Here is a 576,716-nt window from a genome sequence, read left to right on the forward strand (position 1 = left end):
CACAGTCCGTTACTGTACTTTCCAGAATGTGGGGTATGTAGCTGGCAGGTGAGATCTAGAGACAGTCTATAAATTATTCCTCTATTAAAGAAGTTTGCCAAATAGTTGCTGGGAATGCCATATGCCAGCTCAGAAAGCTACACTAAAAAGACTTAGAAATAATAGGAGGGATTTGCTGGGGAAAGAAAGGGCTCAGCAATAGAGGGGTACAAGGGAAGAGGGATAAACACGATCAAAATACACCATATCCACATATAAAACTGCCAGAGAAGTGTGGCTTGGGGAGAAACTGTGTTAACTCATCCACGTATCACGCCATCTGAGACCCAGAAAGGCCTTAGTGTATCCAGAGGGACACTAAGCACTCCTCAGAGAAACTAGAAAAGTGTCCCCTACAGGAGAAGATGGGCCTTCATGGCAAAACTGTCAAGAATTTGTACAATTACAGGTGCAGGGGTAATGCTCAAGCTAGACATCAGGAGATTTTGTTTACTGTTGCTTAGTCTCCAGGAGCAGCTGAGTTAAGAAGAAGACAACGTGCTTGTTGAGAGTTTGTGTGTGCACACGCACGTGTGGATGCCTGAAGACAGCGTGTCTGTTGAGTGTTTGTGTGTGCACACGCATGTGTGGGTGCCTGACTTTGTGCTCTTCAGCAACGGTTATAGTAAACATTCCGTTGTGTAAGAACCTCTCCCTCCCCACATCTCACTGTGTGTTTGCTTTGAGCTCAAGATGACACTCCACATATGATGACCCGACATCTGCCTGGCTTCCTGTCAGAGAAAAGGTTCTTCAGTAGCCTTAGGAGACACTCCAGAGCAGGTTCTTATTGACTGCGTCATCTTAAAGCAAAGTTGGTATTTATTAAGCGTGGAGGCAGAGAAAGGGAGAAGGGAGGAAGACTGGGATGGAGACACTTAGGCAAGGGACACATAGCTCATGAGAAGGGGCATTTAAGTGTCACAACATTGGCTTATATACAGCTTTGGTGGCATGACATGTCATGTTTACAATGTTCTTAAGAAGCTTGTTTTCTTTGAGTAAAGGAGCTGGAGGGCAGTCCCTTAGGTGGGATTCCAGGCTGGCAGACAAAGTCCAAGCACCAAGCAGAGAAGCCCTTACTGCACTGGGTGCCAAGGAGCCCAGGCACATCTCTGACTATAAACAAGGTTTGTATTCCTGCTTATGAGACTCCCAGAAGACAAGCTCACAGCAGGAAAGGACTAAGGTGAAATGCAAAGGTTGCACATACGTAGACTAGCCATGGCAATGCATCCTTATTTTAACGTCCTTATTTAAAATATCATCATGAAAAAGGAAAGTCGTCTCTATGTAGGCAATATTCAATGCAGACATTTTTACTTAAACCAAAATTCTTGTGCCTTAGAAGTTACAATTTTCAATTGAAAATTATTTTTCACACAGTAAAACCATGGCCACATACACATCAAGACGCTGTATGCAAATGATAGCTGTTGGGAGAAGAAAACTCAATTTTCTTTCAATTGCGTGTCACCAGGTGTGTCACCCACACCCAGGACAGGCTGTATTGTCTGGAACAGCTGGCATCGCAAAGCAGGCCCCATGTCTGCTCTGATTTTTGCTAAACTGAAACTATTGACTGTCAATGAGACTTTAGCCAGCATCTGAGGTGAGGGACTCCTTTCCTTTCTTGTGTTCCTGCTATTTTTTTTCTGTCTTCTAACTGCTCAGTTCCCCTAGTGAGACTTTATTCCCTTAATCTTACTGTTCCAGCCTGGGTTTATATCGAGTCTCAGCGACCCAATGTCTGTAAAGATGGATTTCTCTACCTGCTGAAGCCTGGATCATATGGCCACTTGTGTAGCTGGCCAGGAAAGACAGCCTAACCTGAATCAAGGACAAAAGGAAGGCATTCAAAGGAAATAGTTGCTCAAGATGAAAAGAAATGAGGAGGAAAGAAGAAAGAAACGCAGCAGGAAGAAGAAGGGACAAACGGAGGACGGGTGGAGGAGAGATGGATGAATGGAGGAAGGGAGGGAGACAGACAGACTGACAATGTCTGCTGCATTGTCTAGCTCTTACTCTGCTACCTATTAGCTTGTGGCCTTTTCTCCTGTCATTCCTTTTCAAGACAAAGGCCATGGCAGTATGTTTAAGGCTCACATCCATTCTGACCAGTCTTCTCTTTCAGATTATGTGCACATTGGATCCATGTCATAAACAGAAGTTCCTCCACACTGGACTTAAAGGAGACAGTTTTAGAGGAAAACACAGCAGGCACTTCCTCACATAACTCATGGTTTGAAGACTGCAGTCTTCTGAACCAACTACAGAGAAATCATGCGAGAGCTTGGGTCCTGGTGCTGAACACACAGTGTGGAGAACAGAGGTAGCAGATGAGGCAGGCTGAATTTGCATGGCTTCCTGATTCTGTCCCTGTACCTGTGTTATGTATCACCCCCTCACCTTGAATAAGCAGAACCTATGACTTGTTTACAGCCAAGGCAGTATGCCAAAGATGGTGGAATAGTCATTCCCACGGTGGTGCTACACCCTCCAAGACTACAGTTAAGCCAGCTGGAGGTGAAGAATCTCTTGAGTCCCTGCACCGTGAAGGGGTACAGACTTGGCCCAGTGTCCATGTGTTCAGTGTTAGCTGTTATTCATGCTGTTATGAAAGAGCTTAGTGTTCACATTCAAGGTGGAAAGTAGCATTAATGTCCTGTGTTTTTCAGATAAACCGTGGACTGGAGAGACCCTAATCTGGAGTGATGCTTCTACACATTCATACCACCGTGTGAGCATCTATTCAGCCAAGTGACTATGCTGACAAACCCCTTTCTTGAGATACAACTCACCCTCATGCAATTTCAGCAGAAAGAAGTTTAGTTTCCTGGGAACAGACCCAGACTACTTAGCTAATCTTGAGGTTAGTTTGGATAAGAAGCAGAATTTCAAACAACCCCACTTAGAAAAATACCTAAAACTGGATTCATTAGGCTTCAGGAGCTAAGAAGAGAACTTTATTGAATATCTGTCAGAGAGTCATAAGTGTGTTGTTTTCTAACACAATCAATCTACAGGGAAAGCTGCCTCTTTTGGGTTTTGTGGTGTGGTGTATGTATGTGTGTGTGTGTGTGTGTGTGTGTGCGCACATGCGCACATGTGTGTGTGTGTGTGCATGTATATATCTGTATTCATGTTATGTGGACATACATGTGTGTGTATGCATAGATGCCAAAACTTGACACTGAATGTCTTCCTCAACTGTTTTCCCCCATAAATCTATTCAGCTGTTCTAGAAGGTTACAAGTGAACTACCACATGGACATTTGGGGGATCCCAACTCAGGTCTCTGTGCTTGCATTTAACAGAGAAAGTTAAATAAAATAAGCTGAAAGAATTTAGGTGACATGCCTAGGCTCCTTGAGAGCAAGTTCACACCTCTCACCGAAGTGGAAAAACTGAGCATCCTTAGACTCCACAACAATGGGCTTGGAATATTGGTGTAGAAATGGATCTGGTCTCCAGAGAGGGAAATGAGAATAAATGAGTAAGAAGAGGAGCCAAGCAACCTTGATTTGAAAACGTTGGCAATTGGCACAGCTTGGGTCACTAATAGGGTGCCAAGAAATGAAATTTTCAGAGAACCATGGGGAGACACTAGCATCCCTGAAAACTCTCATGGGAACAGAAGCTCTTCATTTTTCAAGATTGCACATTAATCATCTTTTTGGAAGCTTCTATACCAAACTTTGTTTTCTTCCAAATTTAAAAAAATTGACTACTGAAAATTGAAACACAACAGGCTGCCAGTCTCTTCCTGTCTTTAATCTAATATTGGGATCTTTCTGTTTTCGCTAGTCTCAAAGTGGACAGAAAGAAAGTAGCAAAGATTAGTAGCATTAAAGAGTCAACAGATTATTATAGTTAATTAATTGAATCAAAAACTTTAACCCCACTCCCACAAAAAAACCACAATGGCACATTGTAATAAGCCAGATCAAGATTTTGCACAGAAAATCAGTGCTAGTGATCCTAGCTGCTTGCTAGAAGTCAACTGCAAATTTTCCGCTCTATCGTCCCACATTTGACTACAAAAAGCAAAGAAGATCAGTTGTAAGAAAAGGAAATTAGGTTTTTGCTTTTACTCCTCCTACATTCTTGGTTGAAAGGGACACCTGCAACTGAAGACAGATTGTAAGAGAAAAAGAAGAAACAAATGCCAGCGTTTTGTGTGTCTAGACATGGGGGCCAATCAGGAACAGAACAGCCCCCCAAACTCTGATGGAATTCCAGATTTCATAGCATCTTCAACAAACCGGAGGGAAAGACTGAGTCTCTGGGTGCAGCGGTTTGAGAGAAAGGCAAGGGTGTCAAGGATAAAGTCTACTAGAGCTGTGGACAGAGTTCCATTGATAGAGTGATGGCCAACATGCACGAGGCCCTGGGCCCTATCCCCAGCACCATATAAACGTGTCAGTTAATACAGCAGGGGAAGGGGGCAAGAGATTATGGTCATACTTGACTACAGAGCAACACTGAGATCCTCCAGACCCTGTTTCTCCCATAGTTACAAGAGTGGTGCATCTCTTCTGAAGAACAGTCTGTGGTGCCAACTGTCCTGCACTGAATAGCAAACTAAATACCAGCGTTGCCATGCATTAGAGTCTTCACAGAGCCTCTTCTGGCAAGACTATCCTGAAAACTTTGCAGAAAAAGAGTCCTGGGAATGCAGAGATGCAAGGCAGGAAGAACCAAATCCATATTCAGGTCTGAGCCCTCTAAGAGGAGCCTGCTTTGCCTGGGCACCATGTAGTTCTGGACCATCAGCTGTTCTAGGGATGCACCACTTTTTCTCATACCCAAACTAAGAAGGTTTTGCCCAAGGGCTTCTCGTAGTGGTGAGGATTAGGTAAGGACTGCAGTTGCCAGGAGCAGCCTTAAAGCAAACACAGAAACAAGTTTCAGGGTTGTTGCTCATGTTGCTCTTAAGTATGACATGGGCGGGCTGGTGTGTCAATGCCAAGTTTTCTAAGAAGGCATCATCCTCTAGAAGAATAGAGACAGGATGGGTCATTGTCCTGCGCTACTGTCTCGCCAGCAAGAACGACGCAGGGCACGTAGGATCCTTCTGCAGAACAGCTTTTAATGCTTCTTGAGAGTGAGAGCATAAGCCAACATGGCGGAGACCCAGAGCGAGGCGAACCCAGCCCTTTTATAGGAAACAGTCCCCGCCTCGGACGTGTCACTCTCAGATTGGTCAGTTGCACATCATCCCAGATGACGCCTCGGGAGAGGCAGGGACTACAGCGTTGGAAATTTGCCAACACATGCGCATTATCCTGTTCACCGGGCGGGGGAACCGGATGTCAGCGCCATCTTGCAATGGCGAATGTGGTTGCGGTCCTCTACAGGTCATTACAGTTGGGTTATTATTGTAGTTGTTATTGTTGCCATTGTTGAGACAAGGTCTCATGCAGCCCTGAGTGGTCCCAAGTGTTTATCTAGCAGAGAAAGGGGACCACAAACTTCTAAGCCTCTTGTCTCTACCTCCCCAATGCTAAGACCATAAGCTGTGTCACCACACTCTTTGTACAGTGCTTAGATTGAACCACCAGCAGAGCTTGTACATGCTAGGCAAGCACTTAGCCACTGAGTTATTATACGCCAATATAACACTATTAGAATAGCTGGAGTGGTAGTCGTGCACGCCTTTAATCCCAGCACTTGGGAGGCAGAGACAGACAGCTCTCTGTGATTTCAAGGCTGGCCTGATCTACAGAGTGAGTTCCAGACTAATAGTTAGGACTATTTCAAAGAGAAACCTTGTCTAGGAAAACCAAAAAAATAAGCTATTAGAATAGAGGCCAAAATTATGTGAAGAGAAACGCATTGCCCACAGCACAGCCCCAGGTGCCAGCAACCAGAGCCGCGTTCTACTTCTGCCATCTGACTAATGAACCCCTAAGAGCTCAGCTCAGCTCCAGCTAACGCCGACAAAGAGGTAAGGAACTGGAGCCGCACCACAGGGATTGGCCAGGGTTGAGGCAAAGCAGAGGGAGGCTGAGTGGGAGTCTAAGCCAGTCAGCCTGCATGCTGCCATGTCCCACCATGATGATAACGAACTAGCTTCTGAAACTGTAACCACTCCGATTAAATGTTTTCCTTTATAAGAGTTGCTGTGGTCATAGTGTCTCTTCATAACAATAGGAACCCATCATCTTGACCCAAAGGCTCAAGTGAACTGTGTTCCCCACCCACTCCAACAATACCACACCTCCTAATAGCACCATTCCTTGTGGCGAACAGTTTCTTTCAAACTGCACATTCTGCTTCCTGGGCCCCAAAGGCTTGTATCATATCATAAAGCAAAAATGCATCCAGTCCAACTTCAAAAATCCCTGTAATCTATAACAGCTCAAACATATTTAAACATCTAAAGTTCAAAGTCTCTTCTGAGATTCATTCAGTCTCTTAACTGTAATCCCCTATAAAATCAAAATCAAAAACCGGATCACATACTTCCAACATATAATGGCACAGGATATGCATTACCATTCTAAAATGTATGGAAGAAAGAATAGTGAGGAAATATTGGATCAAAGAAAGACCAGCTGAGCAAACTCCAAACTCTGCATCTCCACGTCTGATGTCAAAATGCTCTTCAGAATTCCAACTCCTTTCAGCTTTGTTGACTGCAACACACTTCTTTCTTTTGGGATGATTCCAATCCCTGTCAGCAGCTCTCCTCAGCACATATCCCATGGCTCTGGCATCTCCAACATCTTGGGGTTTCCAAAGCAACCCAGGCTTAATCTTCACAACTTCATGCAATGGCTTCTCCAGGCCTCCATACAGGAATACCTCTGACTCATACCTGGCCTCAGTGACTTTTCTTAGTTGCAAAGAAAGATTCCATAACCCATCTCTTCTATCCTTGACTCTAAAGAAAGAACCACGTGACTGAAGCTGCCAAGTTCTAGTGCTTACTGGGGCTGGGACATGGCCCCCTCGTTAATTACGCCTTTACCAGTGTTCTGTTTTCAGCAGTTCCCTTCACTGCCTAAACTTGGCTGTACTGAACTGGACCTGTAGACCAGGCTGGTCTCAAGCTCAGAGATCCTCCAGCCTCTGACTCTTGAGTGCTGGGATTAAAGGTGTGCACCAACACACTCACATCTGCACTTTAATTTCTTCAAACAAGTTGGAAGCTTAGCTGGGTAGGGTCTTTCCCTGCGGTCACCACTTTATTTATTCTATTTCTTAATCTGCTTATCTCCTTGAACATTGGACTTAGCTCCATTCCATTTGCTAGTGCCCTTTCCTTCTCAAATTGTATATTTTGTATTTTTTCTTGCTCAGCTTGCTTCTTTTCATTATAATTCTTCATTAGAGTTAGCACCTATAACCACATCTATACTAGGTTGTTTTGAGATTTCCTTTGCCAATGGAATTAATTAAAAACTCTTCAATTTAGCCTCAGGCAAACTTTTCAGATAAGGACAAAAAAGTAGGCACATTCTTCACCAAAATATCACAAGAAATACTTTTAGGCAACATACAAATATTCTTCTCCTCAGTAACCTCTTGAGCCAGGCCCCCACAGTTCAATTCACCCTCAGCTCCACTGTCTTCTATGCTTAAAGCATTCCACTGCCTTCATAACCCAAAGGCCCAAAGTCCAAATTCTTCCAAACAGAAGCATGGTCAGGCATATCATAGCAACACCCCAGTCTCTGGTACCAACTTCTGTCTTAGGGTTTTTATTGCTGTGAAGAAACATCATGACCATGCAACTCTTATAAAGAAAATCTCTTAATTGGTGCTGGCTTACAATTTCAGAGGTGTAGTCCATTATTGTCATGGTGGGACATGGCAGCCTGCAGGCAGACACACGTGGTAAAAAACTGAAAGTTCTATATCTTTTCCCACAGGCAACAAGAAGTGAACTGTGTCCCATATCTACTCCAACAAAGCCACTCTTTATAGGGGCCATTTTCTATCAAGCCAGCACAGCCAGTAAGCAAAAACAGAAAGACAATTCTAGCACATCATCTTCATATACTTCCCTAAACCCAAGGATGGGTGTTTCAGTCTGCAGGACTTAGATCATGGTCAGCCATGGACTTTTCCTGAAAGGCCTACTGTGAACATTGTGTATTGTGAGTCTTGTGCTGGGTATCTGTTCTTGGCTCATCCAATCAGGAAATGATGTCATCCGGGATGAGTGGAAATATACTTTGCCTCTGAGGACAAAGAATAAGATATTGAATTCCTTTGGCTGTTTGCTTTTTTACTTTTTGATGCATTTTTTATGTAGCTCAGGTTAGTATTGAATTCCCTGCTCCTGAGTGCTAAGATCATAGCCATGTCCACTATAGGCAGTATGTATATTGCTAAGGACTGGGCCCAGTGCTTCATACATGGTAGGCAAGTGTTCTACTGTCTGAGCTCCACCACAACCCTCAAGAGCTGTGTGATGTACTTCATGTTAATGGCTTCCTCGCTGAGCTGTTGACCAACTACAGCTACAGCTGTGGTATGGTTTCATGAATTATGAACCCCAATTTGTTGCATTGTATCTCACTGTTTCCTGACAAAATATCTAAGAGTCCCAAGTCAGATTCAGCAGGTGCATTAGAATGTTTCTTGGGCCACTTGTAGACTTCCCTTCTCTTGGGCAAGTCTGGAACAAAATGAATTGCCTCCCCATTGTTGCACATATACACTGTGTTGTTGGGACACCAATGCTTATTTTTGCAGACACTTTGCCTGTCCAAATTCGAGGAATGGAGATTGTGCCAGCGACGTGGATGTCAGAATACAACAGAGGATCCAAACAAAATGTTGCCAGCAATCATCGAAGCAAGCAGAAGCCTCTGTGGCCTGCAGGGAAGGCAAACGAGCTAAAAGAAGATGTGGAGACGTCTGGGGAACAGGTGGGCGATGGGCAGCTTGTGGAGGCTACAGAAAGCAGGCCAGCAGACTGGGCTCAGAAAGCTCATTATTGCTGAAAGGAGCCCACTCATGTCCAAGTATTTCAAAGCTTCACGGCACCATTGAACTTGGTTCAGTTCCCAGAGGTGCCACATGCTGAAGAATATTAATAAGCCAGGTTACTTGGGCATCACATTAATCACAGGAAGGTTCAATATTAGCTACACAGGAATGGAATGGGGGAATCTGAGCGCTACTTCCTCCTACAACGTTCTCCCATCAGATAGAGAGCGGTATTACTTCAAGGATAATGGCAGTGAATGGCCATATACGAGCATAATTAAATTTATTTTCATTATTTTTGGCACTTATATTTCCTGAGAACTAGTTGATTAAATGCAGAGATGCTGGTTTTGTTTTGCTTTGTTTGGGAGTTTTTTGGATAGGTGCTTAGGACCATAGATACAAAATAATGCAGGTTAACAAGGCATCTTCAAAGCAGAGCGCTGAAAACAACAGCCTTGTTTCAAACTTTTAGAACATTCAAGGAGTGCCTGCCTCTGATCATCTTTGTTACTGGGTTGTCATGGTGATGAGAGGGCTTGGACTCGATGGAGAATGGTTAGTAACCATGATACCTTTTAAAGCAAGGTTATTACCTGATAGGCACCATTCACCCCCTTCTTCTCAGAAAAACCTCATAATCCATAATTTTCTTTTTCATGCTTTATTATTGCAGTGCCGACAGACAATGTCACAAGGTCACACCATCTGACTTAGGTGAGGTAGGAGGGCAGATGGGGCCACACAGTTGTCTTAGGAATCCAGGAAAATTTCCACCCACAACTCTTCCTAGCCAAGTGGAGAGATGTTGGGAAACCAGGAGATCTGAGCCCTGGCACAGAACGCAGGCTAAGAGCTTTTCAGCAACACTTAAAAGGGTTTCTGCTTTTGTTTTCTTTTCCAGAGCAGACCGTCCATGTGCTTCTCCTGGCAGAGAAGATTATAAAGCGACAGGGGGGCAAAACGGCCACCTAACTCTAACCCTGCCCTGTCAGACAAGCCCTAGCACTGATTTAATCTGTGTGCCTTTCAAATTAGGTCCTGTCGTGAAGACCTTGCATTCACAGCTCAGTATTCCCTCTGGAGTTGTTGCTGCCTCTTCACCCACAGGCTTCCATACAGACAAATTTGCTTCCCTAGCAAAGCCCGTTACAAAGCAAAGGAGATGCTGCCAGCTACTTCTCATCAGGAAGAAAAGAAGCCCAGGGAGTGGACTGGGTTCTAGGACATCTCCAGAATGCGCATACCCTTCACTGTGCACCCTAACCACAGAGCTACACAGGAACTCACCACACAGCTTTTGGCCTAATGCCACGGTTCTGAGGATGCACCTCAATGAAGCATCCAGAAATCCCATTTCACAGTCAAGCCTGCAGGAGGCCTTTGTAGGCCCCTCCCTCTCATTTTTCTCAATAGCATCCCAGCAACCTGAAAATGATATTATCCACCCCATGTCTGACAATGGTCTTCTGTGCCCAACTCCATGGGGCAGGTTGATGGCTTTTTTTTTTCAGTGTGATGCCCCTGGCACTTTTCCCAGTGCCTAGCATGGATGTCAACCCTGGTAGGTATTTGTTTCAGCTCAGTCTTAATTCTGCTCCTCATGCCTGTGACACACAGTTACCTAAGGAAAGTATTCTCAGAGAGTTTCAGATGGTAAAAACAGTTCCCTTTAGAAGAAATCCCAGTTAGTAATATCTGTAGTCCTCAAGGCTCAGGTTTAGATTGCAGGCCCTCAATCCTAGAAACTTACTTAAGTTCTGAACCTCCAGTTTCCTGTAGAGTAAATGAAAGATTGTCTAAGGTTCAACTCAATAAGAATATCTACCGCCCTTACAGTGTCTGACACCCAACAGTGTGTGGCAAACATTAATCTGTTTCTCACTTCACAATATGAGTCACGGTGACACCGAATATGGCGTCTATTTGGTGGGACAGCTTCAAGACTGTCCATAACTCAAACCCCAGAATCAGACTGTCTGGATTTGGAAACTGAATGTGTGCCACTAACCTAAGGACCTTAGGAGGATCACTCAGCTTCTTTGAACTTTAGTTTCCTCAAATTCTAAACAGATGTTCATGGACCTTATTGACTTACTATGAATGCTGTAAAGCAATTAAATAGTCAACAGTTGACTCACAAGTTCACCCAGATGGAGAGGCAGCAACAGACCAAGAAGTGATTTTATCCATGTCCAGCACAGACACACAATGGACTAACCGGGGGACTTGAAGGAGCACGAGCAACTCAGACATACACCACCAAAGAGTGCATGTCAGCATGGGTGATGACCATGAAAGCTGTATCCCTGAAGCTCCCTGTGCAGCTTGTGGGCAACTCCCCGAGGAGTCTCTTCCCCCACCCCAGGGTCTATTCATTGCTTCCATAACATGTTGCCATGGGGAGGGGCCTCTTAGGAGCCTAGGAGTCTTGTCAATCCCTTGTGAGCTTCCTGAGCATCAGGGTCGCCTACCTCCCTCTTGGAGTGAATGTTTCCATCCAAAGGTCACGGTTATTAAGTGCTTAGAACAGTACGAGATATAGCAAATACACATTCGTGCTATCCATGACTTGTTCACCTTTGCTGTAGCCCAACAAATGAACTCTATGGGCAGTGACGGGGTCTCTGGTCCTTGATGACTATGTGACTGAACAGGTGTGTAGAGCCCCCACATCTCAAACAACAACCCTGAGGATGTGGCTGCCTCACAGGGTCCCTTCCAGACAGTAGATGAAGGCTGTTTTTATTTCAGACTTACCAACAGATGGGCGTGGCATTGCTTAGCAGGGCCTTGGGGGTCCAGGCTGCACTTTTCAGTTGGTGTGGATCATTTTCTAGTAGGACAAATGCAAGCACACCCCTGAGGAAAAGCTGTACAGTAGCATGAAAAGGCAGAGCATCTATTCAGGAAGCCTTTGTTTGTTGTTTTAAAGCCTAGAAATATTTAAGACTTTAAAGTCAGAGCAGGGTTTGGGGCAGAGTGCAGAAAAGTTCCTCCAAGAAGGGATGTGGGGCACACCTGTAATTACAGCCACAAGACGCAGGAACAGGAAGGCTCTGCTTTGATAAAAAAAATAAACAAGCAAACAAAGAAAAACCTCCCTCCCTTCTTAAATGTCTACCAAAGCATTAAAAATAAATAAATAAATGAACAAACAAATAAATAAAATGTGGGCAATTTGGCGGCTGGTGGCCCGGGTAAGACACCTCCTTCCGGTTAGATCTGATTTTAGCATCTAACTAGTACATTAGCACACGCTTCACCTCCCAGGGTCCTAATTCTCTTTAATGGCTCATTTCCTTTAACACCTCAGAAAGCTTTTTCAAGGGAAAAATCGAAGATGCCCTAAGAACACTGACTGCTGATTGATGGGTTCTGACTTCCCAAGTGAGAGACTACAGGGGATAAAGAGAATGAAGATGGGGGGGGGGGCATGGATACGCTGCAGCTGGGGAGCCAGAAGGCCAGCACAAGGGGACAGAGGCCAGGACTGGTGTTCAGACTCAGGACTCTGGCCTTGGAGTCTTATCCTCAGATATTCAGATATGCAGGAGTGTTTGTTGATCAAAATAATAATAGTAAAAAAATTCGAAATGTCTGCTAGCTTAGAAACGATGCATTTGATTTTCTCTCTTGAATGGAGGAAGCACATGTGTGCCATGGTGCAGATGTGGATGCCAGCAGACAGCTTCAGGAGCTGGGTCTTTCCTTTTACTTAGGGATCAAGCACTCCTGCCTTCTGAGCCATTTCTTTGGCGCCAAACGACTAAGCAAAGAAAGAAGGTGCAACACAAATGTGCACGTGTTCCCAAGATACAGGTAATCCATGATCGGAGCCTCCTGGAAGCCTCCTCTCTGACCTCATCTTCTGCTCGATGCGGCCGGAGTTGCCCACTCTCCATCTCTTAGTCTCCTCCGCTATGCCGCTTCCGAGGCTTTGCCCTGGCTGTTCCTTCCGTCTTGGTTTTTATCCCCACGGCTGGGATAAAATATTCCGTCAAAGGCAATTTATGGGAGGAAGGGTTAGTTTTAGTTCACAGTTGACGGTTCTGTTCATCGTAGTAGAGATGCCAAGGCAAGGGGAGCTTGAGTGATCCAGTCACATGACTCCCATGCTCAGGAAGCAGAGGCTGGTGGGCACATGCTGCTCATTCCCTTCCTGGGTTTATATACTCCAGGATCCCAGCTGAGGAACGGTACTGCCCACAGTGGGTGGATCTTCCCATCTCACTTAACATAAGCAGCGATCTTCCCCCCAAGCATGCTCAGAAGCCACTCTCCCAGGTGATTCTGAAGAGACAAGACTAAAGCTATTTTAAACCCAGGCCCCATTTTGTGGCAATCTAACCTAGCAGGCACCCCACCTCGTGTGCCTAGAAATTCCAAGAATAGCCGTAAACGGCCCCAAAACTGCCTGGCTGCCCAGAGACCTGAGGACAGTTAATCAGAAGCTAGACAAACAAGCTTTTACAGTACAAAACCTTTTTGTGGAAAGTTACAAAAATCCCCTCTTGACTGAGAGCCAAAGCATGAAACTCCCTGCTTGCAGCTTTTCCCTTTAAGGATCCCTTGCACTGTGAGCTAAGAGCCTTCCTCCCTCACCTGCCCTATTGGTGTATAGGATGAAGCCCCTGCTAGCGAGCTTGTGTGATTGCATTGGAAAGTCGGCTCCATGATGATCTCATTGGGGGTCTTAAGACTCAGGCATAACAATTCCAGAGTGTGTCCATTTGGTGACACTACGTACCACAACCCCTTGCCTTCTCCTGTCTTTGTTGTACATCTTCACAAGGAGTTTCATGGCTGGCATGTGCGTGCACGCAAACACACACACACACACACACACACACACACACACACACACTAATTCTGTTGCTTAGAGGATCCCATGTCCTTAGCTGATGGAATACTGACCAGACTGCAAGATGTCCAGGCACACAGAATAGTTATAGAGTCTAGTCTCTGCAGTTATACAAAAAAGGCCTGACCCATGCTTCAGAAGGGCAGCACCACTCAGTGTCTGTACTACATGGATGCTCGTATTGGGGATAGAATTCAAGTCCACAGTCTGGGAACAAACATCTTTATATGCAGAGTTGTCAACTGGTTTATGTGAGCGTATGCTATGGGAAAATGCTCTTGTACACTGTAAAGATTTGTCACTCATACTGGTTTAACACAACACTGCCAGTAGCCAGGCAGGAAGTATAGGCAGGGCCATCAGACTGAGAATTCTGGGAAGAGGAAAGTCTCAGTCTACAGTTGCCACCCAGACACAGAGGCAGCAAGGTGAAAATGCTGCTCTGACAAAAGGTGCCAAACTACGTAGCTGATCATAGATAAGAATTATGGGTTAATTTAAGTGGTAAGAGCTAGTTAATAATAAACCTGAACTAATAGGCCAAATAGTTTATAATTAATATAAGCATAAGCCTCTGTGTGTTTCTTTGGTTCTGAACAGCTGCAGTGCCAGACAGGACAGAATTTTCTGTCTACAGCGTATACTCAATCTTGACTGCTCACCAGCTTCTCATGGTACTGCATGGCTGTGGACACAAATCCCTGTGACCCAACAGAGATTTCTAGAACTCTATAGGAACGCCACAGGCTATAAGAGGATCACACATCTCCTTCAAAAGATGGGGAGAAGAGCTAGGATTTCACTAGAAAGCAGGGGGGTCTTAACAGTTAGTAGATACTCAACCTGGCAAGGGACTACATACTCATTTTCTATGTAGAAACTCATTGGGCCCTCGCAGCAATCCACCTCTCTTTTCCCTTCTGGAATTATTGAGGCGTCAGTCAAAACTCAAATAACTTGAAGAAATCTGAATTGATCATTGTGGATGCTATGTTTGGACAAAGACTCTGAAAATAGACTCATTTTTATTTCATTACATTTTCTACTAAATAGGTAGTTATTCACTTGTGGAATTTGTGTGATATTTTGGTCCATGTGTGTAATTTGGATGATCAAATCAAGGTAATTAGCATTTTTGTCACCTCAAACATTTATCATTTCTTTGTTTTGGAAAAACTCAAATTCTTTCCTTCCACTGTTTTGATATTAACTATGTATAACCTCCTGTGTTACCAAATACTAGAGATCATTCCTCTCCAATTTTTTCCCTAGTACCCCCATCTGACCTAACTCTGTTCCTTCATCATCCTCTCCCATTGCTGGCCCCACTATTCTGTTTCTGTGGTGTCAACAGTTATTTAAGGTTTCAGAAGGTGAGTGAGAAAAGCAAGGTGTTTGTCTTTCTTTGACAAGCTTATTTTACTCAATGGAATGCTCTTCAGGTTCATCCACATTGCAGAAATAACAAGAATTTATGCTTTTCATGGCAGAATTACACTCCATTGTATACACATTTTATCTATTCATCCATTACTGGACACTTGGTTTGTTTTCTTATCTTAGATATTGTGAATAGACCAGAAATAACTGTGGGGACAAATCTCTATCTCTCTCTGAGTTTGTGTGCATGTTCACATGTTTGGGTACATATATGTAAATGTATGTACATACATGTGTGTATGTGTGCATGTAGGTATCGCCCAGAGTGCAAAGTTGGGTGTCATTCCTCCAAGCCATACAGCTTATTTACAGAGACAAAGGTCACAAATGACTACAATGGCTGGCCAGTAAGACCAAGGGACCCACCTATCTTTTCCTTCTTAAGGGCTGAGATGAGATTGCAAGCATACACTGCCGCTCCCAGGTTCTCGTTGCATGACAAGCACTTCACCAACTGAGCCATTTCCCTAGGCCTGAACATGGCTCTGTTCGTTTCCTTTGGGAGTGTGCATCCAGCAGCACCACCGCTGGGCTGATTGGCAGTACTACTTACAGATTTTACACCATTTGCAATAATGACTGTATTAATTTACATTCTCATCAGCAAGATATACATGCTTGCCTTGGAGAATAAGCCTTTTATACACATTTATCTCTGTGTAAACAAGAGAATACTCCTTGTTGTATGGTGGCCTTGATTCTGAAAACATTCCCTCAATTTTGAAAGTCAGACAATTCCTCACATGACGAGCTTGACTTTGTGATGCCTGGGGGTTGAATTACACAGTCAGTCAATCATTGACTTAACAGCACTTCACTGAGCATCTACAATAGGGCAGAAATTGCTCGGATCACTGTCGATCTCACTGTGGTCGATAACGCTCGGGGGAAGACTTCATCATTTAGTGAAAGGAAAGCAATGCATAAACACAAACCTGCAAGAATTTCAGATGATGCAGCAAACAAGCTAAAAATGGAATCCCATAGTGGAGAGGGATTGAAAACTGCGTGACAGTCTCTAGAGTAGCCAGAGTAGGAAGGTGGAACAAATACCTGGTGGCAGAAGGGCAGCACAGCATTCCTGTTGGCCTGGGGTTTAGATGGGAAACATCTCTCAAGGAGAAGGCTTGGCCCCTGACTGGATTGCTTTTGGAAGGTGACTGACCATGGGGTGCTAACTTGACCAGCAGGCTGGAATGAGGAAGAGCCTGCTTTGAGGAAGCAGGTCTCAGGGGTTGTATCTCTGTGGCAATCATTCCCTGCCCCTACCCTCATTCTCTCTCTCTACTTTATGGCTGCCAAGAGGTGAGAATCTCTGGTTTTCTACTCTCTTCTTCCATAACATTCTGACTCATAGCCGCTGGAGAGAAACTTACGAAACCGTAAGCCAAAGTACATCTTGTCTCCTTTAAACTATTTCTCTTGAGAGTTTGTTACAAAGATGAAGGCTCTGGTAAGGACAGAGTAGGTGCTTGGTTAAAGATAGCTTTATGAATTTTCAGAAGGAGTGTGTGATGGAGACCCTCACAGGTGCAAAACCAGATACAGGGCTCATTTGTCTTAAGACTTGTGGTAGACTGAGAGATAGCTCACAAATCCATAGCCTAAGAATCCAAATCTATAAATTAATGGGAACTTAATGGGAAAAAGGTCTTTTGAGGTAGACTTAAGGATGTCAAGATGACCAGATCCTGCACCAGGGCAAGCCTCAATCAAGGTGGAAGTGGAAAAGAAATTATAAGAGAAGAGAGGAGAGAAGGGAGGGAAGAGAAGAAATGAGAAGAGAGGAGAAGATGGAGCAAAGACAGAGAATTCTGGGAATAGTAACCGCCAGAGGTGAGGAGGCAAGAGTGGATTTGCTTCTCCTAGGTTTTCCCAGAAGAATCTGGCCTCAGTGGCCTTAGCCACTCCTATCAGTTCTCCAGAACTGATAGGAAATAAACATGTAATATCGTAGGTCATTGTTTTTATGGCAACTTGATAAGTCTCCACTGGAACTGAATACAGAAGTCCTGACTCCAGGAATCCTCATTAATTTTGCTGCAAGCTGGTACTCCATACTGGCACTGTATCCAGCTCATAGGGATCCAGGCCAGAGCCCTCACCAATTTGTTCCCTTCCTGGGAACATCTGCCTCTCAACTTCGAATGTTCTAGGAAATTTATATGACATTATTATTGCACTGAAACTCCATTCTCTTCAATTTGCACTGTTCAAAAAAAAAAACTACATCTGTATGTTTGAAAATTCAGTTCTATTGTTGAACACATCTTGGCAGCCATCCTTGCACCAGGCTTAAATTATCTTTCCGGTATTATCAAGATTCAACAGCAGCATTAATTGTACTGGGACCATCTCTAATAGCTTCAAATAATTATTAGAAATTGCTCATTATCTCTTTGAAAGCCCTAAATATATATCTATTTTTTTAAGACACTGGCTCATTGAGACTGGGAAGGACATGGACTTTCATTCTTGTGGCTCATGTGAGTCAGGGCATTGTTAAGAAAATAAGCATCTGTGGATTGGTGCGTGCCAGCTCAAAATACTGACTATGCTGGTTGATTGACAGGATAAGACTCTTCAAGATTTCAGCCTCAGCTTTCATATTTGATGTCCCAAGAAAAATATGGGATAATGAAAGGAAAACTATTTTTCTTTTGAATATATTTTTAGTTTTGAAATTATAATATAATTATATCATTTCTGCTTCCTTTTCTTCCCCCCAAACCTGCCATGATCCTACCTTGCTCTCTTTAAAATTTATGGCCTTGTTTTTAAAATTGCTTTTGTGTGTGCCTGTGTGCTCTTTGAATGACTTATGTATACCTCAGGGATGCTTTCTTGACATTTTCCAGGCCCCCATCACCCATACTTTAAAAGAACATCAGAGGTTTCATCTTTAAAATAGTTCCTTATATTGAATACAAAAGATGAAAAACTATTTTTTTCTAAAACTGGTCTTTTTCTTCTGTAGAGTATCTGTTTCTCTTCCTCTCCAGTGTGGCTAGCTTGTGATAGCAGAAATCATGCATATTCCATCATAATTTCCCTCACCCACTCACCACCACCCATCTAACCATCCACATGCTCATGATTTTACACATCTATACATCCATGTAAATAATCTTGCATCCAGAAATCTAAGCATATATACAGAAATCTCAGATCCCTCCATGCAAGGATTTGCATACCCTTTATACACACACACACACACACACACACACACACACACACGCACGCACGCACGGACACGCACTCACACACACACACACACACACACACACCTCACACCTCTTTAGCCATCCATCCATATATCATTCACTTATCCATGAACACACTAAACCATTCATCCATCTATTCAGTCATCCATGCACCCACAGATTCACACATGTGTCTATGTACCCATCTATCCATGAACATATACCTACATGACTCCATCTAGTGTTCAGTTTTAAGCATCTATTTACAAATATTCCTCCTTTCTTTTTCTATTTTCTCCTTTTCTAGAACGCATACCATATTAGCTTCAATATCTCTTTCTTTGCCTATTGTTGTTCTTCTAAAACATCGTTCAAAGTTCCCAGTCTTTCATTTTAGTCACTGTGAAGATCAAACTATATGCTGAAGATAAAACTATATGCTGAAATTTTGTTTGGAACTTTGACTAAAAATTATCTTTATAGATCACTTACAGACTTCAGTTATTATCCAGCATTGTTGGCATAGGCAGTTTCTGATGGCATGGATGTAGTGTCCTTGCTAGGTGGCTAGACTGCAGGAGTGAAGTGTGTTGGGAAAGGCCAGCATGATCACGGGGTGGACAATTTGCCTATACTCATTATAATTGGTTCTGCCCTACCAAAAATGGTCCTATCCTGAAGACACCTTCCAGACCCACATGGTATCTCTGTCCATCAGTAGCAAATAGAATGGGTGACCAGCTCTCAGGCAAGTGCTAGGAAAAATAACTGTTCCTACAGCCCTGAACAAACCACACCCACAAACCCTTTCTTTGCTACCTTCAGGCCACTCTAGCAGGGTTTAGCAGCTTTTCATCACCCTGAGGGTCTAGGACTTCCAGTGACCCTTGCATACTTGCCGTCCTCATCATCCTGAGGGCCTAGAACTTCCAGGGACCCTTGCATGTCTGTGTCCTCATCTCCTGTGGGTGCCTTAGAAGCTGGGAGAAAAACTGTGGTTGCTAGTTTACCACTCTGCCATGTGCACACCTCTCTAAAAACTCTCTTTTTTTGTTTTAACACAAAAAGAGCACACCTCAAATTTAGAGCCACCAGCAGGTGACATCCCATAACCCAGAGCTGAAATAGCATCACCTCCCTTTCGGCTTGCTTTTCATAAGGCACGTCTTCCACACATGACATCTGCTACTGGAAATGCTGCTGCTGTTTTTCCATTTACAGTGATGGCATGAAGTTTAATTCTGGAATATTAAAACAAAAAGCAGCACATAATAAATTATAAACGCATATGAAACCAAAGGCTGATATGTGAGTAGCTGAATTTAATTCCACAATACTGCTTTAAGGTGATTAATGCTACCACTTACAAACAGGACCAAAGCTTTAGTGAAGCCTTGGGTTTGGCTTAAGTCACACACATAGTGCAAAGTCAAGCCTCCCAACAGCTGAAAGAACAGGAATCTTAAATCAATCACCTCGCTCTTGTGCTAGCGAATTTGACCCAGACCCTGACTACCCAACAAGCTCGAGACTTTTCTAGTGGTCTGACTTTAAGCTGCTAGTCAGACACTGCGATATCGGACTGACTGGCACTGATGTAGCTCTCCTTGAGTGTCACCTGGAATCCTTACACTGGCCATTGTGACTTTTGCGGCCCCATTTATTCCTTCTGTCACTTTCATGGAGACTTGCCTTCTTGTTCACATTAACTGATGAAGAAAACTGATTAAGGATGCTTTTGAGACCTGTCGGCAGATCCCACCAGGTAGTCATGATGTCACCCGACCTGGAAGGCTTACACTTGCTAAGTGCAGCTGAAGGCATCGTTGTTTCTACAGACAAACACAAAGACCAATGAGACAAATGGCCAACAATGTGGTGATGGACAGTTCATAGCTGCTTCTCTTGCAGTCTCCTTCCCTTTTCAAAATCCTCCTCTAACCCTCACGCAAGAGCAAGGAAGAGGCAGCTTCTCAGATACCCTTTTGGTCAGAAGTTCCAGTGGCCATTGATCTGTCAGCCCTGGTCTCAAGTGCATGCGTTCCTTGCTGCTTAGTCTTTGCATTCAGACTCACCCAGTTGTCTGTGGGTTTTAAGATTTCGATGATTCATGTGATATGGTTTATTAAGACATCTAGTTTAGATACTGACCTTTGGTGTTGGAAACTCAGGTGACCATTCATCTCCCCTTACCTCTGAACCAGACTCAAAAGTACTCAAGGAGAGCTTATGGCTCTTACTATGTTAAATACATACCTTCGGTCATGCTCTGAATGAGTGAGCGACCTGTACTGAACTTTGTCTATCCCCAAAGCTTTCGTATTTCAGCCTCATCCTGTCATTCTGGGTGAAACATAACTAAATCACCAAACAAATTTCACTGTACTTGTTTCCTCTATCTTAGAAGAAAATGTCAGAAACCATTTTATAAAGCTATTCCATCTAAACACACTTAAAGGCTTCTGGGGCAGCTCGAGGGCTTTAGTCTCAGAGACTTGGATGTGAGCTTCTAGCTGAAGTGACTAGAGGCAGGGGATGGATGCCGTGCTCCTCATGACCAGCACCATGGTGATGGACTGCACCACATTTCTTCAGAGCTCATGCTGGCTGGGGAGGAAGCCCACTCAGTAAGGCACTTGCCATGAAGTCACAAGACCAAAAGATTGAATCCCCAGAACCATGTAACAGAGCCAAGCAGGTTAACAAGTGCCTGTAATCCCAGAACCGGGGAAGAGGAGGCAAGAGGATCCCTGGGATTGTCTGGGCAGCCAGTCTAGCTGAATCTAGCTGCAGATCAAGGAGCTGCAGATCAAGGAGCAGATCAAGATCAAAAACAAGGTGGAGAATAATTGAAAAAGATATTGGATATTGACCTCTGGCCTCCACGCACACAACACATATTTGCATATATGCCTACATACACATCACACACACACACAAGTTAAAACAAAGGGAAGGAATAAATGTTGAAATAAAATTACTTAAAAAATTTTAAAAAAGAATTAAAACAATCTCACTCACTGATTTTCTAACCCCCGGGGAGGTTGTGTTTCTATTGAGGCTTTAGAAAATGTGTTGGATTTTTATGTATACCTGATACAAGCTTGGCGTCACTGGAGGGAGGAAGCTTCACCTGAGAAAATGCCTCCAAAAGACTCAGCTGCAGGCAAGTCTTTAGGGAATTTTCTTAATTGGTGATTGATGTAGATGATTCCACCCTTGTACTAGCGATCCTGGGTCCTAAGAGAAAGTGGACTGAGAAAGTCTTTGGGAGAAAGCCAGACACCAACACTCTTCCTTGGCCTCTATGTTAGTTCCTGCCATTAGGTTTCTGCCCTGACTCTCCTAGATGACAGACTGCTGTGAGCACTAAGCTAAAGAAACCCTTTCCTCTCCAGGTTGCTTTTGGTCATGCCGTTTTGTCATGTGTTAGAGACCTTACCTAAGGCAGGAGGTAACTAAGGATAAGTGAGGTCCTAAATGTTTGATCCTGATCCCGTAGTAATTAGTGTCCTTAAAAGGGACACAAGAACACTCACCCACCCGCACTGCAGACACAGCCATGGAAGAAGAGGACAAGACATGACAGAGAAGGTCCTTCCATACTCCCAGTCCTGCCAGCTTTACCGTGGACTTGGGAGCCTTGTGCTGTGAGAAAACACCTCCCTGCTCCTCAGGATCTGCCCGATCTACGATATTTTGCCATGGCAGCCTGGGATCACCAAGACAGATGGTAATTAATTTTATCTGCCAGGAAGGCCAGACATGGCAAATTAAAGCTCTATCTAAATTAGCCACAGAGTAAGCATGACCATTTATCCGTGGAGCCTACCTGAGACTTGGAGAAGCTCAGAGAATATGTCTCTCAAGACCTTAGAGAGCAACAACCCAGAACACACCAGCAGGTGTGTGTGTGTGTGTCCTTTCCTCTATACTCCCACCTCCCCCTCTCTGTTTCTCTGTCTCTGTTTCTGTATCTCTGTCTGTCTGTCTGTCTGTCTGTATATCTCTGTGTGTGCACGTGTGTGTTTGTGTGTGTGAGTGTGTGTGTGTGCTTGTGTGTGTGTGTGTGTGTGTGTGTGTGTGTGTGTGTGATATCCCTTGGTCTTAGAGACCATTTCTAGACGAGCCTCAGGGCTTGCAGCAGATTTGCTTATTCTTTCTCTAAAGAGAAAGTTGCCTTGTTTACTTTTTCTCTGTTTATGAAACTAACACACTCTTATGTGGAAAATAAACCAGCAATTTTAAGATGTAGAAAGGAGAAAGTAAAAGCTGACACAGCCCCTCTGTTCAGAATTGCTACTGTGAAAATGTCACCACACAGCTATCCAGACCTGTTGTTTTTCCTTCATTTCCATATATATACACACAAATGATACATGTGCTTCAGAAATAAACATTGGATCGTATTACAACTCCAGTTTCAAGACTGCCTTTCTCACTCAAGGAAAGAGCCAGCATGGCAGACATCATTTCAGAAGCCAGCCTGCCTGGTTTCAGTCCCAGCTCTGTACTGCTAACTAGGAGGCTAACTCCTCCAAGATGCACATTCTTAGTCTGGGAAATGGATACAAGCAACTTCTGTGTCCTCGGAGTGTTTGTAGAATTAAATGGCCTAATGTCTGGAAAATACTTTTCACTATGGCTGTGATATAGGAAGTATCATAGAAGAATCCCTAAGACACATACACACAAATGCCCATACAAATACACATACAGTCTCTCTCTCTCTCTCTCTCTCTCTCTCTCACACACACACACACACACACACACACACACACTGTAGCTGAGGATGATCCTGAAGTCCTGATCCTTCTACCTTTATAACCCAAGTGCTGAGATTTCAGCTATGTAGCTCACAGCCGCTTTATGTGATGGTTAAACCCAAGGTTTAAGGCATGCTAGGCAAGCACGCTGCCATCTGAGCTACATCCTTGTCACCTTGGGTCCCTTCTCGATAGATTGGAGATGTAGGTCACTCTTAGTTTGTAGGTAGGTGGCTGCCGGTGGATGGGATGAGAGCTGGATTGATTTTGACGCTGCAGCCCTTCCTGTCTTCTGCCACTGGGAAATCTATGGGAATCAGAAAGTGGCTTCCACCTTAGAAAGGAAGGAGAATAATGCCTCTTGTGACTAAAATGGAACTTGAACTCAACCTAGAGAAATAAGGCAGATACCCATATTGTAGTTTCCACCTGCGCAGACCCATGTCCTGCATTGAGCTTCAGGACTTGAACTTTCTGTGGTAACTGGCCCTTCCATCTCTTAGTTAAGGTAGGCACCAAGATCTGTTCACTCCTGAATGTGAGTGCATTTCTGAGCTAAGCCAGCACTCCGCCTCTCTGCCTGTGAAAGTCTGAGCTACATTTCTGTAGTAGTTGCTTTAATGTTGCAGTGACCACAGGACCTGATAGAAACAACAGGAGAGAGTAGAGACTTCTTCCGGTTCACGGTTTCAGTCTGTCATGGTGGGGAAGGCACGGTGGAGCAGCTCAGTTCGTGGTGGTGGGAACCTGTGGTAGAGGCTGTTCCTGTGTCAGTGGGCAAAAATGCAGAGGGCAAGGCAATGAACTTTCAGTGGCCAGCCCGTAGCATCGGACTTTCTTCGGCAGGACCCTAGTTTCTCGAGTCTCCACAGCCTCCCAATTCAGTATCAGTTGCTGGGGAACAAGCATTCAAAATGCAAGACTGTAAAAGATGTTTTAATTAAAGCTGCAATGGTCTCCACACATTGAAAGCAGCCATCGTGTCTAACACAGATACCTGATCATGGCCCCATCCCTCTTTCCCAACCAATTTCAATCAAATTCCTTTTCTTCCTCGAGTATCAACTGTGATGTACATATCATCAAATACAGAAATGAACATGACATAAGGAAGTGGCTACCTGCATCAGCCACGTGCCCCACATCTTGTCTCACAAACTCACACATGCACACACGCATCCCCCCTCCACATGCATACACATGCATACACTAATGTAAAGTCTTTGCAATGTGTTGAAAGCTACATGGATTTAATAGCTGAGTAAACCATTAGCCTGCGTACGAGGCAAACATTTCTCTCAGATTTCTATCCAACTCAAACAGCTTTTCATTGGCCCTCAGCCTCCCAGGATCTCGGTGACTCCGGCTCTTCTCATCTCTTTGTTTCCTCCACCTAGGAGTTCTGCACATTTCTCTCACTCTCTTATGCAAAGAACCACTTTCCCTTGGCCTCTCTCTGAGCAACACAACATCCCCAGGCTCATCCTCCCCACCAAATGTTTCTCCAATGTATTATTTAAGACAGCAAAAGAAACTCAAGTCTGTATCTCTACTCCTAGTCTATGTGACAGAAAAATGTCAGATAGGAAACACCTCAACAGACTGACAGTGGGTGGCCAGGTTGCAAGTTATTCTAATTTGTTTCTTTTTTTTAAAAAAAAAACACATAGTATTTCTAGATAACTTTCAATAGACTATATAGCACTTTCTGGGAAGGGGACTAAAGAAGACGAACCGTGGTCCACACAATTATTCTTACAATCGCAGAACCCGGGCTTTTAGCGTAGGAGGTGACAAAGTTATCCAACTGTCAAGGATGCCCCTCCAAGAAAGGTTTCTTTTGTTTTGTTTGTATTTTTTCAAAGCACTGACATTCAGAACTTAGATCAAGCAGTTTCTCTAAGATCACACATCCAGACAGAGGCAAAGCAGAAGCTGAGACCCAACCAGGAGTAGACAAAGAAGTCATTTATGTGAGCCACTTCTGCATAGCTGCAGCCCGGACACAGAGAAGGACAGCTCAGGAAAGGTTGGTCTTGGCTCGTGGTTTCAGAGGGCTAAGTCCAAGGCTGCTTGGTTCCAGGAACCTGAAAGGTGAGACCATTGGGGCATCGTGATGCTGAGGTAGAAGAGAACCATCACTTCATGGCTAACCAGAAAGAGTGAGGGAGAGAGAGAGAGAGAGAGAGAGAGAGAGAGAGAGAGAGAGAGAGAGAAGCTAAGCACATACTTGACATCTGATTCATCTCCAGTGACTTACTTCTTCCAAGCTAGACCCAGGTCTTCAAAAATGATGCTACTACTTGGGGGTCCTGGCTTTCACAATGAACCTGTGAGGACATCTCTCACATTTAAACCACCACAATCAGCTTGGCAGTGGTGGTGCATGTCTTTAATCCCGGCACTCAGGAGGCAGAGGCAGGTGTATATCTGTGAGTTAGAGGCTAGCTTGGTCTACAGAATGAGTTGTGGGACAGTCAAAGCTATACAGAGAAACTCTGACTCAAAAACAAAACAAACAAAAAACCCCACCACAATCAGCTTTATGACCACATATCTCCATCTAGAGGCTTCACAGCCCTTACTTATCTCAAGCACCGGGCTTTAGAGAAGAAAAGATCTGTTCCTGCTGGAATATACTTCATCAGGTGTCACTTAGGGTTTCCCACAGGGCTGCCTGACCTGAGTGGTAACCACACAGGCCATGGAACATGCTGCTGAAGGATGAATGACCTTCACATTTCATCCCCTGGGCAATAAACTTACCTCCAGCAATTTGTCGGCTGTGTGCAATGATGCTGGGAATGTCTTTGGGACAATTGTTCCCGCAGTGATATGGTAGAGACATGTTTTTTTGAAAATGGAAGTGATCGAACTCAATTAGGAAATCATCACACTTTCATTAAACCCAGGGTACTGTCGTCATGATTTTCTGCCTAGGGGTTTAGCATCAAGTTTACATTCTTGTGCAAAAAGAATATAGTGTATAAAGAATGTGTTTTCATTTGTGAATTCCAAGTTAGTTCTCAAGCAGGGAAAACTAGCAAGCTCTCGGCAGACCCACACTGCAGCATGCAATGCCTGTTTCCCTAAGTTCTTCCTGAAATATTTGCCTCTGCTAAGACTTGAATGGTTACTATGGAAATAAAATGGCATCATTTAATGCCTGGGATCGTGACTCAGTTTACATGCTAGAGATACATTATGCATCTGGTAAGTGACAGGTACTATTTTGGATTCTGGGGTTCTAACATCAATAAGTGATGATCATTCTTTTATAATGTTTATGGTCAAGTCCAAGAACACAATATGATGTAAAAATGTCACAAGCAGAGCATGATGTAGAAAAGACTAAGTTGATGATGGCTTATGCTTGTGGGGGCAAGAGTTGTTATAAATGGGTTCCAGAAGTGTAAGAGAGTTATGTCGAGGCTAAAACCTGAAAAGAACATAGATGAACTCCTGGCAGGCACTGTCATTTGCTGGTTGTGTCTGTGTGAAATGTTTTCCTCCTCTAGGAGTGAGTGTTCACATCTATAAAACAGGAGAAATAAGGGCTGGGAGATGGCTCAGTGGATAAAATGCTTGCTGTGCATGCATAAGGAACTGAGTTTAGATGCCCAGAATTCATGGAAGCCAACATGCGTGCTGTCCATCTGCAATCCAAGCCTACTGGAAAGGGTGAGCATAGCACCCTGCTTCCCTGGAAATTAGTGAGCTCAGGGATGTGGAGCTACGAAGAAGAGCAGAGGGAGTGCAACTCCGCTACTCCGGGGTGTGTTCGCTTGTTTCCCGTGCATGTGTATTGACCCTGGAGGAGTGCCTCTCTCCGTCCGAGCCTTACACTGGAGGCTCTCTGTGTGCTCAGCACTGCCCTGCAGTGGTGCTACTGTAGGCAAGAACAACTTTACCCTCAGGTTCCAGGTGCTGGGACAGAAGGGTCATGAGTGAGTTGTCCAAAACCCACTGATGACATGATATAGGGGAAAATGTTACAGAGAGTAAACTGAAGATGTGAGCGGTGCTTTCATCATAACTGTAATAATGACACCGGCTGAACTTGGTGCTTGCCCCCAAACAGATGCTCAGTGACAGCTTATGCTCCAGGCTCTGCTTGGTGACAGCTCATTTAGACAATACAGCAGACTCCCTTCTAGTCCACAGTTCTGCTTTCAACCGTTTTCTATAGTAAGCCATGACCCAACCTGTGTTCAAAAGTATTAAGTGGAAAATTCTAAAAGTAAAACCGTGAGTGCTCAGTGACCTGCTATTGTTGATAAAAGGAAGAGCTCTCATACCTCTCAATCTGTCCCACATGGGCATGAATCTTATCTTTAGCCAGGCTCTCCACATTGTATGTGCTACTCAGTCTTCAGTCATGGCTTCTCTGTGACTCTGCCTACTCTCTCTTTATATCTTGTCCAGCCTGGCTATAATTTATTAAACCATTGACCAAAAGCAACTTTTTTATTCATTAACCTATAGAAGCAACACATATACAGAAGGACTTCCCACACCAGAGTACTACACAGCAAAAAATAAATAATGACATATTGAAATTTGTGGGCAATGGATGGATCTAGAAAGCATCATATTGAGTAAGGTAATCCAGACACAGAAAGACAAATATCATATGTACTCATAAGTGTTTTTAGACATAAACCAAAGAAAAACCAGCCTACATTTTACAATCCCAGAGAACATAGACAACAAAGAGAACCCTAGAGAGACATACATGAACCTGATTTACATGGAAAATAGAACAATACACGATCTTCTGAGTAAATTTGGAGCATGGGGATCTTGGAGAGGGTAGAAGAGGAGGGGGAGGATGGAAGGGGAGTGGAGAAAAATATATAGCTCAATAAAAACAACTTACAAAAAAAGGTGATTGCCACATTTGATTTTTGTCTGAGAAAGGCTTATTTCACTTACTATATTGATTTTCATTTCATCTCTCACTTTCTATAAAAACTATGACTTCATTATTTGTGACTGAAAAAATCGATTATAAATATGTGGATCATTTTCTTTATTCATTCATCTGTTGAAGGACTTCTTGGCTGGTTCTACTTTTTGGATACTATGATTAGTGTAGAAATAGAGACAGATATGCACACATTTCTGAAACTTAGAGCTCTTCAGGTTTGTGCCTACAAGAGGTATATCTGAGTCATGTGATAGGTGAGTCTATTTTGAGAAAAGCTAGCATTTCTGAAAGACTGTGTCTGAGGTGACAGTGGGTTCTTCCCTTCTTTTGCTGCTCATTAGTAGAATGACTCACCATTTAAATATTGTATGCAGATATATACACAAAATACTGTATACACATAGATGTACCAAACAATTTCAGACATTTTAGTTGTAGACAAAATATTCCTGTGTTGCTTTCCACTTAATTCCACAGTCTTCACACCAGAGACAGATGTCTCACCTATTCATTCACTTCTCTGCCTGGGCCAGTTGGAGATGCTTCTGGGAAATCAACAAACATTTGTTCGCCACAAGCTACTGAATGCAGTAAATCTATCTTCTGAAAGATCATATTATTATTTTATTCTTATTATTTTGGGAGTATTGTTTATTTGTTGCTGTTATTTTGAGACAGGGTCTCATGTATCCCAGAGTGTTCTCAAACTTGCTGTATAGCTAGAGATGGTTTTGATTTCCTTATCTTCCTGCCTCCACCTCTGGAGTTCTGGGACTGAAGGCATGCACTACCACACCTATGTTATTAAATGCCAGGTATTGAATTTAGGACTTTGTGTGATCTAGGTAGACACTTTACCAACTGAGCTACTCACTTACAGCCTCGGGTACCATCTGTCTTCACACAGATTTGTCCATTAGCTTTCAGACACACACTTGTTGTTCTGAACATAGGAGAAAGACACTGATGGAAGATGAAGAGTTAAATTCAAGTTCAACCAACTTGCAACCTCAGAGCCCTCTTTGATCTTCAGCTCAAATAAGTTGGGAAAAAGGAAACAAAATGCATTAAATAAGATGTCAATTACTGACACTAGTAGGGCAGCCATATTACTCCCACTTCGATCATTGATCTTCCACACATAACATCCTATAGAATTCTCACATGGCAAGGATATCATTTCCCTAGACTACCCATGAAGGCATGGAAAACTACAATTAATCATCTACACAGAGAATAAGGAAAAGACCATTCCTAAATCCAAAACCATTCCTAGAACCAACATATCTTCTACCCTTCCTCATGTACAACATTCAAGAAGTGTCTGGTTCAGGACATACGTTGGAAGAGGTTGGAAGGGATGCTGGTGGTAAGGCATGCTTGGATAACAACCAATGCCATCACACAGTTATCTTCAGTTTCCCTGCAGCAGCTTTCCCCAAGCACCACTGAGAGCATCTCAAGATTATCTATTGACGTCATCAGCTATCAAACAAACATCAGGGACTAATCAAGAGACAGACTGCCTAAGAATAGCTTTCTCTTCCCCACACCACTGGTTAATATCATCTGCATCTACAGAACCTAATCAGAATACTTGCTGATTTGAAAGCAAATATAATAACGATAAGAACACCATTATTAGCATGCAGCTTAAAAAGCAGCTCATCCCAAACAGTCTGTTTTTACACGTGAGAAGTTTTGAGATTGCTCAGATGAGCCAGATATTACTTGGAGGCAAGAATGGGGAAAGAGATCTGAAATCAAGAAGCCCCACAGAAAGTTATCAATGGTTTGCCTTTTGTAGCTGGAAAAAGATGAAGCAGGAATCAAGGAACTGCAGAGATGGAGACATGGTCTCCATCTGGGAGAACAGAAAGAGTTGCAAGAGGGAAACATCAGTAAGGCCTGCTACCACAGGCTACCACCAGAGGTTGGCACACATAATGACTGACATCCCTGGCAACCTTGGCACACAACATAACCCTGTTTTATGGACAACGGAGTAATTCAGGGAGATGGAGTCACTTGTCCAGAGTGAGCAAAAAGAAAGATCAGATCCAGAGTGCTAGCAACTATGATCTTCAATTCACGGTTCACAGTGGGTGCTTGCAACCATGTGTGCATGTATGTGAGAGAGCAAGCACTTGATTTTAGGATACATTTAATGCAATGTCCTTCTTGTCCAAGCCATTCTTCCCCTTTTATTCTGTCTAGACCCCTCTCAGTCTCATAGCACTCAGTACAGTCTGAAGTCTGATGGCTCAAAACTCTTCTAATTCTATCCTAGACTTCCCCGTCAGTTACTTCCCCATCAGTTAGGCTCCTTTGCCTAGGTGACATTACCACTTAAATACTGAGCACTAATCTTAGACTTACTATACCCCACCTAACCCTGAAATAATTAATTCATCCTACAGTCTTCTTCACTGTAAAGTTTGGGGTCACTACTGTGCTAGCTCAAGACATGTTTACCTCCTTGTTTTCTTGGCCCCACCAATATTGACCCAATGGCACCAGTATGCCTGTTTTTACCCATTTCCACCCAGATAATAGCAGAAACTGTGGTCATTCTGCTTCAATTCTCATCATCCTTTTTATTATCTACTTACCCTTATAAGGGAAATCCTTATAGTAACTTTTAAGACACTGTGATTTAACCTGAACTGCTTAACTGGCCTTGCAGAACCCACAGAAAAATGACTACTGAAGCTGCCTAAAGAAGGTGAGACAGTCCTTTGGGGTTTCTGTTTTATCAAAGAGTCTGCCAGATACTCTGCAGGACACAGTAGAAAGTGATTGGCAAACTGCCAATATAGGTGGAACTGTCGTGGAAAAGTCTACCAGATGGATGTGCCAATAATACAAAAGAACTTTGAGTGTCTGTCCAGACAGTCTTGGTCAATTCTAGAGTTTTGGAAGTTGCTTTCAATGCACTTCCTGTTAACTTAGGTAATATTACATGCTTCTGGGGTCTTTGATCTAGTTGAAGAATAGATACTTATAATTACAGTTTTCCTTAGTTATGATAAAAGATAAAGTAGATATAAATATTGTAACTGTAATTCTTGCTTGATACCTGTTTTGTAATGTTAAAGTTAAAACCTTCCTTTTTGTTTAAATAGAAAAGGGGAAATGGTGTAGAAAGTCTTCTGTATATGTGTTGCTTTTATTGGTTAATGGGTAAAGAATTGCTTTCAGCCAATGGCTTAACAGAATGCAACCAAACTGGAAGAGATATATATAGAGAGAGTAGGCAGAGTCACAGAGAAGCCATGTAGCCACCAGTGGAGAAAGATGCGAGCCGCCAGCTGTGAACTTTGCCGATAAGCCACAACCTTGTGGTGATATACAGATTAATGGAGATGGGTTAGTTTAGGATATAAGAGTTAGCCAGAAATATGCTTAATCTATTGGTCAAAGAGTATTGCAAATAATGTAGTTTCACTGTGATTATTTTGTGGTCTGGGCAGCCTCCAGAGTACTGTTAAGAAATATCACATTTTGGTCTCCCGGATCCTGGGAAGACCAGCTATCCCTGTTGCACTGCTGAGGAGCTCTTCCCAGAGAGGTGAGTGGGTGCTCGCCTGGGTGGCCTGCCTGTCCGGGAAGAGAGCAAAGCCCCTCCCCCCTCAGCTTCTGCAGCAGGGTCTTCGGTGTTCCACTGGACCCCTCCCTCCCCCCACTGCTGCTGGCCCTTTGTCTCCCGGGTTCTGGGAAGACCAGCTAGCCCTGTTGCACTGCTGAGGAGCTCTTCCCAGAGAGGTGAATGGGTGCTCGCCTGGGTGGCCTGCCTGTCCAGGAAGAGAGCACAGCCCCTCCCCCCTCAGCTTCTGCAGCAGGGTCTTCGGTGTTCCACGGGACCCCTCCCTCCCCCCACTGCTGCTGGCACTTTGTCTCCTGGGTCCTGGGAAGACCAGCTAGCCCTGTTGCACTGCTGAGGAGTCCTACCCAGAGAGTGCTGAGGAGCTCTATCCAGAGAGTGTTGAGAAGTCCTACCCAGAGAGTGTTGAGGAGTTCTATTCAGAAAGTGCTGAGGAGTTTCATCCAGAGTGGAGGAGATGGGCAGGCGCCAATACAAGAATTCCTCCAACAACCTGAAAGGCAACATGACGTCTACAGAATCCAGGGAGCTCGAAACTAGAAGAATTGAACACCCTACTCCAGAAGAAATAGAAGAAGTCGACTCTAAGCGGATCTTTATGAAAATAATAGAGGAACTTAAACAAGAGGTGAAAATCTGCCGTAAAGAAATGGAAGATAAGTATAACAAAAAGATTGAGGAAATGAGTAAAGAAATGGAAGAGAAATATACCAAAAAGTTTGAAGAAATGAGTAAATCCGTAAATGAAATTCTGGGAAACCAAGAAAAAACAATCAAACAGGTAATAGAAACAGTTCAAGATTTGAAAACTGAAATGGAGTCAATGAAGAAATCACAAACCGAGGGCCGGCTGGCTATGGAAAATCTAGGTAAACAAACAGAGACTTCAGAAACAAGCATAACCAACAGAATACAAGAGGTAGAAGAAAGAATCTCAGACTCTGAGGACACCATAGAGAAATTAAACACTCTGACCAAAGAAAACAGCAAATCCAACAAATTCTCATCACAAAACATTCAGGAACTGTGGGACACAATAAAAATACCAAATCTAAGAATAATAGGAGTAGAAGAAGGAAAAGAATTGCAGATCAAAGGTCCAGAAAATATACTCAACAAAATTATAGAAGAAAACTTTCCCATCCTAAAGAACGATATTCCTATGAAGGTTCAAGAAGCATACAGAACACCGAATAGACTGGATGAGAAAAAAACATCCCCTCGCCATATAATAATCAAAACACAAAGCATTCAGACTAAAGAAAGGATATTGAGAGCTGCAAAGGAAACAGGTCAAGTAACTTATAAAGGTAAACCTATCAGACTTACACCAGACTTCTCTATGGAAACCATGAAAGCCAGAAGGTCCTGGATAGAGATACTGCAGAAACTAAGAGACCATGGATGCAAGCCCAGACTACTATACCCAGCCAAGCTATTGTTCACTATCAACGGAGAAAACAAAATATTCCAGGATAAAAACAAATTTAAACAATACGTAGCTACTAATCCAGCCTTACAGAGAATATTAGAAGGAAAATCACAACCCAAGGAATCCAACATTCCCAACACTGCCTACAATAACTCAGACATCTAGCGACCCTTCACAAGCACAACTCAAAGAAGGAAAACACATACACTCTACTACCCAAAAAAATGACCGAAGTCATCAATCACTGGTCATTAATATCACTTAATATCAATGGACTCAACTCACCTATAAAGAGGCATGGACTTAGAGATTGGATACGAAAACAGGATCCAACATTCTGCTGTTTACAAGAAACACACCTCAACCACAAAGACAGACACCTACTCAGAGTAAAGGGTTGGGAAAAGGTTTTCCAAGCAAATGGACCTAAGAAACAAGTGGGTGTGGCCATTCTAATATCTAACAAAATCGACTTCAAACTAAAATCAATCAGAAGAGATGGAGATGGACATTTCATACTCATAACAGGAACAATTCATCAGGAAGAAGTCTCAATCTTGAATATCTATGCCCCTAATATAAAGGCACCCACATATGTAAAAGAAACTCTTCTAGAACTTGAGACAGTCATCAAACCACACACACTAATAGTAGGAGACTTCAACACTCCTCTCTCACCAATGGACAGGTCAATCAGACAGAAACCTAACAGAGAAATAAGAGATTTATTGGAGGTACTGAATCAAATGGACTTAACAGACATCTATAGAACGCTCCACCCAAATAGGAAAGAATATACCTTATTCTCTGCAGCTCATGGAACCTTCTCGAAAATTGACCACATACTCGGTAACAAAGCAAACTTCCACAAATACAAAAAAAATATTAGTAACCACCTGTGTCTTGTCAGATCACCATGGATTAAAATTAGAATTCAACAACAATGCTTCCCCCAGGAAGCCAACAAACTCATGGAAGTTGAACAGTCAACTACTAAATCATCCCTGGGTCAAGGAAGAAATAAAGAAAGAAATTAAACTCTTCCTTGAATTTAATGAAAACAAAGACACAACGTGTTCAAACCTATGGGACACTATGAAAGCAGTGCTAAGAGGAAAGTTCATAGCACTAAGTGCCCAATTAAAGAAAACGGAGAAAGCACACATTGGAGACTTAACAGCACACTTGAAAGCTCTAGAAAAAAAAGAAGCTGATTTACCCAGGAGGAGTAGAAGACTGGAAATAATCAAACTGAGGGCTGAAATCAACAAAATAGAAACACAGAAAACAATTCAAAGAATCAATGAAACAAAAAGCTGGTTCTTGGAGAAAATCAACAAGATTGACAAACCCCTATCCAAACTAATCAAACGGCAGAGAGAGAACTTGCAAATTAATAGGATCAGAAATGAAAAGGGGGACATAACCACAGACACAGAGGAAATTCAGAGAATCATTAGATATTACTACGAAAGTTTATATGCCACAAAGTTGGAAAATGTAAAAGAAATGGGCATTTTTTTTAGATAAGTACCATATACCAAAGTTGAACCAAGAACAGGTGAACAATCTAAATAGACCTGTTAGTCGTGAAGAATTAGAAGCTGTTATCAAAAATCTCCCTGCCAAAAAAAGCCCAGGACCAGATGGTTTCAATGCAGAATTCTACCAGAACTTCCAGGAAGAGCTAATACCTATACTCCTTAATGTATTCCACAATATAGAAACAGAAGAGTCACTGCCAAACTCCTTTTATGAAGCTACAGTCACCCTAATACCAAAACCACACAAAGACACAACCGAGAAAGAGAATTACAGGCCAATCTCACTCATGAACATCGATGCGAAAATTCTCAATAAAATACTGGCAAACCGAATCCAAGAACACATTAGAAAAATTATCCATTATGATCAAGTAGGCTTCATCCCAGAGATGCAGGGATGGTTCAACATATGCAAATCTATCAATGTAATCCATCATATAAATAATCTGAAAGAAAAAACCATATGATCATTTCACTGGATGCTGAAAAAGCATTTGACAAAATTCAACACCCATTTATGATAAAGGTATTGGAGAGACTGGGGATACAAGGATCATACCTAAATATAATAAAAGCAATATACAGCAAGCCGACAGCTAACACCAAATTGAATGGAGAGAAACTCAAAGCCTTTCCACTAAAATCAGTATCACGACAAGGCTGTCTGTCCACTCTCTCCATACCTCTTCAATATAGTGCTTGAAGTTCTAGCAATAGTAATAAGACAACATAAGGAGATCAAGGGGATTCGAATTGGAAAGGATGAAGTTAAACTTTCATTATTTGCTGACAATATGATAGTGTACATAAGAGACCCCAAAAACTCTACCAAAGAACTCCTACAGCTGATAAACACCTTTAGTAAAGTGGCAGGATACAAGATCAACTCCAAAAAATCAGTGGCCCTCCTATACACAAAGGATAAAGAAGCGGAGAGGGAAATCAGAGAAACATTACCTTTCATGATAGCCACAAATAGCATAAAATATCTTGGGGTTACTCTAACCAAAGAAGTGAAAGACCTATTTGACAAGAACTTTAAGCCTTTGAAGAAAGAAATTGAGGAGGATACCAGAAAATGGAAAGACCTCCCCTGCTCTTGCATTGGGAGAATCAACATAGTAAAAATGGCAATTCTACCAAAAGCAATCTATAGATTCAATGCAATCCCCATCAAAATCCCACCAAACTTCTTCACAGACCTTGAGAGAACAATAATCAACTTTATATGGCAAAACAAAAAACCCAGGATAGCCAAAACAATCTTATACAATAAAGGAACTTCTGGAGGCATTACCATCCCTGACTTCAAACTCTATTACAGAGCTACAGTATTGAAAACAGCTTGGTATTGGCATAAGAACAGAGAAGTCGACCTATGGAATCGAATAGAAGACCCGGATACTAACCCACAAACCTATGAACACCTAATTTTCGACAAGGGAGCTAAAGGTATACAATGGAAGAAGGAAAGCATCTTTAACAAATGGTGCTGGCATAACTGGATGTCAACCTGTAGAAGAATGAAAGTAGATCCATATCTATCACCATGCACAAAACTCAAGTCCAAATGGATTAAAGACATCAACATCAATCTGTCCACTTTGAACCTGATAGAAGAGAAAGCGGGAAGTAGTCTACAAGATATAGGCACAGGAGGCCACTTCCTAAGTAGGACCCCAGTAGCACAGACAATAAGAGAAACAATGAATAAATGGGACCTTCTGAAACTGAGAAGCTTCTGTAAAGCAAAGGACACTGTCAGTAAGACAAAAAGGCTGCCTTCTGACTGGGAGAAGATCTTCACCAACCCCTCATCAGACAAAGGTCTGATCTCCAAAATATACAAAGAACTCAAGAAACTAGACACTAAAACTCTAATTAACCCAATTAAAAAATGGGGTACTGATCTGAACAGAGAATTCACAACAGATGAACTTCGAATGGCCAGAAGACACTTAAGGTCATGCTCAACCTCCTTAGCGATCAGGGAAATGCAAATCAAAACCACTTTGAGATACCATCTTACACCTGTCAGAATAGCTAAAGTCAAAAACACCAGCCTATGCTGGAGAGGATGTGGAATGAGGGGAACACTCATCCATTGTTGGTGGGAATGCAAACTTGTGCAGCCACTGTGGAAATCAGTGTGGCAGTTTCTCAGGAAACTGGGAGTCAACCTCCCTCAGGACCCAGCAATTCCACTCTTGGGAATATACCCAAGAGATGCCCTATCATACTACAAAAGTATTTGTTCAACTATGTTCATAGCAGCACTATTTGTAATAGCCAGAACCTGGAAACAACCTAGATGCCCCTCAATAGAAGAATGGTTAAAGAAGGTGTGGAACATATATACATTAGAGTTTTACTCAGCGGTAAAGAACAATGACATCTTGAATTTTGCATGCAAATGGATGGAAATAGAAAACGCTTTACTGAGTGAGGTAACCCAGACCCCAAAAGAGGAATATGGTATGTACTCACTCATAAGTGGATTCTAGCCATAGTTAAAGGTCTTTGAGTCTATAATTTGTGATCCTAGAGAAGCTAGATAAGAAGGTGAACCTGAAGAAAATGTATATAGTTATCCTCCTGGATAATAGAACTAGGCAAGATTGTCAAGCAAACTCGGGTGCATGGGGGGTGGAAGTAAGGGAAGATGGTTAGGGAGAGGGGAGAGGGCAAGAATTGGGGATGGCTTGGGGGAATGGGAGGGGGGAAGGGAGGAAGGATGGTTATGGGAGCAGGGAAGTTTATATCGCAACTAAGAGAGCCATTTTAGGGTTTGCAAGAGACTTGATTCTGGAGGGGTTCCCAGTAAAAATTAAATATAAATAAATAAATAGAATAATAAAAAAAAAAGAAAAAGAAAACGCTTTACTGAGTCAGGTAAGCCAGACCCAAAAAGAGGAATAAGGTATGTATTCACTCATAAGTGGATTCTAGCCATAATTAAAGGTCTTTGAGCCTATTATTCGTGATCCTAGAGAAGCTAAATAAGAAGGTGAACCTGAAGAAAATTCAGGTAGTTTTCCTCCTGGAGATTGGAAATAGACAAGAGTTCCAGGTAACCACGGGCGCATGGGAGGGTGGGAGGGTAGTTGGAAGGGGAGAGGGTTAGAGAGAAGGGAGCAGGGGAGGAATGGGAAATGCTAGGGGGACTGGAAGGGGGGGAGGGAGGAAGGATAGATATGGGTTCAGGGAAGAATATATCTCTACTATGGAAGTCAGTTTAGAGTTTACTAGAGACTTGACTATAAATGGGATCCCAGGTCCAAGGAGAGATTCCCAGATTGTTCTCTGGACAGAGGAGAGGGTGCCTGAACTGGCCTTGGCCCATAACCATACTGATGAATATTTTGCTTATCACCATAGATCCTTCATCTGGCAATGGATGGAGATAGAGACGAGGACCCACGTTTGAACACTGGACTTAACTCCCTAGGTCAAAGCGAGAAGCAGAAGGAAGAAGATCATGAGCAGGGAGGGCAAGATCAGAGGGAACCTTCATCCGGTGATGGATGGCGATGCAGACGGAGACCCACATTGGAGCACCGGACTGAGCCCCCCAAGGTCCAAAGGAGGAGCAGAAGGAGGAAGAACATGAAAAAGGAAATCAGAACCGCAAGGGGAGTGATCACCCACTGATACAAGGCGACTGATCTAATGAGAGTTCACCAAGGCCAGTTGACTGAGACTGAAGGCGCGCTTGATCCAACCAGATTCTCTGGAGGAGGCTGGATTCCCTGAATGTGGCTGACCCGAAGTCTTTCTAAAAAGCCATTGACAATGACTCTGGGACTTGTTTCCTCTGCATATTCTGGATTTTTTGGGATCCAGTCTGTTTGGATACTCACCTTCCTGGACTTGGAGTGAGCCGGGAGGAACTTGAACTTCCCACAGGGCTGGAAACCCGGACTGCTCTTAGGGATGGAGAGGGAAGAGGAGAGGGAGTGGGGGGAGTGGGAGGGTGGTGGGAGGAGGGGTGAAAATGAAAACTTTTATATTTTAATAAACTTAAAAAAAAGAATATTTCTGCAAGGACATCTGTTCAGTAATTGGTTCAAATTTTATGGGCACCAAATCTTTTTGTTAAGCCAAGGATTATTTTATCTCAATAAATCACAAAATCTTATTTTTCTGAAAAAAAAAGAAATATCACATTTTCTTAACCATTATTTGGTAGAGCAACATTTAGGTTGTTTCCAGGTTCTGGCTATGACAAATAATGCTGCTATGAACATAGTTAAGCACATGTCCTTGTGGCACTATTGAACATCATTTGGGTATATACCCCAAAGTGGTTTTGCTGGGTCTTGAGGTAGATTGTTTACTAATTTTCTGAGAAATTGCCATACTGTTATCCAAAGTGGTTGTACCAGTTTGCACTCCCACCAGCAATGGAAGAGTGTTCCCTTTACTCCACATCCTCTCCAGAATAAGCTGACATCAGTGTTTTTGATTTTGGTAATTTTACATTTGTGAGATGGAATCTCAGAGTTGTTTTGATTTGTATTTCTCTGATGGCTAAGGATGTTGAGCATTTCCTTAAGTGTCTTTCAGCCATTTTAGATTCCTCGTTTGAGGGTTCTCTGTTTAGGTCTGTATCCCATTTTTTAATTGGATTATTTGTTGTTTGATGAACAATTTCTTGAGTTTCTCATATATTTTGGACATCAACTCTCTGTTTAATGTGGGGTTGATAAAGATCTTTTCCCAGTCTGTAGGTTGCCATTTTGTCTTGTTGACTGTGTCCTTTGCTTTACAAAAGCATCTCAGTTTCAGGAGGTCCCATTTATTTATTAACCGTTTCTCTCAGTGTCTGTGTTACTGGTGTTATATTTAGGAAGTAGTCTCCTGTGCCAATATGTTCAAGTGTATGTCCTACTTTCTGTTCTATGAGGTTCAATGTGATTGATTTTATGTTGAGGTCGTTGATCCATTTGGACTTGAGTTTTGTGCATGGTGATAAATATGGATCTATTTTCATTCTTCTACTTGTTGATATCCAGTTATGCCAGCACCATTTGTTGAATATGCTTTCTTTTTCACATTTTATATTGTTTGCTTCTTTGTCAAAAATCAGGTGTTGTAGGTAGGTATGTCGATTGATATTCGGTTCTTCGATTCAATTCCATTGGGTGTCCTGTCTGTTTTTATGCTAATACCAGGTTGTTTTCAGTACTGTAGCTCTGTAGTAGAGTTGGAGTCAGGGATTGTGATGCCTCGAGAAGTCCCTTTATTGTACAGAATTGTTTTTATGATCCTGGGTTTTTTGCTTTTCCATATGAACTTGAGTATTGTTCTTTTTAGGTCTGTGACAAATTTTGCTTGGATTTTGATGGGCTTTGCTTTGAATCTGCAGATTGCTTTTGGTAAAATTACCATTTTTACTGTATTAATTCTACCTACCCAATAGCATGGGAGATCTTTTCAGTTTTCTGGTGTCTTCTTCAATTTCTTTCTTCAAAGTTTTAAAGTTCTAATCATATAGACCTTCCACTTGTTTGGCTAGAGTTAGTCCAGTACATTTTATGTTATTTGTGCTATTGTGAAGGGTAATGTTTTTCTGATTTCTTTTTCAGTCCATTTATCTGTGTAAAGAAGGGATTCAATTTTTTTGAGTTAATTGTGTATCCTGCTACATTACTTGGTAGAATTTTTGGGGTCACTTATATAAACTACCGTATCATCAACAAATAGTGAGATTTTTGAATTCTTCTTGTCTGATTTGTGTCCCTTTGATCTCCTTTTGTTGGCTTAGTGCTCTAGATAGAACCTCAAGTAGTATATTGAGCAAATATGGAGAGAGTGGTCAACCTTGTCTTGTTCCCAATTTCAGTTGGATCATTTTGAATTTCTTTTCATTTAGTTTGATGTTGGCTGTTGGTTTGCTGTATATTGCCTTTATTATGTTGAGGTATGTTCCTTGTGTCCCTGCTCTCTCCAAGATTTTTATCATGAAGAGATGTTGTATTTTGTTGAAGGCTTTTTTTTTAGCATTTAATGAGATGATAATATGGTTCTTTTTTCAATTTGTTTATGTTCGATTACAATGGCATATTTTCAAATGTTGAACCATCCCTTCATCTCTGGAATGAAGCTGACTTGATCATGGTGGATTATTTTTCTGATGTGTTCTTGGATTCAGTTTGCCAGTATTTTATTTAGTATTTTTGCATCAATGTTCGTGAGTGAGATTGAACTGTATTTCTCTTTCTTAGTAATGCCTTCATGTGGTTTGGGTATCAGGTAATTGTAGCTTCATAAAAAGAATTTGGCAATGTTCCTTCTGTTTCTATTGTGTGGAACAATTTGAGGAATATTGGCATTAGTTCTTCTTTGAAAATCTTATAGAATTCTGTGGTGAAACCATCTGGCCCTGGGCTTTTTTAGGTTGGGAAACTTTTGATGACTACTTCTGTTTCTTTAGAAGTTTTATGTCTATTTAATTTGCTTATCTGGTCTTGATTTAATATTGCTAAGTGATATTTGTTCAGAAAATTGTACAAATTTGTGTAATACAGGCTTTTGAAATATGACCTGATGATTCTCTGGACTTCCTTCTTGTCTGTTATTCTGTCCCCCTTTTCATTTCTGATTTTGTTAATTTGAGTATTTTTCTCTGTCTTTTGGTTAGTTTGGGTAAAGGTTTGTTTATTTTCTCGAAGAATCAACTCTTTGTCTCATTGATTCTTTGTATTGTTTTCTTTGTTGCTATTTTATTGATTTCAGACCTCAATTTGGTTATTTTCTGCCATCTATTCCTCCAAGGTGAGTTTTTTCTTTGTGTTTAGAGTTTTCAGGTGTTCTGTTAACTTACTAGTGTGAGATTTTTCCAGCTTCTTTAAGTAGGCATTTAGTGCTATGAACTTTCTTCTTAATACAGCTTTCATTGTGTACCATAAATTTGGGTATGTTGTGTCATCATTTTCATTGAATTTTAGGAAGTTTTTAACTTCTCCCTTTATTTCTTCCTTGACCCCATTATGATTCAGGAGAACATTGTTTAATATCCATGTGTTTGTGGGATTTCTGAAATTAGTGCTGTTGTTGAATTTTAATTTTAAGGCCTGGTGATCTGATAAGATATATAGGGTTATTCCAATTTTTTGTATCTGTGGAGGTTTGCTTTGTTACCTATAGTATGTGGTCAGTTTTTAAGAAAATTCCATAAGGTGCTAAGAAGAAGATATATTCTTTTATGTTTCAATGGAATGTTCTATCAGTGTTAAGTCCATTTGAGTCACAACATCTGTTAGTTCCCTTATTTCTCTGTTGAGTTTCTGTCTAACAGGCCTGTCCAGTGGAGAGTGTGGAGTGTTTAAGTCTCCCACTATTCATTTGTGTGATTTAATATGTTATTTAAGCTTCAGTGGTGTTTCTTTTACATTTGAGAGTGCCCTTGGATTTCGAGCATAGACGTTCAGGGAATCATGAGATTTCCTCTTGACGGGTTTTTCCTGCTACTAATATGAAATGTCTTTCCTTGTTTCTTTTGATTGATTTTACTTTGAAGTCTATTTTGTTAGATATTAGGATAGCTACACCAGTTTGTTTCTTAGGTCCATTTAATTGAAAAAAAATTTTCCCAAGCCATTACTCTGATGTGATGTCTGTCTTTGAGGTTGAGGTGTGTTTCTTGTATGTAGCAGAAGGATGGATTTTGTTTTTGTATCCAATATGTTAGTCTTTGTCTTTTTACAGGCGAGTTGAGTCCATTTATATTAAGGGATATTAATGATCAGTGATTGCTAGTTCCTTATTTTAGTTTTCATTGTTGGTAGTATTATTGTATGTGTTTTATTCTTCTTTGTTATTTGCTGCTGTGAAATCATCTAATGTCTGTATTTTTGTGGGTGCAGCTAACTTCCTTGGTTTGGAGTTTTCCTTCTAGTACTCTGTGTAGGGCTGGGTTCATGTCTAGGTATTGGTTAAGTCTGGTTCTGTCATGGAATATATGGAATATCTTGTTTTGTCTGTCTATGGTGATTGCTAGGTATAGTAGCCCGGGCTGGCATCCATGGCCTCTTAATGTCTGCATAACACATGACCAGGACCTTTTGGTTATCACTGTTTTGAGAAATCATGTGTAATTCTGATAGGTCTCCCTTTATATGTTACTTGGCATTTTTCCTTTGCAGCTCTTAATATTCTTTCTTTACTCTGTATTGTTGTCAGAGGCCACTTGTTCATTTCCCAGCTTCTCTGACCCAAAATAACCACATAGAAATCTGTATTAATTGAAATGCTCTTTGGGCAATAGCTTAAGCATATTTATGGCTAACTCTTTTTGTTGTTGTTGTTTGTTTGTTTGTTTTTGAAACAGGGTTTCTCTGCAGCTTTGGAGCCTGTCCTAGAACTAGCTCTTGTAGACCAGGCTGGCCCCAAGCTCACAGAGATCTGTCTGCCTCTGCTTCCCGAGAGCTGGGATTAAAGGCTTGTGCCACCACCACCCGACTAGGCTAACTCTTATATCTGAAATTAACCCATTTTATATCACCACATGGCTGTGGCTTATCAGAAAGGTTCTAGTAGCAGCTTGTGTCTTCCTTCTCTGGCAGTTACATGGCTTCTCCCTGACTCTGCCTACTCTGTCTATATACTTCCCTTCCAGCCTGGTTATATTCTGTTAAGCCATTGGCCAAAATCAGCTTCTTTATTCAATAAAAGCAACAGATATACAGAAGAACTTCTCACACCATTGTATGTTTGGTATTTTGATTATTATGTGGTGAGAGGACTTTTTTTTTTTTGATCCAGTCTGTTCGGTGTTCTGTAAGCTTCTTTTATCTTCAAAGGCATATCTTTCTTTAGGTTAGGAAAGTTTTCTTCTATAATTTTATTGAATATATTTTCTGTGCTTTTGAGTTGGACTTCTCCTTCTTCTATCCCTAGTATGCTTAAGTTTGGTCTTTTCATGGTGTCCCATGTTTCCTAGATATTTTGTTAGATTTAATTGGCTTTTTTTTGACCGATGTGCCTATTTCCTCTATTGTATCTTTAGCACTTGAGATTTTCTCTTTCATCTCTTGTACTCTGCTGTTTATTGCTGCGGGAGTACCTTCCGCTGCTTCAGCCAAAAGTCGCTGATGCAAGAGCCCATGGTGCTGCGGGAGCGCTTTCTGCTTCATCAGCCAATAGCCGCTGAAATTCCAGCCCACTGGGGCATGGTATATTTCTCTTTTAAAAAGAGCTGCAGGTCTCGGCTTGGGCCTCTTGGTTCTGGCTCCTGTTCCAGGCTCCTGCTCCAGCGACTAGGCTCCCTTCCTGACTAACGGTTTATCGTGTATGTAAGTTTTACCCCCCAAAATAAATACCCCCTTAAAACATAATTGGTGTGGGATTGATTCGTCATTATTTGGCGCACAGACGTGGGCCCTTTTTCCCACCTCGTGGCGCGGGCCTAGCAGCCTGAGCGCACACAGCACCTTGGCGGCCCCACAGCCTTTACAGTAAAGCCTGCACTGGATCCCAGCTCTGTTCAATAGAATCGGGCTGGGAACTTTCCGGCTTCTGCAAACACCGTGGAACTCAGGCAAGTGGCAACTCTACCCCCACTCAGGCAGTGTATTCCCTGCAGCCCTGGCTAAGTTTGGCTTGCGCTGCTAGCCTGAAAGTAACCTCTGGATTTGAGTGTATATATATTTCAGAATCTTTCCAGGTTGGTGCCATTGCCACGTGGATTCAGGTGCGCCCCTGCTGCTTACTGGCAGGCAAGGGTCATTACAGGTAAGATTTTTCTTTTCCATTGAAAACAAATAAATAAATACAATTTCTTTTGATTGAACATGTCAGAAAATATTACTATCCAAAAATTCAATGGCCTTTTAAATTGTGCCATGAAGGATATCCTCCATGAGGTTTCTGATATTCCTCTTACTTGGTTATTTCTGGGACTTGTCGCTTTTCTGGTGTTTGGATATTTTATAAGGATGATGCAGTCCTTCAAGATTGAATCAGCAATGCTGAGGGCAGAGATTAAAACCTTAAGGACAATTCAGACTGACACCAACCTTCTCAAAAAAGAGTTTGGAGTTTTCAAGCAGGAGACTAGATCAGAGTTTGGAGTTCTCAAGGAGGAGACTAGATCTTTGTCTGATATGACTCGGTCGACTGACCAAAATATCAAGAAGGTACAGTCTGATATTGCTTCTTTAGAAGGGAGCTTTACTGCTCTGGAGGAGGGGACAACCAAAATGACTCGTAACCTCCAGTCCATGACTGTAAATGCTGAAACATTAGCTGAGAGGATTATAACCATTGAATGTGAAAATTGGACTTTATCAAAAGGGTATGATAGATTAATTGACAGGATTTCCATATAAGAAGGCACAGTACATGCCATGAGGATTATGTCCAAGGAGGAAATGGTGTCTCTGACGGACAAGCTCCATGCCTTAGATCGTTAATGAAGGCTTTGGAGCATAATACTGGACAGGAGATTCAGGACTTACAGAAGGCAATGGTGAGCAGATTTAATAAGTTTGAGGAAATCATAGACTCTGATGAACAGGAGCAAAAGGTAGAAAGGCAACATTTACCTCAAAAAACTCTCAGTCTACATAGAGTTATACCTGCCTTTCCAGTAATAACATCAGAAAAGATAACCGGCTCCAAAAACCCTAAGGTCATTAAAGAACATAAAACATTAAAGAACATGGGAGCCTATATGTATGAATGATCTGAAAGAATTTAAACAAGCAATTGTGAATTATGGACTACATTCATCCTTTGTTAGGGAGATGTTAAAATCCTGGGCTCTGAGCAGCAGGGCCACCCCTCAAGATTGGAACCAGCTCACATCAGCTGTCCTTGAGAACGGACCTTTATGGCATTTCAAATGCCTATTCAAACAAGAGGCCAGACTTTTACAACAACAAGAATCAGCGAAAGGAATTGAGGTTTCTCTAGATCAAATTCTAGGGGAAGGACTTTACTCTGATCCTCAGGAACAAGCTCTTTATGATGAAAACATTTTATCCATATGTGCTACAGCAGCTCTAAGGGCCTGGGACAGGGTTCAAGACTCAGGTCAGAGAGTAGAATCGTATATCAGGGTCAAACAGGGTCAGAGAGAACCCTTTAGTGACTTTTTACAAAGACTAACTAAGGCTGTACAAATAGGGATACTTGATCCAGAAGCAAGAAATATAGTAATTGAGTCTTTGGCTTATGAGAATGCCAATGTAGAATGCAAAAGGATCCTGGGACCTTTAAAGATCAGATCAGCGCCTTTGGATGAATGGGTTTTACATACAATGAATGTTGATACATTTGATTATGACAATGAAACATGGGTGCAAGAAGCAATTTCCAAAGGTATAAGGAGACATCAGATTACAAAATGCTTTCATTGTGGCAAAATGGGACACATGAAAAGGGACTGCAGACAATGGAATTCCAGGAATAATGCCTCTTCTAGGAATAATAGGAATAGGAGGACTCAGCCTTCAGGTTTATGTAGGAGATGTGGAAAGGGCAGGCATTGGACGAATGAGTGTAGGTCAACAAGAGATAAACAGGGCAACCCGTTGCCATCGGGAAACTCAATAGGGGGCCTCTCGAAGGCCCCCATGGCAAATGTGGTCCAGTCATTTCCGATCACTGCAGAGAACATGCCTCTTCAGGGAAATTAGAATGCCCCATGCCTGCTGTTAAAAGCAATAACGGCCTGAAGGATGAGTTAAATATGGTGAATGAATCAAGAAATCTAAGAGGACAAAGTAAACGGATATTTTGGCAGACTTCTATAAATGAACAAAGACCACAGCTAAGAGTGTGTGTAAATGGCAAATTTATTACTGGCTTACTGGACACAGGTGCAGATGTAAGTATCATTACTCCAGAATCTTGGCATCTGCATTGGCCTCTTCAGGAGGTAGATATTCAGTTCTTAGGAATTGGAACCCTATCTCGAGTAAGACAAAGCACAAGATGGGTCAATTGTATAGGTCCAGATGGACAAATAGGAAAACTAAGGCCATATGTAGCCAATATTGCAGTGAATTTATGGGGCTGTGACCTATTGCAGCAATGGAATACCCAAATTAACATTCCTGCTGCTTCCAGAGCCTATATTTCTGAGGACAATATTACAAGATATTACAGATGGCGGAAACCAGCCATTAGAGCTATACAAGAACACAACACAATTGATGGTCCTTCAGAGGTACCAACAGCCATGCCTCTACAATGGTTGACTGAGAAAACAATATGGACTAAACAGTGGCCTTTAGCTGAGGAAAAGTTACAGGCTTTAGAACAGCTGGTACAAGAGCAATTAGATGCTGGACATATAGAAGAATCTATCAGCCCTTGAAACTCTCCTGTATTTGTTGTTAAGAAAAAAATCTGGTAAATGGAGAATGGTGACAGATCTTAGAGCTATCAACAAGGTTATTCAACCTATGGGCCCTCTGCAATCTGGAATTCCTCTGCCCTCTCTGTTACCAAAGGGATGGCCTCTTATAGTTATTGATCTGAAAGATTGTTTCTCTACTATACCATTACAAGAAAAAGATAGAGAAAAGTTTGCCTTCACAGTGCCTACTTATAAAAACTCTCAGCCTGCAAGGGAGCACCAGTGGACTATCCTCCCACAGGGTATGTTAAACTCTCCCACCCTGTGCCAATATTGTAAGCCAACCATTAAAAATTATACGCAAACAATTTCCTAAGTCAATAATATACCACTATATGGATGATATCCTGATATCTGATCAAAACAAAGACACCTTAGAAAGGCTGTTTGAAGAAGTAAAAATAGTATTACCTAAATGGGTATTGCAAATTGCTCCTGAAAAAATTCAGAGAGGAGATTCTGTTAATTATTTAGGTTATAAAAGAGGTTTACAAAGAATTAAGACTCAAAAGGCACAAATCAGGAGAGACCAGTTACGAACTCTTAATGACTCTCAAAGATTATTAGGAGACATTTCCAGTCTACGACCAGCTGTTGGGATAACACCTGATCTAATAATTCATTTGAACAGTCCCAGAGAGTTAACAGCTGAAGCAGAAAAGGAACTGACGATGGTTGAGGAAAAATTACAGGAGGCACATGTAGATAGGGTGGATCCAAATCTTAGTTGCATTCTAGTCATATTGCCTTCCAGAATTTCTCCTATGGGAATTTTAATGTAGAGGGAAGATACTATTTTAGAATGGATCTTTTTACCACACAAACCAAGTAAAAAATTAAAAACTTATGTGGAAAAAGTCTCTGAATTGATTATAAAAGGAAAATTGAGACTTCGTCAAGTAGCAGGTATAGACCCAGCAGAAATTATAGTGCCTTTCACTGCTGATGAGATAAAAAAAGTTATGGGAAGACAATGAACCATGGCAAAGAGCTTGTGCTAATTTTTTGGGAGAAATCAATAACAATTACCCAAAAAGCAAGAGACTTAACTTTATAAAGAGAACTTCTTGGATCCTCCCTCGAATTGTCCATGATGCTCCAATAACCGGAGCCCATACATTTTATACCGATGCTAATAAATCAGGGAAAGCAGGTTACAAATTAGAAGAATTGAGTAAAGTGGAACAAAGTCCTTATGATTCTGTCCAGAAGGCAGAATTATATGCCATCCTTATGGTGCTTAGGGATTTTAAAGAACCTCTTAATATAATTACTGACTCACAATATGCAGAAAGAGTTATCTTGCATATTGAAACTGCTGAATTTATACCTGATGATACAGAACTGACCTCATTGTTTATCCAGGTACAAGACATGATCAGGAACAGGCTCTGCCCTATGTATATAATGCATATCCAATCCCATACGGGTCTGTCAGGTCCTCTAGCACAAGGTAATGCAGATATTGATCAATTATTGATTGGTAGTGTGCTGCAGGCATCTGAATTTCATAAAAAACATCATGTCAATAGCAAAGGCTTGAAAAAAGAGTTTTCTATTACATGGCAACAAGCTAAGGAGATTGTAAAGAAATGCCCTACTTGCTCTTTTTATAACCAAACACCATTGCCTGCAGGGACTAATCCAAAGGGTATTAAAAGGAATGAAATTTGGCAGATGGATGTGTTTCACTTTCCAGAATTTGGCAAATTAAAATATGTACATCACACCATTGACACATACTCAGGTTTCCAATGGGCAACTTCTTTAAACTCAGAAAAAGCTGATTCAGTAATCACTCATTTATTAGAAGTTATGGCCATCATGGGTATACCTACACAGATAAAGACGGATAATGGTCCAGCTTATGTTTCTAGGAAAATGACACGACTTTTTGCTTATTATAACATTAAGCATGTTACAGGTATACCATACAATCCTACAGGTCAAACAGTTATAGAAAGATCAAATCGAACTATAAAAGATATGTTGAACAAACAGAAAGGGGTGGAAAATACCCTCAGGAATAGGTTACATAATGCTTTATTAACCTTGAATTTTCTCAATGCTAATGAGAAGGGGACAACGGCTGCAGAAAGACATTGGATAATGGAAAAGTCTGCTGAATTAAATCAGCCAATTTATTTCAAGGATGTGCTGACCTCACAGTGGAAGCCAGGAGATGTGCTGGGTTGGGGAAGGGGTTTTGCTCTTGTTTCCACAGGAGAAGAAAAATTGTGGATACCATCAAAATTAATAAAGGTTAGATTTGAAGAGAAGAAACCTCTTGGAAAGGAGAAATGACAGCATCTACAATGATGATGATCATACAGGTGGTAAGAGAAACATAAAATGGGGGCAGGGTTCTGTTCTTGTCTCCACAGGAAAACACTCGTCTTTGAAAAATTCAAAGGACCCTGGATGTTTGAATGCTGACAGATGGAAAAGTAACTACACAATATGGATTATCAAGAAAACTGAATAGGTTCTGTGAGTATGAAGCTCTGGAATATACTAAATCATATTTCTGAATTTATAGAGCTGGTTTTGGAGTTGGACTCTTGGCTCGGTCCCTCTCTAATTCCAAGCCTGTTGTTAAGAGAAAAAAACCAGAGTTTCTGGAGTTTCTGTCTTATGTCAAGAGCCATGATATTAGACAAAAAGAAATATGAGTTTTGAAAACATCTTTGCTTTTCTTCATATCTATCATACTTTTCATTGAATATGTCTATCATACCTTTCATTGAATATATGTTTGTATATGTCTATATAATTAATGTTTAAGTTTTCCACAATGAGCAATGAGTTTTTCATGCACTGACATTTGAAGTTTCCAGGAAGAAGAAGGGACCCCCATAACAACAACTCCACTCAGTTGATATGACGTCATGATACTGATAGTGCTGCTACAAGTCTTGTTCCAGGTATCAGCTGCACAGATGATTCCAACTTGGTTAGCTGAAATGGTGCACATCTTGAACAACATTCTGGCCAGACCTCCACAAAATACTCAGAGACTGTTTGCAATTTTAAAAGACATTGATCTTGGAATTTAACCATCATTTTACTTTCACAGGATCCTCCAGAAAGAACTTCACCCCCATGACAGCTGGAAGTAATTCTAGAGGACGATGTCCCCTCTCTCAGCAAAGTTTGTCCTCAGGTTTAGGAACAATATTTAGGGATTGATTACAATTAGTATACGGTTGAGAGTTGGGAAAGGAATTTTATAAGCTCAGGGATCTTTTGAAAAAAAAAAGGGGGGGATAATTGGATAGATAATAATGGTATTTGTGAGTTATTGTTTATAGATAATTACATCAGTATATATTGAATATTGTATGTATGCATGCTTCTACCTGTTTAAAACATTTTTTATGTATTGATATATATTGTATTGATATATGTATACCATATTGCAGTGTACATTTCTACCTCTGATTCAGATACTCATATATTGTTTATGTATTGATATTTATTTTTTACATTTGGAGGTCATTGTCCTCATTTATTGCATTGTTTATTCTCTTAGTCTTTAAGTTAGATACATGTTAAGAATTGTAGATCAATAGTCATCTATGTCTGTCATATTTATGGTTAGACTAATCAGGTTCTTTAGATACATAGAGATTATATATAAATAGTCTTCAACCTCTTCGAAGAGCTGTAGAAAATGGCATTTAATTTAATCTTAGAGTTCTGTGTAGTGAGACATGATCACTCCTGGCAACACCGACCTATTCCCGAGAGATTGTTGAGCACCAAAGACACTCCACTTGGAGCTTGTCTTCTTGACAAAACTGCCCTCTGGGTAAGGAAATGCCCATTCCTCAACTACTGACAAATACATGGTATCTGGAAATGGATAAACAGAACTGTCAAATCTTGCCAAGACAGGGTAAGACGGTTTTGAAAAATCTCTTGCCTGTTAAAAATAATCTGTCAGTTATTCTAGGCCTTAGTCAAAGTTGGTTGCTTCAACACTGCAAACAGGTCTTTGGTGATTGCCCAGGTAGCCAGTGTCTCTGTGATTTGTTGCATGTTTTGGAAGTTCTTTGATTGCACTTCCTAATTACTCAGGTAACACTATTTCCCTTCTCGGATCTTCTATGGGGTTGAAGACTAGTTAAATGTAGCTACTTTCCTCTCATGACTTAGCCAAGTTATTTATTATACAAGACTTTAGCTAGTTAGAATAGGATATTTGTACTTATTGTATATAATTTTGTAGGTTTGTACTTACTGTATATAATTTCATAGTAGGCTTAGAACTCTCTTTAAAAAAAGGGGGGGGTGCTGCGGGAGTACCTTCAGCTGCTTCAGCCAATAGTTGTTGAAGCACGAGCCCATAGTGCTGTGGGAATGTCTTCCGCTCTGTCAGCCAATAGCCGCTGAAATACCAGCCCACTGGGGCATGGTATATTTCTCTTTAAAAGAAGAGTGGCAAGCCTCGACTCGGCCTCTTGGTTCCGGCGCTTGGTTCCAGCTCCTGCTCCCGGCTCCTGCTCCAGCGACTAGGCTCCCTTCCTGACAGTTTATGGTGTATGTAAGTTTTACCCCCCAAAATAAATACCCCTTTAAAACATGGCTTGGGGTTGCTCTGGTGGAGGTTGCTAGCTCCAGGCTGCTCCCTCATAGGTCCCTGACTTGTGCCTGGTCCCACACATGTCCCTGTCTTGAGCCTGCTCCCAAGGAAGTCCCTGACTCCTGCCAGGTCCTGCAGAGGTCTCTGGTTTGGGTCTGCTCCCTCAGCAGTTGTTCCCTTGTACCTGCTCCTGTGGAGGTCACTGCCTCAGGCCTGTTCCTGCAGGTGTGGCTTGGGCCTGCTTCTTGGGCGGTCACTACATTGTCTGCAATCCCTTTATCCTCTGAGCCATCTCACTGGACCACAAAAATCTAGATTTAAAGTGTGTGTGTTTACGAATTTGTGTTTGTGTGTGTATTTATGTGTATGTGTGTTTGTGTGTGTAAATACATGTGTATTTGTACAATGTGTTTTTGTTTATGTGTATGTGTTTGTGTGTGTAAATGTGTTTGTGTTTATGTGTAAGTGTGTTTGTGTGTATTTATGTGTATGTGTAGGTGTGTTTGTGTGTTTATGTATAGGTGTGTTTGTGTGTGTTATGTGTATTTGTGTGTGTGTGTGTGTGTGTGTACTTGTAGGTGATGAGAGCAGAAAGGAAAATGAGTAAGAATGGAAGAAGTGACCTCAGAGGAGGTGGAGAGATGAAGAAATCAGGGCAAACATGGCATGAAAGCAGAATAGAGAACTATTCTAGGGAAAGGAGATCAGAAAAGGGATAAGAGACAGGAGAACAATCAAGGAAAGGATAAGCTAGAAATAAGCATCATCATATCATCATAAGTGTATGAAAAATGCCATAATGAAACCCACCATTTGGTATGTGAACTCTGAAAGTTAATAAAAAGGAAATATCAAGTTTTTAAAAATCAGTATTTATTAATTGTTCAAAGTAAAATGCTTTATAATTTAAAATCGCATCTTAATAAATTAAGATCATCTACTGTGTGCACATGTACCCTGTATTAGCATTTCCCACCCTTCTTTTTTCCCCTCCCTCTACATTTCACTCATGAAAGAAAGCCTGAGTTATTTATTTGTATGACGTTGTCTTATTTCAGTTGATGACCTCCAGTCCCAGTTTCCTGCAAGTGACATTCTCAGTTCTTTATTTCTGGCATTGCACGACATTTCCTTTATCCATTCTGTTGATGGCTCCTTAGACTGATTCCACCACACCACAGTGGTGAAACCTTAGTTTTATTATCACCTTTATTGCCATTGATGTCCTTTAAAGAGAACTGACATTATTCTAGGCGAATTCAGAGATGTGGTGGAACAATATATTGAAGCTACAGAGATGTTGGTTTCACCTTACTGAGGAGAGAGGAACCTTCCAAGAAGCTGACCCACCATGACAGAGACAGCCTTGGGAAGGGTTAGCTTGCCAGCACAGGAGCTGGCCTACGAGGCTGGATATCACACATGGCCAAGGAAGGATCTGTTCCTCAAGTTGAGTTATGCAACCTTCATGGAACTTCATAATGAGAATCTGATTCTTCCTCCCCCACTGGTTCTAAAGTGACGACGTTTGTTTGTGATGTGGAGTAAATCTAGGGCACTCGTTCCAAAAATAAGCACAGTACGCAGAGGGAGGTGGTGGGTTGAGCATACATCACCTTCCCCTTGGTGCATTCCTCTCGTATCTCGCAAGGCCAGGCAGGAGTGGGGACTGGAGGACAGTCATTCTAGCCACCCTTGCCCTTCTGCACTGTCTCACCCTAAGCCATGCCTGTCACTCAGCCTGAATCTGGAGGACCCCGCTTTGTGGATGTTTCCAAGAGAGGACTCCATGACTTTGACTGGAGAAACCATCTTAAGAGCGCCTGGCCCACCCTTGTCCATGTTCTGACTTGGTATTTCACAGTCACCACAGTGAAAAAGCAGGGCCTCTGAGTTTTAAGAGCTGTAGTAAATCCTTAAGACTGCTGGAGACTATGCATGGTGAATTGGTTGACTTTTAAGCAATATAAGAGCTCTGGAAATATAGGAGCTGGATTTTGTTCATATTTATATTTCTGCCAGCCGAGTATAGAGCTTTGAACATAATGCACGCTCCATGAATATTCAATGAATGAATAAATGAGTTAATGAGCAAGCATTTGAACGATGCGATCACTTTATTCATTCAACAAATATCCCTTTACAGGGCCTTCAATTCAGTTTGGCTGTTACAGTAGAGGAATTAAATTTACTGTAATTGCTAGTGTGTGGGTACAAGTTTCAGAAATATCAAAGGGAGAGTGGAGAAAGGGAGGAGGGACTGAGAGAGACAAACAAGGACAGAAATGAAGAGAGAGACTCTTAGTCGGCCATGGATGCTAGAAATACTCTCATTTATAATATATATATATTATATATATATAATATATATATATATATATAGAGAGAGAGAGAGAGAGGGAGAGAGAGAGAGAGAGAGAGAGAGAGAGAGAGAGAGAGAGAGAGAGAGAGAGAGGAGGTGGGGAAATAGTTGAATAACTTTTCTTAAACGAGGTGGGAAATACTGGTCTGTGTTGCTCAGTTATCCATATGGTGGCTTTAAAATGTGATCACAAACTTTGTAATTTTCTTTCATTTAAAAGGTGAAATTCAATTCCTTCATTTCAATGTGGACCATGCTTCATATGCATCTGTCTCAAAGAGGATATGGCGGACAAGTTGGGGTTTGATTCTGGAAGCCCACAAAAGAGTTCAGCTACTTCTCCTCCGCTTCCTTCTCCTTCCTTTCCCACTTTCTCTTCCTGCTCCTCCTTTTCTTCCAATACTTCATTCCTTTCTTCTTCTTCATTCTCCTCCTTCCACCTCTCCTTCTTCATCATCTTCCTCCCCTTCTTCCCTCATCCTCCTTCTCCCTCTTCTTCCCCCCCTCTTCCTCCTGACACAGACAAACCAGATGCTGTATGCTTTGCACTCTGAAGCAGGTCTGTGGAGAGGCCCAGATGAGAAGAAATTGAGGCCTCTGGTCAATGGCCGCAGCCACATGAGTACCATAGAGATAGATCCTATGGCTGTGACCCAGGCCTCAGAAGTTTGCAGCCCAAGTCAACACCTTGACTGTGACCCTATGAGAGATTTTAAGACAGAATCACTCAGAGGAGCCACTTGTGTCCTGACCCATTCTAAGATAGTGAATTGTTTGAAGCTATGTTTGGGGGTTGCTAGTTTTAGAGCAAGTGATACCATAGTTTCACCCAGTACTTAGCATCTAACTCTATCAGTCAGGGTTCCGCCAGGAAGATCCAGCAGAAAATAGTAACACAGAGGATCTATTATAGATAGGTGGAGAAGAGTGGGAGTGGCGGGAGCAGGAGTGGGGGTGGGGAGGTGACATGTCTGCTACAAGGATTTGTCCCCCTAAGCCATCCAGTTAAAAGGTGTCTACACAGCTGCTGTCCTTTGCCCATTGTTGAGGCTTCAACTTTTCAGGTGAAGTAGGTTGATATAAAGAGGGCGAGGAGACCCAAAGCACCATGAGCCTATGGAAATCAGCTAGAACTCATAATGGGGACTACAGCCCTATAGTTCTGACTGTAGTCCAGAGACCCTGACCCTCATGGGCATCTATCTTTGGGTGCCCTCTGTCACGGAGCTAAGTGCACAGTTGGCCCAGGAGATAGAGAAGTTGAGATAATCTAGGAGATACCAGGGTAGTGTTAAGGAAGCCTATTGTCCTATCCCAAAGAGGCCACTCAGGATACACTACAGAAATCTCTGTACTACCCTACCAAGAATTAAAACAGTTGATACGTCCCTTCAGATAACCTGTAAAGACCGCTTGTGGCCACCCTCACAAGGAGAATCTACACAGCACAAACTCAACATCCTATTTCCTTGTTTAAATCCAAACTCAGTTTCAACTATAATAATGGCTTGGTGGCTTCCAAATTATCTCCAGGTTAAGCCTTTCCCCATACCTCATGAAAACCATCATTTTGAAGAGGGAACCAAAGTCAGGAGGCAAACCCACATGTAGGGGCATGTGTGACATGCCACACTGAAGATGGTTTTCCAGAAGACAGGGAGATAAGTAAAGGCTGTCATAGTTTCTGAGGGAAAAAAAATGTATGGAAGGAGTGTGTGGAATTAGGGCAGGAGTCAGCTTTAAAAAATGGCCACTCATTTGTGCTTAAAGTGTCATTGAAAAGAAAAGGAAGCAGTGTTTACAAGGATCAGTGGGAGGTGGCAAGTGTTTGTCACAAAAGGATTGGCATCTATGTCTGAGGGATGGAGACAGAAGAGACACCTGAGTGTGGGGACAGAGACAGGACAGATACCTGAGTGTGGGGACAGACACAGGACAGACACCTGAGTGTGGGGACAGACACAGGACAAGACACCTGAGTGTGAGGACAGAGACAGGGTAGGTACCTGAGTGTGGGGATAGAGGCAGGGTAGACACCTGAGTGTGGGGACAGTGGGCATGGTGAAAGAGTGCCATCTGCGAGGAGAGACTATGAGTGTGTCTGTCAGACAGAATGGAGCTCATCCTTACTCTCCAGCCAATAGGAAGCTGGGGAAAGACTCTCTGCTGCGTGATGAGTTGGTCAGAATTTTATTTTAGAACCATCACCTTGTCAAGTATGTTGAGGTAAAAATTAAAGATGAGTCAGTTTTAGAGGCAGAGTAACCTGTGATTAGGCTGTCACAATAATTCATTGGGGAAAGACGAAAGATGAGAATCGCTTGTGGGAAGGAGAACAGAGTTGTGCAAGACGGTCCAGGTAGGCAAGCGACCGAGCAAGAGCAAAGGGACTGTCGCTGGGACTGCTGGGACTTTGGGCTGGAGAGTGGAGGTTGAGGAAGCTCTGCTCAGAAAAAAGTTGCAGAAGAAAGACGAAAAAGCTTGCGGCAGAGGGAGGAAGGTGCATGTTTTGTACTTTGTTGGGTTGGGGACAGATTGTGTCTTTGAAAAATATAGGAGAAATGGGCAACGAAGGTGTTGGTTATCGTTGTAATTTGTCTGTTTTCACATTAGTTACTTTTCTCGCTACTGTGGAAAAGGAGCTCCAAGGGAGATCTAGTTTAGCTGTCGTTTAAGGGTCCAGCCAAGGACAATGGGTGAGATATGGTGGTAGGGACACAGGGCAGTTGGTCACGCTGTGCCACCAGAGAGAGATAAATACTGCTGCTCACCTTAATCCCTTTGTTCAGTCTGGGACCTTAGCCCATAGCATGGGGCCACCCACATTCAAAGTTTGTCTTCATACCTCAATTAACCCAGCCCAGAGACTCGCTCAGAAGCATGCTGTTTCCATGGTGATCCTAAATGCCATCAAGTTGGCAGTGGAGATTAAGCAGTGTGCTTGCTTTATCATCTACTATTGACAAACGTGGGTCTCTGACCCTAATCTTGACTCCGTCTGCTAAACAAGGCAAATGCCAAACACAGTCGAGTTCTGTCTGGGCCTGAAGGCAGCGGCAGTGCTGACCACGGTTCCTCTGCATTAGTCCCATCTGTAGCTCATGGCGGAATCTGGGTTGCTAAGATCACAGGAAGGAGATGCTTGGTTTGGATAGAGTCTGGCCTGAGGTTTAATCCTACAATCACGGATTTTAGATGATAAAGTCTTATGCTCATGTTGTGCTAAAAATGATTCATTTTACCATATCACTCATTCTGACTGTGATAATACATCTCAAGGTCAGTGACATGTGTTGTGGTTCTGTGAGCAAAGCTGGTCCCAACTTTTTCCTGTTGTCCTAGGCATACTAAGAATGACATAAACAATAATCTCCTTAAAATATTTTTTTCCATTTTTCAAGTTGAAATTCCACATGCTCCACAGTGTGCGCATCTCTGTGTGTCTATCTCTGCCTGTGCATCTGTGTTTGTATGCAATACACATGCGGGTGTGCATCTGTGCATGTGTACATACATATGGGGTGTGCATCTGTGTATGTATGCATATACACATGGGGTGTGCATCTGTGTATGTATGTACATACACATGGGGGGTGCACCTGTGTTTGTATGCACATACACATGGGACTGTGCATCTGTGTGTTTGAACATACACATGGGGGGTGCATCTGTGTTTGTATGCACATACACATGGAGGTGTGCATGTGCCTGTGTAACCATACATGTGGAGGCCAGAGGTTGGCACTGGGAGTCTTCGATGTTTGCTCTTTATTGTTTTGGGGAACAGGGTCTTTCACTGAACTTGGAGTTCACCTATTGTGTAGAATGACTGGCCAGAGAGCCCTATGGATCCTCCTGGGTCTTCATCTCTGATGCTGGGATTACTGGACCAACCACTATGTCCAGCTTTATTATGTGGACACTGAACTCAGAATTTTATGTTTGTGTGGCAAGGGCTTCACTAGTGAACCATCTCCCTTGGCCATCCACACTGTTCTTCAAGGGACTTGGATGGTGAGGAAGGTCTGTTCTTCATTCTGTCTCTTCCTGTTTCTCCCTCTCCATCATTTTCTGCTTGAATTTGAGACCCCAGGAAAGCAACTAACCAAAATGATAAGTCTATATGTCACCAGAAGAACCTCTGTCCCCTGTCTCTCAAATGGTGGCTGGTGTTTCCTGTAGATTTCAGAAGAAGTAGAAGGGGAGGAGCCTTCAGAGTTAAGATATCCTACTCTCTGTTTCTTCCTCAAGCAGAAACAAAGACACAGAGAGAGAGGCAAGAGAAGGAAGTATCCAGCCTCTGAGATCCTCCCCTCCCCCAGCAGTGGGCGGTGATAGGAAATAGGAAAGAGTGGGTTCTTCTTCCCAGGGTTAGAAAGGAGTTTATCAAAAGGAAAGTCTAGGTAAGTGCAGTGCCTGACTTCCCCTGCTCGAATGCCAGATAGCAGTTGTTCCTGGGCCAGAGTGCCGAGGATTCACATACTCTCTAGAACTTTCAGTGGTTTGGAGATTTCAGGAACAAAAGTTAAAGGTCAATTTTCCACACATTGACTTGGAGGTACAGCACTGAAAGTTTTACATAGAACCCCTTAGAGTTTGATACCAACAGCACAGAGACAACAGCCCAGGCTGCTACCCTTGGAGAGAGGCTCTGGGGCTCTGGGGCTCTGTGGTCCTGTGGCTTTCAAAGTTTTGTGGATTTGTTTTACATTTATTTTTTTTAATTAATTTTTTGCAAGTCAAGTTTTTCATCATGTATTTGGGTCACATTTACTTCCTTGCCCTAACTCTTCCCAGTTCCACTGCCTTTTCCTACCCACCCAATTTTGGTGTCCTTTAATTTTTTAAACTGTTCCAAACTATTTGTTTTGCCACCCAAAGTTCCTGGATACGTGTGTGTGTGTGTGTGTGTGTGTGTGTGTGTGTGTGTGTGTACATGTATTGATTGTATATAAATGAGAGTACATTTTGCCGTCTTATTTTTGAGATCAAGTCTTTCATCAAATCTGGCTAGAGTGGCTGACCTGTGAGCTCCAGGATCACTCTTGTCTCTGCCCTCCAGTGCTGGAGTGACAGCTGCATGTCACACTGCCTAACTCTTATCTGGATGTTGGGCATCTGAACTCAGGTCCTCATGCTTGAGCAGCAAGCCCAACTAAGCCATCTCCTCATGTCCATGCATCTATTTTTTTTTTGCATTAACATCTGGAGGCCTTGGAACTCAGAGCAAACTTGGCTGCATGCAGTGCACAAGTAAGACCAGGAGGCATGCCGATCTCAGGCGTGCCCCAGCATCCTGTTCCATTGTCTCACAGGCGCCGTCTCCCCTTACATAAAAACAAGGGTATATTCTCCTAACAGGGTATGCTCTATGGGGAGGCCAGAGTGTCTTTCATAAAAATAGGTTAATTTAGTGAACTTTGACAAATTTTGTCAGAACTCTCAGAAAAGAAGATAAATGACCCCAATTATTCTGTTTCTAACAGAAGGCTATGGGGTTCTCCAAGAAAAAAATGGTTTTATTGGTAGACTTACTGCAAATTTGACTGGCAAGTGAGAGCCTTCCCCTCCTGCAGGACCTAAACTGCCTGTTAATTAAGTTCAGTTGCTGTCTGTTCACTTGGCTGCAGCCGGTAGAATCTTGGGGAAAAAGAAAAAACCTGAGTCATTCCAGAGAGCAATGTCACTGGCAGAAGCAAGTGTCACAGTACTAAGTATAAATCGCTTCCTCATTAGGAAATAATAAGCCCCTAAATGGGGCTACATGGATGTGAAGGCAACCCACAAAATGCCAATTAGTTTCATAGCAGTGATGGCATTTACTGCCACTTCAGTTCAAGGAAAATGTGTTGGAAATATCCTGTCTTCTGTTGCTCCAGAAGAAAGGCTAGATCATGGAAGATAGGGCTCAGAGGACAGAGGATGATGCAAGAGAAAAGAAAATTTCTGTGCCATAAAAGTTCATAGTGTAGAGTATCCGATCTGCAGATCCCTTCCTGTGCTGTGTACCAATGCATGATGGGTCCTGAATCGAGTTGCTTACATCTGTAAACCTTCATCTCTACATCAGTCAAATAAATCTTAGTATGAGGAGGTAAATAAAGTTAGCAGAGTAAGGGCTGGTCTTGTAAGCTAGAGGAATTGAGCCATATTATCAGAACCCCTGTTTAAAAATTGTGGGGTGTTGTAATGGGTATGTGTAATGCCAGATCCAGGGAGGCAGAGATGGAAAGACCCCAGGACTTTCTGACTAGCTAGCCATTCCAAAAACACAAGGTGAAGATGCAGAAGACTGGCAGCCAAGTTGTCCTCTGATGCCCATCCTTACAGATATACACATGCACATTGACCCAACCACCACACACGACTGCAAATACACACTTCCTCGCATAATCCCTATCCCCAGCTGTTTGCTATAGCATCATAGAAGACAAAGAATGTCAGTTTCCTCTGTGCTCCTCTGAGATCAACAGGTCTTCAATTTCTGTGGATTTAATTATTTGGGGAGTGAAGGAGTGTTCTCTTGCTCACAATGGCAGTGCCTCATGACAGCACTGAAATATTGAATCTTGGGTTTCATATACCCATGTTGTGGTTTAGAGTATGATGTATCACAGAAAGACTAAGTTCTGAGCTTTTCTATGGCTAGGAGGATTTATTAGCATCACATCTGTGAAGGTCTTTTAGAGTCTAGAACACAAAACACAGAAAATGCTCAAGAAATGTTGCCCTTAATCCCAACACACTTGGGAGGCAGAGGCAGTCCGATCTCTGAGTTCAAAGGCAGCAATCTACAGAGTGAGTTCCAGGACATCAGGGCTACACAGAGAAACCCTGTGCAGGATGGACACACACACACACACACACACACACACACACACACACACACATGCATGCATACATGCACGTGCACACACATGGAAATGAAGGTAGAAAAAGCTATGAGTAGAGAAAAGATCTAAAGAGAACCGGAGGGGAGAACAGCAAGGACAATAATTCATGGAAGCAAATGGGAAACCTATTTGTGGATAGGAGGGATCAAGAGAGGTGGAGGGGTGGGTCACAGGTATAGTGACCGCAGTCTTAACTGACACTGCACAGTGCTAACTGTGCCCAAGTGAAGCATTATCTTTCTCCCATCACTATTTACAAGCAAGGTAAGAAGGGCCATAGAGGCCATTAAGGTCTGCATTAGAAACACAAGAAAGGGTTAAGATACTAGGCACCTTCTAACATAAACTCTTTAAAACCATCCATTTCTTGTGCCTTTTTTTTATCTCTTTCTTTTGGATGCCGGGGCTTGACCCCAGTGTCTTGGGCATGTTAGGCATATGCTTTTCCACTGAGTTACATGACAAATCCCATTCACTTTTTCAAGGGTATGATGTTCCTGAACACAGAGATATCTATACTTGACACATTAATGGGTACCTATTGTGTAGCAGACACCTCACACTGTGCTGTGTTACATGCTAGTAAACAAGCAATGAGTGAATTAAGAACAAGTCTGTGCATACAACAACCAAACACAAAGCTGTGATAAAATTAATACAATAAGCGTAATCTCTGAAATTTTTTCAGGGGAAGAGAGTGCTGCAAGGACCCAAAAGGGTTCAGAAAGGAGGTAGAGATATGGAAGCTTCTATCGGAGGGACTGTGCCCATAGAGTGCCTCCCTCAGGGGATGCCATTTAACCAGAACCCTAAATATGGTAAGGATGAGGTCAAGCAAAGATCTAAAGAGGGACTTAACTGAAGAGGCAAAGGCTCAGAGTTGCTTGTGTTTGAAAGGAGAGTTTATCCAGCAGAATACTGGGGGGCATGGTGCAGATTGGCTGCAGGTAAGGTGGAAAAAGGCAGACCAATTAGCACCTTGCTACAATGGGGGTAGAATTTAGGTTTCGTTCTGATTTTGATGGATGATACTGGAGGATGGAGTCAAGTGAGTCATACCTACTTTGTGTTTTGGTTAGGTGACTTTGTTCTTGCTAGACAATAGGTCATGATGGAGGCAAGAGCAGAAGCAAGTGGAAGGATTAAGAGAGTTTTACAATTTGATAAACATCCCCTGAAGGACTGAGCAACAGGGAGAAGGGGATGAAGAGTGGAGAGACTCTGGGTATAGGGTAAGGGTCAGATATATCTGCCTGATGGGTTGTATGTAGAGGAAGATGGGAGGGATGACCATTGGACAACTGGCCTGAGAAATCAGTTCTGGAGTAGAGATACTTCCTGGGATGAATGGGAAGACTTGGCACTAAGCACTGGGCTCTGATCAACCACTTCAAAACGTCAGAGTGTTCTGATTGGCCATTCAAATAAGCAGAGTGTTCTGACTGGCAACTTCAAATAAGCAGATCTGTTCATTTTTCATAATCCAAAGGATGGGACTGTGGATGATCTGTGTCTGACCTTGGCATAGAGCAATAGCAATGAGGGTGAGAAATACCCACATGGTTGAATAAGGAAGAGGTTTTTGGTTAGAGGTCAACATCAGAACCAAGGCTGTGAGTACGGGAGATACCCAGGCAGATGGGATATGGGCAAAGGATAAAGACAAACGTTTCAGCTGAAATCCTGAAGGTTCTCCACGGTTCCATGATTTGTTCTTCCCTGCACACTGCCAAAAGCAGACAAGCTCACCTTTGTGAAAGGGAAGGCCATCAGTAAGAAGCTAGCAAACATGATTGATGTGGACTATCTTCTGTATACGTGTTGCTTTTATTGGTTGATGAATAAAGCTGCTTTGACCAATGGAAAGGCAGAATATAGCCAGTCTGGAAGAGACATATAGAGAGAGTAGGTGGAGTCAAAGAGACCCCATGCAGCTGCTAAAGGATGAAACTGCCGGTGGAACCACAGCCTCGTGGAGAGACACAGATTAGTAGAAATGGGTTAATTTAAGATATAAGAATTAGCCAGGATTATGTGTGAGCTGTTGGCCAAACAGTGTTGTAATTAATATAGTTTCTATTTGATTATTCATGTCTGGGTGGCCAGGAAATGAATGAATATTCTCTAGTTACAAAATGGCACCCAACTCAACATTTGGCAACATACATCCACATAAAACGTATGAAAAAAGGAGGGCTTCTAGACCCTCAAAAACGATATCCAAGTGTAGTTTCTTGGAAGCTACATATTTTCAGATAGGCTCTGTTGCTGGTTGTGAGCAGAGGCACAGCTCCTTTCAGAGCAGACTTCCTGGTTCATGCTGTCGGCAAGACTGACTCTAGCTCTTTTGGGAGATTACAGAGCACTTACGGGGTTTGTGAGCAGTGTGTGACAAATTGCTTGACAGTGGTGACATAGACCCACTGAGTTCCTGGAGCTGGGACAGTGAGCATGGCTCGCAGAGGTGGTGAACATGCATCTGCCATGATGGACTGGGTGGAGCCAACAGGCAAAACTACAGCTCATTAATCCCAGCCATGCCTGCTTAGAGTTTAAAAATAAAATGCTCCTGGTCAGAAAATGGTTACAGATACACAATAAAGACAGATTCAGACAGAAATAAACCTCTGAACAAGTCATAATGTGTTTTAAAAATGTACATAGGCTTGGGAGAGAGAAGAAAAAGAATACAGACAGTTATAAAAAGAAATAGTTTAAAAATAAAGCCTTTAAAGAGACAGTAAAAGTAATATAAAAGAGTACAGATAGTCATGGATTAAAAAAGTAAAGAAAAATAAGACACATAAAGATGGAATATGCATAGAGAGTCTGGAATATATATTGTTGAGTTTTCTTTGAAGTTTTTGCCTGTGAATGAACTAAATACAGAGAGACATTTCATTGTACTGGCTAAGCTATACCACCATATATATTTAAAAGGTATCTTGACTTCAAAATTTAAAGTCTAAGGATATGTTACTTTGGAAAAGAGGTTCTGCTTTTCTTTCCACTGAAGATGAGAACCTGTGGATTCCTTCCAGGCTAATGTGGTTTGATGGAAGAAGACCCCCTGAAAGGTCTTTGTAAACCCTAAAAATATTTCACCCAACAAACAGCAGAAAACAATTTGGAGGAAACAACATCAAAATTCCCAAAATGATTGTTTACAAATGTTCATTTTCATTTAAAAGGGGATATGGTATAGAGATGAATACTTTGCATTAGTATGGATCTTGGCCTATTCATAAAAATTTAAGATCAATTTTGTTACACTGTGTATATGTATTTCTGCTCTTGATTAAGGGATTATGTTTGTCCAGCTCATTTAAAAGCGTAATGTATAATTAAGAAGTATAGATTGATATATAGTAATCTATAATAGTCAAACTTGTAGCCACATTAGTTATATTAGATATACAGAGATATATTTCAGATGGATAGATATTCTTCAAATCTTTCAAAGACCTACAGAATGTGGCATTTAAAATGTTTTGTTAAATTAGGACTTTTCATGATAATGAGACACATCTGCTTCTGACAGCACAAATCTACTTCAAGAAGATGATGGACATATTAGAGGCTCCTTATGGAGTTTGTTAGCCATTTGGGCAAGAAACTGCTATTGTTTAGACTGCGTGAAGGTATGTTATTTGAACTGGACATGTATGACCCACAGAAAAGTGGCTGCTAAACTTTTCAAAAGATGGAACGGTTCTTCAGGGTTCCTGTTTCACAGAGGAAACTGTCAAACATTCTGCAGGACACAGAAGAAAGTGACTGACAAATTGCCAATATAGGCAAAACAATCTTTCAGATTTTCTGCTTCATGGAAAAGTCTGCCAGACACTATGGACCTATAGGCTGGAGATTGGATGTCCCAATATTACAGAAGAACTTTGGGTGACTGTCCAGGCAACAAGATGTCTCTGTCAATTCTAAAGTTTTAGAAGTTGCTTACAATGCACTTCCTGCTTACTTAGATAATATGATATCCTTCTGTGGTCTTTGATTGAGTTGAAGAATTGATACTTATAATTATAGCTTTCCTTAGTTATGATAAAAGATAAAGTAGATATAAATATTGTAACTGTAATTCTTGCTTGATACCTGTCTTATTATATGCAATTTTACTATGTTAAAGTTAGAACCTTCCTTTTTATTTAGTAAGAAAAAGAGAAATAAAGTAAGATGTCTTTCTATATGTGTATTGCTTTTATTGGTTCATAAGTAAAGCTGCTTTGGCTGATGGCAGAGCAGATATAACCAGACTGGAAGAGAAATATATAAAGGGTAGGCAGAGCCAGAGAGAGACGCCATGTAACTGCTGAAGGAAAAAGACACCACTGGAACCTTTCCGATAAGCCACATGGTGATACACAGATTAATGGAAATGGGTTAATTTAAGATATAAGAGTTAGCTACTCTTTTATATTTGAGTGATTGGCCAAGGAGTGTTGTAATTAATATAGCACACACACACACACACACACACTGGAGCAGGGGAGTCTACCTGCTAGAAAATTTTTATGTGTGGTCAAAAATCTCAAAAAAATACCCCTTCTACCCTGTCCAGCCAAACTGAAGTAGAATAACACAGCACCACAATGCTGTAGCCTTGATCCAAGCTTCTGACCAGGACTGAACTTTGGTCAAACAGGATTCCCTTAATTTGCATGTGCCTGATTTGTATGATCCTTATTTGTACACCAGAGATTATATAGCTGGAAATTTCATGCATAACAGCTCATTCTAAACATGCAAACTGTATATACACATTGGCCAATCTAGACTTCCCTTGTTATTACATGCCAAGAAACTGTAGACAGACAAACTCACCCTAATAGGACAAGCACTTCTCTGCAGTGGCTGTCCCCACCCCAGTCATTGCCCTGTGTTGCTGGCAGCACCCTAGTCACTGCCCAGGCCGTTTCTCCTTACTGTCCGCCAATCCTTCCCCACTCGCCATTGTAGTTATTTTTTTCTGAACAACTCTTAAGTTTATGGGAACCTTTAACAAGGTTCACACAGCAGCGGCAAGAACACAAAGACCACAGATCCATTTCTCATTTTCATATCAATTGGCAGAAATTATCTTTATTAGAAAAATGAAATTTCCTGTATTTACATTTTTACACTGTATGATGGGCACTTTCTTTGCCCCGGGAGTTCTGTACATATCAGTTTGCACACACATGTCAAATCCCATTCCTTAAAACAGTTGATAACACATTGAACAAAATTAAGAAGACATACAAGAAGACAACCACAGTATAGACTTCCTCTATCATAGAAAGGTGTTAAGCAAACGTGTAATTTTGTAGCTATGCTTGGAAATATTTAATAGTTATTAGCACTTCCTCATGCAGTGGATCAGAACATGACAGGTATAAACTGCTGTGAGTGGGTGAAGATCTGCTCCCGAAGGAAGACCATTGGGTGGGGCACACAGCTATCCTTGGGCTCCACCATACGAGACATTAAGCCAGTCCTGATGTGAGTTATAGACGGTGTTTCATGTAGCTGTGGATGGAAACCCTCTGCGTATGCATTCAACCACATTCATACTGGGCTAAAGATAGACTCACACATAAACCCTTTGATTTATGGATAAGGTGTTTAATTCAAGAACTCTCCTGTGGGCAATGGGTAGCTTGTACATTCTGCAAATCTTACAACATGACTGGAAAATAAATAGTTTACCCTCTTTCACTGTCTGAGGAGGCCAATATTTATGGTTTTTATGAGCTATTTCTTATTCAAGCCACCAATTAACTCACCTAATTCTTCCTGATATTCAGCTTGAAATATATAAGTTCACATCCACAAACATTCCAGTGCCATATAAACTATGATGAATTCTACCAATTAATTGGGCAAGGATATGCTCTTAAATATGTTTTATCAGGGGAATGGACACGTGTAACATTCAGACTTTGAAAACAACCATAAAAACATCTTTAGGGACCTTCAGGCTGGGAAAGCATCTGACCCACGTTTATTTTGTGATTATTTGTGTTTTTCAATGACCATGTTTTCTACATATCCCTGATTTAATATCTTCTTTGAAAAAAGTTGTTAACTTACATAGTTTCCAATGAAAAATTTCAAGTAACACGAATGTTAGACATGTCAGTTTGATCATTCCAAATTCATCAAATTTTCAAAGAAGATTGTTCAGATTTGCCACAAAATCATGTTTAATCTTCTGCTTCTGACATGGAATCTTTCCCTAATGGTTATTGCCCCAGATCTGTGTCTACAAACTTAATACATTTAAGATATTTTTAAAAGGAAAGTAGCTTATAAAAGTCAATGTCATTTCTTAATGTGAATTAGCCTGACCTGGAAGAGAAACAATTCAATATACCATACATGCTTAATGTAAAAACCTCCAATGAATTCAAAAGGCTGTGATTGTTTCTCATGGAAAAACAGACAACGCGTATTTATATTTCTGGACCTTCACTATTTGTTCAGGTATCAATAGTCTTTGATTCGAGCCCTTTAAAAGCTTGAAACAGCAAAATGTCAGATCAATGAGAAATATTGAAAATGCCAAAGACAAACTTATGTTAGCTGGAAAACAGTTAACCTTATCAATTTAAAAGGCATCTGTGGTATTGGCTATGCGTTATGCTAATATCCTTTTGAAGGCTTTTAAATCCTTCCCAAAGGTGTGAAAGAGAATTAACTGGAAGAGGTTATGACCCAGGGCTGCTGATAATGAGGAATGGTCTAGAATTGTAAAGATGTAGACTCATCATCGGTTTGCTGATATGGTACCTAAGCAGAATTGGTGAGTGAACTTCTGATTTGTTTCTTCCTGAAGTCCTCTGACACCTTCTTCATTAAGCAAATCTGAGAAATGATTCCACCTTTAATAGGTTGTGGTTTGCTGGAGAACTGTGTGCTTTGAAATACAGCTCCAAAGAGGCGGAGAGCTCAGCCGCGTTATTTGGGACACCCCACTTTCTGCAGAGCTTGACATCCCTGGGGGAGTCTCCTTGTCTCTTGCAGAAACACATGGTCTCCAAATAGCTATTTAATAATAACCTCTGTGTTTTTGTTTTCACTTTTGAGACAGGGTCTCTCATAGCTTAGACTGGCCTCCAACTCACTATGTAGCCTGAGCCTAACCTAAACTCAGGATCCTCCTGCCTCTGCCTCCTGAGTGTTGGGATCACAGACATGTGTCACCACACCCAGTTCATGTTTCTAGAGCTGGGCATGGAACCCAGTCCTTGTGTGTGCTGTGCAACCACTCTACTAACTGAGCTGTATCCTTAGCCCCGGTGATCTCCATAGTAAGAGGCACCTGACTGTCTGCTTGGAGGATGATAACACCTGGAGAGTTAGTTATTCTCAGGAATCAAGCTAAGGGCATTTATGAGGAGTGCTCACAGACTCCCCAGAAGTACTTGGAGCAATGATTGCATTTTTTTTATAAAAATGTAACTCTGGAGCCTTCCAAAGTCATTTTCCTTGTGATCCCAGCTTAATCTTCTCATCTATAAAATGAGCCTAATGTGCCCTACCTTACTGTAAATATAAATGCCGGAAAAGAAGTGTGGTTTAGAACATGGGTGGGATGGGATGCCCAGATGGCACTGTGTGCTCGGGAGCGTCGTCTGCGTGACTTATTAGTCACCATGCCACTCTTGGCTCCTATAAAGTGCTGTGAGCATCCCAATTCAACACTCTTCCTTGGGATATTAACAAGTGTTGGTACGTCGACAATTATCCTGATACTAATGACCAGGAGTGCATCTCTAAGGCAATTTAACAAATGGAACAGATCAAGAGAAACAACAACAATGACAGCAACAACAACAACAACAGCATTTTAATAGCTGGCCCTCAATCACCCTGACGACTAAAGTACTCAATCATTTATGCAAAACTATTCCCTGTTCCCTGCCCTACCTCCGAACTCCATTCCGTCTGCCTGGCAAAGATAGACCAACACAGATGGACAGGAGAATCGGCAGGTCTGCAGACAGCGTCCTGTGAGAAAGGGGTGACAGTGCTGCAGGGAGCTTTGACTGAGGACCACGAGGCAGTGTGTGCATGTGCGTGTGTGACTGCTCACACACCCGGGAAAGCATACTATGTACATGTGTTAACGGTACTAGCCCTGATGCCAACTGTTAAAGAAGAAAAGAGATGGGCAAGGGGATATTTAAGGTTAGGCACATGCTAAATAGAGAAGGTAAATTTTCGAAGCAAACAAAATAAAAAGTAAAAAAAGTTAATGCTGAGTGCAAGCACAGGGAGGAGGAGAGACATGGGCAGTGTTCCAGTCTTGGAAGGGGCTGTGAACAGAGGAGGAATCCCCAAGAGTTCTTGATACACCCCAAACCAGGCAACCTGGGCAGGGTGCTTGGGGAAAATCCTGGGGACCTCAAATTAGTAAATCTCTTTCTGCTTCTAGTCTGACCTCCATGTTGCTAGTGAGGCTTAGAATAATCTTAGCCTCGGTTTCCTCATCTGCAAAATGGGAACAATAACTTAACTTTTAGGTTAAACTCATTCAGTATAGAAATAGCTGGGTATTTCAAGATTCAGATGCTGACCCATGGTGCACACTCATGATGAGCAGAGACTGTAACATTCTCATATGCACAGAATGGTACCCAATGTACAAACACTCTTGGAAATGTCCTTCCACATCCGCCCCACCCCTCCATCCTTCTGGAAATACACCTGGATTCCCTTCCTTTGCATCCTTGCCCTCTCTCTCTCTCTTGTTTTTTTCTTTCTTTCTTTCTTTTTTTTTTTTAACTAGGGAACCTGACATTTCTTTTGCCATCCATGACAGCAGGCACTTGGGACTCCATGAAACACTCTTTCCCTCTCCCCTGACCTGTCCACACCCTGAGCTAACAAAAGTCTTCATTGGCCATAAATGACCCAACTGGTAAAGTTTTCCGTATGTTTCCTCTTTCTTCTTTACACCATGATCTATTTTTCTAATCCTTTGAAGGATTTTCCAGCCCCTTTGAAGCATTTGAGGCATGATTTGGTAAGCCATGGAGAGCTGGTTGGAGCCAGACTCAAGAGTACTTGTGCAAACAATACAAAAAAATGAGTTTTTACCTGGTTAGTTGCTCCCACCCCCCCCCACATTGCCTCAGGGTACATCAAGCAAATCAAGACCATTTGCAGAGACATCAACTGCATTCCCCAAAGTTCCTTAAAACTCATGGAAGAACCTTTTTTTTTTTTAAAAAAAAAAGAGTTTTGATCACAGTATCAATTATTTTTTATATTCTTACAATAGCATATTACCTATTTCTAATTTTCACTATTTAGTCTGTTTTTGTTTTATGGTTGTTGATTATCTTTTATATTTTGGAATTTACTTCTTAAACCAGGAACTACCTATAGGAAGAGATTCTATTTTCCATTCCATTTGCAGCCCCGGGGTCCCAAAGTGGACTTCAGATGAAGCTGCCACCTTGTCTAGTCCTGTGGGCTGGCTGGCAGCCCTTGCTCAGATGAGACCTCGTTGCTGCCAGCCTTCTTCTTTGGTCCACAGCTCTAAACTCTACCCTTTGTGGGTCTTCTCTAGAGGACAGGCCAAGAGGAGATCTCTTCTCTAGGGCCCTGAGAGAGTGAGGGGTTGCAAAGGAGCTTAAAGAAAAACCAAATTCAGAGAGTCATGCTTGATTTGCAAAGAGCAAGGGACAAAGAAAACCAGGGCAGTTCGGTGAGTTTCTCCGGCTCTTATTCCAGAGGGACTCATGGGGAGTGTCTTCCCAAAAGAAACCTAGAGAAATGGCAGCTTGGTAAAGGTACCAAGCCAGAAATCAGACTACAGAGTCTTGGGTTCCAGCCCCAGCTCCGATGCTTTCCAATTTTACCTTAGACAGATTACTGTCCTTTGTCACCTGTCACTTGTCTCCTTTCCCCAAGATCTTGATGTCATTACACAAAATTCACTTAGTTTAAGCCTTTTCTGGACAGGCATCTTGTGTTTCTTCTATGCTGATAGCTCTCCTAGTCACAGATGAGCCGAGAGAGATTTAAATAGGAAATCTACGTCTTTTGATGGGTTTACAAAGCCACATGTAAGTCCACACCAGCATCATATTCAAAAATGAATGTAAGCAGCATATATTGCACACTCCTCACTCTAAATTTTATTCCTTAAGGGGCCAAGGACATCAATGCTCAAGGCCCCTTGAGCCCTGTTATTCTTCCTACAGCTGATATTTAAAAAAATATAATGCCCTCTCTACATAAATACCCTCCTATCAAAATAATCAGAATGGGTTTTCTGTGTGTTCACACCATCACCACCATTTGATTTTTAACAGAAACTTTACAATATGTACAGGTTTGTTTGGATAATACACTTAAGTGTGAATTGTAGAAACCAAGCATGTATAATATATACATGTACACATGAGCAACTGTATTCACAGGAGTGCATTGTTGGGTCATCTCTGATCTGCATCAAGCTGACCTCATCAGAGATAATTAGAGATGAACACAGTACACAGGAAAATGGCTGACTGAGAAATGGCAACTTCGCATTGGAAAACTTTTCAAGTAGAGACCCGTAAACTCCCAATGAATGCTTCTGACCCTATTCAACCAAACGAAGAGGGAGGACACACAGACAGGCCAAATTTCGACTCAAGTCGTATAAATAATGCTTTTGAAAAGAAGATGTCTTTTCTTTAGACCTTGAATTACAATTAAATACTGACTGATAAATTTAGTTTCCTCCTAAACTGCATTTCTTGAAGTCCAATTAAGTCTTTGATAGCCAAGAAGAGTGCCAACCAGCTCCATCTTGAAGCAGGTTGTAGCCTTTTCTTGGGGATTTCCACAGAACAGCTCCACACAGAGAAACAGTGCAGGGATGTGTAACCCGCCAATGGGTACATTCCGCTCTTCTAACAGAGACTTCTGCTTCTCACATTAGTATTTATTTAGGTCTTAAACCACAAGCTCCTCCAGTGCACGGTATTCATTTATATGACAAGCAATTACTAAAGCTGCACTTTTTAGGTTTAAGGGAGATAAATTTTTAATCACCATTTAATTAACACCAACTTTCGTTTTCTTTTTCATTAGCAATTCTATTTACAAAGAATTCAGGGCATTTGTCATTTCCTGAGAAGGATGCAGAATATTAATACACATCAGCGGTAGACACATCAAATAGAATAAACAACGTGAGACTGTGTGACTACCATGGATCGTTTGACTAATTAACTGCTTTGGCTAAAGTCCCATTTAAATGAAACTATTTCATTTGTAAACAAGGTGTAATTTTCTTTTTCTCTCCCCAGAAAATAAGTGTGAATTGATTTGACGGGTTTTGCTGAAATGGATAGATTTTAATGTTTCCACCAGAAAGTTAAACATTAAGCCTTCTCATGTATCGTCTGAGGCAGGGAGGGGAAATCCCAGAGCATGGCAGTCACTATTTAGCTTGCTACAATAATGCAGAGGACAGAGCAGTCCCCAGTGGTGAGGTTACCACCCCTTGCTCCCAGGCAAGTCTTACTGACAGGAAGACAGATCACTGGGGGCTTGCCTTCTTGTAACACTGAAGCTAGAAGTGGCCTGAAACCTACAGGTGTAAGGTGGCTGGACTGTTTCCCAGAGCACTGTGGTTTTGCAGAGTTGGGGTTATGTTCTCAAAATTTTCTTGTATGCAGGATATGGAAGCCCGGCTATTTGAGTTCAAATACTTCCATCTGCAGGACGTTGGATGTTTTCCAAAACGGGGAAACAACCAAAGCTTCCGAGATGACAAGCTGACTATTGGGTTCAGGGACGCTGGCTTTTTAGCATCCTTGAGCCTAAGAGCTTGGAGCTTGAGTTTAGCACTGGGACCCTCTAACACAGTTCAGGTCTTCCCATTCAGTCCTCAACGCCCCCTACGGCAGGCTCCATCTGCCACTCCTTGTGTGAGTTTTCCAATGAATGACACTCACTTGGATTACCTTCAAATAGGTCCACATGGTCACCTTCCACTTGGAGACTGACTCTCTCAGTTTCTTGTTTGGAATTATCGCATGTAAGAGTCAGAGAATTAGTGCAGGAGGAAAAAAAATGTTTACCATACAGCCCCTAACTACTAACGAGTTATTTATATAGGTTGGTGTTAAAACATATATATTCTTTCCCATTACACAACTGGTAATAGGTACGTTTGGGAAGCAAAATCCTCATTTTAATTTCTTTTGTATGGGGTTAATAGAAAATAAAAAGATTGCTCTCCGGATATTCTGGAGAAGGTTTAGAGGAAGCAGTAGAAGTGTGATTTGTGCTCCCACTGGAACTGAGTGGCATTCAGCAGCTGCCTTGGGCTTCGAGAACAATGCAGGAAAGCAGAGAGCTCTTTGGATTTATGGCAAGTCACTACCGTGTATTCTAAGGAGACTTCAAATTCCCTTCTGTGAGGACACGACAGAGGTCCTAGCAGGAGGAACACAGGTCTGGAATGCAAAGGGGAAACAACGTGAAGGAGTTAAAAGACACTACAGACACTGAAGCCTAAATTTAAGATCGGAAACTGGGGAGACTATTCCAGGTTCTCCAATGCAGACTTTTCCATCTCTGGACCTTAGGGAAGGAGAGAATGCTGGATTCATGGGAGAAAATGTGATTCTGAAGTTTATCAGCCTCTGGCACTGCCTCAGAGATGTCTGCGCTCTGTCCCCGTCCCCTCCACTGCTCCATCGCCCACACTCGGCTTACGGCATCACTATGTCATTATGGACTCCTGGTGGTCGGCTGAACGCTTCCACTGCTGCATTGCACGCACACTCAAGCTCTACAAGAACTTCCCTGCCTCCAACTACAGGACAATACCAGCTACAAACCAGAACACCCCGTGAGGGAAAAAAAACAGGATGGAATTTCCACCTGTAGCGCTGTCCTTTTCTCTGAGAACCCAAATCTAGTACAAAGGAAAACAGGAAAGGCTGGTCTCTGTCATAGGAGTAAGACACTGAGATGGCTAAGTCCTGTGCAAAATACCATCACCAGCTATCCCAGCTACTTCAAGGTCAAAATGCATTGAAAATATAATAATTGATAGAAAAGAAGCAAATAAAATGTCTAATTCATATTATTTGCTGTTTAGTGATATGTCCTTTCCTAATAAGTATCATAACTACCTTTTGGATCTTTTTCAAAAATATGGTAGAAAATTTATGTGCTAAGAAATTTTCCATGCATGAATAGTCCCCTCACTGTCTCCAATTTTTTAAAAATAATGAGTGTCTGTCCTATCATATGCACACAGGCTTGAGGGGGCCAAGAACAGGACAATGTGGGTGACTCAGGAATGACAAATGCATTGAAGACTTCTCGTCTGTCTCTGTTGGTGCTAAGGAAATGGTGCACATTTCAGAGGAGGGAAAACCCTGTCTTACTGAGTTTATCCTTAGGTGGGAGGGTGCTCGTGACAGATACACAAGTGATTTATCATCTGAAGGCTTTTGATTTGAGGAGATTTGTATAGAAAGAAGTGTCTAATAGAGTTTCCTGACATTAAGGAAGATAAACGTAAAACCATGCTAGCCTTGGGCACACAGAGGGCACGGTACTTCTTATAGCTTACACATGGCTGCGTGAGCATGCCACCACATTAACAACTCTAGGAACACAACACACAGCTAATTAGACACCATCATGGCTTTCGGGGACAGAACAAGTTACGATTACTCTGGGAGGGATCGGGTAAGAGATACTATACAACCCTGAGTCATCACCAGAAGGGAGGAAATGCAAACTTACGTACACAAGAGTCTTCAAGATAAACTACAACGGCCACTATGTCATAGACAGAAGATCCACATCTAGATATCGAAGACAGAAATGTGTTTATGCAGCGCCGAACAAGACCACTGAAGCTGAGGATGAGAGATACACATTAACATCCAAAGAGATTCTTCTAGCTCTCCACCTGAGAGTTCCTGTGGCTACAGATGTGTTCCAGATGTGTCTTGGGGACAGACTACAATGAAAGTAGCATACATATGATGAGCACACTGATTTGCTACTCTTTGGGGGGAGGGGAACCTGTAGTTCTTGGGGGCTGAGCCAGGGTTGTAATGGAAGGCATAACAAGAAAGCTGAGAACTGTTACAAGCCAAACTTCTTAGTCCTTGCGCGTGTCATTCTTACTACAGTGCGGATGCATTCTTAACTGTCTTATTGTCTGTGTTAGACATACATGCATACCATATTGCTTATTCTGTGTTAGAGAAACTGAGGCATTTCTGATGGGGAAGTTACATGGTGGATTGACCTTCATGGAATTTGGAAAATAGGCAATCAACAATATCACTGTTGCCATCTGATGCACCATTATTGCCACCATACCCAGTCGGCATGTCTGGGAGACTTGCCCATATTCATTTATTTGTTTTTGGTTAAGGATTCACCTATCTGGCATGTGCTGTGGTCAACACATACCTCACAAGATTCCTTGAGTGAAAGATTATGGCATGGAGCCATGTGCAAAAGAGCCAACAAAAAAAGTACCTCCCTAAGTCCTCTTCCTTCTAGCAAGGTACTATGGGACATCTAACATTTATCCTCCAGAACATTGGCCATTCCATATGTTTCCTTATAGATAAACACTGATGGAAGATTTTAGACATCAGATTCGATACTAGGCATTTTCTTGTACACACGTCTATTGCTGCAGGAATTTAAAACCCTGGGGGTAGAGTACATGTTATTCTTATTTGCAGCATAAGGCATAACATGCTCTGAAATGTACACATCACTGTGGCCCCGACTGTCCCTGGAGCAATATGATGCTGTTGACCTCAAGGATGACCGAAGATAGCCGTCATTTACTGCCTGGGATGGCAATGAGTGTTTGTAGGGGTCCGAGGGACATCTCCCAATAACTAAACGTTGGTCATCCCCATACGTGTGAAGGAATGGATTATCAGAGGTGTGGTCTGGCAAGAGAGACTTGCTTCTCTTGCTGTCCTCCAGACCTTGGGGGAAAAGGGAGCTTTTATTCCCTAAGAGTTTGCTTGAGGGGACACTGAACAGGCTCCCATATAAGTTACCCTCTAGAAGCCGTTCTCTGTCCTTGAGGCTTATGCTCCGGGAGGGCTTGCTAAGGTCTATCTCCCTGGGCTTGTCGAGAATATTATCATAGGAGTGCTGCCGGTTAATCTTTAGCTTGTTCTTCTGGAACTGGAGGGCGTTGTTCTGGGACCAGTCCTGCTGGTAGGCCTCCTCCTGAGTAGCTGGGTTCCCTGTCTCCTGGAGCATCTGGTCTTCATCAATGTCATAGAGGTTCCCCATCCGCAGGCAGGCATCACACTTGAAAGGAGACCTCATAGTAAAGTGGCCTGAGTATGTGGGCAGGTTCGAAAGGCAGCTTCTGCAGTGTGTGGAGTTTTGCCTGTATCTATCACTGCCCTCACTGTGCGGGGAACCCTTGTCTTTCAAGGTAAAGTGCTTGGCATAGAGTTTATACGGGTCATTGTTGGGAAGCCCATCTTCGTTGTGTAGTGGGTTCCTGCTCATGGGCAGTGTAGAGTCTCCCTTGCGGAAGTTCTCATTGTGATCTTGGTAGGTATCTGAGAAGCCCACATTCTCAGGGAGGGAAATGTTCTCAACAAACTGTGGAGGATCTAAGTGGAAACTGGGTTCCTTCTCACCATCGATGGTGTAGATCTTATCCCTGGGAGAGCTTGCTTTGGTTTTCATGTAGGTACGCTCAACCTCGCTACAGTCCTTGGGGTATTTGGAGGCCATTGACTTTTTGAAGTTATCCTTGGTCTTGTGGTTCTTATTGTTATCTGGTTCCCTGTGGAATGTGGCCCGGCTTGAAGTTTCTGAAATGTCGGAGTGGGCAACCTCTTCTGGAAGATACCTAGGACTTTTTAGGGAGTGGGTCCTATTCTCCACAATCTTCTCATCCCTCTGTGAGACTGGGTTCTGGTTCAGAGAATCCTGGCGTAGAGACTCCATGGACTTCTTCCAAAGCTGCCGTGGTCGGGAGTTCCCTTTGGATTCAGTGCTGACAGCAACCTCCACAGTGTTAGGGTTGGATTCATTGAGAGTGAGAGGATGCTGTCCTTGGAATACATAGTTACTAAGGTTGTCTTTGTGCCTGTTGGCCACAAATGTTTGGAGTTCATTCATGTTGTCCCCAAATATGCTGTCTTTCCCCTGAAAGGACCTGTTGTCTGAGTATATTAAATTACCCTTGTCTGAAACCATGTCCACTATAAGGGACCCCCTTTGGATGAAGTCAGAAGTTCTTTTAGGTGAGTCAATTCTTGAAGAGTTCATGTTGGACATGTTGGAGATGTTCTTGGCTGACCGAAGAAGCTTTAGCATGTTGCTCTGTGACCCAGTCAGGTTGAAATCTGGAGACTTCTTCTTTTCTTCAATGTGCACACCATGGATACAACTGTAGATGCCCTGTGAATGAGGAACACAAAACACACATCAACAGAGGCCACCACTATGTCTAGATGACACTAGTTTGAAACCACTTGCCCATCTGAGCTTTACCTGCTAAAGTGAGCTATGGATTTCTTGTGGGAGTCATGGAGAGAGATTGGAATTTGTTCTGAATCCTGATTATCTTACTTCAATAGATAACACCAGTGATGTATAAGTATTTACTCAGTATTGAAATGTTCTATTAAGACTCAGGAAGTAAATTTAACTCATAAGTATCAGAAAGCTCCAGAAATTTACACGGTTCACAGGACTTTACCCAGACTAAATAAGCAGTAACAATTGTTGGGGAGAGGGGACTCCATGACCATTAGAGCTGAGAGACTCTTGCAGGTAGGCCATTGGAGCTACCTGCAAGTCAGCAGGAAGCTCCAGTAATGAAACTAGCTGCTCTACTGTTGACAGGGGAAGGGCTCCTTGCTCATGCTGCTGTAATAGGTAGAACATCTTTAGATTTCTGACCTCCTGGCTTTCTCCTACTCAAATCCAGATTTTGGCCACCATACCTATATGAAAGCAATTGGATCAAGCCTGTAGAATTTCATCTACCTCCTCCTAGGATTGCCAGGAAGCCATCCTGAGAAATGGATTCATGAGGCAGATCTGTTGCGGACTTTGACATAAAGTAGTAGGAAGTTTGTGTCATTGTGACTCTGATCATGTCTTTCCTGAGCCCCATGGCTACATCAAACTCAACCCAGAAGGAATGCTCTCAGAATTGTGAAGTCTGAACTCATCTGGACAGCTGCACTTTGTGTCTGAAGATAGTCTCTACTTCAGCCTTACAAAAATGCTGCACACAAAGCATGATCATCTCAAGTTTAAGCAACCTTTGCTGAGACTGTGTCAATCTAAGCTTTGTGTTTATGGTCTGGAACCCAGGAACTAGCACTGTGCCAATTCCCTTCTTCCTTCTTTTCTCTCCCTTCCTCCCTTCTCCTCCCTCTTTCCTTTTCTATCCCTTCTTCCCCTTTCCTTTCTTCCTTTCCCTCATTCTATCACTCTCTCCCCTCTCTTCCTTTCTTCTGCCCTCCTTTCTTCATTCTTCCCTTCCCACTCTCTTTCCCTTGTTACACACTTTCATCTGTTCCTTTATTTCCCTCTGCCCTCCTTCTGTTCTTCCCTATTCCCAGAGTCCTTCCTTAAGTTCCTTCCCTTCTATCCCCTTTTCATCCATTCTTGGCCTTTCTCTTTCCCTCCCTCTAGCCCTCCCTTCTTTTCTCCTTTCCTTTTTTTGTTTCCTTCCCTCTCTCCCTTCTTTCTCCCACCCTTGCTTCTTTCCTTACCTCCTTCCTTCTACTTTATCTTTAGTCTCCTTCTCTATGTCATGGTCAGTTTCACTAAGAATGCTAGAACACTCAGACTGTGGACAGAAGAATTATACAACTATGCCATGTGTTTCATAGAGCCTGGCACATTAGTTAACCCCTAATTAGTCACATAATATAATCTTATATGTAATCTAGAGGGAGTCTCCACCTATGTGTGAGAAATTGATGTTTCCTCTATGTCAAGGTCAGGTAGGGTCTTTGTCTCCTCTCCTTGATGTATTATGAAAAACATAGTCTTATTTTTTTTCTAAATTTGTACCTTTATTCTATCAAGCTCCTGTCCTCCCTCAGGATAACCTATAGACTTCGGTGAACCTGCCACCATAGTGAAATGTGCTCCCCTGCAACCCTGAACTGCTGGCTGTGCTCCCCTGTCACTTTGAACAGCTGGCTGTGCTCCCCTGCCACCTTGAACTTCTGACTGTGCTCTTCCTACCTCCAGAGACACTGATCCTGTAAGGAGACCTATATGTACTTATTGTCTGGTGATTGTTTTACTCTGGGCTGCAGGGCCAGTGTCCTGGAAGAGCTGGCAATGAGGAGAGGTATCCTCTATGAAGCGAATACCTGCCTTGATCACAAATCAACACCCTTGGGAAGAAGCCCACACTCTGAACTTGACTAATGTATGTGACTCAACTCTGTATACAAGTCGTGTGTGTGTGTGTGTGTGTGTATACACAAGTACACTCATGCTTATGCTCATGATCATATAACTATTCACAAATGTGTGCAAAGGCCAAAAAGCAAGCATGGGTGTTGCTCCTTGGAAGTTGTCATCTCCTCGGTTCCTCCCATTTATGGCCTGATGGATAAAGTGCAAGCAAGCTTGTTACTTCCAGGAAAAATAAAATGAAAGCATTTTTTTTAAAAAAAAAAACCTCCTTGTAAAATGAGGGGCCGGTTTTATAAGCTTTGGGGCCCCATTTTCCTTATCCAAAATATGGTGTGATCATATTAACCTCATGAGGATAATGAGTGGAGGATTGCCATTATCCACATCCACCTTTCCATCACCGGCAATTCTCCACTGTAGGCTTTTTACATCAACCAGCATCAGGGGCTGAACTTTCTGTGTTTCTCCTTCATACAGAAAGGAGGCAGGGAAATAATGGAACCTCCTGCCCATACCTATCAGGTTGATTTGCTTTAGAAGACAAATGGTACTGGAGGGGAGGAGCCTCTGCCCCACTGGACTCTTTGAAGCCTTCGGGACGCACCAGTAGTGGCTGGGTTTCCCTGTCTGCCCTGGAGGGTGGGAAAGTTCAAATTCTGCCAACAAAGCCTCGCCTGCACTCCCCAGTCCTCACAGTTTCCAGCCCTAACATGCTTGGGTGGGGATACCGGACTCAGTTCATGTCTCATGATGATGATCCCACCAACTTGGCTGTCTCTCTCAGAAAGAAGCTGGATTTACAAGCAAACGCAACAGTGTGCATTTGCTTAACATAATCCCAGAACCATTTGGATATGAAAAGCCTTTAGTAATTGGCTAGGAGAATTAGTTTAAAGTTGGCATAATTCCTAGCTATATGCATGCATGTTGTTATTTTTAAGCAATCTGTGTGTTTAGATGCCATCATGCTAATTAGAAAATATGTATTTGCACAGAACCCAAGTCAAGTGTAATTGAATGTAGAAAATAAATCCTCCTCACGGAGCTAATGTGTACCTTCTGAGTCTCCAAAGTTCTCAAACTCACCTAATGCTAAGAATACACAAACTCACTTTAAACTGATTATTTCATTTCCCCCAATAAAGATCAGCATATAAAACTAAATATTTTTCATTAAGATGGGAAGATGAAAGAAACAGGTAGATCAATTTAAGGAAAGATATATGATGATAGATGATAGATAGCTAACTAGATAATAGATAATAGATAGTTCAAAGATACATATATTGATGGGTATTAAATAGATTGATAGATTGACAAATGATGACAGAAAGACGATAGATTGATATATGATAGATGACAAAGCTAGATAGACATATAGATATACATATACATAAAGAGCAGATAGATAGACAAACAGATAGATAGATAGATAGATAGATAGATAGATAGATAGATAGATAGACAATAAATTATTGATAGATGATGGATATATAGATGATGGATAAACAGGTGTCAAATAGACTGGTAAATGATGATAGATGGTTGATTGATAGATAATAGATAGAAGATAGAGATGATGAATAGACCAATAAATGATAGAGAATAGATGGATAGTTAATAGATTGGTAGGTGATAGATAAATGAAAGATACATAGATGATGATGGTGATGATAGATTGATTATAGGTAAATAGATGATTGACATAGGTTATATATATATATATATATGATTTGGTAGATATTAAAATATCTCAGGAATACACAGTATGTGCCTGATTCTCTGAAACCTCTGTGTTGTTGCAGACCTTCCTGCTGTACCAGGAAGGAACTGCTTGGGGTACTGACCCTGCTGATAGAGAAGAGTAGCCCGGGTCGGTCAGAGCACACGCCCGTGAAGCAGAAGCGCAGCTTCCAGTAGAAGAGGTGCTCCCAGATGAAGGTGATGAGGCTGAGGGCCATAGCCGCAGCCAACATGTAGAACACGCCCGCCATGTTGTCAATGTCCAGCTGGCTGCTCATCACCTCATTCTTCTCGTTGTGGCAGATGCCTGTAAGCCACAGTGTCTCCAGTTCCTCCATCTCACCTGCACAGAACATAACACCAACAGGCAGTGAAGACCTGAGCACCTGTCTTGGTGTAGATACTTATGAGTTGGGACCATGGACATGACTGACAAGGGTGTGACTTTAAGGTAAGTTGCTGAGCTTGGCTGATCTTTGGCCCTCAGTGGAGGATAACACCTCCTTGCTACCATTATGGACAGGATTAAATTAGATGGTGTTTACAGTGTGGTGAATTTGGCAGTTCCTGGTATAGTTTTGATCGTGGTTACAGTCTCCCCATATTATCGCCTTTGTCCTCTACATGCCCCAAAGCCCCGCCCACCCAGGCTCACACAGGATAGGCATGCTGCAGTGGAAAGACTTAATGTCTGAACCTCTCACTTACATGAATAGTGTGTGCAGCAAGAGTGCATATTCCAGGGAGTTGTGGGAGGGGGGGTCAGTTGAGTCTGGTTCACATGAAGTCTCATGAACAACAGCTTGTGCTACTATTGACTGTAAGGAGGAGAATGCCTGGAACCATGACTGGAAGATGGTGGACCTCAACTATATTAGTTTCTTCTTTCTCATGTTTAGAACACTCTAAACAACTCCAAAAGCTCACCCACAATAATGAGCTTAAGATACTAAACATTAGTGGAAGAAAGGCATCTTAGTGCTGAATGGCCTCTTACAAAGTGAACATCTTCCTCACTTCAATAGGCAGCTGAGGAAACAGGTGCGCTTTTCATTGGAAATAAAAAGGCAGCATGCTCAACACTATCTTTTTTGTGCATTTTATCCAATCCCCATTTAGAATAAAACTCCATGATCTCAATGTCTAGTAATTACACAAGCCATTTACAATCACTAAGCAGTGGCATTTACTCCATGATTCAGTCTTAAGAATTCTATCTCAGGGACATTAATCATCAAAGAAAACTTATATGCTAAAAGCGAATCATGACTCCATTGTGTCTGCTCTCTAGGCTGAGTAGGAGGTTTCTAATGGAAAATGAAAGGGCAGTTTTAAAGTTTATAACATTGCGGATTTCAAGTGAGTCTTGTTTTTAAGTTTTGTGAAGTCCGAGTGTCACCAATGTCTTTGGTTTGTTTTCCTGTTTGAAGCAAGCTAGTGGTGATTCTTCCTGGCCTTGTGACCATGTTCAGTTTTCCTAAGATTTGAACTGCTGTTGTAGGGTCAGTGTTCCATCACTGCCATTCTCACATTTCACCATCTCTATTTTCTCTCAAATAGATTCTGGGAACGTCCTTTCGATTTTGGTGTAGACCCTACACGTGAATATGCTTTGTTTATTTAGATATTGGTCTCAGTATGATTCCTCTATCCGATGACTCTTCGCTTTAACTCTGGAAGGAAAGTTCCCACCATGGCCAGTGAGATGGCTCTGTAGCACTTGCTGCCAGGCCTGGAGACCTGAGCTTGATCTCTGGGAATCAGATGGTGGAAAGAGAGAACAAACTCTTGCAAGTTGTTCTCTGACTTCCATGTGTGTGCCTTGGCATGGGTCTCACTTCACATGTACACACATATAAATATTTAAAAATCAAAGTTTCATCCATTATTTTTTTAAATATAAACTCCCCCATCTTAACATTTTTGTTTGTTTGTTTGTTTGTTTGTTTTTTGAGACAGGGTTTCTCTGTAGTGTTGGAGCCTGTCCTGGAACTAGTTATTCTAGACCATGTTGGCCTTGAACTCACTGAGATCTGCCAACCTCTGCCTCAAGAGTGCTGGGATTGAAGGCGTGCATCGCCACCACCCAGCAAACTTAGCATTTTTTAAGTCATGCATTCTTCTCTGTAACTCTTTCCAAACTTAGACAAATACTGGCCTATGGTGTCATCCTTGCACAGTGTCACATAGTCAGCTGGAAACATTTCAGCCTGGCTTCTTCTACGGCTGATATGACTTTCCGTGTTCCCCTATCTCTTCTGGATCAGTAGCTTGTTTCTTTGCATTACCAAGTTGCACAGTCTGGATACAGATTGCTCATCTGGTCACCTATTGATGCTGATGTTGTTCTTTCCAAATTTGTACAGTCATAAATAAAGCCACTACAAACATGGACTAGCGAAGACGTTTGTGTGGATACTTTTGACCCAATTGGTCAATAATCCAGAGAAATTTTTGCTAAATTCTCTGAATTATATGGTAAAAAATGTTTACCTTTCTGCCCAACTGTATTCCGTTTTGCATCCCTCATACCCACAGGACTGAATTAGTTTTGTCAGAGTTTGGGCAAGGCTTTTGCTCTTTTCATAGGCTGACAGTGGTATCTGATTGCTGTAATTAGCAATTCCCTAATGACCTGTAGTAGCTCATTTTGTCCTGAAAATTTTAACACAGAGCACTGCCAGTCTATCCTGTAGGTTATTAACCTTGTCTTCATATTTAGTTATCTCTGTGGGCTGGAACTGGTTGATCCACATGAAGATTCATTCTCTAGTCATTTGTTCCTTAATTGGTGATATTTCACTTTATGTTTTCATTTTAATCTCTTCATTTTGCCTGAGACATTTATTTGTTTCTTTCACAGCTTCACCTGTTCTTTTCATTATGATTTCCAAACTTATATGATTTCATTTAGCAATTTCAAACCTATAGCCAAGGGGAGTAATTCTTAGACTTCTCATTCTGTTTGCTCTGTGTTCTCATTCATGGCAGTTGATTTCCTTGTGACATTGCAATCTTTCAAAATTTTATTTAGTCTTTGGTAATTTTATATGTGCATGCAGTGTGCTTACATCATATCTCCCACTGCTCAATTCCTTCAGCTCCTCCTGAGTGCCCTCTACATTTAACTCCAAGACTCATATGTTTTATTTTTAAATAACCCACTGAATCTAGTAAGTGCTACCAATTTGTGCATGGGTTTAGAGCATCATTTTTTGGAGCACTGGCAACCATTGCTCCAAATTGTTGAAGAAACAAATTCTTCTTTTCTCATTGTCCATTAATTGCCAGTAGCTCCTCTCCTAGGGTTGTGGCTTTGGGAGCCTCTTCCCTGGTGTGGGATTCCCCTCTGTATGCTCTGAATATGTTAATAAAGAATCTGCTTTGGGCCTATTGCAGTGCAGAATAGAGCAAGGCAAGAATTCCAAGTAGAGGTAGAGGAAAAAAGAAGACAGAGTCAGGGAGATACCATGTAGCCACCGAAGGAGACAGATGCCTGGGAACCTTACCAATAAACCAAGAGCCTTGTGGTAAAATATAAAATAATAAAAAAGGTTAGTTTAAAGTGTAAGAGCTAGCTAGAAATATGCTTAAGCAGTTGGCCAAACAGTATTGCAATTAATATAGTTTTTGTGTGATTATTTTGGGCCTGGGTGGCCGGGAACAAACAAGGAGCCTCCACCTACAAAATGGAGTGCCAATGTGGGCCAGCTACATCCACATAAAACCTGAGAGAGATTAAAAAAATTCTAGGCACACACATACACACACACACACACACACACACACACACACAGAGAGAGAGAGAGAGAGAGAGAGAGAGAGAGAGAGAGAGAGAGAGAGAGAGAGAGAGTTAAGCACGCCTTCATGGTAGCAGGATTTTTGCGGGTGGACTCTGTTTGCTAGAAGCAAGCAGAAGCACAATTCCATTAAGAGACATCTTTCTGACTCTGCTGTAGCAGCAAAAACTGCATGGCTCCTTTAAGAAGGCTTCCTGGTTTGTGTCAGTTGTGTGAAAAACTCGGGTTCCTTCAGGAGGCTGAGTATTTAAAAGGGGTCTATGAGCAGTGTGTTACAAATTGTTTAATGATGACATGGACCCTGGAGCTGGGGCCATGTGCATGACTTTCAGAGGCAGTAAACAAGCCTCCAGCAAGTTGGACTGGGTGAAGCCAACAGGCAAAGCCTCAGAGTTAGTCCTAGTCATGTCTTCCTAACATTTAAAAGAAAAAAAGTGCTCCTAGTCAAAAAATAATTACAGATACACACAATAAAGACAAATTCAGATGGAAAAGACCTCTAAATGAGTCACAGTGTTGGATAAATGTATATAGACTTGAGAGAGAGAGAGAGGAAAAAGAATATAGACAGTTATAATATAAAAGAGTGCAGACAGTCATAGGTTATAGAAGTAAAGATAATAAAATGAATATTAAACATGTAAAAAAAAGTAATAGAGTTAAAAAACACAAGCCACACAAAGAAGGAATATACACAGAGAGTTTGGATTATTTATACTATTGAGTTTTCTTTGAATTTTTTGACTGTAAATGAGCTAAGTACAGAGAGACATTTTATTGTACTGGTGGCTACACTAAACCAACCTATATATTTTAAAGGTATCTTGACTTCAAAATTTGAGTCTAAGGATATGTTGCTTTGGAGAAGAGGTTCAGCTTTTGTTTCCACAGAAGGTAAGAACCTGTGAATTCCTTCCAGACTTATGTGGTTTGATGGATCAAGACCCCCTGAAGGTCTCTATAAACCCCCAAATATTTTGCCCAACAAAAAACAGCAAGAAGTTTAGAAAAAGCTACACACAAATTCCCAAATATTGTCTATAAATGTCTGTGTTCATTTAAAGGGATATTTAATATAGAGATAAATACATTGCATTGGTATGTATCTTGGTTTATTGATAAAATTTCAGGGTTGATTTTGTTATATGTATATTTCTGCTCTTGATTAAGGTACTGTGTTTGTGCATCCCATTTAAAATTGTAATGTATGATTAAAAATACAGGCTAATAGATAGTCATTTATATTAGTCAAGCTTGTAGCCATGTTAGTTAGGTTTTCTAGATGTACAGAGATACATTTCAAATGGATAGTTCTTCAAACCTTTCAAAGACTTACAAAATATGGCATTTAAATGTTTTAAGAACTTAGGACTTTTCATAACAATGAGACACATCTGCTCCTAGCAGCACCAATGTACTTCAAGAGGATGATGGGCATCAAAGAGGTTCCTTATGGAATTGGTTAGCCATTGGGGCAAGAAACTGCTCTTGCCTGGACTGCTTGATGGTATGCTGTATGAATTGGACGTGCAAGACTCACAGAAAAAAAATGACTGCTAAATTTGCCAAAAGAAGGTGAAATGGTCCTTTGAAGTTTCTACTTCATGAGAGAACTGCCAGACGTTTTGCAGGATGGACACACACACACACACACACACACACACAAACATAGACACACACAAAACAACTGATAAACTTTGCCAGCACAAGGAATTAGAGATCTTCAGATTTCCTGCTTCATGGAAGATTCTGTCAGATACTATGGGCCTGTACGCTAAAGATAGATGTTACAAAAGAACTTTGGGTGACTGTCCAGATAGTGAGATGTCTCTGTCAATTCTAGAGTTTTGAAAGTTACTTACAATGTACTTCCTGTTAACATAGGCAATATTATATCCTTCTGGGGTCTTTAATAAAATTAAAAAATAGATAGTTATAATTATAGTTTTTCTTAGTTACAATAAAACATGAATTAGATATGAATATTGCAACTATAATTCTTACATGATACCTGTTTTGCTATACGTAATTTTACTATGTTAAAGCTAAAATCTTTTTATTTAGACAGAAAAGGAGAGGTGATGTGGGATTCTCCTGTGTATGCTCTGAATCTGTTTTGTTGCCATTGTTTAATAAAGAATCTTCTTTGGGCCTACTGCAGTGCAGAATAGGTGGGATTTCCAAACAAAGAGAGAGGAAAAAAGAACACAGAGTCAGGCAGATGCCATGTAGCCACCAAAGGAGACAAATGCCTGGGAACCTTATAGATAAACCACGAGCCTCATAGTAAAATATAAAATAATAAAAATGGGTTAATTTAAGATGTAAGAGCTAGTCAGAAAAATACTTAAGCTATTGACCGAAAAGTATTGCAATTAATATAGTTTCCATGTGATCATTTCAGGTCTGGGTGGCCGGGAACAAACAAGAAGCCTCTGCCTACACTTCCCTGTCCTTGCTGGAATGGTGACCACTTTGATCTTGCAAAGGTCGTTTCCTGGCAACTGTAGTTGTTGTGAGTTTGAGAGTGCTATGGCCCTGTCATGTCACAACAATCTCCTCTGACCTCTGGCTCTGTCTATCTTTCTGGTCCCTCTTTCTTACATTCTCTGAGCCTTGGAGGGGATGTGGTATGATATAGATGCCTCATTTGGGGCTAAGCATGCCCCCCATTGCTTTTTCCAATTTCAGGTTTCAGTATTAACCACTGCCTGCTGTATACCTTTCTAATATTTAATCCTGGGTTAATCCTATGCTTAGCTATTTTCCCTCTCAGAACCATAATCTCCCCAAAGATCACAGGGTGACAGAAGTGTCCCTAGGCATGGTTTTAGAGTTGGCTTCTACCAGAGTTCCAGTTTTTAGTGCTTTCATTATTTGTAGGAAAAAGATTGAATGTGATTACTGCACCATTTAAGTGACGCATATTTACTCTCAAAGGCATCTGTGTTCAGTTTCTCACTCAGCAACAAGCACATAGAAATCCTCCCTGCATTTGCTTTGCTTTGATGGATAGAGATTTCCACAGTTTCTTTTTCATAAACAAAATGACTCATTGAAGGTCTCAGAGTTTTACATAAGAAGGGGAACATGCATAATCATGAGAGGAAAAATATCAAGCACTCTATCAACCAGCAAGTTCATCACCCAAGATAGCAGTTGTGGTGAGTCAGCCTTGGGGACAGAGTGGCAGGAAGGGTTATCTTGGCCGAACTCCTTCCTTTCCAACATACTCCAGCACCGTACACAGTCACAATGCATGGAAGATGCGTATTATCTCTTGTCTACCCAGCACCAACACAGACTCATCTGAAGCCCTCTGCCCACCAAGAGCCTCCAGAATTATATAACTGCTTCCTTTCTAAAGCCACTAATGTCACTTCCTAAAACACAATGTATTGTTGAGTTTCCCCTCCCTTTAGTTTGTGAGGACACACACACACAAAATGGGTCTTACTCCATAAGATTCATAAATTCCCAAAATATCTTTTCTTTAAAGTTGTCTCATGAAGATCCAGGATTATAAACCAGGACACTGGCAGTCTGGTTAAATCTGGTTAAAAGAAACACTGCCTTGATTCCTTTCAAGATGCAAGTACAAAGAATTTTTTGTCTTTGTCTTTTGCCTGAACATACCACACCTCTCTTTAGAATTAAGCCAACTTGGTAAACTCAACCCAGATTGCAAAAGGAGAGTGATGTTACATTTCTCAGCAGTGATTACAGCCTGTACGAATCATTTCCCAGTCAGATAGTTCCTGCCCTGTGGCCTTCTTCCCAGTGTAGTGAGCTGTGGTTCAAATACTTTCTCATTCCGTTTTTAATTTGTTTGAGTATATTATAACCTCCTTCAGGGAGATCAAGGACCATGTTTTATGATTTTGCTATTTCTCATGCCCTACAGCACACACTAAGCATCAGATCCATACTTTCTGTTTCTTTTTTTTCTTTGTATCCCCAAGCATAAATTGGGCAAGACTACAAAAACGTGCATATCTTTTGCTGTTTTTCTGAACTGGAAATAGATGGAAAGCAGAAAACAAATGTTGCAGTGGACTAGAGAGCGAGCCTTGGCAAAGAGGAGGCCCTGAGCTGGGGTAAAGCCCTGAGCTTGTGTGGAGTCCTGAGCTTGTGTGAAGCCCTGAGCAGGTGTGAGTAGCCCTGAGCTGGTGTGAAGCCCTGAGCTGGTGTGAAGCCCTGAGCTGGTGTGAAGCCCTGAGCTGGTGTGGAGCCCTGAGCTGGTGTGGAGCCCTGAGCTGGTGTGAAGCCCTGAGCTGGTGTGAAGCCCTGGGCTGGTGTGGAGCCCTGAGCTGGTGTGAAGCCCTGAGCTTGTGTGGAGCCCTGAGCTGGTGTGAAGCATTGAATATCATTTTCATAAGAAAGAGCTTGGCATTACACATCCCAGCGTCAGCTTAGCCTCTTACAAAGAGGTCACAGCACCATCGGGTTTATCTTAGAAAGGAGCGCTGGCAAATGGGACTGCTAAGTCTGTTTCCTGACGGAAGCTAATTCTTGCTGGGAGGACAAAGACCAGGTTCTCCCGGGAACAGGAGAAACTTGAGTTGTGGCCAGACCATACTATCTTCTCCCTTCTTGGGAGAAGACTGGCCCCAGCAAAGGCTTTCTCATGTTCATGTCTCTAGTGATGATGACCCATGGGACATGGCATCTTTGTCAAGGGTTCTGAGTTCTCTCTTCTAGAGGTGCATTGCCTTGTGCAGGCTTCACTGTCAGATGCCCTGTTTACATGGGTTCTGGAAATCACATTCAGGTTCCCACAAATCACCTTGCTAGCACGTTGCTGCTGAGCCATCTCCCTAGTCCACATATTTTATTTAACAAAATCACACAAATGCTACTATATTCAGGCACTGTCATTTATTTTTATTTGTTTTCTTAAACAAATCCATCACCGTCCTATTGACATTTGTGACTGGTCCCATTACTATCACCATCTGAAGCTGAGATTTAAGGTAGAGAAGTTGTGGAATTTCCTTTTGTGTTCCAGTTTTGACATCTACCAGGTGTAATAGCACAGGGTTGGTAACGTCATCAGAGAATTGTTACAATTAAATTATGTGCACAGTCCTCAGATGTTAATGACTCTTCAGTGTTTCCAGGAAGGTATCCTTACTGCAGGAAGTCAGGGAAGCTAGGGGTAGAGCGAGTGACACAAGACTTTCTAGGCCCTTCCAATCCAAGAATGCCCAGCCCCGGAAGAGACGGAAGAGACACAGCTCTCAGAAGACGTTGTACCATTTAAAGTGAGAAGAATCAGCCTCTTACTTGCCTGAGTCCTCAACACTTCCAGGGGAAATCCTCAGCACTTCTGCACTTCCGGGGGAGTCCCCAGCATTTCTTGGGGGAGTCCTTAGCTCATCCTGCTTGAGTCCCCAGCATTTTTGGGTGTGGGGATCCTCAACACATCTGAGATATCTCCCACATATAACCTAGCAGGCAGACATCTGCATTTTTTTACTAGCTCTTGATCCTCAGCAGGGGTGATGGGAAAAGAGAAGGAACTGGTGGTTTGGGTTTTGTTATTGTTGTTTTCTTTACTCATTCACACATTTTTGAAGGCATCTATATTTTTTATTTAGTGATAAGAAACATGCTCCTTTTGGCATCTATGAACTCTGAGTCTTCCAGAAAGAGACTGCCATGCAAATCAGTCAGGGTAAGATTAGGTTTTTGTAAGGCTAGAGGCAAGGAGAAGCATGGAGGGCTTGGGGATCCGGGAATAATTTGGAATTTGGGGGAAGGAGGAAAGGACTCAAAAGAGGGGCTAGAAGGGCAAAAGAACTCCCAGGTACCCTGAGGACAACAGAGACACTGGATGCTTTCCACAGTGAACACTTTGACCTTGGAGCTCAAGATACTTTGGCTGTTGCCCATGTTTTTGCAATAATAGTTCCCTGAGAGGAAGCCCAGTGTTCCCTCACACGAAATTTTAAAAAGACTGGCTGGAATAGGGGTGTATGAGTGTGTGCCTGTGTGTGTGTCTATGTATGTCTCTCTGTATGTGTCTGTATGTATGCATGTGTGTCTGTATGTCTATGTGTGTGTCTGTGTATCTATATCTGTGTGTGTCTATGTGTCTGTGTATGTGTGTCTGTGTATATATGTGTCTATGTGTGTCTGTGTATATATGTGTGTCTATGTGTGTGCCTGTGTGTGTCTCTGTGTGTATCTGTGTGTATGTGTATCTGTGTCTGTGCGTCTATGTGTGTATATGTGTGTATGTGTCTGTGTGTATGTGTGTGTGTTTCTGTGTGTCTATGTATATCTCTGTGTGCCGGTGTGTGTGTGTGTGTGTGTGTGTGTGTGTGTGTGTGTGTACGTGCATGCACTTGTGTTTGCTGTGGCTCATTTAAACTTCAAATCTGGATGATAATTCTAAAGTACGGCGAAAGGTTACCAGGAAAATCTATCACAGGGACACAATCACTACTAGAGTCCTGTCGTTTGCTCGAGACTCAGGAGGAGTGACTGGATTCACTGTGGGGTGTCGTCATGGTCACTATCTCCCTCTCCCATAACCGTTTATTCTGCATATTTCAGCTGTGGGTACTAGCCTGCATGCCTGAGCATATGTGGACATGTCTGTGAGGGAGTTCTAGATTGGGTTAATTGAGGAGGGGAGAACAGGCCTGAATGTGGACAGCACCACTCCATGGGCAGGGGTCCGAGACTGAATAAATTGAAAGTGAGAGGAACATCAGTGTTTGGTTTTCTCTGCTTCCTGAGTGTGGACACTGGGAGTAGAGCCCTTCTACCTGATGGAGTGTGTGAGTCAAATGCAAGACCAGGGAGGGTTCTGCTTCATCACTGAGAAAATGCCTCTGCCAAAACTGTGAGCCAAGGCAAACCCTTCCTCCGTTAAGTTGACATTTGTCGGGCAACTAGCTCATGGTGCTATCACAGGTAGCTAAAATAGGAAGAGACCACATTTTCTCCCAACATGACATTCGGATACTATTTCCATATAGACGGTCAGAGTGGAGTGTAATTTTGTCTATGTCTTTGTCAATGTGAAATTTACTCAGAGAGGGGGCTTTTGTTTATGTTTCTGGCATTCCCAGCACACAGTGCAGCTCTTACTATACTAACCACAGATTGTGCAAGGCTCCTCTCTTCTTGCCTATTTTGTGACACACAGATCTAAGCACCAGCAAGAGCCCAAAAAGATCAGTCTCTGAAGCCACAAGCAGAAGGGTCAGGAACAGTTTATGAAACTCAGAAATGAGGACTGGCTTTCAGGGCAGGCTCAGGCCCATCAAAGCTTCTGGACCCGGAGATGGTGGTTCCCGTGGGGAGCAGGCTTCCATCTATAGCCCAAAGACGTCAGCATGATGTTGTTGCTGATCCCATTAGGGTTCTCTGTGAGCACCACAGGGGGAACTGACCCCATTCCATCTTGTTCCATGTCTTACTGAGGCTTTGGGTACCCTGAGCTCCTCAGAAGCCCAACTGGAATTGAAAATGGCAAGGCAGCAGCTTTCTTGATAGAAAATCTAGGGCACAGAGTCACATACACACTCGTGTTTTCAACAAGAACAGACTTTGGTGACGCTGCAGTCCTGGGTGAGAAAAGTTTGGGTCCTACATAGTCCGTACTGTGCATGTGGAAGGGAGATGCCAGTCGGATTGCAGAAGTATGGTCATCCGTAGAGCAAGGTCAGAGTAGCGTCCAACCACGGGACTTGGGGACCTTTACTCATGTACCACATGTGCTAGACCCAAAGTCATGTAGGTCAAGAGCAACTTCTCAGATGTGGAAGTGAAAAGCTGATATTCCTTCCGTGTAGTGACTCTAAAGATGAAGCTTTTTAAATAGGAAAGAGGAGGATGTGACTATAGTGACAGCTCAAAGGGAAGGGCATGGCTGGAACAATGGCTCCATTGTTAAAGTTCTTGCTATAGAAGGCATGAGGCTGGATCCTGGCATCCATGTACAAAACCAGGGGTGGCTGTGTGCACCTGTGATCCTGGTGCTGGGAGGCAGAGACAAGAGGCTCTCAGGGCCTTCCTGGATCAGGAAGCCACTGTTGACCAAATGGTCAGTCTAGCCAAACTGACAAACTCCAGGTTCAGCAAGAGACCCTGTCTCAGAAAACAAGGTGGAAAGAGATAGAGGAAGACACAGATACATCCATATATGCTTGCCAGAGTGTCTGCATCCTCTCCTCCCATGTATATACTCAGAAGCACATGCGCACACACACGGAGATGGGAAAAAAAATCTCCTAAACCTAAGCCTCACCCAACACCTGATAAATAAGAAAGAAATAAAAATTAAACAATGTGAGGCATGGAAATAATACTCTGGAGCACATGACCTCTCAGCCTGTGAACTCAAAGGGTCATTGGGACATTTGCTCAGGAGGCAAAAATAACTCTGATGGTGGTATGATGAGAAATAGTACAAGATTATGGATACCAGTAGACTGAGTTTGGAAGCCAAAGAGTCCTTATTTAAATGTCAGAATATTCCATTTCTGCATAATGCTGAGAAGTCACAAACTAAAATAAAAATAGGGCTAGGATTAAATGTATCCAGTTAGAGGCAGAGACAAGATGTCTTTGGCATAAATTCTCCAACCACTACCTTCCAACTGAGCTTTCTGCTCTGTGGATGGAATCGACTATTGCAAATTTTGTTTCTGCTTGTCACCATCTGGTTGGGGGTTCACAAACCTGTGACCAACTTTGCAACCAGGACTTAGAACATTCAAATGCACACAGAGGGCTGGGCAAATATATTAAACCTCCAACAATGTACATGGTCAAAATTTCCTCTCAGAGGATATAGTTGGAGAGAAATACTTCTCTGAAGCAAGACTGAAGGTGTGTGTGTGTGTGTGTGTGTGTGTGTGTGTGTGTGTGTGTGTGTTATTGTTGTTGCTGTTGTTGAGGAAGGGTCTCTCCTACAAACCCGGCACTTGTCAGTTTGACTATGTTGTAATAAGTCTACACTGTCAGGGTATAGGGATTACAAGTGCATACATCCAACCATGCCTGGTTTTACAAGTACATACATGCCATTACGCCTAGCTTTTCACATGGCTTCTGGGATGAACATCAGATTCTCATGCTTGAACAGCAAATACTTTGCCAAAAGACAGCCTGGAGAAAACCTGCAGGGAACATCTCTGTGGACCAGGCTTTTCTTGCACCCTTTAATCAGTCTCTGCACAGACACAGACAGGCAACCTGATATAACTTAAAAGGCATATAAATATGGAACACAAATGGATTCACAGTAATGTTTTGATATTGCACATTTTCTCCATCTAATGTCCTCAAAATCTTATGACTCACACTGTAAAGGATGAGGATTTTTAATATCACTAAGGGGTCTTAGTGTTTTAAAAGATTGCAGATGTAAGGAAAGATGATAGCAGTGATTTCATATTTCATGCCAAGAAATATATCCTTTCTTTTAGCAAATAAAATGACCTCACTACTTTTCAATTCCATTTTTATTGAAGTGTTGACAATAAGCTCCCTGAGACTGTAAAATCCCCAAGTAAAATGGACTACTTCCATTTTATCAGTGTTCTCCACAGCCTAGGACAGTGCAAAGAGCTTAAGGTGTACTCATTCATTGTGGAATGAAGTTGAGGAGAGAGTTGAAGGGAGGGAAGGGGAAAGAGATGTTGATGGAGGAAAAGGGGGTGAAGGAAAGAAAAGAAGAAATGTCCCCATCAGAGGAAGGACCACATTTGCTTTCAGGGCCATCCATGGCTAAAACAGAAAGAGGACCCTTTCTTTGTATAGAGTATAAGAAAGGTATTGAAGAGGGTTAGAGTACAAAAGAGGCTTTCAGTTCCCTTTGAGGGGATTTTCCCTCTGGCCTACTGTACCTTACCATGTCTAAAGAGACAAATGAGGTCACACTACTGCCAGGGACAACTGTGAGAACAGTTTAACACAAGGGAGTCACTAGATTCAGATTCCAACTTAATATGTAAAGCAGACATGATGATCCCCTGTCCCCATCCCACTGATCTGAGGTCATGTCCTATGGACCAAGGTCACCAAATATTTCAAGATGCTGGGAAAGAAATCTAGGTATCCATACTGTTGGCTATGATCATATGACAATATGCAGTCATGTAGCTACTAACTAAGCTGTACTTAGTCTTCTTTGCCTCATGCAAAGGCAACTCAGTTACAAGAAGAGCAGCAAGTATTGCTGATAGAAGTGTGACTGGTTGTCCCTTTGACCGAAGAATAGAGAAGGAAAATGTGGTACACTTACACAATGGAGTACTACACAGCAGAAAAAATAATGACATCCTGAATTTTGCAGATAAATGGATGGAGCTAGAAAACATCATTTTGAGTGAGGTAACACAGACCCAGAAAGACAATTATCACATGTACTCACTCATAAGTGTTTTTTAAAGATAAAGCAAAGAAAACCAGGCCACAAATCACAATCCCAGAGAACCTAGATAACAATGAGGACCCTAAGAGAGACTTACATGGATCTAATCTACATGGGGAGTAGAAAAAAGATAAGATCTTCTGAGTAAATTGGGAGCATGGGAACCTTGAGAGAGGGTTGAAGGGAAGGAGAGAGGCAGGGAGGGGAGTGGAGAAAAATTTATAGCTCAACAAAAATCAATTAAAAAAAAAGAAGTGTGACTGGTATATCTCCTGAAGACTGGCAGGACAGATCTCCCAGCACTTAGCATATGTGCAGATGTGATCATCAATGACCCTCAGTTGAGAATTCCAAAGCAAATAAGTAAATCGTACACTGGAAAATGAACAGGAGTAGTCAAGGCAGAAACGAGCTAGAAATACTGCAAACTATTAGCAGCAGCATTAAAAAGTGAATGGAGGAAATTCTGTTCAATACAATAAATACCATTTACCAAGGAAAAGGCAGTTAGCTATTAGTGCCATAAATGGCATGCAGGAGGAGTTGGAGCAGGGGTGTGTAGACATCATCTGACATTATATTAGTATGTGAAATTACAGAAAAAAGGAAAAACATGAAATTTAAAACCTTATGCATGTTGTTTAATCCTACCATTTATTTAAAGGTCAAAAGTAAGCAAACCTAACTCCCAAGCATGGAGGGAGGAATGGGGGTTAGTGGGGGAGGGGATACAAGCTGACTGGACCCTAAGGAGGCTTTTTGGGTTGTATTCAGTATCTCAAATGGGTGGCACAATTATACAAAAGTTAATGAGGCTTTGGGGCTTGTGCCATATAATGAGTGCACATCATATTTCTCAACTGAATGAAAGTAAGGACGACCAAGAGTCACAGCAAAGGTGTAAGACAGCCTTTCATTCAGGACTTAAGAAGAGAGATTTTAAAGTGTACGACAACAGATATCCTAAGACAAAACAAAATCATCCTTTATTTCTTTACAAAGACAGAAAAATCTTTCAAGGGTAAAGGGAGAATGCACTACGTTTTGTTAAATTCAATATTCTTAGAATTAGTTTTTAAAAAGACACACTTAAGTTTTATCACTTAAACAAGAGGTCAGAAATCTTTCATCTGAGAAGAGCTAATTAGCAAATGTGTGCAGTTTTATGATGGTATGGCTCCTGTCACTGAAGCTCCACTCTGCCCTGGTAGCAGAGTTCCTGGCGATGTGTGGCCGTGTGGCCATCAGTGGGTAATGGGCAAAAGGGCACAGTGTGTAGAACACTGATTCAAAGAAACAGACTCACACTTGGTCATGCAGAGAATAAATGGTTCTGGAGTGCTCACCCCTAAATGGAACATAAAACACACACACGCACACACACACATACACACACACGCACACACACACACACACACACACACAATGCATCCACCCCCCCCACACACACACACATACACACACACACGAACGCATGCTCATGACTCAGGAAAGAAAAGACTAATAATTGGTGGTTGGAGATCATTATAAAGAAGGTCTTCTGGATATAACAGAGCTGTAGCACTCATGAACCACGACATTTATGGTTGCTGGGACAACAACAACAGTTATGGTTGCTGGGACAACAATGACCTACACAAGATCAAGCTAGTTCCCATTCCAGCATGTTCAAGGGAGAGGGAAGAAGCTCTCAAAGCCCCACCCCTAGCAGAGGAGCTACTTGCAGTTGATGGCCAATGGGGAAGGGGGTCAGTTTTCATCAGCAGTGTGGCCCACAGTAGGTTGCCCATACTCCAGTGGATGGCATCATCCACCCATGCATATATGGGCAGCAATGATTGAATTCAGTGGACAATAATAGGGAAAGAAAAAGAAGGAGAAGGAAGGAGGAGACAGCATGAAGACGGGAAAGAGAGGTGGGTGAGAGGTGTCTAGGAGAAGTTGGAACAGGGAGTAGCGGTGTGACATGATTTTACAGTGTATCTATATACAAAATGATCAAAGAATTATTCCATACATGTGGATAGGAATAAATTTCAGTGTAAGGAGATCCTAAATGCAATCCCTAAGCTTACTGGGTACTCATTATTTTACCGAGATATTCTCATGAATTGTACTGTTGGCTTCATTACAATCCATAGCTTAAAGACAAGAATAGTAGTCCGGAGAAGTTCCCAAGATCATGGGCTAATAAATGTACTTCTCAAATTTAGCCCCAAAGTCTGTGAAGCTACCTACACACTGCAGGTGACATTGATGACTTTTTCCATTAATAATTTTTTGCTTGAAAGATTGCAAACAAATTTTAGAAGGATGGTAAAATATAAAAATTTCATTAACTATTGCATATTAAAAATACTCAGGCATGGTGGCACATGGCTTTAATCTCAGCGTTAGGGAAGCGGAGACAGGCAAACTTCTGTGAGTTCTAGGCCAGCCTGGTCTATATAGCTAGTGGGTTTCAGGTTAGCCAGGGATACAAACTAAAATCCTGTCTCAAAAACTTTATGTGCAAAATAAACAATAGACAGATGATTCATATTTTTTTACTTTTGCTATTTTTCAATGGAATTCAAAGTTAGGTAATCCTAAAACAACTTGTAAAAATGATACATTGACCATAATCTGTAGTCACGTGCATGGGGACAAACCTCTTGGGGCAGTAATAGGACAATATGTGCAAGAATTACTGGGGATGTCTCTGGTCATTGACCCTTCAGATTCAACATCTAAGAGTTCATTGTAAATAATTATTTTAAAATTGCATGAAATGCATCAAAATGTTAAACATCAGAAAATATGGGGGTAGGGAGAAGGGGATCTATAGGGGGTGATAGGGCACAGTGCTATTGAAGAGGAAATGGGAAAATAGGGGGGACTTTAACTGGATAGGGGAGAGATTACAAAACACTAAAAAAGATTGAAAAAGCCACAGGAAAAAACTATATTTATTTAAAAATATATATGTACTATATATGTGTTTTATGTATACATAGTTTAAATGAAGTTATAATACTTGAAGTCATAATGATCCCCCACCTAGAGGCATAAACTATCTAACATAAACTCCAGTTCCAGGCCAGGGAAATCTCTCTAGGGGTGAAAGGTCAAAGTGGTCCGAGATAGTCCCCAACAACACAGACCATTGTCATTCCTCTTGGTTGCTTATCAGACTTGGAGCTCAGACCCTTTTGCAGAAATTCACTGTGAACTTTGGACACAGGGCTTGGAGGAACCAAGCTGGAACTGTCTCCACGCTGAGGATGCGTTTGCTGGTACCGGAAGGAGCTATGCAAATCATCAAGGAAGAGAAGCAATCAATAGTCCTATCCAGTCATATGAATCACATCACAATGACCAGCCCAGCAAGATCTTGGGCTTACCCAACAGTCATCTAATTGGACTTTCATTCTGCTCAAATAGGAGGGAATTGATCCCTGATACTAGAATCCTAGCAAACTATTTATGAGTAGTGAGGTCATGGATCCAAGAGAATTGTCACTTTCCTAAATCAGGTTAATTCCCAATTGCATTCTAAACACCTATCCTTATATCTATGGATAAGTGTAGCTCTCACCCCTCATCAAAGAGGCTTCTTTTGTGCAGTAGGTGGAGACCACTGTAGAAAGCTACAGCTGGTCAAAATGTGAAGAACTCCCAGCCACAAGGTGCACAACCCCAGTTGACACATCAAAACATGACCCCCTACACTTAAAGCTCAGGGAACATCATAGAAGGGAGGCAGAAAGATTGGAAGAGTCAGAGGGCTAAAATTTTTGCTACAAGATAATGTCTTCTATATATGACAGGATAACTACATCCATGTAATCTCAAAAATATGGTCACAGAAATAAGACATGCTCAGTGACATCACCAGTTGATATTCCAATGTAGATAGGCGGAATCTCACAAGGTTCTGACCCTAAAGAGAGAGCTTCAGGAAATTAATGGCTACTAAAGAGGGAGAACTGGTCTTTAGTGATGAGTTCCCTGAGAGAATTATCCAATCCCAAGTGGTTATCTATCTATCTATCTATCTATCTATCTATCTATCTATCTATCTATCTATCTATGCATATGTGTATGTATATACATACACACATAAATTTTATATATAAATGCTAAAAGAACCCAGTACATTGTATTTATACACAAATAGTATAGCAATAATAAAGAAGAAGACATTCATGAACTTGAGAGGAAGTTGGGGAGGCACAGGAGAAATTTGAGGGAGGAGAGGACAAGGTGGAGATTATGTAAATGGAGTATTCATGGATAAAACTTCAAATTTTTTAAATTTAAACTTAAAAATAGAAAAAAAAGAAAGAAAGGAAAATAGGGTAGGGACCGCTCAGTGGTGGAGCACTTGCTTAGTGTGAGTGAGGTTCTGTGTGTGCTTAATGACCAGTACCACAAAACAAACAAAAATGGACAATGTTTATTTTGGTTAAGTATGGCCATGTCACTTCACCTCAAATTAAAACAATTGTTACTATCAGATAATGTACACACATGATAATGTTTAAAGTCAGTGAACATGGAAATATATGAATGTGTATGGCACTGATAATTATTTAAAGAAATGAACTCCATGTGACAGGATCCAGTAGGAATATACAATTGGAAACAATTATGTAAAGGTAGTAGATCTGGGTAGCTTTTCACATCTATCTGTCCATGTATCTCTAATTGCCTTTCTAAATGAGTGAACAGTGTGGAGCAGAAGGATTGGAGTCCATTGTTTCCCATCCTGCCAAGTTTGCATAAAGATGGCACTGCCTTTGACTTACCAATGAGCCACCATGTCTTATTCCCTCCTTTGATGGTTCCCCTGACACTTGACTTTCTCTCATTTAAGGGATTTACTAATTGTCGATTCATGCTTGATGCTGCAGACTTTCTTTGAATCCTGTTTTCTGTCAGATTGATAACAGATACTGAGATTCTGAAAACCAAAGGGTCTGTTGGGAAATTCGCAGGGGGAACTCACACAGATGCAAATTCCAAGATCATTAGCGCTTGAGGGAGAGTCAATGACCCTCTTGTATATTTATGGATTTTTATCTGTTTCCTAAGTAAGTACTGTTCCATTATTATTCCAAGTATGTCTCTAGTTAAAATTAGGAGGGAGATAAACAAGTCTAATTTTCATGGTACCATCTGGTCACAGGCCAATGAAGAAGCCATTAAGGCCTTTATTGCTAATCTATGCTCAGAACTGACACATCTCGTCTCTGAAAGTACTGTTTCTGAATCAATAGTTTGCCCTGGGTACAGCTTTAGGATCATAGGACAGTCAAAGTGACTCAGTGGCTAGGGCATTAAGATGGTCATTTATCAACACTCTCTTTGAGTAGATAGGAAGGAAGGAAGGAAGGAAGGAAGGAAGGAAGGAAGGAAGGAAGGAAGGAAGGAAGGAAAGAAGGAAGGAAAGAAAGAAAGAAGGAAGATAGGCAGACAGAATCAAAGATGCAGTTCATATATAAGCGAATTTGTGTGCATGCAAACATTATCCATATTGACCATGAAAAATAAAAAGATCTACATGAGAAAATGGGCTCAGTCAACCTACCATCTACCAATGGTGACTTTGGGTGACAATTCTTGGGTGGCTTCTAATGAAATCACATCAACACATGTCAGGAATCTGACCATTCATGGCGTCTCTCAAAATCTGCTGTAGACTTCAGTCAATCAATGGATCATTCTACACCTGAATGTGGAGCTTCAGACATGCCTATATTATTTTTAACACCATTATTATAGCCAATAAAGGAAAGGAAAGTCATTGATAACAGTAAAGATTTCCATGCCTATTTTGATCCTTTTTGAATGAGAAAGCACAGCATGAAAGACGGCTGCTTCCATTCATGCCCTACCCGCAGCCTCCTATATTCTTTATTATGCTTGCTCTGGAGCTGATACTTAGAGATCCTATGATATCATTTCTTGTGTTTTCACCACCACCTGAATCTCACTGTAAGCCAATGGGGATCCTTGAGAGAAGGAGGATGGAGAAAACACGAGGCCAAGATTTGACATCATGGATCTCAGTTGACTGACCTATTGTACTTGCCAATCAGAGAGCATGTCTCCAAATGCTAAAAGCTGTTATTCCAAATAATGACTCTTAAGTATCATGTATTTAAGCCAACATAGAGAAAAAGCAAAGTTTATTCGAACACAAAAAATCCACCTAAACTCCAGGCCACCCTAGGACTGAGGAATCGACCTAGGACCTCATGCAGGTTAGATAATCACCCAACCTCAAACTATATTCCTAGCCTCTTCTTGACTTTTATTTTGAGACAGTGTCTCACTAGGTTGCCAAAGCTGGATTTGAGTGTACTCTGTAACCTGGACAAGCCTTGAAGTTCATGATTCCCTTTCCTGAGTAGCTGGGATTACATCCTACACTGCCAGGTCCAGCTCCAACGCATCTAAGTTAAGGCAATAGAACAGGAATGTTTAATCATCATTATATTCCACCATTGAGCTTCAAAGCTGCTGCTATTCTTCATTGAATGAATAACAAGAAGGGAGAATGAATGAATGAATGAATGAATGAATGAACGAACAAACGAACAAGGGAGTAAATAAAAACTGGGGCTTTGCCAGTGGCAACTAATCCTTACCAACTTGATTAGGAAGTTTGTGATTTACACAGTTCAGCCTAAACGGTGACCCTAGCCTTTGAAGACACGATTTGACTGAAACACATTTAGTGAGCAATGATAACATTCAAGAATGCTGGGGATTATGCATTTCTGAGGATCTCCGTGGGGAACAAGAAATTCCGGCAACCAAAACGGGCGTTTGTGAAGTTGGGGAGAGGCAGCCAGCTCTGCACACCTCTATCAGGCCAAGCATCTGACTTCTCCTAATTACATTCTGTCCTTGTTGCATTCCTTCTCATCTCTTGCTTCTGAGTCCTGAGTTTTCCCAAAACTGCTAGGTTTGAATGATCTCAAAAATTAGACTGGGTCTATTTCCAGGGTGCCAGGGCCTGAGGCATGGACAAATCTCCTTTTACCATGGAAAAACAGAATGAAAGCACAGGCCCTTTCTCATTCTCCACCTCCACTGCTAAGTTAGCATCTGTGACACATGCCACACCACCATGCAAGAAGAAAGTGCAGTCAGTCTGGGCTTTAACGGATCTGTATCCAAATTATACTTTCAGCCATTTCCAAGCAAAACAATCTAAGACATGGGTAACCTGTGAGGGTTACAGCAGCCACATATCACAGCTAAAGCAGAGACCCCAGGAATCTTTTACACAGGCACGACCCTCAGATCTGCTGGTAGAAGCCCTATGGTTTGGAACACCTTCTTTAACCTGCTTTTTACTCTGTTGTGAGAATGCAACAACCCAATGTTTATGATACTTAGATAATTTTGTGTACACAGTGATCCCTCTGTGACTGGTACTGTCTGTGAATATGCACCAGATACTAAGGTGCTTGGGTTTTCTAAACCTTCTCACCCTCCAGTCCCTACTCCATCCCTACTTTGACAAATCTTTTCAAATAGGTTGAGGCTGTGGGCTGCCATAGGAGCTGATGAGTCATCTGGAGACATGGGGACCCATGTCAGAAAGAACTGCTGGCAGGGGAAGCCGGAGACATAAATCACATCTCATAGGCAGGAGGGAATCAGCCCCTGGCCTATGCCGGGATCCAGAGCAGGGTTAGGGATGGTTCTGAGGCTCCATTTTCACCTCCAGCATAGCTGATTGCTCATCTGGACAAACCCATCCTGCACTGCAGATGCCCGAGCTAAAAACCACATAGGTAGCCAATCAGCAAATCTTTCTGCTGTCCCTGCTTCCCCGCTGCTCCCTTTCTTTGCTCTGGACCTTTCCATCTCCTTTTCCCACTGCTTTTCTCCAATGTTCTCTTTTGCTCCCACCCTCTCCCTTCTTTTTTCTTTTTTTCTTTCTATTTCCCCATTATGAACCCGTGCTCTCCTCCCTTCCCCCACCTGTCTGGCCCTTCTTTCTCCTCTTTCTGCTGCCCTGCTTAACAGAGCCGGTTGTTCTCTAGTTTCTGACCTTCTTTCCCTGTGGTCTCTGCTACGTCACTTAAGTGTGGAGAAGTGGTTATTGGATTCTAGGCACCCCCTCAGCCTCCACGCATCACGCCATCCTTCCTTTGCACATATCTCCGTAAGTGGGATGAGGCTTTAGACAATCCAGACCAGGGGTCATCAAACTTATTCTGTGAAAGGCTAAAGAACAAAGGTGTACAACTCTACAGGGCAGAGTTTCCATTGAAGCTGCTCAGTCTTGCTATTGTAGTGTGAAGAATACTGAATCTAACACCTGATGCACAGGTATAGTATTGGCACCCAATAGCACTTCATTTTTACAAAGAGACAATGGAAGGACTTGGCCATGGGCATTTCCTAACCTGGTCAAGGCCAGAAGAGGCACAAGTTTCAGCAGTATATTCCCAATTTCCAGTTGCCTGGAAGGACCATGATTTCTGATTTTCATGGTTGCTAGTTATGGAGGAACACTCAGATCTCCGTCTAAAGTTTAAAGAGAATTTGGAAAACAAGGCTTGGTTGATACAATACATGAAATGCATGCATATGTGCACACACAGAAATTATGAAGGAAACATTCATGCGTTTTTATTCTTAGCGATTGCAGGGATGAATTTGGCAGAAAACACAGTGGGAGTTCGACCCAGTTTAGCAGAAAGTCTGTCTAAAATGAAACTGCACAGATCATCCCCAGCCCTTGTTCTGATGATGTCACAGCAATGAACAAAACCACACACCAGTGAGGTAAGAGAGAGATCAAGGGCGGGGTACAGCAGCTCTATCTCATGAACCCTTCCTTGGCACAGAGACTGAAGTGAATTGTTGTGGGATATTGTGGGAGATTTGCACGGGACCTGTGAAGTGAGATCAATAGAACTGATTTCTGAAAGTGAAAAAGGAAGCAGGAGGAGCTAGAGAAGGTAAGCGCATGCGTATGCTTGAGGACTTGGTGTGGGCCTGCCTGTCGCCCCATTAGTGACGCCTCGCCTGAGAAGAACCAGAAGAGCTCTCTGTTCACTTGCCTGCCCTATCTGTTCACACTACGCTTTGGGAGGGAAGGGACTGAAAACAGCATGGTTCTTTATACTGGTGGTTTATTGATCCTAAGTGGGCTGCTGGCTGCTCCAAACTTCAATGCCAAATGTGCCCCTTACCCCTTGCTCTTGTCACAGACACCAAGTCTTCCTCCAAAGTAACAAGGCAAGGGGTCACCACATGGCTTCTTTCCCCTCTGTTTTGTTTGGCACATGTTTGGGCTAGGAGGCAGGAAACCACGGTTTTAGTCTAAACTCTGCCACTCTCATACAGCCATAGGTAAGGCCATGCCTTGTCTTTCTTGGCTTTAGAGTCCTAGGCATGAGACAACTGTCAACAATTGATAAGCCTCTTCAGTTATAAAAGCCAGGGAATGCACAATTATCAAGATAACTGTGTTGGGAAGATGAAATAAATCAGGGATATTTGACATTATTGTGCACAGATAACACAGGGGAGGGATGCTCCTGCCTTACAGTCAATGCAGGGGTTCCAGAGGACTGGGACATTGGGCTGTGGCTCAATGATTACCTTCCACATTCTTTCCTTACAAGCACTTGCTATGATTTGAACATAAGATGTTCATAAGCTCAGGTGCTTGAAACTTGGCTCCTGACTGGTGGTCCCACTGTGGGTGGCTGCAGGTCCTTTAAGAGGCGGGGCCTGGGTGCCAGAAGCAGGCAGTCTGCACTTGCCTGAACATTTAGTCTTTAAGCAATTCTGATTTAAAGATGAGGAAACTGGGACTCAGACAAATTAATTTGCTCAACATTGATTGCAAGGCTTGGAGGGTTTCGGCCAAGCTCTACTTCAGCCTTCAATTTGTTCTCTTCTGGGGGCACTCAGATAAGAGGAAGCTGCCACACATCCTCACTGATACCAGGTTTTCCCTGCCACAGTGGTCTAACTCCTCTCAAGTCAAAACACATCTGTCTTCCCCGAAGTTGCTTGTTGTCAGGTATTGGTCATAGGAACTATGAATAATATGAGCATCCAATTTCTTTCCTTGAAAAAGAAAACACTTATTGATTAGAGGAAATTTTTGGTAGATCAAACAAGCCCTGCAAACATATCTTATACCATCTCACTGAGTGGATCTAGTGAGCACCTGACGTGCAGAGGTCATCTGTGAGTTCAGAGGAAAGGCAGGGAAGCACAGCACACATGAACGGAAGAGTTGTCCACCCTCAAGGGATTCAGAACCAGGTCTCTCGCGGGGCCAGAGAGCATGAAGAGGTCTCAAAGAACAACACATAAAGTATGTGCCAGGCAATGAGCTAGTCTTTCTGAGATTACCCTGGTGTGTGTGTGTGTGTGTGTGTGTGTGTGTGTGTGTGTACTTGCATGCCACAACAGCCACTGCTATGTCTCTCCTCTCTCCCAGTACTCAGGTTACTGCAAGTATGGCTTCACCCAGCCATTTGTGTGTGGGTGGTGTGGGGGGAGTGGGAGTGTGGGTGTGGGAGTGTGGGTGTGGGAGTGTGGGTGTGGGAGTGTGGGTGTGGGAGTGTGGGTGTGGGGGTGTGGGTGTGGGGGTGTGGGTGTGGGGAGTGTGGGTGTGGAGGAGTGGGTGTGTGCGGGGGTGTTGGTGTGTGGGTATGTGGATTATAGCCAGGTCCTCGAGCTTGCACAAGTGTTCCCGCCACTGTGCTGCCTCTCTAGCCACTACTTCTGAAAACGCAGGCATTCGTTGCTATAAACTGCCCCTCTATGCTGCTTTGGCTGTGTTCATGGACTTTGTAAACTCTTCTTATTTGTCCTGAGTAAAGGAACTCAAAATTGTCCTTTTAAACATCAGTGTTGACTCACTGAATTAGTTTATACTTGTTTAACTTTGAACCTTTAAACGACTCAAATTTAAGGATGAGGAAACCGGCACTCAGGTTCCAGGGCTGGGGAATTACAGAGCCTTCACCATTTCTCCTCTGCTTTGCTTGCACTGCTGAGTCCCACAGGGTGCTGGGAGCTCAGCGCTCAGCAAGTTGAAAGGAGAGGTACCTGCCTTTAAGGGAGTCTTTCTGGGGAGCAGAAGGCTGAAGAATGGGACTGCATTCCAATCTATAAGCAGGGTCAGAGGAGAGTAAAAGGAACTCCATTTTCCAAGGAGGCAGTGTCAAAGAGTCTATGCTTGCCTAAAAATCTAAATGGCATCGTGAGCAATAGGTAGGGGTGGAGGATATGCAGAGGCTGCCTTTGCCCACGTGTCCACATCTTTCTGAGCCAGCCAAGGCAACAACCTGAAAAGACCTCTGTGTTAGTCCTCAGAGTGGAGGCATGTGTGGTCATTACCAGTCACACCACAGGGTGTCCAGCTCCACCCAAGGAAATTAAGCTTCGAAGTTAGATCGGGGTACTATCGAAGATATTAGTAGCTCATCCAGTGGCCCAGAGCAATTTATGAAAGTCCTAATTAGCTACAAAAAGAACATCTCTAGTTACAGGAACACTCTGCACTCCAGCTGGCAACAGGGAGTCCCTAACTGTCAAAAGCACCCCACCATGTCCTTCAAAGGAGGACTAGCTGACAAACACGGAATGAGGATGTCAACAGTAAACCACTTAGGGCAGTGGTTCTCAGCCTGTGGGTCATGGCCCTCTGGGGGTCACATATCAGATATACTGCTTATCAGATATTTGCATTATGATTCATAAAAGCAAAATTACAGTTATGAAGCAATAACTAATTTTATAGTTGGGGTCAGCACAGCATGAGGAGCTGTATTAAAAGGGTGGTGGCATTGGGAAGGCTAAGAACTTTTTATTCAGCCCGCTCCCCTTTACTGTGTCCTTACTTCAGGATTTCTGAGCACCAATATGATGACTTACCCAAAACTCTAGGACAGAATTTCTGTAGAACCCTACAGCAATTACTCATTTAAATTACTAATACAGAACATTGCTGTGGTCCCCTCAATTCGTGTACAATTTTAAAACAACTTCCACAAAGCTGCCAAACAAAAGTGCAGGGTGTTCAGTGCATATGCATATATTTCATAGATGATAACTATTATATATGTTTAAATGACAAGGATCATTTGTTAAGCCTGGGAGAGTTCCAGAAAACTTCATTGATTTGGTCACAACTTTTATATGTTATTGTTTGTGTGTGCATGTATTTGCATGTTCACACCTGTGTGGTTTCATGTGTGCATGCACATTTGTGGGTATGAGTATGAAGGTAAGAGTTCAACCTTGGTGTTCTTCAGATGCCATCCACATTGTATTTTGTAACTGAGACCTGAAGATCTTCAATTAGCTAGGGTGGCTTATCATTGAGTTGCAGGGTCTGCATCTCAACCCCGCAGCACTGGGCTCACAAGCTCATGCCACCATGATTGGCTTTTTACATGGACACTAGGGATTCAATTCAAACCTGCATGCCTGCTCACCACAGACTTTATTGACTAAGCCATTCCCCAGACCTTGTTTATACAAATACATAAACAACAGAAATGTATCATATCTTCCAAGTATTTCTCATAAAATTTTATTTTATGTACCTAAATATGGCATAATGTGATAGATTATACCATAGAAATAATGTATAAAACCTATGATGATATATTAACATGATGATTAGTATTTTTATTTTTATTTCTTTGGTGGACTTAATGTGTACTGGGGATGAGCAACACATTTCTGAGTTTAAGTAGGAATCCACAAGTCTGAAAATAGTAAAATGCAAACAAGTATAAATAAACATTAAATGTTTCCTGAGGAAATAAAATACTGTTAGCTAAGGTTATACTGTTATACTAAGGCTGCTGTGGTCAGGATGTTTTATTTCTATTTATATGCATATGTTTCTTCATGTGGATATGTGCTTACGTGTGGTGGCAGGAGCCAAAAGAAGCCATCAAAGTCATTGGTCCTGAGTTACAGGCGGTTGTGAGCTGCAGAACGTGGCTGCTGAAAATTGAACTCTGGTCCTCTGCTTGAACAGTATTTCACTGAGCCATCTCTCTAGCCTGGTCCAGATGTCTTACAGAAGTGGTTCCCAACCTTCCTAACAGTACAAAATTTTAATATAGTTCATTGTGTTGTGCTGACCCCAACCATAAAATTATTTCATTGCTACTTCACAACTGGAATTTTGCTGCTGCTGTGAATCTTAATATAAATACCTGTTTTCTGATGCTCTTTGTAAGTCATGACTCACAGATCAAGAATCATTGTTTCAAGTGAAATAAGACCATAATGGTGCAAATAAACTTGGCTGAGTTTTTTCATCTATAATAATCTACACAAGGTGTTGGCCATAGCCTCACTGCTTGGGAGATGATTAAAAATGCTGTGTCTCAGGCCTTATTCAGTGAAATCTTTGCTCTAAAAATGACTCCTGGGTGATTATTTTAAAATCTGAGCCTCACTTTCCTATACTGCAAATGCATAGATAAGATGTACTCCATAACAGTCTATAGTGTTATCAGAGTATATCTGATGTGCTTGGCATGATGCTGAACCATCCACTAGGGCCTTGAATAACAGCTCTCTCCCATATTCTAAGCACCATTTGCTTACAATAATATATATTCTCATGCCCTTGAGTCTTACTTTCTCTTTGGTTTTCCTGGGAACGTAACCCATGGTCTTGCATGCCACTGTCCTACACCTAAATCCCTTGGTTTCTTCTTGCCTCAACATCCTCAAGGCTGGGATTGTTGGTGTGCTTCATTGTGTATGGCCTCTCAATGTCTTTTTTACTGGTCTTGTACACCAGAGAGTTTTGACCTCTATAATATTCCCTGTCCTTCCAAATCTCAGAATCATGATGAAAATCACGAAACTCATGAGTCATATAAGCACCAAGAGGTCCCTTGCTCACATCCACTTTGAAGCCAGAAAGGCCGTTCTTACTGTGGAAGGCTCAGTGAGCTGCTGTGCTCAGTTATGTCATCTTTCGGGTGCCGGGGGGATACTGAACACCCAGAAATTTACTAGCTGCTTGGTCAGTACAGCTTCGAGACTCCTATGAACTCTGCTCTGTGTCTTTCTTTGTCTAAAATCTCACTACTCCGTGTTTCTTCATGACTTAATCTTCCCAATCATTCTCATTTAAATCTAGTGTTCCATAGATGTTTGACGAATCTCTTATCTAGCCAATATGTCCAATAATACATGTTTGTAGATGAATTATTGTAAATATGTTTCTATTTTAAATGTATACATTATCAACCACCTGTGAGTGCTGTGAAGAAAAGAAAAAAAGACCCTTGTCTTGGATCGGCAGTGATATTCCTCAATAGATGCTCTGTATTGGTAGTGATGGGATCAAAAGGCACTTAGGAACTTTTTGACCTAGGAACTAAAGATCCTATGGCATATCCCACTGATCCAAAGGGGACATGAACAGACAAGAGAAAGGAGGCAAGGACCTACTGGAGTCCTGTGCATCTCTAGACATAGATCAGTAGCTTTCTTCCTAGGGAGGTGACTGGTAGATTTTATGTAAGAGATCAGCCTATAACCAAACACTTCACTCAGAGGTTATATTTACACAGCCCATTAGTAATTTTTTAAATACTTTTGACACTCATTAGACTCATAATCGTCCACTGGAGCTACTCTATAACAAGAGATAAACACTCCATTCTAAAGGATGAATAATAATTAGGTACTGCTTGGCACTGTGCTCTTTACAGGTCTAATTTTAGAGCATAATTAATCCTGCTGAAACTGCATAAGATAAGTGAAATATTTATGCAGCTGTGTTAATTCATGTATTTACTCCTAGAGAGACATTCAGAATTGGACATGGCTTTCCGGGAAGATTATCTTAAGATGCCCCCTGGAGCAACATCATTTTCTCTCCCATGTCTTTGCTTCCAGATGGCCTCTGAAGATGAAACTGAAAAGACACATTTCCCAACCCGAGCAGTGTGACTGGGAAAGCAATGATCCAGGACACAAACTATCTATAAGAACCCAATGTTCTATATGTGAGTATCTCCAGCCAGGACGTAAACTATCTATAAAAACACAATGCTCTTCAGGTGGTGTTGGCATTGCACGCCTTTAATCCCAGTACTCAGGAGGCAGAGGCAGGCGGATCTTTGTGAGTTCAAGGCCAGCCTGGTCTACAAGAGCTAGTTACAGGTCATCTAGGACTGTTACACAGAGAACCACTGTCTCAGAAAAACAATGAATAAAATAACAAAAACCCCACAATGCTCTATATATGAGCATCTTGAGCAAAGACATAAGCTATAAAAACCTAATGCTCTATATGTAAGCATCTAGAGCCAGGAAATAAACTGTCTGTAAGAACTCAATGCTTGCAAGCATCCCAAGCCAGGACAAAAACTAACTATAAGAACCCAGTGCTCTGTATGTAAGCATCTAGAGCCAGGACATAAATTTTAAGAACTCATTGCTCTATATTTAAGCATCTCAAAATGCTGCAAGGAAGATGATTCCTTGTTTAGTACCACCAGATTGTTTCTGGGATGTAACCTAACTGTATTATTGCAAATATATCACTGACTGAGTTGCACTGAACATAAACATCATACACGGATGGATGGTGATGGTAGATAAGGAAAAAATGCTGAGGAGAAAGATGGTGATGATTGTGGTGATAGAAATGAAGGTGATGAACATGGTGATGTCAATGGTGATGGTGATTATGGGAACCAACGGTCCCATGGTGCTTGTGTTTCTGATCCTAATTCTGGGGGTAGATGATGGTGGCAATGCAAATGGTGATGGAGGTCTGGTGATCATAATTATTTGGAGGCTGATGGTGTTGATGGTAGCAATGTGGTAATAATAATGAAGATGAAAGTGGTGGTGATTTTGCTGCTGGTGCTGATGCAATTAGAATTATGACAGTGATGATGGTGATGATGATGATGATGATAGTGTTGATACTCGTGCTATTGGTAGTGAAGATGGTGGAGGGTAATGGTGGTGATGTTGATAGTGATAATGATGTGGACATTGGTGGTTGATGATGCCAGTGGTGGTAGTGATGATGGCAATGCTAAAGAAGAATATTTTGGCTATACTGACTGTGATGATTATATTATGAAAACAATGATGCTGATTATAATAACAATAGAGAGGATGGAAATGACAGCTTTTGTTTTTAAAGCACATTATGTTGCAAGTTGTGTGCTAAGCTAAGATCTTTACTGTATCCCCTCATTCCATTTTCCCATCTTATCATGTAAATATATCTGTACCTAGACACAAATGAGTAACTGAGGATAAGAGGTAATTTTATAGAAGCATTTGTAAGAAGAGCAAACGCAGATTTAGTTAGGATATGCACTGAGTCACTTCTTCCTGGAGTGCCTATTAATCAATCAACTTTGTCAGACATCTTAGAAAAATAAAAAGGATGGGATTTTTGCTTAACTGGGGGCTTTCTAGATTAAATTCCATGAAGTAGAGCTATCACCACTTACAGACAAAGGAAGTCACAAGCCCCATGAACTTCAGTTTCTGCCTTTGTGAAGTAGGAATGAAGCGGTTGTTCTGAGATAAACTAAAAAAAAAATCTACATGACCAAGCTTGCTGGCTGGCAAACCCTGTTCTCTACAGATGTCAGCAGTTTCACAACAGATGCTACAGAGAGACAATGGCGAACAGGGACAGGTTAAAGCTCCATCATTTGACAGACACCCATCACATTCAAGCATCTCCTGTCAAATGAAATATACTCTGACACCAAGCACTCATCCATACATGTCCTTATACACTCAACCCTTCATTGATCAATTGCCTGTTACATTCAGGATTCTGTGGGGATGAGGTCAGCCTGTGAAGAGGAATGGAAAAATTGTCACCAAAGCTCCACGGCCATCACAGTGTCATTCCCCTTGTCCTTTCTCTTCCCATAAAGAAACATGTCCAATAAGTTGGGTTTGGGGTTTGTCATCTTCCTTGTTTTGGATAGGAGACTATTAGAATACAATCACAGAACCAAGCAGAACCATCACATGTCCATTCACATCAAAAAAAAAATTCACATCATTTGGGAAGAAAATACCTTCTTCAAGGTGACTAGTAACAGCCTGCTTGAAGCCCATAACCAACATGAATGTGGCAGAGGTCACACACTTGACTCATTGACCTGATCTCCATCAAACTCATCCAACCCTGAATCTGGGTTTGTCTACTCCATTTGCACCCTTATCAGCAGAGTAAAGGCATCTTGCTGTGTGCCTCTGGGATTTCACAGCAACAGCAAAACAACATAGCCACAAATCACAGTTACACAACACAGAACATGACCAGTGATCCGAGGAAGAAACAAATGCCCTATAGGGAATCCTGAGAACCAGATGGCCTTATTTGAGAGGTAAATACAAAACACAGTTAGAATGTTTGATGACACTGTAAAAATTAAGGATTTAATTCTGTGAACTGAGAAAGAAGGAAAGCTACAAAGAGTTATAAACTTCATTTGAACCCACACCAACATGTACATAAACCTTTGCTCATTTCAATATCATGTTTGACTACTGTGGTTGCTGTATTTTATCCTCTCGGCTATACAGAGAATGGCACAGTCTGTAATGTATCTGACTATAGCCTCCTTCCATTTTTGAGTGGGGCTCCTAACCCACACCCTGAGCTTTTGTGTCTCGCACTGAGGGAGAAGCAGCCTGTGCTCTAAGTCTGCATTCTACTTCCTGTCTTTGCATCAGCCACTCAGACAAAAACTATGGCTCAGAGGGCAGGCCATTCAAAGCCATCTCATCATGCTAAGAGACGTGGTGAGATCACCAGCTGCTGTGGTAGATGTGAAATGTACATGCCATGTTCATGTCTATCAACCCTGGGGCCCCATCTGGTACCACTGTTACCAGGGGAGGTTGTGGATCTTCTAGACGGTGGAACTTTGCTGCAGGAAATGAGTCACGGAGCACTCCACTTCCTGGTCCCTCTCTGCTTCCTGTGTGTAGATGCAATGTGCCAAGTCTCCGAATTCTGCTGCCACAATGGGCCCTAAGCTGCTTATTGTCTGATGTCTGAACACAACAGTGAGAAAAGTGATTAAGACAGCAGACACAGCAGAGAAGGGCAGGCTGGAGAAAATACAGTGTAGGCCCAGGTAGCCCACTGGGCAGTGTGGATGAAAACTGCCCCCATGGCATCAGGCTGTAAACCTGTGAGAGGAGGGACTGTAGTGAGTTTGCATGTTAAGCAACAGAAAAGTGGAATGCTTTTAGAAACCATGGGGTCTTCCTTTTCTAGAGATATTCTTTTTTTTTTTTATTCCTCCAAAAGAGATTGAGAACCACCACGTTAGTCGAACCTGACTAACTCGGCAGTCATTGTTCTTTGGTCCAGAGAAGTCTTCCTTTAATCCAAAACCTATGAAGAATGCTTCCCGACTTTGACATGTAGGGAACAGACATCAGGCCTTAGAGAGGGTGCTGGTTAATTCTGCTAACTAGACTCTGCCTAGAATCACCTGAGAAGAGGGTTTCAGCTGAAGAATCGTCTTGATCAGTTGTCCTGTAGGCATGCCTGTGCGGGGTTGTCCTGAGGTTAATTAAGGTCGGAAGACTCACCCAAGAATGTGAGTAGTACTATTTCATGAATACAGTCCTGAGCTCTGAGTGGAGAAAACTGGCTTAGCATAAGCAACCAGCAAGCCAGGATGGAATATCCTCTCTCTGCTCTTTGATGTAACTGGTTCCTCGAGCTCCTGCTTGGTCCCCCCAGTGATGAACTGCAATGTGGAATAGTGAGTCAAATAAGCCTTATCCTTCTTTATATTGCTTTTGGTCATGGTGTTTCGTCCCAGCAACAGAAATGGAGCTGGAATGTTATGGTTTGGATCTTAAATGCCCCAGCCCCCAAAGTCTTCCCTTGAATGCTTGGATCCTTATGCAACTGTTTTTTGAGACAGGCATTCTGGGAAGTGTTTGATCCTAACAATAGCTCATCAACCCATTTACGGATGCATACGTTAATGGAGTCCTGGGAGATGATGGAAAACTTGAGACATGATGCCTGCTGGAAGAACTGGGTCACCGGAGACGTGCCCTTGAGGGCTGCACACTGTCCTACCCCCATTGCTACAGCTCGATCATCAGAGGCTCAGCAGTTCTCCTCACATTCCACCATTCCACCACAGGCCTACAAGCGTCTGGACCGTAGAGGGAAGCTTCAGAAATCACAAGACAAAATAATCTTTTTCTCCTTTATGTTGCTTATTCTGGGTAGGTATTTTGTCATAGCAATGAAAAACTGACTCACGCCGCAATTGGGTTCTGTAATGCTGTGCAGCAGTGGTCCCAAACCTAGCCTAAGTTTGGGATCACAAAAATCTGCATTCTATAGCACAAGGAGACTGGCCTGGGTATTTGAATGGATTTTCTGACATTCTTCATTCTGAGCAAGTACAAGGTTCTGCAGGGTCTTACTTACCGTCACCAACAAACTGCAGCAGAGCCAGGTCAATCTGCCTCTTCCAGGGTGAGCCCTTCTGGAGGGCAATTCCGTAGCCCGTGGTGGCAAAGATGTACCCACTCCCAATAGTCACCAGCTTACAGCCTTCATCCCTCCCAGCCTTGTAGTTCAAGACGGCTGCGTCATAGATGAAAGCGTCCAACTTCCTGAAATGACAAGACACCAGGGAGTCATAGGGTGGCTAGGTGCTATCTCAGGGCCCTGTTCTCCCAGCCAACGCCAGCACCTCACACAGTGGAGGGGGTGACTCATGGTTGCTCCAGTCCCTTGTCATAAAAGGATCTATTTTTAATGAGGATATAAAAGCAAGAACCTTTCCTTTTCAACTTTCAAGAGGCAGCTAAATTAAGACACGAAGAATCCATATACCCAAGTGAGTAAACAGGCAGGTTTTTTGTTTGCTAAGTGTTTGTCCTTAGCACCTCCCAGCAGTGGGGAAATGGTGGCCTGTTTAAAAGGTTTGCCTCAGAACACCAGAAACCTCCAAGGGGCAGTAGAACTAGGTGGTGGCATGCAAGCAGTGAGGAGGAATTAATCAGGAATGCAGCCTTGGGTTTAAAGATGAGCACGAAAACATTTGCTGTTTATGTTACAAAGTCATTACATGGTAACATTTAAACACTCAAATCATATAGAAATTTATTTAAATGATTAAAATTATATAAGCAATTAAATAAGTAAGTTATAAAACCCTATAACCCATAATCTGTAACTATGAGGTGGCCTCTATCAGTATATTGATTGGTAGTCTTCTGAAGTTTGTACATGTGCATGGAATAGGAAACCTTTTTATGTAAAGACAAGATGAATAGTTGAGGTTTTGTGAACCATATAATCTTGGGTGAAACTGTAATTTTGCTGTGGTGGGGTGTTATGGATTAATTATCCCTCTTTCCATGAAAAAAAATAGTTGAAGTCCCAACTCTATGTATGCAATCTGTTTCGAAATATAGTCATTGTGGCTGTAACCAGTTAAAGATAAGGTCATACTGAGTGGGTCCCTAATCTCTCTCTCTCTCTCTCTCTCTCTCTCTCTCTCTCTCTCTCTCTCTCTCTCACACACACACACACACACACACACACACACACACACACACACACACAGAGAGAGAGAGAGAGAGAGAGAGAGAGAGAGAACGAGCTAGGAGCCGGTGACCAATGAGACCCTTAAAACAGCAATTTCCACCTCACTAGCAGAGGTAGCACAGACCTGCCAACACCCCACTACCAAACTCTGAACCTTTATAACTTTAGGGCAACAAATTTCTGTTGTTTAAGTCTGTAGTTCAGGCTACTTCCTTGGTGTAACCCAGGAAACCACAGAGTTCCCAAACAATCAGGTAACACAGAATGAATGAGCTCAGTTCTGTTCCACTGGAAATTCTTTCCAGGGCTGGCTGTTCATCCACTGTAGTTTACCCCCCTTATCTCATCCCCCCTCCATGGATTGTGCCAAGCTACATCACAGAGTGCTTTCTTTTCTCATTTCACACCTGCAAGCATATCTCCACATCAATAAAAGCAGTGTTTTCTTCTGATAAGTTCACTTTTATTGCAATATTGCATCAAATCACCATGCAGTTCAAAACTGGAGCCACAATCATCACTTCATATGTCCTATGTGACACCCCCACACTCACCATTTCCCAATGACAAGTATCATTGCATCTTATGAATGATGTGGCTGAACCCAATAATTACCTAGAACCGTATTAGTGAGCATACTCTTAATTTCAAAAATTTGATGTTATCTGAAAGGGCCAAAACTGCTACCCTGGAGTGCAGGAATGGACATTTCCATTCTAAAACAAGTAAGAAAGCAACATCAGAGATTTTTCAGCTTCTGCCACAGTCTCCACCTCATTGTCTTTCTCTCTCTAACGAGGGACCATAAAACATTCAAGCCGAGAAAAATAAAAGTGGCAGCAGAAGATGTAGTGGTCTGCACTCTGTCAGAGGCAGCTGCCGGAGGACTCCCTCTGGGAACACAACTCTTCGCCAGCTTTAGAGGTGTCTTCATCATTTCTGTGTTCCCTGCTTCCATTATGGTGCTTGTAATGATTACAGGTGAGGCAATGCTAAGGGGCTTATCTAACTTATAGAAAGACTCCAAAACTTCTATCCCAAACACTAGGCATTAATCTTTGGCCATTCTCAAAAGAGATCAGAGCATCCAGTCATCATCAGCAGCAGCAGCAGCAGCAGCAACAGCAGCAAGAAGCTGGGTATGGCCAGTGGTACAGGCAAACCAGAGATGCCTTTCTAAAATGCAGCCTTGCTGGTGCAGCCTTTCTAAAATGCCAGCTACATGGGAATGGTAGGGACAATGGGTGGAGAGTTAGAGAAGACATGAGGTCGCAGCAACTCCCTACATTGGTGGCTGCTTGCACACCACTTGCAGAAGACTGGCCTATCCACATTCCATCACAAGGGGATGGGGACTTAGATTCCTCAGTAATGTAGTCACTGGTCAAGTAAATATTCATTTACCCAACCCACGTTCATGCAAGCAACCCTTAATCAAACGCAGTGGGTCACAGGAAAAGGCATGGAAACAGGAGGAGCTTGCTGGAAGGAAGAATAGAGTTCAGGAGAGGATAGGGACTAAGGAAGGATAATGAGGGATATAATTAATTAAAGACTATATATATTTATATACACATATATGATTTTTAATATACATATATGTATACAAAAAAGGAAAGGTTCAATGCCATTCATAGTGTAGTACCAGAGCACTGGATAGATAGATAAAACATATGTGAGTTCTAGGTTGGGCTTGGATGAAGGCATGGCCTCAGGGTGAACAGACATATCTGAGTCCTAGGCTGGAACTCGATGAAGGCACGGCCCTGGGAAAGCCACTTCTTCCTTTTGGATACTGGGCATCTCAGCTGTGAGGTGAGGGGTCATGGTGTTCTGCTGAGACTCTGGGACATCCTAGGATTCTGTAAGCTGAGGGTCACCTCCCGGGACTCTCAAAAAGGAAGTCTGATATGGGATACTGTGTCTGTGGTGTTTCTCCTCTCTATGCAGCTGAGGTACTTGCAATGTCAACACTTCACGTCCCACAGTTGCCATGGAGATACTGAGAACCTTGGTTTTATAAAGACTTTCTAAGACTCAGAGAACTCCCTCAATTCCTCAAGAAATAACCATAAACACACATCTTCAGACTTACATACATACAGAAGAGTCCAGCCGTCAGGCAATCTATTGCTACCCCTGGCATCTGGCATCTCCTCCTACTCTCATTCCCCTTTAATACACTATTGGGATGGAAATCCAGAGACAAGCCTGGCAATCATGCAAGAGTTGTTCAACAGCCACTTCAGTTGGTATTGTCAGGACCGGGCACAGAAATGTACAAATTGGTTCCATATTTTATGACACATGTTCTGCTGAGCAACAGTCAGATGAAGAGAGAGGAAAATAGTAGGAAGATTCATGGCAGGAATATGTTTGGTCCTGACAGAAGCAGGTACGCACTGGATGGCTGGAGGGGCCAAAGGAACATACCTCAGGGCTGCAGCCACAGGGAGCCACAGATGGAGCCTGTCCTTCCTGGTCCACTCTGATCCTGGGGCCACAACCCAGCAGTGCTAACACAAGCAGGGCTCACATTAGAAACTAGGGCTGCAGGAAGTATATCTGTGTGTGTGTGTCCCTCTGTCTCTGTCTCTGTCACACACACACACACACACACACACACACACACACACACACACACACACACCGGTGCTCCCAGACCACTGGGATCTAGACACAAATGGACACAGACACCTGCATGTTCAAAACAATATTCTTGGTACCAGAGAGATGGCTCAATGGGCAATAACACTTTCTGTACTAACATAAAGACCCAAGTTTAAATCCTCAGTATAACATAAAAAGCCAGGTATGTCTACACATGTACCTATAACCCCAGCACTGCGGAAGAAAGGGACAAGAGGGTCACTGAGGACTGTTGGCTGCCAACTTAGCTCCAGGCTCAGAGGAGACCTTGTCTCAATGAAATAAGATGGAGAGTAATAAAGCAGGACACACAAATGTCCTTCTCTGATTACTGCACATGCATGTACACACACAGCACACACACGCACATGCAAACACCACACACATACACCATACACAGACACCACACACACTCTTTCTTGTACACAGCAAATAAAAGCAAACCACTGTTTACACACAGCACTTGGAATGTGTCAGTCCCCTTGAGACATCACAATTGCCCAGGAGACAGATGACATCATTCTCTTCTTTTCTATTTTGTCTACAAGCATAGAAGCTTCTAGAAAGCTAAGACAGTCTTGGATGCAACCGTGGTAATCCAGATTCTGCACTACAGCACTCCCCGGAAGAGCACTGTTTGTGGGAGCTATGTGCAGCCATGCAAATGTCCTGCTCTGTGGTCTCCTGTGTGTGTGTGTGGCGGGGTTGGAGGTGGCCTTCGAACTGCACTTAATGCAGCCAGCTAGGGAACTGAGTTTGCAATTTCACTGAACTGCACTGATTCAGATATTTATAAAATGGCTCAATATGGCTGAGGGCCGCAGACATCCTGTATGGGCAAGGAGAAGGCTGGGTAGCCAGACTCTGGGTTCTCCTCTTTGCTCATACTCCAAAAGTTCTACTTGTTTTCTGTTTCCAATCAAAAACAGTACTGTTGTTAAATGGAAAAACCTTACATTTCCACCGTGAGAGAAAACGATCTTTGTAAGCTGGAGACTTTGGACGCTGCACCTGTATTTCGGAGACTAGGGTTTTGTTTTGTTGTGTGTTGGGTTGGTTTTTTTTTCTCTCTGAAAAAAAGGAGCTGACAGTATCTGCCCTCAGAGGACTGTTGGGAACAAAGTGATGTTATGTAAGTAAAGCCCGTGCAATGGCCGGCTTATAGCAAATGCTTAAAATGCATAAATGCACTCAGCTAAATTCAGTTTATGGCGAAAGGCCCCACAAATTTTATGTACCCTCTGTAATAAGTCCATTTCCAAATACTTTGCCTGAGCTGTCTTCTTTTATCTTTTCCCATTATTATTTTTCTACTCATGTACAAACAGACACATTTTTTGAGAGGCTACAACAGCCAAGGCTCTCAATGCGGAAGGATGAGTGAATTCTCCTGTTGGGTGTGTTGCTAGTTGTCTGATTGGGAAGCTGAGGCAGTGAGTGGAAACTGGGCTGGAGATCATCACCCAACTTCTAAGTGTCCAAAGCTAGATTGGGTTTAGGAGAATGCCAAGGCCACAGAGCCCTTAGGACTTAATGACTAGGAGGGTACAGTTCTTTGGACTACTCAGGAAATTCAGATTAGGATTTAACACTGTAAACCAAGCCAGATACAAAAGAAAAAGCAGGGACAGGGCAAAGCACTAAGAGCTTAAAGACATCTGGTGCGTAATTTAGCTTTCATCTGTTCCCCAGAAGACACTCAGCATGCAGGTCAGGAGATACCTGCATGGAACACTCTTCCTGGATTTAATATATCCTAAACGCTTGGGTGGCTATTTGCTGATGGACACAAACTCTTTTTAGAAACAAAGGTTGATGAAGAGAATGAGAGCCCACAAAGGTCTGAGGATTTCAGCTCTGACTGCAGGAGACAAGAGTGATGGTTCTGGCTGCAGCTGGGTAATTGGCAGTGCTGAGATCCGACCATCACAGAGCAAAGGCCAGCCCTGGAGGCCTCCATCCTTCAGAACTAACCATCCACGTGAAAGCACAGGCCGCTCAGGGAAGGGAACCTGGCTACTGTGTTCTCTACATCTTCAAGAGGAAATCATCCCCTCACCTCTCTAGTTAAGTGTTTCTCCCACAGCATGGTGGAGGCTCAAAGGTCAGGGTCTGCCTGGAGTGGGGACAGAGTCCTGCCTTACACCTGCCTGGAGTGGGGACAGTGTCCTATCTGTCAGCCTGAGGCCAACACTACCTGTTTTGAGAAGTTACACCCCTTCTGTGGCAGGTGAATTGACACTCCTGCTTCTCAACATAGAGGCTGAAACCCCAAACAAAACCCCCTACACACACACACACACACACACACACACACACACACACGCACACACACGCACACACACATGCACACACTCATGCACACACATATGCACACACACATGCACACACGCACACACGTACGCACACACGCACGCACACACGCACACACACGCAGCACACACGCATGCACACACACTCATGCACACACACACGCACACACACATGCACACACACGCACACACACACACACGCACACACACAAGACACCACAGAATCTGTGTAAGTACCATCACTCTCTCTGTCACCAGCAGTCCTCAAGGAACACAAATGATTAAAAATGATGGTAATCCCAAAGAAGAGGGGAACCAGACCTGGTTTACATTTGCAAGGAAGCCAGGTAAGGAGGGACTCTCACAGCGGCCTGAGCTATTTGAGCCTGTTGACGTCCTGCTGGAAATCTGACAGTTCTGGAGAGCTCTACAGCCTTCACAGGCATGTAGATCTGACCTCATCAAGTCGGTGGGTCCAATATACTCATATCTATACAATGCCATTGCAAGGCCGCTCTTAGCCCCAGACTATTTGTTAGAGAATGTGATTCCCCATACTCCAGTGAGGACTGTACCCCATCATTGAATCATGGATCCTTTCTGGGAATGGGATTTGTGTTGCCAGGCAGCCTGATATTTCCTAATCAAAAGCTTCCGGTTTTAGCTCATCATCTTATGCATGTTTTCAGATGCTCTCTGGGGGTCTCAGCACATTTAAAGGCTAATTATATAGTTAAAGTTAATTATTCATTCATTAACATTCAAGAAGCCTTTAACAAGATGGTGACTTGTTCTGATGAATTAATAAAAATAGAGCGTGTGTGTGTGTCTCTCTGTGTGTGTGTGTGTTTGGAGGACTAGTCTCAAGTGTTATGAAAACAGAAACATCTCTTTGATGATAACCAAATGCATTCTTTTTTAGGTCATGTCAAAGTTTTGCTAGAGAAATGAAGAGAAAGCACTTCAGGGCTGGGCCGATGACTCAGTGGGTGAAACACTTGTTATGCAAGCACGAGGACCTGAGTTCAAATGGCAGAATCCACGTGAAACAATGACACAGTGCTCACTGCTGCAATTCTAGTTTTCTGACGCTGAGATAATGGGCAGACACAGGAAAATCTCTAGATGCTCATGAGTCAGAGATCCTGGTGTATGTGGTGGCACATGCACACACACACACACACACACACACCACCTTAGGCAACCAACCACGGTCTTCTTCATCACACAGCTATGGCAATGGACCTCTCTGAGCCTTGGTCTTCCCATCTGTAAGATGGGTAAGTGACCCTTCTCCTGTAGTGCTGGACGTTGGATAGGTAAAATGGGAAGAAAGGTGTTTTGTAATCACAGATCCTGATGAAACTTAGGGGCCTGAAAAGGTTAATTTTGTATAATAAGAGACAGGTGCATGGGTCATAAGCAAGTACCACACACACGGGGTTGTTGGCAGAGGCACTTGTGGTTCCAGAATGTACTACTGAGGCTTGACCTTTGCATGTGTTTACTAGGAATGAGACAGTCGACCTATACCACTCTCAACCAGGCTTGTCTACAACTGGCTTTAAGAAAGTAACTTAGCTCAATTTCTCCAAACATTTTTTAAACATTTATTTATCTACCTATTTTTTTACTTAACTATTTTCTATCTATTTATTCATTTATTTATTTGTGGTGTGTATGTGTGTACACATGTGTGCACCTGAGCATTGTGGTAAAATATAAAATAATAGGAATGAGTTAATTTGAGATGTAAGAGTTAGTTAATAAGAAGCCTGAGTTAATAGGCTGAGCAGTGTTTTAACTAATACAGTTTCTGTGTGATAGTTTCAGGTCTGGGAAGCCAGGAACAAACAGGCAGCCTCTGCCTACAAAATGGTACCCAAAGAACAAATGTTTGGGGCTGATGTCTGCTATGCACTTCGGGTCCGGATGCTTGGAGTCAGGAGGAAAGTAGCTGAGATCATGTCTTCAGCTCAGCACTCCCTACCTGGGCACGTGGTGGGATTGGGTCTGCTAAGAGTGCACAGGCAGGAGAGTATGGTGGATTCCCGCCACCATACACAGAGGTATTTCCAGGCCATGCAGTGTGCTGCGTGGCAGATTTACCTTTTACTCAGATAAAAAGGATTAATATGCTGCACAGTGCTACCCAGAGTTGAGGTGGTGAGGATGGCTTCCAGTCACATTCTCAGAGGCATTGAACAGATGTCAACCATGTTGGACTGGGAGGAGCCAAAAGGCAAAGCAGACTTAATCCTAGCCATGTCACTTAGTTTTTTAAGAAGCAGTCTTAATTACAGAAACACACAATAAAGACAAATTCAGATGGAAAGACCTCTAAATGGGTCACAGTTTGAATAAATATATGTAGGTTTGGGAGAGAGAAAAAAAGAGTAAAGAGACAGTAAAAGTAATATAAAAGAGTTCAGACAATCATAGATTAAAGAAGTAAAGATAATAAAATATTAAACTTATAGAAAAAGTAATAGAGTAAGAAAAAACAAGCCATGTAAAGATGGAAAATACACAGAGAGTCTGGATTGTGTATATTATTGTGTTTTCTTTGAATTTTTTGACTGTGAAGGAGCTAAGTACAGAGAGACATTTCATTGTATGGGCTTTGTGTAGGGGGTCCTTCTGTCTTTGTGTTGCTTTCATTGGTTAATAAAGAAACTGCTTTTGGCCAGTTGATAGGGCAGAATTTAGGTAGGTGGGGAAAACTAAATGGCATGCTGGGAGAAAGAAGGCAGAGTCAGGGAGAGATGCCATGGATCTGCCAGAGTCAGATGCTGGGAATTTTACCCATTAAGGCACTGCCATGTGGCGATACACAGAGGAATAGAAATGGGTTAAATTAAGATGTAAGAGTTAGCCAATAAGAAACTAGAGCTAATGGGCCAAGCAGTGATTTAATTAATACAGTTTCTGTGTGGTTATCTCGGGGCTAAGCTAACTGGGTGTCCGGGATGAACAAGTGGCCCTCCTTGCAACATAGGCTGCTAAATTAAGCTAACATAAAAGTATCTTGACTTCAAAATTTGAGTCTAAGAATATGTTGCTTTGGAAAAGAGGTTCTGCTTTTGTTTCCACAGAGGATGAGAACCTGTAGATTCCTTCCAGACTAATGTGGTTTGATAGAGACCCCTAAAAGGTCTCCACGAACCCCCAAATTACTTCACCCAACAAAAAGCAGGAAGCAGTTTGGAAAAAACTACACCCAAATTCCCAAATACTGTTTATAAATGTTTGTTTTCATTTAAAGGGAGATATGCTATAGAGATGAATACTTTGCATGGGTATGGATCTTGGTCTATCGATAAAAATTTAAGATCAGTTTTGTTATATGTATATTTCTGCTCTTGATTAAGGTATTGTGTTTGCACAGCTCATTTAAAAATGTAATGTATAATTAAGAAATACAGGTTAATAGACAGTGATCTATAATAGTCAAGCTTGTAGTCATGTTAGTTAGGTTTTCTAGATGTACAGAGATATATTTCAGATGGATAGTTATTCTTCAAACCTTTCAAAGACTAACAGAATATGGTATTTAAAATGTTTAAGAACTTAGGACTTTTTATGATAATGAGACACATCTGCTCCCGGCAGCACCAATCTACTTCAAGAGGATCTTTGATGATGGGCATCAAAGAGGCTCCTTATGAAGTCTGTTAGCTATTTAGGTAAGAAACTGTTCTTCCCTGGACTGCTTGATGGTATGCTTTACAAACTAGACACAAACTAAAAATGACTGCTGAAGTTGCCTAAGGAAGGTGAGACAGTCCTTCAGGGTTCCTACATCATGAAAGAGTCTGCCAGACATTCTGCAGGACACAGAAGAAAGTGACTGACAAACTGCCAATATAGGCAGAACTGTCTTCGAAACTTCCTGCTTCATAGAAAAGTCTGCCAGATACTATGGGCCTATAGGCTGAAGATGGATGCCCCAACAGTACAGAAGAACTTTGGGTGACTGTCCAGGCAGCAAGATGTCTCTGTCAATTCCAGAGTTTTGGAAGTTGCTTATAATACATTTCCTGTTTACTTAGGTAATATTATATTCTTCTGGAATCTTTGATGGAGTTGAAGAATAGATAGTTATAGTTTTCCTTGGTTATGATAAATAATAAAGTAGATACAAATATTGTAACTGGAATTCTTGGTTGATAACTATTTTGTTTTATATAATTTTACTATGTTAAAGTTAAAACCTTCCTTTTAATTAGACAGAAAAGGGAGGTGATGTAGGATTCCCCTCTGTATGATATGAATATGTTTTATTGTCATTGGTTAATAAAGAAGTTGCTTTTGACCAATGGCTTAGCAGAATATAGCCAGGCTGAAAAAGATATATAGAGAGAGTAGGCGGAGTTGAGGAGATGCCGTGTAGCTGCTGAAGGAGACAAATGATAGAACTTTACTGGTAAACCATGAGCCTCGTGGTAAAATGTAAAATAATGAAAATGGGTTAATTTAAGATATAAGAGCTGGCTAGAAATACACTCAAGCTATTGGTCAAACAGTATTACAATTAATAGAGTTGATGTGATTATTTCGGGTCTGGGAGGCCGGGAATGAATGAGTAGCCTCCAAACATACCTATTAATTTAACTATTTATCTATCTGTTTATTGTGTGTGTCTGTGTACACACATCTGTATACCTGAGTGTGTGTCATAAAACCCATAGAAAGATCAAACTATAATTTTCAGTAGTGGGTTCTCTCCATCTAACATGTGGGTTCCAGGGATGAAAACCAAGAAGGAGCCATTATCCATTGAACCATCTTGTACTTTCTAGGCTCACACTTTAAAAATTACAGGTATATTTGTGTGTGTGTGTGTGTGTGTGTGTGTGTGTGTGTGTGTGTGTACATGTGTATGTGGGTGCCTGTTGAAGACAGAATAAGTCTTTGGATCTGGAATTGGAGTTACCGACAATTATGAACCACTTAACAATGGGTGATAAGAACAGCCATCCTGTCCTCTAGAAGATTATCAAGCATTCTTAATCACCATGTTATCTCTCTAGCTCCAGGCTCACATTTTTGACTCTGAGCTGTGAATGCAAATATTAAAGTCAGAATTATGCTGACATTGATTAAATTTATAGTAAATTCCATTAAGCTAATTTACCTCATAGATCAATATCTTGTATGGCATAGTTATGTTGTCCCTTCCCCCTTTTTTATTTTGGAAACTGTTTTCACTAGAGTCAATTCTTTGTAAATTTTATGAAGATTTGATTCATTGATCAACTTTTGGAGCACAACAAATTCAACTAATTTATGATTTTTGCTATTTGAGATTTTTCTTTTGTAGTTATTTCTACCAAGTCAAATTCTCTTGAGTTCAAATTGTGCAGAAATGTAAAATTAGCAAAGAAGATTCCAGTAATCTATGGATTTTTAATCAATAGCAAATTTCATCCTGTGTGCTCTTAGCTATTGTCAGCTTAATTTGAGTTGATTATTTCTACCAAGTACATGCACTGTGATCGGAAACAAAACGACTCATGGTTAATATTTATTATCTCTGTGATGATTCTGAGCAAATTTGTAAGACAGGCAAGAGTGGTAGAGAAGTGAGGAGGATTTGAGAGAGAAGGAACAGATGCCAAGAAAAGCAGGAAGAGAGGGATGGGTCATAAGAAAGAAAAAAACAGGAAAGGAGGCAGAAAGAGAAAGTAAACTTCAAGCACCCAGAGGATTAAAGTGGAGTTGAGACAGATATAAGACTCCAAGAGACAGACAGAAAAAAGAGGGATGGGATAGGGTGGGAAAAGAGGAAAATAGTGGGAGCAAAGTTACAAGGTAACAGTGCTCCTGGCCCCAACTTCAGACTCAGGATAGGACAGAAATGATGGATAATCTCTGCTTTAATTTTATTGATTTTACTATGGACCCAAACTGGTTGCATTCAAATGGTAGCAATGTCATAGGATAGAATTTTTCAAAGAAGGAAACTGAAGGCCAGAATTCTCCATTTAAGAAGATGGACAGGGATGGTAATTCCAGATCCACACACTGTGGATCACTGCAAGTGCCTGTACTGAGCCTGGGTTGTGCTTCCCATGTGCAGGGGACTCGGGGTTGGAGGCAAGCTGTGAGAGACTGACCAGTCTGTGTCTTTCAAAGTCTTGATTTCCCCATCTTACCAGAAGGATTTCATGATCCTTCTTGTGTGTTTATAGCAGGGTAAGGTAACAGCTATAAACCCTCCTATTGAGGATGACACACTACTCAAATACCATTCTTTCTCCTTCATCACATTCTGAGGAAGAAGCACCATTCCTGCTAGAAGGTCATTCTCATATGGAGCTCCCAGTTACACTTCTCAGCGCCTGAAATCAGAGCTTGGCATTCTGATTCCAAGAAACATTTTCCTTGTTCAGACTTTCCTAAAATGGCCATTTCCTGCCCGACACCATGTTCTTTGCCTGAATATTCCAATAATTTCCACTCACACTTCCATGGAGGGATCAAGCTAAATAGAAGTTCTGTTTAGAAAAAGAAAAACCTTTTAGTTGTATTGACTTTATCTTATGTGTTTGCCTGTGTGTGCCTGGCATCCATGGAGGTCAGAAGAGGACATCAGTCTCCCAGGACTGGAGAAGCGGTCATGAACCATCATGTGGGTGCTAGGAACTGAACCCAGGTCTTCTCTAAGAATCGCAAGTGCTCTTAATTACGGAGCTATCTCTCCAGCTCCTGAATAGCAAAAAGATATGTTTGCTTTAATGTGAGTGCCTTCATGTATGTCTGTGAACCATGTGAAAGCCAGGTGGTGGCGAAGGCCAAGACAGGGTGTCAGATGTCCTGGAATTGGAGTTACAGGTGGCTGTGAGCTACCATTTGGATGCTGAAACCAAACCATGTCCTCTGCCAAAGCAACAAAGCTCTTGTTGACCCATCTCACCAGCTCCCCAACAGCATTTTGTCAGTGGGAAAGGTTTATTAACTTGTGTAAGACGTCCCAGCTGAGTTATAGAAGAGAGCACATTTGAGTCTAGGATGCTAAGTCCCAGATACCCAGTCACAATGTAGAAGTGATGGGATATGAAGACTTTGTCAGGTTCCAAGACTGAAACACAAGGAATATGTACATCCAGAAAACATAAAAATGAAAGAAAGAATCTAAACATGGCGCATTCTAGAATGTGTGGAACTCAGTGCCAATAGCTTCCCTAAGTCAAAGTATTCAATTCTCCAAGGAATTATAGGTCATGAGACCTCACTGTTCTCATGGGGATCTCAGGAATAGGCTCAGAGAGGTCACTTAATATGAAATGGCAGACAGTGAATATGTTAACTAGACCAAGGGTGTGAAACTGAGTCTTTCTCATTCCTAAGTCCACAATCTACCACAAAGCCACTCAGAAAAAAAAGGCAAATTAACATCTAATCAGTTGACCATAGGAAAGTTGAAGTATCAAGAAAGCATTAATATTTTGATTGTGGAATTCTATTTACAACTTGCAGAAGGAAAATGAGGATTCATTAAGATGTTTAACACCGACACCTGACTAATAGCCCTCAGCTGACCAATCCAACAGAGGGAAATGCTTGAGCAAACTATGCTGCATGACCATGGAGGGTTTCCCAGCAGCCCTAGAGAATGAAGGCAAAAACACAGATCTGGAAGCTCATCCAAACATATTAATTGAAAAATTTGACCTACTGCATAGAATTGGATAGCAACTGCAGGAAAAAAATTGTAATTACAGATGAAGACATAAATAGATAAAAACATACGCAGCAGAGGTCTAAGAGAAGTGGATACACATCAAATCAATGACTACCCAGTCAGTGCTGGGGTGGGGTTGGTATATGCTCAATGGGATATTTATTCATCTCTGGTTATTTTTTCATTTCTTGCTCTGAGAATATGTTTTATAATGAGAAGTGAAGAGCATGGTGGTCGAGGGCAAAGCTTCTAGAACTGGCTCACCTCAACTCTGAAGTTCACTGGCTCTGTGCCTGAGCAAATGACTTAACCAGTGATTATCTGTCTGTACAACAGCCACGCTGAGCAGCACAAGTTCAAAACAAGGTGTCTGCGAAAAAATCCAAGGAGACCGATAATTAAAGTGTGCATGATATATTCTAGCATGACTTGAGAGCCACCCAGGCAACTGAAAGTGGGAGGCACAAGACGCCAGCCAGAACATAGCCACCCGAGGGTGGGGATCTCTCACAAGACGCCAGCCAGAATATAGCCACCCAAGGGCGGGGCTCTCACAAGGTTTAACATTATATACATGAGCATTGTTCCTCCTTACGGAACACAAGCCCACTCCCTACTCCATTTGCAGATGAAGCCTGAAGCAGCACATGTGCCCAGATGCCCAAGGATATACTTCCCTGCAAGTGCTGCCACTGGGAGCCTGCTAGGAGGTGGTGCAGAAAGAACATCACTGTGGCCCTGGTGGCTTCCATATGTTGAATAGCATCAGCAGGTGCTAAACAGGGTCTTTGAAGATGTTATTAACTGAGGATCTTGACAGAAACATTACCTAGGGTATATAATCGACCTTAAGTCTAATGGTCTCAGCTTTATAAGAAAAGATACATGGGGAAAGAAGCCCATGTAAACATGAAGACATTTAAGAGAGAGGCAGCTACAAGCCAAGAGAACTGGCAGCTACCAGAAGCAGAAGCTGGAGAAGGTGAGGAAGTGTTCCAGGTACCTCACTGGAGAGCTTGGAGGGAGCATGTCCCCATCGTGGTGTTGACTTGTGGACTTCTGTCCTCTAGAACTGAGAGAATGCATTTCTAGTTGGGGAAGTCAGTATTCTGTGGCAAATGCTTATGGGTGTCCTCGGACATCACTGCAATGTCACCTCTCCACCTACACTTCTTTTTCTCTTGTTCTGAGACAGAGTCTCAATATGTAGCCAAGAATGGCTGCAAATTCACAGTCCTCCGGCGTCTGCCTCTCAGGTACCAAGATGGACAGCCAGGGTTCCTATCATACATGTGTGTCACAGTGCCCAGCATTCACTTGCAGTTCTCTGCTAGAGGAGGATGGTGAGGCTTGTCTGCGTTTGCAGTTGGACCGAGGGCTCCCTTTAAGATGTAGATGAAGTCTTGCGATGTATGTGAGATTATTTTACAGTCTGAGCCAGTCCCACAAGTGGAAAACTCATTTTTCCAAAGGCTTGTGAGACAAGACATTGGCAAAAGGCCATCCAAAGTTGACACATCGGTGCTGTGACCATTAGTATCTGATGAGTGGGGGCCTGTTTGTAAGCTTAACTGTTGGAAGAAAGGAGCCTGTTATTAAGACACAGATGGTCAAGAACACACGGATTCTCTACTCCTGATCCTATACCTTGTAACAAGCAGATACCTGTCTCAGCATTGTCCCCTTCTCAGGTCAAGAAGAGGGATAGCCCATTGTGGGTTACTCTGAATGCTGCCTCTACCCCAAGCAGGTCCTTGGGTAGGCTCTTGCTTATTCCCAAGCCTCAGCTCCTTCTGCGAAACAGAGAGGTTGCATGTCTAGGAGAACAGAAAGGTGAATAAGCAGTCACAGATTGGAAGTTCCTGTATGAGCTCATCAAATAGTGTCAGGAGACACACCCAGAGAATACAGAATCTTGGCTGGGATAGTGGCTCAGTCAGTAAAGGGCATGGCTTGCAAACAAGAGGACCTGAGTTCATCTTCAGAATCCAGCACCCTTAGAATCCCAGTGCTGAAGAGTCAGAGACAGGCAGACAGGCAGTCTACCCGACTAGGTAAATTCTAAGCCAGTGAGAGACCCTATCTGAAAAAACACTGTGGGCAGGGCTCTGAGGAAGAAAACCTAAGGTTGACTTCTGGCCTTCACATATATGTGCACAGACATGTATACAAGCCTGCACACATGCACACACATGCTTAGAAATAAGAATACAGAATCTTCCAGGGAATTCTGGCTTTTTCAAATTTCTCAAGAGAAACCACACTGTGTATAAGGGTCACAGTTTCATCTCTGGGGTCCTCATTTGTCCTTTCCATCTCAGAAGGAGAAACATTCTTTAGAAAATATCAATAAAAATTTCAAGGAAGGAACAGACATGTTGAAATGAAAACCTCTAGAAACTGCCCTGGTGTTATGTAACAGTGGACAATCAGAGGAACCTGGCTGTGCATGGTCAGATATGGTCACTGTTGTCACTGTAGTTGAGTTGTGACTCGAAGCATTGTATTTACCCTAGATACCCTGCTCCACCACTGGGTGCCTGTGTCTTCTGTCCCAGAATAAAGATGGAAATGATGACAATCGTGGCCACGCAGTGTTGACACAGGGTTTAAAGAAGATTATGCTGACCAAGCCGCCTAAACAAGACCTTCCCATAGGTCAATGCCCAAGAAATGTTACCCGCTGGTAAGAAATACCTCACTTAGTTCCCAAACAATTCAAAATGTAATGAAACGAGCTTCAGATGGGTGGCTGAAGCAATTTGAAATAAGCACATTCGGAAGTGGAACAGCGTTGAGGGCTTCAGGGAAAGCCAGGAGACGTTCACACTATACACTCTTACAATCACTGAAGGAGAGTTGAGCTATGAACTTTCAAGTTATAGCCCAAGCATAAAGTCAACCATTATTAGTTGTAAGACACATGTTGTCCGTAGGAAAGAAGTTTGACTTAAATGGAAAAAAAAACAAGGCTGTTAATGGTACAGAATCTAAGAGATGACACAAAATGACATTCTCAGCAGACTGTTTTGCAAGACGGCTTATCAGCAAGCTTTTCAACAGTCACATTTCCACATGTGTGTGTGTTCATGTGTGTGTGTGTGTATGTGTTCATGTGTGTGCAGGTATACATGGAGGCAGATGACAGGCTCAGGAATTCTACCACCTCCTTTGGCCTGGGGCTCATCAAGTAGGTAGCTAGGCTGGCTAGCCAGGGAGCCTCAAGGGTCCGCCTGTCTCTACCTCTCCAGACTCCCCAGTGCATACCACTGTATCCAGCTTTTTATGTGAATCCTGGGGATGAACTTAGTTCCTCATACTCAGGGCAAGCACTAGACTGACTGAACTGTCTCCTTGGCCCTCTGTCAACATTTTTCTGCACTTCCATTTAGTTTTCTTTCTTCCTCTTCCTTTCCCTCTGTCCCTATCTCTGAGTTTATAGAACTGTGAATGTACTTCACTCGGTGTCTCCCCCACCTCCAGTTTTCCTATTTTTAGCACTTTCTATGGAGGGCCTTGAGAATCTTGTAATATTGTTTTTGATGGAATTTAACAAGAAGTCATTCCAAGGACAAAAAGAAGAAAGATGTTTCTGGTTTCCTGAGGTTTCATTAAGGAAAAACAACCCTAACCGTATGATGTGGTAGCAATGATTTTTGAGCTGTATTTGCAGCATGGGGGCGGATCTCAGAAACCAGGTCATTGTCGCTCTGCTTTTCTCTGGAGATGACGTGATCCCATTTAGAACAGCTCGCTGAGCGCTGGTGTCTACGCCCGCTTTCTAACTCTGCAGCTGAAAATGAACCACGCGTACTTGATTCTGTCTGACTGACAAATATAGCAAATAAGCCCCACTCAGAAGGTACCCTTGAAAGAACTTGCTCGGCATAGCAACCATCCTGACGCACCCCACGTCTACCTTTTTCTCTGTCGTTCCTGTGTTGCTGGACCAGTTTCTTTAGAAATAAGGATGCCGTGTATTTTATCAGCTCTGAGGTCATTGCATGATAGGTTACATAAGACATACGTATTATACGGGACCATACAACTCCACTTTCTAATCTTGCCTTGAACTTTAATCCCATCCATCCAGTTCTATAGTCAGCATTGCAAGTGGGAGGTGAGCTTGAGCCCTGTGCTTAACGATTCTACAATCCAGTGATTTTGCTAAATAGCTACTTGTGCCATCTGTTCCTCTTGATGATCTTCATGTTCCTCATCTTTTGAAGAGAATAAAATGGTACCTAGCTCAGAGAGTACTGAGAGTTGATTGAGGATATGTATGCCATTCTCTCGGGGCTGCAACTTAGAGACTAACATCTCAGTAGGATGCACATGACATAAATATGGTGGGATTGGTCAAAGGTACTTCCAATTTTGTGTCTGGACCTAAAGTCACCTTCCCCCACATCTCCCATCACCCTGCTCTTCATCTAAACCTCTCCTCCTCTTCCTCACTCTGTCTCTCTAGAGATAACTCCATCTCTTGATAGTTAAGAGTTTAATATCTATAAGCCTGAAGATCATGGATACCTGAATCACAAACCCAGTTTTTGATAAAATCAGGCAACTCTGAAAGCCTTGGACTTTGAGAACCCGTGTGAAAGACTAAAGATCAGTATTAAGTTTACAGTGAAGATGTTTCTGCCCTTGTGAGGATGTGGGATCACAGTCCTTTTTTTTTTTTATCCCAGACATATCATGAAGAAAGTCTGAGAGTTAAGGAGATGACTCAGTGCGTGCTGAACAAAAGACCAGAGGTCAATCACCAGCACTCAGTGTGGTGCTGTGTCCTTGTAACCCCCGTGCTGAGGATGTCAGGACAGGAGAATCTCTGGGGCTCACAGGCCAGCCCGATTAGCTGAGTTGACTAAGCCCAAGTGAGAGACCAGGTCTCAAAAACAAGAAGGATGCTACCTAGGGAGGAATGATGTCTGAGGGTGTTCTCGGGCTCCATATGGAAGGGGATACACATGTGTACCTGCACACACATGAACATGGACACATACCTGAACATACAATCCCACACCTACACAGAGGATCAACCTGAGCTTTGTAGATAAAAGTTCATGTAGGAAGATTAATTTCCTTAATGCTTAAAAATTATATTTCAAAGATATTGTCAACATAACTGAAATGTGAAATTCAGCCTACAAGATGAAAGAACATATTTTCAAATCATGTGTGTGACAAGAGATTAACATATTCATATGCCTAAGATATAGAGGACCCCTAAAACTCAATGATTAAAACAAAGAAGACGTGGACAAATTACTTTTCAGAGAAGGTACACAAATGGCAACGATGACTCAATTCAACATAACTCATCATTATAAACACTCATGGCTATTGACAAGGACCAATCAAATACTGGGAAGAAAGCAGGGAACCTGGGACTCAGGGAGAAAACACTAGAACGCCATACAGAAAGGAGGAAAAGGGCAAGGGATCCTCAAACTTTTAAAAATGAATTATTTTTAAAGTATTTTTAAAATATTTTTGAGATTATAATATAATTACATAATTTCCCTTCTTTTTCCTCCCTTTGAATCCTACCATTTGTATTCCCATCACTTTCAAATTCGTATTCTTTTTAAAACTGTTGTCATACACACACATACCCCCCCACACACACATACACACACACACTCCTAAATATATAAATATAGATTTTATGATACAGTAATTCTAATTCTGCAGATATACCAAAATAACTCATTCTGGGAATTCAAATAGATGTTTGCATAGCTCATATTGCATTATCCAAACCAGCTGAAAGGCAGGGGCAGTAACATATGCCTATCAATAGATGAATAGAGGAGAACCATGTATGTGTAAAAACAATTGAAAATTATTTGGCCTTTAAGAAGGAAATAATATATACTATAATATAGATGAGCCTTGAGGACATTATGCTAAATGAAATAAAAATAAGCACACACACACACACACACACACACACACTGTTCAGTTCTTTTAATTCTATTTAAACAAGAGGCTTGCAGATCAAAATCATAAAGATAAAAAATAGAATGGTGGTTGTTAGGATCAGAGGAGGAAGGATAGAATTTATTTATTTATGACTTCTGCTTCAAATTCCTGCTCCAACTTTCTTCAGTGATGAATTGTGACCGGGAAGTATGAGCCAAAGAAGCCTTTCCTCCGCTAAGTTGCTTTTGGTGGCAGAGTTTAGTCACAGCAGCAGAGTGACCAAGACAAGTGCCATGTCTGGAATGCATTTGACATCACTCACCCTCTGTACTGAAAACAACTAAGGTGGCAATTTTTAGGTTAACTTTGTCGCAATAAAAAAATCAAAAGAAAAGATAATTCTCCCTCTAAAATAATTCTTCACTTCACTGCATATAAAAGAAGCCTATGAGCTCTGTCTGTCTATGGTGTTGGGCTGGGACAGAAATCAAATAGGAAGCTGGAGAGTCGAGTATGAGGTCTGAAGAGTTCAGTTGCTCAGGAAATGTGTGTGACTGCAGGGGTTCATTTGCCCATGGATGGAAATGTCATAACGAAACTCATGCATTTCCAGGGATAATATATGCTAATAAAATATTAAACTTTTAAAAGAAGGGAAGGAGGAAGAAAAGGTTGGGCTTTCACATCAATGTACAACAACTGCACATGAAAATCAACTAAAATAAAAGCGCCAATTATCCTACTGTGTCTTGAACTACTGGCTCTCTAGGGTCCTGGGGACCACACTTCACTTCTATCTGGTATAGGAGCTTTACAGTTTGCCCCTTGCCAACACTGGGTAAATGATACTGCATTTGTAATTCTAAATGCCTCTGTCCTACTCACCCTCTGTCTTCTCTTCCAGAGCAGATATTCTCAAAATCTGATTAGCATAAACCAACTAAATTGCCTCATCAATGGTTTGAATAGGCTATTGGGAAAGGGTGAAACTATATAAGGCCAGGCTTGACTGGAGGAAGCATGCCATCTTTTCCTGTTTCTGCTCTACTCTGCTTCCTGTCTTCCAGGAAGTGGGCAGTTCTTCCACACCCTACTTCCATGAGAGTGCAAGCTCTTATATCCTAGTCAAAACAATCTGTGAGTCCCCAGATTGTTCCTGTAAGTATCCGGTCATACAGCCACAGTTTTGTTTGAAGAACTTGGTCTATAAAACTGGGGTCACTAGCAGCTCCTGCTCCATAGCTCATCTCTGAGATCATTCTGACCTCAGTATTTACACACTAAATCCTATTTTTTCGTGTGACATTAGTTAATAACATTTTTTTTACTTTCATATATTACAAATCCAAATATACAGAGAAACAGATTTTTAAAGTTTTTCTCCCCGTCTGCTTTTCTTCCAGCCTTGGATCATTCGAAAGATAAGCATTTGGTTTGTCTACTCTTTATGAACCTGTCTCAGTGCAACGTATTTATGAGACTCCTTAAAAGTCGCTGTTCTGAAATCCTCTCATGCCTCAGAACATGGTGGAAGATGATCATCAAAATTCTCCACGGATACACAGAATGCCCACATAAGACCCAGGAATCTGCATTTTAACAAATCACCATGTGATTCGTGTAGTTTTTGGCTCACTGACAAGGCTGGAGAACACTAGAGTTAGAATTCTTTTCCTTAATCTTTCCTGATTTTTTACCCTGATTTTTATGTGATCTGTCTGAGTTCTGACTGCGAATGTAGCTGATGCAAATAAAAGAATTTCAGAGCAATTTCAGAGATCAAGTAGCCAGCACCAATTTTTAAGTGGAGAGAGTGAGACTAAGAGATGGCATGGCTTGTCCAAAACTGTGGCTGGCTGATGGTAGAGCCAGGACTCAAAGCAGGGCACCACACCCAAGCTGAAGCTGCTAGGTGTGCAAAGCCTTCTCAGGAAACAATGGCCAGTACTTCCTGGCCGTGCTTATGGAACTTGTTTCCTGTGCTGGAGACACTACTGGGACCCATAGAGCCAGGGACAGGAGGCAGCAGTGTCTTCTAAGCAGTGTCTGTTGAATCCCTGGGTGCTGAGGGCGATACAACAGAGATGTCATAAATCTCAGCAATTTAAGGATAGATGGGGTGCCTATCTTCCAGAGAGACGAAGCTTTCCAGAGATGCTGCATGTGGTAAAGCAGGGCAGTGACCATCATCATCAGACACTAATATATTTAATAGTGACAAAATTTAAGAACCAAGATATGAAAGGGAGAAAAGGGGCCTCTAGCTGTGACAGAGCTGATGTTTAAAAGACAGAATGGGGAGGGTGTGGAAATAGAAACAAAAGATGCACATGGGGACTCGGTACCATTCTGGGACAGCAGTTCACTCTCTGAGGGGTTGGAGTCAGCTCTCATAGCATACCCCAAGGAAAACCCTAAATAATTGAAAGTGCAAGCCAGGGGCTGGGGATGTGGTTCAGTTGGTAGTGTGTAAGCCAGAGGCTGGGGATGTGGTTCAGTTGGTAGTGTGCAAGCCAAGGGCTGGGGATGTGGTTCAGCTGGTAGTGTGCAGACCAGGGGCTAAGGATGTGGCTCAATCGTTAGGGTGCTTATTTAACATGCTTTAGGTCCTAGGTTTGATCACTGAAAAACTAGGGTGGTGATGTGTGCTTGACTACTCAGCACTTGTGAAGTAGAAGCAAAATCAGAAGTTCAAGATTGCATTTGGTTACACAGAGAGCTAAAGATCAGTCTGGGAAACATGAGATCCTGTCTAGATAAGAATGCAAGTCAAGTATGGTAACCATACCTGCAATTTTAGCACCTGGGGAAGTGAATCTATGAGTCTTGCTTGGACAACATAGTGAGATCTCAAAAAAATAAAATAAAATAAACACATAAGTAAATAATAAAGTATAAAGTATAATAACAGGAGAGAATTATTCTGTAACTTTAAGGTAGAGATTTTTGAGTTATAACTCAAAAGTTGAAAGTCATAGTTTCTGTGGGAAATGCTCTTTTACACTGTAAAGATATGTCACTCATATTGATTTAAATCATATTGATTGGTCAGTAGCTAGGCAGGAGGTATAAGGCTAAGAGAATTCTGAGAAGAGGAAAGGCAGAGTCAGTCACCAGCCAGATGCAGAGAAAGTAAGACGAGAATGCCTCACTGAGAAAAGGAACCAAGCCACATGGCTAACATAGACAAGAATTATGGGTTAATGTAAGTTGTAAGAGCTAGTTAATAATAAGCCTGAGTTAATAGGCCAAACATTTTATTATTGTTATAAATCTCTGTGCATTTCTTTGGGACTGAACAGCTGTGCGACCAGGTAGTACAGATATTCTGCTACACATAGTAATGATTAATATAGTTGATAGCAAAATTAAAATATGCATGGGAGAAATATCTTCAAAAGGATAAAAATGTACTGGTTAAAAAACTTTCTTTTCAAAAACAGGAATTACTGAGATGTTCAAACTCACTGATAATAAAAATGTCCAAATTAAAAATATATGTTGGTATAAACTGTATTTAGTAGAAACTGTTTAAAAGGTCAACTGGGAACTGTATTGGTATCAACCCTGGAGAAATAAACTCTCTCTTACAGGGTAAATATGCATTTCCTTTGAAAGGAAATTTGTCAACATCTGCCAAAGTTACAATTATGTGTAGTCTTTGACCAACTGTTTTAATAAATTAATTTTATATTACATGAGACATGTGTGGGTAGTCTCCGTTGTGCGATCATTTGCAAGAGCAAAATATGGGAGACAACCTAACAGTCAGGCATTGGATAAATACAGCATGGCTCATTTACAAATGAAACCCTGTACACTGACACAGAACAACCTGAATTTGCCAGCGGGTACATGCTGGAGCTATGGAGGAAGGGTATAAAACAAATGAAGAAGACCATGAAAGGAGAACCTAAGTGTTCGCCTGTCGTGTGGTGTCTTAGGTGATACTGGGGATTGAACCTGGCTATGCGCTCTACCACTAAACTATATGCCCAGTCTCCCGGCTTTCGTGTTTTATCCAGGGACAAGGCATCCCTACTTGCCAACTGTGGTCTTGAACTCATTTTATAAGCTGGGCAGGCCTGAAGTTATGTTCTTTCTGCCAAAGATTTTTGCATGGCTGGAATGATAGCCCTGCAACAACAGACCCAGGTACTATGGTTTTTGTTTTTGTTTTTTTGCTTAATTTTTGAACAGTACAAATGTATTATCTACTCAAACCTTAATTTATTCAAATAATTAACCATGAAGTCTGTTTAAAAAAATACATGCTATTTTCTGCCAGCATTAACCCCAATTAAGCCCAAATCTCCATGATGGAGCCCTAACTTAGTCTCATCCCTAACAGCCTACAATACAGTTGCCACCTAAAGAATAACTCATATCCTTTTAACTCTTGCTTCTACTTTGAAGTAACAGTCCAAAGCGGCTCCTACCTAGGAAATAGAATACACAGCTAACCACCATTTGCCCAAGTTTTTCAAGATGGCTGTCATAATTATTATATGGCTTTCAGAAAACAATTTTTACAACTTAGAGCCTTGGCTGTTTTCTGCTTTTGTAATCCCTCCTCCCCCTTTTGCATTGCATACTTTTTAAAAGTGAAAGAAAATAACCCATTTTGAGCTCTGGGTAACAAATGAATGACAAGGAGCCAGACAGTTCTCAAGCACTGTGTTCACGGTCTGTCTGAAGCAGTGATACAGAAATCTGTGACCCGTACCATGGCTCAGCTTGAAAGTAATTAAAAAACCCTTTTTATGGTATCTCCTGAAGTTGAATACATACACATTCCATGCCCCTACACGTCCCATCTTAAAGGTACAAAAGAAGGCACGTAGGAGGTCCCTTTAGAAAGGTACCCATAATGCTCCAGCAGGACGGTTCGCACACATTCACCAGGATTGAGAGGGATAAACTTGTGAAGTGTGCCAACCATAAAAATCAACATGGTGATGAGAAGTAAGACCTAGGATTTGATGCAACAATCTCACACAATCAGAATTCTGTGTTAAATAAGACAGACAAAAAAAATGGAGCAAAAGATGTTATTTTATTTTTAGGTTCAAATAGCAGGAACCAACCTTCTGCTTTGGAGGTGACAGGGGTTGGTGGAAGACACTGCTAAAGATGGCGCAGATGACTACCTGCTGGGCACCATCAACCCACAGCGTGAGTGAGCACAGAGCCACCCCAATTTATTTAATAGCCGACTTTTTGTGGTTTTGTCATGCATTTAATAACTTAAAAAACATTCTAAGCAGGAACAAGCCATGGCAAGCTGGAATAAGCCATGAGTCATGGGTGAGTTTTGATTAAGTCATGAACTTAACTATTGAAAAATGTTCTTCCTGTCTGTGCTAACACACCAATCAAATTCCAAACACAGGGTTATTAGGGGAAATGCTCTCAGATGAAATTCCTGAAGAACTGTGCATCGATCTGGGTTGATTGATAGTGTAGAGGGGTTTCTCGGTCCCCCAAAAGTAAGAAACAAGAGGAAGCAGCTGCTGAGCTGCAGGAGACTGCAGCTATAGTCACGTGTGCAGGCTCAGAAACCCCAGATGACTGAGATCCCCACCAAAGCTAATTTTCTAGATAATCAAAAATGTTCTCATTATACAACTCCTTCATTTAAAATGAAATCATTTTAATGGAATCCTTCTAAATTGTATTTCACACATCCCTGCCCTTTTGAAGATCCACAAATGGAGTTTAACCTTTGCAACAAATGACAACAATAACAATTAAGTACCATCTTATGCCAGGTGCTACCCAAACTGTCTCTCTAACGCATCCCTCCATCTTATTTGCCACTGAATTCTTGTGACTTAGGTCTTAGGATTATTTCTACTTTAAGGATAGGATCAGGCTGATTAAATGAAGGCCATGCACACACACAAAAATCACCGAGCCAATAGTGGGGAGAATCAGTGTCTCTGATTGTGGTATTTTTACTTCTCTTATGTATGGAAGCTTGGAATGGGTCAGTGCCGGATTCTTCTCATGTGTTCCCCAGCTTATGTGTTGAGACTGGGCCTCTCACTGGTCTCAGGTCCACTGACGGGATGAGGCTGACCAACCAGGGATCCTCCTGTCTCCCATCACCACCCACTGCTGCACTGGGATTTCAAGGAAATATCACCATATCTGTCTTTTATATTAAACATAGGATCTGGTAAATCAATTCCAGACATCCATGTTTGTGTGGTAAATACTCTAGCCAGCTGAACTGCCTCCCCAGACTTTTCTGTGTGTTTGTATGTACACTTGTATGTGCAGATGCACATATGAGTACATGTGTGTACTCCAGAGGATGTCTTCTGGTATCTTCTGCTGCTGCTCTCCAGATTATTTATTGAAATGGTTTTTTTTCTTTTTTCTTTTTTTTTTTTTTGGTTTTTCAAGACAGGGTTTCTCTGTAGCTTTGGAGCCTGTCCTGGAACTAGCTCCTGTAGACCAGGCTAGCCTCGAACTCACAGAGATCTGCCTGCCTCTGCCTCCTGAGTGCTGGGATTAAAGGTGTGCGCCACCACTGCCCCCCTGAAATGAGTTTTTTAAAATTAATTTATTTATTAAAAATTTCCACCTCCTCCCCACCTCCCTTTTTCCTCCCCCTCCCCACCTCCCCTTCCCTCTCTAGTCCTAAGAGCAGTCAGGGTTCCTTGCTCCGTGGGAGGTCCAAGGTCCTCCCCCCTCCATCCAGGTCTATAAAGGCGAGTATCCAAACAAACCAGGCTCCCAAAAAAGTCAGCTCATGCAGTAGAATCAAATGGGGTTTTTCACTAAAGCCTGCTGCTTTGTCTTGACTGACTGGCTAGTGAGCCCAAGGAATCCACCTGTTTCCACTCCCAAGTTGTACACTGCCTTTTGTCATACGGGGGTCATAATAGTTATTGTTGGTTTTCAACTTGACTATATCTGGAAGCGACTAATCCTAAAGGCACAACTGCACTGATCAGCCTTACAGACTGTGTTGGTGAGAGAGTCACCAACACATTTGAAGAGCTTTGTTGTCTCCCTTTTCCTTGTGCCAGACCTTAGGGTTGGAGATGCTGCTGCTCAGCTGGATGAATTAAATGTATTGGGTTTAGTTGGGTTCTGAGGCAAAGGGGCGAGGTGGCAACACTAAATTACAAAAAGCAAAGTGATCCAGGTTGTCATAATGGGCATCATAGACAAATCTATGTTCAAAATGGCATGACCCATAAAGGTCAGCATACACAAAGTGATTTTGTGATGACATGATGTGTATGGACCTTTGGAACTCCCTAATCCAGTGATTCTCAACCTTCCTAATACTATGACCCCTTAATACAGTTTCTCATGCTGTGGTGATCCTCAGCCATAAAATTATTTTATAACTAAAATTTTCTTACTATTATGAATAATAATGCAAATATGTGATATGCATATAGTCTTAGGTGACCCCTGTGAAAAGATCATTCAACCCCCAAGAGGTTGTGACCCACAGGTTTGAGAACCACCAGGTTAATCAATCATGATGTTTCTAGGCATGATATAAAGTGGTAGCATGATTAGTAGAAACCCAGAGACAGAAATTGGGGTTCAATTTGAAGGTCATAAAAGGAGAACAACCAGCCACTGGTTCTTACCTCTACCTCAGTCTGAAATGGTGATCCTGCCTCCAGGAATCTCAGAATGAGACAGTGTGTGATATCTGTGTCCTCTGTCTTATATTCCTCTCTAGTGCTGGAATTGAAGGCAGGCACCAATACCACCAGGTCTCTATGGCAAACTGGTGTGACTACTGGGATTGAAGGGGTGTGTCACAACTGCCTGGTCTGTAAGGCTGATCAGTGCAGTTGTTTACTCTCTGAATTTCAGGCAAGCTTTATTTATTAAAATACAAATAAAATAACACTATGAGAAGTCTACTAAACTTTTGTTTCATCTGCATAAGTGGAAAAATTCTCAAACAAATGAAAGAAAGGCTACACTGGATCACGGCAAAGGGGATCTCAGCCTGTGAATCAACTTCCAGACATGAGCCAGTTTGTCAATCCAGAAACTCTTGAGTAAAAAATACCCAGGTTTCCCTGAGGAAGACCTTGCTAAAATACCTAAACGTTTTACTCTTAGCTTTTCTCCAGTCCTGCCCCAGAGGGACGCATGGTCTTTTACAAGGGGAACTGAGAATTAGGGGAAAGGAAACAAGAGGCTTTCTGAGGTCTGTTGGATATTGGCTCTGAATTGGCACTGATTCTGGAAGACCCCAAGAAACATTGTGGCCCTCAGTTAAAGTAGGGGCGTATGGAGATCAGATGATTAATAGAAGGTGGGCTGAAGTCCACTGTGAAGGCACAGTGGGTTTCCAAAATCACCCTGTGGTTATGTCCCCAGTCCCACAATGTATAATTTAGAGAGATAGTCGTAGAAGTTGGCAGGATTCTCACATTTGTTTCCTGATATATGACATGATGGCTGTTACAGTTTGACTGGAACCTGGGACAGAAGAAGGTTCTTCAACAGGTCTAGACTGATCTGCAGGCTGTTCTACATTTGGACCATATGATCCAGCAGGCCCAATGTAAACGGAGTGTCTATGTCAGACAGGGATGCTGTTTGCAAGCCCCTATAGGTGGATCACTGAAGAGACCTTTGGGATTTTGGAGCAAAGCTCTATCTTCATCTGAAGACAATTATTCTCCCTTTGAAAGACAGATCTTGGTCTGATATTGAGCCTTGGAAGAAAATGAACGTCTGACCATGCATCATCAAGTTACCATGTAACCTGAGCTGCCTATCATGAGCTGGGTGTTATCTGACCCATAAAGTCATAAAGTAGGATGTGTACAGCAGAAATCTATTATCAAATGAAAGTGGTATAGATGTGATTGGGCCAGACAGACCCTGCAGGCATGAGCAAGTTACGTGAAGAAGTTGCCAAAATGCCTGGGTTGCCTACTCCCTGGATTACCCAGCATGCACCTGTAGCTGCATGGTATGTATCCTATGATCAGCTGACTGAGGAAGAGAAGACTAAGGACCTGGTTTATGGATGGTTCTGCATGTTATGTAGACATCACCCAGAATTGGAAAACTGTAGCATTACAGTCTCTTTCTGGGACAACCCTAAAAGACATTGGCAAAGGGAAATCTTCACATCTTCACAGTGGGCTGAACCTGAACCTCAGGCAGTACACATGACATACAGGTTTGTTTTTGTTTTTTGTTTTTTTTTTTGAAGGAGAAATGGCCAGATATGAAATTGTTCACTGATTCACAGATTGGATGGTCAGAACTTAGAGATTATAAAGTTGGTGAGAAAGACATCTGGGGGAAGAAGTATATGGATAGATCTCAGCAAATGGGCAAAGGATGCGAAGATACCTGTGTCCCATGTAAATGTTCACCAAAAGGTGACCAGCAGAGGAAGAGCTCAGTACTCAAGCAGATAGGATGACCCATTCTGTGAACAGTCAGCCTCTCTCCCCAATCATCCCTGTCATTGCCCAATGGACCCACAAAGTGGCCATGGTAATGCAGATGGGGGCTCTACAGGTGCTCCACAACATAGAGTTCCACTCACCCAGGCTGCTCTGAGTACAACTGCTGCTGAGTGCTAGATCTACCAACAGCAGAGACCAACACTGAGCCCCAGATATGGCACCATTTCCCTGGGTGGCCAGCCAGCGATCTGGTGACAGGTTGACTACATTGGACCATTTCCTCTGTGGACAGGACAATGCTTTGTCCTTACTGGAGTAGATACTTACTCTAGTTATGGATTTGCCTTTCCTGCAAGTAATGCTTCTCTGCCAAAACTACCAACCACTGATTTATAGAGCTTTACAGAGTATTGTTTCTGATCAAGGAACTCACATTGTAGCCAGAGAAGTATGACAAAGGGTCCATGATCATGAAGTGCACTGGTCTTACTATCTTACTTCTCCACTATTCTGAAACATCTTGCCTGATAGAAAGATAAAATAGTCCTTTGAAGACATAGTTAAAGAGTCAATTAGGTGGCAGCAGTCTGGAGGGCTGGAGCAATGCTTTCTAAAAGGCGGTATATGTCTTGAATCAGCATCCAATATACGTATGGTATGGTTTCTCCCATAGCCAGGATCCATGGGTCCAGGAATCATGGGAAGGAAAAGTGCACAGTTCTGTTCACTATTACCCCTAGTGACCCACTGGTAAAACTGCTTTCTGTTCCTGAGACTTTAAGTTCTGCTGGCCTAAAAGTTTTGGTTTCAGAGCAGGGAGCACTCAAGCCAGAAGACAGAACAAACATTCATTGAACTGGAAGCTCAAATTTCCCCATGGTCACGCTGGGCTTCTGATGCCCTTAAGCTAACAGGCGAAGAAAGGAATAACAGTGCTAGCAAAGGTGATTGATCTAGATTACCATGGGGAAATGGGACTGCTTCTCTACAAGGGAGGTAAGAAAGATTATGTCTGGAGTGCAGGAGATCCTTCAGGGTGTCTCTGGGTGCTACCATGTCCTGTGATTAAAGTTAATGGGGAACTATAGCAGCCTAATCCGGGGAGGATGCCAAATGGCACAGCCCCATGAGGAATGAGAGTATGGGTCGCTCCTCCAGGAAAAGAGCCAAGACGTTCTGAAGTGCTTGCTGAGGGTAAAAGAAAGTACAGAATGGGTAGTAGAGGAAGGTAGTTATAAACACCAGCTAAGGCGACGTGACCAGCTGCAGAAATGAGGACAATAGTTGGCATACCTGTCTCTGCCGTAGTTTGTTAGCATGTGTTTTTACAGATATTCATGTTTTTTCCTCATTATATTTATCAAGTAATATAACATCAATTAAGAGAATGTCAGTGATTATCATATTTGAGTTTCAGTGTTAAAAGAATGTCCCTCAAGGGACATTACCACCTACTCTAAAATTTATAATGTGCTTACAGTTGTACAAGTGATAGTTACATTAGGTGAAATTACAACCTAGTTATAATTTTCATTTGTAGATGAAGGTATGCCATAAGGAAATATGGTTGTGTATCAAGTTGACAAGGCATGGATTAGTGATGGCTACTCTTGGTTAACAACTTGATTACATCTGGAATTAATTAAAACCCAATTGGCTGGATATGCCTGTGAGGATTTTATTTCTTAATTAAATCATTTTAAGTGGGAAGGCCCACTTATAATCCAGATCTTTTGATGTGGAAAGATACATCTTTAATCTGGGCTACCCTTGTGCTGTCAGCCTGTATAAAGAACACACGTGGATGAAGAAGGTGAGCTCTCTGCCTGCTTGCTCTTGATGGCAGGCGTATACTGAAGATCCCCTGAGAAATCCAACCTCATGAACTGAACAACTACTGTATTCTTAGACCTTCCATTGGTAGACATTGTTGGACTAATTGGATAACAGCCTGTAAGTCATTCTAATAAATCCCCTTTACACACATTCTCTCTCTCTCTCTCTCTCTCTCTCTCTCTCTCTCTCTCTCTCTTTCTCTTTCTATCAGTTCTGTCTCTCTAAAGACTCCTGAGTAATACAGCTCTATTCCGCCATGTCAATGGGTGGACAAGAACACTGGCTGTGTTTTTAGAAAAGATTTGTGCTCTTATCTCTTTCCTTTGTCCCTCACACTTTTGTTCGGTGTATCAAGAATGAAATTTAGAATGTCTGCATTCCAGACACAGACTTTCCTCTGAGCCTCATCCCCAGCCACCTTCATCAATATTGCACTGTCAAGCTGTTAGCAGTATTCGACCCTCCCAAAATAACATAATGGAAATCTAGCTTTACTTTCTTAAATTCTCGACCTTTTTAGGTCTTTCTACTTGGCTAAAATATCCCATGGAGTTGGACCAACTTCTTTACCAGCTTATAGAACCCCCTGGGCTTTTCACATTTCTACACTTTGTGGGCTGCTTCCTTTTAACAGGCAGCCCATGATGTTCATCAGATTAACACAAACACTCCTCTGCTGGAGGCCATCTAGCCTGCAGGACCTCTCCAAAAAACAGGCAGTCTCACAGATAAGCACCAAGGCATGCAGGGTCTGTTGCTGTCATGTTTAAGCACTGATGCCTGCAGAGAAGAAGGAGCCATTGTCCTTACCCTGTTTTCAAGCTGACCAAGGCGTCCTCTACTCCCCTCTGGTTGAATTTGGTCATGTACTGGTGCATATAGGGGTAGTTGTTACGGATATTCCTCTCTGTACTCCCATTGGGTACTGTCCCAAATCGGAAAGGCGGGGAATAGTCATGAGGTCTCTGAAACTGGAGGGGGTGTTAGGGGAGGGAAGAATGAAAAGAAGAGAGAGAAGAAACCAGTGAGCATTCGTACAGTGACAGAGGTTCAAGATGCAGCAATACAGAACAGTGAGAAGACCCCTTTCAGCTTTAATTTCATCTCCTGTGGGTCTGTGATCACCAGGAAGGTGGAGATAGCATCTGGCTTGTGTTTTCATTTCAGCTTCCTATACTGTTCCCCAGCACCAAGCACACGCTGTGATCTGTGGTTCAATGAATATTTTCTGAGGCTAGTTTATGTTAGGCATACAGTTGGCACCAAGATATGCTCAAGGAGTTCAGGGCCTACTTCTTCCAAATTCACTTACCTGTTTTATGAGGAGTTTTTCCTTTTTTGTGGTTACTACCAGCCACATCTTGCTCTGATCTCCAGAAGACGGCTGTGTACTGTCATCCATCCTCCATTCTCTCAGCCATTCACACAGGCGGTATCTGTGGGATCCTAACCACTGTCATCCACAATGCCTGGCTCATGGCAGACCCAGGGAAAGTTTGTGAGCCAAAGCTCCCACTGTTGTTTCCTCGGATTCTCAGATTTGCATGGAAGTTTTCTATGTTCCATGATTGGTTCTTGACTGACTGGCTGGTACTACCTGCCTATAGCTCTCTCTCTCATGTGTGTGTGTGTGTGTGTGTGTGTGTGTGTGTGTGTGTGTGTGTGTGTGTAAGCGTGGGTGTATGTGCGTGTGTATAAACGTTGTGTTCGTGTGTGTGCTGCTGCTCATATGTATGCCTGTATGTGATGGGTAAAGATCAACCTTAGCTATCATTCCTCAAGACAAATCCACCTTGTTTTGAGACAGGGTCTTTCACTGAACCTGGAACTCTCCAAACACTCTAGTCTGGATGGAGTTCTGGGAGAAGAAACTCGAGTTTCATGCCTGCAAGGCACCTGGCTGACTGAGCAATCACTCCAGCCCCATGTTTACATATTTAAAATATTTTATTAATATAAGATTAATTATACACAATTACCAGTTTTGTTAGAACTTTTTATGTACATATATAATGTACTTAGGTCATGTTTCAGGATATTCAACCCAATTAGAAATCAACTGGTGTAGCCTGAATCCTAGAAACACAGCTGCTCCCAGAGGCAGCAGAGGCAGGGGTCATGCAGTGGGACCACCTCAGCACTGCCCTGCAGAGTCTCTGAAGACTGAACAACATAACACTTGCCAAACTGCTGCAAAGAAGAAAGTATTGGAAACAATGCTTTAGTACTTTTTGTTCGTTATGGGCAAAAATGAGAGGTCAATTCGCATTTTCTGCAGACTGAGACTTAATAAAAGTAGAAGGCAATAGTCATAAGGACCTGTGTTTTGTCAGTTTAGTTACTTTCTAATAACTGGCATCTTTCAGGACTCACATGGGTAACAGTGTGTGCCAACCTTCTAAAAATATTGATCATGCAACCTCATGCCAGCTCAGATATGAGGCTAACCGTACAGCTCCATTCTGTGTATGAGGAAACTGAGATTTGGGTTATATGACCTGTGCAAAAACTGGTCGTGGTGGTGCACTCAGTCTGAGGCAGGAAGGTCACAAGTTCAAGGTCAGCCTGGGCCACACATGGAGACATTGTCTCGAAAATGGACTATATAAGGAGGACATGGGGATCCTGAAATGGCAAGAATACCCAGCAAACCTGTGTCAATGCTAGGATCACAGTCCAGGGATCTCTCCAACTGGCAGATCATGTGCTTTCTGAGAAACTAAGAACTGCCAGAGACAGTGGCCAAGCTTACTCAAGAGCTAGATCAGCCAGAGGCACTAGTGTTGCTTCTAAAACTCACACTTCTTTTCCACTGTTAGTTAGAAATTCAGTTGAAAATCATTTTTGTCAAAATGATTCGTGCTGCTGCAGAATTGGCAGCTATAACTGGACCTGGGAGAAGGGGCCATCCATTGTCTAAACTAAAGCCTCCTGCCTGGCTGAACCTTGCACTGAGAGAGGGGAAGGGAAGGAGAGAGAATATATGTATACATGTGTGCATGTATGGCATGCATATGCATATTACATGTGTGTATGTGTGTGCATGTATATGCAAGGAGATAAACGTATGTATATGTGTGTGCAGGAATGTGTTCATTCGCATGCATGCATGTATGAGCATGCATGTATGCATATATTGTATGTGTATGTGTGCACATATGTACATATGTCTATATGGGTATGCATTCACATGTGCACTGCATGAACACATGTGTGTGCATGCGGCATAGAGCTCTGTGCACTCACTCTGCCATACAGCAACCTTGCTCATCACCAGAAGAGAAAGTGCAAGCCCAGACTGCCTTGCACAGCAGCTGCAGGCTGTGGGGTAACAGTCCTCATGGTGCCACTCATAAATCTAGGGGCTGAATCAGCCATTGCCAATCTCCAGCGACACAGGAGAGGGTCTGTTTGAGTAAAAGCCTTCCACTTCTCTCTTCGACTGATGCAGAGATGCAGCACTAAGATGCATTTTCCCCTTTGCCTCTGTTTTGCACAAAGACAGACAAATCCTAAGTCCCACATCTTCAGACAGCAATAACAGCCCCCACCAACACCCAGGCCTTCCTCACTAGATCAAAGACTGTCAATTTGTTAAACAGTGATTCACTATACACTTTTTATTGCTACCTGTACATGCACATGCCTGCGCACATGCACGCGCACACACACACATACACGCACACACCTTAGAGGTGGTCATTCTTTCTACATGTAACACACTCTGATGCCACAATGCAATTTTTCCTGGAAAGTATGTTCACGTATTTCAAAGTTGAAATAAAATGTACACAACATAGAACATATCATTTAAAACATTTAAATGTCCCTTTCACTGGCAGTAAACACACTCACTTTGTGCACCCATCACTAGTACCCATCCATAGGTTCACTGTTTAAAGTTTAAAGGTCATTGTTTAAAGATCCCAAACCTTCACATAAATTCTATGGTTTACTGGAGAGTCAGGACCCTCCATCTGAAAAGGGTCATGGTGGCTCATCTTTCTCAACTGCACTGTGGACAACCCAGTGTTTCCTACTGGAATGATTTCTGGTGAGAGACTTCCTCCCAGCCAACAAACAGAAAGGAGCAGGTGCAGCTTCAGTGAAGGCAGGGGTGGCACAGAGCCTCCTATGTCCGTGGGAGCACAGAGGAGCAGTGGGTCCAGATCAGGGAAGCCCCTCCCAGCTCCTGATGCTCCTCATCTCCCACTTCGGAACGGGGTTGTTTGGAGCAGTCCAGGAAGCCCACCGAAACGGTTTCTCTTATCTATACATTATGCATAGCTTTGGGGATTAGCTATATCATGCTTGAAATGGCATGTAATTCAATTGCTTCATGCAGATCATATTACATGTTCCACAGTGATCACATGTGTGCTGTTCTTGGTAACTGTCATCACTCAACATAACTTCAACCAGTCTCCTAGCACGGAGAACATGGAATCTTTTCCTAATTTTCTTTCATCTCTATTCAGTGAGGGGACATGTCTGAAGGTCATCTAAGTGAATAACCTATGCCATGCATTTATGATGGAGGAGATAGACACAGAGCTAAGAAATACAATTTTCAAAATAAACTTCAGCAATTAACCAGGACATTTCTTCACTTTGTATCCTTACGAAGCCGAAGCTATAAACTTGAGGAAGGTGTTCCTCACATGTCTATAAACTAGAAATACCTAGTAACTGGGATCTCTAGTCCTAGCATGGTCCTCAGAGGGTGAGTCATGTGTGTTCAGGTGTACCAGCATGTGAGTGTAGTACATATTGAGGTCAGAGAGCAATGTCCAGTGTGGTTCCTCGGGTTCCATCCAACTTTTCTGAGACAGAATTTCTACTAGCCAGGAAATCTTCAGGCAGGTCAATGAGACCCAAGGGCCAACAAGAGATGGATGCCCCAACAGTACAGAAGAGCTTTGGGTGACTGTTCAGGTAGTGAGATGTCTCTGTCAATTCTAGAGTTTTGGAAGTGGCTTCCAATGCACTTCCTGTTTACTTAGGTAATATTATATCCTTCTGAGGTATTTGGTGGAGTTGAAGAATAGATACCTATAATTATAGTTTTCCTTAGCTATGATAAATGATAAAAAGCAGATATAAATATTATAACTGTAATTCTTGCTTGATAACTATTTTGTTATATGTAATTTTACTATGTAAAAGTTAAAACCTTCCTTTTTATTTAAACAGAAAAGGGGAAATGGTGTGGGAAGTCCGTTTGTATATGTGTTGCTTTTATTGGTTAATGAATAAATCTGTTTTGGCCAGTAGCTTACAGAAATAAAGCTAGGCAGGAAAACTAAACTGAATTCTGGGAGAAAGAAGGCAGAGTTAAAGACAAGCCATGTAGCCTGGCTAGAGAGACTCCAGATGGACATTTCCCCAGAAAGCCACAGCCACGTGGCAATACACAGACTAATGGAGATGGGTTAGTTTAAGATATAAGAGCAAGCTAGAAATATGCTTAAGCTATTGGCCAAACAGTATTGCAAATAATATAGTTTCTGTGTGATTATTTCAGGGTTGAGCAGCTGGGAACAAACAAGTGGCCTCCTACATGTCCCGTCCCCAGCACTGAGATAGTAAGCATGTGCCACCACACCTAGTCTTTGTGACACAGGTTCTGAGGATTAAATTCAGGTCCTAGTGTACTTCAAGGCAAGCCCTTTAGTGGCTGAGCTACTTCTGTAGCACATACCTTATGTTTCTGGATGGGGGATCAAACAAACTTGGCTCTCAGCAAAGGAAAGATTGGTTGAGAGACCTCCCTGCCTAGTGTGACATACCTCCCCCCACCCCACCCTCCACTCCCCATCCCTGCATCATGACTCTGAGAAGGAACACTCAGCTCCTGTGACATGCCTCCTCCCACCCCCCCCACACACTGCACCATGACTCTGAGAAGGAACACACAGCGCTCCTCTGCCTGGGAAGCCTCTGAACCCTGCATGGGTAGTTGCAGGAGCCCAACTCAGTGCAATAACTTCTCAGGCTCCGGAAGTGGAAAAGTTTGAAGAAGGCAGTAATAATGGCAAAGGAAAGAAGCAGGAGCAGGAAGAACAGGAAGGAGGAGGCAGTGCAAAGAGGAAGTGGGAAGGAGGAAATATCACATAAGTAGTACCCTACACATGGTAAGGAGATTATCCCTAATCCTCACATCTACTTGCCAGAACAGAATCAGCATATTTTTGTTCAGAAATTAAGGCCTGAGGATACTGAGATATGAGTAGCCTTGACCATCAGAGGCCATGGCCGGGTTTGACCCCAAGCGAGGCCCTCTTCCTCTCAGAGATGGACTTTCTCTGTCAATGTGAGTGCCAACATTTTGAAAAGGGCACTCACTAAGATTCCAGCTTTCCTTTATAGTCTCTTTCCCAGATCCGCCTGCTTGTTCTGTGAGCCCAAGTCCATCTGCACACACAATGAGCCTCAAACATGTTTCTTTCACACCAAGTGCCAGTTTAAAAGACTCTCACACCTGAGCAGTCACACGGGTATTCATGATTAAAACACAGCAAAGCAAACTCAACCCCTGTGGACAGTGTTAAACTGAGTAAGTACAGACTTCCATTTTTGCAAACTTCCCTAATGTAACTGCTCTTGATCTTCTAGGAGCATTTAGATTCTTTACTTGGAAACTTTCTGCTTATTGAATCGCATCGCACATTTAATTAAAAGTGCTATCAGTTTGTGTTCAATGCTCTGAGCATGGGAGCTGAGCTGGGTCCCATGGGGATACAGCATCTGCTACTGGGTACTTCCAAACCAGAGAAGGTCAGTCACGTGATTGGTGCTTTAAATTAGTTTGTTCACAAGTAGTCATATTATTTAAACTCTGAATTACAGTGCAAGGGATTTCTTTCTCTGTCTTTGGAAATAGCATCAAGGGGCTGAGGAAATAGCTTGGAGGGTAAGGTGTCTGTTGCACAAACATGAGGATGTGAATTTGGATCCCAAGTTTCCATAAATACATTGAGCATGGCAACATACACCTATAACACTAGGACGGGGGAGGGAAAGGGAAGTAGAAACAAGGGGGTCCCAGGGGCTTTCTAATCAGCCAGTCTACCACCAAAAGTGAGTGCCTGGTTTAGTAGCAGGTCTTGTTTAAAAGCATTATGTGGAGAGTGACTGGGGAAGACAAATTGACATTGACCTCTGACCTCTACATGTTCCCACAGGAGCATGAGAGAAAGCAAAATAAATTATCAACTGATTTCGTGGAAAAGCCTCCCACTCAGAGCAGAGTTTCACACTGTGTCTCCCAGCTGCCTCCTCTAGGAGCTGCCTCTTTGACCCTATCATGTAATGGGGTTGCTGAACAGCACTTTGTGCCTGGAGACATCAACGGGCATAAAGCTCTCACAGTTTCCAACAGCTTGACATAAACTAGACACGCTTAGGAAGAGTGGATCTCCATTGAGGAATTTCTTCCATCAGATTTGTCTGTGGGAATGTCTGAGGGGCCTTTTCTTAATTGCTAATCAATGTAGGAGGGGCCAGCACACCCTACACAGGTGGTCACTGAACATGACCTAGAAGTAACCACGAAGCTGCATCCTCCACGGCCTCTGCTTCAGTTCTTGCCTCCAGGTTCCTGTCTTCAGCTCCTGTCCTGGCTTTCCTTGGTAATGGCTATGTGGCTTTTGGTCAATGTTTTGCCATGGCAACAGAAAGCTTATTAGGACAAAGGCACATGCACAGTTCCAGCATCTTTGACCTTCTCCAAAAGGGTGAATCCTAGATTCGCAGAGAAGAACCGGCAGGCAGTGAGGGTCCATGGTGTGGCTAGTCCTGGCCGAAAGGAAATGGAGATCTATTTCTGCCTCTAGATGTGATACTTGGGTGGCCTGTGGATGCCCCTTGCCTCAGATGGGGTCTCCGATCTAAACCCTGAGCCAAAATGTCAGATGAAAATGGCTTAGTAATAACGGAGTTGGGTGCAAACCAAACAGGGAGAAGGGCTGTTAAGTGGGGCAGGGAGCTGGCCAAGGGTCCGCCTGATGGTCTAGCAGAGGCAAGTCTGTCCCTGTTGGGTCTGTGCATAGCTCTGAAGAGTCTGCATACCTCCATTTGTCCATTGAAGAGTGGGAGAGCACCTGGGCTTTGTAGTGTGGCATTAGTTACAGGTGACCTCAGTTCTACCATTGCTGAAGAGCCTTGCAAATAGCAGGCAAAGGTGCTGAGGACACAGGTCTGGAGAGGGTCCAGGGGACTCAAGTGAGGCGTACACATGTCTAACATAGCATAAGGCATTTACGCATTTGATCAACCCTGACACCAAACAACCCCTAAGTGCTAGGAATTCCATATAAAGAACTTTTCTACTGGAGCCTGGAGGCGCAGGCATCTAATTCCAACTACTCAAGAAACCAAAGCAAAAGGATTACAAGTTCAAAGCCTGTCAAGACCAGAATGAGTTCACAGTCAGCCTGCGATGAGACCCTGTCTCAAAGCAGAAAGTCTAAAGGGTGCTGGGGCTGGAGCTCAGTGACAGAGTATTTGTGAAGAATGCAGTGGCCCCAGTTCCCCAACGACAAAAAAAAAAAAAAAATCAAAGAAAAAAAGACAGACAGACAAACTGACCAGCTCTGAGCTCCTCTTTCCTGAGATGCTTTAGTTAATCAACCCCTTAAGGTCCTTGTCTGCTGGGCACTTCCCTTTCCTCTCCTCTTTACTTGTGTACTGTTTATTTCTTCCTACTAAAATCTCAGGTTTCTCCAGAGCTCTGGTTCAGTCTGCCAAGTTCACACCAGTAGCCAGGAAAGATCTCTCTGAGGGCTTGATATTTTCTCTCCAACCTGAAATTCAAAGAAGAGCAGCCACGAGAAAATAGGGGTAAAACGGTCCACGCACAGGACCAGGAAGCCCAAAGCGCTCTGGTGGAAATGAACTTGGGGAGTGTGCGGGAACAGGGAAGGGAACTTTAGGGAGCAAGATGAAGGGAATATAGGGGAGGAGGTTGGAATGGAAGGGCATCTATTACAGCTGTGTGGGAGTTTTCCAGCCCTCTGAGAGAGACCAGACACTCCTAAGTCACGTCTGTGAAGGTGACTCCATCTTTGACCTCTCGCTGTCTTTGTTTCTAGGACAGCGTGTACCCCTTTCTCCAAGAGTGTATGGATGAGCTCTGAAGGCTTTTCACAGACTGATTTTCTACTCAGCAGTTTGTTGATGAATGCCAAAAGGGTAGATGCAGACTTATGTCAACAAGATGCGACAGGGAGGTTTTATAAAGAGACAAATTATCCTCACACACGAGACAGCAAAGCTCCGCTGCGCTGCAGGCTCAGCACTGCTGAGTTTAGCAAGTCAGGATTTGTTTCCTGAGCTAAAATTTCAATAGGAGAATGAACCCACTTTACCTCTCGTCATCCTCCGTGTGAGGTTCTGAAAATTCAGTCAAACCACACAGCCCTTTCTGGGATTCAGTGTAGGACGGGGAGAGAGGACAGGGAAGAAGGACAGGGAGACAGGATGGGGAGACAGGATGGGAAGGGAGGGTGCTACAGAGCCCAGCTAAGAAGAGACAGTGGCAGAGAACCCTGTGCTTATTCTGTGCCACCAACTAGGGTGACTTGATTGTGTAGTAGAGAACAGACAAAACAATTGCTTCTGGATGGAGCTTAGGGGTGAGTTTATATAATGTCTTATGTGGGAATTCGAGGTATATTATATAGATAAGATGCATTGGAGTTCACAGAGAACTAGAGGTACCAACAGCTCTTCTCCCAGTGTTTGTTTCTTCCTGTCGGGGCATCACACCCGCCTCAAAGTCAAATTTCCATGGAGACTGAGCTTCATCCAATGCTGCAGAGTGATTTGGAGCTGCAGAGCCATGGTGTAAGCATCCTTAAGATCTTATAAATGCGAGAAGTGACCACACAGAGAAGCTGGGATCCAGAATTGGTTACACACCACGCAGTGGCATTTAAGATGGCGTCTCTGATTTATTTCATAAATACTCAATTTATGGAAGAAATCTCCTGCTTTTGGGTTATAGAATAGACAGTTGAACCCTAAATCCCAAATCACCCCTTCTGAGCACAGTAGTTGACATGAAACCTCAGTCAGCAAGGAAAAGGGGCTCCTTACCTTCTTGTCACTGAGGCCTGTCACTTGGTCCACAAACTCCTCCTGGATCATGAAGGCAGCCAAGTTGGCTGTGTAACTGGCCAGAAAAATGACAGCAAAGAAGGCCCACACCGACACCATGATCTTGCTGGTTGTGCCTTTAGGATTCTGGACCGGTACAGAGTTGTTAAAGACCAGGCCCCAGAGGAGCCATATAGCTTTGCCAATGGTAAAAGAAGGTCCATGGGGAGCTGTAGATGACAGAAAAAATAGTTACAGCATTTTTACAGAGTGCACGTGTGTGCATGTGTGTGCGTGTGTGTGTGTGTGTGTGTGTGTGTGTACAGTAGCACTCACCAGTAGCACTGGAGGGATGGAAGACAGAAGCCTGGCACTGTTATGATTTTCCATTGTCCCCAGAACCTTACTGTAGTCAACTTCTTTTTGGCTTTAAGATAATTAACATTTTCCTCACATTTCCATCTAGCTGGATTTTTACCACATTTCTTAAAAAGAAAATAGTTATGCAAAATGGGTTTCCCGTGAAAAGTGGTGTTAGGACATGTTTTTAAATTTGGATTTGGTTTCCATTTGGGGAACCAAACTCCTTAAAAAATGTAAAGGAGAACTTGAAAGAGGGAATTGGGGATAGGTTTGATCAAAACACGTTAAATGCATTTATGAAATTCTCAAATAATTGAAATACGTAAAGTAAATGTAAGGGAAGCCTGCAGAAGTATGTATGGGGTGGAGGTGGGGATTGCCTCACTGCTGGCTATTCCTAGGATCATTCAATCTGGCAAGAGCGAGCTGATATCCCTAAGAGCCATTCAATCTGGCAAGAGTATGCTGGGGTTCAAACACAGCTGTCCTTGGAAGTTGCTTCTGTTCAAATTCACAAGTAAAGTGTGCACAATATAAGAATCAGACTCCTTCTGGATGGAGGCATTGAGGATCAGACGCTAGAGCCTAATTCTCCCAGTGTTTCTCAGAAGGGGGAGGTTTCACTGCGGGTCGCAGAGACTGGGCTGACATCACATCTCTGTCCTTTGTCATCTGAATCCTCTCAGCAGTGTGTTCTTTTTCGGTTTCTTAAGTGTTCCTAGTGACTGGCTTAACCAGGAGGCAGAGCAATATGTGGAAATTTATTGGGAGGGGGCATATGAGGACAGTAAAGCACTCAAGTGAGGGTTTTCCAGACTTCATACTATACCCGGAAAAAAAAATCAATTATGCCCTCGGCCTGAGAGAGAAAAACGCCTTCTTTGAGAAGAAGGTTAATTTTTATGTCATTTAAGTAAATGAAGATGTGGCTAAATGATCTACCAAGACCTCATCTGGCAATGCTAGCAGAGTGGGCAATAAATAAAGCAGCAGAAGAGGGTTCTGCTGGACGGGAGGGAAGACGCTCTGGGCAGGGACCTAAGAGAAGAATCTTTCTCCACTGGACAATGGACTTGCTCCGACAGCCACAGTGCCCACCGTGCAATGCATGGAGGAGAATGTGGCTAACCCTATAATTCTCGATCTCAATCTCCCCTGGCTCTCTCTGCCTAATTTTATGATTTTCTGAATTTATTTCCAAGAGGTCAGGAACACTTGATCCAATCTACTAACTTCATCAGTTACTTAATTACAGAAAAGCTGACCAGCAGTGACAGCCATTTAGGAGTCACACACAGGAGGCTGAGAGGGGGATCCTGGGAACACTTTGGGGGATTCCTGATCCATGAATAATGTTACTGCACCATGTGACTTAACCCATAAAGTGTAGTGAAATGTAACATGTCATGGAGAAACAAGGAGCTCTCATTTCCTGAGCTGTCACATGCACAGGAGCAGGACACTAATAAGGAGCAAGCATGGAAAAGGCGAGAGTGTATGCTGGATCGTTCAGTATTCTTTAGATAGTTTTCTTATGATAAGCTTCCAGTGCATACTTTGGCCAAGGGACGAAGCACTGAAGAAAATGTTCTTCGAATCATCTTTATTCTCCACGATGTATCCCCCTGCCTCCACCTTCATAGCCTTTATTCTAGTCCCAACTACCCTAATTGTTTTTGCTTTATTATGTCTGGAATTTCATAGATGTATACAATGCATTTTGATCACATCCGTTACTTACTCCCCACCTCAAACTCCCCTGGGGAACCCCCCCCCATCACATCTTTCTCCCAATTTCAGGTCTTCCATCTTTTTTATTTGTGTATGTGTTTCTATTGCAGGAGTGAAACCCAGGGTCCTGTACACACCAGCCCTTCTGAAAAGTCTGTTGCAATTTTCCCAGACTAGTCTAGAACCTGCTTTGTAACCAAAATGGCCTTTTGGTAGCTGCAACGACAGGGCTGCGCCACTAGGCTTGCTTTCATTTTCTATTTCTTTTGACTTGTCAGGCCTGGTTCCAGCTCCACACTTTCCTGTTGGCGGCTGCGGCTGCTGTTAATTGAAGGCTCTTTCTGTTTTTCTCACAGCTAAGCTCTTCCTTTAGCTCTCAGCTGTGCATCGCCGGTTCTGAATCCCTTCCTGTCTTAGCGCCCTAGCTAAAGCAGTGCCCCACCCCTCACCAATGCATGACTCGTCTTGCACTTTACTATTTGAGATGCCTAATTAATGCCTAATTAACTAATTAATGGCTGATTAATGTCATTACCTCTTGTCTCCCCACTTAAGTCCTAAAACCCAAGAGAGTCAGGAAGCCACCATCTGATTCACCTTGTCTCCTGCACCTACATGGGGTTTGACACACAGAATATACTCAGGAAATGTCCACGCGTAGAATGTGTGAGCCCTCCACTGCAAACTCTGCTGGTGGAAGTCCTGTTTCCCCTTCGTATGATCATCAGGGGAGTCAGCTCACCACCACTGTGTTGAAAGCCCCTTTCTGCTTCAGCCTTTCCTTAAACACACCTTTATCTCTGCAAGGCCCTTTGGAGTTGGGGAGATGGCTAATACAGTATTCAGGGTTCTTCGGTAGCCACGAAGGAGAGGGCTTTAAAGAAACAATAAATTCCCATGACTTCTCGACTGTTTTGAGTGTAAATCTTTCAAGTTACACATGTATGTGTTGAATTAAAAGACGTCCTGTTCTAGAAGGACATTTGAGACATCAAGGTTTTTTTTTTTTCTCTTTTCTTTTTCTTTTTGTAGCAAGAGTACCAAACTTGGGGGCGTTTCACATGCTGGACAAGTACTGTAGACCTGAGTTCTATTCCTGGCCCCAAGGTCTCCTGTTTTCTGCAATATAAGGTCACTGTGGGGGAAAGGGAGTCGATGCTAACATCTTTCTAATAACATCCACTTATGGAGGTGCCGTGCATTAAAAGAAATTTACTCAAAATGATGTGATGTGTTTACAAGCCTCTTAGTGAGTTATAACCAAAGATTATCTTTAAATTCGACTTTCCATCTACCAATTCTTTTTTATCAAGTACAGTACGATATGATAAGACACCATCAAGGGGAAAATTTAACTCTGGGGAAATACACCACTTTATAGTTACATTTATTGTCAAACAATGCAAATAAGATTCACTAGTTTGAAGAATGTTCTTCAAGCAGAATCTATCAGGTCGTTTTATTTGCATAGATTGAAATTGAGATTTGTTGTGATTTAAATATTTCTTTTGATCTAGATTTTAAAAATAAATTGCCAAAAATCCTTCAACTCTATTTTCTCAACAAATTGAATATCAACGATATTTTACCTAACCATTCTTGACTTCAAATTATAAGATTAAACTGTTTCATGCTTGAACCCTATTTTTGGTACAAGTAAACAGATCATACATGTCACGTCAATGTGCCAACTCTATTCCTATGAAGATTCGCCACAGCAGTGCAGCAATGTGGAGAAAGTGTTCTACAACTAAAACTCTCTGTCTCCGTATTGCATGTGTGCATGTGTGAGTGTGCGTGTTGGGCATTTATGTGCACGAGGGTGCATTCAGTTGTGAGACCTCATGTGCATGCACATGTGGAAGCCTGAGCTCAAAGTTGGGCATCTTCCCTCTAGAGCTTTACACCTTATTTTTGGGACAGGGTCTCATTGAACCTAGAGCTCACCCACTGACTAGAATGTCTGGCGAGCAAGGCCCCGGAATTTGCCTGTTTCTGCTCCATTCCCTCCGTGCTGGGTTGTGGATGCCCACCATAGCATCTGGTCTTCACATGCGTGCTGGGATATGAACTTAGGTCCTCATGCTTGCACAGCATGTATGCACCTTACATCCTGAGCTACCCTCCTAGCTCTGAAATAGCATTCACTTTGCATCAGGTATGTGAAGACTTTCTTACCTTTCCCTTTGGCTAAGTTTCTGTTGTATCCAACAGGACTGAAGTATTCAAAAACAAAGACAGCAATGGCGGAGACAATGAGCAGCATCACAAACATCATCACCCAGACGGAGGCGCTGAAGGGTTCTATTGGGAAAAAAGTAAGGACAAATGCATATCCGTCAGTTCTTCCCCACCTCCAACTGGAAGCTCACCCACCCATAAGCTTGTGGAACTTGCTGTCAGCAAATCTGATCATTCCAAAGAAGCTGGTCATTTTCATTCATACGTGAACTCATTCTTTCTAATGACTTGAGAAACTTCATAAGGCTGCACATGAGATGATAAAAATAGAGTAGAGAATGTGACGTTATACAAACCAGGTCAAGGGTAATATAAGGAAAAAGAATAATAAGAAGAGAAAGAATATGTTAGACTGCAAACAAATAGGCCACAGGGCCCCCACGTGATCATAGAACCATCCAGAACACTAGAGCTGAGGAGAAACAAGCCAGACACAGATTAGTAGTATATAGAGTCACAAATGTGTGGTTTAAATTTTTATTTTCATTTGAATTTTTATATACTAGTGGTGAGGATCTGTGGGGAACTTCAGAAGTAGACGGATAATTATATCCTGTCATAAAGGATTATAAATTATTAGCATTGTCAAGAATATTAGAAGGTCACAATTTGCCACCCTCTGCTGCAGATGGATAAGATTTCTGTGGCCTACATGTCTTACTGAGGTGGATGGTGGGCTTCACTACACCTAAAAGTCATTTGGAGCTATTACTTTCATGGTAAAAGTCAATAAGACATCATTGAGAGAAAAGGTGATGAGGGTTTAGATTGGTAAATAGTTGCTTCCCTTATAAGACATCTTAATAGTTCACTATACATAACTTGGGCAGTAGGCAGGTATCTCAGAAGTGGGGGGGGCACAAAGTTCTAAGTCTTACAACATTTTAGAAAGTTTAGAGATCCTGTATATAAACGAACACGTCCACTTAACCTGATTGCGAATATGAACATTAGCTGATTAAAGCTGTGTTATCATGTATGATACAGATGGGTTAGAAAATTCAGCAAAAAAAAATTCTTAATGGACACACCTCCAACTGATTGCATAGTATGGAGGATATCACCCCAGACACAAATGAACTGAAAGTCTTTTCCCAGAAGAAAGCACTTGAGTAAAGTGTAGTAAGTGGGACAAAGCCGCTGGGTGGCAAACGCCTTACTATTTCTACAAGTTTTATGAGGTTGTTAATTAGTGACGAATAGAGTCTGTGAGTCCCCGACACAGGCAGGGTCCAGGGAGGTGATCTTAATGTAAGTCAGGAATAGAGTCTGTGGGTCCCCAACACAGGCAGGAACCAGGGAGGTGATCTTAATGTACAGTCAGGAATAGAGTCTGTGGGTCCCCGACACAGGCAGGATCCAGGGAGGTGATCTTAATGTACAGCAAGAAAGTGATATGTCTAAACCTTAATGATGTTGGATAATTCAGAACCTGGAGCAAATGAATTGGGATTCTATTTCAACAGTGTGACTATGTCAAAGGGCAGCAGGTGACGGTAGAACTTCCTTCCTTAACACAAAAATGAGCGTAAGGAATCAAGGCGGCAGCTGAAATTTGTCTTAGCTGATTTCAGCTAGAATAATAAATACCATTATGTTCCTGGAATCACTGCAACCTGGTAATGAGGTGCATCCAAAAGAAAGATAAGTAGATGGATAATTAGGAAATCAAAAAAAGTATTTAATCATCAAGAATGAAGATATTAAAGTAATTCTGCAAGTAGGGTGTTCTAATGGCAAGGCGTGTCTTGCCGGCATACATGATGAGCGTGTGAGCTTTCCTGGGGAAAGCCTTTCGCACTGCCTCTTAATTGCTGTCTTCTTACAGCACATGGCGGATGGGGCGACAGCTTCCACAATTAAAGCCAGAAGGATGAGTGATGTTCTGTCCCCGGTGCTGAAAAAGCACCTTCAGTTAATAAAACCACACTTACTAATTAGCTCCCATTTCTCTGTAGGACCTGATAACATCATAAAATGTACGGGTAAATCAGTACAGCGTTCTGTTTGTGTGTCAGGACTTTTAAATCTGCAGCAGATTTTGTTTGGCAGGATACATTCTGGTCACTAACATACTAGAATGTTATTTATTTTGTGTATGTCACTTGTATGTTTTGTGTGTGTGTGTGTGTGTGTGTGTGTGTGTGTGTGTGTGTGTGTGCACGTGCGTGAGCACGCATGCACGCGCCCTTATACGTGCATGCACACTTGCTTGCCATGGAACACTTGTGGAAGCTATCAGACAACTTGGAAAAATCAATTCTTTCTTTCCATCCTGTGAGTCCCTGGGACCGAACTCAGTGGTTAGGCTTGGTGGTGAATGCCTTCAACCACTGAGCCATCATATTGGCCCAGTATTCTGGTTTTAATAGATAAAGTATGTGTTTGTATCCTGCTATTCACAGACCACACACACACACACACACACACACACACACAGAGAGAGAGAGAGAGAGAGAGAGAGAGAGAGAGAGAGAGAGAGAGAGAGAGAACTATGAAAAAGAATATAAGTGAAAAAGAATATAAGTGAACCAGCCCATAGCATCTGAGGCATGACCCAGAAATATCTTAAATTGCTGCAAGTTATATCCTCCAGTGGTTTCAAACAGATTCAATGTTTAGCTATAAAGGAACTTCAGTGTGGGAGACTCCAAGTTAGCATTTCTGCGGATCAAAGAATCTAACCTGCTCAGCAAGCTCTTAGAATTAACTGGATAGCAGCATTACAAGAGATGCCATCGCTGTCCTTGAAGAGCTGCTGGTTATGGTTTTATACAAAATCTCAGCAGCGTTACCTGACCGACATGTCCCGAGTGAGTTAATGGAGTTTACGGAGGAGAGAGAATAGGAAATAACGAAGACCGGCCCAATCAGGTTTTGAGTGTTTAGGCTCTCTGCATGGCTGAGCCCATGAATGGAAAAATGGAGCTTAGCTCGGCTGATTATGACTTTCAAAACCTGCACATGATGTCTGTAAATAAGGGGTGCACAGCCAGTCTGAGAGGACTGTAATCTGGAGACCAGGAGAAGTGTGAAACCTACTGTATAAAAGCAGCTTTGACAGCAGCTCCTCCCCACACAACTCACTTTATTTTAAAGAGACAATATGAAGAAGGGGTGTTAAATTGGACAAAAGAGTTGACTTCCTATGGAGATACTCTAAAGACACAGGTAAGATTTAAAAATAAAAAAATCTACCCAAATTGGGTTGAGGCCAGATTCAAAATCAGCGACCCATTTTTATAAGCCAAGTCACTCGATATTCTTTGTCTCTGATTGTGCTGGCAAAAAGTTCTCTCTGGTTCAGGGACATGGAGCGTTTTGTGAAAAAGACTCATGTCTTTCTACATTACTGCATGGATTCCGTGCTTCCCAACCTTTTCTTAGCCCCCAGGGCATCTGCATTGTGCTAAACAGTCTGGTGGGCAGGGCAGGAAAAAGAGGACAAAGAAGCCAAGTGGATGTCTATCTCACACCGACCAAGACTCCGCATTCCTGGCAGGAGGAGTCAGTTGACTTTTCTGGTGTAATGAGATCTCAGAATCTGTATCAAACCAAGGGACAAAGGGGAGAACATAGCAAGATACATGTCTTTCTCCAGCTTGTTATTAGACCAACAAAGGCTGTAAAGATTGGAATAGCAAGTACATAACTTAAATGCAGTGAGTGGCAAGGATTTCAACAGCTTAACTGGATTATCAGAAATGAAAACGGCCATTCCCTATGCTGCTTTGAAAAGGCAGTCTCCAAGAATCCTGTTAGTCAACACTGCTCAAGGCGAAGTGGTTTGCAAGTGCTACTGGCTGCTGACGTGGCATACATGCAGATAAAGGGAGCAAAACTATAGGTTTGCAGTTGGTACCCACAAGTTAGAGTCTGTAATTCATCACTTAGTGATTTATCTCCATATCTATTGATTCAGTGCAGGTGTGTTTGTGCCTGGGTGAGTGTCTATGTGCACCAATATATGCAGTGCCCACGGAGGCCAGAAGAGGGCGTCAGCTTCTCTGTAACTAGAATTATAGGTCATTGAAGGCTGCCATGTGGGTGTTGGGAACTGAACTCAGATCTTCTACAAGAGCAGTTAAGTGCTCTTAGCCACTGAGCCATTTCTCCAGCCCTTGTGATTTTCTCTAATGATGTTTTCCTGTCTCTGGAAAAGTATAAGAAATTTAGTTGACCGTAATAAAACCATTTTCCCTCACTCTTTGAGCTTTTCTCCTGAGACAAACATCTGTCTTCAGCTTCCCAAATATGGACAAGCTCGTTTATATATGAATACCAAGGAAAAGTTAATAATCTAAAGTTCATGATGTTTACAAGATAGCTTCTAGAAAGTAATTTATAATAACACAGTCACTTTAAAGAAGAAATTAATTGTGCTTGGCTGTGTGCCATGAAGTTGCTATGACTCCCAGCAGGACATACAGACCCGTGTTCGTGGGAGGTGACAATAGGAAGAACAGCTCCACCTTGATTACCTTTCATGTAAACACATTTATGAAACTGTTAAAAGGAAAGTTGAAAGCATTTCCTATTTTACAAGTTATATGGCAAGGACAGCCACACTCTAAACTAAGAGCGCATTACTCCTCTGTCAGTGTGCAGTCCTCAGATTACTTATGTTTACTGTAGCTCTAGAGTAAACCATGGGCAGTCCCCATTACTCCCCATGAGTGAGTGACTAGTGGCCTAGAAAGTGTGCGTGTGTGGAGGGTGAATAAAGGTCTAGAGCTTATTTAAATTAGCTGCAGGCCGACAGACTAATTTATTTTTTAATGTTTTCATGGTTTTAGCAATATATTAATTTTCATCCTACATAATCAAGACCAGTATCTAAATATGCGGTGGTATTTATCAGCAGAAATGCCCAAGTTAAAGATAAGTGAAAAATACGAGCTGAGGGGAGAGGAAAGTTCCACCTGAGACCTGGGGAACAAATCGGGTCCTCAGGCTTACACAGCAAGCTTTTTACCAACTGAGGCAATTACCCAGCCCAGGATAAAGGCTGGGTCTTTTTTTTTTCCCCAGGGAAGCGATCATTACTATGAAACTCACATACCAAGGAAAGCAGAAGGGGAGACGGTGCCATTGCTCCTGGAGACCATGACACTGATTCCTGTCTCCACGAAGGGTACCGAGAAGTCCACCACTTCAGAACGCTCCTCGTTGATGGTGAGTGAGCCCACGGCCATGACTGCTCGTTGGTAGACCACCTGGATGGAAGAAAGAGCATCACCTTCACCATCTCTCCCCAGCACCACCGGCCCCCAAGCCCGCTGTTGGGATGAGAACCTGGAGGCAGCAATGCTGACTTACTTCACCTATCATTCCGTTCCACACGTTGTTAACCTTTTTCCCGTGCTTCCCATTGGTCACCAGGTAAAGGTCGTAGGTAAACTTCACAGTCCTGGACAGCTTCTTCAGGATGTCAATGCAGAACCCCTTGCAACACTTCTTCACATTCATCCCTTCGTTGGTTGAGTTGCTGCCAAGACAACCCAGGATCACAGAGAGTTACTCTTGAAAGGCTGTGCTCTTGGCTACGTATACATTTGTATTTTTGGATGAGATGATATTTTTGGAAGCTCATAAAGGGGAAGTGAGTTCTTAAAGCAAGAGTTGAAAGTCTTCTTTAGTCTTCATCTGCGTGTGTGTGTGTGTGCATGTGTGTGTGTATGTATACATGTATGTGTGTATACATGTAGTGGACATGTATGCAGTGGTCAGAGGAGGATGCCACATGCCTTCTATCCCTCTCCACTTTGCTCTCTTTAGACAGGGTCTCTCACTGAATCTAAGGCACTTGCCATTTTGGCTAAACTGACTGGCCAACAATCTTTCATGGTATGTTCCTTCCCATCTCCTGTCCAGTGCTGGTGTTACAGGAACATACAGCCGTGCCCACCCAGCTTTTGACACGAGTGCTGAGCATTCAAACTCAGGTCTTTGGGCATTCGTGTCCTGCACTCTTATCCACTAAGCTACCTCCTGAACTTGTTTTGTGATGCAGGGTTCCATGTAGCCCAGGCTGTCCTCAGACTCTTTATGTAGCTGAGGATGATTTTGAGCTTCTGATTCTCATGTCTCCACTTCTTGTGTGCCAAAAGTATGAGCCACTGCATCCCAGGCACGCCATCTATAAGCTGAGCTACATCTGCAGGCCCAAAACTGCTAAATTATAGCAGCTAACATCTATTGAGTGGTGCTCATTGGCTAAGCACTCTGAGAAGTGTTGATAAACTGTGGGCTTCACCTCTCTCCGAATTTGGTATAGCTCACACCTATTACCAGAGGAGAGTTACCAGCACTTAGTTTTGAAGAGTTTTGAACATGTAAAACCTCTTTAGATCAGAGTATTGTCATCTGTTCTAAACTGATTTTAGAAAAAAAAAACTTATTGGAAAATGGAGCAGAGAATTTGAAAGGCTTTAGGACAGTAGGGTTTTTCTGCCTCTTTATGGGAGAAGTGGGGGCTCCTAAGAAAGCATCTTAGTGTCAGGGCCCCTGAGCTTCCTCCTTTCCGGAGCTGTGGATTTTATCTCTCGGCAGAGCTGCCAGTCCAGTGAGGGTTTATGATGCCAGTCTTTCTGTGGAGATGCATGCCATGAAATGCAAAGATGATGTCTCTGGAAGACAACACCTCAGGGCAGGGAAAAGTCCTGGAAGACGCAGCAGGGTCTGGGGAGATGGTTTAGAGGACAAGCTCTTCCTGCACAAATACCAGGATCGGAGTTCAGAGCCTGGAACCCCACAAAAGCCAGGCAGGCATGGTGGCTGCCTGTAACCCAGGCTCGAGAGGCCGAGATTGTAAACTGGCTAGGCAGGCTAGGAATGACTGCTAAGTTCCAGGTTCAATAAGAGACCTTTCATCAGTAAACAAAGTGGAGAGCAGTGAAGAAAGATCTCTGATGTCAGCTTCAGGCCTCAACAGGTATACATACACACATACATAGATATATGTGTCACACAGTTGAACACACACACACACACACACACCACATACATATACATATACATAAGATACTTATGGCATTGTCATATTGAAGGTAACCTTGTTACCTCCCATTGGCTCTGCCCACTCTTCTTTACAGTCACCTGGCTTGACTCACTTGACAGATCAGGTTCTAGAGACATCATACAAATCTCTCACAACCAAAGGAAGCACCGTGGTCTTTGAAAACAAGCAGGAAATTGTTCCCAGCCTTACCAGAAGATTAAGGTTTTTTTGCACAACACTCAATTCTACCTTGCACCAATGGGTGTCCTATTAGCTCAATCCTGCAGGTGAGTCCCACAGTCGTGAAATACCCGCTCTATCGGAAAACTCCACTTTTCATGCATTTTCACAGTGAATTGCTAACTAAGCATCAAAATAGTGCTTATGGAAATTCAAGATCAAACTAGGAAAAGATTTCCATGCCTTATGAAAAAGTAGGGTACCAAGAAATACAAATATAAGCATAGCTAAGCAAAATCAAACCTCTCAAAATGTCATCCAGAAAAGCAAGGAAATAGGAAGGGTGGTATATTTGGTGGGAGGGATATTTTTTCTTTCCCATGCTTTTGAAATACATCCCCATGTTTTCTAGTGAGTGTGAATTCTGCATCTAATTAGATACACATGCCAATATGTATATAGATATACACATACAAACATGCGTCAGGCCTCAGAGATATCTATCCGTGTCTCCATCAGGAATGTGGACATGTTTGACAGTGTAACTGGTGCAGTGGGTTGCAAGCTACATTTTTTTTTCTTATTTCAAGGCCATGTGTGTCCTTGCTTGATGCAGTGTTTTAACCTTTACACCTGATCCTATCCCAAACTTCTACTCAATGATCTGACTTCCTTTGGCCGGATGTGTCATGGTGACTTCCCTAGCTTAGCCTCCAACCTTAGTGATCTTCCCTGACCTTCCACCCTCATCTTGGAAGTCACATCTACATATATTCGCATACAATAACTGCTGGGATCAATGTTATAAAATGATAGGAAGTGACTACCTGCTTCTCCCCTATCAAATACTCAGAATAGAGGGTTTATGGTGGGCTGAGAAACAGCAGAAACACAGCCTAGGTACACTCAATTAATGGCAGGTCCAGTTACCATTTTCCTTTCTGTATATGCAGCTTTGACATGTGTGCCCTGGTTATATTCTCTTTCTTTCTCCTGGCAACTGAACCACACACAGATACCTCTTCCTCTGTCTGGCTAAGATTCCTGAGATGTGTTGGACAAAAGTTACAGATGCCCCATATTTTAGAGTCAGGATCACGGGTATCTTCTGGCCTTGCTGAAAGTCTCAGCCAGTTTCTGAGCTAGTGACATCTCTTGACCACAAGGTTTATTTCTAGATATAGATGGCCACAGTGAATGTCCACCCTATAGGCCTCCTCTGTATAAGCAACTAGGTTCTAAAAACACAACATGAAGGAGACAAGCAAGGTTACTAATTAAATCCATTATGAAGGCGCCTGCTGACTGCAAGGGTCTGATGGCTTCATCCTAGCCTTGTGAGTGAAGGGTGTAGCTTAATCTCAGAAAAAACTTGAAATGATACTCGGGCTTCTTCAGCTCTTCACCACCACTCAAAGCAAAGATGATTCATAGACACAAATAAAAGGAAAGAGAGCTAACAAGACATGTGGTTCAACAGCTTTGCGATTCTCCTGGGTGACCAGTGGAGGAAAGCAATGCAAATCAGTGCTCTGAGCAGAGCCTGGCCTTGCTATTATTACAGACCAGGGAATCAGATGATTTCCCTGGCTCCCGAGGAGAAGCCGTCACTTTACAGGATGGCTAGGGACATGTGCAATTTGAGTGTGGAGTGTCTCCTACAGACATGTATGTTAGAAGATTTAGTCACTAACAATTGGCTGCTGTTTGGGGTGGTTGTGGAACTTTCTGAAGGTGAGGCCTCACTGAAAGTAGTTGTTGGGGGAGTCTCTTGAGGCTTATGGTTCAGCCTCACTATTGTTCACTCTCTGTTTCTTGGTCTGCTGTATATGGAGACATCCCTGACAGAGACTGACCACCATGGATGAGGCCACACCCACCACCATGCCTTCCCCGCTGTATTAGTTAACTTTCTAGTTGCTGTGACAAAATACCTGACAGACACAAGGAAAGAAGGAGCTCATCGGGGCTTACAGTTTGAAGGTACAGCCCATTGTGGACAGTAAGGCATGGACATGAGAACATGAGGCAGCTGGTTAACTGCATCTGTAGTCAAGAAGGCAAAAGAGAAAGACAGAGACAGAGACAAAGAGGGAAGAGAGACACACAGAGAGAGTAACAGACAGCCACACAGAGACAGAGAGACACAGGGTGAAGTGTTGGCCCTCAGCTTGCTTTCTTCTTGGTATTCAGTACAGGACATCAGGCCAGAGAACGGTGCCTTCTACATTTAGGATGGACCTTCCCATCTCACTAAACCCAGTATATAAGCTTCCTTACAGACATGTCCTGAAGGGCCTCTCCTAGGTGACAACAGATCCTGCCAAATGAAAGTATTAACCATCACACTGCCATAATGGACTGAAACTCCTAACACTGTGAAGCAAAATAGACGTCTTTGATTCTTGATGACTAAGACAGATGGTTACATGAAAATGTGTGTAGAGCATTTTTAGTATAAAAGAATTATTGGCGCTATAAATCTAGCCAACCACCTATGACTGGTGAGGCTGTGGAACCCTGAGGAGAACCTAGTGCTTTCTCTTCCCTAAACCAGGATAATTCCACCTATATTCTGAATATTTTCCTGTATAGTCACAGATAAGTGGAAGCTTCACCCCTCATCAAAGATGCTTCTTTTTGTAGCAGACAGAATCCAGTGCAGAATGACACAACTAATCAAGATACACAGAACAACTGACCATGGGTTCCCAGCCCCAAAATGCTACATCTATAACACAACCAACAACAGAACCAACACAGTCAATACAACCAACACAACACACACAACCCCTACACCTAAGGAACACTGCAGGAGAGGAAGCAAAAAGTTCTTAAGAGACAGAGAACCAGGACATTTGCTTCAAGCTTGTGTCTTCTAATAATATATACATATATACATATATGTGTGTATATTTATATACAGAGAGAGAGATATAATACTTTAATGTGTAATATATAAAATAATTTCTCTTGAGGAAGAGACCTGGTCAGTAGTCCTCATCAACTTAGACCATGAGACCCAATATGGACAAGTTCAACAGAGCTGCCGTATATGGGCTGCCCATGCATGCTTCAGCTTGCCAGGGCATAAATTTCATTTTTTCATTCATTTCATATAAACTAATTTTAAATATTAATATATATTTAAATGAATTCTCTCTTCCCTTCAATGATTTGACAGGTGAAGAGTTTATTGGTAGAATGGCCATTTATGCTCACAGATCAAGGCAAATAATTTTTCCAATTTTCTCTCCATGCCGTAAACGCTTTGCAGAGCAGATGGAAAGTCATTTCTCAGATTCTGAATAGAGAACCCACTGTTTCAGAGACAAGATGTGAGCCACAAAAGGTCTTCCTCATGAGAGAATCACCAAGATAACAAATGTGCTCCCTCTGTCTGGTTGGGATCTTTCTGTAGCCCTGCACAGAACCTTTTATTCTGGAAAAGCAGTTGCTCTCATCTACGTTAATGCTGGCATTAGAGGACCCTGGTATATCTATTGTTCTAAGTTAAATTCAACACCTTAATTGTGCCGGGACACACAGCCACAGCAAGTCCCTCTCATTTCCACATAGAAAACGGGAAGTTGAAAGCTACTACCTCCCTGCAGAAACACAAACTACAAACTTGAATATATTAAGCTGTTTAATCTTCAATAGAAAAGTCAATTCTTTTAAAGAGACTAATTTATTTGGGTTCATGTTTCTCTATAGAAATGTGACTTGGAACTTTAATCTACTTGGTTTTGCCTCCAAAACTACTGACCATGGTATATATAATATAATATAATATAATATAATATAATATAATATAATATAATATAATATAATTCATATTATAAACTCATGTACCCCAGGCTGGTCTCAAATTCATTATATACTCAAGCATAAACCTGAACTTCTGACCTCCATATTCCTTTTCTTGAGTGATAAAATTAAAGGCTTGCACCACCGGACCCAGTTATGTAGTTCTAGGGATTGACCCTAGGGCCTCATGCACACTAGGGAAGCATTCTACCTCTGAGAGAGGTTATAGGTTCCCAGTCAGCTGACTGACTTTACACTCTAACTCCTCCCCTAGAGTTGGGAAACACCAGAAGCCCTGCTTGATTGGCTGCTTCCGGCAAAGGGCTGTGATGGTCAGAGGTATCCTGCTGAGGTTAAGCTTTTTAATTTGTGGAAGACACTGCTTTCTTCATCTGATCAATTTCAGCCCATGACTCCTGCCCCTATGTTTGGGCCCCTTTCCCACACTCTTTCTTCACAATTCTTCCAGCTCCCTCATCTCCAGCCTTCAATGGGTTCCCTTTGGTTTATCAAGTTTGCTATACTCTTTCTCGTCATGGGATCTTTGGATGCTCTTCTTCCAGGCCTTCAGATGTCTAACCTGGGGTAAAAGCCACCCAGTATACCAGTGCATGGGAGAAACTGTCCAATAATTGACTAATACACTGCCTGTTGAAGCTCTGGGATGAGTCCCACTACAGAAGCAGAGCACCAGGCTTCACAAGGGAGTCACAGCAGGAGCAGCCCCCATGCAAAGGCAGCATTCCCAGAGCCTTGCATCTGGGCCTGTCTCCACCAGAATGCAGATCTCTGGTGGGCTGACCTTCTGATTTGTCAGCTGAAATCTCACTGCATAACCCTGCAGACCGCAACACGATTCCTTACCTTGTGATCTATAGCACTCTTACCTAGGCCAGCATACTCTCCTGTCACTCTCCTATGGATCCCCTTCACAAGGCCTAACAGCATTCATTGGCCCTGGTCCTTCACTGACTGAGCTGTTTTTTAACCATTTTCAACACGTGACTACAAGATCCTTGTCTTGACCATAAATGCATCCGTGTCCCCAAAGGGTTTGTACATGAAGGAGAACCCTAAACTTACTATATCAGTTTCCTCTTGAGTGTGAGAAAAGAGAAAAGGGCACGAATGTAGTCCATTCCCACCCGGAACCCACCTAAAAGTCATGTGCAAGAGTAGCATCACCCCAAGCTCAGACAGGATTAATTTAAACCTAAAAAGTACCCATCAGCGAAATATAAGAGACAGAAAGAAGAACATGCTGCAGGGGACAAAAACAAGGGAGTCGTTAAAGGAGAGACTGAAGGGCAGGTGTGGTGGTGATGCCATTTGTTGGCCCCGTATTTGAATCCCATCTTTCCTGTTTCCTCACTGCATGGTCTTAAACAGGCTTAATCTTTGTGTTTTATTTTATTTGTGAGTGGTGTGTGTTTATGTGTATTCTGTGTAGGTGTGTACACATGGTGGAGGCCAGAGAACAAACCTGGGTGGTTCCTCAGAAAAACTACACCTCATTTTGAGACAGAGTCTCTCACTACCCTGAAATTCAACAAGTAGGTTGGGCTGGCCGACCAGTGAGTCCTAGGAATCCTTTGTCTCTTCCTCCTAGTGTGTCACTATGCCTCACTGGCTTTTTTATTATTATTAATATTAATGTTGGTTTTAGGACTCAAACTCAGGTCTTTGTGTTTACAAGACAAGCCCTTGGCCAACCAATTCATCTCTCCAACCCTGAAGATTTTCTTAATATTCCTATAATCTGCTAGTATCACTTTCCCATGAACAAAACCACCTACTCCATATCATCACTGGAATTAAATAAGTGCATACGTGGCACATCTCCAGGCATGTAAGTCTGCTAATCTACATAATCATAACCATGGGATATATTTGATATTATGACTGGATTGTGCATACTGTTGCAAAGCTCCTAGCTAGGACTGAACACATTTAGCCAAGAGCATCCCCACAACTCACTTGATCTTGACAAACTTCCGACACGGCACCGTGTTCCTCACACAGGTCTCTGTCAGCGGGTCGATGTCTTCTACAATGACGAAGGGGGCTTCCTCCAGGGTGACAATGCTCAGGTGGTTGTCGTCTGGCTCACAGTCAGAAAAGGACTTGTACCTCGGCCACACAGCGTGTCTCAGGCTCAGGGTCTGGTTCTCCCATTTGCCCACCTGTGTCACAAACACAAAGACGCATTGTCCTTTGATACATCACTGACTTCCAGAAAGGCAGGTTCTCTCCTCAGGAGACACGGGAGAGGACATCTAACAGCCTGAGGGGCCTAACTGCTGCATGCCTTGATGGACACTTTGCTTGTGCACTAAGAAAGATGGTGAGGACCTGAATATTGGGCAGCTCCTCCACATCCCAAAGCCCTCTAGAGGCTGGTGAAATGGGTACCTGGAAGTGATGACTACCACATGTACTTCTGGGGCTTCCCAGAAAGCTCCAATGATCTGCCAGAGTTCAGGGCAAGGGTGTCATGGAAACAGCATGGGCTGTGACAGTCACAGAGGTACAGGTTTACATGTGCATCTCCCCACTTCTCAGCTGTGCAAATGCTTCTCACAGGAATGGCATCTGCTTCCTCATCTGTCCCGTGATGCAACTCCACCTGCTTCCTATGCTGTCAGTGTAATCAAGTAGGTGCACACAGCAAGTGCAAGTGCCTGGCACATAAGGCGGAGCTCGGGTTTCTACTGATGTTGTAGAGAAAGGAAAATGAAAGTGGGAAGCACCAAATATGCTGAGAACTAGGAAGAAGAGAGTGATGTGAGGTGAATGAGCAAAAAAATGAGAGGAAGATTGAGCGAGAAGGCGACCTAAGGGGCAGAGCAGTGATGAAATTAGAAGCATCATTTCACCCCGATGTGGTCCCAGTTAAGTTGCAAATGAAGGTGAACTTTTACTAATCCACAGAGCGGAGACTATTACTGCTTAGCACGCATCAAGACCTGTCAAAACAGAATCGATTGTATTCCCTCTGAGCAGCAGCCAGCATCTTAGTGAAATCAAATTGAAGGCTGTATGTTTTGAACCTTAATTTTATTTGACAGTTTATTGGCACTGCTCACATACTCCCAGGGAGAAGGCTGCCTCCATGCCTTGCTCTCTCCTTCCTCCTCCTGAGCAGTGGCCTGACACCTCACCAGATAAGCTAACTGCCAAGTGCAGGCTTGTCTGTGCTGATGTGACCCACTCACCTCTCCTTGGGTGATGTGAGTACCACGAGAAATGAATCTCAAGTCCTTAAAGAGAATCCAGGCACACTGAGTACCAGAGGTGATGAGGTGAAAGGAAAGAGAATTTCTGCTCTCTGAGATTACCTCATCATTTGTACTGGAAAATTTTTGTTGCCTGTAAAGAAACATCCCATGTGGCTAATTACAAAATTGTCTAGCTTTGGTGATAGCGTCCTTTTTTAGACACAGAGGTTGCCAGACTAATTTGGTGAGGCAAACATGCTCATCTTTCCATGATGTGAGATATAAACTCGGGAAAAGTCTGTAGAATTTTTTCTTTGTTCAGCATTGATTTATTGCACACCTACTGTGTGCTGGTACCAGCCTAGAATGGTTCTTGCCTTCCTGGTCCTGTCAGTCAGATGAGGGACAGTGACCAAAATAATAATACCAAATCTATACATACATTAAACTTTGCTGTTGGAGAGATGGCACAGTCAGTGAGTGCTTGTACCACAAGCATGGGGACCTCAACTCAGTCCCTGTAACTCATGAGATAAAGTAGGACATTCTGGAATGTTCTTGTAATTTCACTATTGGGGAGGAAAAGTCAGGTGGATCCCTGGGCCTTGCTGGCTAGCTAGCCTAGCTAAGTCAGTAAATTCCACGACACTGAGAGACACTAGAAAGAAAGAAAAAAGAAAGAAAGAAAGAAAGAAAGAAAGGAAGGAAGGAAGGAAGGAAGGAAGGAAGGAAAGAAAGGCCCTTCACATCCCCCCAAACCAGGTAGACAGCATCTTGAGAAACAACACCTAAACACACACACACACACACACACATTTGCACACGCATGAATGCATATATAGGCATAAACGTGCATATTTTTAACAATCATTTCCATTCCTTTTCATTTCTCTTGAAAACCTCGAATCTGACCTCCCAAAGAGGCTGGGTAGCAGAGTGGTCAGGCCAAAGGCTCCAAGGGCTCAGACACTCCGAGTGTTCCTACCATATTTACCCTTAGCTGAATAACTGTGGGAAGAAGGCCCCTTAACCTCTCCGAGCTTCGCTTTTTCCATTTGTAAAATGCAGGAAACAACCAGAACTGAGGACTGGAATGCGGTCTAAATGAGACAAAAATATACACAATGTCCAAAGCACAGAAGCTAGCAAGGCACAGAATGTAGACAGAGGATGTTCTCAGTCCGCTGTTAGCATATATGTTAGCATTATGTTAGCAATCACCTCCTCTGAAAAGCTATCTTTGCTGTCCCCAGAGATGGAGAACTCTGTGCCTCTATGCACTGTGGCATTCCATACTACAGTTACACAAAATCACTTCTGTGTAGCCAGGAGACATTGTCACTTAATCTATGTGCCCGCCCCATACCCAGATCCTACATGGTTAACGTTATAGTTTCAACTTCATAGTTCAACACAGTGGGCTTGTGTAACTTTCCCTAACTCGCACAGTGAGCTCACTACCCCTTTTGGCTCTCTGAGACTCAAACGTACTGCCTTACCACACTTCAATTCATTCATCCTTGGTAATTACACTGTAGTTTCAAGACTCTTCCTGCCTTCCAGATGCAGCTTCTCAATTCCCATGTAAATAATATGCATGTGATTTGAGCTGAGCCAATGAGAGACATGCCTGGAAATATTGCTCAGCCTGTTAGGATACAGTTGTCATGATAGGAACAATCTGTTAGACAATGAATATTGAGCTAGGTAATAGAAATACCAGAACACTACGGTGATTGTGTGTGTGTGTGTGTGTGTTAGGAGGGTGTGCGTGCAAGTGCATGAGAGTTGAGGTCAGAGGTCAGTCTTGGATGTTGTTCACCAGACACTGTCTACCTTGTTTCATTTTTGTTTATGAGAGCATTTATTTTCTTTTGGAGATTATAATTTAATTACAAGGTTTCTTCCTTCCTTTCCTCCCTCTAAGCCCTACCATATATCCTTTCCCACACTCCTTCAAATTCATGGCCTCTATTTTTACTAATTGCTATTGTATCCATGCATATCCATTCCAATATATAACATATATTCATATATACATATATATGTATGTATGTGTGTATATGTGTTCAGTCTGTATAAAGGTACTTATACATATGTTTTCAGGGGTGACAGTTTGAGGCTGGACAACCAGTTAGTCTACTCTTCCCTGGGGAGGCCACCTCTCCTCCTCTGGGCGTTCTCCTGTTGTTTGTAGGTCTCAGTGTACAGGTGAGGCTTGGTTTTTAGTTGGTGTTCCTCACTAGCCTGAAGATCACTGATCAAGCCAGTCTTACTGGTCACTGAGTTTGAGGATAGATGTGATTTATCTATCCCCATGCACAAAACTCAAGTCCAGATGGATTAAAGACCTCAGTTAAATCTTACCACATTGAACCTGATAGAAGAGAAAGTGAGAAATAGCCTTCAATGCATGGGCATAGGAGACCACTTCCTAAATATAACACCAGTAGCACAGACATTGAGAACAACATTAAATAAATGGGACTTCCTGAAACTAAGAAGCTTCTGTAAAGCAAAGGGCATAATCAACAAGACAAAACAGAAGCCTACAGAATGGGAAAAGATCTTCACCAAGCCCACATCAGACATAAGACTGGTCTCCAAAATATATAAAAAATTCAAGAAATTAGACATCAAAATTCTGAATAGCCTAATTAAAAATGGGGTACAGAACCAAACAGAGAATTCTCAACAGAAGATTCTCAAATGGCCAAAAGACACTTAAGGAATATAAGGATATAAACTCGGGAAAAGTCTGTAGAATTTTTTCTTTGTTCAGCATTGATTTATTGCACACCTACTGTGTGCTGGTACCAGCCTAGAATGGTTCTTGCCTTCCTGGTCCTGTCAGTCAGATGAGGGACAGTGACCAAAATAATAATACCAAATCATACATTAAACTTTGCTGTTGGAGAGATGGCACAGTCAGTGAGTGCTTGTACCACAAGCATGGGGACCTCAACTCAGTCCCTGTAACTCATGAGATAAAGTAGGACATTCTGGAATGTTCTTGTAATTTCACTATTGGGGAGGAAGTCAGGTGGATCCCTGGGCCTTGCTGGCTAGCTAGCCTAGCTAAGTCAGTAAATTCCACGACACTGAGAGACACTAGAAAGAAAGAAAAAAGAAAGAAAGAAAGAAAGAAAGGAAGGAAGGAAGGAAGGAAGGAAGGAAGGAAGGAAGGAAGGAAGGAAAGAAAGGCCCTTCACATCCCCCCAAACCAGGTAGACAGCATCTTGTACATCAAGTAGACAAGTGTTCTTGTCTTAGTCATCCTTAGTCATCAGGGAAATACAAATCAAAATGATTATGAGATACCATCTTACACCTGTCAGAATGGCTAAGATCAAAAACACCAGTGATAGCGTGATGTAGGTGGGCCTTCTATGTGTTATTCTCATTGGTTAATAAAGAGACTGCCTTGGCCCTTTGATAGGACAGAAAATAAGGTAGGCGAAGTAAACAGAACACAATGCTGGGAAGAAGGGAAATGAGGCAGACACCATGGAGCCAGCCACCAGGTCAGACATGCTGAATCTTTCCCGGTAACCCACACCTCGTGGTGCTATACAGATTATTAGAAATGGGTTAATCAAGATGTGAGAGTTAGCCAGTAACTAACTCTCTAGAGATAATGGGCCAGGCAGTATTTAAATGAATACAACTTATGTGTTATTATTTCTGGGGCTAAGCAAGCCGTGCGGGAGCTGGGCAGGATGCAAAGTAGGCCTGCCCGCAACTCCTCACTACAATAGCGTATGCTGGAGAGGGTGTGGATGGAGTAAGGGGAACACTCATCCATTGCTGGTGAGAATACAAACCTGCACAACCACTGTGGAAATCAGTATGGTGGTTTTTCAGAAAATTCAGAATCAACTTACCTCAGGACCCAGCAATACCACTCTTGGGTATATACCCAAAGGATGGTCAACTACACCACAAGGACATGTGCTCAACTATGTTCATAGCAGCATTATTTATAATAGCCAGAGCCTGGAAACAACCTAGGTGCCCCTCAGTAGAAGAATGGTTAAAGAAAATAGGCACCACTTTTAGTACCATTTCAATTCCTACACACCTCCTATACAAACAATAAAGTTACGGGCAGATTTTTTTTTTTAAATCTCTTTCATGAATATTTTTCATCCTTAAAAACAGTCCTCTACTCGCCCAAATAGGCTGGGTGTGAGGAGGGAATAAACCTTTTAGCTTCAAAATAAACTGAATTTTGATGATAGAGCTTGGGGTATTTTCAGAAAATATACTGAAGTTTGGAGGACAAAGAAAAATAATTGACCTCTGATGGAGAGAAGTGATTTCACTTGAAAGAAATATAAAAAGGAGAAATTAACTTTGTAAGGATTTTTTATCCATTCTTATTAATATAATTTAAATACGGTGCTTTGAGGACGCTAACTGCCCTTCAGCTTCTAGAAAGTGTCCTGTGAATGGGCAATGATTACTCCGAAAATGTTCAGCCAATATGTTCTCGGAGCAGAGATAATTTCAGCTGCAGAAACTGCATGTCTCGAGTTAATGTCTTTGCCTCTTCATGTCTGGATAAGCTCAGAGGGATGTCACAGGGACAGCAAGCGGCTGGAAGGATTTAGGTTAATAGATGTGTGCATCTCTTTTTTCAAACACTTGATTCTATTTAATCTATTTATGAAATTCTTATACAATTAAAATAATTGCATAGTTGACTTTCAGATCTCCAAACTGTAAAAACACATACATGACTGGGGGTGGGGGAGGATGCAGCTCAGTCGGCACAGTGATGAACATATATGTGACTGGGGATGGAGGAATGCATTTCAGTCAGCAGAGTGATGAACACATATGTGACTGGGGATGGGGGATGCAGTTCACTCAGCAGGGTGATGGCATAGCATGCACAAAGCCCCAGATCTGATCATCAACACAGCATAAAATTGAGTATCAGAAACTCAAGATTATCCTTGGCTCCAAAGCCAGTTTGAGGCTAGCCAAAGCTAGAAGAGACCCTGTCTCAAAAATAAACAAGCCAGCAACAACAAGGATGCCAAAGTTCTAAATCTAGCCCTCATCAAACCCTCAGGCTGCCTCTGAAACCCAAGCCCCACCTACACATAGCTCCTAGCAACCTTTCTTCCATCTCTGCACCTGTAGTCTGACCTACTGAAATTCCACCAGCTCTTTTCCAGGTTCAGCCACCTCAAATGCCAATTCTCCAGTGGATGGTAATTCTCCATATGAGGGGTGTGTGTGTGTGTGTGTGTATGTGTGCGTGTGTGTCTGTGTCTGTGTGTCTGTGTGTCTGTGTGTGTGTCTGTGTGAAATCTCTAGAACCTTTTTATTTCCCTCACTAGTCCTTTCATGAACTCCATACACCTGCATCGAATGATTCCTATCGTTGATGGCAGGAGCCCCTAGGGCTGCACCAGGGACAGTCCTCAGAGAGACCACCCCTCTTTGCAGCATTTCTTGTCTGGCTGGAGAAAAGTGGAGCACCTTTGGTCCCATTACAGGGGCTGGGATGCAGATCCGCTTAGTGGTAGAGTGACAGACGGCGTGTGCAAAGTCCAGCCACAGCACACCAAAAAGTACACTGTGATGCTGAACAGAACCACAGCAATATCATCAGTTCTTTTTAATAGAATTCAAAGTTAAAAGAGGGGAACTGCCTGCTTACCCAACTCCTCTCCTTGGAGACAGGGCAATAGAGATTGCAAAAGTAAAAATCAGAGAAGTTTATTAAAAGTGACAATAGAAGCTGAGTTCACACCAGCTATGCCCCCATCTGACTGGGTCCCTGGAGCTCAGAGGGTGATTTCATAAACAGACGAAAAAGCAGGCTTTAGGACAAAAATTTCACTTGTGTAAAACATGAGAGACCGTTTCACTCCAGTTAATAAGCAGTGATTTTCTTTCAAGCTGGAGGGAAGGTAAGTAACGAACTCTTCAGGAAGATGAAGTTACAGAGGAAAGCAAAGCAAACAGGAGGCCAATTTCTCTTCACCTGAAACATAAAAATCTTCAAAAGGCGTAAGAGGAGCGACTGTGAGATGATTTCATGTCCATGCTTTGCATAACTAGCATCACCCGTCAGCGCAGTTTCCAGGCCTCTGCAGGCCAATAACAGGACTAAGTCATTTACCATCAGAGGCGACAGCTGGAGGCCCCAGGAAGCTCTGAATTTGGTGGATCAAGGAATGACGGCACGAGCTGCCGTGGCTTGACAGTAAGCGGAAATGCGCCGTGGCCAGAGCGTTTCACAGTGGGGTTCAGTACTGCGCCATATTTACCATAAGTATGGTATGTGAGTTCACATACGGCAGCCAGTAAATACATGGAAGCCAAGTACTCAGCTTTCCAGGCCAGTGAAAGGCAAACAAGCTCTACAGAGAAGTTGCTGAGAAGCAGTTGTAAGTTACCTTGCCTTGTTTCAATGCAGTGGAGACTCGGGCCACTTGAGAACAAGACATTTTCAATGCAGCAATTGGAGGAGGTGAAGATATGAAACTTCAGTCTTTGAACCTTGCCTAAGAATGAAGTCAGGGAGATCATGATGGGAATATGAGCCAGCCTTTAATCCCAGAATTTGGGAGACAGAAGCAGACGGCTCTGTGAGTTCAAGGCTAGCCTAGTCTACATAGTGAGTTTAAGACATTGGGGGCTACACTGTGAGATCCTATCTCAAAACAAACAAAAATACAGACAAACAAAGAACAAGAATGAACTTGGGCCGGTGTTGATGGCTGCCAAGTGTGAGGATTTGACCTAGACTCCTGAACACCACGTACTGTAAGAAGAGACCTAACCCCTTCTAGTTGTCCCATGAGCCCCTCATTCACACTGAGACTCACACACAAACACACACGTGTGTATGCATACGTACACACACAGAGTAAATAAACAAATGTAACATAAAAAAATGTAAAAGAATGAACTCCTAGGGATGAGGATCCTGAATTTATGGGCAAAGTACTTGTCATACAAGCACGAGGACCCGAGTATAGATCTCCAGGACCAAAACTAAGATTAAAGAGGGCTAGAAATGGCATGGTGCCTCTGAAACCCTAGCACTGGGGAGGCAGGGACAGAAGCATTTCCTCATCTCACTGATTACCTGGAGAAGCGGAATCAGGGAGCTCCAGACTCCTGGGAAGGCCTGTCTCAAAGAACAAAGTAGAGAGGGATGGCAGAAGACACCAGACATGAACCTCCACTCTCTACACCTACAAACACACGTGGATATGCACAACCATGCATTCTTATACCCCACAGGGAGAGAGACAGAATGAGGGAGGAACGGAGGGTTGGGGGAGAGGACGGGGAGGGAAGGAGGAAGGGAGAATCCTAGATTTCCACAGTGCTGGATCTGGCTGAGACCTGAAATTTCGGCTGGAGTCTTGGAGCTTTCTACTCTGGATCATCCAAGGACCCTATTTTGAGGAGTACCAGGAAGATTGTAACTTTGGCTACAGGCAGAATTCAATGCAGCTGGAGAAATAGATGGAAATCTTTCTTCCTGGGTGACTTACATAACCAGTGGCAACTGCCAGCAGATCTAAATGAGTTTGATCAGCTATTAGAGCCTTAATTAAATTCCTCTCAGCTGAAATTTCAAAATTGCCTAATTGTTACACAGCTCACATTAGAGCTGTTGACTTTTTCTCCTTCTGTAACCATTCTCGGGTTGATCCAATATCTTTACAGATAAGAGCGCCAACTGTTGTAGAACCGAACACCAATTTGGTCATTTGTGGAAATGTACTTCAGTCTTTGGCATTTCCACAAATAACTCAGATATCTATACCCATTCTTTCTTTTTTATTGATGTATATTTATTATGTGGTATGGGATTTCAGAAAGACTGAAACTTTTTTTTCTGTCTGTAATGTTCTTCATGTATATCCCCCTTCCCCATACCCCATCCCATTATCATCCTTCCTTTGCCTTGAATCCCTGTTTTTTGCATTCACAAGTGTGTGTGTGTGTGTGTGTGTGTGTGTGTGTCTGTGTCTGTGTGCATGTGTGTAAGCATGTGCATGTGTGTGCTTACGTGTGCATGTGTGCATTGGGAGAGATTATATATCTACAAAGAAACCTAAAACTCACAAATAAGAAAAAATGCAGCACTTGCCTTTCTGTGCCTGGCTTATTTGACTTGATATAATGTTCTCCAATTGCATCCATTTGCCAAAAAATGATGAAATTTCATCCTTTGTGGTGGAATAAAATGCCGTTGTGGATAAATAGCATGTTTCCTTTATTCACTCACCTAGACTATTCTGTAACCTGGCTATCAAGAACTCTGCAGTGACACACGGATGTGCAGGTATATGTGAGGCTTGTTGACGTGAACCCTTCAGATTCATGCCCAGGAGCAGCAGAGAAGGATCTTAAGGTAATGCTCTTCTCTTCCTGCTCAGTCAATGGGAGAATAGCTCAAGGCTTGCTCTTGTTTGAAATTTAAATTTAGAAGTGGAAGTCTTTGACTTCATTTTCTTGAGGAGCTTGTGTATAATCTTTGGGACTCCTCTGTTCCTAGGTCCCCAGGGACAGACAAAAGCCTTATTTCTTCAGTGTCCTTTCAATTATTAAAAGTGATGTGCTTTGCTAATTAGCTAAGCAACTAATAGTGTTTTCTTCCTCCTCTTTGATTCCACATTGCAAAGATCTAACACCAGAGACTTGAAAATTCATGGAAAAAGTAAAAGGACCTCTAATGATCAGTAATTAATTTTTTGACATGCTCCTGGGAGTTTTTCTTATTGTATAGCTTCTGTATTAGTCAGCCTTTCATGGGCTGTAATAACAATTATTAAATAAGTATAGGCAATGACATATATTGGGGTACTACAGCCCCCCCATAGGCATTTTCTTATTTTATTTCCATGATTTTGATGATACTGTAAGGGGGAAAAAAAGCGCTGCTATCCTCAATTTGCAAACTGAAAAACTTGACAACTTAAGTTACTTGCCCAAAATTAAACAGCAGGTTAGAGGCTCTGAGATCAGAATGCCAGATTTCAGAGACCCCAAGGCTTCCAAGGTGACATCGTATCTGTCTTTGGAAACTTTAAGGAGAATAATGAACGTGAGCTCTGGTGGGGAGAGTATGAGTATCCCATGACTCAGTCAGGAAGGAAGCAATCAGCTCCCTGCAATGGAGAGAGTGATGCCTGAGAGCTGGGGTATACAGGGGCTGGGCCCCAGCGTGTACAACCTATGTCCTTTAGAGAGAGACTGTGTTCATTCCCTGGGAAGTACAGGAGGGGAGAGAAAGCGCTGAAGTGGTCTGGCGGCTCACTTTCATGCATGGCAGCTTTATTTCCCCAGTTTTCCTGTGAACTTCTTCTAAGTTCTCCACCATGGAAAATGATGCCTCCAACAGCAGTGCTATTAGCCCTGCTTTGTGGCCTTGGGGTTGAATTCCAGTGCTGTGAGCATGGACATCCAAAAGGCAATTAGAATAATAGATCAGGGGAAAGAATCCTCCGCTCAGATGTGAGCTGCATGACAATCGGGTAATTTGGGAATTTCAACCAAGAGGAATGTAATTAAGGCTCCAGCAACTGATTAGGCCTTTTTGGACTCCATGGTAGCCTCCATCCCATTATATAAGGTCCCTTAAAGGGAGGTACGCCTCCTGTTGTGTTGGTGCGCTTCCGATGCTGGGGTTTAAGAAGGCACTATCTGTTCACAAGACTGCGTCTGTTTTTTCTGATACCCAAATGGAAAACTGTGTGGAGCTTGTCACAGTGACACAATACTGAAGGAGAAAACTAAGTCTTCAAATCAGTTCAAGCAGGCATCAAAGTCAGTGGTGGTGGTGGGGGTCATGAACATTGGGATTGGGGTGGGGGAGCTGTTAAAGGAGAACCCAGCCTGAGGTCCATCCCCTCTTAGAATGGGCAGTGATTCTTGCTGTTTTAAAAAAAAGATCTTCACAAAGACTGTTTAGAAATGTGGCAAAGGTTTCCTCTCGACCTTCTTGTGTGCTTTGTGCTGAGTAAATTTCAAAGCTCGGCCTCACTTCCGACTGTAGAATAAGTGAAAGGCCATTTGCAATTAGGCAGAGTCAGCCAGCAGCTCTTCAAGGAAGCGTCTATCTGGGCAAGTCTTAGTAACTCTGTCCCTTGGCCATGCTACCAGCGAGCTAGCAATTGGTCAGAGAGGTAGGTGTGCTCAGAACCTTCCATTCTTACCAGCCTACGACAATACACATATGACTCGTCCTCTTTGGCAGTTTTTCTTCTTAATGAACTTTAAAGTGGTAAAATTTTGGCCTGAGACTGTACCTATTTATAAAAACAGGTACCTTCTATGTAATCAAATTCAGGCAAAGGAAGCAACAGGAATTAGTGCATGAAAGCTGACCTGAGGGCTATTGCAAGCTGAGAGTGGATGGATTTCCTCACTCAGCATTATTAAGAAAAAGAAAGCCTGTTCCATGTGGATGTCAGGCCTGAAAATTCACATTTAAACTCATCTACAGTGTCTGCAAAGTTTTCAGACAAGGTACCTACTGGTGAAAGACATTGCATCTCTTGACCCGTGGGAAGTTAGTGGGCTGTCAGTGCTGAACTGTTTGGTCTCCGATGGGCATCTGTGATTTTGTATCTGGGGCAAAATAATAAATTTAAATCCTTGAAGTGGACGTTTGTCTCCTTTCAAGATGAAGGGGAGTCAGGGTTGACGCCTGAGGCCCCATAGCTATTACAAGGATATGAACCAAGCCCTTGTGTGTGGGTTAACTCCAAGGCCACGGCGAAACGCTGCTCAGAAGCTCAGTCCTCCTTAGGTAAGATGGCATTTTGACAGGCATTTTTCTTTGCTGAGCTCTGGCCCCCAAATGACTTTGCTCCAGGCTCTGTCTGAGCCTGAAAAGATTCCAGCAAGAGGATCTTCTGAAATACTAAAACCAACAGAAGATTTAATGGTGAAGAAACTGTAATAAGCTTAACCACAGTTGTGTCCACAGTTGAAGATATGGTGACTAGGGCCTGAGGAGGCAGCTCAGTGTGGTCACTGCAGAAGTATGAGGACCTGAATTTTAAATCCCCAGCACATTCACAAAGTAGGGCCACAGCAGTGCAAGTCTGTAATTATAGCTCTGATGGGGAGAGCCGGGAGGAACTATTCTATCCAAAGAGCAAGCTTCAGGTTCAGTGAGATATCTTGTCAAAAAAAAAAAAAGAGAGAGAGAGAGAAACTGAGGAAAATATCCCAACATCAGTTTCTGACCTTGCTGCCACACAGTGACAAATGCATACACACTCATACAATCATAATTATTGGACGTGTTGGGAAGGAGAGGAGGTCCCTATGGGATGTGACAGCTAAGAGTCATTATACAGAGCCTAAGTGACCCTTGACTGTCAATCCAGTCTGGCACACAACTGTCCTCATCTCAGATGTGAAAGAGCAATTGCAGTGCTCTGGAGAGCTCCTGAGAGGAAAGTAGAAATGGGGCAACTGGCCTACAGCACCTCAGCATCGCCCTTCTAAGTCACACCACAAATACAACAGCCGCAAAGGAACCACAGCGACCAGAAAAGCAAAGTGATGATATATATGTAGCAGCAGCATCTTTGCCAAACTTTCAGATTCATACAAATGATAGTCAAATGTAGAATCCTAAGGGAGCTGATTGGTGTCATAACTAATTAGCAAAAGCATTCTCTAGGGTTCCGTGATGCAATGTTTTGGTTCATGCATTCAGTAAGTGTTTAGTGTCTGCTCTGTGACCCCAGCATTCCCAGCAGTATCTCTTCAGGGTGAATGACCTCTCACCCTGGGGTCAGCAAAGGATCAGACTGGAGCCAAATGTTTTAGAGTAAGTCATGGGTTACAGATGGGGCTTCCTGCTTCATTTTTGCTATTGTTGTTTTGAGTCAGATTCTCCCAAAGTAGCTTAAGTAAGTCCTGAACTCACAATTCTCCTGCTTGAGTCTCCAGAGTGTTAAGATCACAGGTATATGCCCCTACACACACACACACACACACACACACACACACACACACACACACACACACAATGGGTTTTCTATTTTTAAATGGTTGCAAGAATAATATGTATGACACATGAAAATTCTGAGATTTGAATTTGCGTCCGTAAATAAAGCCTTCTTGGAGCACAGCTGTGCTTGTGCTCCTGTCCACCCTTGTTGTCATGCTAACAAGGCAGGGCTGAGGGTTCCTCGGGAAGAGGTGCAGCCCAAGCCTAGAATATCAGTAAACAGCATTTGCTAATCACCATTCAAAATCCCTATTGGTGGAAAACTATTAACTGGGCAGTCAGGAAAACAAAACAGTTAGAGAACAGCATTTTAAAAAATGATAAGAGCAAAGACTCAAAGATGAAATAGCTGTAGAAATGCCTCAGAAGTGGTAAATAGGGAATTAGGAAAGGCTCGGGTGTTTGGAGTCTGCAAAGGAAGGAATCAGAACCGAGAGAAGGGGCTTGGAGGCTGGGGAAACAGTGTGGACAGGGGCTTAGGAGCTACACTGAAGGGGTGTGGCTGCAAGTCAGAAATTCACCCACACTGGATGAAGCACACTAAGCACAGAGGGAAGAAGAGAAGAGGAACAAGGGGAATGGCTTGAGGTGGGGTGCAGAGGCAGGGGGATGTCAGTCTCATGTTCCTGCCTGCTCCCTGGGATCCGGCTGTTTCTGAGTTCACACCTGTGATAAGCTTTGCGATCCCTTCCAGAATGACCCAGAACCGACGTGTGCTGTGTGGTGACTTCATTCATGTGCACTGTACACCAGGCTGGACTTGTCCTGCTTGTCAGTAATGGATGTCATCCTTTCGCAAATGCCTTCACACTTCTCCAGAGGTTTGCGCAAGCTTGGAAGTCCAATTTAGAAACATCTGTCCATGAACTACTTCCAGTTCACTTTAGCCATTTATCCCAGTGGCATAAGTCCAATTAGAAAAACTAAATTTCAGTGATTCTAAGAGAAGCTCCAGGATCACTCAGGTAAGCTTATGTCTCTTCTCCAGTGTCATGTGGGCCCTGGACATCTCTATTTTCTTCCAAATGACTCCCTCATGCATTCACTTCTTCACTATTCTAGCCAACAGTTTTCGTTCTCCAAAATCACAGAGCTTGTCCCATGGGCACAAACGCTGTCTCCACCTGTCCTCGTGTCATGCCCACCTGGCACATCCACCCCCACCTGAATCAATCTAACCACTTTTGCAACTGTAAACCGCTGGACAGGTGGAGACCATCACATGGCCAACTAGCTTTATGTCGTTTCAAATTCCAGGACTCCCTCTCCCACTAGAAAGATTCCTCCTCTCCTAATTGCATCTCCACCATCCCGAGGAACTATTTCAAACCTTCACACCTGCCCACAAGTCTTCAGGCTGCCAGCAACATCTTCACTCCCAGTGGATGAATCTATCTCATATTTCAGTTTGGAAGGACAACCCACGTAATCCATAAACTCACCTTGCCTCTGCACATGCCTCCCTGCTCCTTTGAGACTGAAAAAAAAAAAAAGGCACCTTTTCATTTAGACCATCAGTTCCCAACTTATGGGTCAAAACCCCTTTGGGGGTTAAAAGAGCTTTTCATGGGAGGCCACGTAAGACCATCGGAAAACACAAATATTTACATCACGATTCATAACAGTAGCAAAATTATAGTTATGAAGTAACAGTGAAAATAATTTTATGGTTGAGGGTCACCACACCACGAGGAGCTGTATTAAAGGGTCGCAGCATTCAGGAAGGTTGTGAACCGCTGGGCTAGACTAGCAGTTGTTCCATTCCTTGTACTGGATACCTGTCTTCTGTAGCCATCTCTCCTTTGAAGCGCGCTCTGCTAAGATCTTTAACGCATCGCTCTTCACTAAACAGACGCTGTGTCTTCATCGTGGGCCACCCCATCATCCACAAAAGGGCTTATCTCTTTGACTGATGCAAGCCTCATAAGTCTCTACCTTGGCTCTTGATCTCAACTGTCCATGATCAGGTCTTTCCTGCTCCCCAGTCTTCATAATTAGCCCTACATAAACAGCAGGTCGCTCCAACTCCTTTCCATCAACCCCTTCCTGCTGCTCCCAAGGAGTCTCAGTCACCAACATGATTAGAGTTGACTCACGCTCTTCTCTTAAGTCACAAGAGCAATACAAATTCTCTCCCATCTGCAAGTATGAATTATTGAAATCCCAGTTCTCCAAATGATCCTCGACTTGTCTCTCTATTCCTCTTGCCCCTGTATATACTAAACTAAGTACTCAGCCTTAAGACTACTGACACAGTGTGGGTTTTTAATTTGCCCTGGCCTGTGAAAAAGCTTCTCATTGGACTTTCCTGCTTTGGAGTAATTTTCCCATCAGTTCGCCCTCCAGGCCATGCCTCTAAATATCTCTGTCACATGAGCATTCCTCTGCTCCTGCTACGATTTTCAGTTACGGCTGGAATGAGATGTTGGTGCCGTGGTCTAGACTGTCCTTCCTAGCTCTTTAGAGTCCTCCCATTGTCGTCCTTGAGAGCCTACTCCTGATCCCACTCTGCCCTGTGTGGATTGCTAGAGCGCTAAACCCATGCACAGGTCCTAGGCGCATCCAGCATTTCTCTTGGGAACCACTTTTAACACCATCCACCCCATCCATCCGGAAAATGCCCTGCCCTGCCCTGTCCTGCCCTCCCTTCACCAGACACCGCCTATCTGTCATTCAGACCCCAGGGCCAAGGAAATCAGTCTCCAGCTCCACCGGGTCAGGAAGATGCTCTCTTGTCTCCGTATTCATCAATTATAGTACCCAAACGTTTGTCTGTTGCTCTGGCGGACTCCTGCAGTTCAGGGACTGGGTTCTGCCTACCTTTGTGTCTCTTGTATCCAGCTCAGGGCTCTAAACGCCCATTAAATAAGTTAATTAACAACCTAAACCAATTGGACCATCCTAATGGCTCTTCCTGCAGTCAACAATCAGCTTCAGTTGTTCTCTGAGGTGTAAATACCATGCAGACTTTGGAGTCAGGGAGCATGGGCTTTCACCTGGCTACAAAACTCGTCAGATCTGGAGCCTTGTTTAATGGCGCCTCTCAAACACTGCCTTCCTCATCTGTGAAGTGGACATTAGTGGAGTCATCAGACTGTACAATTCTTATGGGAATTAAACAAAACAATGAAATAAACAATTCAGCGAAAGTGTACAGGACTGGTAACAGTCTCTTCCGTGTAACTGGTCCAACCCATGTGACCTGGCTCATACTATTCAGAGTCTTGGGGTGATCTATTAACTCACACAAATGAACCATTGGACAAGACGCCCAACACTTAGAAAGCTTTCAATGAATGTTCGCTTCCACCTCCAATGTGCACATTCTCCCACAGTCACGGCTGATTCCTAGATGTGACTCCAGAGCACATAAACCAAGACACTGACTGCAGAGACTGCTCCCACGGCTTGTCTACCAGAGGACACAGGCATTCACTTCTCGCCTCTGTAACATGAGATCTGCTTAGCACTTAACTGCTGACTATTTTAAATAGAACTCATATTGTCTATTAATACAATTCTATGCACAGAGAAGGTCCTGCCAAAAGCAGCCTGCCATTACCTTAGTTCTCCAATAAACCCAAAGGCCTGGAAATTATTTTTTTTCTCCTGTTTCTGGCTGGAGGTTCTGCACTATTAATGCATATCATTAATTTCATAACTATAAATGTGACTCAAACTTTTTTGGATCCTTTGGACTTGTTACTGTTTGGCTGGCTAAGAAGCTGTGCTGGAAAAAGATGAATAGAAACAGACAAAAGAAACCTCAGAAAACAGGCACATTGGAGGAAGTACCCTAGTCAGAAAGCTGCATTATTAGAGGGGTAATAATATCAAAGATGTCTGAATTTATAAGGCCCTTGTTAATATCACATTTCATTTGTCATTCATGACAGTCACAAAAAGAGGAAAGAGAAATCGCTGCCATTGTTCAGAGGGATGAAACGGTGTTCATTCAAGTAGCTTGACTGGGAAGAGACAGAGTTTTCAGGCTACCATTTATCAGTAGTTCTCAGAAATCCACTCAAAATGCAAAAAGCAAAAGAAAATAACCCAAATAAGTGTCATTAAAAAAATTAGTTTGCACTCGGAATGTGTTGCAGCTCCTGTTTGCTAAGGCCTTCCTACCAGGTCCCACGCTCTCTACTAGGTATTTGGCATAAATTACCGATAACTTTCTCAATCTCGGAAGGGGCTGGGTAATGATGTTCACTTAGTTCATATATTTGGCCTCCACTTTTCCCATCTGGCTTAGCATTATGAACTGTGAAGGGGGAAGAGCACTCAATGTGCTTAGCCAGAGACCTTCTAGAGCTTGGAAAGCGCTGGTCATTTTGTTTTCATAGTTAGGAAAAAGATAGAAAAACTAAAGTGTGTTTCTTACTTGGATTCTCTACCTCTTACAGCATGGGCGACATCACCTGGTCTGTAGATGTGACTGAAGAAGGAACAGAACATAATGGTCCAAGCACAGGCTTTGGAAACTCACAAACTGAGTCCTTATCTAGCTCAGATTGTTGAAAATTGATTGTTTTCTTCTCCTTTGTTTTCTCATTTACAAAACAGGCATCATAACAATACTAATGTCATAAAGCTTTTGTAAATAGAAGGGGTTATGAGGAGAGAGGTGGCTCAGTGGGCAAAGCGCTTGCTGAGCAAGTTTTGAGGATATGAGTTCAGATCCCCAATCCCCACGTAAAGCCAGGTGTAACAGTGCAGTCTGTCACCACAGTGCTGAAGAAAAGAGGATCCCTGGCATTGCTGGAACTGTGAGCTCCAGACTCAGTGACACACAGGAGATACCTGAACGGAGCCTCTGAGCGAGAGGGCCAGGCAAATATCATGACAGGCCCCTAAGAACTCAGCTAAGAACTAGGCCTGGGCCAAACCACTCCCCATGTGATAAGCAAACAAGAACAAAGCCTGAGACTTGTCCAGATTTGCCCAAGAATGGAAAAGCTATAGCCTTAGCCCACCCCAGCCAGCCCTAACCAATTAGAAATGTATTAATATGATTGTCATTTGTGTAAACCAATCCTAAACAGAAGGGTCACACTGCTTTTAAAATTCCTGTGGCTGTGCTTAACAGGAGCTTACACATCCCTCTCAAGGTCATTGCCATTTTGTACAGATGTGTGCAACCCCACATGCTTATGGAATAATAAATGCTCTTGATGATTGCAATGTGACTGGTGGTCGATTGAGGACTTCTCATGGACCCTAACACTGGGTTCCATAGATTCACACACACACACACACACACACACACACACACACACATACATCACATACACATCCACCACATACACACACACACACACACACACACACACACATATGCATACCACACACACATGCATGAAAGGCCACGTATCTAAAGACCTCTCAGGCAGCATTGATGATGGTGACTTTAATAACACACAGACACACTGTGGATAGGGAGGGCATTATCATTAACTCTGTTCTACCGAGGTCTGAGAAATACAAGTAATGAGGCTTCAAGGTTGGCCAGGGTATCAGAACTAAATTAGTGTCCAGGCCAAACTCACCCCCCAAAATATTCAACACCCATCACAGGGGTTCAGCTATTGACCAGTGAGATGCTCAAGGAAGCAGGAAACTACCAGTCCTCAATCTGACCACTTACCCTGTTTGTACACACACATAATCACATGCTTCTCTCTCGATGTTAATTTAGACCTAACATGTGTGTCTCTGACCCAGTAAGTTAGAGCATTGCTCCATGAAAGTCAACACTCATCCTTTCAGATCCTTATCCATTCTCATTTAAATGACAGTTCTTGCCTGCAAAGCCTTAGATTCAGTTTGGCTGATAAAACCCAACGGTGCTGTATGGATTCAAGTGAAAGCTCTATGTGATATGAAATGTGCAGTACTGGGGAAGAACTCTGAGCGCGTCTCCTGTCATCTGTGCAGCTTGGGGTTGTCACCTGTGAAACGCCCTTGATTTCCATTTTTAGAGAGTGACCTTTGGGATGTGACAGTCAGAATGGATACCTTTTTCATGTTGTAATCTGCCGGATCATACAGAGGTAGGGAACCAGCACCAAGAATCAGTGTTCTTCTGACCCCATTAGTTACAGCTTCAAAGTTAAACACCGCTAAGAGAGGGCCCACTGGTTTCCACAACTCCTTCCAAGGGCATAAGCGTCGATTCACTCCTGTCTTCCGCACTTTGGGTGTTTGTGCTCCCAACAGGCTTTTTTCAGCATGGGAAGAAATCCAGATGGTTTAGCCCCTGCTCTTTCCTTCCCTAGTCCCCGTCAGTCTTTCTAATTTGCAGGATTATAATTCAAATGGCAGCAATATGGACTCTAAAGATGCTAGGAAGAGGCAATGATGAGCTCTGTAACAGTTTTCTAAAGACAATGGGTGGATGGCGGCCAGATGGCGGAACCATGAGCAATGAAGAAGCAGTTTCTCCAGGGTGGGGACTCATTAACATCCTCAGATTGTCGGGCTACAGAGCTGATTGGCTTTGCTGGAGGAAGGGAGAACCTGATTAGGAGACCCATTTGCATACAGCCCAGAAGGAGTTTGAAGAACTGAGATCCAGAGAAAAAGGATGAGACCTGTGGGCACAGCAGGGGCCCTCCGCGAAAACACTGGAGACAGTAGCTGCACAGGGACAGGACTCCCAAGTTGGTCTTTCATGGTGACCTCCGGCTACTTTCCCTGCCAACAGGCAAAGAAAGCACATTTCTGCCACATCATAACATGAAAAGGAAGTGAACTTTGTAACCTGCAATCTAGGCTCTGCCATCTTTGCTAAGTCACCAGGTACCCAAATCCTCAGTTTCTTACATGTTACTGGTGTAGGAGGAAAGGATGATACTAATTATCTTGACAATTAAAAAGCAATCAATGTAATTAATATGAAGGCCATAATTAAAGCAAAATGATTAACATTATTATTTTATAAAATATGGGGAATTATACAAAATATACACATATATGTACATATATACACATACCTTACTACAAATCTATAACATGAAAATAGATCTATTATATACCATACACACACACACACACACACACACACACACACACACACACACACCATGAGAACTGTAGACGACTATTTGAGAAGAAATGAGAGGAGAGGAGGAAGTGGGACAGGAGAGGGTGATGGGAATAAATTTGACCAAAGTGCATGATAATATACTCGAACAAAACACTATCAAGAGATTTCTGTTCAACAACTGTATCCTATTAAATTTCTGAGGAAAGGTCTGGGGCAGCCATAACTCTTGTGTTCAGCATCTACGATGTACACCTGAAACTCCCAAAACTTAGCGATCAACACTGTTGATCAACTTCTCTGTTTCTGCCTCTCCTGTTGGTCTAAACTAGGTCATTATGTCAGGGTAGAGGGGAGGTGGGGGAGCTGCCTGAAGCTCAGCTGAGAAAATCCAACTGCAGCCCCAGAAGGACTTGCAGCCAGGAGCAGATTGCTGGGGTACAGCACCTCACTGTTCCGCCTCTTTCCCTGGGGACAATTGTCCTTCCTCTTCCACTACCAGCATGCCAGTGGTAAATCACAGACGCCAACACGGCTGTGGTAATAACATGGTGAACATTTCCAGAAAGTCAGCAGTGGGGTCTTGTTGCCGTGGACAGTGCGGGAAAATGGAGATAATGTTGCCCAGGTGAGCTAGGAAATGAACTAGAGCAGGGTAGTGATGGCGCACACCTTTAATCCCAGCACTCCGGAGGCCTAGGCAGGTGGATCTCTGAGTTCAAGGCCATACTGGTCTACAGAGCAAGTTCTAAAACAGGCAAGGCTATACACAAAAGTCTTGTTTCCAGAGGGAAAAAGAAAAAGAGGGGAAAAAAAGAAAAAGAAAATGAAGTAGGCAAAAAAAAAAAAAAAGAGGCTTCCTATGTCTGTGCTTCAGTGAACTCTGAAGGGGCCTGTGATAGCTTTAAATTTGGAGAGTCACAAGATCTGAATTTGAATACTTCTTCAGCTGTTTGGAAGAAATGTCATTGGGTATCTTCAAGTCGACACCACTTAAATATAGTCAGAGACTGCCACCTACATCCCAACATGCAGCTAAGCGGAATCATAAATAGGAAAGCCCATTATTTAAGGTTTGGTGTGGGCTCCACACTCACTGCATCCTTCCTATGCACTTGTGCTGTGTTCTGAGGACCAGGGTCATTAAATCCAACCTGGGACTCAACCCATTTTCAAACCTCTTTTAGAAATATAATCAAGAAAAATATTACATTTTCTTCAAATTGCAGCTCACTTGAAACTTGAGAAAGGGAGGGGGAGGAGAGAGAGCGAGTACAGGTAGAGCCCTACCACTTCTGTTTGAATCTAGACTCTCCTCACTTCCCCGGAGTTCCCACCCTCACCCCATAGCAGTCTAAGCTCTGCATGCAAATACCATCCCAGGAAACTGAGGAAAATCTTTAACTAAAGGCCCAGTGACTGTTTTCTCTCCTTCCTTCTTACTCTCCCACTCTTGTTCTTTCTCCTCACTTTCTCTTTCCTTCTTCCTCTCCCTTCCTTTGTTCTATGGTTGAGATAAAGAATGTCTCTCGTGATGTGTTAAAGGTTTGTGACATTACCTTGAAGTGTTAAAACTTTTAAGAAGTGGAGCCTTGTAGGAATTCTGAAAGTCCCTGGGAAGCGTGTTCTTGACAAAAATGGGGATATCCCAGTCCCCTTCTCTTTTTGCTTTTATTCCCTAATTATGAATAGGGGAACTTTGTCCCACCACATCCTCCTTCCTTGATATACTGCATTGTGATTCACCCAAAGAAAATGTCAGTCAGCAATGGGTGAGACCTCCGACGCTGAGCCAACACCAGCCTTCCTCTTCGTAAGCTGACTAGCTCAGGTATCTGATACTGTTCCAGTTCACTTCTCTGCACTGCGGGAAATCACTGACCTAAAACAACTTGGGAACACAAGGGTTTATTTTAGCTTACAGACTACAGACCATCACTGAGAGAAGACAAGGCAGGAACATGGAGGCAAGAACTGAAACAGAGACCTTAGAGGAATACTGCTTATTGGATTGTTCAACTTAGTTTCTTATACAAACCATGCCCACAAGCCTGGGGGTAGTGCTGCCACAGTGGGCGATGCTCTCCTACATCAAATGTTAATTAAAGAAATGTCCCCTGAGATATGTCCCAGGACAGTCTGATGGAGGCAGTTCCCCAGCTGACATTTCCTCTCCCCAGGTTATTGTTTTGTGTTGAGCTCACAAAAACTAACCAGCGCAGATACAATGATGGAAATATGACTTCGACACAGTCTCTGCCTTTTCCTCCTCCTTCTCTCCCTTCTTCCCTTCTTTCCCACCCCAGTCCCCAGCCCTCATCAGCTCCCCACTCTCTCCCTGCCCAGAGATATTCAGTTCTTAGGAATCATCCTCAACACAGACAAGTGAATGACCCTGTCAGAAAATCTAAATGGTTTTCATTTGTCTGTTCAGAAGTTTCTAGAAATACTTCTAGCTGAGAGGCTCTTTGAATAATTTACTCATCTGGGGTCATTTAAATAATCTTATTCACTCATTTTCATAATTGATGGCAGTGGCAGACTATGCGGGGAGCGGATTTTGTCTCACATCTGTACTTCCTGTCAGTGTAATTGTGCCCCCATCACCCTCAGACAGTTCCTGAGTTGAGTTGATTTGAACACTGTCATGCCATGACGACTCTACCAAGGTGCAGGAACCAAGTCGGCCTTTACTACTCTATGACCTTGGACAAATCCTCATGCAGCTTCCATTTTCCCTCCTATAATGTTAACAAAGAACTACTTAGGATTGGCGGTTACTGAATATCCTTTGTGGGTCAGTCAATTGTCTAGGCATTTAATATTCCAACTGTTCTTAAAACTCTGTGGAAGAACATTGTCATTATGTCCCTTTTAAAAATGTGAAAATGAAGAGAAATTTATAAGATCAAAACAAGATATTATAGTAAAAATATATCGTTGTGAATAGTACATTACAGAGCCTGACTAATGGCAGCTATTTCCATCAAGATTAACAGTGACAGGTTCTCTTTTAGGGTCTATGACTGTGACATCACATAGTCTTCACCTTGATAATGTTTTTAGGTACAGGTTTCTTGTGAAGTAGACTTTAAATTCAATTAGAAAATCATTGGTTACATCCATGAAACCCATGCCACTATTGCTCCAGTGTGTGTGTCTTGTCAGGTTGGTCATTACTGTAGATTAGGAGTTCAAACTTAAGAAGATGGGTGGCTGCTTTTCTCCTCCAGCAGTGTGCACAGCACCACTCAGCACTATGGAAGCCAGCCAGCAGTGATGAAGATCCCAGGTGAGTATAAACTCGATTTCTCCATGTTCTCTTACTCAAGTGCATGGTGTCTTCAGGAATAGGACCTCACTGTCAAGATTAATGACAATAACTTGCAATGTTTAGGTATCTATGGGACCTCAGTAAGGAACAACTCCATTTCTAGTGTTGGCCTTTTTTTTTTTTTGTTAGTCTATGGTGTCTAGTAAGGGCACTGTTGCCTCCATTAAAAGGTAATTCCATGTAAACTCTTTTGTGTGTGTGTGTGTGTGTGTGTGTGTGTATGTGTGTGTATAGATATGTTTTAGAAAGCTTCTACAGTAGTAGACCATATGACTTTTTTGAATGGTCCCTATTTATTTAGTGTTAGAAGAAAACTTCCTACGATGATTATGCTAAATTTATATAGTATTAAACAGACTCAAATGACTTATCTTTATACCCATAAGTTAGTGCATCCTTCAATCATAAATTAGTAAAGGACTTTGTTTTTGTTTTGTGGCAGATTGTGATTAATACAGATCCATAGTTGGTCAAGGTACAGGGAAGAGCATGCAGACACTCAGGCCTAAATGGGACATCTATATTCCACCACCTCCTCCCAGTGCTCAAGGGTCCCCACAGAAAAAGGACAGAAGGATAGTAAAAGCAAGAGGGAGTAAGGAGCTACAAGGCAACAGTGTCTTCAGGACACACATGGGCCATTGCAGATAAGAACTCACAGTGGTTATGATAAGATGCATAATAACTGTGCCAGCTCAAGTCAGACAAAATCCCAGCATAGAGAGGGAAGGCATTCATAGGGCCCCAACCGTAGCCAAGGAGCTATTGGCAACTGATAGATACCAAAAGAGGAAGAATGTGCTTTTATATGTTCATGATTGCTTGCTTAATTGTGTTCCAGTGGATGGTCACGTATTCAAAAGTTGAATATGATAAAAAGGTTTTATACAAAATTCTTAAAGAACTAATGAAAGTAAACAAAACATTCACCCATCAGTCATCATCAGCATCACCTTCAGCAGCAGTATCACCACTATTGTTCATCATCAGCACCACACGGCTACCACTACCGTTATCACCCATCTTTAGCACTAACAACTCTATCACTGCATGCTCCCATAGAGAGATCTTTTCTGTGAACTGAATTTTGTTGTTGCTGTTTTAACTTCTGGAATCTAGAAAACTTTTAGCAGAATGTGGCCTTGTAGGATATCACTGGTTCAACATCAGTTTGAGGTGGGTTAAAACTATAAATACAAAAAAATGTAAATGAATTTAAAAAGTAAATAAACCAACTCGTGTAAAGTCAGAACATATACACCTTTAGGAGATGGCATTCCTTATCCTGGACAAGTCAATTTACAGAGATCCACTGTACCTTCCTTCCTGTGACCCGACATAGTGTACCATGTGGGTATTTAAAATAGTCCCTGTGCGTGACTCTGGGGAAGACAGATGATAATTTTAAGTCTTTTGTAATGACTTCACTTTCCCTCTCTGGTTCACATCATTTGAGAAACTTAATGATCATTATATAAGGAAACAAATTAAATTCCATAAGACTTTGCTAAGGTTGGTGATATTACCAAACTCATCTTACAAGAAGGGCACTTGACTTTAAATGTGGATTTGGGAAAAGGAGGAAGAGGAGGAGAAGGGGTGAGAATAAAGAAAGAAAAATGATCAGTTTCATACGGATGCAACAAATATTCTCTAGAACTGCCTAGTCTGTGAGCAGTTAACTCAGACATACACCTAAAATAGGATTGTAAAAACCCGACTACCCACTTCCTCCCTGTGATGTGTCTTTCAGAGCACCAGTTCCTCACAATTCCTTTTTCCTAAATAGCTCTTCAGGAGACTTCCCAAAGAGTCATGCCAACTAGCACCTCTATGTGAGAAACATCCCAGTTTATGTCTGTGCGTACTGGCTGTTGGGTACAATGGTTCACCACCTCTGTGACCCTGAGCAAGAGGAAGCGCTTCCCTGGCCTCTTTCCCTGTGCTGAAAAGAAAGACCATCAAGGCTCAGTGCGGATGTGAGGGTTAGACTGATGCCCAACACCCTCCCTGGCACATCAAGGGCTAAGTGAAGGTTAGTTCTTCCTTTTATTTGCATGTGGTCCTCTTTCCTCAAGATCTCCAACAGTGCCTTCAAGGGTTACTAAATAAAATCCTATATTCTATAATGCAGATTCCTGTGACCACAGTCTTCAATTCTTCTAAAAAGTTTGCATTTTTCTACTGTTGTACAACAAATCCTTGCATAGCCATCTGTAACAACACGTATTTATTATCTGACAGTACTGTAGGTCTTAAGTCCAAGAGGGCTCAGCTTGGTTCTCATGGTACCACAAAACTGGGCTCTGGATCATCTCAGAGAATGCCCTACTGAACCCCCAGAGTGTGTTGGCCAAATTCAGGTCTTCGAGGTCTCAAGTCCTACTTCTCCTCTGTGTCCGAGCAAGGACTGGCCAAAGCTCTGCCTTTCCGCTCCATACAGCACCCTTGTGATGCTTATGTCGTGAACAAAACAGGAGCTGGCATCACTTAGAAAAGAGGACTTCTGGTACGCCTGTGAGGGATTATTTCAACTGGTTAACTGAGGAGGAAAGACCCCCCCCCCGAAAGGAGGGTGTCGCCATTCCCTGTTGAGGGTCTTAGACTGCAGAGAAAGAAAGTTGGCTGAGTTCTACTATTCATCTCTCTCTTCACTTTGATCCTCCTGTGACTGTCGCAGAGCGCCAGAGTTCACCATTCTTCTCTCTCTCTCTCTCTCTCTCTCTCTCTCTCTCTCTCTCTCTCCTTCCTCCCTCCCTAATGACTGTGTATATATCACTATCAGCTTTCCCAAGCTCCTGCTCCCGTGGTTTCCGGGCCATGGAGGACTGTACCCTGGAGCTGTGAGTCAAAATAAACTTTCTCCCTTAAGTCTGTCAAGGTGTTTTGGCAGAGCAACAAGAAACGAGCTTAAGACACCCTTCTGTTCTTAAATCTGGAAAACATTAAAACCCATCTCATGATAGGAGCTTGGAGACCGGTCTCCTTTTAAAGGGCTTATGTAATTGTCCTCACAGCCTCTCTCTGGGAACTCAATATCAAATAACGAATATCTTCTTGCTATGGAACACTATGTATCCACAAGAGTGGCTGCTCATCAAAACCATGAACTCTAGGAATGAATAGCTCAATCAGATCTACCCTGTATCTTCCAGAGCATTACCTCTTCACATCTCCATTTTCTTTAAATGAATCTTTAGACAACTGTTCAAAGATTCAAGCAAGCTGTCATTTCTGTTTAAATGTTATTGAGCCATTCTTAGAATTCTTTGTCACAATTTCTGTTTAGCACACACCAGTCACACCCAAATAGAACTTGAGAGTGCTTGCCTCTGAACATGAGTTTGAGGTGTTTGGGCTTGTGTGCATGGCTCTCCCCCAGCTTCTGAAGTTCATGTCTTGCTTATTCCCTGAGACCCTATACAAATGAGGAGTGCTCTCTACAGATGCCCTAATTCTTCTGCCTCATATCCATCCTCTCTAAGACCCTGGAGTCACTGCGCAACACCTGCAGCACACCTCAAGATCTGCTGCAGTTCTCAGCACACCACAGTGTCATTAGATTCTATAAAGACCAGATGTTTTATATATTTTTTCAGCCTTCAGCAAACATGTGCATACAACTGGTGTTTGAGAAAGAAAAAAAAAACCTTGATAATATGAATGTGAGTAGAGAAGGGTCAAATATCCCCAGTTCAGTTACTCCTGGTTAGGTGGAAAGATTTAACTGAGATCATTTTGTCCTCAATAGCAGCCATAAATAGTATTTCATCTGGTCTTAGTAAATGTCTAATTTCTCGGAGTGTATTCAACATGCAGCAAAAGTTGCAGTTGTTGGTGCACCAGTGGGCACACAAAGATGGGTCTCTAAGGTTTTCAGGCTAGCAGGCTAGCTTATTTGCTGAGTTCCAGGCTAGTGAGACATTCTGTTCTATGAAACAAGGTGGGTGGTATCTGAGGAACAGACCCAAGCCTGACTTCTGGCCTCAATACGCACACACACACACACATGCACATGTACCCTCCACACACAGACTAAAAAAGATTCTAATTTATTTCCTTCCTTCTTTTTCCACATTTGGCCTAAGCATTTCAGCTAAGCAGAATCTTCCAGAGTAGAAAAAAGACAAAGGCCAAGAAGCAAGGGCTCTTGACAAGAGCTCTGATCTAGACGATCTTGGAGTCATGGGGGCACATGCATGATGTTAGCGGCTCCTCATCTTTAACAGCCACTGGAGTCCCCAGGGAAGCACATGAAAGCTACACATGTGGATTCAGACATGATTGATAGCTGAGCTACCAAGGCTTTGACCTCTTTCCTTGTCTAGCCCTGAAACAGTCCAAGGAATTGCACTTGTAAAAAACGATCACTATGACCCTTTATCATGGGGAATGTTTCTGGGTATGAGTCCCATCCTGTCTCCTCTACATCCGGTGAGTGTGAAAAACAGAACACAAATACAAAATGCGTTTAGTGCTGACTGTGACCTAAGGCACGGTTTGATCTATAAGCTGCTGCTGTTGGCAGAAGCGCAGTCCATGCAACCGCTCCACCCCCTGTCACTGTGTGACAGTGACATCCTCACACTAAGACTTTCCTTCATGCTTTATTTCAATATTTATAAGAATATTTGTATGTATAAGCCAAGGACAATGTTTATACAAATATCTCACTTTTTGGGTAAGAACTTCTTGCAGAATACTACACACACACATACACACACACACACACACACACACACACACACACACGCACGCACGCATGCACACACACAAGTTCTATGACTCCCTGAACCACCCTATAGTGAATACGATAGCAGAGATGGGAAAGGATGATCTGAAAGAGAAGTGTACATACAGTGACTGAACAGAGCCACAGTTCTCTTAAACTAAAAGGAACAGATAAGGGACTAGAGAGCAGATCTGTATTGGTACGGGAGGGTAGTTGCGATAGAAAAAAAATTTCTACTCCTGTAGGGTAATTATGACTGACAATAATTGGCTGTATATTTCAAAATAGTTAGTGGAAGGATTTTGAATTTTTAAACACAAAGAAATGATGAATGGATTTGTTAATTATCTGATCAGATCATTACACATGGTATATGTGTATTGAAATATCACTTTGTGTTGTATATATGTATACAATTATTATGTAGCAATTAAAATTCAAAGAGCTGGGATGTAATTTGGTTGGTATAGTGCTTGATGGGCATTGCAAGGGCTTAGACTTAATCCCCAGTACTGAGAAAAAGAAAATACCACTATCATGTTAGGCCAGGCATGGTGGGAGGTATTTGAGTCCTAAATTCTTATACCACACATTCCAATTAGCTGACTTTAGTAGACTCTTCCACACCCAGTGAAAACTGTAAGCATGAGCGTGGGAGGTCAAGCTCCCTCCTGTCCCCTCTAAACATCCCTCCAGCAGTTATTGGGCGTGATGCAGTGTTGGGGAGCACAGCTTTCAGATCAGCCAGACCTACATTTGCTCCTGTTTTTGTCATAACCTAGCTGGAAGATCTTCACCAGGTCACTAGCCTGTCTGATCTTGAATTTACATATCTGAAATAAGAATAAAAAACCCTTACTTTAGATGGATTTTTTGAAACACCTACAAGAGATTATGAATGTAAAATTCTCATTCTAGTTCTTAGTACAGAATAGCTCCTAACAAATGGTAAGTGAAGTCAGCATGACTAACAGATTTAGAGGGGCCCATCTGTGCCCTTGTACAAATCCTGCCGACGGAGCTGGAGAAACAGATGAAATGAACAGATCTTTCCCTGGGTGGGCTTCTAGTCTAAGTAGAGATGAATATGCACACAAGCAATCACAAAGCACACTGCTGACCCTCTTAGGAGTGGCATGCAGGTCTGCAGAGGCAGTGCAAGAGGCCTAGCACATCTGGAACCATCCAGATGCACAGTTGCTGCAAAAGGAACGCAAAGAAGAAAGAATGTCCAATGGGATGGGACAGAGGTTGCATACGCGGGCTTGCAGAACACTGGCAGGAGAGCAGAGCTTTGCAGGCTCAGCAAACAAGTCAGTTTGCCTTGGCTTTGCATAGGACTTGTATCTACACGCCGTGCTTTGAGGAACAGTCTGTAGGTAACTCTATAGACTAGGAGACAGAGCTATAAAGGAGAGAAGGCCATGGAAGTGTCTCTGTGCAGGGCAACCAAAGCTACGGTTAGAAATGAGAGCCATAAGCATGGGGAGAAAAGTCAGATCTGTCAGGCCAAGGACAATAGGGACTTTCCTTCAGGAAGAATTAGTGAGATTCGCCACTATCAATCATGATGAGGGTCTCTCCCTTTCATTGGTGGCACTCTGTTAGCAGGAGGATCTCCTCTGTTATGATAAGGGTCTCCCCTGTCATAATGAGGATCTATCTTGTCATGATGAGGGTCTACTCTGTCTAACAAGTTTCTCCCCCATAATAATGAGAGACTCCCCCATCAAAATGAGGGTCTTCCTCTCTTCACAATGGCGGTCCCTTGTCTTTTCAGAAATAATCATCTTTGAATCTCCTGAAAGGAACACAACCTTTTACTTGAATGTGTGTCTGTTTTGTCCTGTCTGTATGTGATATAAAGCTTCAGAATGTTTTAAATATCTCCTTAAATCACTCTTCCAATACATATCCCTTTTCTATCTATCCTGGGATGCATCACTAGGCTGAACTTAAACTTTCTGCAACATATATAAGTATGAAAACCACATTTCCCACCACCCATTGACTCAGTTTTATTTATTAATTTAAAAATATGAAAATTGTCTGTATGTGTGTATACATGTATGTATGTTTACAAGTATGTGTGTTTATCTACATCTATCTTTCACTTAAAAATTATTAAAACCTCAAGTAGCTAATAAAATTGTTCTGAAGGCTTTGGCAGTTGTTAATAAGAAAAAGTTCAGTCCGATGAAATATAGTTTATCACTAAGCCCAATCTAAAATTCCCATCCTCAGAAATACCAGACCCAGATGACCAAGCCAAGGTCACTTCCTCTCTTCTCTGTGATTGATACTGCAGCCGGTAGAATATAGATAGCACTGTACTAAGGTAGGCTTATTATAAACTGCATGAGGATACGGATACCTGAAACCCAGCCTCTTAGCCCTGGAATGGGCACACGGGATGTTGGCTATCCCGGGTGGATTGCTCATTAGATCTCAGGGGAAGTATTGTTTGCAAACATCTCTAGAAGCCTTGGGCCCACCAAGTTCCACAAAGAGCAGAAAAAATAGAGAAACGATGACCCAGAAATTCCACTTTGCAGGAGAAAGGTTGCTGAGTTCTGGGTTCTGGAGTGGTGTATGGACTTACAAGAATCCTTGCCAGCCGCACACAAAGGCCCAGAAAACACCAGCACCCCTCTGAAAGCCCTTAATCTTTCTCATGAAACCCTCATTTCATGCACCGCTTGTAGTGATGCCACAGGAGGACGAAAAGAAAGCCCCTCTGTGCCAGAATACCAACTCTGTCCCTGGCAGCCCTGCCCCTCTGTTGACCTGGTGGGGCAGCGTGGTGCTCTGGGAAGCTCGGGAGCACAAGTCTGGTGTTGTCCTGCTCCACTGGCTTCCTTGTCTTAGAGACAGGAGCACAGGGAGTTCTTTCTGAATCCTGGATCCCCTGTGTGCCAGGAGCAGAGACCACTGACAGGAACTATTCTGACATGCTAAGCTCAACTGGGCAGCAACTCCCCAGGCTGCCTTTGGGGGCGATCGCTATATCTCAACAGGAATGCGAGGTTATACAAAGTATTCAAAAGCATTTTTTTTTGTATCTAGAAGTGGAGAATGGCAAAGGCATCTTTCTTTCATTCAGTGTTATTACCTCTATTGCAGTAACCTGCGTGTAAACTGGCTCCTTGGATATGAGCCCAATCCAAAGGCAGCAGAGAAATTTCACAATTGTAAGCCAAGCTGAAGCCTGGGTTTTCAAGTAAAACCAACAAGAATGATTTTGCAGCTTAAAAGTGACCTCTAGGTTATGCCAGCAACCTCCCAACTCAACAGCATGTACATCCTCTACCTCTTGTTGTGATCACAAAGCAAACCTTCCCATTTGGGTTTTGCAGGTGTCCGAGGAAGGAAAACCTGGGAAATGGGGAATGAATGAAAGAAGAGTACAGAAAAGACAAAGAAACAGAATGTTCAAAGTCCCAGGTGCATTAGCAATGCCATATGCTGAAGGAGTCGTAAAACACTTAACACAGTGAGTGACAGAGTTTATCAGAAGGGAGAGAAGAGAAAGCCCAGGGATAGTAAAGCAGAAGATAATGTTTTATTCTTGCAGGCATAACAGACATGAAGACTCCATCTCATCAACATCTACACTCTTCAATCAACTCTCTTGAGTACAGAAATTATCCTCTTACTCAGTGATAAACTCCAGGGATCAAAAGCAGTGCCAGGCACAGAGCAGGCCATGTGCTCATCTGTTAAGTGAATACACAGTGTTTTCAGTCATGTTTCATAATCATCAAGAGGAAAACAGAGCAAATCAATGATTTGCTCAACTCTAGGTAAAGTTAATCTCTGAACGGGTCATTACATATGAGTCCTCAGTAAAATCTGGTGGTTAATTGTGCTGAGTATCCCAACCTACAGAACTTAACTTTTTAACTTAGGTACAAAGAAAGGCAATAAGTGACCAGAACTTGTTGCCGTAGCTGGACACATTCTGAGAAATGGTCAAGAGTGGAAACTCTTGCCTTCACTCTAGAAAATGTTCTGGGTTTCTTAAGAAAGAGGCAACAGTTCTTCATTAAGGCAGTAACTGGTGTGCTGCTGTCTGACCTCATTAGAAAGTTTTACCTTCTTTTGAACTTCATATAAAATGAATAATTTATTATAATCTTTTGTTTCTGTCTCCTTTGGTCCAACATAATGCTTTTTAGTTATCCCCCATTAATATACATGAGAGGAATTCCTTCCTTCTTCTTAATAAAAAGCAGTCAATTCTGTGAATATGCAATATCTTATTTATTCATTTCCTTATAGACATACCTTATGTTATTTCTGAAGTTTTCTGTATCAATAAAATTTCATTAGCATTATCATATACATGTATGTTTAGATGTATAAATATATCTCTTTAGTATTGTAACTAGGGATGGAATTCCTGGGTGGTAAGGTCTGTGCGTATTATGTATGTTTCTCTTTATAAAGCCCAAACAAAACAATTTCCCTTGTTGGTGTCAATTTAGATTCTGACCTGCAGTGTATGAGACTATGCCTCACTAGAAAATAATACTGTCAATATTGACATTAATACCCACTAAGTGGGTATAAACTTGAACACTAGGAATCATTTTAATTTGCTGACCCTATAATGGGGGTATAATCAGGGGCAGAGCACTTGCCTAACATGGAAAACTAACTGGTTCTGTCTTCAGCACAACACACACACACACAGATTTATATTCCTCTCAAGAACAGTGATAATAAGCATTTCCCTGAATGTATCAACATTTAAATAATATCTTTTATGAACCATCTAAGACAATTTCTATTTTTATTAATACTGCTGATCATTTTATTATTGATTTGTAAGTTATTTACATATTCTAAATGTGTATCTTTCATAACATACATGTATTATCTCTTACAAATTGTATTTTGTCTTTTTCATTTCTAAAAATGCCTTTATATAAGCAAATTGCTTTTTATATTTTGAAAGATTACAGTTTTATGCTTGCTGGATGTTAAGAAATCTGTTGTCAGACTGAGTCAGTTATATTCAGGTATAAATATTACTATATGTGTATGTAACAACAATTAATGAAAAAGAGGCTATGAATTTGAAACAGAGCTAGGAGGTATATATGGGAGGGTTTGGATGAAGTAAGGCGAAGGGACAAATGGTGTAATTATATTATAATCTCAAAAATAAAAGGAAAAAAAAAAGAAACCTGAGGTCCCCTTGAGCCTTCCAAATCCTCCTTCATCACCTCCTGGAAACGTTCTGATTTTAGTTTTGACATAATCCTACAAATTGTTTCAAGTGGTTTTTGTACATAGTGTAAGTAAATGGTCCTTCTGGCCCCTGAGCTGACATGAGGCCATTCATTAGAAAGTCTTACAACGCTCTTCTCATTGTCAGCTAGTATCGCTTCCCTGTGCATTTTTAGATCTGTTTTCACTGTTTCGTCATTTGATAAGATATTAGCTGTAGAGTGTCTCGTGGACGTGACGAGGCCACTGCCCTTGTGATCTCACAGCAGCTGTGGCTGCCTGCACAAGACCGGAACAAGGTCAAACCAGTCAACAGTCCATCATGGATGGGGGAGGGGCTTGTGAGTCCCCATTCCTAGCTGAAGAGACAGCAACAACTGATGGCTGCCCGGGGATAAAGCCTCAGTTTTCTTCAGAGGTGAGGTCCCGTAGGTGTGCATAGGAGCAACACTAATTAGGTTTTGTAGGCAATAAAGATTAAAATTAAAAATAAACTTAAAAACAGGATGTGAAATGTAGGGGGACCTAGAATAATCTAGAGATGCTGGGTTGAATATGATCAAAATACATACTATTCATGCATAAAATTTTTAAAAAATAAAAATAATATTATATTTTCAAAGATACTATCTATAGGATTCTCACAGATAGCCTTTGTCAGCGTATGGAATTAATTGGCCTTCTTATCAAGATGGATAGTGAATTTTGTCAACTGTGTTTTCTGCATCTGTTGAAATAACTATATAATTTTCCCCTTTATTCAGTTAATATGGTAAATTACATCAATTTAGTTTTTGAATGTGAAGCCAATATTGCATTCCCAAAATAAACCCCTCTTCTCTATGATGCATTATCTTTTTAGGCAACATTATTGCCTGTGATTAGTAAGATGGTGAAAATCTGTGTACATCGCTGTTACTTATTTTTTAAACATTTGATTGAATTCACAGTGAAGCCATCTGGACAGTAGAAAATGGGAGCAATGCAAATAAATTACTTTTTCCCACCAAAAAAGGAAGTTGTTTTTTTTTTTACACATTTACTTCCTAGCAATATAAACTATTCAGGTGTCTGACTTCTTCCCATGTCAGTTTGGGAAAACCATGTTTCTCTGAAGTATTCTCCCAGTTTAACAATACTGTCAAACATGTTGGGATAAATTTTATGTGATGTTCCTCTTTACGACTTAGAAATGGTAAGGTCTGAGAGGCATCACCTTTGGGTTTTGGTATTAACTATTTATTTCCCTTTTTGCATAATCCCTATTGCGAAGGATTTTATTAATGTTTACCTGAAGGCTGGGTTCTAAATTGTTGACTTTCAATCTTGTATCTCTTATTTTTCCTTTTGCATTATTTGGGTTCTTTCTTTAGCTTCCTATGTGCGGTAAGACAAGAAACAGAAACAGAGAGATAAGGTTGGGGTCTTCCCGTGCTATCTGATAGGGTCGTGATCTGCAGCCTTCTGGCACAACCTCCCAGTGATGGGATTATACAGATATGTCACTAACTCTCTCTTTTTTTTCCAGGATAAATTATGGACTTTACAAATTTTCTTTTTTTAAAAGATCTATTTTATTCTTATTTATTGTACATGTATCTGTGTCTGTGTGGATATGTGAGTGAATATCCAAGGAAGCCAATAGAAAGGTACTCGATAGCTGGGAGCTGGAGCTATGGACAGTTAGAAAACTGAGCCATGAGTGCTGGGAACTAAATTCCAGTCCTTGGGAGAGCAGCAAGTGCTCTTACCTCCAGACCCATCGCCCCAGCTCCACAAATTCCCTTTAATTATAATGAACTGCAGTCATAAATTTCCCTCCTAATACACATTCACCTTTAACCTTCCAATTTTGGAATGTTGTTTTTTTTATTTCCATTCTGTTCAAAATATTTCCCTATCTTTTTTATTTCTCCTTTGACCTAAATTTAAGTAGAAGTTTGTCATAATTTCCAAACAAGCATTTCCTGAATTTATTGCCTAATTTTATTTGAATATGCTGTTATTAGAAGGTTTATTCTATAGCATTTCAATTGTTTCAAATATAAGACTCATTTTAGATTCCAAAACACAGTCTTCCTTGGTGGATTTCGGACACGTTTTTGGAGGAACACAAATTTGTAGCTGGTAAATGGAGCAGGTGATTTTTTCCTGAGCTGCCTTGTTGCCCTTTAGGAGACTGTCACTGGGCCAGCAATGGCTCCTGTGTATAGAGCATTTCCTCCTTCTCACCGCCCTGTACCGTCCTCCTCTCTAGAGTTTCTCCCTCGTCCATTTGATGTGCAAAGCAAAGATAAACTTCAAGATGCCAATTACATTTAGAAATGAGGCATATCTTGTCAAAGGCTGGTCAACAATACCATTTTAAACTTTGATCTTTTTAAAATTTATTTTTTGTAACTCCCTAAGATCAATTAATGCTGCCTATTTATGCATGGGTATGCTGGGGTCCACTGCGGCATGGGCAAGATACTAGTACCACATCCCATGCAGCTCTCAGTGCTCCTCAGCTAGGAGTAGGGCCTCGGGGGCCTCTCCCTCGTCCATGCTGGGTTTTTAGCTGACTTGATCTTAGGTGGAGCTCATGCAGGCAATCACAGCTGCTAGGAGATCACACGTCCGACAACCCTGATTTATGTTCAGAAGTCAGCACTTCACAGGGCTCCTCTCTCTCCCCTGGTCTTACTATTTCTCTGCCTCTTCTCGCACGATTGTCCTGGGACTTGACCTGTCATTGCACTCTTTACGCAGTAATGTGGGGATTGCCTTGGTAGTTGGGGTATGGAGAAGAAGGTGTGCCACTATGGCAGGTATCATTGTGTCTCTGAGAATTTAGTAGATTCTATGAAGTCTCTCTTCTGTGACACAGGCTGGGCCAGTATATGGGGTGATTTTTTTTCTTTACATGCTGACTTTCCAGAACTAATATGACATGCTCCTTTTTAAGACGTCTATGCTCCCTCTCCTCAGTATGATTTGCAGGAAGAAGGGATATGCCGAATTTTTGAAAGCTAGTTTACTTGGAGCAAAAGACTACATAAATTAAAATACAGACTGTTTCACAAAATGGCAAATGGTGAACATGGTACATGCTTAGAAGATTCAAGAAAATCAATGTGATCTTTGCTACAGTGAACATTTGCTACCACTTTTCTGTAACTGGAGCTTAACCATCTTTAATTGTCCCAAATCTGTCCAGAACTATGGGACCTGAGAACAGCACACAACTGTAAGTGCTTTCCTATACATTCCTATATAGGAATCTGCCTGGTCATCAGAAAGGCTGGCCCTGGGCTTTGGAAGGGAGCTCCGAGCCACTGCACGGAACGTGCTCTACCCCCGCATTCTGCACACACTCACCTTTTCCCACTCTCGGTCCTTGTTCAGCACAATCACCACAAGCCTGGGGTGCACCTGATAGCCTTCTTCAGTGAAGGACAAGTCTTTGCCGTCCCATGTCACATTGACCATAAATCTAGATGGAGGAAGAGAGAAAGACACATTTTAGGGAAGACTTAAAGAGGCATCCAGCAAAGGAGTGCATGCTACCATCAGCACACTATTCCAGCATAAGCATGCATAACCGTTGCTTACATCATACAGGGCCGCCAGCTGTGGGCCTAGTGGTACCTATGGAGGCACTGCTAACTACACACACTCCAATCCACCAGCCTGCACTCATTTTCAAAATTCCAGTCTTGTATTTAGGCATTAATAATCAACATTTTAATACTTTTGACTACCAGATCATTGACCTGAGTTCACATGGTCTTCTTAAATGAGAAGCTGAACACGTACCATTCTCCCCCCCCCTCTCTTTCTCTCTCTCTTTCTGCATGTATGTGCACACATGGATGCCCACACATAGGTAGGTGACCACAGAGGTTAGAAGGAAAAAGGGTGTTGGATCACAAGAGCAGGGGTTGCAAGTAGTAGTGAGATTGTGTATCCTGGGAGCTGAATTCAGCTCCTCAGCAGGAACATCAAAGACTTTTAGCCACTGCACTCTCTTTAGCCCTGTATATTCTATTCTCTTTCTACAGGTTCCCCAGAAAGAAACTGTTTCCTCAAAAACTACACAGATTTAGCATCAAAGATATGATAGCCCATCTGTTTATTACTCATATGGCTAATATTTATTTGCTACCTGTCAGGGTTTAGCCAGTTGAGTGAAGATTAAAAGGAAACAGATGTGATCCCTGTTCTCATGAGGTTTATAGTCTAAGCGAAATGACAGATATTAACTGATTAACTACAAATTTCTGACATGCTAAAAGAAATAGGATATGGGGCTGAGGAAATGGTTCCATTGGCAAAGTGTTAGGTAAACATTAGGGCCTGAGTTCCGATCCCCTGCATCCCATGAAAAGACTGTGCATAGGTGTATATGCCTGTGACCCTAGTGCTACAGAAGTGGAGATGGGATGGCCCCAGGTAATCTGGCTCAGTTATGATCTCCAGGGTCAGTAAGAGATTCTGTCTCAAAAATAACATGGTGAGTAACTGAGGAAGATACCCAATGTCCTTCTTTGGCCTCTACATACATGCACACACAAGCACATGCATGCACACACACACACTTTTTTTTAAATAGAGAAAAAGAAAGGTATATTATTGGAAAGCAAAAAAAAAGAGAGAAAATAAAACCAAGGAAGTATGTTTTGATCTATGGGGTATGTCAGCATTGATTATGTAAAAGAAACTGGGAATAGGCTAATGGAACAAGGAATGTACAAGTTTGTGGTACATACAAGACATCAGATACAGGTGACTGAAGTTGAAAGAGATGGGAAGAGAAATGTGGCATTGAGATGGTGGATGAAGCAGACAGCATGAAGCTTTGTTGGCCATGTTCAATTTTGTCTTTACCTTAAAATGAGAAGCTATTGAAAGTTTTTAATCAAGGGAGTGCCATAGCACTTTAGTAATGTCACTGGAAGGTGGCATAGAGACCAGTCAAGGAGACTAGGTACCGGGTGCTCCTTACAGGACTATGTAAGGTGGGGTAGAGACCAGTCAAGGAGACCAGATACCGGGTGCTGTTTACAGGGCTATGTAAGGTGAGGTAGAGACCAGTCAAGGAGACCAGATACCGGGTGCTATTTACAGGGCTATGTAAGGTGAGGTAGAGACCAGTCAAGGAGACTAGGTACCGGGTGCTGTTTACAGGGCTATGTAAGGTGGGGTAGAGACCAGTCAAGGAGACCAGATACCGGGTGCTGTTTACAGGACTATGTTGTTCCTTCAATCAAAATGGAAGACAGGGCGGCTTTGACCATGGTGGTTGCCAAAGAAGAAAGAACAAAGGAGAAAAGGGATGAAAAGCAGCAGAGAGAGGACGAAAGAAACAATACTAACAAGATCCGGAGGTGTGTTCTAGGTAAGGATGAAGTAGAAAGTCACCAAGGACCTGTGGCATAGCCATAAGATCAACTCTGACCTGGGCATGTTTATTGCAGGGGACATCTGTCTGCTTAATAACATTGGTTCCCTCTCTACTCTGCCCCTCTAAATTCTGTTGCATCTGATCAAGTTGGCCTCCAGTGGGAATACACAGTATGGTTCATCCACCAGAACTAGAATGAAAAGGTGTCCCAGGGCTTCCATATCTCCATGGAGCTTCAGACTGGTGTGATGTTACTTGCGTCTGAGGGCCAGCAGTATGTCTCAGCAAGTAAAGAGACTTGTCACCAAACTTGGAGTAGGACTCCCGCTGTGGAAGGAAAGAACCAGCTCCTGAAAGTTGTCCTCTGACCTCCACACAACTATGACATATGTGCACCCACATACGCACACAATAAAACAGGGGAAAATTAAGAAAACATGACTGTGGATCCCTCACAGACACTCCCTGAAAACAGTATGATGGACTAAAGCATTTGAAAACTGCATCAGAAAGAGAAGGCACGGAAGCATTCTCTGGCTCGACAGTCACTTCATCTAAAGCAGATAAAAATTAGCATTTAGGGAGAAAAAAGAAACTACAAAGTTCCAAAAATGAGACTGGCCTAGTGGGCCACATGCCCACCTCTGACCTTCTATAGTGCAGAAGTGACCACATAGGCAAGCCCAGAGCTCCGTGGACAAGTTGAAGAAGCAGGGGCCTGGTGAAGAGTCGCCCTGTGTATTCATCCAATGGCCATCGACATCACTGAAAGTCGTGCTCTTGGGTGGATGACTCAGTCGTTAAGAGCTCTCAGTGCTCTTCCAGAAGACTCAAGTTTGGTTCCTAGAACCCACACCGGGTAGCTCACAACCGCCTGCAACTCCAGCTCCAGGGCATCACATATTCTCTTCTGGCCTCTGAGGGTCCCCACATGCGGGTAGCATAGACACACATACACACAGTCATAAATTAAAATAATAATCATCTTTAGACATCATATTCTCAGCAACAAGTTAATGATGCAAAAAAAAAACCAGCACTCAGGATTAAACTTTAAAGGACTCGGAAAGAGGGTTAAGAAGAGCCTGCCTATGCATGGAAGAGTCGCGGGTGCTTTCCACTCCCTCTGTTCCCTTTTATTCTTCCAATTATTTGCAATCAAACACCTCAACAGAAACACTGTCAAAAAAAGCAGAGCAATCACTGCTCTACTGGAGGCATTTGTGGTGTCTATGATAGTTTGCTAGAAAGACATTTTTTTTTTGTGTACGTACACGTGTGATGGGTGCATGTGTGTGGAGGCCAGAGAATAACCTTAATGCCATTCCACAAGAATGCCACCCACCTTGTGTTTTAAGACAGGGTCTCTCACTGGTTTGGAGCTTGTCAAGTAGACTAGGCTGGCTGACAAGCAAGCCTGGGAAGCCGCTTGTCTCTGTCTTCCCAGTGCTGGGATCTCAAGTTCGCCGTAATGTCTGGCACTTTTACATGGGTCAAACTTAGATGCTTGTGTTTGTAAGACAAACTCCTTATCAACGAAGCCACCTCACCAAACCTAGAAAGATATTTTTTTCTGATTCAACAGCTGTTTATTAAAGTCTCTTATGTGTCTGGCTTTATAGTGAATCCTATTGGTGCAGAATTAAAGGAACAGTGCCTTTCTACCCTCTGGCCAACCCTTCCCATAATTCATAGGCAAAGGCACATCAATGGCAGAATGAGAGATGGAGAATGTGATAGTTGAAAAAGCAGATGAGGAGCTCCTAGCTCAATATGGAATGTCTGAGCAACCCTTCTGAGTGATATTGAGGACAACAGGAGAGGTAGACAGAAGCATTTCTGTCAGAGAAGTTACCAGCTGAGACAGTGATGCTCCAGGAGAAGCAGGAAGCAGCTTTGGGGAGCTGATCAAGTCAACCTGGGAAGGACTCTAACAATGGATCATGGGGCCCTTTCTGGTATGCTAAAGCACTAGAAATTTGTTCAGAAGCCATGAAACCATGGGAAAGGTTTCCACTGGGAAACCATGAAAGGAAGGTTGTAAGCAGAGAAGCATTCAGGTTTGCCACTGGCAGAAAAGACATGCAAAGTCTCTGCACTGGAGGGACTTCAACGTTTCTGTTCATGAATTGAACACTGTTCACCAGTTATGAGCAGAGACTTGTTTGCTCTTTGATGGTTCTTGGCTGGATATGCTGAGCTAAGAAGAGACACATAAGAACATTTAGGGAACATTCCATTTCACACCCTCTGTGCATAGGACTCATGAAAAGATTTTGAGTAGACTGTAGAATTAGAAGAACACTGGACTTTCACTAAATTCTTCATTGTCAGCAGGCTTTCAAAGTAACTAATTGGGAGCTAAATTAGGCTACTCTTATCTTCCAAGCAGAAGTTTGGTTTCATTTCTCAAAATTATTTTTGGACCTATCTAATTGCCTGGCACACAGAAAGCACCCAGTTGATGCTTGATGGCTAAGACTATTGACATATCATCATAAAATGTGCCACCCATCCATCCATCCACCAATACATTTATTTATACATAATTGCATTCATCACCCTCAAACACATTTACCCATCCATCCATAAGCTCATCAATACACTTATTCATCTGTTTGTCTATCTACTAGTTCATCCATCTGCCTATACATCAATTCATTACCTATTCATAGTCCATCAATAATTCATTAATATATTCATTATTCCATCCAATAGAAACATTTGAGGATATACTATATATGAGGCGTGCTCTGTGTCATAGAATCTGCTAAGAAAGTAGTACAAAAACAACCATTCAGTTTTCAAGGTTGGTGAGGAAGTCACAAAAAATAAAAAATAACAATAAAGAATGACAAATAAAAAATGAACGAAGTTTATTGGCTAAGCTGATAATGTGCATAAAGTAAACTGTGGTAAATTCTCTTGCAACCCCAGGGATAGAATTAGGAGACAAAGCAGAAAATGTTTGGGTCATGTGAAGAAAGAGCAAGGGTCAGGCAGACAGACAATAGGAGATAGCAACAATAGTTTGCATGGAGAAAACTGCATAGTTAAAGACAGAGAGATGATGCTTCATAATTAATTTAATCCAAGTTAGAAACAGGTCAGAAGGATTGGGAGATGGGGTATGGGGGCGGGGAGTGGCTTGAGATGTGAAACTAGGGGCAGAAGAAAATGTTTCATCAGCAGCACTAAGAAGATGTCCTCATTCTGTTTGTTAAGGTCATGGCACAAAAAAACAAAGCAAAACAAAAACCCAGAAGGGACCAGGTAGTAATTGAGGCAAGAAAGAGGGGTAAGGAAATGGTGTTTGGGGTGAAATGATTGCACCAACCGGCCATTAGCTGCAATAGAACATTTGTTGAACTGCAATATAACTTCTGTAAAGATGAGCCAAACGAGTAAAACAAACAAACAAAAAACAAGCCACCTGGGAACTTTCTGTGCCTCACACCCCAAACTCAAAGGTAGGATGACCAGTTCATAGAGAAATTTCTCAATGAATCCAGTGAACTGTTATGCCAAAATTCAATAATCCAATATTCTTGGATTAACGGCTTAGGCATGTTCTAGTTCATAACCTAAATGTTTATACAAATTATCAAAAGGTTTGCAAATATACTGCTTATTTTCTATTTTGAAAGGTTAAGTGCTACAGGTTGAATCTTGACTGTCTCCCACAAAGACCCACATGCTAAAAGCTGACCCCTGGGTACCACAATTGAAGCATGTAGAAGCTTTTAAAGTGGTACCTACTGAGACATAGGAAGATAATTGGAGGATGCCCTTAGGAGGATGCCCTTGTTCCTTCTAGTCTTTCATCTTCTTAGCAAGAGGTGAGCAGTTTTCTCTTCCACGTATTCCTACCATGACATGATGCTTCACTACAGACCTAAAACTTAACTTCCCAAACAGATTCCCAACCTGAGAACAAATAAACTTTTCTTCTTCATGAGCTGATTAAAGGAAAACTGACTAACACAGTGAATCAGGGAATAAAAAGATTTCGGTTTTGGCATAGGCAGTTGGTCCCCAAGAGAAGCATTTGCAGGTTACATTATGTAACCCAAGTATCACACACATCATTTTAAGCAAGAGGCCAGCAAGGGCTCCCATCTTTCTTTGGATTTATCTGTTCAATCTACTTAAATATTTTATTTCTCATCTTGATTCCTTACACACTATTCTCTTCCTTCCATTTCCCAATCCGATAAGGTGCAATTAACAGGCTGATCATTCAGATTTGCCAAATCAGTTTTGGAGTATATGAAAACAACCATACAGAAATCCACCTGTTCAGATTTTTACTGCGTTCCCTTAAAATTCAGTATTCTAGACATCAGCTCCACACACTAAATGTTAATATCGTCTCTTTCTGTCTAGCTCCTGTCTTTAGTCCTTTGGGAGGGGAAAAAAAGCTCTAATAGAAATTTCTGCTGAACACCAATTTCATTATGAAGTTGGCAGGGAGCAAGTACCTATTACCTTCAATTCCTCCACCCAGTTTCTAGGAAGGACAGTCCATATTTCCTTAGGTTTTCCTCTCACTTAAACTTACACTAGAGCAAAATTCTTTACCTAAGGAGATACTATTATATACCGCTTTGCTTTGTCCCCATTATTACCTGCTGAGCACTTGTATTAAACAGTAAAATTGTATCACTGTCTTGCTTATCAAAATTGATTACACACCTTTAGCAACCATATAAACATACTAGAAACCCTGGTGGCTGCTAAGCTTCAAATTACATCTTCAATATTTCCATCAGGAGCAATAAATACAAGAAAGCATATGAACAAAATACACGAGGTGGTGAAATCCTATGCTCTGCAGAAATCGCTTCTATCCTTCTATCATTCAGTAATGATAAAGTAGTCTACACAGCACTAATCCAAAAACACCAGTGATTTGCAGCACATGGACACAAGGCTTCCTGTAGTAGCTACGGCCTTGGGATGTGAGGCTGCTGCCTATGTTGAATGGCTCTTTCCCCCATTTGCATTTTCTGTCCTATAAATGCCCAATGCCCAAAGGAAGGACTGGGGGCCATACTTCCTATTTCACAGGTAGAGTGAAAGTGGGCCAGAAATTCCAAGTTCGTGCCACACCGGAAGTGTCTGTGATGGAAGCATGAGTCACGGGGGTTATGGGGCACTTGCTGTGTGCATGGTCTGGATTAAGATATGCCATAGGTCTAATGAAAACCCTGTATTTTTTAACATTTATGTTGAATAAATATTCAATATTCATCATTTCAATATTATATTGTTGAACTGTGTGCCTGTGTGTGGGTCTGTACTCATTAATTCATGCACCTACGGAGGACAGAAAAGGGTATCAGATCCTCTGGAGATGGAGCCACGGGCAACTGTGACCCATGTCCCATTGGTGCTAAGAACTGAATCTGAGTCTTCTGCAAGAGAAGCAAGCACTCTTGACTCCTGAGTCATCTCTGCAGCCCCACACCCTGCATCTTAGAAATGTTCTGTTAATGATAAAGTGATAAGATCACATGACGGCTTAGGAAGGTAGCTGAATGGATGGGTGAAACCTGAGCTTCATCCCCCAGAACTGACATAAACAAAATGTATGCATTCAAAAAGGAAGCTCCCGCCTTCTGCTTGCTTAATGTTGTATTTCTAGTGAACATGGCAGCTGCCTGAGATCTAGTACTGATCAACCATGCAATGAACAAGGACAGAATCGCTGTTTCTATGTAGTTGTAGTTTCATGGTGTTAAAGAATGAGAGTCTTCTGATGCTTCTTGCTGGGCCCCTGGAGGGGGCATCTTACATGCTCTGAGCCCCTCCACCTCCTCCACTGTCAGTTTTGCTAAATGGCCTTGTTGTGACTATCAGATCGCTTTGCAAACATTCGCATTTATCCCCATAGATCAGCTAGTGCTGCCAGTTACTGTGGAGATGAACAACTGGCCTAAGTATGGGGAATAAATGACTGCTGAAAGCTGAGCCTAAATTGATTGGTAAATCAATCTCACCAAGGCTTGGGGACGAGAAGAGAGGACAAAAACACACGAAGGAGATGAAGGAAGGACTGAAGTGTTGCAGAACACTGTCTTCCAGATTTTCAGGAGCCATTGTATGCCTTAATTCTCAGCCACTGTGACCACCTGCACAAGACTACCCAGACCAACATCCGATCACAGAGTGGCGAAGAGCTAATGAGGCTACTTCTCTAAGGACCTATATAGAGACACTTAATGGTCACTGGCAGAGGGAGACATTTTCTTCAGCTGTGTAGTCACAGGTAATGTTCCCACAATCCTGCCAATAATCCTAATTAAGTTCATTGGGTCTCACACACACACACACACACACACACACACACACACACACACACAAAGATATGGAAGAGGGGAGAGCTGGGAAGAGAAAAGGGTCAGTGGAAGCGTAGGGGGACAAGAGAGAATAACAGGGAGAATATTATAGCCAAGATTCATTTTATACAGTGTTAAAATGTCATAATGAAACTTATTAAAATATAATACTAATATATGATTTCAAACACTTTGAATTAATCAGAATAAACCATGTAAACTCCCATCACCTAACATAGCTCAAAAACACACAGGACATTCCTCCCATGCCTAGTACACAGCTGTTGTCTAATAAACATGGTTAATGAACACTTCCCACGTATTGCCGTTACCTTCCTACTCTGTCACTTTGTCTAACACTCTATTGTGATGCAGCTCTGTCTTTTTAAAGCCATGCTTCTCTTTGATACCGGAGAGCGGTGCTGTCTGAGTTGCCTCAGTCCGTCAGAGCTGTGTGAACGTCTGTGAACACAAGATGTCTCATTCTTTCGAATTTCCACTTTGTCTTTTTTGCCTCACAATTGTCTCTTTTAACTTCCAAAATCTGATTATTTGAAATGTTCTCTAGACATATTTATTATTCATCCTTTTCCTTTAGACTTTAATTCTCTGACTCTTTCATAAATGCCACCATAACCCGTTTAGTGGTTCTCAATTTTTGGTTAATTTTCCATCTTCTCTGCAATTTCCCAAGTTTCAAGGGCTGGCTTCCTAAATCTTACTATCCTTTAAATGCCTCTTCTGGCAGACCCGATGTCGCAGGCTTTCCATTTCTCACTTAATTTACATGTTTTGGGAATCAGAGCTGTTGCTTTCTTTAGTCTGTTCATGTTTTCAGAAGATTTGGATTTCCAGGAGGCTTGAATTCTGCTATAGAGATGGATACTTTACAATGGTATGGATCTTTGTTTGTTGATACAAATTTAAAGTCAATTTTGTTATATGTATATTTCTGATTTTGATTAAGGTATTGTGTTTGTGCAGCTCATTTAAATATAGGTTAATAGAGAGTCATCTGTAATAGTCAAACTTGTAGTCATGTTAGTTAGGTTTTCTAAATGTACAGAGATATATTTCAGATGGATAGATATTCTTCAAACCTTTCAAAGACTTAAAACATTTAAAACTTAGGACTTTTCATGACATTGAGACACATCTGCTCCTGGCAGCACCAATCTACTTCAAAAGGATGATGGGCATTGAAGAGGTTCCTTATGGAATTTGCTAGCCTTTTGGGCAAGAAACTGCTCTTGCATGGACTGCTTGCCTATATGCTGTATTAAACTGGTCATTCAGGACCCACAGAAAAATGACTGCTGAATTTGCCTAAAGAAGGTGAGACAGTCCTCCAGGGTTCCTGTTTCATGAAAGAATCTGCCAGACATTCTGCAGGACACAGAAAAAAGTGACTGACAAACTGTCAACAATATAGGCAGAACTGTCTTTGAAATTTCCTGCTTCATGGAAAAGTCTGCCAGATACTATGGGCCATTAGGCTGAAGATGGATGCCCCAATGCTACAGAAGAACTTTGGGTGACTGTCCAGGCAAGATATCTCTGTCAATTCTTGAGTTTTGGAAGTTACTTACCATATACTTATTGTTTACTTAGGTAAAAGTATATCCTTCTGGAGTCTTTGATGAAGTTTAATTATAGCCTTCCTTAGTTATGATAAAAGATAAAGTAGATATAAATATTGTAACTATAATTTTTGCTTGATACTTGTTTTGTTATATATAATTTTACTATGTTAAAGTTAAAACCTTCCTTTTTATTTAGACAGAAAAGGGGAAATGATGTGGGTTATCCTTCTGTATGTGTGTTGCTTTTATTGGTTAATGAATAAAGAAGCTGCTTTAGCCTATGACAGGGTATAATGGAGTAAGGCGGGAATTCCAAACAGAGATAGAGGAGAAAGCAGGCAGAGTCAGTGAGACACCATGTATCCACCAGAGGGGACAGACATGGGAACCTTGCCAGTAGGTCACGACCTCATAGTGATGCACAGATTAATAGAAAAGGGTTGATTTAAGATATGAGACTTACTACAAATATGCATAAGCTAATAGGTCAAGCAGCTGTAATTGACATAGTTTCTGAGTGATTATTTCAGGTCTGGGCGGTCGGGAAATGAATGAGCAGTCTCGGCCAATAGGATTCTTTTTTAAATTTCCCCCCCCCCAATCCTCTAAGATCCATCCTGCCTTCCTACAGACCCAACTTTTTTATGTTTCCGACTCTCGCTCTCTCACTCTCTCCTGTTGGTCTCAAATCCCTTTCACACTGGTGACTGTTTAGAGCTTCCTGGTTTATATTCACTGTTAGCTCAGCGGGGAGATCTGGCACAGACATGGACACTCGAGTAGAAAGTTAATCTCCAAGCATCGCAAAAACAAACATGAAGCTGGGCCCTCATGAAGGGAGGAATGCTCAGTCCTCTTTAAAGCAACCCATTCACACCTTTTTTCCTATATCTGTCTCCCACTCCTACATCTCCCTCACCCTGTCCATCCCCTGTGGTGAGCAGTGTCCCACTGGGAGTGGCTTTCCCTTGTCCTCCCCTGTGCTCAAATCATGCATTTGTTGGAGGTTTCTAAAAACCCAACAGCAGAGCCAAGATGCCCAGGTTAGAACTGAATTCCTTAACTCCAGCCCATACTCCACACTGTCCAGGCCATTGTCACATGAGATAGACTGAGAAATGAACTTTTTAAATGGAGAGAGAGAGAGAGAGAGAGACAGAGAGAGAGACAGAGGCAGAGACAGAGAGAATCATTTCTCTAACACAACCTCTATTATTGTGACCAACTGAAAAATATCTTGACTGACAGAAAAATATTGATTTTTGTTATTGCTGTTTTCTTTCTTTAAAGAAACTGGGGGTTGAACAAACCATAAGCAAGTGTTCTTCCCCCGAGTTACATCCCCAGCACCCCCCATTTTACTATGTTTTGAGACAGAATCTTGTTAAGTTGCAGGCTGGACTTGAACTCACTCTGTACCCAGACAGGCCTTGCACTTGGAGCCCTTCTGCCACAGTTTGGCAAACAAGTAGGATCACAATCTGTACCACTAGGCTTGGCTAACACTGAGTTTTAAAAACGTATAAAGCAGGGGTTGTCTTTGAATCCTTCCACATCTAAAACTGTGGGTAGAGCATGCACACCTGGACAGCGCTTTCACATGCTGGTAGAGCATGCACGGCCTGAACAGCGATTTCACAAGCTGGTGAACAAAGGAACAAATGAGCTAGCAGACGTGATCTGTAGGCTTTTGCACACTCAGCATTCATTTCCAGTGAACCAGGCTTCGGGGGGGAAAAAACTATCTACAGCCACTTTCTTGTTTCTGAAATCTCCTTTATTTATTGAAAGCTAAGTGGTCATTAACAAAGTGTTTTCTTTAAAAAAAAAATCCCAGCTGGTTATTGTTTCATAAGTGTAGGATATGCCGAGGAACCTAGAACAGGGACGCTGCAGTGTCTGGGGCTATTAGTAACATGTTAAAGTAGCACTAAATGCACCCCACTTACCCCCAATGCCTTGCTCAACCACTAGGAACAGGCTAGAAGAAGCCAACCCTACCAGCTTCTGTCATCATTCTAATGGAGGGTACAGACGAGGTTGGCAGCCAGCGTGACAGCTGGCAGCTCACTCAGTCACCCGCCCCCGTGCTCCCAAACCACTTGAAGTCTACATTTTATTTTTGGCCTTGAACTAAATCTACTGCCTCTAGTTCTTAAAGGCTGGGGTTACAGGTGTGGGCTGCCACACCTGAGTTATGCAGTGTTGCAGTTCATGCTAGGGTCAGGCATGCAGGGCAAGCACTCCACCAACAAGTCAAGATCTTAAGGAAGCAGATGTGCATGGGATATTGTTTTCATCCATACGGAAGAGGAGAAGGAAAGGGAGGAGGGGAGGAAGAGGAGGAGAAAGAACAAAGAAGAAATATATAGAAAATATGGATGAGCTGTCACCCAATGTAAGGTGTAATTTCATGTTAGAATCTCTGGGAACCCCCACAATGAGACATGGGTGCAACAGAAAGTTGCAAGTGAGAGACTTGAGACCGCTCACAGCTGTCCCATGTAGACTGTGGGGCAGCACCTGACCCAGTGCTCAGAGCGCAGTCACTGAATAAAGAAAGTCAGGGATCTCTGCCCTTTCTCATTTTCCTTTTGACACAAGTCCTATTTATCCGTCCAGTCACTGTCCACCTGTTCTTCACAGAGGGTGGGAAATCTAACAGGGTCGCCTGAAGGCCCAAAAGAGGCATAGTCAATGGGACTCTCGAGTTCCCACGTCCTTTTAATTCTTTGATACCTTGAAACATCTTACATTATTTTGGGGACATTCTATTTGTGTTCATCAAACCAGAGAGCCATTAAGATGTGTGTCCTCCATGCCGCTGCAGAGAAGAATCCTAGTATTCAAACCAGGAGATCCCAGTTCTTGTTCCATCTCAGATAAGCCAGCAAGAGCAACTGTTTAAACGATGGACTGAATTCACTTATTCCAGTATGCATTGCATGTTCACTTAATTCCAGTATGCATTGCATGTTGTACAGATGCTTTCTGTGCATTACCTCAGCAAAGGGCCAGCTGTGGTCTCTCCTTCTACAGGGGAAGAAGATGCTGTGAGGGCTGGAAACCGTGGGGAGGCATACAGGGTGCCAGGGACGTCTATTCCTCACCAGGACTTTCTCCTTCTGGAAATGGAAATCTACAGACTGGGCATGGTGACTCAGGCCTGTCATCCCAGCTACCCAGAAGGCTGACGTAGGAAAATCACAAGCTCAAAGTCTGCCTGGGCCGCAGATGGAGTTCAAGGCTTACCTGGGAAACTTAGTAAAACCCCATCTCAAAATAAAAACACAAAAAAGTAGGGAAGGGGTTTCTGGAGATGCAGTTTAGTCAAAGAGGACCTGTCCAGAATACCTGGGAGACTCCAACTCTAGTGGATAAAAGTAAAAATAGAAAATAAAGAAAAGAAAACCAACTTTTAAAAAAGATTTTATTTACTTATTATGTATATAGTGTTCTACCTGCACATATGCCTGCACACCAGAAGAGGGCACTAGCTCTCATTACATATGGTTGTGAGCCACCATGTGGTTGTGGGAATTGAACTCAGGACCTCTAGAAGAAAAGTCAATGCTCTTAACCTCTGAGCCATCTCTCCAGCCCCTCAAAAACCAACTTTTTTTTTAAAGGGGAAGAAAGTGAAATTTCTATAATACCCAATAATAAAGTTTATAATCTGGGAACTCTAAACTATGTTCTGGCCAATTGGAAACAAGTTATAGAAAGTACCTTATACTGAGAAGATATTCTCATCATCAGTGTTCCTTCCTCTTCCTTTGGTAGCAATACAGATGTGATGGTTGGAGCACCTACAGTCATTCTTGACTGAGAAGTAGAAACCACTGGCCAAGGTAACAGAGTCACAAAGTAGAAAGAAACTAGATAACTGGACTACCATACCAGCAATGAACAACCTTGGGACCTCTTTCACAGAACATAGAATCCAGTGTCCATCTTATATAAACCATGTATATCTAAGATTTTTATATTATTTCTTATTTATTTACTTGCTCACTTAGTTTATAGAGAGAACCGAGGGCCACATGAATGATAGATAACAGCTTTTCCACTGAGTTATTTGTTCAGACCATTGTCTACCATTTTAAAACAAAATACATCGTAGCAGGTTTGACTCGCAGAGACATGACTATGGGAACCATACTCTTTTGGAAGCCAAAGCCTTTGAGGAAAGTAGCATCAACCCCAATTTAGACTCATCCTTTATCAACACAATATTTTTGTTTCCTTCTAGCTCAGCAACATGGGGCCATCTCTCCTGAGCTCCCCACTCCCAGCTGAACACCCAATGCTTGTGGTCCCGCCTCCACCCCTTGGAACTTTTGATATCCTCTGCTTTTTTAAATCTAATCTATGCCCAATGGTGTTTTTTGTTGTTATTGCTTGTTTTATGGTTTATTTTCTGTTTTGTAAAGATGGTTATTGTAGGGGAGGGTTACGTGCATGCATACACACAAGCCTTTTTTTTTTAAACATGGGTTCTGAGAATCAGGCTCAGGTCCTCGAGTTTGCAAGGCAAGCATTCAGTCTTCTTTAGTGTTTTCTTTATTGTTGTGATAATACACCTCGATCATAAACAACTTGGGGAGGGGGAACGGGGTTTACTTCATTTTACAACCCTCAGGCCGCACCCCATCACTCACCCTGGTGCTGTGGGGAGGTGGAGACAGGGGAATGCCAGACACTTGCTGGCTGACAGTCTGCCTCCAAGTTTAGAGAAGACACTGTAGGGAACATGATGGATGGAGGGTGATAGGACAAGACAGACGCCTGACATCTCCTGTGGCCTGTGTGCACAAGCTTACACACACACACACACATACGCAAGTGCCACACATACACACCACACAAATACACACAATAAAATAGGCTGACACAGCTTCACGGTACTCGGAGAATAAAATCTCCATGTTCCTTAGCTTTTCCAACCCCATTTGCCATAACTGCTCTTTCTTGTGCATCAAAACAAACTCGAGAACTCGCGAGGTCCTGACAGACACTGTGATCCTCTGGTTCTCGGCTCTTACTCCTAACTCTGTGCTATTAAGAAAGCAGCAGCGAGAGTTTCTGCTTTTTTAGGATGACAGACTCCTAACCACCACAAGCAGTGGTGCTTCTGGCTATGGTGATTGGCCCAGGGATGGGCACTCCATTCTACCTCATCCAATCAGATTCCTTCTCTGAGAACTCTCTGTTGCATCTTGAAAGGAGTTACTGGATTTAAGAAGACAGTGATGAAAGGCTGTGTGCCAACATTTATTTAGATGGGGGTAGCTGAAGACATCACTTCAGCCTGAACATCAACATAACAAAACCACTGCACTCTTTCTATTAAAAGAACCAATATATCCTCTGGGTTTTTATTGTTTGTTTGTATTGCTTTGGTTAACAAGAACTTGTATTCCATCACTTAAACATCACACCTCTTCTCTGTTAAATCGTGGAGGATGGGAGAGATTTTTTTCAGCATGGGACAGTTATGAAGTGAGTGTGTGTGTGTGTTTGTGTGGGGGGGGTTACAGGTTTTATGTGATTGTAAGATTTTATTTCTTTAAATGAAACCACATTAGAGTAGGATTTCTGGAAATTCATACAATGAAATGAATTGTATGTATATGATTATACAATGTATATGGTTATACAATATACATATAATAATTATATATAATTACAATTATATGTAAACTATATAATGTATAATATACATATACAAAATTATATGTATATGGTTATACAAAGAATAAACTATAGAAACACAAAGAAATTGAATAACGAAGGCGTTCCACTGGCATACAAGGGATGATGCTTAAAAAACATATATTGTAGGATTCAATTTTACAGAATGTTTTCCAAAAGACAAATGACAGGGCCAGAGGAAAGAGCACAGACAGACAATTGGCAAGGTTTAAAATAAAGAAATATGTAACTATAAACTGAGAGCATGAGAGACTTTTCTGTAGAGAACAGAACCATTTTGTAACTTGGTCATAGTAATAATGATGACATGAGTCTGCTGACTCTTTGCTACTGTAACAAAATACCTGACATAAACAACGGAAGGGATGAAGGATCTGTTTTGTCTTATGGTTTCAGAACACCCAGGCCATGGTGATCTCAGAACACAGAGGCCACGGTGATCTCAGAACACACAGACCACGGTGATTTCAGAACACACAGGCCATGGTGATCTCAGAACACACAGGCCATGGTGATCTCAGAACACACAGGCCACAGTGATTTCAGAACATACAGGCCACGGTGATTTCAAAACATACAGTTCCATTGCCACTGGCATGGTAGAACATCACAGCCATAGGGCCATGTTGCAGAAGTAACTCATTCAATGGAGCCAAGAAACAGAGAGAGTAAGGGACTGGAAGCCTGGTATAACTTTCCCAAACAAGCCCTCAGTGACCTGTTCCTCCATTGAGGCATCACCTCCTGAAGCTTCCAGTATTCCCCAACATGGAGCCGGGAACAAAGTGTTCAAGACATGAGCCTGTGATTCAAACCATAAAAGAATGTGTTTTACAAGAGTCTTACATTTATGCATTCAATGCTCAATTCCACATACTATTTTTTAAAAATTAAATGTAAAGTTTTTGCTAAATATAGTAACTTTACTGAAAGTTGGGGGCTGAAGATGACTCATAGCGAATGCTCTAGTTATACAACCGTAAGCACGTGAGTTTGCTCCCCAGGACTCATGGTTTAATCCTAAAGCTGAGCATAGTGGTGTCTGCTTGTAATCAGGCACTGGGGATGCAGAGACAGGCAGATCCCTGGGGTCACAGCTCAGTCAGTCTAGTCTATCAGAGAGTACGAATCATCGAATGAACCTATCTCAGAAAGCAGACTGCTGGAATGAAACACTGACCAAGGCCAACTTGGGAAGGAAGGGTTTATGCCAGCTTACAAAGTGCAATCCATTGTAGAGGGAAACCAAGGCAGGAGCCTGGAGGCAGGAAGAGAACCAGAGGCAATGGAGGAACACTGCTTAAGGATTGCTTCCCGTACCTTGCTCAGTCTGCTTCCTTATACTACCCCGAACTGCTTGTCAGGGGTGGTGGTACCACCCATAGTGGACCAGGCCCTCCCACATCAGTTTTAAAAAAGTGTCTCACAGACCAATATGATGGAGACAATTACTCAATTGAGATTCCTTTCTCCCTAGATATAATCCTAGTTTGCATCGGGTTGACAAAACTCTAATAACCTCTGACCTCCAAAACACATGTATCCACCTGCACCAACAGTAGCTCATACTCACGTGTGCAAGGGCAGGAGAGAAAGACAGGGAGAGGAAAGAAAACATCACAGAAGTCTGCATTAAAATACATAGATCTTTCTCTCCTAAATACTTATAGATTTAGACCTTCCAAAACTGAGCAGAGTTCACCCCTTCTCAAAAAGCCCACAAAGTGCCCATTGCTCTGGCTTCTCAGAACCCCACCCTTCCTTTGCATCTGCCTTTCCACCCTGCTAGTTTAGGATTCTACACACACCCTCGTCTCTTTTGCTGGAGGGTGAACTCCAGGGGAGCAGGGATGGTGTCTGAGTTGTCACCATGTGTCCTCACCATGAACAGCATCTGGCATATGGTGGGCGGGCAGTACCCATTTACTGTATGAGCAGGGACAGATTTTTATCTGTCCAGTGCCAGAGCCCTCAGCAGTGTGGAGAATTTCCTGGTGTGCTGGATGGCAACTCAGAACCATCAAGATAGAGTTAAATATGTCCTGGCCTAAATAGCAGCCTCCTTGCTGCCCAGACTTGTAATGGAACTTGACAGCCCTGTGTAAATTCTGCAGTAGCTGGGTTTCACACCCCTCCATGAGTTTCTACTGGGGAAATGCGTCCACTAAAAGGACCAGCTTCGCAGTCCTAAGAGTGACATGGATAGTCTTCTCCATCCAGAACTGCAAAGGCCACCCTGTTGGAGGAGAAGATGATTCATTTGCCACCCAATGGGCAAAAGAATGGCTAGAGCAAAGAAGGCCTCGCTCTCCTGCTTGGCTTTAATTTGAGTGTTTTCTGTTACCTGTGGCCAAGCACAGTCTGGATATATCAAGTTGAAACTCCACAGAGATTTTATACATTTACAACCTTACCGGTAAGAATGTTCGGTGAGGGAAGAGTTTGCTGTGTTACTTAAATTTGAACCTCAGAACCCACATAAAGAAAAAAGGGAAGTGACCCCACAAACGTAACTTCTGACCATTCCATGTGTCTCTAGGCATGCATGCTCCCACACACATCTCACACTCTCACATACACACACCACAAATAAAAATGAACATTTTAATTATAAAACATACAGAACAGAATGATAAAACATGTATCATCCCCACTCCATCCCAGCCTAGACGTGAGCTTGTTTAGTCCACACTGTGTATGCTACCCTTTCCCAGCATTATAAGTCATGATGGGGGACTGCTGGAAGCAGAGGACCCTTCTGAGGGGCCGGTAGATGCTATTGTACAGTCCCCTCATCATTTCACTTCATCATCTCATCAAGTAGGCACAGTATCATCTGACACCTTCGCAGGAGAAACAGGGCTGAGTATGGCACGTAAGATACTCCCAGAGAGTCTGGGAAGTTGGCTCCATTGCTGAAGTACTTGTCATTCTGAGTTCAACATCTAGACTAATACAAAAAGTCAGGTGTGGTGGTGCACACATTTGAAGGCCCAGCTCGGGGGAAGCAGAGGCATCTGGTCCCTGGCACTCACTCGCCAGCCAACCTACCCAGCCATTGAACAAGAACAACTCTCAAAAAACAGTACCTAAGGAACATCCCGAAGGTTTTGCTTTGGCATCCACTTACACACACACACACACACACACACACACACACACACACACACATCTTCACACACACATATGTGTAACACACACATGCAAACAAATACAAAATACATTAAATTATAAAAGGATTTTCTGGAAGAGCGAAAGAAATGAGATTCATATAACTTTTCCTAGAGTGGATAGTTAAAATTAATCTATTTTAATCTATTTTATTATTAGATATTGCCAATTTCTTCTACCTAATTTTAAATTAAACTCCTCATATGGGGAAAGCCACAGAGGACTCAGTTTACCTGAAATTCTAAGTATCCACGTGGATAGCTCCCCCACAAAGGAAGGTAACTGCAAGATAAATTATACATATTTGTTAACTATGTTATATAAATTATATGCTATTTGTTTTCCAAGTAGTTTTAAATGGTTAATTTTACAACTACAGAGAAACAATTGGGAGGAAGAGAAGAGGAAGAGGAGACAAGAGAGTTGAAAGCAGAGATGAAAGGCAAACCTAAAGAGCAGGAGAAGCGTGGGCAGAAGGATGTCTGTGAGGGGAGTGGACGAGGTGTGAGGTGGGGTAAGATGCGGCATGTGGATGACAGGAGTCTCCGTCTTAACAGCAAAATGGAGCTGGACGTAGGGCCTGGCCTTCTGCAGGGCTGGCTAAGGCTCCAAGGAAGGAGGCCCTCCCATCAAAGAGTGACAGGATGGACCTGATCCAGAGCAAGCAGCAAACAGGAAGGGGAGCGGGGAGGGAGGCACCATGCTGTTGGTTGGCACCAGACCCTTCCTTGCTGGTGACATTGGGAAAGTAGGTCAATTTCAGAGTTGGCCAGGGAGGTAAATGGCCAGCCAGGACTAGGAGTGGGAAGCAAGGGAGCCAAGGAAGAGGCACACTTGAGCAGGACCGGGGATATAGAGGACTTCAGCCATGCCTCGGTGAAACTATACAGAGTCCAAAGCTGTCTGGTAGCACTTCCTGTCATGGTGGTGATGACATCACAGGTCTGTGAAGGCGTTGGAGCAGCTGCATGCTTCAGCTTTGGCTACCGAGTACACTGGGCATTGAGATATGGATGCGCCAGAGGAATCAAGTTTTCAGTTTGGTTAAATTTTAGTCAAGTTCAAATCAAACAGCCACATACAGTTAATGGCTGTCTTACTGGACAGAGCATGTGTGGAGAAAGGAGCTGTGTGCCTCCCACTCCACAGTGAATGGACTATCTGTAAAGGAACTAAGGCTGATTCCTGCAATTCCTTAAATTTGCCATATGGAATACACAAATTCATTTAGAGGACCCAAGACAGGGCTTTGTTTTTCTTTTGATTAAGTTGTATTATTTCCACTTTGATTTGAAGAAAGGAGTTAGCATACAAAGTCCAAATTTCACATATATCATTGCTAAGGAATGTGCTGCCTTATTATATGAAAAATCTCTGAAGACTTACAGCAATCACAAAGATTAATGACTAAATTTCATATAAATTGAATCACATGCTATGTGGCCTTTATTCCTGGATTCCTTCACGTGTTGTCTTGTTTTTCCATTTCTGTGATAAGACACCATGCCCAAGGCGACTCATAGAAGAAAGGGTTTACTTGGGGCTTACGGTTTCAGAGTTATAACCATCCTGGCCAGCTGCTGATGGATGTTTGGAATGTTTACAGTCTGGGTTATTGTGGCTGGTATGGCAACATCCACATTCTAGGTGAGTCTCAATAACTGCTGCTAATTCTTTGGCACATATAAGTAGAAATGGCACTGTGTCGGGAGATTAGAAATCTCTAGAACAGTGACATTTGCACAGCATTGTGATGTACTGACCACCACTGGACTATGTGGTTTCAAATTATTAAAACTGTGCCCAATATGTTACATATGTTTTATCATAGTAAAATAATTTTTACAAAAATAATGACAAAAGTGGATTTCATATTTTTACATCCAAAGGTGAGGTGTTTTAGGGTTACTATTGTGATGAAACGCCATGTCAAAAGCCAACTTGGGGAGGAAAAGGGTTTTTTGGCTTTGGCTTATGCTTCCACATCATAGTTCACCACTGAAGGAAGACAAGACAGGAACTCAAATAGGGCCAGGACCTGGAGGAAGGATGCGAAGGCCATGGAGGGGTACTGCTTACTGGCTTGCTCAGCCTGCTTTCCTATAGAACTGGGACTACCAGCCCAGGTGGCCACAACACCTACAGTGGGCTGGGCCCTGCCATATCAATTCTTAGTTAAGAAAACGCCCTACAAGATTGCCTGCAGCCTGACCTTATGGGGGCATTTTCTCAGCTGTGATCCTTCCTCGCAGATGACTCCAGCTTGTGCCAGGTTCATGTAAAACCACCTGCACACTGGGGACCGTGCAGCCTTTGAGACCTTTTAAAGGGAAATGCACAGGAAGCGCTTTGTGCTGAGCCTAGGACACGGACACTCTACAGCGAGCCGTAGTTCTTGACAACATTGATGGGCACTGTTGAAGACAGTGCTTTGGCTCCAAGGGAAAAGCTCCTGAGACCCAGACCTGCAGCAACCCCTAAACTACGACATCCAGCAAGTGTGGATGAGGACAGCCAAAAGCAGAACATTTTGGTTTTTACTTCTTTTTGTTTTTGAGATTATAATATAATTACTACATTTCTCCCTTCCCTTTCCTCCTTCTACACCCTCATGTAAAACTTCCATTGTTCTCTTCTAAAGCCATGACCTCTTTTTTCATTAATTGCACACACACACACACACACATACTAACACACACACACACAAGGGACCATAAATTTATACATGTATATACATGTGCAAATACATGTATAAACAGATATATAAATACACTCACTCACACATACATATATGTATATATGTGTATGTGTATATGTATGTATATGTATATTTTTCCCGTAAATACAACCTGTTCAGTCTGTATAATGTCACACGTTTTCAGGACTGACCACTTGGTATTGGGTAACAAGACGGTGTGCTCTTCCCTAGAGATGATTATCTCTCCAGCTCTCTGCATTCTGTAGTTGCCTGTGCTTCTTTGTGTAGGATTGGGGCCTCGTGGCTTTTCTCCGTCCAATTTGGCATGTCTCTTGGTGTCACCCTTATTCAGCTGATGCTTGTGCAGTCACGTTGCTGAGACCTGACATTGCTAGGAGACAATCTCACAGCAAACTCCCTGACCTTTTGGTTCTTACAATCCTTCCGACCCTGTACTGAAATGTTTCCTGAGCCTTGGATGTGGGAGTTGTTTTCCAAATGTATCTCCTGGAATTCAAGGCAGAGAATCTTTATGTAAAATAGTTTAGGTTTTTGTTTGTTTGTTTGTTTGTTTACTTTTACAATGTATGAAATTTAAGAAAAGTTTAAATTTCCTACTATGTATTCCAGAACATTAATTATGAGCATAAGCATCCACACTCTATATATCCTGCTTGGATTTACACTTTGAAAGATCCCTACAAATTAACTTGCATTTGTGTGATTCTGGTATTTATCTGGGGTTGCAATTTATGAGAGATGACCAAATTATTCAGAAAATTAATCTAGTTAGCTCACTCAACCTTACATTTCTGTAATCAGAAGTGATCTGTGTAAATTCTTTTAACCAGTATTTGGATGTTCATTTAACAAATAGTTATGCTATGTTAAAGAATCCAACACAAGCAAAATATAATGTTAATCAACAGACTTTCATGGAGGTAATATTCTTCTGTGAAGTAATAAAGTTTATTATTGACTTAGAACTGCTTCGAATCCTGGTCACGTGGAAGAAAATGCCAGAGGAAGTCATGTCTTAGCAAAGCTCTAAGGAAGAAAAGAACAGCTTACATAAAAGGGAGCTTGCGATACAAACAGAGCACAGAGCGTGTGCCTTGAGCAAGGGATGGCCATGCTGGGCTAATTTAAGGATTCCGGGTTTTAAAGAGAAGTATGGTTGACCCAAAACACAGTCGACATTCACTAACATACAGAGAGGGCAGACACACACCACCGCTGATGTGCGCTAACATACAGAGAGGGCAGACAACCAGGAGGGTCTACCTCTTGCTGGCATTTGTTGAAGACTGAGTCTTTACCATAAGAACAACAGGTTTCTCAGAGTTTTAGATGCGACAGAAGAGAAAGTAAGGCGTAGACCTGAACTCACTGGCACTAGATCTGAAAAGTCTCCACATGGACGAATTTGCAAGGGTGTTTGTCTACACTGGCAGACCTATCTCCCTTCACCCTTCACCCTGTCCATGCCGTGGGAGGCCTCTCTCAGGTTTCCTGACACCCGCCCATCCACTCAGGATCTCCTCACAGTGCTCCTTTTACAAACAGCTTAAAATGTTTAGCAAGGACTTCATTTCTGAGTCTAAATGATGACTTCCTTGGAGCGCCAGCCCACTGGCTCCTGTTCTCTATAAGAAAATGACAAAGTTTGCTATTTCCAGAGGACAACTCTTCAAAACCCTGAGTATGTTCTTTGAGCTACCTTAGACTCTCTCCATAGGATCCATCAACTCTCTCCCAAGGTATTCCTGTAGGCACTCCGTTACATTGAAAAATACACGTGTAGGGGTGGAGAGATACTGAGTTGATAAAGTGCTTGCCTTGCAAGCGTGAGACCCAAGCTTAGTTCCCAAAACCGGGGATAGAGGCTAGAGGGAGGAAAGGGAGAGACAGAATTGTACAATTTTAAAAATTGCAAAAAAAGAAAAAATAATTTTTTTAAAAATTAAAATGTACTTGGCAGGAAAAAAAAAGTGGTAGCATACTTGTAAACTCACAGCTCGGAAGATGGGCAGATCCTCGTGGCTTTTGATGAAGTTCTATGAATTCTTCAAATGAAGCCAAGCTAGCTAGATCACTGGTCACAAGGACAGTAAGAGGCACTATCTCAAAAGATAAGCTAAACAACCCCTGAGGTTCACACACACACACACACACACACACACACACACACACACACGCACACACACTTCCTCTTTTCTCTGGATACAGTCTAGAATTTTCAAAATAAACATCCCAAAGAATTTTATGAAGAAATTCATTTTGTTTCCAAACTTGTATTTCGGGTCATAAAGGTAATCAAAATAAATTCCTCTGTTATTGGCTTAGTTAGGGTTTCTATTGCTGTGATGAGACGCCGTGACCAAAGCAACTTGGGGAGGAAAGGGTTGATTTGGCTTACACCTCCACATCACAGTTTATCACTGAAGGAAGTCAGGACAGGAACTCACACATGGCAGGGGCCTGGAGACAGGAGCTGATGCAGAGGTCACGGAGGAGTGCTGCTTACTGACTTGCTCACTATGGCTTGCTCAGCCTGCTTTCCTTTAGAACTCAGGACCACCAGCCTAAGGATAACACCACTCAGCACTGTGCACAATGGGTTGAGCCCTCCCCCATCAATCACTAATTAAGAAAATGCCTTACAGCTGGCTCTTATGGAGGCATTTCTCTCAATTGAGGTTCCATCCTTTGTGTCAAGTTGACATAAACTAGTCAGGACAGTGATTCACCTCTACGTAGGCATAATTAATTATGACCTTAGGCCAGGCGTTAACTTGTGCTAGCGTGGTGCTGGGTGTTTAACAGAAGTTGCATCACTTGGTACGTCAATAGCTCTGCAGCTAAGCCGCAGCCGCCTGCAGTGGGGAGCACATGAGCACTCCTGAGCTTCACATTCTGCAAAGGATTCCCATCCTGCGCTTCGTTCGCACTTCCCACATCACAACGCTCTCTCCTGCTGCATGAGCTGTTTGATGTCCAAGCCCTGTTTTCTCAGCTTTGCCTCTAACTAAGAGTTCACATTTTTCCTTCTCAGCGCCATTCCTCAGAGCTGCTCGGCCTGTTAACATAGAAAGCAGGGAACTTTGAAGAGAATTCCATGCATCTTTTCTTATACTTCATTTCATACACAGGAATTGTTCTTGCTGCTGATCTTCAGAATTTCACTAAAATACTGTACTAAGTCACAAGTGTGAGAAAACAGTGCAGTCAAGTGGGGAGAGGGTCCGGAGAATCAGAAAACAGAGATCTGGAGAAATCCATAGCCAAAAAGATGATGGACCTCTAGATCAGCATAAAATCAGACTAATTTTGTCTAGTTGAGGTCAAACTAGGAGTAAAAATTGCCAAGTCATCAAGGAAAGGGGGGAAGGGCAGGCAAGACGGAGAGGTGGCCAGTGGTAAAGGTGCGTGTGCTCTCCCTGAGGACCAGAGTTCAGTTCCCAGCACCAGCATCAGGACTGTGTAACTCCAGCTCCAAGGGGTGTGTCATCTTCTTCTGGTCTCTGACACAGACCCATGGCATACACTCACACAGACACATACATCGATGAAAGAACAGAAAGAAAGAAAAATGATAAATCTGGGTATTTCTCTCCACACACCAACAAAAATACCCAAGTAGACAATACTAGTTTGCAGAACTGCTAATTTTTAGCATGTTGGCAACAGTGCCCAACAGATGTACCAACAAGAACAGCAGGATCTCCACCAGCCCAGCAGGGGGCACCATTTGACAAATGGGCTGCCTGCCACTATACCACCATACTAGTTTCTATTTTTGAAGACAAAATTATCCAACACTGTCTAACGGAGTTAACCAGCTGTATGGCTGACAGGTCAGTCGGCACCTGCTTTCCACCGTGGATCTGGCTTCCGAACAGCGTGATTTATTTCGGTTCTTCTCACCAAGCTAAGCCGCTGTTAAAGAGGACATTGTCCCCACACTAAGTTCTATAGCTAACCCCCGCACATGTGAGGGTAATTCACTGTGTGCTCAGGGACGGTGGAAAAATGGCTCTGTATGAAGAGTCAGAGCCTTGAGACTCAACGCTGAGGGAGAAGTGAGTGAACTGAAGTTTGTTGTTGATGCCACATTCCCTCTGTTACCCGGATATGACAGTAGTCAGGCGTGTCACCGGAGATGAGGGGGCTTGCCACCGATGCTGTTCAGCAACAGCAGAGCCAACGGTGACATTTCCCACATGTGTGTGTGGGGGGTTGTATATGTTTCCATCTATTTGCATCCTATTGACTGTGCAGAATTCTTGATAAGTGGAAGAAACCAAACCAGAAAGCATACATATACAAAAAATAGGGTAGAACTGATCAGGAACACATAAAAACTAGGAGGGAATGTTGGGGATGTGGCTTACTGTCGGAGGGCTTTCCTAGGATACACCTAGACCTGGCTTCCATTCCCAGCATAGAAATGGAGAGAGAGAGAGAGAGAGAGAGAGAGAGAGAGAGAGAGAGAGAGAGAGAGAGAGAAAGAATTTAGAAGACTTAAATTGAGCCTACAATTCTTAAGGATAGCAAAGGATAGCAACTCTTTTTTCTTGGAAAAAGCAGAAAAGCAGCATGGAGAACCCAGCTACACACACATTGTGGTTACTGTTGCTAATGCATACAATTTCTCCCATAGTGGCAGGAAGGTTAGACTTCAAGATGTAATTGTTTGCCTCTGTGGAATTGGTTCTCACAAAGATAACTGGTGCTATTGATGTAATTGTTCTTGGTCGAGAAACATGTCAACAGAAGAACAGTATCGCAGTGACCAGCACTGGCCTTGAGATTAAACTGCCAGAGTTTGTGAATGGCCTCTGAAGTTTGCTAGCTAGAGGGTTGAGGACAAGTTGTTATTTCGCCTCAGTTTTCCTGTGAAATGGCCATGTCAATACTAATTAACCTACCTTTGAGGGCAGCATTAAGTTAAACTGGTTAACACATAGAAGGAAGTTACCACAGTGTTCCAAACTCCAAGTCCCTGATAAATGCTCACATATATGCTAATCATGGATGATGTGGCAACGCCATTCAATCTCCACCAATATCTCTCCTCCTTCTCTGAGACTGCAGAGAGAGGAAGAACCTTTCAATCTTATGTGACCTTTCATTCTCGTCTGAATCTGAGGGCCTTGAGAGCTGGACCAATCTCACTGAGGGATGTTGGTTATATTGTATCTGCTTTTCTGTGTAAACTAGGAAAAACTCTATGTGACTCGAAATTGTTACGAGGTTAAAAGTTTTGTATGTGTCTTGCTCTCTATATTTTATCATGTGTATTAATTATGTCGAGGATAAAATGATCATCCTGCTGTGTTATGTGACATAGCTCAAAAACACCATGGTGTGAGTCCTCAGAAAAGGCACTGGCATGCAACACAACTCCAGAAGAGTGCCTGAGGCTGGGAGATGGGGTCTCTGTGCTCCCTGAACTTGCAGACTTTTATAAACTGAGGAGTCTCTGTTCTTCCTTGGTCTCCAGTAAGGGAACTGCAGGTTCTGGACTGAAAGTCATTTGTAACTAAAGACACAGCTCATACAGAATGGTGACAGGTGGAGTGGTCCTTTCGCTGTGCTGTTGTGGTCTAAGAGAGACACCTAGTGTCCTGCTGTGGCGCTGGCTGGTGACTAGGGGTCAGCTGGAGTCAACAAGCATCTTCTAGTTCCAACTTTTCTTCCCCTTTACCGACTTCTCTTTCTATTTCCTTACTAATGTCAAAGTCTTTCCCACTCCGGGGACTTTGCACTCAGTTCCCTCCGCCTGGAACAACTTTTCTCTCGTGATTTTCATGTCTGGATCTGTACCTTCCATCTTTCCATTTAAATATCTGGTCCTTGAGAGGAGTTCTGGCTCACCCCTGTAGAGACAGCGTCTCTCACACAGTATGAAAGCCCCGCGTGGTGATCCCTGTTCACCCTTCACAGAAGCCAACAGGAAGAAAAGCTTTGCTTCCCATCTTTTCTTTTCCTCCTTCCTTATTTCTTTTCTTTCCGGGGCAGGGGCTCATTAGCCTCGGCTGTCTTGGAATTCCCTATGTAGTCAGGATGACCTTGAACTTCCGGTCCTCTTGTCTACTCATTCAAGTCCTGAGATTACAAAAGTGTAAAGCATGCTCTGTGATTCTGGGTACAGAACCCAGAACTGTGTACCTCCCAGGCAAGCCTTCTGCCATCCGAGCTATATCAACAGCCCCAAAATACTTTGATTTGTTTCATTACTCCTTTTTTTGCCTAGATCCCCTGGGTGCTGTAGTGCTGTGGAGGAAGCAGGAGCTGTATTCTTGTTTCCAGTTGCATATCCCCTGTGGGACTTGGGAGTGAACCCTCGCTGTGACTGTAGTTGCCAGTGTGGATACACAGCACAGACATATTAAGACTAGAGGACAATCTCAGATGTCACCCTTCAAGAATAATGGAGAAGAATGTATCAATTAGCTATCCAGCACTGTCTCTGACAGAGTCTGTCACTAGCCTAAAACTCACTTGGAATAGGCTGGTTAGTCAGTAGGCCCCAGTGATCCTTGTTGCTGCTTCCCATCAGTTCTGGAGATACAGACATGCACCACCATACATGGCATTGACACATGGGTTCTAGGGGTTAAATTCAGGACCTCAAGCATGTCAGACAAGGGCATACTGACCGAGTCATCTCTCACAAGTTCTTCTTAAATGTAAAACAGGAAGAGTCTGTTGGCCCAGTTGTGTGGTTGTGTGTATGTGCTGGCTGTAAGGGGAGCAGACAGCAATCAATTCCCAGGCACCCTTTCTCTCCATGTACTGCCCGCCCCTCTCAATTCCTGCCTTCAAGATTGCCCCAACCCTACTCTCTAGTTAATGAGACTGTCTTTCTAAATTTTCTGGAAAATGTAACTTTACTTTAAAAGCCCTAGGGGTTTGGAATAATGAAACATACTTAATTAAACTATGCAGAGAAATTCTGCTATCTCGGCGGCATTTTTTGTCCCACTTTCCTTGGTTATTCTGAGGATTGTGTTATTACATAAGAAGTGGCATTCATAGATCGCTTACTATGTACTGGGCACTGAGCTAAATGCTTTTCATACATTATTTAATTCTCACAAACTCCCCCACTATGAGGGGGACCGGTAATATTTCCATTCTATGGAAGACAAAAATAAGCTCCACATACATTTAGCAACTTGTTCAAGGTCCCACATCTATAAGTGGCAGAAAAAGCTGGAATCTGATCCCCAAACCTATAAATACACAAACCTGAATCCTCCAAATGCACAAGCACGTGCAGAAGAAGCCTGAACTACGTCCATCAAGTCGTTTTCTGCATGGAATTAAAAGCCAAAGTACCTTGTATACAGCAGCCCTAGTCTATGCACCTATTGGTCAATTCTCCTTTGTTAAATGCGGTCATGTAAGTTAAATAATACAGTAGGTCAATTACTTAGCAAACTACACAAAAAGCAGCTAGATAAACGTAAATCTCACAGTTCTTTTTACTGAACTGAACAGAGTGGCTTAAATCAACTTAGGTCACTATGCGCTTTTGTTTAGTAACATCTGAAAAAGTCAGCCTCAGAACAGAACTCAGATTTACTTTGATCGTGGCTCTGGCTTCTTTTCTATATGGTCACTTGTCTTTTTCTACCCAATGCATGAGTCCCCTTTATTCTCAGCCAGGTTCCTTTAGCAGAAAAATATCCGGAAAAATTCCACTCCATACAGTCGCATGCTCGTCATATGTCAAATAGCCCTGCCCTCCTCTCTGCTGAGAGAAGCATGGGACTCTTTGGATTGACTGAGGACAAATAGGACCCATCCATCTAGTACTCATGGTGGTGATGAGAAGTGATGACGGACCCTGACGAGGTTAAGTGTTTCTACAGCGCTCCGTGAAAAGCTTACTACAGATAAAATTCTGGGGAAAGAAAGAGTAACAAAGTATATTCACAGCTCTGTGAGCTGGGGAGCCCATCTTCCCCACCCCAATCAAACTACCCAAAGCTCCCCCTAGGGCTTCAATAAAACCTTTTAAGGCACAAACTCTGCCTCCCTCTCTAAATGTGTTCCGCTCACCCTTTAGCTTGTGCCAACTGACTGCCTTGCGGTTCTTTGAACCCCACAAGTACTTCTCTAGCCCTTTGCACAGACTAGCACCTCATCCAAAACCCTTTCCCAGATCCTCACATCACTTCCTCGTTCACTTCATCTAGGGATTTCTCCAAACTTGACTTTCCAAACCAGGTATAAAACATCTCTTCCCATGCCATTCTCCTTAGCTTGCCCATCACATCTGTCCGGGTTTCATTTCTGCTACTGGCACAAAGTGCCTGGCAAGGAGCGACTTGGGAGGGTTTGTTCTATCTCACAGCTTCGGGTTACAGCTGATAGTGTGGAACTTTGAACAGCCGGACACCTCACGGCCACATCATGGAGAGATATGGCTGCATCTATACTCGCTTGTTTGCTTGTGTTCAGCTCAATTGCCCCATCTCAAACAGTTCAGGACTTCCTTTCTCAAGAACAGTGATGCTCACAGCGGACTGTGTCCTCTCACGTGTATTAATGGAACCAAGGCAGTCCTCCACATGCATGTCTACAGACTGACCCAGGAGACAACCCCTCATCGAGACTCTACCTAGTGAATCTAGGTTGTATCAAACAATCACCTCATCACCAACTTGTGTTAGCATGGTTATTTACCTTTAATCTGTTCACTAAAATTAGAGTGTCAGGCTGAGTGCACATCCCTGCGTGTGCCTCGGATCTACTCACAGCATCGTGCACACAAAGTGATCAGTGGATGAATTCAGGATGCACAGAAGGTCAGGTGGATGAAAACAAATGAGCAACGCATGAATGAGGAAAAGAATGAGTACAGAAAGGCTATGGTTAAACATGGTGGACAGAAAGTCTATGGTTAAACATGGTGGACAGAAAGGCTATGGATAAACATGGCGGACAGAAAGGCTATGGTTAAACATGGTGGACAGAAAGGCTATGGATAGACATGGTGGACAGAAAGGCTATGGTTAAAGATGGTGGACAGAAAGGCTATGGTTAAAGATGGTGGACAGAAAGGCTATGGTTAAACATGGTGGACAGAAAGGCTATGGTTAAACATGGTGGACAGAAAGGCTATGGCCGAACATGGCAGACAGATTCCAGGATAACCTTTATGTTGTCCTAGGCTAAAGACAGATATTTTCTCAAAGTTCTGTATTCAGAACTCCGAGTCTGCTTCAGAAACACACAATATTGAAAGCCAAATATTTACTAAATCAAGATAGAGTTTAACTTGAGTCACTGGTGCAGAATCACATTGGTTCCCTCACCACTGCCCTGAACTGAAAGTATTTACCAGCAATTTGGCCTCTATCACACACCGTGTGGGGATCAAACCCTTTAAAAACCAAGGCAGACAGCCCCATTATGAACAGGATCGCATCCAGGACCAAAATTAGACCTTGACTTTCCTCTTTCTTTTAACTTTTCATTTCCTTCTTTCTGCTTACTTGGTATTACTGAGGTTCCTTTGCTGACGTTTTGCTCAATTCCCTGAAGAGTTAGTATCTATCTGCCCTTCTTAGAATTCAGAGTCCAAGAGGCCCATTCTAAAACGAATTGGCAGGGACTGGATCACTCTCTATTCCCATTACAATTCTCCCAGAATAGACCTGCTCCTCCTCTCTCCTCTATGCTTGTTTTATTTTCAGTAAAGCTCAAACCTAGACCCTTCTGACAACAATAATTATTGGTAATTGATGGCAAGAACATTAGCATTTGTAGAATAGTTTTGTAGCTTGTAATATGAATTCTGGTCAATCACATTTTGTGATAAATTAAAGACAAGCAGGCAACTCTGGTGCACAGTATAATGTTTTCTATGAATGGCTTTACAGCACTGGAAACACTGTGGGTCTCTTGAAACACACCTGACACTCGCTCTTTTCCCTACAAAGACAGAGGATTAGAGGACTGGAAAAACACCTTTGTCTGAGTCTTCCATGAAGACATGAAGCAAAACTGGGAAAATCGCTTTTCTCTCAGATTTTCCTAATGTGAAATGGGAATCATAATACAGCCTATTTCATGGGGTTGTGAAGACAAAATGACAAGGTACATGAACGCATCCTTAAGAGAGCACCCTATTCAAGATGAGTACTATGTTAGGAGTTATTCTTATTAATTTATTCAACATATATTTATTAACTGGCTGCAATATGCAAAAATAAAATGGGCGACGTACCCAGAGTTTATCACAGTCATTACCACCACCATAGGTCATTATCACCATACCATCACACTCTATGGAATATAAGTTGAAGATGTATATTTTTTTATGCTGTGGAACATCTGTTTAATGATGCAAAGATGTGTTACATTCTTTTATGTTTTATTTGTTTAACTCTGTGAAGTTGTGTTTCTTTGTCTATCTAAAAGACCTGATTGGTCTAATAAAGAGTTGAATAGTCACTAGCAAGGCAGGAGAGGGACAGACAGGGCTGCCAGGTAGAGAGAATGAATAGAAGGAGAAAGAGAGAAAAGAGAGGAGTGAGAAAAAGGAGAAGGAGAGAGGACACCAGGAGCCAGCCACCCAGCTGCACAGAAAGCCACAGAGTAAGAAGTAAAGAGGTACATGGAATAGAGAGAGATAAAAGCCCAGAGGCAAAGGGTAGACGGGACAATTTAAGAAAAGCTGGCTAGAAACAAGCCAAACTAAAGTCAGGCACTCATAAGTAAGAATAAATCTCAGTGGATTTATTTGGGAGCCGAGTGGTGGGCCACAAAGAGAGAAAAACAAAACAACTACAATCACAGTCATCATTATCATAAACATCATGAATGAAGATGGTTATCTTCATCACCATTACTACAGTCACCATAACCATCACCGTTATCATCACCATCGTCACCATGGTCATCATCACCATCATTAGTCATCACCATCATCACCATGACAACCACCACCATCACCATCATCATCAATACCACCACCACCATCACCACCATCACCATCATCACCATGGTCATTACTATCATCATCTTCATCTTCATCAGATCATTACTACTAATCACAAAGAGCCTGGAAGAGAAGATGATTGGTATGAAAGGAACCACATCCCTTACACTGGCAGAAAGAAGTCTGAGGCCTTTGCATTACCTGAATAGTGAAAAATTAATCTTATTTCATCTGTGCCTCAGTTTCCCCATACATGGATAAAGTACTTTGCAATAGTGCTGTTGTAAAACCAGTTGAAAATAATTTGTTACAACTAGAAATATATTTTACTATTAATATTATCAAGATGCTTTAAATAATTTATGAAACTTTTAATTAGAGCAAATATATTGTTGTTGTTCACTTGCTCTCTGGTGTGGTGGTAAATGAGGACCAAGGTTGGATTCATCACACCCTCTAAAAACTATGGTGATATTGCACAGGCATCTAGAACCTTCCTTAGGCAAAACGAAGAAAAATCATTAAACACTAGAGAACTCAGTTGTCTGCAGCATCTGCCTGCTCTGATATCGTGCAATTCAATTCCAGAAAGGCCAGACCCAGAAATGTTTAAAATGCTTCCAAGAAAAAGTTTGGGCACAACCTGATGTCCTAAACTTTAGGATTTAGGACTATTTCTGCCATGGTGTAAACTTTCTGAGAAGTGCCAGGAATGCGGATTGCCTGTGAACAACACCCACACACCCATCTGGACTCAAGTTCCCCTCACTTTTGTCAGGCAGTGGAGTCCTCATGCCCTCCCTCACACCGCAGCGGTCTGCATGGACATCAGCTTGTGACCGTCCTGAACAAGATCTTACCAGGCAAAAAACCAGTCACCCCCATAAGCTAGTGATGTGCCCCACACCTCAGGGGAAAATGCTGTCCCAAGCAGGTTGTACAGCTTCCAAATGATAATTTGGGTAATTTTTAAAATTTCTTCTTTGGTCTATAAGATATTTTAAAGTATGGTAATTAATATGAAAATATTTAGAAGTTTCTAGATATTTTTATGTTGTTGAATTATAACTCATTCCAGTGTATTCGTCGAAATACTTTGATATTCTTCCTTTCAAATGCATCAAGACTTTCTTTATAACCCGAAACATTTTTCACGCTGTTGTGTGAAGGGCTGCATGTTATGTCAGTTTGGTTCTGATGTCAAGATCATCTGCATGCTTACTGATTTTCTGCTCGTTCTATCAATTATGAAGACAGTAATATTAAATCTCCAGCTGTAATTGTGAATTTTAAAATTCTTCTTTCAGTTCTATCATTATCCCTGTCAGTTTTGCCTCATTATTTTGAAGCTCTGCTATTGTATATATACATATTTAGACTGATAATGTCTTCTTGATACATTGACTCATTTGTCATCACGAAATGACATTCTTTCTCACATAAAAAACTGAAGCTCTGGAATTCAGTTAGTCTGGTACTAATGTAGCTAGTCTAGACTTTTTCATTCATGGTGGTATGTACATTGAAACATTCAGAGTGTTCACGTTTCTTTCGTTATCTGTTATCACCAGGCGCTTCTTGTAAGCAACTTATAACTGAAGCTGCTTTATGACGTAACTTCATGACCATTCCCTTTTAAGTGAGATTCTTATGCCGCTTACATTCAATGCAGGTAATGAGGTAGCTCATTTTAAACACACTATCATGATTTTTTAATATTTATTATATTTGTTATTTTGCCCCCTTTTACTTGGCTTCTCTTTTCAGGTTTTATAATTACATTTTTTTTATTTTGTATGATGTTAGATAAAGATCTGGTTCTTTATAATTTACTGGTTTCTTTAGCACCCATCGTTTTATATTTATTGGTTATATTAAAGTTCTCAGGTTATATTTCACTTTATGGATAGCATAGAAACCTTTGATGTGCCTTCTTTCACTTGAAACTTCTGTGCACTTCCCATCACAGGCATCTTACTTTTTTTTCATGTTGTAAACCCCTTGAAACAGTTATTATTTCTGTTTGAACACGCATATACCTTTTAGATGAATTAGTTCTTTAAAAACACAATATATATATATATATATATATATATATATATATATATGCTGGACAGTGGTGGTGCACACCTTTAATCCCCATATTTGGGGGGGGCAGAAGGCAGAGGCAGGTGAATCTCTGTGAGTTCAAGACCAGCCTGGCCTACAGAGTGAATTCCAGGAGAGCCAGAACTTTGAGACAAGCAAAACAAAACAAAAAACTACTATATATAATGCAGGTTGTTTTCATTTCAGACAATTTTCATTGTGTTACACAATCCAGATTCTCATTTAATATTACCATCCCTCATGCTAAAAGATTTCCAGAATGTTTCTCATAGTTTGGATTTGTCAATGATGAACAACATAGTTATTCTATGTATCAGAAACCAACATTTTACTTTCACTTTGGAAAAATATTTTCATCCTGCAAAATATTCTAGTATCTGGAATGTATACTCTGTAGGTAAACTGTCATGAGCTGTCCAAGTTTCCTGTCAGTAAATTTCTGGAGTGAAGAGGGCTCTCTGTACCTGGCTTCAGAATGCTTATTTCAAGCCTTCTCCAAAACGCCTTTTCCACAGGCCAACTGGTGCTCCAGTCTGGGACAAGAGCAGAAGAGAACAGAAAAGCAGCCCAGAATCAAAGCACTGTGTCCTTGAGACTAGCTACAAGGAAGCTGTTCCTAACAGATATTACTGTTGTTTACCCTGCCTGGTGTGTGTGTGTGTGTGTGTGTGTGTGTGTGTGTGTGTGTGTGTGCACTGCACGTGTGTGCTCATGCATGTACCTGTAGTGTAACAAGAAGTCAGTTCAGCCTTGAGAAGCTCATGGAGAGAGCGCTGATTTTGGAGCTCCAGCTGACCTCCTTCGTTTCTTCAATCCGCTTCTGCTGGAGGTTGTAAGCACCCAACTCGTGATGTCAGCTACCTGCTACCATCTGTTCTTTTCCTCGGAAGCCTCACCTGAGGGAGTGATTTGACCTGTTCAGTACTCTCAAGAAGAGACTCTAACCAACTGCTTCAGTAGGGCCTCCGCAGTCCATTTCTGCTGCGTGTCTGTGAGCTCTCAGTCTGATGGCATTTCCTTCAGTCTGCTTTCTCAGTTGGGCCACTCTCATCACCCCGACTGGACGCCCAGTTTAGGTGATGGCTTGTTATCTGCTGTTCCTCTTTCTGCGGCTCACTATTGCTTCCTTACTTTGGCTTGCTATATATTGAGTTAGCTCACTCATTGAATACTGAAAACACGGCTCTCTGAGTTCATTCTCCGGGTTGTAGCTGGTGGTGGCAGCTCACGGCTGTAATCTTAGTGCTCAGTAGACAGACACTGAGAGCTGACGGTTTGAAGTCATCCAGGTCGACTCACTAAGAATCCATCCTAAACAAGCAAGTTCTAGGTTGGCATTGATTTTCCTCCTTAGGACATCAAATTCCCCATCCACTTTTATCTTTTATTGTATCTAGTGAGAAGTGTGTGCTGTGCCTTTGTGTTTCTGTATACAAAGTCTTTTCCATCTTGTCTTGATTAGTTTTGTGTCAATTTGACACAAGCTCGAGTTATCTGGTAACAGAACTCTCAGTGTTCTCCTCCATCTGATCGGCTATAGACAAGGTAATAGTGCATGTTTTGATTAGAAGTTGATATGGAAAGACCCAGCCCACTGAGGGTGATGTGACCCCTTGGCAGATGGTCCTGGGTTGAGGAAGAAATCAGACTGAGCAAGCCATAGAAAGCAACCTTGAGTTCTTACCCTGACTTTCCTCAATGATGGACTTTGATAGAGAAGTATAAACCAAATAAACTCCTTTTCCCCCACAGTAATAAAGAGTAAAATAACTCACCTGTAGTAGCTTCACGCTCCAGTAACTGGTAAGTATGTAACAGATTTTAAGGAATTTATTATAGCAAGCGTCCATCATTCTCCTCTCAAGTCAGAATTTCCTGAACTGTGGATTTATGTTTTCATCAGATTTGGGGATGGGAGGGTGAAGAACACTTGAAATTTGAAATAAGCACACAGATCTAGAACAGAAGAGCCCTTCCCTGTCTCTGACCTCTGAGACTGGAATCATAGGCAGGCTATGATACCCACCCAGCATTTATGGGAAATTTGGGGGATCTGAGCTCTGGACCTCATGTCTGTGTGGCAAGTGCTTTAATGGATGAGGCATCTCCTCAGCTCCATAGTCATCTTCCTTAGGGATGCTGGGGCCTCCACATCCTAACACTCAGTTTTCTCTCCGAGTCAGCGTGTCTCCCAGCACTTGCCGGCTTCCCCATCTTTAAGCTTCAGCCAAAACTCCCCTGAGGCAGTGATGGATGGTAACTCACTTAGCTTACTTCTTATCCCTTTTTACCCAATATCCAGTGTCACAAAAATGATCGTTTCACTTTTGTTTATTTTGTTTTCTCCAGTCCCTGTATTGTTCCACTTTGGTCGGGAGTATAAGTCAATATTAATTTTAAAAAAGGTGTGTGTGTGTGTGTGTGTGTGTGTGTGTGTGTGTGTGTGTGTGTGTGTGTATGCATGGGCATGATGAGGTCAGAGTTCAACCTTTGGTACTAACCCTCGCTATCCATCTATATTGTTGTTGAGACAGGGTCTCTCACTGGACTGGGGCTTTCTTGTCAGTTCAGCCGAGCTGACTACCTAGCAAGTCCCAGGGACCTACCTGCTTACCTCTCTAGCCCTGGAGTTACAGACATGCACTCCCATGACTATTGGTTTATCCTGTTTATTTGTTTGTTTTAATGTGGGTCTGGAGGATTGAGCTCAGGTCCTCATCCTTACACAGCAAGCACGTAACTGACTGTGCCATCTCCCCAGCCTCCAGTATGATAAAATTTCATAAAGGTGAGCAGGACCATTAAGTTTGTCTGATAGTCCCCTAGCTGTTAAAATTTACAAATCCAAAAGTTATTTTTACAGCAAATATTGAAAACTCCACAATCATAAAGAAGAAAAATCAGATTTTAACTGTGTACTGTGCCAGGTTAAAATACAAACCTGACTCTCCCGGCAGTGCCTTTTAGTGGTAGTTACAGCAGACTTCACCATTTTCCACCACTGAACAACCGTCATAGCACGGCAGAAAATCGGGACACCCACTGTCTGCCCTTAGAAGGAAATCCACAAATCAACCATCTCTCATGCCTGGGAGCTGCACTGGGGAAGATGACCGAGCTTTTGACTGCCAAGTTCAGTATCAGTAACTGGAATTTTCAGTTAAATGAAAAAGGTTCATGACCTCTGACTCCATAAAAAGATATCTGTGGTGTTATTTTTAACTCTTAACTTGGCATGTCTAGAATCACCTGGGGTGAGAGTTTGAGAGAGGGTTGTCTAGACCGTGGTTGCCCGTGAGCTGCCTCTGGGGGATTGTCTGCAGTGTAGTAACTGGGGTAGAAGAACCCACCTGCTGTGGGTGGCACCATTCCCTAGGTGGAGGAGAGGACAGGCAAGCCAGCACGCTGTTCCTCCAGCTGTCCCTCCAGCGTGACTCCTGCTGTGACAGACTGGACCCTGACCTGTGAGCCAAAGGAACCCTTTCTCCTGTGAACCGCTTTTGTCTGGGTATTGTCAGAGCAGCAAAAAGCCAGGACAGTCTCAGAGTCCCAGGGGATTGCCACCAGAAAACCCTCAACAAGAACTCTAGGTGGCAACTTTATTTGAGGAAGTCGGGTGCAAGCTTAGGAGTAACTCTCCAATCCCAGGGAGCCCTCTATTGCCATAGGAAGCCAGAGACCAGCTGTCCCTCTGTGACCTCTCCAGCAGCTTTAGGTGAGAATGTCTGCGCAGTGTAATGCTGTTGGTGAAGAGGAACAGGCAAGACCAGGCACCACAGACTCAGTTTCCCAACCGGGTGTAATGCTCTCTGGAAACATGAAATAAACTTCCTGTGTGAGCTGGGTGTGGGCAGCACAGAGGGTACAGAGGGTAAAGCACATGCTGCTGACCATGGACATGTACATTCAGAGTTGCGAGCCTCAGGACACACAGAAAAGCCTACCCATAATCCCAGCATCCGGAGGGACATGGAGGGAGACATGGATCTTCAGAGCAAGAAAGATAGCCAGAGTGGCTGAAATGGAGAGTTCTGGGTTCCGCAGGAGACCCTGCCTCGGTATATAAGATTGTGTGCAGTCAAGGGAGACACCCACCACCAACCTCAGGCCTCCACATGTACATATAGCCTACACATATGTGAACACAGACACTTATACATGCATACCACACACATACACACATGCAAAATAAAACAACAAAATCTTCCTGTCATCACTCACCTTAGTACCTGTCAGGGATTAGGGGCTTTCTGTTCTTGTTTGAGTAATGATGATCACTATTTAAACAATGATAAATGTAATATAATAAATTTTATCTTTATATTTGTGTGTGTGTGTGTGTGTGTGTGTGTGCTTGTGCGTATTCAAATACTCATGCGCCCACACATATGGAAGCCAAGGGACAACTTCAGTGGTCATTCCTCAGTCAGCATCCACTTTTTCTTTTTTCTTTTTAATTCTTTTTTTTTTTTTTGAGACAGTTTCTCGTTGGCCTGGAGCTCACCAGGAAGGCTGGCTGGCTGCACAGGAGCTTGCTGTGCCTGTCTCCCCAGCATTGGGATTACAAGTGCACACCACCATGCCTGCCTGGCCAAACACAGGTCCTAATGCTTCTGAAGCAAGCACTTTACATACTGAGCAATTTCCCTAGTACATGTTTTACAAAGCAAAATGCTTTAAAAAGCCATGAGGTACTATGAATGAGAGAAGCTGTGGGAGCTAAGGTCCCCTGGGGAGGTCCTTCCCCAATGAGCCTGGTGGCCATTTCAAACTTTGAGCTGATCATCACCAAACAAGGACATCGGCTCATTGTCAGCAGGAGCCCTTGGCACATTTCAAAATGTTACACGATGTCTGTAAAATCTTGTAATTCCTTTTTATGTATGTGTGTTTTGCCCACACATATGTCTGTATACCATGTGCCTTTCAGATGCCCATGGAAGACAGAAGAGGGCATTGGATCCCCTAGAACTGGAGTTAGGGAAGGCTGTGAACTGCCATGTGGGTGCTAGGAACCAAACCTGGGTCTTCCCCAAGAACAACAAGTGCTCTAGACCACTGAGCCATCTTTTCAGTTCCAGCATTCTTACTCCCTGGGACTTATATAAGTACACACACACACACACACACACACACACACACACGTGCGCGCACAGGGGAGGGGAGAGAGTGAGAATATAGGCCAAGGTGCAACCTTTGAAAATGTATAGTGGGATGTAGAACCAATAAAAATGAAATTTGAATCCTAGTATTATTTTATATTAGCTTTGTCGCTTTTGTGGAGGTATAGAACATCTCTGGTCCTGTTTTCTCATTGGGCATAAGATGATAATGGAAGGGTATTCTATCCGGCATTTACCCATCTCTCATTCTTAACAGAACTCATATATATGTAAGACACCATGTCTTACATAAGAGCCTGCGTGCTTTGGGGAATGTTCAGCCCTGTGCCAGCAACAGGTGTTCGGATTTAATTTAACTGTCTCCTGTCAGCCTTCTCAGCAACTGAGGGAGAGGCCAGAACTAAACCTGCCGATGAGCGGCACCTTGACAATGCCTGGTACTGGCCCAAAGATGGAAACATCACTAATCTGGCCTTGAACAAAAGTTAACTCGGGTGTTGTTCACAGAAAACTTAAAGATAATAGAAAAAAATTCAGCTAGAGAGAAAAATTGACTCTCACCAACTCTATTCTCACCATAAGGCAAAGATCCAGAACCTTGATCACACTGCACATGAAGTTCATGCATGTCCCTGATCACACTGCATGTGAAGTTCATACACGTCCCTTGATCACACTGCACATGAAGTTCATGCATATCCCTTGATCACTCTGCATGTGAAGTTCTTACATGTCCCTTGATCACACTGCATGTGGCGTCCATACACATCCCTTGATCATACTGCACGTGGCGTCCACACACGTCTGCAACTTCCGTTATGTGGAATAATTTCACTATAATGGCTGAATTAAAGGGATATTGCCTGAAAGAGGAAGCACCCTAATTCACACCTGAAATATGAAGGGAAGACATTAGAACTCACTGGTACAAAGGAAGCCATCAGTGAGTTCGTGGCGGTCTCATGATCATGACACATGTGCATTCATGTCACACATATCACCTGTTGAGATACATTCCGACGCAACATGTGAAATGAAGTCTCCCACCTCCATCCACACATATGATGCATTAATTAAATTTTTAGAAGTTCTTTTTGTTACTAGCAGTAAAAACATAAGGGAAGTGAGTTCTTCTTCAAGAGCTCCCTGCTACTCCGTGGGAAACTGACAGCATGGTTGATTTTTTTTTTTTTTTTGAGACAGGGTTTCTCTGTAGTTTTTTGGTGCCTGTCCTGGAACTAGCTCTTGTAGCCCAGGCTGGCCTCGAACTCACAGAGATCCGCCTGCCTCTGCCTCCCGAGTGCTGGGATTAAAGGCGTGTGCCACCACCGCCCGGCTTAGCATGGTTGATTTTTATTCTAGCCAAGACTTGACGGAATGGGGTAGACCTCAGGAAACTGTGGTGATCTGGACAACTCGCCAGACCTCGGCAGATCTGTCAGCTCATTCACCAAACTTCGGGGCTTGGGTAGAAATGTGGCTGGCCTTCCCTGCCCACGCAGAACACAGCCAATGTCATTGGGCCTGACAGTGATCCTTCCATTCCTGGGATCCACGCCAGGCTCTGTCACCAGGAGCTGGACAAGGGTTCAGAGGCACCTGCAGCAGGCAGCATCCAAGTGACAGCAAGGCGAGGGAGCGCCCCAGGGACAAAGGCAGAGAACAGGTGGAGACACCAGCCTAGCTCTCTAGCTCCCCCTCCTGGCCGGGACAGGGAGGGTCTCTGCCCTGCATAGGAGGAAGGGCATGCTTAGGCAGGGCGGTTCCAGGATATCCACCCAAGGGCAAGCCACACAGCGCCTCTCTGCACTCAGCCTCAAATCTCTCCTCTTTCCATAGCAATGATATTTAATGTGGCCACTTTGTGGAGTGTCAGTTGTTTTCCAAATCACTTCCACAGTGAAACAAATCCAGAGACTGTTTCCCTATCCAGAACCATCACCTCATCCCTCTCCAATTCCACAGCCTCTCACCTCCGCATCAATCCAGAACAAGCACATGGCTTGCCATCTGCGTCCCAGCTCAGGCTCAGTACAGTATGAGGTTGGCTGCCTGTGACTCAAAGGGCTCACTGCTGAGACGAGCAGTCTGATAGTTCACCACACGGGACTTTCCACTTCCTCCAAGTATTGATAAAAATTCCTGGCGTGATTCTGCTAGGTTGCGGAGAGCCAGATATATCATTGGTGGCCACAGTTACGGCATCTTTGGAAGGGCCACAGTACCTGCTTCCATGTGGAATACATAATACATAGTAGATGTTCCAGAGACCCAGCAGGTTCCAGCATAGCACCAAACATGAGCCGAGCCCAGCACACCCACATGAAGAGGCACAGATGGAAACCACCGTCCAACACTTTCCTTCTCCTTCACACTGATTAATATTCAGGTGCCTCTCAATTTGAACCTGCATCCTCCTTTTATTTCTCATTTTCCTCTAGGCGATTATATTAGTTGTTTGTCTTATTGCTCTGAACAGGTACCTAATAAATAGACACTTATTAGGGGAAAGGTTATTTTGGCTCATAGTTTAAGGACACAGTCCACTGTGGTGGAGAAAGAGTGGCCGTAGAAACCAAGACAGCTGGTCACACGGTACACAGTTGGGAGGCAGGAAGTATGTCCAGGCTTTTAAACCTTAAGGTATCTCTCTGGTGATTCACTTCCTCCAAGCAAGGTTCTGCCAACCTTCCCAAACAGCGCCACCAGCTGGAGAGCAAGTGTATAAGCACATGAGCTTACAGGGGACATTTCACACTCAAAACATAATAGCATCTCACTCAATTTGGGGACTGTAAAAGCCATCAGTAATCTCAAACCCTGTGCATTGTATTTTTTTGGTGTGAGTTCCGATACTCCTGTTGAATTGCCTACTTGAGGTTCCCACTTGAATCCTTCAAAAGTATATTCAATTCAACACTTCTGAAATACACACTATCTCTGATTTCTACCCACAACTCAGTGTTTCTTCACCAGTGTAATCATCTACCCAGATGCACAAGTCTCAAAAGTGGTTGCTATCTCTTTTCATAATGCCAAGGTCATCTGTCAGGCTTCACTAACATAGCACCCAGTGTTAGTATCCAGGTGCCGCTTGGGAACCGGGCACAGTCACCCCTCTATGCATGGCGAGCACCCTCACTCTACTCAAGTGCAAAGGTCCCTTTAAGAGACAAGCTCCGCCCACTCCCAATCTCCCTTCTGAGGTAAGCAGGTCTCTGCCTCTCTCTCTCTCTCTCTCTCTCTCTCTCTCTCTCTCTCTCTCTCTCTCTCTCCCTTGCTCCCCTCCCTTCTTCCCCTCTCTTCCTCCCCTAACCTCCTCTCAATAAATTCCACCCTTCAGCCTTGTCTGCATGGCATATTCTGGCATCCGCCCGTTTGGACCAACTTGCTACGGATGCCACAAAGGTCCCAACTTGAACCTCATAATACCCAGGGTTCACTAGGGGCGTCAAGTCGCCATCTCTGCTATCGCCTCCTGGCTGGTTCTTGTGCTTACACCTTGAGACCTCCACTCCCCATATGCACTCTGCCTGCAGGCCCAGAGTAATGAAGGTAGAGCTTCTATTTGCTTTCTCTTCTCCCTGAGACGAGTCACAGCAAGCGATCACTATATATTACAAAGTCACCAGGTTTCAGAATGAAAGTGTCTCCAGTACTCCACCCTGAAGGAAAGGGATCCATGTCTTTTTTGCTAAGTGTGCTGGTTCCAAGACTTACGTGTGGCCTTAGGCAAATCTGAACAATATCTGTGCTTGTGTGTGACACTCCCCCACCAACAACCCAAACCACCTTCCCTTCAAGGTAAAGTCACAGGCAACTGCTGCCTCTTCTGAGTTGCCAACACCAAGTTTCCACCATTTGTCGAGCTATTCACTGGGTGCCAATTGGAAATGATTGACTGGCATTGCGGGGTTGGCATACGGTGCTTTTGACTTCCAGCCAAGAAAGAGAAGGCTGGGTTCCAGAAAAGACGGCATAAACAGCACCAGCACTGAAACACGCTGCTCACTGAGCTCCAAGGCTGGGTACCCAGAGCACTCAAACCACCCCTCCTGGGTCCAGCAAGACACCCGAGGGAGGCCAGACCAATAAGTGGCGCCCTGTAAAGTGGCAACTGTAGCCTAGGTGCGCGGCTGAAAACCACATGCATGCCATCGCCACTACCATCCTCCATTTAGCTCTTGCCATGTTTGCAGCTAAGGAAATGGAGACATGACGAAGTTAAGCCACTTGTCCAAGAGAGGCAGCGTCATGGGGCCAGCACTGTTTAGATCCATGTTCTACATTCAGAGGCTGGTGCAGAATACCTTGTCTCAGTTTGGCACCCGCCCCTGTGCGCGCTCTCTCTGTCCCTTGCAGACTTATTCTGGACCACATTCCTGAGTTGAGGGTCCCCATCACCAGAAGCCCAGCGCAGACTCTGTCACAGGATAGCGCGTTCTCTGGAGTGGCTAGCGCTCTAAGGAATGTTTGTGCAGTAAATGCTGATCCCACTGATAAATATTTGCAAAGAGTTATCACATTCGCTCAGGGAAGCTCGACTGCAGTCAGGCTCGGAGAATTAACGGAGCAAGCTCTTTTATTGGCATTTTAAAAGAAACCAACGGCGAGAATTCTGATTATCAAATAAAAACACACCAAGCAGGTTTAGTGCAGTTTCCCGGCGGCCATTAAACCCGAAACCTTTCTTTCCTCTGCTTCTTCGGAAAATAAAGATGAAGGGGGAGTTTGAGCGTTACCTGGACACTGGTTAACCTGGCTTTCACTTGTAGACCTTTCCTGTCAGGGAAACTGACGGTGCTGCTGCCTCAGCACAAGCCTGACTTTCAGGATCAAGCAGTCGATGGGAGAGATAGTGGCCAAGCTGGTATCAAGGAAAGTCAGTTAAGTTTCTTTCAAATACTAATCTCGAAAACCAGGAGGGGGTGTTTCTCCCACGCCTTTGTGCTAAAGAGCACTTGAGGGCTTCCAAAGCAGTGAATTCCTCACACTCTACTCCTGAAACTAAAGCAGGAGCCACAGGATGTGTATTGTCAGGCAGTCACCAGCACATAGAATCAGAGGCTGGAAAGACGGCTCAGTAGGGATTCCTGTTCTTGCACAGAACCCAAGTTCAGTCTCTGTGCCGTTTCAGACAGCTCCTGGGGGCTTATGAATCCAGCTCCAGTGAATCTGATGACACCTTCTGCCCTCCACGGGCACCTGCACTAATGTGCACATATCCCCCCACACACACAAACACAGGCATAAGATGAAAAGATAAATGAATCCTAAAAAGTATGAAATTCAGACACACAACTGTCTCCCGCTCCCTGTTTTGTGCATAGCTTGCAGTATGACCAGCGCACAGTACAGGGTGGTGGAGGTGAGGTGATGGACACGGTGGGCATTTGAGGAGTCTAGTGCGCGTCAGGAGTCACATCAAGTGTTCTGCATGTGAAGGGTCATTTAATTCTGCTAAAAAAGAGAGAGAGAGAGATAAAGGGATAGTGCCCTCTATACTTACACACACACACACACACACACACAGAGAGAGAGAGAGAGAGAGAGAGAGAGAGAGAGAGGTGTATGTGTGTGTGAAAAAGAAAGAGATAATAAAGAGATGGGGGGGAGTTGTCCAACTCCAAGAGAAATGTCAGTGCTCAGAGTAGTTGGAAGGTTACACTGGTGAATTCATAATAGGTTCAAGGTCAAGCCCACTGCACAGATCACACAACCACAGTTTCTCCCAGACCACATTTCTCTTGAAGCACATCTATGACAAGATTGGGTCTGAGAAACACTCATCTCCTTCTAATGACTTCTGTTTCCCTGAGTCCAAAAGGTGTCCCTTCCAATGTGTAAGCATGACCACATATACACACCCATGCACAGATAAACAGTTACGGACACACTCACAGCAGACGTAATCCTCTCCATCCCATAAAACCACAGTGCAGGTGTGACAGGGACTTCACCTGGGCCCACACTTGTGAACTGACAGACAACACAAGGGTTATGGCTGGAGCTTTAGTCACCAACAGAATGAATTACAAACTATCTAGAAAGAAGCCTGGAGACGGAGCACAGAGAGCACCCTGTTGTTGGATGCTGCTGCCTTCTTGATGAGCTGTGCCCATGCGAGCACCTCCTTCCTCCAGCACCTCTGCTCTAGTCAGCTGGACTCGACCATGCCTTGTTCCACTCCTAGTACCTTGCAGAAGACCAGAGGTAAAAGTACATCTCTGGCCCCATAGCCATGTGCTGGGCTGCCGTCTCCCCACCCACAGGGAGCTGACGCCAGCACACCAAAGACTCTCACCATTTTGTGGAGCATGAACACCAGTTTTGTGGGCTGTGGTAAGCAGATTCATCTGCTCCATGCACAATTTTATTCCCTCGTGTGTCATCAGGACATCTCTACTCAGAAGTGCTTGAAGCTGGAAGAATTGCGACTTCCAGAGTTCTTCAGATTTGGGGACATTTGTGTAGACATAATGGAGTATCTCAGGCATGGGATCCAAGTTCTGAATCCCGGAGTCATCTTTCCTTTTCTCTCTTTTCATTTTCTTTCCTTCTTTGTTCTTTTCTTCCTTCCTTCCTCCCTTCCTCCCTCCTTTCCTTCCTCCTTCCTTTCCTTTCTTCTTTTCTTCCTTCTTTCATCCCTCCATCCCTCCATCCCTTCCTTCCTTCCTTTTCCAGGGAGGGCCAGGCTAGCCTCAAACTCACTATTTTGCCAAAGATGACCTTGAACTCCCTACTTCCTTGTCTCTACTGCTCAAGTGCCATGGTTAGAGGTGTTCACTACCACCAAACACGGTTTATGCTTCACTGGAGAGTAAAATCCATGGTTTTCTACATGCTAAGCAAGCACTCTACCAACTAAGCTATAACCCCAGCCCCATTTACGTTTCTTAAACACAAGGCCAGAAATCAGCTGTGTCCTCTTAGTGACCCCAGGAGATTCAGTGTGGAATTTTTCACTTGTGACATCATATCTGCACTTAAGTTTTGGCTTTTGGGGCATTTGAGAGTTTGTGTTTTCAGACTGGGGCTGCTCGACTTTTAACCTCATGCATTTATAACCTGCTCGTCCATGTGCCAGGCACAGTCACATGCCTACCTTATCTCCAAGTGACTTCCAAGACAGCAAATGGGGAAGAGTTGAGAGACACCCAGACCCTTACATCTGGAGATATAAGATATAACACATCAGAGGCTCAAGTCACAGCAGCCCAGACTCCAGGGAACACACCCCATCAGTGTTGTCTCCCTGGCTGTTCCTGAATGGGACAGAGCCTTGGCACAGAACTGGGATCCACACCAGGAAACAGGTCATGGTTTGCCTTCACACTCTGGGAGTTACTTGTGCTGTGCTCTGTGCTTGGCGAAGGAGCAGATGTTTAATAACTTTGCAGCAGCAAGGAAGAGGTTGCATAATATGGCTGAGCTATTTTTGAACTTTGGAAAATGCTGACTGTTCTTTTCAAAGTATTTTCTATAAAGCCAGGAATATTAAAACATGAAGAAATTTCCCCCCTATCTATATCCCACCATTTGAAACCATAAGAGCAGAGTCAAGTCCACAATAAGATCAGAAACACTCTATGACCAGCAAACTGCCCCTTGCACACCATGGACAACAGTGCATCACTCCAATACCCCAACTGCAGGAACTCTAAGATTATAATCAATGAACTTGGGAGCCAGGAGTCACATGTCCAAGAGCCCCAAGGAGGCTGAATTGGCTGAAGCTGCTCTTGATGGTTCATGCTGAGAACCAGGTATGAATTCAGCTGATACTGGCTTTATCTTCCCTTCTACACAGTAGAGGTAAGGAAAGTTATCTGTTCTCAAGATGCTTTGCAAATTAAGGCTTTATTCAGCTGAAAATATAATAAAAAGCAATTGAAGTAAGACTCTAACTCAAGAGTCTTGGGTCCCACTGAGCAAGCGTGCATACCCAGATCAGCCTTATCTGCTCACTGCCTTCGCATGCCCAGATCCTGCCTTTATCCACCAACTAAATGCCCACCAACAGGGGATGGTTAGATAAACAGTAAAGCATGGGTGTGGCAGAATACAGAAGCAGCCACTGAGATGATCACACTGGAATTACAATATCTTCACAGTGGCCTTGAAAATGCAAGGTTAAAGCCAAGCAGATTGGATGCATTCGATGTCATGGGGACGCATCAAAAAGAACTGTGGGCTGGGTGTGTGGTTGCATCTTTAGTGAATACATAAGCACACATACACATTGCATGTACACTGCATTCACTGTAGGGGTTTTCCTGCCCTTGCAAGATTGCAAATGGAAGCAACCAAGACTTCTGTACTGCCACTAATGTACTGTTTGTTTAAAATGTTCACGCAAACATGACATACCATCCTCATTCTCTGTGTTGAGTATATTACATTCTCTACTGCTAGCTGTCTTTTTCAGTATTTAAAAGTGAAAGAATTCTGGAGCCAGCAAGATGGCTCAGCGGGGAAGGGGACTTGCTGCCAAGCCTGAGGGCCTGAGGGCCTGAGTTCAATTCCTGGAACCCATGCTAAGTGAGAGAAAACCAACTCCCAGAAAGCTGTCTCCTGACCTGCACATGCACGCCCAATGCCACACACACACACACACACACACACACACAAAATAGATAGATGTAAAAAGTGAATCCTTCTGCACAGGGTTTGTTTTGGAGCAAATTCCTCTTATTTTCATTAGACTGCAATGGTCTTTGGGGACAGAAGTCAAAGCTTAACTTCACTGTGTATTCCAGGAGTCCTCACAAGATTTCCTATGTGTGAGGAACAACAACGGGGAGCCAGGAGAATACAGTGTCCTTGGTATTCCCTGGTTACTTTCTTTGGGGTGTCTCCAACTCCTAGACAAGGGCAATCCTGCAGGGCTCCACTCTTTCCTTGCTGGAGCATGTGTGTGTGAGGAGCACTGGCAGGAAGAGGGGTGTGGCAGGGAGAGAATGACGGAACCTCTGGGAGCCACTACCAGCCTCACAGTCTGCGTGTGCACCACCACCCTCTGTGGATGGCAAGACATCCCATTCTCAAGGGACAGTGGGCACCACACTCATTGGCTTTGCATCTTGCTTCTCGGGTGAGAATGCCATTTCCAAAGCTGATGCATTCTAAAGGGAAGCCTATGGAACTAGCCGAACCACACTTCACAGCCTCGGGGTTCGGTTTTTTCTTTCCTTAAAGAATGGAATCTAGGGTGGTCCCTGGAAAGAAATCTGAATGTCTTGGCAATTATCCCTCTCAAATTCCTTTTTCTATATATAAAGCATTTCAATTGCCTTACAATTGAGTTATGTTTCCCACAAAATAATAGATATCTAAGTCTGCCAGCGGCAAAGCACATCTTATTAAAGTGAGTGTGAATTCATTAGCCTAGCCCTTGACTTAGGCTGGCAGCAAGCCTGACTTCCTAAGAAGCTCCCATGTCCACACTGCGTTATCTGAGTTCTTTCCTGATATTTGGATGATTAGTTAGGATGCTGAATGTGACTACCTAGAAGTAGGATGGGTGGGGGCACTGTCAACGGACCTTGATTTCTGATTTAACATCTGTTTTCCTCAGGGGTGTGTTAGTTGTGAAAAAGAACATCCTGGGCTAGGAAGGTGGCTCCGTGGGTTAAAGCGCTTGTCTCACAATTTTGAGCACTTACGTTCGGTTTCCCAGGATGCACATAAAAGCAGGACGCGATGTGAGGATCTCCTGTTTCACTGACAGAGAGATGGAGTCAGGACTGTGCACAAAAGCTTTTGCGCCGTCTAACCTGGCAGCTCAGTCTCAAATAAGGTGGAAGGTAATGACTGACAGCTGACATTGTGCTCTTCCTCCCCAAACTCAGGCCACAGCATATGCATACTCATAAACACACACACACACACACACACACACACACACACACACACACACACCCCACCACCACCACCACCACCACCACCACCACCACCACACACCCCTGGTCCTGTTTCAGAGGTAAACTCTGAAAGGTAGCAGATTCAAACTCACAATCATCCAGAGATGTTTTAGGATAGCATTATTGTACAGGCAACCAACACTGCCTGCTGACTACAGTCTTGAATGGGGCCATATTTCATTGATAACTCTGATGGTTATTGGATGATCAGCAGCATCACTTCTCACATATCAGACCCCCTATTTCCATACTCAGGACTCCTCCTAGGACCATGGTTCTCAAAGAACGCCCCCCCCCAGCGGCAATCTCTGCACCCTCCTGAGTTGGAATGCCAATTCTGTGAGCTCATTCCAGACCTGCTAATGCAACAGAAGTTCTGAGTGCAGACCCAGAGCCTCACCAAGTCCTTCCAGCTGTCTCAATACATGCTGTCATTTGAGAATGACCCAACTAGAAAGCATGGACCACTGTTACCACTTTATGACAAGCACTTGAGACCCAGAAAGGTAAAGTGATTGCCCATGTCCTGCAGGATACAAAGGAGACAGGATTTGAGCATGAATGTCATCACTCCTCAGTTCAGCCTTTAATCACGGTGCCACACTGCTCATTATGTGAGGAATGAAGCATGGATTACATCATCAAACATCAGGCAAAAACATGCAGAATGGGTATCTGAACAATAATTCTAAATCTTAGCAGCTGAGCTATAATGATGAGCCACAAAGAATAATGACACTTCCCAGAAACATAAAATTTAACTTAAATACCCATCATGATGGGTCAGTTAAATAAATTATACTACAGTAATATAACGGAATGGAATGTGGCTTTAAGAGTGATGATTGCCAAGATCACCAATGACCTCCAAAGATGCTTGCCATATAAGAAGAAAAGAAATTCAGACTCAGCTGGGGACCAGGATGCATCAATTTTCCCAAATCAGAACAAGCTGCTGAGGATGTGGGACATCAGATGATTCCACAAATTGTTGTGTGAATATAAATTGATGTCATTGTTTTTTAGGACAGTTTGGCAATGGATACTTGAAGATGCCTACATGTTTGACCCCTCAAGTCCTACTTCTTAGAACCAAGCCTAGACAATCAGTTGCATACAGGCAAAAAGAGACAGCTGAGTTTCTAATGGGAAAAAAACATGGAAACAAAACCTGAATTTTCATGAATGTAAAGAGTGAATAAATAAACAAATCATGGTGCATGAATCTGGAAGAATGAAGCATGGATGTTACAAAAAGTTTACCTGACATATAAATCATTAATAGATGGATAATAGACAGATAGACAGATAGATGATAAGTAGATGGGAGATAGACAGATAGATGAACAATAGATAATAGGCAGACAGACAGACAGACAGACAGAAGATTGATGTGAGAAAGGGAGAAAGATAAACAGAAGGGAATTCTCAAGTGGACGTTTTCAAGGTATGTTTTGAGTAAAGAAAATGAAACCAAGTTGCAAAAAGCTCCTAAAATAAATTGTTAGTCAGCACTACAGCATTACTTGTGAGCATAACACTCGGGAGCTGACAGGCAGGTTGTGAGATGGAGGCCAACCTGGGCTACATTGCAAATTCCAATAGTGATGGCTATTTAATGAAATTCTGTCTAAAAGATAGCCTTACATTACTTATTATCTCTAAAGTGAGACAGGAAGAGAGGAAAAGACAAATGAGCGTAAATCAAAGCAAACTCCCTCCAAGGAAATACATTCTGTATGCCATGTCTGTACTTTTACCAGTGTCTATGATGTGAACATTCATAGCAACAAAATTCTGACCCATCTTTGTTAGACAATGAAAGAGCCTTCTCTTACTGGTGCAGAGTGTGATGAGGGGTCTCCGGCTTCTCTGCCTGCCCGTAGCAGCTGGTCTTGGCCTCAGGGATGTAGGAGAATTTCTCCAACATGGAAGATGCGGCAGTGGTTAGGATCCCAAGACCATCCCTCACTCTCGCCTCCAGGCTGTAGTCCCAGTCATCGTAGGAGACGGAAATAAGTCCCGATGGGAACTCTTTGGGGATGAGTTCTGTGTTCCCAGAGACCAAACTGGGGACAATCCAGAAGAAGTCATACCCGGTGAGGCCGAGGGAGCGAGCCTCACTCAGGATGAGGACAGCCTCGTCTTTGGAACAATAGAGTAAAATGACAGAAGAATGAATCTTCTTTAACTGGACCTGCGTCTTGGCATCCTCGAAGGAGGTGTCCAGTGTGATCACGTTCTGCATGTCCCAACCCACGAAGCTGTTGTCCACTGTTGTCTTGATGAAGCTGATGAAGTCCCTGTAGCCAGGGAAGATGGTGGTCACCAGGGAGAAGACATGCCAGTCATAATCCTGCATGATCTTCAGCATAACCGTGGCTTGCTGCTGGATGGATGCTCCAAACTGGAAGAACGTGGATGTCGGATCCTGCCAACAGATAAGAAGACAGAAACGGTGAGGCCAGAGGCAGTTGTTAGGCAGTGTTCTGTCTTTGTAGACCTAGAGATACCCTTTCTAGAAAACAGAGGAAAACATCAACTCATTTGAAACACTTCATGAAGAGCTGGGGACATGACTCAGCTGGTGTTTGTCATGCAAGTCACGAGTACCTGTGACTTGAAAAGAGAGAGCAGCGGATTCCTAGAGCTCGCTGGCCAATGAGACAAGCTGATATGGCAAGTTACGAGCCAGTAAAACACTGTTTAAAAACAAGGTAGACATCTCCTGAGGAACAATACTTAAGGCTGTCCTCTAGTTTCCACATGCATACACACATACATATGTGTGCATTGGCACACACATGTACACATGAACACACACGTGCACACATAATACACACAAATAATAAAAATAGACACTGCTGACCTGTGCCAGGCTCTGGAACGTGCACAGAAGATGCACACTTGAAAGGATTCATGCCCAGAAGCTCAGTGCCAGCACAAGGAAGACTATTTGCTGTTTCCTTCATCATCATCCACTCTCATTTTCCTCTGGACTCCCCTTCCCCATCCATTTCTGCCCACACAGTTCCAATGACACCAACTTGATCTAGTCCTCAGGGTCGTGTCATGAAAATGATATCAACAGAGACAAAGGAGCCACAGAAGTACAGAAAGTTTCACAAGGGCACAATTGGAGCTCTTGGACTGTGTCGTGGTGTGGGACAATTGTCTATATTTTGTCAATTATGTTTTAAATAAACACTGATTGGCCAGTAGCCAGGAAGGAAGTATAGGCAGGACAACTAGACAGAAAGTAGAGGTGGGTCAAGGAGAATAGGAGAATTCTGGGAAGGAGGAAGCCCATTCCTCCATAGTCCTGCTAGACACCAAAGAAGCAGGATATGACCTGTCCCGCTGAAAAAGGTACTGAGCCATGTGGCTAACATATACTAGAATAATGAGCTAATATAAGTTATAAGAGCTAATACGAAGCCTGAGCCAATGGACCAATCAGCTTATCATTAATATAGATTCTCTGTGTGATTTTCTTTGGGGCCAAATGACTGTGGGACCTGGTGGGAGGACAGAAACCCCAACAAGCAGGCCTTCACGTTACAGTGTCATACCTGAAGCCATTTACCCCCAGAACACCAGCTAAATGAGTCACTCAGTTGCCACGTTCACATGAGCTAGTGAAGCTTCTACTTAAGATTCTCATGTATTATAATATAGACAAACGTCTATGTGATCATCTACCTTTTTGATCGGCAAACATTTGCAGACCACTTTGCATTGTGCTTTAGACCTTGGTAAATCATGACTAGCAGGACAGGCATGGCTGGATCTCTGCTGTCATAGATGTAAGGGAAACCCTGGAAAAAGTAGTTACTGTGAACTGGAGACTGAGAGAGACCTGTGAAAATGTAGAATTAAGGCAAGAAAGATGGAAAACAGGTAAGCGTGGCATGGGGTATATCTTTTAGTATAATAGATAAAGGCACTCTGTTATATGAAGTAAAAAGGATGTAATTGTATCAAAAAGCTTGCGAGACTATATTCAAAGGCTTAGAAGCTCTTCTAATAAAGCCCTGGCAACTTGTATTGGGCTAAGGAGCCACTATGATCCCTACAACTGCACAAATATATGACAAGAGAATAAAGGTCCACTTGGCCAAGCAGGTGATTATAAGGCTGCCAGATTCATAACCCCCCATACGACTCCAGTCATTAATTTCCACAGTGGTCTGAGAATGTTGGTGTTACTGGCAGGGACACCAACAATCAAAGTGCCATACAGCAACCAAGTCTCCAAGTCTCAACAGGTCCTGAGGATGCCACGTGCCAGTCTTCCTTCCCATCTGCAGCCACAGCCCTCTTGGGATCATTTAAAATCAGTACATGGAGAATGCATCAGCTGGGCTGCTCTAGTTAACGCGCTACAGAAATGACAACTGTTGGAGACAGGGCATTCCTGGGGCTCACTGGCCAGTCAACTCAACCTACTTGGTCTCTCCAAATCCAAGGTAAATGGCTCCTGGGAACAATGCTGAGGTTCTCCTCTGACCTCTCTATGCATGTGCACATATGCACACCTGCACATACACATGCCATCCACATGGACACAAAAATGCCAGCTCAGCAAAATCTATGGCCCTGTGTTATCACAGAGCAGGGGCTGCCAAGGCTAGGATACACATTTCTTCCAAGGCTGAGAGAATTGCCAAGGTGGCCTTACCCTATTACAACCACATTTTTTGCTTCTAAGCATTTTTTTCTAAGTGTTCAACGCCACCTCAATTCAGCAATATTACTTATGGGGACTCCATTGTGTGTACACGTGTGTGTGTGTGTGTGTGTGTGTGTGTGTGTGTGTGTGTGTGTGTGTTGAGTGGTTCCATCATTCCAGTCATGTCTTTCAGAGAAATACTTTGTAACTACAAATGCCATTTTTTTTCTTGATCTCAGTGGCCAACAAGCAGCAATTCCTGGAAACACTGCTCTTTCTGGAAGACATAGGTTTGGTGGACTACTTTGTACAGCATGGCCTGAAGGCAGAGAGAAGAAATGGGAATAAATAAATGGTTTCTGGGCTCCTTCCAGCATTACAGTTCTATGAATTTTACCTAATTAAATCAATTAAAATGGGTAACAGATTTAAAGACTTGGGGAAATTATCTTTTTCCCTATTGTAGCATTTGGAAGAATCCAATATTCTTGAATTGGTGGATTTTTTTTTCAATCACTTCTCAACAAGACCGTGAGCTATTCAAGGACAGAGAAGCTGCTGTACTCATCCTCTGTCCCCACAGCTGGCAGGAGGCATGGCCCGTGACACATCAGAGTGTGGAGAACAAGGACACGCATGAGCAGATGAGTGTGGACTAGCAGTCCGGGAAGAACGTCCTTGGGTGACACAGAATGCTCAGTGGGGATAATTCAGTGTCTGAGATTGTGTGCTTTGTGGCTCCTGAATGTCCATCCAAAGCAAGGCCTTCAACATCACCACCCGCTCCCACATCCTCTGGCCAAAGTTCCACATATATACATATTTGCGAGCATGTACACATTTGTATATATTGCATGCATTTGTATGTATATGCATGTAGAGGTCAGAGGACAAACTTGGATGTCATTCCACAGGTACTATCTATCTGATTTTTTTTCTAGCATTTATTTGTAATGGGTTAGTGGATAGGCACATACAGGCCATAGTGCATGTGTGGAGTTCAGGGGACAACTTGCAGTGTTCACTTCTCTTCTCCTGCCATGTGGGTCACAGGGATGGAGCACAAGTCATGAGGCTGGAGAGCAAACACCTCTACTCCTTAGTCAATTTGCCAGACTCTTGTTCTACTTTTTTTTTTGGACAAGGACTCTCACTGACCTGAGACCTGTCAAGTAGGGAAATCATGCTGGTCAGTGAGCCCCAGGAATCTACCGTGTCTGCCTCCCCAGTGATATGGTTACAAGGATGCACTATTATCATATCCAAATTTTCTTCTGCTGAACTCAGCTCTTTATGCTTTTAAGGAAAGATCTTTAATAACTGAGATATCACTTCAACCCACAAAAAAAAAATAGCATGCACTTTATTGGTAGGAGCAGGAACATAGGAAACTTACATGCCCCATAGGCTGTCTCAGAGCTTCATTCAGTAACCGGAAAAGACAAGGACATATAGAGCCAAGCAGATGACAAAGAAGTCTAAAAGTAACGCAGTGTTCAGCCCCGCATCATCGGCGCCTCCTGAGATGGGACCTAAGTGTTGCGAACTGAACTACCAAGGAACTGCACCAATTCCCACTGAGGACACCGACACCAGAGCCACCCTGGGACTGCAGAGGGCAACTTGGCATCTTCCTGCACCGCATGTGTGAGGAGTGGGGAGTGTGCCTGACATGATGTCAAGGAGAGCACACGTGGGAACGCACTGGGGTCGTGGGAACGCACTGGAGTCTTGGATGGTTGTTCTCCAGCTGGGAACAAACCACTTACGTCACCTCCTCTAAAGTTCAAGGGTCACTGCAGAATAGGGACAGAGGAGAGGAAGTACACAAGAGCCAGAAGACAGGGGAAGGGCTGCAAAACGTGATTCTCTCTCCTTAGTACAGTCCTGGAAATCAGTGATTTGTGATGGCAGTTACAACAGCTGTGGTTACCTGCACTGCACCCAAACAAGATTGACCCTATCAACAACGAGTCACGGAAAGGAGAAGCGTTCGTTGAGACCTATTGGTTCTGGGAGAGCAAAACCACTGTCTTTAGCTGTGTACCCAATATTGAGGCAATCAGAGTCTAAACCTGTGATTGCCAAGATGACCCTAGTCAACCTCAGTGGGTCACAGAACAAAACAAACATGAGGGCAAGGTTTGTGGGATGTGGGAAAGGTGGACAGGGATGGTATGGAGGTGGGGTGACAGTGGGTAGCATGTATGGCAGACATGTGTGAAATTGTTAAATAAATAAGTCTTTGAGAAAACTAACATATGCACACATTTTTGAATAGCTAACACAGATGGAGAGATGGGGACCAACATGCTAGATGGGTTGGAATTTGGGGTTCTGAAGGTTCCTTCCTCCATGTGCAGTGGGCTGTAGCATCACCAAGCTGTCTGTGAGATGCTCCATGCACAGAGGAGAGCTGTAGACTGATGTGGTCTTGTCTGGTACTCACTAGATAGAAGAGGGTGTGCCTGGGGTGTAATATTCATGGAGAAAGACAATCCCACAGACAGCAGCTCACTAGCCCCGAGCCAGTGCAGCACTGGCCGCCTGTGAAAAGGTACATTCAGAACACTGGCCCTGCCAAACCTCTCTCCCATCTTAAACACTTCTGTCTGGTCTTCAGTTTTTTGTTAGGATCTTAAAAGTGCCCCAAAGCTTGTGTGTTGAAAGTTTATTGCCAAATACAGTAGTGCTCAGAGTCAGGACCCTCAGGAGACAACTGAACTCACAGGGCTCTGACATCATGGGTGGATTTATCCGTGGACTTTATAGCTTACTGGGCTGTTGGAAGGTGCTGGAAACTGCAGGAGAGTCTAACTGCGGGAAGGAAGTCACTGGGAACACACCCTTCAGGGGGTGTACTTTGTCTCTGGTCCATGCCCCCACTTTCCCTCTGCTTCCTAGATTCCAGGAGACGAGCACCTTTGTTCCACCCATGCCCTTTCTTGTGATATTTTTCTGCCTCAATTCAGGACCAGAAACAACGGAAGCAAGCAACCAGGGGTTAAAAACTCCAAACCATGAATCCAGGTAAAACTTCCCTCCATCACACTGCTTTCTCTCAGGGATCTGGTCACAGAAATAGGAAGCTGACCACTGCACTCCCATTCACACCCTGCCCCCAATGGATGGACCATGGTGCGCCTTCTGGGGTCAGACTGCCCAGTTACAGACATACATGGACGCCCTGGGGAAAAATCCCTCAATCTTTCTAAGCTTTGCTTCCCGACCTGTATAATAGGTGTGGGCATAAAGATAATTAAAGGGACTGGAGAGGTAGTTTGGGGTATGAACTGCTTGCTGTGCAAGTGTAAGGACATAAGTTTGAATCCCTAGAGCCCACATCAAGCCAAGACTACACATCTGTAATCCCTAGTTCTCCAGTGAGATGGGAGATGGAGGAGACAGGAGCATCCCTGGAATTTGAGGGCTAGCTAGCCTGGCTGATACATTGAGGAACAACATGTTATCCTCTGTCTAGCATGATGGAAGCACAAAATTAAAACTTGAGGTTATTCTCTGAGTCCACACCCACGCACACATACAAATATGTTCATATATTAGACACATACATAAACACACATGTGTATGCACATTATCTATATGGAGATAAGGGGAATCACAGTGAACATGCAGAAGTGCTTACTTGGGAGTTGTATTGCTCATCACACTCTAGTGACTGTCAGCTGGCACCACTGCAAACATTTTAAAGAAAGCTGACCACCACACCCCTACGAACAGCCTGGCCCTAGGTGGGCAGTAGTGAACCAGGGTTAAGCTCCATATACAAATGAAACAGATCCAGAGGGGCGGAGATTCTTCCAGGATGCCAAGCAATCCACTCCTGTGCTTCATCATTGTCAATAGTGTCTCTTTACCATTGGGCTATAAGAATTAAGTGACCCCACTCTCGCGCCATAGCAAACTACTCCATGCCAGACTGGTTGAATACCAAGTATTCAGCAAATAGGAGATTTCCCCAGGGTTCAGGACTCCTTGTTTTGTCACAGCAAGAGACTGTTTTACCTATACCCCAAATTGCTCTAGCCTTGGGTACTCCATCAGCTCAGCCTGTTCATAGTTCCACAGCAGGGCAGCCAACAATGGCCCCTATACTTCCTTAGGTACAAACTCCAGCATGCCTCTTTATTTGTAACAATCAAGCTTCCAAGTGGGGTATGCTGTGCATTCTGGGACATTTCAGCCCCACGTTCAAATCCTGACCCTGTGATAACTAGCCCTGGCACTCTAGGCCAGCACTTAATCTCCCTGGGTTTGAACTTCTTTGTATACTAACTGGATATAATCACCGTGCCATAGGTGATGAAGGAGATGACCTGAGAAGAGTCCGAGGTTCATCCCTCCCTGCCTCCAACAGTCTGGGTCATCCTCTTCACTGTGTCCTATGGGGTACATGGGAACTGCCAGAAACCCGGGGGCCTCTACCCTGTCTCATAAACTCGGGCCTCCAGACCCATTGACATCTACTCTCAAAGCTAAACCATACTGCAAATCAGCTCATGCTGAGTGAGGAGCCTTCGTGAAGAGTGGGACAGGGATGGTCAGACCATTCTGTAGAGAGAAACCAATGCCAATGCTCACTCAACCACGACTCTGTTGATTGACACCAAGGCTGACTCCATAGTGTGGCTGTTGGGACTCATGCAGCAAAGGACACAGATGAGCAGATGTCCCTATCCTGAACTGACCCGGAGTCCTTGGGTATAGTCCCAAGAATCTGCACCACATTTTATTTCTGTTTGGTACCTTCAGCTCCGTCTTTGAAAAACTACTGAGGGCTAGGCAGGTAACCCTGTAGTAGACTTGGTCTAACATGCATGATGCCCTGAGTTCAGTCCTCAGTACCACACACACACACACACACACACACACACCTCTAGACAAAGACATTGTATATCCTCCAGAGAGACAGAAATGAGGAGACATTTGCAAAACAATTGCAGAATGAGGCTCCCCTTTAGCCCTGATTTTTGTCTATGGTGATTTTATGGACTGGCAGAAGGTGATGGGGAGTTTGGCTGCACGCCCAGGAGGCAGCAGATATGCCAAATGGCCCAGTCTTCCATGTTCCCACTTCCTGCCTAGATGGTAGAGGCGGTCCTCCTGCATCAACCCCACCTCCGCCTGTCCTCTGTGAGCCCAGGAGAGCTGTCTCCGACCACCTCTGGAACTCTGGCACTGGGCTTCCCTTGCCTGTGCAGTCAGAGGAGGGAAACAGATCTCACACGCCCACTGTGGTGCTGTGGCAAGAGCAGCTCTCCCCCCACCCAGCTCACGAACTGCAGAACAAACTGTTTCAAACATAGCAAGGGAGGCAGGGACATTCAGGGTGCTGAGTATCTGTTCTAAACAGTTTCCATCCTGTGATGTGTGCAGTCTCATACCATCAGAGCTAAAGCATTAGTCTTATTCTTTAATATTCTGGAGATTCTGTAATATTCCATGGAAGCACTTGACTCCATAGGTCCAGGGATGATAACTAGTCGATTCAAATAACAACTTTCATTTCACTCCCCTACTCACCAAGGTCCATATATACCTTGACGGTTGATCTTAACTATGCAGGAGATGAGGGCACAATATCTACCAATGGTGTTTTCCATGAAGACACAGTGGTCAGGTGACTCTCCTCATATCCTCATGGTTCCATAATGACAACAACGTGGTTGTTGCAAGATTCATCCAATGTTCCCTGTACACACATCAGTGACTCTCTTCCCTAGCTGCATACCATCATCACATACATAACTATCTTCCAAAAAAAAATTATGCTACTGGCCCTGAACCAGTCTGGTGGAGATATAGCTCTGCCCAGATAACCAGAATCACAAGGTCAATTCTTTTGTCTCAGCTCAATGGCAGGATGAGTTTTACTCAACTGGCATCTTTTCAGAGACTAGAACTATGTCTGACACACAAAAAGAGCCACATAAGTATTTGGTGAAGGAAATGTGTGAGCCAGGAGCTCGCCCCCAGGAAGCATGGGTGAATGGTCACTTTTGTCGACTCTACAGCATTTCCACACCGTTGCCTCTGCTGCTTAACAGGGTGGGCATGGCTAGTAAAGAAAACCATTCAGTCCTGGCAGCAAAGGTGCAGAAAAGCCGCGTGGGAAGATGTTTTCTCCTACAAGGGAACTGTCCCAGTGAGTCCTGTCGTACTTTTCACTGTTCTCCTAATGGGGCAATTGAGGTTTTCAACTTATTTTCTCTCCATCCCTGTGAATAGAAGGAACGAAATCAAGATCCCACTCAGCTTTGACGTTTTCTCTGCAGTGGGCAGCGGTTGATCAAACACACACAGCATGTCCAAGTGCTGAGAACAATCACTGCCCAAGCTCAGGGAACATTTCAGGAAGGGCTAAGATAATGTAAGAACTGGAAGACGTGGAGCGACGCTGTCCTCTGGACATGGCAATGACCATTGCACTCAAGAACTCAGAGCAGCTGTGGCTAACTCTACGAGATCAAGCTAGTCAAAACTCCAGCACAGATGAGGTGTGGTCTTCAGGCCTGCCTCTTGCCAAAGAGCTATTGGCAGATGTCTGCCGCTGGGGGCGGGGCATTCTTTTCTGACCGTGTGGCCACTGGTAGGTTTCCCATGCTGCAGTGGATGTCTCATACCACATATGAGCAGCACTGATTTGACTTAGTGAAACAGCAAGAGAAAAAGAAGGGAGGGAGAAAGAAGGAGGAATGGAGGAAAGGAGGAAAGGGGAAGAGAAAGAGAAGAGGAAGAAGAGGAAGGGGAAGAAATGGAAGAAGGCAAGAAGTTGAAAAAGGAGACACGCAAAGGGGATATGGAGGGAATTGGAAGGGGAAAATAGAAAGCGTATATGATATTTTATTGTATGCATACATGAAATTCTTGAAGAACAAAACAAATAAGGGTATCAAACTTGATTAGCCTGAGGGTTCAGACAAGAGCATGGAACATGCATCTAAGATGAAGGAGTTCCATTAGAGAATTGTATTACCTTCTAGCCTCCTCCTCCCACATCACATCCAGCCTCTTCCTCCTCACTGACACCACCAGCCAGTATCCAACATGGAGGACAGAGTATCGATAAAGGGAAGTATGGCTTCTATCCCTACATCCCAGACTCTCAAACAGAGGCGCATAACTTGAGTTTTCTAAAATTCATGTCAAGGAGTGCATGGCAGAGCCAGGGGTCAAAATCAGGCTGTCTCAATTCAGCATCTTGAGGTTTAGCTACCTTGGAACACCACTTCCTCCCAATTTTCCAGAACAGAAAGGTGTGCACACTCACTATTGCATCACCCGGCCAGCAAGGAAGATTCCCAAGACATTGGGAAAGTGGCAATTATATATCATTTAACTGTCCAATGATTCAAGGAAGAAACTGAGGAATGAGATCACATCCAAGTGTTATATACTAAAATCATATCAATCCCACCATCTCAACTGCAGTATTCCATTTCAAAACACTCTGACTCACTAGGCCATCCTATCATCTGAATTCTGCCCTCCAGTTCTCTCCTGTTGGGAAGAAAGGATGTCCTTCCCACACTGACTTCTGCAGCCAATCAGCACCCAAGTGAGAGGCAGCTGTTGTTTCATCACCTCATGGGTTTATTTCTTTGTCCTCTCCTGTTTGTACCTGACTGTGTTCAGATGCTGGATGGTTCACTGCCAAACCAGAGTGGTGACCTCTGTCTGGAATGCTACCAAGCCTTTCTTGGCTCACCATCCTCCACCTGCTCCTGGCATTGGCCTTCTAAAGTGCACATTGGAGCATTGCTCCCCTCCCACTCCCTTTAAAATGGAACAAGACTGAACCTCCAAGCAGCCCCATTGCAAGCTGTCTGGGATTCAACATCTATTGAAATGTCTGAGGGGATTGGGGACAAGATGAGTGTCTGACACATTGGTTATGAACACAAGAAACATGTGGCCAACTTTGGGATAACAAGCACATGGCACCATGCCTGTCTTTCTTCCGTGGGTTCTGGAAACTGAGCACAGGCCCTCATGGTTGCACAGCAGGCCTGTAACAACTGAGCCCACCCAGCCCCACAAGCATTCTTGTTAAATAATCCAGCACCATATTCTTCTGTGCTCATCTTTCTCTTCAAATCAGAAGTTTTATTTTTCCCGTTATTGTTCTGCTTTATTGAGGAATAATTAACAAACAGAAGTTGTATCTATCCAAGGTGCACGAAATATTGTTTTGATATGTGTATACACTGTGAAATGATTACCATAATCAAGCTAATTAACACATCCATCTCCTCACAGTTACCTTCCGTGTGCGAGAGATGAGAATATTTGAGATCTACCCTCAGCAAATTTCATGTACACAATACATTATTAGTAACTATGCTCACATTAGGTCTACCAGCATTTGCTAATTTTATAAATTTAAATGTGCAGCCTGTGACTGACATCTCTTAACTCCTCCTGTTCCCCAAGCCCTGGCAACCACCATTCTATTCTATTTCTCTGAGATGAGCTTTTGATGTCCCCCATGTAAGTGAAATCATGCAGCATTTGTCTTTGTCTCTGGCTTATTATATCCTCCAGGTTAATCTATGTTGTCACAAATAGCAGGATTTTCTCTCTTAATAGAACATTATGTAAACCTATATACCTATATAAACCTATGCGTATGCAACCAACCCTCTGTACACATCCACAGACTCAACCAGCCATGGTCTGAAAATATTTCAGAGTGGCATCTTTATTGGGCAATGGCCTTGTCTTGCCATTGTTCTCTAGGCAGTTCAAGATAGCAACAGTTTGCAAAGGATGTGCATTGTAGTAGGTATTATAAGTAGTAGGGAATGTCTATTCAAATTGCCTGCAATACACACCCTCTTTAAGTAAGAGAACGAGCAACTGTGCATTCTGATGTTTGGATGAGGGTTCTACAAGCAACCCCCTGAGGAAACCAAGGAGTGTGCAGTGGCTCTCAACCTGTGGGTGTTGACTCCATTGGGGGTCACATATCAGATATCTTGCCTATCAAAAGTTTGCATTACAATTTATAACAGTGCCAAAATTACAAGTATGAAGTAGCAATAGAATAATTTTATGGGCAGGTATCATTACAACATGAGGAACTGTACCAAAGGGTCACAATATGGGGAAGGCTGAGAATCACTGGTCTAGCAGGTTTTCAAGGTAACTTTGCTGCCTTTGAACGCACACCAAGTGAGATGGCTGACCACAAGGAGGAGCTAAATGTGCAGTTCCTGGCGAGCACTGAGTTCCAAGCTAGGGCAGCTATGTTGAGAGCCTGAAGTGCTCTAAGACAGGGACAAGAAGAGCATGACCTTTACTCATGGTTTGTCCCCTGGGCTCTAGACCAAGGGTCAGGATATGCTCAGAGTAAGATTATTGCCACCTCCACTTAGGTGGAGCCTCAACCTAGGGTGGGCTCTCGGGACAGAATGCAGCATGTGAATATTTAAATTTAAATAAGGAACTTTATCTTGACTTCAGTCACCCTCCTTGTATCCTCGACCTCGAAAGTCAATGTTTCCTTGCCCTTGCTGCCTCACCCCTAAGGAGGGGCTGAGATGGATCTCAGAAACATTATTTGATTCCTTCAGGGAACATGACAGGATTCAGGATTGAAGAGCTAACCGGAGGCTTCAGCATCTCACCCTTGCTGTGCATCTCAGGAATTCCCGGCAGCCATCTGACCACCCTACACTACCCTGGAAGGAAACCAGTACAGGCATGGAAAAGCTGGGAAGTGCCAAGCTGTTACATCTTGATCCCCCCTGTTGAGCAACTTGGTCAAGTCAACATGTTCCTACTATCAGATGTATGGCTGACTAACTCAAAAGTCATCAGCACAGCCATTATCCATTCTTTACATCCCAAATGCAGTTCTGTGTCACAGAGAGTAGAAATATCCTCATGGCCCCTGTGTTGCAGATTTAAAAACTAAAGCTCAGAGAATGTGAGTAACCCCAAACTATATAGTCAGTACACAGCAGAGACAGGAAGCAAAATGAGGACATCAGAATTAGCACCTGACTTCCTTAAAATCCAGATCTCCACTAAGGGAGCCCAGAGTATGCCTCAGAAGACTGAGGTAGCTCTAGGTTCATTTTTGTCATTTTCAACTAAGGAAACTGAGAGTCCAGAGCCTCGATGGCTTACTGTTTTATATGATATGAAATTTCATATCAGTCAATGGTATAGGAAGACACAATTTTCGGACCCCATGCTTGGCACTTTCTTAGCTGTGCCAGGACATTATCACATAGAATATGTGAGCCTACACACGGAGAACCTACGAAGAGCTTGGGGGGGGGGGGTGCTATAGGAGGACATGAGTGGGGCTAGCAGCCTGTTTAACCCTTTTTATTTTCACATCTGAAAAAACGAGAAGAAAAATAGTCTCCCAGGCTGCAGAGATGACCCAGTGGGTAAGATCACATGCACAACCATATGTCCAACCATAACAGCCTGAGTTCAGATCCTCAGCACCCATGTGAAATTTTCCAGGCATGGCCACACACTCCTGCAACTCCAGCACTGGAGGAAGACGAATGGAGACAAAAGGATAATACTGGCACACTGGCCAGCCAGCCTAGCAGCAAAACAGAGCTCCACAGTCAGTGGCAGAAAGGGATAGAGACGGACACCTGACACCCTACTCCACACACACGCACACACGCACACACACACACACACACACACACACACACACACACACACACACACACAGGCAGTCACCCAGAAAGTCTGTACATGTTGTGAGAGACAATGCATGGAAAGGTCAGCCAACTTTGGCTGTATCAACAGTGGGAGGACAACAGCTTTGACAGGCTTTGGGACCGCCTACTTCTTATGTCTCTGCTTCCCACTTATTCTTCTCCACTGAATTTCCAGACTTTCTGTCCTTAGCCACACACCTAAGCCCTGATTCACCAGTGGTCACCATGTCCAGACTAAGGATTCTTGAGGGCAGTCACCATCTACCTGGAGCTCTCCCGTGCACCTTGCCGATCCCTGGGCAGATGTTTTGGGTGTCTTCCCGACTGCCGGGATAGAACAGGATCCACAGGTCACTTATCTAAGCAGACTGCCAGGTCTACTGTGCTGGGAGAAAACTCTCATCCATGGGTTGCCTGTCCTTCACTCGCCAGTTCCCAAGGACTCCTGCTAAATGCCAAGTGATTTCCCAGGATAGGTAATCTGGGGGAAAGGCTCCTTTTGTGGATTTTACCTCAAGATAGAAGGAGACAGACAAGGAGGAAATAAATCTATGAGCGGAGCAATTTTCAAAGAAATCAAATATCATAGTTCAGTCCTGGATTTCAATGGAGACACTTTGGTTATCCTCAGGACACTGAAATAGACCAAAAGGAAATGATGGGGCTGGGAAGAAGGCATAAAAACACTAGGTGTGATCCTAGCACCCATGGAAAAAGTCACGCATGGCAGCATGCCTATAAACCCTATGCTCAGGGAAAGAGGGGATCCCATACTGGCCAGCCAGTCCAGCCAACTGGTGAGTTCCAGGGTCAGCAGCAGAGACTGGATTAAAAAAAAATTAAAAGGTGACAAGAGACTAAAGAGCACACCCGACATGGACCTCTGACCTCCACACACAGGTATATACACTTGCACACACATACACATACAGAAATGCATATGCAAACATACAATCCTCACATAGACATCAAAAAATAAATAAAATAAAAGGAAATGTAGGAGGAACCAGTCGTGCAAAACTTAGGGTTGGGCAGGGAACCGTGGGAAGGTCAGAGCAATTGAAATGTAACAGCAAGAGAGATTGGTGAGAGACGAGCTAGGGTTGTGCACAGAGGGCTCCCACTAGAGAATGGGACTCTCTCTGTATCAGTGCCTTAGGTAGATGACACTGGCTGCAGCTCCTCTGCTTAGGTACCATAGGTAGCTGGGAAGGATGCCTGGACTCCTGGCCTATTCTCCCCGGAGCTCTGACACAGGCACTCAACATAGAGAGCTGCCAAGCAAACAGCTGTATGCTATGTCCTTCCATCAACTGGTACCCAGATCTCAGCCATGGCTCAAACTTCCAGGTCTTCTGAGGATTCTGCACCTTTCTCTAACGGGTCATCCAGACACTTCCAGAGCTTTCCCTGAAGGACATGGTGGCACACACTGGTAACCCTAGAGCCTACACTGGGGAGGCAGAGGCAACAGCTGGTCTAGCAAATTCCAGACAATCAAGGTTATAAAATGAGACTATGCATCAATAAAAGAAAGAAAAATAAAGACTATATCCATGCCTGGAGAGGTGCACTGCTTGAATTCTGGTGCAACTCACTTAGGAAATAATACAGTCTATATTAGTCAGAGCCAGGCCATGTTGCTCCTGAACCCCACCATGCTTGCTAGATCATTAGCAGGCAGGCATGAAGGGCTGAGAGGCAAGCCCTTGTTTCTGAATAAGGGCAAAGTAAAGGCTCATGCTGATTTCATCCATGCTCCAACAAGCTGCAGGTACGCCTCTGGCCCCAGCCTCCAAGCAGGGCCACTAACAATTATGGAAGTCTGCAGTGAGGTCCTTGGAAAACCTTGCTCCCACCAAAGCCAGGGAGAGATTCTATCTGCTCAGAAGTCACTGGGTCAGGGGTCTGGGGGTTGAGAAATCGAAGCTTCCAGGAACATCTTTGTTTGGTCACTTCTGGCTGTGACTTCTCTGAGGCCATGTGTCTGAGATACATCGTATGGGCCACATGATGAACAGCTGCCATTCTGACAACTAAGGATTCATTATTCCTTTACTGATCGTAGTGAATTTTCTCAGAAAGCTAACATTTCCCCTTTCCTAGACAATTCAATGGGCTCATTTAACTCCCATAGTGTCCCCACAATTAATTTTTGGACAAAACCTTATCCTAACCCAATCTAGACAGAGTGACTCTCAAGGATTGCAGAGAAAAAGGATTTTAAAAACTGCAGGTTCTTTTACTTCAACCTGGAAAGTTCTTCAGCCAAAATTTCTGGCAGCCATCAAACCTCCTACCCTACACTAACTTGAGAAAAAAAACCAATAGAGGCATAGTTAAGCTGAAAAACTGAGAGTTGCCAAGCACTGATATCCTTCTTGAGCACCTTGGTCAAGCCACACCTGAAGCCAGCACAGCCTCATCAGATGCCTTAATTTGTTATCTTCTCCTTCTTAAAGCCAACTGGAAGTAGCTTTTCACACCCTTATGCCAGAAGATTCCCAATGTCACTTTGAGTAGAGAAAGAAGCAGAGAATAATCCAATGGTCTCCACTTATCTTTACGAACCTGGATCAGAAGAACTCAAACTAGCCTATTGCCTCTGCCATCTTGCCTTTCCTTGTCCACACTCTTCCCCCAGAGACACCTGCTGCCTCCACTCACCTCCCTCTTTGCCTCATGAGCTCTCCATCCCTCCTTTGTTTCTCTGTTTTTCTGTGATACACTGCTGAGATCGGCTCGTCTCAGACAGTCTGACAGCCACAACCGCTGCGACCTAGACGTGAGGCTTGATAGGTTGCCACAAACAATAATGACTTGCCATTAAGCCGCTGCACTGAGGAGACGCAAACAAGTTGTGTGTTCATTAAGACATCATCCTGGGCTGTCGAAGGATGGAAAGGAGGCAACTTTAGTTTGGGAAAAACTTCATCCCAGGCTCTCCCATAAGTCCTCGTGGTAAATAGTAGAGTAAAATGACCTCTTAAAAAATGCCCCCTGGTCTTTGAAATGTCTATGAAGCACTCAGAAACCCTGGCCTCCAGAGGAAATTGCCCCTGCTCCATGAGTACACGTGATTTCATGTGCACGAGTGCATGGATATAAGAGCCTTGCCTGAGTGGGGCTGGCTGCCTTCCTCAGTCACTCCCCACCTTACTCTTTAAGACAGGGTCTCTCACGGGAACTCACTGATCCGGCTTGGCCACCCAACACATGAGCCCCAGAGAGCCTTCCTGTCTAAGCCTCCAAGCACTGTAAATATTACAGATGTGCACAGCCACATGTGGGTTTCCTGTGGACTCTGGGGATCGGTCTCTGCTCTTCATTCTTTCCTGGCTAGTATTTTCATCTTCCCACCCCAGGTTCACAGTCGCAAAGGCATAGATGGTATCAGCTAGAGCGCACCTCCGACAGGCGCCTCAGGCTTAGACAGAATCCTCCTCCCTCCGAGGCTGTCTTCACTTTCGAAAAGTTGTTGTGATTGGAAGAATGCACACGTGCACTGCTGCTCACACATTGAAAGTGTCGTTAACTGAAGAGAGCTGTGATCGTTGTGGCTGTGGAATCACAAAAGAATCAACCACAACGATGACAGAAAACCCAAACAGGACAGCCCACCAGAATAGCAACACAGCAAATAAAAACAAAGTCTCCCCGTGACTCTTTCCTGTGTGTCCTAACTGACACAAATGGCACATACAAATGTGCCAGGGATTAGGCACAGGTGGAAGACTCATCTCGGAGTTAAAACTCAAAGCCCCACCTCCCCGGATCCCTTTTTGCACTCAGACAATTGAAAATGACTGGCTAAACCACTAGGAAAGATTCAAATATGTTTAATGCTCACACTGACTTTGGGGGAATATATTCCATCCCCAGGTTCAGTTAAGGAAGAGAAGGGGTGGCCTCCTGACTTTAAGGAGCATAAGGATCATTTACAGGAATCTTGTTAAAATGCAATTCAGCAAACTGGACTGACGCATTGCTAACAAGCTTCCAAGTGATGCCAGTGCTGCCGGTCCACAGCCCTGCTGTGAGCCGTGGAGGTTAAGTCGCAAGTCCAAGGTCACACAGCTAGTGTCTGTCTGCGTGGAGGTTCAGACCTGCAGGTTTTGTGTGAATATGCCTGGGCCATGGCACTGGGTGAGCTCTGCCTCCACCAGGGAGAAGCACAGCATGACACACGGAGGCATCTACTGCCTGGCATCCTCACCCTGTGTTTCCGTCAGGCACTCCCAGCTGAGACAGTCGCATGTCACAGCCTGTCAGTCCCCATCGTCTCATCCAACAAAGCCGGTTGGGGAGAAGCTGTGATTTAGAACCTGCTGCGTGGGGGGGAGGGAAGAGAGGCCACCCAGGGGTGAAGCATCCCACTCCTGAAGGAGCTGGAACCACTCAGCATAGGAAGAGCCTGGAGAGGCAGCTGCCGGGCATCCAGGGATCCACCACATCTGCTCTTTAGCCCCCAGATAATACAGCTGCCTTCTGGAGCAGTTCCTGCTGCAAACAATGTTCAGGCAAAATGGACTTAATGGTATCCTGGTTGTCCACAGGGTGTAGGAGCCTCCATAACATGGTGATGAGCCCTTGCTCTGTGGACTACTGAACGAGGGACCTATGAATGAGCCTGATCAGCAAATGACAAGCGGATGCCACCTCCTCTCTCCCTCCCACCCCATGGTGCTCCCAGAACACACTGTCCAGGCCTCTATTGTTGATCTTGTATTTTAAGTGTCTATTTAAATATCTGTTTCTATGCGACCAGATTAATGTCAATTCATTTCCGCAGCAACAATACCCAGCCCTACTCCTGGTACATGGCGAAGCACAGAACATTTAAGCTGAACATCCAAGTAAATGGATAGGTGAGCAAAAGGATGTAGAGATGCAGGAATGAATGGACTTGTGGATGAATGGATATATACTGAAATGGAAGGATGCAGAGAGGAATGGATAGGCGAGTGAGCAGATGAATGGTTGTGCACAGGGATGGGCAAATAGAGGAATTGAAAATGAACATATGGGTGGATTCAGGGGTGGGTAGATACAAGCATGGGTTGATGCATAGGTGAATATATATAAGGATGAATGTAGATGCATGCATGCATGAATGTGTGGATAAATGCAAAAAATGGAGGGATAAATGGGTGGGTACAGAATGGATAATACACGGATAGATGACCACATACACAGAGGGACATGTGCATGGAGGGGTAGATGGATGGATGAATTAATAAACTGATAGATGGATGGTGGAGATGTATGAATGCATGGATGGGTAAATGAATAGAGTGATAAATGAAACAAGATATTAATAATGAGTGGATCCAGGGATTGAAAAATAAAATGGGTAGATGGATAAATGGACGGGTAGATACATAATAGATTGAAGGATGGGTGGATGGATACTGTGATGGGTGGATAGATAGTGGACAATGGATACAATGATTAATGGATAAGGCATATGGATGAACAGATACAGAGACAGAGGAATGCATTATGGGTGGAGGCATACAATGGTGGAGGGGTATGTGGATGGATTAATGAATTAATAAAGCTGTGGTGTGAGAAAGTGAAATAATAATGGACATTCAGCAAGAGAAACAGAGTGGCTGAGCTAGGGGTGCATCAGGAGGGTTAAGGCTGGGTATGATGAGAGCCGCAGGGAGGAGGGATGTTGAGAGAAGGAGGTGAGAGGCGGAGCTGAGGCGCTGAAATATGGGACTCTCTTGCAAATCCTCAGGGCCTGAAAGCAAGCAGTGAATGCATGTGCATGCTCTTGTCATCTTCAGGAGTCAGAAACCTTCAGACAAAGAGGAACACTTGTCCATCCAAACCCAGAAATGTATTTCAGGGGGAAAAAAAAGCCCTGGTTGCTGTCAGAGCTGGCCCTGGGCCCTCCTTAGCACAGGGACCACATGTCTGCCCTCTAGATCACAGCCAGGCCACACCACTTTCTCTGCTTCCCTTCAGTGACAGCAGCCAAACATGAGTCACAGGCACTGTGTGATGCCATTGAAACCACACATCCTGCACAGGCGGGTCCATGGGACAGAACGTAGATTATTGGGAGCCCGGGACTATAATTGCTTTCAAGAACAAAGACTATGCCCTGTGAATTTTAGACATAGGTAGCCTGGGGTTCTGAGGTGACACTGAGTCCTATTCTTGGTTCTTCCCCATACTACATCTACTTAAGAAAGTGATCCAATCTCATTAAGCTACCGTTTCTTCGGCTATGCAGCGGGGAAGCCACCACCTCTGATATCTGTGTGATAATGAACACGGGTGAGCTTGTGCCCACTGCTTCTATTTGTATATAGTGTGTCAATCGCTTCTTCTACATTGTCTCATTTAATCCTAGTACATCCCCCTAGTAGTTGCTTTTCTCATCATTGTGACAAAATACCAGCAAAAAGCAGCATGGGAAGGCATGGGTATCCAGCCCTCATCACATACATACCCCATGAAGGAGGTCATATTAATGACAAAACACATTTGTTTGAATGCCGCTGTATGCCAAAGCCTTTGCTTGCCCTGGCGTGACACACACTTCTCATTTATCCATTTAATTTGTTTCTTTCATATCTTGGCCCAATAATGGCTCCCGGAGCTTATATTCACATAGCACTTGGAGATCGCCCTTCCAAAGCAGTGTTTCTGGCCATTGCCAGCTTCTTCCTCTATAAGTCATGCATCCACAGAAGAAAAATGAAGCCTGAATGCATGCCAGCAAATTTAGCAACCTTTTACTTGAGCAGAATATTCTGCTTGCTACTCACTTTCCCACTGATGCTAACAAATCACACATCTCCTATGTAGATTGAGGACCTTAGAGCATCAGATTTATGCATCTCTCCTACACACCCTTGGGACCAGCAGACCAAATATAGACCATTAGCATCCATTTAATAGAGTAGCACTTATCCCCATGTGCATATTTAGGTTCAACATATGCGTGTGCATTCCTACGTTCATGTGAACAGCTAATATTTGTTGGCTCCTTCCAGTAACCCAGGCCACTTATCTGAGCCCCACTTGATGATCGCAAAAAGGGAAATTGTGACCAGTGTTCACAACCACATTGAATTCCGAGTACAGACAGAATCAGTAGCATGAACAAAGGTAGGAAGGGGGGGGGTTAACAGAAAAATGGAGGGTTTGAGTGTCTGTCTGAAAAGTGATATAAAAGGGGAAATTGGATGCTGGTCTCTGTAAAGGGTTCCAAATTACTGTTTGAAAAGAGAAAAACAAAATCAATGGTGGTCCATTTATATCTGTGCTCAGCCCTGAGGCTTCATGCTGACAGTCACACTCCCAGATAGCATCAGGCAAGAGTCAATCAGAGAGCACCCCCTACACCCCACACTGCAACCTCCCCCTTACCTCAGGCTGGAAAGTGTCCCTGTAAGCAGAAGGCTCAGAGGCTGTAGGAGGAGTCCTAACATAAACCAGGCACGGATGCCCCAGCTTTAAGCAAGGCCCTGTGTCTCAGCTGCTGCAGCTGCAATGGTACAACACCCTGACCAAGGCAACTTAAAGGAGAAAGGGCTTATTTGGGCTCATAGTTTGAGCACAGTTCATTGTGGTGGGGAAGTCAGAGAAGCAGGGACTTGCACCAGATGGTCCCCTGGCACCCAGTCAAGAAGCAGAGAGCAATACATGCATGCTAGTGCCTAACTCTATTCGATCTACACTGCTCAGGATCACCTGTGGCCTTGCCCACAGGTAAAATGCTCCCAACAACAATTAACAGAATCTAAATAATTTCCCACAGCCTTGCCCAGAGGCCCCTCCTCCAGACTATTCCAGATCCTGTCAGGTTCGCAAGTAAAATTAGCCATCACAACAGATGCTACAGGTTTTACAACAGCCATGGGAAATCAATAGAAAACTCTCTTTCTTCCCGTGTTATATATGAGAAAATTGAGGCTAAAGGCTAAGACCTCCCTGGCCTCTAGTTTCGCCCAAGAAAGAAGCCACGGAGCACAGCCACACTTGGTATCGTCCAGGAATGCTGAGAACTACAGTCAAAGAAAGCCGTGTATGCTGAAGACAAGGGGATCCTGAGCTGCTTCTGAATGGAAAGCAGCCAGACAAACGCTAGAACATTCTGGAGATAGCAGAGGTCGGTGTGCAAAGATACAGAGAAATGAAGATCAAGTGCACAGTGGGGATGGCAAGGAAAACAGGAAAGAGCAGAGTGAGGACACCAGGGCAGGTCCATGCTCGGCTGGCTCACAGTGTAGACCTTGAATATGCATATTCTTCTCCCCAAATGGCAAATACAGCATGTTCTCTCTCTTATGTGGAACCTAAGTTATGCATAGACAGACACATAGGTAGGTATCACATGTATACATGCATAGACAGTCACATATGTAGGTATCATATGTATACATGCACAGACAGACACATAAGTAGGTATCTTTTGTATACATATACATAAACAGATACACAGATATGTACCATATGTATACATGCATAGACAGACACACAGATAGCTATCGTATGTATACATGCATGCACACAGTTATGTGAGAGTAGAAAGAAGACTAACTATTTGGGAAGAAGAAGGTGAGGAGTATGGGGGTAGGAGGAGAGGATAATAGAAGTGGATTTCACTAAAATATATGATATTCTTCAACAAAAATATCATTATGAAACAAGTAGCTCTGTTAAACATATTTAATTATATATTAGCATATATTCATCTGCTAATGAAAAGCGTTGAAGGAAATTGGTGGGGCCAGACAGATGGTTCAGCAATTAAAACTGCTGCTGCTCTTCCAGAGGACCTAATTCTGTTCCCAACACCCATGTCAGACAGCTTACAACAACTGTGATTATAACTCCAGCGAATCCAGCACCGTCTGCTGGCCTCTGGGGGCACCTGCACATACAGGGAAAATAGGCACCAGTGAGCACATATTTACTAAATAATTAAGTCTTTAAAAGTTTTAAGAAGTTGGCTGCATGAACGATATCACCCTTATCTCTTGCATGGTTCCTATGGTTTACTTGTGCCCTTTCCTGCCCGAGTGCGGTGTTGCCTGTGTGATAGGCTATAAGCACCAGAGGTCAGAGGTGGTTTTGTTTGCTCATTGATATATTGCAAGCATGTGTAACAGAGCCTCGAAGAGACAGAAACTCAATATTTGTATTTGTAGAGCCGAATTGAAGACATTTAAATTGGTCTCGGAAGAAAGGGACAAAGCAGTTACAAAATGAGGGAGGAAAGGAATCTGAAGAGAGCCAGAGCAGCGAAGGAAAAAGCTGTTCGCGTTTGCTGGGCTTGGTGAGGAGCGTCCACTAAAGAGGTGGCATGGGATCAGATTGCTGCCCCAAAGAAGCATCGCTCGGCATGTGAAGGTCATCCCGGAGGAAGAACAAAGTGGTCACTAGATGAGCAGGCCAAGAAGACACTGAGTCAATCATGGGGAAGGGGAGATCTGAACTAGGAAAGTGCCAGAACAGCAGAAGAGAGCAAAAGTCTGCTGGATGTTCAGGAAGTCAATTCAACTGTCCCTGGCAGCCAGAAGATAGGACAGGCTGGGGTACTGGGTGTGGAGAAGCAAGAGAAGCCCTAGAGGACAGGAAATGGGGGTGTTGCTTACAAAGCAAGCTGGGCTTTCTTTCTCACAGCTATCCCTGGAAAGCAGCATCATGGCTGACCAACAGCTCATGAACGTTTACTGTGAATGCATAAACAAGGGAAGGAAAAGATGAAGGAAATGCAGTGCACATGGAGCTCAGAGGCTCTATGATCACCAGCCCTAGCCCTCGCGTCAGGAGCATTAAAAACACATGGCGGAGGCCAGGTTCACAATGGCAGCTGCAGTCTGAAAGAGGGGACATCTCATAACATGGGAGGGATGAGGAGAGTCTGGGAACAGGGGAAGCACCATTAGAAAATGCAGTCAGCACCAGGAGAGAGAGAATTCATGTAAGGAGAAAGCAGGCATGAGGAAGGGACAGGGGAGAGAGCATGGAAGAGTCATGGCTTGGAAGCCAAGGGAGTAAGGAGAAGCGGTTCGCACCCAAGAAGATGGAGGCTGGATGGCACTGCTGTACAGCACGGAGGAGCAGAACAGTTCCTGCCAGCTCTATAGTGGGCAAATGCAGAAGCCAGACCACTGCACTGTCTAGAAGCACCAGAGAAAACAAGTCAGACACATTGTAACAACCATAGGCTTCTCATACCTGAGGGTATTTTAGAACTAGAGAAGACTGCTTCTGAAGACGAGTCAGAGAGCTCCTCAAGCCTCCCATCCTCCCAAAGCCACTAGGTCTCTTCATCTTTTCTTCTAAGCTTGAAACTGGGTGTCCTAAGCGGCCCTATGCATGCGAAAGGAAGACAAAGTGAATGCATTTCCCTTCTCGCTAATTCCTAGTTCATGCTTGCGTGGCACCTTCACTATTGAAGTTCCCTGAGCTCTTTTTTCTTTTCAAGGAAAACATAAAAACTAATTGTGCCTCATTTCTTAGAGAACGGGGAGGACGCAAAGGTTGAATTGCACTAGAGGTAGACGAGGAGCAGCAGATGAGGTGCTCCAGAGTCGCACGGGTAGCTCTGCCTGACTCGCATACACTGTGACATGGATGTGCACACGGTGGCTCTGCCCGACTGGCATACACTGTGACATGGATGTGCACACGGTGGCTCTGCCCGACTGGCATACACTGTGACATGGATGTGCACACGGTGGCTCTGCCCGACTGGCATACACTGTGACATGGATGTGCACACGGTGGCTCTGCCCGACTGGCATACACTGTGACATGGATGTGCACACGGTGGCTCTGCCTGACTCACATACACCATGACATGGATGTGCACACGGTGGCTCTGCCCGACTGGCATACACTGTGATATGGATGTGCACACGGTGGCTCTGCCCGACTCGCATACATTCTTTCATATTCTACAGACATCTTCTGTAGGGTTAGTTGCAGAACCCTTAAAGTTGAGAAAGGCAGAAAACAGAGCTCATTACAAACCGAACAGACACCACATTTGTTTGGTTATAAACAAACAAAGGTGCTTCCATTTCTAAAACTCACGTGAGATGTCAAGCATGCAACTTTGGCCCCTCTCCATCTTTTTAACCCCTGGCCAAGCAAATATTCAGATCACAAATAATAAAAAAAGATTTCATCAGCACACAAAAGAAGTTTGGGTTTGAATGAGTCCTTTGCTTTTAGATAAATCCTCTACTCAACACCCAATGTCCTCCACTCTAGATAAATGAATCAATAACAAGTCAGGCTATAGCCCAAGTCCCAGAATCCAGCAACCAGAGTCCTCTCTCTAGGCCCATGTGTTGTTTATTCTTCACATCAAGGGAGGGCCAGGTGTGAGGAAGACTGCCTTGACGGCAAACGGTAGGGTGGCGCTGTGGTCCTCCCTGGGATCATGGCGCTCCTATTCTGCAGGGTGTCTGCTGGGCTGGGGTAGGTTTTGTAACATCCCCAATGGACTCTCCATAAACACATTACCTGAACCAGGATAGAGTTTCACCTTCTCAACAGCCTGGGCTTCCCTCCACTGTGGTGTAGACCATAGAGCCAAATAGTGCCAACTGGCTCTCAGGGCAAACAGGAGAAATGGGCACATGGCCTGCACATGTGGGTGAAGTCTGAGCTCTGCAGCTGCAGGGCTTTCCCAGCTCCCTTGTGCTGGCCGCAGGCCTTTGCTGCTATCTTTCTTTCCTTCTCAGCCTAGCTCCTGCACAGCATTTCATCGCCGCATCCTGCTTTCCTCCTTTCCCTGTGTGTGTGTGTGTGTGTGCGTGTGTGCGCGCGTGTGTGTGCATGTGCTTGCATACATGCATGTGTGTGTGCATGTGTGTGCAAAGCAGAAGTTAACACCAGGTGGTATCCTTAGATGCCATCTTTACAGACCTGGAACTTGTAGTATAGACTAGGCTGGCTGGTCAGGGAAAGTAAGGATTCCCGTCTCTGTCTCCCTAGTGCTGGGGTTATAAGCATGAGCCCCACTGCCTGACTTTATTAGGTGGGTTCTGGGGTTTGAATTCAGGTACCCATGCTTGCATGGTAAAACTTCACCAACTAGATCCTCCTTTCCACAAGAGTGGCTTGCATCATCTCCTGAATCAGGTCAAAACCCCCCTCACTTTCCATAAGACTTCATGACATCTCACAGGCCTGAGACTGAACTATGTGCAGACATTATTTGTGAATGGGTCTGCCCTCCCCTGGCCAAATGCTCCCGAGAAGCAGAGGCTGTGTGAAGCTCTGCCGTGTCTCTCACTCTGCCGTGTCTCTCACTCTGCCGTACCAACCGCTGTATCTCCAGCACACAGTAGCGACCTTTACTGTTTGGTTTGGGGTCACTGGCATGTTTTGCATGAGTTCGAACCTCAGTGTGTCACCCTGAGCAAATGGCTCCAGTGACACCAGGGGAAATATCCAACTTGGACAAGCCAGGAACCCTCACAAGCTGTAACACCGCTGGGTGGAATCGAACAGGCGTGAGAAGGTTCTTGTGATAAGCATCCTGCCAGGTGCTGATCCCATCTTTCTACACCACCCCTCAAGCTTCTGCCGTCATCCTTAGAAAGTTCTGCTGCTTAAAGTGATCAAGATACAAAACACTTCCTGGCTGCCACGAGGTAAGAATGAGTTTCGTGCCGGGTGACCCGAGAGTGACAGGTCTCCAACACAAGCTGTCTTAGAAACAAGGGGTCTGAAAACAACCCCTTGTCCCACTGGATTTGGTGTCTTTCTTTCATTTTCATCATTTTGTCTTTTTGACCATGTTATAATTTAAAGAAACAAAACGAAACCTTCTCCCACAAAGCACTGTAATAGCCACATTTAAACAAAGGCGAGAGAGCGGATCCTCAAGGATTCCAAGGGGTCCTGGTGTTACCACACATAAGACACCTCATGCTCTAGACCCCCGGAGTTTCCTGGGAATGGTGACGAGTGGGTACTTTGGGAGCTACCCAAGGCCAGAAGCCAGCATGCCCTAGCTGATCTGCCCCCAAATTCTCGTTATCTGGCCCACCCTCCTCGCCTCTCTGTGCCAGGCGCTGTGTCGGAGGCTGGGACACAGCTCTCTACAGAAGCAGCCATGGAAGCCATGCCCACGGAGCTTATGGCTGAGGTGGAGGAGACAGCACGGATCAGATTGTCACACAGATCTGAGACTGCTCTTCCTGCTTGCATTTTATCAGAAAGGTTTACGGTGTTTTAGGGAGCCCCAGTGGAGGCCCATGGACGGATCTAGATGACCAGAGCCCTCCAGAACGCACATGCCAGAGGTGTCATCTTGTCAAACAGGTGAGGAAGGGCCTGTGACAACAGCTCGTGTGCAAAGGCCCTGTGGTAAGGGGCAAGCATGAGGCTCTGAAGGGAGCCACTGAGGTGAGGGTGGTTCCCCGCTTAGAAAACATGTCCTTATTCCTGAGCCAGAGAAAAGCAATACCTTCCTCTCACCTCTCAGCTGCCCGCGTCTCTTCACAGTTTTCATCTAATCCCTTTCAATAATTCTCTGGCTGCTAATCAGAGGAAAGTGCTAATTACCTTCTTAGCGATGCCTGCTTCTCTGCCACCACATGAGCCTCTCCCTGCCTCAGGAATACTCCTGTCTGTCATGGTGGTCCTGTGTGCTCCCCACCTCAAGAATACTCCTGTCTGTCACGGTGGCCCTGTGTGCTCCCCACCTCAGGAATACTGCTGTCCGTCATGGTGGCCCTGTAATCCCCCCAACCCCCCGCTCAGGAATACTCCTGTCTGTCATGGTGGTCCTGTGTGCTCCCTGGCAGGGCTATTTTCAGCCAGGTGGACTAGGACCTTCTCGGGCCAGTCCCACTGATGTAAGGGACTGAGTACATGGAGGGCAAATGTAGGACAGAGCTGAGGCCGGTGGCTTCTTTCACTGAGCCACTGTCCCTACAAGCCAGCAGGTTCTTTTAAGGACACCTCATCTTCCTACTTTCCTTTGTGAAGTCGGTCCTAACTCCCTTCGAGAGAAGAAACCAAGAGCCACATCCAAGCCCACAGCTGCGCTCTGCACACATCTGGCAGCGAAGGGCAGAACTGCAGCAGGTGCAAACCTGAGTGCCCACCTCCTGGAAATATTGTGGGAACAACGCCAGCGTACTGTGTTTGGTGATGGGGCCAGAGTCCCCACCCATAGCACAGGCCAGGGACAGGGTGTTGCCTCGACTCAGCTTCCACAGAATGATTTAATAGCACTAGGGTAACCTGTGACACCTGTGAGACTAAGCTACCCAGACAAGCTCATTGGGCTATCTCCAAACCTTACCAGGTAGATATCCTGCAGAGCTGGGCAGGGTGGCACTGCCTTCCATTTTTCAAGAGGCTTCCAGAAGCCTCTTCTGAGACTACAGAGCAACATGTTGGGCACCCCCATGGGTAGCTCTTGGCAATAATGTGAAGACCTCCCCAAGGGCAAACAGGCTCATTCTGTGCACTTACTGCCTTTGACGTGCTTTTCTTTCCTCTCACTTACTCCAGGAAGGGGGTAGTGACAAAGTGCCCTAAGGGCCCAGCTCTGCTGTCTACAAGCTGGGTGACTTTGGGGAGTTTCTCCAAAGTCTCCACACAGATTGAGATAAACACAGTATCTTCTGCATAAGTGATGAGGATAAAGATGGGGTGCCGTGTTCCCTCAACATATTTAATCTAGTCACTTGAGTTCTGGTTTTGTTTTGTTTTTGAAACAGGGTCTCGTGAACCCCATCCTACATAGTTGAGGCTGACCGTGACCACCAGATTCTTCTCTCTCTGCCTCCAAAGGGCTGTAACTACAGGCAAGTGTCACCACACCCAGCCCAAAATTTCCTTACTGTGGGGACAATGAATGCAGCCAGTTCACCCTCAACATGACAAAGTCCACCCGCTCTGATCCTGCACTTGTCATAGGACCATGGTCTGCTCTTCCTGATTAGCGATGTTGAACCTCAAAGCCCATTTCCTATGATTAAGGACAGGAATTCTCTGTGTAACAGCCTCGCCGGTCCTGAAACTAGCTCTGTAGATCAGGTTGGTGTCGAACTCACAGAGATCCACCTGCCTCTGCCTCTGCCTCCTGAGTGCTGGTATTAAAGGCATGCACCACCACTGTCCAGCTAAAGCCCGACTCCTGTGGGAAGGTCTTCACTGCCACCACAATCATGCATACACACATGCACACACAGTTCAATCCATTTCCACACCTCTCCCCACAGTGTTGATCTGGTATAGGTCTGAGGTGTGTACCCACAGTATTGATCGTGTATAGGTCTGAGATGTGCACCCACAGTATTGACCTGGTATAGGTCTGAGGTGTGTACCCACAGTATTGATCGGGTATAGGTCTGAGGTGTGCACCCACAGTATTGACCTGGTATATGTCTGAGGTGTGCACCCACAGTATTGACCTGATATAGGTCTGAGGTGTGTACCCACAGTATTGATCAGGTATAGGTCTGAGGTGTGCACCCACAGTATTGACCTGGTATAGGTCTGAGGTGTGCACCCACAGTATTGACCTGGTATATGTCTGAGGTGTGCACCCACAGTATTGACCTGATATAGGTCTGAGGTGTGTACCCACAGTATTGACCTGGTATATGTCTGAGGTGTGCACCCACAGTATTGACCTGATATAGGTCTGAGGTGTGTACCCACAGTATTGATCAGGTATAGGCCTGAGGTGTGTCCCAGGAATACGTATGTTTTATTTGCCCCTGTGTTGGTTGGGGCAGGTCTCTGCAGTTCAGACTGTCCTTGAACTCACCATGTGAGCCTGTAGGTTTAGGGTTGCTGACAGGGCCATGAGTGAGGCAGCACTTGTAAGGGCCCAAACCTTACCAGTGGCTGAAACTGAAGAAAATCACTCTCTCTTCTCAAAGCAGCCATTGACTCACAACAGTTCCTGATCTTCCTGCCTCCACCCCGAGTGCTGAGATGACAAACGCACCCCTGTGCCCCGCGGGACTCTGTAAGTGCCAATAAATGGTAGCATCCACTGCCCCCGTGGACTCCCACCCGACGCCAGCAGGGGCTTGCTCACTACTGAATCTGTGATGCTGGGCCTACAGTTGTGGATCAATATTTATGGGATAAGCGAATGAACACAGAGACAGAGGCATGCGAAAGGCACAGAGAACAGAATGGGTGCCGATTTATGTTGGCTCAGACAACTACTTGGCTTCTCCCCACTGCACACTGCTTGACGGCATCCTTCCCTCAGGACTCTCAGCAACTGCCAGGAGCCTCTAGGCATGGTCTGTCTCAACCACTGCATAAAGCTCCCATCCATTTAAATTTGGGCTTTAAAGGGAGCATTTGGAGTGTTCACATGTGCAAGGATGTTCATATGTGTGCAAATACATGTGTGTGCGCATGCATGCACACATGTGTGTGCAGGTAGAGGCCAGAGGTCAACCTTGGGTGTCATTTCTCATATCCCATTCACTTTTTGCAGCGACTAGTGAGCCTCCAAGAATCCTCCCACCTCCACTTCCAAAGTGCTGAGGTTCTAAGCACACACCAGCACACTGAGCATTTTAACTGGATTCTGGGGCTCGAACTCAGGTCCTCATGCTTGCTAGGTTAGCACTTCATCAAATAACCCCTCTTCCCAGTTTTGGGAAACACAAAGATGTGTGACGCTGGAAAGCAGCGATCAGACTGGGTTCACATTCATGTACCGCCCTGAAATCAACCTCAGGTCCAAAATCCCTGGAAAACATCCCCCATCTGCGAGTTAAGGAGCAACTTTATCTGTCTACCTCAGGCCCTCCCACCAGCTGCCACCTCTGACCGCAGGGAAAACAACTGTGGCAGCTTGTCCTCCCTATTTCAACTTCATACACTCTCTCACCCTCCCAGTGAAAGCTCAGAGCAGGTTTGATGGCTCTTCCTGGCTGGAAATCAAGTTCTGACTGTCAGTTTTTGAGTCCCCCAACCCACTTGCACAACCTCATAGTATGACGACACAAAACCCATCCTCTGCCTCCTCACCTGGGACGATGTGTTCAGCCCTTGCTGTGTTTGGCTACCCAGGCTTCCTGCTGACCAAAGCAAGGGGTGTAAGGGATCTGCAGAGAACTGCTGTTTTAGTGAGTTGGTTCTTTTACTAATTAAAAAGTAACACAGCAGCAGCAGGGTTAGGAGTCTATTCAAGGCCCATGGCCCAGCAACACTAATACTTTAGGGTAGAGATGATGCCCCTTGCACATTGAGACTCAAGGTAGCCAAGTCAGGGAGGAGAGAGTAGAACCTGATGGAAAACACCATGAGCTCTGCACAATGTTTGGTGCTTGGCAGGAGCTCACCGAACAGTGCCCACAGTGCACAGCATCAGGTATCAGCTGGATGGAGTAGAGCACAGCCACCGAGCATGACATGGCTTCTGGGGAAGGGGAAACATCTCGTTCAGTAGTGTAGCTGCTGGCAAGGTGCTCCTAGAAACAGTTTCGCACCCTTCTCCTGTAAGCAGCCCTAATTAAGCTCATTGGGCCACAAAAAAAAAAAAAACAAATTAATACAGGACAGTAAAATGGGGACTGTTTGGGAAGAGAAAGGGGTCGTCGAGAGTGGAAAAGGGACAGGAGAGGATCAGGGGTGAATATAACCAAAATACATTAAATACATGTGTGAGACTGTCATAATGAAACCTATTGTGTATGACTAATAGATACTAAAGAAGCTTTCTTTAAAGTTTCATGGACTAAGGTATAATTTTGTATGCCCTGTGATTATAACTATGTCAAACAAAGAAACAGCAAACCATACACAGAAACTAATGCAGACAGGTAATATATTCCAAAATCTGTGCTTTGGTAGAAGTACAATGTGACGACCCCCCCCCCCCCCGTGTTGTAATTTCTCCTTTATGCATTTCTCTGTTTCTCCAATGTCCTATAGTTTACCCGTGTTTCTTTTACAAGGAAAAATCAATCACCATTAAGAATGGATGTCTCAGACAGCTGAGCAGGTGGGCGAACAGATGGTTGCAGTCCAGCAGCCCATCAATTATTAATCATATCACCTAGGTCCAACAGGTAACTTCTTTAGCACCAAATTATTGGTTTACATATTAGAGTTAACAGTGCTTACAACTCAAGATAGTATTTCTGTTATCATTTCAATTGTGTGAGATACGAGATGTACAATGGTCAGCACTGTAGTGCCCCTAGACAGTAAGGCTCCATGAGAATGTCTGACACCCGGTAATCATTACAGAAGCACTTGTTTGTGTGCTCATTGATTTAATCTTTTATTGATCCTCATCAACCTACGAGAAGCTCCCTCTCACGGCAACTCTAGGCTTCTGAAGCTTCCAAGAAGACATTTTGAGCCTGAATCACCAGGTATGGCTCATATGGAAATGAAGATCCCTAATGCAGTGGTCAGTCACAGTCTGCACAAGGACTACATCTAGAGAGCACAGACAGTAGATGGAAAAGCATAGAAATAGAGAGCTCTCTCTATCGCGTGTGATGAGCAACCCTCAAAATGCCATGCTAGCATAAGAGAAGCCAGCACAAAGATCACATCTATATAGCCCTATGTACAATGTAGCAGAATAAAAATGTTACATGATATTCAAGATCAGGTAAAATGAATCTATAGTAAATTCACAATAGCAAGGTACTAGAAATGCATGCTTGCCCTGGGTGGTCACAGGGCTGTGCATTTGATATTCATGAATGACATCATAGGCAAGTTACAGATTACTGAAGTATGGGTAGAGGTTTGTAGATAGTTACTACAGGTGTGTGAGCCCTCAGTCCTATGGGTATAGTTATAGAGAGGATGTCATCTACTAATTCATCCAATCAACGGGTATTTATAGTCTGTCTACCATGCATCATGCACTATTCGGGCACTGTAATGCAGCTATGATGCATGAAGCCCCTGTGGGCTTGCCTTTGAAAAAGGACGATTGCTGTACAAGAGGGGTGGTGGTAGAATTCAGTCTAAAAGGAGACGGCCACAAAGTCAGCACACACTCTTCAGCATTCTACATCCATTCTCTATGATATGAAAACAGTAACAACAACTCACCTGAATAGGAAACATGACAGTAAACAGGGGCAATCTGTTGGACTTAGCTGATGCATTTATTACGAGAGGAAGCCATTGATGGAGAGTATGCCGGAAGTATTGTGTTGCGCTTATAGAAGCCCTCGGAGTACAGAGTACAAGACCAAGGGACTATGCTTCCAGACTGCAAATGTGGCTCTGACACCAGTGGTCCCATCTGATAACTAGGTGACCTCGAGTTAAGCGTCAGCCTTGAGCTCATCTTCCTGAGTATATGACTAAGTATGATTTGGTGAGGTCAGCCATGATGCATTAATTCTCTGTCATAAAAAGATCGTCCACTGACGTGGTGGTGGCTCAAACAATATCTGTTCTTATTATCTCACATAGTGGCTCAGAAGTGTGAACTAAAGGGATTTTAATCTCAGGAAGACAAAAACCAAGGTGGTGGCAGGGCTGAACTCCCTTTTGAAGCTCTGAGGAACAACTTCCTTGTGTTTCCAGCTGAGAAGCCACCTCTAGTCCTTGGCTCACTGGCCCTTTAGTCTGTCTGCAAAGCCAGTGCTGCTGCAAACCTGGCCATTCTTCTGTCTTCATAGCTGTCTCTGATGGAAGTCTGGAAAATCTCCCTGCTCTTGAATATTCATGGGCTGTCCTAACACAATTCCTTCTGCTACAAGGTCCTGAACCTTAACCAGAACCACAAAGTCCCATTTACCATGTAAAGTAACGCATTTACAGATTCCAGAGGTGAGCACCTGGGTGTCTGTAGAGACCATCATTCTTCAAAGCATGTGTGCAAGATATTACTTCTTGCAATGCCTGGCTTATACTCTGCATCTAATAGTTATTCGTGATACTGCTGCTGCTATCCTATGAAGAGTGTAAGAAGGGGATGTCAAGCCTTGGGCCCCAGCAGGTATGGGAATGTGAGTCAGATTAGTTTGAAACTTGGGAATGAATGTTTGGGGCTTAAGGAATTCCTCCAAAAGATGTGCCGAGTTCTGCTTAAGTATAAGTTTCAAATAAACAAAGACTTCCTGGCTAAGTACTGTTTGCTGAGTCCTTCCACCCTGGCAGCACAACCCTTGCATCATGCCTCAGCATTTCCATCCCAACAACTAGAACAGATTTCTCTCCCAGCCCCATGTGCCATATAACCAGCTGGTCTGGGCTGACTCACAAATGGCTATAGCCTGGTGGTGGGTGAGGAGAACTCTATAAACCATTTGTAAAGAACTCCAGGCAACTGGTGGGATGACATCAGAAATGTTCCCAAAAGTTGTTTCAACTTCACTAAGAACTGGGTAGTCGGGGAAGCCAGGAAGTAGAACACAGAGTGTTAGCGGGGCTGTGGAATAGACTCCAGAGAAGGCAAATCACACAACCCCCATTTAAAGCACAACCCACAGTAAACTGTAACCCATGAAATAATTATCCCCACATTAGATAGACTGTGAGAGATGTGAGGAAGGATCTGTCCATGAAGCCAGCACTCAACCTCTGATGCCTGCTCAGACTCTGGCAAATATCTACAGCCCAAGAAAAGGTATTGGGTTAAAAAATGAAGGCACAAAGGAAAGAATGAACAAACAAATAAATGAACATTAACAAAAAAGCACCAACTGGTGGGACAATATGCAAACTAGAACCACAATGGTGAGAAGGTACAGAAACCATGAATAGATGGTATGGATATCAAACCCACTATGATTAAAGATGTGCAAATTGGGATTACAATGATAGAAATGCCCACAAACTTGGACCTCTGTGATGAATTATAGTCAAACAAGTGTCACAAAGACAGGAAGGCATGCAAGCCAGGATTGTCATGATAGAAATATACACAACTAGGTCATAGCCAAGGGTAAGGCTTAGATTCTAAGGCACAGTTAGATGATCCAGGGCCCATGGGTCAAGTATGCAGTGAACATACTCAGAGCACAGCCATGCATTTCCTGGGTGTCTTGACTGTGGCTGATTTCAGGTGGCAATAGAAGTGTGTGGGGCCCCTTGGTTTGATAAGTATAAAGTGTCTACCATCAGGTCTTTCATATGGAATATTTGCCAACCTGGTAGCTCATCAAAACCATCTTCTGATCTTTTCAACATGTTGGATTGCTGTGCCCATGACACAGAATTTGAACTGGCTTTCCCAGGGTTGAGACCCTTGGAATAAGAAAATCAATCCAATTCTACCAGGACCAGGTTCTCCACCTTTGGGTTGAAGCAGTTTCAAGAAGAGCTTGCTAAAATGCAGCTCCAGACCTAGAGTTTCTGATTCAGTAGAACTGAGGGTGTGCGCATTTGGCCACACTTCACACGATGCTGATGCTGTTCATCCAGTGGCCAACAGTCAGAGAATCATGGCACAGGTGTCTCAGCACCCAAGATTCTAGCAATAGATTCTGGATAACTAGCTTCACATTCAGAATTTCAAATTCCTCCTGCAAGTCTGTGTCCATAAAGAATATAGATTGTGTGGGTTTTGTGGGTATAAGCCTCTCAGAATTATGGGTGAAATTCTTTTTAAACGATTATTTTTTAGTTTATATTTTATACAGGTGTGTATGTGTGCTTGTTTTCTGCACACAAATCCCCGAGAGCTAGAGTTACAGGCAACTGTGAACAACAAACCCAGGTGCTGAGAACCAAAAACTGGTCCTCTGAGTCATCACCCCAGCCCCTGAAATTCTTCAACACAGTGTCTTACCACCTCCAAACTTTATCTTTAGTTTTAATCTCAACATCAGGACAAGTCTGGAGGGAGGCACTGTTGTTGGAACAGGATCCTCACTCCCAATTCTCAGGAGAAGGGGCTCACGGGAGCTGAGGATAAAGTTCAGTGCCTCTCCTCTCTGCTCCTCTCCCGTGGCAAGTGCTGGTTTGCATGTAATGAGGTTTATACTTGGCCTCAAGTAAGCCCTCCTTTTTCCCTCCCCCAAAAGATATCCTCTGTAGCAAGGTCCCCTCTCTCAGCTCACAATAAGTTGTCTGTCTTCCATGCCTGAGCTAGCACATAAAGCTGTGATGTAATGACCAGTTTCTCATCACTTCCCACTTACTCAGCTCCCTATCAGTTTTCAGACCTCACCACTGCCATATCCTTCAAACCCTTCCAACAGAGACACAAGGCAAGCCATATAGGTCATGTAACATTTTCTAGCAACTATGTTTCAAAAAGTAAAACCACATTGAAATTAACTTAGCAATGTAACTTCAGATCAGTTATTCTAGTTCCATTTAAAAGTATAATCAATATGAAACCAATTATTGCTATTTAATTCTCAATCTGAAATCCAATATGAAGCTGATATTTGTGGCACATTTCAGCCCAGACCAACCATAATATTTCAATGACTCAAAGACCATTCTTGGTCTGTGGCCATTTTGTTTTGTTTATAGGGTCCCCTGTCCATGGTGCTGTTTGGAAAGGGTATGAAACCTTTAGGAAATGAAGCCTTGTTGGAAGAAGTACATCACTGGGAGTGAGCTTCAAAGTCTCCCAGCACGAGCCCTGCTTCCTGCTCCATCCATATACTTTCTGTGCAGATAAAATATGATCTCCCTGGCCCTGCTCTAGCTGCTGTGCTTCTCCACCACAGGGTACTGAATCTTCTTTATGTTGCTTGGCCATGGCATTTATCGCCGCATGAAAGAAGTAACTAATACAATGGTCCCTGTGTTCCCTAGCACAGATCAAGGTCAAGATGGCCTCCTGGAAGTCAGGTCCACTGCACCATCTGTGGACCTGGTGCTACTTTATCTTTCTGATGGTCAGCTATGTTTTCTCCTGACCACTCTTCCACTGCTTTCTGAAATACTTACTCTCTATGCTTTGTCCTTTTCCTTGTCTTTGATCACGTTCATGGCTCCCAAAACCAACTTTTGGGGACTGATCAGTCCTGAGGTCTTCTATTGCAAAGAATGGAATATTTCGCATCACTTTTTAAATCAATGAAAACCATCAAAACTAAAACAGACCTTATGACCCATCTCAACCTGCTGGATAAACAAGCCCCTGATCTACCGGCCACCTAGACCAACCACCCTTGTCTTTAGCAGTGATCACGACCTACCAGGAGACATTCAGCAATGCCTGGAGACACACTGAGTTGTCCAAACTAGAAAGGAAGTGAGCATGACAAATGTGGAATGAATCCTTGGATCTAGATATGCCGCTAAACATCCCATAATGTGCAAGAAACTCCAAGAAAGGGTTGTTTGCTCCCCAAAACAAACTGTCTCACTGTTAAGAAATTCTACCTTCAATCTTTCAATCAGGACCACAAGCAAAACTAACAGACATACCTATTCTTGGGCCTCATTCCAAACTTACTGAATTAGAATTTCCTGGAATGGGGTCCCGAATTGGTGTTTCAACATAATCTTCATAGATTTTTCTTCTGTCTGTGCGTGCATGTGTGTGTGTGTGTGTCTAAGAGAGTGAACGTGGATGCACACCTGTTGTGGTGCATGTGTGAAGGTCAGAGGACAACCTCAGGTTTCAGTTCTCAACTTCTCCCTTGTTTGAAACAAGGTCTCATCGTCACTGTGCGCACAAGGCTATCTCCTGGGGATTCCCTGTCCCTCCCTCCGGTCTCGCAGAAGCACTAGAGGCACATATGCTCTTCCATGGGTTCCATGCTCTTCCATGGGTTCCAACTCTTCCATGGGTTCTGGGACTGAACTTGAGTCCTCACGCTTGCATCTCCCCAGCCCCTCACACGACTCTAATGCACACTAAAGTGTAGAAGTCAGTCGCACCTCTAGAGCTCTCCTTGAGAGCCAAGGGACCAACTGTATTTCTGCTCTATTCCAAACAAGTCCAGCTTAAAACAGAAAATACAACTCAAGTTTCAAGTTCAAATAAACATTTGATCTCAACCTTCACGGTGCAGCTTCGCGGGCTTTTCACTTGCAGCTTCCCCTTTAAGAAAACTATCCTAGAGACAGCCAGCCTGTGAAGCCCACAGTCAAACGCATCGCCTTTAGTGAGCTCTCTGTGCCTGTCTGTTCTGCACAGAGCTTGTTTCTTCACATTTAAATCTAGGGAACAGAGAAGAGCCTGCTCTAGAGAGACAACACCCCAGAAAAATCCTCAAGACTTCTTTTGTTAAGCTCACTTTATATTTTAAAACGTGAAAGGAAGTGGCTCTTGAGATATGGGGATAAAGGTATAACTGGATATACCACAGAAAAGAGGCCCTGAGGATTATTTGGTTACTTGGGAGTCTCAGAAAGATTTAACTTAAAGGAGACAAATCTGGAAACCAGTTCTAGTTCCGCCTCAACAGATTGCCTGAGGTTTTTAAAAGACCACTCCAGTTAAAAAACCTATTTATTAAGTGTCTCTCATAAGCAGAGCCTGAAGTCAGACACTGGGAATGTGTGAAGCAAACAAAACCCAGCCTCAAGGAAATTACAGCCCGATGGACCTCTCACAGGATGCATCAAATATGGTCCTTTCCGCTGAGAAATCCAGACTAGCTGGTTTAAAAAAAAATCAATCGGAAAGTAGAGGTAAGGTGTAGTGAACACTAATATGTGCAAAATTCTCTAGAATGTGGAAAGTCCATTCATCCTGGAGATACAGACTTTCAGGAAATGTAAGGAGTTGTGTATTTGAGAGAAGAAAGCCCGGAAAGAAAAGAACAGCCAGGAGATTGACTCAAAGATCCAGCAGAGATGAGGCAGGTGTGACTAAGGGCCAAAGGAGGACCCAAATTAGTCTGAAGTAGACTGAGGGAGCTACAGGACTCAGGAGAAGCTGCAGATGCAGAGCAAGCCCTTTACTACCTCTAATGGAGACCATTTCCCTTCCTCCTTCCCAATTCTTCCCAGTTTGGATTGCTTTTGCTTTTTTTCTTGCCCAGTCATTCTGGCTAGAACTTCTCGGCAGGAAGAATGAGTGTTTGTGTCCTATTTCTGAACACAGGGGATAGTTCTAAATTTTCACCATCAAGTGACATTAGCTGTCATATACAGTCTTGGTCATAGAGCATGGCATTCCTTCCATAGCACTACATAGCATTTGCATGTATTGAGAGGATCATTTGAAAAAGATTTGCAAAAACAAAATTCTAAAGTTTAATCAAAATCTAAAAGAGAACAGGTGGGCAGAAATGGCTCCCAAAGGTGCCAGCATCTCCATCTCTAAGAGACCATGAATGTGTTTTATTACATGAAAAAGAGAGACTTGAAAATATGATAAGTATTGCCTAGCTAGACCTTGGGACAGGGACAAGAGGTACCCTGGGTTCCCCCCACCCCGAACTTTTTAGGATGAGAATCTTCTTCTGGTGGAATCAGAGAAACATAACAAAAAGAGGTTGAAGGGGCTCAAATTTGAGAGGGTCTGGCTCAGCACTGATAGAGAGGGAAACAGAGAGAGCAAGGCAGCACCTGGAGCAAAGGCTAGACCACCCGCATGGAGCAAAGGCTAGACCACCCGCAGACAAGCAAATAGGGACCTCCTACAGCAACCGAGTATGTTATAATCTGTTACAGTGGCAACAGAAAACTGATTTGGCAGGAAACGGTGCAAAGAGGAATGGAAAGCAGAGAGAAATGAAGACTGCAGCACCAGAACAGTATAAATTGGAACATTAGAATCCAAACTCTTCAACTGCTGCACTAAATGGCAGCAAAGTGAAAGGCAGAGGTTCTCAAGAAGGACTGTGTAAAAAGCAGGACCACCTAAAGATGCGAACAGACAGGCAGTCAATCAAGACACACCATGCAACCGGTCAGCACGGTCAGGCTAGAGCACCTCTGTTAGCATCGGATAAAACTGAGCTCAGGTCAAAAAGAATCTGCAGAGGAGTACGTCACAATGAAGAACAAAGGGGGTCAGACACCAGAAAGACACAGCAGACATAACGAAGTTTAGTTACAGAACCCCAAAGCGGGTAAGCCCCAGTGGCAGCTCCTCTTGGACTTCACTGGCAGACGCTTACCATCATTTATCTGTAAATCAACTCACTTTTAAAAATGCAATTAAAGTATTTAAGAGGAATTTTATTGCTCACATAAAAAGGAAGCTTTAGTAGTTCCATAAATATTGGCATAAAAATAAGACAAGCCATATTATGTAAACCTAGCTGGCCACCATGGCATGCCTACTGTGTGACTCTGTGTTCTCTATAACTCCAGCTGTGTACCACCAGTCAGCATTTCTAGTGCTTGAGGCCGCAAGCATTCTATATTCTTGGAAATACAGATATAGCTCAAATCTCAGACATGCAAAAGAATTTACTAACTGATCACACATCACAAAATAAGATACTGCCAGAATTCAAGGTAGAGTGTTCCTTCCTCCACACAGTTGAGTTTCCTACCAGTAGTGAGAATGGGACCACATCCAGGTTGATGCTTAGAACCCAGTGGAAATTGTAAACTGTGGGGTCCTGAGCCAACTCAAAGAATCAGGTGTGCTGGGCGCCACCCACGGCCATGCGCCACCCACGGCCACGACGACAGCACCAAGGTTGTGCTGTTTTTGTAAACAGGGCTGATGTCATCATTTGCATTACAGAAGAACAGTAGCCAACCCTGCAATACCAGGATTGGAACCACAGGAAGGCATGCTCCCCACTCCCCATAGAATCTCACAAATGATGCATGTCCTCTGAAGCCATCCGGCTGGCCAGACTTGTAGATTTATTCCCCGAAGGGAAGTCACTATCCATCAAGTGGCCAGCCTGACTCCACACCGGGTGACAAATGAGATCTGGGAAACAAGGCTTCTCAGGGAAAGGCTGCCACCCTTGTGGAACACAAAACAGTTCCTTCTGCTGTGATCGCCTCACGGCTATAAATGCAGTTCATAGAAGACCAGGGACAGGACAGCCAAGAATAACTTTGGTTCTGTCTCTACCAGTAAACAGAGTGAACTCTCCGTCTTCCCACAATGATCATGGTGACTAATTTTTTTTATTTTTGTGGGTGATTGAGTGGATGGGTGCACATGTCATGGTGCATGTGGAGGTCAGGTAACAACTTATTGGGGTTAGTTTTGTCTTCCCAACATGTGGGTTCCAAGCATCAAACTTGGGTCATCAGGCTTGGTAACAAATGCCCCTGCCCACTGAGCCCTCTTGCTGGCCCTATGATGATGAATATAAATCCATCAGCTCAGCCAGTTTGCTCCATGGCCCTCACTTGACACAAAGCCAGCATGCAAGCCATCTGTACCTCAAATCAAACAGATCTGGGCAAGAATATCAGATCTTTTATTTCCTGACTGAGTAATTGGCAAGCAGCTATTTAAGACTCTAGATATACTGAAATCAAGTAGACCATATTTACATCCTAAACGAGATAAGTACAATATTAGTTAATTTTATCACATGCCACTTGCTCTCCATTCTCTGGTGAGTCCTTCATGAGCCTTGGGATATGTACGTAGGATACAAAGAAGTGCTCTGGGGGCCGAGAGACGGCTCAGCGATTAAGAATTCACACTGTTCTTGCAGAGAAAACATTTTTGGGCAGCTTACAACTCGCTGTAACCTCCAGCTTTAGGGGATCCCACAACCTCTTTTACTTCTAACATACCAGAACACATACGCACATACTCGCATACAGAAACACAAACTCTAATACACCAGAACATGCATGCACATACACACAGAGGGAGAGAAATGACAAATACATGTCATTAAAAGTAATAAAATAAATATTTTGAAATGTATTCTGTGCTTTTGCTAGACTGTCAGCAAAATGACCACTCTAAAAACAAGTGTCCATGAACCACAGAACATATTTATACAATTCTGCCACAAATATTTTAATGCACACGTGAATGTGCCTCACTCTCTACACCCCATGAACATGACACACACAATTCCATTCAGTGGGTTGATTTCCTTGGGGAAGTACACTTGAGTGAATTCCTTATTCTACATCTTAATTCCACACAGGTCAAAATTATTATCCTATTCACAGGACAGTCTCAGTCAGGTTCATCTTGGAGCAGAACAGCAAAGGCAAAGGTGAAAGGGCTTCGTCAGGAGGAAGGCAGTGCTGATGAGGGCACAGGGGCACGGAGTGAGGGCTGGGATGTAGAGTGAGGGCTGGGATGCGGAGTGAGGGCCGGGACATGGAGTGAGGGCTGGGATACAGTGGAGTGAGGGCTGGGACACTGAGTGAGGGCTGGAACGCAGAGTGAGGGCTGGGACGCCAGCTCTGCTGCCCTTTGCTGGGAGAGTCTGGACACATTCTTCACCCTTCTGATATTTTCCTACGTGTGAGAGGAGGCGAGCAGTTGGACATGCTCCTGAGACCCTTCGAATCTCTCACACATGTAAAGGCACTTTGAAAGGGAAGAAAAAGGCAGTGTCTGGCCAGTGTCCAAGGCAAGCCAGAGCTGTGAGCTGTTTCGACTGGAAAGCCAAGGATGCTGGCTTTTGGCGTGCATGCAGAAGCTGTGTGATCTGAGAACACGAATCCTTAGGGCCTGGTTCCAGCTGAGCCTCGATTTGATCATTTGTGAAGAGTGGTGATAATTCCTAGTCTCCACAGATCATCAGATCATTCTCTCTCTCTCTCTCTCTCTCTCTCTCTCTCTCTCTCTCTCTCTCTCTCTCTCCCTCCCTCCCTCCCTCTGTGTGTGTGTGTGCATGTGTGTGGGTTCATGTTGGAGATGGTACACATGTGTTCACTTAGTGTTTGAAACACGGTCGCTAACTGTACTGAAATCAGCAAGCTCAGTGATGCCTCTGCCTCTGCCATCCCAGACCGGGAACTACAATAGTACACCACCACACCTGGCTATTTCCATAGGTTCTGGGGACCAAATTCAAGTCCTCGTGTTTGCACGGTAGGTGCTTTACTGACTAAGCCGTCCCCAGCCCTCCTGCTGGATTTCTGTAGGGATACTGCCTATTGTCTAGCTCAGAGCTGCCATCTTCCTCCACTGCTGACTGTCCCTCATCCAGCAAGGCTTTCCTCTCCAGGAGATTGAGTTTCTCCCACCAGTTCATTGTAAAATCCTTTTCTTTCTACCAGGAGGAAAGTTCTCCCCAGGAGGCTTCCCATTCTGTCTCCCTTAGAAGAATACCCAGGAAGCAACTGCTGGCACCCTTGGAAGATGAAAGCCAGCAGGTCTACACTCGAACCTGATACATTCATTCTGTTCCACCAGATCCAGAGTGGTGTCTTAACGGACTGTTCTAATGGCGTAACTCAGGTCTGGTTCTGCATTTCGAATGGCAGGTTGGGCAGACAGAGGGAGGGCAGCAGATGGACGTGGCAGTGAGTCCTGCTCTGTGCCCACAGACACTTCTGAGGCTTACATTGCCTCTTCCCACGCCAAAGCTCGGAAAGAGCTCCTGTTGTAACTTAGTGGAGCACGTGGTACTTTGCCCCTCTCTTCAGTCTAAGGCCCTCTCCCTGGTCACAGCAAACAGCTCTCCAAGTGATCTCTCTGGTTGTGAGAGAAGTTAGGGCGGAAGAGACTAAACCTGTCACCAGCTCATCTTCTGTTTGAAGGCAACCCCAGCTCTGGAGTGTGATCCATGCTTCTGTTCTGTGGCTTACTAGCACGACCTGAGAAGTCGTCCCCATTGCCCCAGCTGTGCAATGGGAGGAATGGTAACAACACCACCTGGTTATCAGAAAGCAAAACTATATCCTACCCTTTGGACCACAGTCTCGCGTGTTCATCACAGTCTGACCACACTTGGTCTCCATGATTTCCGCACTGAAATCATTTTCCTACTGCCTTAGTTTCTTTACAATGGCTACCCCCTGCACCTTGAGTGCTTCTCCCTTAGCTCTTCCCAGTGTTAGAAGTGCCTTCTTGTCCTTCCCAGTCATCTAAGTGGCACTCACTCTGTGAGGCCCTCTTGTCTAAGACAGGGGCCTGGTAACACCAGGCTTCCCAGTTCATCTAAGTAGCACACACTCTGAGAGGCCCTCCCTCTTGTCTAAGACAGGCCTAGCAACACCAGGCTTCAGAACATTACTGAACTTTTTTTTAGAGTGTTTTTCAAAGTCTGTAATCTGAGGTGCCAAGATGGCCAGGTAGTTAAGGACCCAGACTCCGAATTTGTAATTGGTGTGTTTATGTGTGTGTTGGTGTCTTCTTACACTGGGATGTTGATTAGAATTCAGTCTTTTCTCACCCATGCTCATTCATCTTCTGGTATAATGCCTGCCATTTAATCATCTGAGAAATACACATTGAGTGAATTAATTTAGTGGAAAACACTTGGGAACTGGGAATCACTGTATATATAGAAACCTTTATATAATTTATATAACAGTATATGTACATATCTAGGGTGTGTGTGTGTTGGCTTCAATAAGAAATGTCCCCCCAGGCTCATGTGTTTGAATATTCTGCTCCCAATTGTCAGCAGTGCTTGGGAAAGCTTTAGAAGTTGTAGGAAGTGAACCCTTGCTAGAGAAAGTGGGTCTCTGAGGACTGACCTTGAGGTTCTGCAGTATGTCCCCACTTCCTGTTCAGTCTGCTTCTTGAGTGTGGACCAATGTGGCCAGCCAGTCTTCTGCTCCTCTTACTACACCCTGCTGCCTGCTGCCATGCTTCCTTACCGTGGTGCACTCTGTCCCTCTGGATCTGTGAGTGGAAATCAATCCTTATCCTTTGGGTTGCTTCTGTTAGGTGTTTTATCACAATGACAAGAAAAAAAAAAACTAAGAATATACGTCTAAGATACATGATGTACTTTAAATATATCTAAGGTAATAAAAAGTGAAGTTATCACTTATTCTGACAATAAGGGGTCATCTTCTCATTCTCCATAGAACCAGAAAGCATTTCACCCTACATGCCTCAGAGTCCACTTAAAGACCAAAAAGGAATTGGCATGGGTTCCAAATTTAAAAGCTCCCAAAGACACTGAAAGATCAAGAAGGTAGAACACAAAACCATTCCCAGACTAAAATCAGTAAATGCTGCCTGTGCTGTGTGAGTTTAACTTCCTGACTGTGTGGATTATCCTTCTGCGGTGTCCAGGGGGCCTCGCCAAGCCGTTCCAGGGCTTCCAGCATGGCTTGTGAGGAACTGGGTTAAAAGCCATTTACCAGTCTACAAGACTAAATCATAAGCAGTTTGATCATTTATACAGATAGCTACAGAAACTTAGATCCCTATATCTTTTTTTAACATTTACCTTTTTGTTTGTTTGCTTAATTTATTTATTTATGTGGTGTGTGTGTATGTGTGTACGTGTATGTGTATTTGCATGCATGCACTGCACCACACATATAGAAGTCATAGGACAACTTGCAGGAGTAAGTTCTCCCCTTCCACCGTGTGGATTCTGGAGATTGGGCTCAGGTCACGAGGCTTGACAGCAGGCTCCTTAACCCACTGAACTGTTCGGAGGGAACCCCAGGTGTCAGATCATTTCATCTGTCAATATTTCAGTTTGTATCTCTAAAAGTCAAGGACTTCTCTTGTCAAATATTTCCACAATGTCATTACAGTCAAATGTGATCTGTGTTCATATTTCTTTGGATTGTTCTAATACTTTTTAAAATACCATTTGTTATTATTGAAAAATACATTCCACATAAGAGCAGTTAATGTAAATCAAGACCGTTTGATGTGCAAATTCATCCTCCACCTGTTAATTTATTGCATTGTATTTGGGTCTGAAAGTAAAAACTGGGTCTACTTGTTAGAGTTTCTTATAGCCTGCACTTTGGGAGTGCCTCCCATGGGGTCATACACTAGACTTACACGTCTCTCCCTCCCACATTTGTTGAAAATTAATAATTCAACCTAGAGGCCCATGCAGGCTTTATATATTTTTCCAATCCTACTGCCTAAGTAAACTCTGCACCTTCTTTAAGACATATAAATTTCTAGCTGTCTCCTTTTGTAACACTGGATGGTACTAGTGTCTGTTACTTGAATCATTACTGCATTAATATTCACAAAACAGAGATGTCTAATTTACAATCCTTTCATCATTTATTACCTGGAAAGATGCCAACAAGAGAAAGTTTCATCAGCCATTTGATTAGCCTGAGAAATTGTTAATCTAAAAGAGGCAGAATCTGTGCTTGGTTCTTTCCCCTTATATAGTTTTCAAAACAATGAGCAGGTTTCCTAACATCCCCCAAAAGGTTGATGAATCATCTTTTAATTTTACTATGAGCTCACAAATATATTATGATATAGTTATGGCTTTTCTGTGTTTCAACTCTGTGTAGTTAATATCTTCATTGATCCTAAATGATCCCCCTTCAGCCTGCTGATTTTTTTCAAACTGGCTTCTATGGTAATTAATCTCATTATCAACTTGATTGACTTGCAAGCCTAAACAATTCACAAAACACACCTCTAAGTGATCCTGAGAGGGTGTTTCCAATAATGACCATGAGGGGCTCTTATCTAATTAATGGATTAATCCATTGATGGATTCAAATTTTAAGTAGAGTGGTTTTGGTGGTTTTAAGGAAAATGCCCCCTCAAAGGAAGTGCAGTATTAGGAGGTGTGGCCTGTCTTATTGGAGGAAGTGAGTCACTGTGGAAGCAGGCTTTGAGGTTTCATATATGCTCAAGCTACATCCAATGAATCAGATTACTTCCTGTTGCCTGCAAGATAATAAAGGACACTTGGCCATTACTCTGGCACCATGTCTGCCTGCACGCCACCATGTCACACCATGATGGTAATGGACTAAACCTCTGAGAATGTAAACCATACCAATTAGATGCTTTTCATTTATAAGAGTTGCTGTGGTCATGGTGTCTCTTCACAGCAATAGAAACCCTAAGACAGAGTTGGAAGGTGATGGAACACTGGAAGTTGGACAATTGGAGAGTCAGGTCACTGGAGACATGACTTTGGGGGTTGTATCTTGCCCTGTTCCCTTCCTGTTTGCACTTTCTCTACCCTCTGGTCAGCCTTGAAATGAACAACCCACTCTACCAAATACTCCTACCCCCATGATGTTCTATCCCAGGTCATGAGGGGCCAAGTGACCGTGGACTAAATCCTCAGAAACTATGAAAATGAGCCCTCCTCCTCCCGGAAGCTGTGGAAACCACCCCTCCTCCCTGAAGCTGTGGGAACCACCCCTCCTCCCTGAAGTGGTTTCTGACAAGTATTTGGTCACAGCAGCAAGTGGCAACTAACACAACATTCGGGTCCTTGTGACCTGTGGTCTAGTAATACTTTGTTTTTTTTTGCTTGAACCAGACCCTAGAGCAGTATGTCCTGTATGTTTCAGCCCCACTTAAGCAGTCAGTCACTTCCTTGAGTTGGTCTGCTGCTATGTAAAATAAAACTTAAAGCCTCAAACCTGAATACTTACTATTGCCAGGTTGATCACTGTTCTGGAGTATGTGGATTTTTTAGTTTAAAATACATGGTAACTCTCTAATTATCACATGTGAATATGTCTACTTACAGTGTACCATGTTTTGTTTTCATATTATGTAATGGTCAATTTAAAGTAATTAGCATATACATCGCCTCAAGCATTTGTCATTTCCTTGTGTTACAAAACCCTCTTTTTGATCATTTACATTAGGCCTGTAAATTTCACATTGTAATTGGCATACGCATACTTATTTCTGGGGTGCAGCACCATCATCTGTTACTTCTACACAATACATAATGATCAGGTCAAAGTTGGTTCATCTCCTTGAATGCTATCATTTCTATGTGGTGGGCACTGGCATATTCTCCTCCAGTTATTTTAAAATGTACAGACTGAAGTTTCTTTCATATAGAACAGTGATGCAGAATGGGGACTTGGCTTCGCAGATCTTTCTCTCGTAACAAGATGCTGATTTCGCCATTGTCCACAGAGGCACAAACATTCCGTGCCCTCAGTACAGGAAACAAGACTCAGGGAAGTAGTCCTGCCCCTTCCCTGTCCTCCACAGGTCTGACAATGGCTTATAATTTGCTCGCTGTTCTTTTTATACTTGAGAGTGTGCACTCTCTGGTATGTGAAAAGGTCTATTATGCCGTCACACTGAAAACTTAAAGTTGTTTATCTTACATCTTGCACTTCAAAAATGATTTGGCTTATTTTTAAAAATGGGTTAAAACAAATATAGTCAAGTCTAAAAGGGTCAGACACATTCAGAAAATATGGTTATTTCCTCTAATCTGCTTCCTCATTTCCATAGGCATTGTGTGTGTGTGTGTGTGTGTGCATCACATGTGTGTGGGCATACATGTGTATGTGTGTCTATAAATAAACATGAAGAATCTGTCCCTGAATAGCTTTTACTTGCACAGTATCTTATTTTACAATATATATTTTATTCTATGGAAAACTTTCAATGGTGGTTGTTCTCATACCTCCTGTCAAATGCTGAATTTTAATGAGCTGGTGGTTACTTTTATATATCTGTCAGGCGTTGAATTGTGCCCCTCCCGGTTTGTCACGACATGGTGATATCCATGAATTGGTTAGCAACTTCGTTAACCAATTCATTTTGCTGTCTTTATTTTTATGCAAGGTAGATTTAAAGACATTAGAAAGCTCTATTTCTGCGGGGATCCCTGCTGAGCCTGCCCTTGGTATGAAATCTTTCAGTTACAGTTACACACAAAGCAGCATGCCTTACTTCTCTCCTGTGTGCACTCACATGTGTATCACACACACAGGAGAGTAACTCGGAGTGTCATTCTCTTCTGACATGTACAGTGCTGAGCCTACTGAGCGTCTCTGAAGAGTTCTATATCTGTGGCTCCTCGGTTGGCCATGGTTAAACTCAGTGGGTCACAAAACAAAACCAGAAAGGTGCAAATGTGGGAAAGATACCTACAGAGAGGAAAGGTGTTGACAGAGGTGGAACAAACAGAATTGGGAGTGATCAGCAAATTAAATACAAGTATGAGATTGCCAAAGAACAAATTTAATTAATAAAAAATGTAACTTGACTTACCTCTCAGTTAGAAACTACAGCTCTTACAGAGGTTGCCAGCATGCCAGGCTCACTTCTTAGTCACGCTGAGACCAAACCTAAGTTAATCAGTCCCTTTGTCAAATGAGGCTAGACCTGAAGACATTATTACAGCATTCAGCCATGGGTCCAGATGATTTATGTTTTCATTTCTATGTGGCTCCACACAGCATGGAAAGAAACTACAATTTATCCTCCTGGCTCCTATCTGCCTTTCTCATCAGGCAGTGATATGTGCTCATTGGTGTTTTAAATGAAAACACCATTACCTGGCCAAAAGCACATGCAGTCATTGTCATCTGTGTTTGGGGAAGTGGAGGACTCTTTATCATTTGGCTGGGATAACAGCTTTGAAGGAAAAGAGAAGCATCCATCCTTCTTCAGAAGCAAGAATGATCAACTGCACTGTCCCTCGCTGGGTACCAAAACACACTGAACAGCAAAGAAATCTACCCGAGTGTCTGCAAGAAAAATGGATAGCTTACAACTGAAACTAAGTAGGCACTACCACGGAGATGTTAAAGCTGTGCACATGTATGCAGACATGACTGTCTTTAAAAACACTAGTGTGTGTCTGTGTGTGCGTGTGTGTGTGTGTGTGTGTGTGTGTGTGTGGTGTACAATGACATATGTACAATATAGTCATTACATCGAGATAATGACCATGCCCTTCATCTCAGATACAAAGCATTTCTTCAGGTAAAAACTCCCTTAATGACTGAAATAATTACACCACCACCTCCTGTCATCCATTCTCCACATGTGTACATAGCTAGAGGCAGTGTTCTAATGAGCATCAAAAAAATTCCTAAGTAACTTAAAAAAATACTCAGAAATGCTGTCCTTTGGACATGAGACAACTGCTGCTTACACAAACTCACAGCAGCTGTGGTTACCTACACCCGACCTGGACAAGGTCAAGCCAGTCAAAACTCCAGCATGTGCCGAGGAGGGGCAACTGAGGCCCCAGTCCAGTCTAAGGAGCTTTTGGCAGTTGGGAGAGTCACTTTTGCGGAGCTTGAGGTCACTAGTAAGTTACTCTGCGTCCATGCGTGCCCCATACCCATGCACACATGGGCAGCACTGGTTGGATTCAGTTATCATGAAGGAAGAAAAGAAACAAGGAAGGAAGGAAAGGAAAGATGAAAGGAAAGGAAGGCCATGGACCATGAACTTGGGAAGGAGATGGGCTGGGATGGAGGAGTTGCAGGTCATGAATGGATGGGGAAACATGTACGTGTGAAATTTTCAAAGAATAAATTTAAAAATACTATTTTAAAATGACATTTTCCTGGATTTCATATTGTCCCCATAGAATTGGAATCTTCAACTCTCATGTCCAGAAATCTGCTTTCAGAATCAGCATGCATGGTGTCATGGGTGGGCACTGTCCACAGATACTGCTTGGAATAACCGTGCTGGGGACTTGATGTCTGAAAGTGTGGGTGCTTGTTTCTGCAGAGCATGTCTGGGACCTGCAATCAGATCACTTATCACCAGAAAACAGTCATAGTTTGCCCAAGATCTCTCTAAATGCTTGAGGTAAGGTAACAAGCCAATAAACATGACCCAAAGATTTTGAAGATTTCAAAGGAAGATAATCTTCCTTTAAAAAAAAAAAAACATACATGACGTAGGCGCACGTCTGTACCCACACACTTCCTCTTGAAACTCAGAAACAGGAAAAGAGAGAACAGCAGCTGCAATAATGTAGCTTTGAGTGAAGGCATTTTCTCGGACGTGGGATTTCCGTCTACTCACTAAACACAGTAAGGACATGATAACAGCCAATTTATCTGTGTCCGAATGCAATAGAGTAAGGCAAAATAAAGCAAGTAAATATGCCAACATATGTTTTTAATGTAGTGCATTAAATATATCGAGTCACCTCACCTCTCTCTGAAGCTAAGAAAACAAAATCAATGACCTCAATAAAAGAAAAGTATTAGATATTCTAGTTCTGTGTATTTGTCTTGAACAAAAGCAAAGGAGACAGGAAGTTCGCACTTACACACGGCGCTGACTCCGCTAATTCCAATTCAGAAGAAATGGCCTTAAATGGTCACTGGTGTTTCTATAGGGATTCATATTCAAACCTGGTAGGTGCATCCATTCTAGATCCAGACACTCCCAAGTACGAGATCAGTCCAGACACCAAGAGGCCACACTACAACAGCCGCAACCCTTCAGACCAGGGCCAGGGTGATCCTGAGAGATGTGCAACTGATATCCCAGCATGCCTTGCTCCAAGCTTGGTAGTGAACCTGAGTTATCTCCAGTCTTCACAGCAACGAGTGTGCATACAGGAAATCAATGGCATGTCAAATGAGACCCTGATCTCTCTGTCTCCAAAGCCCATGTGACTACCAGAGGCAGCAGCATAATATCTTGTCAGAAAGAATAGGGCTAGAGGGCTAGGCTACATCTATAGCAGGGGGCAGAATCAGCAGTGGAGGAAGGACTGGGATATGGGGGGGGTGTACTTCCTGTGGACAGAGAAACAAAAAGACTAGCAGCTCTGCACCCGCATGTGTGACATATCTCACAGACACATTGCTTAGTGACAGTTTTAGATACAAAAAAACAGTGGGTAATCAATGTTTTTATTTGAACATGTTCATGTGACCTTTTCTCAAATAAATATACACAGCATCCCCAGAGACTTCATCCCCTCCAATTCTGCTGGCCAGGAGTTATCTGATTCTCTCTCTCTTCCTCTATTTCTTTCTGTCTTTATCTCTCTCTCATCCTCTGTCTCTGTCTCTCTCTCACACACACACACTCACACACACACTCTTTTTAAAATCAAGGACAAATGGTATTTACAGATCAGCAGGTTTAAGCACTGCCATACACACAAACATATCAAAGGCTCACACACTACCCCACAGCCATGCACAATGTGTGTGTGTGGGGGGGTGATACAGGGTTTCCCTATGTATCCTTGGCTGTCCTGGAACTCACTCTGTAGACCAGACTGGCCTCGAACTCAGACTCCCAAGTGCTGGGTGGGGTTATAGGTGTGCTCTGTGCAATGTTTATGTGACACTCGAAATAAAGAACATCCTCTGCATACTGGGCACTGTGGAACTTGCTTCACCTACCTTGCTTAATCTGCACCAAATCCCTCTGAAGGAACCACGACTGTCTTATTTTGAGAAAGGATCAATAGCTTTCCTGTGGATTTCATATATATTACATTAACTCCCAGCTCACATGATCCCGTACATGGATCCCCTCCAAGATACCATTTTGGATGCAGGTTGGATCCAGATCCTTGTTGATCAGGATGATAAATAAACAAGGCTCCTTAAGTGACCCCTGTTTCTCCTGTAAGTCGGTGTTGAAGACTTATGTTGGCCCAATCATCTATTATAATAAGGAAGGAGTAAACACATAGACTCTTGGTTCTGGCAAGATTTTTATACTCTCTGAGCATCTATCCTTCTACCTTAGGTCAAGGGAAATAGATACTGACCCTATTTGCTGTCTGTGAATAGAGTTTTGGAGGCACACATATGTATCAGAATTCATGTGTGAATGGATGCATATGAAGGCCCAAGGTTTATGTCAGGAACTATCTGTAGTTGCTCTCCACCATATTGACTGAACCAGGCTCTCTCAACCAAACCCAGAGTTCTCTAATATGGCTAGTCTTGATAGCCAGCATGCTCTGGAGATCCCTTGCCTTTACCTTGGAGGTTGGGATTGCAGCTGTCTGCCGGACTCTCCCAGCATTTACATGAACTCGGTGGACTTTGAATTCTGGCCCTCACACTTGCTCAACAAGCACTTTAACCACTAAGCCATCTTCTTAGTTCCTTGCTTATGTTCTTAACATTGCATTGTTTCTTTTTTGTATTGTTTTGTTTTTGTGGTTTTTTTTTGCCTCTGTGAAGACTGAATGTAGGAGAAATTTTGGATAGCAAAATTTTTAAGATAAATTTTAGAAAACAGTTTTATTTTTTAACATATAACCCTGATTCTCCTGAGGTGTTGTTATCCTCATTAAAGATAAAGTAGAGAAGAGGAGAAATATGAACTTTCATAATAAGATGCTATCTCCATACATTATGTAAATCACTCCATGCATTATTTGGGTCCAGATACAGTGCTTCAACAACTTCCTTAAAGGTATCACTATCAGTATCATTAAGCTGAAGAACCCAGGTTCCAGAGAATAGGGATGATGTCCTCAAATTAGAGAATTAGGTGAATCTTGACCATCTGGCCCCAGAGTCGAAGTCTGAGTTCTTAAACGCTTCTACTGGTAAAATCAATGTGATTTCAAGTAGCAGCCATGAGTCTTAGAAGGAAGCGACTCAGAGGGCGAGAGAAGAAGCTGTGAGGACAGGAAAGAGGGATGTCTGTGAGCTCGCAATGTGATGTGCCCATGTGAAGACGGAACAGGTAAAAGAGATTCTATTTGCTCAGAAGAAAAGAGCCAGCTTTGTCCTCAGCCACTGACTGCAAGATGTTTGTGACTTATTTCTTTGTACTATCAATGCTAAGAAAGGTCGCTACACGTTTTGGTTCCTGGAGCTAAGAAGGCAACTACAGTGAAATCATCTCTCCTGCTTTAGCACCGTCAACCAGAGGCCAGGACACAGGTGTAGCCAAGGTACCTCTGTGACTAATGGTCTAGATATTCGCTATGAAGAGTGAATAGGTTATAAGTTGGTCTTGGCTTTACAGGAAGTTAGCTCTTCATCAACTAGTAAGTCACACAAAAAAAATTACTCAAAGCAGAACCAAGAATATAGCTCCATTAGAAGAGCGTATGTTTAACACACAAGAAGCCCAGGGTTTGATTTCCTAGCACTGTATATGCTGGGCATGGTAACGAACACCTGTAATTCCAGTACTTAGAAAGTAGGGTTAGAAGTTCAAGGTCAGCTTCAGCTACTTGGTGAGTTGGAGGCAACCTGGCACATATGAGCCCTTCTCTCCGAAAATAAAAACAAAACAAAAGTATTGGAAGATTCAATCCAAGAAAGTACAAATCCCAGGGACACGTTTGCGCCAGGAAAATCCAAGATGTTTTAGAGGACACTGTCTTGCTCTTCCTCAGAGCTGAGGTCCTCCCTTTCAGATCTGTCATAGCACAAGAGCATGCCTGTCTTAAGTTAAAAACAAATGGTAGAGCTTACACACACAACTCTTTTAAAGATAGACAACTCCACCCCATTCCCAGGGGCAGACAAAGGCCTCAGGCTTTGAGTCCATGCAGCACAGGATCTCAGGGTGCATCAAAAGTCAGTGCAGGTGCCTCAGCGGGGAATGCAACCCTTGGGCTCCCCCTGTCTCGATAGAAGCATCCTTGTCCTGGCTTCCCACTGCATCATCATACTCCTTTTCCATTTCCTCTTGAGAGTGGACATGTGATGGGGAAGGGGGAAGACACAAGTGCACCACAGTATCATGCGGATGTCACAGACAAACTCAGGGGTCAGTCCTCACCTCACAGTTTGTGTGAGACAGGGTCTTCCATGATCTCTAAAGGCTTTGCTGTCTCCTCCTCCCACAGTGCTGTAGGGACACTGGGATGGCAGAGATAGTCTACCATACCAGCAAGAGAGGAGATTAACTCACAGACGCTATGGTCCTGCACGCTGCAACCTCACACCTCTAGCACAGATGCACAGCCCTGACTGTAGTGCCATGAAATAATGCCCTCCTGCTAAAAAATTAAATGAAAACTCCACATCTTCAAACTACCAGGCCCATTTTTACAGTTTCCAAGGTAAACTGCTGAAGAAGGGCGGTACCCTGTTAGAGCACAGAGCCCATTTGCTGGCTTTTGGGTCATTTTGTTGTTCTATTTGAAGAGGTGACATGGGTTGCTAGACTCATATTGCCTGTGCCCACACTTTATGTGTGCTCCTCTCCCAGGTAATAAAGCAAAATGTCATTGTTGCGGGGGGGGGGTGTTTCTGTGAAACCCTCCACACCCCTAGATGGGGGTAGTAGAAGGGTCTCAGCAAGAGAATCCAATCAATTAGAAGGAGAACCTTCTCTTAACTATATTGTGCCCTGAGGACCAACTTTCCCAAGATGCTAACCTCTTCATGTCAATGGGGTAGGAAGATGGGAGAATCGATTTGCTACTTGAAATGCAGGCCAAGGCAAGGTGAACCATTGATTTCTATCAAAATAGACAAGGAGCAAATGGAAGAGAGGGCGCTGGGCAGCAAGAAATTTGAATGCAGATGGAAACTGCCCAGGGTGGCATCGTGAGCTTCTGGGCTGCTTCAGGCCAAAGGCGGCTACAGTACCGCAGCAAGGGAAAGTAATGAACAAAACTGGCTCAACAGCCCCATGTCACTGGGTTTGTTTTATACTGAAAGTCCTTCCTGTTACCTGCAGTTGCTATGGCAATGGAGGTATTCTTGGCTGGAATCTTGATGAAGGAAAATAAGCAAATAAACAGCCTCATTTTGGTAGATAATAGGCCTAAGGCAGAAATAAATGCAACCTAATGCAGTAGATTGGGACAAAGGGGCTCTCTGGAAAGCTGAGTGGATAGGAAAGATGCCTTAAGAAGCCAAGGATGAGTTTCAAGTTGCTGAGATAGTCTCTAAAATTGAGCAAAAGGAAAGCCATGTCATGTATATGGAATTTTTCCTTCAAATACTCCAAAGTGTCACCCTACAAACAATAACTACACAAAACCACAAGAATGAGTAGCTGGAGGAGGTGGCCCTGAGGAGGTAGCATTTTATCTGAGACCAGAACGACAAGAAGAAACTGGCCAAGTGAGGACCCAGAGACCTTGGGAAGTGGCTATGGCCCCAGAGAGGAGATGGGGTGAAAGATGAGCCAGAGATGTTCAAGAGAATTGGGGGAGCAGAGCAAAGAGAATCATGAAGACACACAAAATCAAGGGTTTCCAAAGTGGTCAGACCACAACAGGTTCAATGAAGATAAAAACGTGTTTGTCTGGGCCCAGACATCACAAGGCACTCCCGCTCAATCCCGTTCTCCTGGGTTATAATGGCTCCTGCTTGGGCTTGAAGTCACGCAAATTAGCACAGGGAGGGTTCATATCATCCCATCATTCCCCCATGGTCAGGATGAGGTCAACATAAATGTTATCAAGTTCATGGCCATGTAATAATAACACCACCTGACTCCTCTAATCCCCAGTCACTCTCCTCTAAATGGCTCCTATACCCTGTACCTGAGGAGTTTGTGGTCTCCTATGTTCCTCACCGCTGTGATAGGAGAGCAGAGAGAAGCTGACCCGGCCCCTGGAGTGATCAGTAAATCTAGCATAATGGTGATAGAACCAGAGAGCAATAAACAGCCTTTTCACAATGGGGGGCTAGACACATTGAACAAGATCAGCAGAGAGGTGAAGTTAGGGAGCAAAGACGTCAAAGATGGAAAAGGAGGACAGGAAGGGAGAAAAAAAGGAAGTAAAGGCAAGAGAGCCATAGAGGGATAAGAGAGTCGATAGAGAAATTAAAACAGGAAATATTGAGATGCAAGAAAGGGAAGAAGCTCAGCCTTACAGTCACTACCACCTGCATCATATCCAGCTGTTATCTAAGGAACAAAGCCACACCTCCTCCACCGCAGCCACCTTGGGAAAGCACTTCCTCTGACCTGCCACTGCAGGCTGCCCCTTGGGAAGGTTCTGAGGTCCCGCAATGCTCCATAGCTCTAGCAAACGTTCTTCCAGGTTCACATGCGACAGAAACCAGCATGGCTAAACACAAACTGCTCTGGAAGACATGCCCCTACCCTTTCCCATAACCAGTAAGAGAAACAGGTGCCTGAGCCAGAGTGCAGAAGCCCAGTCAGACATCTCCTCCCAAGTGGTGTCCCTGGGTAGACTGTGGTGTGCACACACGTAAGTGACATCCCAGCCCACTTGTCTACACAGAATCTCCTGACAGGAGGGGCAACCACCATATGTAGTTGTGTGACTGTTGCTGGTGCTGCGGCCTCCCTGAGAAGAGGTCACACATACTTTTTAAAAAAATCATACAGCATCTTAGTGCAGAAGAAGCACCCATTAAATAATTCTGAGAATGAATAAATGAATGGGGGTATGTACCTCAAAACAGAACTCAGTTATCAACAAGGAAAACAATATAATGTAATTCATCCATGACCAGGGTGGGTTCTGGTATTATTTGTAAATAATTCAATGATTTCTTAAAAATTGAATTCTTATAAATTGAATAGTTAGTCGCTGTCAAGTACCTAACAAAGCACTTGGTTGTCTGTCTGTCTGTCTGTCTGTCTGTCTCTCTCTCTCTGTCTCTCTCTCTCCCTTTCTTTTTGAATAACATTTTATTGATTCTTTACTGATTCCATGCATGTAAGCAACAGGAGAGACGGATTTGCGGCTAAGAGCACCGCTCTCCCAGAGGTACCAAATTCTGTTCCCAGCACCCACCAGGCAGCTCACAACCACCCGTGACTTCAGTTCCAGGGGGACACAGTGCCCTCTTCTGGTCTCCTCAGACACACATACACACACACACACACACACACACACACACACACACACACACACACACACACAGAGGGATGCACTCACACAAACACACATATAAAAATAAATCTTAATTTTTCTTTTATGCATGTATACAATAATCATATCCAACCACCTCACATCCTCCCTCCAATTACCCCTGCTGCCCAATGCATCTCTCTCCCAATTTTATGGGTTTTTTTTTGTTTTGTTTTGAAGCTAACCCACTGAGTTTGATCGGTACTGTCCCTGTGACATGGATGTAAGATGATACCCCTGGGCCTGGGAGTCTACCAGCGGCTGCACACACAGAAAAGTGATTCTCCCTTCCCTGGCAGCCAGTATGTGACCACAGCCCCTCAGTTTGGGGCAAGCCTCTATCCATGCTGGGACTTTTGACTGTCTTGATCGTGTGTGGCCACCAGAGCTGCTGTGAGTACTATGTGCAGCCGCCATGTCATGTCTGGAAGAGGGTATTTCACTGCACTCCTCTCTGTCCTCTGGCCTTACACTCTTCCCCTTCCCCATGATTTTATCCAGGCCATGGCAGGCAGAGGCTGAAGTAGATGCCCAGTCCATGACTGAACATTCACTGTTCTTCCTTTTAATTAACACACAGTCACTGCACAAACCAACAGGTTTCACTGTGGCCTTTTCACACATGGATATCATTTGCTCCTCGTCCCTGGGTTACCTTCTTTCCAACCCTTCCCCATTACTTTCTTGTCCCCCGCCCCCAGGTTACCTTCTCCCCTCCTCACTGCCTTGCTTGCTTCCTTTCTCTCCTCCCTCTACTGGCATGTCATGTGTGTATGTGTGTGCATATTTAATATAGACTCCACAAAGAAAAGAGATGTGTGATATTTACTTTTCTGAGACTCACTTCACTAACGGGATGATCTCCAGTTCCATCCATTACCTCGATAGCATCCACGTTTATGTCAGCACTATTCATTATAGTCAAAATGTGGAACCAGCCTAAGTACCCATCCACAAAGGAGAGGAAGAACATGCACAATCTACACATGCCCACAAAGATCAAAATAGCATCATTTGCAGAAAAGTGTATGGAATTGAAAGGCATCACTTTAAAACATGAAGCCCAGGCTCATGAAAATATATAGTACATGTTTTCTCCTGCATGCAGATCCTGGGTGTCACACACACACACACACACACACACACACACATGGGGTTGCAGGAGGGAGAGAGAGAGAGAGAGAGAGAGAGACAGAAGAGTGGCCATGTGGGGAGAATGAAGAAGAACAGAAGATGGCAGGGGACAGGAGAGGATGGTGAAGAGTGGACGCAGTGGAAATCCACTGTGTCACTTTGTAAAACAAATATTCACTAACCAAGTTTTAACCTGTGTCCTAGCTTAGACTGCTTTAACTGACTTTTCTTCTGTGTCTGACTGTGGGTCTTCTCACTGGCTGCAAAAGGAAAACCTTGCAAATACCTTGCAAATACTCTACTGAGTGGAAGAAGCCATGTGCAGTTCTATACTATGATTCCATAAGATGATGTCATTTGAATAAAATATTCCAAATGGGCAAATGCAGAAAGACGGACACAGATTACCAGGGTTCAGGAATGGGATGAAGTGAGATGCCGCAGCTGGTAATGTATGTTTCCGCTGCAAAAATGGAACATTCCAGAATTAGATGATGTAGATTCCAGTTCAATATACCATGTTTCATGCTGCTGAACTGTACTCACGTAAATGGCAAACTTTGTGTCTGGTGTCATGGGTATTTTACCAAAATAACAAGAAAATGAGGGGTGAAGAGATGGCTCGTGTATTAAAGGCACTTGCAGTGCAAGCATGGGAACCTGAGTCCAAATCGCAGCACCCATACAAAACGTCAGGGATGCCATGCATGTGCCTGCAACTCCAGCACTGTGGACTGGGACAGAGACAGGAGAATGGCTATGACTTACTGGCCACAGCCTACTCCAGGTTCAGTAAGAGAAACAATCTCAAGAGAACAAGGTGGAGGGCGATAGAGCAGGATGCACACAGTCCTCCTCTGCCTCTGTGCATGCACAGCTGCACTCATGCACACTTGTGCATGCACCATTCACACATGCATTGCACACACACCAAAAGTAAGCCAACCCACTAGATCGCTGTCAATGCTATATTCATTGCAGCAGGTAACCCCTGCAAACTGCACCGCAAATCTTCCTTCTGCTTCGAAATTGTCTCATAAAATCCTTCCTATGAACCTTTCTTACCCCATTTCATGCCTCCCTTCCTTGCCCTTCCCCCATCCCTCAACACTTTCTCTACTTCTCCAGAGAGTGAATGTCTGGATATTTCTGACACTATCAACAGCCCTGTGTCCTCACGCCACCCTGCAGAAATTCTCAACTGATGTGTCATTTCCAATGACATGCATGGCTTTCTCCTTCTACTTGGGTGGTTAGCTAAGACACACGTGCAATGGTGTGGGGGTCACAGGTAAGCAAGGGTACTGAAAATCATTTCTGTTTAAGTCAATCTGAACCAGCAGAAGAACCACTTCAGAACACCAAAGTTAGATTAGAAGTTGCAGTCCAAAAGAATGGCTTAGAAGTGATCTACATGACTGAGACCACTGACGAGTATTGTGCACAACAGCTGAAGGAATTTGAGGGCAAGACCTTTGCATCAGTTACCAAAGAAAGCAACTTTCAGAAGATGAAAAGGAGAGAAAAGAAACAAGAATAGAAAAAGACAAAGTTTGAAAACCTCTACAAAGTTATGAAGGACATGGCTGAGAAAGGGGTGGCAAAGGTGGTTGTGGCCAACTGATTGGTGAAGTTCCCATGTGGTGATGTCACAGGCACTTGTGTGTGGACAGCAGCATGGGGAGAACCAAGAAAGCTCAAGCCCTCAGAGACAACTCAATAATGGGTTGCATGGCAGCAAAGAAATCCTGATCGCTCCAGTACTGAAACCTCAAGGCAGAGGCTGACAGGATAAGTCTGTGGAGGGTCAGGCCATGGTGCTGTATGAACAGAACTCTTGTGCAGTGGCTTCAGTCTGGAAGATCCCACACATGCGCTGACAGGATATATGGGATGACAAAGGTTGGTCTTGGTATTGATGAGGCTGATCCTACTGTGGACGATACCAATGTTGCTGTAACCACAGAAATGCCATGCCTGGAAGGAGATGATGGCACACCACCCACGGAAGAAGTAGGCTAAACTTCGCCAGAAGAACCAGGTGTTGGAAGCTTACCTTCACTCTTTCTTATAGTGTGTTTTCCAGGACTTGTGTTTATCTGTGAGCTGTGAAACCTCAAGGGAGGATTTCTTTCCTGTTGTAACACTGTAGGCCTGATTCAACAGGTTGGCAGAGGTTTGTCTACTTTGTGGTCTACAGTGTTTAGTCATTGATCTGGTTTCCGTTGTCGCTGAAGTGCTCTAAGATACATCTTTATGCTTTAAAGGAAAAAATTGTTAAGATGGCTTGAGTTTTATCTTCTAGAATCTACTCTTAAAATTTTCATTCCCCGTAGTTAATTCTGCATGTACTAGTCTTAGAAGTAAGCTGTAAGCTGAAACAACCTGATAGGAATTCCCCATGAGGCTGGTGTTCCAAAGCAATGCACTGAGAACAAAACCCTAAGCTTCCCTAAGTCTGGTAATGCAGAACTGCTTGTGAATAGAAATATAGTCCACAGTCACATTCTGCTTTAAAAGGTAAATATTAATGAGATTTAAAAAAAATAGGCTGGGCAGTGGTGATACATGCCTTTAATCCCAGCACTGGGGAGCAGAGGCAGGCAGATCTCTATGAGTCCAAAGCCAGCCTGGTCTACAAAGCAAGTTCCAGGACTTCCAAAGCTACACAGAGAGACCCTGTATCAATAACAAAAACCAGAAGTCCCTATTCTGCAAGTGTGGTACTCCCCTCAGAGCACACAGAACTATTTGCAACAACAGCTCCATGGCAACCATTGGGCCAAAAAGGGTGCTTTTGTGCCAAAGTGCCCAGCTAGATGAGGGACAGAAGACGGTATCAGACTGCCTGGGTTCAAACTCTGATTCGATTGCTTGATTCACTGTTGTGTGCACAATAACCTACCTCTCTCGTGAGCAGTCTGTGATGTCTAAAACAAAGAGGTAAGACACAAGAGGGACTAGGAGATGGTTCAGTGCCCACGTAAGCATGAGACCCTGAGTTCAGAACCAGAACCTACATAAAAAGCTGGACGTGGCTTTGCAGATCCCTGAAACTCAAAAGTAGTCATTAACCTAGCTCCAGGGTCAGTGACAGATTTCATCTCATGTTTAAAATGGAGAGTGATGGAGCAAGCCAGTGAAGTCTCCCACATATATGAGAACACACACATGCACGCACAAACGCATACACACACATGTGCAGACACACGTACACAGTTTTAATGAAATACTTTGAGTTTGATAATTTATTATTTATTAAAACTGAAAATATATGTTCTGTTAAGTACATTCTTTTTAAAATTGTTTTTATTGAGCTATATATTTTTTTCCACTCCCTCCCTTCCTCTCCCCTCCCCTCCGACCCTCTCCCATGGCCCCCATGCTTGCAATTTATTCAGGAGATCTTGTCTTTTTCTACATCCCATGTACATTAGATCCATGTATGTCTCTCTTATGGTCCTCTTTGTTGTCTGGGTTCTCTGGGATTGTGAATTGTAGACTGTTTTTTTTATTTATGTCTAAAAGTCATATGAGTACATATGATATTTGTCTTTCTTGGTCTGGGTTACCTCACTCAATATGATGTTTTCTAGATCCATCCATTTAGCCACAAATTTCAAGATATTATTTTTTTCTTCTGTGTAGTACTCCCTTGTGTAAATGTACCACATTTTCCTTATCCATTCTTTGGTCGAGGGGCATTTAGGTTGTTTTCAGGTTCTGACTATGCCAAACAATGCTGCTATGAACATAGTTGAGCACATGTCCTTGTGGTTTGATTGAGCATCCTTTGGATATATACCCAAAAGTGGTATTGCTGGGTCTTGAGGAAGGTTGTTTCATAATTTCCTGAGAAATCACCATACTGATATCCAAAGGGGCTGTACCAGTTTGAACTCCCACCATCAATGGAGGAGTGTTCCCTTTACTCCATATCCTCTCCAGCATAAGTTGTCATCAGTGTTTTTGATCTTGGCCATTCTTACAAGTGTAATGGAATTCCAGAGTTATTTTAACTTGCATTTCTTTGATGGTTAAGAGTGTTGAACATTTCTTTAAGTATCTTTTAGTCATTTTAGATTCCTTTGTTGAGAGTTCTTTGTTTGGGTCTGTACCCCACTTTTTATTGGATTATTTGTTCTTTTGATGACCAATTTCTTGAGTTCTTTGTATATTTTGGAGATCAGACCTCTGTCTGATGTGGGCTTGGTAAAGATCTTTTCCCATTCTGTAGGCTGCCATTTTGTCTTGTTGACTGTGTCCTTTGCTTTACAGAAGCTTTTCAATTTCAGAAGGTCCCATTTACTAATTGTTGCTCTCAGTGTCTGTGCTACTGAGGTTATATTTAGGAAGTGGTCTCCTGTGCCAACATGTTCAAGTGTATTTACCACTTTCTCTTCTATAAGGTTCAGTGTGGTTTTTATGTTAAGGTCTTTGATCCATTTGGACTTGAGTTTTGTGCATGGAGACAGAAACAAATCTATTTTCATTCTTCTACATGTTGATATACAGTTATACGAGCACCATTTGTTGAATCTGCTTTCTTTTTTCCATTTTATATTTTTTTGCTTCTTTGTCAAAAATCAGGTGTTTGTAGTTGTGTATATTAATATATGGGTTTTCAATTCGGTTCCATTGGTCCTCCTATCTGTTTTTATGCCAATACCAGCCTGTTTTCAATACTGTAGCTCTGTAGTAGAGTTTGAAGTCAGGGATTGTGATGCCTCCAGAAATTCCTTTTTTTTAAAGGATTGTTTTAGTTATCCTGGGTTTTTTGTTTTTTTATATGAAGTTGAATACTGTTCTTTCAAGGTCTGTGAAGAATTTTACTGGGATTTTGATGGGCATTGCATTGAATCTGTAGATTGCTTTTGGTAAAATGTCATTTTTACTATGTTAATTCTACCTACCCAAGAGAATGGGAGATCTTTCCACTTTCTTGTGTCTTCTTCAATTAAATAATACTTTTAAGGACCCAAGCAGGACATATACACAGAACCCTCAGCACAGGTCATGATGTTATCAGTTAGTACCCATTCATTGCTGTCATTACCAAAGGCATGGGGGCCTAAAACACGCATAGGATGTAAGACCCAGATGGGCTTCCCTGATCTGTAATCAAGATATCAGCAGGACTGTGTTCTTCTGGAAGCTCCAGGGAAGGGTCCATTTCTTTACCTTTCCAGTTTCTAGAGATATCTGACATCTGACACCTTGGCTTTCTGTTGTCCCCCTTTCTAACTCTCTCCCTTCTCCACTAAGAAGAGCCTTTTCAAATACACAGCACCCCAACCCCTGGTGAGCCAAGGTGACACTTCCATTTGAAGAATCCTAACCACAGCTGGGCAATGTATGAGGTGCCAGTGGTGGACCTTTGAGAGATGTTCCTCCTACCATCCTGGAAGAGCCATCCTGTGGTAAGGGCTCGCCTCTACACTGCTCTGACCACCACAAGGAAAGTAGAATCTCCCCATTAAAAAAAAATGAAAGGCTGTATATCTCAGCTGTTCACAGAAAAAGAAAAAACAGCAAACAAACAAAAAGTCCAAAACCAATATCCCTCTCTCTTGGATTTTAAGTTGTTTGACACTGTCTCCTTTTCTAGCAATGGACTACTCACTGCAAGTCATATTATGTCATTGAGTAGAGAAGAGAAAAGCAAAGATTCTCCTTTAGGCTTCGGGTCTCCTGGTATGGACAGCATCCATTAGTGTCCTTTTTTTCTGAGTATCTCTTTTGTTTTCTACCTCCCCTGACCTCCTGTCCTCACTCATGCCCTTCTTCCTTTCTCTAAGAAGTGGTGAGACGCTGGGCTCCTTGACTTCTCCCTGCTTCTTTAGTTATATATAGACTTTGGTATAGGAGGAAAGCGGATGGGTGTAGACTTCATATATGAATTCCAGACCGACCCTGCACCACCAACTCTATCCCTGATCTGTGGCTGTGACTCCGCCTTCCTGGGAGGAACGTATGAAATTAACATATGAAAACAACAAAGTGGAAAAGGGGTTCCGACTAAAGCAATTTGCTAGGACCTCCGATCTGGCTGGAGTGCCGTTGACTGAGAGAAACGTCCAGTCTCTCTTTGGCCTGTTTGCTTGACTGTCACACAAGAGACTGAGTAAGACAACCCTATGGCGCCTCCCATGCTGAGCTCCTTACCTGAGTCTATCTAAAGAAATATCATCTAAGCTAAACATCAGAAAGCTGAAATGGCACACATTTTCCTCTCAGAGAGAGCTGGCGTGGAGTTACAGTTTTACCCTAGGCTAACTGGCAGATGGCTTCCCAGATTCTGACTGGAGGCATGACCACCACGCTTGGCTTTTGGATGTGCGTTCTGAGGACTGAACTCAAGTTCTCATGCTTTTACTGCAAATGCAGCACTAGGAAGGAGCGAGGCAGGCTCACTGGTCAGTCAGCTTAACCTAACCGAGAGTTCCAGGTTCACTTGCGACCCTGTCTCATACAACGGATGAGGGCTGTTCCTGAGGAGTGACACCTGAGGTTGACATCTAGCCCCCATGCATGCATGTGCAGCTTCACACACACACACACACACACACACACACACACACACACACACACGTGTGTGCACACAGGCATGTTATGGGAAGGCACAGGTCTTGGTGCTTTCTGATCAATGAAGTGCAAACGTCGACTTACCAGCCTGTACAGGACTGAGTGGAGCTCCTGAGAACACAACAGAAATCAAGACTGGGAATGATAGAAAAACCTAGACAGATGTCCTTCTGAAGTTCTCTGACCAAGGAGAAGAATCTAAGAGCCTAAAAGGCTATTTCAATCCTTACCTACGTTTGCCCAGAGAAAGCTGGCTCTTCACGGAGCAGCTGTGAAGGAAGGCAGCAGAAGCTCCATCCTTGAGGCTGAATGACCCACTTTAAGATGGAGAAAGGGGCATTTATGGACAAGGTGGGCGGACAGACGAGGGAGGCAGTCATCGTAGGCTGCTACGGGTGCCTTCCTCGTTGCAACTGTAGGACTCTGTGAGAAAAATCGTAGACTTACATGCTATGGAAATCAGACAGGCAAGACTGTGGGAAGGCAGAAGATGCTTATGATGGACCAAGCCTGAGCACTTCATCCCAGGGTCCAGAACTACTAGACTCCGGCTGGATGGAGTCACAAGAGAATATGTCACATGGCATTGCTAGATCTTTCTGCATTTCAGGCTAACCCAGAAATCAGGTTCTCCCTGTTCTAAAAGCTGTCAGGTCATTCACACTGAAGTCACGTGTAAGTCAAAGTAGCCAGGCTGCTCAATTGACATAAGATTGTGAATTCTACAAGAGGAGTAATTCCTCTGCATGAGGTCATGAGCTATTTATTTCTGTCAAGATTCATCAATATTTTAAAGTGGAATTAATGTTTTTCCCTTTGTATGTGAGGAGGGTGAGCACAGATGGTCATGTAAACGTGTGCACAGTGAGCATAGGAGCTGGAGGAGGCAGTACAGAATCTTCTATCTCCCTGCAGCATGTCTTGAGACAGGGTCCATTCTGAGGATTGAAGTTCACTGTTTCCAAAAGCCTGGCTAGGTGGTGAGCTCTTGGAATTCGCCTCTCTCTGCTCCCTAATGCTGAGGTTAGGGGCACATACAGCCACAGCCAGCTCTTTTTTAAAAAATGGATTTTGGGGATTTGAACTCAGATCCCCATCCTTACATGGCAAACAGTCTTGCACACTGACCCATCTCTCTTACCTTGTTCAACGGAATAGACCTTTAAGCACTAAGAACTAGGAAAGCAAACACATTGTCATGCGTGTTGCAGCTAATAATTAAGGACATTAAGGCCACATTAGTTTCTGAGGCATGTTTCAGGGGAAAGGAACTACAAAGAACTCAGTGTAAAATTAGAACTACATTTTATGGAGGCCTCCATATGTCTTTCTATATGGAGAACATGATCCTTCACCCATTTTTTTGAGAGATCCAGCCCAGATGGAGGGCAGAAACAGAAATCTTAGATTCTAGTTCCGATGGGGGAGGCAAGAAGACAACAGGGAGGTGAAAGAAAGAGGAAAGTGTTGAAGACGGCAATTAGCACAGAGGGATTTCAGATGAGAACTCTACATAGGAAAAGGCAGAAGACTTCTCTAGGAACTGTAAGGGCCATGTTAATAAACTCTGGAACAAAGCTGTATGCCTGCTAAAACATCAGTCGAAGGAGAAGGATGAACAGAGACAATCATGGAACGGTTTGCACCACCCTGGCTATGGGAGACCAGAAAACCAAGAACACAGTGGGAGTGTACCGAGTTGATCTGAGTTCTTGGACAAGGCTGAAATTGTACATGCTCCCACTTCTGGTTGCCTTGGCAATGAGACTCCCACTTTATCCCAGTGACATGAAAACGCGTAACCCCCATATAAATGAAGCACATTGTAATTAGAGGCAGAGCCTCAGGAAGCCTAGCTGGGGCCTTGTCAGAGCAAGGTTTAGGGGATCGTTTAGGTGGGTTCACACAGCAAAGAAAGATGTCAGAGGAGCAGAGACAGGCATAAATGGCTGAGCAGTGGGGAAAGACCACTGTGGCCTTGTGCCTCTCACTGATTTAGTCACGATGTGGGTGACAGATCCCACAGTCATGTGTCCACATTGTCTCATCTGCTCTATTTTTCTCTGTCCCTCCTGGGAAGGAATTCTGCAATGAGGAATGAGGGAGACTTAATGCGCTGGTTTCTGACATGACATGCTCTCTTTTCCCATAAAGAGGAATCAGAGGGAGGATGTGAACAAGATTCATGGAGAGATTTGAGAAGGAGGCAATTCATGGGATGCATTAGTTGCCTGTGGTTACTGTAACAAATTACCAGAAACTTGGTGACTTAAAACAACATGCACTTATTCCCCTGCTATTCTAGCTGCTGGAAAGTCTACATCTGTTGTCCCGGGCTGCAACCACAGAGCCATACTCTGTCCCGAGGCCCTAAGGGAAGCTCATGGCCATCTCCTAAAGCTGTGATCCTCATAGTCCTTGGCGCACTGCCCCTTCCATCTTTCAAACAAGAAGCATATTCCTCCTCAGCTATTTCCTGGAATAACTTGCCTTTTCTCCCTAGACTTTCCCTCTGTCTTTCCCTTATATAAACTGTGTAACTGTGACTATGTCAATTGGGCTAGCTAGATAATTTGAGATGCTCTCAACATAAAATCTTTACCTTAATCATGTCTGAAAAGTCTTTTGTCATATGTCTCAGTTTATTCTGGTTTCTATAATAAAATACTCTGACCTGAGCAATCTCAGGAAGAATCTGTTTTGGCTCACAATCCAAGGATCTAGTCCATTTTGACAGAGAAGCCAAGGAGGCAGCAGATTAACCAAGGATCTAGTCCCTCATGACAAAAAAGCCAAAGAAGCAGCAGCTTGAAGTATCTGGTCACATGCCATCCAGACCCAGCAAACAGAGTCCGGAATCCCTGCCAGGGAATGGTGCCACTTACAGCGGGCAGGTTTTCCGCCTATCTATCCTTTCCCACAGGCAGGTTGTTGTGTAGCATTTCTTCCTAGATTCAAACCTTCCACCTTCGAGGGGAACTTTTGAAGGCAGAATAGCTACACCGACATGAAACAACAGCCTGTTCTAAGGGGGTACGAAATATACAGGAAAGCCTGTATAAACAGGAAGTGAACAACTCAAAATAGTTTCAGGAAGTCCCTGAAACGGACCAAATTCACTAGGTCCCTCTCTCCTCAAAGGTGTATAAACAATAAAGACTGCTGAGATTCACTCCCAGACAGTCCCAGGCTCCTGGAAGAAGCAGAGATTGGCTAAATTGTCCAGAAGAAACAAAGAACAGGTGAGTTGCCTGGAAGAGGCTCAAGCCAACTGATCCACCTGAAAGACATTCTCCACGCTGCCGAGCTGCCTGCAGACTGTGTGGTGTGCTCCCGGTTCCCAGCTTTTGTGAGCTGTCACCCATACCAGATGAATTTTGGTAATACAGAAATCTTTAAGTCATTTCTGCTCCTGGAAGTAGTCCTCACCCATATTACTGTACGTAATCACAGAAATTAGTCCACCAAAGCTGGACTTTGATGATATTCATCCTTGGTCTGTTGTCAGTGCCTTAGTGCCTTATCTGTTCACATCTTCCAAGACACAACACAGACCCAGAGACCCATCTCCAAGGTGATCCTAGAGTCTATCAGGTGGACAGTCAACACTAACCATTGCACCATATCAATAACATTTCAGTTATAAGTCTAGAAATCACGGGAAGGACATTTTGGGTGTCTGTTACGTATAACCTCTTTCACCGGGTAAAAGGAAAGAAATACAAAGCAGGGACAATATGGAGAACTGTGCCATGGAGAACCGTGCCATGAAGTGTCTGATAGACCGGGCCACACTTGTGTTGCTGGCAAGATGCAAGCAGACATGGGAGAGGAAGAGGCTCTCAATAATTATTTGCCTTGTTTCTCTGAATTTGACACGACTCTGACATGGGACCGGGTGCTGTTATAAACACAGGTCCCCAACACAGATCAATTAAAATCATCACTGAGAACAATCATTGCCAGCAGCACAGCATCACTCACTGTGATCGTTTCAAGATGTTCCCTTTTTGTCTGGATTTATTTTAAATAAGTATTGGTGTGCAGATTTAGATGTGGAAAGCGTCCCACACAGAGAGTCAATGTGGCCTGAAATGTGTCCTCGCCTGCTCCCTCAGTCCTCTGCTTTTAGTATGGATACGCTTGGGCAACTGCACACGTTAACAGACATGGGTACATCATTTTTGTTTTTATTATCCATTACCTGATATTTCCTATGTTGAAGAATAACATAAGGAATTTCAAAGTGAATGGCATTGTGGAGCTACAGTGTAGAAAGCTCTTGCCTAGCAAGCACAAGGCCCTGTGTTCAATCCCCAGTACTGCCATAAAAGAAAGAATGGATGTTAAATTAGATCTGGGACAGGAAGTACCTGGAAGGTAGCGGACTCTCTGAACCTGAACACAGTGGCATGAAGGGGGGGCATCGCTAGTGGGGGAGGTAGGAGATGAAGACAAAAGGGGGACCTGTTCTCTAGCATTGCACTGGCTCCTCCAGACAGGCTGTGATGTGACAGCAAGGCCCCTCCCGCTGTCTTTATGTCTCCTACCCCTGTGCCGCTGTGCCCAAACTAGCATCCTACAATGGCTTTCAACAGCAAAACTAATTTGGTTGTGTCATGCTGAGACATCCATCTTCTTATACCGACGTAACAGGTTAACACACAAAGAATGGATTGCCGCTGACCACAGGGAGCAGCAAGACAGACTTCAAGAAGCCGCAACAGTGTGTGGCCACTCCCCACTGCCTCTGTTAGCGGAGCGCAGGAAAGTGAGTTGCCCCCCAGAGTAACAATCAAACTTCGAAAATGCAAGCACGGGTACAGCAATTTCTCCCTGAGTATACAAGAAAATAATTAGACAATGTCAACTCAAAAGTAGCAGCACAGCCCCAGGCCCAGCAGTTTCTCATGGAGGGACTTTCCTACAGCTGCTCACGTGTGTGAGCACAAATGGCTGTGGGTGGATATTCAAGACAACTGTGCTTGTAATGGCAAGAGGCTGGGAAGGGGATGGCTGGCTCCGGGAGAACACCTCCTCTCGCCCACTTTGTAGACTGAGAAAGAACCACTTGTTGAGTGGGGAAAGGAAAACTTTGAACAGTGTTCGAAGTTTGCGGGTATCTGTTTAAAAGACGCTGGTGTGTTTACTAATTGGAAGCTGTTTTGCTGCCAGGCAATGGCGGTGCAGTAGTGAAGAATGCTGGTCCTGGTTCAAAGACGCTTATGTAAGTAAGACAGCATATGTCACATACCAGCAGTAAAAATGATACGAGCCCCACAGGTGTGCTTGAATTTGACTGAGTCATGTGGAATTCCAATAGGTGGCTACTTTGGCCTATGAGCAAAGGACTTTCATGAGAGCTAACCTAATACACCTGAGAATATGACACAGAGGAAATAGGCAGTGTTTGATTCTGGAAGGGAGAATAGGAGGAGGCGTGCTTCCTGGACGCTTGGTGAGATGATTGGTGTTTTTCATGTTCTTGCCTTACCTATTCAAAAACAAATTAATAACAAAAAAATACGTGTGCATAGCAGCATGAGAAGCCTGCCTACAGAGAGCAGTGAGGACAAGGTCAGGATTCAAAGCTGCGAGGGGGTGTTAGAATAGAACACCATGTAGGCAGGTGAGGTGGCACGCTCAGCTCACAGCTGTAAGTGGCTTTTCGGTCACCGTGCATCTCAGTCTGCGAGGAAAGCAGAAGCCCTAGGACCAGGTCAGGCGAGACCTAGGTAACACTTGCTGCAGTTCAGTGCCCCCCAGCCCACTCATGCTCCTGAGCACACCTAGGAGCCCAGGCTCATCTGTGTAACTCAGCTCACCTGTACCTCTAGGTGCCTGAACCTGGGCTCCTTCATGAAGCTCGGCTCACCCGTGCTTCTCACCTGTGCGTGCCTGGCTTCCCCTGGACTCCTGGGCTCACCTGTGTGCCTCAGTTTGCCCATGATCCTGATCTTTTTCACTTACACTGGGTTTGGTTGGAAAGTTGTGAATTGAAAATACCATCTCCCAACATTCCCTTGGCAGCTCATCTCAGTGCCTAACTCAAGAGAGCAAGACTTGCTAACTTGCTCTTTCCTGCAGGAAATGAAAAACAATAGATCTTTCCAGTCCAGAACAGAGAAGAGTCTAAGCAGCCAGGTCACATGGCCAGAGGCAACCCCAGCAGGGAGAGGTCATGTGGGGCAGACAGAGATGAGCAAGAGGCAGAAACAGGCGGGCAGACAGCCAAATGCAGACTGGACCTGAGACTCCTACAGATACTGGCCTAGTCCCTGTCCTTGGCCTAAACTAGAGAATTGTCTCCTGTGCTCTGTGGGTGGGCTGTGAGATGCAAGAAACAAGCATAGCTTTTCATTTTTGGTGACATATGTATTGCTTTATTCATGGATATCAGGTCTCTGAAGATCTCAACCTCATGGCCTCTCCTTTCTCCTCCTTCCCCCTCTGCAGCTCCCTCCCTTCTTCTGCTTCCACTTTCATGTCATATGATATTAGATATATAGGATGTATCATGTAAGATCTAAGATCAACAGATGACAGAAAACATGAGAGTGTGTCTTTCTGAGTCTGGCTTATTTTTCTTAACGTGATGGTTTCCAGTTCCAGGAAACAACATGATCTCATTCTTCTCTCTGACCGAATAGACAGCTTTCAGATATGACATTTTCTTCTGCTGATGGACACCAAGGCTGACCTCATAACTTAGCTACGGGGACTAGGGCTGTGGTGAAGAGGGTGTGTGAGTATCTGTGCTGACTGAGATACTGAGTCCTGCAGTCCTGCAGTAAATACCAAGAGGGTTAAGCCCAGGACCTAGAGTAGACCAGTATCTGAGGAATCTCCATACTGATTTCTACAGTGCTAGGCTCATTTGCATGTGCACCGGCAGTATGTTAGATGTTCCCTGTGCGTCTGCACCCTCACCAGCACGCTGTCTGAATTCTTGTTCCCTACTTCCCCAAGCTGAGCCCTGAAGCACACAGATGAACAACTCTGAGCCTCTGTGCCCCTGTCTGTCAAGCAAGTCACACCTGATTAATTTCTTTCTTTTGTTATTACTTATCAACTTGTGTTCACTGAATACAGCTTAGTTTTTTCTCCATGTGTTTATGCAAGAATAACCCCTGCCTAATAAATTCCTACATGCTTCTTTTCTGAGTCCTCGGGAGTTCCAGGAACTAGAATTTATTTAAAATACATTTAGGGGATAACTGAAGAGATAATGCAGTGGTCGAGAGCACTGGCTGCTCTTCTAGGGAACACAAGTTTGATACCAAATAGTGGCTCACAATTGTCTGCAACTCCTATTTCAGGAAGTTTCAGGCCTTCTCAGGCATCAGGTTTACATGCATGCACACAGACATACATAAATTCAAAAACCCATACATGTAATATATATCAATATATAATATACCCATACCTATGATATATTATATATCCATAATATAGACATATGTCATATATATATGTATATATATGGATGGGGTTATATCTCAGAGGACTTGATAATGTCCTAAAGACCCCAGGCTCTATCTCAAGCATGGGGAAAAAAGCAAACACTTTTACTTTCTATTAGAAATGCTAGAAAACAGTGCAGAATTTGAAGACTTAGGAACATAAGAGACTGTATGCATCTGGAAGGAAGTTACAAATGACATCACCTGTTCAAAAGCCTTCCTGATACAGTTTTTCACATATATTTTATGGGACACAGACAAGCTAAAAAAAATACAAGAACAGTAATCACATTTTATGTATTTAATACATCATAGATGTTTGTGCAAAATGTAATTACAAATGAGTATGTTATACCTATAATAAAACACTGACAATAAAAATAGTGATAGCTCCATTTTTATTAACAGCATCTACCTCTAAAATTTACTGTAAAATGATCTAAAGCAATGCATGGGAAGTGCTTGATGCCATTCCTAATAAATGCTCCCATTATTAATATTCTATGAATAATATGTATCTAGCATTAATGAGTGATGCTGAGAGAGACGAGGCTAAGAGTGAGCCTAAGCAGGTGCTCATTGTCTCACACGGCCTCTCCAAGGATGATGCGTACCCACCCTGTGACAGTCTCTTGGAGTCCACGTTGCACAACTGCAGAAGTAATATTCCTACTGAATCTCATATGCATAGTCCCCTACTCCACCAGGTACCTGCGTTTTGGGACCCCCATGACTTAAAGATTCACCATCCAGGTTATTGCTGTAGCATTTGCTTCCACCATGTCTCCCCCATCTTATTGGTTTCTAACATTTCTAATAATTAGAGCCACACCTTACCTCAGTGTCAGTTACCCAAGCAGCTCAAGAGATAATCTCCTATCTTACCCCTTTTCTTCAGGACTACAAATCAATGTAAATTACAGGGTGAGAGGGGAAGGGGAAAGCGCCCTAAGCATGTGATGTGATACTCCAACACGGGAAGAGAAAATAGAGGGGAAAGGCTGAGGGCTAAAGGTTTAAGTGGGCATGGGGTAAAGAAGGAGTTGGAATAGATTAATTGAAGTTTAGGATTGATGAGAAAGTTGATAGAAGCCCACTACTTTGTAAGCTAATTTCACCTTTAGTGCCAGCACTTAGAAGACAGAGAGAGGCAAGTGGATCTCTGTACGTTCAAGGCCAGCCTGGTCTACACAGCAAATTCCAGGCCAGGCAAGGCTATATATTTCTAAAAGATTGGGTTTGGTTACAGGTATCCTGAATGCTTCTCCCAGAATCTTCAGGTTATTAAAAACAATCTCAGTTCTAAGCACCCAGAGACCAGAGACCCCAAAACAATACAGGCTATTGCCGTTGCTCTTGGTTACCCACCATAACTAGACGTTAAGTCCCTATGGCTGAAGACACTACATTTTGGTTGTAGGACACAAAGAAATCGAGTTGCAGCTGACCTCCAGACTCCGCTGGTGACCTCCTCTCATCGTTCCCAAATGTGCATGCAGGCCATCGGGGAAGAAAATTTAATTATCAAGGATCTTACACAGCGGTGGGCCTTCCATGCTACAATACCAGCCTCAATATTATGGAGATAACCAACCACTTTCTGATTGGATCTGAGGCCTTCTCCACAAGAAGGAATCTATGCCTGGTACTGTAAACCTTGTCAAAAACCCATGGCTGAAGAAGTCATGTCCTGGATGTGGGAGGATCTACTACTACCATTTTGTTAAATGGACATGGTGACAAACTACTTTCTAAATATTCATGTTTCTATCCAGAGATTAGTGTTGTTCTCGGCCTTGGCCAGAGAAGACTTTTCACAGTGGCCAGCAGTTAATGAAGAGATTCATAGATAGTCATAGTGCTGATAATAACTGACCGTTGAGTGCTCAGTCCTAAGTAAGACATCTGTATCAGCTCCACCAAGGCTCTAGGACACTATGGAAGATGGGACAGAAAGAAAGGAAGAGCCAGGGGATGGGGAGGAGTGGTGTGAAACACTGACTTCTGGACATGACATGAACTCGCTGCAGTCACAGTTCCCTGCCCAAGATCAAGGCAGCCAAGATTTGAGTGGGCAGTGCTAATCAGATCCAATGAGTTACTTAAAGAGAAGAAAGGGGAGGAGGAGGAAATGAAGGGGGGACATGTTGGGGTGTTTCTGGAAGGAGTGGGAGAAGAGAGTTGGTATGATCAAGATACATTGCATACACATAGAAAACTGTCAAAGAATAATTCCAACATACTCTTAAAAACCACAATGAATAATCCAATAAAATTTTGTATTTAAAGAAATTATGGGTCAATATTTGTGTTTATACTCTGAAGACAGCTCTCATGACGAATGGTGGGTACATGACACCAATATTTTTTTGCTAAGATTGTCATTCCAAGGTGCTTATCCTCAAAAGAGCTCTATATTTGGAGTAGAAAGGGAACTTAGAGATCTCTAGGCTGCCCCCTTCTTAGAGTATAAACTAGAGCCCCCAAAGGAAAATGGGCTCAGCTAAGCTCACTCAGCTGCCTAAGCAGCTCTCTTCACTGTACCGCAGCATGAGTTCTCCCAGGAGGACGTAGAGAGATGCTCAGAGCCTGTGGAACCACCTGCATCTCAGCCATAAGAACCATCTCAGGCTAAAGCTACAGCTGATGTCAGTATTCAGCTCTCCTCTCTTGGCAACATCCCACCATCCTTTATATAGGTGAGAACCATCAGTCAAGATATCTGCTCTCCCTGGGCCATGGTGGGACTCAGCTCAACCACCTAGGCATCCTCTAGGAAGCACATGGGAGAAAGAGCAGGATCCCTGGTAGAATCTGACTTACCATGCACTGAAAGACCTGCCCAGCAGGTCCTGCCTCCTTGGTGCCCAGCGAGGCTTTTCTCCCTGCCCTTTGCAGAAGCACATTTCTGAAATACCCTGGAAATCTTCCAGTGAATGAGTTCTCAGTCTAAGTTACTCAGGGCCATTTTCTTGCCTCCCAGTCTCCACCCTATTACAAGATCCAGAAAACACCTCCTTTGTGGTGGACGGGTGGTCACAATCGCTTTCAGAACTGGATGGCTGTGATTCGCTCCTAAGCACCTATCATCCATCTGAACACACAGTCACACAGCAGGCCATGTAGCTCTTAGTTGGAGGCACAACACTTCTTTCTGCAAACAAATGAAAGCCTTTCTGAAGGCCAGCGACGATGTCATAAAGAGGTCCTCAGTCCTAATGGCTCACACTCAGTTAGGAGATTTGACACACTGATTGAATTCTCAGCTGAAACAGTGGCATTTAAAAACTCTTTGAGTTTCTTGTGAGTTGCTGACCATCCAAGGTCATTTCTCTACTCAAACATTCTTGCTAATTCTGTGCAGAAACATTGACTTGAGAAGGGAGGAAATGGAAGCAGTGTCTACTGCTTTCTGCTTTGCCTTAATGTATTTCTAAACCCAGACAGTGTAAAGCGCATGCTGAGTCATATGTCGAACTGATCACATGACATCAGGCAAACAATAAGATCATGGCTCCCACATGACCTTTAAAATCCTCTCCTTTTATTCATGGCCTCCAATTTCTCAAGAAGAGTTTTGGTAATGTGTTAACTCCCCCGTGCTAAACTGTTTCTATTTCAAAGCTACCACAGGAAGAACAGTTGGCTGGTGAGGGAAGTCATTCAGCCCATAAATCACAAAGCAGAGGTCTCTCTCTGGTCCACAGACCTGAACAGAAATACATCTAAGAGCTGAAGGAAGAACAATGGCCTCCACCTCCTAAGTCCTGGGCCCTGGGCCTGATATTTTCCATGATAAAAGGGACTTGGCAGGCGTTCTTTATCCTAGTTTGCCTTTGGCTGCTGTGAGAAGACATTGACCAAAGTCAGTGTCAGGGAGGGAAAGGTTTACTTTGCCCTCAGCTCCCAGGTCACAGTTCATTGCCAAGGGAAGTCAGAAACTCGTGCCGGAAGCTGAAGCACAAACTGGGGTAGACACCATGAGGAGAAGCAGTGCTTATTGGCTTGCGAAGCTTGATTTTTTTATATACAACCCAGGACCACCTCTCAGGGGTGAAACCGTCCACGGCATCCTAAGTTTTCCAACATCAATCACTACTCAAGAAAATGTCCCTACAGATATACACACAGGCCAGTTCAGCGGCGGCAACTTCTCAACTGAGGGTCCTTCGTCCCAAGTGACTTAAGTTTGATTCTATCAGGTTGATAGAAACTAGCCAGCACATTATTAAAGTAAAACTTCTGTTGTGTTTCTTGTTTGGATGCTTTTTTGTTTGGGGCTGTTTTGAAGCAATGGGGGAATTGAGGGTTTTACTCATACTAGGCAAGCTCTATACCACTGAGCGGTGCCTCCAGCTCTCTTCTCACCTGTTATCTTGAAACAGGGTTTCACCAAGCAGCATAAGCTAGCCTTGAACTTGATTTGTCGCAGAAACAAGTCTTTAAAACCTCTACCCAAGCTTCCTAGGCAGCTGGAATTACAGGCACACAGGTAAGGGTCCTGGAATGCAGAGGTGACCCTGGGCTAACCACAGAGCTCCTCAAGGAAATCACACAGAGGGAAGAAGAGTCAGAGAGAGACTGGAACACACTATGATTCTGGATTTCAGACAGATGAAGGTCCATGAGCAAAGACCTCCAGGAGAGCTCTAGGATCTGGGAAAGACAGAAGAGACCAGCTCTCAAGGGCTGCAAAAAGGACTTGAATCTACTACCCCTTGATTTTGACTTAGTGAGCCTCAGATTAGATTCTGACCTACAGAAGTGTACGAAGAACTTCATGTTCTCAGCCACTGTGACTGTGGGGATTTACAATCAAATGGAAACAATATGTCACAAGTCCACTGCAAACAATCACTGCAGATTCAGAGTGTAGGCCCAATTTGTCAGTTTTTCTGAATTTTTAAAAATGGAGATATTTTAATGTAAAGTAACTTGATTTTCATAACACTGAAACCCATGGAATGCCCGTGGGCTGCCTTCAGATGCTGGCTGTACCCCACAAAGGCTGTCTCCTGGCTTCAGCCCACAGAGCAGCAGCGGCCTGTACTCAGCATGCTCCAGCATGGCAGCTGACAGATTTCTTGAGCATCGTTCCCACAGCTGAAGCCTTTAATTGGCCCAGGCTCTGCTCAGAAGCAGAGCTTCCATCTCTCCCATAAAGTCACAGGCCTGCCCTGCAACAACCCCAGGACAGCGAGGGGTCTTGTCTCTCCCCACAGGACAGCCCTTCATATTCTTAAAGTACATATTCTTGGGTACCTATTTCCCTGTTTTATTTTTTTTTCTTGAGACCCTTCCCAGAATCATTATTTGGCTGCAGCCTGTCCCTTCCAAAATGTAGTGAGCATTACTCAGCAGTAGCCCCATGCCTCAGCCCACAGCCTGTGTCAGTACCATGGACAGAGAAAGCAAGTGGCATGCCACAGAGCCCAGAGATTCTGCAGAAAGCCATCCCATCTCTCCCCAGCTGAAGAGATGTGGCTCCATTGGAAGTGTGTGTGCCTCACATTCACAAAGCCCTGGGTTCCACCCAGGCATGGTGGCACACGCCTGTAATCCATGAACTCAAAAAGCAGAGAAAGGCAAATCATACATTCAAGGTCATCTTAGTTACGTACAAGCTAGAAGCCAACCTAGGATCCATGAGATCTTGCCTCCAAATGCTTCAAGTGAGTAACTTGCTCCTCCTCTTCATCCCACTTCCACCCTTCATTTTCCTAGCCGTAGTCAAGCTCCTATCCACACTGAATCTGACTCAGGCATGACCTCCTCGGGGAAGCCCTTTACCCAGTGGCAGGTCTGGACCAGCATTTCCTTCCCAGCATCCATCTCTGACTGTAATCTTGTGGCTTTCCCAGCTGCTGCCTAGTGTCTGTGCCCACCCCACCTGCTTCAGTTCTGTGGAAACAACTCTGAAGTTGGCATTCACTGTTGGCATCCAGATAATAAACAGTAAGTGGATGTGGGGAGGCCTAGATGCCAACACTCTGTGCACACGCAACCCAAGAGAAAGTCACAGCCTCTGAACGTCTTCAGCCATTTTCCTGGGGACAGATGCCTCTACCGCTTCTTCTGATACTTAGATTCCACTTATTCCAAATGTCATAACCTAAATTCATGACTTCAGCATTTTTATCTCTTTACTACTTTATTTCACATTGTAGGTCAGTGACCCATATTTGATCCTTGATTTCATTGACTATATATGTCCTCTCCTCATGGCTTCATAAATTTACTAACATACTAGAAAGCCTCGAGCCTCCATTCAGTCAAGAAGCATGAGGTCATTATGAGCCAAGCCCAGAAGGTGGATGAAGTTCACAAATGAAAAAAGTATGGTCCCTGTCTTAGAATACAGTCCATTTGGAGAAACAGACCCAAGTGTTCACAGATACAAGTGAAGAAAACTGGGGGCTGGGGATATGGATGGGGGGTGAATTACTTGCTATGCTGCAGAAGGTCTTTAGTTATGATCTCCAGCAACTATATAAAAAGAACATGTCTGTAGCCCCAGTTCTGGTGGGAGTGGGGACAAGAGGACTGGGGAGATCCCTGGTTGATCCATGTAACTGAGATAATGAGCTTCAGCTTCTGTGAGAGACCCTGCCTCAAAAAGTTAAAGTGGAAAAGTAACAAAGCAAGGATCTGATGTCAGCGTCTGGCCCGTGTGTGTATCCACATGCAGGAATTAACCAGGTTATGAAAGGACGGAAATCAGTGAAACAGGGAAAAACATCATCAAGTCGAGGACACATCCCAGGAAGGGACGAATATTTTAAGGGTTTGAAACATCAGGGACAATAAGGAAGCCTGAGACTAAAGATCTATGAACCAATGTGGTTGAGAACCAAGTTCAGAAAGACAGATTTAACAACATGACAAAAAGCCGTCAACAGGGCACGGCACTGGCGCTTTCAAAACAATACCTAGTGTGTGTAGCAAGACGGGCGAAGAGAAGCAGAGGGCATTCAGAAATTTGATAGGAAAGTCCAAATTAGAAATAGTTAGGACCTTATGGTCATAGGGTGACAGATGGAACAGAGAAAACACTTGAGAGACCCGCAGTGTTGTACAGTGGATCTATACACAGAGAGCCGTGCCATAGCAGTGAGCCCTGCTTCCTGGCGACTAGCTTCAACTCAGTGAAGTTACTAGTTCACATCAAAGGACTTTTTATCCATTCTGAAGGCACTGCACACATTGAAGCATTCTTTGATTTGGCAAATTATGTTGCCTTCCTATACATGGTTTGTACAGATTTGTTTACAGACATTTAACACGGCAGAACACATTGGATCCTGGGTATTTTCACTTAATTCAACCACCATTGCTTGCATTCCTTCAGCAAGCATTGACTGATCACACAGTATTCCCAGCTGTAGATCGCTGAAGGGTTCAGGGAACAGAAGCAGCTCAGGCCCAGCAACGGGGACATTCAAGGTTGGTGCAGGGGGGTCATATAATCTATAATCAACATGATGGGTATGCCCATGATGTGAGGAGCTCAGAGGTGCATGGGACAAAGAAACATGATGCCTGATTCAGTCTGTGATGGGGTGGAAGACAAGGAATGCACCCTAGGGGTGTGGCATTATTCTGTTTCTCAAACATGACTGTGGACTTTCATGAGAAGCATTCTCCGGGTCAACCCGCCTGGACTTTTAGCACACAGCTCAAGTAAACAGGACTGATCTCCACTTCATGCACAACACACACACACACACACACACACACACACACACACACACGCAACCGCAGCCCCATGGATGTACTGTAGCTTGTATTACTATTTCTCCAGGGCTGCCACTGCTTGCCAAACACATGCATGTGTTACTAGACAGTGCAAGTAGTGTTAAATTCCATGTGGCAGGGATCCCAGTGCCCCAGTCACAGCTAAAAGCCCAGGGTCTGGCAAAACCTCTTAGCCCTGCTGGCTGCCCAGTAGAGAAGTGTGAACAAATCACAACTGAGAGACCAGTTTGACTCTACTGGGCTCTGCAGTAGTTTAACTTCCCTTTTGTGTGATTGCATTCTTCTCCCACATCAGAGAAAAGTGATCTAATGCACCTCTAGATTCCTCTCTGGGGCCCAAGGGCCAGGGCTCCCATGAATGGATACTTGCCTCTTGTAACCCTGATCAGCACAAACCAGAACCTCCTTGCCCCCACCACTTCAGAGCAGCATGACAGAGAAGGGTACCAAGTCTGGCCTTCCATACTTCCTCTGCCCAAGCATCAAACATCATCAGTCATGCTAGAAAATGGTCCCAGGCCACTGCTGCCTAATGGGCCATAATGGATAAACACAAGTCAGCAGAAGGCTGTGTTTGCTAAGAGATATGTATGGATGGGACCTTTTGGCCCTCCAAAGAGCATATGTCTTCTAGAGAAAATAAGGTTGAGTCCAGAGCCAAGACAAACAGGTACAAACACCCAAACAAAGCGGCCCGTGCTTCTTCATCCTTAGACCATAAAGTGATGAAGGCATTACACTTATGAGACAGACAAACAGGTAAGAATATTATTAGTGCATGGTGGTGGCATCACGGATGTCCAATGAGTCTAGGCCATCAGAAAAGACTACCTAGAGGAAGTCATGGCAGAGGGTGGGATGAGAAGTTGATTCTTCCAGGATGTGATGACCTACAGCCATGCCAAACCCACAGCCTGAAGGTTGCATGTGGCCAAAAATAGCTATGAATGTCGCCCAACACAAAATATTGTGCAATGATTTCTTTTGCAGTTTTTTGTAACCAAACTGCACAGTTCTCATGCATAAACTTTGTATGTGATGCTGGGCTTCAGTGCCAAAAGGTTTGACTCCAGTGTCAAACCACCTGGTTCCACACATGCTGGGACAAGTTCCTACCTTCTGGAGGTGCTAACTGTCCTGAAACACATAAACAGCATCAGTTCCTGGACCTCAGAATTCATATGAGGGACATGCCTCCCTACGAACAAGGCTGGGGCACAGTGAGCAGTCAGCAAGTACTGGCCTGGCATTACTAGTGCTACAGCTATGGGGGAAGAAAGAAGAAAAGTACTTGTTTTAGGTGCAAAACTCAAGGATGCACCTATAAGATTTCATCATATAAATTAAGCAATATCTTAATGCTTCATTTTTATAGATCAGAATCAAGAAAAATTCACATGCAAAAAAATATCAAAATATGAAGTAAGGATGCATCCTTAATCTCCACTTGCCCAGCCCCAGTCTTACCCAGTTCTCTATTTAAATCCTGTGTTAGGAAACCAGTGAGGTGGCTCGTGGGTGGTAGGCACCTGCCTGATGGCCTGTCTTCAATCCCTGGCAGAGAAGACCAACTCCACAAAGTTAACCTCTGACCTCCACACAGGCAAAATGGCACATGTGACTGCCCTAGAGTAAACCAATTTGATGACTTTTGACTCCCCATTTTGTTCATCACAGAACTCTTTGCATGCATTTTTATTCTAAGTGAAATACTACGTGAAAAACTACATTTTAATGTTGCACTAGAATAATATTTATCTTTACGGCTGAACTCCAGGAGTCCCTTGAAATTTGTAGTGATACCAACAACATTATGTGTCCCAAATATCTGCGGTATTTCCTGAGGGCTCTGAATGCTCCCACCACAAAAAAAAAAAGACAAATGTTTAAAGGTGATAGAAATGCTAATTGCATGTATTTGGGCATCATACAATGTATATATGTATCAAAACAAACCTTCCATTGTACCCTATAAATATGTACAGTAATTATAGCAATTAGAACAAAAACTTGTTAAAACTTGTGAAAAGTTGCTCCAACACAAGTTCCTCACTCACCCTTGTTCTAGCCTTGACATCTTTCTTTCATTTTTCCCCAAGTGTGAAACTTTCCTCAAAGAGCAGAAAGCCAGAGTAGGTTACTGTTGTCTAAAGAGAGGAGTTCCTAAGGTAAAGTTGGTGAGAGAGTTTAGCCTGGTCTGGGATGCAAGGCGCACACGTGCTGGCTAAGGAAGGAGTCCACAGAAATGGGCATGGTGACACAAGCCCGTAATCCTAGCCCTTGGGAGACGGAGGCAGGAGGCTCAGAAGCTCAGAGTTGGAGGCCAGCCTGTGCTACATGAAATTGTCTCAAAACAATTTTAGATGTGAAATTGAGTTACAAATCTATAAGGAAATAGCAATAGTGACTGTCTCAAGGACTGTGCCCTGTAACAGAAGACACACCTAGAGGGGCAGACAGCCCTTGATGCTCCATGAGAGCTCTGGAAGACAGTTCTCCTGTGTGGAAGGGACAGCCAAGCAGGGGGCTCTCTGCTCAGCCCTATGACCATACCTGCATGTGTCAGGTGAGAGTTGAGGAGACTCTTCCTGGATGTCCTTGCAGGGGACACTGTGGTGGGGGGCACTGTGCAGAGGGATGGAAGACACTGTGCAGGGGGAGGGTGGCCCTGTTCTAGACAGTGTCAAAGCTGTGAGAGAGGAGCCTCAGTCAAGGAGGGAACTGGTTTAGATATGATGTCAAAGAGAAGATGCGGCCTATGGGTGCAAACTCAGCTGCATTCAGGAGCTCTAAGTCCTGAGTAGCTAGTTAATTATGGCCAATAATATCATAGTGTCTACTGGAAATTTAGGAAGACAGTAGTCAGGCAGGCTGGCAGACAGATAGACACACACACACACACACACACACACACAAAATGGAAACTATACATTGTGATTGAATTTGTTCATTAATTAGGTAATAGTCATAATTTCACAATCTCAGCCAGACACTGTGGTTTCCATCTTTAATTCCAGAATTTTAAAAGCAGAGGCAGCAGGACTGCCCCAAATATGAGGCCAACATAGGCTACATAGGAAGAGAGATCATCTCTCAGATGATTGAGGAGGAGGAAGACAACAGAAATTTCACAGTTTCAACAAGTCTTGGGGTCTTGGTGGTGAAGGCCTCAAACCCTGGCTAGTCTGGAGGTTTCAGAAAAGGAAAGCCAACTTGGACTACAGATCTCTACAGGTCAGTCAGAGCTACAGAGTGAGACCTGTGTTCTAAGAGGAAGAAGGGGGAAAGGAAGGAAGAGGAGGGAGGAAAGAGAGAGGGAGACTAAGAAAGAAAGGAAGAGATGGGGAGGAGAAAAGGGGAGGAGAAAGAGGTAAAAAGAAAGGAGGAGGGAGGAGAAGAAGGAGAGGCCATAGCTTGAATTGGTTCAAGTCGTCCAGTAGTAGATCTGGCTCCATCACAAACCCGGTCTTCATGGTGTTCAGCTTCCCTGCCTGTAACAGCTGACATGTGGGGAATTAGACACAGACCACTTCCACAAGACTTCACTGTAACACCATACAGATGTCCTTAAAACACTCAGGCTGTAGGACCCCAGTTCAGAGCAACTGAACCAGCAAGCTCTCTGGGGTGCTGGGGTGCACACGGGGCTAGAGGCCACAGATGACAAACACGGCTGCCAGCAGAGGGGCAGTGTGTACCAGTGGAGCCATGTGTGACAGTCCACAGCAGATGGACACAGATCTGGAGAATAACATTTAGAGACACAGTAACCTAGTACCAGCTGCTCCATCCAAACACAGGAGCGCTTCTCTCGGAGTTGGCTTTTACTATCTGACAGTGGTTAATCGGTTCCAACAAAGACATATATCCAACTACTGCTATTCAGGAACTTAGATCATCAGAGTCCATCTCTGCTTCCCAGCACCTGCAAGTTCTTCCCCAGCCGCTGATGCTCTTTGGGCTCAGTATCTCCATCAGAGCCTGGGGATCCATGACCCGACCCTGCCTTTGATTCCTAGGAAGTTCAAACAATGATAATACAAATGATTAAGAAATAAAAATCTGAAGCTCTGCATAGTGTTATTTTGATACAAGGTGTGGGAGTCTTTGTGCATGCAATAAATGTAAAACTATAGTTTTCCAAATTGGGTTTCTGAACCAGCAAGGAGACGATGGCCTCTGAAGTCAAGAGATCAAATGTGTGCTTGACTGCTCAGTAAGCACATAATGCAGAGAGAATTAATTAAATGGTACATTCCTCTGATGCAAAATGAGGGTAAAAGCCACGAAGCGACCTATGATGTTGTGAGGAGGAGATGCATTAAGTACATAGAAAGCATGGAGCCAGAGTTTGTCCCTCAAATGCACCATGTGCAGCAGGATTTTACTGCAATTGCTGTCATCACTAATACCATGGCTGCCTCCCCACCAGGCAAAAGGGGTCCTCCTGCAGCAACCAGAGCTGCATGCACTTCCCTGGCCAATGACAGCGACACCAGATAGAGCTGTTCCGGTTCTTACAGACACCCTGCACTTCTGCCGCCATATCCCCCAGGAATCTCACTGTCACCTCAGAATCAAGTCATTAAAATCTAATCTTCTATGATGGGCTGATATTCATCAGACTGGACTCTGGAATAAGTCCTTTCAAGGGGCACGACGATGCAGAAGTCTACACACACCTTTCCTGATATATTCAATTAGTGCACCAGTCTAAGGACTGAGGACATAGCTCAGTTGGTAGAGTGTCTACCTAGAATGTACTAAGTCCTGGGTTCGGTCCCCAGTACAACATAAACTGGGTGTACCAGTACCCATCTGTAAACTCACCAACTTAAGAGGTAGACAGCAGGGAGGAGGATCAGGAGTTCAAGGCTATTCTTAGCCATAGAATGAGTTCAAGTTCAGCCTTGGCTACATGAGACCCAATATCAAAACCAAAAAAAAGAAAAAGAAAAACCATGTATTTTAGGCTTCTGTTAGATACTAGGAAACAGTGATAACAGTGATGCTGTCCTCTAGAAGGACCAGCCCAACAGACCACACCACTGAATAATCACGCAGACTGCTAAGTGACCAGTATGACTGCATGATGCTGAAGTCTCGTGGGAATCTGGAGGAAAGGTCAGCATAACCTGTATGATGTAACTTGCTCAGACAAACCAGGATGCCCCCCACTCTTTCCTAGATGTGCACCTTCAAACCAGGATGCCCAATGGCATTCACATGCCTGGAAGAAGAGGGCTCTGTCTACGAGCAATGAGCAACCACTACATGTTGAGGCAGTGAATTCCAACTGAACTCTGTAGGCTAAATACAGTGTGCGTCATCAACAAACAGAGGGTGACCTCAAGCTGCTCCTGGTATTCCAGTTGCATTCCAAAGCTAGGGATGAGGCTTTTCCAAATCGGAGATAATTCAGCCAGCTCCACAAACATCATTAGAAGCCAAGAAAAATATATTGGACAAAGACTGCATAGTGTGTAGGTGGAGGCTGTGTTTTGTTTCCCAGCAGCAGAGACCCAAATAATCACACAGAAACTATATTAATTACAACACTGTTTGGCCTATTAGCTCAGACTTCTTATTAACTAACTCTTATATCTTAAATTAATCAGTTTCTATTCTGTGTATTGCTATGACACTGTGGCTTACCTAGTAAGGTTCTAGTCTGGTGTTTTTCTCCTGTAGCTACATGGCAACTCCCTGACTCTGCCTACCCTCTTTCTCTCTCTCATTATGTCTGTTCAGATTTGCTACCTGGCTTCACTCTGTTAAGCCACTGGCATAAACAACTTTTTTCATCAACCAATAAAGCAACACATACAAAAGGGCCATTCCACATCATCTCCCCTTTCAGGTCTAATTAAAAGAAGGCTTTAACTTAACATAGTAAAATTACATATACAAAGCAGTTATTAAGCAAGAATTATAGTTACAATATTTAGTTCATTTACATTTGGCAAATTAAGAAAAAAACTCTATCACCTACCCTAGTTTTGTGAGTCTAAAGTTTTATATATAATTTATCTTTTATTATAATTAAGGAAAACTATATCTGTCTTCAACTCTTCAAAGACCCGAGAAGGGAAATAATAATACTTGAGTAAATAGGAAGTGCAATCAAGCAACTTCCAAAATGTGCAAGAAATGACAGAGACAACCAGCTACCTGAACAATCACCCAAAGTCTCATTTGCAGTGTTGGGGTAACCAACTTTAGCTAAGGCCTAGAGTAACTGACAGACCAGGAAAATTTGAAAAACCATCTTACCCTGTCTTGGCAAGATTTGTCAGTGTTTTTGCTTGTATCCTGCTTGTCCAGTCTGAACACCATGAATTTTGTCAGTGATCAAGGCAGGGACAGTTCTTTATCCACAGGCAAGTTTTGTCAAAACGAAAACAAGCTCCAAATGGAGTGTCTTTGGTGCCCAACAATCTCTCAGGAATAGATTAGTGCTCCCAGGAGCAATCGTGTCTCACATCAACAGAATCCTAAATTATTTAAATACAATATTCTACAATTCTTCAAAGTGTTTGAAGATTACCTATCTATGTGGAATACAATTCTTATGCATCTAAAGAACACAATTAGTCTAACTCTAAGTATGACAAACATGAATGACTATTGACCTGTAATTAATACCTATATAGCTTAAAGACTAAGGCTTCATATTAAAAAATTAAACAATCTTTAGACAAATGTGTGGCAAATAAGGACAATGACATCAAAATGCAGATAATATATAAGTATCTTGATCAAAGGAAGAAATCTATAGTGAAATATGATAAATATATCCTAAAATTGCATCAATATACAAAATATCTTAAGCAGAGGTAGAAACATGCATGCATACAATATAAAAAAATAACTTTGCATAGGTACACAAATATTATAAATAGAAATAAGAACATATTCAATATAAAAAATATAATTTGTATTTGTATCAATATACAAAAATAGTGTTTCTTGTTCTGTAGCATGAAGGGGCCTGAAGGAAGAAGTGGGCTGCGTTCCCGCCCGGATCCCGGCTAGTTTACCCCTGAAATAATTACACAAAAACTGCATTCTTTTAAACACTGCCTGGCCCATTGTCTCCAGCCCCTTATTGGCTAGCTCTTACATATTGATTCAACCCATTTCTAATAATCTGTATGTCACCACAAGCTCTGGCATACCGGGAAGATTCTAACCCACATCCATCTAGGAGAGGAGAGCCATGGCATCTGTCTGACTCTGCTTCTTCCATCATCCTGTTCTGTCCACTCTGCCTATCTAAGCTGCTGTCCTATCAAAAGCCAAGGTAGTTTCTTTATTAACCAATGAAAGTAACACATAGACAGATGACCCTCCTACATCACTGTTCCCTATGGCACTTGCATCTGTGTGAGTGTGCAGACAGAAAGCATGCTTTTGACAATTCTTCTAAGCAGGCAATTTGGTTGTTTGGTTCTTGTTTTGCTTTGGTTTTAGAGATAGGGTGCTGCTATACAGCCAAAGCTAGCTTTGAACTTGAAGCAATCCTCCTGCCTCAGACTCCTGAGCACTGGAATTAAAATCATGTACTACTACCCTCAACCTTAATAGTGTATCTTATCATTTCAAGTTTAGAAGTGAGAAAAACAAGGCCAAGGTTGTTAGTGGCCTGGCATAAATGTTAGAGGCAGTGACAAACACATCAAGATTGAAATACTAAGTGATCATGCTGTCTGCAGTCACCACTGATGTGAGCACTAACAACCCATCAGTTCCAAAATCAAGTATTGGTCGGGGATGTGGCTTAGCTGTACAAGTACTTGTCTAACAAGCATGCACAAAGCCCTGGGTTCATCACAGTGTTACGTGAACCAAGAGTGATGACTCATACCCATAATCCCAGCACTCAGGAGGCAGGAGGATCAGAAGTTCAAGGTCAGTGGCAGCTACATATCAAGTTTGAGATCACCCTGGATTACAGAAGACATGTCTGAAAGGAAGGAATAAAGAAAGAATGGAGGAAACACATGAGAAAGAAAGAAGGGAGGGCTGGAGAGAGATGGGGAGAAAGGGAGGAAGGGAGGGAGGAAGGGAGAGAGGGAGGGAGGGAGGGAGGAAGGGAGGGAGGGAGGGAGGGAGGAAGGGAGGGAGGCAGGAAGGGAGGGAGGGAGGGAGGAAGGGAGGGAGGCAGGGAGGGAGGGAGGGAGGGACGGAGGGAGGGAGGGAGGGAGGGAGGGAGGGAGGGAGGGAAGAGGCTAAGCCTGCACACAGGAATAATGTAAGTCCGTTCATTCCAACAGACCCTCCAAGGAAGTTCGTTTGCACAGCATCTCAGGGAGGAGGCCATGGGCTTCATCTCACACGCCAGGCAAACAGCTTCAGAAGAGTGACAACTGAGTGCCTACCTGCCACCCCCAACTCAGAAGCCTGATGCAGGAGGATTATGACTTTGAGACTAGGCTGAGATACATCATAAAATGTTTCCTGAAAGAAAACAAATTAACAACAACAAAAACAATGACAACATCTCTGGCAGATATTAACCAGTGTGTATCTTCTTGTGGCATTCCATGCGTGTGCACCACTGTGGACAACCATAGCATCCGCTGATCAGAACAAATCCAGACTCGGGGAGGCTGAACAGCCCACAGTCACGAAGCTGGCTATCTGTGTCAGAACTCATGCGTTGGAACATGAGCCCTAAGAGGTATTATGAACTACAAGACACCACATGCCACTCTGAATGGGGCAAACTGAGTCATCAAATTCCTATTAAAATTGACTCCATTCTTCTGACTTCTCTCTACTGTTTTGAGGACCAAGTGATCTTATTCATGTATGTACCTGTGCATGTACATGTGTATTCATGGGTATATTGTGTGTTCAAGTGTACATGCATGTGTGTGCACTTGCCTATGGAAGCCAGAGGCCGACCTCAGGTGTCATCCTCAGGACACAGTCTACCTTTGTTTGCATTTTTGGAGCCTGGCTCTTGTACTGATCTGGAACTTGCTGATTACGTAAGGGTGGTTGGCCATGGAGCCCCAGTGATTCACCAGTCTCTGTCTCCCTAAGTCTCATTACAAGTGTGCACAACCATGCCCAACTTTTCTGTGTGGATTCTAGGGATGGGACTCACGTTCTGATGATTGTGTAACTGGCACTGTACTTGCCACCTAAGCTGTCTCCCCAGTCCCTTGACATATATAAAATTTCTAGTTACAGATAAACTGTGTGCTTACCACATCTGTCTCTCATTTTGTATTTGAAACCACACACCACACCATGGTGGGTGTGGCTTGCACACACTCTTATTTTGTAATCCCATTCGAGTCCTGAAGTTGGAGTAGCATCCAGAGGAGACATCTGAACAGTACAGAGGAGGCCTCCGTGCACTCACAACCCTACTGAAGAGGGAAGCATGGCGACTTTCCCACTCGGCAATGATTTCACATCAAGTTTAAGAGCTATGGAGAGGCAGGAGAGGCCACTTGTAGACACAGAATGGCTCGATGCTTGGTTAATTGTTTGTCTTTTTAAGCATGTGAAATGAGCATTTAATTCAGACACAGCCTCCCACAAAATACTCTGAAGGGGAATCAGAGGATAAACGAAGAAAAGCTATGAAAAAATCAGCGAGGAAAGAAAAATGTTATAAAGGAAGCCACGACAGGAGAGGCAATCCAGGCACTCGGAGAGCGTAGGAAGGGTGGGAGGACCCTCAGGAGTTTAACTCTGGGCCACATAGAGAGAGATTGTTGAAAAAAGAGCAAAATTAAAAGTAACTAAAAATAAAATAAAATGAAGGAGAAAAGCTGGGAAGGGCAGAGGGAAAGAGATGGGGGTAAGAAAAGGGACCTGGTGAAGAAGAAAGCAAAGGGGGCAGAGAGGTGGGTGGGCTTTGCATCATTGTTGTCATCATCATCATCATCATCACAACCAGCACTACCATAACCACCACCACCACCACCACCACCACCACCATAACCACCACCACCATCATCATCATCATCATCATCATTACTATTGTTAAAGTATAGCAGAAGCATCAAGCTTTCCTATTGATGGAAACTTGGTTGGAGTTGGAGTTTAAAGGGAGTTTATGTTTCAAACTTGCCATATTGAGCATCCCGGTCTCTGGAACATGTTTAAGGAAGGGCTGCTGAAGCATCTTCTCATTTGACCCTGAGAGAGGGGCCATTTACCCAGGGCTGAAAATAAAGACACAGAGCAGCATATGGGACAGGTCCATCTGAGGATACCGTATACACTCTACCACCAATGGACCATGTGGGAACAGAAAGAACAGGAGATGCCACGTCCAGGGATAAAGATGCAACCTTCCCTCCAAGAAACCTTGTGGCAAACCTGAGACCTGCAGGCCAAAGCTTTGCAAGGGATGCTGTGGCTCTAGAGAGGCAGAGCTTCCTCCAAAGGAACAGGGGAGAGTGGGGTACAGAAAGGTAGGGAGCACTTACTGGGTAGCCAGAGCCATATAGTCAGCGGCTCCAAGGCGACTTTCCTGGCTCCACCTCACCCTGTCCTCAGTCTGCTTCCTACTTAAAGAGAAAACCTCCCAGGTACCTAAGGAAGGAGGGTGTCCAGAGGCAAACTATAGAGCAGGGGCTATGGATGCTCGAGAGCTGGATTCAAATCTAGACTTGGGTTCCCACTAACAGGACAGCCTGCACTCCCAAAACTAATAGAAAGTGCCCTGCTTTGCTCTTCAGATGTCTGTGAAAAGATTGTGTGTGTGTGTGTGTGTGTATGTGTGTGTGTGTGTATGTGTATGTGTGTGTGTGTGTGTGTGTGTGTGGTGTTGTGTTTAGAAGCTACTGCTAGAACTTATCATTATTCTTAACATTGAGTTTCCCTGCAGTATTCTATCTTGAGTGTGGTACATTCAGTGTACCACATTCACGGTAATGAGTGTTGCCTACACCACACAGTCAGCATAGCCTGTATTTGGTTTTGCTATCAATATAAAACCAAACCACTTCCTAGATTCAAATTTGAGATCACTTTGCCCTCAGATTGAATAAGAGCATTAAGACCAGTCTCTAAGTCTCACTCCAAACTAAGTGTACACCCCTTTTACAGACTGTGACCTGGTAGCTGCGAGGCAGTACCTACCTAGGGACCACACTTACCTCCTCTAATTTGCCCTTGCATCTGGTAGCAGCACAGACCCAAAATTAGCTACTTTTTGCAAGACTGTGGCCAAATAGTTGGGAAGAAGCCCCTTCAAGAAAAGGAATTATTCTGGGTCATGGTTTAGGGATGCAGTCCACCACAGCAGGGAAGGAATGGGGATGGGAGCTGCTCACAGCCATGGCTCAAGGTTTAAGGATGCAGTCCATCGCAGCAGGGGTGGGATGTAGGTGGGAACTGCTCACAACCGTGGTAACAGAGTACGGAACTGCTTGTTTACGTCTCAGTGGACCAGGAAGCAGAAGTTGAGAACTGGAAGTGGTGCCAAGCTATAAACCTTACCCCCTCCAAAAAAAAAGACAAAAATAAAAAAACCACCACTTCCTCCAGTGTAAACTCACCTTCTGATGGTTCCACAACCTCACAAAACCAGCTTGGAACCAATTGTTCAAACACATGACATGAACTTGAAAGGGGTGGGGACATGACACATGTCACACCCAAATTGAAAAGGAAGTCTTCTTCTCAATAGGACACAGGCCAGCATTATGAAGCAGTAAGACACCTTCCCTTTCTCCTTTCTGCCCCACTCTTTTCACCCCAAACTGTAAGGTTCTAAAGAATGGCACCCCACAGATGAAAGAGCCTGTCCCTAAGTCCCCATGGGAAGAGAAGTTACCCTGTAAGTTTAAGAACACCTATCCTGGGCCAGTTGGCAACTAAGAATAGCACTTTGTTGGACATCCAAAGATTGATAAGCTTTTTGTTGTTTTTGTTTGTTTGTTTGTTTTAGCAATCTGGTTGGCTGTTTTGTTTCTGTGGTAAAGACTGAACCCATGGCCTTGCCCCTGTGGATAGGAGTGTCCACCACTGGACCACAGCCCCGTTTTCACTTTTGAAAACAAAGTCTCATTTACTAGCGTTGGTCGGCTTTTCGTATGCTCTATGACTCAGGCAGATCTCCAACATGCGACCCCTCCCTCAGCCTCCAGAGTAGCAGGGATGCTGGACCTGCTCCACTACACACAATGCAGCATGATTTTTTCCGAGTAGATGATTTTTAGTCAAAACGTTGCCTAAACTTTTAAAGCTCAATTTCTTTTAAAATTCTTTTTATTTATTCTTTCCTCATATAACATATCCCGATCACAGCCTCCCCTCCCTCTGCAGCACTCAGCACTCCATCTCTACCCTCAGATTCACTGACCCTCAGTTTCTCTTGAGAAAAGAGCAGGCCTCCAACTGTGCATAGAATAACAAGATACAATAAGACTAGGCACAAACCCTCATATCAAAGCTGGATGAGGCAACCCAGTAGAAGGAAAGGGTCCTAAGAGAAGGCAAAAGAGTCAGAAATATCCTCACTCCTTCTGTTAAATACCCCAAGTTAAACCACCACATATATGCAGAGGACCTAGTGCAGAACCACATGGGCTCCTTCCCCTTCTTCCTGGGGGTTCCCACTCCCTGCCCAACCACAGGTAATACCTGCCAGAAGACCAGGTAGGCCAGTTTAGCATTTTTAGCTTTACAGATCAAGCAATCTGACACAGTAACTCGATTCTGCCACTGCAGCATGAAATCATCCTTATGTGTTCAATAAGTTAATGGGTATGAATATGTTCCAATAAAGCTTTATTTATAAAAGTAAGCAGTGGGCCAATTTCACCCGAGGATCATCTTGGGCCGTTCCTGTGTCACTGTTGTTCATGTTAACACTGAAGTGGGCAAAGAACAATGGAAAATGGATGTCATCCCTCCCTAAAGATTCCCCGCCATGTATCAGTTCCAGGATCTCACTGTCTCAACCCAACTTGTCCCCCTCAAAGCTGGAGCAGGCCATAAGCCTCACCCACGGACTGAAAAGTCTGTGGGAAACCAAAAGAGGAATCTCCATAAAGAACACTGTGCCTCCCCAGCCCAGCTGCGTATCCCCCCATGGCTGCACTCGTGTAGATGCAAACGGAAAACAGCGCCTTTGAAAGAGAACAGAAATGGTGAATAAAACATCACGCGGAGCAGCCCGACGCAGCACTTGGAAGTTAATGCCCCAACATTTATTTTGGGGGACAAGGCATATGTTTCTCCTCATCTGCAATTACCAAGTCCCCTGCCTTATTCATGCAGTAGCTGCAGAACACAGCCAATTAAAGCAGGAAGTCAATGGAGGCTACAGCATGCTGGAGCTTGTTGTGGGTGATGGAATCAAGTCTGGACAAGGGGCAGGCTGCACTGCCCACGGACAGGAAGGAACCCTTTCCCAAGGCTTTCCAAGTCATCTTCATGTTCTTGGGAGTTTTTTTAAATCATTAAATGTTATACAATGACATTTCTCTCATCACTCAATATTGCTGTCATTTCTGGCAGAAGCTATGACAGACACATGCTCAGTTTCCTCCTCCTCTGTGCCAGACGTGAAACGACTGCTTTGGCAGCATGCGTACAACCCAGATACTGCCTCCTCCTGGCCCAGCATGTGTTCCAGCCTTTGCCATTGTCATTGTGAGGGGGAGTTGAGAGGGGACTTGCTGCATTGGTGTGTCCATGTTTTACCCTGCCATGTAGAAATCCGCACATCCCAGGAAGATCTACACAAGGACCAAGCCTCGCTAGACGAAAGGAGTTTTGTTCATTCTACTTTTATTCGGTCTGGTTGTTCTGTGATTTTGTACTGAAGAATTAGAAAGGAGTTTCTCAGACTGAGAATACAGCTCAGTGACAGAGCGCTTGCCCAGCCTGTACCAGGCACTAAGTGTAATCCACAACACTGAAAATAAGAAATAATTAAGTAAATGGATAAGCCTCTCCTTTCTATTTTTCTTTTGTTTTTTTATTTGTTTGAGATAGGGTCTCATATAGCCCAAGATGCCTTCAAACTATTGGAAAGCATCATCCTGCCTTTACCTCCTGTATGATGGGATTGCAGGTATGTACGGCCAAGCTACTTTCTGGGGTGCCGCCATGCTAGCTTCTTCCATGCTGGGGAGACCCCAGTGCTCCAGGAATGCTAAGGAAGCACACTGTACCAACCAAGCCCCAACCTCTCATCTCATCACATGAATCTGACACACGTCAGGGGACTCTGGGTTCAAATCTCGCCTCTACTGAGTTTTTGAACAGCCTTTTCTGCTATGAAAAGTCAGTATATCATTGGATCTTCTCACCAAACCGTCAGTCCAAGAATGAGAATTCCAGTGCATCCTGTAAGTTTTATCTAAATTAACACATTCTTTCCCCCATAACTATCCTCATGGTGCGCATTTCACAGAGGTGGAGGCTGAGCTACGACTGAGAAAGAGGATGCTCCACCGTGGAAGAGGGCTGGAAAGATCGTAAGAAATGGGGGCCAGGGAACATTGCTGTGAAGCAGCATCTGCACATTACAGGGCCATGGCACCCACAAACCCACAAACCCATAGCATCTATGATGGACAGCACCAGACCAAAATCAAGCCAATCAACACTCCGCCATGGAGCGAGGGAAGGGCTTCATGAGACCCACACCTAGCTGAAGGATATTGGCAGTTGATGAACACTGAGGAAGATGAGTCATTTTTCTTCCATGGTGTGGCCTGTGGTGGGTATCCACGCTCCAGAGAATGGCCCAGCACCCATGTCCATACAGCCTGCACTAACTGGACTCAGGAGGTTATTCATGAAGTTGGGAGAAGGATGTGGGGAGCATCAGGAGCTGAAGGGAATCGTGGAGTTGGATATGATCTAACACATTGTATTTGTGTTTAAATGTCAATAATAGTTTTAAGAGAGGACATTCCGACAGATGTACAACTAGAAAGCCGAGGTGACCCAAGCCCCCCAAGCCAGTCCATGCTCCGAATCATCAAGCCACAGCAGGGAGGGACGGACAGCAAATGGCAAAGGCAGAAATGGGAATACTGAGAGGTTTCAACACCAGCCTGGCCAGCTGCCAGAGACAGCCTCCTACGCAGGGCTCTGTATGTGGGCAGATCAGTCTCCAGTGCCCTGGATGCATGGGAAGTCCCTGGGCAAGCATCAAGCAAGTTCTCTCAGTACCCAGGCTCCCACTAGCCTGCACTCTGGGTGAGGAAGTCTTGTCATGGGCACAAGACTTAACTCTTTATTAAGCTACAGTTGCTTGCTGGTTTTCTCACATGTGCAGACCACCACCACCAACTCCAACTAGGGACCAGAATCCAGTTCTGTCTACTCTTGCCAGATGAGATCTTCCCTCGGGGAGGTCTGCTGAGAGCAAAGCAAGGCTTCTTCTCTAGCCTGGGTTCAAGCCACTCCCTCCCTCCTCACTCTGCCATCATTACTCCATTAACAAATATTATACAGCACTAACTATACTGTGGCTTTGTATTGTGCACCCTGGAGAGAGAGGAACCTAGAACCTAGTGGGGAAACAGACATCAAAACACTTAAATCCATCCAGGAGGAAGAGGTACCGTGATCACACGCATGCCACGAGGGCCATAAGCCGCAGGAGAGAATGAGACGGAGAAGGGCAGTCCTCAGAAATCTCATCCTGGCCAGCTGTGCCTTTATAATGCTGCAGGCCTCAGTGTCCAAATCTCCAAACAGGGATGGGAATCGACTGTGTACGTGAAACAGTTAGACATGAGGCCAAGCTGCTGCTGAGCCCAGTGCCAAGCATATGGGTGTAAACAGCATCAGTGTGGTCCAGAAGTGAGACAGCTTTGCTAGCACATGTGCTCCATCAAAGCACAGCCACCTCTGGCCCTCTCGGTTCCCAGACCCTGTAGACACAGTCTCCTGGGCATGAACGGCAGCGCTGGATCCTTGCTTGTCTGTGGCTCAGCAACCTTCCATGGGCAAGGGCAGGTTATACATTTCTTCTCCCACCTGTAGATCACTGAGTAATGAGCAGCTCAAGGCATATAGACCCACTTTCTCATTAACCCTTGCTGGTGTCCAGGTAAAGCAAACTGGCAAAAAATGGCTACCGGGTGACTTTGTAAGAGGAGCACAGACCATGACAGAGATGAATGTGTTCTTCGAGCCAGGCCGCCAGAAGAGCTGAGATTAGGGGTGTAAACTGACAGAAAGCTCTGCTTTCCATGTGACAGAGTCACATGACCTCAGAGACAGAGACTCTCACTCCTGCCTTGAGGCTGGGTCACTGACTATGGGAAACTTAACAAAACAGGTCAAGACTGGCTCAGATGTGATGAAGCAAGGCTCCACAGAGAAGAGAGCAGCTGGCTAGTGTGTGAACCCTGGGAGAAACAGGCACATTGACACAGGGGCTTGTTGGCTCTTAGATTCCTTAAGGATTCCCAAGGTCTAGGTTTCTCCTGGGATGAAGGTGACATCTTCCCCAGCCCCAGTTTATCTGAAAACCAGAGAGCTTGAAACCCACACTTTGATAAAGAATGATTGAGACCTGCATGGTCCGTGCCCTTAATCCCAGCCCTTGGAAGGCAAATGCAAAAGGACTGAGAGTTCAAGGTTATAGTCAACATAGCAAGTTCAAGGCCAGACTGAGCTATGTGAGACCCTGTCAAAAGAGAATGAGGGGGAAGAGAGAAGAGGGAGGGAGAGAGGGAGAGGAAGGATTGCAGAGGGAGAAGAAAACAGAAAAGGAGAAGAGGAAGGAGAGGAGCGGACAGGAGGAGGACAGGAGGGGAGGAGGGGAGAGGAGAAGAGGGGATGAGATAAGAGGAGGAGGAAAGGAGAGGAGGGAAGAGGAGAGGAGGGGTGGGGAGAAAAGTTAAAAGGAGCAACTGTATTCATTGCTTGGTTAGCTGGCTAGAAGCATAAAAGATTCCATGAATCATGAATCATACCACATGTATGATGCCCTCTCCTATAGCAGTCCCCTGAAAGCATGCAAAGGCTCTGTGCTGAGTATGAACACATCCAAATGCTTTACACCATGATGATAATTTGCTTTCATCCTCACATCTCACACTTCATGCTATGTCCCATATCTTGAGCAGCCTGGCCTTTAGCTGCCTATCAGAGCCCTACTCATCCTTCAAGGCATGTCTCCAGAGTCACCTCCCTCCTTACAGTCTACCTCTTGTCACATTAGTATGTGGTCTATCCCCCATGATGTTAATGTGTGGAAGGCATGGTCTCCAGCTGACAACACAACAGGGGGTGGCAGAAGTGCCAGGAGGTTGGCCTGAGTCAGAGGAAGCCGGCCTCCAGTGTGTGTCCTTGAGGAGGATTCGGGGACCCTGTCCCTTCATCTTTTTTCCCTATTTGCTGGTTGCACAATGTTGACTTTATCTCAGGCCCAAAGCGACAGGGCTAAGCAGCTGTGAACTGAAACCATGAACGAAAGCAAACCTTCCCTCCTTTAAATGGTTTTTCTCAGTCACGGTCCTGGAGAGCTGGCTAGCACACCTGCCTTCTCTAGGGTCTCACACACCCTAAACTAGTGGTCTCAAGCTGAAACACATGTTGGCATCACCAGAATTGCTCACTCAGGAGATCTCATGGAAAAGCCTGAGGTTGTGTTCCCACAGGATGCCTGATACTGCTGGTCCAGGGATGTGTTAAGGGACCACTGCTCTGGGGGGATCTGTAGACTCCTGCATGCTGCTTTCGGGGGAAATGTGTGACTAAGAGGTCATTTACTTCAAGCATCCCCTCTTGCACCACTGAGGTCGTCGGTCCCTCTGAACTTTACCAGACCTTCCCACTTTGTGTGGTCAATGTTTGCAAGTTGACTGGAACACAGTTACCTTAGGGATTCGAACAACAGAAACACATTGTCTTTACAGCTCTGGAAGTCATGGTCTAGGTACAGGGAGGTCAGTTCCTAGTGGAGAGACTGAAGGATGGTCTATCCCATGCCTCTCTCTACTCTTTGGCTTATAGACAGCTTTATCATTTATAGCACAGTAGAAATAACAGTTGGCTCACATCTGTAATTCTAGCATTCGGGAACCATGAGAAGTTGAACCATGAGAAGCTGAACCATGAAAGTTGCCAGGGCTTTGAGGCCAGCCTGGGCAACAGAGCAAGACACTGCCTCAAAATCATAATGGGGTTAGGGAGTTGGCCATATGCAGGTGTAAAACACTTGCCCAGAATGCCTAAGGCCCTAGATTTAACCCTTAGGAGAATGAACAGATGACAAATAGATAGATAGACAGACAGAAAGAAAGATAGATGATAGGGACATAATGGACAGATATCAAGATATGTAGGGAAATAAATACGTATTGCCAGTTTTATTTTTATATCTCTCCTTTGTGCATGTCTATCCACTTTTCCCCCTTTTAAAGTAGATAATAGTCACTTTGGTAGGGCTGCTTCTAAAAACCCTGTCTCCAGCCAAGGTCACATTCTGAGGTACTGGGGATTGGGACCTTGACATAAATTTTTGAGGGAGACATAATTCAACACATGACATTCTTCTATTCCAGGAAGGATAGATAACATGGCGGTAACAGCCATTTGTCTCCATGGCCTGTCATCTAAATGGCTGTCACATCACCAGCTAAAGCATCACAATTTGGGCTCCTGGAGAATTCTGCTTAGGTCGGCAAAAGTGTTGCTCAATGTCTTATGCAACATGCTGACCTGGTTGGTGATTTAAATAAGAGGGCACTGCCTTGGTGGCCACGCCAAACAATGGACACTCAGCTCAGTGATGCTGTCCCTGCCATAGCTCTCTTCTAGAAATATAAAAAAGATCCTGTCCTCTGCATTAACTCATCTGAGCCTTCCTCTGCCCACATATAATAACAGGCACCTCATGTCTGCCTGGTACTGCCGTCTTTCCCTCCCTAGCCACACAACATCCAAGATGACTTTTAAAGAAAGTGTGTTTGACTGTGTTACTCCCCTACTTGTCGACTTGTAATCAAGCCTGAACTCTTCAGCACAGCAATTCAAGGGTCTGCCTTTACCTGGAGCCAGCAACTTCTCCACCCCTTTCATGACCCTACTGTTCTCCTAGACAAACCCAGAATGCTTGCAATTCAAATTGTAAGGCAAGAGACCATACACTGGGCTTCAAAAACAAAACAAAACAAACAAACAAAGAGAATTATGTTTTATCACAGTTCTGGAGGAGAAAAACTCAAGGTCAAGATGCCAATAGGTATGGTTTCCAGTCAAGGACCACTTTCTGGTTCATAAATAGAACCTGCTTGCTCTGCTCTTATGGAGCAGAGTAGAAAGGCTCCTTAGTCTCATTTTGCCCTCTGACCTAATCGCCTTCCGTGGTCTCTGATCCTAACATCACATATGCAGGACTTAGGGTTTTAGCAGATAAATGTGGATGAGGTAGAAAGGATGGGTCACAGGTGCCAATGACTTTGCGCTTCACAGATCTCCCTCCCTAGTGTGGGCCACAGCTGATCAAGCACAGACAGACACTTTCCAGCTGAGAGATTTGCAACATGGAACCCATCCTTCAGGCAATTCAGAAGCACCCTTGGCCTCCCCAGTGCAGATCGCCCCCAAACATGGCTTGGACAACTGAAAGCATTTCTAGATATCAGCAAACGTCCCTGGTCTAGATAATTCCAACCAGTCCTTTAAAGGCCAGGGTAGAATACCCTCCTCCAGGAAGTTCCCCACGCCTCCTCTGGTTTGAAATCTCTCACACCACCCATTCACTTCTCTGGGTCTCCCCCACTCAGGTTGGAGATGGACATTCTTGTCTAAAGCCCTGAAGTTAACACTGCATGTATCTTGAACAGAGACATTTGAGCTCAGACTGTTATTTGCTGTTCAGACAGTTGAACTCAGACTGTTATTTGCTGAGTCTGATCCTAAAGTAGGTAGAGGTGAAATGTGGTCCTGCCCTCCATGCCAGGAGTCAAAGGGATTCGAATGCACCCGGTGTGACTCCTCAGCTTGCTATGGGTGGATGTAACTCCACAAGAGGTGGTAGGACTCAAGGCTGATCCAAACCCTGAGTGCTCCCTTGCTGCCATGTCCCTCCTCCCTCCATCTTCAGGCAATGTGGCTTTGGTGAAACCTCACTTGGTAGGTCTTCTTTTATTCTTAAAGCTGATTCTAAAAGATGGCTTTGTTCTGAAGTTCGTCTCCCAAAGGCAAGAGTAGAGCATGGCTACCCAAGGCCACACCTACAGAAGAGAGGGCAGCAGAATTTTGCTGCCTAGGACACAGGAAGACATGGGATGTGAGGGAGGACTCTGGGAGGACGTCTTTCAGCAGTTGCTCTGGGAACAGGCATTGGCAGCGGAGAGGGAAAGGAAGTCCCTGTCCCACCCCACAGCAAGCCTGCAGTGTCCTGGAAGTCGCAAACATTTACACCATACTCACCCACATGCTCACAAATACACACATGACCTCACATAGCAAACAGCAATCCACATCACACATTCACAAATATGGAATCCCAAACACACACAAGCCCATCAATACTATACACACAGAACACACTCAAACCCTCATACTCAGAGCACAGGCACCACTTCCAGCCACAAAACCATATAAAAAATTCGTTCATACAACACACACAAACATACATTTACACACACACAGAGGAAACCATACACACATGCAAACACACACACACACACACACATATTTGTCACACACCTACCTCTCATTCTTTTCATATCTGCTTCTATAAGCCATGGCAGAGAGAGACTAGGAAGCAGCTGTGGGGAGCATGCAGTGGTGGGGGAGACAGGTGTGGGGAGATGGCGGTGTGGGGAGATGGCGCTGCAGGGAGACAGGTTTGGGAAGGATCCTGACTTGAGAGAGGTGCAGTGTGGCCCTGAGCTGCTGGCCCTGCGCTGCTCTGGTTGGGGCATCTGGTGTTCTGTAGGAGCAGCCACAGCCTGGAATCTTCCCTCCAGGCTCAGCTGTATGGGAGGCTTTGAGCTGAGCTTCTTCCCCTGAGCCCTCCTCTGCCTCTACCTAAGCCAAAACAGCTTTCTCTCACTCAAGCAGGAGCCGCGGGCTGCCAGGTGGGTGGTGTTAATTAACAGCAGAGAATGACTCTTTTGCTTCAATAAATCTTGCTGCCTTCATCATAATAAAGAAGAAATAAAAGTAAAGTTGAAGGCCTCCCTTCTCCTAAGCCGTCCTGGTATTAACAAGTTAGCTTTTAACCAGCTAATTCATCGAAAAACCCAGAACAAGTTCATTGCACAAAAGATATAATGCCGAGTAGGAATTCCAGGGGGAGGGTCACAAAGTAAATCTTAATAAATTTCGAATCATATTTCCCATGTCTTCTGGGGGGTGTAGGCTTGATAATTAGGGAGAATCTCCTGTAAAGATTCAATAAAATGACAAATTCTTTTGTGGAGAGATTATTCATTTTCTGGGCCTGTTCCCTGAAGCTAAATTGTTATATAAAAGCCACACTTTGAACAAACCAGGAGAGTTCCTTTAGGCAAGATATTGGCCCCAAGTTCTTTGAAATGCAAGAATCTCTTAGGCCAGAGCCCTGGGTAGGAACTCTCAACAGCTCTTGGTCTCAGAAGGGTCACTCAGGAAGTGTCCCCAGGTTTGTTTTTCAGCTGTCAAATGGGGGATCAATCATAGTGCCCATCTCCAAGAATACCAGAGGAGGTAAAGCCAATATAAGAATAGTGTCTTGTACACATTAGGTATCAATACATGCTCACAACACCTTTGCTGAGGCTGCGTTCCTCCTCAGCTCCAGCGAAGCTGCATTCCTATTGCTGGGATACAATACCCTGACCAAAGGAACTTTGAGAAGAAAGGGTTTATCAGGCTTGCAATTCTGTCTGTCCTGTAGGGAACTCACAGCGGCAGGAGCTCGAGAGAGCTGGTCACATCCACGGTCAAAGGCAGAGGGAAATTAATACGCCCATGCTGCCTTCTTGCTCGAGTTCAGCTAGTTTTCTCCTGCCTAGGGAATGGTGCCACCCACAATGGGTTGAGTCATCCTACATCGATAATTATCAAGACAATCCCCCACAGACACACTGTACTTGCTATTTTCTTACCAGCTTTAAACTTGATATGGGCTATAGTCATCTGAGGGAAAGGAACTTCCCCTGAGAATTGCCTCCTATGACCTGGCTGTGGGGCATTTCCTTAGTGATGTGAGAGGACCCAGACCACTGTGGGTGGGGCCAGCACTGAGATTGTGATCCTTAGTGCTTTTAGAAAGGAAGGGAAGCCCACCATGAGAAACAAGTCCGTAACTATAAATAGCACTTCCTCCACAGTTGCTTCTTTGGTCTCTAGGTCCCTGTCCTGTCAGAGTTGCTGCCCTGGTTTTTTTTGTTTTTGTTTTTGTTTTTGTTTTTTTGGGGGGGGGTTGTTGTTGTTTTGTTTGTTTGTTTTTGGGTTTTTTTTTCTGGTTTTTCAAGACAGTGTTTCTCTGTTGCTTTGGAGCCTGTCCTGGAACTAGCTCTTACAGACCAGGCTGGCCTCGAACTCACAAAGATCCGCCTGCCTCTGCCTCCTGATTAAAGGCGTGTGCCACCACCGCCTGGCCCCTAACTGCTTTTGATGATGAACTTTTATCTGAAGGAAAGAAACCCTTCCTGCCTGGTTTGCTTTTGGCCATGGGGTTTCATCACAGTAATAGAAATCGTAACTAAGACACATGCCCTTGGATTCACTAGATCCAGATAATTCCTCCTGAAGACCCTAAGTGATTCTAGGCTGTGCTGACAGTTAAAACTGACCAGCACACCAATTGTATGTATAAACCTAACCCCCTCTGCAGAGGGCAGTTCATGTCTCATCCCCGGGAAAGATCCACATGAACATACTAATTAGGAGGTCATTTCCTCCTATGATCTTCAGTTGGTTCTCAGCACTTGGCCTGTCTGTGTCTTCCTTTATATCTCTAGCTGGTGATGCAGTTCTAGTGCACGCCCACTCTTCTGTGACGTAACTCCTTAGATCCCTGCCTGACTCCTCCCTGGAACAAGAGAGACACAGGAAAGCACCATGAAGAGAGCTGGGGATGGGGATGAGAGCTTTGAAACACTGTCCCCTGGATGCGGCAATGCCGATGCACTCATGAGCTCACAGCCGCTGTGGCTACCTGCACAAGATAGGGCCTATCAATGGCCCATGGGAGGGTGGCTTGGGAGGCCACACCCCTCCCTGAATGACCACTACTCCACTGAAGTCAAGAAAGACTTCAGTGGAGTAGCCACTGGCTAGTTGCCCATGTTCTAGTGAAATATTCCTTCTTGCAAACAACCCGAAGCTCAGTGAGTCATGAGAAAAAGCATGAAAATGGGAAGGGGATTGTTGGAAAGAAGAGAGGACTCAGGGGTGTTAGAGAAGATGAGAGGGGCTCATAGGAGTAACTATGATCAAAGCACATTAAATGCATGTATGAAACTGTCAGAGAATGTATCTTAAAAGCCTCCCAAGAGTACTCAGACAGGTAGCCAGTACTATACAACAGCAAGCCCAACCCTTTCCTAGCGGCTCCTCCTGTGTGGGGGCTAAAGCCCTGCAGCTCTGCTGTGATTTTCCACGTCTCATGGTTGAAGGGAGAGTTCTCACTACCCTGCAAACACACCACTGAGCTTCAATTATCTCCTGGGAAAGCTCCTGCAGCCATGGCTCCAATACTCCCTGCAGGATCTCTGTTTGGAATCGCAATGTCCTGACAGCTGAAACCCCACGGTGCGCTGCTAAAGGGTTTTCAAATTGGCTCCAGCACTCTGACCTGGCCCCATCATGGTGCTCTGCGCTTGTTGAGACCAAATGCTCCGTGCTCCTCTCATTTGGTCCCCCGAGTATAGATGTCACCGAGTCTAGCAAATTGAGAACACTTAACTCACGTTTGCTGACTGTTCACTGGCGGGGAGGTCTGTGTTCATACTTTTTAAATGGCACCACATAGCTCCACAGGACCTGCCTTCCTTTCTGGGTCCTCTTTCTCAGTGCTGGGAAGTCTTTCCCAACATGACTCTTACATTCCCAAATTAAATCTCTGTTCATTTAGGCTATCACAATATTCTCCAGCTATCTTTAATAGAAGGGGAACCCTACTGCTTTAGGCTAAACCATCTGAAAAGCACTCCGAAGCAACAGTGTGGCAAAAACACACTAAATTCCCTAGCCTCCAGCAGCTGTTGCTTAGTAAATGCTTGATAAACGTTGATGAAATCTGGGCAAGGGACAGAGCTCTGCCCATAAAAGTGCTTGCTGCCAAGCCTAACACCTGTATTCCATCCCCAAGACCCATACGGTGAGAGAGAACCGAGTAGGAAAGAGCCCATAGAGGAAGGCAATGAATAAGAACAAAGGACGTGGGCTTGAGAAATGGCTCCACAGCTGTGAGCACGTGCTCCAGCCCTGGGAATTCTGGTGCCCTCTTCTGACTTCCATGGGCACCTGCATGCACTTGGCACACATAGATAAGCAAGTACACATACATGCACATAAATAAATTAAATAATAGATTAAAATAGATAATGCCATACATGTATGGAAACGTCACAGTGAAACCCATTTCTTTGTATGTTAACCACAGATAAATAAATGATTATTTGAGCAACCATTGCTTGCTGTCATGAGCATCTCCAAGCTGGGATGGCTCCTTGCACAGCAGCTGAAGCATTGTCTGATGTCTTGGATTACCCAGTTCAGACCTGACTCAAGGACCTTTAAGTGTGGCCTAGGAATATGTGTCCCAGGAATTCAATACACATCAAGAGATATTGATAAAAGTATAGGTATCCTCCCACAGAGAATCCTTCTCCTTCCCTAAAAAGAAACAGTGTGGGAATTGTAGGCCTTCCTTCACGTTTGCCAGGAGCCTCCAGCGACTCCGTGGACTTGCGCACAGCAACCTCCATGCCGGACCCCCACAAACAGGTCTGCAGCGCTCAACTATGTAAGGTTCAAAGAGGGACACAGCTTCACCATCTATTAACCCTGACTGGCCTTCTGCCAGAGGTGACATCCTGCCCCAGTGTCTGGCAGAAAGTCTGACGGAGATATGAAATGCCAGACTGGGTCAGACTGATGGCCCAATCAGGCTGCGGCTGTCTAGCCAGACAGCTGTGCGTGTCTCCTGCGACTCCAAGTATGCAAACACGCAAAGTCCCTTAGCCTCAGATTCTCTTGGAACTCCACACAGCTCCCGCATCCCTTCCATGCTGCTGGCATCCCCAGCTTCTTTGCGTGTTTGTGCCTCCCCAGAAGAGTTTAGAGCTAAGTCTTGGTCTTGTGTAGGTTTCTCAACTTCAGTACCACAGACATTTTGGGCTGACTGCTTCTCTGCTGTGAAGACTGAACAGGGTACTACAGAATTCCTTGCAGCATCCAAGGCCCCTACAAGTGAGATCATAGTGGCACCCCACCCTTACACACTGAATTGTGGGAGTCAAAAATATCTCAAGGCGTCACCTCTGAAGATATGGGAGGCAATGCTGCCCCTTGCTGAAAAATCACTGCTCCAAGCCAAGAGGGCAGCCTTAGTTAGTGACTGGTCAGGGGTGAACACATGATCCAGTTTAGACCAATGAGATATCAATCTAGAAGAATTCTGGGAAATGGACCCTCCTTGTTAAAAAGACAAAACTAAAAGGAGTCTTCTCTGGTTACTGGCATGTCACGCTCTCAGGCCTGCAGCTGTGGAACGTAGCTCACACCCACTTTGAGAGTTAGCCAAGCTAAAGGATAGAAAAATGAAGAAATGTGGTCTGCTTAAGCCATGGCTTCCTAGTCGGGGTTGTTCTTAATTGTCTACTTGACACAAAGTACAGTCAGCTGGGAAGAAGAAACCACATTGAGGGACTGCCTCTCTTTTAGAGGCCTGTGGACATGTCCGTGGGCATTTTCTTGATTGCCAACCCTCTGTGGGTGGTGCCACATGGACAGTCACATCTCCCTGAAAACACTGATGAAGATGTTCCGTTGATCAGATGAACATATTTGTTCTCTGTTCTCAAGGCACAGCTTTTTATGATATAGGCTTACCATAAGCAAAAGCATTATTTGATCTAAAGTTAATAGATTTAAATCTACATTTGGATCTAAATCTAACTTTAAATGCTGACTGTTGGTTCACCACAAGCCTGAGGCCCTTACTTGCCCAATGTCAGTCTCTTTATGCAGAAAATAGGGTGAAAATAAAGCCCATCTTTTTAGATCATTCTTAGGCTTAAATTCGGTGCGGCCTAGAAATACCCAACAAAATGCCTGGTCCACCTGCAGTTCTCCACAAACGCAGTACTTCCTGTGTTCCTTTTAAATGTTCTTTTAAAATGTTTTGTGTGTGTTTGTGTGTGTGTGTGTGTTTGCATGCATGTGTATGTATGTGCGTGTGTGCACTGTGTGCATGTGTGTGTGTGTGCGTGTGTGTGTGCGTGCGTGTGTGGGTGTGTGAGTTGTGTGTGTGTGTAAGTTGTGTGTGTGAGTTGTATGTGTGTGCGTGAGTGTGTGTGTGTGTGTGTGTGTGTGTGTGTGTGTGATATGCTGTGTGAGTGAAGATTAAGATTAGAAGACAGCTTGAAACAGTCAGCTCTCTTCTTCTACCATGTGAGTCCCAGGGGTTGGACTTGCTTTTCCAGGTTCGAGTCTCCCACCAGATTTGGATGCTGTCAGTGTCCCACTTGACTTCTTCAGTTCTCTTGCCATTTCAGTAAAGTCAGCTTGACCTCCACATACATCTTGGTCAGAGAACATCCATCGGGGCCCCATGTGGTCACCACGCATGAGAGACATAACTGACTAGGAATGAGCACACCCCTCCCACCCAGAATGGTCTACAGGAGGAGAGTGTGAATGTCTCAGCTCTCTCTACACTGGCAGGATAATTCTCATGCATGTATTTTACACGGATGCTGGAAGAATCCCGTGGGTCATTTCAACAGCCCACCTGTTATCTGGCCTAGTAACACACTAGTGGCCGCCTCCTCCCCTTGGCAACCCCTCTCCTCTCCCTGGTTAGTGTCCCAGGTAAACCCACATTCAATCTGCTGTGGTCTGTTTCCAGGGAAACCCAAATGCATCCCTCTTCCATCACGTCAGTGAGTAAGGTCTGGATTCTAGCGTATTACTGCCTGAACAAAGTCATTTTTTTCAACACATTAATTTTGTGACCTTGGAAAAATTCTTCTTTTCAAATTCTTTTTATTGTTTTTATTGAGTTATACATTTTTCTCCACTCTGCTGCCCTCCCTTCTCCCCTCCCTTTCTGTCCTCTCCTATGGTCCCCATGCTCCCAATTTACTCAGGAGATCTTATATTTTCTACTTCCCATGTACATTAGACCCATGTATGTCTCTCTTAGGCTTCTCTTTACTGTCTAGGTTCTCTGGGGTTGTGAATTGTAGGCTGGTTTTTCTTTGCTTTATGTCTAAAAGTCATGAGTGAATACTTATGATATTTGTCTTTTTGGGTCTGGGTTACTTCACTCAATATGATTTTTTCTAGAATTTTCCCACAGATTTCAAGATGCCATTATTTTTTTCTGCTGTGTAGTACTTCACTGTGTAAATGTACCACTTTTTCTTATCCATTATTCAGTTGAGGGGCATTTAGGTTGTTTCTGGTTGTGACAAACATTGATGCTATGAACATAGTTGAGCACATATTCTTGAGGTACAATTGAGCATCCTTTGGGATATACCCAAAAGTGGTATTGCTGGATCTTGAGGTAGGTTGTTTCCTAATTTTCTAAGAAATCGCCACACTGATATCCAAAGGGGCTGTACCAGCTTGCATTCCCACCAGCAATGCAGGAGTATTCCCTTTACCCCACATCCCCTCCAGCATAAGTTGTCATCAGTGTTTTTTATCTTGGCCATTTTTACAGGTATAAGATGGAATCTCAGAGTTGTTTTGGTTTGCTTTCTTCTGATGGCTAAAGATGTTGAGCATTTCCTTCAGTGTCTTTCAGATATTTTAGATTCCTTTGTTGAGAGTTCTCTATTTAGGTATGTACCTCATTTTTATTGGAATATTCGTTCTTTTGATAACCAATTTCTTGAGTTCTTTGCATATTTTAGCGATCAGACCTCTGTCTGATGTAGGGTTGGTGAAGATCTTTTCCCATTATGCAGGCAGCTGTTTTGTCTTGTTGACCGTGTCCTTTGCTGTACAGAAGCTTTTCAGTTTCAGGAGGTCCCATTTATTAATTGTTTCTCTCAGTGTCTGTGCTGCTGCAGTTATATTTAGGAAGTGGTTCCTGTGCCAATGCGTTCAAATGTACTTCCCACTTTCTCTTCTATGTGGTTTGGTATGGTTGGTTTCATGTTGAGGTCTTTGATCCATTTGGACTTGAGTTTTGTGCATGGCAATCGATATGGATCTATCTTCATTCTTCTACATGTTGATATCCAGTTATGCCAGCACCATTTGTTGAATACGCTTTCTTTTTCCCATTTTATATTTTTTCCTTCTTTGTCAAATTTGACAAATTCTTAACCTCTGTAGCTGTCTGATTTATATAAAAAGCAGATAACAATAAGTCCCCAATACGTTATCCAATCCCAAATGGTCAGTCCTAAAATCATGTAAGAGCAAGCAACACTAAATGGGCTTCAGTAAATTTTGTGTTGTGTGTGTTTGTGTGTGTGTGTGTGTGTGTGTGTGTGTGTGTGTGTATGTGTGTGTGTGTGTAAAACAATAGTAATTTAAGAAGAAGTCACAAGTTTGATATGGGGATATGGGAGACATTGAAGAGGGAAGGATAGAAATGATGTAAACATAGTACACCTGTACAAAATTATCAAGGAATAAAGAATTTAAATTAAAATGAGGCTAATAGCACTTCATAAAGACTAAGTGTGGGGCTAACATTTGCTAAATGATACCTGCTTTGCAAGGACAAAATTAGTTAATATTTATATAAGATTTAAATATTTAATATAAATTATTTAAAATGTAATTGACAATGTAAAACCTTGTAAGTTTTGAATGAGCATTTATGTTTTAAATTCCCTATCTCCCTGGACGCCTCATCAAGTTTCCAACCCTCAAGATTGCTGCTCCCAACCTAATCAGAAATTGAACAATACGATTTCCTGAAATGGCCAACAGCAATATGGAAGCTCCTCGGACTTGCCCAGAGCACAGTTTCCTGCTCTATTGAGAACACATATGAGGAAACATGTGGCCTCAACCTGCCTGGACTCCCACACCCAAAGAAGCACTCAGATGTGCCTGCAGGGATCAGCTTCTGCTGAAGAGGCCTTGAGGCCTTGGGAACACCAGAAGCAGTGACCCCAGCTGCCAGCACAGCCAGCCCCAGGCTGCTCGGTAGGCTGGCATTCAAGACCCTCAAGATCAGCCCTTGGGCTAACTTCACATTTCAGAAGCTTCCAATTCCTAAGAGATCTCTCACTGCATCCCTCCCATCTGCCTCAGCCCTGTCATAGTCCTGTGCCCTCACACCCCTTCTACACTACAGTTGGACCCCAGTGTCATAGTCCTGTGTCCTCACACCTTCTACACTACAGCTGGACCCCAATGCAATATCCAGAGCTCCAGAGCCATCTCCAAGAAGCTCCTCTCCTGACATGGATGAACAAGAAGGCACAAAAACCTCCAGGTTACTGCAACAGCAACACCCTCTCCTCCCTGAGCCATTTGCTTCCTGGCTATTGGCACCCCAAAGAGACCCAAAGGGAAAGAAAGCCTCTAACAGTGTCTCCTTTACCTATCATGTCTCAGTCTGCAGTAAAACAGCCCTTCCAAGCTTCTGTGTAAAGACTTTTTGAATTTCACTCAATATATTGAAAGAGTGAGGTGACTCGGTGTCAAAAAGGCATTGCCATCAAGTCAGACAACTTGAGTCCAATCCCTGGGATCCGCACTGTGGAAGGAAACAGCCAATTCCTTAAAGTTTTCTTCTGTCCCCATATACACGCTGTGGCAGGTACATATCACACACACACACACACACACACACACACACACACAATTTCAACTGTTTTTCTAATGTTGAAAAACTAAGATTTTGTTTTATGAGAAGTGGGCTGACAGTGAGCAGATATCTGTTTTTTATTTTAATTTGTCCTTAGATTACACATGGGAGCTGTGTTCTGTGCACAGCCTATGCATTCCTTGCCTTAGAATCACTTTCTCAAAGAACAACCTGCCTGTACAATTCCTTGCTCAAATGGGGTGCACCTGTCTGGCTCACCCAGCCCTTTCTCTTCCTAGGATCTTCTCCACCACGGCCACTTTCTTCTGATGCTGGAGGTATCTTGTGTGTTTGTCTATCTATATTGAAAATAACGAAGTTTCTGTGTGGTCAGGGTGTCATTTGATTCATCTGTGCCAAGTGAACATAAAAATAAATGAAGCCCCTGGAATCATTCCAATAGGCCAGTAGAAAAGCCACTCATACATCATATCCATAAATATACAGAGACATGTACACATACACACAAATATGCACACACATATACAGATGAAAATAAAAACATTTTTAATTTTTAAATAAAGGTCCCAAGATATTAACACCACGTCTTTCGGATCTGATGGGAAAGCACACTTCTCAGCTCCAGGTTGGCCGTTCCCTGTGGTGAGGGAGGGGGTTGACAGGCTTCAGCAGCATCTTTATTTATGTTCTAAAAATCTGAAATAAATGTGACAAAAATGTTACCATTTGTTAAATCTGGAGGGTTGTACATGGGTGTTTGTTATTTTATTCTCAGAATGTCAGAAATATCCCAGCATTCATGAGTCTTTTCCCTTCAGAAAGGAAAGTTTCCAAACACGATGATGCCAGACTTCTCTAGCATCGCAGGGTTCACTCAAGATATCTCGAGCTCTGCCCGAGGATGCCCCAAGCAGACGGCGTGTCTGAGGAACCCTCTGACACCTGAGAAACTGTGTCCAGCGCTGGCCGCAACCTACAACCCTCTTATCGTGAGAGCCCCAGCAAACCTGACCACTTCGATAGATGGTATTAAGATGGTGCTTTTCAGTTCCTATGTGCCCTTTTTCGGGCGAATAAAGCAGAACCTCCAATAGAAACCAATGTGTCAGACCTTGGAGTTCCGGACACTGCAGTGATCTCTGTGAAGCATGCCATAAGGAAAGTAACTGCACGTGTCTGAAGAACATTCATTTGACATCTCAGGTTAAGATTTCAGAGAGATAAGTGAAGTGCAAGATAGTGTCGTCTCTCTCCGTGGATGAACAGTGAAGGTGCACAGCTGCCAGCTAACGTCTTCCTCTGAGCTCTGCTAGGACTGGGAGCATGGGGGCATGGAAGTAGCCAGGGTGTGGTGATGGCGCTATTTGTAGGATGGCCCTCCATAAACAAAAGTGCACAGGTCACCCACTCATTCGAGGGACTTGACTCCCCACCTCAGGATCATGGAGAAGGCTTCAGATCCCTCCCCCAGGGCACAGCTGCAAACTACCTAAAAACCAAATGCACCACAAGAAGGAAGAGCAGATCAAACTGGGTCATAAAACTTCTTGAAACTAAACTTGAATATCATAGTTGGCACTAATATGTTAAATCACAAGATCTGTGTGACATCTACTAATTGCCATGGTTTCTAAATAAAATTAAGGAAATAATGATTCTGGGTTATCTGCACCCATGGCAATGTGACACAAACGTATGAGATCTCTCTTGGTGGGAAACTGGAGGTGTGTGGCTTGCTGCTGCCATTAAAAATGGAAACACATGAAATTTTCAGTCAGAGGTAAAGTGATTTCCCCCATTCAGGTTCTCAGTCCTCTAAACTCTGTCCTCGGCTCCCACGGGGCCCCTTTATGTGATGTGTGTGTCCAGGTATTCGAGGATCTGTCCAGTCATTTATGTGCGCATTATCCCTTAAATCCTGGCTGTTTAAGGCTTCCCAGGAAGATAAGTGCCAGGAAGGCACTGAGGCAAAAAGACAGATGGGGTCTCCCTAATGAGCTTGTATTCCAGTGGGCAGACATTCAACAAGCAGGTAGATAAAACAGAGAGCAGATTCTGCAGCCGCTGTGATGAGAACCAATGGGTGACATTACAGAAATCTGCAGCGGTGCTGAGATCCCGACAGGGGAAAGTTCTGGGTGCTGGGAGACAAGATGCCGGAAAGGAAACTCAGACAAAGGCTCAGTAAGGTGAAGGAGCCTGGAGAGAGGCATGAAGGGAGGCTCAGAGTCTGGAGAGACGACTCAACAGTTAAGAGCTTTACCTGCTGGGGCCCTGTCACCCAAATCGGGCTGCTCACAACTTTTTGTGTCAATCTAGCTCCCAGGAAATGACATCCTCACAAGACACCCACAAATAGACACATAATTGAAAAGTAAATCTTTTGCTAAAGGAAATTAGGGCTTATCAAAATTGAGACACATACTTAAGGCTCCTCAGCCAGTAGCTGCCAAGTGGGCATCTAAATCTATGTCTTGATTATCCTGGAATTTATATTCTTCCCTTTGAAAATCACCATTCTTTGCAGAACAGTGTCTGCTAAGCATTAAGTGCTCAACTGTTCCTAGTGTTCAGGCTCGAACAAAGGCTTTGCTCCAGAAGAAAACTCTGATGCTCTGTCCCATCGGCACCACCATTATCCTGAAATGTCATCATCATTCTCAACTTACAGATGAGAAAACAGAAGCTCAGAAAGGTTAAACAACCTATTCCAGATTGTAGAGCTAGGGCTGGGGAGATGGCTCAGTGGGTAGCACACTGGCCGTGCAAGCATGAGGACCTGAGTTCAGATCCCCAGGGCCCATGTGTCTCCGTTTCTTGTGCTGATGTTATGAAATACTCTGGCTGGAGCAACTGAAGTCAGAGAGGGTAGCAGAAGCTGGAAGCAGCTGGTCATATGTGCACACATAGCACTTGTGTGCGGCCAAGCCGGGCTTCACAGTGAGACTGTGAAGATCAGGAAGCAATGAACAGATGCATTTAATAGCAAGGGATGCCATGGGCTTATGGAAGCTGGGCTGGATGAGAAGTGGCCTCGGTAGGCTCATGTGTTTGAGCGCTGGGTCTCCAGTTGGTGATTCACTTAAGAAGGTTGAGGAACCTCTAGGAGGTAGAGCCTTGTTGGAAAAGATAAGTCAGGACTGGTGGGCCTTGAGATTTCACAGCCAGGCCCCACCTCCTCTCATTCTCAGCTTCCTGTGTGTGAATGCAACATGACAACCAGCTCTTGCTTCTGCTCCTAAGATTTCCCTTCTCCACTACAGTGGGCTATATCCTTTCGGAACTGTGAAACACAATAAGCCCTTTCCCCTCTAAGTTGCTTTGATCACAATATTTTATCATAATGAGAAAGTAACTCAGTCCCGCCTAGAGTCCAGCAGGCATAGTGGCTTGTCTGTAACCTCAGTATTCAGGAGGAGATACAGGGATCCCCAGGGCAAGCTGATTAGTTAGATGTCCCAACTGTCCAAGCTTCAGGTTTAACAAAAGAGACTGTCTGGATAAATAAAGTGGATAGCGATCGGTGAAGACACCAAACATGAATATGTAAACACATATGCATACCACACACACAAACACATAATAAAAAATTACAAAGTTGCTCGCACATCTAGAAAAGGGTGGACCTGGAGCCAGAGCAGCTGAGCAAGGCTTGGGGACTCCTCTTTGCCATAGGCTACACTGCCTGAGTTCACCCACAGCTGCCGGCATCTGGCCATCCTGTGCTCGAATTCCCTGCCATCCATAGCAAAACAGCTCACACAAACATGGCAGCAGGAACACAGGTCTCCACCCCCAAGCCTTTCCTCTCTTTCCTCAGTAACATAATTCCATTTTAATTCTAAAGGCCATGTTTCTGGTTAAAATATGCCTTCCCTAGTCTCCCTTCCTGTTAAGATGGCCAATAATAAATAAACTGAAAGTTTCTGCGACCATTAAGAATATGCTCTTTTGACTGTTTTTCTCCTTCCTGCTTCCTGCCTAGAGCATGAATGTGTTGACTGGAGCCCCAGCAGCTCTCTTGGATCATGAAGCAACTTTGATGATGTAAAAACTGTGTGCTGATGATTTCAAATGAAATACAGAAAAGCCTATGATGACATCATAAAAGCACCTTGCCAGGTCAGGCCACCTCCCTCCAGATTGTCTTCACCCAAAATAAAAGCTCTGTACTATCTTAGCAACTTGTCTCCGGAACCATTTACGGGCAAACTGACCCCCCTTCCGCCATGTTTACCACACTCCAAACGATTGAGCAGAGGCTCTTCTGCGCATGTCACTCACGCGCTCACTCTGATTCGGTTAACTGTGGGTCTCACTTGATTGACTGGGTGTCATGGGAAACAGGAATGCCTCCTTTACCACTTCGCTTGCCGAGTTCACAATGAACCTACTCTGGACATTGTAACTCTTAAGTGCCTCTCCTCGGAACTCTTACAAGTCAGTAGTGACAAAGGAATAAAAAAGACACATGGTATTCCTTGGAAAGCAGGGACAAGCTCCCACAAATGCCGCAAATGCCAGGTGCCAATCAAAGGCGAAGAAAGGAAAGCAGTCCCTGCAGGGGGAGGACAGGCAGCGCACAAGGACAAATGCACCTCTGCAGCAAAACAAGCGGTGTTCTGTGAAACCTGTCACTTTGTAAGACAGCAACGGGTCACTGCATCGGCTTCTCTGCTCAAACCGGGACAGCGCGGGAAGGGACTTTCGAAGTCATTCACTTGATCCCCAGTATTCACTTGATCGCCCAACTCAGGCTCCATCATATTACAGAAGAGCAGACATGTAGCACAGTAGTAGCCAGACCAGGCTGGGAATTCAGGTCTTCCTACTGCCCCTTTCTTTGGGGAACACACCCTCTAAGGGCTGTGAGGACCGACTTCTTTAACCTGAAGTCAAAGGGGTTTCCACAGAAGGTCAGGTATCAGCAACAGTTTAGCGCACAAACTACAAACTCAACTCAGTAGCCTGGGTGGGAGAGAAACACCATGAAGAGAAATACCACATGCAAACAAGCCAGTCCACGGATCTGTGCGAGGAAAATCCATGTACAGCTGTGGGGAGATTGTTTTACCATGCAAGGACAATGACTTGAGTCCCATCCTTACCACATTAAAAATACAAAACCAAAAAGGTGCTGGGCCGGAGGGGGCATGCTTGTATTCCCAGTGCTGGGGAGGCAGAGACAAGTAGGTTCCTGGGGCTCACTGCCCAGGCAACCTAGACTAATCAGTGAACCCCAGGTCAGTGAGAGACCCTACCTAAAAAGAGACCCTACCTACAAAACAAGTTAGACAGAGAATGAGGAACAACACACGAGGGTGTCCTCTGGTCTACACACACAGGCACACATGCATGCATGCCCAACAACAGTTTGTTTACAAAAGCAGGTGGTGGGCTCATCCTGCAGGATATGGGTTGCTATGCCTTGACCCAAGTCCCTGAATCCAGTGGCCCCTGCATCACTACAGAAGCATCAAGTACAGAAGTTTTCGGAACTGACTAGAAATGCAGGTTCTCAGACCTCACCGTTCAGTTGGCCCCGGCATGGCTTCCAGACACGGCTTCCAGACATGGCTTCCAGACATGACTTCACAAGCCCTCTGGTGACTCCCACATGAAAATGAAAAGCACTGGACTGCTAGCAACCCCCTGCCCTCAGCAGCCAGCCATCCCTGGCAACTCACTTCAAACACATCTCCTGGTGCTGGGCTCCCAGGAGGTGCCTGTGACAGCAATCCCCAGCTCTGTGCCCTCTCCATCTACCTAGGAGAATTCGAAACTGAGCCAGATTCGTGGCCAGGAATAAAGATGGCTGCCTAACAGCCCATTCCCACAGGTATTGCCCCACAATTACATCCTGGTCAATAAGACACAGGGGCAGAGGTAAATTAAAGATTGATTATCCACAGGAACCACTTCGTCCTCCTCATTCCTTAGTCATGAATGCAAATACTGGAGCTACTGTAAGTTTTAAGAGTAAAAGTCTACCCGGAAGAAATAGCAGGGTAGAAGAACTCAGGATCTGTCATTGAATCTCCTTATAAGGCATGTCCAGTTAATTCTTCTGCCAAACTCCTGTTACATAGGAGAGGGATAAATTCCACCACACCTAAGCAAGCTATTGCTAATTTGGGTTTCCTTCCTAAATCACCAGACCTGAGTATCTGTAGAAGGAATGTATTAGTCTCAAGTTTGAGACTTATCAATGAATGATAGAAAGTTTACAAGCAGATTTGATTAGTAAAGAACTTTTCCTTTGATGGAACCCCAACTGCCATCTCTTGTCACCAAACGAAGCTTCCAGTACTGGGGCTGGGTAACACTCAATTGAATTGTTGGTCATAGGGGTTCCATAGAAATCTCCAGACAACCCAGGCCATTGGCAGGACAATAGGTTGCTCTCCACAAACTGACAGCAAGGCCCCATTGCTGAAAGCAGCACCCTAGAACTCACTGAACGTGGAGAGGAAGAGCAGTTGCCTACATGGAGTCTTCACCCCATGTTCTAGTGTCTTTGGTACAAGAGGCACTCTGCATGCTTACAAAAGAAAAATGTAAGCATAAACCCTTTGATCTACAATCTGTCCTGCCTGAAAAATATGCTAGGGCAACAGTGGCACAAAGTGTGTAGAAATAGCTGATCAATGTCCAACTTGACTTAATGCCCACTCCATGAGATGGAACACAATACTGTTTGGATAACCAAGAATCAGAGAGTAGGTATCCTAGACCTAGGGTAAAATCAAATACTATTGGTCAAAAAAAAGTATCAATAAAATGACTCCTGATTATATTCTTCTATATTCATAAATCAGCGCCTTATTCAGCCATCATCAGAGAAGTTTCCTTCTGCAGCAGATGGGAACAAACATACAGACCCAAAGCCAGACAATATGCAGAGAGAGAAGCCTCAGAACACACCGCTGTAAATGAGATGTCTCCTCAAATCCCTTTCCGAAGAGCTTGTGGAACCCTGCAAAGAAGAGGCCACAGGAGTGGGGACGACAGAGGGAACAGAGGACACCAGAGGAACAAGGCCCTCTCAATTAACTGATGAATCAACTGAGCAAAGCTCATATTAGCTAACAGAGACCGAAGCAGCCAGCACAGGGCCCACATGGTTCGGTACCAGGTCCACAGCAGCAAGCACAGGGCCCGCACTGGTCGGTACCAGGTCCACAGCAGCAAGCACAGGGACCGCACGGGTCGGTACCAGGTCCACAGCAGCAAGCGCAGGGCTTGCACGGGTTGGTACCAGGTCCACAGTAGCAAACACAGGGCCCACACGGGTTGGTACCAGGTCCACAGCAGCAAACACAGGGCTTACACGGGTTGGTACCAGGTCCACAGCAGCAAAACAGGGCCCACACGGGTTGGTACCAGGTCCACAGCAGCAAGCACAGGGCCTGCACCGGTCAGTTCCAGGTCCTCTGTGTGTTACAGTTTTCAGGTTAGCACTTTTATGAGACTCCTGAATGTGTGAACAAGTGGGTCTCTGACTCATGTGCCTTCTCTGGGGGCTCTTTTCCTTCTTTGACTTGCTTTGTCCAACTTTGATGCAATGGTTTTTGGTTTGTCTTATCATATTTTATTTTACTATGCTTTGTTGTTTAAAAAAAAGGAATAGAAAAAACTTAAATCCTAAACACCAACCCCCTGCCAGAAAAGGGGGGACAGGAATTGGGTTTGTAGGTGTGGAGCTGGGAAGGACCTGGGAGGAGCTCAAGAAGGGGAAGTCACTATCAGAATATATTGTATACGAATATTTTTTCAATGAAACATATGCACACACACAAAGGAAGTTTTGAAGAAACCTAAGTTTTTTTTGAGTGATATAACTCCTACTATTACTCAGTGTGTGGGGGGGGGGACATATTTCATTTTAATGTTGGAATCCTTTTTTTAAGTTGTGCTACTTTTTAACAATATTTTTATTTAGTCATTTAAAATGCAAAAGTTTTTTGGATAATCTCAAAAAGAAAAAAGAACTCCCTTCAAAATGACTATTTTAGTTGTTTTTTAAAGTCTCACTGTGTAGCCCAGGCTGGCCCTTCACATGAGGCAATCCTTCTGGGTGCTAAGAGTTCAGGTCACTAGCACTACACCTAGCCTAACAGCAGTGATTTGTCCCAGTGCTGGGGATAAGGCCCGGGGTCTCACACATGCTGGGCAAGCACTGTACCTCTAAGTCATCCCCAGTCCACAGCTTTATCCAGTGTTCATGAGAGCCAAAGCAATAGAGAGAGCCTCACCCGGCGGTGTGGACTTCAGCACCCATGGCCTGGCCACCTGTATCCCTTGTGCCACACATAGTCAGGCAGCTGCTCCACAGGATCAGGCTTCCAGGAAAGGCAACCAAAGTGCTCAACTCCCCGGTCATCTCTTCCCTGAGGCGGCTGAACTTGAGGGTTGTTCTGCCCTGCTTCCCTGAGTCACGCTGCTCTGCCATTTTTCAATAGTCCTCAGGCTTCTGCCGGAAGAGAGAGCTCTTCTTACCCCTGGCAGGCTCTCAGCCACTAGCTGTGGAACTGAACCGACTTCATCAGTGGGGGTTCCGTTCCTCCCACTGGAACAGTAGGCAGCTGGGACTGGCTCTTCGGTTTCTAAACAAGCCCCAGGCAGCCATGGTAATGTGCAGGTGTTCCTAAGGAGTCTACTTACTGCATCCTAGCATGCCCCCACAGCTGCACTTGACGGCATCATCCCTGGACCCTAGCATCCTCGCTCCTGGAATGGAAGGCTGTGTGATTCCCAAACCCTGCAACACAGACCTTCAAACATTTTGAGTGCGAACCTTGTCTGCCCATCTAAACATGATGAGGACTATGGAGGTGGCTCAGATGATGAAGTTCTTACCTGAGAACCTAAGTTTACCTCCAAAACCTTTGTAAAATAAGGGCCAGGAGTAGCTCTCACTTGTAATCCCATCACTGGGAATGGAGGTACCGGAGGATCTCTGGATCTTGTTGTTCAGCCTGTCTAGCCTAGTTAGCAAGATACAAGCCAATGAGAGACCCCATCTCAGAGAAAACCTACACACACACACACACACACACACACACACACACACACACACACACACTCATAGGCACACACACCCAAAGGATCAGTTCTACATTGGTTCATATACTTGTTGCTTTTCTGTAATTGTTACCAAATACTTTATGAAATCAATTTTTTTAAAAAAGGATTTATTTGGGTTTACAGTTTTGAGAGATCAGTCCATAGCTATCTGACCTCCATGCGGTTAGGACAGACACTGTAACAGTAGACAGCAAGTAGAAGGTGGCACAGTGGACCAGGAGCAACACGGGAAGAGGCCACGACGAGCTACCACTCCAAAGACAGGCTCCCAGTCTATCTTCTCTAACAAGTCTTTCCCCCCAATTATGCTTTTATGAGTCCATAGGGCATGGGGCATGTACCCACTGGTGATAGCAGAGCCCACACAGCCTAACATTCTCTGGAAAGACTCCCACAGATATTGGTACTCTACCAATCGCCTGGGCATTTCCTAGTCTAGTCAAGCTATGAAAATCAACCACCATACTCCGGTTCATACAGCAAACTGACTCTTACTTTATTGAATGTGTGTGTGTGTGTGTGTGTGTGTGTGTGTGTGTGTGTGTGTGTACTCACACACACATGCTATCAATGTGAGAGAAAAGCAGACAACACTCTTTCAGATCTAGTTTTTCCATTTACCATGTGGGTCCCGGGGATCAAACTTAGGTCATTAGGCTTGATGGCGAAGTACCTTTACCTTCTGAGCCACCTCGTCAGTCCCAAACTTAATTCCTTTTCCATCTGCCCTTCTGTTGCTGTCCTTCAGGCATTTGTAACCAGATGTCCCCTTAACACACATTCTTTGCCTCACATGTTCCTGTAACGTTTCCCAAAGTCTTTGGATGGATACTACTATGGCAGAAATATATCAAATGCTGTCCCTGTTCAATCACCGCTGCTGTCACCACCCCCAGGATTAACTCACACTTGTCTCCACTACAGACTTGCCTGTGGTGCTCTTTCTAGGGACAAAAGACATGCTTATCAGGTACAGTGCTCTGGGTTTCATTCCCAGCAACTGCAAGAAGACATGCCATTTCCATGTGCTTGCTTGTTCCAACTCTGGCTTCACGCCTCTGAATGCTTCAGTAAGACTCAAACTCTTTGATCCTCTGAACTAAGTAAGCAAGAATCTTCACTGTTCCTGGGCAGGATTGAGGTCCAGTCAGCTGTCCATGGCTGCCATTTGGTCAATGCATCCATTCAAAGAGACTAGTCCCTCTGTGTGATCAACTGGAAGAGTTCCCGAACATCTCCATCCTGTAGACAGACTCTTCTAACCTGAAGAATCCATGTGGATATAAATGAAAGCAAAGAGCTAGGACCCTACAACAACAAATTACATGGAAATTTGGCAAATTCTGATGGCAATAAGAAGGTAGTGCCCCATGCAGCATCTCATACAGACAGAACCAAGCTCCAATAGAACTGCAGGTCCTCAAATGTCTTAAAGGACTGTGCCTCATTTGTGTGGGTGTACATGAGTGTACGTGTGTGTGTGTGTGTGTGTGTGTGTGTGTGTGTGTGTGTGTTCATGTGTGTGTGCATTCATGCATGTGGAGGACAGAGCCTGATGTCAGGTGACTTCCGTGGTTGTTCTCCACCTTATTTTTGAGACAGGGTCTGGCACTGAACCTGGAGTACATTACATTGATCTGATTACCCCGATGGCTAGTAAACCCCAGGGGTCGACTTGTCTCCCTTAAGCTGGGTCACAGCATAAGTGGGTCTACCCAGATTTCTTTACTGGGGTTCTGAAGGATCAGACTCAGACCCTTGTGCTTTGCACAGCACTTTACCAGCTGGTCCATCTCTCAAGCTCCACGGGGCTCATTTTAAGATAACTTGCGTGGTTGGCACTGCTTGGGAGCATGTGTGGTTGACCACCATCACTAAAGCAGCTGTCCACCACTGCTCAACAAAGAGTATGTCCTGGGGAAGAACCACATTAGGGACTTAGAACATCATGAAAAGCTGGCTTCCCTGTCAAAGCCACCATTTCCTTTCCCTATATGTTGCAATTAAACAGACTACAGAGGTCTCTTACTACTTCAGGTGAATCACTGCTCACCTCTTTAAAATACACCAGGATGAACCTGTCCTCCAAAAGTTATTTCATATATGCTATGACTTGAAGATGTCTTCACAGGCTCAAGTGTCGAGTTTTATTTCCTAGGGCGGTGGTGTGGACTCTTGGGTGAAGGGGACCTTATGGGAGGTCTCTAGATCAACTGGAAATGCGCCCTTGGAAGAGATTAAGGCAGTTCTCATAAGGGCGCTGATACAAAGCCTGAGCCTGACCCCACCCACTCATCCTCTGTCCTCCTAAGCAGAGATAGGAGTGAGTCCTGTACAGGTTCCCACCATTGCCACCTCCATGGTGAGACACAGCAGGAAGACCCTAAACATAACTTAGCCAATGCTTGTAAGACAGCCATCTTGGGTATTTGTTACAGTCATGAAAATCTAACTCATACAATACATATATTTATGACTGCCATTTGTTCTCCTGTGACCTCGGCCCCATTAATTTAAGTTTTCTCATCTGTAAGTAGGGATTTCAGAGAATTCAAGCTAGCACAGCTGTGATGTACCCAGCCTGGAGTCTGACTCACCTTGGGTACTCAATGCTCTGGTTAACCAATGGGAAGTTCTTGTAGACAGCTACCCTAGAAGAGTACCGCATCTGCCATCCACTCCAGCATCATTTCAAGACTACACCACCAACATGGCAAAGGTTATCTGCCTCATCGCAAAACTAGTTTTCAGAGATGACTGCAAGCTGGTAGAGTACTTGCCTTCCAAGCACAAGAAGCCGAGTTCAGTCCCAACACTCCTATGAAGAGCCAGGCATGGTGGCATGTATCTGCACTCCCAGCCCTGAGGGGTGGAGCCCAGGCCTAGCCTACTCAGAAAATTCTAAGTCAAAGAGAAACCCTGCCCCAAACAAGGGGTATAGTGCCAGAGGAATGGCACCTGAGGTGGCCACCCCTCTGGCCTCCATACTCACAACACATATATGTCTGTGTGTGTGTGTGTGTGTGTGTGTGTATACATATATGCATGTACACTTGAATGCATATGTATGTACACTTGAATGCACATGTACATACACTTGAATGCACATGTGCACATATCCACACAGAAAAAATAAATAAATAAACATAGCTTCCTGAGAGTAACCAGGGCATTGGTAAACTGAGTTAATTGTCACGGCTCCAACAGTCAGGGATCTCTTCTGCTGCCCTCCTGCTACCTGGAACAGCCACTTCTAGCCAGCCTGGCCTGGGATCCCAGTGCCAATGTCCTCCAGGTTTTAGGAAGCAGGCGAGCCCCTTCGGTGACACAGGATCCCGAGTCTCCCAGCAGCAGCAGCAGGCAGTGCCTGACAGCCTTGTGAGTCTGGGAGCTGTCTCCCTCTCATCTCTCCCCGTGCCTCTCAGGGTCTTTATTTCTGCTACATTGCACATCTGGGGAGGGCTGGCTGTGCACGACTCGTGATGCAGCCCCAGGGTCCTTCCCAGAGTCTGTTCCTGCCTGTCACATCATGTCCTTCGTCCAGGACCGTCACCAACTTATTTATCTCCCTGTCATAAGGAGAGAGAGGGGAAAGAAAGGCAGAGAGCTTCAAGGTTAGCCAGAGGCTGCAGAACAGAAGTGGCACACTGTAGGCAGATGTGCACCGGAAAATAAGTCATTCCACACACACAGCAGGAGGACAGAACTTCCAGCTATGCCATTTTGTCACTGAATAAGGCCCCACTCCCAACCACTTATTGTATCTCTAAAACAATGAGTGGCCAACCTCTGCCAAGACGCAGGGAACATCGCAGAATAGGGGACAGAAAGGGTGTAAGAGCGAGAGGGTGGGCAGAGCGCTGGGAAACGCTGGCTTAGGGTATGAAATGGTGGCTGTGCTTCTGAGCCCACAGCATTTCTTACCATCTGCTCCAGATGTGTGCAAGACTGGGCCCACCAGCATCTGGTCACGGAGGAAAGAGGGATGCACAAGGCTGTGCTAGGTAGATACTAGTTGCAACTAGGTAGATACTAGTTGCAGTTAGCAGGAAGGTAGAGATATTTTCCTCAGTGGTGTAACAACTTGGGTAAGGTGTCTGGGCCTCTGTAATAACCCCTCACCTATGTGCATGAGAGCAACTCTAATTAAACTCACAAAAAGTAAATAAATAAATAAAATACATATAGCAGGGAGCTGACTGAGAAGAGGAAGGGGATCCGCGGGAGGAGTAGCCGGAGACAAGAGAGGGTAAACAGGTGAATAGGATCAAGACATGTTAGCTCGTGTATGAAAACGTTGTAATAAAACCAACCCTTGTGTATAATTAAGATATATACAGGGTTAGAAAGACTAGAAAAGCAAGGAATTTGAAACACTAGCTTTACACTGTCAAGGAACCAAGGTCCAGGCTGGACCGTGTTCCAGGGCTCTCCCTTCTCCTCCCCCACTTTGAGCAATGGGCAAGTATACCTTGCCGAATTACCTATGCAACAAAAACAAAAAGCCACAGATGTCTAACGCAGGAATCAGGAGGGCAGTCAGCAGGCAAGGCTAGATGGATCTCATCCAACAGTTCACATTGCACAAAAGCCAATCGATTGCACCCGAATCTTCCAGGCTGGAGATGCTCCAAGATGCTATCTGAAGACAGTAAAGAGAGAAGCATCCACTCTCTCAGAAGAGATGGAGTGCAGAGAAACTTGGCCAAGAGCCAAGCAACTGTCCAGGTGTTCACAGAAGGGAATCCCCTCAGGTAACAGTAATGGCATAAACCAGGTGCTGGGTGCCAACACTTTTCATATGGCATCTACAACCCTGAGAAGAGGGTACTTAGACCTCTGGACCATGGTATCACCTCATAACAGCGCTGATCTTGGGGAGGCTGAGAGGGTGATGTGATGCACCTCCATGTGTGTCCTCCATGATGCATGATGCATGATGCACCTCCATGTGTGTCCACAGGAGGTGCATGCATCAAAGACAAGCAGAGGGGATGTGAGCTCACACAGCTCCTCCATGCCCTCCTCTGAGCCACTGGGTGCAAGTGGGCACTATCTCACTACAGGCATTCACAACAAATGAGAACCCTCAGCTGACCCCCTTCCAGGAGGCATCCTATGATGGCCCCTGTATTGGTTACTTTATCTGTTAAACAGTTGACAAAGAAAGGGAAGGTTTATTTTGTCCTATGATCACAGGGTACAGTCCATTGTTGTAGGGAAGGCATGGTGGAAGGAGAATGAGGAAGCTGGTCACACGGCATCCACACTCAGGAAGTAGAGGGTCATGGATGAGGGGGCTCGGCTCACTTTCTCCTTTTTATTCAGTCCAGGACCCCAACCCGTGGGATAGTGCTCCCTGCATTTAGAGGCCTTTGGACCTTGGTTAATCGAAAGTAGAAACTCCCTCACAGGTGTCCCTGAGGCTCGTCTCCATGATGATGCTACATCCTGCAAGCTGACAATCAGGACTAACCATCACAGCCTCAAGACTGGATCAGGCAGTGGTCCACATGGCTCTCCATCCTTAATGCTTGGTTTGTTCCTCTAACATCTAGGAAGGGTACGCAAATGTCTACACCACAGTCCAACTTCCTCAAGCACAAGCCTTGACCCTGAATGGATAAATGAATGAATGAGTGAATGAATGAACACAGTGGGAGATTCACCTCTGCTTGCTCCCCTGGCTAGAGATTTGAGCCCTTCCATTCTCTCTTCTTTTTTTCTCTCTTCATCCCTTGTGCCTATGGACACTGCATCTGGAACTTTTTCTCAAGGTTCTTCCTCTCAACTTTCTGTCCACACACACACATGAACACACACATACACACATGCATACACACAACACACACAAAGTGTGTCAGGAAATATGTTTTTACTTTAAAAGTACACTCCAGCTCTGGATGAGGCTTCTCAGCAGGCCATCTCCCTGCAAGCACACAAGTTTATCTCATGTTAAACACTTACCTGTATATTTAGGAAAAGGAAAACAATATATGTTGCGCACTTTCCAGTCAGCCTGGTGTTCTGCCAATGACACATGCTTAGGGACACGAGGCTGATGTTAAATACTCCAGAAGAGCAGATGTCCGGTGCAATCTAGAACCTAGATAATCCATGCTTACCCTCAGGGAGTCATGGCAGTAGGGAAGATGGCTCATATCTGCAAGGGAGCAGCTGCTCTCGGAGAGGACCAGAGAAGGCAGAAACCAGAGCAGAGGGGTGGGAGACAGGGAGGCTGAAGTTATCCACAGGTTAAGCCAGTGGCTCTCAGCCAGAAAATGTCTGTCCTCTGAGGGACACGACAATCTCTGGAGGCATTTTGACCATCCAATATTGGACAGAGTAGTCATTAAGGAAACAACAAATGTTGGGGAGGATGTAGGCAAAGGACAATCCCCACACTCTGCTGGTGGGACTGTGAACTATCTAACCTCTATGGGAATATACATACAACATACAATATATTGACCACCATACACCATATCTACTGCTCCTGGGTATTCAGTCAAAGGACTCCAGGTCAAAGTACCACAGAAATACTAACCAATGTTCTATGAAGCACTCGTCACAGCTGCTTGGTTATAGACAACCTGCCCAACAATGGAGGAATGGATGAAAAAATGTGTTTTATATACAGTGGCATTTTAACCACAAAGAAGAATGAAGTCAAGTCATTTGCAGGAAAATGGATGCAACTAGAGACAACCATATTAAGCAAACAAAGGGTCTCAAGAAAACAAATATAGGTTTGCTCTAATATGTGCTTCATAAATTTTATAGTCACACAACATCATGCATGGATCTATTAAAGAAAAGTAGACGTGAAATAGCTCAAGGAAACAAAGGGGAGAAAGGAGAGGAAAGAGAAAGGAGAGGACCAGTGAGAAATTTTTCATTATTTAATTTTTAAACTTGGACACAAAGATGCTCTGTGGGTAGGTGTGACATGTCCTAGCAGATGGCACAGAACAGCCACCCTATCCAGCCCACAGCAGAGGATGATTTTGTAGCAAATGACACCAGAAACCCTTCACAGAGCACAAACCAGTTGGACTGCTCTGTGGCTGTGGGTGGGTTAATAGATGTCTCTGGGCTGCAGAAGTCCCAGCCGTAATGAGTATGGAGGTTGAGGGAGATGGTGTTTGTCCAGTGTACTGGCAGAACATCTACCCTAATCATCCAGCCCAAAGTCCAAGTTAAAGATCTGGTCTCAAAATCTGTGACTGCACCTGAGACTGACCTCTGGTCTAACACACACACACACACACACACACACACACAGAGAGAGAGAGAGAGAGAGAGAGAGAGAGAGAGAGAGAGAGAGAGAGAGAGAGAGAGAGAATAACAAACCCAGCTCTGGATTAGCACCATCGAGACCACGTTCCAAGGCAGAGGACACACGGTCAGGTGTTTTCCCTTATTCAGACTTAGGCTGGACGGCTGACTCAGGCAGAGGGGACAGACACACAGACTAAGAAAGGGCAGAGAGATGGAGTGTGTTTGGGTCTGACAGAGACAACAGGTTCAAGGTGAGGCCCAGCTGGCAAAGGGAGAGAGAAGGATGGAGAGCAAGTGCAGGTCTCTCAGGTCAGGAGAACCTGGGCTCAAGTCAAGATGGCCTGAGAAGCCCTTGAAAGCCTTGCAGGAAAGAGGCGGCTTGAGCCACTGACTCTGGCTGTCCTAGAACTGGGTGGATAGGGTGGCACTGGTGACCAGTTAGAAGCCACTCCAGTGCTGACAGTGGTGGCGTGGGGTGAAGAAGATTTGAGAGGCATGCTAGAAGGGTGATTGCAAGCTGTGCTGCACAGAATGAGGAGCATGCGTGGGGTGCTCTCCACCCACGGTGCTCAGAAAGAGCAGCTACATCCGAAGGCAGATAGGCCCTCTCCATAGAGGAACGCAGAGATGAGGGAAGGGTTCTGAGACAGAGGACAGTGAGTCCTAAAGATCCTCCAGTCTTCACCCCCGGCACCAGTAAAACAAGCAAACACTATCATTCTCTGTTGTCTGTTTTTAATACAGGTCCTGGGGATTGAACTCTGGTCTTCACATTTGCACAGCACGCATGTTTCCAGCCAAGCCTGCCTCTCCATCCCAGGGAATCTGCACTTTAACCAGAACTCTGGTGCACAATAGACCCCGAGAAGCCTCATCTGTGTCTCAAAGCCAGCTGGTATTAACATTCCTCTCCAACAAGTTCAAGGGCTGCTCGGGACCCAATGACACCAAAAGATTTATGAACATCCCCCTTTGTGTTCTCTGACCACACTTTTTAATGCCCATTCTCGGGGTACTACATTTTAAGCAAGCCTTTCTAACCTGCTCCTGCCTAGATGCTTAGAGCCCTCCCTACAGTTTCAGTGGCTGAGTTCATTAGCTCTGGAGAGGGCCTCACTTACCAGCCATCTGGATCTGTCAGTTTCTAGGCAAGACAGGTTCCAAGCAAACTCTTCCTCTGCCCACTTTTGTCAGGGACACACTGCCCTCCAAAGAGACAGCTCCCTTCTGTCTCTTCAATCTTGATTTTCGCCTCCTCTCCCTACTTCTCTTTCGTGGAAGTCCTCAGCATCAACATGATAATTGTTTAGGCCAAGTCAGCATGAGGATGCTGTGTCCCACTAGAGTAATGACCATCTCCTATTCAGCACTTTGCTTAAGTGAGACAATGGCAAATGTTGCTCAAAAGCAATAAAGTAAAATAAAATTATGAAAGTTGGAGGATTATTTTATTTTTAATAGCATAGACACATGAAAGAGCTGTAGGTACTATGAGGTCTTGTGTGTATATCACTGTGTCTGTGGTGTGTGTAGTATGTGTGGTGTATGGGTACATATGGCTGTGCATGTGTATACGGAGGCCAAACATCATTTTGACAAGGCTGACCAGCCAGCATGTTCTTGGAGTCTTCTGGTCTCTGCCCCCACAGCAGTGAGGTTACAAACATGTGCAGCCATGTCCAGCTTTTTATGTGGATGCTGGGGATTTGAACCCAGGTCACCATGCTTGCACAGCGAGTGCTCTTTCCGGCTGAGCCATCTCTCCAGCTCGGGTACATAGAAATGCTGAACATTGCTGAGCAACCCTGAGATTTGTGGCTCAGATGTGAGCACTCAGGGATGACATAAGAAGGTGTGAGCAGAAATGTTGTGTTGGAAATGCATTGGTTCTGGGACAACCTGAAGCTCTCAGGACTTCGGGTGCAGACCAGGGCAGAGAAGAGAAGCAGAGGTATCCAATTTTGACATTACAACATGACACTGTCACCTACAAATGTGTTGGCCTACATTCAGAGCTCTCTGGGGGTGCACAAGGCCTGTGGGCTGCAGGCTGGATACATCGGATAGAGTGCACACACTTAGAACCTGGGTCAAGCATACGGCAGGAGAGACAGAATCTTACAGAGGGAGGCACTGCTTCCACTGAGACCATGCATCTCTTCAGGCTGTATGCAGAGATGGGTAAGTTCATCCAGGGTCTTCTAACATGCAACCTAGTAGAAGAACTAAAAGGTGTACCTCTCTGGTGGGCTCGGGACAAGGCTGCATTTGGATGCTCACATCCTGAGGCTCTTACAATCAGAACTATCTGGGAATTTGACTCAGTGTGCATATAGGACCCTGGGCTTTCCTTCTGAGTTCCTCATCTCTGGGAAATGACCCAGGAGTCTGCATACCTAACAAGCTCTGTGTGCAATTCTGATACTGTCGAAATCTGGGGCCCTCTGGAAGTTCCCTGTGAAGGCAGGCTAAGGAATTTCTGTTAAGATCTGGTGACTTAGGAACCCTCCTGAAGCCCAGAGAGATGGAAGGTTCGTGCAGGCAAGGATCTAGGCAGAAGAAGCACTTCCACACAGTGCCACTGTAGACAGAGGCATGCTCACTGCACAGCAGGGTCCTGCAGGATTGGTCTTCAAAAAGAAATAAGAGAGGAAAGTGGGTGACCTGTAACATCCTGGCTCAGTTAAATCATTTAAGGGGCCCTTTCTCCTTCTCCACTGTCATTCTGAGCCTAGAGTTTGAAAAATAGAAAACAAACAAACAGTGGGTTGGCCCAACTATTTTCCACACCCCTAAAACCAACACTGTGTTAATAGATTTTAAGCCACCATATGTCTAAAGACAAAAATGTGGGTCTAAAGTAGAAGAGGGCTGCGGAGGTGGCCCAGTGGATATAATGCTTGGCGTGCAAATGTAAGGACCTGGCTCAGACTCCCAGAACACAGTGAAACTGTTTGTAGCAGTGTGGGTCCATGATTCCACCACAACCACAGTGAGACAGGAGACAGAGATAGGGGGTGGCCCAGAATTTTGAAGGACAGGATTGACAAGAGATCTGCTGTAAACAAGGTGGGGACTAACACCCAAAGTTGTCATATGACCTCTAAATGTGTGCCATGGCACACATATACCCACAAACACACACATGACCTCACATAGGTATGCACAACACAGACACAGAGAGTTAAAAAAATTTAAAAGTAAATAAATGTGAAGAAGGGAATCACAGACAATACAACTCTAAAAAATTGAATTTTCCATCAAACATTCCTAATAAGAAGTGAAAAGACAATCCCTAGAATGGTAAAAAAAAAATATTATACTTTATATATCTAATGTCTAATATCCAGAACATACAAAGAGCATTTACGATTCAACAATAAAAAGAAACTCCAATGAAATAATAGGCAAAGAATTTCAATTTCCATTGTTCAGACAAAGAGAGAGAGAGAGAGAGAGAGCTTGCAAGAAGCTGTTCAGCACAGCAACAATCAGGGAATGCAAACCAAAGCATACTATACACTTGCATAATAGAAAATAACCAATGTTGAAAGGACATGGGAGCAGAACCTCCTATACTGCTTATGGGAATGTAAAATAGCACCACTGCTACGTGAAATAGCCCAGAAATTCAAAACTCCAGCCACAGAACTATTGTGCGAGCCAGCAATTGCATTGGAATGTAAGTTCTTTCCAGAACTGAAAGCCATTGTTCAAACAAAAACTAGTGCATGGATGTTCTCATCAATACTATTATGATAACCAAAAATCATATTTATTAATAAACAGGGTGATATATAGAGCATGATATATCCATGCATTGGAATATTATTCACCCATAAAAAGAATGAAACATTGGTGTGTTTTATGATGACATTATGCTAACAGAATCAGACACAAAAGGCTACATTTATATAAAACATCTAGAACAGGCAAATTCACAGAGGCAGAAAGCAAATTACTAGTCTCCAAGTGTCAGAAGCAAACAACATGGAGTGGCTGCCGGTGCTTTCACTTTGTGAGACACTTGGTGGTTCATGCTATAGTGAGCGAACATCCAAGGGAACTGTGATAGCTGTTTGCCTCAGCATGGCCACAGCACCTCAGGAGAAACTTGGAGAGCAGAGCTCATTCTGGTTCATGTTTTCAGAGGGTTTTAGTCCATCATGACAGGAAAACCACAACACAGTCGCTCCTCACAGAGTAGAGAGAGGGACAGAGGCCATTCACAACATGACAGACCAAGAAGCAAAGAAAAAGACAGAAAGTGGGGCCAGGTTTTGCCCTCAAAGGCCCACCCCTAGTGATCCACTTCCTCCAGCTAGGCCCCATCTCCAAAGAGTCTACACCCAAAGTGATGTGGTGGGGACCAAGAGCTAAAACATGGCCTTCTAGAAACATCTTCACCAGCGGGGACCAAGTGCTCAAAGCATGAGTCTGTGGGTAACATGAGATTCAAGCCACAGCAGAAGTTTCTTCTCAGACCACCTGAGAGAGGGGAAAGCCTGCCTGCTGCACCCTGAGAAGGCAGAGCAGAACCAGAACACTCCTCACACCAACAGAGAGCTGACCAGGCCGTTCTAGCCCTGGACCTGCAAAGTGGGTCAAGAATCCCCCGCCCACAGGCGTCCTCTGACTCACTGATGGGAAGCCTGTTCTGCAGGTCATGGTTCTTTACCCTCCCTGCTGTGTTGAGTTGTCAACCTTTGCAAACTAAGTCAGGATGGCATCCAAGGGGCTGCCCCTGGGTCCTAAACCTGCCCCAAAAAGGCACTCCAGAAACAACCAGAGAGAAACACAAAGCTGGCACTTGGGAGTGGAGGAAAGGACTGTGAGCCAAGGAACACAGGAGGCCTTCAAAGGTGACCAAGACGGGTGTCTGCTCTCTGTCGGGCATACCTCAGTGTGGCTGCTGAAGCCACAAGAGCTTACTAGCAATAATGTCAACAATAACCATGAGATGGGGGCTACAGACATGCTCACTCCTAACACTTGCTACGTAAGCACGCTAACTTGAGTTCAGATCCCCAGAACTGACATGAAAAAGCCGTTCCTATAACCCTAGTGTTGAGAAGACAAGCAGCTCCCCAGGGCTCACTAGCTACCCAGCCTAGCCAAGTTGGCATCCTCCAGCTAAAAGTGGAGGACTGTCAAAAAGAAAAAAAAAAGCCAAAATAAAACAATATGAACAGCACCCCGAGGAACAATACCCCAAGATGATTTCTGGCCTACACCCACCCACCTACAGAGAGAGAGAGAGAGAGAGAGAGAGAGAGAGAGAGAGAGAGAGAGAGAGAGAGAGAGAGACTAGTTCAGTGCTTGAAACCCCTTTATAAAACATGAGATGTCATTATTAACACATGGGACAAATGTCACATAGCTTCGCCTACCATGCACCCAGAACTGAACTAGGAAGGAATGAATTCATCTAATCCTCATGATCACACCATCATCTGGTACAGTACCCATTTCACTGGTGAGCAAAGCAAGACACGGAGGCCACAGATATAGAATACTCTAGAACACTGAGTGTTCTTTCCCATAGGCCCTCAGAAGGAATAGGCATAACCATAAATAAAAGGAAGAATCCCCAAAGAGGGAGGGCTGGTAACGTGGTTGAATGGACTGGAAGAGATTTGCCTAGCTTGTGCAAGGGATGGGCTCAACCCCCAACACTGCATAAACAGGAGCTGCAGTGCACACGCATGATCCCCACACTTAAGAGGCAGAGGCAGGATGATCAAGAATTCAAGGTCTTCTTTGGTTACATTGTAAGTTCTAGGCCAGCCAAGGCTGAAGACCCCATATCAAAAGAGCAATTCTTTTTAAAGAATTCAGGCAAGGAAGACGAAAGCATCAGAGAGTTGTGAGATGGGACCTGGCTCCATATTCCAGAGCAGAGAAGCCCCCCTACAGAGTGATATGGCTAGGAAGGGTAGAACTGTATCCTCAGTTCCTTCTCTGGATCACCATGGCCTTGATGTCCCCTGTGAAACCACGTTTCACTTGCACACAAGAAGTGACTGTTTGTGTCCTGGTTGGGAAACAGACACTATGGTTACCCCACTGCCAATTACAAAGAAGCTGCTTGCAGGGCACAATGCTCTCCACTGAGGCCCTGACTCCACACTGTGACCACAGATGTTCTACCGTGCTCTTCTTCCCCAGCTACAGCTATGACAACAAAAACAAAACCACACAGCACACAGCTCTGTCTAGCCAAACAAACCCCCAACAACAGCCCTAGAGATGCCATGTTCACCTGCGAGGACTGACAGCCTACGCCTGTAGGGCCCATGGGTCCACCCCTGCTCCCGGGGTGCATCTTGAGGACAGTTTCTGGCCAGTCAGCTAAAACATCCTGTTTGTTTCTTTGCTCTCTCTGCCCCCCACTGGTGGTTAGCTATAGGACTTTGTTGACTCCACCTTGGGCAGGGTAATTTCCCACCTGCCTGGAGGGGGGGGGGATTCTATTGTGCAGCAGCTAAGAATTTAAGGTTTTTCCTAAGTTTGAATAAAAGGCTGATCTCCTTTCGAATGACCCAGGTCTCTGGTGTGTTCTTTCAATCTCCAGGTCCTTGCCCGGCTTGAAAATTGTTCAGTAGAGCGCGAACTGTACCCAGAGAGTAATGCAGGCGTTACATATGCCCTCCCTGTAGTCACTGGACCAGTGTTCACCAGAGACATGCCATGGGCCAGAACCATCTGCAGGCTGAAGATGCACAGGAAAGAAAACACACAAAATCCAGGTGTGGTGGCAGGTATAAGGAATGTCAGGGCTGTGGAGGTGGAACTAGGCAGGTCCTGGGGTCATGCTGCTCAGCCAGCCTGGTGAACTTACAGAGCTCTGAGCCAGTGAGAGACCCTGCCTGGAAAACTGAGCTGGGGGACACTTGAGGACTGACACAGATGTTGTCCATGGGCCACTGCACATATATGTGCACCTGCACCTACACGCACTGGCACTTACTTACACACATGTGCACACACACTGTAAATAAGGTACACGGGGCTTGGGAATTGAGCAACGTCTCAGTGTGAAGACTGCTCAGCAAGAAAGGAAGAGAATATTGTATCCTCAGTGTCCAGGGGAGACCTGCTGGGGAGCTAGCCTGCAGGCTCAGCCCTGCAGGATGACAATGTGTCACTGTAAAGTGCTGTGGTCTCACTGATTGCCTTTGGCACGTATGCTTTAGCATCCTAACCCCCAGGTGATAGCTTAGGGAGGGGAGGCAGGGCCTTTGCAAGGTAGCAAGGGTTTTACCTGTAGATCTTCTGTCCTTATGAAAGAGGCATCAGAGGGTCACCACTGACCCTCTGTCCATGTGAAGACATTAAAAAATGACAGTTGTCTATGAACCAAGAAGTAACCCTCACCGTGACACACTGAGTCTGTGACCTTGGACTTTCAAGATCCAAAGCATGAGCTTCATGGTTTGTGGGTGAGTTCCTTTCAGAGAACCCTAACATGGTACCTAAGTGGCTTCCCACAAACTCTCAGGAGCCTAAGCACATCCCCCTGGATGCTGCTCCATCCCTGACCAGTACACAGGGAGGTCCACGGAGCTGGACTCACAGCGCTGTGTGAAGTCAGAGGAGCTGGAGCACTTAGAGTGCTTGATAGTGATGGTTCAGTGGTTAAAGTACTTGTTGCTCTTCCAGGGGACCCAAGTTTGGTTCCCAGCACCTACACTAGGTGGCTCACAACTGTCTGGAATGCCAGCTTCAGAGAGATGCCTTCTACTGGCCTCCTCTGGCACCAGCATATGATGAACAGATACACATGCAGGTCAAAGATCCATACATCTAAACTAAAATCACATAATATAATTAGATAATTACTTGATCGATACATGGCCCACAGCAAGTGCTCCACAGATGCCAGTTCTTACTTCTGCACCTCCTTCCCACGACCTAGCTGCCAAGACTCAGCCTGGTGCAGGGAGATCTGGTCCCCTGTAGAGGCTCCTGTTGTGGTTCTCACTTACAAGGCTTCAGCCAAATATTTACGAATAAGCAGATAAATGAATGTGTGGGCTTGCTTGCTGCCTTATCTTTCAGCCACCAAAGTACATACACCTCCTTGTGAACAGGTTTCCTCTGTAAGCAAGGGGCCTGGCCAGGCTCGACGGTTTTTTGCAGAAGGAAAAATGGAAGGGAGATCATTATTAGCTACCATTCTCTGCAAACGCCTAGCCATCTGCACCCCGTTACCTAAGCACAGTCCTCTGTGAGTGCCAAACTTCAGAGCCCAGAAAGTTGGAAGGCATTCCAGGCTTGGATCCCTCAGGCTAGGCTATTCTTGGAAGCCGCGCACCTCACCCGCCACAGGGAGAGAGATGAGTCATGCCGGGGTGAAAGATTGGTTCCTCGGTGGAACAGAGCGACTCTGGGTACCTCAGAACAGAGATGGAGCCCTGCTGTAGTCCTGCCTAAAGCAATGTCCCTGACCCCTCCCTGAATATCCCCATTATAGCAAGATGATGCCCAGAACGTGTCACTGAGTCAGAGTCCACCTCGAAGGAGGCTAAGCAGGGCCAGGTGACACCCAGTTCTCTCACACTGAACATGCAGCCCTTCTCAGACCTTGCGGGTGGCTCTCAGCCACATCACCACTCCTATGCCAAAGCCGCCTTATCCCGTGTTCTGTGTTCTGCCCCATGTCTTCACCTCCATGTTTGGCACTGAGATCTTCCATAGAACCCAACATGGCTCCCAAAGTTCTGGCTTGAGTTGGGGGCAGAGTCACAGCACCTTGTTTTTTTATGTTTTCGTCAAGTCCCAGAAGAGACTGGAATTGTGCAAAGGGCATCAATGATGACAGTCTCACCATGCAGCATGACCAATTTCCTAAGGTGTGACACACTTCACCCCGAGTTCTGAGAAAGGCCCTGCACGCAGAAATGAGTCACCCAGATCAGTGGCGGGGACAGGAGCAGCTGGGACAGGGAGAGAGCTGCTGTTCTGGGTTGGGGACTGGGGTGCCTGGCGAATTCCACTTCCCTGCTTGCCTAAGCTCTGCTCCTTACCCATGTGCAGAAAGTTGCTCCAAGTGAAAGTAGTTTTTAAAAAAGCATTTATTGAAACTGTCACTTTGTTTATGAGAAAGTGTGGAGTGGCTGGAAGTAGAACCAGCAAGTACTGGAGATACAGACTCTAAATTCGTTCTGATTGGAAATAAAAAGAAAGTTTGTCCCCTGTGGAAACCCTGAGCCCCAAGCTGTCCATTCTCAAAGACAGCTCAGGACAGCTTTAAGTTTGTGACCCCATGGGGACCCTGAGCCCCTAAGCTGCTCATTCTCAAGACAGCTCAGGATAGCTGTAAATACATGCCTTGGTGCAAAACAAGCTTCTAGATAGAAATCATGATTTTAAAAAATAAAGAAAAGAAATGAAATGAAATGAAAAGAAACATATCTGAAATGGGGCCAGTCACATCTCTTAAATACCTACCTAGTTCATGATGACACCTGCCTTAACACAAGTGTTCATGGGATGTGAGTCATTTTAAGCAATTAATTAAAATAAACAGGTCCTCAGACCCATTGGCTTCAGGAAAGTCACACATCCCAGTGCTCACATTGGACCCCATTCTAGACCAGCGTGGGAAAACTGAGTCTTACTATGTAGCCCAAGTCGGCCTGAAGTCATTTTTCTCCTGCATAGGCCTCCCACTGTCGGGACCACAGACACCGCCCCGTACCCATCCCTCGGCTCCCACTGTCGGGACCACAGACACCGCACCTTACCCATCCTCAGCCTCCCTACTATCGGGACCACAGACACCGCACCATACCCATCCTCGGCCTCCCACTGTCGGGACCACAGACACCGCACTATACCATCCTTGGCCTCCCACTGTTGTGACAGCAGACACCGCACCAATTATTTCTAAAGAGGTCGAGACGGAGATGACATCAGTGGCGCTGAGACAAGGAATGAGAACTCTATGTTCTCCATGGGCCTCCTTTAACAATAATAAAACAGAAAGGACTTCAAACCTACCTTGCCCATTTCTTTTTCCTGTCACCATGGGCACCCTGGGCCGACTTGATCAGAGTGTGGGTAAATAAGCTTACTCTAAGAGCCGAGGAAGGAGAGCTGGGCTCACAGGGGAGGAACAGGTTACTCTTAACTGAAGGGGGAGAACCTGTTTTCAAAGGAAACATTCAAGTCTCAAAGGGAAAAAAAAGCCAACAACAACTTCAGCCAAGAAGAAACTCCCACTATTTGGCATTTTCAGGAGTTGGAGGAGAATGGCAGAGTGGGAGCCGGGCTGGGCATGCAAATCTCAGACAGATGTGCAAGACACAACAGCTCCTGTGAGTCCTTCCAACCCTGGCTCCCAGGAGGTGGCAGTAAACATGGAGAGGTGGTGCTGCATTAAGTTCTAAGCTGCTCACTTGTACACAACCAGTTGGATCGTGGGACACTCCTCTGCCTGAGATCCTCGCATGGCTACCCCATGCAGAAAAGGAGAATTCTCCGTGACTAGGGTGGCACTCAGAGCCGGCATATGCTACTGTCACAAAGCACCTGACAAACGCAAAGGGCTCACATGTGAGGATACAGTCCCTGTGGCAGAGAAGGCGTGGCAGCAGAACAGGAGGCTGGGGGTACACTGGCTCCACAGACAGGAAGGGGTGGGGGTGAACAGTGGCACTCAGCTCTCTTTCTCCCTTCCATTCAAACATGAGGATGGTGCCAGCCATATTTAGTGCGGTCTTCCTGCCTCGGTTAACCTAGTCTAATAATCCCACAGATGTGCCCAGAGACTTGCCGCATCAGTGATTCTAGATGCTGACAAGTTGACAATCTGTATTAACCACCACATTCCTCCACGCATGCCCTCTGCCTGTCTTCTCTCCGGTCCTGCTGCTGGGCTTCGGGCTCAGGGACTTTCTCAGAAAGCTGCTTCTCTTCCCGATTACTCTGCTCTGCCCTCTCCTCCCCCCTTTGCACTACAAGGACTCTCTACTGGGCTATGATGCACTTCAGTTTGCAGGGTGCTTGCCTGGCATACATGAATCTCTGGATTTGATTCCAGTACCACATAAAAGGGACATGGTGGTGCATGCGGCAGGTAGAAGCAAGATCAGAAGTAGCTGGCATCAGATGCAGCACGGAAGAAACATGCAGGCACCATCTCTGTTGTTTACTGAGCATCCACTAAGTACCAAATGTTGTATTAGTCACTAGTGTGCAAAAAAAGCACAGACCATGTCCTTCTGGGAAGTGCTATGAAGCTTAGTACAAAGCCTTGTATACACCAACCCCCCCCACCATATTAATGTTCAAAGCGTCTCTGTCCACTGTAGAATCCCCAAAACAGGAGGGGGATGAAGAGAAGAAGTTGTTATCTCAGCAAAGTTGAGAGTAAAACAATAGTGCTGAGGTGAGGAAGGGAAAAGAAGAGAAGATGCCGGAAAGCTGGCAAACAGGTATAATGTCACAGTCTGATAGGAAGAAAAAGCTCTGGTATGTTATAGTGTAAAAAAAAAATAGCTGGGTGGTGGTGGCACATATCTTTATTTCCAGAGGCAGGTAGATCTCTGTGAGTTCAAGACCAGCCTGGGCTATGGAGTGAGTTTCAGGACAGCCAGGGCAACACAAAGAAACACTGTCTCAAAAACACAAAAACAAAAACAGGAAAAAAAAAACAGCCATAAGGTAACTATCCTAGTTAGCAGTATCTGTCACTTGGCACTGTCTAGAGTCACCCAAGAAGGAAGCCTCAACTGAGGGACTGCCCAGACGACATTAGCCTGTGGGCATGGAGGATTGTCTTGTTAACTGATATAGAAGGACCTACCCACTTCAGGTGGCACCATTTCCTAGGCAAATGGAGAACATGCTACTTGAGGATGGCCTGTGAGCAAGTCAGCAAGCCATGGCCCTCCTTGGCTCTGCTTCAAGTTCCTGCTTCCGGTCCTGCCCTGCCTTCATTCCACAATGGAGCCAATCAACCCTTTCCTCCCCTGCTCTTGGTTGTAGGTTTTGCCACAGCAACACAGAAGAGCCAGGCTAGTATAGCTCTCTCAAAACAGAACAGGGGATTCTGAACGGACAACTCGTGGAGAAATCATCAAAGCAGCCGCATTAGCTGTGCTGCCTACCTTGAGTTGATTATTATTCAAAGTATACACAAATCAACACTACACAGTGTACTCATAAATATGTACAGATATGTGTCAATCAAACATTTAAATTAATTGTGGGCCTGGGGATGTAACTGAGTGAGTAGAGTGCCTGTCTGGCATGCACAAAGCTCTGAGTTCAATAACCAGCACCATATGAACCAAGCATGGTGGTGTATGCCTCTCTAATCCGGAAGTTGGGGGCTGGAGGATCAGGAGTTTAAAGTCATCCTTGGCTACACTTAGAGTTTGAGGCCAGCCTTGGCTTCATGAGACTATGAATGAATGAAAGAAATAATGAATGAATGAATGAATGCTAAAAAATTAAAAATAAAAAGTGAGTCATATTCTAGAATCTGTCACTGGAATAAAAAGGCATCCACCAAGGCGGACAATGAGGGGATCAGGGATAGAGGAGTGGGAGCTAGGAGAGGGTAAGGAGAGATGTGAGGGCAACATTACATACATTACATATTACATTACATACGTATGCTATGGTCTGAATGGAAAATGCCACACAGACTCACGCGTGTGGACACTGTCCTCAGCATGTGCTGACTGCTGCTGTTTTGAGAACCTGTTGTACATTTGGTAGGTGGGGCCTAGATGGAGGACGTGGGCCTCAGGGGGTGGGCCTTGAGGCCTCCAGTCCAGTCCAGCTTCCTGGCTTTCTCTGCTCAGATGTGAGGAGCATTAGCTACAGCTCATCCACCCTAGCCCCAAACTCCACCCATGTCTTCCCCGTCATGATGGACTGTACCCTCAAACTGTGAATCAAAATAAACCCTTCGCAGGGCCAGAGGAAGGGCTCATCAGGTACAGGGGCTTTGGCGCCAAGCTTGATGGTCTGAGTGTAATCTCCAGAACCCATGTGTGATGGCACACATGTTCACATGTGCGTGCACACACGCCCATGAGAGCACGCCCATACATTAAATAAGTTAGTAAATGTGGTAAAACTAGAACTAGCAAATCCTTCCTCCAAGTAGCTTCTGTCACAATGACGCACAAAAGTAACTAACTGTATGGAGATGTCACACAACACACTGAGCTAAACGGAAGAAGAAGGAAAAAAAAAAGATCCCCAGAAGCCGGTACCCAAAACAGTCATTAAACAGAAACAAGTCCATTTAAATGTAGCCAGAAACCAAGAAGTAAGACCATGTGACTCCTGAGGAGACCACGCTGTGTCCCGGCAAATTCCGTTTGGAAATGGGTGCTATGCAGCTCCACAGATTGCCTGTCAGTTCACACCATCTGCTCTGGGGAGTTCTCCACTCTGTCCTCTGACCCCTCTACAGTCTGACTTTTCCCATCTGATTCTTTATCTATTGATTGAACAGGAACTCCACAAGGAACAAGCATGGATGTGGCCCCACTCTATCACCATGACCTGCGTCCTTGGGTGACTCACGCTAGGCACTCCATAGCTATCTGCTGAATGCATGATGACCGCGGTACAGGCTTCCTGATACACGGATGGCACTTCCTGAGCGAGAGCAGCTGCCCCCACACTTTGTATATAGTTATGCGTGATCCCTGCACCTGCACCTGGACCTGGTCACTGCGGTCATTCCCAATCTAGGGCAGGAGAAACTGAGGATGGAAGAATTTCAGGCATCTGCCTAGCTTTGTAGTCAGCAATTTAGAGGAAGAATTAAACCTAGATAGCCTGGCTCCAAACTTAATGTTTACAAGAGCACTGGCTGGCTGGCTGGCTGGCTGACTGGCTGGCTGGCTGGCTGGCTGGATGGATGGATGGATGGATGGGTGAGTAGATGGATGGGTGGGTGGGTGGGTGGGTGGATGGAAGAACGGGGTTTCCTACCCATCATATTCTGCAGACAAACACCTGGTGTTACATTTGGGTGGGGTGCTTGTCTCTACCTAAAGCAAAATTCTATGCTTTGCTCTCAGTAGGTGTTCAGAAATGTTTTGTCGAACTGAATCACACCTGAGTGATTTGTGTAAATTTTCAATATTTTGTCATGCAAATCTCTAGCTCCCCTTCCTAGGTAGCGCAGCAGTACCTGTGCAAAAGGGGGCACTGCTGGTCCTATTTGAGGATCTTATTGAGAGCTTTGACAATAAGGAAGCAGAAGCTATGGTGGCTCACAGTGCTGCCATCGTTTCTGGGTTGGAGGGGGTGTTCAGCACATGTGGAGAATGAGTTTGGAGGAGCCGCAGTGCCAAAAACAACCTGGTTTGCTAGGCCTTCTCAGTCCACCTGGTCCCCAGTCAGGAATGTGCATCCTGCCCACTCAGGAGGGTAGGTGAAGTCGTACTAATCAAGATGTCTGGGGGTAAGAAGCAACCAGAAGCTCTCTGGCCAGACGTAGGTACAAGTGAGCAAGTGCCACCATCTTCCCCGTTCAGAAACAGCTGGATCACCACTGTGGGTCCCTGAGAGACGTCAGACAGAGGGGAGGAACAGTTCTGTAAATAGGGGAGCAGCAAGGAAGATCTGGTCACATATCTGCCTAAGACAATCTGTTTTCTGAACAGCAAGGAGGCCGTTGTTCCAGGACCAGGCAGGCAAAGCGTGGGCATATGCTACTCCTGGGCTAATCCACGGACCTTGGGGAAGAGCAAGCAGTTCTGCTAGGCTGCCTAGCTCTAAAAATACCCAGCACATTCCCAATGTGGCCACGAATGGTAACGTCTCAGTTGGCAGGCATCACACCAAACAAATGCTTAGCTGCACTGTCCAGAGTGAGTCCTAAAACTGGTGGCAGCCAGCACCAATCCAGTGAGGACTGTGACCGGCCCTAAGAAACAGGTGCCACCTGAGGAGAACTGGCGTGTTCAGATGCCACAGTCAGGAAGAAGAGCAGGTGCCTGGTGCACCACACCCGTGGACATCAGGACAGAACAGTGCAGGAGCTGGGTGGACCATGTCCACTTACACCCTGGAAGCACCAGCAGAAAAGTTCAGATCACTGGATCTGTTTTCTCATCTACAAAAGCACAACCATCGTAATCAATAGCACTGGTTTTTACAAAGACTTTAGATTTCATTCTTGTTCAACTATTCCTTGTCCCTCTCTGCCACATGCTGTTAGAACAAATAACTAAATGAAAACTCTCGGATTTGACAAAGTCAGAAAGCATGTCCTTAACAAAATCTATAAAGTACTCATTGTACAAACCATCAACATACCTGGAAGGGAAAGAAATATTTTCAACCTGTTATGGCATCTACAATGTAATGTCTGGCTTCATGGAAAAGCAAATGTAGCCACCCTAAAGTCAGGAGCAAGATAAGACTTCTCATTCTTACTAGTTTCTCCTCATTGTTGTATGATAGGAAGAAGTCTGGTCAGTGCAATTTGATAAGAAGAAAAATAACTTTAATTAATTAGCATTATCTCAACAGCAAAGGAGGTGGGAGTGTCTTCACTCCTGTATGACATGATCACACATGTAGAAGATCCTCACATCACATCCATAAACTATTACAGAAATAATGAACAAGTTTGGGAAGGCAACAAGAGGTAAATCCCAAAGATAAAAATAAAACAAACTGCATTTCTCATCCCGGAAACAAACTTTACATGTATATATCATGGATGCACACATCAAAAAAAAATCATTCAGCACACATTCTTATGCAAAGTTTAAAAATAGTTAGGTATGGTGGTGTGTACCTGTAATCCCAGCCCTCCAGGAGACTGAGGAAGGACAACTAGAAGTTTAAATCCAGCCTGGGCTGTATAATGAAATCGTTTCTCAAAACTTTAATTAACTAATTGATTAAAAATAAAATTAATAAAGTTGTTTTTACACAATAACAACAAAACCTTAAAATAGACAAAAATTACTTGAAAGCAAAGAAAGTAAAATGTTTATATCCTGAAGACTAACAAGCATTGCTAAGAGAATGGGAGAAAATCTAAATAAAAGTAATGTCATCTCATATTCATGGATGGGAAGACTCGGTGTCAGTACATATTATCCACAATACACTCAATGCAGTCCTCATCCAAATCCCGACAGATTGTCTATGCTCAAAATAGATGAAAACGATTCTAAACTTTATATGAAAAAGACAAAGAAAGTAGCCAAAGAAAGTCTCAAGTTGAGGAACAATTCTGGGCACTCAGGTTATCTGCTCTGAAGTCTACCTTAAAGCCACAGTGACCAGGAAGGCATGGGACAAGGTAAGGACAGACACACACATGAACGGAATCCAACTGAAGGGTTAGAACTAAAGCTGTACATTTCTGTGAAATGGATTTTGACAAAATATCTCAAGTTCGATCTCCAAAAACCACTTTAAAAACAAAAGTTTGACAGCTTGTAAGACCAGAGCTTGGAAATGGAGACAGGCCAGCCAGCCTAGATTTGTTGATGAGTTCCAGACCAGTGTCTCAAAAAACAAGGCAGTAACTCCAAATCTTCAGTTGAGAGTACATAGCCTGTAGTAACTACAGAAACCAGGAAAGTAAAATAGGACCATTGCCAGGATGGGGGGGTTGGGAAGCAACAGACAGGGGACTAAGAGATACAAGTGACCTGACCAGAAAAAGGGAGGAGGAGAGCACTTGGGGGTGGTAAGGAAGGTAAATGCAGAGGAAAGAGGAGAAGAGTAATATAACGATAACCATGTCTGGAAAAACCACAAAGAATCATACTGCTGTTTGCCTAAAAACAAAACTATAATACACATAATTATGTATATACATATATAGGTTTAATGAACTTTTCTCACCTAGACTAATGATATTTCCTCCAAGGACAAAATACCAATTACCAAAACCCCAATATCAGACATTAAAAACCTATTGCTGTTGCCCTTGGTTACCCCCCAGAGCTGGAAGGTAAGTTCCTATTGTCAAAGATACAATGCACTTTAGAAAGAGGGCTCAAAGGCCCCTTAATCTAGTACTGACCTGAATGTCCCCTCCCTAAGGACTAGCCTTTGTGGTACTAGAAAGCACGGTATATTTCCTCAGAGTCATCAGTATGCTCATGTGTGTGCATGTTTGTGTGGGTACACATGTGTGTAAGGGTATGTGTAAAAGTCAGAGGCAAGCCTTAGGGTGTGTTTCCTCATGTGTCATTTGCATTGTTGTTGTTGCTGTTGCTTTAACATTTGAAACCTTTTTGAGATTATAATAAAGTTTACAATGTTTCCTCCACCCTTGCAAGCCCTCACACAAACCCTTCATGGTCTCCTTCAGTTTCATGGCCTCTTTTGCTATCATAGCATGCATACATGCATATACATACATAGTCCTAGATTTAATCTTCTTGGTCCATATAATGCTAATTATATATTCATTTTGAGGGTTGACCATTTGGCACTGGACAAACAATTGATGTGCTTTTCCCTAGGAAAGATCATCTCTCCCATTCCCAACATTCCTCAAGTACGTAGGACCGAGGTCTCGTGAGAGTCTTCCTGTCTGGTTTCTCATGTCCACTGCTGTCATCCTTGGTTAGCTTATGTTTGGGCATTCATCTTGGTGAGATTTTATGGGACTAGCTTGTGGTATTACTAGGAGACACAATCTCATAGCAAACTCCCTGATTCATTAGCTCTTACAATCTTCCTGCCTATTCTTCTGCAATGTTCTTTGAGCCTTGGGTGTAGCAGTGTTTGTAGAGAAATCCATTGAGATTGGGCTCCACAACTCTGCACTGTGATTGGCTGTAGTTTTCTGTTTGTTGCAAAGGGATGTTTCCTTGGTAAGGGGTGAAGACAACAACTTTGAGGAAATTATATATTTATATGTGGAGACGTAAATTTAAGTCATTATTTCAAACTACACACACACACACACACAATCAAACATCTCAGAATTAATCACAGAGATTAAGAAGAAAGTAAAACTGTAAGACATGGAAACATAATTCTGAAAAACTGACACAACCCTGGATTAGACAAAGAATTCTTAGCAGTGGCATTATTTGTTACTTTTGCAAGCCATAAAATGGGGAAATGGATAAAGCAGTCATAATAATCAAAAACTTTTATATTCCAAACATATCACTAAGAAAATTAGAAGACAAGCCACAAGGTAAGTGAAAATGTTTGTAAGTCATACCATGATAAAGGACTTGAGTCCTGCCCATCTAAAGAACTGAGCTGAGAGCGTAGCTCAGTGGCAGAGTGCTCGCTGGACCTATGTGAGGCCCTAGACTCTATCCCCTGTGCCGCCATAAAGCAGAATAAAATAAAATGCTCTTATAGATCTAAGACAAGACACAGCTTGACTAGACTATGGGAGCCCAGTGCTCAACGCCCAAGGGACAGCACACAGATGGTTCTGAAGCGATGGAAATGCACTTGGCGTCACCCAACACGAAGGAAGAGAACACTCGGGACACAAAGAGAGAGCAAGTACTCCGAGGAATGACTGTGATAAAAAGACAGAAAATACAAGTTTGGGCAAGGAAATAGGGAAACTGGAACATCTGGGTGCTGCTGATGCGAGCGTGAGATGCGGTGGTTACTGTAGAAAACAGGTCGTCCATTTCTTACAAATGTGAATGTGAACTCACTGTCTGACCCAGCCAGTGCCCCCTAGGTATTACACAAGAGAAATTAAAGCATTTGTCTGAATAGACTCATGCATGGTAGTCTTATGACTCTATTGCAAATAAAAGGCACAAACAACCCAAATATTAGCTGGCAAATGGATCAATAAAATGTTCTATGTTCACACAATAGGACTTGGTTCTATCCCCAATAACAGAGGAGAGGGGAGGGAGTGCCCAGTAAGTCCTCTCTGCTGGAAACTCCTTACTAGGTGTCCGGCACCTTATATGTTTCTCCTGACATGCTATGTGTCCAGCACCTTACATATTTCTCCTGACATGCTATGTGTCCAGGCACCTTATGTATACCTCTTGACCTAACACAATAATCTGTAAGTTCGGTTCTAGCTCATCCCTTTGGATGACAGCAGGCACTGAAACAGAGAGGTTCTGTGACTTACCCAAGACGGCACAGCAACAGTGGAAGCCAAGCCAAGCAGCTAAGCCTAGACCCCTATTACTCACACACAGAGATGCTAAGTTGTCTCAAGAGACAAGAAAAATAAAAGTTCTGTTGATGCCATCTCCTATCCCCAGCCCTGAGACCCATAGAAAAAAAAAAATCGAAGCACACAAGTCCCATTTCTTGCACTGCAGACAGGGTAGTGTGACGTAATGGCAGGCAGGGGTGGGCTCCACTGTGCTACCAGCCTGAAGTTCCCACAGGAAACTAGGACTTGATGCTCACGTAGTCCTGAAAGGAACAGCATCCTATCAGAGCATCCCACTCAGAGGCGTGTCTGGGTGTGTGCTGTGCTTTCCAGAGAGCTGCCCCACACTTCTCTGGACCACACTGAGTACAGCCCTGACTGCTGGGGGTGTCGGGAAAACACGTTCTCTGAAAGCATACAGCCCAAGGTCAGTCTCATTCTTACCCCTGCCACCAGCTGGGGACCACAGCCTAGTGACTGTTAGAATCAGCTGGGGTGTCTTTTCTTTGTTACTAATGTACGTGCATTGTAAAATAATAGGTTTCATCATGCTATTTTCATACACATGATCATCTATGATACATATGTTGGCACACAGGGGATTTGCAGCTATGGGCACATGCTGGCTTCTGCAAGCCAAAGGTGGGCAGCAGTGGGGGCCAGCAATGGCTGATCAGTGTGGACAGACTTCCCACAATTCTCCCAGGCTCCCTGCACTTGTCTCTTCAGGTTCCTCACCAAGGACTGCACAGGAGGAGACTTGAGATGGGGTTCCCATGTATAAAGGCTAAGCAAGGCACATACTCTGACCATGTTCCCCCTCATTACTCTTTCTTCCTGTGTTTACCCTCCCCTTCATCCCCTTCATCTTCCCAGGCCCCTTTTACTTTCATATATTTTCATTCTGTGTGTCTATCGTGAATATAAATATATATATATATACATGATGAAAATAGAACATGGCTTATTTCACTTACGTAATGATCTCCAGTTCCATCAATTCCCCTGTAAATTACCTAGTTTCTATATAGCGTAGGTCAGCACAACTGACCTCATCGCCTTTCCCACAAATTCCCCAAGGGGCAAAGTCCAGACACAACCTCAAAATGTATCTTTTCCCTGTGCATTCCGAGTCCCAACACTGACTAACGGCCTCATTTCCCACCAGACACCCCATCTTTTTATACTGCCTCTACTAGTGAGTACCAAGTACAAGGTCCCCAAAAGACCACCATTAACTCTTTGAGATTAACCTGTCTCTGCATCCAACTAGGGAGAAAAAGAAATTATCTACAGAGTGGGTGGATTCCCAGGTGTTTACAGACAAAACCTAGAACCCTGTCCTTGAGCAAGGCCGCCCTCCTGGGGCAGCCATGATACTCTTTAAATGGGTAAAGGATTAAATAGCATCAGATGGCCTGGCCAGAGTTATTCTATTTCCAAGTCCTTGCAGCTTTGACAAGAAAATCCCAAACCCCCTACAACACTTTCTAATCTTCCTTTTAAAGCAAGAGATCAGGCCTGGGGCTCAAAGCCTCTGGCAGTGGCTGTCTTCAGCCAGAAGGGGAATTCCTGCTTGGTATCCTTTGCCTGTGTTTATTTTTGCACGTAGTTTCTATTTGTAGGACTTGATACTGATCTTCCAGATCTGGCTCTGGTGCCAAGTTGCTTCTTTAAAATATGTGTACTTATATCAGCAGCAAGTAACTGGAAAGCACACACTGAATAAGTACTGCAGAGGTGCTTGAGGAAACAAGAGAAGGACAAGGTTTCTTTCCCTCCAGAATCTCCAGCCCCTCCCCATGTCACTCTGGAGTTCTAATGATGCGATCAGCTTACAGTCTAATCCATGGGGCACTGGGTGAGGGAAAGAGCCTCCATCCAGAGACGACCGGCTCCAGTGGACGAGCAATGTTGGCTCTGAAACAACGAACAGAAAGTGACCCTAGCCAAGCCTAACGCTGTTGGCACACTTTGGTTTCTGCAAGCCAGAGGTGGGCAGCAGCAGGCGACCATGGTGGGTCATCAGTGTGGACAGACTTCCCAAACTGCATCCAGGTGCCCTGCAAAAACAACTCTGTGACTTCCTTACCAGGGGCTGGCGAGATGGCTCAGTCAATAAAGTGCTTCTCTGCACAGGCATGAGGATCTGAGCTAGAACCCCTGCCCCCATGTAAGGGGTATGCACCGTAATCACAGCACCAGGAGACAGAGACAGGAGAAGCCTGAGGGCTCTCCAGCTGGCCAGCCTAACATAACCGGCAAGTTGTTCTTCAGCCAATAAAAAACCAGAAAGAAAGCGGAGAGGGATTAGGAGAAACAGAGGATGTTGCCTTTGCCCCCCACATACTCATTCACACATGTACACTTGTATGTGCACATGTGCATGAAGAAGCACATACAAACACATGAAAAAATTTTAAAACTCCCTCAGGAAGAGTAATTCAGGTCAAAGAAAAGGGGTTTCTAATATTCCCAACCTTGTAAATCTGACCAGCAATCTCTCCCTTGACCTAGGAGCATTAACAACTACCTGTTTTGAGATAACTCTGTGTGTCCAGCAGAAAAAAAATAACACTTAACACTAAAGCCGTGTATTTCCATCCCAACAGAAATTTCTCTGAATGTTGCAAAATGGCTTTTTAATTTTCTAAGACAAGACCATCCTCCCTGATTAAATGCAAACAGTTAGAGCCCAGAACTCAAGGCCCTGTCACTTGAGAACACAGGCTCAAACAACCCAGAAATAGAAATCAGATGTAGTCCTCCCTGCCTCCTCATTCTCCTTGCCCACTAGTGCTCCTGGTCAGAGAAAATGTGAGCATCCATGCTTTTCACAAGAGAGCTGCTGGGGCTACTCCGTGCCCAGGGGAAGAGTGATCTGTTTAGACTACCTGGTCTAGACACCTCTAAGGTTTGGTTTGGTTTTGTTTTGAGACAGAATCTCACTTAGTCCAGGATAGCTTCAAGCACACTATGTAGCCAAGTATGACCTTGAACCCTCCCACCCCCATCTCCTCATCCCTAGCATTGTATCACAGGCCTGTGCTACCACACCTGTTGTATACCATGCTGGAGATCGAGCCCCAAGCTTTGTGCATGCCAGGCAAGCACTGCACAAGCTGAGCTACACCACCAAGGTCTTGTTGCATTGGTTTGCTTCCTGGAGCCGGGGCCAGCACGGAGGTGACTAGTTTTGAGGGTTGGTTCAAATGCGCCATTAGATGTCTGTGGGACCCTCTTCTCACTGCAGTTAGGAGAAAGTGCTCTTCATGACATGAGAGGCAGGATGTCCAGTGTCATGGCACGAAAGGCAAGACGCTAACCCTCATGACATTAAAGGCAGGATGCTCATCCTTGTTCAAGTGCCATCTTGAAATGTGCTCATTTACGGAGTTCTTGAGTACCTACTATGTATGCGGTGCTAAGGATACAGCCTACAACAGTGAGGATAGGGAGACAACTCACATGCTCCAGAGCTGTAGATCTCAGAAGGACAGGAGTCAGTCAAATAATCAAGAAGGAAACAGTGTTCACACATTGCAGCAAGTGCTATTTAAGTTCTTTACTAGTCAAGGAATCATAGTGAAGAAAGGAACAGGTGCAGAAGGCCTGTGTGGGGAAGGGAGGCAATGGGACCAGGAGGTGGCAGGAGCTCAGCAGGACAGTGTTGTTGAGGCACAGAAACATTTGATGCTTGAAGTTCTCCCTTACCCAGCTCTGCTTCTTCTGACCCTCGCTCTGTATCGCATGGATGTGAAACCCTCCCCAGTGATGTCCTGAACTTCGAACTCCTCAGTTGCTCACCCTGGGGAAAAGAGAAGCCAGCAGCCGCCCTGGAAAGAAGCCCGTAAACCAGGTGTGATAGGTGCACACCTACAATCCTAGTACTCAGCAGGCTGAGGCAGGAAGATCATAAGTTCAAAGCCAGCTTAGGGTATATAGCAGGACTCTATACTGTCAGAATAAAGATGAGAACAAGGAAGATAAGAAAGAGACATAGATACAGGGAGAAAAATAAACATGAGAAAGGGGGGAAATGATAAGGAGTGGGAAGAAATGGGGAAGTGAGGGAGAGGTATTCAGAGACAAGAAAGGGCAAGAGGATGAAAAGGAAAAGGAGAAGAAAGAGGAGAAGGAGGAGGAGAAAAAAGAATAGCTTCATGAAAAAGGAAAAAGAGGAGAGGAGGGAGGAGGAGGAGGAAGAGGAAGATGAGGAGGAAGAAGAATAGCTCCATGAAGAAGGAGAAGGAGGAAGATAGGGAGGAGGAGAAGGAAGAGGAAGAAGAGGAGGAAAAGGAGGAGAGGGAAGAGCAGGAGGAGGAGAAGAAGAAGCCGCCAGTGATGACAAACCCAGGAAGTTAGGTGACTCAGAGCTGTTCACTGTCTCAAAGGACTAAAAACTCCAATGAAAGAGAATTGTCTACTTAATTAAATTGGCTCAAATCACCAGGAAGCTCTCTGAGTAATAGCAAACGCTGGGGTTCTAAGAGAGATCACTGCTGTTGGGGGCTAGAATGCCAGAGGTCATTTAGGGATGCGGTGGAAGCATCTCTCCTCCCTCTTCTGGCCAGAACTTCTCAGTCCCTTGTTTTAGATACAAACTATAAACCTGGGCCAAGAGTTTTATCTCCCAAAGAAAGACATTCCTAAGTCGTTCTTTCCCCACCCAGCCTGGATCCAGCCTGGACCTCAGGCTGAAAGACTCAGACAGGCACAAGAAAGACCTCTCATGGACATTCCCATCTCCTGCTGGAGAAGTCGCTGCTTCTGGCAGGAAGATATTGTGGCTGTAAATGTTGTGGCAGGTCTGGGAGAATCCATTCAAAGTCTGAAGTGGCCTCAATTTCCAGGCCATCCAACCAGTTTGATGCAAGTAAAAATCCAAAATCCAAAACTGATGATCTTAAAAATCAATGTGATGATTAGTATTTGCTGACAACTTGACCAGACCTGGAATCAGCAGAGACAAGGCCTTGGGTGTGTCTGTGAACAAGTTTCCAGATCGTGTTCTTTGAAGTGAGAAGAACCACCCTAAATGTGGGCAGCACCATCCCATATGTCCTGAACCAAATCAAAAGGAGCAAGTGAGCTGAGAACAGCACTCGTGTCTCCCTGCTTCCTGACTGTGGACACAATGTGCCTCCACTCTCCGGGCTCCATGACTCCCTCGCACCTGAGCCAGAAAAGATCCCTCCTTCCTTAAGCTGCTTTCCTGGGGTACTTGTCAATGCTAGAAGACGCAACTAGTGTAAGAAGTGCACCCGCATTAGCAGGAAGAGTGTGTGTTCAGCACTAGTGCAAGGAGTGCAACAGCATTAGCAGGAAGAGTGTGTGTTCAGCACTAGTGCAAGGAGTGCACCAGCATTAGCAGGAAGAGTGTGTGTTCAGCACTAGTGTAAGGAGTGCAACAGCGTTTAGCAGGAAGAATGTGTTCTCTGCACTGTGTGGAATATTTTTCACATCCTCAAAGCAGTTCATCAGCACAGACTCCCCAGATCGGGGCTGGGTTTCTTCTTCAGTTTAGACACAAAAGCTCAGAGGGATGAGGTAATTTGTCTACAGCCACAAAGTTGGTAAGTGACAGATCTGGGTTTCAAATCTAGTTCTCAGAGGCTGGAAGAGATATTTCGGGAGATCCAAATTTCCAATACCTGCATATGAAGCTGGACATGATCATATGTTCCTGTAACACCAACACTGTGGAGGGCAGAGACAGGATGGTGGCTGGAACTTGCTGGCTGGAAGCCTAGCTCCAGAGTCAGAGAGGCACTAACTCAAAGAATAGGGTGGGGAATGCTAGAACACACATGACATCCTCTTCTGGCTTCCATTGGTGCCCATGGGTGTAGCCACCCACATACATATGAAAATATACTACATGAATGCCACATGTTCATGCATGAACAAAGAGGTGGGGTGGGGGAAACATCACTTCTCCGCAGTCCTGGACCACTCTTTCCCAGGGTTGTTGAGACACGCGTAATGCACACTTCAAATGCATTTCTTATCTGATCCTCTCCTGTTTTCTTCATATGTGATATGGGAAGCAAGGGGAGGGCACTATAGTTCAATCCTTTCACATTCTCCATGAGAAACAGACAGCTGAAGAATGAGGACCCTGCAGACAAGATTCACATCTATCCCAAGACCTGTGTCCAGTGCTAATGGAGCCAAGCCCACTCTCAGGGAAGCCCGTGACCACAGCTTCTAGTCACCAGTGTCACCAGTGTCCAGCGAAATGGCATACTCAGGGACGGAGATGGGCTCTCTCTTCACAAGTTAGGATGTGAGCTGCAGACATTCCACAGAGCACAAAATACAGGAGTCCCTGAAGGGCAATGATAAATCATTTCAGCCACATTAAACGAGACCAGAATAGATGCAAGGAGAATTGGCTGCAGAGAGAAGAGCTATCAAGGGTATTGCCTGACCCCTTCTGGAAGTTGTGCTGGCGCTCTGAAGGTTGGAAAGATACACAGAGACTCTGAATCAGGCAGCTGAGGGGATGCCCATGATAGAACATCATCAGGAATCATCAGAACCTCACAGTGTCCAAGGAGTGAGGAAAATGTGTCGGACTCAATCCAAACCACTTTTTTGAGATCTGATTTAGCACAGACTTGCCTCAAATTCATGATCTTCCTGCCTCAGCCTCCTGGGATTGCAGCCATATGTCTCCATGCCTGGCCCCCTGTCATTAAACCTGATTAGTCAGCTTGTTGCTCTTCCTCACTTATTTTTAGAGGTAAATTTTATTTCCTATGGCCTCCAGTTCCTTCTTTTTCATTACACAGCAATGTGGAGTACACCCTTTCTGTGTTCCACATGAAAACCCTCCAGACGGGCTGGGGGTGGAGATAGTTCGTCTTTTCACCTTTAAAGAGAATGTCATGAAAGAAAAACACTATGACCCGACTTGCAACCCCCAGGACCTATTTTTAAAAAGCAAAATAATTTTTAAAAGCCAGTTTGTGATTCTAGCACTAAGGTCACAAAGACAGGTGAAATTCCGGGGCTTGCTACTTGGCAAGCTCCAGGTTAATGAGAGACCCTGTCTCAAAAAAATAAGATACAAATGTAGACAGTTTCCGAATAATGACACCCAAAGTTGTCCTTAGACCACCAAAAGCATGCACACACATGAGCACATATACATATGAACAAGAAGAAAAACCTCCAAACAATTGTAGATAGCAATAAATTGAATCCCCTGTCGCCCTCATTTTTCTTTCCTTTCAGCCATACGATCCCTAATCTTTCCATTGATGCTCGTGGGAACTGATTTCTAGCAGCCAGTACCTTCCTCGCTGCCTCTCTCTTAACGGGACCAGTTCATCAACATCTTTCTAAACACAGACTCCAGAAGGAACAAAGCCAAGGAAGGTGGTGTGTGTGAAAAGCTTTAACCCCATTTTACACAGAAGCAAAGGATTTTTAAAATTTTTTATTCATATTTGCTCATTTTGGAGGGGTAGTTTGGGAGAGCAGGGTCTAACTAGGAAACCCAGGATGACTATGAATATGATCCTCCTGCCTCTGCCTCCTGAGGCCTCCTTGGTGTGTGCCACCAAGTCCATGTTGACAGAAGCTCCTGTCCTGCCTGGTCCCACAGCTGTTAAGTCCCAAAGAAACACACAGATGTCTACATTAATCTTAAACTGGTTGGTCTATTAACTCAGGATTCTTAATAACTAACTCTTACATCTTAAATTAACCCATAATTCTTGTCTGTGTTAGCCACGTGGCTTGGTACCTTTTATCAGTGAGGCATTCTCATCTTGCTGCCTCTGCATCTGGGTGATGACTACAGACTGAGCCTTTCTTCTTCCCAGAATTCTCCTGTTCTGGTCACCCCACCTATACTTCCTGTCTGGCTACTGGTCAGTCAACATTTTATTAAACCAATACAAGTGCTAGATCTTTACAGGGTACAAGACCATTGTCCCACAATAAATCCAGTTAATAATAAGACAAAACAAAAACAAATAGTTCCTTGGACACAAAACAGTTTGCAGAAACTTTGAGATGTGTTCTTTCTCTTGCTGTGTTTTCATTTCACAGATACATGAGAACTCTGAAACTCTGGCCTCACCAAGGCCCCTCCTTCCTCTCTCCAAGGCCTCTCCTTCCTCTCTCCAAGGCCTCTCCTTCCTAAGGAATCTTAGGAAGTGAATGCTCAATGGTGACGGAAGATGTAATTTCTTTAATGCTGTAGCCACCAGCCCACTGCCCATGCTCCTGCAAACAGCCCCTCATTCCTCTGCGGCCATCAGCAGCCCTACTTCAATTCGTTGGGTCACTAAAAAGGCACAAAAATGGAAAGGGAGAGTTGCAGGGGTGAAGAGAAGGTACCAGTGGATAATATGGTTGAAATACATCATACATATGTATGAAAATGTCACAGAAACACATTAGTATAGACAACTGACATATGCTAGTAAAAACCTTAATTAAAAATAAAACTATGCCCTGGGAGGGGACAATCTTTAATCGAGCACCAGGCTGTGCCCACGTTGTCCTCTTTCCCCTTTCTTCTCTCTCCCTGTGGATCCGATCCATTCGCAGACCTGAAGTCATTCACATGCCCACCTGATCGATGATTCTCTCTGAAAAATCCAGAGTCCAACCAAAGCTCCTTCCTCCCTCTCCACAGTCTAAGGCCCTCCTTGGAGCACAGCACCACTCTTTCCCAAACACCCAAGCTAAGACTCTGAGCCACTTGCCCCTTCTTCCCCCACACGCCCCACATCTCTTCCCTCTGCCTCCTCCAGACAGCTCATATCTACCCATTTCTCTTTCTTCCCTACTGACCCAGGTCCCTTGTCATCCACCACCTGAACAAGTCCAGAACCATCTCACCTTTCTTTCTGAGTCCAATTTTGTCTTACAATTCATTTCTCCCATCTAACAGTGCAGTCTTTTAAAAGACAACTGTCTCATCATATCTGTCTCTTGCTTAAATGAAACCTTTCTTCGATGATCTTCCAAGAACTGAGTGGTCTGACTGTTTTCTGTATCCTGAGTGGTCTGGCTGCTTTCTGTATCAAAATCCTTCTTCTTTGTCATCCACAGTATAATAACTGTGACGTTTTGTACTGCTTGGTTTGTCAACTTATCAGACGGTAGGGTCATCTTGGAAGAGAAAATCTCAACTGAAAAAAATGTCCCCCCAGACTGGCCTGAAGACAAGTCTGTGGTACATTTTCTTGATTGATAATTGAAGTGAAAGGGTCCAGCTCACTGTGGGTGGTACCAACCATAGTCTAGTGATCCTGGGTTGCATAAGAAAGCAAGCCAAGAAAGCCATGGGAAGCAAGTCGGTCCATAGCACTCTTCCATGGATTCTTCTTCAGTTTCAGTCTCCAGGTTCCTACCCTGAGTTCCAACTGTGACTTCCTACAACAATTAGAATATGTAACTGTTTTGTCCACAAGTTGTTTGTGGGTCAGCATTTTGTCTCAGCAATGGAAAGCAAACTAAAATACATTCTGTTTTTTAAAGAACAATTGGGCTTCTGACTCTTTGCACATGAGAGAGCCCTCCTCACCTGTTGCTCTCTCCTCCAACCCTCATCTTCACCTGACCAAACCCTTGCCATCTCCGTATAGGCCCAATATCACCGCTATGGAGAAGCATGCCTTTAGCGCCACCGCAAGCCCAGGTCCCCTCATGCTAGCTTGCACTTTCTAGTCAATTGTGGTTGTGACAATTCATTGTTTGGCTTGTTCTTCTTTGAGAGAAGTCAATGAAGACTTAGATAATCTTCCTAGCACTCCTACAAGTCTCCCATAGCCTTCTCTGGGTGCTGTATAAAGTGAGTGACCAACACAAAGATGAATAGAGATGCAGTCGGAAGACACAGATAGGACAGCTATGGACAAAATGCAAGTGTGGCTGAACTCCATCAGTAAGAGTTCAGTTGGAACACAAAGACAGGGTAAGAGAGTAAAGTTCTAGCATCACAACCAGCCTATGAAGAGAGATATAATCCTGATTCGTGAGTCAGACTTGGCCAAAGTATTTCTAGTCCAAACTGAGGCTCTCAAGGGGATCTACCTAAGTATCATTTCTTTTTCATGGTTCCAAAAGAGACCCTCTCTTCACCTACTCTCTTACAAGCCCTGGGAAGTTAGAAGAGTGGTCAGAGGGAAAGCAGAAGGGAAAGCCATGGGAGAAGAAAAGAGCCCACAGCTTGGTGCGTGTTTGTGGATGTGCTTGTGGATTTGTATTCTCCTGCTTTCTCTGGGAGCCTGGCACAACATGACGACCTACATCTTCAACATTCTGTGTTCTCAGAGGTACAGTCCAGCTTTTCGTCTGATTTGCTTACCGACGCAGCTCCCCACCCCAAACAATAGTAGGCAAATGGCTGGGAATGCAGCTCATTGATATAGCACCTGCCTAGTACCCACAATGGTCTGGGTTCAATTTCAGAACAACAAAAAGCCATGTGCAAATGAATAACTTCGGGTATGAGCATTGAATAAAATTGAGAGGTTGGCTTTAAAGGAATTATAACTGTGATGCCTAGCAGAGGATTTTGAACATCATGAGTCCAGTAAACACCACTGGAGCCAATGACTCAATGAAGTAATTAAGTATGTAAGTTATGGGAATGTTTCTCTGCTGCTGGATTCCCCTTTAATTAGACTAAAAAGCTTCTTTTGACTTAGAAGCTCACAGGAGTGTTTTCCAGTATCCCTTATATGTATAGTTTCTTTCCCAATTACCCAATTCTTTCAGTTGCATACATGACCATACCAAGTCCCTCCATGGAATCCTGACTGCCTAAAGAAAAAGAGGAAGCTACAGCTGTAAAGAAATGAGTGCATTGGTCAGATTTCCGCATCCCCCGGGAGATCTGAGCATCTGAGGGGTCTCAGATGAAAACCAAAGTTAAACAACTCAACAACACAGTGTGATGAACAAGAGGGGGCAATAGCTAAGCAGCATAGGAACACAGAAGACAAGACACCTACAGGTTCTTAATTGGCTGAATATTCTCTTTCTATGTGGTCTGGTGGTAGGGCTATCGATGTGGTTCCCAAGGAACCTGATTTCTTCAGAACCTTCCTGAGAACAAATGTCCTGGGAATGACTATGGGTGAAGCTACAAGGCTTTGCATTCCTTGCCAAGGTGGAGACATCTTCATGCAGCAATGCCACCCATGACATCTGACCTACACTAATCCTGCAAACTTAAAAGCCAGACCCTTAACAAAGCTACACATCTTTCAGAGGTAACAATGCGCACAGGTCTTTCTGGAGACATGAGGGGAAATCATACAACTACATGAGAGTGTTTTGGGCTGCAAAGCACTTCCCTGGGTTTCCTGAGCCAGCACTGAGAAGACACAGGTGGAGGCACAGATCCCTCAGTAAGTTCGCCCACACGAAGAGCCTGGCTAGCATGGTGGCAAATGCCTTTGATCACCAGAAGGCAGAGACAGAAGGATTTCTAGAGCTTGCTGGCCAGTCAGTCTGACTCAGTGAATTCCTGGTTCAATGAGACCCTTTCTAAAAAAGCAATAAAGTGGCAAGCAACAGAGGCAGGCCCCAATATCAACATCTCACCATGCATATGGAACCAATCATATGATGGGGTACTTGGCAGCTATACTAAATGTAAGTGATTTCAATGAAAGGAGTACCCTATTGTTCCCTAAATAAATATATACTCATTCATAATGCATAGTCAGCCTTCAGTACCCACTACCAAAACCTGCAGATTCTCAAGTCTGTATAACATGGCGTAGTGTATGCATATAACGCATGCACATCCTCCTGCATCCATCACTGCATATATGTCATCAGCTGATTATCTATAGTACCTAGTAAAACACAAACGATATTGAAATAGTTGCACTATATTGCTGAGAGAATAGCAACTGTTTTAAAAATCCGTATCTGTTCAGAGCAGAGTCAGATAGTTCTTTTTAATTTGGGGTAACTGGGTTTGCTTATTTTCTTTTCTTTTATTCTCTCTCTCTCTCTCTCTCTCTCTCTCTCTCTCTCTCTCTCTCTCTCTGTGTGTGTGTGTGTGTGTGTGTGTGTGTGTGTGTCTGTGTGTGTGTGTTTACAGGTGTGCATGTGTGTGAAGGACTCAGATGTCTTCCTCTGTCACTTTTATCTTAATCTTTTTGAGAGAGTCTCTCACTAACTGAAGTAGAGTGGACAGCGCTCCTGAATCTGTCTCCTCAACACTGAAATTACAGACGTGTGCCACTCTCGGCTTCCTTTTAAGTGCATACTGAGGATCAAGCTCATCTCCTCACGCATGCATGATGAGCATTTGACCATCTCCCAGGCCCAGGTTTTTGTATTTTGATTGTGGTTTGATTGAACTACAGACACAGAAGTCACCACTATAAAACGTTTAGTGTATACCTACAGCATGGAAGGGTAGTCTTCCTTATTTTTAACTAAAAGAGAATTTGAAGAAGGATAAAAGAAAATTTATATATATAGGAATGTGTGTGTGTGTGCATGTGTACACCAAATACAAACAACAACTTCCTTCCATTAATTTATTCCGATATAATGTTTACCATTTTGGTCGGTTCTAGAGGGGATACATGCTACTTCATCCTACCCACGTGCCCGGATGCTTTGCAGCACCCACACATATTCACAAATGTGTGTATGCAGTTGTTGACATGGTGAGATGCAAGAGCACAGCAGGGTGGATCGGCTTCCAGGGAAGGCAACCAAAGGGCACAAATAACAAAAGTCCCAGGAGACAAGCATCCACACTGCTCTGGAATTAACACTGCCAAGAACTGGCTCTAAATTCGCAGCAGGTCATTGCATGGAGGGTGCTTAGAAAAGCCTGCTGGGTCTGTTTTACTTTATACTTGTATCCTGGAGCTCTTGAATGGCACCCAGGATCCTACCAGGCTGGGCTAGCAAAGCACAGTGCCTTGTCTCGAGTTTGCAAACTGGTACTGGGGCAAGGTAGACACATCCTGTGGAGAACTGATATAATGCTGCATTCACACGATGTCTGAAGGTCCTATACCTCCCCTAGAGATTCAGATAGTCTAGAAGAATCCTGAAAGAAAAACTCTTTTGACACAAGGAGATGCCAGCTACAATAATGCCCAGTCTTTTAAGATTGGTCTTCCTGTCAATATTTAGGGTACTAACATCACAGACATGGGTTCATAAACAAGGAACAAGGAGAAGAGTATCTATATTAGACATGGTGACAAAGACTGTCTTCAAACTGGCCATGTAACTGAGGATGGCCCTGCACTCCTGATCCTCCTGCCTCTATTTATCAGGTGCTGGGATTATTGTGTGCACCTCCATGCCCTGTGTCTATAGTGCTAGGGATCAAATTCAGTGCCCCATGTGTGCTAGACAACACTCTACCAACAGAGCTACACCCCAGCCAGAAGAGTCTGAGATCTGGTCACACTGGAGGAGGCAGCTTTATGTAGAGGTAGTCAATACATGCAAATGGCGGCTGTGGTGACGTTGACACTTTGATGCATACAGCCATCATGCCTGAAAGACTGCTCTGCTTGCAACAGACAGATCACAGTCTAGATCCCTTTCATGTATGTCTCACACCAACCTCCAATGACCATATGACAGGCACTTACCTCATCATATCATCTTAAAGAAGAGATGAACAGGTCTTAGCAATGTTAAATCACCGTCACAGGTCACACCACTATCAAGTGGCAGAGCCAGAGCTCAAATCCCAAACCTGGAGATCACAATGTCTTGTGCTGTAAACCCAGGAAACTAACTACCATGGCTGCAGATCTTAGAGGGGAACCCACTGCATCCATTCTCCTAAACCAATACAGCTTCTAACGGTATTCTAAATACTTATCCCTACATCCACAGATTAAACAGCTCTCAACCCTGTAAAGGATCTGTGTGTGTGTGTGTGTGTGTGTGTGTGTGTACACGTGCACACATGCATGTACATGCATGTGTGTGTCTTCAGCCTCAGAGCCTACTCCAGAGATCTACAATTAGTCAAAGTATAAAAAATATGTGACCATGGGATTTCCAGCCCTAACTGTTCTATCTTCAACACAGCCCTACACTTAAGGCTCAGAGAGCATTGCAGAGAAGAGAGTAGGAAGATCAGCAGACTAGGACACCTGCTGTGAGACAGTGTCTTTGGTATTCAACAGGGACTCTGCACCATGACACCTTACTAATATGATTACCCACACAAAATTGTATAATGGTAATGCCAATCGATATGCCAAGGTTGATGGGGAAAATTTCACAAGATTCTCATCCCTATATGAAGGCAGTCAGTGGCTTCTGAGGGAGGAACCTGATAGATTACTTAATCCCAACTGGTAAGCCTTAAACATATGCACATACACATAACACTAAATGACTGAGGTGAAATGATGGATGGATGGACAAACAGAGAGATAATGGATGGATGGATAGATGATAGATAGATAGATAGATAGATAGATAGATAGATAGATAGATAGATAGATAGATAGAGGATGGATAGATTATAGAGATATATAGATGATAGGTAGGTAGATAGATAGATAGATAGATAGATAGATAGATAGATAGATAGATAGGAGATTCTAGATAGGGATAGTAGATGATAGATAGGTAGGTAGATAAATAATGGATGGATGATTATAGACATAGATAGATGATAAAGAGAGAGATAATGGATGGATGACAGATAGAGATAGGTAGGTAGATGGATGATAGAAAGATATTGATTTATACATATATGTAACAATAATAAGTATAAAAGAGCCATGAATTTGAGAGGTAGTGGGGACATAGGAGGAGTAGGAAGTGCAGAAGAAGAGATGGAAATCATGTAAATAGCTAACATCATTAATGAAATTCTAAAAAAAATAAAAATTTTATTTAAAAAAGAAAATATTTTGCACAATTTTTAGAAAACACAGCCATGCACATACAGGCAGGCAACACTAACTGGATTTAAAAGGTTATTTCATTTAATGACATGAAGTCAGGAGAGGGAGGGGATGGGTTTAATGTGTACATGAACATATTTCATTGTTCACATGTATCAAAGTCTCAAAGAATGAAAAATTGGAAAGAAAAAAGTCAATTAACCGATGCTAATCTTGGAATTCATATAGTCAATTAAACATTGAGAAATGAGGGGACAAAAGTAACAGAAGATAAATTAAAACTAGTTTAATGAAGACCTGTGCAGCTCTTAGTGAGTGAAGGGACAGACCAAAGAGCAAACAGGGCCAGGTCACACACAGGAGCCCCAGATGTAGAGAAGACATTCGGATTTTGTTGCAAATCTGAACACTACTAATCAGTGCTCCCCAGTCATCATGGTTCAAAACTGAAATTTTCCCCCACAGGATGGCATCTTGTGCACACAGTCCCCAGATGATGGCGCTGTTCTGAAGGCTGTAGAGATTGGCGGGGAAGCCTGAATGGCGGAAGTAGATCACTGGGAGCAGGCCTTTGACAGTTCTGATTTATCTTTCTCAGCTTGCTGTTGACTGAAATGTGAAGGAGCCTCCACCTGGTTGCTTCTGCCATGCTTCCCTGCCTTGGTGGACACGAATCCATCAGAAACCACAGTGGGAAGAAACCTCCTCTGGAAGTTCCTTTTGTCAGGAATCCACAAAAATGTGATGAATACACTGGAGGAAGCCATGAGATGACTTAAGTTTCAGTAATATCTTTTTAACAGAATATGGAGGAGCAAGCAGCCAAGGAAGTAAGAGGGAGCCTAGTTCAGAAGCTCTGGGATGACGCAGGAGAGTGGAGTGGAGTCGAGTGGCAAGGGACAGCAAGGTGAGGCCAAACCAACAGGACTTTCTGGAGACATGTGGTACATAAAGAAGGACTTGGAAGTGAGCCCAGGTCCCTTTCTGTCCTAGGAATATGTGTCTGAGAAGGACCCTCCTCACATCCGCCTACCACAGCTCAGTGCAGGCGAGAGCAGTGGGCTTAGGAGCCACATACATAGAGCAGGGCGCAGTGACTTTAATCCCAATGCTCAAAGACTAAGATAGCAGGATCACCATGAGTGTGGAGCCAGCCTGGGCTATGCACTGAGTTCTAGGACAGCCTGAGCTACAGTGTGAGATCCTATCTGAAGACAGAGAAAAAGAAGAAGTAGAGGGAGGCACCACAAACTCAAGACAGCAGAGTAGGAAGGTTGCAAGCACCCCAGTTTCTGAGTTCATTCACCATCATCTGGGCAGTCACATCAGTCTTCCGACCAGAGAAAACTCATTTTAAAGTATTTCTAGGTTAAAGGGACTTGGTTCTTGGTTAACTCAGAGCTAAATCAAACCGAAGTAACTGGTTTGGCCAAGAAAGTGGGAAATATTCTTTCTTTGCCTCTTAAAAGGGTTGCTAGACAACAGACAGTCTGGGGCCTCTAAAGAGGTTCCTTTCCTACCATTTCAAAAGAGAACTATGCTGAGGGACAAATAACAGAACTAAGATTCATGTGTAAGCTGTTTATCACAACATTGTTAATGTCAGTAAAAGTTTCCATCGAAGTGACTTAGGCAAACCAGCAAATGAGCATCGTCATAGTCTGTCCTCATGCAGGCACTAAAAGTGAGACTCAGAGCCCAGGCATAATGGCATACACCTGAAACAGCAGCTCACAAGGTGCTATGGCAGGATGATCATGGGTATAAAATGGGAATGAGCTGCCTAGGGGATCCTCTCTCCAAACAATAGCAACATAAGATGAGACATTGACAGATAATGTGATAGTAAGCAAAAAAAAAAAATTGACTTATGCCCAATTGTGAAGAGACATCAATCTACTGATATTTGCAAATTATATCATTTGCATATTTGCATATTATATACAGATATATACACACATACGTGTTCTAGTGTGTGCATGCACACACAGAAAGAAGGAAATAGGAAAGAAATGCCATTTTTGCTTAATATGTATGACAGCCATACTGATCATTTTTGTTTCATTATATGTTTCTAAAACTATGGGTGTATTACTCTTTTGGAATTAGACTAAAATAAAATGAATAAAACAGGTATTTTTTTATTTCAAAAACCATCTCAAGATCCTGAGACACAGAGTCCTGAATAACATCTCTAATAAGAGAACAGGCTCAGTGCTTTGGGCACGCCACAAAACAGGACGCCATCCCACTGTGCTCTGCTAATGCTGGGATTCCCTTAGGGAAGCTCCGTGAAGCCACTTGAATCCTCAAGAAACATTAAAGAGGTTATTCTCATCCACCCAAGATGGTGTTTGTGTGCAAAACCCAGAGAACTCTAGACTCAGAGAACCCAGGCTGAGCGAACACAAGCAGAGAGTGGATGCTGGAAGCCACCCACAGAGCAGTGGCAACCTTTGCAGGCTGACTCTGTCAGCAAGAGAAAGAGGAGGAAGGCTTGTCATCTGTGTCCCCAGAAGCCCCTAGGCATCAGCCTCGCCAGTCTCAGGAAGAACGAACACAGCTAGTTTGCTCTGAGGCGGCTGAGAACACTACCCACACACCCAAAATAGGAGTGACTTCTGCAAATGACTGTGTGTGCATTGATTTCTCTGACAAGTACTTCCCAGGAAGAAAACAAGGCCCAGACCCTGGACTCAGAAGAAGAAGCGTGGAAATCTAATGACCAAGAAATCAAAGATAACATGGCCTGCAGAAACAAAAGCAGCAGATGGGGAAAGCCGTGACACACTGGACTGGCCAGGTCGGGCTCCAGGGTACTAATGTTACATACTGTCTATGAACGTTTTATGTACAAAAGTAAGGCTATTTTATTTAAAAATTCAACTAGCAGTGTTTTTCTAAAGCTCTGAACTGACAACACTCAGCTCACAGTCCCTCAGAAGTGGGTCAGGTGACTGGCCTCATCACCACCCACTCAGCATCCTTGTCTGGTACATTTAAGCATCTTCAACTGGCAGCCCCTCGGCTGCATGAATCCCCTCCCTATTCAAAATGTGATGGTTCTCGTGTTCTGTCAGAATCATGTGTGAAGTTTGAGTAGCAGAGGCCTGGAGCCTGAAGCCTATGCAGGTTTTTGGGTATGAAGACTGACGTGGTCTCTGTTGGTTTCTTGTTGGTGGTTTCTTTGATTACTTTCTTCTTTGTGGTTTTCTTTATGAGCTCAAGGTGCTAGAGTGGTCTTCCAATTTGTGAAGGGCTTCTCGAGATCTTCCTTAAAACTGTTTATTCCAGTTGTATTTTACGCTCCCATCTCTAGATTATACAAGAGACACTTAAAAATGGCATCACTGGGTTGTGAGGGGTATCTCAGCGCTTGCTCTGCAAGTTCAAGGACCTGACTTCGATCACAAGAACCCGCATAAACTTTGGGCACAGTGACATGTTCCTTGTGATGTCAGTGCTACAAAGGCCGAGGCAGAAGACTCCTAGGGCTCAGTGGTCAGCCACCTCAGCTGAATACGCAAGTTCCGGGCCAGTGAGAGGCCCCGAAACAAGGTGACACATGAGGTGACTTCTGGACTCCAAAAGCATGTGCACAGGCACCTGCAGCCCCAACACACAGACAGACAAAGGCCCTATAGAGACAGAAGCTGGTCTTGTTGTCATCAACCCCTCCTTGTGGTGGATGCCCAAAGTCTATCTTGACAAAGACAAAGATAGTCAAGAGTACCCGTTCATGTGAATACCCAGAGCCGCCACCGTCTATAGTCACTACCTGAAGGCTGCAGGGTGAGCATCCATGGTAACTGTTCACCATCCTGTGAGGTCTCAAGCCTGACCCTCAGGTCGGAAATACTTCAAGTCTTACAGGTAAGCAGGGTAGGGATACGGTTTCTCAAAATTATCTGTCATTTCATGATAGAGATAACATGATAGAGAGAACATGAAATAATATTCATTGGAGATAGAAAATGAAAGGTATAATCACCTGGGACTCTTTTTTGGTATATATAAAGGTTATATTAGTTATTTTTGGTAAAACTGTAACAAAAACAAGTAAAAAGACTATAGGTTTATTTGGACTTATGGTTTCCAAGAGTTTCAGTCCATGAGGGCAGGGAAGGCATAGCAGAGCAGCTCCGTTCATGGAGTCATTCATGGTGGAGGTTGTTTAGTCATGGTGGACCAGCAAACAGAGTGAGACAGAGGCTCATCCCTAACAGCCAATTTCTACCAACCAGGCCCCACCTCCTGAGGATTCCGGCCCCTCCTAAAGTAGTGCAACCTTCTGGGGAATGAGTGTTTGTGCATGAACCTGTGGGCTGTCGAAGCGTGCACGGGGCTTAAGCAGGGAGTCGGGGACATAAAGGAAACAAAGAGCTAGAGAGAATTGCGCAGGGTGCCACGTGGAAAAGGATGGTTCTAAAGGGAAAAGAAAAGCTCCAGCTGCAGGTACAGTTAGGAGACAGGTACTACTGAGGCAAAGACACAATCCCATCACGGCTCTGACAGGGTAGAATACACATACTTGTCTTCCCACCCCGCCACACGGAAGCTAGGACATTTCATACTGACTTCTGTCTCTTGCGGTTGAAGGCAGCTCTAAAGATCATTCATTTCCTGCCACATCTGGTCTGCACATGCAAGAGCAAAGCAGAATCTTAGGGCCACAGAATGCCCTTCTGCAGGGAGACAGCTGTGCTTAAGGCAAGAAGCCATCGATGCTGTGTAGGGAATTATCCATCCAAGCTTTAAATGCCCCTTAGAATTGGCAAGGAGATTTGAGCAAGGTATCAACACACAGATACAGAGAATATTCTGGCTCCCTGACCTGGAGTGGGGAAGAGGGGAACCAATATGTTTAGCTCCTGCATAGAGAGATTCGGGACCTAAAACATGGCATCATCAGGTTTCAGTTTCTTTTTTTCTTGCTCTGTTGCCTTCCAGGAAGCACAGGTTCCCAGATCTCACTGGAAGCAAAATGGTGCACGTGACTTAATCCCTTGTATCTTTTCAGATTCACTTTTAATAGGAAATACCAAGTCATTTTCCCAAGAGCTCTTATCTTTAGAGACACATACTGCAAACAGTACAGATGAACTGGTACGGCATTGGGCATTGACTCCAAAGCAATCTACTGTGGGTGGTGATGGAACGGAAGGAGATTGCCCATGAACCAGTGAATGCTGATTCTGGAGAGTGGGCACATGAAGGGTGCTCTGCCCATTATACTGTCACCACTATTTCTCTGTGTATTAGAAACTTTTCATAATAAAAAAGTTAATGTAGAAAGAAACAATCTTTCTTGCTCAAATTTGAGCTAACCCTTTATTCCATTAAAATAGGAATGGAACGAGAAGGAGATGGCTCGCCTTCTCTTCCCATGCTCTTCTGTTTGGAGACAGAGGACAGAAAGATCTTGGGGACTGGAAGAGCCACATTATTGCAGAAGCCTGGATTCCTGAATTACTGCAGATGGAGGGGTTGTTTGCCAACCAGGAATACCATTACCTCTGCAGGAATCCAACAGCCTGCTAAAGCACTGATGTTTGGGGGCATGTTTATTCCAGCGTCCCCATCTATCCTAACACACTGTGAGCTAGAATGACTTTTATCTGCTCTGCTCAGGTGAGTACCTAGGCACTTCTCACACAAAAAAAAGTTTCTCCAGCTTTACTTGATAAGCTGTTTACATGCTTTCATATATTTTCCAGGAATCTATGGGTTCATCTGGGTCAGAAACTATGCTGCTCTACTGTCTGGATTAGACCACCTTCCTCCAAGGCCAGGGGCATCACTAAAACATTTTGCCTGTGTATCAGCTCACATCCTTCTTAACACTTGGGGAAAAGTCTCATGCTTTGGTGGGGAAGATCTGTTTAGAGGACCACAAGTCTTGGTTCTCAGACTCAGAAGCTAATCAGAAGTAAGAAGGTGGACATTCAAAAGAGTACAGATCAGATCCCCCAGAGGCTGTGCCCACTTCAGCACAGAGAGAACCCACCATCCAACAGCTGGGATCCCTGTGACCACAGAAACAAGGACACTCAAGACCTCTGCAAGGAGCGTAAAGGCAACAGCTCGCCGCCCGACCCCAGAATGCCAACACAAGCTGGGCATCAGCTTACGACAGCTGCACATCTTGAATTCCAAGCTATTCTGCTGGAGTTGACACTATCAGAAAGCTTCTTCCACCGTGTAGGAACTTGGGGTTTCTCAGTCATGACTCATATACCCAGGCATACGGACAAGCCCGGAAGGGAAACCGATCTCCCTGGGAGAGGAGAACAAGCAGATGCTGACATTTCCACACCTCAGCTCAGCATTGGCCTTGGCTGGTTACACTAAGACTGAAAAACTTCAGATAGAGGCTGGAGAGATGGTTCATGGGTAAATTGCTTGCCGCCCAAGTACGAGGACTCAAGCACGTGGCACTCCCGGAAAGGCAGGAGTGGCTACATATGTCTGCTCTCTAGACAGTCAGTCAGCCTGGCCGAAGCAGGCAGCTCCGTGTTGAGTGAGAGACCTCTCTCAAAAAGCAAAGTGGAATGTGACTGAGGAAGACACCCAGCCTTGGTGTCTAGCCCACACACATGCAAGCACACTCAGACACATGTGAAAACACACATGCACAAAGGATAGTTTTCTTTTATTTAAGTATTTCACATAATGAAAACACTAGCAAGTCCATTCAAGAAAAAAAAAAAAAACAGGCATTGACTCTCATAGCCCTAGAAACAAAAGAGAGATGCAGTTTAATCAAAAGGAATGACTGCCTTAAGTTTCCTAAATGCCTTTTGCAGGAAGGCTCTATCAGGGTCATTGAGTCCCGGTGCAGCTTTTTACCTCATGCCCAAACTTTCCGGGCGCTACAACTGTGAAGGTAATATGCTACAGACAATCACATTGTATTTTCCAACGTACACCCAAACTCTGAAGCATGAGCAGTCAAACCGCGCCCTAATATCTGGCCTCGTATCAGAGTGCACTATGCACCTCCTATAGGTAGAGCCAGAAGCCTTGGAGGAATTCTGGCACCACGTACACGATGCCCATTTTTAGCCTGAGCTGTCCATTTTTGCAGTTTGATAAAGCAGGGGAAGTTTTGATCTGTTTTGGGGGACTCCTGGTAAGGGATCTCCAGGGGCAGCAGAGGCAGAAGTGTAGCTACAAAGCGAGGAACATTGCGGCAGGTTAGGGCATTCAGAAGGAGCCCTTGTCTCCCAAATTCTGTAATTGCCTGGAGCATGTGGTCTTCCTGAAGGTTATTAAAGGCATGCTGCTGTCAGATTCCTCCCAGGAAGTTTCTGCTTTGATTAGCTCAGCCTGGAGATCATTTCCTGAATGAATCTTTTTTTAAAAAGTGTGTGTGTGTGTGTGTGTGTGTGTGTGTGTGTGTGTGTTTGTGTGTATATATATAATATATATTAAAATATATACATTAAAAGATCCTTTTAGGAAATACAGTATAGATATACACACACACACATATATATATATAATACCCCATATGTATTAAATTATTTTAAAATTAAAATTTTAAAAGGAACTAGACAATTCAGCTTGGCAAGATGAAAAAGAGGAGAAAAGCGCTGGGAAGATGGAGTCGACCTTCCTGGGCCCCCTGCTGGAAGGTCGATGGCAGAGACAGGGTGCAGACTCAGCAGATCCTCCCTGGGAAAGGAGGTGACTCAGAGACTCGAGCATCAATCACCTTCGATGAGAGCAGTCGTCCTTAGGATTCAACATGGCCACACGCATCATTTGTGAAGCCCACGGGGACACCTTGGGTCTGTAGGGTGTTTCTAGGTTGTAAAAGGTTACAAAATGAACCCTCTCCTTGTTTAAAGACTCGGGTGTCTAAGAGAGCACCCGTGGGGAGGGAATGAGTGAAGAAGGAGAGCTGAATGATCGCTCAGGAGCCTGGGATCAGCTACAAAGCGGGCAAAGCCAAGCTTTCACATCAAAGGAGAGAATTCAAAGTCCTTCCCCTGACACTGAAAGAAGGCCTGCCTCCTGGGGGCGAAGACCCCTTTGTCTTGCTCACATTTGCATTTGTGTCAGCTTTAGGCAGATGGGAGTCAAATGAAGTAATTGTCTGTTCAAGCCATAAATTGCCATGTTCACTGTCCTGGTTCTACGGTTTCAGGTCTGCTGAGATGCTATGACAGTCTGTCAATGGTGCCCCATGGGGACTAGGGATATGGATCAGCTAAAGTGCATGCGTGAGAAACTGAGTTGGATGTTCAATGGTGCTGAAATACACTCGTAATCTCGCACCAGGGAGGCAGAGACAGGTAATACCTGGGGTTCAAGCCAGCTAGCAGAGTCAATTTGTGAGCTCCAGGTCCCAACGACATAACTTGCCCAAAAACATGGGTGTTACTGAAGAATGACATCTGCGATTGTCCTCTGACCTCTACACATATGCTCACACTTGTACACACACAAATGAGTATGCACACACCGCGCAAGCACACACGCATACAACTTTATCCTATGAGCTACAAAAATAGCTTTATTCCTTGATCATGCAGAAGGCAACAAATGACTTTGCCATCAGTAATTCCCTGAAAAAACAAAACCACTGCTCCTTAACACCATAATTCATAAAACGCTGCTGAATCCACAAGTTGTTCCTGAGGCCTTGCAGCCCTCAGTAAAGTGGCTGCAACTTATTTTTTATCTGCAGAATTCCTGAAGCAGCTTTAATAAGGCACCAGGCATCTGGTTAAAATGCAAATTCTGACTCAGTCACAGTCGGTCCAGAGGATCCTGCAGATGCTGGCTCGCGGGCCACATGTTGAGCAGCTAGGGTCTAAAGACACTGAGCCAGTCAGTGGGTACCGAGTGGTGGAGTCTCAGGCTCTGCTATCAGACCCGCTGAGCTGAGCCTGCAGCCAGGCTCTGCCATGTATCCTGTCTTCCTTCCCTTGTATCTAGGCTTCGACCTTGTGAAATGAAGCTCTCAGTCACTGTGCAGAGTGGGGCTGTAATGAGGCCACACCCAGAGCCCTCCACCACTGCAGGGCACAGGCATATGTAGGAGGTGGGTGCTGCTGTGTCATCGGCCTCTCCCAGGCTCCTTACATCCTCTCTTTCCTTGGAAGCAAAACTGCAGGTTTCTGACCTCATAGCAGCACCAGCTCAGGTGAGTCTGTCCTTGCCTTTTAATGCAAGGCTTGGAAGCCTGTATCTACTAATACCACATGAGTGTGAGTGTGTGTATGCATGGGCGCGTCTGTCTGTCTGTCTGTGCCTATGTGTCTGTCTCTCTTGTAGGTCTCTATCTTTGTTTCTATGTGTGTGGCGGCAGGGGGATGGGGAGTACGTGTCCTCCAAAAGGCAAACCACATTGTGTAAGAAAAGAGCACAAACCCAGGTCTGGAGGCCGAAGCCAGCTGATGCCAGCTGATGCCAGCTGATCAGAGGCGGGGAAGCAGGAGGAGAGCAAGGCCTGCTTTACTACACAGTGAATTCAAGAGAGATCCTTCTCAAAACAGAAGGTAATGAGAGTGCCTAGAATCCACCAGTGAGGAGCTGGGGTCATAGCTAAGTGACAGGACACCAGCCTAGCACATGCCAGGCTCTATGCCCAATGCCATTTTTAACAAAGCAAACGTCTTTGAGGCTGGTGTCCCCAAACGCAAGGTGATCTCTGAGAGCCTCCATTTTGTCTGCCACCTGCAGGCAATAACAACCACAACAGAAAATGTTTGCAAAGTATATGCCTTGTACTCAGTAGGTGCTCAGTAATTAGTGACTGCTATTTTGTTTGTCACCCAAACTCCATCCTCCAGGGGCACACAAGGGAGAGAGCCAGCACAACTAGCAACTTCCTCCTGATAACTGTCTCATCCTGGAGAAGCTGAGGCTGTTTATTTACCACTAGTGTGGGGGCAGACTGGCTCCGAGCTACGGCAGAAGCTTACCCAGTCCTTACACACAGTCAGGGATACTGATGTTAGTGTACATGTGGTGGGAGACCTTAAATGCAGCTCAGCTGAGAGTGGGCTGGGAGATGGCAGGAGGGAAAAGCCAGCTCCTGAAGGGACAGCCCTCCACCCATTAGCCATTCCTTCATGATACTGTTTTAACCTTTGTGCTTGCATGATGTGTGTGCATGTGTGTGTGTGTGTGTGTGTGTGTGTATGTGTGTTTCTGTGTGTGATTGTGGGGGTGTGCATGTCACAGTGCACATGTGCAGGTCAGAGGACAACCTCGGATGTCTATCCTTACCTTCCACCTTGCTCAGACAGTTCGTTGTAGCATATGACAAACTAGCTAGCCCCTAAGCTTCCAGGATTCTCTTAGCTGCAAACCCCACCCACAGGAGCACAGGGATCTGAAGACCAGAACTCAGGTATTTGCACTCAGGGTGGCAAGTGTTTCACCCATGGAGACACCCCCAGCTCGAGTGTCTCTATGTCAACACCTCTACTCAACTCTCAGTAAGACAGAGCAGAGGGGTTTCCCTCTACAGACAATCATCTCACGGAAGAAACAAATCAAAGTTAAAATTTCTGCACATCTAATGACTGAAGGACTCCTGTGAAAGACGTGAGGGAGTGGTCGGAAAGCGTCTTGAAAAGAAGCTTAAACCAGGTCCTGATGAAGGGAGGGAGTCGGCCGAGTATGGAGCAGTGAAGAAAACATCCCAGGCACAGAGAAGAGAAAGTGCAAAGTCTGGGGTTAGGATGAACAGAAAGAAGTGAGCAAGCAGAGAAGCAGCTAGCCCACCCCTCTTTGAGCATGTGTGGCAGTCAATGGCTCCTGGAGAAGGGGGGGGTCACTTTCTTCAGTGGTGTAGCTATGAGAAGTTGCCCATGTTCTAGGAAACAACACCCGACCCTGATGACTGCAAGCAATACTAATTAAAGCCAGATGTAATGGGGGAGGGGGCAAGGAAAACCCGGGTGAAAGAAAGAGAGGTTCAGCAGAAGAGAGGGCAATTAAAGAGAGTCATGGGCTATATATGCTCAAACTATGGTAATATGTGTGTAAAATTGCCAAAGAGTTTTTTAAGTGAAGAGTAGCCTCCTACGCCATAGAAACAGTACTGGGTTGTATTCTAAAGGCCAAAGATGTCACAAAGGTTTAAATACACCTGGCCTGCAAAACCATTTACCACATAAGGCAGGAAACAAGTCTCACTGTGGCCTGAGACTGTGGAGTCAGAAAAGGACCCCTTAAGACCTCTGTGTCCTCTCTGACAGGGATAGCACTTGGGTCTGGGCTCTGGGAACACAACCCCAGGGTAGAACTTCATTGTGTGAAGGAAATGGTGCTGGAGAGAGCAATAATACACCCAAACCCCTCAGGAGGAGTCCAGGAAATCCTCCCCTGTCAGCTCCGTGCTCCTGAGAAGTGAGTAACTCTGACATAAATCCCCCAGCAGCTTCTTAGGCTGCACAGATCCAAGACTCATCAGAGAGAAGTCAAGATTCTCCCCAGCAATTCTGAGAGCTGCAAACAAATCAGGGAGTTTAGGCATAATCCCCAGGCCATGTCCGGTAGGGAGAAGGGGCTGCAGAGTTTAAGCTGAGCCCTAAGCCCGCCCTGAAGCTGAAGCTGGGTGCTCAGATTACAGGGCTGTCTTCCTACCATGGAAAGGCCAGGGAGGATCTTTCATCTCACAGGCTGGAAGGAAGCTGGGCCTGAGGATGCCAGACAGACTTTCTAGGAACTCAGCTCACCAGAGAATATTGGGTTCAAGGTTCAAGAGATGGTTCAGCTGGCAAAGTTCGCGAGAAAGTTGCCTTAGGTTATCAGGACCTATGCAAAACCTGCCACCTGCTGTAGTGGGCCTTGAAATCCCAGCACCAGAGAGGTGGAGGCAGACACAGGGTCCAGTCTGGCAGGTTAGCCTAGCCAACTCCTGAGCCCCGGGTCAGTGAGAGACCTTGTCTTAACAAGAATGGTGCCAGAAGATACCAGAATACGACCTCTAGCCTCCTCAGACACCTGTAGGTGTGTTCACGGTCACTCAGGGAGGGAGGGGGAGCGAGGAAGGGGGAGGGAGGGGAGACAAGGAGGGAGGGAGGGAGGAGGGAGGGAGGGAGGAAGGGAGGGAAGGAAGGGGAGGGAGGGGAGACAGGGAGGAAGGAGGAAAGGGAGGGAGAGGGGAAGGAAGGAGAAGAGGAGGGAGAGAGTAAGGGAGGGAAGGAAGGGGGAGGGAGGGAGGGAAGGAGGGAGGCAGGGAGGCAGATAGGGAGGGAGAGAGGGAGGGAGGGAGAGAGGGAGAGAAGGAGGGAGAGAGGGAGGGAGGGAGGGACAGATGCTGCAGCTTGTTGCAGCCAAGCTCTGGCCTAGCATTTGCAAGGTTCCCCCCAAAAAAGGGGAGGTTGTTTCATCAAGTTCTCTCTGACCCCTACTCAGAGTAGCTCGGTGGCTCTGCACAGTGACATCTGAGGAGAGGATCAAGATGAAGACACCCAAGGAAAGTGCGGGTCTCTCAGCACTCCTCTCCTCAGCACCCCACGCAGCACCCCACACAACACCAAAATGAAGCAGAAGGGCTTTGAAGAAATCACCTTCTCACTGCCTGCTTTTCATTTGTTTGTTTAGCCCAGGATGGCCAAAATTCACCATGTTGGAGGGGAGGGCAGTCTGAACTATTAATTTATCTGCTCCTGCCTCCCAAGTGCTGAGATTACACGTCTGGCTTGCATTTATTAATTATAAGAACAATACAGAATCCCTTTAGCATTTTTTGTATTCCCTGGCCTATTTCATTATTTTACTTTGAAATTTTGTGCTTTATTAACAGGATTTAACATTTCCTCAGGCATTTGTTAACCTTTGTGCTTTTTATTCTCTAACTGCTTGTTAGTCCTTTGTCCTTTTGTGCATGCGTGTGTGTGTGTGTGTGTGTGTATGTGTGTGTGTGTGTGTGTGTGTATGCACGTGTGTGTGGGAATGGGCTTGGGGAAGAAGGGTTTCTTTGAAACAAGGTCTCATCACAGAAGCCCCACTGAACTCTGAGATTGTGGGTGGGCTATACCATATCCAGCTTCTGCATCCCTCATAGGGTATCGTGGTCTGTTTTCCATTGCCAACGAGAGTGCCCAAGACTGGGAAGCTTAAAGAGGAAACACACCAGTTTAGCTCACAGTTCTGTAAGGTGGAATCCGAAATGAGCAGAATCCGAGAAACACTCTAGGTTGTGTCGTGCGGTGCGGCAAGAAATTGGGAGGGCAAATGGGCACACGCAAAGAAAAGAACAGAGCTCACCTCCAAACCACCCATTTCCCCGAGCTCATCCCACAGCTGTGAGCAGTCCCAGTCCCACACGACAGCCACTGACTCCACTGTGCTGGGAACTAAGTTCTAGATCATGGATTTGGGGAAGCATTTTCAAACCATAGAGTGGTTTTTTTCTTCTTCACACACACACACACACACACACACATATGCACACACACACACATATGTGTGGGGTATGTATGTGTGTGTATGTCCTGTATATATTACAGTTGGTAACCCTGTATCAAAAATCACTAACTTTTGCTGGGCTTTCTGGGTTTATTTATTTCTGCAGTACTGTGGGCTGAATCTAGGACCTCACATATACTAGGCAAACAAAGTGCCACTTTTTATTTGGAGACAAGGTCTTACTAAGTTGTCTAGGCTGGCCTTGAACTCATTCTACAGGTGAGGACAGATCTTGAATGTACAATTCTCCTGTCTCTCCTTCTTGAGCAGCTGTAATTACAAACCTGTGCCTCCAACTTGGCTTCTTTTAATTTCCTTTATGTTATTTCTTGAACTCTGTAAAGATCACAAAATCAGTCATCTGATTCAGTCCAAAATATTATCAGCCTTTGAAAGGTAGTTTTGAGACCACCCTTACTCACAGGCCCCAAATGCCTGGTCACCTCTGCTGCCATTATGAACACCACTCCACCCAGTGGACCGGCTTACTCTTTACCTGACTCTGACGACACAGAAATCAGATCTGCGCGCACGCGCACACACACACACACATCTGTACACACAAGTGCACCTACACATGCACATTTGCACACACAAGTGCACCTGTACATACATGTGTGCCTGCACACACATGTATATACAAGTGCACCTGCTCATGCACACACTCTACACACACAAGTGCACCTGCACACACATACACCATACACATACACTAGAGAGAGGGAGAGACAGACAGACAGACACACACACACACACACAAACACACACACACACATACACATATACACAGATCATTTTGGGTGTTAGAATCTAAGAAATAGCTAGCCCTTCTGCTAGCTGCAAAACTAATCCATTTAAGAGTTGTTGGTCCAGCCCTTCTTTCAGAGCAAACAATCTAGCACTGTCCCCAAGGCAGATCCCCTTTTTGCCCTTGATCTCTCAGTAAGCCTGAGTCTTGTGCCCGGACTGAAGTATTTGTGTACCTGGGCCCTTGAGTCACATGAGTGATCTAACACTGATTAAAGGCTGGGGCTTTAGCTTCTGGGAGACCTGGAGAATGAGATCAGCCATTCGAGCACTCACTGCAGAACCCAAGGTTGTTGGAATCTCTTGTTGTATATCTACAACAGCTTGGAAACCAACACACACTGAAAACCCAAGTGTATAACTTCGTTGGAGTCTACCCTGTGTCCCTTTTGCTGACTTATTTGAGCAGATATCCTTTGTTTTTAAGTTCGTTTGTTTTAGTTTTATGCATGTGCGTGTTTTACCCACGTGTTTATGTGTGCACCAAGGTCATGTCTGGTACCCACGGAGGCCAGAAGAACGGAACACATCAGATCCCCTGGATCTGGAGTAATAGATGGCTGTTGGCTGCCATGTGGGTGCTGGAAACTGAACCAGGGAACTGAACCTGGGTCCTCTGGAAGAGCAGCCAGTGCTCTTAGCCACTGAACTTCCAGTCCTGCGGTGTCCTTTTGCTGTAAAAAGTCATTACTCTCCATAACTATGGATGTGACCCTGAGTGTAACCATCAGTGATTTCAGAAATCATGGATTGTACCCTGCCTTAGAGAGCCTCAGAATTGTCGTTTGTGACAAAAATGGGGGCAGTGTGCTGGGTTCCTCTCCTCTGACTTCACACCTGTATTTCTAAGGATGTTACGAAGGAAGTGACCATAATGGTAACCTGGGAGATGGCTCAGTCAGATGCCAGCTACAAAAGCATGAGGACCTGAGTTTGCATGCATAGCACCTCATAAAAGTCAAGCTCAGTGATACCTATCTATGACCTCAGCAGTGGGGTGGGCCTATCTATGACCTCAGCAGCAGGGTGAAGCCAATCTATAACCTCAGCAGCAGGGTGGAGCCAATCTATAACCTCAGCAGTAGGGTGGGGCCAATCTATAACCTCAGCAGTGGGGTGGAGCCAATCTATAACCTCAGCAGTGGGATGAGGCCAATCTATAACCTCAGCAGTGGGGTGGGGCCTATCTATAACCTCAGCAGTGGGGTGGGGCCTATCTATAACCTCAGCAGTGGGGCGGGGCAAAGACAGGCAGATCCTGGAACTCATTGCCCAGCCAACTTAACCAAATCAATGAGCTCCAAGTTCAGTGAAAGATCAAAAAACCAGGTGACAAACAATTGAACAAGACATCCAAGGTTGACTCCTGACCTCCATGTGCATGCATGTGTATGTACACACACAAACATATGCATACATAATACACATACATTCTAAAATAAGAATTACCTGGAAAGCAAGGACCATATGACTAGGCCAAATTATGGGATGTCCTATGTGACAAGACCACCCTATGGATGCTTCATTCACTAAAGCTGGGCCTGGATGCAGGCCTTCTGCAGCCCCGTCCTTCCAGGACAGAGATGGGCAGCCCTCTCCAGACAAGAGAATGATTCAAGGGTGCTCTCCTCACCCCAGCAGATGACTGGGCAAAAATAGAAGAGAATCCCTCCTTTATAAATATCTTTACATGCTAAATGTCTCTAAAAGTGCCATGTGCCAAGTTCATCTGCTAAGAAGCAGATGCCGGGCAGATGCAGATCCACCAAAGAGCTGAGAAGGAAAGGGTTTGGATTCAACACCAGGCAGAAACTGCATGTGTGGAGGGCCGCAACCACATTCTCCATTGCTTCAAGGGACAAAGGTAGAGATTGACCTCTGTGACCTCAAGGTGTGGTGGTACACGCCTTTGGTCCCAATGCCTGGGAGGCAGAGACAGGCAGATCTCTGTGAGTTCAAGGTGTGGTAGCACACGCCTTTAATCCCAGCGCATGTGCTTGGTAACTTTCTACTGCTGCGTCCCTGCCTACTTCCGAGGCATCATCTGGGATAATGGGCAGCGAACCAATTCAAGAGTGACACGTCCGAAGTGAGGACTGTTTCCTTTATAAGGGCTGGGTTCCCCTCATTCTTGGTCTCCGCAATGGAAGCTTATGCTCTCCCTCTCAAGACGCATTAAAGCTTTTCTGCAGAAGGATCCTAAGTGTCCCATGTCGTGCTTGCTGGCGAGACGGTAGCGCGGGACATGCATGGGATCAAAATGTAACTGGGGAGGCCTGACCCAGCTCCGGTGTTCTAGGAAGCCCGCCTCCTGGCAGTCACAACACCACTGCCTGCCTGGTCATAACTGCACTACCTGGCACAGCCAGTGGCTGCATACTTACCTGAGTTCAAGCCCTGGCATCAAAAGAAAGAGGTTTGCATCCCTGGAATCTGCATAAATCCCTAGTGGGTCTGAGAGCCCAATTACAAGCCCAGGATTCAGAGGCTGAAACCTGCAATTACTGGAACAGGATGTCTAGCTAGGACACACTGACACTGAAATCTAGATGTCATGAGTGATATCTGGGTTCAGTGAGAGAGTCTGCCTCAATAACTATGATGGCAAACAACTGAGGAACATTCCTGATGCCACTCTTGGACCTCCACATTCACATATGTTAACACACATGCACCCCAAACATACATGAAAAAAATGCTTGTCACAGGCAATAATGCTGGAGATAAAACCAAAACAGCATCTAGAAAAGGCAGTCCCAGACAGGAAGACAAATAAGAAATGTTCTGCCTCCTATGCAGAACCTACATTTAACATGTGCTATGAACTCAGAGATGGTGACAGCGTACACAGAATGAGAACAATGTATGACAGCATGTATGTATGAGGTCGCCCTGATAAAACCCACTACTTTGTATGCTAGTTTCGAATTAATTTTAAAATAATGATGATGATAAAAGTTCCCAGGCAAAGGAAATAACAACCACAAAGGCCCTAAGTTGGGATCCCGAGGAAGGTACTGTGGGAAGGGAGGAAAGGATTTGGTCTAAGATATAAGCAGTGGATTTTGTTAGACCTTTCAGGTCACAACAAGCAATTGATTTTACTTCTAGGTAAAACAGAAAGCTGTAGGAAGAGTTTCATAAGGATAAGTGCAGGTTGGAGCTGCGGCTTGTGGTTCTGTTCTACTTAATCACTTGAGCAACTGGACCACGAATGGATGGCAAAACATCCAAGTGGAAGCAGAGCCCAGCAGATGGAGGCTGTTCTTGTCAATAGTGGCCTTCAGCGGCAGCTGCATCAAAGATAGAGAAATGCTTCCTAGGTATGGTGCAAAAGTAGAACTAGCAGCACTTGCTGGCGCCTTGGATATAGCTAATAGACAGACAGACAGACAGACAGACAGACAGACAGACAGACAGACAAAGAGGCAGAAACTGTGTTAGTTCTAGAAAGCCTGGCCCAATGGCCTAAAACTGTAATTTCAACTATTCTGGAGACTGTGGCAGGAGAATGGCAAATTCAAGGCCAGCTTGGGTTACAGAGTGAACCCATGGGCAGCTTAACAAGACCTTGTTTCAAAGTGAAGACTAGGAGTGGGGTTTAGCACAGTTGGTAGAGTGCTTGCCTACCGTGCGTGAGGCTGGGTTCCATCCTCTTCATAAACTGTGTTGTGTGCATACCTATAATGCCAGCACCACGGAGGTGGAGGCAGGAGCATCCGAAGTTCAAGTGGTTCTCCACATATAAGAAGTCTGAGCCTTCTTAGGACCTGAGATCCTGTGTCCAAAATTAATAAATAAAGGGCCTGGCACGCAACTCAGGAGTGGAGGGCAAAGCCTTGGAGTCGCCCTCAGTTTTAGAGTGTTAGGAGTTAGGTACTGGATCTATAGTTTGAACAGCAAAGTAAAAACAGCCACATTTACTAAGGAAAGGAAAGAGGAGGCAAGGAGTGGAGGGTGCGCTGAAGATGAAATGGACTCAGGAGATAAGCTTGAGTTCATGGGGCTGGGAAATGGTTGAGTCAGGTTGAACACAGGCTCCCGAGGACACCAGGGCAGGGTTCACAGAGCAAAGCCAGCAACACTGCCAAGCCATACTCGGAGACGAGTTGCAGGAAGAATAAAACTGGTAAACCAGTTAGATTCAGAGAGTCTGCCACACAACTGATCTATTTCCGGCACCCACTCTTGTGAAGGCTACTTGTAGAATCATAGAATTAATAGAATTTTTGAGCCGAGCAGGTCCTCAGGCTCAAAAAGGCGCCTGCCTTTGCAAACATGAGTCACAGAGCGCCCCTGAGTAGGCAGATGGGTCAGGGTGCTTGGTAGACTTTGCTTTGAAAGGCACTGGAGACCCAGACCAATCTTCCAAGCAACCTATTCACTTTCTCCCCGCTGTCAAAAAGGAACAGGACATTATATAAACCTTCCAAAATGCCAAAAGGAGGAATTCTATATTTAACTCCCCTCCCAGCATCCAAATATCACATGATGGAATGCTGAAGATCCAACTCAACAATATTGAGTAACAGGAATCTAACCCGAGGGACTTTCTCTACCCTTCACTCTCAACTTCCCATCTCCAGCCACCCACTGCCTGCCACGTCTTCATTAAGTAGATTCAAGAGCTATGTGGCTCAGGCAGATTCCCCAGGAAAGCAAACAGCCGAGGGAGCCAAAGACATTATGCTAATACCGTCGCCATTAGCACTGGGGACTACAGCAGGAGCTGGGACTGCAAGCTAATCCCACCCTCCTTCCCCACCCCACTGTTGGGAATGAAGGCTGGGCAGCGGAAAGGGGCAGATACTTTTATAAACAGTGCCCTCGAGGCTTGGGAGGCAAATGAAATGGAAACTCAGTTACTGCACATCCACAGCTGGGACTTCGCTTATAAAGGCTCCAGGAAGAAAGAGTCAAGACTCGGAGATCTCAGAGCTGCAGTGACAGAAGGAGCATTAGGGGCCGGCCCACTGAGGAAGGAGTGAGGCTCCTGAACATGACTGCTCAGCTTGCATGCTATGGATGATCAGTAAATATTACACACTGAGGCCAGGGAGCAGCATGTAGAGTGGGTTCTGTGGTGCCGGCCTCCAAGGGCTGTGAAAACAGTAACAGAACCCGAGAAGCTGCTAGGAAAGCTGAAGGATCCCCTCTGCCACTCCAGGCTCAGCTCACCACCCGATTTGTTTCTTTGGCTTGCGTGTGTGTGTGTGTGTGTGTGTGTGTGTGTGTGTGTTCAGGATGTAGCCATAAGTAGGAGAGAGCTCATGGGGACCCCAATCCTGCGGAGAGTTTCTGGTCTCCTGGGAGAAACCTCAAACACATCAACAAAACGGAGCAGGAAAGCATGGGGCGTTAGAAGTTCCTTTGCCTAGGATCAGAGGAGATCTCATGACTGAAGTACATTTAGAACAGAAAAATAGATGCAAGATTGGTCCTCAGGGACTCCACAGCAGTCAGTCCTAGCTCCCACACTAGGGTCAGGGTAAGACCCATGGTGCTGCTATGAGACAGAAGGAAAATGTCAACAGACCCAGAACTGGAGAATACAAGGCCTCACCCACAAAATCCCAGTCCTGGGTGGCAGCAGCAACACAGTACCCTCTCCCTCTGCCCAGTTTGAGTCAGAAAAAGGGGTGCATTTATGAATTAAGGCAAAAGCAATTCATCCTAGTTGAATGCACCTGACTTGTCTCAAGCCAAGATCCACCCACAGGCACGTCCGTAGAGCCAGGGTCCAGTTGCAAAAAAATCTTCCCATGGCTCTGTTTATTAATAATCTTCCGGAAAACGATGAAAAAAGAAAACCAAATAGGGCAATGACGCTAGGTAACCACAGCAGTTATGACCCAAGATGGCCACAGTCAGGTCATTATAAACCCATACGATGAGAACACAGCACAGACAAGGCTTGAGGACCCACTCACTCTTTGCTTGGCTTGTGATTGGCCCTAACCAACCATGGGCCTGTGCTCTTCCCCCACCCCTATATTGTTCAGCCTAGAGTTACACAGCGGAAAGGAAAAGCTGTTGTCTGTGGTTATTATTGTCATGCTTTATGCTTCCCATTGCTGCTCTTATCTCTACTACTATTTTGATCTTGAGCATTTTTTAAATGCCTTCTTTGACAATTTCATACATGTGCACAAATTATCCACCCCCTTCAGATCCTCCAAAATCTCCTCCTGCCCCAGCTTCATGATCTCTTTCTAACCCATGGAGTCTGTCCAGTGCTGCCCATGTGTGCATGAGTTGGGGGCCATCACCTGAACATGAACCTAACAGTATTCACATACCATACCAGAAGAAAAAAAAAAACCAACATTTTCTACTCCAGCAACCTTCAACTGCTAATAACTCCCTAGCTGGAATTTTGACTGGTTTAATCTGGTGGAGGTCTTGGGCAGACAGCCAGAAGACACTGTTTCACAAGCGTTCTCCCCACTCTGACTCAGTCTCTTCCCTGCCACACCAGTGTCGTTTCCTGAGCCTTAAGTGAAGGAGTGTGATATCGCTATCCCATCAGGGCTGAGCCCTCCTTACTCACTCTTGTGAGCATTTTTGATGTGTCCGATACTGACTTAAGCATTCTCCCCAGGCTATTCTATTTTAAGCATCATCTCTCCATAAGAAAGATGATATTGGACTTCCCATGTATAGGCGAGAAAGGTAGAGTCTAGAGGGTGAAGTAGTTTGTCCAAGAATGCAATCAATAAGAGTTACAGAGATGGATTTGAGCCAGCTGTGACTGGCTACTATATGGTTCAACAAAGCTCTAGCACCATGAAGCAACAGCGCGACTGCTTCCCACAACTCACTGCACAGTACCTGAAAACCATACACTGACTTACGTCCCTCTGTGGCTTTCTAAGCTACCTCCATGCCCCGTGACATCCCTCCATTTAAGACCTAGTCTGCAGATATGGGAAGTAACTGCAGCAAGCCACTAGAACATTTAGTGCCTCCGCTTCCACATCACAATGCTGTAGGATTACAACACCTGCCTCAAAGGAGAAATAATTAAACAAGATAATTCATCAAGAGACTAGCAGAAGACCTGACATTTAACAGGTCACATCAGTCACCTACAAAACTATAGCTGAAAAGAAACCACGTCTATTCTCTCAGAATTATTGAGGCAAGAAGCACCTGGCTGCACCTTCAGTGGTTTCCTTGGCAATCTCCTCAGTCACCCATCTAAGCTCATTATTGACAAGTTTACATCACCACAAAACACAGGACATGACTCAGCCACTCTACAAAGACCCCGGAGAGTCTTTAATGCCACACCTGTATGAACTGTCTGTCCATGACCCTGAAGTATTCTCTTAAATGACAAGTGTTTTCTCTACTACACCCCTGCTCTCTCTGAGTCCTCCGTGACAGGACCAGGAGCCTATTTCTAATAACTGGGTCAAGAAAAGCTTGGCTTTTCAAAGGGCCTCTGAGTTTGTTTGTTCAGGCCCTGTCTACTAGAATTTCCAAAGGCACTTCTACTTTTTAAATTTTTTTTCTCTTATTTTTTTTAAAGTCAGTATTCCATTTCTGGCATACAAAACCCAAATTAGAGTTCATATATATATATAGATAGATAGATAGATAGATAGATAGATAGATAGAGAGAGAGAGAGAGAGACAGAGAGACAGAGAGACAGAGAGAGACAGAGAGACAGAGAGAGAGACAGAGAAAGAGAGAGACAGAGAGAGAGAGACAGTGAGAGAGAATAGGAGACAAAGACATTAAGAGATTCATGACAAGCAACTATTTTCAGGATCGTGGGGAAGGACAGGCTAATCTAAACTCTATAGTTCACACAGACCTTCAAAGCATGAACCTCAGCTTCTGTCCCCAGACAGAGCTTCCTTTTCTAAAGGGAAGCCTCTGCTTTGTTCTAAAGGTCATGTCACCACTGGGTCAGGCCCACCCATACCATGACCGTGATTTCCCAACTGATCAACTGACTATGTAAACTTTAATAGTGTCTATAAAACACCTTCACAACCACAGGTAGACCAGTGTCAGATTGAATATCTGGGAGCTGTAGTCTAGTTGAATTGACACATAAAACTGACCATCACATAGGTGTTGCCATGCTGTGTCTGTAATGCCCCTGAACTCTGTGTGTTCATATGTGTGTGCATATATGTGTACATGCATGTGCATATATGGGGAGGCCAGAAAATAACCTTTTCTTTTTTGAGGCAGGGTCTCTCATTAGCCTGGACCTCACCAAGCAGGTTAGGCTGTGTCTTCATTAGGGTTTCTATTACCGTGACCAAAAAGCAACTTGGGGAAGAAAGGATTAACTTGGCTTACACTTCCACATCACTGTTCATTACTGAAGGAAGTCGGGACAGGAACTCAAACAGAGCAGGATCTTGGAGGCAGGAGCTGATGCAGAAACCATGGAGGGTGCTGCTTACTGGCTTGCATCCCTGGCTTGCTCAGCCTGCTTTCTTATAGACCCCAGGAGCACCAACTTGATGGCACCACCCACCATGGGCTGGGCCCTCTCCCACTGATCACTAATTGAGAAAATGCCTTATAGCTGGGTCTCATGGAGGCATTTCCTCAACTGAGGCTTTCCTCTCTGATGACACTAACTTGCGTCAAGCTGACACACAAAACTGGCTGATCAGTGAGCCTCAGAGATCCGCCTACCTCAGTGTCCCCAGCTCTAGGATTTCACGCACACGCCACTATGTCTGTCTTTCTTACATGGGCTTTGGGGATCAAACTCAGTGTCTTGCAAGGCAAGCACATTAGAAACTGAAATATCTATTTCCCTTCACCCTGTGTTTTTCTCCATCCCATCTTCCCCATCCCAGGTCCTGATAAGCACTGTAAGTCAAGTGAGGAGATGCACAAGCAAATGTACTGGTCCTTCCAACGTCTTGTTTGCAGAACTCTCCCTTCACCCTCCCAGTCCATTCATCCAACCCCATCTGCTCTGAAGATTCCTGGTTGCCCCCAAACAGCCATCAACTTAGACATTAGGCTGTGTGTGTGTGTGTGTGTGTGTGTGTGTGTGTGTGTGTACACAAGAACATAATATTCCACAGCACACACACCATAATTCTACCTCTTCAACAAATGAAAGCTAAAACACCCAACGTTCAGGCATAATTCTCTCTCCTGCCCACAGCTAGAAATGCAAGACCAAGTATCAACAGGAGGAACTTCAATAGTGACATTCATTTGCAACTAGATGCTAATAAGCCAGTTCCTTTTCCAAGAAAACCAGCCCTGGTAACTGCAAATGACCAATTTAGGAAGCAGGAGGTGCTTGCCAGTCATGAGGAATTGTACACTTGCTATGTGTGGTGTCAGACAAGGTTAAACATCTGCTTAAAAATTAATAAACTGTCTTCCTAAAAACAGAAACCAATGCAATATTTTGCTTCATATATTCTGGTGATCTTTTCTTTCTCATTATTCTTCATCATTGGGATGAACTGATCTGTCAATGGCAGCATCTTTCTTTAAATAAGTCCATTCAACTTTCACGAGATGACGATTATGACAGCAGCTACAACTTTGGGGTTACCTACCTTGTGTCAGACATCTTCCTTTTTAATTTTTTAATTCCTTCAGGCATTCAACTCTTCCCATGAGCTTTCCTCCTAACCATATGAAATGCTATTTTTCTTCTTTTTCAATAAAAAATTCACTCAGCATCTAGCCTGGGTGAGAGTCTGTGGGCCCTGCTGTAGTTTGATCTGAAGTGCCCCCAGCACTGCAAACTGATCTCATCGTGAGTTTAACTGAGAGCCACTGTTTGGGGCCTGTATATACAGCTCAGTTAGTATGGTGCTTGCTTAGAATGAACCAAGCCCTGGAAAACAACACATAAACCTGTATGGTGGAATCCTGCACTTGGGAAGTAAAGGCAAGAGGATCAGAAATTCAAGGGCAACCAAGGACAGCCTGAGCTACATAAGAACCTGTCTGAACAACAATAGAAACAAAAATCTACTGTTCCATCCTCCAAGCCTGAGCCACACAGCATTTGCCATACACTCCCAAATGTCAGGCATGGACTCCCTCTCCGAGGAGTTAGCCTCTGGAGAAAACCTGTGTACCTGGAATGATGAAAAGATCCCTGGGTCCACATCAAGAAGCCAAGGTCTCAATATGAGGAGTTCTGACAGCCCTTGGCTGTGTAAACAGCATGTCAGTCTACTCTCAGATTTCCATTGTGTCATTACCATGGTAGACACAGAACCTTTCCCAGTCAATAGGGGGAATTAAAGGATTCGTAGATAACTGGTATTCGCATTTTCATTCCTCTCATCAAAACACCTGAAAGAAAATTTTAAAAGTAGGAAGGATTGGGAGTTTGGGACTTAGGCCTGGGATCCTCAGTTCAAAAAGGAAAAAGAAAAAGATAAAATTAGAAAGGATTAATTTTGGCTCACAATTTAGAGACATCAACAAGTCTATCATTGTTGGAAGGACAGGGCATAATTGAGTAGTTCCTATTATGACAACCAAGAAGCAAATTAAAAGGAAGATACAGGAAGGAACCATGAGCTGTGATCTACTCAGTCCTAGAGACACTCCCACTGGCACACTGAGGCATACCGCCTTACAAATATCTAGGCGCTTCTCAACTCAATTCAGTCGGTGATCAAGATGAACCACTGCTGTGGGATAATGTTCTTGCACACTGCAAAGATTTGTAACTCATATTAGTTTAATAAAACACTATTTGCCTGTAGCCAGGGAGGAAGTATAGGCAAGGTGACTAGACTAAGAGAATTCCAGAAGGACAGAGAGTCAGTCACCAGCATGACATAGAGGAAGAATGATTAGAATGCCCTGCTGAGAAAAGGTACAAAGCCACATAGTTAAACACAGAAAAGAATTATGGGTTAATTTAAGTTGTAAGAGCTAGTTAATAATAAGCCTGAGCTAACAGGTCAAACAGTTTTATAATTAAAATAAACCTCTGTGTGTGTGTTTCTTTGGGACTGAATGGCTGTAGGACTAGGCATGATGTTAACTTCTGCCAACAAAATGACACCCTAATATTTGGCAAGAATTCCCACATAAGGCCTGAGAAAGCTTTTTTAAAAAAGGATTCTAGACAGACAAGAACAGGGTCAAGCACAGCTTCTTGGTAACTTTTACCAAGTTCTACATCCAGAACAGCCTCAAGACTGGCTGAGATGATCCAGCCTCACAGAATACTATAGTCAAGACTTTACTATAATCCTAAATTTTCTTTGGGTCCTCATAAGATTATCAGTGCCCCCCAATTATCAGGAAGTATCCTAGAAAACTATGCCCATATCCCCCCCCCAAATGGATTATGGATGTTTGTCTTTGGTTAAAGTGTTGGTTACAAGTTGTTATGGATTATGGTCAGGAAAAAAGCGAAACAAAGGAGATTAGATTCAGAGTTCTTGTTTTGAAAAGAAAAATAGGAAAATACTGTGGGATAATGTTCTTGTACAGTAAAGATTTGTCACTTGTTTTAGTTTAATAAAACACTGACTGGCCAGCAGCCAGGCAGGAAGTATAGGCAGGGTGACTGGATTAGAAGAATTCTGGGAAGAGGAAGGGAAAGCGAGTCAGTCACCAGCCAGACACAGAGGAAGCAAGATGAGAGTGTCTTACTGAGAAAAGGTACCAAGCTATATGGCTAAACATAGACAAGAATTATGGGTTAATTTAAGTTGTAAGAGCTAGTTAGTAGGCCAAACAGTTTATAATTAATATAAGCCTCTGTGGGTTTCTTTGGAACTGAAAGGCTGTGGGACCAGGCAGGACAGAAACTTCCATCTACAAACCACCAAGGAGTTCTTCTCATCAAGTGTAACTTGTACTCTCATGGGTCTTAGCTGTCAATGAAGACTTGGAATCCAGTTCTAGCTACTTATCAGCTATGATCTGCAGAGCACTGTGACTCAGCTCTATCTGCCTGGGTTTCTTCATATATCAAATGGGGTAAGGGAATGATTAAAAACGTCTCCTAGTCACTTTAAGGATTAAATGAAGAACTTAAAGAATACAACATGGTTTCTGATTTAATGTAGTATTGACAGGTAGGTCATGGACATACCCTGGTGTTCACATGAGGGGATGGGGTGAGAGGACAGCCATGGGTGTTGGTCCTTACCTTCCATCTTGTTTGAGTCAGGGTCTCTTATTCTTCACCTCTGTGTATGCCAGGACAGATGGCCAGTCAGCTTCCATGTGTCCTCCCGACTCAATCTCCCATCTCACTGCAGGAGTGTCTGTATTGTAGATGTACGTGTTTCATGCCTGGCTTTATGTAGAATCAGGAATCCTATCTCAGGTCCTTGGGCTCACACTTGAACAGTAAGTACTTTACTTACTGAGCTATCTTCCCAGCCTTTCAGAATACATTTTTTAGTATTTGTTAACTGTTATCATTACCATTATTAGCACTATGTCCTTACCATCAGAGTGCTAAAACATAGAATTGCTTAAGGGAAATTTAGGGATGGATGGATGGATGGATGGATAGATGGATGGATGGATGGATGAATTATGAGAGAACGCTGCTAAGCCCTGGTAATGCCTGGATTCTAGAATCCTTCACACACAAGTTCTTCATTGGAGAAACAAAACAAACAAACAAAAAATAACCCGTGCAATTAAGCAAACTGAAAAAAAAATAACAAGGCAGGTCTGGTCCAATTGCCTAAGTCCAGCCATGCAAAAAGCACTCAGAACACCTGGTGGAGATAACAGGGATCAATCAATTCAAAGTCAAGGCCATGAGACATTCTGGCTGGCAGATCTGAAGCCCACAGAGGCTTTCTTCTTCCAAGACCTAGATGCCGAAACTGGAGCAATGACCTATCTTCCCTCAGGAGCCAGATCTCAGCCTGTGAACAGAACACCATCTTGTTCCATCTCAGTGGTAGGAGGTGGGAAGTGGGCAGCCTGTCTTCACTATGCTCTCAGGTCTGGGGAAGCATAAGAAAGTGGCTGTTGTAGAAAGACCTTGGGCAAGAGAGGCAGGTAAGAAACCTTGTTCAAAATAATCCAATAAAAAAAAATGGGTACAGACCTAAACAGAGAATTCTCAACAGAGGAATCTAAAATGGCTGAAAGACACTTAAGGAAATGTTCAACATCCTTAGCCATCAGAGAAACGCAAATCAAAACAACTATGAGATTCCATCTTATACCTGTAAGAAAGACCAAAATCAAAAACACTGATGACAACTTATGCTGGAGAGGTTGTGGGGTAAAGGGAACACTTCTGCATTGCTGGTGGGAGTGCAAACTGGTACATACTCTTTGGAAATCAATATGGCAATTTCTCAGGACATTAGAAAACAACCTACCTCAAGACCTAGCAATACCAATCATACCACAAGGACATGTGTTCAACTATGTTCATACCAGCATTATTTGTAATAGCCAGAACCTGGAAACAACCTAAATGCCCCTCGACTGAAGAATGGATAAAGAAGATATGGTACATGTACACGATGAATTACTACAAAGCAACCTGGAAACAACCTAAATGCCCCTCAACTGAAGAATGGATAAAGAAGATATGGTACATGTACACGATGAATTACTACAAAGCAGAAAAAAAAATAATGACATCTTGAAATTTGTGGGCAAATGGTTAGATCTACAAAACATCATATTGGGGGAGGTAACCAGACCAAAAAAGACAAATTTAATATATATTCACTCATAAGTGGCTTTTAGACATCAAGAAAAGCCAACAGCCTACAATTCACAATCCCAGAAAACCTAGACAGCAAAGAGGACCCTAAGAGACATACATGGATCTGATCTATGGGAAGTAGAAAAAGACAAGATTTCCTGAGTAAATTGGGAGCTTGAGGATCATGGGAGAGAGTAAAAGGGGAGGAGGTTATGGAATTAGGGGAGTGGATAAATATATATATATCCTAAATATGTAAGTGCAACCTGCTTGATCAATATGCTATTTGTATGTATATGATTTCAGATCTTAACCATTTGGTGCTGGATAGCTAATTTGGGAACTATTTTTCCTGTTTTCAACATTCCTTAGTTGCCTCTAGCTCTTTGTCTAAGACTGAAGCCCCACACCATTTCCACTTCCATGTTAGCATATCTACAGGTGTCATCCCCATTTCGGCGGTCATACTGATGAGACTTCACGGCGTAGACTCTCTGACACTTCTAGGGAACAGAGTCTTATAACAAACCCTATTCATCTGGCTCTTAGACTCTTTCCACCCCTCCTTCCCTGTGACCCCTGAGTCTGAAGTGCAAGAGTTGTGTTGTAGTTGTATGATGTGGGAGGTCCTTCTGTACGTGCGCTGCTCTTATTGGTTAATGAATAAAGTTGATTTGGCCTATGGCAGGGCAGAATATAGCTAGGTTGGAAGAGATATATAGAGAGAGTAGGGAGAGTCAGAGAGACACTATGTAGCTGCCAAAGGAGAAGGTCACACGGGAACCTTACCGGTAGGCCACAGTCTTGTGGCAATACACAAATTAATAGAAATGGGTTAATTTAAGATGCAAGAGTTAATTAATAAGAAGCTTGAGCTAACAGGCCAAACAGTGTCAAAACTAATATACTTTCTGTGTGATTATTCAGGTCTGGATGGCCAAAAATGAAAGATAAATATCTGTTTACAAAATAATCTACTTAAGCAAAATAAATATATCTATAGATAATCATTTGTGACTTCTGGGATCCAATAGATGAGAAATAGGAACCTATAGTGTAATATATTGTAACATCTAATGGAAACAACACTGAAACAGGTTGTCTTAACTAACCCACAAATTCTAAATCAGCACTAAGTTTCCTGACTTTGGGATAGAAGAAATGTAATGTAATTTAGTCCTTCATCAATTACTCTAGTCCTGCTAAACAGACAGTTCTAAATGATAATTAAAAGTTGATTAATGTTTTGTGATACAATACATTTTTTTTACTTAGTTAATAATGTGTCTTGTTTTGCTGACAGATACATAGCATAGCATAAGGAGAAAAGGCAAGAAGATAATTTTTAAAGTGTCTGAGGAAGGAAAGATGGGAGATTCCTGAATAACTGAAGCCCAAATCTACTTCATAGATGTGGGGATTAAGTTCCTAAAAGATAACACCCAAACCACAGAGTTAGTAGATATCTCTGCCAGGACTAGACTCTGAGTCCTCCCTGACTCGGTGAACGTTTCTGGCATAGCTTACTAGGTAGACAATGGCAAGAGTTGTATCCAATCCAAAACAAGTTTCTTCTGGAATGTTCAGGAAGCCAAGGCATTCACCTCTTGTCCTCTGTAGTTTCAGAGAAAATTCGAGCACCTGCAAGCACCCTTACCCCAAGTCATCTCACCAGCCACAGTTTTGTATTTATATTTGTTCATTTAACGTGTGAGTATGTGTGTCTATGTCAAAAATTTGAGTGTGGTGGCACAAGTGTGCCACAGTACCCTTGTGTGTGTGCCTATGTAAGAAATTTGAGTGTGACGGCACAAGTGCGCCAGCGTACACGTGTGTGTGCCTATGTCAAAAATTTGAGTGTGGCGGCACAAGTGTGCCACAGTACCCTTGTAGAGGCCAGAGGACAATTTTTCAGAAGTCAGCTCTGTCTTTAACATTGGTTCCAGGGATCGAACTCGGGTCATCTGGTTGGCATGGCAAGCACTTTGCCTGTTGAGCCATCTTGGTGGCCCTGCCTGGAACTTTTGACAGTGCTACAGCAAGGAGACCCTACTTCAAACTCACCAAATGGACAAAAATGAAGGCATGACATTTCCGGTGGACCCTGGGCATCCTGGAGGTGGAGGTGAGGAGACAGCTTCATATGAAAATGATGCCTATCTACTAAAGAACCAAACTGAAAGACAAGAGAGAACAGCTTCCAACTATGCCTGCATCTAGCCAGAGAACAGACAATTCCTGACCACCAGGGGTGTCACATGCTTTGCCTCTGTGCAGCTGCCAGTGGCTGCCATCACGCCTTCTATAGCCAGACTCTGCCAGTGGCTAGCAGTGGCTGTCGTCACACGCTCTATAGCCAGACTCTGGCTACATTGACGGTGCTCATTCACAACATGGCATGTCACTCTCAGAGCACCTCTGGAAGTTAAGGATGCCAAGGGCCTCTTCCCCATATTTCACAGATGAGATACCAGTGCTAGGAAGAAGCAGTGCATTGTGGAAGGTCAGACAGTTCTCCAACAGCAAGACAGGGCCAATAAACCTTCTCCTATAACTCCAATTCAGCATTTTTTTCTACCACAGTATAGACTACAGAAAATATGGCAATTTCACCACCACCACCCACTTAGGAGAAAAATCAATCCCTCCTCTGACACTCAATAGGAATATCTTGTTATGGATTTCTTCCTTTCCATAATAAACCAGAGTTAGTGCTGAAAAGAAAGCTTAGCTTCCATAGGACTAGAAGGTGCTGTGTAGGCTGCTGGGAGGTAGGGGAGTCACCAACAGACTTACCCGGATGTGAACTTTGTGAACTATAATAATTACCTGCACAGCAAGATACCACCATGGTTCGACAGTGACAGAAATGTTGTGGAGATAGCCAACCACTTTCTCTTTGTTGCAGAGAAGGAAACAAATGCCTCTGCACATCTGTCAAGAATTCATGGTTAGGGAACTCAGGGGCCCCAGGGTTACCTTACAACTATTCTACCAAATAGACATAGTGTCAAACTGCCCTCTAAACTCTCGATACTCGCAGATGAGTGCAGCCTCAGAGCTCATCAGAGTTTCTTTGTACAGTGGGTGGTGGTTGGCAGAGAAGCGAACAACTCATCAAAGTGCATAGGATGCCAACCATTGCTTTCTCCACCTCAACTGGGACATCTATACCAATCCCCAAGGCTCAGGAAGCACTGTTGAAGAGGGGACAGAAAGACTTTAGGAGCCAGAGGTCAGGGAGAAAACGAGCAAAACTGCGTCCTCTGAACGTGACTGGACTATTGCGCTCCTGAGCTCAGAGCAGCTGTGACTGCTGCACAAGATCAAGCCGGCTGACATTCTAGCATGGGAGAGGAGGGTTTACCAGCCGCCACCCCTGGCTGCGGAGCTGTGGAAGGCAACTGGAAGATGGAGAATCAGTTTTTGTTAATGGTATGACCCCTGATAGGTCAGCCATGCTCCAGTGGATGGCCGCACCCCCAGGACTAGGTGAAAAGAACAACTTGGATTCAATGTATGAAGTTGCGGGGATCTTGGAAGAGTTAGAGGAGGTATAGATGATCAAATAGATTGTGTAAAATTCTCAAAGAATTTACAAAAAGAATATTTTTAAGAAACTAGGCTTGTAGGAGCTGAGAAAATAGCTCATTCCATAAGCATGAGGCCCTGATCTCAAGAACTCCTATCCGTTAACATGAGTTTTTCAGATTCCCTATTGTCTGCTGACATGTCTGCCCCACATGTTCCATCAAACCACTAATGATATCTTACTGTTTCCATGATTCTTAACATGTAACACTTTAAGATTTTCATTCTTTGAGGTATGGTCTCACTTGGTGGCCCTGGGTGGCCTAGAACTCACTGTGTAGACCAGGTTGACCTCACAGAGAGCTGCTGGGTTTTGTCTCCCAGCACTTCCGTGCCTAGATAACCACCTAATTCTTTGTGGTTTCTTCTCTCAAGTTTCTTCTCTCAATTTTCAAGTACTCTAGGGTATTTCTGCATCCACTGCATCCGTGCACTCATGTTTTAAATTTGTAAGAACTCTTCTCTGCTTTTCAATGATGAAAATATTCTGTTATTATTTCATGGACATAATATCTTATTGACTCCAGGACTTTAATAGTATCTGATTTTGATGTTATCTTCTGATCTATACACTGTGTTCCTTCTGGTTTGCTTTGCCCTGCAGAGAGCCAGGTGTTCACACTGGATATTTAACAGGGATATTTGGGTGGAGCTAGTTCGACTTAAAAGTTTCTTTGAAAAATTTATTTAGTTTTATCTGTTTGGAGTTATGGGAAGGAAGATGAGTCTGTCCCCAAATGTCCACTTCCCTACATTCCAGAGTGTAAAAGGACACCAATTCACAAGGAGATGCTAGGAGATTTACTGAGTCACAAGAAATAAAAGCCAAGGCAGGAAGTTATGTAACCTTTGTGGAGAAGACAGAACCTAGAGTCGAGTCAGATGGGGCAGATGTTCCGCTCAAGGTTAGCGAAAGGAACCAACTTAAACTCTGACTTAATCTCGGCCTTCCAAGCTCAAGCAAAACCAACCAGAGATGCCCAATCCCTCTCCAATCCCACCCACCCTCTCACAACTCCCTGCTCCACTAACAGATCCACTAGCTCTCGTCTCCTCCAATCCTATTTCCAGGAAAAATTCTCGGGTCTCGGCCCTTTTCCAATTAGGTACTTAATACAACTCGGATCCTTGTGCCACCACATAATAATTTACACAGAACACTTAATTAGCTTCTTAGATAAAAATAACATGTAATTTGTTTGGTAATTATATGTTTCCACAACTGCTGAAAGCGACTCATTACAGGAATTTGGTGCACTTAGGATAGATTACCTTAATTCTATTTTCTGTTTACCCAATTATATCTGCTGGTCTCAGTCGTATTGTAAATCCCGTTGAGCTGATGGAGGTGACTATATAGCTGTGGTTGTTTCAGATTTCATGCTTGGGCTGTGTTCCTGCTGTTTGCTCCAGGCACTGACTAACTCTTCTGGAGTGAAGAAAGCACAAATACCGTAATACTCATCATGCCAAGCAAAGAGGAAGCGTGCAAACGCCTTAACCTGGTGTCCCAACTTGGGTCTATCAATAGTGTGAAAGCTAGGTTTAAAGGGTATATGAACACAATTTCCTTTTAAGATTATAACTAATCAATGGTTATTCTATTGCATAGGAGAAAAATACAAATAAGTATCATATCTAAATCATTACTGCTTGAAGCAAATCGTGATGCATTGGGGATGGCTGATCCTATTAATAAATTATTTATTTCAAGTGTGGCAATAAAATTGTGTTTATAGTCATAACATAGAGTCCCTTATCTTTGCAGATACTTACTGGTGTTTCACAATAAATCATGTAATCCCTGATGTTTGCATTAAAATAATTAGGAGGATATGGAAAGTAGTAGCAAGAGAGAATTTTTTTGTTGCAATTTTGTTTTTGAGATAAGGTCTTACTAAGTAGCCCCCAACTTTCCTGAAACTCACTATGTTAGGCCAAAATGACCTCGAATTCATAGAGATCTGGCTGCCTCTGCTTCCTGAGTAAACATATGTACCACCATGCCTGGCTTAAGGGAGAATTTTTTTCTGTTGGCTGGCTTGCCCTTGCACAATCACAGTTTCCAGGAGTTCATGAGTGCAGGGTCCTGCTGTGCCAAGAAGACTCTGCTTCACTCTAGTCCTTCCTGACCTCTAGCCTCTTTTGTGATTTTCCCTGAGCCTTTCAGCAGGGCGGGTGATACAGATGTCCCATTTATTGCTAAGCATGCCGCAGACAATTATTCTCTGTATTTTGGTTAGTTGAGGGTCTATTAACTGCACAAACAAAATTCTGATGCAGACTGAGAGTTACACTAATCTCTGGGTATAGAAATGTGTGTTTAGAAGACAGTCTGAACCTATGGACATAGTTACCACTTACCAAAATAATAGTAGCAAGTTTACTTCTGGTGCCTATGAGCTTTGAACCATGGGTTCTTAGATTTATAGAAGTAGGTATGAGTTCTCTATGTCGAGTAGACCTTAAACACAATCAGAAAGCAACTGGTTACCTCCCAAGGTATCCATGTCACTATTGCATTCATGAACATACCAATACGAGAGAATATAAAGAAAACAAGACTGTGTTTGGGCTGTTATGAATGACGAATAAACTTGGAGGTACAGCTATTCCTTCAAGATTCTGATTCCAGTTCTTTCCGATGTGAACCCAGAAGAGGAACTGTGGACTCAGACAGCCCTTGTTTCCAGAAGAAGCTCCACACTGTCCTTTCCACGGCCGCTGCACCATTTACACTCTCATTGACACACAAAAGACCCAGCTCCTTAGCATCCTTGCCAACATATGCTATTTTTATGATCTATTTATTGTTATGGTTTTTGTCTGCATGTATGCTTATGTACCATGTGCATGCAGTTCCCACAGAGAGTCAGATTTTCTAGAACTGGAGTTACAGATGGTCATGAGCCACCATGGGAGTGCTGGGAATCAAAGCCAGATTGATACTCTGCTGGCCATTTTTGTCTTTTTGCTAAGGACCACCCTAAGAGGCATGGGCTGACCCTTTGCAAGCCTCCAATGCAGAACCTCACAGTATTGCTGCCGACCTGTTTGCCTGGAGAACACTCTATGTAATACCTTTTGACCATTTTTTAATTGAACTATTTGTCTTTCGCTACTGAGTTCTAGTGTTTTCCTGATTTATTTTGAATAGTAGTCCCTTGTCAGATATAGATTTGCAATTATTTTCACCCCTTACGTGGAATGCCTTTTATTCTATCAATTATTTACTTTGCTGTGCAAATGCTTCATTTTAGTAGAATTCATAATAGCCAAAATGGTGGGGGAACTATATACACACCAAGAATTGAATGGATAAGGAAAATGCATATTCTGAAGTAAAATATACAGGGATTCTTTTTCTTTTAGTGTTTAATTTTCTTACTTATTTTGTAGCACTGAGGGTGATCCCAGGACCATCAGTGTTTGCTAAATAAGTGTTCAGCCACTGAGCTGAATTCGCCACTATTCCACAGACTTTTAAAAAGTGCTCGAGCCTGCAGCAGCAGGGACTAGAACAACGGGCTCCCACAGCTGCTTCTCTGCAGCAAGGAGGGTTTGCTGAGGATGTGACGGGTAGCCGTGTAAGATGAGGGAGTTCTGAAGAAGGGCTGGACAACACAGTGTGTGCGGCTGATGACACTATTGGGTGTTAGAACCCTGAAAACTCACGACAGGAGCCCCTTCAGGCAGCACGAAGAGGCATGAGGACATGTTTGGAGACAACGAGGAACGCCTCAGTATGGCTATGGTGTCACAGGTAAGTCCAAAGTCACCAAGCTAAATGTATCAAATATGTGGAGCTTTGAATATTAATTAGACATCAACAATGCTGCTTAAAACAAACAAACATTGCTAGACATTGTAATGCATGCCTTCCATTCCAGCACTCAGCAGCCAGTCTGAGTTACATAGTAAGAATCAGTCTCTAAAAGGTTAAAATAAAGTAATATGAAATACAAAATAGAAGATTTAGCACAAGGTGAAGCTGGATAATGGAACATAAAGAACCTTTATGCATTTTCCCTTCTCAAAGCTTAATAATTTTCATAATAATGAAGTAATTTTAAAATGAATTCAACTTAAGAAGAGATTGACTAAATAATAATGTAAGTTAAAGGTCAGTATACTTTTTCCTTAAGGATAAATAAGAAGTAACTTAGGCTCTGCAAGCCGTACAGTCTCTGTGGCAATGACTTAATTCAACTGCTGTCCACAGAAACATCAATTACATTTACAAATGTGTGCAATTCTGTCCCACTAAAACTTTACATACTAAATAAGATCATGGGCTTTGGTTTGCAAGCCCTTGCAAGAAGTGCTACCAGGATACGACAAAAATCATAAAGATGTAAAGTAATAAAAACTAAAAGGGAGAACATTATTCAGTGCTGGGGACCCCAAGGCTCCTTATCAAGTCTGTCTTCCTTGGCAGGCAGCTAGAGGACATGCCCAGTGCTGAGTGGAGACATGGTTAAAGGAGATAGCCACAAGATGGGTACAGGGAGGACTAGCCACTTACTCACTCATACCAGGGATTTCACAGAATCCCCAGTGGGAGGCTGTCCTGTGTGGTGCGGTACAGAGGGATGTTAGTGCGTCATCTCTTTCTCGCCATGTCAGCGCCCACTGAGAGTAGCTCACACACTGGTACCCTCCAACCAGTGTGGGATAAAGGCTCCCCACGGAGTGTGAATTGGTATGACTGTTTCACAGGAAGAGTTATTAACACTACTCTTGCTCCAACTGGGAAAGACCCCTCAACTCTGAATCTCCATCTAGAGGTGAAGGGCAGGTGCTGAGCTGGCTCCAGGACTCTCTGGGCAACTCTAGCCTGAAAAATAGAATCTTCATGACTGTGCTTGAGAAAGTTGCATCTTCCTGGCTCTTGGAGTCATTAGGTAACAGCGATATTCTCCAGTGCCTGAAGAAGAAAGTAGGGATCTGCGAGACACATAGTCTGTCGCCGTAGTTCAAAAACTGCACGAACAATGACAGCCAAACGTGGCCACATCCTGTCAACAACTACGGGAACATCCCAAGTGTGGGGACAAATTTCTGTGCTCCACCAAAGATCAAACACATTGAACCCCTTCACTCTTTCAAATGCGGTTACCCAGGGATGAGGCCCAGTTTTAACAATAGATAACCAAAAATGAATTTTGTAAAGACGTCCATCTGTGATCCATTCACTCAACACAATGGTTCCCAAGTCCCCAAGGGTACACCTTGCACAGTGTTAACAACCAAAGAGGCAGAGAGAACAGAGAGAGCAGAGAGCCCTGCTCATGAGAAGGTCACACTGCTTCTGGGGAATTCTGTGCTGGGAACCGTGGTGCCCAGAGAATATTAGACAGTTCTAGGAATATTTCTAGTTATCACAACCTAGTGCAAAAAGAGTGATGCTGCCAAGCATCCTGGAAAGCACGAAATAGTGAAATAGTGGCCCATCACATGGCCTAAAATTTGAGTGTATCAAGAGCCTGCTAACAAATGGCCCAGGTTTCCATCACTGACACTGTGGAAGGTCTAATGAGAGACGTGGGTTCAGGAGGAACAGAGAGAGCAATAGGAGGCAGGGCCACTCTGAAGTCAGTATCCCATTGCTCAGAAACAGAGCTATAGAGTTGCCTGTCTGCCTGGCATGTGGAAAGCCCTGGTTAGATCCTCAGCACCGTAGGGGAAACAGAAACAAAGCTCACCGTCATTTGTTTTCAGTGAGAAATACCACCCACAGGCTCCAGGGTTTGAGCACTCGAGCCCAAGCCAGCTGACCTTATCTGGAAAGCTACAGAACCCTTGGGTGTGGGGCTGAGCTGGCAGAAATACTAGAGGTCAACCTTGAGAGTTACAGCTTGGTCCACTTCCAGCTGGAGCTCTTGACTTCCCGGTTGCCACCACATGACCAACCACACACCAGCCTGCAAATTTATCCCCAGATGTAAAAATGTAGGAAACTAAAATCTCAGGAGCCATTCTTTCTTTTTTCACTCTTAATATCTTCTTCTCTCATTCCTCGCATCCATTCAGTAACTCAGAGCATTCTACATTCCAAGAACATCCCAAATGTGTGTGTCCTCACCCCATCCATGAGAACCTCCCAGTACATCCAGCTGGCCAATCCTGCCTAGATTACCATTATAACTTCCAAATCATCTCCTCTGTGTCCCTCATCCTTTCCCCCACTCCCTTCTATAAATGCATCATCACAATGGCATTGCTTTAAACCGTAAGTAAAGTTTTGCCTATCCTCTGCTCAAACCCCTGGAATGGCTTCCTTTTCCACTAGAATAAGATTCAGAGTCTTCCTTGGCCACAGATCTTGTGGGAGATGGCTTCTGCTGCTCCTTGCAGGTATTGTCTCCTCACTCTCCCTGCTTGTCTGCCTGTAGACCTGCCTACTGTTCTCTTCCTGCTGTCCTCTTTCGCCTACCCCCTCAGGCTTCAAACGCTTGTCACCCTAACCATGCCAGGCCCAGACTCCATGGGTTCTTCCATCACCTACTTTATTACCCATTCTCCCAAGGAGCTCCAGCCCTCCCAGCCCAGTACTGACCTCTCACCTTTCTCTGCTTTGTTTCCCAGCTCAGTACACATCACTACCTGAAATTATCTTGTTTGTTATTCGCCATGTTTTCTACATTCCCACTTGGAAGACACGCTTCCTGGTAATAGAGATCTTCTTTATTGCTGTATCCAGTACCTTGAACCATCTTGGTCTTGCTTACTAATTTCAGCTTTCAAAGGTCATTCAAATGCGTTAACTTAGAAGCCCCTTCAAGATCTTTGAGTTATGGCATCCAAGGCTCATGGGAGATACTGACCCATCTGTTGAGCATTATTTACTGAATGAAATCCACCCTGGGGAAGTCAAGTCTGCTTCCCAGAAATCAAAGTTAAGCTAAAACCTAAACAGCCAATGATGAAATGAGTATGTGTTTGTTTCTTCTGAGGAGAAGCAAGGGCCACTTCAATAAACGCTTTTGAGAGCTTTGGCCAGTCCTCTACAGACGAGCTGCCATCTTGGAAGATCTATTAAATACCTTCCTTCCATCAGGGGTCCAGATACAAGATTCAAGTTACATTTAAAGGGCTTTTTAATCTTTAACACAATTCACCCCACCAATCTCCTAACTGGATTTCTAAGTCAGCTGAGCTTCTCTAGCCTGAACAGGGCCTCATCTACCCCCTTCAGAACTCCTTAATTTTATGAGATCAAACGCTCCTTTCTGTTTCAGCTTTATCCTCAATAATATGGACTTAAAAGCGAGGAAAGACTGATATTATTTGTTAGGTAGAAAGAGACCTTCTGGACAAAAGTAATAAGACACAGCACCAAGGTACTGAAACAGAAAGCAATAAGGAACAATGGTGTATGGATAGCAAACGGTCTCAGACGCATTCCAGCACAATTCTGAGGTTCCCTGCAGGCTTAGTACAAAGGCAGATGCTATAAGAGGTTCATCCAAACAAGCAGGAAGAGAAATGCTGAGAGCACCACGTCCAGATCTTTCTGCCAAGCACACAACCACCCCAGAGAGACACTGAATCTCTCCTCCATCCTGAGGAGTCACCGTGTGCTAGAGGGAACCCATCGCAGACACCTCTCACCCCACCAGAGACCTCCAAGACAACAGCACAGTGTCGGTCCGAGGAAAAGAACACTGAGACATGTGGCCAGAACAGGACACCAGGCAAAGCCAAGAACGTGGCCCACACGGTTTCCATAACCCCCAAATTAGCATCCACATCAAGAAGAGTCGGGGTTAAAATGAAAACACCCCATGTTCCAACACAACCATCTACATATGGCTCCCCATACGCACCCTGTACTCGGCCGCCCACATGTCTTTCTTTATTCATGCTGTCTGTTCTCTCCGGCTGGATAAGCTCAGGGAAATTGTTTGGTTTTGCCAAAGTTAACACTTAACATAGATATAATTATCATTCAGCTCCATGGATGTCATGTGTCAATCTGTCTATCTCCACTATTATAGACCCTATAAAGTGCTAAAGAGATGGAGAAGTGGGTAAAGTGTTTGCCGGACAAGCACGGAGACATGAGTTCAAGTCCCTGGAACCTACATAAAGTCAGACACAGTCACATTCAAATCAGTAAGCCTTCAAATCCTATGGGAGATAAAGGGTGGGGATAAGAGAATACTCAGCAGGTCATGAGCCAGTTGGTCTTATGATCACAGTGAAAAACAAAGTAGAGACCTTGCTTCAAACAGTGGCAAGTGAGAGCCAGCATCTGAGGCTGTCCTCTGATCTCTCTGTGCGCTCCATGGTGCATGGATGCCAATACTCACATGGAGAAGGAAAGACTCTTTTGAAATCTGTATGTCCATCAAGCCAGTCTTCCTCCCAGACTCTCACTGGCTTCCCTATTCATCCTCTGGGTTCCATCATCTTTCTTGGTTTGATGTTCAGTTCGTAAATGGCTTTACCAGATTAGCTCATTCTTCCTCTAGTCAGATCCGTTTTTCTTTCTTGACAGGAAAATGGTCCCGAAACTGTCATATTTTAAAAGATGGTACATCCAGACTCTGGAATATTACCCAGCATTAAAAACAAATTAGCTATCAAACCATGCAAAGACATGAAGGGATCTTGCATGTGTATTAATAAGTACAAGAAACCACTCTGTAAAGGCTATGACCTCTGTGATTCTCACTGTATGTTGTTATGGGAAAGAGAACTGTGGACATGCTATAAACCTCAATGCCCACCGAAGCCAGGAAGGGAAGGAGGGAGACACTATATGAAGTGCACAGGACTTTTATGGTGACGCAAACATTCTCTGTGGTACTATAATGGTGAACATGTCATTGTAAATTTGTCCAGATCTATAGAAGGTACAACACCAAGAAGGAATCTTCAAACTTATGGGCTTTTGGTGGTATGTCACATCAGCGTCACCGTACACTCATCAGTTGTGACATAAAGTCTTGCCGTACGAACATGAGGACCTTTGCCAGTGCCCCACACCCAGGCTAGAGACCAGGTGGCAGAGCTTACAGTAATCCCAGCCCTGGGAAAGGAGAAACTGGGGAGGCCAGCAGCCTAGACTAACCTGTGAGCTCCAGATTCAGAGAGAGAAGCAACTAAGGAAGACATCCCAATTAATTCAAAAAAGCCTCTGTATGGTGTAAACACATGAACACACAGGCAAAGGGTTTTGTTACCAAACAGACTTGGGAAACATTAGTTCAAACACACTGTGCTGGGGAAGATTTGTCCATGCAGTAACCAGGCCACCATGAATTGTAAATACCTGAGAGGTTTGAAATCTGAGCCTCTTTGGGACAGAACTACTTTCCAGAGTGGAAGAGTAGAACTGTCCAGAACTGTCCTTGGGAAGCACAAGGTAGCACACATCTCAAAGTGGAGTCACCAGGGAACTGAAGCTGGAAAGGCCTTCCAGAGTCAGACACTGGAGTGAATGAGTGTGTGGCCAATGAGCTTACACTTCCTCTGAAGACAGCTGAGCCGCATGATGAGCGAGAGGTTCCATGACCACCCCCACCACAGGCAATGAACATCCTTGGCTGGTGTCTCCACCAGCGGCAGTAATCAACACCTGATGGCACGGGAGACCCCTAAACTGGAACTCAGGAACAATGCACTTCAGCAACTTCATCTTCTACATCTTGGAGTGGGGCCTCGTTTACCTCAGTCAGCTCTCCCCATCCAAGGGTTCTGTATTCACAGATTTAACCAACTGTGGGTCAAAAATATTCACAGAAATACATATCTGTACTAAATACATGGAGACTGTCTCATCATTATCCCCTAGGCAGTACAGTATAGCAACTATTTATGCAGACCATTTGGGTTGTTTGGGTGTTGTACATAAGTCATCCATAGATGAGCTAATACATGTAGGAGGTTGTACATAACTTACATGTAGATGCTACATAACACATAAGGAACTAGAGTGTCCTCAGATCCTCCATGGGTATCAAAGGACTAGAACACCTTCAGAGTTTGGTCTCACAGGCATCCTGGTTATGACCCTGGATCAATATGTGAGCTCTCAGCTACTGCTTCAGCACCATGTGCCTGCCTGCTGTCATGCTCCCCACCTTGATGAGGTCCCGGACTCTAACCCTCTAGAACCGTGAGCCCCAATTTAAAATTTTGTTTTAGAAGTTTCCTTGGTCATGATATTTTATCACAGCAATAAAAAAGTAATCACAACAGTGTTCATAAGGGTATTTTTGAGGAGAGTTAATTGGAGAAGGAGGGGCACCACTGCATGCACTAGGAGCCCGGGTGTAATAAAAGGGGGGAGAGAAATCCAGCTAAGTGGTGGTATTTCCCATTTTTCAATATCCTGCCCACCATTGAAGATGTTTCCCAACCTCAGTACCCATCTCAGTATAGGCCCAGAAATATGCTGTAGGATAATGCTCTTGTACTCTGTAAAGATTTGTCACTCATATTAGTCTAATAAAATGTTGATTGGCCAGTAGCCAGGCAGGAAGTATAGGCAGAGCAGCCAGACTAGGAGAATTCTGGGAAGAGGAAAAGAGACACAGTTGTCAGCCAGCCATACACGGAAGAATTAAGATATGAATGCCTTACTGAGAAAAGTTACTAAGCCACGTGGCTAAACATAAATAAGAATTATGGGTTATTTTAAGTTGTAAGAGCTAGTTAGTAATAAGCCTGAGCTATGATGTCAAACAGTTTATAATTAATATAAGCCTCTGTGGGTTTCTTTGGGACTAAATGGCTGCGAGACTGGATAGGACAGAAACTTCCATCTACAAACTTCCTCATGGACCAACCCATGCATATGGCCTGGCTTTACCATAACTATCTAAGACTCGCAAATGCATTCATATTCTAAGATTCTGGAAGTTACATCTTATTGGTTATGTTTGGTTCATTAGGGTTTTTGTTGTTGTTGTTGTTGTTTATTTGATTTTGTTGCTTTCTTGTTTGTACCTTAGCCTGGCTTCAAATTTTTTATGTGGCCAAAAGTGGCCTTGAATTCCTGATCTCTCTTGCCAACATCTCCCAAGAGCTGGGATTACAGGCATGGCCACGCCCAACTAGGAGTTCAAATCTTAGTGCAGTTCTTCATTCTGAAGCACCTCCCAATCACAAATGCCTACATATTTCAATCTTCTGCCCTCAGATAACTCTGGAAACGTGCATCCCCGTCCCGTCCTAGAAACAACTGTCATTAGAAATTCTTCACAAACCACCACCAAGATGTGAATGTCCTGATTCTATGGAGATAAAGAAGGTAGCTACAAAGAAATCAAGCCCACAAGCCCATTTGGGTACATCCCAAGCTGACTTTAAATGTCTGTGAAGTATTTTTGAGAGTTACACAACTTTATGCTTGTGAAGATGACCACATCGAACCCCTAGACCAGAGACTGAAACAGAGCCCTTTGGTTCAACCAAAATGGAAACAGGAACTTCTGGGGGAGCTCCAGCACTAGGAAATGAAGAGTTGGGGGTGCGGAGCATGGTACCCAGACAGCTAGTAAACCAGATCACAGGAGAAAGGTTGAAGCACCTGGTATAGCAGGTAAAGGATAGAAGAAGCACAATTCTGTTGATGTATTTTAGGACACAATCTAGAATCAACTGAGAATGGAGTCTCTATCATGGACTATCTATATCATGTTGTGGGTGTGTCAGTAACATTCATTTAAGGTGGAAAGACCCACTCACTGTGGTTGGTACCATTACCTAGGAAGGAGACTCTCAACTGTGTAAGAGTGGTGGTGGCTCATGCCTTTAATCCAAATACTTGGGAGGCAGAGGCAGGCAGATCTCTATGAGTTAGAGGCCAGCCTGGTCTACAGAGAAAGTTCCAGGACAGCCAAGGATACACAGAGAAACCCTATCTCAGAGAGGGGAGGAGAGGGAGGGAGGGAGGGAGGGAGGGAGGGAGGGAGGGAGGGAACGGACTAGTACACATTCTTCAATTAACTGTTCTCTGCTCTTGACTGAGCATCATATGACTAGTTGCTTCATGTTTCTGCATCCCTGAAGTGGATTGTAACCTGAAATTGTGAATCCATAAACCTTTTATTGCTTAAGTTGCTTTGGTCAGGGTACTTTAACACAGCAACAGAAAAGAAACTAAAACAGCATCTCAGGGTATCATTAGCATCTGGAGACGGCCATCATAGGTCCTGTTCTGGGCTGTCCTCCTGCACACACACCAGCATGAAGGACACAGGGCTCTCAATAACACCCTCATACAACACCAGACCGGTTATTAAGATGTTTGAACACTGGCAGAATGGCACACATATGTCACCCCAGAATTCAGGAGGCAGAAGTAGGTGGATCTCAACTTTAAGGCAAGCCTGGTCTACACAGTAAAATCCAATGTCAGAAAACCAAGGGCTGGAGTGTGACCCAGTGGTAGAGCACTTGCCTAGCATACACAGAACTGAGATTTGATTCTCAACACTGATAAATAAATAAACTAACAGAACACTCACTTAGGCTTCTATTGTGACTGTCTACAGCCTCCAGATCCAGGTTTCCTCAGACTGAGACTCTGGAAGATTCACACCTGACACAGCATGGCCTCAGGGATGTATGTGGCAAAGGAAGTGTCTTCACTGATTGGCCCATAATCATACTGTCAAGTACTATATTTCTCATGTTGGTAACCTCAACCTCTAGTTTCTCCTACTGCTATTATTTAAAGCTTATTTCGGGGGGGTGGAAGTAAAGAAAATCAGTATAGTCCTTGTCTCACAAGCACAAAGACCTGTGTTCAGATCCCCAGTACCCACCTAATAGCCAGACATGATGGCATATGTTTATAATCTCAGCATTGTGAAAACAGAAACAGGGGACCCCTGAAGCCTGTTGGTCAAGTAATCTATCAGATCAGCAAGCTCCAAGTTCAGTGAGAGATTATCTAAAAAAGTAAGAGGGCAAGTCACTGAGGAGGATACCCAAGATCAACCTTCATCATACACACACATTCACCTGCATGCACATATGCACACACACACACATTCACCTGCATGTGCATATGCACACACACATTCACCTGTATGTATGTAAACACGTGTGCACACACATACACACACACCTCAGTGCCTCCTGACTACACCATAGACACAAAAAACTAAAGAATATGTGGAAGGCCCCTCTCACGTGCACTGCCTTTGAAAGGAGCGAAAGGGAGGGTGCACATCTCCACAACGTGCCACAAAGCCTGTGACCTGAGACCCCCTTCAGGTCCACTCGGACATGACTCCTTATCTGGCCTCCTGTCCGGTCCCAGATGACTCTCTGCTGGGAAGACATCCATTTACAGTGTAGATGCAGGAACAAGACTTTGGCAAGACCTGGTGACTGGGAGTGGAGAGCCACAGACTCCCTGACAGCCTCAAAATACTTTTTAAAACTTGAAATTATTTCACTGTATTTCATATTGGAATCCAGCATTATCTGAGTTTTTTCCATTGACACAATAGGAAATATCAAAGAGACTGAAGCATGAAACACCCGGGGAATACAAAAACTATGACTAAACAAAATTGCATGCAACAGCAGGTGCCAGAGAAGCAAATTAAAATCCTAAGATAACATTTTCATCTAGTCAATTAGAAATGTTTGTGTTTCAAGCGCTGATGGGTAAGATGACAGGTACTTCAAAACATCACTAAAGAAAATGAAATGTCCACTATTTTAAGTTTTCTGGAAACCAAAGAATGGGGGCTGGAGAGATGGTTCAGCCATTAAGAACACATTGTGCTCTTACAAAAGACCTGAAATACATTCCCAGAATGCATGTCAGATGGCTCACAACTGCCTGTAACTCCTCCAGGTCTAGGGAATCCAAAACTTCCCTCTGGCCTCCAACACACACACACACACACACACACACACACACACACACACACACTTGTATGTATGTATGTGTGTATTATGATATATGTATGCATGTTTGTAATGTAATTTGAAATTGGCATAGAAAATTACAAACTCCCTAGGAAATCCTATAACTGTGTACATATTGGGAGCACAAAGGTCCTTGTGCTCACAGATAAGTATCAGGGAAACCAGGAATGTTAAACACACAGGGTTGTCACTTCAAAGGAAGAGATGTATATAATCTATTTTCCACTCAGAAGGCTGGGAATGGAGGTGATCTGTAGCCTCAGTGAACCCTGCACTATCTGTAGGGCCAGGCCACAAATGGCTCCCCCAAACTTCCACAAGCAGAAATGGAGATGGCTGCTAGTCTAGGTGACCTGTGTGCTAGCTGTATGACTAGGAGCTCCCTCCCTCAAGATCCCACAGCCAAGACCAGAGGTGGATAACAGCCCACATGATCCTCCCCAGGCCCTTAGGATAACATATGTAGAATATCTATAGAGCCCACCTCTATGGAAGAAGTAGCATACTTCTTCATATAAATTATATATATATATATATATATATATATATATATATTCTTCAACACAAATTATGCCTCATTGTTCAAACGGGACTGTGTTGCATCAGGAAACATCTTTCCAAACTGTACTATGTTTCAACATGCCTAAAATAAGCTGCCAGGTGTCAGACTCTAGAAGTTTGAACCAACACCATCTCCTGAGTTGTGCTGAGCCAGATTTCTCTCTTGCCCCTCTTAGATCTTTGCTATGATGGTCCTGGTGTTTGCAGAGACCCCTACAACTATACATGAAGACATGTGTGTGCTTTGCATCTGCAGTGTAAGGGGAAGGACTAGAAAGAGCACAGAAGTGGAAACAAGTATCTGTAAATGGTGGGATTTAAACAGCCATCATCTTTATATCTCTGAGCTTCACAATGTGCCTGCATTTGATTATCTACTTGGCTGGTTGTGGGGTTGTTCTTTCGTGCCCTGGTTTAGAGGCAAGGGTTGTTCTAGTGTATGTATGTTTCTGAAATCTTAACTTCGAAGGTTTCACCCTTTCTTACTCACCCGACTCCACAGCACCTAGTATGAAGAGAGAAGACAGAGTGGGAGACATTCAGCTATTTGTAACAACAAACAGAAAGCAGCCAAAAGCTCAGCATTTGGAATGGAAGAAATGCCATCCCGAGGAAAACTCAAGAGCCATCAAATGTCACTCACGCCTGGCAGCCTCAGGAAACTGGTTAAGAAGAGAGAAATTCTGACTGGAGACTGACTTCCAGCTCTACACACCAGCCTTCTCTGCCTTCTGCACATCCTTGAGTGTGGCGGAAGGTGACCCCTAGAGGATGGTAGCCTGCTTGGCATTGGTTCCCCAGTCTGATTCTAGACTCCACAGCCCCCCTCTACCTCATGTTAGCCTTTGGACCACCCTGATGAGCTGGGTTGCAGTTTCAAGTCTCCACCAACCAAGTTATGGGTTACATCAAAGCAAACATTTATCACATGTCCACAAAACATTTTCACCCAAAGCGTAGTTGCAAAACTGTGAAGTGGGCTGGAGAGATGGCTCAGTAGTTAAGAGCACTTGCTGCCTTAGCAGGGGATCTAAGTTCAATTCCCAGCATCCACATAGGGACCTCACAACTGCCTGAAACTCCAGATCCTATGCCCTCTTCTGGCATCCAAGGGTACTGCAGACACATGGTACACATGCAGACAAGCACTGCACACATAAAATAAGAATAATAAATATTTTAAACTATAAGAAATGGAAATATTAATAAACAATAGATGTGATAGTTTCTACTTATCTGAGGGGACACAGTCATGTCATCCAGGAGATGTCTGAGATCATGAATAGTACTTAGCTTTGTATATATATTAATAAACCCAATATATACTCTGTGTTTCCCTTATATGAACATACCTACAATAGAATTCAATTTTTTACCTTAGGAGCAGTAAGAAACTAGAAACAATAACTAAAAAATGGAACAAATTATATAAATTTGATTATCTCCCTCATCCTCTATATCTCATGCACAAAACAGATAATCAGATATGATGTCAATGAAGACAACAACTGCTGAGTAGCCACTGTGAAGGCTGCACACACACACAAACACACGCACGTGGCAATGGATGGTTTCTACCCAGGAAGTGCAGAAGGGAGCACAGTTTTCACCATGCCGTGCAGGGTAATACAAGATGTTGAACTTACATGTTGTTTATATCTGGGATTTTCCATTTACAGCTCTCAAACTACAACTGACTGCTAACTGTAAGTGCAGAGGGGGACACAGATAAGTGGAGAGCACTGTGAACCAGTTCCTAGGAAGGCTAGGTTGGCATCAGGGTTAGGACCCCTGAAATCACACCTGCTGCAGTCGTGTGCAGGAGTTAGTAACACATGGGAGGAGTGCAGGCACCTTCAGCGTAAGGCGGTCCGCAAATCTGACTCATAGCACCGTAGATGTCTCAAACCCTGAAGGACTGTGAGCCAAGTACTTTGTCCTGTTTCCTGCCAACTTGGTGCAAGTTAGTTATCTATGAAAAGGGAGCGGCAACTGAGAAAAGGCCTCTGTAAAACCGGTTTGTAGACAAACCGTGGAGCTCTTCCTTAATTAGTGATTGATGGAAAGATCCAGATCGCAATGGGTGGGGCCTCCCTGGCAGGTGGTCCCAGGTGATATCAGAAAGCAGGTGGAGCAAGTCGTGAGAAGCAAGCCAGTTCTTCCGTGGCTTCTGCTGTGGTTCTGCCTCCAGGTTCCTGCACTGAGCTCCCACCCTGACTTCCGCTGATGATGACTGCCATGTGGAATTGTAAAGCAAACGAACTCTTTCCTCCCCAAGTTGCTTTGGCTCCTAGTGCTTTGTGTCACAGTATAGAAACCCCAACTAAGATATCCATATCCCTAAATGAGCTTATTTTGTTTTGACGAAACAGGCTTTGTTGAGCACTAACAGTTAGCAGCTGGAGAGACGACTCAGGGGTTAAAAGCAGTTGCCCTTTTACAGAGGACCCAAGGTCAGTTCCTAGTACCCGCGGTGGGTGGTTCAACACCTTAACTACAACTCCAGGGGAGCGAATGCCCTCTTCTGGCCTCTGTAGGCACTGCAGATACCCACACACATACATATAATTAATTTTTTAATCTAAACAAAACAAATAGTGATAAGCTACACTCAAGTAAGGGCTGAAATTTAAAAGGAGCCCTTTATAATATATAAAGCTCAGACAGACTTATGGATAAAAGTAAACTTCTCATTCCAACTCATATTTTACCTCTTCAAGTCAGCAAGATGATAGATAAGGGAGATATGGAAATATGCTATTTGTTAATTAATTAAAAACTTCTTTCTCAATGTTGTATTGCATTTCATGGGTTTTTTTTTTTTTTGCTCTGCTCAAATAAATAATTAAAATGGCATATCCCAACTAGGCGTAGTGGTGTATGCCTGTGACCTGCGAACTTGGGAGCTAGGGTCACCAGATTAGAAACTTATCCTTAGCTACAACATTAGCTAAGGCCAGCCTGGGGTACTTGAGACTCTGTCAAAGAATAAAGATGAAGAAGAGGAAGAGAAATAAAGAAAAATAAAGGAAATAAATAAATAAATAAATAAAGGAAATAAATAAATAAATAAAGGAAATAAATAAATAAAGGAAATAAAGACAGTGAAGAGGGGAAGAAGGAAGAAGAGAAAGAAAGACATTTCCATTCTATAGAAAGTTATAAAATCTAAAATAGTAACTCATTCAGAAAGCAATTTTTGGGTTATTTTCACTTTGTGGGGGAGCTAGTCACGGGGCTAGGCGAAATAGGTAGAACCAGAATCAAACCGACATTTTCTACAACAAGCAAATGTTCCAAACACAGGGAATACAACTGGAAGAAGAGGAAGAAGGGGAGTCGTAGTAATAATAGCCTGACTATTGGGAAAATCAGAATGGATCTGTCCCTAGAATATAAACATATTACTGTACTAAGAGGTGAAAATATGAATACATGTAAAAAAAAGTGCTGATTAAATGGAAGCAGTTACACAAGTGCCCACTTAGAGATCACTGGCAGCTAATCACGCAGAACATTGTCTAGGGTGCTGACTATGGGGCCACCAACCTGTGCGTGCCTCTGTCTATGTATGTGAGCCAGCTGGGCTGATACAGAAGTAGGTCTCTTCCCTTTCCAATCGCATTTGCCCGTTGGGAGATGTAAAGACCTTTAGGATTCACAGTGAGAATACAGGGATCATAAATTCCTCTCCAGTGCCAGTAAAATCTAGACCAAATCTCTCACACACTTGGAGAAAGTGAGTGTGTTGGTTTTCAGGCAGATTCCAAGCCCTGAAGCACCAGGGTGCGGGGATTTAAAAACCGATAAAGGGGTTGAGAGGGCCAAAGTGTCTGAACACACTAGCTAGAGGGCTCGCAAAATAAAGGCTCTTGCCGCCAAACCAAATGACCTGAACTCACTCCCTAGGACCCACAGGGGAGAGAGAAACTACGCCCACAGGTTGTCATTTGACCTCCAGTGAAATACTCCCACCCACTCATAAATAAATGAATGTAACAAAAAATTTCAAAAAACCTCAGAGGTGGCCCAGCCCAGTCTGCAGCCTTATCCCTGACAGTCAGTCACTGTTACCTCAGCCGCCTCTCACAGACACTTCTGCCTCTATGGACCCTGGTTGCCAACACCCAACCGTTACCGAAGCTGAAACTCTGACGCTCAGCTCTGTCTCCAGATGGAAAAACAAAGAAACCTTCCACCCCGCAACTGGCCACGGGGGTCTGAACATCTCTCTCAAACTCCCCCACCTCCCGGACTCCGTCTGCAGTGGAATACACCAAAATGTCTTCTCTGGAACCCTTCACACATTCCATTTGGAGTCTGCACGATGCTGAGGGTGCCTCCCTGGCACACAGCGCAACATCTGCATAGAGAGTTGTCCTCTGGAACCAAGTGCACCTCTGCAGATGCGGGCATCCATGCTCCCGGCGAGCAGGGCAGCTGTGGCGCTTAGGTGGCCTTTCCAACAGCGCTCACAGAACAAGTTTCACTCAGGCAAGGCTGCCTGTTCTCAGGAGAGAGTCGGATTCTGGGCAGATTCTGAGTTTGCCAGTGTGTGTCTATAAAGCCAGCGCAGGAAGTTAACACAGGAGAACGTCAAGCTCAAGACCAGACTGGGCTAGAGAGTGACACTCTGCCTCAAAGTCAGAGGGCCGGGTGCTAATTCACTGGGTAAAAACAATTACCTGAGTTCAAATCCTTAGCACCCGCATAAAAAACTGATCTGACCACCTCCTTGTAACATCAGAACCGTAGGGGTAGAGCAGGCTGGGACAAAAGCAGCCATCTAAGATGAGTCAGCTACCACAGAAAGCAAAGCAGAAAAAAACTAGAGACAGGAAGGACCTGAGTCTTTTAGGGGTCGTTGATGGGGCTCCATTGCAAATAAGCTGCCAAATACCCTAAGGATTTTAAGCCACCATTGATCAAATACTGTGTCTCTTGCAGCTGAAAGCACCCCTAGCAACCATGTGTGTATAATGGAGTTACCCCTAGCAACAGTGTGTGTATAATGGAGTTATTCCCTCCATTTAGACATTAGACTTTGAGAAACATGGCCCTGAGGTAGTTTGAATGCAATTGATCCCCATAATCTCATAGGGAGTGGCACTGGTAGAAGGTGTGGCTTTGTTGGAGTGGGTGTGGCCTTGTTAAAGGAAGTGTGTCATGTGAGGGCAAGCTTTGAGCTTTCCTATGCTCAGGATACTACCTAATGTCTCAGTTGACTTCCTGTTGCCTGCAAGATGTAGGACTCTCAGCTCCTTCTCCAGTACCACGTCTGCCTGCACACTGCCATGCTCCCCACCATGATGATAATGGACTAAATCTCTAAACTGCAAATGAAGTACCCCAACTAAACATTTCCTTTGTAAGAGCTGCTATGATCATGGTGTCTCTTCACAGCAGTAGAAACTCTAAGACAGGCCCCATTCACTTACAAGTTGGATCACTACTTAGAATTTGTTGAACTATTGGGGGTGTTGTTTTGTTGCTTTCTGGGTTTATTATTGTTGTTTTGCTTAGGCTTTTGTTTTGTTTTGTTTGAGGCAGGGTCACACATAGCCCAGGTTGTTTTCCACATAACCTGGGCTATCCTCTAACTCCCTATGTAGCCAAGAATGATCTTTAACTTCTGATCCTCCTGCCTGTATCTCTCAAGTGCTGGAATTATAGATGTATGCCCTCACAAATCCCTAAAGTTAATACACTTTTTTTTTAAATATTGTGCTACCGAACAATGTGTCTAGTCAGGTTCAGCACAGTTTGCTGTTCAAGGTCGTGCAAAGCCAGTGAGTTTGAAAGGTCATCTCTGTCTTTCTCAAAATAGTGAAAATTCTTCTTAAATCTATGGAAGATGTAACGCAAACAGCACCAGCTTTCATTTCAAAGCTGAATAAGTTCCAGAAACTTGATATTGGTCCTTTGTGGTGGCTGGCGTTAGGAAGGAAGCTCCAGGTGGCTCAGCAGGTAAAGATGCTGGCTGCCGAGGCCAGTGACCTGAGTTTGATCCTTGGGACCCATGTGGTAGAAAGAGTGAAGTGATTCTCACAGGCTTAGCAACTGTCTTCCCACCTCCATGAGTATGCCATGGCCTGTCCATGCCCATGCACATAGGCACAACCATTCAATAGGCAATGAAAATTCTAATGTGTTGAAATTGCTGGAAGTGGAGATGAGGTGCCACCCAGCAAAGATTATCAAATATACATATATATGTGTGTATGTGTGTGTGTATATATATACATACATATATTGAAGAGAACGATCTATTGTTGGCTTGACTGTACATTTCGCCATGATTTAGTATATAGAAAGATCACATATATTCACACAATTTTTATTTATCATTTATATATCAATAAAGCTGGAACACTGACCCCTGCAGTACAGATCATGACAGAAGCCCATTATTTCAATTTTTAAAAGGGTTTGAATTTTAATTTCATCACCAGCATCTTAATCATGCAAGAGAAGACAACTAAAATACTTTTTAAAATCTGTTGTCCACAATAAAACTTAGCAAGAGTCTTTGTTGATGCTAGTCCCCAAAACCCACTGAGCTCACAATTATGCACTTAGAAGGGAACTAAAATAAGCAAAAGAATATGAACAATATTACCTACTTTTTAGCTGTGTGATGTGATTCTCAACAAATCCCTACAGCCGTCCAAGTCTTTATTCCTTCACACGAGCATAGAGGATCTTTAAACAAATGTTTCTGGGGCTGCCAGGTTCCCCAGGTTCCCACTGAGTCATTAATCCCTGGCAGGGAGGGCTACATGAGATACTATATGCCGCATTCTACACCACAAGGCCCAATGCCCAGTGCGACATACGGTTCAATCAGTGGAGTCATTAAGTGCAAAGGTCAAAGAGATCACCTCCACTGTTCCCGAATCACCCACACTTCACTTCCGCTTTACCTATGATTCGTTTGTAGAGGGACCGCAAGCCAGTTTATGTCCAGACACAGGTGACCTGGAAACACTGGACCCCTGGTGACAACCTAAGCAGCTCCCAGGCACCCCAGCGCTACGATCCTTCCACACCAGAACCAACAGCCACGCTTGCCTAATGACCTGCAGACACAAGCTCATACAACTAGCAGGCTTTAAAACAAACAGGATGTCAAGTGGAAAGATGAGCCCACAGGTATGGGGCTTCAGTGAGAAAAATGCAGACATGCAGGGAAGAGGGCAAAGGAAGACCTGCTAAAGTGCAGCATGTAAGATTGCACTCTCCCGATCACTCAGCCGAGTAGGGAATGGAGAAGGGCGCTTGTTACAGGAGAGTTCAGAAACTTCTCTTCAAGCAAGTCGGTGCACCAGCCATTCTTAGCCGGTTTCTCAACTTCACAAAGTCGTAAAGAAACTTCCTTTCCCTGCTCTGAATCTCCAGTGCTCTTGTCATGAAGTGGGGATTGATCGCCGTGTCTCACACCAGGACAAAATTTTACAGTGAGTCCTTAGAAGGCAGACCCGACCCTAGCTGGCCCTGGAGGAAGAATGAATCACGACACGCTGGATCCTTATTTCTAAGGACTCAGTTTCTCACAGGAAATGCCCTGAGAACCTCACATCGCTTTTAATTCCCCATCTGCAGTTGCTAAAAATACACGAAACGTAAACACTGTATGTTATATCTTAAGAGTCCAGGATGAGTCAGACACTGACCTGAGGCACACTCTTCATCTGTGACCTCATTCGGCATTGATCCATTGTGGCAGTTTGTCCCCCACAGACTCAAGTGTTTGAACACTTGGTCCCAGGTGGTGGTGCTGTTTGGGAGGTTCGGAACCTTTAGGAGGAGGACCGCCTTGCTGGAGGAAGTGTGCTGCTCTCGGTTCGTTTTTGAGTTTTCATTGATTAACCTCTCTCTCTCTCTCTCTCTCTCTCTCTCTCTCTCTCTCTCTCTCTCTCTCCCTGTCTCTCTCTCTCTCTCCCCACCCCCTTCTGAGTGTGGATGAGAAGGTGATTAGCTAGCTTCCTGTTTCTGCCACCAGGAAAACATAACTGTTGTCATGCCTTGAAGCCATGATGAACTCTTTTCCACTGGAACCAGAAGCAAAAGTAAACCCTTTCCCCGCTAAATTGCTTTTGATAGTGTTATTTGGATCGCAGTAGCAGAAAAGCAACAGACACAGCCCATTCTATAGTTAAAGGAACTGAGGCTGAGGCTCTCTCTCTCTCTCTCTCTCTCTCTCTCTCTCTCTCTCTCTCACACACACACACACACACACACACACACACACACACACACACACACACGGTTCCCAGCTCAGTAGTGAAACATGGGTGTAAACACAGGCAATCGAGCTCAAGAGCCAACACATTAAACGTTCGATCGCAGCATTCTCTAAAAGATTAAGACAGACATCCTCTGACCCCTGTGTGTCACTAGTCTCGTTTTGATGAACTTCTTGTCAATCTTTCCTTGAAGGCAGAGAAAATTTCCCGAGTTAAACAAGGTCTTAGAGATGATCTCACCCAGACTCTCATTTTGCCAAGAACAGCAGGAGATTGAGAAAGATGAAGGGGTGTCCCAAGACCACACAGGTATGTGGGGATGGAACTTGGGTCCTCAGACTCTTGGCCCAAGGCTCTCTGACATGCTCCAACTCAAGCTACTTGGTAGCAGCACCCAGAGCTCTGTGCAGAGAATAGGAGGCCTGCAACAGCCAGGCGAATGTCTCTAGGGGTTAACAGTGGCATCAGCATGACAGTACATACACCATGAAGGGAGGCCCTGAGGGAGGAGGCCCAGGGTGAGAACACTTGTAGTATAAATACAAGGAATTACATTCTGGTCCCCAGCATTTTCTTTCCTTTTTTATAATTATTTATCCTTATTTTATGTGTATTGGTGTTTTGCCTGCATATATATCTGTGTGAGGTGTCAGATCCCCTGGAACTGTAGTTACAGACAGCTGTGAGCCGTCATGTGGGTGCTGAGAATCAAACACTGGTCCCCTGGAAGAGCAGTCAGTGCTTTTAACTGCTGAGCCATCTCTCCAGGCCCCCCAGCATTTTCATAACCACATCTATAACCCCAGCACTGGGCAGAGAGAGACAAGATGTTCCATGGAGCTTGATGGCCTGCCAGTCCAGCCAAATGTGTGAGCTGCAGGTTCAGCAAGAGACCTTGTGTAAGAGGAACAAGGTGAAGAGCTGGAGTAATAGACAGATCTTCTGAGCATCCCTCTGAACTTTACATTTGTCTGTACAAGTACATGAGCTCTTATCACATGCTCATGTACTCTTGCATAAAGAAAGGGAAAAGAGACAGGCAAGCAAACAGGTAAGCAGACAGGCAGAGGGTAGGTAGGAAGGAAAGAGGGAGGAAGAGAGGGAAGGAGGGAGGGAGGGAGGGAGGGAGGGAGGGAGGAAGGGACATTAGTGGGATACAGCTATTTTCCTCACAAGCATCAGAGGTCTCAATTTCCGAAGCTTTCAGAAACAACGTCCTTTCAAAGCAGGGAAGTGGGAAGGTGGAGCCTAGAGAGAGTGCCTATCCTGTCAGCTGGAGAGGTGGAGAGGATGGCTTATTCAGCCAACAGTTGCCATGGAGAAGTGGCAGTATGGCCAGGCCTTTGAGTTTTTTTAAGCTATGATTTGAACTTTAAAGTGTTGGTAACTAATGGAAATTGGAAAGATAAAGACTGTGGAAGTGTGAGCGCATCAAGAAGCCCGGCTAATGGCCTTACAGTTGCTCCTTTACGTGATGACCTCACTGCAAGATGAGTCACTGAGGCCGCTGACTCTCTCACTGCAGACCCAAGATTCAGTGCTGCTCCTCCCCTCTCCCTCTCCCCCTCCCTCTCTCTTCCCATTCACTCTGCCTGGAGCAGTGCTTTCCATCTGAGGCTACCGGAATAAAGACAAACACAACCCTCAAAGCAGGAACCCACAGCCATGAAGGGTCGAAGCCATTCCCAAGAAGCTGGAGGGCCGTTTGGTGAGTTAGTCATGCCTTCTGAGATGCTGCCTGCTGCTCCCTGCTGATTTACGTAGGAGGGAGCGGATGACTGCCTCTGACATGCCTTCTCCATGCGGCTAGAGGTAGGCTTCCCACCCTCTCCAGTTCCCTCCGAGGCTGCAGCAGCCGCTGAGTGGGCTCCTCCAACACTCAGGTCTGCCTGTCTGCCCTTTCCCTGAGGCTTGGGTGTTTAATGGCCCATCATTCACATCCAACTCCGGAGCTGCCAGGTTGCAAGCGCACCAACTTCCTCCGCCTACCACTGAGCTGTCACTTAGCTCTGCTCCAGGGGGTTTCAAGTGCAACCCCTAATTCATGCTAGTACCCAGGATGGCTAATAATTATCTCCTGCTAACGAGAGAAAAAGGAGTTGGCACACATACATGAAATCAGTCCACACTTAGGTAACAAAGGGAGTCCTGAAACATACTATGACATGTTTGTCCATCCGGAAGCAGCATCACGCTGGAATCAGAGTCAATGACTTGATTCATTCAATCAACAAACATTTACCAAGTAACCAAAGCAAAGAGACATCAGGCAGACACACCTATGACCCAAAGTGACTGTAAGTAGATGTGGGAGATAGAGGAACAGTTCAGCTCAGTGTGGCCTAAAACATTCTGCAGTCATTTAAAAATCAAACCTAAACATTCAGTTCACTATAAGGAAAAATCCCAAGAATATATAATCGAGTTTTTAAAACATAAAAGCAGGTTAGGAAATAAAACTAGCTCAACACCAGAGGGAACACATTCAAGTCCCTTCCTTCTGCTTCTCCTAAGACACAAAATTTATATAGAAACCTTCCTTTTTATTATTTGTATAGTATTGCCTAGGAATTTAAAAAAACAAGAAGAAATCAAAGATCAAAAGTACAGAGGACTGGGTCAAGGAGCTGGCTCAGCAGGTAAAAGTACTGGGCCCGAGCTCCACCCCGCAGAGCCCACCTGAGAAGCCTGATGTGCACACCAGCAATCCCAGCACTCCCACAGGAGGATGGGAGCAGAGGAAGGAGACAGAGATAGGAACATCAGCTGGAAACGCCAGGGCCACTGTCTTGGAATATGCACTGTGGTAGAATCAAGGTGGGAGAGAATCCACTCCAAAAAAGTTCTCCTCTGAGTTCCACATACATGCTATGGTACATACACACCCAACAGTCACATGCACAGTCACAGGCATGCACACACATGTATGAACACACATGCACACATGCATTCTCACAGTCACGTACACACACACACTCACATACAAACATATGCACACACACTCTCTCACACACACTCTTACACGAACACTCATGCACGCATACATACACACAAATATTAGTTACTTAAGAACAAAAGATAAAGAGGAGTTCCCAAAATTGCATGAATTGAAAGAAAAGAGCTGAAACCACGGTGCAGCATAGGCCGGGCCTGTAGGCTTTCCATCCCCAACAACAGAAAAAGGGACCAAAGAAGAAAAAAAGGGAACAGGGAAGACCAGATCTCACCATTGCAAACAGGAAGACGGGAGCCACAAGAGCGTCGGGAAATGAATCCAGCACAGGTGCTAACACACACCTGGGGAGAGGGAACAGACACAGAAATTGTGCCACTCCCAGTGAGTGAGGCTGGGCATCCACACCATCCTCGAAGAGCTGCATCCCAGCTTAGTGGTGTATTATTTGTATTTTGGTAAATAAATCTTACCTGAAGGCCAGAGGCAAAGCTAACGCCACTAGAGGTCAGGCAATGGTGGCACACACCTTTAATTCCAGGATTTGGGAGAGAGAGAGAGTCAGATGAATCTCAGTGAGTTCAAGGTCACCCTGGGCTTCACAAGATCAATGCAGAAATAAATTCAGGTGGTGGTGGCTCACACCTTTAATCCAGTACCAGGGAGTCATACACCCTTAATCCCAACACTAAGGGGAATAAAAAATGTGGCAAAGAGAGGCTGATCTGCTTAGTTTCGCGGTCACCCAGCTTGGTAGAGGTTAAGACTTCTCCAGTGGCTTGGCTACCTTGCTTTTCTAGTTTTCAGGCTGAACCCCAATTTCTGTCTCTGGGTTTTTATTATTCATGCTACATCCCAGGAGGCCCCTGCCTGTGTCAAGGATCCATAAGGAAGTCACCAACATAAAGGAGTCCAAGCTGCACTGTAAGACATGAAAAGGAAAGGGAACGTTCCTGACAGAGCTGTGGTGGGAATTCTGGTTTAGAAACCCTAGTCCTGGGGTGTAGTTAGGCAGGCGAGCACTGGCTTAGCACACATAAGGCCCTGGCTTTCATACCCAACACCACAGGGGAAAATAAAAAATAAAAGTCTAGGAGCTGGGCTGTCACTCAGCTGGTAGAGTGCTTACCCAACATTCACAAAACCTGAGGCCTGATCCCCAGTGCTGCACAAGCTGGATGTTGCACAAGTGCACAGAATCTCAGCACTTGGTGGGTAGGGGCAGGGGGTCGGAAGTCTGAGTTTATTAGTAAACTATATAACAAGGTCCAGACTACCCAAGGTTCACAGGACCCTGACGAGCCCCTCATTGGTGTCCAGTGCAGAGTGATCAGCCATGAAACAACACACACACAAACAACAAAAACTGACTCAACGGCTTCTAGTTATATAGATTTTGAATACATATATATGTATGTAGCAAAGACAATCAAAGTAATGGTGACTATCACTTTAAGGAAAAGCATGGAAGGGGCTTAGGGGAAGGCAACTGTCCAGGGCTGAAGGGAAAAAAGGAAGTAATATAATTCTATTTCAACTAAAAATAAAATATAATTACTCTGAAAATAAGCTCACAAAGAAAATATAAAAATAAGTAAGGTATAGGGAGGCTGGGTTGAGAGGCTGCTGCACAGTGAAGAAAGGACAATCAAGAGAGTGGACACAAGAGAGGAAGTGTCCGGTAGGCAGGCCAGAGAGTTTTCCAGAACTAAAGACACTTGAGTCAAAAATCCCAGAGTGTAAAGTACAAAAAATAATAGTATAAATATAGTATAATTCACTCGGCAGTGGGGGTACACACCTTTAATCCCAGAACTCCAGAGGCAGAGGCAGATCTCTTTGATTTCAAGGCCAGCCTGGTCTACAGACCTGGTTTCAGGGCAGCCAAGGTTACACAAAGAAACCTTGTCTTGAAAAAAATTAAAAAATAGTCTAATTCTGAAATTGTAACACAACAAACTGTTCTTAGAAGAAATACATCCACGTGTTGCCACAGTTAATCCCACTGATAAAATTTATGGTGTGCTTTTTATTTCCTTCCTTAAACTTTAATGTACTTTCTAAGCGTTCTACAATGAAAAGACATTATTTTTATAGTGTCTGTAGAGAAGAATTCATTATTTCCAAAAACACACATACACGTAAGTACTTGTTTAAGATCTGCCCTCAAAGATTACATCGTAAGAGGAGGAGGTAGATGGCACATGAAGCTCACTCAAGGCTTCCTCTGCCTCCACACACTGCTGCCCCCACACACTACTGCACACACACACTGCTGCACACACACACTGCTGCCCCCACACACTGCTGCACACACACATTTAAAATAAACACAAAGGGCTGAAGAGATGGCTCCGCAATTAAGAGTACCTGTTGCTCTTGCAAAGGACCCAGATTCAATTCCCAACACCCACATGGTGGCTCACAACCAGCTCCAAGGGATCCAACAGGCATGCATGTGATGAACATTCATGCATGCTAGCCAAACAATCACACACATAAAGTAAAATAAACAAGTCCTTTTGTGACTCTAAAAATATAAAAATTAAAAATAAACATACCAAACAAACTCCACACAGTGACTGGCATGGACAGATGTAGGTAAAATATGAACCCAGCCTTTTCCACCAGGATGCCAGTGGAAGGAGGAATTCAAGGGTGGTGAGCAGAGACGTGATGGTCTAATCAACTTGCTGGGTTTCCTGGGCAGCAGGAGTCTGTTTCGCTTCAATAAGCCAAGATGAGGTGAGAGCTTCATCTACACCAAGCCTAATGCTCACCTCCAACTTAATGATATTGCAGGAACACTCACTGATGCCAACCGAAATCAGTGCCCACAATAAATTAAATTAATACCCCAAACATCTGTCACTCGACACCACTGCACTCAGTATAAAGCAATGGTTCTCAGCCTGTGGTCTCCACCCCTTTCACACGGGTCACCTAAGACCACAGAAAACACTGATATCTACATTATAATTCAGAACCATCACCAAATCACAGTTATGAAGTAGCGACAAAGATGATTTTATGGTTGGGGGTCAGCACAACATGAGGAACTGCACTAAAGGGTCGAAGAATTAGGAAGGTTGGGGACCACTGGTGTAAAGCTTTGTTCAAGGATCAAGGAGACTAAGAGAAAGGTAGAAAGTGATGGATGCCTCAAAGCTTAAGTGTGTGAATTCCTGTGTGCACTTGTGCGTGTGTGTGAGTGTAAACAGATTCCGTTTAGCTGATAATCAATTATTATCACACTGTCAAGTCAGAAGTAAAGAAAACTTAGGTTTGTTCAGGGCGACATTACCCAACTGAGACTTCCTTATGGAGTCTTGTCAGTCTGGGGAGGGTAAGGCCTTCTGTCACAATACTGTCAGCACACCTAAGCAAGGCCGCTTTAGACAACATCTCATGACTAGTTCCATACAGCTAAATAAAGTCTGCTGAATGCTAAGCAATAACCCAAGCAGGTGGTAAAGAGACAAGTCAAACATAAGCATTCCTGATGAAGGAAAGGCTGTTTGCATTTCAGACAACTTTCCTTTTTAAATGTACACAGGTTTCTCCAAATATCACCCTCCAAACCCACTCCTCCCCACATTCCCTGCCCCTTCTGCACATGAGGCCCAGAGACCCTGCCTGTTTGCCCCCTTCAGTGACTCCGGGCCACCGTTCTGACTCATCTCCCATTTCTGATACAATCAGGAATCTCTCCTAGACCAACTCTGGAGAGCCCCAATTCAAGACAAGTCAGCCCCTATGGTGGGCTTGAACACAGATAAGTCAGCCCTCTCTTTCAATCTCTCTCTAATCCTGTCTTCTCTGGAAACGTCCTTTCTCAGTAACCTCTTACCATTTCCTGGGTCCTCCCCCCCTTACTCATCAGCACAGGCTTCTGTTCACTTAAATGCACTTTTACTCCATCTTCAAAAGGTAAGTTCACCCCCGAAGAAAAAAAAAAAAAAAAACACTCATCCATTCCTCTGACTTCTCAAAACTCTCTTTCAAGAGAGGCTTAAACTAGCTAGTCAGAGACCAGCATTTTATGGATCAAAGTTCCTTGATAGTCAAGGTCACAGCACACCAAGGAGTGCTCACATTGGGGGTCCTCTCTGTACCCACCTTACCACCTGTACTGTGAGAAGGCAAGAACACCCCACACACTTCCAACTCATAGTTAGGAAAGTTACACAACCCTCCCAACCTCAGCCGGCCTTCCCAGGCCTCCTGGTAGCAGAGTTCTCTGATGGCTCTCACTGTGCAGCCCTTACTAGCCCAGAACTCACAGGGCTCTGTCTCCTGAATGCTGCCATCAAATGCATACGCCTAATTTTTTCTGTACAAACCCTGCTGTACATGTTCATTTTTATGTGTTGCTTCTATAATCAAACCTTTTAAAAGGGAAAGTCAATGATAATAGTTTTCACAATCTAATCCCCCTTTCCCCTATACTTAATACGATGGTTTCCTCTTAATTGAACAAGCCCTCTAAGCTGATTCACTGCCTCTCCCCCACGGCCTGGTGCCTCCTATGCAATAAACCAAATGTCTGCCCCTCTTAAATAAGGAATGTTAAAGGTTAGGTTTGGTTTCCCTGGATCACAGCTTGGGACCAGAAAAACAAGATTCAGTTTTCATCACTCACTGTGTGTTTCTGGGGAAGTCCCTTAACAGCTGTATGCTTTAGCCACTTGGAGAGTTTTAGTAATCTTAAGGCCGTTTGCTGTTCTGACATGGCACAGTAAGCAGAGCCCAGCCCCTCTGCTTCATTATACCAGAAAAGGGGCCTCCAAAACAGAAAGGTGACTGGGAGAGGCTCGCCCCACATGAGATGCTGCCGGTCGGAGGGCCATCTGAAACCAGTGTCCAGTGAGGTACTGCACCATTTGTGTGTTTTCACTGCATGTGCCACAGCCAGGAGACCTGGAAGAACTAACACAGTTCCCGGGGGAGCTGCCGAATGCACTGCCCAGAGAGGAAGCTGGTTTGATGAGCAGAGCAGCGTTTCAAGAAAGGCAGAAGGAAAGTGCTGTTAGGAATAGCCACCGTTCCCCAGCTGTACCCTGTTACCTAAGGAAAGCTCTCCAAAAGGTCTCCTGGCCTTCCTGGCCCTCCTGGGGCTTGTGTGAAGTGGAGTAACAACACACTAACTCACTATCTCCCCTTCTTCCCATTTTTTTTTTGTTTTAGTTCTCTCTTCCAACTTACCCCCCTCTTGACTTCAGCATCATTCTTAACATCCCACTCAACCTTTAAGCCTCCCCCGTCCTCCCCAAACCAATGCTCAAAAAAACCATGGAACAAAGCCCAGAAGGTAAGACATATTTTCACTCAATTCTGAAATCCAACTTCCACACAAGGTCAATCTTCCAGAGCCAATGCCTTCCATCTGAGGGTCTCTGGAAGCCCTGTTCTGAAGAGATCAGCTCACACAAGAGCTACCTAGGACACCTGGGCGGGCGGAGTGGGGAGGGAGGGGGGGAACGACACAACACAAGGCCTGGAGTTACTTCCTGGCACACGCCTACTCCCTAGAGGCAGAGTTCCGCCCACATGCCTCTAGCCTTGGGGTTCTCCAGCTCCCACCTCCATTCCTCTAAGTCTGGGCAAGCACGAATCTGTTCCTTTCTGCGTTTGCTAAAAACCTCACATAGCCATCCTTAGTATTTTTTAAGTAGTTTTAATAACTTTACCTCCCCCCAAAAAAAGAAAAGGGAGATGCTGATGAAAACTGACTCTGTAGACTTGCACTGACCCCAGTGCTCCCCTGCTAGCCTCTGCCATTCCATCTCCACGCCCCATCCTGTTCTTGTATTTTTTTGTACTCTTCTGGCACACAGGGAGCGTCTGAGTATCCCATCTTCAAATCCAAAAGCAAACGGCGTTTCCATTTATGTCTGTGTCAAAGAGATACAGCGCACGATCCTTAGACCAGAGGCCACTTAACCTGTTTTCACACCCAGTAGATGCTAGGGGCGCCCTAGGCCCCCCTGTGGAGGCTGCCATTTGTAGAATCCGCCCCTCCAGGACCCTGGCAGCCCATCTCCTCCAGGCCTTACCTTGTCAGCCATGATCATAGATGCACCCCCGTGAATGCCCAAGATGGGGATGAAAGTCTGTGAGGAGATAAAATCCAGCATCTGAGCCACAGCCTCCTGGTCGGTGTCGTCTCCAAACACGAGGCCATGGATGCGCGCCCCAGACATAAGGTCGCACACATGCGTGATGAGGCTCTTGGGGTCAGTGCGGTTCATCAGCAACGCCACCACGTTCACGTCCAGGGGCAATCCGGTTGCCTGCTCCGGGCCCCACAGATTTCGAAGTTCGCGCTCTGTTACGTCGTGGCTGTGACCCAGCAGTACTGCAATGTTCAGCGCTGGGGGACCCTTCTCCGCCGCCGCGTCCTGCGCCGGACCGCGCCAGACCAGAAGGGCCGGCAGTACCAGCAAGGTCCAGTAGCCCAGTCTGCCCATGGTCGCCACTTAGGGTCCCTGTGAGGTGGAGGAGAGCGAGAAGCAGGACGGCGGTAAGTGAGGGGCCCAGGTGACAGGAATGACTGCCCCAGCACCTGCTCTAGGAGGCAAGTGTGAAACAGGGCACCAGCACTGGCTGCTTTGGCCACTCACTGGAGTCCTCATCGCTGATGCCATCCGCATCCCTCGACCCACGTTCATCTCCATCTATCACTCCAATCCAAGCTATTTCTCCATCCCTGTCCCCAAGCCCATCCTGGCATTCTGCCTTCTCCTCTCGTGTCTCCAACGACTGCCCCCAACTCCAACTGGGTCCAAATCCCACACAAGAGTTCCCAAATTTGATGCAGACCACAGCTCCTAAGTGCCCAGAGAGCCATGAACCCCACCACCACCCTCAAGCAGATGCCCAGACCAAGCCGTCTCCAACCCTGTTCCTCCGCAAGTGCGAGGACCAAGTTATCGGCCCCACCCCCTGCTTACGCGCAGTGAACTCCGAACTGGCCCCAGCGTGAGAGGCGGTGCCTGCACACCGCAGTCTGAATCTGTCGCTTGCCTAAATGGTTAACTGACCCCACCCCCTGGGAGTTCGCCCAGTGCGCCACAAACCTCGCTCCATTAGTGGCACCCACCAGCTGCAGATCCCGCTCCTCCCCTGTAGGATACACCCCAAGCGCTTGAAAGTGAGGATGCTCTCTGTGACCCCAGGTTTCCAGATGCTTGGGGGAACTTGGGACCCCGACCTCCCCACCTTGCTGGGAGAGGCTTTCCATTTACGGCTAGAGGTACCAGGACCCGCCCCCTACACACAGGTGCACACAACCAAGAGCGCACACAAGTCCCTCACGCCGTGTGAAATGCAAAATTCTGGAGAGTAGGCGCGCTGCCCCTCACCGCCCCCTCCCCCGCAAGCCGACCAGAACGTGGGAGCTGGCAAAGAACGTCCGGAGGTTAGGGAATATAGGCTCCCAAAAAGCTCTCGGGTGAACGCGGAGTGTACAACCCCTCCCCAGTCTTTCCACTGCAGACCCTGGAGCCAAATTTTAGATGCACGTGGGCAGTGGGCTGCACAGGCTAACAGACACGCGCGCTTTTCTGCGCACATCCGCAGGCCGCCTTGGAGATGCCCACGGCCAGCTGGAGCCTTCAAACGTCCTCGGGCGGCGCTCACACAAGTACTATACCAGGTGCGCAACGGTGCTTTCCTGCAAATGCCTGCACGACGGTCGTGCACGCGTGTAAAAGCACGCGCCCCTCGGCCCGGGTGCAATAGCACCCGGGGGAAGTTGGGGCAAACTCCAACGCTGGCATTTAGGGTGAACAAGGTGGAGTGCAGGGCCGCAGCGCCACCTGGTGCTCCTCCAGCGCTTCGCTACAGGGCTCTCCCTCCCCGGCTTACTCGCTCCGGATTTCTCTTGCTCGCTCCTTTTCCCCCCCCTCTCCCTCCTGAACCATCTCCTGCTCTCTCCTCACCGGTTGAGCCTGTCTCCTCCCAGGCCCACAGAGCTCGTCTCACCAACCAGGACGTACCTGTAGCCGGAGAAGGTGGAGGATGCAATGGGGCGTGCTGCGCGCACGAGCATCTCGGCCGCCTCAGCAGCCACCGGGTTTAGCGGGTTCCCGCATGCTGCGGCCCCCGCGCGCTCCCCTGGCTGTCCCGCGCTGTCCGCATCGCCCCCATGGGGGGCGGCTATCCCAGCCGGAGGCTCTGCAGCAGGGCTCTACCGGGGCGGAGGAGAGATGGAGAGGCAGGGTCAGCCCACCAGCGCGGGGGAAGGTGGGGGGAGGGATGCAGTCTGCAGTGCTCACAGCCCCCTTATGCACCCTGGGGGCTCGACCAGAGAGGGAGCTGGAGCTTGGTGTCCACAACACCCTCGGTGCGGATCTTCCGTCCCTGTGGCTGACAACAGGAGCTCCTCTCAGGGACTCACCGGAGAGTGGGAGCCCCAGGTTGGCCACCCACGAGAAGCTTAGTGGGAACCTCCACCCTCAACCCCTACCACCACCCAGGCGCCGGCTACTGAGAGTTGTGCGACCAGGAGCTGCTGAGCGAGGGGGGTTGGGGGGTAGGGAGAGAAAAAGAGGAGGGAAGGAGGGGGCGCTGGCTGAGTTTGCGACGAGCCGGGAGGAGAAGAGGGGGAGGGAAGGACGCGGGCTCCCGCGGTCCCGGATCCCCGAGGGAGGTGTGATCACTCCCACGTAGCGACCCTCTTCTGCGTCCTGTCGCCCCCTCCTATCCAGACCTCCCCCCAACCGCTTCTCACAGGGCCCTCCCAGGCTCGGCGTCCCGCGCCAGCACTCACCGCAGCCTCTCTCCACATAGTTCTCAGCAGTGGCCGCCCCTGGTCATCTCCAGGGCTGATAGCTGCGGCCGCGTCTCTCAGAGCTCATCCGGCCCCATGCTCCGGCACAGCACCCCGGGAGCCTCTCTCCTAGAGCCCTGCCTCAGCTTCCTGCTCCACTCCGGACAGCAGCTGCCGGGTCGTCTGAGCGCGCCTGGACACCCTCTCCGCAGCCCAGCTCCAGCCTGACGTGCGGGAGAGCGAGTGTGTGTGTGAGTGTGGGAGCGCGCGCGCGTGTGGCCGGGGATCCCCGCGGTCCCTGGCCGAGAAGGTTGCAGGCAGAGGACCACAGCTTGCTCCGGGCCCTTCGCTGCGGGGTCAGCTCTGCGCTGGGCGTTTGGTCCCTCTCTTGACCAGCGGGAGCCCAAGAGAGTGCCTGGTCACCACGGTTCACAGCACTAGAGAAGCCAGGATCCTGGGACGCGCTTCTCCGCGGTCGCCTTGGAGGATAGAGGAAGGCAGAGGCACCCACCACACCAACTTAGCACTTGTTCCTGCCAACGAGACGCAACGCAGCAACCCCCGCGCAATCCGAGGATGTTTGGAGCTCCGGCCCGCCTGCAGCCGCCCACCCCGGAGGCGGGCCAAGGCAGACCCCGCAGTCCCTAAGCGGTGACGCGGAAAGCGGCCACCCTCTTCTGGAGCGCAAGGCGGTAGCGAACAAGGCCAACCTAGGTGTCTGGCTGGTGATGGGGGGGGGGGGGGAGCCTGCGGTGGCGCGCAACCTTGGTGCTGAAACCACGCTCTCCGCCCGCTCCCGGGCGTCTGGTGCTGCTGAAGAATCAATTATTCAGATCTCTGCTACGGCTTCCTCCTCCAGTGCCTCGCACTGGGTACAGCAATCCCTGCTCCACGTAAGGCACGCCGACACGCACACACCCGCCCAGAGAATCTGCTCGGATGCTTCTCTCAGAGCCTCACCACCTTGTTATGGGAACCCACTCTGATGTCAGGAAACCAGGAACCTAAAAGCAAAAACATATACACTCCTTCCATGCACAGACGCGCGCGTGCACGCGCACACCACATACACACACACACACACACACACACACACACACACACACACACTTGCTGCTTTCTTCTCTAAGTTGTACCAGACAAAAAGTAACCCTGAGGTTGCCACTAAGTCACCAGAAGGGATGAGCAGAGAGCCCGGGGCTAAGTGGACTTGAGAGCTAGTGGACTCTAATTTTAGCGACTGAACAGGAGGCTCATTGTTAGATATCCACATTCGACCTTTGAATAGTCACCTGTGTCCTAACACCACCTCTACCTTTCTCCCCTCAAGAGAAAGGTCTTACATTCCACTTGATGCCTAATGTCACCTGAATGCCTATGATCCAAATTCATATGTTAAAATCCTAAACCCTAGGGGATGAAATTAAGAGAGCTGGCCGTCACAGAGTGATTAAGTCATAGAATAGAATATCATTAGTATCCTTATTTAAAAAAACGTTCCAAAGAGTTAGCCAGCTAGACAGCTCCTTGTCCAGCCAGAAGCAGCCCTCATGTTGATTTCAAAGAAACAACTGTGAAAACAGCCTTGTGGCTCATAAACTGCGCAGCTTTTGCTATCACAGGTCCACCCAACTCAGACATTAGCATCTCCCTTTAATGATTGGATAATCTGGGGAAACAGAGGTACGCAACAGTAATACGAATGCCTATTATTCAGAGTTATCTGAAATGAAAAGACAATGGCCTTGGTCAGAGCCAACAGGCCTAGCTATAGTAGGTGCTCAGGAAACATAAGTACCTCTACAGTGACCCCTCCAGGAGGTACTTCTAGATACATTGGTATGGCCGCAGGAGAGCAGGCAAGAAAGGGACACCAGTCCAAGAGACCTGTGGATTTACTGCTGCGCTGATCGCTGTATGGAATTCCTTGGGGTCTTACTCAAAAGAGAGAGCAGAAGAAGGTAAGTAAAATGTAGGAAGGATCCTGTGATATGACTGAGGCAGAAAATGAGGCTATGGTCCATTTCCTGAGGCTATGGATGGGCTGAACTGAGCAGGTCTCTCCCCTGTGTGAGATATCCTTGGGGACTCATGGAGAGGTTAGACTTAGTTGAAGGAGCTATAAATCTGCCGCCGGGTAAGTATGCACCTGTAGCTTCAGCCACGGGGGGGGGGGGGGCTGTGCAGCCTGAGCATTAGGAAGAGACAGTCTTTAAAAGGTAATTAACAAAGGGCAAACGCCTCAAGTGTCAATCATTCATCAACAGGGCAGTGCTAAAGTCAGGCCTAGTGCTGCAGCTACTTGGGAGACAGAGGTGGGACAATCATAAATTCAGAGTTTCCATGGACTACAGAGTGAGTTCAAGGCCAAGCTGAGCAATTTAGTGACGAAACCTTGCCTCAAAGTAAAGAGTGGAAACAGGGCTAGGGATGGGGCTCAGTGGTAGAAACTATAATCTTGATTTCTAATGCCATACAATAGTTCTGTCTCTTCCGTTAGCGTCATATAAATGGAATCCGCCAGTCACTTGTTTTTGTTTTCTAACTGGTGACTCAAAGCTTCACCCATTGTTAAGTGTGTTGGTAGCTTTCGATTTGCCTTTTCCAAATATTTATTTATGGGGAGGGCATCGCATGCCATGGCATGTGGAGGTCAGAAGGCAATTTGCCTACATCACTGGCTCTAGCCACCTCACTGAAGCAGGGTCTCTCTCGTTATCTGTTTCTGTGTATTGCAGGCAAGCTGGCGAGCTGGCAGGCACACTTCCAGGGGACACTCTTGCCTCTGCCTCCCAGTAAAATGTTAGTATTACAGATTCAGACCACCACATTCGGCTTTTTATGTAGCTTCCAGGGACAACTTGGGCTGTCAAGCCTGTGTGGTTAGTAGTTTTCCCATGGAGCCATCTCCCTTGCCCCTGATTATTTGAAATCACTGGATCACTAGCTTTCTGTATGAGTAAACACATTGTGTGTCCAGTCTCCTATAGGTGGACATGAATTGCAGGCTGTGGGACTTTTAAAAATAGCATTCCAGGCTAGAGAGTGTGATAACAACACAAACAGGGCCACGTTGTTATACATTGTCATTAAGTCTCCATACCTTACAATAATAAGTTTCCGTTTCCTAAGCCTAAGGTGTCCTGCAAGCCCTGTTTTTCAACCTGTACTGAACTTGTGACCCCATGACGTATGCTGGCCCCTTAGCCTTGCTAAACTCCTGTCCCTGTGATACAGGATTGCCCTTTCGCCTATGAAAACATCTTCCCAGACGTCTTGATGACTCCCCTTCTACACGGTGTGCGCTTGCATTTATCTCCCCCACAGCAGCCTTGAGCTGGAGTCATCTACCCCGTGCCCTCCACTCTTCTATACGGGTTCTAATAGCCAATTATCTCAACAGCTCTTTTCTATCTTCCTGATGGAAGGAAGGGACCTCAGGAGCCAGCGAGGACTGGTTTCTGCAATCCTGACTTTGGGAGAGGCACTGAGCACCAGTTCTAAACACAGTTTGCTTTACTCAGACAGTCGTGGAATTGGTTTTTCCTCAGGTCTAAAAAGAGATGGCTCGGCCTCTTGCAGTACCAAGAGCCCATGTGAGGCAGCTCACAATCACCTGAAACTTCAACCCCGAAGGATCTAATTCCCTCTTCTAGACTCCTGAGGCTTTGCACTCGTGGACACAAACCCACAAACAGACATACGCATTTACATAATTAAAAGTAAAATAAAATCTCTTTTTAAAAGCTTCATGCTTACGATCACTTTATTTCATCAGAATCTCAGAAGTGGAGCCAAGCACAGCTAGTTTTTGTAGTTTTGTTTCATTTTGTTTAGGTTTCTTTGGGTTTGATTTGGTTTCTGAGATGGAGTCACACGTATCCCAAGCTGGACTAGAATTGAGGAATGACCTCGAACTTCTTACCCTCCTCCTTCCACATCTTAAGTGTCAAGATTACAGGTGTGTGCCACCACATCTGGTTATGTAGTGCTAGGGATCAAACACGGGGCTTTGCGAATGCTGAGCAAGCGCTGGACCAACTGAGCTGCATCCCAACCACATTTTTATTTAATTTAAGTTTCGTTGACATGCAGTTCTTACACATATAATGGGATGCAGCATGTTGTTTCAACACGTGAGCTGACCGAATGAGGTAACGAGCATCCCCTACCCTTAATGTTTCTTGGCTTTTGCGGCCATTATGCTCCTGTTCTTAACATCTTCATGAAGTAGCAGGTCAGTCTGAACGATAGTCTCCCGCTCCACTTTTACAGCAGCAGAGTTTACCCAGGTGTGCCTGGGTTCTCGTTTCCTCTCTCTGCCGTCTGTCTTTCCCAGGTTCTAACTAATCACAGCAGATTTTTGCCCTCTGTGTGCAGCAGAGAACATGCAGTAATTGCCTTTCTGTGTCTGGCTTATTTGGTGCAATGTCCTCCAGGCTCATCCATTTTGCTGCAAATGGCAGACTTTTATCCTTCTTCATGTCTGAATGCTGTTCTGCTGCATATCTGTACTGCCTTCTCTGTTCAACCTCTGATGCACACCTGGGTGGATCCACATCCTAGCAATAACAAACAGTGTTGTGGGACTTTGAGGTTGACTCTGGGGGTGATTCTGATAAAATCCCTACATGTATATCAATGCTGAGCTTAGAATTGATTCTTATTTGATGCAAACAACAGGTATGGTGTCTAACTTGTAGAAGGTTGAATTAAGCATGCGTGCGTGGTTGCTTGTAAATGCGGGAAGATGATATTTATTCAAAGAAACAGTCTCTAAAACCACAAAAAGCTGACATTTTCTTGAGGTGGACATCTTACCACTGCAAAGAGATGTCATTGGTCAGGCACTAAAACTTCTCCACACACTGAATGTGGCCGTGGACTCTTCAGAATCTGACCTGATGCCACAGTGCAAAGCGAGCTCTCTCCCAGCAGAAAAGCTGAGGCCGACTTTGATGCTGAGGACTCCGGATGGGAGGAGGGCTGTCTTCATGGTAGCAGTCCTGCCCAAGACTGTGAAGTAGAGAAAAGGAAGAGGACGGGAGGAGGGTGGACAAGGAAAGGGGAAGAGAAGGACAAAGAAGAGGAGGAAGGAGGAAGAGCGGACGGAAAGGGTGAGCTGACTATTTCATGTCAGCTTGACACATCAGACATATCAACAGATGGGGGGAGCCTCAATTGAGAAAAATGCCTCTGTAATGCCAGGCTGTGGTCCAACCTATAGGGTATTTTCTTAAGCAGTGATTGATGGGGGAGGGCCGAGGGCCCAGCCCACTGTGGGTGGTACCATCCCTAGGCTGGTGGTCCTGGGTTCTATAACAGTAAGTAGAACCGCTCCCTGGCCTCTGCACCAGCTCCTTCTCCAGGTTCCTGCCCTGTCCTGACTTCCTTCGATGGTGAACTGTAATGTGGAAGTGTAAGCCAAATAAACCAATAAACCCTTTCCTCCCCAACATGCTTTTGGTCATGGTGTTTCATCACAAAAGCAACCCTGACTAAGATACTGGGAGAACAGAGGAAGAGAGAAGGTTATGAGAGGGGAAGAAAGGAAATGGGGTAGGGGATACCCAGATCAATACCATTTTTCAATCAATTGCTCCAACTGGGTTTACCATAAACCAGATCATTAAAGTGACTGAATCATCTAGTCTGGTCATAAGGAACAAGTTGTTTCAGCTGCTTACAATCTTATTGATTTATCTTCTAACACTCCACAAAAAAAAAGCAGAAAAGAAAGGAAAGGTAGAAAAAAAGGAAGAAAGAAAGAAAATCAGATAATGAGCCTACTGTTGCTACATGCTTTGAGCTGGTTAAATGCCGTTGTATTTTCAAGACAAAACTAAATTTAGCCAATTATGATCTATAATTCTTCTTATGTATCTATTCACAGGGAAAATTGATAGTGAATTATAGCACTTTGAAGTGGAAAGTAATGTTGATCTATCCTGCTTTTTGTATTTACTCTTTGAGAAAATGCTTGCTGGAATTGTTTTAAGATAAATTCCTAAACAAGCACCAACCTGTTGGTGGATATTCGATCACACTGTGAACCCCAAGTTTGCATTTGTGTTAGTTAAATAAAATTAACCTTGGGTCATGAGGCTGAGTTAGCAACTAGTTGCAGAAAGTAATCCTAGAGCATCAGAGGGTGTCTGGAAGAGAGAGGCAAGAGACGTACTGTGAGTCATAGAGTGGTGCAGGGTTTTCTGTGGAGTGGAAGGACCAGCTTTTGGAAGACACCAGCAAGGAGAGAAGGTTAGCTAGTTGCTACTCAACCTCTCTGAGATATCAGGTTTTCACTACAGCCTTTGAGTCCCAAGTTTTATTTATAAATAGAACGATAGAGATTTAGTTAAAGTTACCTTTAGCAGCAGTGGCAAAGCCAGTGCCTGTGGGAACAGGATTCCCGCTGGGCTGGGACCTGAGCAGCCAGGCAAGAGAAACAGGCCAGTAACTGTGGAATTGCAATTGCTGACTGAGATAGTAGATTAAGGCATAGCCACTGTGTTGGAGCTAGAGAGGCTATAGACAGAGGGCAGCGCTCACACATCTCTCGTGGATGTAGAAATGGGTTCAGCCACCACAGAAGTCAATATGGAGGTTTCTCGAAGAACGAAAAATAGATCTACATATGAGCCAGCTGCACCACTCCTGGCATTTACTCAGTGGTCTTGAAGTCAACATATCGCAGAGACACCTACACATCAGCAATCAGCCCAGTTCACAACAGCTAAGTGTCCATCAACACAGGCATGGAGAGAGAAGAAGAGTCACACAGAAGAGCCAAGTTATGCCGTTCACAGGAGAGTGGATGCAGCTGGAGATGATCATATTTGCAAAGTAAGTTCACATCACAATGACAGTTAGCATGTTTTCTCTCCTATGTGCAGGTATGCCATGGTATTTGAAGCAAAAATGTCAGAAGAAACAAAGAGGACTCATGGGTGACGAGAAGGGGGAGGAGAGAGGAAATATGCTCAACTTGTATGGAAATGTCTTTATGTAACACAGAACTGCGTACAAGGAACATTTTTAAAAGATGAATTCTTGTGTTACATGGTATGAGAGATCCTACAGTTTAAAAAGGTTTTTTAATCTGGCAGTATAGAAAGAAAGAAAGGGGGGAGAGAGAGAGACAGAAAGAAGTCTGATCATAGGAACCTATTGTACTCCACATGAGAGCTCCTACCAACCTGCAGAGCTGCCCTTTCTCTGAGAGATTCTGTATTGGAATAGCATCTTTATTTTGCATATGGAAAACCTGAAGCTCAAGCAGGATCAATCGAGTTTAACAGTGCAGACAAGATGAGTAAGAGCCAGGACTCTGGTATGCAATTGCTGTGTAAAGTACAGTACACTTGTAGACTGGGAAGATTCCTAAGAAGTAGCTTAATCCTGAGACTCGAGGTTAGAACAAAAGGTAGGTTAAGGTCAGGGTGGCTGAGTAGTCTGAGTGGCTGGCTAGTCGTGGCCTCCAGCTCTTGTCCCTGGTGGCCCACCTGGTGGCCCGCCTGGTGGCCCGCCTTCACCACCCCTGCCAGTTCTATCTGCATGTTCTAACTCCCAGGATTGCCCTCACTGCCTTTGCCCCAGCCCGGGTCTTCTGATCTCTTTCTTTACATTGGGGACAGATAACCTGTATATCCTAGGGTTAGGAATAATTCTGAGTGGTAGACCGCTTGTGTAGCACATACACATGTAAAACCTGAGGTGTAATTCCCTGTAATAATAATAATAGTTTCCAGCTTGTGCCAAGGTAGACTTCACTGATTGATTCTTTCGTTAACTGTTTGCATCGCAACTCATGTAAGACCTCAGGTCTATGTTCTATGCCTCCTCACCAGAGGAACAGAATCAGCTTCAACTTGCAGTTCTGGGCCTTTTCCCGTTCTCAGGGTTCCTGGTTTAAGCATATTCTGACTCTCACGCCTCGGTTTTCCTTTCATTCTGTCACACCCTGACTGTTGTGCCATCAGCCTAGCCAGGATCTCTTCCTTAGATCTCGGTTTCCCCACGTTCAAGAGAAAGGTTTAGATCGGTCAAGATGAGCTCAAAGTTACCTTTTCCTCTGGTCTTTAGGGTTCGGTGGCTTTTCTTGGAGAGGAGACTCCGGGCTCAACCGAGGATCCGATTTCTCATTTCACATTATCTCATCAAATGACCGTGGCCCATTCTAGCATATCTCCATACCCATGCACTGCCAATCTTGGGATGAACAGAGACAGACTCTCTCTTATTGGTTGGGTCTTTATATGATGAAACCTGGTGTCCTCTCTGGCTCAGAGGGCAGCGAACAATTAGACATCCTGTAGAGGAAAGAAGTGAGAGGCAGTAGTCCTGCATTCCAGCACTTTAGAAAGAGTCAGTGCCTTTCCAGGCCTCAGTTTCTCCACTCTACCCCACACTGGTAAGGATCATCCATTAATGTTTATGGTTCAGATGATGCTATGCTCAGAGAGACACGAATCCATTGCATACGTGATGATGTTTTTTCTATAAGAAGCCGGTGGGCCAAGGAGATGTTGTGGGGCTCTGACCGCATCATTAACACACAAGGAGTACATCAGCCAATAGAAACCAAAGGGGACAAGTTCCTGCTGTGAAGAGAGTCTGGGTCTTCAACCCCAGGCTTCAGTGTCAAGTTTAGGAGGGTCCATCACTTGGCTACTGCGAAAAGGGACCTGAGGCTGGGGTGATGGCTCAGGCAGGAAAAGACTGGCAAGCGTGAGTTTCTGAGCTCAACCCCCGGAACCTACATTTTTTAAGGCAAGGTGAGGTGACACTTGTAGCCCTAGCACTGGGGAGGTGGGAATGTGCAGATCTGTGGGACTCTCTGGGTAGTCAGCATAGTTTAATCAAGCCAGTAAGAGACTCTTTCTGAAGAAGTTTGTCTCAGGTAGATGCTTCTGAGGAACAACCCGTTCCTCAACGGGTTGAGGTTCGTCTGTGTGCACAAAACGTGTACACATATACCACAAAATAACTCCACGGATAAACACACTTGTCACCGAGCCCGAGGACCTGAGTTTCATCCCTAACATCCACATGCTGGAAGAAATAAATAATATTTGTATTTATATTTATTTCCTCTCTGTCAAGGAGAGGAGTCCCAGCCCCCTTCTTTCTTGAGGGAGGGAAGTCCGTGGATGCTGTGTTAATCTGTTTTCCGTCACTGTCACAAATACTTGAATGTGGTAAAACAGCTAAGAAGGAGAGGCTGGGAAATGGTCCTGCAGAGAAAACGCTTGCTTTGGAAACATGAGGAGTTGAGTTCAATGCTCAGCACATACATTTAAAAAGCCAGGCATACTGGCGGAGGACTGTAATACCAGCACAGCGGGATTTATTCCATCCACCCTTAAATAAAATTTAAAAATAAATCAAATTAATTTTAAGGCTGTAACTGTCAGCATTCTACGGTCTGACCTACCAAACTAGCAGCTGCTCCTCAGTGAAAAGCACACAAGGGGTCCCTTCAACAGCCCCTTCAGCTAGCTCGCTGCCCCCAGGCTGCCCCCAGCGAGCCTTGGGACCTGTGCTCACAGTCGTCCCTGCAGAGCATCCTCTCCTCTGGGCGCTGTCCTCTGGCAGGGTTCACCCTTCACTGCACAGACACTCACCCTGCCCGAGGCCCTCTGGCTCGGCCGAGGCTGGGTCAGGATGGTTCGGCCAGAGCTCCAGCATCAGATCTTAGCAGGCTAGTTTCCCACTGCCAGGAGGGCTCCAGCATCTCATCAGTCACCAGCAGAGAGATTACTGTCTGATTTGTGGGTCGGTGCAGAGGGAGAGGGCTTTCTGGGGAAATGTCTGGATCCCAAGGACACAATCTTATTTTCTGGTACCTAGAGTTGTCAAAGCATGCCACTTGGAGCTGCAGGGTCCCTTGGGGGATCATCAAAACCCTAAGGCCACTCTCTGAAGGTGAGGACAGTGAAGTCAGGAGCCATGAAATGAGGTCACCCAGCTGCTAAGAGGAACACAGCCTTCTGTTCATGTCTTTTTGTCAGAAGCCTACCCTGCTCCCTGTCCACAAGCACAGGATACCCTGGGACTTAAATTCCAGGAGGTGTTGACAAATGGAAAGCCACTAAAAGTTTTTCCCTGAGAGAGGAAAGTCCTTGGTTGCTGTGTTAATCCGTTTCCCGTTACTGTGGCAAATACTTGAGATGAAACAACTAAAAAGGAGAGGCTGGGAGATGGCCCTGTAGAGAAAACACTTGCTTTGGAAGCATGCGGAGTTGAGTTCAATGCTTAACACACACATTAGAAAAGCCAGACATGGCAGCAGAGTACAGTAATCCCAGCACAGTGGGAGGGGAAGGTAGAGGAAGACAAATTCCTGAAGCTGACAACCAGCAGGTTCCAGGGTCAACCTGAACTCAAAATATAAGGTAGAGAAAGTTTGAGTAACAAATCAGCATCAAAAATGAAACTCTGATCTCCACATGTAGATACACAGGCATATGTGTACCTGCATGCACACACACACACTCACACACACACATGCACTCACGCACACACATGCACACACACTCACGCACACACATGTACACACACGCACACACATGCACATACTCTCACACATAAATGCACAAACACTTGCACACACTCATGCATACTTGTACACGTACATATGTACACATGCACAAAAAGGGCTTTGTGCATGCTATGCAAGAACTCCACCAGCTGAACCCCGAACCCCAAAGGCGGGATCTGAACCTGTGGATGTCTACCTGCAAATATCTGCAAATGTCTGCCTGACTTGTGTTGGTCATTTCTTTGCGTCTTTAGAAGGTAATCTTGCTGGGTGGTGGTGGCACATGTCTTTAATCCCAGCACTTGGGAGGCAGAGGCAAGTAGATCTCTGTGAGTTCAAGGACAACCTGGGCTACAGAGCAAGTTCCAGGACAGCCAGGACTGTTACACAGAGAAACCCTGTCTCATGGGGTAAGGGATAGGGACAAGAATGTTATCTCTCTGAGATTCTTTTTCCTTCCCTGTGGATGGCAAAGTGACAAATTATAATTCCTAGTGTTCACACTTGTCTCAAGCAGCAGGGCCCTTTTTGCAAGCCAACTCTCATTCATTGAACCTAATGCAGGGAGCAGCTAAACTTAGAGGTTTGAACTCAGGTTAGAGGTCAGATGGCAGGAATCTGGTAGGGTCACCTTCTTCCTCATCTTTTCTTCACACCCATTCTTCCTGCACCACAGCCCAGGCTGTGTCCCTGAAGTCTGGTGGGCATATTTGGAACATATGTACCAGTCCTTCTCGGTACCAGAAAGAGCAATTGACCGAATAGAAGTGCCCATCAGTAAAAGAAGGGACAGAGATTGGAACCCAGAGAAAGATCACTCACCAGATGTAAAAGCATAGGCTCTTAGGCTCCCTGTACTTCAGCTTCTCATCCATAAAACAGAAATGATATTGTACTTAACGTAATACTCCCCAGTGATATTAGCACTACTTGCTATGCCAGGATGGACCTAGCCAGATGAGACAGCCCCTAGTGTCCAGTAAGAGGAAACGTGTGATGTATATCGGTTGTTAATCTGCTCGTGCTGGCCCTATAGCCCTCTGGAGCTTGAAGAGGTTCCATGGAGCCATTTCTGTCCCCCGTGCTCTGACAGCTTTGCTAGGCCAAGTGCTCCGGTGTGTGCTCAGGAAGGTGTGACTGCGGGTGGAGGAGGCAGCCATTGGTTGATGCCGGCTCCTCAGTTCAGTGGGTCCCAGATGGTGTCCATAGGGGTGCTGGCCTGTGACACACTGGCAAGCCTCCTTTCCTTGCTCAGTTTACAGAGCCACACAGTGCCCAGAAGCCTGTGGCTGCAGCCTGCTCTGCCAAGGAGGTAGGCTGCCCTGCCAGGACCTGTGGAAGACAGGCTTGGCTCATCCCAGGAACTGACCCTCTGCCTCCAGCCTCCAGAGGATGCCCAGGGGCAGCACTTACCCAGTCACCTTCCCAAGCTCTTGCTGCTCCTGCAGCCTCTCTCAGAGAGGAAAGAGATGCCAAAACCTGAGAGTCGCATGGGCCAGTCATCCCTGAGTCTGTCACAACCCTTCCTCTGAAAGTAAGTGCTCTTGGAACACAGTAGAGAAGCAAAAGTCGGTTTACCCATGTGAGCATTGGAGCCGTTGATAATAATCAGCACCCTGGACCCACCAGATCCACATCTGCAGACTGAACTCTTGGCAAAGAGAGACACTCTGAGGGGGAAACCCTGGGTAAACTAACCCAGTCCAGATTTTACCCCTTGCCATATCTCCTCATCAGTACTGTGTAGCCCAGTTACCTAGCACCTGCTCTGCGCTCAGCACTGAAAGTCATCCACAGATGACTCAAAGCACTGGGGAGCCTTACACAGTGATATGCAAATGCCATTCCATTTGCATAAGAACAAGAAAGAGTATCCACAAATTTGGAATCGTGGGACTCCTGGTTCTGCTCTCCAGAGATACCAAGGAACTACAGCATCCTGGGAATTTGGTATTACAGGTATCCTGAATCTAGTGCCCCTCCCACCATGGGTACCAAGGGATGACTATACTGACTTCACAGAATCATAGTGGGATTTGATGATAATTGCACACAGAAATTGGAGTAATTCATGCCACATAGAAAACTAGTCACTTTCTGTGTTCCTGTTATATTTGTATCTGCAAATATAATAAACCATAGTGTGAACAATACAGGCTTTGGAATTTTCTACCCAAGTTCAAATTTGGAATGTGTGTGTCAGGGTAATAGCTCAGTGGTAGAGTACTTGCCTAGCTGGGTTAAATTCCCAGCAATATAAATACACACAAGTACACACACATGCATGTATGCACACATGCACATGAACACACGTGTGCATGCTCAAAATGAACTTTTTCTACCTATGTGTGTAGTCTTGAGCAAATATATTGGTACATAGAGCCGTTGTCTTCTTGGATGTAAAATGGGAATATAATTTGAGACTTAGCCTAGTATTGCTAAAAAGATTAACTTAGGTCAGGCAGCACCTGACACAGGATGAGAGACGTCACTAAATGGAGGCGATTGCTGTTGTTAATGAGCACTGGGATCATTGCCAAAGCCGACCAGGACAGAAGCAGGTGCTTACTGATTCCATTCAGTGCTCCCTCCGCTGCTCGATGTTTCCTCTCACCCAATTAAAATTCCTGGATCTGCACTCGGAGAGTTCTGGTTCCTATAAAAAGAACTCCATTTATACCAGGAAGTCACATAATAAATTGTCACGACGTCCAATGGTCAAATCGAAATCACATAAAGAATGTCTCTCTTCAGTAGACAAAGCTGCTCAAGGACTTAGTTGCTACAGAGAAAAAACCAACATGCATTTTCAACAATTTGTTGGGACCTACAGGCTGGGTCTACCGTTGCACACCTCCTCTCGAGCAAGGGTTGGTGAGTTTCCTACCTTCCCAAGCCTAGTTTCCCCATATGCACCAACAAGACTTCAATGAAAGTTTTTAAAGTAGTTCAACAAATAATAAGTAGCATTTGGCTTCGTAACTCCCTTTGTTGCGTGAGGTTTCTGTGAACTGGCTGCCATAGTTGTTTGGTTTGGGCTTTAAAAAGAGATGGAAGGATTTTCTTTGAGTATGATCTTCATCTCTGTAAAAGCATATCTGCTGCTAGACATGATCACGAGTTCAAGTCCAGGCTATACTGAGACTCTTTTCCTTTCTTCCCTTTCTCTCTCTCCCCCACCCCACCCCTTCCTTTCTATCTGTCTTTCAAGACACGGTCTCAATATAGCCTAGGCGTGGAGTTGGGAGTTGAATCCTCCAGTGGTATGTTACTGGGAAATCCTACACATCAGAACAAAGCTTGAAGTTTTGTTTTGTTTTGTTTTGTTTTGTTTGAGACAAGGTCTCATACAGCCCGAGTTGGTCTTAAACTGGTTATGTAGTCAAGGATAGCTTTGAACTTTTGCTCCTCCTGCCTCCACTCCCAAATGCTGGGATTATAGGTATATTCCATCTCACCTGATTTATGCTGTCCTGGGGGTTGAACCCAGGGGCTTGTGCGTACTAGATGAACATCCTATCAACTAAGTTATATCCCTAGGCTCCAAGCCTGGAGTTTGGTTAGGAAGCAATGTTCACACAACATTGTTCAGTTTTGACAATAGCCCCAGAGTCATCTGAGCTGCTACGTTAAGGGAGATAGGGTAAGGTGTCTGTAGGAACCCTTTGTGCCCACTGTTCAATATATCTATAAATATAAAATTATTCTTAAATTAAGAATTTATTTTTTAAAAAAAGAATAAGGGCCGGAGAGAAGGATCTATGAGTAAAAGTGCTTACTTGGAGCCTGTGCTCAATACCCAGAACACACAAAATTCCCAGAGTTGGTCTCTGACTTCCACATGTGCACTGTGCTTGCTCGCTCTCTCTCTCTCTCTCTCTTTCCTTTCTCTCTCTCTCTCTCTCTCTCTCTCTCTCTCTCTCTCCCTGTGTGTGTGTGTCTCACACACATTATTAAATACCAATTTAAATAAATAAAATAGAAAACAAAAATAAATGCAATTATTTTAGAAGGTACCATATACTTAAGAAAACTGAGTGTGCTTATATATACACTGCATATTCCTGGAAACACCCACAGGAAACAGTCACAGTGGCTATCTTGAGGGACAATAGGTGACTGAGGTATAGAAGAGGGAGGGAAGTGCATCAGACAGGCATGGAGGAAAGGGAAGGCCGTGTCTCCCTGTGGTGCTTGATTTGACTTTGACGTGATGTGCAGCACGCTTAAGGAACACAGAAGGCAAGGAGAAGGAGGCGGGCTTGTTCACAGGTGTTGGCTACATGGCCCAGTATTTTGAACAACACAATTTAAGTAAGTTCAACAAAAAGCAAAGAGGGCCTGGATACATAGCTCAGCTGCTAGAGTGCCCATTGTGCGCATAGCCTTAGGTTCAACCTCCAGGCTGAAAAAAAGGAACATGGTGGCACTCACCTGTAAATCAGATGGAGGAGGTAGAGGCAGGAGGACCAGAATTTAAATATTCTCCATTACATCGTGAGTTCAAGACCGGTCTAAGCTACCTGCATAAATAAATCTCTTGGTTTCCAGGGCCAAAGCAAGGTCTTGAGTTGTACTTTGTCCATGTTCCCAAGTCCCTCAGAGGGTTATTCTCAGCCGTACTTGTTCCATCTCTTCAAATGCAGAGAGGCAAGTGTCTGAAAGGGTCGAGGCCCTGGTGATGGCAAGAACAACCCAGTTCTCCATGCACAGAATCTTTTCCCAACTCCTGCATTGTCTGAATTCACTGAAAACACAGAGCAAACCCACAGACTTGGTTTGTGAACACTGAAGCTCAAAGCAGTACAGGCATCTCCCAGGTGAGGCCCACTGTGTTAATAGAGGGTCCAGTGTCCAGGCCAATTGAGCCTCAGAGAAGCCCAGAGAGGCCAGTGAACCTCAATAGGAAGCTGCTGTCTCTCTGGAATATGGTACCGCTGATTTTTGACAACTGGGCCTGACCCTGTTGAATACAAAGAGGTTTGCTCCTGGTACTGCAATTCCTACTATGACCCATAGAGGGCAGCAGCCAGGACCCAACCACTTAAAAATAATAGACCCACACACCAGGCTTCCAGCAACTAAGATATAATACACCTTGTTTTGAAGGTGAAATGAAAGAAGATTGAGATTAGCAAACCTGAATTTCCTGTATCTTGGAACAGTGTGGTGTGGGGTACAGAAGCTTCATAAGCAGGTCACAATGAGCTCAGTTCCTCTTCTCTCCCGGGACAAGACAGTTGTTTTGACCCTTGCTATCCTCCTCTGTGAAATGGGATTTTTAATACTCAAAAATTTCAAATAATAATGGATCTGGTTCAGGGAGGACTATAACCTCCCTCTGACTACAGCAAGTGAATCAAGGGGCTTCTCTACAAAGACTTCTGCAGAAATGGCAATGTCACTTGAATGCTGACTGCACTAGGTACCCAGCTACCCATGTCGTTTGCTTTCTGTCACACAGACCTCAGAATAGCCTCTGAGTCCTATATAATAATTACCACTTAGAAGAATGTACCCAGAAATAGTAAATCACTTGCCAAACTCACCCAAGAAAGCAGCTGCATAGCCAGCACAAGCCTGTTTTCCAGCGGCTGGCTGGCTCCCCTTGCTCTGTCCTGGTATCTTATAGACAGTGCCCTGAAGCTCTCAAAATTCAGACACCGAAGAAATTCTAAAGTGGGAAGGGATTAAAGTGCAGATTCTGGCTCAATCTCCACAAACTCTGCTTCTGCAGTGGGGGCTGGGATTTGTATTTAACAGACTGCACCTTCCTGTGCGGGACACGGAAGTGCCCTCCTCCCACCCATTGCCTAGAACCGTGTCGCTTGTCCCATCAAGAGTTTACAGGTATAGTCTATGAGTAAGAATGATAGATAAGCAAGCAAGGGGGCCTAAGTTTGGATCTCCAGTACCCATGTAAAAAGCTAAGCATGGCCACACAAATGCTTGTCATCTCAGTATCATTGGGCTGGGGCAGAGACGGTAAGAAACACCATCTCAAGGGAGTGAGATGGAGTGACAGAGAAGGACACCCTACATTGCCTCTGGGCTCTGTGAGTGCACAAGTGTGTGCATGCGCACATGTAGCACATATACCACACACACAAGAGCTCGAGTTCATGAGCTCTTAAAAACGGTGGGTCTAATACCAGACATGATATAACACCTGGAACAGCAGCAGCAGGAAGTGGAAACGGGAGGATCAAGGGTTCAAGAAGGTACCAAGCAAATTCAAAACCAGTCTGTGTAGCCCCTTTTATGCCCACTCTTTCGACCAATGTAATGCAGTAGTAGAAGAGGAAAATGCAGCGTGATTGAACCTCACAGTCACAGGACACTCATGGATCTCAGTCACTGTGCTATAAGGATGGTCAACCAACCCTGAGGAGATTTACAGAACAGAACTCTGACAGGATCCTCAGCAGATGAGCCCTCTGAAGTGGTTACAGCACCCATGCTGGGTGACTCCAGCTCAGGGTATCAGACATCCTCTTCTAGCCTCTAGGAGTACCCACACTCATGGTCACACACATATATACGTACAGACATACACACACACATATATATATATGCATAATTTAAAAATAATGTAAAATATTTTATTTAAAAATTAAAGATTTTATAAGAAGGTGGTTGCTGTTTTATAGCATGGAGACTGTGCCATAGGCGGGTAGGTGGTGTGTGCACTGCATTATAAGAAGCCTCCTCAGGCAATGCTACCACACGTGGTCACAGTGGGAACTTTGGAACCAACTGTTCTTTGCCCTCCTTGTGAACTTGGAGGAGGGATTAGCTGACTGTCCTCATCCAGCACACTGGAGGTTCTGTTCAGCCATAATAGAGAAAGACCTTGAAAACCTCTGGGCCCAAGATGGACATAGCTCACTACTGGAGCAATCACCTGTCACAAGGCCCTGTGCATATCAAAAAGTAAAAATTCTTTCCCACAGATAGGTATTATTTTTTATTGTGGTAATAATATTGAGGATGTATGCATATGTCCAAAATGATAAACTTATGTACATTAAATATACACAGTTAATTTATATACAATTATATCTCAATAAAGCCAGTTTTAAAGAAGAATATCTTTCAAATTGGGTGTGGAGGTGCACACTTTAATCCCAGCACACAGAAGGCAGAGGCAGGTGAGTCTCTGTGAGTTCGAGGCCAGCCTGGTATACAGAGCAAATTACAGGACAGCCAGGGTCAAAAAAAAAAAACTTTTAAAAACCAAACAGAACAGGGGGAGAAAGAAAAGGAAAGAAGAAAAAGAAGAAGAGGAAGAAGAGAGGAAGAAGATCTTTCTCTTTCTTTAGGTTAATAAGTGAAACCCAGGGCTAAGAAGACTGTTCAGTCATTAAAGGGTTTGCTTTGAGATCATGGGGTCCTGAATTCAATCCCTGGAACCTATATAAAAAGGCCAAGCATGGTGGTATTTGTTTCTAATCCTAGGGCTGAGGGGGTGAAGACAGGAGGACCCCGGGGCTCCCTGGCCAGCCTAACCTACTTGGTGTCAGGCCAATGAGAGACTCTATCTTTAAAGAAAGAAAAGCAAAGAATGTCTGAGGAAAAACACCCAAGGTTGTCCTCTGACCTTCATATGCATGTTCACAAACATTCACGTGCACACACATGTGCACACATGCACACACACACACACACACACGTACACAGTGAAAACCCAGAGCATGTTTTGTGGCCTCATATGATCTCATCAATGCCTTTCCCAGAATATCTGAGGCTCTCCCCAGTTTGGGGTAAGCAAATCCAATTTCCTGTCCATATTTGCAGAGGTTATTTGCTACCTAAGCAAGAAGCAGCCTTGCAAATTCTAAGGTAAATAGCGCAAGTCCAAGAACAACATTTGGAGGCCAGTAGCCACAGGGTCCAGAAAATGACAGGTCTCCTGGGACCACTCAGCCAGGCACTGTCCCAAGGCCCGCGTGGGCACTGTGACTCTAGGGCAGAGCAGGACACAGAATGGGGTGGAGTAGTCTGATCAAATGTGAGCATTCACGGGCCATTTACCTTGAACTTGACCCCTGACAATGACTTATTAACTGTGTTTTCTTCGGCGAGCTGCTTAAACCTTGCTGAAAACTTCAATCTCCCACTGTGCAGAAGGAGTGTGGGAGCCTCTTGAAGGGATGCAGCTGGGCTGGTGAGATGGCGCAGTGGGGAAAGGCATCTGCCGCCAGCCTGATGGCCTGAATTCCATTCCTACCACAGGGTAGGAGAGGTGTCCTCCAGCCTCCACACAGGTACTGTGGTACCCATCTGTGCTTACACGCACCCTCATTTTTAAACAATTTTTAATTAAGTACATAAAGTAATAGCAAATGTCTTGTACAGGAAAAATTAAGTATATATGCTTAATAAACAGTAACCATTGCTGGTTTCCGATGTGTTTTTATTACTGTATACTACCTCAGGTATGAAAGAGGAAAATGAGAGATAAAGAAGGGCCCTGAAGCGTGGACAAAGAAACCTGAGTTCTTGAGTTGGTTTTGGAACTCACTTGCTTAGACATCTGAAGCACAGTGGCTGGTAATGCTGAACTTTCAACTGAGATGGAGGGTGTTGGGAGGGCTCTCCCAGCCCCCTTCCTTGGTTTGCTAAGAATTAGATCGCCTAGTCTAACAGACCCTTAGCAGTGGACAGCAGAAACACGTACCAAGGGAGCCTTTCCCAAGATAAGAGAAACAGCTGACTCTGAGAATTCAAAGCTGGGATTGCACCCACAAGTCCCAGTGTCCCAGTTAGGTTTCCATTGCGGTCACAACACCATGAAAAAGCAGCCCAGTGGGGGAGGGGATATTACTTCTTGCAAGTTAGATAACCAAGAGAAACCAAGGCAGGAGTTTGAAGAACAAACTCCAGAACACTGCTTACGGCCTTGCTCCCAGACTCCCATTCAGCTGGCTTTCTTATACAGCCCAGGTCCATCTGCCTAGGGATGGTACTGCCCACAGTGGGCTGATAGCTCCCATATCAATTAACAGTCCAAAAATAATGCCCCACAGACATGTCTGAAGGGGGCTTTTTTAAAAAAGATAGAATCTTACTATGTAGCCCTGGCTGGCCTGATGTTCTCTGTGGAGACCAGGCTGGCCTCAAACTCACAGATGTACACCTGCCTCGATGCTTCCAGTGCTGGGATTGAAGTTGAGCATTACCTATCCAGCTGATGGGGGAATTCAACTGAGGTTCCCTTTTCCAAAGTGCACCAACTTGACAACCGCAACGATCCATCACACACACCCACAGATCCAAACAGATCTGAGAACAACTGAGATCTCTTCTCCCTCACTCCTCCCTGCTCCTCCTCTGCGGCACTGGATCTCTGCAGTCACCCTCACTCATCAAACTGACTTCCTCCACAGTCAGACTCATCCAGGGCTTCCCATTCAGCTCAGACTTAGACCCAAAGGCAATGGAGGGAGAGTGAGTGGCCTCCCTGACGTCCCAAGTCCTGAGTGCCAGGGCAGAAACTCACTGGCTCTGTGTGGATTGGTTGCCAACTCCTTGGCCGACAATTCCAAGTGGCTTTGGAGGAGTTTGTGTTAGGACTCGGCAGCTCTCACCGCCTCACCAGGCCATGCACCTGAACTCGTGAGTCTGACATGCTAACCTACAGGTCATGTCTTTCCCCTTCACGGAGCTTTTCAAAGAATCCCCTTTTGCCCTCATGTGACCTCATTGTGAGGTCACAATGGAAACAAAACTGACAGCCTTAGATGCAATGTAATTCAGAAGGGCCTGTGGGCCTGAGGAAGCAGGGCCCACTGCAGCAGGGGCTTAAGTTTGAAGTTGGCAGCCATCTTGGCGGTTTTTACTGCTCTGATTTCATTCCTGTTGCTGAGATAAACATCCCAGACAAAAAGCAACTTAGGGGAGAAAGAATTTATTTTAGGTCACAGTTCCGGGTTACAGTCCATCCTATCAGGGGAGTCGAAGTGACGTGAATTTAAATAGCTGGTCACATCACATCCCCAATCAAGAGTAGAGAGAAGTGAATGCATTTGTGCCTATACTTAGCTGGCTTTCTCTAGTGGCACTCAATCCAGGGCCCAGAACCAAGGAACAGGGCTGCCCACTTTCAGCCTGAGTCTTCCCACATCAACTAAGGTGATCAAGACCATCTCCCAAGAATATGCACACAGGGTTTACCTGGTCCGGTCAATCCTCACTGAGACTCCCTTCCCAGACAGTTTTCAACTGTGTCAGGTAGACAATTAAAACTAGCCATCACATCAGCTGGCCACTAACTACAACAACAATCTCTTAACTGAAGTTTGGTATGTCCCTCCTAAGGTCATGTTTGAACACATGGTCCCTAGCTGGTGACACTGTTTTGGGGAGATTGTGGGATGTTCAGGAGGCATAGCCTGACCAGAGGAGGTGGGTCAATGAAGGTAGGCCCACTCCTACACTCTGTTTCCTGATTAGCAAAAATATGAGGAGCTGAGAGACCCAGCTGCACTGCTGCCACCGTGTACGCTGCCTACCGAAGTGCCTTACCCTCCGTGATGGACGGCATGCCCTCTGAAGTGCGGCTCATGGAAACAACTAACTAATACAGCATGTTAGATGTTTTAGGGAAAGCCCAGGGACAGTCCAAATGACTATGGGCCACTTTTGCTATCTCAGTATGTGACTCCAGGGTTCCTCCTGCCTGGAATGTGGGGTTCCTCCTGCCTGGAATGTGGGGTTCCTCCTGCCTGGAATGTGAAGATCATCATGCCTCACTGACTAACCAAGGTGCATTTCTGTTTTTGAGTCCCTAATAAGTACACTTGGGGGGCTGGAGAGATGGCTCAGTGGTTAAGATCACTGACTATTCTTTCAAATGACTTGGGTTCAATTCCCAGCACCCACATGGTGGCTCACAACCATATAAATTTATAGCTTCACATCCTGGGCATCTGACACCTTTTGGTCTCTGGTAGCACCAGGCACACACATGAAGACAAAACACCCCTACAAATAAAATAATATATGTATATATAAGTACATGTATACACTTTGTATGACACTGGATTTTTTCTGACTCCTTTTTTCAGTTTTTCTATGCCTTCCACTTTTAGAGGGTAGTCCTCCTACACTGCTTTTTTTTTTTCCCAAAGCATGTGGCCAAAAATACACAGCCTGCCTGGGGCGGCAGCAAGTCAAGCTAAGGATCCAGGGGACTGAGCACCTGTCAGTGTCCATTACCAAAACAGACAATGTATTCATCTGTTTCTTCCAGAATGCTCATGAATGAAGCCGCAAGAGTGTGATCCCTGGAGAGCCCACAGGTCCCCACCCTATGGCTGCTAAAGCTTTCAAAGTGAGGTGCCTCCCAGAGGGGTGGTTTCTGTGTGTGAGGTCTCTCTCCTAGCCTGCAGTATCAAACTTTGGGGCTCTCCTACATAGCCCAAGTGAAGTGCAGGCCTGTAGGAACCCTCCTACCCAACTGGGGATGGCAGGGTCAAGAGCAGAGGAAGCTTAAGACAACCAAGAGCAGCTGTGAGTTCTGACAGATGTAACTGTCCACAGACGGTGCCTAGGTCTCCCTCAGCTCCCTCCTCAGCCTCGGATCTCTACTCTGGGGTTTGCTGAGCGTCACAGGGAGGGCAGCGGCCCCCTCCCTTCCTGTGCAGTTTGCAACATCTCTTTCCAAACTTCCATTAATAAATTATTTGACTTCTGTGCTTTGGGCCTATCATTGACTAAAAGGATATTTATATGGTTATTGTGAGAATTAGATAAGGCCGTAAAACAAAGTACTCTAAAGTATGTGATTCTTACTACTGCCTATGCAGCTGAGAAGGGGGCTAGGAGCTACAGAAGGGAGCTTTCTTTTCTTTCTTTCACAGTTTGTTTGGTCAGCTGATTTTCACAGGACAGAGTCTCATGCAGCCTAAGCTTCTGGCTTTGAGCTTGTCACTCTGCGACGGCAGTTCTTGGTTGTCAGTCTGACTACATCTGAAATGAACTACAGTCCAGAAATTGGAGGGCACAGTTGTGATCTGGATCTTGAGGCTGAATGACACACCATTAATCTGGGCCACACCTGCTGCTGGAAGCCTCTATAAGGACAATGGAAGAACGAAGGAGTGTGTTCATTCATTGCCTGCCTGCCCTCGCCTTGACAGCACATCCATTCCTTCACTGGCATTGGAGCCTACTTCTTTGGGATTCCAGCATACACAGAAGACCAACTGAGGGAGGCAGCCTTGAAGACTGAACAGCTACTGGACTCTTGGACTTTCCATTTACAACTAGCCATTGTTGGACTGCAGCCTGTAAGTCATTCCAATAAATTCACATATATGAATATGTGTGAATATATATCATACATATATATCATACTCAGGCCAGAGTTTGTGAGAGTTGGGCACCTGGAGCCTGAGTCTCCGGCACATGTATTCCTTCCTTCAGCACAACAGATAACAAGCTAGACCTCAGACTTCTGAAGACTCTCTCTGTCAAGAAAGAAAGTATTGCTGACTTACAGGGAAAACTGTGGGTGGGGTAATATACTACTGATAATTAATGACACCAGAACCCTTTTAATATTCATTTTATTTATTCTTAGCCCAGCCTGACTGCATCAATTCTAACAGTTTGTTGTTAATGAGATTGGGAGCACTTAAATCAACTTAATTGACATTTTTATGGTGTTCATCTTTAGCTGGGAAGTTGCATAAGAACTAGGGGTTTGTATGGGCCATGTAGACCTCTGCACAGAGTGTAAAGACACTGAGCTGGAGGTAAGCACAGCTTCCATGGTTCTACTTGAATCTATAGAAAATTGGTGCCGTGGAGACTTCTTATTATTTGTTTGTTTGCTTGTTTGTTTGTTTGTTTATATCTATGTATGGGTATCCATGGAGACCAGTAGAAGGTGGTGGGTCCTTGGAGTTGGAGTTTCAGATAACTGTGAGCTGCCCAGCTTGGGTACTAGGAACCAAACTCTAAACCCATGAAAAAGCAACAGACACTCCTAACAGCTGAGCCATCTCTCCAGCCCTCATGGTGCTTTTTTGGTCCTTACTCTGTTCCTATCACAGTTGTTATGTAGGTGGAATCTGGGCCTCCGACTTTAAATTTATGCCTCAGTTTACCTCTATGTAAAATAAAAATCTCTTCCTCATAGGGTTGAAATGTGCATAGCATGTGTGAAGAGCTCAGATCCCCTCCTCGGGCTCTATAGCTATTAGAATTATTGAAGTCTTCATGTTTGATTTTAACTTTCTGCCAAATACTCTGGAGAGCCTCCTGGAAGAAAAGGCTGTGTCTCCATCTGTTGAACTCAGCAATGGCTACATAACTTGTTTTGACCATCAAAGGAACTGACACATGTCACTTCTCAACCTATTCAATAGCCAACACATTCTTTGTTGTCTTAATGGTTGACTGCCATATCCCAGAGTGACAATGATAAGGACCAGAGCCACTGCCAGCCCTTGATGGACTGTGACTTGAGGAAGAACGCAGCATCTGTTGGGGTATGGGTGGGGCTTTGTTACTGCAGCAGAAGTCAACCCTTCAAATCCATGAAATACTTTCCTTTAATATGCTCTCAGTCCAGTGGGGTCAGAATAGTAAACAGATAAGGAGCGCAATAGCAGGAGAGAAAGAGGGCTGTGGAGGAGCCAAGGACCCACACCCCAGCCACCCAGAAAAGGCTGCGTGACAGGAGCTTAGACATTCTTCTTCATTTGAGAGGAGAAGGGGTTACACAATAGGGCATTACCAACATTTACTGACTGCTGACTCTAGTCTCATTGTCCTAACACAATGCTATGGCATGGCGATGATGATGATGATGATGATGATGATGATGATGATGATGGTAGTGATGATGGTGATGATGATGGTGGTGGTGGTGGTGATGATGATGGTAGTGATGATGGTGATGATGATGGTAATGATGATGATAATAGTGACAGTGATGCTGATGGTGATAGTGGTGATGGTGATGATGATGATGGTGATGGTGATGATGATGGTGATGGTGATGGTGATGGTGATGATGATGATGGTGATGATGATGGTAGTGATAATAGTGGTGCTGACTGAATATTTTTACAAAAGTTATCTAAGAAGAAAGGGAAAAGGAAAGAAAGAGAGGGAGACAGGGAGAAGAGAAGTTTAAACTGTAACTGATGGAAAGCAACCATTGCTCAGAAAATCCAGAGCGGAGTGTTAGACCACTTTGAAGGTTTGGGAATGTTCGTACCTGGTCTGAACACTGACATGATAGGAGGGACAGCCTTGTTTTGTCTCAGCCCATCTCAGTCACCAAGCAGCCTCGTTCCTTTCCTCCCCATTTTATTCATGCCTGCCAAATCCCAACTATGCTTCACCTTGGAGCCTCTGCCTCCATGGAGCATTCTAGAGTCATCCAATCTCTAAGGAGAGTACTCACTCACAGACCCATTCTCCCAGGATCCTTCTGTGCCAAAAGCTGCTACCCACATGAGAGACAAACAGCTAATGTCCTGGACACTGGGCTGGGTCTCAACAACAGCAGTTATGAAGTTATTTCCCCCAGATTCAAGCATTCCCAGAGGGAGAAGGGAAAGCAGAGAGGGGACACTCATAAGACACAGGAAGTCACAAAATCCACACGCCTCGCCCCATGGTAACAATGCAGTAAATGATGATGAGGAAGAAACCACTCTTGAGTGGGACAACCCACAAACTGTGTAGGGAGTTAGGGATGCACCTTAACCAGGGCTCAAGGGGGCTTTTTGGAGATGGGGTACCTTGGAGTTCATGCTCCTGTAAGCAGCCCAAGCAAACTCATTAGCTCACCCAGCTGGATTTGAATGGGATTGTTTCTTTGGTCTGAAATTGGTACCCTATCTTGAGGTGAACAGATACTCATTATGCAACAGTCTGTGCCAGAGACCAATGAAAAGAAACATGGGCTGGAAGGTATCAGTCCTTAATGACGATGGGGAGAGTCCGTCATGCTGAGAACCCTAGGACCTCTGCTAGAACATCCTGCCCTCCCTCCTGAGAGCAGGGACTGTGCCAGACTTTTTCTTTTGGGTCACCAACCAGCTCCCAGATCATGACACAGAGACTTAATATTAGTTTTGAATGCTCAGCCTAGCTTAGGCACATTTCTGGATAGCTCTTTACCTTAAATTAACATGTTCCTCTTTATCTACCTTTTGACTTGGGGCTTTTTACTTTCTCTCTGTATATCGTACTTTTATTGCTTCTTGTGTCTGCTGGCTGACAGATGCCTAGCTGGCCCCGGGTGTGTCCCTCATTCTCTCCTCTCTTTTTTTCTCGGTCCTTCTTTTAGTCTAGATTTCTCCTCCTATTTATTCCAGCTGTCTGGCAGTCCTGCCTATGCCTCTCCTACCTAGCTATTGGCTAGTCAGCTTTTTATTAGACCAATCAGCGCGTTAGGCGGGCAAGGTAAAAACATATGCAACACATCTTTACTTAATTAACACATGGAGCCTAAACAAAATCAACACCCCTTTACAAGGTTAAAGTAATATTCTGCAACGTAAACAAGTGTAACACATCTTTGCCCAGTTAAAATAATATTCTACAATAAGGGACCACCATGAACTGGACTGGGAAACTACCCACCTGTAAATTCCTCAATCTGAAAGACGGCTGTAGAGAAAAAAGACACACACCCCCCAAAGAAACCCACTCTGGCCCTGAATTCAGAGCTACTGAAAGAAACCCACCCTGGCCAGTAAAAGAAACACATCCTGGATCTGAAACTTGAGTCAGTGAAAGAAACACTTTAGACCTAAACCCAGAACCAAAGAAACACATCCTGACTCTGAAACCAGAGCCAAAAAAAAAAAAAAAACCAAAAAACAAAAAAACTTTGGCCCTGGGTCAAGAGCCAGTGAAAGAAATCCACCCTGGCCCTAAAACTAGAGCCAAAGCCAAGAAGGAACAGTGAAAGAAACACAGTTTGTCCCGAAACCAGAGTCAACACTGTCCCTGACTCACTAAACCAACCAATCCCTAAGCAGAAAAACTGGCCAGTCCCTGAGTAGAAAATCTTCCTGGGAAAACTCTGCCCCTAATAAGTCTTATATAAGCCCCTCTGCCTGTTCAGTTTCGGGCTGTTCTTTCTCACCCTGGCAGAGGCAACCACTCTCCTTCACAAATAAAAGTATTTCTTAAAAGAGTTTTGGATGAAGATCTCTTTCACTGGCTCTAAGCAGAAGAATATTTGCTGAGATATTCTCTTAGGGAGACTAAGCAGAAAAAAAGTAACTTTTCGCCAGAGTGGGTGGAGATTGCTACATTTCTGCAGCGGTTTCCCCTTTAGCAGGGTGAAGCAGAAGTAATGTCTTGGACCAGAGCAGAAGAAGAAGCAGATATCTCAGCTCTGCTTTGACATTCCCTTAGAGGAGCAGAGCAGAGCTCACTGTAATGGCGCTCTCGAGAGGATCAGGATTGCTACAGAGGATCAGGATTGCTATATTCTATAGGGAGACCATCCCCCACCGCACTCCAGCTTCAGGTATCACCTGACTTTCCAAAAAGTCAGGAAACCTTTTCCTCCAGAGTTGTCTCTTTGTAGCTTTGGTTATCATCTGACCTACCAGTGAGTCAGAATGCCTTTCCCCCCAGAGCTGTAACACTGGCAATGACTCCAAATTGAAAGAACTCATTTGTACATTATCTGTTAGCGAGTAGTTGTAAGAATTACCATTCTTGGGTCTCTATCAAGTGCAAAAAGCTGAACTACCATATACAAGAATTATGGTGGCTACAAGTTTGCAGGGTTGACTTCCTTGAACACACACTCTATGTAAACTAGAACTTTCCGTTCTTCTGATGGAAGAGAAGTCTAAGTGCTAGGCATGCACCTGAAAGCTGAGGAGTTCCTTTTCTGCTTAACTAGCCCATCTCTTGTCTCCATCATCTTAACGGGCATGCTCACAATTGGGAGCAATCATTGTCAAGTCCAAAGTATTCAAATCCCAGACTTGTTTCTGGTCTCATATGTACCCTTTTTCATTAAAAAAAAAATTAATGTTTTACATAACGTATGCTTCACCACAACTCAGCACTCACCAGTCATTTGAATAGTAAATTCTTTGTACATAATCCTCTATTTTTTAAAAAACACTTTGTTTCAAATAATCCCTGATTGCTTTCCATCTCCCCTGCAGAGATGTTTGGCTGAGAATGGCCTCTAGGGGAAATCCCTCCCTGCCTCCTAGCTCTTTAAGGCAAATTAAATATTCACTTCCTGGTTTTGAGTGCTTATTGTGTGACTGACACTTCTGATTTTTTTCTTTTAACTATGGTATACGACAGTTAACTATGCTTGTCAAATTGATTGGCTTGGGCAATGGCTAGGAGATTAAAAAAGTCACTTCTGCACTGTCTTATGGTGACTGGCTCATCTCATCTCACTTGGTACAATGTCCTCAATGTTTACCCATGTTGTAGCATGATGGGAATCTCTTCTTTTTAGAGGCAGAATAACATCTGCCATACTTTGTCCATTCACCCTCACTGGATATTTAGGTTTCTTCTACCTTTTTATTACTGTGCATAAACCTGCAGAGAACACCCATGTAAAAATATTCCTATTTATTTATTATTACTCTCTGTCTGTCTGTCTGTCTGTCTCTCTCTCTCTCTCTCTCTCTCTCTCTCTGTCTCTCAGTCTCTCTGTGCATGCGCGCGCGCGCGCGCGCGTGTGTGTGTGTGTGTGTGTGTGTGAACATGTTGCAGGCATATGCCTGCCATGGCATCTGTGTGGAGGTCAGAGGACTTTCATTAGTCAGTTCTCTCCTTCCATAGTGGGATCCATGAACAGAGCTCATACTGCAGTCTTCTGCAGCAAGTGTGATTACTCACTGAGCCGTTATCAGTCCAAGTTCTTTAGGCTGTTTACATGGTAGTGAGATTGCTACAGCAGATGGTCATTTATTACTAATTTTTGAGGGGTTTTTACACTGTTTTCAATAACACTTGAATCATTTTACAATTCTATCAACAATGCTCCAGGACTTTTATCTCTTCCACATCCCCACTGGTGACTGCTTTTTTCTTGGGGTTGGGGAGCTGTTTTTGTTTTGTTTTGTTTTGTTTTTCATTCTGCTTTTGTTTTGGGGACAGAAACTCATGTCATCTAGGCTGGCCTCAAACTCATGATTCTCCTGTCTCACTTTCTCAAATGCTAATAGATGATAGACAGACAGACAAATGGCAGCTAGATAATAGACGGACAAATAGACAGGCAGGCAGATACATGATGATAGATAGATAGATGGAGAGAGAGAGAGAGAGAGAGAGAGAGAGAGAGAAGGATGGATATGAATGGATAGTTTATACAGTCAGATAAATATGGAGATACAGTTATACATGTTATCAGCATATGTGAAGCGATATTATAGATTTGATTCTAATTTCTTCAATAATTAGTGATAGTGATTAATTATCAACTCTCAGCTATTTAGATTTTTCCTTTGATAAATATTTAGTTGAGTCCTTTATTCATTTTTCAAATCAGGTTACTCAGGGTTTTATAGCTATTAAGTTGTGATATTGATGTGGGACTCCCCTCTGTATGCTATGTATATGTTTTATGACCACTGGTTAATAAAGAATTTGCTTTGGCCAATGGCAAGGCAAAATATAACAAGATGAGAAATCTAAGCAGAGATAGAGGAGGAAAGAAGGCAGAGTCAGGCAGATACCATATAGCTGCCAAAGGAGAAAGATGTCAGAACCTTTTCCTAGGTAAGTCACAGCCTCATGGCGATACATAGATTAATAGAAATGGGTTCATTTAAAATGTAAGAGCTAGCTAGAAATATTCCTGATCCATGGCCAAACAGTGTTGTAATTAATATAGTTTCTGTGTGATTATTTTGGTCTGGGCGGCTGGAAAATGAACACATAGTCTCTGTTTACATGATATTTTTATAGATTTTATAGATTTTTATAGATTATATATTTTATTCTCTTATCAAATACAGTAATTCCTTGGTGACCTGGGAGATTTGTCCAAGTGTCTCACAAAGGTGCCCAAGTCTGCAGATGCTCACGTGTTTTATACAAAATACCATGTTGTCTGGGAACGTGACTCAGTTGGTAGAGTGTTTGTAGCAAGCACAAAGTGCTGGATTTAATCCCCAGAATCACTTAAACCAGGCAGAGTGATGGTGATGAATTCCTATCATTTCAACACTATGGAGCAGAAGCAGGAAGATCAGTAGTTCAAGGCCATCCTCAGCTACATAGTGAGTTCAAGGCTAAGGCCAGCCTGAGCTACATGAGATCTTATCAAGTAAATGAATAAATAAATAAAACGACATATTATTTGCTTATAACATTCTCATCATTCCATATACTCAAATAATCTTTAGACTGCTTTTAATGCCGAACTCAAAGCAAATGAAGCATAAATAGTTGTGCTGTTTATGAAATAGTGACCAAACAAATCGTGCATGCTCAATTTTCAACCCAACGTTTATGGAACCAATTGCATACTTCACAAATATTTTCTCCCATGATGCAGATTGTCTGGCCCTTTAGTTGTCTGCTGCCTGTGCTGAATCTAATTCTCCATATTTATAAACTCCTTTAAATCTCACCCAAATTCAGGATGATAGGAGGGTTTGCATAGTACAATGACTGCTCTTTTGTCAATTTGACTAAGGCTAGAGCCATCAAAAAAGGGAACCCTCAGCGGGGAAAATGCCTCCATCCAGCTGACCTGTCGGCATACCTTGATTAATGATTGATTTGGGAGGGCCCAGCTTTCTTGTGGGCAGTGCTACCCTTAGGCAGATGGTCCTGGGTGCTTCAAGAAAGCGGGCTGAGAAAACCATGAGAAACAAGTCAGTAAGCAGTGCTACCCCATGGCGTCTGCTTCCATCCCTGCCGTGAGTTCCTGCCCTGTCTTCCCTGGATGATGGACTATAAGCGGAAAGATGAAAGAAACCCTTTCCTTTTCTCCCCTGTGTTGGTTTTGATCACGGTGTTTATCACAGCAATAGAAAGCAAATGGAATAGATGGGTAAACTGAGGCCTGGGGCTCTGCCTGCCCAGGGCTGCAGAGCGAGAATAGATGGGGAAACTGAGGCCTGGGGTTCTGCCTGTCCTGGGCTGTGGAGCCTGCAGTCCTAGAGTCAGGACACACATTTGCAACTTCCAGAAAGTTCCCACCACTCTGGAGCAGTGACCATGCTCATCCTCTGGATGCTGAGAGCTGCTCATAGGACAGCCCTGGCCCTGTAGTAGGCACCTGGGTGTTGGGGAAGCTCAGCGTCCACCCTTCTCCATCATTACCACCCTGCCCTCCCACCTCGTCTCCACTCTTGTTTAACTCATATTGTGACAGGGGACGACAGGTATCTCCTCTCTCTCCTCCAGAACCTGATACAAATCAGCACTGATCCTTTTCCTGTGAGCCTAGACCAAAGCTCAGAAACAATCAATCAGTCAATCAATCTTTCCTTGTTCCTTTTCTTTTTCCTTCTTTACTCTTACTTCCTTTTTCCTTCTTTCTTCCTTTCTTTGACGCACCAAGGACTTGATGCTAGGCAAGTGATCAACCACTCAGTTATGTTCTTCTGGAGCACAATTAATAAAAACCCAGAGACAGAAATTGGGGTTCAACCTGAAGATCAGAAGAGCAAAACAGCCAGCCATTGACTCTTACCTCTACCTCAGTCGGAAATGGCGATCCTGCCTCCAGGAATCTCAGAATGAGACTGTGTCTGAGAGCTGTCTCCTCCCGTCCTACATTCCTCTCTAGTGCTGGGGTTAAAGGCATGCACCATCCAGTTTCTATGGCAAACTAGTGTAGCTACTGGGATTAAAGGTGTGTGTCACCACTGTCTGGCCTGTAAACCTGACCAATGGGGCTGTTTTATTCTCTGATCTTCAGGCAAGCTTTATTTATTAAAATACAAATGAAATATCAGTGCATTCTTCAGCCCCCCCCCTTTGTGTTTTTACTTTGATACAAAAATCTCACTAATTTATGCAGGCTAGACTTGAACTCACTTCATAGTCCAGGCAGCCCTTAACTTGTAATCCTCCTGCCTCAGCCTTCCTAATAGCCAGGATGACAGGGCCTGGATTCCTCTTCCCTGATAATGCTCTAAGCAGTTTCTGTCAATCAGGCATTGCCATATGGGATGAAATTTCTTGCTCTCCCCAGAATAGGTGGTGAGCATTTCCAGAGCTGTCTCCCTGAGTCTCTTTAGTAGCTTTTAATGGTAACCACAACAGCAGCAACCAAAACTCGCCTAACATGCTTCACGTGAGTGGCATTCAGTGGGGCGTGCACTCCCTCCTTTATCTTACAAGATGTTCATTACACTCACCTCTCAGGTGAGGGCAAAGACTGCTGCAGCTAAAAAGTGGCTCCAAGTTAGAGCCTGGCTGGCAGGATGGACGATAACCACTCCAGGCCATGCTCGTCTGCCCTCTGCCCCCTCTGCGCTCCCCAAGCTCATATACATACATTAGTATATGCATTACGTAAGTACATAGCCAGCACATCAGAACAGCATGCAAAGCAGGAAGAAGCTGGTAAATCTGAGGGTAGATAGGCAAGATGAGACCACTGGTCCAGACCCTCAACGGGTGGGAGAGCTAGAGGAGCTGGTTTCTGACTCAGACTCAACTCCCTGAGCCTGCAGTAGGAACTGCCTCCCTGCCTCTCAGCCTCAGAGTCAAGCCATCCAAGATTATAATTATCCCACATGCCCCACCCACGGGCCTGCTTGTCTTAGGAACCATGGCTCACAAGCCTGGGGGCTCCCAAGGCGAGGGGGTGGCTGGGGGATGGCAGAAATGGGGCTTCACAGAAATGGGGCCTCAGGGTTCTCTTAGTCACAGAGCTGGAGAACTGAGGGGGAGCAGACTACAGCCATGGCTGGGGGATGGGGAGGAGCCATAGACCAGGAATCTCCCAGGAAGCAGCAGACTACAGCCATGGCTGGGGGATGGGGAGGAGCCATGGTCCAGGAATCTCCCGGGAAGCACCTAACTTGATGTAGGTGGGCAGCCTACATCAATAGCGTGTATTGCAGAGCATCGAGAGACAGAGGGTCTGTCCCTGAGGTACCATAAATAGTAGTGGGATCTTAGACTATTGACTACTTCTCCTGGCCTCAGTTTCCCCACCCTGAAAGTGACTACACTGAAGTTTGAGGCTGGAAGTCAGGGGAAGTGAGCTCAAGGTGGCTCAGGTCACTGCCAGTGTTTCCTTCTAAAGAGTATGCTGGTTACATTTGGTTCCAAGGGCCTCTAGTTTTCTGTCACTTTCACAACCTAGGACTTAGGACAGTCACTTAGGACCATAGCCCCTCTTTGGTCCCCGGGCCCAGCAGAAAGAAGGGGACAGTACTGCCTGGTGCATCACTGAATTAGAGCACACACTTCAAGATCAATGAACCAGTCAGAGGCAGGGCACATGGGTCAGCTGATAGAATGAGTGCCTAGTAGGCCTGGTGCCTGGGTTCCATCCTCAACACTACATAAACCAGGCATGTCTGTAATCCCAGAACTCAGGAAGTAGAGGCCGGAGGATCAGGAGTTCAAACCGTGCTTGGCCTTATAGTAAGTTCAAGACCAGTCTGTACTACATGAGACTCTGCCTCAAAAAGAAAAGAAAAGAAAAGAAGAGAAAAGAAAAGAAAAGAAAGAAAGAAAAAGAGAAAGGAAAGAAAGAAGGAAGGGAAAGAAAACTAAGCCAACAAAACCATTCGACCTTTGTTCCTGGCCACCCTAAAGACAGCACCCTGAAAACATTAAAGGGGAATTTCTCGGGCTTGGCAATCCAACCCCGCTGCCCACACTTTGTGCTTTGGGGAAACCTCCACTGCTCTGGTTCCAGGCTTCCTGTCTGTCCAGTGGGGAGAGAGATGGCAGCTGCCAATGGCTACTCAGAACACAGCGGTAACGTTGATTGCCATTTTTCTCAGTCCTAGACCTGGCACCTCCTTCATACCAAGCAGAGCAGTAAGATGTCCAGTGCCTTCTTCATTGGAACTACAAGAAACTGGAGGTGGCCCCTTGAGCTGGGCGGGAAGCACAGGTGAGTGGGTACCTGCTCATAGAGCGGTCACACATAATGTGCTCAGGGTGTGCAGCCCAGTTCTAGAAAATGGAACAACCTGGGACTTTATCTCCTCATAGAACCACATGTTAGGGGACCCTAGAACAGAGGACAAGCATCAGAATCCATAAGACAACGTGAGGACCTCTCTCAGGGTCTGCTTTCCAACAAACATCAGCTGCTGCTTTGATTAAAGGGGACTTGCAGGGGGGCTAGAAGTTGGGGAGATGCTTCAGTAAGTAAAGTGTTTGCCTTGCAAACGTGAGGACCAGAGCTAAATCCCCAACACCCACATAAAAAGCTGGGTATAGTGGCATATGCCTGTGATCCTGGTGCTGGGGAGGCAGAGACAAGATTTTTGCAGTGCCCTGGCCAGTCAGTCTAGCTTAATTGATAACCCCCAGGTCTCAGTGGGAGATCCTGTCTCAAAACATAGGTGAGAAACTCCTGAGGAAGGACCCTTAAGGACTGACCCCTGGCCTCCACACAGAGGTGAACACACACAGTAGCATACATACGTACATATGTAGAGGGTGTTCAAATAACAGATGCAGTCAATAATCTAGCCACACCCAGGGTTTCACCTGGGGCAGGCTAGTGGACACAGGTGAGGACCGAGGGTGAGAAAGAGTGAGGGAAGGAAAAAGTTCCCCTGAGAGCACCGTCTAGCCGGAAAGGAACCTGGTGGGTTGGGCTGCCGAGAATCCCTAGCTTTCCGAGCATTTCCCTCTGGCCGTGGGCAGCTGCTTTGCACCTCCTTTTAGCCTTACAGAAGAGGAAGCAGGAAGAAAGCGAAGCAAGGAAGACTTGCAAACTTTAGAGTTTAAGGAATTCATGAAACTGGGGTTGGACTCTGCAGCTTGAGTTGTTCCCGTTTATGAACCACATCCCATGACCACTCTCGCTTAACCCTCCTAGTTGGCTGCACGTGTGAGCTGAGTCCGTAAACGTCATCACCACAGTTCCTTCTCAGACCTTCTGTCCTTCCACCGTGCTCCTTCAGGGAATTTCCCGGAACTGCGGAAGCTCACTGCTGAGCTTCTACGCCCAGGGCAGCTTGGGATTGCAGAAGAGCATACAAGGTAGCCTTCACTCACCAATAACACAGCTTCTATTGGCTCCCTCCTCAGTCTCCATGCCTTTTAACACAGCATCTACTGGCTCCCTCCTCATTCTGAGACCCACTCTGCCTGCTGTACTTTGCACATGCCCATCTCGGTTCCTGGTCCAGAATGTCATCGTTGACCTCCCTCCCAACTACTTGATCCTCTCTGCTCAAGATCTGGCAACAAAATCTGCGCAGTGATCCACCCAGTCTCACATCTCCGAGAGAGACATGAGCAGTCACTGGGACTGGGAGTCCCACCCCTCCTTTATTTTCATCGTAGTTATTATTGTAAAGCAGGGATACGGGCTCTAGAAACCTCTACATTGACATCTTACATTTATAGACAATAATATAAGCCTGTGTACGACACACACAGACTTGAGAACTAAGACACCAAGATTTGCTTACTTATTTTTGTTTATTAGTTTGAAACAGATGTTCAAGAAGCCCCTGCTCACCTCAGGCTTCCTTTGTAGCTGAGAATGGCATTGAACTTCTGATCCTCCTGCCTCCACCTCTCAAGTGCTGGGATTGCAGGCATGCACCAAGACACCTGGTTTCTGAAGAGCTGGTGCACATGGCTTTGGGTGTGCTAGGCAAGCTCTCTGGCAAGTGGGCTACATTCCCAGCCCAAGATACCTAGATATGTAAACATTCCCCGTAGACTCAATAAAGAAACAGTTTCATGAATAATGATACGTTCACGCAGTGTGGTACTCTACTGCCATTTACAACCTTAAGGAGTTTTATTATAATAATAATTTTTACTTCTCAGAATATACCACACACTGAGCTAAAAGCTTTTACATGCTTTTTATCTCTTTTTATCCCCCACAATAATCTGTAATGTAGGTTCCTGTGCTGGCTTGATCAACATCAGTATTATTATCATAGCTCCCATTTCACAAACGAGGAAATTGAGTCTTCCATAAAATAATCAATTAATACTTATACTGCAACATTGAGGTAAAGGAGAATACATAATGGTTTATTCAGTATAACTCAATTGTGCACACACATACACACACACACACACACATATGACTCAAAGGTAATGAATTACAATTGAGGTTGATTTTATTTTTTAAAAAATATTTATTTATTTATTTATTTATTTATTATGTTTACAATATTCTGTTGTATGCCTGCAAGCCAGAAGAGGGCACCAGACCTCATTACAGATGGTTGTGAACCACCATATGGTTTCTGGGAATTGAACTCAGGACCTTTGGAAGAGCGAGCAATGCTCTTAACCTCTGAGCTATCTCTCCAGCCCATTAGGTTGATTTTAACCCTAACTTTTTGGTGACTATGGACACCTTGGCCCTTCCCGTTGGGTCCCTGCAGCTATGGATACCTCATGCCCTCAGACAGGGTCCTGCATCTTTGAGCACCTCACTCTGGGTCTCGGCAGCCATGGACACTTTAGACCCCCAAATTGTGTCTCTGTGACTCTGCTTCTCTAGGAGATGTAGGCTACATCATCATCATTTTACTCAACCTCCTCTTCTTGAGAAGATGCCAGGACCTAGGAACTATGGGCTATGTATGATGTAACTGCCAGGATTTGGGAACCAAGGGTTATCTATAATGTAACTGCCAGTATTTAGGAACCATGGGTTATCTATGCCAGAAGCCAATACCCAGGTTCCAGAAAGGATTACTGCAACACTGAACCAGATCATGGCAAAGCCTCACAAGGCTTCATAGCGTCATAAAAGGTTTATCACAAGCAGAGGACACAGAAGGGCAAGAGCAAGAAAAGCCAGGGAGACTGTGAAAAGAACTACGGCATCTATAAGCATTCTCCAAGTCAACCCAAGTCTCACGGGACTTTGCTGGCCTTGGGCCATGAAATGCAGAGATGGTTGGAGGGGACACGGGGCCTCAGTGACACCAAGGTGCAAGTTGAATGTGAATTTGTTCATTTTATTTCCCCACTGATGACAGAGCCAAAACCAGGCTAAGTAACCAGGTATAATAACAGCAACCAGATGCAGCCCATCTATCTATGTTTTCCCAATAAACCATAGAGCAAGTTGGCTCTAGTCATTGCCAGGTAGGCAACTTTGGGTGACACCAGCATGTTATAAACCACTGATTAGTACATCCCCTCCATTCTTGAACAAGACTGGTTCTAACACCTTCGGAGATGCTTGCATAGTTAGGCAGACCAGTTGCAAGATGGCTCTTTGCCCAAAGAGGCTAATGATAGATGTCTGTCATCCTCCCCTCAGGGCCACACCCCAGCCACACTTCAGAATCCTAGGGCCTCACAGCGTGGGTGCCTGTGGAACACCTTTCTGGGCCAGGAGGAAGTTCCCTGGCTCATCTCCCTGGCATGTCTCCCCAGGGTCCACTGGAGCGCTAATCCTGGAGTGGGAGAGGGAAGGTCAGGATGGGGAGTGTACCTTCCACTCCTCTCACTCCTGAGTCATCTCCCTTCCTACTCTACACAAGCCTGCCAGCATCCACAGCCCGGCGATGCAGAGAAGAGAACGGGATGAGGGGGAACAAACCAACCCGATTTCCGCCTTCATTGAATAAATGTTCCTTTCCCACATGCCAGGAGCTTGTGAGGTGTTCTGACCCCCATGGGAGTAGGTGGAGGTTAGCCCCAGTCACGGGGTAGTCATAGTCTGGTGGGAGACTGTAGTGATAATTTCATTTGTATTTTAATAAATAAAACTTGCCTGAAGATCAGAGAGTGAAACAGCCTCACTGGTCAGTCTCACAGACCAGGCAGTGGTAACACACAGCTTTAATCCCAGTAGCTATACTAGTTGCCATAGAAACTGGATGGTGCATGCCTTTAATCCCAGAACTAGAGAGGAGAAGACGCTCTGTCTCAGTCTCATTCTGAGATTCCTGGAGGCAGGATCGCCATTTCAGACTGAGGTAGAGGTAAGAGCCAATGGCTCGCTGTTTTGCTCTTCTGATCTTCAAGTTGAACCCCATTTTTTCTCTCTAAGTTTTTATTAATTGTGCTTCAGGAGACAGATCATTAAGAAATAAATATCTAGGGAGCTGGGGAAGTGCCTGAGTCAGTTAAATGCCTGCCACACAGACACGAGGACCTGCATTTGGATCCACAGCAGCTCATAAAAATCAGGGCACAGTGGCAAACTGCTCAAATCCCAGTTCTGGGAGGTGGAGACAAGAGGACTCGTGAAGTTTGCTGACCAAGAATCCTAGTTCTAATGGCAAGTTCTAAATTAAGTAAGACCTTGTCTCAAAAAATAATTAATTAGTTAATTAAAATAAGATAGCGGGCTGGAGATGTGGCTCAAAAGTTAGGAGCACTTGTTATTCTTGAAGAAGATACAGGTTCACTCCCAGGACCCATGTGGCAACTCATAGCTGTGTGAAAGTTCAGTTCCAGGACAATCTGTAGCTCTCCCCTCTGGACTCTTCACATTGCACATACAGGATACACAAACATGCGTGCAGGCTGTTCTAGTCAAGGTTCCTATTGCTGTGAAGAAACACCATGGTGAAAGCAACCTGGGGAGAACAGGGTGAATTTGGCTTATGCTTCCATATTGCTGTTCAACACTGAAGGAAGACAAACAGGCAGGAACAGGGAGACAGGAGTTGATGCAGAAGCTAAGGAGGGGTGCATGCTCTTATGGAATGTTCCACCTGATTTCTTATAGAACCCAGGACTACCAGCTCAGGGAAGGCTTCACAATGGACTGGGACCTCCCACACCCACCAGAAATTAAGAAATGCTCTATGGGCTTGTCTACAGCCTAATATTATGGAGGCATTTCCTAAGCTGAGGTTCTTTGCTCTCAGATGACAATAGTTATCAAGATGACATAAAATTATCCAGCACAGTTGACCCATTGTCAGCTTGGCACACAGGCATACCACCTTGAAGCCATAATCACCCCTTTTCGTTCATTCCCAAGATCACACATTAATATGAACATAATATAAAATATTCCAAGTTTTAAAACTCCCACAATACCTAACAATTAAAACATTTGAGTTAAAAATCCCTTTAGAAAACCCAAAGTCTCTCAACCATGGGAGTTCATAAAATAAAAAATAACTTAAATACTTCAAGAGAGAAAAACCAGGACACAGTTATAATTAAATTAAAGCAAAATTTCAACTGTGTTTAAACAAATTCAGTGTCCAAAGTCTGGAATCCACTCATGAGCTTCTAGGTGCCTCCAAAGGGTCTGGGTCACTTCTCCAGCTCCACCCTCTGCAGCCAACACAGGCTGTCTCCTAAAACCAGGCCAGCTCCATTCCATGGCTACTGCTGCTCTTGGCAGTCACTGCATGGTATTGCCATCTTCAGAATACCAGGGTCTCTGCTGCAAGCGAGCTTCACTTTCACCAGTAGCCTCTCCTGACTCTCTTCACAAACTCTAGCCATGCCACACAATGCCAAGCCTCCGATGCCCTCCCACTAAGTCACCACTATTTCTCAGCTCCAGCTGACCACATCAATTGTCGCAATAAAGCAAAGGCTTTACCTTAATGGTGCCGGCCTCTTGTTGATCACAGCAGAGTCTTCAGTCCCTGTTTCTAATTCAAAATAGGCAATAGCCCAAGTAGAGTCTTCAAGTGACTCTCAAACTTCTGTCTGGATCTTCACAACCTGGGCCTCCATCCTCTGTATTTCTCTTAACACTCTTCTTTTCCAGGCTCCCACAGAATAGCTCAGGGTTAAATACTCATAGGCTTTTCCAGCCCAAAATTCCAAAGTCTGTCCACAATCTTCCCGAAAACAACATGGTCAGGCCTGTCACAGCAATACCCCACTGTCCTGGTACCAATTTCTGTCCTAGTTAGGGTTATGCTGTTATGATGAAACACCATGTCCAGAAACAAGTCTGGGAGGAAAGAGTTTACTCAGCTTAGAGTTCCATGTCACTGTTCATCATCAAAGGAAATCAAGACAGAAACTCAAGCAGGCAGGAACCTAGAGGCAGGAGCTGATGCAGAAGCTATGGAGGCCTGCTGCTTACTGGCTGCTCCCCATGGCTTTCTTGTTCTGCTTTCTTATAGAACACAGGAAGGACTACCAGCCCAGGGGTCGCCCCACCCACAGTGGACTGGGCCTTCTCCCATCAATCACTAATTAATTAGGAAAATTCTAAAAGGTAGTAACAATCTCTAACAGGCTGACATTGAAGCTGAGATTGCAGCATGTCGGTGAGACACAGAAGAGCAAGGGGAAGGGCGTTCTAGGCAGAGAGAATGAAACATGCAAAGATCCAGAGGACAAGTTAGGACTGGTCAGAGGCCAGTGTGGCTGGAAGATGTCAGGGATAGTGGAGAGCAATGGGAATGTTGGGTCATTGGAAGAGAATCAAGCAAAGTCCTGAAATATGCAGGGAATTTTGATGACTCCAGGGTTTTCCGAAAGCAGAACCCAAGACAAGAATTTGGGTGTAGGTGATCATGTGAGAGGCTGTTTCTGGAAGAGAGAACAAGCAGAAGGAAATGTGTTAGGGGGTGCATTCGTTATTGGGACCTCCATGGGTCTGGGAGCACAACGCTGCTAGGAATCCCAAGAGATGCTCGGGAAGCTGCCCAGCGTCTTCCACTCTGAGGAAGAAGCCACAGTACATCTACCCAGTTTGCCTTTCTGTTGGCTGACAACCACTCTCTGGGTGGTTAGCCCATCATGTCTGGACTTCACTTTTGCACAGGATGATCAAATTCAAGCTACATCCATGAAACATGGCAGGATGTGCTCTCGTGGTCACCACTGTAACAGGGAATTGAGTCTCAGCTTAGAAAAAGGTCATAGGAGTTAGACACCATCACTAGCGTGCAGAAAACTCTGCTGCCAGCCAGAAGCCTCTACCAGGCTTCAGTGATTGCTCAGCCATAGATGGGATGTTGGTCATGCCCACTCCAAGGCTCGGGGCCATTGCAGCAGAGGGAACAGAGAGAATCTAAGAGCTGGAGGCTGGGATAGTTTGACATGTCTTCTGGACATAACATGGCTGCTGTACTCAGGAGCTCGTGGCAGTTGTATTTGCCTGCACAGGACCTGCATAAGGTCAAGCCAGTCAAGAATTCCAGCATGGATGGGGGAGGGACTCCTGGAGCTCCACTCCTGCTTGGGGGCTGGTAGGTGTAGTATGAGGGGGAGCAGGCCTGCTAGCTTAACCCCAAAATAATTACACAGAAACTGTATTCATTTAAACACTGCCTGGCCCATTAGTTCTAGCCTCTTTTTGGCTAACTCTCACATCTTGATTAACCCATTTCCATTAATGTGTATCACCACTTGACTGTGGCTTACCAGCACGAGTCTAACCAGCGTCCGTCTTGGGCAGGAGAATCATGGCATCTGCCTGTCTCTGCTTTCTTCCTCCCAGAATTCTGTTCTGTCTCCCTGCCTATCTGAGTTCCACCCTATCAACTAGGCCAGGCAGTTTCTTTAATAACCAGTGAAAGCAACACAAATACAGAAGGGCCTCCTACATCAGGTAGGGAAAGGCAGGGCCAGTTTTCTTGGTGGTGTTTCCACTGGCAGGCTTTCCATGACGGAGAGCTTGCCGCCGTATCTATGCACCTATGCACATATCAGAGGCACTAAGTGGACTTGGTGCATTATTTTTTAAAGAATATAGAGAGCATCTTCTCAGCTGTGCACACACAGGGAGTAAGGGTTCATCTGCCCCAACGCAAGGACCTTAGTGCTTCCCCCGCAAGACATCCCAGCAGGTGGCTCAAGTGACCCCGCTTAGCCAGTTTCACCCATGCACTTCGGTTCACCCTAGAGAGGAATCTCAGACACCACCTGAGGATGAAGGGTTTCTCCTGGTAGCACTGTGTAAAATGTATACTGTAAGCAGGCCAGAGGTGTGGACCGGACACACTTTAGGGGTCCAGAAGATTGGGTGATCATCACATCATCCATCCAAACACTACTCTCAAAGTTTGTGGGGATGATTACTCCTCTATCTATACCTAAGTATGGTCTGACTGCTTCTGTCCTAAGTAGAGTTGACTCTGTTCTGGGCGAGCTGTGTTGGACAGTCCTGTGAGAAACCAGAGTGGCCTGTGGCCTGTGTGACAGCCATCAATATCTCTCTCTCTCTCTCTCTCTCTCTCTCTTTCTTTCTTCTTCTTCTTCTTCTTCTTCTTCTTCTTCTTCTTCTTCTTCTTCTTCTTCTTCTTCTTCTTCTTCCTTCCCTCCCTCCTTTCCTCTCTCGTGTATGTGTGTGAGAGAGGTGGGGGCAGAGGTCAACATCCAGTGTCTTTCCTTATTTTCTAACACAGGATTTCTAACTGTACCTAGACCTAGAACCTGACAACCCAATTCTTCTAGAGCAGCTGTTCGATAGGCCCCAGGGTCTCCCATTTCTGGCTGCTCAGAGCTGAGATCACAGGTGAGTAATTGGGTTTTGGGGATCTGATCCTCATGCTTACACAGTTTACAAACCGAGTCATCGCTGCAATCCACCTACCCCCACCTTTTTTTTTTTAAAGACAAGGTCTTGTTTATCCCAAGTTGGCCTCTTACTCCTTATGTAGCCAAGAATGACCTGAAAGTTCTGATCTTCCTGCTTCAACCTCCAGAGCCTGGAGTACAAATGTGCTCACCACACCTGCTTGCCACTAATCTCATAACTCCCATGTGTCTCTTTCAGCACACGATACCCCCTACAACCATGACACGAAGGCTCAGGACATCGCACTCCTTGGCAGAGGTCTGCCCAACAAGAAGCAATGGCGTGAGTGCCCTACCAGCCCCCACTGCCCACTCTGAGGCTGCAGCAAGATGGCCTCAGCTCTGCTGTATTTGTGTCCTCGTGGGGTCACCTCTCACCTCTAGCCTAGAAGGGAGCTCCAGAGAACCCTATGTCCCTGAGTCTTGACTTTCTACCCTGCAGGTGTTCGCCTCCTCCACAAGCAGAGCTGAGCCGCCAGGAAGGCTAATTATAAATGTCTGGTATTTATAGTGAGTTTCTCCACTCAAGGCTTCCAGCACCTCGGGGAACTATTTACAGACTCCTCCAGTGCTTCGGGAAGAAAAGCAGAGCCTCCCAGAGGAAACTGAGGTGAAAGAGACATGACGATGTCTACGATGTCTCCATGGTGAGGACCCCTCAACCAAGGAGTCAATGCCGGGGTTGGAGACAAGGAATAAAGGAAAACACAGGAACCTATGTTGCCCACACACCCGGAGGCCAGGGTTGGCCCCTTCCACTTCTGACCATCTCTGTAAAGCTAGACTCACAGGTCAAGCCTGGTTCTTTATTTTGCAGAATAACAACATCCATGCAGCAATTGTACTGCTGACCCAAGGATCTATTTTATCTAGAATGAACAAGACCAGGAACTGTGGGTGAGTGACTTCGTGGGACTGAGGAGATAGCTCAGTTGGTAAAATGTTTCCCTGAATTCAGTCCCCAGAACCCATATTTAAATAAAAGCCAAATGTGGTAGCACTTCCCATCACAGCATTGGGAGCAAAACCAGGCAGATCCCTGGGGCTCCACAGTGACAGGTGCTTGTGCAGGGTCTCACCACCTCACATCTCCACAGGAAGGAAGCAGGAGATCGGACTGGAAATGAACCACAATCTAGCTATCCTATGACCCACATGCTCATGATCCACTTTCTCCTCTAGGCCCCCACCTATGAAAAATTCCACCACAGCTAGAAACCAAGACCAAACATTCAAACACATAAGACTGTGAAAGACTTCACACTCAAACTACACCATGACCCGCCCCACCCCAGGGTGGATACAATCCTCAGAACCTAGGAAAAGGCTCTGTTCTGTAGAAAGGAGAAGTAAGGTTTCAAGTGAAATTAAGATTGATTGAGCGTTGAACTTTTGAGACAGGTTCTCACTTTATGGCCCAGGTCAGCCTCCTGCCTGAGAATACAAGTGTGAACCACCAGGCGTGGCTAACAGACTAATGTGAAAATCGGGAAATTACCCTGTGCTGTCTGGTTAAGGTTAATCTAATCAGAAATGTCTTTAAAAGTGGAAGAAGGCGGTAGACGAGGTCAATTCTCTGTTGCTGGGCTGGCAGGTGAAGGAAGGGACCAAAAGCCTAGGGCTGCAGGCAGCCTCTAGGGACTAAAGGAACTAGAAAGTAGGCTCTCCTCTCAAGTCTCTGGAAAAGGGTAACACCTCAATTTCAGCCCCACTAAGACCTGAGCCCAGCATTCACCCTCCAGAATTTAGGGTCTCATTTTGGAGCCTCTGTTGGCCTGAAGCTGGGGTGTAGATGAGGCTAGCCTCAGATTCAGAGACTGGGCTATCTCTGCCCCAGTGGGAGCCCAGCACTGCCACACCTGCCGACGTTTGTGTCTTAAGCTCCTCAGAGTACGGCAATTTGTTAGATCATGGCCAGAGAAGTCCATCTGGTCATCCCGAATTTTATCCTCACAGGCCTGTGACGACAGGCTGGGAAGTTCCAGGTGGGCCTGACAGCCAACTCTCTGCTTATGAAGCATTCCATGGCTGCCGACCTGCCTGACCTGGCTGTCTACTCTTACCTAGCAGGAAGGGAACCCCAGGCAGCCATCTCAGCAATGTGGGGGCTAGTTTATACTTAGCAGATGAGGCCTTTGGCAAAGAGCAGCTGTGTCTACAGACCTCCAGCAGAACCTCTGTTCCTCTTTTCTTGGCGCCCTGACAGATTTAACCCATGCCTGCCTGTTAAATCTGTCAGGTACTGCATGGTGCCGGAATACCTCAGGTCCAACCAGCTGGCTAAAGACAGGACAGAGTTAAAGGGCAAACAAAAGTCTTTCCAACCAAGGAGGGTGAGCTGGTCGGCAACTGGGTTGGGGTCCCTGGGGTGGGGGTTTCCCAGGACAGATGAAACCTTGGAAAATCAGTATTATGTGTCCTCTGCCCTGCTACACACACAAGTGTCACCAAGAAGCTTTGAGAGCTCATGATGCCCAGTCAGCTGCAGCTGAGTCAGAGCACCCAGGCTGAGCTCAGGGGGTGGCCTGCAATGCTTCCTGTGTGATCCCGGGTGCTGTTGGGGGTGAGATCCAAAACAGCAGAACTCAAGATCCGACAGCAGTGGGGTCATCCAAGTGCCCCCAGGGTGGAAGGAGTCACGGCTTTAGTGAAGACCTCTGGTCTCTAACCCGCCTTGGAACAAGGTCCCCAAGAGTCCCGTTGACACACTGTTGGGTTAGTGAAGTATGAAAGCTGAGACTGCCCACAGACCAGGGAGACTGCCCAGCAGGCAAAGGCTCTCGCCAAGCAAACCTGACACTAGCCGAGTCCAATCCCCAGGACCCACATTAAACAATCCGATTAGGTGGCACGAATCCATAACTCCAGTCCTGTGGTGAGAGAGATGCGAGACAGGGTCAAGGCCTGAAGGCCACAGCGAAAGCAAAGGCCTCTGACTTACACGGATGTTCTATGACTTCCATGCGTGAGGACATGTTTGGCAAGCAGCTCTCCCCTGGCGGGGGGGGGGGGGCACCTCTAAAGCCGACTTGGTAACACAAACGATTTTTAGCAAAGCACTCAGGAGGAAAAGGCAGGAGAATCTCTGTGAGTTCTAGACCAGCCTGATCTACAGAGTGAGACCCTGTCTCAGATAGATAGATAGATAGATAGATAGATAGATAGATAGATAGATAGATAGATAGATAGATAGATAGATAGATAGATAATGCGTAAACCCTGACTCAGAATGTGTTTGTGGGGTGTATCTGCTGCCACGAGGCCTCCTCGGCTCTTCCTTTCTATGCTGGATCATATCTACAAGGGAGTCCCAGGGGTCCGCAGTTGTCCAGGAATCCTGGGAACAGCAGCAGCAAGACACTCACTCCCTACCATGGAAAGAGACTCGAGGGACTGTACTGTGGGAAACCTCCTGAGGAAGAAGAAATCTGCATGTGTTGTATCAGGAAACAAAGCCCACGGGTGTTATCTGCACTTCAGGGTTCATGGCACACACTTGTGACTCAGCACTTGGGAAGCTGAGACAGGAAAAGCAAGAGTTTGAGGTCAGCCTCAGTTAATATAGCCAAGTTCAAGGCCAGCTTAAGCTAGGTGATGCCCTGTCTTCAAAATGCTTTGCCCTCTGTCTCTTTAAAAGCATCTTTTGAAAGGCCGCATGGCTGGACCTTCCACTCGCAAACAATTGAGTGTGGGTATGTACTGAGGTTGAGGGTGTGTGTATGTGTGCCTGTGGTGTAGGGTGTGTGTGGTGTTTGTGTGTGTGGTGTTTATGTGTGTGTGTGTGTGTGTGTGTGTGTAGTGTATGTGTAGTGTGTGTGCTTCTGTGGGGAGTGAGTGGGTGGGGGTGGGATGGGTATGTATGTGTCTGGGTGTATGTAGGTACGTGTGGTAAGTGTGTTATTTGTGTATGGTGTGTGTGGGTGTGTTGGTGGTGTGTATTGTGTGATATGGTGTGTGTGTGTGGTATGTGATGTGTGTATGTGGTGTATGGGGGCTGAGTGGGTGGAGTTAGGGTAGATGTATATGTGTATGTATGTTGTGTGTTGGGTGTGTATGTATATGTTGGGTGTGGTGTGTATGTGCGTGGTATGATGTGTGTGCACGTGGTATGTAGGATGTGTGTGTGGTGTGTGCTTATGTGTGGGGTGAGTGAGTGGAGTGAGTATATGGGTGTGGTGTGTGTGTGTTTAAAATCATGATCTCATCAAAAGTTAACCCATTCTGTGTAGAAGTCAGCTCAATTCAGGAAATAATCAGGCTAGCTAAGAGATAAAAACAATTATACTTTTATTTATTATAAGAGGAAAACACATGAAACAGGACCAAGAAGCCCAAGCTCAACTATGCTGTGAGGGAGCCACATGGAGAGAGAGGGCACCTGGGCTGCGCCCTTCTTCTCCAGGTTCCAGAAAGCCACACCTTAACTTGTTCCTACCTCTTAAAGATAATTGGTTAGCAAATATTCCCCATCACCTCCCCCTTTTACCTAAATAAGAGCAATCCAAACCCAATACAAAACTATATACAATAGGAACAGATATTAAGTATAAAATTACAACCAACATAGACAATATTAAATAAGGAACACACGATAAATGTTTTAATAGACATTCTATTCCAAAGAGTCTAAGTCTTACATCGAAAATAGGCTTGGCTAAATCATAAGAGGATGGTAACTACAAATATCTAATCTTCAACCCCAACAAAGGCCTGAGAAAGGAGATAATATTACTTGAACTGGCAGGAAGTGCAATCAAGGAGCTTCCAAAATGAGCAGTATATAACGGAGACAATTGGCCACCTGAGCAATCGCCCAAAGTTTCATTTGCAGTGTTGAAGCAACCAACTTTGGCTAAGGCCTAGCATAACTGACAGACCATTTTCAGAGGCAGGAAATTTCTCAGAACCGTCTCAGCCTGTCTTGACAAGGTTTGGCAGTCCTTTTTCCTTGTGTCCTGCTTATCCAGTCCAGATACCATGTACTTTGTCAGTGGTTGAGGCATGGGCAGTTCCTTGCCCAAAGGCCAGTTGTGCCAAGAAGAAAACAAACTCCAAGTGGAATGTTTTTGGTACTCAACATTCTTTCAGGAATAGATTGGTGCTGTCAGGAACAATCATGCCTCATGTCAACAGAACCCTAAGTTATTTAAATGCCATGTTTTACAGATCCTTGAAGTGGTTAAAGATTACCTATCTAGGCAGAATGCAATCTCTATGTATCTAAAGAACCTAATTAGTCTGACTATATGTATAACAAACATGAACAACTATTGACCTATAATATATAACTTAAAGACTAAGACTTTATATCAGAATAGTAAATAATCTGTAAACAAATATGAAAGGAATGAGGACAATGACCTCAAAATGTAAACAATGTATAAGTATCTTGATTAGAGGTAAGAATAATATATAACTCAATATGAAAATATATCCTAAAAGTTGTATCAATATACAAAATGTCCTAAACAGAGGTAGAAACATGTATGTATACAATCTGACAGAATAACTTTGCATAGGTGTACAAAATATTGTAAGCAGAAATAACAAATATAATTTGAACTTGTATCAATATTCAAAAAAACTATACCAATGTAAATTATCCATAAATAATAGCTCACAAGTATTCGCTCTATTACCCACTATTATTATTTGTGTGAATAATTTCACATTAAATTATCTATTATCCCATTCTATTTTTCCCTCTTTCTTTCTCTTTAGGCCTACATAGTTTTCACCCCAACCCTCAACCTTACACAAATATTAATCAACAACCCCTAAACAGTGTTCCCAACCCTAAGGATAAACTTTGTTGGGAGAGGGGATATCGTCTTCTAGAATTGCTTCCAGCTGTCATGGGGGCAATGTTCTTTTTATGGGATCCTGTAAAGTAAAATGGTGGTTAACTTTTAAGATTACTGTCTAGTATAGTTGCAAACGATTTTCAAACAGTTGATAGGGCTTTTTCCAAAGTTCTTATTTGGAGTTCTGGCCAGAATATCATAAGAAGATGGACCATTTCAGCAGCTGGTACCCAAAAACTGGTCTTGTAGTAGTGCTCTCAGCACCACGATGTCATCTCAACTAGGTGGAGCTGCTGTTGTGGGGCCCCATCTTCTTCCTGGAAACTTCAAAGATTACTGTAGGAAAAGAATCTGTAGAAAACTCCATTGTTCATTGTGGAAAACGTAAACATTATTTATAAAGACATACATTCAATGAAGAATACGATATAGACAAAATAAGCATGGAGAAAGTAAAATTTTTCCTAAAGTCTTCCTTCTGTCCCATACCAGATGGCTCCTGACATGAGACAGAAACTCTGCATTTTCCTTTTAACAACACTCCTGGATTTAGAGAAGGACAGAGTCATTGTCCAACTCAATGCCGGAACTCATACGAAAGAGGAAAGAGAAGTCAGCTCCACCAAGTTGTCCTCACATCTCTGGACATGTACCTTGGCACGTACACTTGAGTGGGCATATGTGCGCACACACACGTATGCGCACACACGTGCACACACCAAGTACACTCATAGACAACAACAATAATAATTTTAAAATAATAATAGGAGCATCAAGGAGTTTAGAAGGAAAGTTTCAGAAGTGAGACAGCCCTTAATCTGCTCCTTTCCTGCTGAAATCTGCACCAGGAGGAACCAGGAGGGCCAGAACTTTAGCAGAAAAGCTGTTGAAGAACCAAAGTTTCTCCATTTTGTCCTCCACCTCCATCTTGTGTCTTGTGTAAGCTATTTCCCGTAAAATATTTTAGTCCTCAGAAATGGCTAGGGGCAAGAGTAACAGAGGAGCCATCTGGAGAGTACAGATAACCATAGAATATCCCCACCCAAAGGTCAACCAATAAGAAAACTTGACAAACAACAGGCGAGGTTTGAAAATAAAATTGTTGAGAAGTCCCTCGACATGAGCCAATCAGGACTGAACCCCTCACCCCACACCCTGCTAATGTAACTTTTCTGGTTTTTAGCTTCAAATGATGCCCTCCAGAAGGGCGGGCACCTCCTCTTGCTGCTGCTGTGCCAGTTGCTTTGACGAGGTCCCTGCCAGCTTGTATTGTGCACACAATAAATCTTGCTTTTGTATTTCAGTGCATCGGTCTCCCTGGTGGTCTTTTGTGGTCCCCACAGACTGGGCACAACACTGTAACTCTCAGGATTTTAGACAAGAACAAAGAATTCTCCATTCGCAAGAATCTCTGCAGCAGCCTTTCCGATGGAGGAAGGCAGGCTATACTTAGAAGGGAATGTTTGGTGAGTCTGTTACTATAAATTCTTCTCCAAAAGCCAAACATGTGTGTGCAAACACACACACACACACACACACACACACACACACACACACACACACACACATAATCCTATATATACAAGAGAAACATCTGCAGGTGACATCTAGCCTTTCCTAAATTGGGGAAAATGTAAAATCCCTACTGTTTCTTTTCATTTGTGCTAATGTGGAGAATATGTAGGAAGAAGTATATCTCATTCCAGCAAGCTTAATCTGGTTGTGTCATCTATATCTCTGAGAATCCCTCATTCAGTCATTCGGCCACCAAATGGCTGAGAGCAGCTATGTGCCAATCAAAATCGAGACAGATGCAATGCCAGGCTTCCTGAGGCTGACAGCCTGGAACCCACCTCTCACCGTGTGATCCTGGGCCAGAAATTGATCTTGTTTGGGTTTGAGTTTATTATCTCACAGATTCTCTGAGCCAGGTGAGGTGGTACACACCTCTCATCCTAGCACCATGAGGATAAAGTAGGAAAATGCCAAGTTCACGGCCAGGCCTGGATTATACAATGAGAAATCCTGTCTCTCTAGACAAGACAGATAGTTCCTGAAGAATAACATACAAGATTACTCCTCTCTCCTCACTCACACATGCGCATGCACATACACACACATGCACACATACACACATACACACATGCACACACGCATGCACAGATAAAGTTACCTATATCTAATTTGATAACTTCTGCCCATCATTTCAGACTACAAACTAGACATTTCTGATATGTAAATTGGCTATTAGGGAGGGTCACAGGAAGGAAACCACCAAGATGGCCACTCCATGATTGGAGAAACATTTCTATTGTGGATAAGATAGAAAGAACATTCAGAGGCATCTGGAAGAATCCAGAGCTGAGAGAAGAAGAAACAGACTGGACATAGTCAGGGCTAGAGAAGCAGGGTGGAGAGAAATATGTGGTTACCTTATAAAAAGGATGAGCACCTGGTGGAGAGGGAGCCTGTGAACTGGAGCAGACCTGGGAGTTTAGGGGAGGGGAGAAGAGAGGGCCAGGATCTAGTATGGACTTTGAAATGCATAACCAATGGTTGTGAATAGGGACTGAGGGAGCCTGGCCACCAGCATGGGCTTTGATTTGCAACCACAGTTATATATCAATGGAAAGCCTTGAGTCCTTTCTGCCAGGAGCGAGGAAAAAGATTCCTTTTGGCAGCCAGGACTTCTTTCACAAATTCCTGAGAAATGCAGGCTTTTATTTAACTGCCAGAAATCATTCTACAGTACACTTGAGCTCCTTTCTGGACATCTGGATGCCCTCAGACCTACCCTGAAATCAGCAACTGATTTCTCTAGGCCTAACACACACACACACACACACACACACACACACACACGCCAGCAGGCTCATGACCCCTGACTCACCACTGCCTCCACATCCAGGGATTCTCTCAAGAAAAGTTCAGCTGAAATTGCAAAGTGAGGGGGTTTAGAGAAAACCATGTTGGTACAGAAACCAAAAGGTATCCGATTCTAACTCTGGTGCTTGAGCTACTAATGGATGCATTGGTCTCAAGATCGGCAAGGTAATAGATGGACGTGAAAGGAAAAATACATCCTTTTCCCCATCCCAAACTCGCGGAGTCCAAGGAGGACACCAGAAGATCCGAATGCAGCCAGCATGACTAATCTCACCAACTTTGCCTTGAGTTCCAGCTTTGGCAGAGGAATGGTATTAGCTTAACAGTTAATTACAAGCAAGAAACAAACCACAAAGCTGATATGTGCATTACAAACAAATTGAGTTCTTAAAATAGGTGCATGCCACTTGGAACAATGGTCCATGAACCTAAGGGTGCAGGAGAATAATTGTGGAAGGTGAGCTGAAACATGTGATTTAAATGAGGGCAAACTGCAGATATTAACTCAAAAGGAAAAAGGACCATGATTGACTTGACATTTTGTAAACAGCAAGCTAAGCGGAATGATCCGGAATGTAGCCCCCTGTGGAATTAGGGGGGTGTCCTGAATGGATACAGGACTCCCTAAAGATTTAGAAGCAGCTGAACTTGAGGGAATCAGAGTAGGGAGGGGGCTGCCCAGCAGGAAACCTCATCAGGGGTATCACCTCCCCACCTTAAATGGTAGACTCAAAGGTGTGTGGGAGAGGAGGCTTCCACTACAGAAAGCTAGGAATTCAGACTGTTGGCATTCAGGCATTATGCTGGTCTGCCCCCTGTCACCTGGCAGGATGCAGTCAGGCAGTACTCTGGCCAGCCCAGGGTCCTGTGACTGCTACAGCACTATGTAATCTGTACTCAGGTGCAAAGGCCCCTTTAAGAGACAAGCTCCTCCCATTCCCCCTCTCTCTGGTGCTCCTCTGAAGAGGCAGGCCACCCTTTTCCTCTCTCCATCTCTCCTCTCTCCCTCTCTCCTCTCTCCCTCTCTCCTCTTCTCCCCTTTCTTCCCCTCTCAACCCCTCTCCCCTTCTATTCCCATGGTCCTGTCACCAGAGGCCGGTCTCCCCCCATCCCCTTCCCTCTTTTCCCATTCCCTCAGTCCCAATAAAAACCCTCTTTGTGAGCCTGTGGTGCATCTGCCCCTCACCCGCCATGGGGCCTCTTAGCTACAATCTGCCAGGGTCCCTCTCACAGACCAACATTCTCACCACGCAAATGAAGCCACCAAACCCGGAGACAAGAGTGACTTCCCAAAAGTCACCTAAATGTCAAAGCCTGGACTTAGCTAAAGTCTTGGGTCTCCTTGTGGAGTTGGGATTATAGACCTACATGTTTACAAGGTCAAGTGGAGAACGAGAAACCGATATAAGGTATAGAAACCAGTGTATGCTCCATAAGGAACCCAGTGAGAAGCCCACGTGAATTTAGAAATGTCGGGAGCTATTTAAATCCGAAAACCCAGGCCTTCATAGCCACAGGTGACGAGTGGTTACCTTACTGGGCAGCACAGGGAGGCAGAAAATGTTAAAAACTGGAGAGGAGTGACTATAGGCCTAAGACAGAAGCCAGCATCCCAGCCAGGAGAGAATGTGGAACCGAAGATCCTGGTATCCAAGGGAAGCCACCGTCCAGATTTTCATGTGTAAGTAGAGAGGCCCATGTCACTGCGAGCCAGAGCATACAACAGGGGAATGCCCGACATAGCTCTCACGACCTTGGTCCTTGTCAGGCTACCTGTCTTTGCTGTTTCTGCTTAATCACTCTCCACCTTGCTCTCCCTCAACCCTCAGTATAAAGATGAGCTCACTCTTCTCAAATTGTAAATACTTGAGAATCCCTCTGAACCTCTTTAATTCACCCAACAGCTTGGACTCCAGGACACCAGAAGCAAGCCCTTGCAGTCAAGACTCGGGTAGTATTTATACAGAACTGACATCCTTTTCTCCAGCTCCTCCCCCTACTCTTCCTTGAATTTCCTGTTAGTTTCATGTCTATGAGTTGAGTATCTGCTTCATACAAGTCTGGGTCTTCCAGCCAAGACTGAAGTTTCCTACTGAGGCTTTGGCTACCACCACCCATGGTTTTTGGTGTGAGATTTTGCTGCTTCTGCTGCTGTTGCTGTTTTTAAGATTCACTTGACTCTGGGTTCATGTGTGTTGCGGGGAGTGTACATGTATGAGTACCGGTGCTATGGATGCCAGAAAAGTGTGTGTGATCCCCCAGAAGCTGAAGTTTCCGGCAGTCGTGAGTCAGCTGAACTGAACTTGGGTGCTGTCTCTCCAGCCCCATCCACAGCCAATCTCTAAGGTAGTTCAGTTTTTAATACGTTTTCTAGGAGATATGTTGTCATCTGTGGAAAGGTCAGCTCATTTCTTAGCCATTACCTGAAAGGAAATTCTTCATTTATACTGTGGGAAAGGTTTTCAGGTATTTAAAAAAACATCAAAAGTGGCCCAGGGATGTGAATTAACTAGCAGAGAGCTTGCACAACATGCATGAAGTCCTAGTTCGACCCCCATCACCATATAGACTGGGTGTGATGGCACCCCGTGATCCTGCCCCTTGAGGGGTGGAGGTAAGGGGATCAACAGTTCAATGACATTCTCAGCTATACATTCAAATTCAAATTCAAGACCTGAATAGAATACATGAAGCCCAGAGCTCGAGAAATGCCTTGGTGGCTAAGAGTGCTTGGTGCTCTTGCGGAGAACCTGAGTTCAATTCTTAACACCACATGGTGGCTCACAGTGCCTATAACTCCAGTTCCAGTGGTGCAGGAGAATTGTCTGTATTCTGTCACTCATGTTTTAAATAAACGCTGATTGGCCAGGCAGGAAGCATAGGCAGGAAAACCAGACAGGAAGTAGAAATGATGCAATGAGAACAGGAGAATTCTGGGAAGGAGGAAGCTGATTACTCCCACTCCTGCCCAGATCACCGAAGCAGCAGGATGTGATCTGCCCCACTGAAAAAGGTACTGAGCCACATGGCTAAGATAAGAATAATGGGTTAATATAAGCTACAAGAGTTAACAAGAAGCCTGAGCTAATGGGCCAATCAGTTTTATAACTTATGGAGTTCTCTGTGTGATTTTCTTTGGGGCTAAGCAGCTGTGGGAACCGGGCAGGACAGAAACCCACAACAAACAAGCAAGCCCAGCCCCTCATGTTACAGAATGGTGCCCAACGTGGATAAATGCATCCACAAAAAGCCTGAGAAAGTTTGGTAAAGATTAGAGTAAAGCATTTCAGTTTTCAGCCTTAGCAGGAAATAAGCTGCGATGTTTTAAAATGCTGGCTTCTGAGCCGTCCTGCCGGGGAAATCTCTGACTCTTTCAAGAAGACATCCCGACTATGGAGCTATGGACACACTGTTACAGCTTGCTTCCTGGCAAGGACCTTAAAACGCCATAGAGTTGTGGCAAAAAAAAAAAAAAAGAAAAAACTTCTCCATATTCCTTAGCCCATACAAACATACACACAGTCAAAATACATACATAAATAAAAACTAATATTTTTAAAAGAAACACTGTCTCAAAAAAAAAAAACCTAAAATGGGTTAGTCTATAACAGAGGAGCAACCTGTGGACCTGTGAGACAAGCAAGTCTCTAATAGTAAGTGCCTACATTGCTATTTTTCTCCTTCATCATAAACCAGTGGAAACTTCACCTGGGTATAAAAGAGTCAAACATCACACCTCGCCTGGAGATCTGACCTTAAATGTTTCCCTCATTAGAACAAAATCAGTCTTCAAGGAGCACCTTCTAATGTCATCAAGGAGCACCTTCTAATGTCATCAAGGAGCACCTTCTAATGTCATCAAGGAGCGCCTTCTAATGTCATCAAGCCCTTTGCTAGATGACTGACTCCCCAGGTTAAAACCTCAAGGTTTTGTTTTGTTAGTTTTGAGGAAGGTCTCACTATGTAGCCATGACTGGCCTGGAACTCACTATGTAGACAGGCAATAAATCACAATTTTAACCTGGATGGCAAAGTTTCATGAGACACAAAGCAATTGGCCTAGAGTTTTCCCTTCAGTGACTTGGATGCTCCACAGAGACGTGACAAGACTTCTGCTAGGCCATGCCCCCTAAGCAATAAGACCATATCCTGTGTTTTCTACCAAAGGATAAGCCAGGGCCTGAGGCTGCAGCTCAGTGGCAGAGTGTGTGCCTCAAATACATGCCACCCTAGGCTTAATGACCAGTTGAAAAAATAATAACAACCCTAAGACTTTGCCAGAAACTGCACAGCTAGAAGCAATGGGGTCTGTCAGTGGAAACAAGGATGAAGACATCCCCGGTTCTTTTCAGGGTCACCTCCCACCATCATGTGCGTACATATGTCTGTCACACACATGTGAAGACCAGAGAACCAGAACGGGTGGCATTTCTTAAGAGCCCTCCACCTGTTTCTTGAGACATCATCTCTCACTGTCACGGAACTCACCAAGTACAAGCTAGGCTGCTGTCAACATCTCCCTAACGCTGAGATTACACAAATACACCACCACACTTGGCTATCATTACCATTATTGTTATATTATTATTATTGTGAGTTTTGTGGGCAAAGCTCAGGTCCCCACTCTCTCACAGCAGGGCTATAATGAGCTACCTCTCCAGGATTTATGCTGTGTTTAATGGAATCACAATTATAAGTTGATGACACCATGTGAAGCACAGAGTTAAGTCCTCAGTCCCTGTCTGTCCTCTTGGTATTTCCCAGCATGCCTCTGGATGAATAGCAATATCAGCCTCTTTCCTCGCCCAGTGGTAGGACTTCAAATTACCCTTCCTGGGGACGACTTGGAAACACCTTATTTAAATTACTCAGACCTTCTCACCAAGGAATTTTACCACTAGGAACACAGCCTGGGGAGCAATCACAAGCCACGCTTAGATTTATGGGCAGAGAAAAATACCGCAGATCATTTGTAACAATGAAAAATTGCAGAGAATTGAAATGCCCAAAAGAAAAGAGCGGTTAAATAAAACAGTGTAGCTCTAGCATAGAATATCAGGATGAAGCTGCTAAAAGTTGTGTTCTGAGGCAGCATTTAAGGCTGTACTGAACCACTGTTGCATACAGTGCTGAGCCAAGTAGCAGAGACGTCACAGTTCCCTATATTGATTGTAGAATATAGGGAACCAATATAGTTCCCTATATTGATTTGTGTGTACATGTCTGCAGCTCTTCTTGTGTGTATCTAAAAGAACATAAATGCTAGAGAAATAGCTCAGTGGGTAAGAGCATTTGCTGCTCTTGGAGAAGATCTCAGTTCAGTTCCAGCTACTATGTCAAGCAGCTCACAGGCACCTATAGCAAGTTCAAAAGGGACCCAATGAGCTCTTCTGGCACTGGGTACCTGGACCCACACATAGACATACACCCATACACATAATTTAAAAGTAAAAAAACAAAATCTTTAAAATTATATACAATATAATGTCAAGATTGGTCATGTCTAAGTATGCTATGATACATAATTTTTAAATCTCTTTTGTCATCCCATATCCTAAAACAAATGATTTTGATCTTGAAAGGCCAGAAAGAAGTGTTTAACTTACAAATACCACCCAGAGAAACCAGAATGTCAAAAGGCAAAGACAATGGTAATGCTACCCATAAAAGTTGGAATTTCAAATATTCACAGATTTGCACTTTAAGTCCGATAACTAGCAGCCATGTCTCAGGGAGCCTCTGCTCCTTGGCAGTTAGCAAACAGCAGCAGCTTATAACAGAGATGCAAACTTGCCTGTGTGCCTGCGAGCTGGCTGAGGTTGGTGCATTCAGGCTGAATTCGTGTATGTCTTTCTCTGGGATGCATGGGATTGGATGGCCGAGGCTGGGCTGAGCTGGGGTGTTTAGCTCTGTTCCCCTTGCTTCAACTCCTTGCCCTGGGTCTAATGAACAATGGCCTCATGGTGATGAGTGAGGCAAGACAGTCAATGTCCTTTGGTAAAGGCAAGAACTTGCTGTACTAGCTGGTCATGGTGGCACATGCCTTTCAGTCCATCACTTGGAAGGCAGAGGAGTTCTGTGAGTTTGAGGCCAGCCTGGTCTATATAGTCAGCTCCAGGCCAGCTAGGGCTATAAATGAGACCCTGTCTCAAAAAACAAACAAACAAACAAAGAACCAGCTTGACCCACATTCACATCGGTGTGGATAAGGAAAGCTTATCTACAAAGCTTAGAAACCTTAGAAAGCTCTGGGCTCAAATCAGAACTCTGGGAATTTCAAAGGCCCAGTACTGGATGGTTATGTCAGTGAGCAAGGTCCCACATCAGCCTCACAAGACAGCACCATCAAGCTAAGGACCAAGTGTTTAAAAGCAGGAATCTGTAGAGAACATTTTCCATTCATACCACAACAATGTCCTTGATCAGTTATACCTTGTGTCCTCCTTTTAGCTAAAGTGAGGCAAAGTGTTGGCAGAGGTTTCTGTCCAGCCCAGTCCTGCAGCCCAAAGTCCCAAAGAAAGGCACAGAGGTCTACATTAATTATAAACTGATTGGCCTATTAGCTCAGGCTTCTTATTAACTCTCACAATGCACTTCCTGTTTACTTAGGTAATATTATATCCTTCTGGAGTCTTTGATGGAGTTGAAGAATAAATAGTTATAATTATAGTTTTCCTTAGTTATGATAAAAGATAGATATAAATGTTGTAACTGTAATTCTTGTTTGATACTTGTTTTGTTATATGTAATTTTACTATGTTAAAGTTAAAACCTTCCTTTTTATTTAAACAGAAAAGGGGAAATGGTGTGGGAAATCCTTCTGTATATGTGTTGTTTTTATTGGTTAATGAATAAAGAAGCTGCTTTGAACCAGTGGCTTAACAGAATACAGTCAGGCTGAAAGAGATATATACATAGAGAGAACAGGCAGAGTCAAAGAGATGCCATGTAGCTGCCAGAAGGGACAGATGTGAACTGTCAGTAGGTTGCGAGTCTCATGGTAAGATATAAAATAATAGAAATGGGTTAATTTACTATGTAAGAGCTTACTAGGTGATTGGCAAAGCAGTGATTTAATGAATACAGTTTCTGTGTTGTTATTTTGGGAGTCTGGGTGGTCAGGAAACAAACAAGCAGACTCCAACAACAACAAGGAAATCCAAATCAAAGACTCTCTGCCTCTTTAATGGAAGAAGTCATGTAATGGTTACTATCAGTTGTCAACTTGACAGGATCTCAGATCACCTAGGGGGTGGGCTACAGGGGAACCTGGGAGGAATTGTAGTTCATTGAGGTGGGAAGATACACTTCACTGTGGTGACCCCATTTCCCAGGCCGGGGTCTGGAGAGTGAGCCGAGCACGTGCATTCATTGTTCTCTCCTGACTTCACAGTGTCCAGAGTCCCATTGCCTTGATCTCCCTGACCTGGTGGGCTGTCCATTGAGTCAAAGCTTTTCAAACCCTTTCCTCAGGACATTTTATCACAGCTACGGAAGGAACTGGCACAGGTTGCAATAGCTCGAGAAGCAGAAAGTGGGGAGGAACTGAGGACATTCACACAATTTGCAAACTGCCTTCACCTTAGTTGGAAGATGTTTGCATGGGGTGTGAGTCGGAAGCCACAACTTGGCAAATGTTCCGGTGTAGTTAGCTAGAGTACCCTCTCCCCCTCCACCAACCTTCGGGAGTGACATGTTTCTCAATGGCTGATCATTTGAGTTTGTTTGTTGTCTGGTTTGTTAGTTGGTTGCTTCTGGCTTTTCTACATCATTCAAACCATTAATTATCTTTGAGCTGCCTGTTAATTTGTTCCAACGACACAAAGAAAAACAACCATGTTCTGAAGCGTGCCATTCACAGACTGGGCACTGAAACTCCCCAGGGATCTTCCGTCCAAGTGGAAGCCTCTAAACACAGGCAGCAAAAGCTGAAACTGAAATTTATGTAGCTGACCTTGAATTCTTGATCTTCCTGCCTCCACATCCCAAGTGCTGGGGTTGAAGGTGTGTGCCACCATATCCAATTTATATCAGATCCAGGGTTCATGGACACCAGACAAGCAGTCTACCAATGTTCTCACCAAATTCAATTTCTTTTTTAATTAAGTAAAACTTAAATTATAATTCCTACATTTCAAGCAGGTCCTAGCCACTAAAAGCATAGACAGCGTAGAGTGAAGAAGATGGCTCAGCAAATGTGATAGCCTGAGTTCAATCCCCAGAATCCAGGTAAATCTGTCGATTGTGGTGGCACTGGCCTTCAATCCCAGCACTGAGAGCAAGCAGGAGGATCCTTGGGGACTTCAAGCAAAGACCCTGTTTCAAAAGAAGTCGATAGCATCCTGGGGTTGATCCCCAAGGTTGTCCTTTAGCGTCTACATGTGAGCACAGCACGCACACACACAAGGCAGTGGGGGGTATGAATATGGGCCACACAGATGTGGAAGAGTTCCACCTCTGCAGAAAGTGCCCTGGAAGAGCATGGCTGTTACACTGCCGACCTCGACCATGAAGTGGAGGGTGTGCCCTGGAACTGTGCAGTCCAGCAGGCCTGAGTCAACCAGCCAAACAGCCCATGCCTGCTAACCTGGCGTTCAGCCTAACTCCTCCTGGAGTGTGTCAGTAAACATTTCTAAGGGCAGCGGCTGTTTCCGTCTTTCAACCTAACATCCATATCCCTGCTGTCCCCCAGCTTTAACCTGTATCTGCTGTCTGCTCCTTCCAAGAGATTTCACAAGAATGGATGTCTCTTTGACTGCCTTGCTCCTCCTCTTGGTGCTGTTGAAGTTTAGCCCAGCTTCACTCTCCAACATGCTTCATCTCACGCCCTTGTCTTGGATGTGTTTATCCCATGTATGTTGCATATTTCTGGGTCTCCAGACATTAGGATTTTAAACATTCAATCCATGGAGCCAAAATACCATCACTGCTGTCATCACCTGGTCTGGGAGGCTGGCTCAACCTCCCTAAGGAAGATGCTCTTCCAAGTTATCCTTGCTCAGATGATCTCAGCCTCCCACCTACACTGTTCTGGGCCCACCTTCATCCTCATCTTCTGCTCTGAGGTCCAGCTTCCTTCCCAGGGGATTCCCTGGACAGCAAGTTTAGCCAAAACAGTGATGACCAAGTTCAATGAGAGATCTTGTCTCAAAAAATAAAGTGAAAGGCAACTCATTTCCTGTTGCAGGGAGTTGTTATTCTATGCCTCAATAAAAACTTGCCCACTTGCCTGTCAAATAATAAAATGGGAAGATAGAGAGCAACAGAAGAAGAGCCCAGCTCTGAGTTCCAGCATCTACATGCACACTCCCCAGCTCTCACTCTTACACATGTACACTATAGCACACATGTAAACACCGGCACTCACTCCTACACATGCACACTATACCACATATGTAAACACCGGCACTCACTCCTACACGTGTACACTATAGCACACATGTAAACACCGGCACTCACTCCTACACATGTACACTATACCACACATGTAAATACCAGTACTCACTCCTACACGTGTACACTATACCACACATGTAAACACCAGCAGTCACTCCTACACATGTACACTATACCACACATGTAAACACCAGCACTCCTACACATGTACACTATACTACATATGTAAAATTAAATTACATTTTAAAAGTAAAATGTTCCACAATCTCCCCAAACAGTGCCACCATCTGGGAGCCAAGTGTTCCCACACATGAACCTGCTCATTTTGTTCATCCCTAACATGGGTGCAAGAGAGCTCTCCGCAATAAATAATTACCCAGCAAGATGAGTTAGGAAGTAAAGGCACATGCCATCAAGCCTGAGACCTGAATTCTCTCTGACCTCGGCATGACACATACACACACACACACACACGGCTATCTAATCTGGAATACTAAAAGGATGAGAAGCTGTTTTAAGACAGAGAGGTTTAAGTTTCATTACTCCTCATGACGGCATGAGTGAAGCCCTGTGGTCACGCTCACTGTCCCCAGCCATGGCAGCTAAGGAGGGGGAACTGGAGCTCAGTTCTATGACCTGCCCTGTCACACAGCCAAAGGTGGGAGTGATCCACTCCATCCCAGAGCCCACGCAGAGTGGCCCCAATGTGCAGCCTTTGTGCCCATATAATGAGACAGTCAGAACATGTAGACCTCGGTGGAAACCTCACTGGTTACTCCGCAACGCTTCCAGTCTGGTTTTCCTTTGTTTTAGTGAGTGAGTGTGTGTGTGTGTGTGTGTGTGTTCGCGTGTGTGTGTGTTTATGTGTGTGTGTTCGTGTGTGTGTGTGCGGTTTTATGCATGTATATGCTCAGGCATGCACCTGTGGAGCCAAGGTTTGAGGTCATATTTCTTCTTCAATCACTCTTGCCTTATTTATTTTAAGGATCTCTCCACTGAACCTGAAGTTTGCCATTTCAGAGGGCTGACGGGCCAATGAGCTGTCTCTGTTCCACTGCTTTGGAGTTTCAGACTCACACGTCACACCAGGCTTTTTGCATGGGTACTGGGGATCTGAACTCAGGTCCTTGTGCGTGTACAAATACTTTACCCACTGACCCATCTCCTCAGTCCTTTGGATTTTTTGTTTTTGTTTGTTGTTGTGTGAGACAGGGTCTTACTATATAGTCCCAGTTGGCCTCAAACCCACAAAAATCATTAACCTCTGCCTCTAGAGTACTAGGATTAAAGGCATGCACAACCATACCCAGCCTGGTTTTGTGTTTCTGAGACAGAGTCTCACATAGCCCAGGCTGGCCTCAAATTCACTATTTAGCAAAGAATAACCTTGAACTTCTTCTGACTCTGCGTCCTTAACACTGAGATGGCAGCCCAGGTTTGTACAGTGATGGTGGAATCTGGAGCTTCATGCATTCTAGACAGGCACTCTACAACCGCGCTCCAGCCCCTACCCCATATTCCATATTTCCCTGTCTGCAAAGTGGGAAGAACAACTTGACATCGTGGAGCTACTGCAGGTCCATGATAACGGCTGTAATGTTTTATTATTTTTCCCATCGCCTGGTGCAGCCCCTACCCCATATTCCATATTTCCCTGTCTGCAAAGTGGGAAGAACAACTTGACATCGTGGAGCTACTGCAGGTCCATGATAACGGCTGTAATGTTTTATTATTTTTCCCATCGCCTGGTGCTGGAGCCCAGATTCGCCCAGACTCCCTCCCACCATCCTCGGGAAAGAACTGAAGTTTGTAGCTGGTTCCAGGGCACCAGCTGGTGCTTAGAAACCAGTGGGCTGCTGCTCCAATGCCAGATTTCCCCTGCAGGAGGGAGTTGGTGCTTCAGGAGACAGGCCACAGCATTTCCTGGGAAGGAGGTGCCTTGCTCAGGTCCCTACTACCGAGTCACCTGTGTGACCTGGAGCGGGCAAGCCATGGATCCCTAAGAGTTCTCCCCTCTTCCAGAAGAGGCGCTCTTCCCAGCTCCTCCACTAAGAAGCATGAAGCCATCAGTGCCCCAGATTCACGTTGCCCTCAGAGGCTCTGTTATCCAACACAGGTAGGGAAACGAAACACTGGCCAAGAGGAGAGTCGAGTCCTTTAAAGAGAAAAAGAATCTCTTTGCTGTCTGCGACTGCCTAGGTTTTGGAAGGCACCAAGAAAAGCAAGAACTAAACTAGGAAGAATGTGCTAGAAACGCTTCCAAAACCTGAAGCTTAGGTTGAGGAAGGCAGTGCTTGTGTGAGACCTTTCAAACCCAAGATTGGCCCGGCTTCAGGTCTCTTCCGACACAACGATAGTGAGATCACCATGCCAAGCGCTCAGCTCCGCCCTAAAGTCTTGGCATTTGCTGTCTTCACCCAATCATAGGACTGTGTTATCAACTTAGGAAAGTCACTGAGAAGGGGACAAACGGAGAAATGCTCATGCATCTGCCACCACCATCAGTGTTCCCACTGCAACTGCTACTGTCCTGAAAAGTACATATTGTCCTCACTAAGGTACGGACAAGCTGCCTCATGCAAGCTCACAAGAGAGTGAGCGTATGCTGGTTAAAGACACAGAACTTGGCCCCAGACTGCCAGTGTTGTTTTGAATCCTGAAGAGAAGGCTCAGCTGGTCAAGTGCCTGATGCACAAGCAGGTGCTGAGTTCGATCCCCAGAACCAATGTGGAACAGCAGCCCACACCAGGAGCCCTCTTGGGAGACAGAAACTGAAGGCTCCTTAGGATGTACTGGCCAGTCAGCATAGCTGAATCAGCAAGTTTTGGTTCACTGAGAGACAGAGGAAAAAGTAGTTGACCTGAAGGCCTGGATTTGATGCCCCCACACCACATAACCCAGGTCTGGTGGTCCAGGCCTGTAATCCCAGCACTTGAAATATAGAGGCAGGAGGACCAGAAATTCAAGGTCGGTCTTGGTTGCCCAGCAAGTTCTAGGTCAGCCTGGGTTACATGAAGTCATTTTAGAAAAAAAAAAAAAGGAAAAAGAAAGGAAGGAAAGAAAAACCAATGTTAAAAATTCAGATAGAGAAGGGATTGAAGAAGACATCCAGTGTAGACCTCTGTCCTACAAACACACACACACGCACGCACACACACACACACACACGCACACACACACACACGCACAAATCAAACTCTTCAGATGTCTGTTTCGTCAAGGCATACCAGCTGAACTTCGCTCAGAATTTCGGTTTCCTCTCCCACAAAATGAGGAAAATGACTAGAATAGAGACTTAGGTAAGCTTTGTTTTTTTAATTACAAAGAGCTCTGGGGTTCAGAGCATAAAGGAATGTGTTTTCAACGGCTTGCACGTCATTGGTTCTGTTACCAGCGGTCAGCAGAGAGTTTTCTTCATTCACTACCGCGCCTGCTGTGAGGGACCAGAAGGTGTGTGGCCTTGGGGACTGGAGGGAGGAAGGCATCCGGTAGAGAGGCTGGAGGAACATGAAGGAGGACACTCCAGGAGAGGCCTGGAGCCCAGAGCAGCATTAAAGCAGAATCAGTACCAGGTGAGAGGTGAAGCAGTGATGGAGATCCTCAGACAGCCAAGGCTCTGCTAGCCAGAGGCTGCCCTGCTAGCGGCCTCCTCAGATGGTCCTCTCCGGCAGGAATAGCCTTGACCCAGATCGGTGCTTTCAGTCCTACCCCTGTGCCAGGAATGGAGTGTAACTCGGGTAATAGAACACATGCCTGAGGCACGAGGCAGCACACACACACACACACACAACTTCCCTCCCCAGCAGCATGACCTCAGCACCGGACAAACAGAAGAGCCAAGCAAACTCAGCTCACCAAGAAAGGCAGCGGGAAAGACCCTGCACTGTATGAGTTTGGGGACTCCAAGGTGAGACAGGGATGAGTGGGTGGCACCTTTCCCTTAACTACATCTCTGTTCATGTTGAGTTCCAGACTGAAGAAACCTCTGAAGCCTGACCTAAGTATAACCCCCAAAAGTAGCCTCTTCTTCCCTCTCCCCATCCAGATCCAGAAGGAAAGTCATCCGTGGCTTTGCTATTGACCACCATGACCCATCAGCAAACATGACCCTGATCAGGGAAGGAAGAACCAGGGCAAAAGCTGGCTCCTGGCTTTCTTGCCTCCAAGGCAGAGGTGGTACCGACTGGGGGGAGGGGGAGGGAGAAGTCTTTTATACACAAAGCAGATGCACCAGCAACTCCTAATCCCTGGGCACAGACATTCCGGGGGAAACGTTGCTGACTTACCCACTCGTTCCTCTGAAAATAACTGCGCACGCTACCTGCCAAGTTTCCAGAACAGAACAAGTGTTGAGGACTAGTGAACTGATGGAGAGAAGGAGTTCAGGGAGGCGGAAGGAAGCCACACCGTTCTGCCCAACAGCAGGCCTCGGAAAGAGGAAAAGCACGGGCAGTGAACTTAGGAGGCTTTCAGGGACAGCACCATTGACTGCTGTCATTTTGTTTAAGCGGCTACTCCATCCTGGCTCAGCTGAATTCTGCTGGTAATGTTAGCATTCTCATTTATGAAGATGAGCAAAGTGAGGCCCAAGTCGGCTCTGGAATAATCCCCAAACTCAAAGAGCAACCTGGGCTGCTCGTGCGACTCAGTTTGCTGGACTGCTTGCCTAGCACGCTTGAAGTCCCGAGTTCCAGTTCCCAGCAACTCATAACCCCAGTGTAGTGGCACATGCCTGTAATTCCGGCACTTGAGGGGTAGGGCAGGAGGATCTGAAGTTCAAGATCATTCTCAGCTGGTGAATTAGAGTCTAGCCTAGGCTGCGTGAGAACCAGTCTCAATAAAAAAGAAAAAAAAGAAGAAAAAAAAAAAGAAGAGGCAGAGGGGAAGAAAGAAGACCGGAAAGAGCAATTTAAACTCAATAACAACAATCATGAATGACAGGATTGGATTCAAGAAGCCTGGTAGACCAGATTCTTGTTTGACAATAACTGTATGTTAGAAGAAAGTCAGTGGGAAGTGGGGAGCTGGATGCTGTCCAGAGGGATATCCAGAGCTGGGAGCTATCCCCTGAGGTATAAGGTGACCTCCTGACACTCCTGTGTGGGAGTCTTGGTCTCTTGCTGGTTAGGTCCAGTCACTGAGAGCTGATTGACTCATGGGGACTCAGGTCATCATAATCCACAGATGAGTCCATAAGTTAGTAGCATTACTAGAAGGTGTGGAAAACAGGAAGTGAAACCTGGAAGCAGGTTTCCTGGGGTACAACTTTGAAGGCTGTATCTTGTCCCTGCCCCTTCTGTCTGTCTGTCTTCCGTCCATCTAAAGGGAATCTTCTTCACTGCCACATACAGGCTCAGGAGGGAGGAAGTTAAGTGATCAAAGACTTGTTGGGTCCAGGGGTGTCACGCAAAGATGGGGACAGACCACCAAAGTCTAGTAAACCAGAAGCAAACTGTATTCCAGAAAACGGATTCCAGGAAAAAAGAAAAAATTATAACAAAAAACCTCCATGGGGCACAAAAAGCTTTTCCACAGCCAGAGACGGATTTTGTAAGGCTGTGGCAAAGGTCAGCTTCTGAGCCCACTTTCTTATAGGAGGGGCACCAAGCATTAGGTCTGAACAAAGGAATTTTACAGTCTCAAGGTAAAACTCAGATACAGATTGTCTTACTTTCAATCTCCATTAACAGAGTTTTTCAGATAAACTGGTATTTGTACTTAATCTATTGTCTTCCTTGGTATTCCCAGGTGGTGTTTACTGAAACCCTGTGCTCTCCCCTTTGATGTTGCCAGTTTCACATAACAGGGATAGTGTGTAACCCAGAGGTCAATATCTATATCCTAAAACTTAACCCAGCTCATATCCGTGCTAATCAAGAATGACCGGGGGTGTTGGGCTCTCAGTTTGCAGAGAGATGCTTCGACCTTGTGAATCGAACTATGGGTTGTAAAGCGGAGTAACCCACTGTTAATAGTTGATCCTCCAGCTGCTGAGAAAGCTGCTGACCGTCTGCTCTCATTCTCCTAGGCTTACAACTTTATATTTCTTTATTTCTACACTCTTATTTCTGGAACCTACATTTTTATATTCTTATTCTTGGACCCTTCAGACTGAAACTGTGAGTTGAGGTGAATTCTCTTCCATCAGCTGACTTCCACAGCTGTTTAATCACGGAACTGGAGAATGACGAACATAGGCTCCAAAAGCCTCATGAAATATGGCTTTCTTTCCTATGTCCCATTAAGCTCCCCGAGGCTATGAATCTAATAGAACAATTAACTTTGTATCAAGGACTCCATGGAGTCCCAAAAGCTCCCTTAAAAGTTGGGAAATCTCCAGGATGACATGGGTTTCTATAGAGTATGCAAAACTGAAAAACAACGTAGTCCCTGGAGAAGAAGAGAGCTGGGCAAACGATCTGTTGGGAAGATGTCAGAGCCTAGTGATTCTCAGGAGTCTCAGCATGTGCCAATGAGTAGACCAACCCAAGGGCCAGGTCAGCCCCAGACACTGCCAACACAAAAGAAAACATCATTTGAACCTCAGGGTCTATGGAAGAACAAGAAAAGACTGAGATTTGGGGGACTATAGTAGAAGGAACTGGGTAACTCAGCAGTGGTAAGGTCAAGTGTGAGACTAGGAATCTGTAGGAGGCAGGTTTTGGGGAGGACACAGTCCATATGGGGTCCCTAGACTGGCCAAGTCTTAGGTATCTTTGGGAGATGGATCTACTGGGTGGATCGCAGGGATGCTCCACAATATCCTCTAACACATAGGACCCTCCTGAGCGACAAAGAATTCTCTGACTCATGATGACAGTAGTACTGAATTTCAATAGCCCTGGTCTACAGTTCAAATGAATACAGTGTTTTTCTTCTCTTTTGTTTTTTGTTGTTTGTTGCTACTGCTGTTGTTTTAGTGGACTAGAGGGAACCAGCCAGATGGCTCAGCAGATAATGGTGTTTCTGCCAAGACTGAGGACCAGAATTCCATCCCTGGGACCCACATTCTGAAAGAACAGAACTGACTCTTGTTGTCTTCTGACATCCACACATATACACACAAGCACATGTGCACACATGCATACACGCATACTCACGCACACACAAAATGCTTTTTAAAACTTAAGTAGAAGAAAGGAAGGAAGAAATACAAAATGAATGAATTGGCACATGGATAAATAAGTGGTTAGGCAAGTGATGGGTAGCTGGGTGGATGAATGGGTGAGAGGGTGGTGGATGGATAGATGGTGTCCTGGTTAGTTTTTTTTTTCAACTTGACACAAGCTAGCGTCATTTGAGAAGAGGGAAACTTGATTGAGAAAATGCCCATTAGACTGGCCTGCAGACAAACCTGTGGGCATTTTCTTGGTTATTGATACTGTGGGTAGTGCCACCCCATGGACAGGTGGTCCTGAATGCTATAAATAGAAGGCTGAGAAAGCTAGTAAGCTGTGTTCCTTCATGGCTTCTGCTTCAGTTCCTGCTTCCAGGTTCCTGCCTTGAATTCCTCTCCTGACTTCCATCAATAATAGACTATGGCCTGGCGGTGGTGGCACACATCTTTAAACCCAGCACTCAGAAGGCAGAGGCTGACAGGCCTCTGTAAGTTTGAAGCCAACCTGGCCTACAGAGAGAAATCCAGGACAGCCAGTGGTACCCAGAAAAACCCTGTCTTGAAAAGAAAGAAAGAAAGAAAGTGGGGGGGAATGACAGATGATGTGGAATTGTAAGCCAAATAAATCTTTTACTCCTCAAGTTGTTAATGGTAATTGTACTTTATCCCAGGAATAGAAACCCTAACTAAGACAAATGGATAGGTGGGTGGATGGATGGTTGGATGGAAGAAAAATGACTATAAATAAATAAAGACACAGAAAGAATAATAATAATAAGTATATAGAAAGATGAGGGGAATAGAGAGAAGTGATGATGCTGTTACCAACACGGCAAATCTACGGGAAGACCTGAGGGACACTTGGAGCGCCAAGGCACCTCAGACAGCAGTTCACGCCTGTGCCAGGGAGACTTCCAGCTTAAGCCTTCTTCCATTCCGCTTTGAGGACCAAGTACATTCCAAAGCAAGTTGCCAGCTCTTGTAGGAGAGAACCATGACCACTTCCCAGGCTCAGCCACTTGGCAGGATATCTGGCTGCACTTGTCTGTCACACCACGACCTCATCTCATGCTCCTCTTTAAAAGGTGGGGGTGGGGTGAGTGTTGCATCTCTGAGGGGTGCACAGCTAGGACATGAGTCGGGATGGAGACCCAGCAAATTGGGTCTTATTTTGTACATGTCCCAGTCTTCTGCATGGTACCTGATATGTTTGTGATTCCATGACAGTTAGAGCTGTCATTTAATTGTGCCTGTGGGGCCATAAGCTCCAGTACAGCTGGACACTGGGAGACCTGCCCATTGCAGCATCTCCAACAGCAAGCGAGAGCTGTGACTTGTGGGATGAAGAAGTGTCAACTGTGATGATCACAGAACCAGAAAATGAGGCACTGGCTTTCCGATGCCTGGTGGACGGCTGAAATCAAGGCTGCCTTCAAACACCCAGGATGAATCATCTCTCCCCCTGCCTACTTAACTTCACCCTCTGCCTACTTTGGGTCTCCCTTACTCCCAGACTAGAGAGCAATGTGGAAGTTGATGCTTGAGAAAGCAAGTTAGAACACTCTGGGCCACGTGAAATTGGGCCCAGAAGGAATGCCTGTATAGTTCAGACTGATGTGAGGACACGTTCCGCATCTTCTTCTTCTTTTATGTACCCATGCTCAGCCTGGGCCCAAACGGTGGCAGGTTTCCTTTCCCCAAAGCTGGGGAAGAAGGTGGGCAAAGGGAGATGGCTGAGGAGGAGGAGGAACAGCATTGCACTTCTGTTGCAGGCGGTGATGGGGGCATAGGGAGCCACAGCCATCTTCTCGGACAGCTGCAGCTTCCTGCAAGGTTATCCATAGCAGGCGCAGGCTAGGAAGAGGCGCAATAAAAGTGAGTCATCCTCACCCAGGGTGAGCCTACCGGGATGCCTGGGACTCTGCGAAGACTGGCCCCAGGTGCAAAGTTACTCAGATTCTGGAATGAGTTTTGCCTTAATGAAAGGCATAAAACCATCTGCACTGGTAAAGGCCAGCTGCTATGTGGAGCCAGAGTGGCCAACAATGTAGGGCTGATCAGCTGACAAGTGCCACCGGAACAGAGCCTCAGGCTGGAGACAGACAGGGTCCTCTGCCCAGCTGTGTGACCTTGGGAAGGGGCACCACCTCTCTGATCTTTACACCGATGACTAAAACAGCTACTGATAATGATTTTTTGTTTTGTTTTTGAAACAAGTTCTCATATATCCCAGCCTCAAAATTCGCTATGGGGCTGAGGATGACCTTGAATTTCTGATCCTCCTGCCTCAGACCTGTGCTAGGCTGGCAGGTGTGTGCCACCACACCTCATTTATGTAGTGCTGAAGCTCTGAGCCAGACTTCGTGCATACTAGGCAAGCATTCTGCCACCCGAGCTACATCCCCAGTCCTAACACTGACTGGCATTATAGCAAAGTGTGCCGTCTCCAGCAGCCCAGTAGTGAATGTTATAGTATTCAAATGGAATTGTCCAAGTTCAACCACAGCACCATTGTTTTTCAGCTGTGTGCGTTCAGGCAGCTACTGAACCTCTCTGTATAGCCAGTGAGGAAAGAGGGCTTCATATTCCAAACTTTGAATTGTCCTTCATGGTCTTTTCACTGCTCACGAATGAACCCAGGGCCTTACAAATGTCAGACGAATACCCAACCAGTAAGCTATGGCCCATCCTGGCACCCACCTTTAAATGGATTCATCATCCAGGCACATTTAGGATGACATTCCTGAATCATTCTCTTTGGGGCAAATACGGGAGCTTCTGTGAGCCGTGTGTTTGCGAAGGTCCCTAGCCACTCTGTTTCCTCTCTCCATTCTCTGCATGGCCTTCTTTGTAGCACCTATTTCATGGTCCAGAGCTCTGTGTTCACTCACTGCCCATCTCTCCACCAGATTTAAGCTCCATGACGTCACAGTCTGCTAACAGCAGAGCGTATAGGCCAGGCTAGGTGCTCCGTCAGAAGAGTGAAGCTGAGTGAATGGGGGTAGAGGCTGTGGCTCAGTTGGTGAACGCTTGCCCAGCACACAGGAAGCCTGGGTTAGAGCCCTAGCACCACACGTTCTTGGCACGGTGCTGTACCCCTCCAGTCCCAACACTTGAGAGGTGAAATGAAGGAAGATCAGGAGTTCAAGCTAACCGTTGACTATATAGGGAGTTCAAGGCCAGCCTGAGCTACCTACAATTCTAAAAAACAAAGACAAAACAGTGCTAATTGGACTCAATGGGTTGTAAAAAAGAAAGAGAGAAAGAAAGAAAGAAAGAAAGAAAGAAAGAAAGAAGGGAGGGAGGGAGGGAGGGAGGGAGGGAGGGAGGGAGGGAGGGAGGGAGGAAGGAAGGAAGGAAGGAAGGAAGGAAGGAAGGAAGAAAGAAAGAAAGAAAGAAAGAAAGAAAGAAAGAAAGAAAAGAAACTGATGTGAATTTGGGAGGATGTGCGGGATCCTGGGAGAGGTTGGAGGGAGAAAATGGAGGATGAATATGACCAAAATACATTGAATATGTGTGTGGAGTTCTCAAAGATAGATAAACAAGTAAAGAATGCATCACTGGAGAAAGCAGCAGGACTGAAGAGAAGTCTAGAAGGCCCCATTGCAGCCCAGGGCCCACACGCAGGGCTAAGGCAGGCAGACACCAAGTTCAAAGACAACCTGGGCTACATGTGAGACCATGACTCAAAATAGCCACAAAGGGGTTAGCAGTATGCACTTTGTGTCTGACTGACCACCCCTCACTATGATGGCAGCCCGACTGGCTGGGCCACACCTCCTGGTCTGCAGCAACGTATCAGTCACCTCACTCCCGTGTTCCTCACCCAGCTGAGATTACAAAGACGACAAGGCACAGGTCTCGTGCTGTCTAGCACTTGGTAGGCCTCAGTAGATTGTAGCTGTTAGCATCCACCGCCACTTTAGCAACATCCTTTTCAAAACTCGAGCCCAGCGACGTGGTCCGTCCCTACTCCGCAAAATGAAGCCTCCCAGCCTCAAGGGAATCCCACCGCCATGCACCACTGTGCCATGCAAAACTCAGACAGGAGTTTCGGCACACATGGTGCGGTGCCGTTCACAGCCCTCCGTTCACAGTGGCAGGCAGGCCTGGAGGCCTGAGCCCTCCCGCGTCTCCTCTTCTGCCCAGCCGCATGCAGGGGAGACATGGGGGCACTGGCACTCCTGTAGCGGAAGCTACATAGGAGCAGCCTTGCTAAGATGGGACAGCAGCAAGCTTGCTGTCCCCACATCCTGTGTCCTTTGTGTGTGCTTTCTCCCTGAGCTACCTGGTCCTGCTGGGCCCGGATCATCATGATTCCTGCTTGCTCAGGTCGGCATCTTTTCTCCCGTTTGGTGGGCACGTCCTACATCATCATGTTAATGTCGGCTACCTGGCCACCACCCTCTCCTTATGCCCTCCTCCATCAGCTTCTCCTGACCCTCAACACACCCAGTTCAAATACACTCACCCTGGACTCTGACTCGATAAGTGTATATTAAGTACCCTGCTAACCTGTGCTGAACGTTGCAGGGTCACGAGCCAAGCAGGCAGGGCCTGAAGGAGACAATGAATGAGAGAAGACTTTGCAGCCCACCATCAAGTCTCAGTTCTGCTGAACTGCAGGCTGTAAGCCTCTGGGTAGCTTGCCCACCCCTCGCTGGTCCTCTTTCGCCCGTCCTTGCCATCTTTGCAAAATGGAATTCAGTTGTGGAATTGGGCCAAAGGTTTACAAAGTCTCCTTCGATTGTTGCCTTATCCTATCCGTTTTCTGTCTTGCAACCAAAATGAACCCGAGGGAGCGACACTGAGTTGCCTAGCAGGCATGAAACCCTGGGGATCAGCCCCTAGCACCACATACCCATAAACCCAGCTCAGAGGAGGTGGAGGCAAACGAATCAGAAGTTAAAGTTCATCCTGAACTACATTGTAAGTAGGAGACCAGCTGGATGAGACCCGGTACCCAAAATAAAATAAATGAAACCATAGTTAATTCTGGGTAATTTCTCTGCTGAAATCCCTCCCAAGCCAGGGGAAGTGGAGCATGTGGGACCCAAGCCAGGCCGAGTGGAGCATGTGAAATCCCAGCACTGGTGCCAGCAGAGGTAAGGCGGGAGATCTTGTGTTCCAAGCCAGCCTAAGCTAGATTTTAGACCCTGTCTCAAAAACAAACAATAGCAAAGAGAAAAAAAAAAAACAGCTCAAAAAAATCCCCAGTGTTCATCACTATGGTTTCCAAGCCCCAAGCAATCCGGATGAGCCGTTATCCCCTCGACTCGGAAAATCCCAACCACACTTCTTTCTTTAAAATCAAATATTAATTTAAGCTATTAATTAAAGTAATAAATGATTTAATGCATCAAATTAAATAATTTGATTTCAAATTTATTATGAAACACGCCAAGCACACGCCTGCCTATTGCAGGGGAGGAAGCTTTGTCTTGTCTCTATTCCAGGAGACCTTCCCTGACCATTAGGGGACAGTGTCAGCAGTCTGGGGACTCAGGCACCCAGCTGGGCACACCCGCAGCCCACTCCAGAGCTTATCCTCAGCCGCCTTGCCTGACCTGCCTGGGAAGATCCATTGTCCTGGTGGGCAAGGCTGATTGCTGAGGGACAGCCCTCTGGTGGGACAGTCACACTCCAGAGCTCTGGTAGGATCAGAATGGACAAAGACAGTTTCCTGGCGCCCCATCTTTGCCCAGATCCTTCTGTTCCCTCCTCCTCCTCCTAAGGGCATCTCCCCAATGACTCACCTACACAAGAACAGCCCCTTCAAACCCCGTGTGGTGGCTCGCACCTGTAATCCTAGCAGTAGGGAGGCAGAGGTAGGAGGGTCCGGAGATTTGAGACCAGCCTGTGCCACTTCATCAGCCAGGGAGAACGAGGACCGAATTCAGTAGACCCACGCCGCACAGTAGCACACCAGGCCGGACTTCACACCGCAACACCGGAGTGACTGCAGCGCCGGGCCCGCAGGCCACAAACCTCTCAGCACTCTATCGACAGATGAGCTTTCACTTGCTTGACAAGACGGACACACGTCCATACGAAACAGTCCTTGCTTCAAAACGAAGAGAGGAGTTGGCAAAAGGAGTGACTTGGGCACACAGGGTCCGGTTGTCCCCTTCACAGCTCCCACTGACCTTCCACAGTTGCAGAACAGAAGAAAGTCATACAGTGTGGTAGTTTGAATGCATTGGCCCCCATAAGCTCATAGGACACTATTAGGAGGTGTGTGGTCTTGTTGCACGAAGTGTGTCACTGTGGAGAAGGGCTTTGAGGTCTCGTGTGCGCTCAAGACACCCAGAGTCCTGTGGCTGCCAAGATGTACGACTCTCAACTACTTCTCCAGCACCACGTCTGCCTGCACGCGGCCATGGCCCTGCATGGTGATAATGGACTGAACCGCTGAGCTGTAAACAAGCCACACCAACTACATGTTTTCCTTCGCAAGAGTTCCTGTGGTCATGGTGTCTCTTAGAAACCGTAAGATATTCAGCAATTCATCTAGCAAACACACGGATGGGAACCAGGCAGGCAGGTTGGAGATGCTATTTGATGGTATTTGTAACTCGAGGGTTGATGGAAGCTGGCATTCAGCTAAATCACACATTCCAAATGTTTCACAGAGAGATGTTGGGTCAGACGTACATAGCAATAGCTACTAAGAGAACTAAAGACAGCCCAGGATAGTTTGGGTTCCTCATCTACAACAGCAACAAAAAAATCCTTTCGTTATAGCTCAGCATGACTCTTAGAACTCGGCCAGGAGCTGGAAGTAAAAGACCAGAAATTCACTTTTTCTGAGAAAGCCAGGGAGGGCTCGAGGAAGAGATCGACTTTAAACATCCTCAGAAAGAGTAAGAAGCATTTACAACGCGAAAGAAAAGCAAGAAGGAGCCCAAGTAAGGACCAAAACAACTAGAAGAATCCTTAGGACAGGAACCCTGATGGTCTCCTGGCAGAGGGTGGTGCAAAGCCGCTGAGGGCAGAACTGAGGCAAGACCTCATTTCCCAAGATCTCTGAGGAGGCTGAAGTTTCTCTTATGGCCACAAGGGGGCGCGAGAGGCCAGCCTGGAAACTGCAGAAAGTTGGCCCTGAATGACATTCACAGAGAAGCAGCTGCGACAATAGTTTATGAGACCCAGAAGAGCAATTCACTCGATTTCTGCAGCAGGTTTCTTGGCCTGTTCGTGCATGCCTGCATGCTTGCGTGCGTGCATGTGTGCGTGTGAGCCTTGGAAAGTCGTAGAGCAGTGGTTCTCAATATGTGGGTCGCAACCCCTTCGGGAATCAAAACTACCCTTCACAGAAAATTTTGGTGTCAAAGATGGTACTTGTATACCAGGATAATATGGCTTTCTCTGAATGCTTTCTTTTTGAAGTAACCTATATATGTATTTGGTTCTAATAATCTGCTTGATATGGCTGTAATGGGCACTGCCTATGGCTTCTCTTTGTGATAAATGTCTACTTTTTAATATCCGAGCCAGAGTACTCTCTTCGTTAATCACTAAAATGTGTGTTATTGGGAGAGAAATCAAGATAAAATTGTCCTAAGATCAGTTAAGTACCTAACCCAAATATAGTTTCTGCTGAATATTTTCCTAGGGTTATTTAAAATGTCCTATGATGCATGGATGTAAAAGACAGAATTTCTGACCATGACTGTGATTGTGAACGGTTTGGTGGGGTGTGTCATGTGGAGTAAAGGTCTAGGACCTAACTGTAGCTTTAAAAGCCAAAAGGCAATGAAGGGTATAGTTATCCAGTGGCTGTTTTTTCTTTGATGGATCCTAGTTTTGCACCTTCTTTTCTCATGTTGCAAATCCATTGGACAGGTACCACTTTTCCACCATACCCATTGTGCTCCCAGTTGTGTGATGGATCCGCCTCTGGTTATAGATTAACGAATACCACATCTTAGGTTAGCTAGCAGCATTTTTACTTTTAAATGAAACTGAATAGTTAATCGAAAGTCCTATAATCCAATTAAACTTAAAGAATCAAAGTAAAAAAAAAACTAAAAACTACCCTCACAGAAGTCACCTAAGACCATCAGAAAACACAGATATTTACATTAAGATTCATAACAGCAAAATTACAGTTATGAAGTAGCAATGAAATATTTTTATGACTGAGAGTCACCACAACATGAGGAACCATATTGAAGGGTCGCAGCATTAGGAAGGTTGAGAACCACTGATCTATGGAGGGACTAAGCCATCTAAACTATATCAGCTAAAGTGTGGCTTCCAGTCTCCGGGCTGCTCGCATTTGGGCTGACTGTTTCTGCATGTCCTAGGACACTGAATAGATGCCAGTCGCTCTCTCCCATCTAAACATGTGATGAGCAAAAACATCCCCCAAATCTGCCAGTGTTTGCTGAGACCAAAAAAACCACTGTACCAAGGCGAGAGGTGTACTTCACTTTCATGATGTGAGAGCAGACGAAGGCCCCCTCCATCTCTGTGCCAAGTATTGACCGGGTAGTCATTTAGATATTAAATACAATTCTGCGGGCTGGCAACATGACCAGGCTAATAAAGATCCTGGCTGCCAAATCCACCAAACCCAGGGCAGAGGGAGAGAACCAACTCCTGCAAGCTACCTTCTGACCTCCATACATGTGCTATGTCACACATGTACACATAAATGCAACTTTAAAAACGTAAACACGGTCCATGATTAAAGGAAGAAAGGAATGTCAGTACACAAGACATCATGTTGTTGATGGAAAAACAGGCCTCCCACTTCAAAAGGAGCAATAGAACATTTATTCTGAAACCAAACACGAGTAGCCACAGTCTAAGAACCCCAAACACCACACTCCCTGTGTTCTAAGGTGGAACTGGTTTTGTGAAGTTTTTATCGTGATGGAAAAAAGGAAGTCTTAATCTAGACATGCTTCAAAGGCATGTGGTGGGGACAGTAGGCGGGCGGGTTACAGAGAGGAAGACCTCAGACCTGAGAATATTCTTAGCCTTTGGGAGGGTGGAAGCTTGGGGCTTGTGTGTTCCAACTGGATTTGCCTAGGAGCCATGAGGATGGATGCAGGCTGAGCACAGCCGTGAGCAAGCAGTGCCTGTGAGCGAGCGAACGAGCGAGCATACTGAAGATGTCCCGGAAAGTTTGTCTTCCACACGCAGCCTCCCAGCTCTCCACAACCGCAACCACAGGCCTTGCAAACTCCGGACACAGGTGCAGCTAAATGCTGGAAACCAACACTGTTTAAGAGAAATAAACATTTGGCTTTCATTTTCAGTTGTTTAATCCAAACGGTTTTATTTTAGCTAATTCTGTCTTACTTTGTTGAGTTTTATTATATTTTACTCATTTATCTGGTTTTGGGTATAGCCCATGTGACAGTACACACTTGCCACGTGTCACAGTGCACATGGTGGAAGTCAAACAATCTGTGGGAGTGGTTCTTTCTCTTCACCCACTGAGTGGGTCCTCGGGGATCAAACCCAGATCATCCAGGTTGGCTGCAAGCCAGCCGACCTGCTGAATCATCCTGACTGCCTCTTGTTGTTGCTTGGAGTGGGGGGTTTTATTGTTTGTTTTTGTTGCTGTTTGTTTATTTGAGACTTGGTCTTGTTCCTTAGCCCTCGTTGGCCAGGAACTCACTATATAAATCAAGAATTGACCCCATAATTTGTCCTCTAACCTCCACACACACACCACACATCTCCCCACGCCCATATATATAGAATAAAATAAATAGCAGGAAAAAAATAATATAGAGATGAATACTTTGCATTGGTATGGATCTTTGTCTATTGATACAAATTTAAGATCAATTTTGTTATATGTACATTTCTGCTCTTGATTAAGGTATTGTGTTTGTCCAACTCATTTAAAATGTAATGGATAATGAAGAAATATAGGTTAATAGATAATCATCTATAATAGTCAACCTTGTAGTCATTTTAGTTAGATTTTCTAGATATACAGAAATACATTTCAGATGGACAGGTGAAAGACACCCCCCCCCCCGATATGAGGAGACTCTCACTCAAGTCTCGGGATAACACAAACCCCCCAGTAACTCACGAGAGACCGTCCTTGCTGCAATCACATGAGGTTTAATCGACGGGAAGATGGGAACAAGTGCACTGGGGCCGAGACTCAGAACCCACGCAGGGGAAGAGTTCGACCCCGAGTAACTGGGAGAAGGGGTTTTTAAGGGAAGAAACCACAATCCAGTAATCCGAAAGGGGCAGGGAGGGTGTCACAGAAAATTCCGAAAATAGCAGCGATGGTCACAAAGGGCAACTCCCTGCCTCTCAAGATCACTCAAGGTCATAATCAGCTAGTTCCTGAAACACATTATTCCAAAAGTACCAATGATAATTACTAGGGGGAAACTTCCTGTTTCTCAAGATTATTCCAAGATTACAATCTAACTTTATCTTTAGCTAGTTCCTGGAACCTTGAACTGGCTAATCCTAGATTTCTGATTTTTCTCTTCCTGCTAGATTTTTGGCTCTATTTTTTCCTGCTAGGGGGATCTGGATTTATCCAGGTCTTTCATCTCCCCACTTCTTCTAGTGCCTAGTTCTAATCATAGAACTAGATTTCAGCATCTTCGTGACCTTGTAAAGCACTATTGGTGGTGTAACATCAAAATCTGAACAGCATTTATTCTTTCTCTAATGAAGGTAATTAGTTTTAGTTCATTAAAGTACTGAGGAGCCTGTATTAGGGCAGCTACCCCGAGGCCCAGAATTACTGCTAATGTCAGAGAAATAGATTCTCGTCAAAAGTGAGTTGGGTGCTTGTCAAACTCATCTGATGCTGACTGTCCTATGCAGGCCATAGCTGTCGCTGACCCTCAGAGGTTGGGTCAAAGGTTGCCTGTAAGCCTCCTTTAAATGCTCAAGAAACACAGATGGCAGAGCCCTGCTGTGAAAGACTGTCAGCTGCTCCCTACCTGCTTTAAATTTGACCTTGAAAACATACACAGGGAACTAGATAAGACCCATATCTGTTTACATATTTTTTAACCAAAATCTCTCTTGCTTTTTAGACAACACACCAAAAATTTCTCTTGCTTTTTAGACAACATAGCAAAAATCTCTCTTGCCTTTTAGACAACATAAAAACTCTTACCAAAGTCTTTCTTGTGGTTTTTCTCAGTGGGGATATATGGCTACATTTTAAACAAGAACAGCATATAAAATCCTATATCAGTGTGAAACATTTGAGATCAACAATAGGCTTTTTTAAACATTAACCAATGATAATTTTTAAACAAGAACAGCACATAAAATCCTGTACCAGTGTGAAACATGAGACCAGCAATGTTTTTTTTAACATTAACCAACAATACCAACAATAATTTATAACCAGCTTCTATAAATGATGACAGATACTCATAATACTTATAACCCATAGGATCTGAAAGAGTTCTTCACCAGGGGAGCCAAGCCTTGGTCAGCTTTGACCAAAGGTTTGAGGCACGCAGCTCCCAGGGCAGGTGGAGGGAACTCATCCATCAGCATGGGGGGGGCAGGGTGGTACGCAGCACTGAGGAAAAAAGATTGTTAACTTCTTTAGGTCATAGCGATTACCCTCAGATTTTTTTGTTTAGTGTTTGAAATCCTATTGGGGTACATCCACCTTCTACAACGGTGTCTGGCAGCCTCAATACCTTGTAACAGCAAAGCTGAATGGCCCAGCCATCCATTCAAATGTGCTGCCCCGCAGCCATGTGCTTGGGGCTGAGGCTGAATCTTTTTTCATGAAATATACCCTATACTTATGGCCGTATCTCTAAAGTCTTGTAAGTGGTCACAGTATCAAAGTCAAAGAAGTCATTATTTGAGTAGTCAGCGTCAGTCCAAGTCAGGACAAAAGCACAACATCCATTACACAGACATACAAAACAAAGGCACCAAACAAACCAAAGACACAGCTTCAAGCTGCTTTGTGGGTGTGACCCACCCCGCTTTCGAAATGAGACTGTTATCCACGCATGTCTCTACAGAGAACTGACCACACCATATCACAGAACTGAGAAATGCCACCCACGTATCTTACCAGAGAACTGAACACACTACCTGCATGTAAGACAAAACAGAGACCAAAGATAAACAAAGGCTAACAAAACTTAGACAAAACCATTGATTCAGAGTCAACGTCACAGTCTGTCCTAATTGTCAAAGTCACAAGTAAGACAAAACAAAAGGCACACAAGACACGCAAACAGATGTCCATCTCCACCGAGACAGACAAAACCATTCCAGAAATACAGACGGCTGAGAGGACATAGTTCCTCCAATCCAGGAGAACTTCCATATCCTCACCAGCACCCAGACGAGAATCTCCCAGGCGTCCCTGGGTCTCCCAGGGTAGCAGTCAGTGATCTAGCATGTCTGCTGATCACTCCCTCCGTCTCCTCCCGAGACACGAGTGTCTCCTCCCGAGACACAAATCTGGATTTATCCAGGTCTTTTACAGGCATTCTTCAAATCTTTCAAAGACTACAGAATATGGTGTCTAAAATGCTTTAAAAACTTAGGACTTTTCATGACAGTGAGACACATCTGCTCTTGGCAGCACCAATTACTTCAAAAGGATGCTGGGCACTGAAGAGGCTCCTTATGGCGTTGGCTAGCCATGTGGGTAAGAAACTGCTTTTGCCTGAGCTGCTTGACTGGACTTTCAGGACCCACAGAAAAATGACTGCTGAAGTTGCCTAAATAAGGTGAGATAATCCTTTGGGGTTCCCGCTTCATAAAAGAGTCTGCCAGACATTCTGCAGGACACAGAAGAAAGTGACTGGCTTATATAGGTGGAACTGTCTTTGAAATTTCCTGCTTCATGGAAAAGTCTGACAGATCCTATGGGCCAGTAGGCTGAAGATGGATGCCCACAATATTACAGAAGAACTTTGGATGACTTCCAGACTCTAGGATTACCTCTGTCAATTCTAGAGTTTCGGAAGTTGCTTACAATGCACTTCTTGCTTACTTGGGTAATAGCATGTCTTTCTGAGGACTTTGATGGAGCTGAAGAATTGATAGCTATAATTTTAGTTTTCCTTAGTTATGATAAAAGATAAAGTAGATATAAATGTTGTAAACAGTAATTTTTGCTTGATACCTGTTTTGTTATATGTACCTTTACTATGTTAAAGTTAAAACTTCCCTTTAATTTAAACAGAAAAGGGGAAATAGTGCTGGGAAGTCCTTCTGTATATGTATTACTTTTATTGGTTAAGGAATAAAGAAGCTGCTTTCGGCCAATGGCTTAACAGAATATAGCCAGGCTGGAAACGATGTATATAGAGAATTGGTGGAGTCAGGAAGAAGCCATGGAGCTACTGCCACAGACAGATGCACTGGAACCTTGCAGGTAAGCCACAGCCACATGGCAATACACAGATTAATAGAAATGGGTTAACCAAAGATATAAGAGTTAGCCAGCAATATGTTTAAATTATTGGCCAAACAGTATTGCAAATAATATAGTTTCTAAGTGATTGTTTCAGGTCTACAAAAAAAAATCAGTCTTAAATTTTTTTTTAGAAGCATTAATGGTGGAGGTGAAGCATGAAACATCATAGCATCACTTCTGTTACATGGTGAGTTTGAAATCAGCCTGGGCTGTGTGAGACCCTGTCTCAAAAACACCTAAAATGGGTTTAGAATACTATCTCCTTACAAGTTCTGCTCAACTGGACCTGGTAACAGATGCTTGGAATCCCGGTACTTGTGGAGGCAAAGGTAGGAAGTTCAAGAGTTTAAGGTCATCCTCAAGTATGTAGTCAGTTGGAGGCTGTGTAGTTTGAATGAAAATGGCCCCCATTGGCTCTATTGGGAGGTGTGGCCTTATTAGAATAGGTGTGACTTTGTTGGAGGAAGCAAATCACTGGGAGCAGGCTTTGAGGTCTCAGAAGCTCAAGCCAAGCCCAGTGTGTCTGTCTCTTCCTGTTGCCTGTGGATCAAGATGCAGAGCTCTCAGCACCATGTCTGCCTGCGTGATGCCATATTTCCTGCCATGACAGTAATGGACTGAACCTCTGAACTGTAATCCAATCCCAATTAAATGTTGTCCAGCTGAGCATAGTGGTAAGAGGCTTCGGTCCAAGGACTCGGGAGACAGAACAGGTGGACCTCTATGAATTCAAGAACAGCCTGATCTACATGGTGGACTCCAGACCAACCAAGGCTGCATAGTGAGGTCCTGCCTCAAAAACAAATAAAATCAAAAAGAAAACAAAAACAAATATGTTTAGCTTCCATAAAAATACAAATCAAAGTTCACAATGACTATATGGGAAAACAAACCTGGGCATGGTGGCAGAGGACTGTAGACCCAGCATTCAAAAGGTGGAGGCGAGAGAATCAGGCATTTAAGATCATTAGCTCATGGAGGCTTCAACGCTTGCCTGAGCTGTATGGGATTCTGAGTCAAATATAAATATATTTCAGGATTGTAGAGAAGAAAATCCAATAGTTAAGAGCACGTGCTGTTCTTGCAGAGGATCTGACTTCCGGGCCCAGCACCAACATGACAGCTCGCAACCATCCAGGGGATCCAGCATCCTTTCAAGTCTTCTGGAGTGCTGTAGACATGTACCAAGTTTGAGGCTAGCCTAGGCTATGTGAGATTCTGTCACAGAGAAAAAAAATGAGTTAGCTTTTCATTTGCATTGTGACAAGGCAGTTGAGCATGATCCAATGGAGACTATTCTGTGTCTTCTGAAGTTTCTTAGAATGTCATTAAGGAAGAACTTTGAGAGGCCAAGCCCACACCTGTGTACTCCTGTCATCCCCACACTGGGGGGGGGGGCAGATGTAGGTCGATCTCCATGAGTCTCATCTACATAGGCCAGTCTCATCTACATAGGGAGATCCAGGCCAGCCAGGTCTACAAAATGAGACCCTATCTCAAAGAAGAAATAAAAAGGTAGGTATAGCTGTGCACACCTTTAATTCCAGCACTCAGGAGAAAGAAGCAGGTAGGTCTCTGTAAGTTCAAGTCCTATCTGATCTACATAGTGAGTCACAGGGCACCCAACGCTAAGTAGAGAAAACTTGTTTCAATAAACAAACAAACAAATGAATAAATAATATAAAAGAAGGAAAGAAAAATAGATATGTTGCAGAAGGCTGCTTGTGTGTTTCCTGACCTCCCAGACCTGAAATAATTACGTAGAAACTGTATTTCGTTATAATATTGTTTGGCCAATAGCTTAAGCATATTTCTAGCTAGCTCTTACAACTTAAATTAATCCATTTCTTATTATTTCATATTTGACCACAAGACTCGTGGTTTATGGGTAAAGTTCTGGGTATCTATCTCCTTCAGCAGTTACATGGTTTTCCTTTGACTCTGTCTTCAACTCCTCAAAGATCCCAGAAGGATATAATATTACCGAAACAGCGCATTTAAGCAACTTCTAAAACTCTAGAGCTGACAGAGACATCTGCCTGTATAGTCACCCAGAGTTCTTCTGTAAAATTGGGGTACCCATCTTCAGCCTACATAGTATCTGGCAGACTTTTCCATAAAGCAGGAAATTTCAAAGACAGTTCTAGTCATATTGTCTTCTGTGTCCTGCAGAAAGCCTGGTCTAGCAGACTCTTTCATGAGGCAGAAACCCTGAAGGACTGTCTCACCTTTAGACAAGTTCAACAGTCATTTTTCTGTGAGTCCTGCATGTCTAGTTCATACAGCATAACATTAAGCTGTCCAGACAAGAGCAGTTTCTTGCCCAAATAGCTAGCAAGCTCCATAAGGAACTCTTTGATGCCCATCTTCCTCTTGAAGTAGATTGGTTGTGCCAGAAACAGATTTTTCTGATTTTCATGAAAAATCATAAGTTCTTAAAACATTTTAAATACCATATTCTGTTAGACTTTGAAAGGTTTGAAGAATACCTATCCATCTGAAATATATCTCTGTACATCTAGAAAACCTAACATGACTACAAGCTTCACTATTATAGATGACTATCTATTAACCTATATTTCTTAATTAGACATTAGATTTTTAAATGAGCTGCACAAACACAATACCTTAATCAAGAGCAGAAATATACATATAACAAAATTGACCTTAAATTTGAATCAATAGACCAAGATCCATACCAATGCAAAGTATTTATCTCCATATCATATCCCCCATTAAACATAAGCAAACATTTATAAATTATATTTTGGAATTTGAGCATAGTTCTCTCTAAACTGTTCCCTGCTTTTGTTGGGCAAAGTAATTTTAGGGGTTTATGAAGACCTTTAAGGGGATCTTGCTCCATCGAACCACATTAGTCTGGAAGGAATCCACAGGTTCTCGTCCTCTGTAGAAATAAAAGCAGAACCTCTTTTCCAAAGAAGCATATTCTTAGACCTAAATTTTAAAGTCAAGATATCTTTAAAGTATGTATGTTCATTTACCTTAGCAGCCTGTACAATAAAATATCTCTCTATACTTAGCTCATTCACAATCAAAAAATTCAAAGAATACACAATAATAGAAATAATCCAGACTCCGTGTATTTTCCATCTTTACTTGGCTTATTTTTCTTTACTCCTTTAATCTATGACTGTCTGTACTCTTTTATATTACTTTTACTGTCTCTTTAAAGACTTTACTTCTTTTTATAACTGTCTATACTCTTTTTCCTCTCTCTCCCAAGTCTACATACATTTTTAAACACACTGTGTCTCATTTAGAGGTCTTCTATGTCTGAATCTGTCCTGTTGTGTATCTGGAATCCTTCTCTGACCAGGAGCGCTTCTTAAAATGTTAAGTGGCATGGGTCGGACTAAGACTGCTTTGCCTTTTGGCTCCGCCCAGTCTACCATGATGGAGGTTCATTCAGCGTCAGCTCTGCAAGCCATGCTCACAGCCCCATATCCAGGCACACAGCAGGTCTATGTTGCAATTAAGCAAGTTGTAGCACGCTGTTCACAGACCCCATTTAAATGCTCTGTCTCCTGGAAGAGCCAGAACTGCTCCGCTCCTGCAATATGATCCAGAAATCTTTCCCTTAAAAAAAAAAACAGGCAGGTCTTGCCATTAAAACTGAGTCAGGAGCCCTCTTAAAGGAGCCGCAGAGCACCGCAGAGCTCCTGCTCGCTGCCAGCAAACAGAACCCATCCGAGAAAAAAAAAATAATACGGCTGCCAAAAAGCTGTGTTTGGTTCCCATTTCTGTGGACCTAGAAGTCCTCTTTTAAAAAAGGCTTTTTTTTAGGTCCTATATGGATCCATGCCCCAGACAGTGGGCACCATTCTGTTGGCAGAGGCTGCTTGTTCATTTCCCGGCCTCCCAGACCCAAAATAATCACACCAGAAACTGTAATAATTACAATACTGTTTGGCCAATAGTTTAAGCATATTTCTAGCTAGTTCTCACATCTTAAATTAACCCATTTCTTATTTTATATTTTACCATGAGGTTCATGGTTTACCGGTAAAGTTCTGGACATCTGTCTCATTAGGCGGCTACATGTCTTCTGCTTGACTCTGCCTACTCTCTCCTCTATCTGCTTGGATTCCTGCCTTACCCTATTCTGTGCTGCAATAGGCCCAAAGCAGCTTCTTCATTAGCCAATGGTATTCACAGCATACAGAGGGGAATCCCACACCATAGATAGATGGATAAAAGAAAGGAGAAAGTGGGCTAGAGAAATGGCCCAGTGGTTACGAGCACTTGTTGCATGCACAGAGGACTGAGTATAGCTCCCAGAACTCCTGTCTGCTCACAAACACCTGCAACTCCCTCTCCAGGGAATCTCCTGATCTCTGTGAGTGCCTGAACACACATGCACATACCAAACCCCACCATACACATAAATAAAAATTAAAAGAAAAAAAGAGGGAATTTTCAGGCTGGTAACATGACTCTGCCTGCCACCAGCCATGACAGCCTGAGTTCCACCCCCAGCTCCCACACAACAGAAGAGACACAGTCCCCAAAAGTCCTCTGGTCCCCACAGGCACACTGTAGCACACATGTGCCCCACGTACACATCTATCATGTGCATACACAGAAAAGAAATGCTTATTTAAAATAGAGTTTTCTTATTTTGTAAATCATGAGTTCTTAGGTCATATCAATACGTATGTGCGTGTAAGTGTGTGTGTGTGTGTGTGTGTGTGTGTGTGTGTGTATCTGCATATGTGGGGATGTTTGTGTCTGTGTGAATGTACATGCATATGTGTATGTGTCTGCCTCTCTGTTTGTCTGCCTGCATGTGTTGGGATGTTTGTGTCTGTGTAGATGTACATTCATGTGTGTATGTGCCTGCCTCTCTGTCTGTTTGCGTGTGGGGGGATGTACATGCATGTGTGTGTGCATGTGTGTGTGTCCACAAATGGTGTTGACATGCTAGGTGTCCTGCTCTATCATTTGTTCCCTTGTTCATTCACACAGAGTCTCTCACTGAATCAGAAGCTAAGCTGGAAGCCAGCAAGTCCGGTGGTCCTCCTGTGTCTGCCCTCATGGTGCTGGAGTGCAGGTGTGTGCTGTAATACCCAGATTTGTACATGGTGCCCGGGATTCAAACTCAGTTCCTTTGGCTTGTTCAGTAAGTGCTCTTACCCACTGAGCCACCTCCCCGGATCCCTTAAGTCTGATCTTGGTGGGATTTGGCAAGGGTGTCACATGGAATAAACTTACTTCTGTCATGCAGGTCATAATTACAGAAATGCTACATAGCACAATTTCCCCCACATGTAACATGTGGAATATTTCAAACATGTAAGAATATTTCAAATCAGGAAATGAGTTCCCCCTTTTGCTGGAGTGAGGAACCTCTCATCTTGAGCTGGTCTTAAATTAAGCAACCTCCTTAAGGGATCAAGAAACTGCCAAAGCCCCTGAAGTTTTCAAACTCCTGTGGATCACCCTGTTGACTAATCAGGATCTCCAAAAACAGCTGACTACATTAAGTAGGATAAATAACTTAGCAAATGACTTTTCAAGAAACATTTGATACAAGAACAATTTGATACAAGAACAATTTGTATAGAATTTCATTAACAAATATTAGTTAGACTAAAAAGCATTTATTTGTGCACATTCTGTCTTTGTTTACATGCTCATTTGGGCACCACTTGCCATGAACCAAACACCAAGTACCTTGTGTACCCTAGGTAAACCATCCCAAGAGCCCCGCAAAGCTTATATTGCTATTCCCATTTTACATATGACCTTCTTTTATGATACAAACATGGTGAACAACATTATGCTGACAGAAACGATGGCACAGGATGAGAATGTAACTCAGTTTGTAGACTGCTTGCCTACCATGCGTGAGGTCCTGGGTTTGGTCCGAATAGTGAGGCGTACATCTATCATCCCAACACTAAAGGTACAGGCAGAGAGACCAGGAGTTCAAAATCATCCTCAGTTACATACGCAGTCAAAGGTTAGCCTGAAATGCATGAGACCTTGTCTCAAAAAAGCAAAAGAGCAGCCCAGTTGGTGAAACATCCCGTAGATTTCAGCACTTGGAAGGCAAAAGCAGACAGATCACTGTGAATTTAAGTCCAGTCTGCTCTACAGTGAGTTCTAGCCCAGACAAAGATACAGATACACAGTGAGACACTTGCTCTGAGAAAGAGAGACAGAGAGATGAGGGAGGGAGACGGAAAGACAGAAAAGGGGGAAGGGAGAGAGGAAGAGGAGGAAGAAGAAAAGAAATTAATGGCTTGGGATAGGAGACGTCTGAAAAGTTCCAGAAAAGTCTGGACCATGTAAAATCCCCTGGTACCCATCTCAGGCTGGAGACACAGCTCAGCAGTAAGAGCACTGGCCACTCTCCCAGATGACCACATGGTGGCTCCCAGTTACCCATACCTTCAGTTTCAAAGGAACCAGTGCCCTCTGTGGACACCAAGTGCACACATGGCACACAGACATACATGCAGACAAAACACTTATTCAGATAAAATAAATAAATTTTAATTCTCAATATCAAAGGGTGCTCACTTTCCATAGGCAAGAAAAGTAACATTTGAGTAAGTGTGTAACTGGCCTTGGGCTTGAGAGTTTATACTTCACTTCCTTGGTTATGTGCTTAGGACTGAAGCTGTGACTCCTCTCAGTCTCCTGCTCTGGCCGCCTGATGCAGCACCCTGGCCCTCCAACGTGGACTCTCCTGCTGCAGCCCTCACATGGACTCTCCTGCTGCAGCCCTCACATGGACTCTCCTGCTGCAGTCCCCCAAATGGACTCTCCTGCTGCAGCACCCCCCAATATGGACTCTCCTGCTGCAGCCCCCCAAATGGACTCTCCTGCTGCAGCCCCCCAAATGGGCTCTTCTGCTGCAGCACCCCCCCCAATATGGACTCCCCTGATGCAGCTCCCCCATATGGACTCTCCTGATGCAGCCCCCCCAATATGAACTTTCCTGATGCAACCCCCCCGATATGGATTCTCCTGCTACAGCCCCCCCCAATATGGACTCTCCTGCTGCAGCCCCCAATATGGACTCTCCCGCTGCAGACATCCCATCATGCACATTCCCCTGTTGCAGACTTCCCCCACCCTGTGGACTCTCCCTCTGAAGCTGTAAGCCCAAATAAACTCCTTCTTCCTTAAGTTGCCTCTGATCATGGTATTTAATCACAGCAGCAAAAAAAGTAACCAAGGTATGGGCACTAGTGCAAGTGTGTTTTCTCCCTCTGTTCCTCCCTTTATCCCTTCTTCCCTCCCTGGTCACATGACAGGCAGAAACTTCTAAAATCATGGGCAAAATAAAGCCTACCTTCCTTAAGCAGCCTCGCCAGGTGCTGGGCCACAGGAACAGAGGAGTCTGACAACACAGCTCCCTGCAGGTCATATGTTATTTAAGACCCAGAGAGCCACTAATGAGCTGGGAAGACAAAGTTCTTCCAGGAATCAGCCAATCAAATCTTCCCATAGGAATCAGGATCACCCGACCCACTCATAGCTCCAACCACAGCCCCCACAGCCCCAGTCTGTCATTCTCTGGGGTGACCTCCTGTAGGCTGTGCAATTCCTCCAAGGAGCTTCAAGTATCAATTGCTTCAGGTCACACTGTTCAAGAAAAGGGGTCAAGTTCCATGACATTTAAGAGAAGAGTCTTCCCTCGCCGAGGAGATGAGAAGGCAATCAAAGCCATTAGAAAGTGCTCTTGGGGCAGCTGTTGATAACATGCTTGCCACACCAGAACTCACATAAAAAGCCAGTCATGTGGGGCTGGAGAGATGGCTCAGTGGTTAAGAGCATGCACTCTCTACCAGAGAACCAGAGTTCAATTCCTGGCACCCCCATCAGGTGACTTACAAACACCTATAGCTTGAACTCCAAGGGATTCAACTCCTCTGACCTCCACAAGCACCTACACAACATGTGCATACACAACAGACACACAAAATTAAGAATAATACTTTTTTAAGAGCTGGACACGGTGGCACATACTTGCAATTCCAATGCTGGAGAAGTGGAAACAGGAGGGAATCCCTAGGGCTAACTGGATAGCTAGCCTAGCCTAACTGATGAACTGCAGACCAATGAGAGACCATGTCTCAAAACAAACAAACAAACAAAAGTGGATTGCTCATGAGGAATGGCACCCAGCATTAATCTCTGGTTGTATTTA

At 44.3% G+C, this 576,716-nt stretch overlaps 1 protein-coding gene and 1 long non-coding RNA gene across 2 annotated transcripts; one reads left to right on the plus strand and one right to left on the minus strand.

Annotated features, from left to right (window-relative positions):
* Positions 1–66,034: 66,034 nt before the first annotated feature.
* On the minus strand, positions 66,035–485,889 carry Grin2a (glutamate ionotropic receptor NMDA type subunit 2A). The gene is made up of 12 exons (XM_048433182.3): positions 485,047–485,889; positions 261,600–262,192; positions 210,113–210,227; positions 173,156–173,361; positions 165,508–165,676; positions 165,251–165,404; positions 160,126–160,251; positions 155,854–156,083; positions 146,566–146,726; positions 114,797–114,984; positions 81,237–81,475; positions 66,035–77,400 (listed from the first exon to the last, which is right to left on the minus strand). Exons 1-12 carry the CDS (start codon positions 485,458–485,460, stop codon positions 75,601–75,603), a joined length of 4,395 nt encoding a protein of 1,464 aa, XP_048289139.3. The 5' UTR covers positions 485,461–485,889; the 3' UTR covers positions 66,035–75,600.
* Positions 485,890–488,706: 2,817 nt separating this feature from the next.
* Positions 488,707–493,221, plus strand: LOC146892819 (uncharacterized). Its single transcript, XR_015003485.2, has 2 exons — positions 488,707–489,724; positions 491,315–493,221. It is a non-coding gene; the product is annotated as an uncharacterized LOC146892819 (long non-coding RNA).
* Positions 493,222–576,716: the final 83,495 nt, after the last annotated feature.

Source organism: Myodes glareolus, chromosome 9 (genome assembly GCF_982192425.1).
Source record: "Myodes glareolus chromosome 9, mMyoGla1.1, whole genome shotgun sequence".
Lineage (NCBI taxonomy): Eukaryota > Metazoa > Chordata > Mammalia > Rodentia > Cricetidae > Myodes > Myodes glareolus.

Bases quoted from the DNA above. Each gene is read 5' to 3' on its own strand.
- Grin2a (XM_048433182.3), bottom strand. From the start codon at position 485,460: ATGGGCAGACTGGGCTACTGGACCTTGCTGGTACTGCCGGCCCTTCTG. The intron at 210,228-261,599 runs GTAAGAGAAGGC...TCCTCCATCTAG, and splicing joins CCTCATCACACTCTGCACCA to ATTTATGGTCAATGTGACAT. The intron at 81,476-114,796 runs GTAAGTAAGACC...TGTTCTGTGCAG, and splicing joins GCTGCAGTTTGTTGGTGACG to GTGAGATGGAGGAACTGGAG.